General features: G+C 36.9%; 4 protein-coding genes and 1 non-coding gene across 16 annotated transcripts; 2 read left to right on the plus strand and 3 right to left on the minus strand.

Moving 5' to 3' along the window:
* Nucleotides 1–48,572: 48,572 nt before the first annotated feature.
* On the plus strand, nucleotides 48,573–242,922 carry Dnajc1 (DnaJ heat shock protein family (Hsp40) member C1). Of its 2 annotated transcripts, XM_047520377.1 has the most exons (12): nucleotides 48,573–49,083; nucleotides 148,294–148,395; nucleotides 148,883–148,929; nucleotides 155,805–155,970; nucleotides 156,836–156,933; nucleotides 157,868–157,961; nucleotides 171,015–171,105; nucleotides 183,136–183,299; nucleotides 216,999–217,118; nucleotides 234,371–234,419; nucleotides 240,007–240,431; nucleotides 242,724–242,922. In XM_047520377.1, the coding sequence occupies exons 1-12, from the start codon at nucleotides 48,880–48,882 to the stop codon at nucleotides 242,790–242,792; spliced, it is 1,629 nt and encodes a 542-aa protein (XP_047376333.1). In that variant the 5' UTR covers nucleotides 48,573–48,879; the 3' UTR covers nucleotides 242,793–242,922. The 2 variants fall into 2 exon arrangements, with proteins under 2 accessions (XP_047376333.1, XP_047376334.1); XM_047520378.1 differs by lacking the exon at nucleotides 148,883–148,929 and having other exon boundaries at nucleotides 49,069–49,083.
* Nucleotides 82,291–84,291, minus strand: LOC124961871 (melanoma inhibitory activity protein 2-like). The gene has a single exon (XM_047520928.1). It carries the CDS (start codon nucleotides 84,289–84,291, stop codon nucleotides 82,291–82,293), a length of 2,001 nt encoding a protein of 666 aa, XP_047376884.1.
* Trnag-ucc (transfer RNA glycine (anticodon UCC)) lies at nucleotides 92,436–92,508 on the minus strand. Its single transcript has one exon. It is a non-coding gene; the product is annotated as a tRNA-Gly (tRNA).
* Nucleotides 242,923–253,844: 10,922 nt separating the features above from the next.
* On the minus strand, nucleotides 253,845–422,641 carry Mllt10 (MLLT10 histone lysine methyltransferase DOT1L cofactor). Of its 11 annotated transcripts, XR_007104476.1 has the most exons (24): nucleotides 422,243–422,312; nucleotides 421,951–422,110; nucleotides 417,938–418,017; nucleotides 385,560–385,614; nucleotides 374,196–374,305; nucleotides 356,248–356,351; nucleotides 354,231–354,324; nucleotides 351,980–352,075; nucleotides 337,142–337,237; nucleotides 315,534–315,789; nucleotides 311,416–311,982; nucleotides 304,402–304,446; nucleotides 303,549–303,581; nucleotides 281,098–281,276; nucleotides 270,938–271,055; nucleotides 269,534–269,606; nucleotides 267,097–267,251; nucleotides 265,184–265,372; nucleotides 264,446–264,534; nucleotides 263,949–264,310; nucleotides 262,709–262,805; nucleotides 257,287–257,487; nucleotides 256,526–256,652; nucleotides 253,845–255,544 (listed from the first exon to the last, which is right to left on the minus strand). XR_007104476.1 is itself a non-coding variant. In XM_047521762.1 (23 exons), exons 2-23 carry the CDS (start codon nucleotides 422,108–422,110, stop codon nucleotides 255,500–255,502), a joined length of 3,204 nt encoding a protein of 1,067 aa, XP_047377718.1. In that variant the 5' UTR covers nucleotides 422,440–422,641; the 3' UTR covers nucleotides 253,847–255,499. The 11 variants fall into 11 exon arrangements, 10 of the variants coding, with proteins under 10 accessions (XP_047377718.1, XP_047377717.1, XP_047377716.1 ...); XM_047521762.1 differs by lacking the exons at nucleotides 256,526–256,652; nucleotides 422,243–422,312 and adding an exon at nucleotides 422,440–422,641 and having other exon boundaries at nucleotides 253,847–255,544; XM_047521761.1 differs by lacking the exons at nucleotides 256,526–256,652; nucleotides 422,243–422,312 and adding an exon at nucleotides 422,377–422,641 and having other exon boundaries at nucleotides 253,847–255,544.
* A 16,231-nt stretch (nucleotides 422,642–438,872) lies between these two features.
* On the plus strand, nucleotides 438,873–441,895 carry Skida1 (SKI/DACH domain containing 1). The gene has a single exon (XM_047521244.1). It carries the CDS (start codon nucleotides 439,010–439,012, stop codon nucleotides 441,737–441,739), a length of 2,730 nt encoding a protein of 909 aa, XP_047377200.1. The 5' UTR covers nucleotides 438,873–439,009; the 3' UTR covers nucleotides 441,740–441,895.
* The last annotated feature ends 134,821 nt before the right edge of the window (nucleotides 441,896–576,716 follow it).

A 576,716-nucleotide genomic window follows, 5' to 3' on the forward strand; every position in this document is an offset into this window, starting at 1 on the left:
GTGATACAGTCCTATAATGTTTGTGTGTTCCACAGAAGCATTTTGTGGCACAAAAACATTTCTTTACTTTGATAAAATAATTTAAAAATTTTTATATTTTATACTTATGATTTTATCATCTTTCAAATTATTTTGTACTTCATTAGAAGTTCTCGCTAAATGGGTAGTTCTCCTTTTCACATTGTATGACTTTCACAGATGCACCACTTTAAAAATAAGGGGAGGACCGGGAGCACAGCTTGGTGGTGGAGCCCTTAACTGTATGTGCAAGGTCCTGGATTCCGTCCCTGGCACCATACACACACACCAAAAGCAAAAACAAAAAAACAAGGGAACAAAAAGGAAAATCAAAATCCAAAAACTTCTCTTAAAAAATTATGGGGAAAAACAAAAAAACAGAGAAAATGTTCCTTAGTTTTTCTAGTTGAAAAATGCCTAGGCCAGTTTTAAAGGAAAGCATCCAGAGTCAGGCACAGTGGCACTGTCTGCAATCCCAATTACTCATGAGGCCAAGGCAGGAGATCACAAGTTCAAGGTCAGCCTGGGTAACTTAACGAGACCACCCTGGGTTCAAACTCCCATCACACACACACACACACACACACACATACACAAGAAGGAAAGAAAAGAAGCCATCGAGAATTTTCAGAAGAATGGTGGTAATTATTGTATGTTGTACATGCAAATGTATTGCCTTATTTACATGTAATGGTAAATTAGCTTATATCATGCTAAGTGAAATAAGCCAATCCCAAAAAACCAAAGGTGGAATATTTTCCCTGATAAGTGGATGATGATATATAATGGAGGTGGGGAGGGGAAGGGTGAGAAAAGAAAAGAATGAAGGAACTTTAGATTATGTAGAGGGAAATGAGAGGGAGGGGGATATTAAAAATGGTGGAATGAGACAGACATCATTACCCTATATACGTGTATGATTACGCGAATGGTATGAATCTACATCGTGCACAACCATAGAAATGAAATGATGTACCCCATTTGTGTACAATGAATCAAAATACAGTCTATAAAAAATAATTTTTTTTAAATTAGCTTGTATCACTATTGCTTAAGAAATCAATCATTTATTTAAAGTAATTGAATTAAGGGGAGCATAATTTGATATAGTTCACTAACTATTGCCTTTATTACAAAGTTGAAAGTTTGCCTTCATTAAAAGACTATCTTGGGGTTCAAGGTGTAGCTCATCGGTAGAGTATTTGCCTAGTATGCATGAGGTCCCAGGTTCAATGCCCAGCACCGAAATAAAAAACTCTACAATTTAAATGTATCTCATTTTATAAATTTTTAGAAAATGAAAATGAAAAATAATTAAAAATTAAAGTGAAAATCACTTTCATGGGAGCTGAGAAACCAGTTTTCAAATTTGTTAACATCATTCCCACGTTATATACCCATGGTGTTTTGATTGCTGCTTTCCACATAAAATTCATTTTTTATTTTCCTTCATGAAGACTTTAGCGTATTTACAAGAAGAGAACCAATGAATTAAGGAGATACAGCAGTCAAAATCGCTTGGCCGGCTTTATTTCATACCATTAGAGTATATATTTTATACTATTATAGTATATATGTTATATATATTATAGTGTAGAAATACTTTTGTACGATTTGATTTTTTTCACACACCTGCACAGATAGACTATTTGGAACATCTTTCAGGTGGGGATGGTTCATCAGTAGGCCAAGACAACCCACATAGTCTCCTGCGGTACTCCCAAAATAAGCGCAGTCCCGGGCTGTACCTCAGAATGGTGTGCTTTGTGCTTCTAAAGAGTCTTCATGGAAATTCTAACCAGATCAAACTTAGCTGACTCAGAAGTCATTCAGGTAGGGTAAGTGGGAGAGGTAATTTAGGACTGTTTGGTCTGAGGTCAAACCGGTAAGAGCATGTTCCCCTTCCTGCATTCACATTCAGTTTTTTACATGACACTGGGTTGAGCAAACCAGGCACATCTGCAGCCCTGGGCTGACTGTCACTGTCAGAGAGCCAGTGTCCAGCTCCAGGCTGTGCTTCATTTTATCATCTACAGTTGTTGGCTAGCCAAGCACACCAACTACTATTGTGACAGATGGATTTTTCTATTCATAGATTGGTATGAATTAAACCCCCTTTAATAACATAATGAAAAATCAAAATGCAGAAAGAAAAAAAAAAAAAAGACAGAAAGAGAAGTGACATAATGGAAATGGAAAGATTGCAGAGGCAAAAGATAATTTATTTAAAAAGAGAATCATCATTACTGATGGAAACCAAATTGGAGCTGTGATCTGAAGACTTTGTCTCTTTTAAGTAAAAACATGCAGCGTTATTTTGCTTTTATACAGAAATCCAAAGAAGACTGTTATAAAAACTGAAAATAGTAAGCAGCTCGAAGGCCCCAGATGTTTGTTTAGGCTTCTCTGGTCTCCCAGGAGCCGGGCTCCTATTTCAGCAGGAGAGCACGCAGCGTCCTTGGCCCGGGGCCACTGTTTGCCTCACATGGAGACAAGCCTGGATCAGGGTTTGGCCTGACAAACATTTTGTTAACTGATAATTTATTTGGAGACATTAATTGAACCAGGATGAAAAAACCTTTTAGAATTAACAGACTTCAGAATGGGTATCCCAACAACACTGCTGTTGTCCCAGATGCAGTCCTCTGTATTAGAAAGTTTACAAATTTGGTCTGTTATATTTCTACCCTCCATGTTAGCATATTGATGAACTTAGCAAAATTTAGGAAAAAATCATTCAGAAACCAACACACATGTTCTCTCATGTGGTAACTTTAAACTGCAAACCCTCTCCTGGATTATAATACTCTTTAATCCCTAATGGGATATTCAAAATATATGTGATATAAAGTTGTGTCTTCACCATGTAATACCTGCATCTTTTTCAATAAAAAGTGAATTGAGGATTCAATATATTAAAAATAATAGTTTACTTTCATTGTGATTCTTCAAATAATTATACATTTCAATTAGCTATGTATATTTAACAGACATACCCATAATATATTGCCTCATATCACGACACAGTATATATAATGGTGATATTTTGTAATTGTGCTCTGGGGCACAAGGACTTAAAAAATTGAATCAAGGGTTGGGGATATAGCTCAGTTGGTAGAGTGCTTGCCTTGTAAGCACAAGGCCCTACGTTCAATCCCTAGCACTGCAAAAAAAAAAAAAAAAAAAATTGAATCAAATTAAAGTTTTTAATTTTTTTAACTCAAATTCCTCACTCCCTTCCCTTTTGATTCCAAGGCCACTCAGATAACTATCCCCTTTGGTTGAAGCCTAAAAGCATCCAAGTACCTCTGAGACCCTGAGCTCTGCAGTAGTTGTCAGGTTCAGAAAATTGTTTGCAAAGTTAGGTCTCAAAAGCTGTGGAAGAGGCTTGTCTTTGTGGTGAACCAGGGTGAAGACATAGTATGATACCAAATGTGCCTGAGGTGAGGGGCACCAGCTGACTTCAGTAGACTTCCTCTTTTCTCACATTGACTGATGAACCCCAGTTCTCCACCTGTGGAGGGATTTTATACCCAAGGATATGAATCAGCTGGAAGACCACTCACCATTTAGAAGGCTACTATAATTTGAATATAACCAAATGCTCTTATATAACCAAAGCAGCTGGCACCTAAGAAACACAACTAATCAAAAGGAATAAAAGAACACTTCAATAATTTATGTTGTGAGTGTTGAAGGACAGGCAATTAAAGCACAGAAATTGTCTTCTGAAAGAACAGGACTTGATTGTGTATTTTAAAATTCAATAGATGAACTGACAAACAAAATATGCTATACTCTCCATTGGAGTTTTAGTAGATTGACCAGAGAATATAGCCACTATGCCGAACAAATTTGTGCACCATGGATAAGAAATACTACAAATTTTAGAAATCCTAGATAGAAAGGAATGAAGAATGACTTGGGTCTTTAGATTGAGAGCGACACAAAGTTAAAGGGTAGAACAATAAAAAGGACATATATGGTGACATTGCTGTATCCTGAGTATACCTCAATCATGAGGTCTTAACAAGCTTTTAGGCAGAAAGAGCTGGTTATTTTCCAAGGCAAATGGAATCAAAGAAGTACTGGTCTCCTCATCTACACTGCTGGAAGTGAGAGAAGAGCAAAACTACATTTAGAGGGCGTTTACAGGACAGTGAGAGAGCTCAGAATCCACTACACAGCCAAGCAATGGCAAAAGAAAAGGCATTTTCAGCAAACCATGAGCTCAGAATATGCAACCAGGTTCTCTTTCTGGGGAAACTACCCGAGGAAGAACAGCCAACAAATTGAAATCAAAGAACACCTCGAGCTGGTCACTGTGGGCCATGCCTGTAATCCCAGTTCCGTAGGACACTGAGGCAGGAAGATGGCAAGTTTGAGGTCCGTCTGGGCAACTTAGCAAGGCCCTGCATCAAAACAAAATGAAAAGGGATGGGGATGTAGCTCAGTGGTTGAGTGCTTACCTAGCATGTGTGAGGCACTGGCTTCAATCCTCAGCAACAAATAAAAATAAATAAATATATTGTGTCCATCTACAATTAAATATATATATATATATTTTTAAAAAGTCTGAAGAATAAGACTGGGTATTAACTCTTTTAAGCCTCTAGTTAAATCTATGTGGATGAGGCTAACGTGCCTGAGAACTGCAACATAACTATTAAACGAGTGTGCTTTCCACAGATGTTTCTAGCACAATGACCCCTCTCCTTCCCATCATCACTCTTCCTCTTCACAAGCATTACAAGCGTGTTTGAGTCTCTCCTGCCCAGAACCCCTCCGTGACCCACAGCTCCCTCCAGATAGTCACCCATTTCTACTCCTTCCATTCAATGGCAAACTTCTCTGTAGCCCTGGCTCCCATTGCTCACCTCCCTCTGCTGAACTTTCCCTTGTGAAAGTCATGAATAACTTCCTTGTTACCAAAGCCAGTGGTTATTTCTTTCACCCATTCTTACTCTACCCAGCCATAGCCCGTGACCTGACTACCGAGGCAAATGGTTCCCTCCATCTTAAAACACTTTCTTTTCTTGCATTTCCTGAAGCCACATCCTTTACTCCAGGAGCTGCTTCTCAGGATTCTTTGTGGGTTCCTCCTCCTTTGTCAGTGTGGACCAAAATTCAAACACTGCCCAATATTAGGAGGTGGGGTCTTTAAGAGGTGGTGCATCATGAGGGCTCCTCCCTTTTGAAGGGATTTAGGTCGCCTTCTTAAAGGGCTTGATGAAGAGTTTGTCTCTTTTCACCCTTTCACCTTCTACCATGTGAGAACAAAGGATTCAGAATTCAATTGGCCATCTTGGAAGCAGATATTGGACTCTCAAGAGTTAACAACAAACCTTCCAGCGCTTTGATCATGGACTTCCCAGGCTCTGGACCTATGAGTAATAGATTGCTGGTTTTTTTAAAAATTACTGAAGTCTGTGGTATTATGTTATAGCAGCACAAAATGAACAGAGACACTAATCACTAGGGAAATGCAAATCAAAATCAAAATGAGATATCTACCTTATACCCATTAGGGTGCTCATTGTTTTATAAAAAACAGAAAACAACCAGTGTTGGTGAGGATGCAAAGAATTCAGAACTCTTAGGCACAGCTGGTGGAAATATCGCATGATTTCAGTCACTGTCGAAAACCTTCTGGAGGTTCCTCAAAAAATTAAAAATAGAATTTCCATATACTTCAGAAATTCCACTTCTGGGTATATATCCCAAAGAATTGAAAACAGGATCTCCAAGAGATACGTGCACAACCATGTGCACTCCAGTATGATTCACAATAACCAAAAATTGGGAGCAATCTTAATATCCATTGACAGATGAAGGGATAAATAAAAGGAGAAATGTACATATGCCAGAACATTGTTTAGCTTTTAAAAAGAAGGAAATCCTGTTATGTGCTACAACATGGATGAACCTTGAGAACATTGTTTTAAGTGAATTAAACCAGTCACAAAAGATAAATACTGTCTGATTCTATATATAGTATCTAAAGTAATTAAACTCTTAAAAACAAGAACTTGAAGGGTGGTTGCCAGGAACTGTGGGGATCAAGAAAATTAAAATTGTTGTTCAGTGGATATTGGTTTTCAGTTTTTCAAGATGAAAATGTTCTAGAGATCTGTTGGGTGGAGATACTTGTGCATATAGTTAGCTCTACTGCTCTGTACAGTTAAAAACTAATTACAATAGTAAATTTTATGTGATGCATTTTTGACCACAATAAAAATAAGTAAAATCCACTTCAAAGAACAGCAAAAAAGAAAGTTATATAATGTATGATTCTGTTTACATAACATCCTCGAAAAGGCAGAACTACAGTAACCAAAAACATAAGTGGTTCCAGAGGTTTAGGGGGAGAGTAGGATGCAAGAGGGCAGATGGGACTCTTCTGTCACCTGAACCTGGTGGTGGTTATGTGAATTGAACCATGCAATTATTACCTTCCAATCAATCTTTCTACATTTGATGTTGAAAATTAAAAGTACAAAAATGCATGAATTTGTGTATATGATTTTATGAATAGCATAAAAATATTAATGACTCTGGGTCATGTTGGCATTTAAGTCAGCAATTTATGTGTCTCCCACGAGAGAACTCATGGAGTCATTTTAAGAGAACTCTGTATAATGACCATTTTAGCCTGTATACCAGGTTACAAATTGCTTTCCATGCTTCTTTCAACATTGTTCTTCCTTTACTTTTTTTTTCTTTTAATTACTTGACTTGAAATTGTTCTCATGCTAAGCTATCATTTTATACTTTTCCTAATGAATGAGGAGGAAAAGTATTTATCATTTTTTTCTATTCACCCCTTCTAGTCTTTTCCCTCATATCATGTTTTATACCTCCCAGTTTAAAGTCACTTAAATATGTAATTAAAAGCTTTCTAAAATCTGTCTTCTAGATTATTTATGAAGATGTTAAACAAAACTAGGTTTGACCTTAAACCCTACCAGCTCCACTAATCTAAACCAAGCTCGTTCACCCACATGCTGCTTCATTTTAGACTATCCATTGTTTACAGTCCTATCCAAGATCCAAGTCGTGGTATCAATAACCAAAGGCATCCATGCTCATTTCTCTAATGCACATGCTACCAAATGCTTCCCCAAAAGTCCAGATGTTTTATATCTTTTGTCTATTCATTTGATAATTGTATGAAAAATTTGATCTCACGTCCTCTTTAGTGGCCACCTACACAGAGGCAAACAGCAATGTGAGTCCATTAGAATCAGTTTGTTCTTGGGAGTTGGATAATAAGTCAGGAAGTAAACAAGAAATGAGTGATAAAGACAGATTCCTTACACAGATAAGCAGCTTTTCAGCTTGAAGTGGCAACCTGGGAAGAAAGAAGGAGAGAAGGAAATTGGAAAGGGGAGAAAAGTGAGGGAAAGAAAAGAGTAAAGCAGAGAAGGTTCATTTTGCAAATGCCTATTAAGAAAGATAATGATACGTGATTCACAGACAATTAGAATTAAGCAAAGTTGATGATGAAAAATCAGAGTCAAGTAAGTGATAGATAATGCCATGTGCTGTGTGAATTTAGAGACAAAGGAACAACCAAGAAGTAGAATCCAAGCTGCACTTTAAAGAGAACTAGGAAGGGTAAGGCTTTCATATAAATCTTATAATATAAATCATATAATCATATAAATGATGAAAGAAAATAGTGGAAAAGAAAAAAGAAAAAACATGTAGATTCCTTTGATCCAGACGAATAAAGATGGGATACTCAATAAAATGGAAAGTTAAAAAAAAAAAAAAAATGAACTAAAAAAGTAAGAAGATGCTTTAATAACAAAATTAAAAAATAATTTCAATGTATTAGATGTCTCAAGTTCAGAACACAGCTGAACACAATACTATCAAGGATATCTTCAGTCTGAAAAATATGAAATGAAATAACATAAAACCATGTTTCTAAATATAAAATACTGGTGGCTCGATTTATGGGAGGTAAATGGTGAATTGTGTCACTGTTGGTGATAAAAGTATGCCATGTCACACTGTTCTGATCATGTCATTCCTCTGCTTAAAATCTTCATGCAGCTGTAACTGTCTGACCTTCAAGCCCCTTTGTCAGATGGGGTCTCTCTCCTTGAGCAGCACCTCATCTATGCCTAAGAACTACCTACTCATTAGGTACCTCCTTCTGCCTTACCTACTCCCACTGGAGAGCTAATGTTACAAAATATCTAACACCTAGCACTTAGTTTTACTTTCCTTATTCCCCTTCCCAGGACCCCTGTGTACACATCAGATCAAGAGCATGCTGTGCTCAGAACAGACCTGTGTATATTTTCATATTGATTCCCTGAAACATCCTTTCACCCCTTGTTTTTAATTTGGCAAAATGCAATTCAGACGGGCGTCAATGTCAATCTTTTTATCCTGTCTGGCGGAAATGATGGCTACCTCTTGGCTGCTTTCACAGCACTCCATTCCTATGGCCAGGATTTTATTTTGATGTTTTCTCCCCCCCTGACTCCAAGTTCCCTGGGAGCAGCTTATGTGTCTAATCATTCTTGGAATATCTACAGTGTAGTACAGTTGATGGTTCATTTGTCCCATCACTAAAACACTGATTGAGCATCTATTCATTACAAGCAACATGGGTACAGAATGAAGAAGAAATATTCACTGCTGTGGAAGAACTCCATGCTATTCTGAGAGGAGGCACAGGAATGTAGTCAAATAACTTCAGAGAGATGTCACACATTTGATCATTTCTTCTTCATGCCATTCTGGATTGTGTGCATTTGTAAAATGAGAATTTTATAAAATAAAAATCCATATGTCATTTTCACATGGAAAAAAGAATCACGGGTATGGTGATAACATTCTATATAAGGAACAATTGGTGGCACCGAGAAGGAAACCAAGGTGGAGGGAGTCGGGTCAAGAGCCGTTTCACAGAGGAGTTAGACAATGGGTTCTGCCCATTAGAATAATTAACAACTGAGACAGAGATCATGACCCTTCCTGGCCCTGTTCCCTACCCAGTAGTGGTCTCAGAAGGCTGAAATACCCAGAAATTTTTGTTCTGCTTTACGATACTTTGTTCTCTTTATTCAGATCCAAGTCATATGCTTTAAGAAATCCACATCCCACACCAAGGAACAGAAGAGAAGGACTCACAGACCACCCAAGTGATTTTCTATACAATTCCAGGGACCTCTTCAAGTTATTTTGTTGTATCTATCCTTTTATTCACTCATTTAGAACTAGTGAGTACCTACAGGTGTACTGAGTTGTGATTAACTGTGACATTAATTTCAACTACTATCTATGACTAGCTTTTAAAGTAACTTGTATTTTTATATTTCAGATACTATGTTGCTTAATATTCTTTGATGTGGTTTGCCACAGCATAGGTGTCCTAACCGTACCTGCAGAGACTCCCTGACTTGGTCCCTGCCACTTCCCCTCTGTGAGCATCCACACATTTATCTGTTTATTAATGACAGAGCACAAAAGGATGCATGAGGCAGAGTCCCTGTCCTCAGGGAACTCACATTTAGCCAACAGAGGTTCTGGAGGAAGAGTTGCTTCAGCTCTGTATATCACAATACAATTGTTTCTTACAAGATACAGTAGTGACACTCTAAACACCACATTTTTAATTGAACATGATCAGGAAGGATCTAATTGGCACAAGTGAACAGTTTTTAAGATCAAATATTTTTAAAGATAAAAGATTTCCAAATAATGAAGTAAATATTTTTGGACATAACAGGGAGGACAGTTCATGAATTGATATAATTTTATGTGGACTTTTAACATAAATTTCACATGCCGTGATATTAAAGTAATATGTTGTGAAATTTTATCACTTTCACAATGAGGACTGGAATATTTTAGAATTGTTTAATTAACTGCTTTTCTTACACTCCTATTTATTTTGAAATATTGCCATATTTTTAAAAATATATAAATCAGTACTAGATTTTAATTTTTAAAGTAATAAGCAAAAAGCTTATTTTGTAAATTAGTCCACTTTGTTACCACTCTTTAAAATAACTACTTGAGAGTAGCAGAAGTTCTTCTTGTGTAGGTTGTGTTACTCTATAAGACACCTGAAGGTTTTCTTACCAGTAATGATGAGAGCTAAGAGTGGTTCAGTCACTAAGTTATACCGTCCTGATTAATTTTCTCAAGAAAAGAGTATATAACCTTGACTTCATTTAAGCAATTTTTAAATACCTCATACAATAAGTTTGACTTCATTTAAGCAATTTTTAAATACCTCATACAATAAGTTTGTCTTAGTCAATTGCCTATGTTCTTAGTTTAATGAAACATTCATATTTCTTGGATAGCTTTCTTCCACTGAACAGTTCTCTTCATGTAAAATCTTCCAATAAGCACTTGAACTGTGCTGAGAAAGAAGGCAAGTTATCCTGCAAACTAGACTAGATCAGGCAAAGCGTGATTAAGAAAGCGATTTTCTGTTGCTGTGGGAAAATACTCAGTAAGGCCAAGATCCTCTATCCACTATGGTTGGTGAAGCCAACCCACTACCATGGATTCAGATAAATGGGATCCTGTGGAAAGAACATTGCAGGGTAACAACACAATAGCATACTATCCTTAAATGTGACAACATTGACAAACATGGAAAACATGTTAAATGAAATAAGCCAGGCATAGAAAGACGTTTTAAATATGGCAGAATCTCACTTATACACAGAATTTTAAAAAGTCAAATGCAGAGAAGCGGAGAGTATCATAGTGGCTTCCATTGGTTGGGGGTATAGAGGCAGGGGATTGGTGAGGTGTTGGTCAAAGGATGCAATAGAGTGACCATGGATAACATGAATGCATCTCATAGTTGAAAATTGCTAAGTGAGTAGATCTTAAGCATTCTAACCACACAAAAATGATAAATATGTGAGTTAATGTGGATATTGCACATGTTTTGATATGAAAGTAATATCAAAAAAGTAATGTTAAATAGCTTGATCTAGTCATTCAAGAATGTATACATATATCATGTTGTATACCATAAATACATACAGTTGTTATTCATCAATAAAAAAAAGAACAAATGGATTCTGGTTACTACTACCCAACACTAAATAGTTACATGATTTGGACAAGTTATTTGGTATTACAGATATTTCCTTATTTGTGAAATCCTGGGGTTGGGCTAGAAATTTGGTTTCAAAATCTCTTCCAGGGAGCACTCTCAGCAAGGAAGAAAGGGAATATTGTCTAGCTGGGTCTCATATACCCGCTCCTGTTTCATTACCACAGCATTCTGCTTTTATTATGTGTTTTGCTTTCACTTAAACTTTCTTTGGAAGTGAGATTTCTAAGGTTAAAAATGTCTGACCTCTCTGACCCCTTTTAGTCTGTCATTCCAAGATTCTGCGAGTCTCTAGAAGCCAAGAGTTATGTTCTCTGGTACACTTACTGTGTTAGTAAGACCCTGTCAGGTTGCAGGAAAAGAGCAATGGGTTTTAGCTCAGGTAATGGGTGCCACGGATTGAATGTGTGTCCCTCCAAAATTCCCTTGTTGGAATATAAATCCCAAGGTGATGGTATTAAGAGGTGGGGGGTCTTTGGGGAAGTGATTAAGTCAAGAGTTCAGCCCTTATGAATAGGGCGAATGACTTTATAAAAGAAGCTGAAGAACACCCAGGGGCCCTTTTGGCCCTACTGCCTTTCTGCTATGGGAGGACACAGCAAGAAGGTATCCTGTAAGGAACAGGCACTCACCAGACCCTGAATCTGCTGTTTTGCTTGATGTTGAACCTCCCAGCCCTCAGAACTGTGAGCAGTAAATTTCTATTATTTATAAATTACTGGTCTGTGGTATTTTGTTGTGTGTTCGCAGTGCTGGGGATTGAACCCTGGGCTTCGCATGTGCTAGGCAAGACTCTACCATTCAGCTACCCTCCCTGCCCTTTTAATTTTAAGACAAGGTCTTGCTAAGTTTCCTAGACTGGCCTTGAACTTGAGGTCCTCCTGCCTCAGCCTCTGTAGCAGCTGCAATTATGGGTGTGTGTGCCCGCCTAACTCCTTCCCCTTTTTACCATGTGTCTCCCTCTCCCCTTCACCCCAACATGAGTCAATTGGTTACTTTGGTTTCTCCTCAGGAAGCCCACAGGGCAGCATCTGTCCTTGGGGAGGAGATCATAGGTCCTTCAGAGAAGGAGAAGCTCCCACCAGACCAACTCTCCTCTCTTTTCTTGTGAATATTCATCACCTCTAGAGCACACCTGCAGTGGGTACCTCTGATTCCCCTCCTCTACTAGAAAAAGACCCCTCCTAGGATGCAGGGAGGGAAGAGAAAGGGAATGGAGGGAGAGGTAAAAAAGCCTGCCCTGCCACAGGATCTTAATGAAAATGAACAGAAAATAGGATCTGCATGGCCCTGGCATTGCAATTGCTGCCTTTCACATTAAATTAGCTGCCTCTCCCCTGTGCACATGTAATTTCCATTAAGGTTGACTCAGTCCCAAACAGGAAAGGATGAATAGATTACATTATGTTAGCTGTATATCCATGAATGACACGGGAACTATTGCAAATGCATTTGGAATTTCTTTGGGTTTCAAAAGCCAGTCTAGTTGCGAAGTTGCTACAGTTTTTGTGTATAAATTTAAGTCAATATGATAACCATTGCCTTCTTTTGGTGGGCTTTGCATTTAATGAAATTTGGGTTATAGTAGGAGTTTATAAAACCAGAAGTTTTTATTTAAAAGGGAAAAATTCACACAAAACTAAATAGGAAAAGTATAATCTTAAAGTTCCATTTTCAAAACTCTGTCACAGACAGAAAAATGAATATAAAGATATTGATTTTAGTGTTAAATGAAAAACATTTAGAGTCAGTGTGGTAAAGGTGAATTTTCTTTAATATAAGAGGTGACTTTCTAATATATATAAAGGCCAAAGTCACTTTTTTCTGAAGTAATGCCTTCTACTTTAGTTATTGAGCCTTCTACAAGGAAGATTGATGCACCCTAATTAGACTTAATATGATTTCACTGTTAGCTTTAATTGTATAGTTAATTACATTTCATTATTAACATCTTTGACCACAAATCCAATTCAGATTTCTTATTATCAATCCATCACAAAGTCCTGTCGATTCCAGCCCCAACGTTATCTTCACTTCTTCTAGGAAGCCCACCCCTAGCATCTCTATCTCAGAGATTGGCATAGCCTTCTAATGGGTCTCCAGCTTTCCCACTGTCCCTCTCCCATCTGTTTGCCACATTGCAGATGAAAGGAGGGGTCTCAAAGGCGCACAGATGAAGTGAAAGACAAACCCTACTGTCCCCCAAAGGTCCTTCTGACCTGACCCTCACCTGCCTCCCTGTTCTCATCGTACTAAAGATTCCACTCTTGGTGTCTTTCGGAAGGTCACCCTGGTCTCCAGTCACAGGTCCTGTACGTGAATTTAGGACCATTGCCCAGAATCTTCTGCTCTTCTCACTTTACCTAATTAACTTCAAGCACTCTCAGGTCTCAACCCAAGGGGCATTTCCTCCAAGAAGCATACCCTGGTCTCCTTCCCTGAATCAAATGCCCCTCTTCAGTTAGCACCATGTGCCTCTCTTCCTTGTGCCTGCTTATTGGTTTGGTGATTATGTGATTAGTGTTCCTCTCTCCTACTTGACTAAGAGATAGAGGCATTGAGTCTGTTGTTTTTTTGTTGTTTTTTTTTTTCTCACTCCAGGGACTTTGGGGTAACAGGCACATAATTGGAAATCAATTGTATGAATAGCATATGAAAATAGCTGAACAGTAATGTAGGTACATTAAGGATATGAATTAAAATACATATGTGCAAAATTTTTATGCCATGAATCCAACAATTTTTAAAATTAAGACAAAAAAATCAGGAAATTTAATCTGGATTTTGTGGGTTATTTGGAAGAGAATAAAACTATCCCAAGGATCCTTTTAACAAAATGTTTACTTTTTCATGCTATCCAGAAATATTACATGGTAAAACTATGTGTGTCAACCTCAAACTCCGATGACATCCTTTCAACTCTCCAGATTAAAAAATATTTTTTTTTGTTGGCTCATGATTTTGTAAGTTTAAAGTGATTAGCTTTAATTGAATTTTATAATTAAAAAAATAAGCAAATTAATGCAAAATAAAAAGTGGAAAGTGTTACTGATGGTAACTATAGTAGTAGAAATAGCAAGAATTTAAGAAAACTGGGAGTATTGTGCTCTATTTTAAGATGCCTTGGTGGTTTCTCATAATTTATATTTCTACCTTAATAAATATTGCTATTTGTGGATTTTTTTTTTTCCTTGCCTAGACCTCATGCAGGTTTAAATGTGGTTAAAGATTTGGATAGTTAACTTTTATGGTCAGAAACATTTGATTCTAAATTTGTAATCCTTAGTACATTTAGGAAAATAGACATGTGTGAACAGTCTGGAAGAAAAAAATTCCATTACAACTCTGAACAGAAGCAGAATTAACTCTTTAACTTGCTGTGCACAGTATACTGTGCAGCTTCTAATAGTCTGACTATTTAAATAGAAATATTTTGCCCGAATCAGACATTAGCTATTAAATACTTTGGTGATGTAAGAAAGTCCTCTTAAAACAAATCACGTTGATCAATTAAGGGCACTTTGTGTTTCTCACTCTCAGCTTATTCATATCATCTGAAAATAGCGCCTGGCATAAAATAGGCATTTCATGTGCGTTGACTGAAGTCTATGCAAGTATAACTCCAAAATCATAATTAATATTCAGAATACAAATCTTTCATTTCCGGAAATTAATTCTTAATTCAGTTCATCTTAATGACTGCCCAATAAGTACATCTGTAGGTCTTGTGCTTTAGCAGCAATGTGGAAGTCTATTTCATTAGTACAGAGGAAAAATTCTTTTCAGTGTGCTTTTTTTTTTTTAAATGTCTAATAGGACTGTGGGCCAGAATGAATGCTTACTGTTACTTGGGAATTTTAATATTCAATTTACTCAGACATTTAAATGTAGCTTATGGGTATTGATATTTTATTTATAAATCTAATATTTATGTATTAAAATAAAAAAAACAATGATTCTTTCTTCTAGGGAATCCAAGAGCCCTTGGACCCTTGCATTTAATTATATCAACATGTTTGCATAAGAAGCTGTTCTGAATAGGCATATTGCACATCTAAATGAAGCAAAATACTGGTACTGAAAACATGGCATCAATATACATGCATGTGTGTGCACATCCATACACAAGGAGTTCAATATCTAACATCTTAGTGATTTGTCAGATATTATTTGTATATTTTATATACATTTAATCTTAATCTTATGATATTCACTCGTGAGGTTGGTTCTACTATACATACTTCACAAGTAAAAGCTTAGCAAGTTGTCACTTGTTCATGAGATGCAAATAACAACGGATAAGTCTAAGATTTAAATCCAACTGTCATATTCTAAAGACAGCTGTTGATTTTTAACCACTATACTTCTCCCAGACACATTAAATTTATTTTTATAAAAATTTATTTTTCTATTTTATTACATCATTTATTTAGTTTTACTCTAACTTATTTCAAAAAGGCCTTCTTGAAGTACATCTTCCTCATATACATGTGCTACACCAAATTACATAGAGATTGAGAAGAGAAAATTAATAAGAAGATGAGGAGATGAGTATTGGTATGTTCCTAAGTATGAGTGGCAAAATAATAATAACAACAAATGGTCTCACTTTTTCCTTGATTTCAGAAAGATCATAAATCTGATGGTTTGACTTCTATTTATTTTTTAAGATACAGAATATACAAAGAATGTTATAATACATATCCACACCCACTATTGGCTTAAAAAGTAAAGTATTACAGATACATTTGAAGTTCTTCCCAAACTGGGTCTTCTACCCACCACCCCCACACACACCAACCATTCTGAATTACATTCTACAAACATTTGCTATAGACAATATAGTATATTATTTTGCATACTTTAAAACTTTATATAAATGGTGTAATATGTCACAGGCTGGTAAATAGATGCTGACATCAAGTTTGGGAGGTTTTTGTGGCTTATTTTTCCATCCTTTTTTAAAATCTGGAATCATTTGCTAGATAGAAGTTTTAATTTTTTTTTACATTTTTATGTAGTCAAATTTATCAATTTTTTCTTTGTGGTTTGTACTATTTGTGTTGTATTTTAAAAATCTCTTCTTCTATAGGTTATAAAAACATTTCCCTACATGTTTAAGTTTTGCTTGTCACACTTTAATCTCTGTGATAGTTGATTAATTTGTATGTGTTGACCTGACTCTAACATGAAGTGCCTGGATAGTTGGTCAAAATTATTTTGGGTATTTCTATGGGGGTGTTTTTGAATAAGATTAACATTAAAATCAGTGAGCTTAAGTAAAACAGATGACCCTACTTAATGTGGGTGGGTCCATCTAATCAGTTGAAGGCTATTTAGAACAAAATAACGAAACTCCTTCGAGGAAGGCACACACACACACACACACACACACACACAAACACACACACAACACACACACACACACACACACACACACACACATAACAGAAAGAGAAACAGAACACATTGGTTCTGTTTCTCTGGAGGAGTCTAATACAATCCACCTGGAAATAGCTTTTGTATATGTGTGAAAGGTAAGGTTACAATATTACATTTGTAGAAGTGGAAAAACCCAATGTTCTATGACCTTTCATGAAACAGTCTACCCCCAACTCATCTGTAATGACTTCTGTGTCATAGTCAGTCACACAGAGGCACAAGGACTTAAATGACAGAACTTTAAAATGAGTCTTGATGTCTGATACAATGAGATTTCTGCTCTTCTTTTCTTCTGGCTAGTTGAGCTTTCCTTTCATATAAGTTTTATAATCAACTTATCAAGTCCACAAAGTCTTCTTTTTATAATTTCATTGTATTTTATTAATTTGGAAAGAATTGACATATTTATGTTATTGTTTCCTCATTCCTAAGTTGATTTAGGTCATGAGGTTCTTATGCATATACTTTAGATATGCATTTATAATATTTTTAAATTTAATATTTAATATTTATAATTTGTTTTTTCTTCTAAGCTTCCATTTGTTGCTGGAATGTAGAAATGCTACTTTTTTTTACATAATTGATTTTTAGTAAAGTGGCTTTACTGAATTCACTTATCAAGTCTAATTATTTGCCTCTTTTTTTTTTTGATAGACATCTGTAACTAATGTTAGGAGGTTTTGTTTGTTTTGTTTTACTTTTTCTTATCTTACTGCAAAGGCTAATCTTCTTAACCAAATTGAAAGAGAAACAACAATACAAAACATTCCTACCTCATACTTGATTTTTTTTTTTCCAGTCCTGGGGATCAAACCCAAGACCTCAAGCATGCTGGGTAAACACTCTACCACAAGAGCTATATCCACAGTCATTTTTTAGTTTGATTTGTTTGACACAGGATCTCACTAAATTGCTCTCACTGTCCTTGAACTTGCAATCTTCCTGCCTCAGCCTCCAGAGCAGCTAGGATTACAGGTGTATGCCACATTGAATTTCATACTTGATTTTAAAGGCATTTCTTCCAGGGTTTTTAATTTTTTTTCCCATTAGGTATGATGTTTGCTGTAGACTTTTTGTATTTATATTTCATCAAATTATGGATGTTCCTATACTAATACTTTTTCCTATACTAATTTGCTGTTATTTTTACGTAAAAATAAATGGCTTTTACTTTATCAAATGCTTCTTTCTGCATTTATTGATTACTCTGTTAATCTGGTACATTAATGCATGTTATTTTTCAGTTTCATTAACTTTTCACTGTGAGCATATATATATATATATATATATATATGATTTAAAGAATAACTACTAAAAACAAAACAAAAACAACACTGCGAGCAGTATTATCCTTGGAAATAAGTACATGAACTCTCTCTCTCTCTCTATATATATATATATGTATGATAAATATATATGATTTAAAGAATAATATTAAAAACAAAACAAAAAAAAAAAAACACTGCAATCCCCAACCTAGAAGCAGAAGAAATCTTAAGTAGAGAAGTTCCCATGAGCTTTTCACCCATCACATCTGCCACTTATACTTCCATAAGCAACACTACCTGAATACATGTTGACCAACTCCTCACACCTCCGTACGATTTGCCATCCATGTATGCACATCCACAAACAAGATAGTTTGGTTTTGCCTACATTTGATTTTTTTTCATCCATGATTTTCACATGGAGCCTTTAGTTTATTCATTTTCATTGCTTATAAGGATATATCCTCCTATTCCTTTTTGTTTGTTAAATTTCTTTTGAAATTATCAATACATATTAAATTTTATCAAATCCTTTTTCTTCTTTTTCTATTTTTTTTTTTTTGAAAGTAACATTTCAACACTGTTGGAATATTTTATTCATTAGCAGGGAATCACTAGGCAGACTACTTTCAGGAGAAGAGGATTACACAAGGGCGCAGATGCCAGTAGGTGGCGATCACTGAAGGCCATCTTAGAGGCTCTCTGCCACATTTACCAGAAATAATACTTGGTGGTGAAGTTCAAATGTTGGTTTACAATCTAGCTATTGTGAATTGAGCTGCTATAAACATTGATGTGGCTTCATTACTGTAGTATGCTAATTTTAAGTCCTTTGGGTATAAACCGAGGAGTGGGATAACTGGGTCAAAAGGTGGGTTCATTCCAAGTTTTCTGAGGAATCTCCACATTGCTTTCCAGAGTGGCTGCACCAATTTGCAACTACACCAACAATGTAAAAGTGTGCCTTTTTCCCCACATCCATGCCACCATCTTTTATTGTTTGTGTTCTTGATAATAGCCATTCTAATTGGAGTAAGATGAAATCTTATAGTTGTTTTAATTTGCATTTCTCTAATTACTAGAGATAATAAACACTTTTTCGTATATTTATTAATTGCCTTTATTTATCTTCTTCTGTAAAGTGTCTATCTGGTTCCTTGGCCCATTTATTGATTGGGTTCTTTTTATTTTTGGTGTAAAGTTTTTTAAGTTCTTCATAAATTTTGAAGATTAGTGCTCTGTCTGAAGTGCATGTGAAAAAGATTTTCTCACACTCTGTAGGCTCTCTTTTCTGACCCTAGATGTCCTTCAACAGCTGAATGGATAAAGAAACTGTGCTATATATACACAATGGAATATCATTCAGCCATAAAGAAGAATAATATTATGGCATTTGCAGATAAATGGATGGAATTGGAGAATATCATGCTAAGTGAAAGAGGCCAATCCCAAAAAACCAAAGGCCGAATGTTTTCCCTGATAAGTGGAAAATGATATATAATGGGGATGGGAGGGGTGAGAGAAGAATGGAGGAACTTTAGATTACGTAGAGGGAAATGAGGGGGGATATAAAAAATGGTGGACTGAGACAGACATCATTACCCTATGTACATGTATGATTACACGAATGGTATGAATCTACATCGTGCACAACCATAGAAATGAAATGATGTACCCCATTTGTGTACAATGAATCAAAATGTGGTTTGTAAGAATTTTTTAAAACTTTTTTTAAATGTTGGTTTACAACAAATACAAGTAATGAGGACAGAAGTGACACTCAGTGGAGATTGTGCTTAGCATGTGCCAGGCCCTGGGTGGATTACCCAGTACCACTAAATAAATTAACAATAATAGACTACATTTGAATTACTACAGTCTGGACTTTTTGTTGTTGTTTTAGTTTGATTTGTTTTTTGTACCAGGAATTGAATCCAGGAGCTCTTAACTACTGAGCCACATCCACATCCACACACCCTTTTTAAAAATATTTGAGGCAAGGTCTCACTAATTTTCTCAGGGTCTCAAAAAGTTGCTGAGACTGCCTTTGAACTCACAATCCTCTGCCTCAGCCTCTTGAGTTGCTGGGATTACAGGCAAGTACCACAACGCCCAGTCACACGATCATACTTAATCTTTAATGAAACTATGGAGTAAATAATATTTTATCTCTCTTCTCCTGACAGGGAAGATGAGATTGAAAAACATGCATATGCTAACATAAATAAAGAATTGTAATCATTATATAAATATAACTCCATAATTTCATATAACATTATAAAATCCTTTCCTGCATGGTTCTCTTCACTGTTTATAGTAATTATAATTTAATAGATGCATCATGTCATTTTTACTAATGTATTATTTCAACATTATGTAGCACAATTTTTCATATTTTTTTCTTTTTAATAATTAATAATGCTCTGGTGAACATTTCCGAGCATGGAATTTTCTGCTTCTGTTGAGCTCTAACTGTTGAATAAATTCTCTGTGGACAGAGTATGAAGTAATTAAAACTATCACTCCATTTTACCTTATTGTGTTTTTCAAAAGGTCTATACCACTTTATAATGTGGAAAGTATTATAATTTTGTACAATGCATTAGTATAAAAAGTCTCCATGCACATTTCTTTGATCTCAAATATACATTATTATTATTGTTACTGTTATTGTTGCTCTCAAAGGTGGGCACTTTAACTTTTAAATATTTACTACTTGCCTTTTTATGTTAACTGACAATTTTACATTAATTTAATTCTTCAAATTTTTGCACGAAATATGGTATATTACACTTAGGCATTTTCTCTATTTTTGGAAATTATTGACTGCTAGTAATAGTTAAAAAACAAAAGGGATTCACTTGGTATTTTCATTTGCAGCATTATCCATTTGAATGAATGACACATAATGACATAATTTCAGGTATTTGAAAGATCTCTAGGAATGTTGGAGCAAAATCCCCCAAAGCTTGTTAACTATTTCCATGATTTCAAAAGTTCTTTTTATAAAGCTGCTTTACTGACTTGGTTTAAACTATTTAAAAGGCAGAATAAAATTGAAAGGACAGTTTTAAAAACTAGCATTCAGAAAGCAAAAATCAAAGAACAGAACAGTTTTACTTTCCAAGAACAACCTTTTTTAAAGACAGACTATAATTCTCCTGAGTATATAATTCAAATAGCATAGTGGATGTAAAATGAAATTTATTGCAGCATTTGCAGGAAAACATAAATCAAGGGACTAGCAAAACAATTGTGAACTATAAAGAAAATAGAGAAAGAGATTTTGGCATAAGAATTACAAAAAGAAATTCGATTTGTTAAAGAAATTATGGACCCTTCATTTAAATTGTTCTGTTAACCCACAAGTTTCAATGCCTAGAAATGTCAATAATATACCTGAGTAGATACACACACATTAACCTGTCCACAGTATAATTAAACATGCTTCTTTCTCACTTGTAATATAGAACAAAAATCAAGACCTGAAGGAATATTCTGAAAGAGAGAAAATCTTCCCTAAGATTTCAGTTCCTACTCTTGAGAAACATCTCTTTCACAGTTTGATTTCTCCTTGAAAGCTGACTCGTATTCCTTAGAACTAAGATATACCAAACACTTTTTCTACATCAATTAGAATGACCATGTACATTTTTTCTTTATGTAGAATTCATTAATTGATTTTTCTAATGACAAGCCAGTTTTCCATTCCTGGATTAACCTGTTTGTCACTGTAGGTATTAGTTGTCTATTTTTTTATTTGTTCCTTTTAGATATACATGATAATTGAGTGTCTTGACATTATACATACATGGAGCATAGCTTATTCTAATTAGAACCCCATTTTAGTTGACTATTGCTCCATATCATTTTATCCCATATATAGCAGTTTAAATTACAATTTTGTATTGTTTTATTTTGTTTGTTTTTTAATCTCACATGGTTTTTGTGGGTCAGGAGTCGAGTGGTTGCTTAGTAGGTGATTCTCGCTCATTATCTCAGATGAAGATGTAGTTAAAATGTTGACCAAGGCCACAGTCACTTGGGTCAAGTGGATCCCCTTTCAAGTTCATCATGTAGCACTTAGTAGGAGGTTCAAGTTCTAATCATGTAGTCCTCTCTTCAGGGCTGCTCACGAGAGGACGCCTGACTTCCTTCAGAGTGAATGACCTGAGAAAGAAACCAATAAATCTTGAAGCAGGCATGTTTTTAATAAGTGAATTTCGGAAGTGCCTTACCTTTGTGTCTGCTGTGTTCTATTGGTCACCAAGGGTAACTGATACAATGTGAAAGGGAAAAGTACCAAGGTGGGGATCGCTGGGAACCATTTTGAAGATGGCTTCCCACAATCATGTTGTTTTATACTTTCTATGGACTGCCAGATGCAGTTACTGATACATTATTACAATTTTTGTGTCTATATTTTTTAATGAAATTAGCCTCTGATTTTTTTCTTGTAATCAAGTTTATGCTAGCCTCGTAAAAGAAATGAGTAGTTTCCTCTTTCTATTTTCTGAAAGAGTTTGTACATAACATGAGAATTCAGCAGGATCAGTTCCTTCACTACTGGAATTCAATGTGAAGCCATCTAAGCCTTAATTGTCTTTAATTCAATTACTTCAGCTGTATCGAAAGATCATTCAGGTTGTAGAACCATTCCATTTTTTTCTTCTTTTTGAGATAGTTTGCATAAATTGTACCTTGTTAGAATGTGCTCATTTCATCTACATTTTCAAATTCAGTGATAAAATTACTCATAATGACTTGTTATTATTTGTTTAATATTTCTAACTTTTATAGTAATGTCCTCTTTTTTCTTTTCTGATAGTGCTTATTTGTGTATTTATATTATCACTCTCTCTTTTTAAATTTGTCTCACTAAAAATTTATTAATTTTATTAGGTTTTTAAGAATCAATCTTTGGCCTTATTGATCCTCCATATTTTGTTTGTTTTCTATTTTACTGGTTTCTATTCTTGTTTCTAGCACGTTCTTCTTTCTACTTCCTTTGGGTTTATTTTGCTATTCTTTTTCTATTTTTATGAACTATTTTTTAGCCTTTTTCTAATATACATGTATATATTTTCCTTTAATTACAGCTTTAGCTGAGTCTCATGTTTAGATACAGAGTATTTCTATTGTTATTCAGTTCAAACTATTTTTTTATATCCACTGTGATTTCTTCTTTTACCTGTCACTTACTTAAATGTATATTGAGTTCATTTTCAAACATAGGAGAGATTTCTTGATATCATTTGATGTTGCTGATTTCTATTTTATCATATTATGTTAGGAAAATATACTTGCTATTATTTTAATCTTGTAACATTTGTGGAGGCTTTTTATAAGATCCCGTGTAGGACCAATTTTGGTGAATGTGTTTGTTACATGCAATATTCACTATGAGCTTAATTAGATCAAGTTTATTATGATGTTTGAGTCATTCGTATTCCTAAGAATATCGTTTTCCCATTTTCCTTATTAATTACTAGGTGGCTGTTTTAACATAAGACATTTTGAGAGTGGATTTATCAATTTCTCTCAATCTGTCAAAAATTTTAAGTCTAAGATACTAGGTGCATACAAATTTAAATTGTTAAAAACTACTGATTGAAAGGAATCTCTCATTATTGTAAATCGTCCCTGTTTATTTTGAATAATGCAGTGTACCTTAAAGACTACTTAGTATAAGTAATCTGGCTATCTGTTTAGATCTTTTAGTTTTCCAATTATAACACAGGTGGATTTGCCTGGACTCCTATCCTTTTTATCAAGCCCCACTTTGTATATTCTCTTTGTGATAAACTTCAGTTTATTTTAACTATTTAGTAAAATCATGTTCATCTTTTTCCCCATTAGCCCAAATAAAATTGAGATCCACAGTCCTCCTTTGCTTTAAGTTACAAATGAAATTCCACACTTAGTGATTAAAAAGTAAATTTCATAATTGACAAAAGGAGTCCAGGAGGCAGATGAAGGAGATGTGCTGTTTCCCCCACAGCTACAGAAGACTGACCATCTTTATGTCACAAAACATATTCGAATATTCTGATTTGATGTGGCATTGAGACCTGCGGGAATATTTAGAACTCTACCAACTAGTTCTGTTCTTTCTTCTTATGAATTTATCCTTGAAAGGATAATACGAACAAAGACTCTGGAAATCATTGCCATATCCTTAAAAGTAATCTCCAAAGGGCCCTGTAATTCTGAAGAGTTGTCTTCCTCAATAACTGATGCTCTCTTAGTGTCATGTTTGACATTTCTGTATTTCTATATTGTATAAATACTTGTAAGAGTGTTCTGTCAAATCAGATTTCTTTTTTTTCCTTCTGTCACCTGCATGATAAAAAGAATAAGTGCCCATGATACTACTAGATTTTTTTAAATAATTGGATTTTATGATATTATCTCATTCGTATTAATCAGTCTTAATGGCTGGGCTTTGATATTTCGGTACTCTCTGTTCTGCTTTCCTGTTGTCTGAACTGGGAGTTCCCAGGACTGGGCACAATAACACCGATGGATTTGGTACACTCTGTCTTTGTGTTCACATGCTTAGTTTTGTTTAAAGAACTACACCACAATAGCTTCCTCTGAATCAGGGGTACTGCTATCTGTTCTCAAGGTTGACATAGGGGTGCAGCGGGAGTGGGGAGCCTCTATTTCCTGATCTTGCCTCTAAATCCGATGGTGACAAGTCTTTGTTACTGTCAAAAGCTGTTATCCCTCCTTGTGCTCATGCCTATAATCCCAATGACTCAGGAGACTGAGGCAGGATGATCACAAGTTTAAGGCCAGCCTCAGAAACTTAGTGAACCCCTGTCTCAAAAACAAAAAGGGGTGGGGATGCGGTTCAGTGGTAGAACACCCCTGGGTTCAATCCCAAATACAACCAAAAAAAAAAAAAAAAAAAAAAGAAAAAAAGAAAGAAAAGAAAAAACAAGAAAGAAAGAAAAAAAGCTGCTCCCTGAGGGAGTATTGCTGCCCACTCTTTGCTAAGCTTCCACACCCCAAGCTTTTGCCTGGACCAAATGAGGGGAAAGGGAAGGGGCAAATTGTAGGTTTCTTCCATTTCACACTAAGGCACTGTTTGTGTGGACAACAGAGATGGTGTCATATGGAATTTTCCATGCACCCCCTAGTTTTCAGCAGTTTTTAATTCATTTTCTTTTTTTAATTCCATTTTGTCAGGCATTTTTTTTTTTTTTTAAGGGCAATAGTTCTTCCTTCTGATACCCTAATTCCTATCATACTTTTCTCTCAGCAAGAGAAAAATAAAGTAATGTGTCTGGCTTATCACCCATACCCTGCTTCAAGGAGAGAAATTTCTCTTCTAGAGCAACTTGCCGTGTCTCTCCTCATATCCACATACCATCACCACCAGCTCTGCTCAACTCCAACACGAGTGCCTTATTCACAGACTAGACATCTTCTCTTCGCCTTTTTCTCTCTCATTCTGGAACCGTGGGAAGGTATCACTGAATCAAAATGGAAAGATTAAATACACCACACACTGTGGGGTTAGATTATGAACATTAATTCTAGAATCAGTGAGATGTAAGTTAGATTCTGGCTCCACCACTTACTATTTAGATGACCTAAAAGAATTGCTTCACTTCTCTGAACCTCCATGTTCTTGTCCATAGAATTGGGATAATCAGGCTTACCTGGTTACGTATCTATTCAGGTGGTGCTAAGCCTTTGCTACTGACAAAAACTGTTAGCCCCGAGGGAGTAATCACTGCTGTCCACTCTTCATCCACCACATCCCAAGCTTTTCCCCTGGCCACGTGATGGGAAAGGGAAGGATATAATTATAAAATTAAATATGTATTTATATATAAATATTCATACATATTCATATATGTGTGTGTGTATGTGTATGTGTGTGTATATATATTTGGTACCAGGGACTGAACCCAGGGGCACTTACCACTGAGCCATATCTTCAGCCCTTTTTTAAAATTTTGAGACACAGTCTCACTAGGTTGCTTACAAACTTGCTAAATTGCTGAGACTCCCTTCAAACTTGTCATCCTCCTGCCTCAGCCTCCTGAGTCGCTGAGATTACAGGTGTGAGCCACCACACCTGACTTGGCATTAAATATATTTGTGTAAAGCAAGAGGTCCTTAATAAGTATTCAATTAGTCACTTTTAGTCATAAGTAATACTTTAGTCATAAGTATTTCATTAGTCACTTTTCTACCTTGTCGTTGAGGTAGAGAGCAATGTGAAATCTTAGGATTTAAAAAACGAAGTACATTTTGTTTAAAATATTCCTCATAATTGAACCTGAACAGTAGGTTAGCTAAGTGCCATCAATTCTGCCTAACTTTCAGTTTGGGCTCCTTTTTCACAAATAACAATATGTAAAGAACACTGTTTTGTTTCTAAATATAAGATTATGCTGGTAATCCATTTTAAAACTGAATTCTGGGTTGTATTTATTTTCACATATTCCAAAAATACTCTTCTATTGTGATATAAACAGATAAATTCAACCAAAAGTTATCTCTTCCTGTCATCAGATAAATAAAATAGGTTTCTCACTGACATACAAAAACATACTAATATATTAATAGGACTGTTCTCCTGATCTGGTCCTTTAAAAGTTTAACAAGGTCAGTTTTCCTGGGAAAGGACTCTGAGATGCAGATTTGCGTACAGTATAATGTGTTGAAGAGGGTCCTGGGGTTCAGTACCTGTACAGAAAGTGAAGAAAATAGGATTGAGCAGAGGGAGAAACCAAGCAGAGGGACCATCCCATAGGCAGCGCTGGGGCTGGCAAGGCCCTACAGAGCTGTACTGTCTTGAGTTAGTCAGTGTGGCTCTATATTGGCTAGTCCTCTACTGCAGGCTGTCCCAGGAAGGAAAGTGGGGTGACTCTTTCCTGCTAAAGGCACTTCCCAGAGAGAAAATAACTGAACTGGACAGTGATGTTGGGGGTGCCTGAGTCATGGAACACAGCATCTACTACATGCCTAAATCAAAATATATTCAGACTTTCTTTTTTTCCCCACACTTTTTATTATGCATTACAGTTATTCCTAACGGTCAGATTTATTGTTACATATTTGTAACTGCACAAGATGTAACAATCTAATTTGGCACAGACTTTTCTTTTTGTTTGTGGCAGGGTACTGGGGGTTGAACTCAATGGCACTAGACCACTGAGCCACATCCCCAGCCCTATTTTGTATTTTATTTTTCAAACATACATTTAGGTGGGTATTGCAAACTAACGTCCATTGAACAGTTAACAGCAACGACCAAATTCAGGGTTGAGTACTTTTAAAAATCATCAGGAAGAAAAAAAAATGAAAACAAAAAAATTTTTGCTCATTCAAAAGGAAACAGATTTGCAGTGAGCAATGTAATTGTTTAATACACCAATTACCTGTTTAAAAAATAAAATCAGGAGACATTTCAAGTTACATGACCCTCTTACTAATCTGTTAGTCATGTTAGTGTATATCTTGAATATTTAATGCTTGGGTTGTCACTCTCCTTGCCTCTAATGCCCCAGAACAGAACACAGATCTGATACATGTAACTACAAGTCAGGAAACCTACCCTGCAGAATCTCTGACAGAGCTATTTCATGGTCTGAGAGAGATTAACTTGAGCTAAGCCCTGCTGGGGAATTTATCACTTTCTTGAATCTATACTAAGAAAGTGTGGGGCATGGGGTGGGGGTTGCAGGAATGAAAAGTAAAGCTCTTTACAATGATATGTCAGTAAATGTTGAAGCAATAATAGCATTAGAAAATTCACCACTCTGTAACTATGATGTTAGTAGTTTATTTAATCAAAAAACTCATCAAATGAATGTTAAAAGGAATGACTGCTTGGTAGTTTAATGGGTACAGAATTTTAACATAGTCTCAAAATATCTCCTTAGAGCTGGATGCAGTGGTGCATGCCTGTAATCCCAGCAGCTCAAGAGGCTGAGGCAGGAGGATCCGAAGTTCAAAGACAGCCTCGGCAATTTAGCGAAGCTCTAAGTAACTTACTGAGACCCTGTCTCAAAATAAAGGCTAAAAAGGGCTGGGGATGTGGCTCATTGGTGCTGGAGATGTGGTACCCCCACGTTCAGTCCCTGGCACAACCCCCCCCACCAAAAAAAATACCCACCTCCGTAGGGATTATTAATTATAATATAGAGAAAACAATGGCAACTATAGTGGAAAAATCTGGTGGTTTCCACCTTAACTAACTTGATTCAACTTAACACTGCTAAGAATGGAAACCTGATGTGATATACTTACATCATTAATGGAAAATTTCTACCAAAAATGTATACTCTTGAATTGAATCATGAGAAAACAATCAGGCAGACTCACTGAGACACATGCTTCAAACAACTGGCTTGCATTGTTCAAAACTGCCAATGGCATGAAAACAAAGAAAGTTTCAGGAATTGTTCCAGAATAAAGGAGACTAAAGTATGTGATCACTAAAGGCAATGTGTGATCTTGATTTAGGTCCTGGACTAGAAGTAAAAACTTATATGAAAGATATTATTAGGATAATTTGAAAAACTTAAAAAAAAAAGGAACTTGCTTACACTAGAAGAGAGTATTGAATCAATGTAAAATTTCCTGGACTGCATAATCACACAATGGTAATGTAAAAGAATGCTATTATTCTTAAGACATATATACTGAAGTATATAGGGATTAACATTCATGATATCTGTAACTTTCTTTCACTTGGTTAAGCTTATTCATACTGATAATATTAGTATTAATAGATTACATCAACATAGAAAGAGCAATAAAGCAAATGTGGCCAAGTGTTAACAATTGGTGAATTTAGGAAAGGGGTATGTAGTTGTTCACTGTATAATCTTTGCAAATGGATTCAAGTATAACTTTTAGCAAGCAATAAGTTAAAAAGAGGTAAAGACATATGCACACGCACATACACACACACAAACATGCACTAGTTCTGTTAACTGAAGTGGGCTGGGGGCAATGTAGCCCCTTTAGTGCCAGCTGGGTTAATTCCATTTTCTATTAAAAGAACAGGAATCTTGGGGGAAATGACTGATTTTGTACCTAAGGCAGAGAAAGTACAATGTGAATCTGGGACATATTATTGAGTCAGAAAGAGAAAACTTTTGTATTATGAGTTGAGTTAAAAGGAAATTATACACAGCTAAAATTATAACATTGGCCAGGATGAAACAATCGGAACATCAAAGAAAACAATGATTATATTTGAAATAGGTTGTATAGGAAAATCCATCTTTTCTTTCTTTACTCCGGTGATGAAGAAAAGACTGAAATTTAGGCAGTGTTTAATGCAAACGGTACTGGGCTGGCTGGAATTTTCAGGGCCTGATACAAAATGAAAATGCGGGACTTCTTTTTCAAAAAACATGAGGAAAAAGGGTCATTTAAGATGCTAAAATATAAAACTTTTCTTGTCTTGGTATGGTCTCTCTCTCTCTCTCAATGGGTCATTGTGCTTTTTATTTGCTATTTAATGCCACTTAATATGACCTTTCTTTAAGTTAAGAAAAATTATAATTTAAATTTATTGCATGAATTTTTACCAGTCATCTTTATATTGTATAAATTTTAAATGAAAATATGAAAGCATTCAATTTGTATGCATAATTCCTGAACTGACACAACTTGTAGTTTGTCATTCTTACATGCTTATGTATCATGTTCTTACCAGAACAATAGAAATACAGTAAAAAATTTAGCTCAATTGTTTTTCTTTCACTTCTTGACACATGCCCATTCTGCCTATCTTTCCTTTTCTTCCTTCTATGGCATCTTTTTCAGCATATATGGTTGGCTAATATTGGGAAGTAAGATAATTAAAAAAGGATATAAGAGGATTAGTTGGTCATTTGTGTTGCTTAGAACCTTATGGACTTCTTCCTGTGTTCAAAATAAGTTCTGGTTTGAACAGAAAGCTTGGTTTCCAAGTCCTGCTAGTGCCCAACTCACTGTCAAAGACATTTTACCTTGTGGGCACTTGCTTTGTACTTCCACCTTTCAAATGCTCGTCGAATCCTGTGCTCATGTCCTCTCAATGCTATATGCAGTAGGGCAGCAAGGAATTGCACACTTATTACATGTATGCTGCATGGTCCCACTGGACTTCACCAACAAAGCACGTCTTCAAAGGTAACATTATTAAGAATGTCAAGACAGAGGAGCAGGAACCTAGTGGGAAGCTCTGTGTGACTGCACAGGTCACAAGCCCCTGAAGCTGTCCCTCAATGGCTCTCAGATGATACCAGGTACTCAGCTATGGAAATTGGAGAAGGTAATTTCAAAGATCAAGAAAATACTTTTTCTTAGAATTTTTCTTAGAATGAAGAAGATGAATGATTAAGTCAAATAATAAACCCAATTCAGCCCCAAACCAGTTTCTTAGTATGTTTCTTTAGCAAAGAAATATTGACTTCCTGGTCAGTCACTCTCACACTTGGGCCAAGAGTCAGGGAAGACTGGGTGAGGGCTTCCTGTTTGGGGACATTTTTGGAATAAGAGGAAGAAAAATATAGAGAACTGTAACAAAGACTTATCCCTCTGCCTCCATATTTATTTGCCTTTTTTTCCTTACAGAAATAGAACTACTGATTTTTCACTGGATATATGGCCATTTAGAAGGAAGATTACATATTCTACCCCTTCCTGAAGCCAGGTGTAGTTAGGCAATAAGTTTCACAATAAGATACGTGTGGAAATGTTTTGTGCGGGTAACACAATGTACCCTTCAGTGGAGTCTACGTGTGCCCTTTCTTCACCTTTCTGCCTCCTATTGGTTAGAATATATGTATGTATATATGATGATAGCCATCTTGGACTTTTGAGATAAAGGAAAGACAATTTGGGGGCTGGGGTTGTAGCTTAATGGTAGAGTGCTTGCCTAGCACATGTTAGGCACTGGGTTCAATCCTCAGCACCACATAAAAATAAATAAATGAAATAAAGGTATTGTGTCCATCTATAACTAAAAATATTTAAAAAAAAAAAAAATGAAAGACAATTTGGGATCATGAACAATGAATGGAGGGCACTTGGTTAACTGGATAGCCTCATAGAGCATTTCTCTGAACCAACTACCTTCAGACTCTTGGGAAATAGTGAGATTAATTTTTTTTCCTTTTAGCTGCTATTATTTATACACTGCCAAACATATTTGAAAAGCTCTCATAGTTTAGAATCATCTAGAGCAGTCAACCATTCAGTTACCAATTCATTCAACCATACTCAATACTCAGTACCAGGCCCCATTCTAGGCGTGGAGGATACAATGGTCAACAAGACATACCAAGTCTGCTCCCATGGAGTTACGTGTTCCAGTAGGCGGAGGCATTCTTCAATGACAAAATACACAGTATGGCAGGAGGTGGTAGCACGACCACTAAGAAGGATAAGAGAGTAAAGGAGAATCAGGGAGTGGGTGTTTTGCTAATAAGATTATATTTGAGCAGAAATCTGAAGAAGTAGTAAAATGGGAACCACTTTGTTATTTGGGGAAAGAATACTCCAGAAAGACATGCCAGCAAATATTAAGTGGGAAATAGGAACAGGATGGACATGATTGAAGAAGGGCAAGGCCATTAAGGCTGGAGCCAAGGCAGCAAGAGGAGAATGTAGATCAGGGGCTTAAATGGTAGGGCTTGAATTCTCTTAGGGACAATCAGAGGACTTTAAGAAGAGGAATGAGGCGATTTACATTGTATTTTGAAAGCATCTCTGCAGAGATTAGGTGGGAGGGGGCAAGAGTGGAACTAGAAAGACCAGGTGAAGTTGACGGTGACATGAATGAGGGTGTTAGTTGTGGAGAAGTGATCAGATTACGGGCATTTTTTGAGATTAGAGAAGACATGATTTGCTGATGAAATGAGTGGGAGGAAGGGGAGAACCAGGACTTGGAGATGACTCCAAGTCTCGGCCTGATGAGTCTGTCTTGATAAATATCCTGCTGTGGATTCCAGTATGTGGACAGAGATTTGAGGAACACAAAAGCTTTGCAGTGCTTCTCATGACATTCATTATAGTAGCAACTACATTCACGATGACCTCGTGTGTGCTAAACACTATTTCTTTTAATTTCCGTAACAATTCTATAGAATAGCTATCACCATCCTTACTTTTATAGACGAAGACACAGAGGTTCAAACAGGTTGCATAACTTGTCCAAAGTCATACAACGAGTGAGTGGCAGAGCCAGTATCCAACTTGTATCTCCAAAGCATGGATTCCAAACCCTTCTTCTGCACAATCTTGGATATTTCTACCCTCCCATCAGTTTAGAGCAGGGCTCAACAAACTAAGCCACACAAGGCCGAGTCTGTCCCTATGCCTGTTTTTGTAGAACTTAGAAAAAAAATTGAAAATAAAAAATATTTCATGCCACTTGAAAATGACATAAAATTCAAATTTGTGTCCATACATAAAGTTTTGTTGTCATGCCTGTTCCTTCACATCTTGCTTGCAGCTATTTTTGACTACAATGGCAGAGTACACTAGTTCCAACAGAGACCACATGGCCCACAAAATGTGAATCTGGTCCTGTACAGAAAAAGTTTGGTAACTCTGCTTTAAAGAGCAAATTCTAACATTTGTGAAATGCTACATTTGTGAAACATTTCTATTGTAGTTGGTATCTCTAAAGTCAGAGAAGGTAACTCCCTGCAAGAATTTGTTTTGCCAGTTAGAAATTAATAACTCATATTCCTTTGTTCTACTGTGCAAGTACAATACACCGTGGAGAAGAATCCAGTCAGAACAATGGCAAGTAATCTTGGATAGTTCTCTTGTGTGCAACTGCTTGCTCACTCTTCCTTCCTCTGTCTCTCTCTCTCTCCACTCAAATGAGCTATGTGATTCAGGAGATTGCACATTCTTTTGAATTTATTTTTGAAATTATTAAAGGATTTGCCTTTTGGAGCTCTTTTTGAAAATGTTAAGTTCTCAGATTTCTAGCTTTGAAACTATTTCACACACTGATCTATAGACCCTAATTGCAATCAAGTTTACTTCTATTGAATGCCAGTGGCAGATAATTGTGATAACATTAATCAAGGGACAGCATTCCACAATTGAACAAGTCACTCCATTTCTACCCGAAAAGAATTATGTACAGTCTACAAGCATAGCTCTCCCAGTGGAAAGTTTGGTAATGATCTAGTGGGGAGGGAAATAAGAATGCAGAAAACAAGATAAGAGCCACATGTGAAGGGAGGGTGTTCAATCTCTGTGTCAAGTACAGAAAGGCTCTCTGAGCTGAGCTGTAGTTTCTATCAGTGAATCTAGAAGCAGCTGAAACTGCGAACATCTGTGCGTGTGTGTGTGTGTGTGTGTGTGTGTGTGTGTTGCTGTCATTGCTGCTGGTTTTCTCTTCCAATAAAACTTTATCTTTTCTGAATTGAGCTGAAACAGCTCCTTTTCATCCATCCCATTGGGGCCAGTCCCAGAAAGAGGTGAGAAATTTCATTTGTGGAGTAGACTTGAAAAAGGACCCACCAGAGTTGCATTTGAATGTGGATGGCAATACTAACCAGACTCCTTAGAGAGCAAGAGCAGGTTCTCTCCTTCCCTTTGGTCAAGGCTAGTGACCTCTTGTCACACTCAACTAGCATATATTTAAATTTTCCAGTACTGTACTTTGCTTGTCAGCTACTTCTGGGAACAGGTATTTTCTTTGGGACCAAACTTTTGCTTTAAAATCATAGCACCACAGGATTGTGGACTCTGTATGATTCTATTTATATAGCATTCTCCTTTTTCAAACAGCTTTATTGAGATAGTGTACAATTTAATCCCATATATTTACCACATAGTTTACCCAATTTAAAGTACACAATTTAATGTTTTTTAGAATACTCACAGAGTTGTGCAACTATCACTATCACCACCATCAATCTTGTATCATTTTCATTATCCTCCAAAAGAAACCTGAATCATCACCCACTATTCCCCACATCCCACCAGCCCCAGTGAACAACAAACCCACTTTCTATTTTTAAAGTTTTGTCTGTTCTGAACAGTTCATTCAGATGGAATCATCCAAGTTGTGATCTTTTGTGGGTAGCTTTTTTCATTTGGATCGTTTGCAAAGTTCATCAACATGCATGTGTTAGTCCTTTGTTTCTTTTTATTACTAAGTAGTATTTCATTGACTATATTCTATGACACTCTTAAGCTAATAAAATTACAGACATGGAGAACAGATTCATGGTTGCCAGGTATTAGGGGTGGTGGTTTTAGTGGGTGAGTGCAATCCTAACTGCAGTGCTCCTCACATAAGTCTACCCTTGTGATAAAATTGCGTAGAACTAAACTCACAAATACACATAAATCCATGCAAATCTGGTAAAATTTGAGTAAGGTCAGCAGATTGTAGCAGTACTGACTTTCTAAAGAGCAGATAGTACTTCAGTTATGCAAGTTGTTACCACTGGGGGGGAAATGGGTGAAATGTATATAGGAGTTCTTTGTGTTGTTTTCTATAACTGCATGTGAATTCACAGTTATCTAAAAACAAGAAGTTAAAAACATAATAAAAGGCCAGGCATTTATAATCCTAGTGGCTCGGGAGGCTGAGTGAGGCAGGAGGATTTCAAGTTCAAAGCTAGTCTCAGCAATTTAGTGAAGCCCTTTCTCAAAATTAAAAAAAAAAAAGGATTGAGGATGCAGCTCAGTGTTTAAGCATCCCTGGGTCAATTCCTGGCAATAATAACAACAACAATAATCATAAATAGATAAATTTAAAAATAATTGTAGGAACTGGGAAGTGATTCAGGAATGGCAGAGTAAGGACCTCTAAAAATTCATTCTTCCATAAAAGTGACAAGTGACTGGCAAAGATTGTCAAAATCAACTTTTCAGAACTCTGGAAATTAACAAAGACTTGCAATAATTTGACTGACTCTTCAAGAAAAACAGCTAAATCCTGGTAAGAACACTGGGTTTTAGGGCATTCTAATGTACTCTGTTCCCATTCTCTTCTCCGTAACTCTGGGATAGATTTAAAAAGGAAGATGCCTGAAATCATTGAGATAACCAACAGTCTAGCATCCACTAGAAGAGACAGAATGTTGTTCCTCCAAAATCCTATTCCCAGATAACTGTCATTTTGTGACCTTTCAGGCCCCTTGAAAAATCTCACTCATCAGACTTGTCTTTGACCTGACTCAGAGGTAATCCAATATGAACAGCATTTTCCCCAAAGATATTTGCAGAAAACAATCAGTGGCAATTGTTTAATATCACAACTGCCTGAGGCAGTGATAACAGCTGGGACAAACAAAAAGTTGGCCAAAACAGTAAGACAAATTAGGATATCAGCTATTCATAGCAGGCTTTGAAAAGCTGACATGTTCCTGGGAAAATGATGCCCACATGCACATAGGGCCGTTTGCCTCCCAGGAAATATCTGAGAAGGCTCTTAATGCTCATCTCCAACTAACCATTAACTAACTCTGTATAAGAAGGAAACACAGGTTAAGGCCAAGTTGTAAACTGCCTGCCCCAACACTGAAGGTGTAACCCAGCAGGTACACAAAGCTCCTCAGCAAAGCTGGCCCACTTACTGGTCCAAGCATTTAAGGAAATATCCACAAAATTGTTAGCTACATGCTAAGATAACCAAACAGATGTGCCAGTGCACATGCCCACACACAAACACAGACTTTAGAGAATTAATTCAGCAAATTCATTAACAAATAGCAACAGCAACAGCAAACCCTGGTAATTAAGGGAAATCTGATTTCCAAATTTACCACACTATAAAACTTCCAATTTTCAATCAAAAATTAGGGGAAATAAAAAGAGACAAAAAAGTATGGTCCATGTGAAGAATGAATGGTATACATTAAAATTGTCTCTGATGTAACTAGGCAAAAACTTTCAACTATTTTAAACTTACTCAAAGAACTAAATGAAATTATGTCTAAAAAAAAAAAACTAAAGAAAAGTATGACAAAGATGTCTCTACAAATGGAGACTAAAGAGGTAGAAAGTATCAAATGGAACTAGATAGAAATTCTGGAGTCGAAAAGTACAAAAACTAAAGTGAAAATTCACTTCAGACCCAATAGAAGATTTGAGCTGGCAGAAGAATCTGAAAATTGAAGATAGTTGATTTCAGATGATCTACTCTGAGAAACAGAAGGAAAGAAAATGAACAGAAGCTCAAAGATCTGCAGGACACCATGGGGCATACCGACATGCGCATAATGGGAATGGCAAAACAGGGAGGAGAGAGAAGGGGGCAAAGAGAATATGGGTGTCCCTGTGATGGTTCCACTGATTATTTTTTGACTTCACAAAGGTATAAAAGCAATATGCACTCAGCAAAAGCTGAACTTTAAATTCTGAATTTTTATCTTGTCTCAGGCTAGCAATACATAGTAGGATACTCTCTCATGATAGTGGGCAGTTCTGTATTTTTATTCGCTAAATCTGACGACCCTACCACAGAGACTTTACATTTTAAAAAGTGGAAACAAGGATTATTCTTTGGAGAAATGATAATATCCCCATGTGCTTAAAAAAAATGTTTATATGTCAGAAGAATACCGTTTGAGATATTGTTATGAAACAAACCTTAACCACAACTACGATCTTATGTCAAAAAGATAGTTAGATAAAGCCAATGAAGAATAACATTAATTGAAAACCAGCAAGCCCTGCTTTTGAATATAAGTGAACACAAAGATTGTGAAATCCAATTCTGTATTAAATGAAAGAAGTGGTGAGTTTCAAAATATTTCTAGAGAGTGTGCAAAATCATTGTACCCTTTGCACATTTAAGTCTTCTTCAAAATACTCTTACTCTGTATATTGATGAACTGTCTTTGACCTTGCAGGACAAATCTTGAGAAAAATTTGAATTGTCTGTGACATGTCCTATGACAACTGAGGAGGACATATATGCAAATCATATTTCTTGGCTGTATTTATTCAAAATGTCAATGAGAATTTTTAGGTGACTCTTGGATATAGGATTCATTATGGCACCCCATTAGAATCTGACTTATTTTTAAAAAGCATGGATGGTTTAATGCATACTGATCCAAACAAGTCTGTGTTACCTCAGACAAATAATGAAATCAAGGATTTGCATCAATAGTACGTCCTTCACCATGAGAGTACTCACGAGGTGAAGCACAGAATGCTTCGTGGAAGTGATGACTTACTCCAATCCCTCAACACTCTCCACGGTTGGAACATGGACAGTTCTCCAGTTTACTTGATTGTATTGTCTTGGGAATTGACCCAAAATATAGGTTATTGCCTTCAGAGAGGAAAAAAGTTTTTTGTTTTCAAATTTAACAATATTTTATTGGAAACTTACTGTGGGCTAGGCACTATTTGGGGGAATGAAAAAGACCAACTCCCCCATTATTCTGGGACTTGCATCCTAGTGAGTGAGTGGGACAATAATAAATAATGAATAAACAATTGAGATAACCAAAAATAGTGTTTTGAAGAGAATTTTACAAAGTAGTGATGTGAAAGAGAATGACGGGCTGCCCTTTTAGGTTGGGTCGTTAAGATGAGCTTATCGGAGGTGGTGGGGTTTGAGTACCAACCTGAATGAAAGGAGAAAGCAGACAAGCGAAGAGGGAGAGGCCCTAAGAGAAATGAGCTGAGCTTGGGATGCTCTGAAGGAAGAAAGCAGCGCAGTCAGCAGAGGGAGGTCGGTGTGAGATGAGGCCACAGTTAGGCAGAGACCGAAAGGCATTCATTCTAAGTGTAAGGAAGACCATGGGACTTTTCATTAAAAGTTACATAAATAAACATACGTCACATATTCCTTGAAGGTGCAGCTGTCATTCCAACAATGAGGAAAAAGTAAACATTTTGAAAGTAGTTTTGCAAATTAAGCAAGGGAACACTTTTTTTTTTTTTTTTTAAATAAACTAACCTTAAACCAACATCTTAAATATTGTAACAGGAAATATTTTTTAAGGAAAAGGGTCTCCCCAAAAGTGAAGAATCTGACTTTTTATTTAGACAGGTATGATTAAAAATGATGTCTTAATTTTAAATCTGACATAACATTTAGTGATAAAGTGAAAATCTGATTCTAATTTCAATTTATTTAGATACTTAGGGTTTATTTTTTTATTTTTAAATTTTTTTTATTTTTTAGATGGGGTACTACTGTGTTGCCCAGGCTGGTCTTGAACTCCTGAACTCCTAGGTTCAAGCAATCTTTCTGCTAAGCCACCTGAGCAGCTGGGATTCAACGTGCACACAACTGCACCCAGCTACATATATGTGTTCATGGCTGCCATATGTGAGAAAGAGTCCTCACAGACACAGATCTCAATGGTTGAGAAGTATATGGTCGACTCTACCACCAAGCCATTTTCAGTTCCAATCAGTCATTGTGCAAGGTTTTTTTGCTAATCTTTAATTTAGTAATTTTCCATCTCCCCCTCACATCACATAATTATTCTTACAATTGAAAAATGAGGTCTTTAAAAGTTCTCTTTAAATGGATTTTAGATCTACTTCATTGGGAAGATTTTAGGCAAAATGTTGAAGACCCAGGGAAAAAAGTTTTTATTATTAGGGACCCTATCATTTTGGGAAAAAAAAATTATGGAATTATTGAAATGTTTTAAAATATCTATTTCCATGGATGACTCTCTTCTCTTTGGTTTATGCTTCTTTCTCACTCATAGTTAAAATATTGTTTTTACCTTCAAAAAGACTATGGTGTGTTCCAAATTTTAAGAAAAAGAATAGAATTTCCTCTTTTAAAAGGTAGCATTTAACTGACTATCATTGTCATCACAATGGGGATCAGAAAATCTGGCCCATGGAAAGCCACCCCAGTGCTGTAAAGAAACAAATATTAGAGATCTTTAAAATGATTACAGTTTTTAACTCAGTCTAGTTTCATACTGTTTTGTGTTTTCTTATAAGAAAGAATTCACATTTTATAAGCATTTCTTTCACTATGGGATTAATAATATGGTCTTGAAATAGAATTATATGTCAGGTAAAATTCAGTAACATCAACAGACAATATTTGGAATATGGTATTGTTTAACCTTTTAAGAGTATGTGTCAGTATCCATAAATATTATATCTTTCTATTTTGCTCATCAGAACCAAGTTTTGGAACACATTTTCAAGTTAATAGTTAAAATTGTGGCTTGGAATATGGGCCAGTCATTTACTCATTTATACAGGTATCCAGAAAGGAATAACAATGTAAATGTGAAAGAAGAAAACTTTGATGTGACTCTTCTTGCCTAATAAATTGTTGCAGATTTTGATGGAATATTTCTGGTTCTGACATCTTTATATTATCTTTTCTGAATGCTTCATGAATAAGCCCTTTATATTTTAAGTCAGTTTGGTAATTCTCTGTATGATCTGTTTTGTTTGAGTCCGAGAGAATGGATACTGTTTCCAGTTCTTTATGATCCAGTATTTATTTACACTTTTGCTTTTTTTTTTCTTCAAGTATTGTATTAGGGGGTTGGAAGTATGGCTCAGTGATAGAGAACTTGTCTTGTGTGCAAGGCTGTAGGTTTGATCCCCAACACTGCATATAAAAAGAAACAAAACTTTGCCCAAGGAAAGATGCTATCAGAGTATGCTTGTGGGGGGCTGGTTGAAACCGGTGTGGGACTGGTTACTTGACTAAGTCTAGTTTATAGGAAATATGAAGATTTGAGGAGATGCATCAAGGTGTCTAATTACAGGTTATCATACATGAAAGTGAAAATTTAGCTTTAGAACACTTGGTGACTGATAATAGGTCAAGGACACACTTGATTCTGTCCATTCACAGTAAAACAATTTTTTTTTTCTTTTGTACCAGGGATTGAGCCCCAGGGCACTTAACCACTGAACCACACTCTAGCCATTTTTTATATTTTATTTAGAGACAGGGTCTCACTGAGTTGCTTAGGCCTGGCTAAGTTGCTGAGGTTGGCTTTGAACTTCCATCCTCCTGCCTCACTCAGCCTCCCAAGATGCTGGGATTACAGGCATGCACCACTGCGCCCAGTCTAAAACAAAATTTTTAGAAAAGTATATCAACAACAGAAAAAAAATTCTCTCTCTCTAAATTTCTTTCCATTAACAATGTAGTAAAGGGTAGATCTAAAATGTTTTTTAGTGTCTCTAAATAAATTCTTAATACTAGCCTTTTTTATAGTTTCTTTTTCACCTTATTTTTGCTTTCAATATTTATTTCAATGTGATTTTATCTGGATACAAGTACTCTTTTGATGAATGTGTAGTGGTGTCTGGCTCAATTTTGCAGCCCTGGTGCCAGGGACTGACAGTGGGCATAGTGACCAGGTTTGGGTGAGGAGTCAAGGGAAAGAACAGTAGCAGTCCCTGCCAGATTGTGACATCTTCATTCTCCCGCCCTCATTCGAAATAGTGGCATCATAATAATTGATTCAGGGAAATGTGGTCTGAACAGGTACTCAGGAGCAGGAAGAGGGCAAAGAAAGTAAGCCAAAAAGGGATAAAATGTGATTAATTTCCATACCACAGATACCTGGATTTAAAAACTCTCAGTTTGGTTCCCACTTCAAGTATTTTTATCAAGTTACAAGTCATAATCAAATTTCCTGAAACTTCACAAATCAGGACTTACACATGTTGGACCCAATTTTCACCAAAGTGATTCTTACTGTCTTTTACCAATAATTTGTTGTCCTGAGAGTTTTGCTTACTCTACATTAGTTATTCACAACTCTGGTACTTTACAAAGAAATTCAGTGGTACCAAGGTCTTTAAAGGGCTAGTTTATAATTTGCAAGCTTGTCAGTAATTTTCATTCCATGGTTATAAAATTAACAAATGGAAAAGCATCACTCAAAACAAGAATCAGTAAGCCCAGTTTTCAAAGGCAGTAAAAACTTGAGTGTATGAGTTAATCTTATTAACAAAAAACTGATCTTTAGGAAGTCATTGGTCAAAAGATAACCCTGTACTAAAATCATAACGCAACCATAGACAAAGGCTAGATTAGCATTTCAAAAGTTCAATTCTATTTTTCTTCCTCATGTGCAAATTTATGAAGGAAGAGAGAAAAAGGAGAAATATTTTCCATTCAGATATCTAAAAACTACAGTAAATGAAGGGCATCTGGTTCATGGTAATATGTACAATTTTCTCTTACAAGCATAATTTTAAATTTGTAAATTAAATCTACAGGTTTAGGTTAGAATCAATCTCTTAATTTGAAACTATTGAAGTTCTAACAACAATGAACTATGTTCACCCATGATAATTCCTTTAGAAAGCTAAAAATATCCTTTGCCTATGAAAATGTTTTTTGCCCCCTGGTGGTGAAATTATTATTATTATTTTATGCTGAAAGACTTTAATTATGGAATCTTGACCCTAAAATCCTTTCTGTGATAAGCAAAAAAATGGAGTATCAGGGTTGGGTTGTGGCTTAGTGGTGGAGCACTTGCTTAGCACGTGTGAGGCACTGGGTTCGATCCTTAGCACCACGTTAAAAAATAAATAAAATAAAGGTCTTGTGTCCTTCTACAACTAAAAAAATATTTTTTAAAAATAGAGCATTATATATTGGAGATACAGAGAGATGAAGCTGGGTCATGTGGCTTGGTAAAATGGGCATGATACAACAGTTATGTTTGGGACAGTCCATTTAAATTTCTCTTATCTTACCATTTGAAACTAAGTTTTCCCAAGTTCATTTCTATTTGTTTCCATGTTGGTCATATTGCTAATTCAGTATTGTGAAGAATGCTGCCTCCTTTTAGTAAATCTAATAACAAGCATGTGCAAGGCTTGGAATGTCTATACATTAACCGAATGCCTGATCTGAGGCCTGTTGATTGAGGTGAACAGTGACTTTGTACTGTTTTCTTTTGAGTTCCAATTTGGCATCCCAAACAATATTAGGACCCAGCGGCAGAATGCCAAAACCAAGCTGTTCAGCCTGAAAGAATAGTTGATGAAGAGGTCTATTAAAATTTCCTTTTGCAGACTAATTGGAGTCTTTGTATATGAGGAAAATTCAACAATTGCTGTGCTCAGACCGAATGGAAGAATCTGAAGGAGAAAATATCCGGGTTGGCTGAAAGGGAAAAACTGAAATTTAAGTTTTAAGAAGTGATTCAAGTAAGTTACTACAAACCTTAGAAAAACTAATGATAACTCTCAAAATGTAGAAGATGTCAGAAGTTTAAACATGGACCTTATTGTAACATGTTACAATAAATTTTATAAAGTCAATGAGGAGCAATGTGAAAATACAGAGCTACTTTATGAGAACAAAAAATCATTGCATCTTCAGTGTCTCAATAGTTGAATGTGAATATTTTCCCTTCCTTTGTTCAGTTGGCTACATGCTCTTAATTCAGTATCTACTGTTTAACATTAAGCTGAATCCGGCAGGAAAAATTCATGAATAATGATTCAACCAAAAAATTAAATCGGGCTTTTAAAATTAAATCAGTCATTATTTCGTGGAGTTTTGTCTTTCACCATCCTGGAAAAGAAAGTGATTGGATACATTTCTGGTGAAATGAGCAATCACAGCCTAAGTGATGTCAGTGATCACAGCCTAAGTAGACAACATTGAAGCATTTACAAATTGATGAAAGTTCTTTATGGAAACCTTAATGCACTGTAGGTAGAGATTTCCCATAGTATGATAGTAACATAAAAGTAGCCCTTACTATGTTCTAGGCAGTAATTATCTCAGTCACTTTCCAAAATACTCTTATGATTTTGGTAACATCCATAGTATTATCCTAATTTTAGAAATGTGGAAGCCAAAACAGAGAGATCTCCTAGCTAGTAGAACCAGGATTTAATCAATCTTCCTCTAGACTCTCTGTTCTTATTCACTGTGAGATTATTTGAGTAAGTACTACATTATTCAGAGAAGTGAAAATCATAGTGTCAACATGTTAGAAATAAATTTATTATTTATAACATAAAGAACATCTGTATTTATTTATGAAGACCTTCAAAATGATTAAAATTCAATACTGCAATACAAAAGGGATTATTTTCCAAGGAGGTGCTTCCCCAAAACAATGTTTTTCTAACCTTTGTCAATTCAATATAAGTTTGTGAATGGTGTTTGAGTAAATAAATTACTGAGTGAAAACAACGTTCCATTAAAGAACAATCATATCTTAGAACTACAAGTCCATATATTTGCAAAACAGCCATACGGAGACTAATGAGAACATTTCAAGGTTTAATGAGAGCCAGCTATTTCTAAGTCATGGAATGACTAAGCCACTAATGGTTACTTTAAGAGAGATTTGGATTTTAGATAGAACAGGTATTACACATACTCAACTCTGATAGTTAAATTTGATCTTATCGAAAAGTGGGGGCTAGACTTAAAAAATGGCTTATGTAAACCTCTTTTGGTCCTACTCATGTGTTAAATTACCAGTACTCTTTTGCATTCCCCCTGGAGAGTTGTGGTCATTATAATATTCAAGTGCTTATGAGATCAGAATGCCCCTCATTAACCTTTATGTGAGTTACCCATTCAACAGCATGGATTCTCCCTCTTCTCATTACCAATGGCATATTCTCTCAATGCATCTTAGCCACACAATATCTTGGCCACACCTTGAACCTTCTCAATGCCATAACCTACAAAATATGAAATTTAAAAATTTCCATAACCATGTAAGAGTGGATTTGCTCCCTTGCATAGCACCATGTGGAAAATGATTAGATGCCCTCATTGAAACTTTCAACTCAGGTTTATGGTTATTTATATAACTCTTCATACCAGACTGAATGTAACTCCTTAAATTGACTTAGCTCACTAATTGTCTACCTTCCTTCTTTAAGACATTAAAGGGTATAAATGGTCTTTGAAGTTACTGCCTTCACTAAATCCCACAAGCTTTTTCTACAGTTAAACTATGATATACGCTTAAGTTTATTTTGTTATGTTTATACTACTTTGGGTTTGCTGAGCTTACTCTGTGTGGCTGATTTTTTTCTTTTTCTTTTTTCAAACAACCCTTAGTGAGAAATACTTGACGTACCACACAATTCACCCACTTAAAGTGTATAAGTCAATATATTTTAGTTTCTGTACAAAAGTTATGCAACCATCACCACAATCTAATTTTAGAACATTTGCATAACCCTCAAAATAAATCCCTTCCCTATTTGTAATCAATCTCTAACTTCCCCTACCACCAACCCTAAGTAACCGCCAAGCTACTTTCTAAGTTTGCCTATTCTAGACATTTCGTTTAAATGGAATCTTACAATATGTGATCTTTTGTGACTGGTTTCTTTCACTTGGCATAATGTTTTCGAGGTTCATCTGTGGTAGAGCATCTGTCCACTCTTCGTTCCTTTTTATTGCTGAATAAAAAATAATCATTGGGAATAATAACAATTCCATTATATGAATATACCATATGAATATATGAATATACCACATTTTGTTTATCCATTTGTCAGCTGATGGGTATTTATTTGAGTTATTTTCAACTTTTGGTTATGGTGAATATTGCTGCTATAAACATTTGTGTACAAGTTTTTGTGTGGTCATGTTTTACTTTCCTTGGAAATGGAATCATTGGGTCATATAGTAGCTGTATACTTAGCTTCTTGAGACACTGCCAAATGGTTTTCCAAAGGGCCTGCCTCATTTTGCACTCCCGCCAACAATGTATGAAGATTCCAATTTTGCCTTGTGTTCACTGACTCTTTTTATTGTCTTTTTAAAATAGCCATCCTAAGGGGTATAAAGTGGTATCTCACTGTAGGTTTGACTTGCATTTCCCTAATGACTAAAGATGTTAATCATATTTTTATGTGATTATCATTCATTTGTACATCTTCTTTGAAGAGATATCTATTTAAATGTCCATTTAAAAATGGAGTTATTTGTCTTTTTGCTGTAAGAATTCTTTATATATTCTGGGTATAAGTCCCTGATGAGATATATGATTTACAAATATTTTCTTCCATTTTCTTGGTTATCTTTTCACTTCCTTGACAGCACTGTTTGTAACACAAACATTTTAAATTTCTTTGTGATTCGGTTTATCTTTTTTTTCCTTTTATCATTTATGCACTTGGTGTCATATCTAAGAAATCGTTAGCTAATCCAAGGTCACTGAGATTCACTCCTGATTTTTCTTACGAGAGTTTTATAGTTTTAACTCTTACATTTAGGTCCCTCATCCACTTTAAGTTAGTTTTTTTTTTTTTTTTTCCATCTGTGGTTCTGTGTCTTTCATTCCTTCTTATGAATCTTGGCTATTCCCTCTTCAAATACTGCTTCTGCCTCATTCTCTCTTACCTCTTTTTCTAGAACTCCCATTATACCTATGTTGGATTATTCGTTGTGCATGTTTCTTATAAACTCTATTCTGTTCTCTCCATTCTTTTTTCTTTCTGTGCTTCAATTCAGATGTTTATCTCTTTGTCTCTATCTTTCTCTTTCTCCCTTTCTATACCTCTGTATTTTAACTTTAGGTATCTCTGGTGTTATCTTCACACATTGAATTCCTGATTTCAGATACTATATTTTAAAATTTAAGAGTTTTCCATTGGTTCTTTTTATGGATTCTAATAAAATTCTGCACCTCTTAATTCATTTTGTCTACTTTCTAAAAAATTTTTACAATCTATTGCTTTATTCCATTTTAGTTATTTTACAATTCTTAAAGTCAGACTCCAAATGATCTGGCTTATCTGTGGGTCATCTGTTATCTATTTTTCCTCCTATTAGTCAAATTTTTCCTGTTTTTTTCATGTCTCATAATTTTTACATGCCACATTTTTATATTAAAAACTATAGACAATATAAGGTTATTTTTCCGTAGAAATGGAAAGAGACAAATAGGTTGAAAGTCTGATTACATCAGTTCAATTAGGGATGCAGTGGGTTGGGACTGAGTTGCAGTTTTAGTAAGACCTGATCAACTTGTGGTTTCTCTCTATTCTTCATGTGTGATTCCTCTGAGCTTTCAATTAAGAGCCAGAAAGGTGACTGTCTCCTCTGTCCTGGAGATTCAGTTCTGTCTTTGAGAGGTTTTAAACTTTGTTAGCCTTCTATTCACACAACTTCAGAAATGATTGCAAATGTCTTGAGTGGAGGTAATATCTGTATTTGAGACAGACACCTCCTTCTAGGTAGAGTTAGTTTTATATGAGCTAGTAAAATGTGGGGTGATTTTTACTCTGGTTATTAGGCCCAGCCTCTCAACTTCCTCACCAAATGTCTTGTGGGAAACCTGGTTGTATGTTTGGGGCTTCTCTATGTTTTCAATCTATTACACAACTCATGTGACTATGAATGTTTCTCTGGTTTCTTTATTTCTGTGTAGCGTCACTCTGCCCAGGCCAAGTTTGATGAGTCCAGGCCCAGAATCAGTAGGTGTCACTGGTAGATGTCATCAGCTCATTTAGTTTAGGCATTAGCAAAAGAAGAGTCATTTAATCAATTGTATTGTTCCTTGTGGCATAAGGACTAAGGATGTGAAGGTGCCAAACTAGGAGTCTATACACAAATGTCACTGTGGTCTTTGCAGGACCCTGGACCAGCAAGCACATATCTCAGAGTGGACAAGTGTTACTGGAACCAAGGAAAATGAATCTTCAAGAGCAAGACCTTATGTCATTGAAAAGCACCATACTGAAGAGATGCCAATTCTGTCTGCTTGACCTTTGGACTAGGCTCCCTCTAGATGGATTAAGTCCCTGGGAGATTTTGGCAATATAAGGTTAGAGCTCAAGAGGGAAATAATAGACTGTCTCCTAAAAGATCAGGTCAAGACATTTGTGGCATTGTAAGGGTCTGAGGCATTATGGTACCAGTTTCAAATGTCATATTGCACTTAATCTAATGATCAGATGAAAAAAATGGATGCTAGGATGTTACATAAAACTACTGCTTAACACCACTGCTATCAGATTATTTCGATGTTTTACTCATTGAATAATCTTATTTAGGGACTTGGTAAAGATGACTTTTCCTTTAAGAAAACTGATGTGTCACAAGAAAAAAACCTAAAAATTATAATAGGAAAAATGTGGTAGGAGGTATTTGCAGAATTCAGTTCAACGAATTAGTTTCTATCAGGTACTATATACATTATGCTCAGTACTGGGGATACACAGAAAACGTAGTATCTCTTACTATGGACTAAATGTTTGTGTCTTCCTGAAAGTCATATGCTGAAGCTCTAATCTCCAATGACACAGAATGTGGAGGTGGGGTCCTTGGGTGGTTTAGAGGAGTTTATGAGGAATTAGTGCCTTTATAAGAAATATGAGATGTCTCTGTACCCCTCACTGTTCCTGGCCATGTGGGGATATAACAAGAAGGCAGCCATCTGAGAAACAGGGGCTCTTTACCACAACCTGGGAATGCTGGCACCCTTCCCAACCTTCAGAACTGTGAGAAATACTGTTGTGTGAGTCACCCAGTCTAAGGTATTTTGTTATAGCAGCCACAGCGGACTTACACACTCCTGATCTGGTATCTTTGAAAGGCCAACCTCACGACAGATTAAAATATGGTGAATTCAAGCATATGTATTATTTTAAAGCAAGATATACTTGCATTTGTTTATAACATTTAAACATATTTTCAAACTCTGTGTTAAGTCCTAAGATTTGCATCCTACATAGTCTCTTTTATCAAATATAATATATTCTTACAGTGAAAATAAAAGTAGCTATATAACTATCCTGTTGAGCTTGATGAACTTGATTTAAAAGGCCAGATCCAAGAAGGGAAAAAGCAAGAGGCCAAATTTTCAAAACTTGTTTAACTCAAGCACTTCAATTACTGCAAGTATTTTTTTGTTTGTTTGTTTGGTCCTCTCTTACTTTTACAACAACAGTAGGGAATGAGAGAAGAGTAATGTGAGAAAGCTAAAATGAAATGAAGTTTACATAAGAGAAAAATAATGGTGGAGGACAAATATTAAAAAGGCACTGAACAGACAGGACACAAGAACAGGAGGTAAGACGTTGTTATGGAAAAAAGAGATTTTTAGCCTAACTGTCTTTCAAAATGGGCCTCAATTGAGAAAAGAACCCCAATATGGATAAACTACACTTCTCATGGTGAATTCTCCAAATTGCCTATTTTATGGTACTATGCTTGTAAATCTTAATTCATAATTTGAAGTATACTTTTTGTCTTGGTTAAGATTTCTTTTCTGTTTCTTCTCTCAAAAAGATACTCTAAGCCTGGTACTCTAATCCCAGCGGCTGGGGAGGCTGAGGCAGGAGGATCGCACGCAGGTTGGAAGACAGCCTTAGCAATTTAAAGTGAGGCTCTAAGCAACTGAGGAAGACCTATCTCAAAAAAAAAAAAAAAAAAAAAAAAAAAAAAGCCCGGGTGAAACAACAACAACAACAAAACTCTAGACTACTCACTACATTTTTCCAAGTTTTTTAGGTATTTGTTCAATTTCTATCTGTGTTGATGGAATAATGAACTGCAAGGAATAGAAGCAGCAATCAATGTATCAGGCTTTTAGTGTTCAACAGGGGAAGGCAAGTCGGAAACCTACAGGTGGGATCTTCCAGGTGGATGCGTGCTGTTTAACTGTCCAAGTCTTTTAAAAACCCTGTGTAAACACACTTTACAGCTCCTGGCGCGAGAGGCAGAGGTAACTCTCGGAGGCCCAGATCTGGGGCGCCTAGCGTTCTTACTTCCGGCCCCGCCCCTCCCCGCAGTTGCTAGGAAACGTGATGTCACCGGAAGCGAGGCCTGGGATAGGCTGAGGCGAGGGGAAGCCTCTCCCCCTCTGCAACCTCAGCGCCGGGTGCTGGCTCTCCAGCTGTTTGTAGGCCTGGGGGTAAGGGTCCGCGGAAGGGAAAGCCGGCTGCGGCCCCGCCCGCGCACCCGCCGGTCTGGCCGCCCGCTCCCCCCGTCCCAGCGCTCCCGCTGGCGCCGCCCGCCCGGGGGGTGACTCCCGAGAGGCTGCCCGCTCTTCTGACTGACGGGCACCGTTCCCACAGCCGGCGCTACCCGCCACGTCTCGGGTCTCGGCCGACGGCACTGCGTGGCGGGTGACCTTTCTGAACCCAGCGATGTCTGCTCCCTGCTCCTGGCTAGCGCGGCTTCCTCAGCGCCGTCGGCTCGTGCCGCTCTCGCCCCCGCTGCCGCGGTGGCTGCTGCTGCTGCTGCTGGCCGCCGTGCTGCCGGCGCGCGGCTGGGAGAGCGGCGACCTGGAGTTGTTTGACTTGGTGGAGGAGGTGCAGCTCAACTTCTACCAGTTCCTCGGGGTGCAGCAGGTAAGTGCGGAAGCGCGCGGGTCGGGGAGGAAAGGCGCGCGGAGGCGGACTCGGATCCTGTTCCTCCGAGGGAGCCGGGCACCGGGGGCAGGATGGGCTCACGCCGGGCTCTGCTGCCATCGTCAGCCCGATCCACCGGAGTCTTCTCGCAACTCTAGCCTGGCAAGGGTTTGTCCGCCTTCCCCAGTTTCTCGCCCTTGCTCCAGCTTTTTCAAGTTCCGGTCTCAGTGACAAGCTGGACGGTGCCACCAGCCTGGGATAGTGACACCTCTTCTTTGCTCTGGCATTCTGGGGATGATCCTTCCCCCCAATTCCCACTGTGCTGGAGGAAGAAGGAAGCGTGGTGCGGGTAGGGGTTTTTATTCTTAGTCCATCTGCCTTCTTGCCTCTTCCTTTCTGGGAAGCATAGGCTCGCGTTTTGGCCAGGGTTTGTGCTGCAGAAGTTTTTCTTGCACTGTACTTTGTAATCTTTTTTTAGCCTGTTGGATAGGGGTTCGTATCACAGTTTAAAAAGCTGGAGGAATTGAAGCCTCCACCAGGTTGGTCCTGGGAGAAGCCATGGAACTTTCAAGGCAGTAGATGTACTTAGGGTGCTACTGGAGGAGATGCCCAACTGTTAACGCAGGATCTGTTTGTCTTTCCTTTTGTTTCCTTTTTTTTTTTTTTTTAGCTTTAAACGTTAACTTGTGAGATCCGTTTGTTGCCTCTTATTTCCACCATCTAGGGTGGTTAAGTGAGGGTATTATTCAGTCTACCTGAAACCTCATGGCAAGAAAAAGATGAGTTTTCACTGACTTCAGAATTATGGATAGTGAAAGAATTTCACACAATCTCGTTGAGTCCTTTATACAATGCTTTAAATAGTTATGGGAGCGGTAGGGGGGATTTATCAACAGTTGTCATTCAAAACGAACTTAACTAGATGAAATGCACATTGCTGATAGATTATTAAAAGTTTGGGTGAACTGTTGAACTTTTAAATGGAAATTTAATTTTTCATTTAAATCGAACAATTAAATGGAAATTTAATTTTTCAGCATTGCATTTTCATTCCATTATTGAATCTAAAATTACTAGGTCGCCAAGCACCATGAGTTTAACAATTTTTATTTTCGTTTAAGAGTTATGAAGTATAAGTATTTCACTCTTTGAATTCTTGTCTGCAAATAATTTTTTAATAACTATGAAGTGTCACCTGATGCCATTTCCTGCTCCAAAACATTTCTCATTTTCAAAGTAAATGATGATGCAATATGTGTAACAATAATTAGTGAAGCTATAAGTTTGAAGAATAATTTTTGGGAAGTTCTTTAATATAGAGAATAATTATTTAGAACTCATTGGTGCTGATTAAATTGTGTAGTTTACACATAACCTAATTTAAAAATGTCAAAGATGCTTTCCAGTTATTCATGGAAATTAAGGTATACAAAAATTTAGTAGTAGTGGCTTAAACTTTCAATTATGTAGTCCCACATTGCATATGCACTCTCATAGTGTTTTCATTTATAATTTCATCCAACTTAATTTTTAGTTAATTCAGCAGTGTGAATAACCAGAGGACTTGAATGTATGAGTAAACATAGGAAAATAAAGAAGCATTGATAATGGAGAAGATTCTTTGTTGAGGTAGAATTGAAAAGAATAATCTAGAAAATATTTTAACCTGTGTTTCTCTATCCAATTATGTTGAAATTGGAAAGAAAGTCAGAAGACACTTTTAATCAGAAAAATGGATTGGAACTAGTTCCTTACTTTGAATCTTAACTTTTTTTGGAAATCTTTCAGGGGACCAGACTTTTGGTAGAGGCAAATGCAGTCTGTTTAAGTTCTTTCATGTGTAACTTTTAAGCCTAAGCTAAGAGGTTTCTTGGTAACTACCCAGACATTTTGGAACAGAACAAAGTAGATAGACAACTCAAAGTGGTGACCTGGTTCTATGCAGTAATCAGTTTTGTTATTACTCATTCAACAGAGATTTATTTGGTGCCTTCTGAATTTTTAAGCACTGAGAGTAAGTCCTTTATATAAAGCAATACTCTTGACTGCATGAAATTTACAGTTTAGTAAGGGAAAACACTTGGTAAAAACTAAAACAGGTAAACATAAATATATGGTCAGAGAAGGTGTCTAGTTTTGTTGGGCTCTTGTAACAAAGTACCATAAATTGGATAGCTTTGAACAATAGACATTTCTCACAGTTCTGGAGACTGGGAAGTAGAAGATCAAGATGCTGGCAAATTCTGTGTCTGATGAAGGCCTTCTGGTTTATAGATGGCACCTTCTTATTGTGCCCTCACATCATTAAGGTGTGAGGCAGCTCTTTGGGACTTCTTTTATAAGTACTCTAATCCCATGCATAAGGGTTCCACCTTATGGCCTAATCACCTCTCAAATGCCACTTCATAGAAATATATTGGAGATTAGGTTTCAACATAGGGATTTTAGAGGAATCCAGATATTCAGAACATAGCATGCTGGAGATGGAGTCAGGGAAGAGCAGAAGCAAGTGCAAAGGCCTTGAGGCAGGAACTTGCTTAGTGTTTGAAGAACAGCAAGGCAGCCATTGTGACTGGAGCAGAGTGATGGAGAGCAATAAGAGGAGATGAGATCAGAGTCATAGGTGGTAGGAGAAGATCCTGTAAGCCTTTATAGAACGCTCTAAAGATTTTGGCTTTTACTTGTAAGTTGTGGACCAAGTTGAGAGGGGTGGCATTGAAAAGAAGTGTGTGATTTGACTTAAATTTCAAACTGAACACTGTATTGTGTTAAGGATAATCTATAAGGTGCTAATTACTTGGAGGAATAATTATGGGTTAGAATGTAGAATAGAGCTGGGATGTACAAAGTGGTCAGATTCTGGATTTAATGTGAACATAGAACTGACAGGATTTTCCTGATGGTTTGAATGTGGGATGTGAGAGAAAGAAAAAAAAAAAAAAACAGTTGAAGTCAGTGTTAAGATTTTGACCTCAGTAACTGGCAGAATGCAGTTGCCATTTATTGAGTTGGGGGAAGTATGGAATAGGAATCTAGTAGAGGGAAAATCAGGAATTTGGGGTTTGAACTTTCCAAATTTATAGTGTCTGTTTAACATTCAAGTTAAACAGACTATTTATATGGCATATAACTATTTGGCTTTTTAGGTCTGGAGTTCCAGCAAGAAAGTTTGTATTTTAGTCAGGTTTTTCGCTGCTATGACTAAAAGGACCCAACTAAAACAACTGTAGAGGAGAAAAGGTTTATTCCAGGGCTCACGGTTTTGGAGGTCTTAGTCCATAGACGTCCAGCTCCATTCCTTAGGGCTTCAAGTGAGGCTGAACATCACTGCAGGAGAGTGTGGGAGGGAAGCAGCTCACATCATGATGAGGAAGCAGAAAGAAAGAGACTTCACTCTTCAGATACAAATATATATCCCAAAGTTACACCCCAATTCCCAGCTACTCCAGCCACACCTTAGCACTTCAGTTATCACTCAGTTAATCCCTACCAGGAGATTAATTCATGGATTGGGTTAAGACTCTCACAACCCAATCATTTTCCTCTAAACCTTCTTGCATTGTCTCACATGTAAGCTTTTGGGGGACCCCTCACATCTAATCTGTAACATTTGGGCTACAAATATGAATTATTTAGAAGGTAATTGGAAGCCATATAACTGGATGAGTTCACACAAGAGAGTGAATGTAAAAGAGAAGAGGTCTGAGAGCTAAGCTTTGGGGATCCAAATGTTGTCAGGGAGATAGAGAGACCCGAAAAGAAGATGGGAAGGAGCAACTAGTGAGACAGAAGCCAAACCAAGAAAGGTGCTGTCTTTCAAATCAAGTGGAGAAAGTATCCTGAAGAGGTGAAAGTGATTAGCTGAGTTAAATGATGATGATAGTTTAAATAAGATGGTTCTGAGAATTAACTGAATTTAACAGTGTGGAGGTCTTTGGCTTCCTTAGCAAAGAGCTATTTCAGTAAGTGAGATCAATAGTCTGGTTAGATTGGGTTCAGAGGAGAATGAAGGGGAAGAATTAGAGATAATTAATGTAGAAAATTGGACAGCAGTGAATAACTGTGGTGTCTTTTTAAATCCTCTAATCCACCAGGTCTTAGTGTTCTCATTCACTCCTGAAGCTCTATAATTGGAATAACCAATGACTTCTAGAACTTGGACCAGGCCACCTGCTGGCTTTATGACCTTGGGCAAGTTGGTTGCCTCATTTTTACAGGAGATGGTGTCTTCCTCATTTATTTACTTCATAGTTAGGCACATAGGACATATTGTAATGAAGTTACAGTCATATATATCTTCAAAAACTCTTATTTTCATCAAAACAATTGTGATTAAGATCAGTCTTATACTAATGAATGTAGAAATACTATTGTTATGTTTTAAAATACATCGTAGTATTTTATGAACTAAATGTTTGAGTTTTGGGATATTACTTATATTTACTGATTTTTTTGTTTGAATGTAATTAGAATTTACTTAGAAATTTAAACTAGAATTTGTTTCATTCCCCCATCTTGTTTAATAACAAATTCAGTAAGACTAGGTTTCATTCATTTAGTGCTTCTGATTACCATCATCTAGTATCTGGAATTTCATATGTAATTAGGTATATTGCAAAAGCAAGGTCATGCCTCCTTCTACATTCCTGGCTAGAGACAATTTGTATATAAAACAATATGCTTCATCATTAGATGCATGCCTGTTTTATTGCTAGTAAGACAGTAGACATTAGCTATGTGCAGCTACACAATCAGCTAATAGAATTTGAGTTGTTTAATATTAAAGCTAAGAGTTTAAAATCAGGGATTAAATAAAGGACATGTCATAGTGTAAACACTAGTATTAAAACGGGAAAGTACTAGTAGTAAAATGCCACTGAGAGCAATCATTAGAATTCTAAAAAGGAGTGATATGCTTAAACAAATTCTGGAATAAATACAATTCCAAGTTGTGAAAGGCACAGGAATTTTAAAAAACTATGTGAGACTGAATAATACTGTATTATGTATAGTGAATGATATTTTAAAATGAAGGAGCGCTGGACCAGTGACTCATGCCTATAGTCCCAGTGCTTGGGAGGTTGAAGCAGAAGGATTGTAAGTTTAAAGCCAACCTCAGCAACTTAGTGAGTCCCTGAGCAACTTAGCATGACCCTGTCTCAAAATAAAAAAGAGCTGGGGATGTGGCTTAGTGGTTAAGTGCCCTGGGTTTTATCCCCAGTACTAACCAACCAACCAACCAAACAAATCCTGTTGTCATTTACTGGGAAAGTCCAATAGACCATAGAGAAATCTTACTAAGGAAGATAGGAACTTCTTATTTCTAGCCAATCCTTAAGTTCTTTATTCATCCATTAAAATATGTTATGTTTAAGGAAGTATTCATTGATCAATTGAATTTATATATTACCAAGAAACATTTGACTTTTGGAATTTTTTTCAAAATAGCAAATCTTATCAGCAGTTATTTTCAATTACCACACTTTTATTTAACACATAAAAGATCAGTATCTGACTTTAAATAGTGTTTTGAGTTGATAGTTTGGTAATTAAATTTGATTTGTTGGAGTAAATGTATGTATAATGTAGTAAAATTAAAAATTTTGATTTTACTTGTAGTTAATTATATCTTATGGTATTTTTGTATGACTCTTTCGTCTGCAGTAGGAAATAAACCTCCTCGGTTTAAGTAAAATGTACTAATTTAGATATTTGATAAAATTAAAATGACTGCCATGTTGTATATTTTTGTAGTAGTTATACAGGATTGATGTGTAACTTTTGCATTACACCTCTTAAAGTATTTAAGACTTAATTTAGATTGATCTTTAAAGTAGTTATTATGATGCTACAGTCATTGAAACACTATTCAGGAAAGACCCCAATGACAAAGGCAGATACAGTCCCTTAGTGGATGGCAAACATATCTTCAAGGAAAGAGAATCATTTGATGACTGAAATACTTTAAAATTGTTTGAGAACTTCTACTTTGGTTACTTAAAGCTCAGTTTCATTCACATGTCTCAGATTCTCAGTAGACCCCTTTGAAAACTGCACCTTCTATGGACAAATCAGCTTCTCCTCAGGTAGATCTTGAAAAGCACTGGAAATCGAACACCTCACAAGGAGAGCAGCAAGGACTGTATAGAATATTTTGGAAAAATGTCATCATCAACCAGGCATGGTGGCACATTCCTGTAATCCCAGCCACAAATCTGTGCAGGAGGATCACAAGTTACAAATGCCAGCCTTAGCAAGTTAGTGAGAGCCTGTCTCAAAATAAAAGACTAGGGATGTAGCACAGTGTCAAAGCACCTCTGGTTCAATACCTAGTACCAAAATAAGAAGAAAAGAAAAAGAGGAAAGGAAAGTAGCTATTGTGAAAAGCTTTACAATTTTCAACAATGTTCTCATCTTTCAAAACATCACTAAAACTTAGTGTTTTGAATTGCCTTCAAAGCTTGCGGCATATTCTTCATCTTGTCTTCATTGTAGTAAGTCTTCACATTGGGTTTGATTTGGTGATATAGTTAATGTCATCTGACACCAATTGGGTGATTAAATTAGGTTAGCAAGCTCCAATAGCTAAATGTACTTTATATTGTTAAAGAGATTTGCATAGAGATTTTATGTAAGGATCATAAGTTGGCTTGAGTACTGTTCTTAAAGAGCAGTCCTAGAGAAATTTTGAGTGATAATCATGAAGTAAATCTAATAGTTTATACAGTAATAATATGTATTGGAGTAAATGACCTTTGGGAAAAAATACAGAAAAAAAAATGCACAAATACAAATATAAAAGGTAATGGGGTAATATCTCCATCTTGTGGCCTTCTTTGGATATTGCCATTAAAAATGTTGAGGGGTTGTATTTTCACAACTGTAGGCATAAATAAAAATAAAATATGAGACCGATGAAAATAAAGTATGGGTCAAAGGTTTCTTGTAGTATATTGCAAGAACCTTTAAGACTGAACTTCACAATTAATATACTGCATGCTGAGATAGTGATGTCCTCCCTTGAGCGTCCTTAACAGTTTACTCCAGTGTTTTTTACAAGCACGGTTTTCTGTGAAGTGCCATGGTATGAAAGAGGTTGGGAAAGTACTATTAAGGCATGCAGTTCTGATATTTTCTTCTTGGGGGGAAAATGTATATGAATTTATAAGCATATATAAAAATGTATCTATATAAACATAAAGTTATCCTATAAGACTAAAAGTCTTTATCAACATTTTTTATAAACTGACTACCCTTATTTGGCTCTTATAAAAATGAAAGCATTTTTTAGCATATGGGCTAAGCTAGAGAAGGAATCAAAAAGATTTTGAGGAATAAGTATCTGTTGGTTACTTGATTACATGCTTTAGATGGCAGAATGATGATTACACATTTCTTCAGTTTGTAGTAACTCAGAAGAATACAGTTAGGCTTCAGTATCCACTCTTCCACACCAACTATGAATGGAAAATATTTGGGGGAAAAATGACATCTGTTACTAAGCATATACACATTTTTTTTCTTGTCATTATTCTCTAAACAATACAACTTCTATTTATATAGCATTCCCATTGTATTAGGTATTACAGTTAATCTAGAAATGATTTAAGGTATATGGAAGGATGAATGCTGTTGTAGGCAACTGTCAATCCATTTTATGAAAGGGACTGGAGTTTTTATGGGTTTGGGTATCTGTGAGGGTCCTGGAACCAATAGGATTGTACTTTAATGGTCTGTAACCATCATCTGTATGAAGAAGTAACAGATGACTTTTGGAATATGTAAATGTGCCAAATCTTGGTAGCCTAAAGTAATATTTTGTTATACTCAGCAATATAAAATATTTTGCTTACCAGCCCTGTATGGTGGTGGGACTTGGTAGGCTGAGGTAGGAGGATCACAAGTTCAAGGCCAGCCTCAGTAACTTATCAGGACCCTGTCTCAAATAAAAAAAAAAAAGACTGGGGTTATAGGTGAGTGGTAAAGCACCCCTGGGTTCAATCCCTGATACATGAATAAATAAAGAAAGAAAGAAAGAAAAGAAAAATTTCAGTTAATCAATCGACCAACAGATATTTCAGATTTTTGACAAATTGCATACTTTTTCCAATGATTTATCCCTTAAAGAAGCACCGTGTGATAGATGATACAAGCAACAGATGTAATTTTAGATTTTCCAGAAGCCATATTTAAAGACATAAGAAAGAACCAGGTAAAATTAATCTTAATAATGTATTTTATGTAACCCAATATTACAAATTTTGTTTCAACATGTATTCCTATTTGTAAAAATTATTAAGAGAGGCTGGAGATATTTGTAAAAATTATTAAGAGAGGCTGGAGATATAACTCAGTGGTAAAGTGCTTGCCTAGCATGCTTGATTTGATCTCTAGCAACACACACACACACACACACACACACACACACATTTTTAATGAGATATTTCACATTTTGGTTTTTTGTACTGTTTTCAAAAAATCTGGTGTGTATTTTGCATTTATATTTCTAGCACACCTCATTTCATATGCTAAATTTTATTGAACATACTTTATTATGATTTTATAAGTTGTTCTGCCTACAGGTAGATTCACGTACCCAAATTGTTCCAAAATACATAAAAGTTTGAACTGAATTGAACAGCAGTTTTAAGATGTATATACAAATAAATAAAAAATAAAATTTTGTTTTCTCTGTTCTAGCACATTTTCAGTGCTCAGATTTAGTTAATGGACATTGGATGGCACACACTGTATAATAAAGCATTAGAGAATTAACATTTCTATGTTGTGTAGATGTAGTTAAGTATTTTTGGGTAAAATCACTGATTATTATTTCTGTTTTTGTCAGGGATGTACTTTGGAGTTTTTATATATTGTGTTTAAATCCAGTGTAATTTTATTGTTTCATTTTTGAGGTGGTTCCAATTGTGCTAGACATCATCTTCCTAGTTAGTTATCTGTTTATTTTGTCCACAATTGTTTTGCTCTGTAAAGGCTGTTAGTATAAAGTTCATGCTGTTCTTGTAGGAACAATGATTGTCTGAACAATGTTCACTGTTAAGGGTGGCTTCAGGTAATAAGTTTAATTCAAAGTTGTTCATTTGACTTTGCTGACTTACCTAATATATTTTATAATTCTGTATTATATATTAACTTAATATATTAAATCTTTAATTATACTTTGACCAAGAAATCACTAGTATTCCTACTTTTTCATTTTAACTTTGAATTTGCCTGTTCTCCCTATTTGTTCTGAAACTTATCCAGTCTGATCTATTGGTAGCTATTAAATATTTATTGTACTCTCTGCTGTCATCTGTTTTGACTGGTATTTCATATTATCTATAATTAAGTGACTAAAAAGAGATTTCCAGATGTTCTATCTGTGTGCCAGTTTTTTGGCTCTTTGTAATACCAATCAGAATTACAAATTTTGTTTTACTACCTGGCTTTGCCACCTCTTTATAGCTCCTAATGAGTACTAGTTTCCTTTAGATTGAATTATTAATTACCAATCTTTTGACTTTGCCTTTTATAATATCATAAGCAGCTGAGGAAAGGAAGTAGATCCTAACATTGACAGTCCTCACACCTATGTAACTACTGTTATTTCAAATAGATCTGACAAAGAAAGAAATTGCATAAAAGTCCAAGATGTTAAAAATTCCATGTTGAGGAAAAAAATAACAACAAAACAAAAAAAAATTAAAGAGCCAGTAATAGAGTCCTGAAGTTGGAGAAGACCCACTATTATCTACTTTTTCATAAAGGAATTTCTTCTGTAGCATTCCCATCAGATGGTCATCCAGTCAGCCTGATTATGTCTAACAATGGAAATTTTGAAATGACTTGTATAATAGTAGTGCTCTGAAAATTTTTTTCTTAGGTAAAGTCAAAATCATTATTCTTATACCTATTTTCAGTGATCGTTCACTGTCTTCTTTTGGGGTATCCTTGAATATGTATTCCTTCAAATTGCTTTTCTGTGATGCCTTAAAATAAGATTCACAAGAGAAATATTTGTTTGTTGATTCTTTTCACACAGTAGGGTTATTAAGAAATAATAATAGAGGTGTTCTGAGGGGCTACTTGTTTACATCATCTTGAGAAGTGTACCAAGTCTCTTCTAGAGAAGATTCCAGCCACAGTAGTTAGAGTTGTCTTGAAACTACATTAAGCATGGTTTGAACTTACTATAAATAGTTCCTGGGGCTCATCAAAAATGAATTACAGGAAATTTCCAAAAGATGGGAAAATAAGGTGATTTGGGGGTATGCATTTTTTGATATTGTGGACCACAGAATTCACTTAATTAGAAATGTTCCCAGAAGTTGTTATAGATTTTTAAAGCGGGAACCCTTATACAGTTGTGTAGGTTATGTTTTTGCTTCAAACCTATTACTGTGGTATAAAAATGTTTGTAATTCAGAATTGTCGTGAAGAATTGCACATAGGTTAAACTGTGAAGTAAATAATTTGTCTTTGATAATTAAAATATATTTCTATAGGTGGAATTTTAATTTTCAGACTCATCTTGGGAGGGAGTTTCTTTTTCCTGTTTACCTCTCCCTAGTTTATAGTTGCTTTTACTTCTTTTCCCTGAGACACCTAGACAAGAACTAGGTCGTATATAGGCAGCTTAGGGCTCCCTCCTGAGGTTATATTGAAGCCATTGCAGATCCAGATACCAAACCTTCAAGTCCCTTGGCCTGGTCTCAGCTGTGGGGCTAAAACCAACTCTTAACATCTCAGATATATGATATTTTATAAGCTGTAGCTTTAGTGATCTTCTCACTCTAAACCTTTTTTCCCCACCGGTGGTTCAGAGTTCCATTGCAACCTTTGGTTTCAATCATCAAGCCTGACTCTGATCCCAGGGCTTTGTAGAGTACTTTTAATCCTCATTACTCTGTGGAAATCAAACTTCTGGTTTCTTCTGCCTCTTTGTAGGCATGGAGCTCAGTAGGCTATAGCTTAACACTGTTTATAGCTACAAGTTTCCATTTGTTTTACACACACACACACACACATACACACACACATTAGTTGTAGAAGGACCCAGTACCTTTATTTATTTATTTTTATGTGGTGCTGAGGACCGAACCCAGTGCCTCACACATGCCATGCGAGCACTCTGCCACTGAGTCACAACCCCAGCCCATTTGTTTTTGTCTAAAGAGATACTTAACAAATTATTTTTATCATGTATACATTTTATAATTTTTCTCTCTTTAAATTTTATCATTGGTACATATTTGGAGTTTGGTTTGGGAGTAGGTCCCTTGAATTCTTGCAGGGCTACTTTGATACTGGAATATTTTGAAAATATACATGTCTTTTATAATTATTATTTTTAATGTTGATTTTTCTATTATCTAAGAACCTTTACCACTTATCATTCAGAAGTATAGTCAAGTCTGTCATTCATAACAATATAAGAGGCTATTACTTAGGCATTACTAGGTATTGTTCCATCCCTGTCCCTTTCTGGTATTGTTCCCAGAATATCCAAGACAGAGTGGTGAAACAGGCAAATAACATATTTTAAAAACCAATTCCCACAAGTTTTTGAATTTAGTAACAAGTAAGTCTATTATCTTAGAGTGATATATATGGCGATATTATTGGAGATGCACAGAAGACATAATATCTTAAAAAATTAGAAATTATCAAATTATCATAGAATATTTGAGTAAATTGTGACATTCTTGATATAATTATTAATAATATATTTGAAAATGTTATAGCAACATGGAAAATACTTATAAGTAAAAAAAGCCAGATATCAAGTTATGTTCACATTTGATTATAAATTCATAGCAATTATATGTATGCAGAGGAAACAGAAACATGAACTAATGAGAACAGTTTGATTTGTGAAGTTGATGGAATTTTCTTTAGGAGTCAATATTTCATTTAGAGTTCTGTTAATACACTGACATAGACCCATGTAAATTATATTACTTTGGAAACAAGAATATTATGCAATTAAATCGCAATGAGATAAACTAATACATTTTCATGTTTGTGAGATAAATTGTATGGATATTTTTATGTTACTTTTTACGTATAACTTACTGAAAATTTTAAGTTGTAAATTAAATAAAACAATTTTAGATGAAAAAGCTCATTTCACAGTTTAACTCATGATCAGCACTGTGTGTTTATTTTGCTATTTGAAAAATATTCAAAAAATTTAAATAATTGTTTCAGTGAATCAGAAAATACAAATGTTAGTCTTGGTCAAATGAAGTAGACTCATGGTCTATAGTAAATAAAAGTGATTGTAAATACACGTACAATAAGCTGTGGGTATAACTATACATTCTGGTAAATAAATATCATGGCATACTGGCCAAGAAAGCCAACTAATAAATCCTGAGGTTGAGACCATTTTGGTGCTTTGAATCTTTGCATTATTCATCTGAATCCTTTTATATGTACTCTGTTTCTTTAATTCAATATTGCAGATACTGGACAACCAGCCAAAATATAGACTTTTATACCCTTTAAATCCTCACAGTGCTTACAGGTTAGAGTGTGCTCTCCAATTCTGTAGCCACAGCCATATCTGGTTATAGAGCACTTGAAATATGACTAGTTAAATTGAGAATATGAAGTTTACCTTGTATTTAATTTTTTAATGTAAAATTAAATTTGAAAAATGGAGGGAATAAATACTATTTTCCCATTAAACATAATTTTATTGTTTGGGTAGGACCACATTTCACTTTAACCCTCCCAGATTTCACTTATGAATTAAGATATGCTGTAAAAAGTATCCACTGGATTTTGAAGACTTAATATGAAAAAAAACTGTGTAACATATCTCAAAGATTTTTAAAATATTTATTGCATGTTGAAAAGACAATATTTTTGATTTATTGGCTTAAGGTAATTTTAAAAAATTTTTATTTTGGTGCTTCCATCCAGAGGTGCTTCACCACTGAGCCATATCCCAACCTTCTTTGTTATTTTTTATTTTGAAACAACAAGTTGCTGAGGCTGGCCTTGAACTTGTGATCCTTCTGCCTCAGTCTCCCATATTACTGGGATTACAGGTGTACTCTACTGTACCTGGCTAATGTATTCTTAAAACTAATTTTTTCTGTTTCCTTTTACTTTTTAAAATGTGGTTACTATCAAATGTAAAGACTTGGATTATATTTCTGTTGGATAGGACTGGTTTACTGCAGGGATGGAAAAACTGTGACAGGATTTAGACCTGGTTTAGAACACTGGATTCCAGAGTCGGGAAGCATGGTGGCGCACACCTGTAATCCCAGTGGCTTGGGAGGCTGAGACAGGAGGATTGCAGAATCAAGGCCAGCTTCAGCAACAGTGAGGCGCTAAGCAACTCAGTGAGACCCTGTCTCTAAATAAAATACAAAATAGGACTGGGGATGTGGCTCAGTGGTTGAGTGCCCCTGAGTTCAATCCCTGGAACCCCCACCCACTAAGAAAAGTCCAGAGTAGGGAAGCAGGTACTCATATTTTCCAGAGGTACGAAAGAAAACTGGTGAGTTCAGAAAGAAAATGTTAAAACCTCTATTTAGTAATTCTTTAAATTTTTATGTTTTATGTATCTTTTCTAATATAGCATATGTTAGAATAGTAATAGACTCTATATAAGTTAATGAATAAGTAGGTAGACAAAATTCAAATACAAATATAAAAATTAATGATTTTTTCCTGATAAAGCATTTGATCAACAGTATTCGATGACCACAGTTTAGAGGACATTGGGGAGTGGGATGTGAGAGAGAGAAAGATATGGGAAGAAGGACTTTGGAATGAAGAAATAAGAACCTCAACAAATCTGTTCTCCAGAAGCAATGATATAACTTGACAGAATTGTCGAAAACAATCATTGCAGAACTTGGAAAATTGGCCAAAGGTATACTGCAAATTGACAAAATGTGTTAACAAACGAACAAGAGCAACAACAAAACTGGGACTCTCAGGTACGAGAAGTTGTGGTGTTTCAACCTGGGACCGCACCTGTCCCTCTTCCAGCTCTGTCTGGGAGGTAGTTCTGCCAGGGTAATGCAAGGTGTGAGATCAATAGCTTCACTGCTGGAGGGGATGTACTTGATGTGATTCAAAGTAAAACTGAAAATAGCTCCAGCCTCTGGATGTAGTTGGCAAAAAGTGGGGCAAGTAATAGCCCATCAGACTAACCAGAAAACAGACCCAGAGAATGAGACAGTCTAATAGGTCTCAACATAATCTGACAATGTGAAGTCTTACCTATACACAAGGATGCATGTATACTCAGGAGGGAACAGAGCTCTAGGTACTCAGACATTCCTGCCTGAGCATGGGTAGAAGAGACACAAGAGGGTCCAGTGGAAACTGTGAGACTTGGAGGATTTATAAAACGCCTAAAGATTGAATGAATCCCCTAGTCGATAGACACATCTGTCATAAAAAAGCAGAAACCTTATTGGCCCAGGGTGTTTGAGCCCAGCCTCTGATCAATGATTGGTTAATCATCAATCTATGCTGACATAGGAACTTTATCTAGAAAGCCAGCCTTAAAATAAAAACAAGGGAGAAAAATCCAGAAACACCTGAGCCTAGATTTCAGCAACTGTGCATGGTAGGGAAGACAGACTCCAGAGAATAGTCCTCAGTAAGAAATTTAACAAACAGAAAATAGCAGTAACAACCCCTAATATGTATGGGGGTAGGAGGGAGAGTCAGAACCTCCAATACACTATCAAATTATCTGATTTTCAACAAAAAATAGGACACACTCAGAACAAAAAAGTGTCACTCATAATCAGGAAAAATAAGCAGTCAACTGAGCCCATTACATGGGCTCAGGGATTGTATTTAGTAGGCAAAAACTTCAAAGTTGCTTTTATAAATACATTCAAAGAAATAAAGGAATTATGTTTAAAATAAAGTATGACAGTGACTCAGCAAATTGAGAATATCAGTAAAGAGAGAGATTTTAAGAATAAAAACCAAATGGAAATTCTAGACTTGAAAAGTATATGAACTGAAATGAAAAATTCACTAGATGGGATCAACAGCAGATTTGAGATGATAGAAGAATCAGTAAACTTAAAGTTATACCAGCAGAATTATTCAGTTTGTAAAACAAAAGAAAAAGAGACTGAAACCCTCTGTGAGACTTTTATCAGTTTTAAATACCTAATTAGATGAGAAGAAAGTTTTCAAATCGATAACCTAAGCTTTTAGCTGGGTGTGGTAGCACATGTCTTGTAATCCCGTGATTTGGGAGGCTGAAGTAGGAGGATTCCAAGTTTGAGGCCAGCCTAGGCAATTTAGCGAGATGCTTCCTCAAAATAAAAAAATAAAAAGGGCTGGGAATGTAGCCCAGTGGTGGATCAGCCCTGGATTCACTCCCTAGAACTTGGGGGAAAAATAGCCTCAGCTTTTGCCTTCAGTCATTAGAGGGAAAAAGAGCAAATTAAACACAAAGTAAGGAAAAGAAATACTAAAGATTAGGGCAGAAACCAATGAAATATAAGACAAAAACAATAGAAAAATCAATGAAACCAAAACTTTGCCCTTTGAAAAGATTAACAAAATTGATGAACTCTTAGCTAGATCAATCAAGAAAACAAAACAAAACAAAACATAAATTACCAATCTCAGAAATGAAATAGAATGTATCACAGTTAACTCTACATCAGTTCAAAGCATTATTGTGGGGGTTGGGGTTATAGCTCAGTGGTAGAGTGCTTGCCAGCATGTGTGTGGCCCTGGATTCAGTCCTTAGCACCACATATAAATAAATAAAATAAAGGCATTATGTCCATCTACAACTAAAACATTTTTTAAAAGCTTTAAGAAAAAGGATTATTGTGAAAGCAATAAAAGAATACTATGAAGAATGTTGCCAATAATAAATGGTGCCAAGGATGTGGGCAAAAAGGTACACTCATACATTGCTGGTGGGAATGCAAACTGGTGCAACCATTAGGAAAGCAGTGTGGAGATTCCCAGAAAACTTGGAATGGAACCACCATTTGACCAGCTATCCCACTCCTGAGTGTATACCCAAAGGACTTAAAATCAGCATATTACAGTGACACAGCCACATTAATGTTTATAGCAGCTCAACTCACAATAACTAAGCTATGGAACCAACCTAGGTGTCCTTCAACAAATGAATGGGTAAAGAAACTGTGGTATATATACACAATAGAATATTATTCAACCATAAAGAAGAATAAAACTATGGCATTTGCAGGTAAATAGATGGAGTTGGAGAATATTATGCCAAGTGAAATAAGCCAATCCCCAAAACCAAAGGGTGAATGTTTTCTCTGAAAGGTAGATGATGATATATGACAGGGGTGGGAGGTAAGAGAAGAATGGAGAAACTATGAATTGTGTAAAGGGAAATGAGGGGAGGGGTGGGGTGGGAAAAAGAAAGATAGTGGAATGAGACAAACATTATTACCTATGTACATGTATGATTACATGAATGGTGTGAATCTACATTGTGTACAACTGGAGAAATGAAAAGTTGCACCCCATTTGTGTACAATGAAGCAAAATGCAGTCTGTAAAAATAAAAATAAATAAAACAGATGAATGGATAAAGAAAATGTGTGTATATATGTGTATAAATATACACACACTCACACACATACATACAATGTAATATTACTCAGCCTTAAAGAAGAATGAAATTATGGCATTTGCCAGTAAATGGATGAAGTTAGAGAATATCATGCTAAGTGAAATAAAACAATCCCAAAGAACCAAAGGCTGAATGTTTTCTCTGATAAGTGGTTGATGATCCATGATGGGAGTGGGGTAGGACTAGGGAAGAATAGAGTCACTTTAGATTAGGTAGAGGGGAGTGAGGGGACGGGGGGGGGGTATGGTGACAGGAAGGATAATAGAATGAAGCAGACATTATTACCCTGTGTACATATGTGATTACACAATCAGTGTGATTCTACATCATGTACAGCCAGAAAAATGAGAAGTCATACTTTATGTGAGATGTGTCAAAATGCATTCTACTGGCATATGTAACTAATTAGGACAAATTTTTAAAAATAAACAATAAAATTTCCAAACCCTCTAAAAAAACAATGTTACCAATAAATTAGACAACTTAGATTAAATGGACAAAATCTATTTACCAAAACTATCTCAATAGCACATCTGAGGGCTGGGGTTGTGGCTCAGTGGTATTGTGCTTGCCTAGCACACATGAAGCCCTGGGTTCGATCCTCAGCACCACATAAAAACAAAATAAAGGTATTGTGTCCACCTACAATTAAAAAATATATTAAAGAAAAGAACATCTGAGTAGACGTAAATCAAATTAGTAATTAATCTTTCCATGAAGAAAAGCTCACATTTAGATGGCTTCATTAGTGAATTTTTTCTTTGTTTCTTTTTCTTTTTAGTACTTGGGATTGAACCCAGGAGGGCTTTATCACTGAGTTATATCCTTAGCCGTTTTTTATTTTGAGACAGGGAATTGCTAAGTTGCCAAGGCTGACTTCTAACTTGTGATCCTCTTGCCTCAGCCTCCTATAAAGGCATGCACCATTGTGTCCAGCCCTTTATTGGTGAATGCGATCAAAAATATAAAGAAGAAATAATTACAACCTTGGACAAGCTTTCAAAAGATAGAAGAGAAGATAATAGTTCCCAACTTATTTTTTAAGATAAGTATTGTCCTGATACCAAAGGTAGCCAAAGATATCATAAGAAAATTAAGTCTGGCATTGTGGTGCATGCCTATAATCCTAGCTAATCCCAGCTGCTCAGGAGGTTAAGGCAGGAGGATCACAAATTTGAGGCCATCCTGGGCAATTCAGCAATACCATGTATCAAAATAAAAAATAAAAAGGGCTGTGGATCTGACTCAGTAGTAGAGCCCCACTGTTTAATCCCTAGTACTGCAGGTGTGAAAAAAGAAAAAGAGAAATAGAGACAGAAACTATAGATCAGTAATCCTCATGAAAACACTTGTAAAAATTCCCAGCAAGGTAGCTCCAGCTTCTTGGGAGTTCAGACAGGAGAATCACTTGAGCCCAGAAGTTTGAGACTAGCCTGAGGAACATAACAAGACCCCATCTCAATGAAATAAAATAATTTAAAAATTTGTTAGCAAAATGAATTCAACAACATATAAAATGGAGTACACACTGTGGTCAAAGGAGATTTATCCCAGCGATGCGATGTTGATTTAACATCTAAAAATCAACATAATATACTGTATTAATAGAATAAAGGATAAAATCTACAGGGTCATCCCAGATACAGGAAAAATCACTTGGAAGAATTTAACACTTAATCCTGATACATACTCTCAAAAAACTAGAAGTAGAAGTAATTACTTCAACCTAAAAGAGAATCTAAGAAAAAATTTTAATAAGCACATAGGCCAAAAAAGATATAAGTGGTTAATAAGTATATAAAAAGGTGATTTGACAGTATGAGTCTTAAAAATGTAAATTAAAGCCATAAAGAATAACACATCACACCTAATAGAGTGACTGTAGTAACTTGATGGACAGTAAAAAGCACTCAATGTGAAGAAAAAGCGACCCCTGTACATTGATAGCGGTAATGTAAAATGGTGCAGTCACTTTGGAAGTGTGGCAGGTTTTTGTTTGTTGGCTAAGTTAAAATAAATTTAACATACATCCCAGAAATTCCTCCTAGGTATCCACAAAAAAGAAGCAAAAATGTATTCTACACAGAATGTACATGAGTGTTCATAGCAGCATTATTTGTATTAGCCAAAAGTCAGAAACAATTTCAAATGCCTAGTAACCTGGAATGGTTAGATCAAATGTAGTATATCTATGCAACAGAATGCTGTTCAATGTTTGGTATTAAAAAAAAAAAAAGAACTTCTAAAATAATTTGCAACATGGCTGAATCTGAAGAACATTATGCTAAGTGGAAGAAAGAAGCCAGACTATGTGTTATTCGATTTCACTTATTAATAGACTGATTCATTTGAGATTTGAACTCAGGGCCTTGTTCATGGTAAGCAAGCACTCTACCACTGAGCTACCCCTTCAGCCCTGTATGATCTCATTTATGTGAAATATCCAGAAAAAGCAAAGGTAGAGAGAGAAAGCAGAGTAGTGATTGTCTAGAGTGGGAATGATTGCAAATTAGCACAAGAGATTTAAATTTTCTTTATATTTTATTGGTTCTTCTTAGTTAAACATGACATTAGGATCCATTTTGATAAAATTATACAAGCATGGAATATACCTTATTCTAATTAGGACCTCATTCTTGTGGGTGGGCATGATGGTAGGATTCACTTAGCTATTTTAGTATGCGTACATGAGAAAATTAGATTTCTTCTGTCTTTCTCATTCCTATCCTCACTCCCTTCCTTTCGTTCCCCTTTGTTTCATCTATTGAATTTCTCCTCTTCCCATTCCCTGCTTTATTATGGTTTTAGCTTCTACATATCAGCAAAAACATTTTGACCTTTGGTTTTTGGAATTGGTGTATTTCACTTAGCATGATATTCTCCAGAGCCATCCATTTACTGGCAAATGTCATAAAGTCATCCTTCTTTAAGGCTGAGTAATATTCCATTGTGTACATATACCACAGTTTCTTTATCCATTCTTCTGTCAATGGGCATCTAGTTTGGTTCCATAACTTTGTAATTGTGAGTTGTGCTGCTGTAAAGATTGATATGTCTGTATCACTGTAGTATGCTGATTTAAAACCATTTAGATATATGTGAGAGCAGGATAATTGGGTCAAATGGTGGTTCCATCCTAGTTTTTTGAGGAATCTTCATGCCACTTTCCAGAGTAGTTGTACCAATTTGCAGTTCCACCAACTGCACAGTTCCTTTTCTCCACATCCTCACCAACACTTGTTGTAACTGGTGTTCTTGATAATTGCCATTCTGACTGGAGTAGTTTTAATTTGCATTTTTCTAATTGCTAGAGGTATTGAACATTTTTTCATATATTTGTTGTTCATTTGTGTTTCTTCTTTTGAGAAGGATCTGTTCAGTTCCTTTTGCCCATTTATTGATTGGTTATTTGCTTCATTAGTGTTAAGCTTTTTGAGTTCTTTGTATATCCTGGAAATTAATGCCCTATCTGAGGTGCAGGTGGCAAATATTTTTCTCCCATTCTGTAGGCTCTCTCTTCACATTCTTGATTGTTTATTTTGCTATAAAGAAACTTTTCAGTTTGATGCCATCTAATTAATTGATTTTTAATTTTCTTGTGCTTTAGGAATCTTATTTGGGAAATCAGTTCCTGTGCTAATATGTAGAAGTGTTGGGCCTATCTTTTCTTTTTGTAGGTGCCGAGTTTCTGGTCTAATTCCTAGGTCTTTGATTCACTTAGAGTTGATTTTTATGCAGAGTGAGAGAAAAAACAAATATAAAGACAGAAAGCAGAGTAGTGATTGGTTATCTAGAAATGGGATTAGAATGTAAATGAGCACAAAAGATCTTTTTAAGGTGACAGAAATGTTTTAACATGGGATGTTGGTTGCACAACTTATAAATTAAGTAAGTCATTGAACTACACACTTACCATAGGTAAATTTTATGTTATATAAATTATACCTTAAAGATATGAGGAAAAATAAGATAGGAAAATTTTAATTTTCTATATTGAGAGTCTTGACACATCACTCTGTAAAAGAACTTAAGTTGTCAATTACAACTTGTCTGAGCACTTTTTCCACTGACCTCTCCATATACAAAGTAAACTAAACACAGGAAGGTATTTCTATTGCTGCATCTTTGCTGTCAGAACTTGGTCTATGTTTTTAATTTCGATATTCATTAAAATGTAATTTCTTTAGAATTTACCATGTGATTTCTTTATAAATGTCTTAAAGGCTTGTTAGTATGTATATATCTTTTTATTTATTTTATACCTTTCAGAAAGTAGTTTAAATAGTAATGATGAAAATTAAAATTTTGTTAGATGAAACATGATTTTAAGCATCCAAGGCAGACCACTAATTGTCCATTGTCCTCTTTCTCAGTAGCAGAACCTTTATACTCTTGGATGCAAGGCTAAAAAATTACATGTTTTGCCTCCTTTGCAGATACTAGTAGCCAGTAAGGGTTGGACCTCTGCTAAAGCCCTTAAAGGATGATACACCATTTTTCCCTGGATGAGATATCTGTAGCTGCTGTAGCAGATATCTTGAAATTTGAGGTGACCTTGAGAAGCCTAGACAGATGGTAGGACCTTGGCTCTTTGTGACCGTAACTGCCTATACACTGCCCACCTACATTCTTCTGTGCAAGAAAAAAATAGACTTCTGTCACTTTTTTGAATCTTTGGCATTTTGGGCCTCCATTACATGTAGCCTTTTTCTGACCTAACTACCTCTATGAGGAGTTGTTCTTTAAATATATTGTCAGGTTTTCATTACTGTCACAAAATACTGAGAAAATCAACTTAAAGCAGGAAAGACTTATTTTGGTTCATGGTTTCAGAAAACCACATTCATTTGGTCCTGTTCTTTTGGGCTTTGGGCTTTTGGAGAGGTAGAACATCACGGTCGAGCGTGCATGGTGGAGCAGAGCTACTTACCTTGTGGTATCCAGGAAGGAAAGAGAGAGAGGGTTGTGGGGAGGCAGCTAGGGACGAGATGTAGTCTTCAAGAACAGGCCTCCAGTGACCTACTTCCTCCAACTAGGCCCCACACCCTAATGTTTACACCACCTCCCAATTGTGCCGTGGCCTAGTCCTGAAGCCTTTGGAGCATTAACCTTTGGGGTTCATTTTATATCCAAACTGTAACTTGTGTTTCTTACTAAAATTTTTTACACAACACTTTTGACATTTTTATCTGTACCAATTCAGATTTTTTTATTTTCAGATTTTTTTTTTTAACCTCAGTAACATTGTTCATACTATTAAATATACCTCAAATTTCTTTTGACTCCTACAGTACCCTATGTGAGTACTTTTTATGAGACTACAGTATGCTGCTTTTATTTTTCATTTTGGTAACATATACATAATGTAAAATTGACCATTTTAACCATTTTTAAGTGTAAATTTCAGTGGCATTAAGTACATTTACAACATTGTGCAACCATTGTTGCTCTTCATTTCCAGAACTTTTTCATCATCCCGGAAGGAATAGAAACTGTTCCCATTAGACAGTAACTTAAACTTTCCTCCTCCCCTCCAACTTGTGGAAACCTCTGATCTACTTCTCTGTCTCTGAATTTGCCTCATCTATGTACCTCATACAAATGCAGTTATATACTATTTGTCCTTTTGCATCTGGCTTATTTGATTTAGTCCTTATAGTGCCTTATGGTTCATTCATGTTGTAGAATTTCTCAGAATTTCAAACCTTATTAAGGCTAAATAAATAGTCCAGTGTATATATATGCTACTGTTTATCCATTTCTTTGTTGATGGATAGGTTTGCACCTTAGGCTATTGTGACTAGTACTGCTGCAAACACTGGTATACAAGTATCTGCTTGAGCCCCAGCTTTCAGTTCTTTTGGGTAGATACCTAGAAATGCTGGATTATCTAATAATTCTCTGTTTAACTTTTTGAGGAACTGTCAAACTGTTTCCCACAGCTGCTGCACCATTTTATATTCCCACCAGCAAAGCGCAAGTGTTCAAGTTTCTCTACATCCTCCCCAGCACATATTTTTTTTTTAAATTTAATAAATGGCAAAATACCTAAAATAAACAAAAGAGAAAACGTTTATTTTGGTTAAGTGTCAGTCCATAGTTGCTTGGCTATGATGCCTTTGGTCTTGTGATATGACAGAATATCATGCAGGGAGTGTGGGAGGAGGAAGCTATTCACCTCACAGAAGCCAGGAAGCAGAGGGAGAGAAAGGGGCCAAGATCACACCACCCCTTGAGCTGCGAGCCTGCAGTGCCTGACTCTTCCCTCAGGCCTACCTCCTAAGGGCCCGCCACAACCTGGCAACCATAGGACACAAGGCCAACATTTGAGATCCAAACCATAATGGTGATGATCTGATAGAAAAGAAATGATGCCTGCTGTGGTTTTGATGTGCACTTCTCTCATGGCGAGGGATTGTAAACATCTGTTCGTGTAATAATTGATCTTCTTTGGGGAAACTTCCAATATTTTTAAAGGCCCACCACAAGTTTGATCTAATTATTAAGATTTTTCTCTATCACCTGCCCTTCCAATCTGATATGACCAATCTTAACTCCAAGGCAATTTTTATTTTGTTTGTTTGTTTGGTGCTGGGGTTGACCCAGGTCCTCAGACTTGCTACACACATTCTCTACCACTGAACTGCTCCCCAGCCCCAGTACCAAAATTTTAATAGATTCTTATTTGTAGCTTCCTGCAAATGGTAATGTATTTAATACATGGCAAGTTAATAAATGATAGAATTATGCATCAGAAGAGTCTAACATTGCTATAACAGTGTAAAATATGAGTTGAAATTGAAAGAATGGGAATGTTCAAGGGAAAAATGTAATTTTACAGTTGGCTTAAACAAATCAATTGCACAAGGATAAAATGGGAAGATCTAGTTTGACCATAGTAAAAATAAATGCTCAAGTTTAATTGGAATGCATGTTGAATTAGGCCAACTGTATGGTTTAATCTGTTTTTAGAATTTCACTGCAATTTGCACTAATAAACATACAGTTACTCTATCACCAAAAATGAGAAATGTAATGCATTCTGTGTCAATATATTATAAACATTCCTGGTAACATACTTTAAGAGGGCTACTGACAACTGAGTTTTAAAAAGTGGAGCTGCAAATGCAGTAGGGGTTCTGGGAATCTTGTCCAAAGAGGAATATATTTAGTGTGAAAAGGAAAGGCTGAGGATATGTATGACCCCTGACTTGAAATGTTAGACTTAAAAAATATATTTCTAGACTACTTTTATTTAAAATTTTCATTTTGTAATAATTTCATTCTTTAAAAATAGCACAAATAATAGGGTGCTGGTGTATTTTTCACCTAGCTTTCCCAAATGTCTTTCCTAACCTTAGTAAAATTATCAAAACCAGGAAATTGACACTGATACAATACTACCAACTTATGTATAGTTATTATTCAGGTTTTGCCAATTGTCCCCTTAACTTCCTTTTCCTCGTCCAGAATCACACACTTAGTTGTCTTATCTCATTAATGTCCCCCTCTCTGGAATAGTACCTTAATTTTTGTCTTTCTTGACCTTGATCCTTTTTACGAGTACTGGACAGCTGTATTTTAGAATGTCTCTCAATTTGGGTTTGTCTAAAAATTCTTTGTGAGCTGGATTTCGTGGGCACACCTATAATCCCAGCAATTCAGGAAACTGAGACAAAGGATTGCTTGAGTCTAGGAGTGGGAGGCCAGCCTGGGCAACACAGCGAGGTTTGTCTCAGGAAAAAAAATTTCTGTATGACTAAATTCAGGCGATGCACGCTCATCACAAATACCATGAAAGTGATGTGCCCTTTAACAATATATCTCATCACAGATGATATTAACTTTGATTACATGATTAAATGTCATTTTTCATTTTTTCTGTCTTTACTATAAAATTAATATTTGGAGTGTTTTTGTTTTTTTTTTGTTTTCCATATGGAAAGTACTTTCAGACTCTACAAATATCCTATTTTTCAAAATACTTTTACCCAGTAATTTTAGCAGCCATCAATGATTTTTGCCTATAATCACTATTGGCATGATATTTGCCAAACAGTGATGTTTCTGTTTTCATTAATCAATGTTTGTTAGTTGGAATTCTGTGAGGGATGAGATGTCCTTTCTGATTCTTTAGTCATTTACTTACATCAGGATGAACTTAAGAATTTTTATTTTATGCAGTGGATTTTCCTCCACTTCTGTCATTATTGTGTTGCTCATACCATACTACATTTGGCCACTGGAAACTCCTTCACCTTGACTTCTGTGTCCTTTGTCTTATCCCTATTATACTTTAGTGTGTTTTCTTTTTTCTGTCACCATAAGATGTTCTGGATTTGTCTTGTATTTCCATTGCCCTTGCTCTGGAATCAGTCATTTTTCTGAGGATATCTGGTTCTTTTTATTGGAGAATAGTTAGTTTAGATATCAAAATGCAGGCACTAAATGTACTTAAGTCTCCAAAGTGCCTTTGTATTCTCAATGGACAGAACTAGGAAATATATGTATTATAGTTTGATTGATATCTAGATTTGTGTGTCTTTTTGTTTACTACTATTCAGTAACTGGCATAAGTTGAGCACAAAATATATAACTAATAGTGTAGAAGGGATTCTCACTTGGTATAAAATTAGACTAGAAAACCTAGGGACTTTCCAATCTCATAAATCTGTTATGTTCTCATTCTGAGAAAGATAAGCTGGAGAATTATACCAAACAAACATACTCTCTGTAATGTTCATAATAAGAAAAATGCGAAAGTCTTGGGAGCAGAAAGCTTTAATTATTATCAAAACCAGTGAAGGGAGTTAAAGGCCTTAAAGTCCTTTTATTCATTTTGACCTGACTTGCAGAAGGCTTCATCAGTAAAGGTATGGTGAAAAAAGAAAAAAAGCAAATGAGGATATTTCCTTTACTGGTGTTCTAACGTAAATTTGCTTTCTATCCTTTAATTTTTACTTTACATAGATGAGATCTAAGAACAGTGTTTTTGCTGTTATACACATGTACTTTATATTCTGCAAAATAGAAGCCTAACAGTAACCAGACTGATAGAAAAAGTAGATTAGGGTACAGCCTTCTAAATTTATGGAATTTTATAAGTACTAGCAAAAAAAGCAGTACTCTAAAAAATTAATTAAATCTCCATCAGCATTTCCATCTACTATCATAGTCAGTTCCTAAAATCTTTTAAAGCCTAGTGTTTATGCTTCTTATATTAGAGATATATTTTTAGATCATTTGAATAAAAATTCAAAATATTATCCAGAGTAGAGTGCTTTCCCCTATGTTGCTTCTTCAGCACCTCTACTCACGGACTCCTTAGATAGTTCTCCATCAGGGGAACCATAGAAGTTCTTGAAGCCACTAACCAGCTACTACTAAGATTAATGGAAGGCACTTCTGTAGACTTTTAACCATTTTTTATAAGGGTGTTCATATATTGCTATGACTTTGTTCTTTAATTGTAAGAAAGCTTGTCTTTGATTTTTAAGAAAATGAATGTACTGGGGGAAAACAGTCAAGTTGAATTCACACAATTTCTGCATTATAAGGACATTATTCCACTCTTTACTATTATTTATGTATAAGATAATTTATGTTAAAGAAGCACATGCTCTAGCAGTAATTAACCATCATTATGCTGAGTGATTGCTAGTAAGTGTACATCTCAGTGACAATGTTTAACCAGAGTTGATATTTTGTACATGTGTATTTTTATAGTCTTATATGTTTCTGATAACACTATATACACATATCACTTGTTGAATTGCAGTCTTTAAATAAATGGTGGTTTCATGAAGTATTTTAGGCTTTGGAGACTTGGGTCTCATAGAGGCTCTTCTCAGTAGAAATTTTGTGTATAGTTCTACAGTCTTTTAAATTCTTTCCCTCTTATTCCTATGCCTCCTTCTATTCCTTCACCCATTCCATGAGTCCCTAACTGTGGACTAGGTTTCATAAAATCTTTTGAAGAAACATATGATTCCTGCTCTTTACAGATAGGAAATAATTTGGAAGTATTATAAGACAAAACATAATCAATTGATAGACTGCTGTATGTGGTTGTAAATACTAGGCTTGCTTGTGCTGTCTCCTAGCATTGCCCAGTTTTTCAAAAAAGCACTTCCAGTTTAAGATGTTGCTGATCTCCCCTGTCATATCAAGTTGTGAACTGATCTTTTCCCTTGCTGACTTTCCCACTTGACTGAAAGGAAATGTTTCTATTAATTTACTTTATCAGTGCATGGTTTCTATAATTGGTGTCCCCCCAAAAGCTCAATGTGAGACAATTCAAGAAAGTTTAGAGATAAAATGGTTGGGTTGCAAGAAGTTTAACCTAATCAGTGTATTAATTCCCTGATAAGGGATTAACTTGGTAATAACTGTAGGCAGGTATGGTATGACTGGAGGAGGTGGGTCACTGGGCTCGTGTCTTTGGTGTTTATATTTTGTCCTAGTGAGGGGAGCTCCAGCTGCCTTGCTCTCCCTCTTGCTCTCTTTCTCTCTCCCTCTCCTCCCTCCTTTCTTGAGCCACTTTCCTCCACCACACTCTTCTACCATGATGTTCAGCTTCACTGCTAGCCCCAAGGAATGGAGTCAGCCTTCTATGGACTGAGACCTCTGAAATTGAGCACCCCAGAATAAACTTTTCCTCCTACAATTGTTCTTGTCAAGTCTTTTGGTCACAGCAGTGAAAAACCTGATTAAAACAAGGAATATATCAGTACTACAAAATCTTGCTTCAAGAAATAATGAAAATTCTTTTAGAGTTTATGTGTTGTGTTTCTTTCTGTTCAAATTTGCCTCTTTTTGATGTAGATATGCTTCAGGGTGGCAGATGGCTAGGGAACTCTATTACTTCTTCAATACTGTATTACTTATTAAAAAGTTAATTAAGAAAAATGTATTTCTTCATATATATTTAGTTGCTGAGAATTGAAAAAGATGGAAGAAACTTAGAAGAGAAGAATTTTAGGCAGAAAATTATTGAAGCTTATCTAAATTATATAATAAAGTAAATGTTCCTATGTAGAACATAGACATCCCCATTTGGATTAAAACATAAACAGCCCGGTGTAGTGGTGCACTCCTGTAATTCCAGTGACTTCTGAGGCTCAAGCAACTTAGTGAGGCCCTCAGCAACTTATCAAGACCCTGTCTCGGGGGGAAAAAAAAAAAAAAAAAAAAAAAAAAAGGGCTGAGTGTGTGTCTCAGTGGTAAAGTGCCTCTGGATTTAATTCCTAGTACCAAAACAAACAAACAACCCACTTGCAGTTAAATATTATCTAAAGTTTGGTTTGAAATACAGAATATAAAGACTATCTTGGGCATGGATTTTTTTCTCCCCATGTCACTTTGGAAAAAAAAATTACTAGTTTTCTTTAGATTTTTCAAGGAATTTTTATATTAATCCTATCTTTCCCAAAGAGAGAAATGGCCCATTATAAACCCTCATTATTCAGATGGGAAAGTGGAGATTGAGAATGATATAATGATCATATGTAAGATTACAGCATATAATGCTCCTGACTTTTAACATAAATATTTCATTGGGTATATAGGATGCTTTCATTTAATGGGGAAAAAAATCATAGTAAATGACTATTGGCTTCTGAGTTTATGTACTTTTGGTCTCCTGCTCTGAGAGTCAGTTCTAAATTGAAATCCAAAATTGACTCCCACAATTAGAGAATTCAGAAGAGATATAGCAATATCTGTACCTTTTGAACCACACATCTTTGCTTGGGTTTCCTACTGTGGGAAATTATTTTTCTTTCAGAATTTTTAACTTAATTCATATTTAAGTTTCTATTGACACCTACAAATCAAGACAGTGAATTCTTGAAAAGAACCTGGTAATAGTTCCTTTATAGAAATTAAGATTTGTAAATTACAATATTTAGATGGTAGATTTTAGCTAAACAGTGTTTACTTGGAATGGTCTTTTTTTTTTTTTTTTTTTGGATAAACAAAAATTTAAATTCAGTCAACATACATAAATGACCTAAAAACCTCAATAAAGGATAAATTCAAAAAGCACTTGGAAGGCCATCTCTGTAAAAGGGATTTTCCCAGGACAGTAAATAGCCAGATATAATCTATTCCAACCAACACCATCTTAAATTTGCAGAGGTCCAAATAAACCTGGAACTGCCTGCTCCTCTTCCACAGCAAGTTTACACTAAACTCCACAAGGAAAAGAACCAACCCTTGATAGTGTTTCCTCTTAGAAGAAAACCTAGGTTTGAGACCAACCACAACACAATGAAAAGCTAAACTAAATAGAATATTAGTTAACAGATGATGCTGGTATGAATAACTTATTTTATTCTAGAGCCCTTATCAATAAAATCCCCCAGTTAGTGTTTGCATTATCAGCCAGAGGGTTAGTTAACATGTGGTAGAATGAGGACTTATGCAAGGTATATTACACATAGCATTTTACTACTATGAAAACAAGTACAGTCTCTAGTTAAGAGAAAACCAACTGGACTGTAAATTACACACCTTAATGACAAGACTCCCCACCACTTGTGAACATAAAACATTTAATTTAAAAATGTTGACACAACTATATATAAAATAACTATTATAAATGCACATAGTGTATTCTATAGCTGCCAGGTTTACTTTTTTTTTTTTTTTAGTTAAAAATTTTTTTTTCTTATTATTGTAAACAAATGGGATACATGTTGTTTCTCTGTTTGTACATGGCGTAAAGGCATACCATTTGTGTAATCATAAATTTACTTTTTTTTTTTTTTTTTTTTTTTTTTGAGGAAACTAAGTTACACTGTGGTTAAGACTTGTATCTTCACCCTTGAAAAAGCCCGCATTCTATCACAGCGAAGTACGGTCAGACTTAACAGCCCCAATTGTTAAACACTTGGATCAAGTCATAACCAGTTTTATTGCAAAAGGACCCTGTACACATTTATCAATTCTAGTCCCGTAATAGCTACCCAACAAGTCATTAACAAAGAGAAACATGCTTCACCAGAAGCAAGAAATATCACCCATCCCTTCTGCATGTTAGCAACCTGTCACTCCTGAGCAACAGTGCTCACATCACTGAGGTCTGTGAACAGTCACTTTTCGCATTCATCCTGAGTGAACGATGGAGTGACTTAAGTACAAATGCAACATATTATAAACAGTTTCTTATAAAAAAAGTCACAAATTAAACCAAAGTATTTTACAGAATTTACTACAAAACGCCATAAAAACTGCCTTCACTTAAGCTCTCTCTCCGTATCCCCATGCCCAAGCAGATGTCTTTGGGCCTGATGGTGACTCTCTCAGCGTGGATGGCACCCAGATTAGTATCTTCAAATAAATCCACCAGGGACGCTTCACCAGCCTCCTGCAGGGTGCCAAACGGCTGCACTCTGAAACCTCAAGTCCGTTTTGAAATCCTGGGCGACCTCTGTCACCAACCTCTGGAAAGGTAGCTTCCGGATGCGAAGCTGGGTGGATTTCTGGTAAGGAGGAATCTCTGGAAGCGCCACAGTCCCGGGCCTGTAGCGATGTGGTTTCTTCACCCCGCCGGTAGAGGGGGCGCTTTTCCTGGCAGCCTTGGCGGCCAGCTGTTTGCAAGGGGGCTTTCCCGCCAGTGGACTTACCAGCCGTCTGCTTGGTTCGTGCCATTTTCTCTCACCCAACGCCCAAGTCTTCGTCCGCTTCTCCGACCGCCAGACCGAGCTGCTGCCTGGTGAAGACCAGCAGCCGCGGAGCAAAAGAGCTGCGCTACTCCAACAAGTGACCAAACCACCCTGCGCTCCGGATCCAGTGTTTTTCTTTTCATTTTTTAAGTTTGGCAGTTTTCTTTTTTAAAAAATTGCTAAGCTAAAGGCTGGAATTTTGTCTGGTATTGAAGTATAGATTTGGCTTTTGTGCTCATGAGAATACTTCAAGGGGGTGGGAGTTGGGTAGTGTCGTAGTGTCCACTCTGGTCTCTACCGGCCTCCAAAAAAGCACCAGCATGCGCCAACTCATTCAAGAGAGCAGCTGTGGGGTTGGAGCTGCTTCCTTCTTCTGTGGCTTACCACTGGCCCTTTGCCTCTTTCCTGATGCTGATTGTTTTGATTGGTTGCTTCTGCCATGGTTGTGCTGGTGTTGTGGAAAGAGAGAAATAGGAGTTCCTAGTGGGTGGCCTGCACTCATGAAAAGACAGAGGGAGGCTGAAGCTGCAATGCCTGTCCTTTTCCCCCACTGATTTTAACTTGGCCAAGGAAGTCAGCATGGTATCTGTCTCGTGAGGAAGGCAGAATTCTCCAGCTCTTTTGCTGTTTCTTAGTAGGAAGAGTTGAGAAAAGCCAGAGCAGGGATCGTCCCATGCTTTTAAAATGCAAGGGTTACCTTTTCAGAGCGCTCTTATCTTTGCTGGGTGAAGAAGTAACCCTCCTCAAAATAATCTGTTGGTATTTTTGCATTATTTGATAGAAATTAGAAAAGTAGTTACTAATAAGATTCAGTGATAAATAATATGGCCAGGAGAAAATTTGACGTGGAATTTCAGCTGATGGCAGGATGATGTTGGTACCTTTGGGAGTGTGGATAGTGAAAAAGAGAGTGTTGGGATTAATGAATAAACATTTTTGTGAATTGCCTTTGTTTGCAACTGAACAACATTTGTTATTTACCTTACTTCATAGAAACAAGACTTTCACGTATGTCAACATTACACAACATGTTTTTACCATTACTTGTACACTTAGTTGGTGCATGACACTTTCCTAGGTTTTATAGAATATGTTGAGGATATGATCCTTGCTCTCAAATATACATAATTAAAAGAAGACATGATTATATTTGAGAGGCAGGAAAATGTCAGCAGTAAATCTATCACTATTATAAAAAATATATATATATAGCCCTTTAAGATTCAAAATTTATCTTATAATAAATTGTAATCATAGAAGTATTGCTTATGCAGCAGTTTTAAGGTTTATTGATTTGCAGACCAGTTCAGTGAATTTTAGTATTTATTATATTTTTGCCCATCTAAATATGTTATTCTTTCTCAAATCTTTCCCTAATTTATCTAGAAGAAATTTGAGGTGAATATAACACTTTAAAAATACTTTAAGCCAAAAAACTTGATTAATATTCAATTCATAGTTTAATAAAGGACATGTGTAGTTTAAGTATAGGGATAACTTCTCTTCCTTTGAAAGTGTTTCTTAATTAAAATCAGATGAGTAGAAAAGAAGGTATTCAGAACACTAAATAAAATGGATGTCTTTGTGGAATTGGCAGAATTCATCAATACATGTAATAATGATTTATAATTGCATTTGGTCCTAACACATAGCAGTGTAGATCAACAGAGGCACAGTAAGTAAGACAACTAATATAAAACACTAAGGTGAAAGGGTTAATTGGCCTTGCTGGGTTCAATTTGCCACTCTAGTGGCACTTTCTGTTGTCTGTGTAAACTGAGTTGCTAAGTACTTTCCCACTAAGCTGCCACTCTTTTATTTATACAGTTGAACCACCAGTGAGGGATGGATCAGTTTACCAGTAGCTAGGCCTTTTCTTCCTCCTTTTCTGCCCACTTCATGCTTTTTTCCTCCAGCTGTTGCTACATATCTCCCTAATCCTAATCTTTCCTTAGTCCTTTTTTTTTTTTTTAAGTTTCTTTTTTCTCTTATGGATTCATGTGCATGGATATTATACCTGGCTCTGCTGTACTGATTTAATTCCCTCTCACCTCAGTTTTCATTTTATCAATTCATACCTCAAAACTTACTGAAATGCTTTGACACTTTTTTTCAAGTAACTTTTTAAAACTCTTTAAAAATTAAAACATTGTATATATAGCTAAAGTCTTCCTGAAAGCAAAACAGAGAGTAGGTCACTCCCCATATCAGTGAACCACAGCAGAGTGCAAATCTTCATTTTATGAAAATGGGCACAAAATAAAGAAGATATAAGGGAAAATGGGGATAGAGTGAGCTTAAATTGTGGTTTCCAATGCCTAAAAATTTCCTGAGAGCTGAAAATTCTTTGTGTTTGAAATCTCCTGTTAAATGACATGTTCAGTCATGTTTTCTTATTTACTCTTAATATACTCTACTTATTCTTTGTATAATAAAAAAACTGATTATATTATCACCAATGCCAAACAAGACTTTAAAACAATTAAAATATATCATAAAGCATAAAGGTATTTTCACATTTTCTACAATCATAGTAAATATATTTCTTGGCATAAAGGCACAGTCTTTGGAGTTTAAAATATCCTCAATTGCAAGATTATGTATATAAAACTCCCATTGTTGTTTAATAGTGGAATAATCAAATTAGAAGTTATACTATAAAATAAAATGGAAATAATTTACTCATAAGATTCATATTTAAATCATCTTTATTTATACAATATTCTCCTGAGAATTTTAATTAAGCTTTAGTTGGAGCAAAAATACAATAACTAAAAGCAGGTAAACTAAAAATAAGAGATGTCATATTTTGAAGAGAGATCAAATATACTGTCAGGATTCATGTTGTGGTTCTGGATGTTCAACAGCAGGCTCACTTAAGGTGGAATCAGCCCTGAAGGGAATTTGCTTCTCCTCTCAGAATGTGGGGGTAGTGGGGAAAAATCCAGCTCTTGGCGGAGGATGAGGAAAACGCCTCAGTGAACAGACATTTTTGAATTGGACTGGAGGTGGTTCTCCTGGTTCCGATGGTCTTCCATAATAATAATATCCATGTTGCCGTCTTCCATAATAATATCCATGTTGCCGTTGTATCCATGTTGGATCAGAATATGGTCGGCCTTGTGGAGGGATCATCATCTTATGTTCCAGTTCCCATGGCGATGACAGGGGCCCAGTGCCAGCAGGTGCTCTGTGTGGATTACTTACTATACCAGAGCTTGATTCTCTTCTTTTATTGTTAATCTGATGGTCCAGAGGAACCTCTGGGCCTCCCGAGCCTCTTCCTCCTTCCCCTAGATGTAAAGGTGACAATCTGGGTGGGCCCTTCTTTACGAAGGGAAAAGCTCTCATTTCAGATGAAGGTCCACTCAATGGTGAGGGACCATATGGGGACTGCTCTCTGGCAAATACTGTATTGAAGACATCAGGTGCATATGGATCTTCTAAAAGTTTAAATTGCAACTCCATGTCAGTTAACTTTTGTCTCTTGTTAGCATTTACTGTCTTGAAATAGTTGAGGTTTTTTTCAGCTCTCCAAGCTGCCAACACATTATCCCGTGCTTTTTTCTCATAGGATATACTCCGCCTCTCATAATAATGCACGATGGTATCCAACTCTTCATCAAGATCTTTGGCTCGATTTCTATAGGTCTCCAGCTCTTTAGCTGCACAGTTGATCTTTCTCTCAATTTCGGAAAACCTCTCCTCTTCCTCCAAACGGCACTTTTTCTCTACTATTAATTTCCTGTGGAGTTTCAATGTATTTTCTTGGTGTTCTTCCATCTTTAATTTAAATTTCTCCTGAAGTTTCTGATTCTCGTTTTCAAATTGTGTGTTTTCTGACTGCAAAGATTCTTGTTCGTTCTGCAGATTTTTAATACGTTCTCTCAGATCTTCTTTTGTTTTATCTACTTCCAATAATAAAGTGTAAATTTGATGTCTTTCTCCTTCTAAGGTGTCTAAGGAGGCATTTAACTCAGCTGCATAAAGCAGCTTCTTCAAGGCTTCTTTTGGCTGATTACCTAAGTGAGCACCAATTTCTGATTCACTTTTCCTCTCCAGCTCCAAGTTACCATCACCTGTTAGGTCTTCTCCAGGCACAGGAGACTGATCTTTGATCTTCAGCAAGCGTTCGGTCAGAGATTTAATGTGATTTTCTTTATCATTTAGAACTTGTTCTGCCTGTATTTTTAGAGTCTTCTGTTTTTTAAGGTCACTCACTTTTTCCTTCCATATTTCAGCTTCTCGTGAAAGGTGTTTCTGATTTTCCTGCAGTTGGTAATTTTCATTCAAAGTCTCTTTTATTGCTTCCTTAAGGTCTTCTTCATTCATTTGAACTAGTTGTAAGGTTGTTTTAGCTTCAGCTACTTGTGTTATGATGGATGTTGATTCGTCTTCTAGGGACTTTATCCTTTTTGATATATCTCCCATCAATTCATCCTGTTCAGAACGTTTAGATTTCTCTTCTTTTAGCTTTGTTTCTAGAGAGAGTGTTTTATCCTCTAGTTTAGATTTGGACCTATTCAGCATTTCAAGTATTATCTCCAAATACTGCACTTCTTTTGATGCCTTCTCAGGATTGGCATCCTTGAAAGATGACTGTAAGCCTTCATGCTCTTTTTGAAGAAGGCTAACTTTATCAAGTAATTTACATTTTTCTTCAATTAGTTCAGAAAGTTTTAGAGCAAGCTTTTTTTCTCTCTTCACATAAAGCCTGCTTCTAACAGACTGAACACTTCTCCACAAAAACAAGAGAACAGTAAAAAATCCAATAGCTGCACATATTACCAGCTCCGGACGAAAGGTATCAGGATTAGGGCCTGGTCTTCCATCTTCAGGCAATGCTGGCACAACCCTGAATATTTTTTCCAGACCCAGGTCCCAGTAAGACTGAGGGGCGGCCTTTGGCCCCTCCATCGCACCAAAACTACTTTGGCAACTACATCCTGCCCAACCACGAAAACAGGCTGCGGACACTAGACTTTGGGTGGGAGCCCAAACCTGCACCTGCGACCAAGCCGATCACTAGGAACAGAATGCCTGAGGCAGGTGGGGAGCCAGGCAAACCGGCCCCAATGGGCTTTGTGACCTCACTGCCCTGTGACCTCACTGCCCCGCCCAGCCCCTCCCCCTCCACTATGCCCCGCCCACACCCCAAGCCCGGCAGGTTCAAGCCAGTCCCACTGGAGCCCCCTTGCCGCCCACTCCTCTGGTTTCGGCCAGGCAGCCATAACGCTTATTAAGCGCTATTTATTCTGTGCAGTCAAAATGTCATCCAGTTGATATAACTAAAATTCTAAAGCTTAGTAAACCTTTTTGTAAGAGCTTAATGCCATATATTTATAGTCGTACCACATGCCTTTTTCTTTTAATGATTCATTCCTTTCTGTCCCCTCCCCTTTCCTTCCTTTTTTCTTTTCCCTTCCCACCCTTTCCCTTCCATCCCTGTCCTTTTCTTGCAGTGTTGGGGGTTAAACTCCAAGGCCATGTGCATGCTAGGCAAGCTCTCTCCGACTGAGCCTCATCCCCAGCCCTGTTGACACTTTCTATGGAAGTAATTTGAATTACTTCTGTAGAAAAACTCTCCTGTGAGACTATTTGAAAAGTAACTTTAGAAGAGTTTCTAATATGGGCACAAATTAGTTATGACAAGTTATTTTTTTAAAGTACAACATATCTAATGTTTCTAAAAAGAAGGAGCATAAAATGAGTTATTTTTCATGTCAGTTTTTCTAGACTACTATTTAAGAGTCTTCAAAATCTTTTTTCAGATGTTCTTTTCTTTTGACTTCTCATAGGACTTAAAAACGTCTAAGTAAGCTGGTAGTTATGAATATATAGCAAAGAGAAGTATAAGGTATGACTCTTTTAAATGGTTTTAGCTCCTGAAGGTGAATTATGTTGTTCAGATAAGTAGTTCATTGCTTCATGTAAATAAAACACGTCCAAATACATTTTTTATTCCTAGTTACGCTGGAATTGTTGATGAGCCAGATCTAATGTTTGAAGGAGAACATTCACTAGTAGTCACTGGTTTTCTAAATATCTCTAAATACATGACAAGTTCAAAGGCATTATGCCACCATGTATGATGACACCAATTATTATTTATACTTCTATGGCCAGAGTTCGATCAGTGTAAACTAAAACACTTATCCTGTTCTGTATGATATGAAAGTTTAGGAACTTTTTAACGAATGTAATTACATTTGTGAGGTAATGGATATGTTAATTAGTTTGATTGTGTCAGATATTTCACAATGTATATACGTGTTTCAGAATTAAATTATCATATGTGTGTGTGATATCACACACCTATAATCCCAGCCACTGAGGAGACTGAGATCACAAGTTCAAGGCCAGCTTCAGCAATTTAGCAAAGCCCTAAGCAATTTAGTGAGACCCTGTCTCAAAAAAAAAAAGGACAAGCCAAAATATCAAGTTTGCAACTTAGATATTACAGTGCTGTAATTTTGAACTATCAATTATAGTTCAATAAAGTTAGGAGAAAAGTTTAGAAGCTATATTTTCAAATGTTAGTATGACATAAAATGTAGGAAAGAGATCGTAAATTTAGACAAATTAGACAGCCAGCTTCTCCAGGTTCTCAGAACGGAACTGGCCCGCTAGTGAGAGCCTTTCTGACCAGAACAAGCTCCGAGTCCCGGAGCCCCTGCAGCGCAGCGTACTCCGGCAACGAACCAGAGGAGAGCCGCGATCCGCAAACAGCCTCTGGGATTAGGGCAGGGCAGCCAGAGACCTCTTCAGGCAGCTCTGCCCACTCCGGCTGCAGGCTCTCTTCACGGGGCGATCCAAGATGGCGGCCTAGAGGGAGACTGCACCCCCAGTCGCTCCAGAACCCTGGAGTTAAGAAGGGGAGGCATTGAGAGACTCGGACTGAAATAGAGCCACGGGTGAGTCTGCCCACTGGGTAAAGCTCGGCCCGGTGGCAGGCCCAGATAGAGGTGGCTTATTGGAGCTGGGCAGGGCAGCTAGAGTCTTCCCAAGTTAGCCTTCCACACTCCGGCAGTGGGCTCCTCCCACACGGCCAGCTGCACGGTGCAGGCCCACAGTGAGAGCATTTCCGCACAGAGCCAGTTCCAAACTGTGGAACCAGTAGGGGGCTAGGGTCAGTTTTCTTCGGATGAGCTGCTTTATCAGATTCCTCCAAGACATCAGGCTACTGAAGGCTGGGAGGTGATACACTGGAAATCTACCGGGACACTATAAGCCAATAGCGGAAAACTGCAATATCTCAGGGTCCCACTGACAACTGACCAATATGAGAAAACAAGGGAAGAAAATGTCCCAAACAAACCTAGATACTACATCAATAAAACCCAATGACAGCAGAGCAGAAGAAATGTCAGAAAGGGAGTTCAGAATGTACGTAATTAAAACGATCAGGGAAGCTAATGAGGAGATGAAAGAGCAAATGCAGGCATTGAAGGAGGAGATGAAAGAGCAAATGCAGGCATTAAATGATCGCACCAATCAACAGTTAAAAGACCAAATACGGGAAGCAAGAGATCATTTCAATAAAGAGTTAGAGATACTGAAAAAAAACCAAACTGAAATCCTTGAAATGAAGGAAACAATAAACCAAGCTAAAAACTCCATAGAAAGCATAACCAATAGGATAGAACACCTGGAAGACAGAACCTCAGACATTGAAGACAAATTATTTAATCTTGAAAGCAAAGTTGGCCAAACAGAAAAGATGGTAAGAAATCATGAACAGAATCTACAAGAATTATGGGATATCATGAAAAGGCCAAATTTAAGAATTATTGGGATTGAGGAAGGCTTAGAGAAACAAACCAAAGGAATGAACAATCTATTCAATGAAATAATAACAGAAAATTTCCCAAATCTGAAGAATGAAATGGAAAACCAAGTACAAGAGGCTTATAGAACTCCAAACATACAAAATTACAACAGACCCACACCAAGGCACATTATTATGAAAATACCTAACATACAAAATAAAGACAGAATTTTAAAGGCCGCGAGAGAAAAGAATCAAATTACATTCAGGGGGAAACCAATAAGAATATCAGCAGATTTTTCAATCCAGACCCTAAAAGCTAGAAGGGCCTGGAACAACATATACCAAGCCCTGAAAGAAAACGGATGCCAACCAAGAATCTTATACCCAGCAAAACTTACCTTCAAATTTGACGATGAAATAAGATCCTTCCATGATAAACAAAAGCTAAAGGAATTTACAAAAAGAAAGCCAGCATTACAGAACATTCTCAGCAAAATATTCCATGAGGAAGAGATGAAAAACAACGATGCAAATCAGCAACAGGAGGCGCTAGCCTAAAGGAATAGCCAAATAAAGGAGAAACCAAATCATGTCAAAAACAAATATGAGTCAATTGACTGGGAATACAAATCATATCACAATAATAACCCTGAATGTTAATGGCCTGAATTCATCAATCAAAAGACACAGACTGGCAGATTGGATTAAAAAGAAAAATCCAACAATATGCTGCCTGCAAGAGACTCACCTCATAGAAAGAGACACCCATACACTAAAGGTGAAAGGATGGGGAAAAACATACCATGCACACGGACACAGCAAAAAAGCTGGAGTATCCATCCTCATCTCAGATAATGTGGACTTCAAACCAAAACTAGTCAGAAGGGATAAAGAAGGACATTACATGCTGCTTAAGGGAAGCATAAATCAGCAAGACATAACAATCATAAATATCTATGCCCCGAACATTGGCTCATCCATGTACGTCAAACAAATCCTTCTCAATTACAGAATTCAAATAGACCACAACACAATCATACTAGGCGATTTTAACACACCTCTCTCACCACTGGATAGATCGTCCAAACAAAAATTGAATAAAGAAACTATAGATCTCAACAACACAATCAGCAATTTAGACTTAACGGACATATATAGAATATACCATCCAACAAAGAACGAATACACTTTCTTCTCAGCAGCACATGGATCCTTCTCTAAGATAGACCATATTTTATGCCACAAAGCTACTGTTAGCAAATACAAGAAGATAGAGATACTACCTTGTACTCTATCAGATCATAATGGATTGAAATTAGAAATAAATGACAGAATAAAAAACAGAAACTTCTCCAATACCTGGAGACTAAATAATACACTATTATATGATGAATGGATAACAGAAGACATCAGGAGGGAAATAAAAAAATTCTTAGAAGTAAACAAGAACAAAGACACATCATATCAAAATCTCTGGGACACTATGAAAGCAGTACTTAGAGGAAGATTTATTTCATGGGGTGCATTCAAAAAAAGAAGTAGAAATCAACAAATAAACGACTTAACACTACAGCTCAAAGCACTAGAAAAAGAAGAGCAGACCAATACCAAAAGTAGTAGAAGACAGGAAATAGTTAAAATCAGAGCCGAAATCAACGAAATCGAAACAAAAGAAACAATTGGAAAAATTAACAAAATAAATAGTTGGTTCTTTGAAAAAATAAATAAAATTGATAAACCCTTAACCACACTAACAAAGAGAAAGAGGGAGAAAACTCAAATTACTAAAATTCGGAATGAACAAGGAAACATCACAACAGACACGAGTGAAATACAAAACATAATTAGAAGCTATTTCGAAAATCTATACTCCAACAAAACAGAAAACCTCGAAGACATCAACAAATTTCTAGAGACATATGAACTACCTAAACTGAACGAGGAGGACATACACAACTTAAATAAACCAATTTCAAGCAATGAAATAGAAGAGGTCATCAAAAGCCTACCAACAAAGAAAAGTCCAGGACCAGATGGGTTCTCAGCCGAGTTCTACAAAACCTTTAAAGAAGAGCTCATTCCAATACTTCTCAAACTATTCCATGAAATAGAAGAGGAGGGAACCCTACCAAACTCGTTCTATGAAGCCAATATCACCCTGATACCTAAACCAGACAGAGACACATCAAGGAAAGAAAATTTCAGACCAATATCCTTAATGAATATCGATGCAAAAATTCTCAACAAAATTTTAGCAAATCGCATACAAATATATATTAAAAAGATAGTGCACCACAATCAAGTGGGTTTTATCCCAGGGATGCAAGGTTGGTTCAACATTCAGAAATCAATAAATGTCATTCACCATATCAACAGACTTAAAGTTAAGAATCACATGATTATTTCAATAGATGTACAAAAAGCATTTGATAAAATACAGCATCCCTTCATGCTCAAAACACTAGAAAAAATTGGGGTAGTGGGAACATTCCTAAACATTATAAAGGCAATCTACGCTAAGCCCATGGCTAATATCATTCTAAATGGTGAAAAACTGAAAGCGTTCCCCCTAAAAACTGGAACAAGGCAGGGATGCCCTCTTTCACCGCTTCTATTCAACATCGTCCTTGAGACTCTAGCCAGAGCAATCAGACAAACCAAAGAAATTAAAGGGATACGAATAGGAAAAGAAGAACTCAAACTATCCCTGTTCGCTGATGACATGATTATATATTTAAAGGAACCTGGAAATTCCACCAGAAAACTTTTAGAACTCATAAGTGAATTCAGTAAAGTAGCAGCTTACAAGATCAATGCTCATAAATCCAATGCATTTTTATACATAAGTGATGAATCTTCAGAAAGAGAAATTAGGAAAACTACCCCATTCACAATAGCATCGAAAAAAATAAAATACTTGGGAATCAATCTCACAAAAGAGGTGAAAGACCTCTACAATGAGAACTAGAGAACACTAAAGAAAGAAATTAAAGAAAACCTTAGAAGATGGAAAGATCTCCCATGTTCCTGGATAGGCAGAATTAATATCGTCAAAATGGCTATACTACCTAAAGTGCTATACAGATTCAATGCAATTCCAATTAAAATCCCAATGATGTACCTTGCAGAAATAGAGCAAGCAATTATGAAATTCATCTGGAAGAATAAAAAACCTAGAATAGCTAAAGCAATCCTCAGTAGCAAGAGCGAAGCAGGGGGTATTGCAATACCAGATCTTCAACTCTACTACAAAGCAATAGTAACAAAAACGGCATGGTATTGGTACCAAAATAGACAGGTAGATCAATGGTACAGAATAGAGGACATGGACACAAACCCAAATAAATACAATTTTCTCATACTAGACAAAGGGGCCAAAAATATGCAATGGAGAAAAGATAGCCTCTTCAACAAATGGTGCTGGGAAAACTGGAAAACCATATGCAATAGAATGAAATTAAACCCCTATCTCTCACCCTGCACAAAACTCAACTCAAAATGGATCAAGGACCTCGGAATCAGACCAGAGACCCTGCATCTTATAGAAGAAAAAGTAGGTCCAAATCTTCAACTTGTTGGCTCAGGATCAGATTTCCTTAACAGGACTCCCATAGCACAAGAAATAAAAGCAAGAATCAACAACTGGGATAGATTCAAACTTAAAAGCTTTCTCTCAGCAAAGGAAACTATCAGAAATGTGTAGAGAGAGCCTACAGAGTGGGAGAATATCTTTGCCAACCATACCTCAGATAGAGCGCTAATTTCCAGAATCTATAAAGAACTCAAAAAACTCTACACGAAGAATACAAATAATCCAATCAACAAATGGGCTAAGGAAATGAACAGACACTTCACAGAAGAAGATGTACAAGTAATCAACAGATATATGAAAAAATGTTCAACATCCCTAGTAATAAGGGAAATGCAAATCAAAACTACCCTAAGATTTCATCTCACCCCAATTAGAATGGCGATTATCAAGAATACAAGCAACAATAGGTGTTGGCGAGGATGTGGTGAAAAAGGAACACTCATACATTGCTGGTGGGGTTGCAAATTAGTGCAGCCACTCTGGAAAGCAGTGTGGAGATTCCTCAGAAAGCTTGGAATGGAAACACCATTTGACCCAGCTATCCCACTTCTTGGCCTATACCCAAAGGACTTAAAATCAGCATACTACAGAGATACAGCCACATCAATGTTCATTGCTGCTCAATTCACCATAGCCAGATTGTGGAACCAACCTAGATGCCCTTCAGTTGATGAATGGATAAAGAAACTGTGGCATATTTATACAATGGAATATTACTCCGCAATGAAGAATGATAAAATTATGGCATTTGTAGGCAAATGGTCAAAATTGGAGAATATCATGCTAAGTGAGATAAGCCAATCTCAAAAAACTAAAGGACGAATGATCTCGCTGATAAGCGGATGAGGACATATAATGGGGGGTGGGAGGGGCTAGCATTAGGTTTAGGGTTAGGTTTAGAGTTAGGCTAAGGAGAGCAGCAAGAATGAAGGAAAGAAGGACTGTGTAGAGGGAAAAGAGGGGTGGGAGGGGTGGGGGGAGGGGAAAAATAAAATAAACATCATTACCCTATGTAAATGTAAAAAAATTAAAAAAAAATAGTGAAAAAAAAATTTAGGCAAATTAGGTAAAATATCTCTAAAAATATTTAGGATAATAGTTCAGATTTTTTGACTGATAATTTTATCTTTTAATCAGTGAACATACTAACTATGCCTGAGAAAATAATTTCAGAAATATTTTTGTAGTAGTAGCATAGCAGAAATCAAATCAACTTTATATTCCATTGTGATCTATGTTTGAAAATAAATCTTTGGTCTGTCAACTTTTGATAGAGATGCTCACAAGGGAGGGAGTTTGTTCAGATCTACAAAGGAAAACATTCATTATGGATGTATAAGAACAAATATTTGAACTGGATTGCAAGTAGTTTCTTCCCACTTGATAAATTTTAGATCCTTTATTTTAAAATATTTATTAGTCTGTCTTATAACTGAGAATTTCCCGTTTGCTTTCTAATTGTAGTGCTATTTCTACATTCTTGCTTTCTAAAAAATCTCATATTTCAATACTTATTAATAAATATGAATTTTTTATTGTTTTTTCCTACCTGCATCCTTTAAGCAACTTAGTAAAGGAGAAAAATGAGAATAATTTATTAGATAGTTTATTAGAGAACTTTCAGAATGATAAAATTTGAAGAGCCACAAAGAGAATTTATCTAATTCATGCTATTCATCCCTTTTTTTTTTTTTTTTTTGGTGGTACTGGGGATTGAACCCAGGGCCTTGTGCTTGGAAGGCAAGCACTCTACCAACTGAGCTATCTCCCCAGCCCCCATTTTTTGATAGTATAGATTATATTAATGTAACTTCTAATTACATTATTTTAAACTTTTTATTTGTAATAAATTTGCCCAATCAAGAAAATTTAGAAGCCAGGTGTGGTGGTGCACACCTGTAATCCCAGCTACTCAAGAGGCTAAGGCAGGAGGATCACAAGTTTGAGGTCAGCCTTGGTCACTTAGGTGAGACCTGAGCTCAAAATAAACAATAAAGAGGACCAGAGATGTGACTCAGTGGTAGAGCACGTGCTTATTAGCATGTGCAAGGCCCAGGGTTTCATCCCCAGTATCACAAATTTAAAAAGGAAAGAAATTAAGAAAATTTAGAAACACCAGAATTCTGAATAGCAGGAAATGCTCATAGAAATCAATTGTTACTAAAATTCTTCATGGTAGTAGTGATCATTTAAGAAAGTAACTTCAACAACTAAAATATTTTTACTTGTTACCTTGCCCTTACTAATTGTATATAGGTTAAGATGTAAATAAAAATTGGGGTCTTGGGGTATAACTTAATGGTAAAGCACTTGGCTTAGAAAGCTTGAAGCCATGTGTTTAAACTTTAGCATCACAAAAAAGAAAGAAAAAGAAAATCAATAGCTGTGTAAATTGGAAATTTAGCAGAAAAACATTACAGTTTCTGAATCTGAAAAAATGTCAGGGAAATGGCACAGCTGTAATATTGGGTTAATCGTCAGATTGTTTATCCTACAAACTGCATTAAGCTCTTGGTCAGAAAATGGAGCTGGGGAAGGGAACCAAATTTCTTTGATGATGTAGTGGTGTTTGATGATAAGGTTTCTTATAGTGAATTAGTAAACGTTGTTTTGTTACAGCATGTTGTAATGTATTTCATATACTACTTCAAAGAAAAATGTACTGCCAAAACTTTTTATCATTTAGAACTTTTAAATTTATCAGAACTTTATCACAACTAATGATCTATATCTTATTATTTATAACTTGTACATACCTGAAAATGGAAATATATGTGAAATAAATTGGTTAAGGAATTGCAAACATCCCTTACATTTAGATTCCAACTCTTCTGAATTGCTTTTTGACTTAATCATCATTGATATTCAGCTTTTGCACATAGAGTCTTTATGCTGTGTTTTTTAGAAGAATCAAGAACCATGAATGCAGAGTTTTAAAATCAGGTTTGCAATTACAGCTGCTCCTTTCCTTGCTATGATGTTGCCTCCTGATACATAAAGTTTAAAAAAATGTATGCAATGCACCTACTTTCTTAAACATGATAGCTTAGTAATTAAAAGTACAATATAGAAACATTTGTTGTTTATCCTTGTGATCTTGTGGCTGACTGGGAGCTGTGGTTGGCTGCTACTGCCCAGCTTCTCAAGAGAATATCTTCCCTTCTATTATTAGCCTGGGAGAAGATCAAAATTTTAAGTTCATTTCATACTGAATGCATATTGATTTTGCACTTGTAAACAAAAAAATCACAAGTTGGATCATCTTAAGTTGGGTACCATCATTGTGCTGCATTGACCTGCTTTTGATGTACATTTTGAAAATGTTGATAAGCATCCCTTCCCCTTACTCTCTCTTAGCAATTGTTTGGTTTTTAGTTAAGAGTATGTCAGTATTGTCTGTAGGATTTTTTTCCAGCTCAAATTCTACAAGTTTTATGCACCCACAGGGAATTACAGTTGCCTCATTATTGTCACTTAGTAGTGCTACTACAGCTTTTGTAATAGCCAAAAATCTTAAGATGTACTCTGAATTTAGAAGAATTTAAAGTGTGGTGAAAATGTTCATTTTAAAATATAGTGGCCCAGAGCTTAGAATTGGGTTATTAATTATAGGGTTTTGGGTAAGTGACACAAGCTCTCTAAACCTTAGTTTTTTTTAATTTATGAGATAAGTTGGCCTTGTAAGGCTTTATTGTTGTGAGATTTCAATGGCATTTACATATGTAAAATATATTGCTTAATAAATGTTAGCTATTACTTTTTAAAAATAGTATACTTTCATTGAGCTCCTTGCATATTCTTTTCCTTTAAGAAAGTCATAACCTGTAGAGGGGAAAAGATACTGATAAAGTTAGGGAGCAAATGGCTGACTGGAAATTCTGGAAAATGTTTCTACTGGGGTTGAGGTTATGGCTCAGTGGTAAGGCATTCTTCTAGCATGTGTGAAGCACAGGGTTCCATCCTCAGCACCACATGAAAACAAATAAGTAAAATAAAGGTGTTCTGACCATCTAAAACTACAATAAAAAAGAAAACAAAAAAGAAAAAAATGGCTGTGTTTCCCCCACTATTTCTCCTTCTCTTGTACTGATAGCTGACTCAAATTTGGATATAGTGAAAAGTCTGTACTGAGTTGCCTTTCCAGCTGTTCACTGCCTATTTCTAGACTATTACGTGAGAAGGAAACAGTACTAAAATAACATGTTGTTAAATATAATATTCAAGCCAATGTATTTTAGGATTTCTTTGTTTACGGGGTCTTACTGTCTACCCTAACTAATAACATTTCAAGAACAAACATATTTTAAAAGGGACCAGTTAGTACATCTAGATTTGAAAAATGGAATTGAAATAAAAATAAAAATGCAATGAATAAGTAAGAAGAACCAGGGATACAGTGAGAAATGGTTGGTTCCAGGCCTGGAAAAGGGGAAACGGAAGATGAACCTCGAACACTGTGGTGCAATAAATAAGGAAATGCTTAAGATATGGTAAGATCAGAGTACTGATCAGCAATTTAAAAAGAAAGAAAAATAATAACATGAATGAACTTCAAAATATTATGCTAAGTAAAAGAAACCAGACTCGGGCTGGGGTTATGGCTCAGTAGTAGAGTGCTTGCCTGGCATGTGTGAGGCTCTGGGTTTGATCCTCAGCACCTCATGAAAATAAATAAATAAAGGCTCATTGACATCTGAAAAAAATTTTTTTAAAAATCAGACTCATAAAACTATCTGTTACATCATTCCGTGTATAGTTAACTTTAAACAAGATAACTAAAGACACAGAAAGTAAATATTTATACCAGGTTGGATATTGGAGCAGGAATTGACTGCAAATGGTCATCAGGAAACTTTGGGAGTAATGGAAGTATTCTAAAACTGGATTATGGTGCATAACTGTACACATTTATTAAAAGTCACTGGATTATGTACTTAAAATGAATGAATTAGATGGTATGTAATACCTTTCAGTGAGGCTACAAAAATAAAACAAAAATGATGGAGCATGGCAAAAGAACTCAGGACTTAATATGAAGGATCTCCCAAGAGCCAAATTTGGAACAAGTTGAGTAACAGAATAAGTGATGAGAATAAGAGATTTTTAACCTGTAGGATAAAATATGTGTGACTATATCCAGATATAAGTAAATAACTGAATAAACAAATCTTTTTTAACAGTGGAATTCCAATTAACAAATGTAGAAGCGGTGATGGAAATAGAAAACTACCTTTAGATAAACACCACAGTAATAGTTGTTATAGACAAGAATTATCAAAGGTTGCTCAAATTAGTTGGTAAAAGTTTGATCAGAAAATATCTTCTCACAAAATGCTTATTACATTGGAAAGATAGTAACATAGAGAAACTTGGCAAATAACACCTTAAGTAATCAGTGATAACATTACAAATAAAGACACATGTCAACAGCATTTATCCCCATTATGATGCCAGAAAAGGGGACAGTAACCTTGTGTTGTAGCCTTGTCTCCCTAAAAGGCATAGCCTCAATTTAATAATGAGAAAATATCAGTCAAATGCAAAATGCGGGCTATTCTACAAGATAACTTACTAGGTGCTCTTTAAAATTGTCAGGATCAAGAAATATAAGAAAGATTGAAGAACAGTCAAATTGGAAGTATATACAGAGATACTAAAAACTAACTGCAATGTGTGATCTTGGATTAGAAAAAGCATTCTATCGTAATAGGCAAAATTTTAATAAGGTCTATAAATAATAGATTACATGAATGTTAATTTTCTGGTTTCTATAATTGTAGGATTGTTAACTTTAGAGAAAGCTGAGGCAAATATATGGAGAGTCTCTACTATTTTCGTAATTTTTCTGTAAGCATAAAAATATTTTAAGATAAATGTTTTAAAATTAAAAGAATAGACTATAACCAGATTGGACTCAAATGAAGAAAAAGTGAACTGAAAGAGATCAGAGAAAGTTATCTTGAATTTTCTCCAGAGAGACAAAAAGATTGAGATATGGAAAATGTACAAGATAAGAACATCTAATTAGAATTTCAGAAAGTTATAATAGAATAAAGAAGAGAGAACATTAAAAGAGATAATGACTGAGGTTTGTTTTAATTTTTGGGAATTCTTGAATAGTACCAGTACTTTGAAGAAGCTCAAGAATTATCAATAAAAACAATATAAAAATGCAGAAGAGAAAAAGAGATTTATAAAACAGTCAAAAAGAAAAGACAGATCATCTGTAAAGGAATGGCAGTTAATAAAAGACTTCTCCATAGCAACAATGGGGGAAAGAGTGTATTATCTTAAGGGCACGGAGGAAAATAACCTTAACTCTGGAATTCTGTACAAAGCGAATCTGTCTTTCAAGAAAGAGAACAAAATAAAGACATTTCCAGATAAACAACAAAAAAAGGTTAATAAGAAACAGTTCCTTTTTGAAGCACATCCCAAGGCTAAATTTCAGGAAGAAGGAACGTGATTGTCATGTGGAAAGTTGGAGATGCAAGATGGAAGAATTAGTATAATGATATTTATTTAGGGAAATCCTAAGCAAAATTGACTGTATACAAGAAATAACTAATTTTTGAAAAGGGAAAATAGGATAAAACTAAAATATTGGGTGACAGCAATATATAAGTTCGGAGGAATTTATGAGAGTTCAGGTATTTTAAGGTTCTTATATTTTTAAGAGGAGACAAAAGATCATTAACTTTAGACTTTGTCAAATTTAATATGTATTTCAAACCTAACTAGAGTAGCCATTACTATAATAGAACCTGTAACTTCAAAATAAGTATGGTGGGGAATAGAAATGGGAAGGAATACATGAAGATACAGTTAAAAGAACATGAAGGAAGAAAGGAAGGAAGGAAGGAAGGATCGATCAGATGTGTTAATAAACCTTTAAATGTACAAAATTATCTTGTTAAAGACAAAAATTAACAAAATTTTTTTAAAATGGCAAAACAAAGGTATATGCTGTTTATAAGACATACACCCAGAATATAATGATTTAAAAAGAGTAGAAGTTAATAGATGGAAATAAATTCATGTGATTGGACCCACTGAGTGCTTAGAAGTGAAGCACAAACTCTTCCTCTCAATAGCACTTCTTACACAAAGCAGTTTACAATCATGTGAAGCAGATTTTTAGATAATAGTTACCTTTAAGAGCTCTAGGTAGTGAGACACATTGATGTGTTTTGCTTCTTATAAGTGTATTTGATGGTTTGTTTAAATTGACTTTTACCTGTGTATGTGCCCTTTGTTCTCTTATGATAATCAGAAAGAAATAGGTTTTGGGAGCAAGTAGGATATAGTTTGGCCACTTGAACAAAACTGAAATATCTTTCAACCAACTGATTATTCTTCATGACTTACAGAATTAAAGACCCTCTGATTCCAATCCTGTAGGAGTTAAACCAAAATAATTTTAAACAAGAAACTAAGGTAAGCGCAGCAGGTATGGCATGCCTGCAATCCCAGAGACTAGGGAGGCTGAGGCAGGAGGATTGGGAGTGTGAAGCCAGCCTCAGCCACTTAGCAAGGCCCTAAGCAACTCAGTGAGACCCTGTCTCTAAATAAAATATAAAAAGGGCTAGGAATATGGCTCAGTAGTTAAGTGCTCCTGAGTTCAATCCCTGGTACAGGGAAAAAAAAAAAAAAAAAAAAAAAAAAAGGAAACTAAGAGAAAACATCACAAGGTACCTCATTAATATATACAATTTTCATCTTTTATGTATCAATTAAAAATAATTTTTTTAAATTGAAGGAAAATTTCCTACAGAGAAAAAATTGCATTGGAAAATAGAAGCCTTGCTTTACTGATCATTATATAATCTTTTTCAGCACATAAGTTGGTTATCTATTAAAGTGAATAAGGAAACTTCAATTAAAAAAAAAACTTTACAAGAATAGTAAGAATGATTTTCAGTGCTGAATTAAACATAGCAAAGGGGGTAAAGTCAGTAATAAAGTAACGGGCTTTAATTACATTTAGATGAATAGAATAGACTTTAGAGTGAAAATAGAGCTCACTCCAATTTTGAAGGTTTAAGAAGTAGCAAGTCATATCAATAGTCTAATATTAGTATTCAAAATAATCTATTTATTAATCTAACAATTATTTAATGATTGCTTACTATGTGCCTGGCACTATTTTAGGGACACAACAATAAACAGTTCAAAATTCCTGCCTCTATGGTGTTTACAGTCTAGTGAAAGAGACTGACAATCCGTGAAGCATATATTATATAAGATAGTTCTTATTCTAGAGAAACCCATAGTGGAAAAGAGCAATAGAAAGTTTTTGGGGAGAGAGTAGGAGTTTTAGGTGGGGTAGATGGGGAAGTCCTCACAGAGAAGGTGATTGATATTTGAACAGAAACATAAAGGAGAGAAGATGTGAGTCATGAAGATAAGTGGCAAGACCACTTCAGGCAGAGGGATCAGCAAATGCAAGTGCTGTGAGCATTACCATGGCCAGTGTGTTCAAGAAACATCAGGGAGGAGGCATGAAAGTGGAGAAAGCCAGAGGAATAGTGGTTGGAGATGAGTTCAGAGATAATGAGACATCAGGTCCCTGTGACTTCATAGGACATTTTAAGGACTTTGGAGGTTTGGATGTGGTTTTAAGGACTTTAACATTTTAAAAAGAAGTTATAGTAAAATGTATATAACAAAGTGCCATTTTAAACACTTTAGGATTAGAACTCATTGGCATTATACACTCCTAATGCTGTATAGCCATCACCACGATCTATTTCCCAAACTTTTCCGTAACCCTATATTGGAAGTCTATCTCCCATTCTTTTTCCTGGTAAGCTAGTAACTTCTAATCTACTTTCTATGAATTTGCCTGTTCTCAATATTTCATATAAATGAAATCATACAATATTTGTCCTTTTGTATCCTGCTTATTTCACTTAACTTAATGTTTTCAAGGTTCATTCATGTGGTAGAATGTACCAGTACTTCAATCCTTTTTATGACTGAAATCTGTTTTAGTATATATACCACTTTTATGTGTCCATTTATCTGTTGATAACCATTATGGTTGTTTTCATTTTGGCTATTGTGAATAATGCAACTATGAATATTGATGTACAAGTTTCTGCTCGAGTCCTTGCTTTCAATTCCTCTTGTTCTTCTTATTTTTTTTCCTTAATCTTATTTTTCTTTTTGCAGTACTGGAGAGTGAACCCAGATCCTTGCATGTCCTAGGCAAGTGCTCTATCACTGAGCTACATCCCTAGCCCTTTTTAAATTTTATTTTGAGATAGGGTCTTGCTAAGTTGCTCAGGCTGGCTTCAAACTAGTGATCCTCCTGCATCAGCCTCCCATGTAGTGTGTGCACCACTGACTTGGCCTTGCTTTCAGTTCTTTTGAGTATATACCTAGACATGGAATTGCTGAATCATATGTTAATGAAATGTTTTAACCTTTTGAGTAATTCTCCTGCTGTTTTCCACAGCAGTATCATCATTTTATATTTCCACCAGTAATGGATAAGCTTTTCAGATTTTTCCACATCCTCTCAAACATTTGTTATTTTCTACTTTTTAAAATACAACCATCCTAGGTGTGAAGTGGTAGTTTTGGGTTGTATTTTCCTAATGATTAATGTTGCGCATCTTTTCATATGCTTAATAGCTATTTGTGTATCTTCTTTACAGAATTGTATTCAAGTCCTTTTGCCTGTTTTAAAATTGGATTATTTATCTTTTTGTTGTTGTTTGTGACAGTTCTTTATATATTCAGGATATTAACTCTTTATTATATGTACTCCTTATTATATGATTTGCAGGTATTTTCACCCCTCTGTACTTGTTTTCTTAACAGTGTCCTTACATGTTGTTTTCTGTATCTTGTATTTTTGTTCCTTAGTACCTCCATTACTGCCTGTTTTTGTGTTTACTTGGTTTTGTTTGTTTGCTTCTGGTGGTGTTAGGGATTGAAGCCAGTGCTTTGTACTTGCTTGGCAAGTATTTACAACTGAACTACACTTCCAGGCATTTAGTTGTTGTTTTATAGTATACCAATATGATTCCCTTTTTCTTTCCTGTTTAATATCTATTTTTAGTTATATTCTAAGTGGTTACCTAATATTATAAGTTAAATTAGGTTGTTATATATAAGTTGAAAGCATTAATTGTAATTCTCAAGATGCCCCCACTAAAGACTTTGGCTTTTGACCTGAGTAAAAAAGCTCCAAAAGCTTTTGGAGGCTTTTGACTTGATCTGTTTTTCATTTTAGTCTGGCTGCTATGCTAAAAATAGACTGCTGAGGGTAGATGCCAAGCTGAGGCTGAAGTTGTGAAATATGTCTTATAATGAACCAGGCAAAAAAATTATGGTAGCTTAAAACATATTGGAAATGATACATGGTATCACTGATATTTAGGTTCAGATTTGGAGTATATTTTGAAGGAAAAAATGAACAGGATTTACTCATGAATTTTTTTGTGAACTGTGAGAGAGAAGTTTAGAGTGACACCAACGTTTTTTGGAAGATGAATTTGCATTTAGAGATGGAATTCCAAATTTTAGGATATGTGTGTGTATCAAATGAACTCTTTATCAATATTTTTTAAAATGTATTCCACATTTAGGAGAAACTAAAATATCTCAAGGATATGATATGTTCATATGTTGGATAGGTAATAGACTTGATAAAGGAAGGCACATTCCTCAGACCGTCTAGGTGTACTATACCCAGAAACTGGTCTGTTGAGAGTGAAGATCATTAAATACTGCAAGAGTGTAAATTTGTGAAAGGAAGAAAGGGAGGGAAGGAAGGAAAGGAGGAAAAGGAGTTTAGTTTTTTTCACACTGCCCTTACCAAATAAGCAAATCTTGTTGATGACTTTTAGAAAGAATTTTAACAGCAAAATTTTTCTGCCAAAAAAAATAAAAGTTTTTTCTTCCTATCAAATCTGACACTTGAGTATATCAGAAAAAACTCATCCCTTCCATTAATATGAAGTGTCTAGAAAATGCACATCCATACAGTTGGGCACAAGGAATTTGATTGATGGAAATATTCTAAAACTGGATTGTGTTGATTTTGTATAACTTTTAAATTTACTAAATTTACTAAGCATCACTATATACTTAGAAGAGATGACTTATTGTTTATAAATTATACGTCAGTAAAGTTATTAAAAATTATATAAATATGCCAGTCATGGTGGCACATGCCTGTAATCACAGCTACTTAGAAGGCTGAGGCAAGAAGATTGCAAGTTTAAGGCCAGCCTGGGCAACATAGTAAGAACCTGTCTTAAAATAAAACATTAAAAGGGCCAATCGCCAGTACTGCAGAAACATATGTGTATATGTATACACACACACACACACACACACACACACACACACACCTACACACCCCAGAAAGAAAAAATGCAAACCTTCATTCCGTGATCATTCTGAATATGTTAATACTAATATGGGAAAATTTTGGTTAAACTTTTAATCCCTTATAATTTTAGTTTCAGTTCTCTATGAATTTTTATGTTAAAATAGTATGTTTTTTACACAATGGTAGTCTCAGTTTTAGTTGTTCAGTAATAAGCCAAATCCTTAGTAAAACTAGTATTAAGCAACATATTTGTATAGAAATATTGCAATAAAGCCCAACAAAGAAGTGTGCGAATGGACAGAAGCAGGCATTAATTAGGAGTTGTTTTAATACAAGGAAAGTGCTTTGCTTAATGATGGTGTAATATAAAGTGGAACATTTCCACCCATACTCATATTAAGGTAAATGAATTTTTTAAAAGTCTATAAACATATGTACCAAACTGATAATTTAAGGGGTTATGGCTTAGAAGAAAATATATTTCTTTCTTTGTATATCACTTGAACAATTAAAAGGAAGCAAAGTACAAAGATACTAAACACCTGAAAAAAAAAGAAAAAGATGAGGTCCTCAACAAAGGCTGTGGTGGTTAAGAAGCAGCTTAAACACATAAAAATATTTAGTTGCTAAATTGATAAGGTACAAAACTATTGTGGGATTAAAAAGAATGAAGGATTATACTAGATTACATGAAATTATCCCAATAGAACTATAAACATTACTTGAATATAAACCTTTTAAACTTTATTAAATTTATGAAGCAAAATGGGAGATTTTATATATATTGACTAAAAGGAGAATGTACAATATAATGTATATATCTTAGTTTATAAGCAGTAAAAACAAGTAAGAAAATGGAGAAAAGGAAATAAAATTGAATGAGAATATTAATGATAAAGTAGTGAATAGAGGAAATTTTATTACTTTGTTCTTTCTTTAAAGGTTTTCAGAATAAACAGAATAATCAAAATAATATTAAAAAAGAAACCTTGTTATAATTAGGGATTAGAAAAATATATTGATTAAAGTGGTTACAAAGAATTCCAAAACAAAGAACTGTTTGAATAGAAAAATATTTTTATATATCTTTAAGTAGCATTTTTGAAAATAGGTACCTCTAGTATCTTCTTCATGATTAATCCGTTTCCTAGCTTTCAAATCCATAGTTTACTAATGAAGATTTTTTTTCATAATTTTTAAACATTAATTTTTTTATACTTTATGTGTTAGCATTTAAGAGCATAATGAGAAATATGTGAAAACAGGTCACTTCATAAGTGTAACTGAGATATTAATGTCAAAAAGAAAAAGTTTTCCTAAAAAAATTTTTTTTATATTTTTTTAGTTTTTAATAGACCTTTACTTTATTTGTTTATATGTGGTGCTGAGACTCAAACCCAGTGCCTCACACATGCTAGGCAGTTGCTCTACCACTGAGCTATAGTCTCAGCCCCTAAAATTTGGTTTTTAAAAGGCATAGTAAACCCAGGCATGGTGGTGCATACCAGTAATCCCAGTGAGTCAGGAGGCTGAAGCAGATCTCAAATTCAAGGCCAGACTCAGCAACTTATTGAAATCCTGTCTCAAAATAAAAAGGACTGGAATGTAGGTCAGTAGTAAATTGCCCCTGGGTCTGGGTGGGGTGGTACTGGGCAATCCCCAGCACCCCCTGACCAAAAGAAAAAGAAAGTGAAAACAATATATTGTTTGGTGAAATTTAATACAAAACATTTGAAAAGAAAAAAAATTGGGGCTCAAGATGTATCTGAGTGGTAGAGTTCTTGCCTACCGTGTATTGGGTTCCATGATCAGCAGTATAAACAAAAACAAAAACAAAAAAGGAAGAAGAAAAGCAAAATATTAAATATAAAGTAAAAGGTGATACTCTCCTACACAAACCTCTGTCCCATTTGCCAGAGGTGACTGTTTAAGGTTTTGATGAAATATATTGATCTCCATTATTTTCATATTAACCTATATAAACTTGCGTTATCCACTTTGTACTTTGTGGCTTTTAATTATATAATATATTGTTCCTTTAATTATAAGACAGGGTATTACTATTCTGACCTATCAATTTATGTATATATTTCAGTGTTGCAGTAAAAAATTTAAAATTAAGAAAAACTAATTTCAGATAAATTGTTCATCATTTGCTTCTGCATTGTTATAAAATCGTTATCTTGTTTCATTGATTCTCAGCTGAGGGCAGTTCCCTCTCCCCCAGGGATATTTGACAATGGAGACACTTGTCTGGAGACATTTTTGGTTACACCAACTGAAGAGGGGTTTAGCAGTGGAGCCACTGAGGTGGCTACTGGCATGTGGTGTTACAATTTAGGGGTACTGCAAAACACTGTGATATGCACAGAATAGCTCCCTACAACAAAAGATTATCTGGTCCAAAATGTCAGTAATACTAGAATTGAGAAAAACTTGCCTTGTAGGAAAGAGATTAAGAGTGAGGACTACCCAGACTGTTTTTGTGACCATGCATTATCCCTTAATGCTTCTATTTCCTGATCTATATAATAATAGTAGTTCCTATCTTATATAGTTGTTGAGAGACAGTGTTAATAAAACCATACATGTGAAACATGTTTGACACATAGTAGGGATTTTGGCCACTATTATTATATTGTTAATTTAGCATGGGAATTCAGACCCATAATCAAAACTACAAATTTTTCAGTATTTTTTTTTTGTCATAAACAAGTTTCTCGTAAAAAGTAAAATTTAATCAAAAGAATAAAATGAGACCATTCTCATGTTACAAATATATGAATCAAAAAGAATGACCTGTTAATAACTATATTAGAAATTTAAAGGAATTTTTAAACACAGTTATGACTTACTAAGTTAATGCTATATTTCTACATGTATTTCTTATGCAAATTATTTTTTACATATTTAAAAATTATAGCTTAAGTTGTGGTGCATCTGGTAGAACAGTATTTCTTGGACTGAGACATTATTTCATTGGTGTTTTCTCCTAAGTTCTGTAGCTGTAGTTTTGTTTTTTGAAAGTCCTAACTCTGGGAACGTAATTCAGGAAATAAGTGTTCATATAAAAGGGAAAGATATTAAGTAATTTTGATTTGAATTGAATTCCCACCTTGCTTTTTCATTGTTAATTTTTGTTTCTTATCCTTTCCTCAGTGTTAAATCCTCATACCGATCTTTTTCTAGGCTGTTGAAGACATTCTGGGGAAACATTGTTATGACTGCATCCTAAGGGTAGAATAAGAGTATTCAATTTATTAAATTCTAGGTTACTTGTATACGGAATAGAAAATGCTTATTTTAGTCACATCATAGTTTTAATTTTCGCCTTTACTAACTGCTATATCTATATTATAAAATTTGTTAATCTTAGCTAATTGTGTTTCTTACCAATATTCCTATCAGTGCAGTAGTTCATGAAAACACATCTCAACTCAATAGATTTAATTTGAAGTATTTTCATATATCTTCCAAATATAAACAGTTTCAGATATAAAGGTAACATATAATGCTACTGTTTTCTAAAAACAAATACAACTTTACTGTTTCCAAAATTTTACTAAGACAATAAATTACATAGGAGAAAAATACAAATATATATATATATATATATATATATATATTTTTTTTTTTTTTTTTTTTTTTGGTGCTGGGGATCGAACCCAGGGCCTTGTGCTTGCAAGGCAAGCACTCTACCAACTGAGCTATCTCCCCAGCCCCCAAATATATTTTTTGAACTTAAAAAAGAAGGTGAGTAAGTGATGAAGAACACATGGATTTCTCTTCCTATCTTTCTTTGCTTTCTTCCCTTTTTTTTAGGTTCAGTTTTAGTTTTTACCACTTGATGGCAGTGATGGAGCTAGAGCTACCCCAAGAAGGTTAGGGCAAGAACTCATTATGAATAACAAAAGGGTAGGTACAAAGGAAATCACTGACATTTTAATATTATTCACATTTCTAGGTGATATTACTTATATTGCAAGTGACAGTAATAGGGAAAAAAGCCTCTAGATGGAGCTTCAGTACTTTCTAAAGGAGAACATTTGCTCTGTCTTTTAAAATTCGTGGTTTATATTATTTTACATAATATATTGAATCCAAATGGACGTCTTCTAAAATAATATTTAAGGATGAATTTGTGTCATTTGTAATTAGGGAAATTAATTCACCATATCCACTAAAAATTTGAAAAAATGTCTAGTGTCTTAAATTTCTATTTCATTACTATTAATATTTGTTGAAAAAGTATGTTAAAGTGTCATTCAAATGTTTCTATCTCGTATGAAAATCAGCTTGCATATCTAACAAATTAGTAAAAGACATTTTATTAATAAGAACTCAGGTGCTTAAAATTAATATCGCTTTATAATTAAACAAAACTTTTGTATTTTTATTGAAGTGTCTATTATCTTTTCACATTTTAGTTATGAGACCATTGTATTTCAACTTCTGATAGTTTATTGGAATTACATATATATAATTGATATTGCCCCATAATTAAAACCATCCGTTATAATCAATAGTAATTAAAAAATAGATTTGTTTAATTATGGGACAATATCAATTTTAAGCACTTTATTTTATATTAATAAGAATGACCTTTACTAACCATATATTAGCTTATTTTACATGAATTATGGTTATATATAAAACTACATGTATAAACATCGTGTATGTGTATATATTTATACACACAGTTTTGAACTGAATTTGAATTTAAAATGACAGATCTATATAGTGTCAAGTTCTTTAGTTCTTAATTAGTAAGGCAGTTGTCAGAGGAAGAACATATTGATATTAAACTAGTTAATAGGAATCAATTTTGATTTTAAGTTAGTATACATTTGGCTTTAATTTAATTTCTAAAAAATGATAGTCTTAACTACAGAGGTTATTAGTCTGAATAATTATGGCTAAAATTAAAATGTATTTTGTTCACATCACACTGGATATTATTATGTAAGTTTGTAAATCTAAATGCAGTTGTTTTTCATTAAACTAAATGTCATGGCTTTCTCAATAAATTTTTAAGTAGATACTTCTTTACACCTAAGAGACTAGGATTTGGGGATTTATGTAAACATATAACAAACTAGCTCTTAATAAAATTAGTCATTACTCTGCTATCTTGTTATAGCCTTTAAACTGGAAAATAATGATATTACTCAATATATTTAGTTAGCTTATATATCTAACATATTAGTAAGAGATATTTTATTAATAGGAAATTGGGTATTTAAAATCAATATTGCACAATAAGAAAATATATTGTTGTTATACCTATTATCATTCAGCCTTTGAGTTACTAAAACAAATATTTTTCCAGTTTGGTTCCCCACTTTTTAAAAATATTAACTAAAAGCTTTAGGAATTTTTATGTAAAATATTCTTTTAAATAAAAAAGAACACACATGTTCTTTAAGTAGCACATATTCCTACTCTTATCAGAAATGTTTTCATTTTATAGTAATAATCCATTCTTGTATATTGAAGGAAGAATATACAATTATTATTGTAAGAGAATTATTATTTCTCTTAGGAGGAAATAATGTTAATATTCTCAGTACACTATTGATTTTAGTGTCTGTTTCTTTTATGGATAACAAGAAAACTTGAAGCAATAATAGTAAGCTTTCTTACATTCTAATATACTATTATTTAGGTTAATTTTAATGTCTCAAAGCATTTCAGTGAGTATATGGCTATTATTTATAATTGGTATTTTTAGGACTCAAAATATGAGAAGGAAGTATAGGATAATATTTGATTTGGAATTGACATTAGATACTTGTTTTATGTTGAAAGAGATGTATAACTGGAAAATCACATGAAAAATGGCTTGCAGTCATTTTACTTTCTTCAGTTTCTTGAATAAAATTCTTAATGTATTTGAGACAGAAAGCTCACTGAAACAGAATAGTTGCCATAACTTTTTATAATTGCATGTAATAATAGAAATAGTTGATTTTCTTTTTTGGCTAAATAAATATGGTACAAATTTATTTCAGGATACATGTATAGAGTCAACTAAATTTGCAGCATAATTTGATTGTTAATCACCTCAGTAGTTACAATCTCACAGAATTCTATGTGTTCTTTTATTTTTTTTAATCTAATTACGTTATTTGAACTTTAGTAAGTAGGGAACACATTTCAGAAATATCTCATAAATGTTCAAGAGTTCTTTTGTTATTAATGCCTTGTAAAGTAATATAATTGCATCAAATTTGTTTTTAATTGTGTAATGAAATGAACTTTAAAAGATATGGTCAGTTTTTCAGAGGTAGAAGAACTCCAAATCAAGAGACTGTTAGGCTACTATAAAGATCTGTAAATATTAATTTTATAGTATTAGTTACAAATGAAATAAATTCTTTAAAGTGGTTATAGTTAAATTTCAACCAAAATTGTTGACTTGAGGAATCTCTCTTGACAGTTTTCCATTTCCCTGAAGCATTTGTTCTATGAAGTAATAATGGTTTATATACCAGGTAAATTTTATATGTTAAACTTTTTTTTAAAGGGAAAAAGATGAAGTGATGTAAACATTAGAACTGTATGACTATTGTTTGCGATAGTCATACAAGTTCAAGGGGCTGGGGCTGTAGCTTAGTGGCAGAGCACTTGCCTGGCATGTGTGAGTCACTGGGTTCGATCCTTAGCACCACCTAAAAATAAACAAATAAAATTAAAGGCATTATGACCATCTACAACTACAAAAAAATTTTTTTTAAATAGTAATAGAAGTTCAAAATTGTCTTTAAGCCAAGTATGATGGTGCACTACTATAAATCCAGCTATTCAGGAGCCTTGAGAGAGGAGGATTGCAAATTCAAAACCAGCCTAGGCAATTTAGTGACAACCTGTCACGAAAAATAAAAAGGGACGAAGATGTAACTCAGTGGTAGAGTGCCCCTGGGTTCAATCCTCAGTACTGCAAAAATAAATAATACTGTTTAATTTATTGGTGGAAAAACAACTCTTTCTGTCATTTAGTTTGCTAGATTACATTTTCTTCTTTTTAACCAGTATGTAGGCATTATATAGTACCATCACTAGCATTTAAACCTTGTTTAGATACTTTTTAAATCTTGCTGCCAGGTGTTCCAAAACCTGCAATGAAACATTTCTATCGATTAACACTTCTAGTTACATTTAAAGTATTATGCTCACTTTCAGTCTAAATACTATAAACATCATTAGTAAATTTTATCGGTGTTATTAAGGCAAAATAATCAAGTAGAAAAGGACTATCAAAGTTCTCATTTCTTACAGCAAACTATTTTTGAAATAAATTCTCCTGAAATGTAATCTGTTTAATAGATTTCATTAAACTGTATATTGAAGGTGTAATAAGCACAAGGAGATCTGTAACAGTTATTGTACTGCTTAACAAAGATCTATTTTGTCAAAACATTCTATTATACTAGGAAAAAAGTACACTGTAGCAACTCCTGCTGTTAATACAAACTTTGAACAATACAGATTACATTTGTTAATTCTTAAAATATATCTGGATAGCTTTACACCCCACTAGTTATGTATGTGTTCAGATATCATTTTCTGTCTGTGTTCAAGTTTGGTTTTACATTATTGGATAGTTTTCAGTGATATCTGAAATACAATCAACAGTTGGAAAAACAGTTTGGCTATCTAGTTATTTTGTTCTTCAATAAAAATTTTATTTTTTATTGTTTTTATTCTAGCACTTAAAAAATTTCAGTGTTTAATTTTACACCAAAATAATTCTACCATTAAGTTACCTAGATAGCTATTGAAATACTTTTTCAAAGCTTGCTTTCTTTTGAAAATTGTCTTTTTTATGAAGTTGTAAAACAGTGATTTCTTGGGTTGTTTCTTACTCTGAATACATACCTAATCCATAAAATTTTCACCATTAAATCAGATTTAAAAAATGACTATTTCTTTAGTAGGACCATGACTTTTTTTTTTTTTTTTTTTTTTTTTAGGACCATGACTTTTTAAACTAAAAAGCAAGATATACCAATGAATAAAACATCTGAATTTAGTCTTCTGTGTCCTATTTATTTTTATGAATGTGAATAATACTCTATGAAAGGCCACATTAATGTAAATGCAGATGTAATTTTAATAGTAAAGATATTTTAATTTACTTCTAAATGTAAATTTTATGTTAGTACTTTTTTAAGTAAAATAACCCTAATTATGAAACAAATTTATTTAGATATAAATGTAGATATGGTGGTCTACAAAAATTGTAATTGTGTGTGCACAATTACTTTTAAAAAGGTAGTATCTAAAAGAGAAACTTAAGTATGAATTAGTATTTTATTAGTGAAGTTTAAATAATGTCATGTGAGGCAACTACATATAAACTATACAGAGTATACATATATGAATATAATTATAACAAAATTATCAGATTTTTATTAAATATTTGAAGCAGTATTTTCATGTGTCCTTTGTAGTCATTTCCTTTTGTTTTTGACACTCAGTATATACAGAATGTAACTTTGTACAGAAAATGAATTTGTAAGCTCACTTTGAATCTCATCTATTCTAGGACAAAAAAGAATCTTTTAAAAATTTCTCATGTGCTTGTAATGTTTATTTAGAGTATTTTCTCATTTCTAAAAATATGTGATTAGGGAGGAAATAATGATTACACGAATGTAAAGAATCTAGTGACATATGCTTTATGAATTACCCTAAAAGTTATATTTTGTTATAGACTAGTATAATTACATTTAAAAATAACTAGAATTTAACCTGGTAATTATGATGTTTTGATATGAAAAGCCACAACTTAAACCCTTTACACCAAAAATCTTAATATATCAGAGCTTGCTTATAAATTATTAACAATACTTTAGTAATGATTTCTTGAACACTTCAGGGCAAATCATAAAATTATATGGTTCAGAATAATAATTAAAATTCATAATGAAATTAAAATTGATCAGTAAATAAATATAAGATTAGGGCACCTTGTTTATAAGTCATGACCCCTAGGTTTTGTTTATAGACTTTAAGTGTGGTAAAGGGCATTTAAATTTAGATATCCTAAACATTTAACATAAACCAATAGCCAAATTTCTTATTTTAATGAATAAATTTTTAGAAAACTTGCTCTTCTGTATTTAAAGTAGTCATGTTGTAAAAGGGCTTCCAGAGTAAATGATTAAGGAAACTTTCTGATCGAAATTCCTAACTTCTCGATCATGGCTACTATTTATGTATGTGATTCCCTCTGATTTATTATATATAAATGATTTCATATACATGTACAATTAAAATGTATGTGTATGGAGGTTTTTGAAGGAAAGTTTTTGTTATCAATGTCACTTCTCATTTAACCTTTAAAAATTTACTTGGTTTGATTTTAAATTATTTGCATCAAATTGTCTGAATAGAGTTCCATGCAGAAATCATGTAGCCTCACAGAACTGTACATGTTACAATTAGTGAAGTAAGCCTCAATTTTTAAGATGAAGAACTATAAATGTAATTAATTATGAATTCTTCCCTGATAGTTTTGTTAGCTTATCAATTAAGTTGTTTTCCAAATAATTGTTATTTTAACCAGTGATATCCAAAGGTTTATTTTGTTTTCATCTTAAGCACAAATTTAAGAATAAATCTATTCTGGATTGGGGTGAAAGTGTGTTAAACTTTTGAAAAATAGTTTGATTTCAAATGTCATGTTTCAAAGAAATGGGATATAATAAAAATACTAGTTAGTACTAACCAGTCCTTTTTCCTTGTCAACTTGCAGTCTTCAATGTTCAAATTATCTGTGAGATGTGAACATTTGAACTTCTACATATTCATTACTTTTAAGGATGTCAAAAACCCTTGCCCAAAATAGTTCTAGGAATATAGTAAATGACCAGCTGTTGAATCTAAAAAGCATTTGGATATAATATCACACTGATCTTCAGATCTGTATGATGGAATTAGTTTGCCAAATTGCTAATTCCAGACTGATAGTGTTTAGTGACCTTTAGGCACATTAGGAATTCAAAGTTTAAAAAAAACCTAAAACATCCAGAAAGGTGGCACATACCTATAATCCCAGCAGCTAGGAAGGCTGAGATAGGAGGATCTCGAGTTCAAAGCCAACTTCAGCAAAAAATGAGGCACTAAGCAACTCATTGAGACTGTCTCTAAATAAAATATAAAGTAGTGCCGGGGATGTGGCTCAGTGGTTGAGTGACCCTGAGTTCAATCCCCCAGTACCCCTCTCCCCGCTTAAAAAAAAAAAAGAAAGAAAGAAAGAAAAGAAAAAGAAAAACCTAGGACAAGTTAAATGGTCTCAATCTTTATAATACGTGTTACTAATCTCAGCTTCATTGTCATACCCTTCCAATTGGAGACTTTGTAGGAAGTGATGTTATTAAAACGTCTCTTCTGATAAGTAGTTTAAACAAATTGTATCTGTCCTAGCAGGAGGTCAGACTTTACCAATTACATTGGAAGCAATATGTTTTTAAATCTTTGCTCACCTATAGTAGTTTAAAAGATTTTCATTTGAATGCATATTTTGACTGAATCTTTTTGTTTACTGTGAAACAAAACAGAAAGAAGATTCCATAAAGGGAAGTGAAATAACCCTAAGTAGTTTAAGAATGAAGGTTCAAATTTTTTTCCTTCATGTTATATATGGATTAAAACCAGGAATAGATTGTTGAAATAATTTCCACAGGTATTTGAGTGTAGTTTCTTTTTCTTTGTATGCTTTTAACTGATTTGATAAATGATTTTAATCATTCCACATTTCAAGAGTTATGTCCTACTCTATTTTGAATTCCCTGTGCTTTAGTAAAGTGATTACTTTCTAAAGCCAAACTAGGTAAACTAGTCCTCTAAACCTTTGGGATCACCTTGGTAATTGGGAAAGAAGGAGAAATGCAGTTTTATGAAACAGCCTGCTTTTAATTTAGTTGTATATTTGTGTGCTGTTTTGCATGGCGAACCATTTTGGAACAGGGTTAATTTTATTCAAACTTACTTTAGTTTTTGCTTAAATAAGTGTTCTATGCTACAAGTGTTCTTAATCCAACTTATAATTTTATCCTGTGGTTGTTTACAAAGGCAGAAATATGCATTGATCAGGCTGTTGTGATAGAGTGCTTACCTAGCGTGTGTGAGGCTCTGGGTTTGATCCTCAGCACCACATAAGAATAGGTAAATAAAATGGAGATATAGTGTCCATCTACAACTAAAAATATTTTTTAAAACTTTGTATTGATAAACAAGAATAGATTTTAACTGACATTTGGTAGTTTCTGTTGCATGTTCCTTATTCAGAGTTATTTTTACTTCAGAATTTAGTTGGGTAGGACAGAATTAAAATTATACTAATTGAACCTTTTTGTTAATTATCATGTTTGTTTATGATCTATAGATAGGATGATAACCTGATTATATACTACTTTCATAACCTTTTTAGTTTTTCTCCTGGAACCTGCTGAATTCCAATTTTATTTAGTACTTCTATGCTAATATTATTTTAAAATAAATATGTACATTTTGGTAATACATACTTCAAAATTATTTGGTGGCCATTGCATTAAATCATTTTTGTAAGGTTGAAATACTGACTTTTGGACATCATTCATTGCAGTGGCCTTTTTAAAATTAATTTATTCTTTTCTCATAGGAACCAGCATTATTAAAATCTTCAACCTCCAGTACCTGAATATTTTTACTTTTTTTTCCCAAGTCACATCAAACTTCTAGTTGGGCTCTTTTCTGTCTACAGATCACTGAGAAGCTTCCTCCTTGTTTTTCATAACCATTCTGCTTCAGTTATTGCCATAATCTCCTGAAGCCATTCAGGAGATTTTTTTTAAAACAGATGGAACAAAATTTAGAATTTAATGACCTATATTTGCTGCTGCTGCTTCTATGGTATGTTTTGTCGTTGTTGTTTGTGGTTTTTCTTTTTTCTTTCTTTTTTTTGGGGGGGTGGGGGGAGGGTACCAGGAATTGAACTCAGGGGCACTCAGTCACTGAGCCACATCCCCAACCTTATTTTGTATTTTTTAATTTAGAGACAGGATCTCAGAGTTGCTCAGTGCCTCACTGTAGCTGAGGCTGGCTTTGAACTCTCATTCCTCCCGTCTTAGCTTCCCAAGCTGCTGGGATTACAGGTCTTTTTTCTTTTTCCCTCTCTTTCTTTCTTACTTTTTTTGTGTGATTTCTGTAATGGCGTGCTTACAAATTATTGCAAATAATTTGACCCAAATTTTATCAACAAGTCAAATGGAACAGATCTACTGAAGCAAAATATTTCTCTCTCTCTTTTCAGAGTAAGAATGATCAGGCATAGTGATTGGGAAAAAATCTGTAAGCAGCTATTACATAATAAAATTCCTCTAGAATGCATAGAAAAGATATGCGGTATTAAGGTACATATTACCCTGATATGAATTTTTGTATTATTTGCTGATTTTCTTCAGAATTTGTGTTCATTAGACCTATCCTGCAACAGGAAAGAATTATTTCAAGTCTTCTCTGCAGCTGTACCCTTAAAATGAACCACATAACCAAGAGGAAGAATAAAACAGGCCTTTATCTATCATACCATCCAGTTTTATTTTTTAGAAGATCAGATATTAGACTTCTCTCCTTTTTTGTTTATGTAGGTTAAGAAAGAGGAGGAAAACCAAGCCCATAAGCTTGTGGAATAAAGCTGGGTGGCAGGAACATTTTGTTTAATTTGTATGTAATGTTTTTTGTATTTGTATTTTGCTTTCTTTAGAAAGAGAGGTTACTTAAATGGCAAACATTATACATTTTATTTACTATTGAATTGTCACTTTTATAAAGACCTCTTTTGAAGAGTCAAATCTATCAGTCATTTAAGAGATATGCAGTTTTCTAATGTAAATTTTTTATTGAAATGTGCAAATTTATATACTCAGAAAAATGCAAAACCCTTAGTATACAGTTGAATCAATTTTCACAGGGGAATTCATCTGTGTAATCCCCAAGTCAAGAAGTAGAATGTTACCAAAAACTTTCTTATATACCCTCCCACTTATCCTCCTCCAAGGATAAACATTGTCCTGTCTTCTAACAGCATAGATTAGTTTTACCTTTTAAGAAAATTTACATACACAGAATTATAGAGTATATATTCTAGTTGCTTGGCTTGCTTTCTTTTCGTCCTCATGAAATCTATCCATGTTGTTTAGAACAAATGTTTACTCATGTTCATTGCTATGTATTCTGTTGTATGAATGTACCCTAATTTATTTATCAACTTATTGTTGATGAACATTCAGATTGTTTCAGATTCGAGACTGTTGCCAGGTGCAGTGGTAGACACAGTGGTACATGCCTGTAATCCCAGCTACTCAGGCCAAGAGGGGCAGACTGCAAGTTTGAAGATAGTCTCATTAATTAAGCAAGACCCTGTCACAAAAAGGGCTGTGGCTGTAGTTCAGTGTAGAGCATCCCTGGGTTCAGTCTCCAGTATTAAAAACAAAAACAAAAAAGCCCAAAACACACATGTGGAACGATTATGAACAATGCTTCTGTGAACATTCTTTCTTGTACATGTCTTTTGATAAGCATGTGTATGGATTTCTTTTGTTTTTTTTTTTTTTTTCTTTCTGTTTCTTTTTTTTTTTTTTTTTTTTTTTTCCTTTTTGTGTACTAGTGATTGAACCCAGGGGTCCTTTACCACTGAACTACATCCATATCCCCTTTTTATTTTGACACAGGGTCTCACTAAGTTACTAAGACTGGCCTCAAATTTGAGATCCTCCCATCTCAGCCTTCCCAGTTGCTGAGATGACAGGTGTGTGCCACTGCGCCCAGCATGTGTTCGAGTGTATTCCTAAGGATGATATTGCCCAATATAGGATTTGTGTAGGTTCAGCTTTAGTAGATATTACCAAATGGTTTTCACAAGGCTGCATTCGTTTATATTCCCTCCAGCAATGCGTTGGTGTGGCAGTTGCTCTATATCCTTATCTACACTTGGTGTTGTCTTTGTTATAAATACATAATCTTTGGGGCTTGGGGTTTAGCTCAGTGGTAGAGTGCTTGTCTGCATGTTTAGTATGTGTGATGAAGCCCTGAGTTCAATCCCCAGCATCCCCCTCCCCAGCTAAAAAAAAACAATAAAATCTTCAATAAAAGGTCTTAAAATCATCTATTTGTCCATTCCAGTAGATATGTAGGGGTATCTAACTGTGGCTTTAATTTGCTCTTCAGTGATTAATGAAATTGGGAATTTTTTCTTATTGGCTATTTGACTGTAAAATTATAGATTGTAAGGTACCATCTATTTCTGGGTAATTTTTCTTATATAGAAAAACAGGAAATTTAAATTTATTCATTATCTTCCTTAGTAAATATCTAGTGTGATTTTGATACTTCATCTATCATTTCTCAAATTATTTAAATTATCAGGTGTTTTGTATAAAATTGGAAATATGAAGAAGCACTAATATAAGGGAAAGGGTTAAGGTAAATGTAGAATCAGTCCCAATATATCCCAGATCTTTTAAGAACAGCTAAGCAAAATTGTACAGCCTGTTTAACTGGTCCTATCTCCCTTCCATTTGTCTTTCCTTCCTTCCATGTCTTTTTAAAAAACTCTATGACCTTTTACCACCTCCAATGAAGAGTATAAAAGAATTGTTACCATCCACTTGCATCTTCATTCCTATTAATTCACAGACTATCCCTCTCAACTTTTATTGTCTATAACATTTACATAGCATCAAGTTTCTAACTTTTATGCTGTTATTTTTTACTTCCAACGGCTAACCTATACAGACTTAAGTTTGCATTTATCCCCTCCTTCTTCCTTCTCAAGGTGTTCCCTCATTGAAGACTAGTTTTTCTCCTACATTTAAATTCTATTTCTCATTCTGCTTCACCTGCCCTGGAAATATACTGTCAGAGATGCTATGTATCACCTACATTTAAATTCTTCTCTCAACCGGATCCTTTTCATTGGTATTTAAATAGATATGTTTCTTTAAAAGGAAAGAAAACCTTTCTCAGCCACACTTCTCATTTCTTCCAGACAACCAGATTTCTTAAAAATCTGTCTTCATGTCTCCACTTCCTATTCATTCCTTATCCCACTCTAGTTTGGCATCTATACCCATTACTCTACTAAAATAACTCTCTGAAGGTTGCCAGGGACCTTTATGATACCAGGTCCAGTTGATACCTTTCAGTGCCGATTTTACCTGACATTAGCAGTGCTTTATCTGCTGACTGTTCTTTATTCTCAGAATAAAACCACATCTTCTGATTTTATTTATACCTACCTCTCTGGTTTGTCTCTACAGTCTTCAATTTAACTTTTCTTTTTTTTTTTTTTGTAAACAAATGGGATACATGTTGTTTCTCTGTTTGTACATGGCGTAAAGGCATACCATTTGTGTAATCATAAATTTACATAGGTTAATGTTGTTTTTTTCTTTCTGTTATTTTTTCCCTTCCCTCCCACCCCTCCCACTAACTTTTCTTTATTAATAAATAATTGACATTCTTCAAAGCTCATTTAAGCCTGCACATATTACCACTCTATACTTTGATCCTTAAGCAATCTCATTCTTGCCTATGATTTGAATTTTCTTCATATACCATTGACTTTTAAGTTTGTCTAGTACAAACTATGTCTTTGAGCTTTAGATATATGTATCCAGATGCTTAATTGGCACTTCCACTTGATTTTTTCAAAGACAACTCCTAGTTTGTGAACTAATGGTCTTCTCTATCATCCTAATTCTCTTCCAGTGTTTCCTGTATCTGTGAATACCAATATCCTTACTTGTGCAACTCTGTCACCCACAAATTGTTTATAACCTTTCCTCCAATATAATTAATCAACAAAAGTTCTAATAACATTTTGTTTCCTATTTTTATTTTACTGCGCAGCATTACTGAGGTATAATTGACAAATAAAAACTTGTATATATTTAAGTTTCAACATGATGATCTGGCTCGTTAAAAGATTTTTGATTCTGTCTGCCCTGGAGGTTATCATTACCACTCTTGTAGTATTGTAATTCTGTCTCCCCTGTGATTATCTTAGATTTAACCAGTTTCTCTTACCTGTGCTACATTGTGATTTTTTAAAAAATTTTATGTTTGTTCTATTTAGTTACACATGACAGTAGAATGCATTTTGACACATCAGACTTAAATGGAACATAACTTCTCATTCTTCTGGTTGTACATGATGTACAGTTACACAGGCCATGTAATCATATATGCACATAAGGGTAATAATGTCCAATTCATTCTACTGTCATTCCTACCTCCATATCTCCTTCCCTCCCTTCACTCCTCTCTGTCTGGTCCAAAGCACCTCTATTCTTACTCCCCCCTTATCATGAATTAGCATTGGCATATCAGAGAAAACATTCAGCCTTTGGTTCTTTGGGATTGGTTTATTTTATTTAGCATGATATTCTCCAGTTCCATCCATTTACCAATAATACTTTCATTCTTCTTCAAGACTGAGTAATATACCATTGTGTATATATACCACAATTTCTCTATCTATTCATCTGTAGAAGGGTACCAGGGTTGGTTCCATAGTTTAGCTATTGTGAATTGAGCTGCTATAAACATTGACATGGCTGCATCACTGTAGTATGCAGACTTTAAGTCTTTTGGATATAAACCTAGGAGTGGGATGACTGGGTCAAATGCTAGTTCCATTCCAAGTTTTCTAAAGAATCTCCATACTGCTTTCCATAGTGGTTGCACCAATTTGTAGTTCCACCAGCAATGTATGAGTGTGCCTTTTTTCCCCACATCCTTGCCAGCATTTATTATTACTTGTATTCTTGATGGTTGCCATTCTGACTGGAGTGAGATGGAATCTTAGTATGGTTTTGACTTGCATTTCTTTAATTGCTAGAGATGTTGAACACTTTTTCATATATTTGTTGATCAGTGGTCTTCTGTGAAGTGTCTATTCAGTTCCTTAGCTCATTTATTGATTTATTTTATTCTTTTATTTTTATTTATTTATTTTTTGGTGTTAAGTCTTTTGAGTTCTTTATACATTTGGGGGATTAATGCTAATTTATTTGAAAAAATAAGAGACCCTGAATAGCCAAAGCAATCCTTAGCAAGAAAAGTGAAGCAGGAAGCATCATAATACCAGACCTTAAATTATACTACAGAACCATAGTAACAAAACTGGCATGGTATTGGCACCAAAACAGATAAAGACCAGGGATACAAAATAGAAGACACAGAGACAAACCCACATAAATACAGTTATCTCATACTAGACAAAGGCACCAAAAACATACATTGGAGAAAAGATAGATGATTCAACAAATGGTTCTGGGAAAACTAGAAATCCATATGTAGCAAAATGAAAGTAAATCCCTATTTCTCTCACCCTGCTCAAAACTCAACTCAAAGTGGATCAAGGACCTAGGAATTGGACCTGAGCGCCTAAGAGAAGAAAAAGTAGGCCCAAATCTCTACCAAGTTGGCTTAGGAATGGACTTCCTTAACAAGTCCCCTAAAGTGCAAGGAGTGAAATCAAGAATCAATAAATGGAATGGAATCAAACTAAAAAGCTTCCTCACAGCAAAGGAAACATGAAGAGAGAGCCTACAGAATGATAGAAAATCTTTACCACACACACCTCAGATAGAGCATTAATCTCCAAGATATATACTTTGATTTCTGTAAGTAAAAAGTCACTGTGATTAGGTTAGCCATTGTAACTTTGCCAGTTCTATACCCCATCTGGCCCACTCACTGGAGTGCCCAATACCTATGAACCTGGTAATTGAATACTGTAACCTCTGTTAACATTGTCACAGAGAAGCCAGTGGCCATGTTGGCCATCAGAAATAGTCTTTGGACTGGGGATATAGCTCCGTGATAGAGTATGTGCATAAGGCCTCAAATTTGATCCCCAGCACCACAGACAAAACAAAATGAAAAAAACCAAAATGGTCTTTGCCACATTTCTTCCTTCTATATCTGAGCGCATCTGACCAAACTGGAAACCTCTTCTAGTTTTTTGCTTTCTAGTATAGGGCGCTCTAGAAATGCACTGCCTAATATAGTAGCCAATAGCAACTTGTGACTTTTAAAATTTAAATTAATTAAAATTAAATGAAATTTGAAATTCCATACTTTAGATACTACCTACATCTTAAGTGCGCAGTAGCCCATGTTGCTAGTGGCCACTTATTAGTGCCAGAAATTTAGGAAATTAGATACAGAAATTTCCTACCTTGTACAAAGTTCTTTTGGGTAGTGCTGAACTAGAATTAAGGTAGTGGAATGAATATCCACTTTCTGTGTTGGATGCCAAGATATTTGAAGCAGGATATACTTTGAACAGAGTCCCACAGAGAGTCAAGAATAGGTGATTGTGGAAGCATGTGGACTGCTGGTAAAATACTTAAGGAACCCGAAGGAGAGAAAAGAATTGTGATTTGCTGTTAGATTTTTGGCCTTTGCTGCTGAGTAGAGTGGTGACATTTACTTGAAGAGAAAGACTAGGAAAGGAACAAATTTGGACCCCAAGATTTGTAGGAACATTAAAAATAAAATATAGGAATTGATCAGTGGGATTTACAGTTTATAAATAATTCAGAAATTCAAATCTGACAGTCCTTGAGGAGAAAGAAAAGACATAATGCAGTATTACATGTCTGTTTATATGGAAGTAATGATTTCACCCTAAAAAAGTAAGTTAATTTTAGACATTTAAAGAGGTATCCATTGTCATTCTTTTGCACTTCCTAGTTTTCTTTTTTGTTGTTTTGTTTTTGTGTGTTTGAGGTCAATCCCAAGACCTCCAGCATGCTAGGTAATAAGCACACTACCATTGAGCTGCATTCCCCAGTTCAACATGTTCTTTGCCATCTGCCCCTGTCCTACTGAACCCAGGGCCTCACACATATTAGGTGAGTACTCTCCCTCTGATCTATGGCATCCAGTTTGACCTTTTATTTTGCAAATTCATCAGACTTTTTACATACTGCAAGAATATTATTAAAATTGAAGGATAATAAGAAAAGACCCTCTATATGGTGTAAACAGTGGACTGGTTTCAACATTTATTCCTTTACATTAGTGTGCTTTTCTGTTGACTCACTTGCAGCAAAGCATTCTGGATATAATGTAGCTTTGACCACCAAAGTGTATTTTCATGTTTTGGAAGGTGGAAAGCAGATGGAGGCTATGCTCCTGCTGCTTTTACTTTTTCTCTTTGCAGGCATGGATGCCTATTGTTTTGGGCTGGTTTGACATGGATTTAAAACTAACATTTGGAGTAACTGTAGCTATCTTTCTTACTTGCCTAAGTATGCAGAATAGAAGCATGCCAGTGGGAAATTGAACCAAGAAGTTCAGCAATAGCACTTGCTTAAAAGATCCAGGTGTGGGCATGGGGAACTAATCTCCTGGCACACATTCAGAGGAAAAGACCCTGTCTTTGGGAAGGAGACTGTCAAGAACAAGATAATCTGGCAAGGAGAAAAAAATTTTAAAAAAATGCCTATGAAGGAAACTAAAGCTGTGGGATTACGGACCAATCTGTCTCTGAAAGGAAATTATAAACATTCCCTGCATCACATCTATAATCTGTCTGGGCTAAGTTTTCAAATGAGATCATTTGATCCTTCTATTGGGAGGTCCAACAGGCAAAAGCAGAGGGAAAGTAAAGCAACTATGTGACCCATTTCCATATATGAAAACTGAGATTTAAGTGACTAGTGAAGTACTCTCCGATGTATTTATTTTAATCATGCTTGCTAGGGTATTATCATAATGTTGTGTTCATCTTTTCAAAGAAATAGCTTTTTTCCTTTCTGTGTCATTAACCTCACCATTTATGTTTATCTGTTCCTTCTCCTCCTTGTTCTATTTAGTTGTTATTTTACTACATTCTTAGGCTAGTCCCTTGGTTCATTCATTTTGATTGTCCTATTAATAATAGTATTTAAAACTACTGCCAGGTGTAGTGGCCCATGCCTGTAATTCCAGCTGCTGGGGGCGCTGAGATAGGATGATCTCAAGTTCAAAGCCAGCCTCAGCAATAGCAAGGCACTAAGCAACTCAATGAGACTCTGTCTCTAAATAAAATACAAAATAGCGCTGGGGAAATGGCTCAGTGGTTAAGCGCCGTTGGGTTCAATCCCCAGCAACTCCCCACTCCCCACCAAAAAACAAAACAAAACAAAAAGCAAAAAATCCCCAATGAACCAACTAATAAAAAACTATCTAAAAACTACTAATATTTTCTTCTAAGAACTTTAGCTCTTATAGGTTTTGATATGAAATATTTTTCATTAATTTCTAGTTACTTTGTAATTTAAACTTTTATTTCTTCCTTAAAAAGATTTTCTTTTTAATTTGTAAGTTGCTAAGGCTTTTAAAAATTATTTTGGTCATGGCTCATTATTTGATTACTTTTTAAAATGTGGCAAAATCTCTGTTTTAGAATTAAGGCTTCTTTTGTGCCCTATTTTTTTTTTTTTTTTTTAATGAACCCTGAATATAGGATTGGTATGATCTGCTGGAGATGTGTGTGTGTGTGTGTGTGTGTGTGTGTGTGTGTGTGTATGTGTATCAAAGTTATTGGTCTTTAAAAATTATTGGTTTTTAAAAAAATATTGGTGAAATTCTTGATAGCTCTGTTTATTTATGGTTTAGTTGGTATGTTAAATTTTAGAAAAGGTATGTTATAGTCTTCTGTGGTAATTGTTTTTATCAAGTTCTTATATTTAGGAGTTTTTACTGTTTTTTATGAAATTTGGGTTGTTTAGAACATGAAAGCTTGTGACTTTTTAAAATTTTCAAGGGATTAGACTCTATCATTGCCTATTATTTGAATTGACTTTTGAATTCCACTTTTCTGATATTAATGTCAACGCTACTGCTTTTCTTGTGTTTCTTTGTTCATCTGATTTCAGTGTTTTTTAAAATTTTTAACCCAATTTGTTGATCAGTTGTATTTTGATAAAAAATTCTGTATGTTTATATTTACTCAGAAACCAATATGCTTGATTTTCTTTTTTCTCTTCTGCACATAGTATTTATTATATTTTTTGTTTTGTTTTACTTGCTTTTATTGGCTTAGTAAAATTTCTTTTCCTGTTAGTTAAGTTCTCATAAATTTTTTCTGTTACACTGGTTACCTTCTCATCCTTAAAGATGAAAATAAATTCTATACTTCTGAATTTATGGATATAAATAAAATAATAGTGTTTGCTTTACCATTTACCCTTCTTTACCTTCTTGTTCTTCCTTTTCTTTTTAAAAAAATCTAGGTGATTATTAGGTTGTCTCTTATGACAGTGTCTCTTTTATTTTAAGAATACTTACAAAACATAAATAACAAATTCCCAATTATTAAATATAAGTGTATATTATATTTAACTGCATATTACATGATTTAGTACTTCACTATTGTTTTACTCTTTTCACTTTTGGTTATGGAAAAAAAACATGCAACAGTAGAGAGAACAGTTTATGAATTCTCATGTACTCATCACTCAATTTAACAATTGTCAACATTTGCTGCATTATCCTTTTTTCTGAAGTATTTAAAGATGAATATCAGACATTATGACATTTTACTCGGGAGTACTTCACTAGATATCTCTCTTTAAAGACATTTTCTTAAGTAATCATGATACTATTATCTTACCCAATATAATTAATAATTCCTTAATAGCATCTAGTAGGCGGTTATTATTCAGATGCTCCCAGTTGTCTCAAAAATGTCCTTTTACTCTGGTTTTGTTTGAATCAGGAACCAAACAGGTCCCATACATAACATGTCGTTGTTCTGTCTCTTAAATCTTTTTAATACAGAACTGTTCCTTTTCCCTTTTATTCCCTGCCATTGACTTGTTAAAAAGACATCTCCCTTTCAAGATAAATCAATTGCAAAACATATTCTAAGATAACTAGTCTAGTTACCAGATTACATAAATGATTATTTTGTTTTGTGAATAGTTTATCTGATATTCCTACCAACTCAGCTCCCCAATAATTAGATATCGGAAGCAGCTGTCTCTTGAGGCTGCAGTCTTATATATCTACATTTTGAGGATGCTTACCTTTTAAATCTTATGGGGAAGGCAAAAGTGTATCCAACTCACATAAACAGGTTATCAATCCAAATGCATTTGGGCTCAAGTTTAATAAAAGGGACATTCCTCTTTTACTGTACTGAAGATTAATATCCAGTTTGTCAGGAAATCATTTTTACTAACCTGAACTCTCAAAGAATAATACATGTTCTGTATTTTACAGCAATAACTAGAGTTTGATATAGGTTAACCTAGCATTGGTTACTATATGTAGTTTAAAGTTAAGAAAGTCAATTAAAGCAATAATCCTAAATAAATTTTAGTAGATTTTTCCCAAAGGGAATTGACTTCAACAGTGATCTATAGTGGAAGAACCCAAAGCCTTATCCCTACTTCTTTTGTAGCATATTGACCATAAAAGCCCAGACATAAAATTTATCATGAAGTAAACTGCTTTTACTGTATTTATTATTTTTATTTGCCATGGAAAATTATTATTTGGGGTGGTGTGTGAGGGATTGAACCTAGGACCTCACACATGCTAATAAGCATGCTTTATACCACTGACCTCACACCCACAACACTGTTATTTTTGAATTTATTTTTTAAACATTTTGTGTTTTTGATGTATTTTAAATTTTATATGCATCTGTCATAAAAACCTATAGTCCTGAAGATAGTCTTTTGATAAATACAAGTGTCCTTCCCTGCTCTCCTGAACCACTGACCAGAGACAACTTTCTTTTTATTATCATTATTAATTATTAATTGTACAGATGAATGAGTTTCTCTGTGACATTCCAAAATAAGCATGTGTTATACTTTGTTTAAATCTGCCCTCCCTAATGCCCTTCCCACTCTCCCCTCTCTTCCCTACCCCTAATCTCCTGTTAGTCCCTCTCAGAGACAACATCCTTTAAATGTCTGAGTTTTTTGTTGTTAGTATTTTTATTTTGGTACTGAGAATTGAAGCCAGGAACATCTACTCATACCTATATCCCCAATCCTTTTAAAATTTTTATTTTGAGACAGGATCTCACTAGTTGCCCAAGTTGAATTCCTTCTGCCTCAGTCTTCCAAATTGCTGTGATTACCAGTGTGCACCACTATGTCTATCTTAAATGTCTGTTATTTAGTTATTCTAATGGTAAATGCAATTGTGCCAGGCACATAGCTTTGTTTTGCTTTGGTTTTGTTTTTTGGTCAGTTTTGGATGCATATGGTCGGAGGAATGGGGTATGTTGACTGATAAAGAAGGAAAAGTCATTAAAAAGTTTAGATTGTTTTTAATCTGTAATATCAGATGAGAGTATGACCCAAAGACCTAGTAAGAAAGATTACTATGTGGAATTGTCAACTTTGAGGCAGTTGATCTTGGTTAATAGCACTACCCTAGTTCTGTCAGCCAGAATTAGAAGTTCCTCAACTATGTACCTAAACATATTAGTTTGATCTCTTCCTTTCATACTGAATCTGATAGCTAAATAGATCATGTTCTCTTGTATTTAATAGTCCTGAGGTTTTTTTCAATCACCTGGCAGACCTAAAAAGGTGGATGTCAGATTTGTGGGGATACTGTATAAGTAGAATAAGTTTTAGATTATTGGAAATTCATTGTTGTAAATCAGAGGTCATCTATCTATAGTCTATGGACCAAACTAGCCACTACCTGTTTGGTTTTATAAATAAAGTTTTATTGGAATACTACTGTACCCATTTGTTTTTGTATTGTCTGTAACTGCTTCACTACAATGGCAGAGCTTAATAGTTATAATCAAGTCTATTTGACCCACAAAGCCTAAAATATTTACTATCTTCCCTTCACAGAAAAAGGTTGTCAATATCTGATATAAAATAAGAAACCTACCCAACTTACCTCCAGTAGAGATTTCAGCAAAACTTTGAGGATAGGAACTGTGTTTATCAGGTTCATTATTATTGTATCCCACTATTTGCACATGGTAAACATTCAATAAATATTGCCAAGTCAGCACACCTGCAGTCCCAGCTACTTGGGAGGCTGAGGTAGGAGGATCTCAAGTTTGAAGCCAGCCTCAGCAATTTAGAGAAACTGTCTCAAAAAATAAAAAGGACTGAGATTGTGGCTCAGCGGTAGAGGGGCTCTGGGTTCAGTCCCTGTTACCAGCACTCCGTACAAAATTGCCTGCCACATTTTTTTTTTTTTTTAACAAAAGCTCCAAGTCTGTTTTAATCTCCTCAGTTTCCTAGTAACATTCTAAAGCATGAATCCAAGTATACTATTAATCAGATTTGACAGATATTAAAATGAAGGAGAAATGGTTACTTTCTAGCCCACCCATTGTAATAATATTACTCATGTTTGCGGTGATGCTAGTGTAAGCAAACCTGCACTGCCAGTTATATAAAAGTATAGTGCATACAGTTTTATATATATATAATACTTTACTGTGCTGCTGTTTTAGGTATTTACTATACTTTTTATTGTTATTTTTTTAATATATCTTTTTAGTTGTAGATGGACACAATATCTTTATTTTATTTATTTTTATGTGGTGCTGAGGTTGGAACCCAGTGCCTCACACATGCTAGGCAAGCACTTTACCACTGAGCTACAACTCAGCACCTTTATTGTTATTTTAAAGTATAATTTTTCTTCTTAGAAGTTCAATGTGAAACAGCAGTGCCATGTTATACCAGCAACAGCCTCATACATGTCATAAGTACAAGTTAACTGTGACCCTTGATTGTATCATTTTCTCTGGTGTTTTGTTCCTCATGATCCTTGGAGCAGTAGGCTATATGGCATATTTAAATATATTTGTGTATATATATGTGTGTGTGTATGTGTGTGTACATATTTATACCTCCGTGTGTGTGTACATATTTATACCTCCATCTCCTACATGTATTATAGGCTATACTATCTAGGTTTGTGTGTGTTCTGCCATGTTCATACAACAGTAGAGTCTCCTAATGATGTATCCCTCAGAATGTATCCCCATCATTAAGCTCTAATTTAATCCACCCATGCTGTACTTTTCTCCTTAGCTACAGGTATGTCAATTTTGTTGACATTTTCAGAGAACCAACTTTTGGTTTTATTGATTGTTATTTTTCTATTTTTAAATTTAATTTATCACTCCTTTAATCTTTATATCCTCTTTTCTACATGATTTGGATTTAACTTGCTCTCCTTTCTTCTGTTTCTGTAAGATACAAAGTTAGGTTAAGATTTTTCTTTCTTTTTTCTTGAAATATACATATCTGTAAATTTCTTCCTGAGCACTGTGTTTACTGCATCCTAAGTTTTGGCATTTTACGTTTTCATTTTCATTCACATCAAAATATTTTCTCATTTTCCTGGTTTTTTTTTTTTTTTACTTTTAAAATCTTACATATCATAATTATAATTTCATTCTTGTTTAATCATCAGTTGTCTTAAGTTGGAAAAATAGTGTTTTCATATTTCTTATTGGTTCATTATAATTGCATATAATGGTGGTACTTGTTGTATACTTGTCCATTTGTACATGCACATGGTATAACAACATAATGTAGCCAGTATCATTCCCCAGTATTTACCCTTTTCCTTCCTTCCTCTCTCCTTCTGGTTCCTTTTTTTAGTCTCCTTGTCTCCCTTTGATTTTTCACAAGATCCCATATACCTTTTTATTTTTCCTCTCTAACTTTCACATATGAGAGAAAACATACAACCTTTGACTGAGTTTGCCTTATTTCACTTAACATAGTGTTCTTAAGTTCCATCCATTTTCCTGCAAATGACATAATTTCATTCTTCATTATGGCTGAGTAAAACTCCATTGTGTATATATACTATATTTTTAAATTCATTTATCCATTGATGGACACCTAGGCCAGTTCCATAGTTTGGCTATTGTGAATTGAGCATCCATAGACTTGTGTAGGCATGCATCACTATAATATGAGATGATTCTTGAGGATAAACACTGAGGAGTGGTAGAGCTGAATTATATGGTGGTTCTATTAATAGTCTTTTGAGGAATCCATGATGGTGGTGTGTACTAATACAGTCCTACCAACAGTGTAAAAGTGTTTCTTTTTCTCCACATCTTCTTTAGCATTTATTATTGTTTATATTCCTGATGACTACCATTTTGACTAGAGTGAGATGAATCTCAGTGTAGTTTTCTTCTTTGGAAAAGTGTCCATGTAGTTCATTTGTCCATTTATTAATTGGGATATTTGGTTTGGGGGTTTTTGGTTGTTTTTTTTTTTTTCCCCTTCTTTTTTGAGCTCTTTGTATGTTCTGGGTGTAATTCTCTGTCAGTGGGTAACTAGATTTTCCATTCTGTAGATTTTTTCATATTCTTAATTTTTTTCTTCTGCTGTTCACTTTTTATTTTCGTGCCATCCCATTTATTAATTCTTGTTTTTATTTTCTGAGCTTTAGGAGTCCTATTGAAGAAGTCATTGCCTGCACCTGTATGTTGGAGTGTTGACCCTACGTTTTCTTCTAGGAGTTGCATCGTTTCTTGTCTGATCCTAAGATATTTGATCCATTTTGAGTTGATGTTTGTGCAGGGAGAGAGATAGGGTACTAGTCTCATTCTTCTACATATGGATAACCAGTTTTCCCAGCATCATTTTTTAAAAAGGCTATCTTTCATTTAATGTATGTTTTTGGCAACTTTGTCAAGTATCAGATGACTGCCTCTGTGGGTTTATCTCTCTGTGGTCTTTTCTGCTCCATCATAGGTCTATGTGTCTTTTATACCAGTACCATGCAGTTTTTGTTACTGTAACTCTATAGTATAATTTGAAGCCAGGAATTGTGATGCCTCCAGCATTGCTTTCTTGGCTTAAAATCACTTTGGCTGTCCTGTCTTATTCTTTCAAATGAATTTTAGGACTCTTTTTTTCTAGTTCTGTGAAGACTGTCATGGTGTCTTTCATTGAATCTGTATATTGTTTTTGACAATATGGCTGTTTTAACAATATTAATTTTGCCTATCTATGAACATAGAAGGTTTTTCCATCTTTCAGTGTCTTCCTTGATTTCTTTCTTTAGTTTCTATAGTTTTCATTGTAGGTAGAGAGTTCTTTCACCTCTTTGGATAGATTTATTCCTATGTGTTATTTTGTTGTTGTTGTTGTTGTGTGTGTGTGTGTGTGTATTTGTAAATGGGGTTGTTTTCCTGATTTCTGTCTCAGGAGATTGATTATTGGTGTATAGGGAAGCTACTGAGATTTTTGTATGTTGATTATATAACCTGCTACTTTGCTGAACTTGTTTCTTAGTTTTAACAGTCTTCAGGTGGAGCTTTTTGGATCTTCTAAATATAGGATCATATCATCTGCAAACAGTGATAATTGACTTCTTCCTTTCCTATTTTTTCCTTTTCTTGCCTAATTGCTCTGACTAGAATTTCTAGTACTATATTGAAAAGGAAGAGTGGATGTCCTTGTTTTGTTTCAGATTTTAAAGGAAATGTTTTCAGATTTTCCCCATTCTCTATGATATTGTCTTTGGGTTGGTTGTGTATATATACCCTTTATGATGTTGAGGTAATTTCCTCTACCCCTAGTTTCTTCAGTTTTCTAATTTATTTTTTGGTACTGGGGATTAAACCCAGGGATGCTTTACCACTGAACTACATCCCTACTCCTTTTTATTTTTTATCTTAAGTTAGATGGTCTGACTAAGTTTCTGAAGCTTGCCTGGAAATTGAAATCCTCATCAGCCTCCTGAACCACCAGAATTATAGGTGTGTGCCACCACACCAAGCAATTTATTCAGTTTTTATCATGAATGGGTGCTGAATTTTGCCAAAGCTTTCTCTGTATCTACTGAGACGACTGTGATTTTTGTCCTAAATTCTACTTATGGAGTGAGTTAAGTTGTTGATTGCATATGTTATATCATCCTTGCAACCCTGGAATAAAATCAACTTGGTTGTAATATATTTTGATCTTAGTATGTTGTTGAATATGATTTGCTGATATTATATTGAGAATTTTTGCATCTAAGTTCATCAGGGATATTGATCTATAGTTTTCTTTCCTTGGTGTATCCTTATCTGGTTTTGATATCAGGGTGATACTGGCTTCATAGAATGAATTTGGTAGTGTTTCATCCCTTTCTGTATCATGGAATAATTTGAGGAGCATTGGCATTATTTTTCTTTAAAGGTCTGGTAGTGTTCAGCTGAGAATTTATCTGGTCCTGGACTTTCCTTGGTTGGAAGACTTTTTATTACTGCGTCTATTTCATTGCTTGTTATTGGTCTGTTTATGTTTTCTGTGTCCTCAAATAACATGTGTTAGAAATGTATCCAATTTTGTCCAGGTTTTCCAATTTATTGAGATATAAGAGTTCAAAATAACCCTTAATGAATACCTGGATTTCTGTGATGTCTGTGGTGATTTCTTCCTTTTATCTATAACTTTACTAATTTGCATCATCTTTTTCTTTTGGTTATTTCAGCTAAGGTTTTATCAATCATTTTGTTTATCTTTTCAAAGAACCAACTCTTCATGTGATTTTGTGTATTTTTTATTCTCTATTTCATTGATTTTGGCTCTGATCTTAATTATTTCCTTCCTTTTTGCTATGGTTTGAATATGAGGTGTAAAGCTACTATAATGCAGGAGATAAATTGATGAGATTATGAGAGCTATATAACATAATCAGTCCATCCTAATTTGAGTGGATTGACTTGATGGTAACTGTAGGGAGGTGAGGCATGGAGGATGTGGCTTACTGGGAGCATGACTTGGGAGTATTGTTCTTCCTTCAGTCTTTTTCTACTCACATCCCCACTGCTTCCTGACCCAATTATGACAGCAGATTTCCTCTGGTGGGCTCTTTCCCCATGATATGCTGCCTCACCTTGGGCTCAGAGCAATGAAGTCAACCATCTCTGGACTCAGACCTCTGAAACTATGAAATAAAATTTTCCTCCTGTAAGTTGTTCTTGTTGAATATTTTGGTCACAGCAATGAAAGAACTAACTAAAACTCTTCTACTGGGTTTGGAATTTATTATTTTACAAGAAACTTGAGATGCAGCGATAAGTTATTTGGGATCTTTTGATTTTCTTATGTAGGCACTTATACTGATAAATTTTCCTTTTAGAATTACCTTCATATTATTTCGTATCACTGTTTGTGTTTGATTCAAAGAATTTTAAATTTTCTCTTCTGATTTCTTCTACCATCAATATTTCATCCAAAAATGTATTGTTCAGGGACTGAGGTCATGTCATGGCTCAGTGGTAGAGCACTTGCCTCGCATGTGTGAGGCACTGGTTTTGATTCTCAGCACTACATATAAATAAATGAATAAAATAAAGGTCCGTCACCATCTAAAAAAATATTTTAAAAAATGTTCAGTCTCCATGTGTTTATATAGTTCTTTATATTTTTTGATGTTGATTTCTAATTTCATTCCATTATTCCATTATTTCATTCCAATACATGTAAGATGCAGAAAATTATATCAGTTTTTTTGTTTGTTTGTTTTTGCATTTGTTCAGAGTTGTTTGTGGCCTAAAATATAGTCTATTTTGGAGAAGGTCCCATGAGCAGCTGAGAAGAAAATGAATTTGACTTTGTTGTATGAAATATTCTATTGATATCATTAAGTCTATTTGATTTATAATATTTTTTATATCTGAAGAATTTTTACTGAGTATGGATGACTGTTATGGTTTAGCTTTTCATTCCCCCAAAAAACTCATGTGTATGACAATGAATTTTTTTTTTTCAAGGTGCAATGATTAGAGTACAAGAGGTATAGCTTAAATGATGGATTAATTCACTGATATGGATGAACTGGGCAGTAACTGTAGGCAGGTAAGGTGTAGCTAGAGGATTTAGATTGCTGGGGGTGTGACTTTGAGTTTATATTTTGTCCCTAGTGAGTGCTCTCTCTTCTTTCTCTCCCCTGACCCTGCTTCCCAGTTGCCATATCCTGAGCTGCTTTCCTCCACCACACTCTTCTGCCCTGGTGTTCTGTCTCACCTCAGACCCAAAGCTAGGGAGTTGGCCATCTATGGATTGAGACCTTTGAACCATGAGCCAAAATAAACTTTTCTTCTTCTACATTGTTCTTGTTACATCTTTTGGTCATAGCAATGAAAAAGATACTAAAAAATAACCTAGCTATTGGTGAGAAAGTGCATTGAGACACCCAGTATTATTATACTAGGGTCTACCTGAGTTGAGTAGTGTCTATTGTATGTAATTAACTACATTGACATTTGGGGCAGAAATATTTACTATTGTTATATGTTCTTATTGAGTTTTTGCCTTTACCAGTGTGAAATGATCTTTGTCTCTTCTGGTTGATTTTAACATGATGTCTGCTGTGTTGGATAAAGAGTAGCTACTCCTGTTTATTTGGGGGTTTCATTTCCATGAAGTATAAATTTCTGTAGTTTCACTTTCAGGCTTTGACTGTCTTTGCCTATAAGTCTCTTGCAAACAACATAGTTGGCTCTTGTTTTTTAATCTATTCTACTAGTTGGCCTTTATTTGGAGAGTCGAGACCATTTACATTCAGTATAATCACAGAGATTTTCATTAATTCCTGCCATTTTGATTTCTAATTTTTTACTTGATTCTGTTTCTCATTTGTTTAGCTACTTTTCAAATGAGATTTGTCCATTGGGAGCTCTGGAGTTTGCTTTTGATTTTTTTCTCTGTGTATTATTTCTGTAAGAATTTTCTGTATTGCTGGTTTAGTAGTATGAATTCTTTTAGTTTCTGATTGTCTGGAAGGTCTTTATTTCTGCTTCAGTTTTGATGGACAGCTTTGCTGTATATTACAATCCTGGTTGACAAATTATTTTCTTTCAGAACTTTGAACACATTGATTCAAGCCCTCCTGGGTTTTAGCATCTATGCTGAGAAATCAAAAGTTATTCTGATTGTCTTGACTCTAAATGTGACCTGATGTTTTTCTCTTGGACTTTTAACATTCTATCCTTGTTCTGCATGTTAGGGATTTTAATTATAATGTGACATGAAGAAGTTCTTTTTTGATCTTCTCTATTGGGGTTCTGAATGCCTCATGTTTCTGAATATCCCTCTCATTCCATAAGTTTGGAAAATTTTGTTATTATTGACCAAGAGTGGTTATCCATGCCATTACAACCCTGAATTTCACAACCCTCTTTAATTCCAATAGTTCTTACATTTGGTCTCTTAATGTTGTCCCACATTTCTTATATATTCTGGTCATAGTTACTTATTTTCTTTTCTTTAATGCTGTTGGAATGTTCAAGGCCAGCCACTTTGTTTTCCAGCTCTGAGAGTCTATCTTCTGTATGGTCTAATCTATTAGACTTTCAACTGAACATTTTACTTTATTTATTGTGTCCTTCATTTCCAAGATTTGTTTGGTTCCTTTTCACTATCTCTTATCTCCTTGATTTTTTTATTCATATCCTGTACTGACTTCCTAAATTCATTTATATATCTTTCTGTGGTGTCTTAGAATTCATTGATCATTTTTATAATCAGTGTTTCAATTTTTTTATCTGGTATTTCAGTCACTTCAGTATCTTTGAAATCAGTTGCTGGCAAATTGTGAATTTAAGAGATGTCATGTTACTTTGTTTTTTCACATTTTTTATAATCCTATGTTGGATTTTGTGCATCTGTTAGGATGTATTTCTCTTCCATTCTTACATATGGGCTTCTTTAGGTCACATATTCTCTTGGCAAAATTTTCTGGAATAATGGGTTGTTGTGAAATTTTCAACAGATTTCCAAGTGTGTTTTGTAGTGTATTTTCCTTATTAGTTCTTCAGTGATTACTGTATTTTGACACAATGTGTAATGTGTCAGAGCTTGAGCATTCCACTTTTCTCATAGGTCTAAATAGAGTAAGATTCTTAGAAATCTAGCAATTATGTTGTGTACAGCAGAGAATGTGGGATACACCTTCTGTGATTGCCCTTCTTCACTTAACAATCCTATGCTTTCTAAAGAGGAATGGAAATGATCTAGATTGAGACCCCCCCCGCCATAGTTTCTTTCACAATCGTTGTATTAATTCTCTGTTTTCACTGTAGGAATGAATGTCCACGAGACATCTGAGGGCTCCCCCATCTTATAGCTATTTCTACTTGAGGCCTGTTATTGATTGGGGGTTTTCTCTCCTGTATTATTGAATTTTTAGCATGAGTATTTTGTGTGCATAGCAAGATCTCTTAGCTGGGTTTTGGGTTTATTAGCTCAGCAGCAGAATCTTTATGAACTTATAGTGTCCCAGCAGATTTCCAGCATCTCACAGAAAAAGGGTAACCACCACAGCAACAACAGCAGCAAACAATGTACAGCATTAAGATAAACACCCACTGCCTACTATGACATCTGCAACTCTACAAAAACACAAATGCGGGATCAGCAATTGCCAATAGCAGCAACAATAAATAACTGTGAACTAGATCTGGCATTAACATTCTGGCAGCAGTTGTCAACAACACCATCTAATAACTGCAGCAGCATGAGTAATGGTGGCAGAAATTATATAAATCAAATAGTTCTAAAAGATGGTATAAATAGGGTTCAAGAAAAGAAAATGTGGTAGGAAGATAAAGTTTAGAATGCTTAAAATTTGAATAGAGAGAAAGCAGAAGAGTTGTAGCAAGTGATGACTATAAAGGAGGATAAAAAATAAAAGAGGGAGAAAGAGAACAAGAAAATGTGGGTAACGGAAGAAAAGAGAGAAAGAGAAACAAGTGACACAAAAATAAACAAAAAGCCTGACTCTCAAAAGACAAAACAAAAATAGCAAACATTTAAAAATTCTAAAAATGAGAAAAAAGAATCAAATATGTATATATCCACAAACCCATCAACACAGCAAGAATACCAAAAGAAAAACAAAATGGAAAAAATTGTAACACAGAATGAAAGAATTGTCAACAAGGCTGGATGTTCACTACCCATGCCCATCTATCCTTCTTGGTTTCTTTTTGAGTTATGTGCTCCTAAGATACCGGGCTGGAATTTGTTAAACTCCTTCCCCTTTTTGTGTTGCTCATCATACTGCCAGCTAGAGCAGCCTAAAACTGAAGTTGGTGAAATAGCTCTTGGCTTCCCTTCTCATCAGTATAAGATAGGACAGGTGGAAAGTACTGTCAATTGGAGTTTTGTATGGACAGACCAAATCCATGCTCACCCAGGGTGGGGCTGCTTCAGAGTTCTAAGTGAGGAGTTCTTTTGGCCGGTGCTTAGCTCTAATCAGGGCTTTGGGACTTTGTCAGGTGGTATTTGCTCCAGAGAAATTAGATCAACATAACCCTAGGGCCAGGTAGATTCTGGTCTCTGCTGGGTGACCAGATCACAGTGACCTCCTGCATATTCTTCTTGTAGGGTGGCAAGTTAATCTCTCACAGGTCTCACACACTCCACCACTCATGAATATGGCTTTCCCAGGCTCCATCCTCTAGTGTAATCTCACCTGCCTATTCATCTACTGTGATCTCCTGGGCTCCAACAGCAGCATGGCCTCCTCAAAATGGCTTCCACCTCAGCTCTCTGTTTGCCAAACACAGAGCGTCTTGCTGTGCAACCTCTGGTTCAGCTAAGTTCAAACTGCTTTTCTGTTCTACAAGGCTTTTCTGTGCCAAATTTGTCTGTTCTCTTTCTCTTTCTGTTTATATTACTTTTCCCATTTGTGATGAACCAGTGCTGCTGCCACTGCTATAGCTAGCTGGGCTACGGTGTACTTTTCCTTGTCCTTTGTTCAGTGCACCTAAATTTTTTTGGTCTCTTAAGAGTCTCACTGTTCTGATATTGAATTTTAGTGAATTCTATCTTTCTCCCACCTCTCTGAGAGGCAGTACTCTTGTTGCTTCAATTTTAAGCCACAGAGCAATTGAAAAAGCAGCCTTCCTCTAATTTACCATCTTTAATCCTAAATGAACATTTCCTGGCCTTCAGGGTGCCTAGTATTTTTCCCTATCTACAATTATTTATTAATGTTAATGAATTAAAATATTCCAAAATGCATCAGTTCAAAAGGAAATGTCCAATAGGTGATAAAATACTGATATTTTATGGCATTCCTGTATCAATAACAAACCTTCTAAACATAGTGGAAATTTTTTTTTTTTCTTAAGCTTTCCAACTTTATTCTCCTGGAGCATAGTTATCTAACCTGTTAATGAGTGTGGTGTTCTGTGGAGACAACATATTGACACCTTTCGTATCATGGTATTTTCTAATTTTCTTTTTTATCTTTCTTGACTTGTTGGCTGTTTTAGAGTGCATTAATTTCCACATATTTGTCAATTTTCCACATTTCCTTCTGTCATTAATTTCTAATTTTATTTCATTATTATTAGAGAATATACTTATAATTTCAGTCTCTTAAAATGTATTGAGACTTATTTTGTAGTCTACCATATAGTCTTCCAAGTGTACTTGAGAAAAAGGTGTTTTCTAGGTTAATAGTCTATAGATATCTGTTATGTAGATCTAATTGTTTTGTGCAATTGTTCAAATTTTGTTTTCTTGCTAATCCCTCTGATTATTTCAGTTATAATTTAAAGTAGAGTGTTTTACTATAGAATTATCTGTTTCCTTAGTCTGTTTAAGGTACTCTTTCAATTCTGTTAAATCTTTGCTCATATAGTTTGGGGTTCTGTTAATATATGCAAATATTTAGTTATATTCGATGGTTCATGCTTGTTATAGCTTCTTTATGGACTGATCTTATATCATCAAATAACATCCTTTTATGTCTCTTGCAATAAGCTGTTATAAATTCCATTTTGTCTGTTAGTATAGTAATTTCAATTCTCTTTTGGTTACTGTTTTTCATGGAATGTCTTTTTCCATCCATTCATTTAAAAAAAAATTTTAGATGTTGATAAACCTTTATTTAATTCATTTATTTATATGTGGTGCAAGAATGCAATCCAGTGCCTCATGCATACTAGGCAAATGCTCTACCACTGACCCACAATTCCAGCCCCATCGTTTCATTTTTACTTATTTGTGTTTTTACTTTTAAAGTGAATCCTTTGTAGATATCACATATATTTCACATCATTTTTGTTCTTAATCCATTCTGCCAGTCTCTTTGATTAGAGAGTTTAATACATTTACTTTTAGAATAATTACTGATAAAAGGCCTACTTTTGTTATTTTAATCTTTATTTTCTACATCTTATATCTTATTTTTTTTATTGTAAACAAATGGAATACATATTGTTTCTCTGTTCATGGAGTCAAGGCATACCATTTGTGTAATCATAAATTTACATAGGGTAATGTTGTTTGATTCATTCTGTAATTTTTTTCTCCCCCCCACCCCTCTTACCCCTCTTTTCCCTCTATACAGTCCTTCCTTCCTCCATTCTTGCCACCCTCCTTAACCCCAACCCTAAACCTAACCCTAACCCTAATGCTAACCCCTCCCTCCCCCCATTATATGTCCTCATCCGCTTATCAGCGAGATCATTCGTCCTTTGGTTTTTTGAGATTGGCTTATCTTACTTAGCTTGATATTCTCCAATTTCATCCATTTGCCTGCAAATGCCATAATTTTATCATTCTTTATGGCTGAGTAATATTCCATTGTATATATATGCCACAGTTTCTTTATCCATTCATCAACTGAAGGACATCTAGGTTGGTTCCACAATCTGGCTATTGTGAATTGAGCAGCAATGAACATTGATGTGGCTGTATCTCTGTAGGATGCTGATTTTAAGTCCTTTGGATATAGGCCAAAGAGTGGGATAGCTGGGTCAAATGGTGGTTCCATTCCACGCTTTCTGAGGAATCTCCATACTGCTTTCCAGAGTGACTGCACTAATTTGCAACCCCACCAGCAAATTATGTATGAGTGTACCTTTTTCCCCACATCCTCACCAACACCTATTGTTGCTTGTGTTCTTGATAATAGCCATTCTAATTGGGGTGAGATGGAATCTTAGGGTGGTTTTGATTTGCATTTCTCTTATTACTAGAGATGTTGAACATTTTTTCATATGTGTGTTGATTGCTTGTACATCTTCTGTGAAGTGTCTGTTCATTTCCTTAGCCCATTTGTTGATTGGATTATTTGTATTCTTCGTGTAGAGTTTTTTGAGTTCTTTATATATTCTGGAAATTAGTGCTTTATCTGAAGTATGAGTGGCAAAGATATTCTCCCACTCTGTAGGCTCTCTCTTCACATTACTGATAGTTTCCTTTGCTGAGAGAAAGCTTTTTAGTTTGAATCTATCCCAGTTGTTGATTCTTGCTTTTATTTCTTGTGCTATGGGAGTCCTGTTGAGGAAGTCTGATCCTAAGCCAACAAGTTGAAGATTTGGACCTACTTTTTCTTCTATAAGATGCAGGGTCTTTGGTCTGATTCTGAGGTCCTTGATCCATTTTGAGTTGCATTTTGTGCAGGGTGAGAGATAGGGGTTTAATTTCATTCTGTTGCATACGGTTTTCCAGTTTTCCCAGCACCATTTGTTGAAGAGGCTATTTTCTCCATTGCATATTTTTGGCCCCTTTGTCTAGTATGAGAAAATTATATTTATTTGGGTTTGTGTCCATGTCCTCTATTCTGTACCATTGATCTACCTGTCTATTTTGGTACCAATACCATGCCGTTTTTGTTACTTTTGCTTTGTAGTAGAGTTGAAGATCTGGTATTGCGATACCCCCTGCTTTGCTCTTTCTGCTGAGGATTGCTTTAGCTATTCTGGGTTTCTTATTCTTCCAGATGAATTTCATAATTGCTTGCTCTATTTCTGCAAGGTACATCATTGGGATTTTAATTGGGATTGCATTGAATCTGTATAGCACTTTAGGTAGTATGGCCATTTTGACAATATTAATTCTGCCTATCCAAGAACATGGGAGATCTTTCCATCTTCTAAGGTTTTCTTGAATTTGTTTCTTTAGTGTTCTGTAGTTCTCATTGTAGAGGTCTTTCACCTCTTTTGTGAGATTGATCCCCAAGTATTTTATTTTTTTCAATGCTATTGTGAATGGGGCAGTTTTCCTAACTTCTCTTTCTGAAGATTCATCACTTATGTATAAAAATGCTTTGGATTTATGAGCATTGATCTTGTAACCTGCTACTTTACTGAATTCACTTATGAGTTCTAAAAGTTTTCTGGTGGAATTTCCAGGTTCCTCTAAATATATAATCATGTCATCAGCAAACAGGGATAGTTTGAGTTCTTCTTTTCCAATTCGTATCCCTTTAATTTCTTTGGTTTGTCTGATTGCTCTGGCTAGAGTTTCAAGGACGATGTTGAATAGAAGTGGTGAAAGAGGGCATCCCTGCCTTGTTCCAGTTTTTAGGGGGAATGCTTTCAGTTTTTCACCATTTAGAATGATATTGGTCATGGGCTCAGTGTAGATGGCCTTTACAATGTTAAGGAATGTTCCCACTATCCCAATTTTTCTAGTGTTTTAAGCATGAAGGGGTGGTGTATTTTATCGAATGCTTTTTCTGCATCTTTCGAAATAATCATGTGATTTTTAAGTTTAAGTCTGTTATATGGTGAATGACATTTATTGATTTCCGGATGTTGAACCAACCTTGCATCCCTGGGATAAAACCCACTTGATCGTGGTGCACTATCTTTTGAATATATTTTTGTATGCGATTTGCTAAAATTTTGTTGAGAATTTTTGCATCGATGTTCCTTAAGGATATTGGTCTGAAATTTTCTTTCCTCGATGTGTCTCTGTCTGGCTTAGGTATCAGGGTGATATTGGCTTCATAGAATGAGTTTGGGAGGGTTCTCTCCTCTTCTATTTCATGGAATACTTTGAGGAGTATTGAAATGAGCTCTTCTTTAAAGGTTTTGTAGAACTCGGCTGAGAACCCATCTGGTCCTGGACTTTTCTTTGTTGGTAGGCTTTTGATGACCTCTTCTATTTCATTGCTTGAAATTGATTTATTTAAGTTGTGTATATCCTCCTCGTTCAGTTTAGGTAATTCATATGTCTCTAGAAACTTCTTGATGTCTTTGAGGTTTTCTGTTTTGTTGGAATATAGATTTTCAAAATAGCTTCTAATTATGTTTTGTATTTCACTTGTGTCTGTTGTGATATTTCCTTGTTCATTCCGAATTTTAGTAATTTGAGTTTTCTCCCTCTTTCTCTTTGTTAGTGTGGCTAAGGGTTTATCAATTTTGTTTATTTTTTCAAAGAACCAACTATTTATTTTGTTAATTTTTCCGATTGTTTCTTTTGTTTCAATTTCGTTGATTTCGGCTCTGATTTTAACTATTTCCTGTCTTCTACTACTTTTGGTGTTAGTCTGCTTTTCTTTTTCTAGGGCTTTGAGCTGTAGTGTTAAGTCATTTATTTGTTGATTTCTACTTCTTTTGTTGAATGCGCCCCATGAAATAAATCTTCCTCTAAGTACTGCTTTCATAGTGTCCCAGAGATTTTGATATGATGTGCCTTTGTTCTTGTTTACTTCTAAGAATTTTTTTATTTCCCTCCTTATATCTTCTGTTATCCATTCATCATATAATAGTGTATTATTTAATCTCCAGGTATTGGTGAAGTTTGTTTTTTATTCTGTCATTTATTTCTAATTTCAATCCATTATGATCTGATAGAATACAAGGTAGTATCTCTATCTTCTTGTATTTGCTAACAGTAGCTTTGTGGCATAAAATGGTCTATTTTAGAGAAGGATCCATGTGCTGCTGAGAAGAAAGTGTATTTATTCTTTGTTGGATGTTATATTCTATATATGTCAGTTAAGTCTAAATTGTTGATTGTGTTATTGAGATCTATGGTTTCTTTATTCAATTTTTGTTTAGAAGATCCATGCAGTGGTGAGAGAGGTGTGTTCAAATTGCCTAGAATTATTGTGTTGTGGTCTGTTTGATTTCTGGAATTGAGAAGGATTTGTTTGACGTACATGGATGAGCCAATGTTCGGGGCATAGATATTTATGATTGTTATGTCTTGCTGATTTATGCTTCCCTTAAGCAGCATGTAATGTCCTTCTTTATCCCTTCTGACTAGTTTTGGCTTGAAGTCCACATTATCTGAAATGAGGATTTGTATTCCTAGTCATTTGACTCATTTTTGTTTTTTGACATGATTTGGTTTCTCCTTTATTTGGCTATTCCTTTAGGGTAGTTCCTCCCACTGCTGATTTGCATCATTGTTTTTCATCTCTTCCTCATGGAATATTTTGCTGAGAATGTTCTGTAATGCTGGCTTTTTTTTTTGTAAATTCCTTTAGCTTTTGTTTATCATGGAAGGATCTTATTTCGTCGTCAAATCTGAAAGTAAGTTTTGCTGGGTATAAAATTCTTGATTGGCATCCATTTTCTTTCAGGGCTTGGTAAATGTTGTTCCAGGCCCTCCTAGCTTTTAGGGTCTGGGTTGAAAAATCTGCTGATATTCTTATTGGTTTCCCCCGAATGTAATTTGATTCTTTTCTCTCGCAGCCTTTAAAATTCTGTCTTTATTTTGTATGTTAGGTATTTTCATAATAATGTGCCTTGGTGTGGATCTGTTGTAATTTTGTGTATTTGGAGTCCTGTAGGCCTCTTATACTTGATTTTCCATTTCATTTGTCATATTTGGGAAATTTTCTGATATTATTTCATTGAATAGATTGTTCATTCCTTTGGTTTGTTTCTCTAAGCCTTCCTCAATCCCAATAATTCTTAAATTTGGCCTTTTCATGATATCCCATAATTCTTGTAGATTCTGTTCATGATTTCTTACCATCTTCTCTATTTGTTCAACTTTGTTTTCGAGGTTACATATTTTGTCTTCAATGTCTGAGGTTCTGTCTTCCAGGTGTTCTATCCTGTCGATTATGCTTTCTATGGAGTTTTTAGCTTGGTTTATTGTTTCCTTCATTTCAAGGATTTCTGTTTGGTTTTTTTTTTTTTTTTTTTTTTTTCAGTATCTCTAACTCTTTATTGAAATGATCTCTTGCTTCCCGTATTTGGTCTTTTAACTGCTGATTGGTGCAATCACTTAATGCGTGCATTTGCTGTTTCATCTCCTCCAATGCCTGCATTTGCTCTTTCATCTCCTCATTTGCTTCCCTGATTGTTTTAATTATGTACATTCTGAACTCCCTTTCTGACATTTCTTCTGCTCTGCTGTCATTGGGTTTTATTGATATAGTATCTAGGTTTGTTTGGGACATTTTCTTCCCTTCTCATATTGGTCAGATATCAGTGGGACTCTGAGTTATTGCAGATTTCCTCTATTGGCTTATAGTGTCCCTGTAGATTTCCAGTATATCACCTCCCAGCCTTCAGTAGCCTGAAGTCTTGGAGAAACTTGATAATGCAGTGTTTCCGAAGCAAGCTGCCCCTAGCCCGCTGCTGGTTCCAGAGCTTGGAGCTGGCTCTGTGTGGAAAGGCTCTCACTGAGCTGTCTGCTCTGAGAAGCTGGCCTTGGAAGGAGCCCACCGCCAGAGGGAGCAGGGCTTCTTGGAGAAGTCTCTGGCTGCCCTACCCTGGTCCCAGAGGCTGCCTGCCGGCTGGAGCTCACCACTGGCTCCGGGACTTGGAGTTGGCTCTGTGCAGAAAGGCTCTTACTGGGGGGCCTGCTCCGAGAAGCTGGCCGTGGAAGGAGCCCACCGCCGGAGGGTGCAGGGCTGCCTGGGGAAGACTCTAGCTTCCCTGCCCTGCTCTGAGAAGCCACCCCTGTCCAGGTCTGCCGCCCATGCCGAGCTTCACCCGGTGGGGGAGACTCACCCCGTGGCTCTATGTTATCCGAGTCTCTCAATGCCTCCCCTTCTTGAATCCTGGGTTCTGGAGCGACAAGAGATGCAGTCACCCTCTGGTCCGCCATCTTGGATCACCCCTTTATATCTTATTTTTAAATTCCTAACTTCTTTTATCCTAGACTTTTTTCTAACCATTGAATTTACATTTCATTTCTTTTACTATAGATCTTAGTTTCTTGGCTTTCCTTGGGAAGCATAATTAACCTCTTAATGTATAGCAGTCTGGTTCAGATTAATACCAGTTTAGTTCCAATTATATGAAACACTTTTCTCCTATAGTGATCACTGTTCCTTCCTTATATTGTTATTTTCACAGATAACATCTTTATACATATGTGCCATAATTATCGATTTGTTTTGTTTTATTTAAAACAGACTTGTAATTATTGCTTTATAGAGTAGTAGTTATATTTAAATCATATAGAAAAAAATTGGAATTATCAAAATATATTAGTATTTATTTTTATATTTACATCGATATCAATCTTAGTCTGTTTAAGGTACTTTTACAAGATACCTTGCAATAGGTAATTTATAAACAATAGAAATTTATTGCTGAGAGTTTTGGAGACTGGAAAATCTAAGATCAAAGCACCAGAGATTCAATGTCTGGTGAGAGGCTGTTCCTCATAGGTGGCGTCATCCATGTGTCCTCACATGGTGGAAGAACAAAAAAGGGCAACTCTTTAGGGCCTTCATTATTGGAGCATTAATCCCATTCATTATCCTTATGATCTATTTATCTCCCAATGGCCCCAACTTTTAATACCATCCCATTGGGGATTCAGTTTCAACACATGAATTTTGAAGGGTCACAAACATTTCTTTCAATTTGATTACTATCTAGTGCTTTTGTTTTTATTTTTTGTTATAAATATTTTTTCCTTTGAGGTGTGAAGGACTCATTGCAACATTACTGGTAAAGCATGTCTACTAGCAGTGAATGTTCTTTTTTGTTTGTTTCACTGTATTTCTTAATTTTTCATTTTGAGGGATAGTGTTGTTGGATATGGAATTCCTTCTTGACAGTTTTATATTTTTAGCATGTTCAGTATGTCATTCCACTCTCTGTTGACCTACATACTTTATGATGAGAAATTAGCTGTTAATCTTATTGAGGATCCCTTACACATAATAAAATTGCTTCCTTTTTCCTACTTTCCATATTCTTTCTTCTTTGACTTTCTGCAGTTTGATGATAGTGTTTCTAGATGTGGATCTCTTTTTTGCTTTACCTTATTTAGAGTTTGTTAAAATTCTTCAATGTGTAGATTCATGTCTTTCAAAATTAGCCAATGTTTCTTCAAATATTTTCCTTTTTGAACTCTATTATCATATATTTGTACTCCTGGTGGTATATGGTGGTATAGTTCTCTTCGTTCTGTTTATTTTTCTCCACTTTTTTTCTTTCTGCTTTCCAGATCATGTAATCTCAATTGGCTTATCTTCATGTCTGCTGACTATATCTTCTACCTATTTAGATCTGCTGTTAACAATCTTACCTGGAGAACTTTTCATTTAAATTATTATATTTTTCAACTCTAGAAGTTCTGTTTTGTTCCTTTTAAAAATTTTAACCATTTTGTTAATGTTCTCAATTTGGTGAACCATCATTCTTTTTTTTTAGTTCTTTATACATAATCCTTGAGCATATTTAAAATAGTTAAAAAGTCTTTTTCTAGTGGGTCAAACATCTGGACTTTTTCAAAGACAATTACTATTAATTTTTCTGTGTATGCACCAAAAATTTCTGGTTTCTTTGCATTTTTTATAATTTGGGGAGGAATGCTGGACATTTTAAAAATATATAATGGTGACAGAGTCTCTCAGCTCCTCAGAGTTTTGTTTTTACAGCTTGTCGTGTTTGCTGCTATGTCTACTGATTCTTACTTTGTAAAGTGTTTATTTTTTGTTGTGTGTGGTCCCTGGAATGTCTGCTTATTAGCTCAGTGGTCAGCTGATGATTTGGCAAAGATTCCTTATATATCTAGAACCAAACAATACACACACACACACACACACACACACACACAAACACTAACACATCTTCTAGTCCTTGCTGGTGGCTCTGGGTATATATTGTATCATGCCTTCAATGTTCAGCTGGCTAGTGTCTTATTCCCTAGTCTTTCTTCCTAGACTTTGTGATGTATCCATTGTTTGCTCTGACATTATTCTTTGCCCAATTTAGCACCATCTAATGTTTCCCTTTTAATGTTTTTAACCACTGCCCTCTGTACCCTAGTAGAGTTCTGAGTTTGGCAAAGTAAAGGCAACCCTTTTATACAATGTCAAGTTGCCAACAGACAGAGCAAAACAACCACAGTTTTTTGAGAACAAGGTCACCTCTGCTCCCTCCAGCACCAGAACCCTCACCAAAAACTTGGTTGGCAGCTTCAAGAGCATTACTAAGAATTAGCACAGTGCTAATTCTTATGTGCTTGCCTGATTGCTGTAAATTTTTATTGGTTTCCAGAGTTCAGTTAAAGTTGATTCTGACAGTTTTTGCCAGGTTATTCACTGTTTCTTTGGAGGGTCAGGCCCTTAGAGTTTTTCTATCCTGCCATATCACTGACGTTTCATCCCGTTGTTTCAATTTTGAGAGCATGTATTACTTTAATTTTTTTTTAAGAGTGACAGTATGTTTTTTTTGTTTTGTTTTGTTTTGTTTTTTTACAGAGGTTATCTAAACGTTAAGATCATTCATATTGTGCTTACCAGAGAACTAAGTCACATTTAGAAGGAAGAGAATCCTGGCAAATTAATCCAGTAGATCTCTGATATCAACAGTGTTAAAAATGGTTAACTCAGTCATAGCTCTGTCAAAATTTTTTCTCTACAAGCCAAAGAGATAAAAGCTTTCTGCTGAAGTTGCAAGTTGAATGTTCTAAGATTCAAATCTAACAGAAAGTGATGTGAAGTGTGTTAGAGAAGCCAACGTGTATCAGTCTTTACCTTTAAAACTTCCATTGAGAGCCAGGTGCCCTATGTATCCTATAACCCCAACTCCTCAGGAGGCTGAAGCAGGAAGATCACTTGAGCTGAGGAGTTTGAGAACAGCCTGGTCAACATATTGAAACCCTTTCTCTAAAAACAAAAACACAAAAAATTTCAATTGAACATTTTCACACTGTTGTTATGAGAACATGCTCCATATACTTTATCCGATTGATTAGAATGTTGCAGTTTTTCTCACTGCCTTCCCAAAGCAGTGGCCCTTTGTGAAGTTATTCAACCCAAATTTGAAACTAAACAGATAACAGAGGGGTCTGAATATGAAAAAGAATTAAGTATTTTCTGTGTTTGAATTCTCTTTTCATCTATATGCAAGCACTATGTACTTGAAAAATTACTTAAGCTCTCTCTCTCTCACCTCATCAGTAAAATGGGTCCAATAATAACTGTACTTACGCCATAGGTTTGTTATGTGGATAACAACAAGTAAAGATTCATTAAGCATGTTACATTACATAAATACGTCAGCTAATTTGATGTACAGCTTGTCTAGAGTGTCTTTTTAGATAGAAACATCTCTAAGCTTTTCAGCTGTGTTCACTTAGAAAAGAGCTTATTGGTGAAATAACTCTATTGGTTAAGAGGAAAATAGCCAGGCAGGGTTTTTGTGTAGCCTGAGAGGTCAGTTCCTTAACAGAAATTGTCTGTATACATGAAGTTGGTGAACTGCATCTTAAAATGTAATGGTCTGAGACATTAGGAGGATAGGCCAACATAGAGATAAGGCTATAAAGATGGGAAATTACAATTAATTAAGGCACTTGGTAGCTACTGACATGTTTGTAATAGGAGAGCCGTCTGGTCAAATTTATATTTGGAGTACATACTGTGGCAGAAAAATGGAGTTTTGGGTCAGAATGGCAAGAATGGACACAACAAAAGTGGGTGACTATAGTCATTTTTATTTTTAAATAAGTTATATATGTTATATGATTAGCCTATATGGATTTTTTAATAAAAAAGATATAGGAGCTCTTATTTTTTGCAAAAATCTACTTTTGGAGTGATTTTCTCTGTTTTACAGTTTTAATTTAATAGAATTTAAAAATGAAATTTCAATTAGAGAATGGTTGTTCAATTGACACTTGGCCTCTGATCGACAAAAAGATTCATCACACATTTCCATTAAATAATAATCCTTTTCTACCACAGATTACTATAGTCTAATATAGGGAGCACATCAATTTCATTTAGCAAATTAGAATGGAAAATAACAGTATTACCTACAAAACTTACTCTGCTAATTTTCGAGCTCCTCAGCCCTCCAGTCACAAAAGTACTAACACCTAGAGAAAGGTAGTAGGCAGAAGTAACAAACCTCAGAAAACTGGTGATGAAAATAATAGTTTATAAAAGGAAATCTTAGCAGATTAAATATAGTCTTCACTTTATCTTTCTCCAACTCTGTTTATTTAACAACTGTTTAATCTCACTATAAAAATCCTTATTTGTTTGTTAGTCATTTAAACTTTTTATAAGTTGTAAGTTGTAGGAATTAATTGAACAAATAGCTATCAAATAAAAGGTAAAATTTAATAAGCAACTTTATTATCATTTTACCTCATGAATATGTTATTGAAATGTCTTTTAAACTTAGTAGAGATAAAATTTTAAATCCCAGTGTGTTCTTGTGTTCTTTATTTGTGTATTTTATATTAGCCATGTAGAATGATGTTCTCTGATTTTACTTGTGCACACAAGATTATATAAAATGTAATTTTAACATTCACTTAATCTGAAGTACTGAACCAAGTGACCTTTAAAATATATTTAAACTATATTGGTAATACACAAGTAGTGGAAAAATTTATTTCTGCAAATACTGGGGAAACTGGAAAACACTGAAAACATAAAACTGAAACATTTAAGTACAATATATATAACTTTTAAATTATAATTTTTGGATAAATGCAAATTTAACTGCCTTCAAATAGGCATACTTTTTGACATGTGAAATTGATATTCCATAAATTGTTGCTGTATGTTAAATTCCATATAAACAATAAAAAAACTACATATGGTAAGCCTGGGATTCAGAAATTGGCTTTGAGATTCTCAAATAAATAAAGACCTTCTTTGAAGGCATACAGATGTATTAATTTTTAATTTGCTTCTTTTTGATCTCTTAATTACTGAAAAAGATTTATTGGTTAATTTTAGGAAGGCAAGTGTTTGAAAAGTTTTGCCAAATACTGTCTTCTTTAAATGACTGTATGGTAATGAAAAGTTAAGAGGAGAGCCAAATTAGATTGAATAATTGTTCAGTCATGTGGGTCAGGCTAGCTATATAGCTGGGTTGTTAGACTGATTGCTCAAATTACATTGCCTGGGGTCCTGCACTTGGTTGGCTGTCTTCTCAGATCTTAACAAGGTTCTGGGAATTTCTTTTTCTGACAAAGTTTGCTTTGTATTTCCCCCTCCCCCTACCACCTCCAGGATGCTTCATCTGCAGACATCAGAAAAGCATATCGTAAGCTTTCACTGACTTTACATCCAGACAAGAATAAAGATGAAAATGCAGAAACTCAGTTTAGACAAGTAAGTAAAATATGCCTTTATATGTGTATTGTGACAATTGTATTAATAATTATATTTATGGTTGAATATTAACATGTAGAATATTTCCATTTAAAAATAAAGTAGTAGTCTAAAATATAACAATTTTATTCCTTTTTTAATGAAATAAGTTTTTACCAACATTTTGTAGTTTCAGACTCTCTAAATGCTTGGAGGGTCATAATTGTCATAATTTTCTTGTCTAAATTATAGCCTTTGCTTTTAAAAAGCATATTTTAAGATAAGCTATTACTTCTTTCACAAAGATTCGTTTTGACCTCAAGCATTTTTAACCTCTGAAGGTGCTACCCAAAACATAAAATGTTACTTATAGTTAAGATTTTATCTGTTTATTGCACTTATGCACACATAGGGGTTTCTGCATGTACATTATAGAGCCTTCACTCTCCTATGTGTGATTTCTTATAGTTGAGAGTATTTTTATTTTAAAGTAATGCTTCTGTTTTAGTTGGTGGCCATTTATGAAGTTTTAAAGGATGATGAACGAAGGCAGAGGTGAGTGTTCATTTGTGCTTCTGAATTAAGATATAATTTCATGTCACATCTTCTAAAAAGAAAGAATTAAGTCATAGTAAACATTTTATTTAAGTTAGTATTCTATTTTTCATTCTTTCCAAGAAATGCAGTGTTTTACAAATGTATGTTTATAGCAAAGTTAATTTTTGTTGAAATGTTTACTAGTTTGAATCAGTACTATAAACATGAAGATCAAGAGTCATGACGTTAGCAAGTTCCGCTTCATTAGATAAGATTTTTAACATGGGTGTTTATGCCCTGGGAAATACAAATACCACTTGATTCCAAACAAATGTCCATTTTGTTTGATGTATCTGTAGTAGCTCCTATCTGATCTGTGGTTGGTGGTCTTCCCTCCCCCATTTCTTAAATGTTTAATGTTAGCCTGTTAGTGATAGTCAAATTAGTATGCTTTCTTGTTGTTTCCTCACTCTCAAAACAACCAAATTTTGAGTGAGAAAATGACTTGGATAAATCCATAGAACATGGAAGAAAAATATTCATGCCTTTCTCCTTTCTTTTGCCTTCTTCCCATCTCTTAATTCTGCTCAAGTTATTGTGTTTAGAGTTAAACCTCGAAGAGGAGGCAGCCTCTCACTCTGGGACTTTCAAAAGAGAGGTAATACACTTATATAGTGGCTTATAGTACCATCGACATAAGAGATTGCAGAGAGGCCCCTTTCCTTTACTCTCTACAAATTGTGTGCAATGTAGATACTGTTGTGGGCCTTGGAAGTTTAATAAGTCAGACTCACAGTAAGTTATACCTTTTAAATAATTCCTCAGGGGACACATGCACACACACAACTGAAACAAAAGGCTCACAAAACACTATTGTATTTGAAACAGACTTGATTTTTCTATTCTGGCCTGTCTAGTCCCCCCACCCCACCAAAGCTGCTTTGGTTCACAAAATTGATTTCATGAGACATGGGCCACAATCCAAAATTTGAAAATGCTGCCCTATGGTTAAAAAAAAAAAAAAAAAAAAGTACTTAACAGCATTAACAACAACCAGATAACCCACCAACCCCAAAACCCAGGTATTTGAAATATAAGCCAGCCTAAATATTTGTATCTGTCTGTGGTGCTAATGCATCTTAAAAACAACCCTGATGGTCTGGGGCTGTAATTCAGTGGTACAGCGCTTTCCTCGAATGTATGAGTCACTTGGTTTGATCCTCAGCACCACATAAAATAATAAATAAATGAATGAATAAAAAATTTTTTAAAATCCTGAGAATAAACTATGGACATTTGAGTCTTTCTTCAAATGTATTGTCCAGAATTATTCTATATCCTAAAATGTTAGCTATCCTAAAATGTTAGCTACTACTCTTGTTGTCATCTTAACTTTTTAATTTGAATACCTCCTCAGTTTGTCAGATTGCAAAGGAAGGATTCAAGATATTCTCTTGAAGTATTGTTGGCTTTATAATAAGGGCTGGCATTGGTCCAGGTACCATAGCCGACATTCCTTGGGTTTGAGATAATTTGTAGTGTTGAAAGAGTCCTAAAAGTGTGTTGAAGGAAGTGTTGGTCATTCTGTGCACATTTTCTAGTTAGTTTCTTTCAATGAGCCCCTAGTTTCGTTTTACACATTAAGAATGTGTCTGTAAAGATAGCTTTATTTAATCTTCCAACATCTTTGGCATCAGATTCTGTCTTTCAGTTTGTTTTTGTCAATAAACTGTAACAATGTCTTTTAATTACTGAAATTATTTGTCTTTCCATAGGAATCACTTCCTATGTATAAGTTGTCTTCATTAACATAAACTCATCTAACATTATCTCTCTAGGATTAGTTCCTTCTGCGTTTATTTTAGAGTGGTGGTAGAAAAAAAATGAATCTGACAGTTACACAAACAGCTGTAGTATTTATACCCCTTGAGGCACAAGTAACTCTTTGGTAACTAGTTTTCCTTGAGGCAAAAGTCTTAACTAATCAAGCTGAGACTCATTCCTCTAAAGCTTATGCCTGAGGCCAGGTGACCTGTGAGTATTTAAGTATATGGGAGAAAGGCATTGCTGCAGACAGTTGCCTAATGTTCATAATTCCTTAAAAAAAATAAAAGAAAGAAAGAAAAAAAAGAACATAATCAGCTTCATCTTCTACAGAAGATTGTCTCATATTGGCATTAAAAGTATTTTTGATATCACAATTGTTTATCATAAATATTCATTAAATAAGTCCTTTTACAAGTATAACCTTTCAGGGCTGGGGATATAGCTCAGTGACAGAACACCTGCCCAGTATGCACAAGGTGATGGTTTTGGGTTTATCCCCTGAACACACACTAAAAGTAATCTTCCAGGAATTTGCAGTTTGAAAAATTGTCAGATATGGGGTTTTTTTTGGTCGTTGTTGTTGGTGTTTTTTTTTGTTTGTTTGTTTGTTTTTCTTACATGTGCAGTAATCAGGTATGTTATCTACATTTGGGTGGAAAAGGGAATAGAAATGAAATAAGTAACAAACTGTATAATGTTTTTAAGAAAAATGCAAGTTTTATTTTCTTTCATAACAGTCTTATTTAGGTGTAAATTATGTATCATGAAAGTCTTTTACTTTAAGTTTACAACTCAAAAAAGTTTACTCAAAACTCATTGCAGGCATTCTTGTCTCTGATCCCTACCTCTGGGCAATCACTGATCTACTTTACATGACTGTAAATTTGTCTGTGCTACTCATTTCATATAAGTGGAATCATGTAGTATGTAGTCTTTTGCATCTGGCTTCCTTATAGTAAAATAATATTTTTGAGGTTTTTCTGTATTGTAGCACATTCCAGTAGTTAGTTCTTTTTTATTGCTAACTAGTATTCCATCGTGTGGCTATACCACATTTGTTTATCCATTCACCAACTGGACCTGTGAGTTGTTTGTACTTTTTGGTGATGTTAAATATTGCTGCTATGAATATTCATGAATAAATCTTTGTGTAGACATACATTTTCATTTCTTTTAGGTAGATTCCTAGGAATGCAATTGTGAATAAACTTTTAAGACCCCTATGCTTCCAAAGGCATGCACTATAGCTGAAAATAACAGATTTTACTAGTTAGTAGTGTGAGGAAACCTAGCATAGTAGCCTTTCTTAAACTTCTTACATAACTTACTTATTTTGGAGAATAGTAGCTCAGCTTATTCCAACATAAATTTCTATACGAGTGCCCTGAGTTTAGCTAAGAGTTGGGTACCAACCAGTCATTATATATATATAAAATACTTATATATAACTATATATAATTAATATGACTAAAGTACAATCTAGTTAGTTACATGTATGTCTATACACACACATACACACACACACTAGATTGTGCTTTAGTTATAGTAACATAATTTACTTTTGTTTAAAATCTATTATAAGTTTTAACCAATATTCTTTTGCTAATCCAATTATGCAACTTAAAGTTTCTTTTTGTCTATTTTGTTACTGTATTTATAAAAGTTGAATATATTTTTTAGTTTACTAAATGAAATCTTGTTTTGGTTATAGTGCAATTGAAGTATAGTTATCAGCCTCGGTTTGCTAAAATTTTTATAAGTCCATTACCTAGATATTGTCATTTACTTACAGATATGTTTAAATCAAAATAAACATTAATCTGAAAATAAAAAATCTTATTTTAGAACCTTATGTAATTTGAAAATATGACACATATACAATGTAGAAACTGCTGAGTACCACAATTTTTAACATATATGTTATATGTGTTAAATATACATATACATGTGTGTATGTATATATATATGTATATATTTAAAGAAAGCATAGGATCAATTCATTTTGTCTTGTTTTCTGTTTGTGATCTCTCTATGATTAACTTTTACTGGAAGGTTTGAAATCTGACCTAAATTAAAATTATGTTGTTACTGTTTTAAGCTAAAAATTCAAGCTTTATATGATGGGAAATTCACAATTTAGGCAAGTGCCAGAATTATTCATTTTCATAATGCACAAATTTTCTATTTTAGTTACATAACTACTGTTGTTTCAAAATGTGCTGATATTTTTAATTTACATAAGTTTTCCTGATGGTAATTCAAAATTTTAAGATTTTACTTGTTTTCTAGTATTTATATTAGGCTAAATATATTTGATGAACTGTGGGTTCTGAATGGAATTCACTAAAGATTAGACAAGCATTATTTTATGTTTATCACATGCATTTTAAGAAAATCAAATGAAATAAGCATCCATTAGATCATATGTTGGATATGTGAAATTGATTAATGTTTTTATTTTGAAGGAAATACCTTTACACTTATATGACTTTTTGCATTAGTGATATTTTTATCATAGAGATTTGTTTCTGTGTATCTTGTAACACATTTGTACATTCTTTATCTGGTTTTCACACATAATTAAGAACAGTTTGTATCAATCTCAATTACAGGGTATTTTAACATTGTTATGTGCTTTATCATATAAAAATATGATAAAGGAGTGTCTTATATTTTGTGTCGTTAATATGTTTTTCTTTAAATAACTTACGAAAATACAGTGCCTTTGTATTTTAAGAAGTATATTTGTCCTTTCAGTGTTCTATCAGTAAAGCAGTAATTTATCTTTTACTAGTATAAATTCTAAAAGGTGAATTATAATAAAAGCCATCTTCCCTTAAAATAACAGGTCCCCTAGGTCATAATGTTCATTGATAATAAAATCAATAGAGCATGATTCTAAGCTTAATCCTTGGACACTATTGTTTAGAGTGGCAGACCTAACCTAATAAATATCTGGTTGTATTTAATGTGTTCAGTGCATGAAGTTTTGTTACCTTTGAATTTGTGCACTAAATACAGTTTTTATGAGTAGAAAAGTAGCTGTTAATAGATACTTAGCATTTTCAGCAGTGATGATGATAAAATACTTGATAAGAAATTCTTAGCTATGAGTTCAGCCATGTATTTTTCCATTGAAGTTTAGATCTAAAACAAATTTCACATTTAGTAATGCTATTAAGGAATTGTCTCCACTTTCTTAGATGTTCTTCATCAATAATCTTACTTTTAACATGAAGTCATTTCATGGAAGTAATAAGTCATTTGCTGGAAGTAATAATTTTTATATTCAATTCTTCCATCCCCAATGAATCTGAAGCAAAATAAGGATTTAGAATAAACTTGAAATTTAACCTTCAGTGAACTTCATTTGAATGTTGTAATCATGTACTATACTAATTGAAACCTATTTACTTTTCCACATCTAGTTAGAAATGAGACAGTTTTTAAAAAAGATTTAAACATAAATTTTTAAGAACAGTAATGGTAGTTTTTTCTGAGTCATTATATTTTTATGTTAATAGTCAAGAATTGCTACAAATATTGAAAAAGGAGGATTTTTAGCATCAAATTTTTCTTGAGCCTGCTACTATACAACCATATTTTAATTTTTATACTCTTACATAATACACAGTTTGCATTTTTAGAGTTTAATGTTAATTAATTTCCTTTGTTTTCAATATTTGGTAATTCTGATCTAATAGTTTTATTAATAATCTAAGTTGATTTAATAGATGTTTTGAATTGCTAATAAAATATATTTCACATTAATAACCAGTGTTTTCTACAGAAAATAGAAGTTGCCTGTAATAGACCCTCTGCTTAATTTTTTTTAGCATATCTCCAAGGTATCAATTTAATAACTATCAAAGTAGCTACTGCCGTTGTAGCATTTAAATTGATTTACATGTCAAGACTGGCAGTTTAGCAGCTGCGCTATTATTCCTAGATCGGTCAATTTACTTGAGAAAAACCTACTACTGAGTTCTGCTGACCTGCCTGACAATATAGACCCTATTTCTATTCCTGTAATTAGGCCTGCGACTAACTCAGAATATTTTTAATTAAAATATTTTGGTCAATGTGTTGCACCAAATTAGGCCTTTCAGTGAAGATTTAATTCTGGATGTAGTGTGATTAGAATATTTAATGAGTTGTGTTCAATTAAGATTAACAGGTTGTGTGTGTTGAACATACAGTGTTTGTGTGTGACCATTTTGAGTTTCAACAATTACTTCTTATTTTAAATCTTAAAAATATTTGCTTTAATAACAGGTAAATTTAAATTCAGTTGAAATTTTATTTTAAAGAAATTTTTTGATGTTAAAAAATAAACTTTATCCCTATAGTACTAGGAAAGATAATTTAAATGCATTGCAAGGAAAGGTTTTTTTACCTTATTAATGTTCTTCCCTCCAGGGAAAGCCAAAAATAAGGAAATTGCCACTTAAATGTTTACAAATAAGCAGTTTTATTAAGAAATGTGACGTAAACATTGACTGTTTCCATATCCCTTTCTTGTTTTCTAAAGGAAGGTGAGCAATATAAAATCTAAAGTGCTCATTTTATAGCTTTAAATTTTTTGAATAAAATAAGGTATATAAGAATCACCATAGTATGAAGTTAGAACTAAAAACACTGACTAAAAAAATTAATCCTGAATTTGATTCAATTTATTTGTAATTTATGGTAATAAAACCTCTGATCTTGATTTTTCTCCCAGCAAGAGCCTTCCTTTTCTTGTGTACTTTTGTGGTGTGAGTTTTTTCTTGTGTACTTTTTGTGATGTGAGACTGTCTTAGATAGGTAGATCATTTGTAGCTCCTTTAGTTTAGATCCTGGGGTTCTTAAAACAGTGTATTCTTACTGTGCACCTTCTTAAAGGTTGTCAGCACTTGGAGCCCCATACAGTGCTTTGAATTCACTAGACATTATATACTGGTAAAATACATAATTTATGTTACCTATTTGAGAGTAATTTTTTTCTTTTTAAAGATAGATACAAATAAAGCATTTTGTTTTTATTTTAAAGTCTCCATGAATAACTGTTGTATTTGCTACTGTAGGTATGATGATATTCTGATCAATGGACTTCCAGATTGGCGACAGCCTGTATTCTACTACAGGCGGGTGAGAAAAATGAGCAATGCTGAGCTGGCATTACTCTTGTTCATTATTGTCACAGTGGGTCATTATGCTGTGGTTTGGTCAATCTACCTGGAAAAACAACTGGTAAGTATTGGTAATAAATCAAATAATCTGGCCTCCTTCATTTCATGTGGAATTTCAGACATTTTATTTTTCAAGTGATGAGAATTTCTATTTTCAACATATACTCATCATTGTAATAGTTTTATACTCAATAGTGATTTATTCCTAAGAAGTACCAATGAAATAAGAAAAATAATACTTTGTTTTTAAAAATATGGCACTCATTATAAAACAGAAAAGGTCTAAATATCTAGCTGAAAACTAGAAAGTACATGTTTTCTTAATTATCACCTTTTAAATAGAATTATTTTTTAATGTAAGATTGGTTCTTGAAATTTTTGTCACAGGTGCTTACATAATGAATGTTTACTTTAAAAACATTTTAACTAAATTCATAAGATTCAAGATTAATGAATTTTATGACTTCAGAGATTGGTTTATTAGAAAATTATTACATTTTTCTTGGTCTGAAGTGCTGTTATGCACTTTATTCTGCTCTGGGTTTTTATTTATATTCTAAAGATAATCAAACATATTTATCAGGATTCATGAATTAGCATCTGTTTACGCATTCCTTTTGAAGAGAAATTATTTAAAGTTGCGTGAATGAGAAAAAGTAAGTTGAATGCTTTTTCTTCTTAGAAAACTTTGATTGCTAAGGAGATGCACATGATTGACAGTGCCAAACTTCATGTGTGTTAAGGCCTGGATACCATTGACAACAGTTATTGTGAAAGATTGATGATTTTACTTAATCATGTTGGACCTTAACATACATTTGCATAAACGTCCCTCCAAAGTGTTTACTCTTCACAGAAGCGTCTTGATAACATTTGAAGAGTACGTGTTAATGATAACCTGTAACTATAATTCTTTCCACATTAAGGATGAACTGCTTAGTAGAAAAAAGAGAGAAAAGAAAAAAAAGACAGGCAACAAGAGTGTGGATATATCAAAACTTGGTGCTTCAGAAAAAAATGAAAGGTAGGAGTATATAAAAATACTTTATAACTTGAAACTCTTTAAATGTCTTTGATATGATTCAACTTCATATGTATACCTATTTCAGATATGCTCTCATTTTCTTCTATAATAGGTTTATAAAGACTAGTGAGCTGAAGTTTGTAAGACAAAATTCTAATCTTTAACAAAATTACTACAGGTTTTATTCCTTATAAAGTGCTCATATGTATATTTAATATAAACTCTCAAATTCTTATAGTGTGAAATTTTTGTACTGAACTTTAGAAACAAAATATTACTAAAAGAATCTATCTTTTAGCTCAGGAATGACAGTATATAAAGAGGCAGTGATATGCAGTACACTCAAAAAGATACCACCATTTCTTCTATTGATTCATAGAAAGAAATAAAGGGTTTAAATAGTTCACACAGCAGGACACAAACTGGATCAATGTGGGATGGAGATCAGAGACTACTCTGCCTGTCTTCTATTCTGATGACATCAGTGAGTAATGCTTCAGTGAACTGCAAATGACATTAATTTTTATGTATTGGTTTGTTTATGCTACAGTCTTTATAACTGGTTGTCAGCACTTGGGAACATTCTGCCTATGGTTAGTCTTTTATAGCTGAAGTAATCATAAGGTTTAAGAACTCATTATGCTGAAGTGATGAAAAGTCTAGGTTAGAAAGAGGATTTTTGTTTCTTTATAACTTGAGTATGAGTCTCCTTTCTCAAAATCTTAATCTAGATTTTCTTAACTTGCTATATATATTCAAGTAAGTATTGCATTTCATAATAGAGTAAGATTAAGTGATAACATCATAAGTATTTCATGCAATACTTTCATTTTTTTTGTTAAATTAGGTTTTCAAAAAAGAATTAATGATCTTTAAAAAAATATTTCCTAGCTTATTCTGTTTCACTGATTTGTTTGGGTTTTTCCCCTTTTAGATTGCTAATAAAACCACAATGGCATGATTTGCTTCCATGCAAGCTGGGAATTTGGTTTTGCCTTACACTAAAAGCCTTGCCTCATCTAATTCAGGTAAAAGGTACTTCTTTCATATCATATTAGATGCTTTCTTTTTAGTTATTCATGAAATAATTTAGGCCAATGTCTGCTATCTGAAAGCCGTTATACACATACGCTTCATAAGGTTGATTGAACTGAATGGTATTTTTATAAGTTAAACCGAATTTAAATAGTTTTAAGATTGTTTAGGTATCTATTTCTGTAATTATCTCTTATTTTTCCTTTTAGAATACCTTAGAATTCCAGGACACTGAGAAAAGGAAAAAAAAAATTTCTATTGTTAGGACAGATATAAAAGCAGTAAAAGTTTAATCTGCTATTATCATGAAAGGCATAACCAGAAAAAGGAACAGAACTCAAGTGGCTTATCACCTATTATTTTAATAGCATTTGAGTACATAATGTTTTTTTAAAAAGCCCTTTACATGAGCATCTGTATAATTATGCAAAAATATATATTGCTTTCCATTTTATTTGCAACTTTTAAGAGGAGTGAGGACGTTTTGTCTTCTGGTAATCAGAGTTTCTGTTTCAAGTTAGTACCCAATAAAATGTGGGTATATATATTTATATGGCAATTAGCATACAACATGTATTTTATTAAATTATTGCTTTTCCTAACTTTAATTATTTTGCTTACTTAGAAAATTCCCAACATGTAAATGTAATACTTGAAAGTAAATAAATACTTTTTACTGTAGAGATTTTTGAGGTTTTTTGAGATTATAATTTTGGAAGAGAAATGTTTTGCTTCAGCAAATAAGTGTGTATAAGCTAGAGAACCAGTTCTGCCCACTTTATATTTAGTTATCAGAACTGTCAATCTTAAATACTTACTTGTAATTTTAATCTAAGTAATTTGCAGTCATTTAGTTGGTAAAATTAACATGTTTCTTAGCATGCAGGGTAATTTGCCAAACAAGAACCAATATATTTTAGTGGCTTAGCTTTACAGTTTTGAATTGTTTGCCTGTGGTATCTAGACCCATCAGATTAAACAACTGTTTTGCTTCATCATAAATTTTTAGAAAATAAGAAATTTTACCAAATCTTTATATTCTCTTTAGGAACTACTTTCTTAAACTGTTTGATCAGTTTGAATTTTAAAGTTTCTATTACCTTATGATACCTTTTGCCTATCAAGTTTTAGATACTTGTGCATTAGCCTTTCAGGATCTCTGTAAATCTAATTTTTAAATTTTGCTCTGTTTCTTCCTCACAAATGCATTCTAAAAGAAAAAAAGATGATTTTTCCTTTTGCTTAAGCAAATTCTTGATATTTTAATAATGATTTGGAGCTATAATGTTAATTTTTCTGGACTGGTCATGGCAGCACATGCCTATAATCCCTCCCAGCTACTCCAGAGGCTGAGTCAGGGGGAGAACAAGTTTGAAACCAGTCTTGGCAACTTGGCAAGACCCTGTCTCAAAATAAAAAATAACAAGGGCTGAAGATGTAGCTCAGTGGAACCCCTGGGTTCAGTTCACAGAAAGAGAGAGAGAGGGAGGGAGAATGGAAGAAACGGGAGGCGGGGTTGGAGAGGAAGGAAGGGAGGAAGGGAGAGAGAGAGAAAGGAAAGAAGAGAGGGAGGAAGAAAGGGGGAAGATTAGTTTTTCTGATAGTGACAAAATTGTGTAATGTAGTTCTCTTTTACTAATTATAATAGTGTAATCACTATTTTAGATTGATAAACATAGTTTATGAAAGACATCAGCAAAACATAGTTGCTGTTAGGATTAGATTTTTGTTTGCCTTTTTTTCAGTCTGTTGTGACCTTTGTACTAATTTGTAATAAAATTCCATATTAGTTCATCCATAAAACTCTATAATGTGAATTTATGTGCTGATTACACATGTTTTTATGTGATACTTCTTTGAAGTCCTCTTAAATAAAACACTTAGGAAATTTAGAAGAATCCCTTTTTTAAAAAAAGCTTTTTGGTAGTTGTAGGTGGACAATATGCTTTTATTTTCATTTGTTTGTTTTTATGTGGTGCTAAGGACCGAACCTAGTGCCTCATACATGCTAGGCAAGTGCTCTGCCACTGAGCTACAGCCCCAGCCCCAGAAGAGGGCTTTAAACAGAAGCAATCTGAACTGGTAATTGGTACAATAGTCCAAAAATGACCCTCTAAAGACCTAAGCATAAATACTGGATATCGTGGCACACACCTATAATCCTAGAGGTTTAGGAGGCTTTAACAGGAGGATCACAAGTTCAAGACCATCCTCAACAATTTAGCAAGGCCCAAAGCAACCTAGAGAAACTCTATCAAAAAATAAAAAAAAAAAAAGGGCTGGGGATGTAACTCAGTGGTAAAGTGCCTCTGGGTTAAATCTTAAAGAGTCCCCCCAAAAACAAAAGTGAAACAAAAACAAAATAAAACCTAAGCACAAAAAGTGATACATACAGCCTTAAACATTTTAGACATGTGCTTCACATTTACCTCTTTTCTAATACAGAGCTATTATTGTATTTTTAAAAGAGTATCATTGATTAGCGTTCCCTATCCTCTTTCTTGCATAAACCATACCTGTAATCTCAGTTTCTTTAAAGACAATCCCAATCTTGATATCTCTAAAGAAGAATCAAACTAGACTCTGATGAAACAATGCCATTGCATAACCCTTATAGATTTTTATGATTTCCTCCTATATTCTTTCACATTTAGTTAAAATGTGAAACAGCCTTAAACATTTTAGACATGTGCTTCACATTTACCACTTTTCTAATATAGAACTATTATTGTATTTTTAAAAGAGTATTCATTGATTGGCGTTCCCTATCCTCTTTCTTGCATAAACCATACCTGTAATCTCAGTTTCTTTAAAGACAATCCCAATCTTGATATCTCTAAAGAAGAATCAAACTAGACTCTTATGAAACAATGCCATTGCATAACCCTTATAGATTTTTATGATTTCCTCCTATATTCTTTCACATTTAGTTAAAAACATTTTTAGCAATCTTACATGGATCTTTCCAAAGCATTAAACTTGGTTTTCTTAGGAACAACTTTTATTTCCTACTCATTTTATCTTTTTAATATAGTATTTAATTGACTTATAATTACAAAAATAAGTATAACTGACATGAACAGGATTTTTATTATTTTGTGGTACTGGGGATTGAATCCTGAGGTTACTGTACCTTTAAGCTATATCCCCATCCCTTTTTATTTTTTATTTTGACACAGGATCTCATAAAGTTGCCCAGACTGGCCTTGAACTTGTGATTCTCCTGCCTCCTGAGTAGCTAGGTTTACATAGGTTTAAGAGCTAACACAAACAGTCCTTGTAAGCATAAATAAGCAGATATTAATTAACAAGAGCTTTACTTCTTGTTACTTTTTACCTCTTGAATTGCGTGAAAAGTTAAGTAAAACTGAGATGCAAATATTCTTTGTAAGTTTTTAAAAGTGGGAGTCTTCCAGCAAGTGCAAATCACTCTGGAGAATCTATATCCAAATCTTGTCATAGCAACATCCCCTCCCAACTTATTTTCTTCTCATTCATCCTCTAAATACCCCTTTATTTACTGTATTTTGTATACATATAAAGTTATTTACTGGATTGGGAAAAGTGACAGTTTTGACTCAGATTATACTCCCAGGTTCTTTTTGTTACTCACCATTAAGGATCTCTAAGAAAACTCTGTTACTTATTGCCTGTTTAGTTTACCTAAATTATTTTCTATATCCCCTAGAAATAATTACAAATGACAGTAGTTCATATATAATATATATATACACACACACATATATAATTTGTTATATATATAATATTTAAGCTTTATGTGATCATATGCTTAAAAATAATTCAGCCATTTGAATAATAAATAATAAAATGCATAAACACATGTAAAAACAAGGCACTATTAGGGACTCTAGAAATGAATCCTTCTAGGACTTGCCAGGTAACAGTTTTAACACATGAACTGAAATAATCAGGATTCAATATGGTATATAAGTGTCAAGTATATAGTATAAATTTAATTCTGAGGATATTCAAAGATGTAAGGTTGTCTCTGTTTAGCATAACCAAGAAAAAGTAAAAAGGGGAACCACTTGAACCAAATCTTGAAAGATGAATAGACGGTTAACGGTGAAGTGCTCACTTTGTGAAATAGGTAGTATACAAAGATAATTTAATAGATATGGTACTTCCCATATAATCAGTGTATTAAAATACTCTGTTAAGGCTGAAAGAGATCTGAGAAAAACATTCTACAGTGGCTTTTTTTTTTAAAAGAAAATATCACATAGCCCATTACTATCATCTAAGACTATATTCTGTGTCTCCAGATTCTGAGTATATCCATTAAGGAATTTACATCCTAATAGATGATCAGGGGTTTCTATTCTAGTAGACAAATATGATACAACAGGTCTAAAATAGAACATTTAGCCAGAATAAAATTAGTTGATAGAATAGCAAAGTATATCCATCATACTCATCTAAGAAAGATATGTGTGCAATGTTAGAAGTGGTAGATACAAAGCACATGATGGTTAAGAAGTGGATAGAAAATACTCAAAGTGGTTTTGTGGTCACGCAGTGTAGAGGTAAAAGTACCCTTTGCTTTTTGCTTTTTTCTGTTTCTTTCTTTCCTGTACTAGGGATTAAGCACAGGGCTCTTGCACATTCTAGGCATGAGCTATACCACTGGGCTACATCCCCAGCCTGTGTCTCTTGCTTTTTGAGAAAGTTCTTATTCCCTTCAGCACTAGGTTTTGTTCCTTCCTTTTGCTCTGAAAAGGATATTGTGAGAATAATAAGAATTTGGAAGATTAGAAAAACAAAGCTGTTAAACTTGGTATATTACTATATAACATTGTTGATAATGTTGTCTTAATAAATCAAACATTTCCTAGATGGGTCAGTATTTAAGGAAAAGATTCATGGAAATTGCTATTTAGCAAAATGTATGCCCCATTTCATTCATGTACTCACACGAGCAGAAATGTAAAAGAAGTCAAATGAGAAACGAATGGAAAATTAATATAGAGAGTATCTATGAATTAATAAGTAGGTAGAAGGCTAGTGTGTGCTTGGAGAGGTAAGAGCATTGAAAAGGAGTAAGATGCATTTCTATATGCAGGGAAGTTTGGGGAACTTGAGAAAGTTCATGTGGATAGTTAAGAAAGCATGTAGAATGATCAGCAGAACACGTGGAATGAGAATTAGAGTATATCAAGGAACTTAGACTCTATTAAGACATGGCTCATATGCATTGAGGCTAGAATTTATTTGTCACGTAAGAAGTATAGCCCCAGTGACACTTTCACATCTTACTGGTTTATGTTCTCATGGTAGTTTTGAAGGGAGTACATGTTCTCTTAAGACTAAACCTGTCATTAGTTTTGTTTGTATTCATATAACCCCAGGAATTTATTCTAGCCTTCTTGATGTCTTTCTGGGATGTGTGTGTAGGTGTGCCTTATGTATTGCACCCGGAGCCTTGCACATGATATGAACAGACACTGTACCACTGAGCTGTGCTCACAGGCTTTTAGACTGATCTTGTGTTTTGTTCCCATAAAAGTGATAAAACTTGATGAAGTATAATCAGTGCTATGTGCTTATTTTCAATCTAACTCTTATAACTTAGTGTATTTTTGTCACTCTCTGTGTTGAGCCTCATATAATTGGATCCATAAACAATTTAGATTATTAAGACCATCTGTTTCTTATATGAGATTAGAAAGTGCCACATATCTCAAGTGATTACCAATTTAAATCATAGTCATTGTTTTCTGAAATGAAACAGGTCTTAAGTACTCACAATTTATTTACTAACTAGTTTGACTTTCAGAGAATTCACTAAATTTCGGAAATGTTTCTCAGTAATGTAACTTAATAAAATTCATTTAGGTGTGCATAGCCTAAAGTTGTGAATTTTTTGCATTGTGATAAGTCCTAGTTCCATCTTTTCTCACTACCAAGTTGATCTAACATGAGCACAGTTAAAATAAAAATTATTGTAGGGAGTTTCCAGTGTGCATATCCTCACTCCCATGAGGATTTATAGGTTGTATAAGAGCAGTAACTGAGTAAAGAGAAGAATCTTCTATTGATCTGGCTTTTATCTTAAAAAAAAAAAAAAAAAATGTTGCCTAAGAGGGTAAAAGGGAGTATTATACTACTCTATGGAATTATCAATAAATGAAGGCATTCTCCCATCCTCCCTCCCAATCAGCTTCTCCATGAAGGCTACAACTGTGGACAAGTCTGCAGGTCACCTTCCCTTATAATCAGGACCCTTCCTTTCTAGCCCCTTTTGTTTCTGCTTGCTGGGACTCTGTCAGAAACCAAACAAACAAAACATTCACAGCTAATTAGCAAGGGGAAAAGCCTCTAAAATACTAAGAGGCAAAAAAAAAAAAAAAAAAAAAAAAAAGACTAAGAGGCATTTGTTGCCTGCCCTTCTTAGAGTTAAATACAAGTTTTCCAAGGGATGAGGCTGCATACTTTTAGTTCTCTAAAACTTTTTTAAAAACTTTTCAGACAGATATATTTTGCATAGGAAGCACATACACAAATGAGAAGGGGTGGGGAAGCTGGTCTGAATTTTTATGAGTAAACTCTACTATTTAAAAAGGACAGAAAGATGCAGGAAAACTGGAAAAACCTCACAACGAAAGACAACCCTTCCTTACTTCAAGCCCTATGAAAGGAAGGCATTAGATGCAAGTACTCAGAAATCCAAAGACGGAATATAGTTTTCTAGTTTTATTGCTGGGTGTGGAAAAGATAAAAAAACCACAAAATGCTAATCAGATAGGATATTAGAGATATTTAGTAATATTGACTTCATATTTTGTAGATGAAAAATATGTAAGACTCAGATTGGCGCAGCATTTTGCCAAAATGACACAGCTAGTTAATGGTAGAAATGAAACTTAAAGCAAATAAAAATAAATATTAACATATAAGAAATATAAAAGCGGTGCTGGGGAGATAGCTTAGTGGATAGAGTGCTTGCAAGCAAGGCCCTGGGTTCAATCCTCAGCACCGCAAAAAAAAAAGAAAGAAAGAAAGAAAGAAATATAAAAGCTTAAAAATAAATTTTCTCAATAGCTGGATAACTAGAACTTTCTACTGAATGTAATAAACTAATTCTAAACTCCCTTTCAGAGTAATCAGGCTGATTGTAATTATGGTAAAAGCTGTAGAAGGATTCTTACATTGGATTGGGGCTCAATGGATGGCTTCTGTGGTCTCTTCTATCTCTTACCCCAAGTGGAAAAGTAGTTTTTAGGCTTTGCATCTTTTGAATACAACTGTCTCAGGCAGAGGAATGCATAGTGTCTGGTTTTCTGTTGTATTTTTTATTACCTTATGTGAATTCAGAGTTATTATGGTTCTGTATAGAAATGTTGAACCTTATTCAAAGTATACAACTTAAATTTTTTCTGTATTCTTTATTATAATCTTATTATATATTATATGTAATCCTGAAATTATAGTAGCAGTCAATGAAACAACAGAATTTAATATAGAGCATTTCACTTTGTAGGCAGATTTTCAGAAATGTACTTTTGGTATTTTTCTGTGATTAAGGCTATTTGTTAGCTTCAAGCAAAAGAGGAAATTTGTGGTGTCAAGCCATCAAAAAGAAATGGAAGCCAGGCACCTTGGCATATGCCTGCAATGCCAGCAACTCGGGAGGCTGAGGCAGGAGGATAGTGAGTTCAAAGCCAGCCTCAGCAAAAGCAAGGCGCTAAGCAACTCAGTGAGACCTGTCTAAATAAAATAACAAAGTAGGGCTGGGGATGTGACTCAGTGGTCAAGTGCCCCTGTGTTCAATTCCTGGTACTCCCCGCCGACCCTGGGCTCCCACCCCCGCAAAAAAAAGAAAGAAAAAAAGAAAGAAATGGAGTGTACTTTGTCTTTTTTCCAGCTGCCTTTTCTCATAGCTCTTCCACATTCCTTGTTCTCATGTTTCCTGGCTTCTGGCCACTTTAGATCAGTGCCCTTCTTTCCACCCTTTCCTTCAATTGCTTAGTATTTTGAAGTTTATAAAAAGGGGTAAGAGCAAGCCAAAATGTCACATAGGGACAGCTCAGCATGTCATTTTATCACTTCGAACTATGTCAAAATGTTAAAAGAAGTATTTATGTATGAATTTTCTTCATATCACAGACCACTGACCTTAGAAATATTACATCTTCAGAGTTTGGCTAAATTGTCATCATCATCATCATCATCATGGAGTCTTTATAAGGTCAACCGAAAAATTCCCATGGTACATTCTCTTGTACCAACTTTATAACACTTAGCATTTTATATTATAAGTTGAGCATCCCTTGATTTCAAAATCCAAAATACTCCAAAATCCAAAACTTTTTGCATCATTGACATCGATGCCACCATTTTGATGGATTAGTTTACATGGAATTTGTTTCATGCACAAAATTATTAAGAATGTTATATAAAATTACCTTTAAGAATATTGTATAAAATTTTCTTCAGGATATATGTAAAAGGTATGTATGGAATATAAAAGAATTTTGTATTTAGGCTTGGGTCTTGTCCCAAAATATCTCATTATACATATGCAAATATTCCAAAATTTAGGAAAAATCAGAAATCTGAAACACTTCTGGTCCCAACCATTTCGTCTGAGGGATACTCAACCTGGGATCACAGTAGACTGATGGATCATCCTTAAATTCCAATAGCTTTAAATTTTTTTCTGGATTATGCCACATGTCCATCATTTGTTTCTAGGAAAGGGAGCATTCTGCTCTAGCTATCCATTCAGGAACTGAGCACACTGATGTCTTCACCAGCTACTAGCTGTGCCCATCTGAAATGTGTTCATAGATAGTAGAGATTTGCATAAGCTTTTCTGTTGGTTGGTTTTTAAATGATAAATGAGATTATTTCTAAATGATTCTTTCATCTACAGTCCATCAAGAACTAGTCCTATGAACCCACCCAATCTTAAGAGAACATGGAAATGTGGGGGGAAAGATAGAATGTTCGGCAAGTACTATATTCTCTTTAACACATATTTATGAGTGCTTACTATGTACCAGGAGCTGTACTAGGCCCTGGAAATTTAAAAAGAAAAGAAAATTTCCTGTCCTCGTGGAGCTTATATTCTATGTTCCATATTTAGTTTGATATTTGTAGTTTATTTTTGCAGTACCAGGGATTAAACCCAGGGTCTCACATATGCTCGACAGGTACTCTATCACTGAACTACATCCCCATTCCTATTTTTAGGCATTTTTGAGGAACAACTTTTGTATCATATAATCCCCACATACCCTAACAAAATAGTACATATAACAATGGTTCAGTAGATAAGTATAAATAAATATAACTATTTAATGGCTTTTTGTGCAGGTACACATGCTTTACAGTTACATACAAAGAATACTCATGACATAAATTTAAGTTTGCCAGAGTTTTAATTGTAAAATCAGTCCTCTGCTTGTTGTCTATATAGGCAAACATTGAACTCTTTGAAAACCTTTGTTTAATATTGATGCTTCTAGAGTAAAAGCTGTTGCTCATGATTCTACCCATAAGAATTATAAACTCCTTGAGAATAGAACTCTTTCAGAGGAATGTAAACTCCATAGTTTTAATACAGTATTATGGAGCTAAATCTAGGCAGTTCAGACCTTAATGAAGTAAACAAAGCATTCATTTGTTAAATATTTATTAAACCTCTATGATATGACAGGCAGTATATAAAAGATGAAGGGATGAATAAGAATGTTTATACCCACAGGAAATCCATAACCCCTGTGTAGGTAAACTGGAGTTTATCCTGAACTCAGAGTCTGGGGGCGGGGATATTTTCTCTTCTAAACACAACAATTGTGTTCTCTTAAAGTATTCTCTAAAGAAGAATGGGAGGGAAGAAAAGTTGAAAATGGCTGATCTTGTTCAACCCCTTTTTGAATGCCTGAATCCCCTGTAGAACATAAAGAATAGTCACCTAGTCTTTTCTTGAATACTATCTCCAGAGTCAGTCTATTTTATTTTTACCAAATCTTAATTACCAGAAAATTCTTCTTTATATTTATCCAAAATTAAAACTTTCATCTCTGAAACTTAAGTAGTAATTTCTACCATTCTTTCCTGCAGTTACCCTTAAAATATTCTGAAGTAGTTATCAGGTTATCCCTAATCTTCTCATCTCCAGTCTGTTACAAGACAGTTTCAAACTGCCTCACCATTTGATCACTTTTCTTTTAGAGTCTTCCTGTTTGTCAGTGCATCTGAAAGTGTGACACCTCATGCCATATACAAGGATGGTTGAAACAAAGTAGTTATTTATTACAGTGGAATTCTTTTTAATTATAGGATTATTAGTGAAGTAATGCTTTCTAGAAAGGGCATATGTAATTATAATTTAAACATATAAGTAGGATAAGAAGGAAAGAAAAAGCATGAGGAACATTTAAATGCTTTAAAATGGAGCAAATGGAAGAAGCTCTGCCTTGAATCAACAATGAATGAGACTAGGGAATATATGAAAACTCTTGGATTAGCTGGAATTAAGTTAAGGAGTTCAGTGCATTGCAGCCCTCAGATGAATGTTGTTTGGAATCAAATGGGTATTTTAAAGAAGAACTTTTGGTGGAATTGTGTGCTGTAGCAAAAAGAAGAAACATTAGTAGAGAAGTGTTCAAAATTGGCAAGACCACTAGAAAGAGGTTGCTGTTACCCAGCAACAGGTCTTTCCGTTGAGGCAAGGAGGATACAGATAAAGAGAAGTCATATAAGCAGAAAGATACAGGATTTGGCCAGAGGCATTTGGTGAAGTAAAAAGCATTAAAAACTTGCTCTTTGTGGTAGACAACAAGATTCTAGTCAAAATGATAAAAATACTAAAAGTAGATAACACAATATAAGGCCTAACTAGGTACAAAACATCACTCTTAAGTGTTTCCCAAACATTGACATAGTTAATCTTCACAGTGATTCTCTGAGTTAGGTAATTTTATTATCACCATTTTATGGATGAGAAAAGTGACCAATAGAGAAGAGAAGTAATTTGCTGAATGTCACATAGCTAGTAAGAAGGCAGAGCTGGGATCTTCATCTGGGTAGTCTGGCTCCAAAATCTGTCCTCTTAATCATATCTCACTGTACTATACTATGATGATTGATTTCAACCTACCTCCTTTCACCTCTCATAAATAACTAACCTTTGCCCTTCTTTTTTTTGCATGGTGCCACATTTCCTACTCCCCTCAAGGAGCCAATGCCTTCCTGGCCTTTTCTTCTTCCCTACTATTAAAACCTACTCTGTGGAAAGAAGCTAATAAGCTCATTCATTCATTCACACCAAGGTATAAATAACTGATATGGCTTACTATAAAATAATACTCCTCCAGGGTTGAATTTTTTAAGGGGGGATGGGGAATATTAAGGGATGATAAAAACTTAACCCAAAATCCTGTTGAAATTTAAAGTATATATGGGCATGGGAGGATGAATAAGTTGGGTGCATGACCTTCTGTGCTTTTCAGGTTACAACATTGTTTAGCTGACCCAGGGCTTGTGGGAACCCAACTAGTAGAAATGAGGTAGAAACATAAAAATGAAAATGGAAAGAATAAAGCGAAACATCTTTAGTATATTAACGCAATAATTTTAGAAATACCTTATTACTTCCCTAATTCATTATCAGGTGGAAGAGTTCTGAAATAATCCCAAGAGACATAGAATGTAGGAGAAAGCTTTGAATGGATATAGTCATAGATGAAAAGAGTCAATTCCAACCTAGGGCTCAATGTATTTACCTCTGATCTGGGTGGTGTCAAAGATTGGTTTTATTCCTTTATTTTCTGCAGGAAAAAAACCCTCAAATGACTCTATGATGTATTTGCTTTAGAAATCTTACAGTCTGGGAATGATACCCTACAGTTATCTTTGATGCCTTTCTTTTCTTATTCCACATTAATCATCAAGCCTTTTCATCTCTTACTTTATAAGGTTTTTCATATATTTCAATTTAGTTGAGCTCAATAGACACTTATTGTCCACTCCCATGGCAAGATACTTGCACTGGGTATACACATATCCCTATCTCAAATGGCCCATCTTCTAGGAAAGAATACAGCATTATATAATCATAAAAGTGTTTAAGTACAGGAGTAGAGTACAGAAGAGAATTACTCTGCAGAAGATATTGCTTGAACAGAGTTTTCAACTATGGAAAGGTGTTTGCCAGAATAATGATGGGGGAGCAAAATATTTCTGCTCGAGGGCAAAGCAAATGCAGTCTTGGAAGCACAGTATGACCTGGTGGTGTTGCTATAGACTATGAAGTTTAAGTCAAGGAGTGTAGGGGAAAATGTTTTGCTTTTTTTTTTTTTTTTCCCATTTTTAGAATCATCATATACCAAAAGCATCAATTTGGGTTTTTTTTGTTTGTTTGTTTGTTTGTTTTTCATGTCTGTGATTATTTAAGGCCTAGTTGTTTTGGGGCACCTTGCTGAAGTCTTACCTATGTGTTACTCATTGAGACTTTAGCTACTGTTTCTTACCTAAGTGTGTACATTGTGTGTCCTCAGTCCTCAATCCTCCATGGTAACTGTTCTGTACTGGTCTCTAAGGGTGATGGAAGGAGGAGTGACAACTTTTCACTTATATCTGCATGGTCATATTTATTTTATTATCAGATCTGCATGTAATAATTTTGAAACTCTATTGGAGGTAAAGGACTAATATGAAAATAGAATGAGTGCTGCCAAATAATTCAGTTCAGCAAGTGAATTTTTCTCTGTCCATGTAGTAGGATGATTTTAAGAAAATTCCATATAATGGAAGAAAACAGGAAGTAGAAACCTCCTTTTCATATATGAGAAAAAAGAGTTTACTCATGAAGTTTCTGGCCTTAGCTCTTTAGGAGAGAAAACTCATAGAGAAGTGTTCATTCAATTTCTTGTGTTCATCATAAAACTTGAAAATATTAAAAAAAAAAGAAAGGCTACTTGTAAAATGAATATATTGCTTTAAAAAGAACTTATAGTGAAAATACTGTCAAAGCAAACTGATTTTTATGTTAATTTGCTTATAACTTCTTTTTTAAGGATGCTGGGCAGTTTTATGCTAAATATAAAGAAACTAGATTGAAGGAAAAAGAAGATGCACTGACTAGAACTGAACTTGAAACACTTCCAAGTGAGTTTTAAAGATTCTCTTACTCTGTTAACAGTGTCATATAAAACTGTCTAAATTTGGATTGTCTTTAAATTCAAATTCAGCAGTTATTAAATTTTTATGCTTTATTTACCTCTTGCCAATAGTCACTTGTACTTAATATATTATGCATAGAAAATTCTTTATTACTAAAGTGCCCAAAGTCCAAAATCCTAAGGAGGGATAAAATCAGTATGGAGTCACATAACTCCATATACTCCTCAAGTATAGGGCCATCCAAAATCTGCAAAGTCCTATTATATTTAATACTGTAATTATAATTGATTTGTGAGGATGGCCACTAGGGATTGCACCCAGGGGCATTCTACTACTGAGCCATATCCCCAGCCCTTCTTTTTTTTTTTTTTTTTTTTTATGTTGAGACAGGGTTTCCCTAAACTGGTAGGCTGACCTTGAACTTGCTTTCCTCCTGCCTTAGCTTCCTTAGTTGCTGGGATTACAGGCAATTACAGGCATTCACCATCATGCCAGGTACAATTGATATTTAGTGCCAAATCTGATCAACTGCTGTATATTTTAACATACTGTACAGTGCTATAGTATTGTTTCATTTGCAGTATTATTTATGATATAAGCAACTTTGAATAAATGATCAATATATTGTAAAGAAATCTTCCATTGAACAATAAAGGTAGTTCTTCCTGATTTTAGGAAAAGTTGAACATACTATTAAAGAATGCATTTTCCAACCCCTGGTCCTTTTATCTAATTTTACCTTTTCTACATCTTTTTCACACATAAATACTCTGTCTCTTTACATAGCTTTATTTTATCCAGAGCATCTCACACTACTTAACATTCATTTATTAATGTTGTTTACATCTGGTTTCTCCCAATAGAATGTATGCTCCATGAGGGTAGGGACTTCATCTGTGTTGTTCACTCCAGGTTTTAGGGGTTAGGGCATAGTAATTTTTAAGGTGCTGTGTTTTTTTGTCTATGACATTCCTTCCTGTATCTGGGCAGCTTTAGGGACCATTTCTTTTTTATATTGTGTCTGCAGCGTTGAACAGTGTTCTAGTCCATAGTGAGTGTTCAGTAAATGGATGAATGGATTATGAATTATGAACAAGCGTAGTTCTGTGTATATTTATAAAGGTCACCTAAGCATCTGTCCATATAGGACTCTATCTCCAGGAGCACATAATTCAATTCAAAAAGTTTCAACAATTACAAAATAATATTCAGATCAGTTATATAATTGTTTAAAGCAAACTTCTGTTGAGGAAAGAGGATAATAGAAGATTACATATTAAGGTTGGCAGATGCATGTGGTGGGAAGTAGAAGTGGGCAAATGAGACTACAAATGTAATTTTATATGATTGTTTTAAAGTAAAATTAGTAATAATTTTTAAGCCTTTCAGATTCATCAAAAGGAAAAAGTCACATTAATAAAAAAAAAAGAGAAAATATTAAACTAACCTAGATTTTACCTGTAGAGACAGTGTGAACGCCTACATTTTGTAGCTTTCATAGCATCATCTAATTTTTTGTAACAAACCAGTTATTATTTTTCAATTTTGGTATATGTTAGAAATATCTAATGGTAATGGACTAGGTATACATACTGCCTGTATGGAAATAGGGGTTAAACATGAAGTATTTATCACAGTGAAAAAGCTTCTTTTGAAGTTTGTAGTCATTTTTTCCAAAATTGTTCAAAGATAGTTGTTGTTGTTGTTTGTGGTGTTTGGGATCAAACCAAGGGCCTCATGCATAATAGGCAAGGGCTCTACCACTGTACTATATGTGCAGCTATGTTTAATGCCTTTTGTTCTGCCTAAGAATTTGATTAAAATTCTAAAATTCAATAATACTTTTATTTTGTTATTTATTTTTTTAAATGTAAAGAAACACAAAATCGTAAATAAATATCTGACAGCCCTCTCTGTTCTTCAGTAGATACATAATAGTCTTATAAACATTTGAAAATTCATTACTAGTTTATCAGTGATTGAAACTCAGAATGGAATAAGTAAATGTAAGAAAACATTTAAAACAATACTCATACTAGACTCTAAGTAATAAGACTGCTGTTTCTCTTTTCTTTTTCATATTAGTGATAGATTTGGAAAAGGCAGTGGTATCAACCTTAAGAATGGTAAAGAATAGTCACATTCACTGTTAACAATGTCAAAAACTGTCATGTATATTTTAATGTAGTCTCTAATGGTTACATGCAAAGAATATTTTAATTAATTTCATTAACGTCATTACAATGTTCTGTATTATATACTGTAGAATTAACACATAAAGGCATCCAAGATCCCCCAGTGTGCATTTTATTTGCCCCTATCCTTCTTAGTTTTAAAGACCATCATTGGAATACTGAGTTCATAGTAACATTTCTATCTATTTAATTGAGTAAATGCATCTCAAGCAGATTAACAGTAGCTACTTTATGCTGCCTGATTTTTACCACCTAACTGCTAATCTTCCTTCACATCTATCTGCTTTACTGCAGGCTTGTATCAGAACTACCCTGAGTAGGGTGTGGTGATCTTATGAAAATGGTATTTTTGGGAGGAGGGATGTAAAAAGGGTAATTTCTTAAAAGTACTTATCCTTCTGAGAAATCTTTGTGCAAAAAAATTATCAAATCTCTTTGAAGTGTTTGGCACTTATTTATTATAAATCTTTAATCAATTTTATAAGCATAAATAAGTTAAATATTTATAAGAATGTAAATATTGTTTGACTTTTAGGGATATTTTTATACATTCTCTTTATGTGTATTTCATTCTTAAATTTCTTTTTTAAAAGTTTTCTGTGTTGGGTATTAAACCCAGGCAAATGCTCTACCACTAAGCTATAACTCCCAACCCATTCTAAATCAATAGGAGTGCATTTTAAGAATTAAAAATTAAAATTAAACAGTTCATATCATGAATGGAAAATTCATTATATATATGTGTATGTATTTATGTGCATATATAGATTGTTTTTTCTTTCTGGTACTGGGGATTGAACCCAGGGACACTCTACTACTGAGATATATCCCCAGTACTTTTTTTATTTTTGTTTTGAGACAGGGTCTCACAAATTTGCCAAGACTGTTTTTGATCTTACAAACCTCCTGCCTTGGCCTCTGGAATACCAGGCGTGTGCCACCAGGCCTGGCTCATTGTTTGTTTGTTTTTTTGTTTTGGGGTTTTTTTTTTTTTTTTTTCTCCTTCTTTTAAGTTTTTTAATTGACACATAAAAATTGTACATATTTATGGAATGTATGTATTAAACAATGTTCAAATAAGGGCAAATATCTTTCTTCTCAAATGCTTTTTTATTTCTCTGTGGCAAGAACATTCAAAATCCTTTTTCACTTGCTTTTTTAAAATAGTACATTATTGATGAATGGAAAATAAATGTTTATATCATTTTATAGACATATTGTTTGTCAAGATCATTATTTGAATAGACAAGAGAAAAGGTAGAAGTAAAACTTAGTAATTTCCTTGTTCTTTTCTCTATACCTTTTATGATTTGAAACAAAACGAATTATGAAACCCTCCTGCCAAGTACATCTTTATACGTAGAAGTGCCATTTTCGACATCAGTCATGTTTTGCTTCTTGTTTTGTATGCCCTATTGCGTGCTCCAGTGGTGGACCTAAGTTGGTACCAGAAGACGCAAAGAAGACACAAAGTAGGATGAGTCATTTAGTGATGGTGGAAGACAGCATATGCCTTTTTAGTGTCTCAGGGTGAAAGAGCATTCACCTTCCTTGAGAGAATGGAATATTTGTTTTCTAGAAAACTCGGGTTCATGAAGAAAGGAGATGCTGGTGCTGCTGTGTAAATTAATTCAGAGGTTGATGAGAAAGAGGAAAAAGAGAGGCTTAAGGAGGTATATCTCCAATTTAGATTTAGAACACTTTGCCTTTATGTAATACAGGGTGTTCATGGATGGGAGAATACCAAGATAATTGAAGATAACTTTTATTTATGAAAACACATATAATCAAATTTCAGCTTCATTATATTTTGAAACACGACCAGTTGAAACTCTGTACCTCAACTTAAGAGCCATATTATGTTTTAAAACCCTACTCCCAAAACATTTTGTATGTAGATAAAAATTCCTAAAGAATATTTTATACTAATTATAATAGAAGAGTGAATTTTTAAAATCATTTAACTCAAATATAAATTAACAGTGCCCTTAATATTTCAAATCATAGTGCTGTAATATATGCATATAAAATACAGTTTTACTCTTCTAAAATAATTCCAGGAAGTTTTTATCTAATTGAATATATAAACATTTGTGGCTATAGATTAATAAGTCAAATTTCAACCAAAATTTTACCTATTAATTTGGAAATGAGTATTTATTTAGTATGCTTTATAAAATAATGTGTCAATTTATAAGCTTCATGCTGTTAAGTGCTTGTTTTTATGTCCTTTATGGCTGTAAACCCAGAGCCTAGAACCATGAACCATGCCAGGCATATATATAGTACATACTCAGTAAATATTTCTTGAATTAATTAATGAATTTAGAAGTACCAGGACTTGGAGTATAGCTCAATGTCGCAGAGCACTTGCCTAGTGTGCGTGAGGTCCTGGGTTATATCCCCAGCACTGGGGGGAGCTTGGAGAAATACTATATTGCTCTTTTCCACTCTTATATTTCTTAAAACAGTTTAAAGTCTTCAACAACATTTCTTCAAGAATGTTTTTGTCATGCCTAAAACTACTTTTTGAATGACCGGCACAGCTATCCACACTGTATCATCCTTATTCCACATATATGGTCCATATGTAATACTATCTCTGGAAATTTAAACCCAAACTACAAGTACTAGATGTCTAATATTAGGATTTTCTTTTCCTATTTTCATTGTTGCTACAGCAAAATTATGTAATGCTTTTGTTTATTTTTACTTTGAAATAATTGTAGATTCACAGAGAACTACAAAGATAGGACAGAGAGGTTCCATGTACCCTCATCTCAGTTTCTGTCATTAACGACATCTTATATACCATCTTATATACCTGATACACTTTGTACCAGGATATTGACATTGATACACAGTGTTAATTGGTACTTCTGTACCATTTTATCATGTTTATATGTTCATGTAACCACCACCCCAGTCCATACTGGGGCATTGTTAGCTCTGTTTTCTCTTTTTTATTTTTCTCCCCTCAGTCACTCATTTCTTTCACCATCCCCTGTCATCCCTAATATCCTGCAACTATTAATGTATTTTTCACCTCTATAACTTTGTCATTTTGTGAATGTGATTTTGAGGATCATAAATATGTGACCTTTTGATATTGACTTTTTTCACACAGCATAATGCCAAGGTTTTCCATGTATCAATAATTCATTTATCATAGATGAATAATATTCCATGGTTTTCATGTATCACAGTGTGCTTAAACATTCATCAATTGTAGGACATTTGGTTGTTTTTAGTTTTTGGCTATTATTTACAAACCTGCTATATAGGACAAGTTTTTATGTGAAATTAGTTTTCATTTATCTAGGACAAATGCCCAAAAGTACAATTGCCGGGTCATATGGTAAATTTATGTTTCGAGTTTTAGGAAACTGTAAAGCTGTTTTCCAGAGCACCTGTACCATTTTACATCCCACCAGCAATGTGTGGAGGCCCTGATCTCTGTATTCTCACCAACATATGATATTGTCACTATTTTTAGTTTTAGCTGTTCTAATAGGTGTATAGAGATATTATGGTCTTAATTACTTTCCCCTGATGTCTACTGATGGTGAAACATTTTTGCCTGTTCTTATTTGCTCGCCATATATTCTCTTCAGCAAAAGGTACCCTTATATCTTTTGCTTGCTTCCTAATTGAATGTTTTTTACTGTTGAGTTTTGAGAGTTCTTTCTGTATTTTAGATTTGAGTCCTTTATCAGATATATGATTTGTAAATGTTTTCTCCCAGTCTATAGCTTGTCTTTTTATTGAAGAGCAAATTTTAAATTCTAAGTGTGGTTTTCTATGAATTGTTTTATGTCAAAGATTATAAAAATTTCCTCCTGTATTTTGTTGAAAAACTTTTAATTTTTACATTTTACATAATTCTGTGATCCATTTTGAGTTCATTTTTCTTTAAGGTGTGAAGTTTAGATTGAAGTTCATTTTTTTGCTTCAGCACTGTTTTTTTGGAAGTATATTTTTCTTCCATTGAATTGTACTTAACATTTGTCTTAAATCAGTGGGCCTGTTTTTTTCTAAGTTCTTTATGCTGTTTCATTGGTGTATATTTCTTTTCTTCTGTCAATATGATAGTCTTGATTATGTGGCCATACAATTTTTTAAATTAGATTGATTCTTCCCATTTCATTATATATTTCTCAAAATGGTTTAGTTACTCTAGTTCCTTTGCCTTTTAGTTTCTCCTTATAGGATGGTATTATGTTGCTGTGTCCTGGGGAGGGGATAAGTACTGTTTTGTCATATGGTAGAAGGGATGGAAGAGGAAAAAGTGCCACTGTGTAAAGCCTCTTTTATAAGGGCCTTAATCCTATTCCTGAGGGAGGATCCCCTATGACCAAATCACCTTTTAAAGGGCCTACCTTCTTGGAGATTGTTTCAACGTGAATTTTGGAGGAGCATAAGCATTCCAACTACAATATTAGTTTTCTCTTTTATGTTGGTTTTTTGTGTGACTTTAGTATCAGAGTAATACCAGCTTCATATAATAAATTAGGAAGTGTTCTATTTTCTAAAAAAAAAAAAAAAAAAAAAAAAAAAGTGTAGTACACCATCTAAGCTTATCTTTTTTTGAAGTTTTAAAATTACAAATGAATTACAAATTCCTTTGTGATTATAAGACTTTTCATATATCTATTTCGTGGTGAGTTAATATAATTTGTGTTTTTGAGAAATCGATTGATTTCATATAAATTTGACAATTTGTAATTTTCTAATATTCACTTTTTCTTTGCATATTTGTATGTGTTGTGATTTCCCCTTTTTCAGTGCTAATATTGGTAACTTTTGTCTTCTCCTTTTTGCTTATCAGTTTTTCCAGATGTTTTTAAATTTTATCAGTATTTACAAAGATTCAATTCCTTTTTTCACTTATTTTTTTTTTTTTCAATTTTGTTGATTTTATTATTTCCTTTCTTCTGCTTGCTTTAGGCTTGTTTTCCTAGTTTCTTTATGTAGACACTTAGATACTGATTTGAAACTTTTCCTCTCTCTTTTTTTTGGGGGAGGAGGTGGAGTACCAGAGATTTAATTCAGGGATGCTTAACCACTGTGCCACATCCCCAGCCCTTTTTTGTATTTTATTTAAAGGCAGAGTCTCACTGAGTTACTAAGTGCCTCCCTAAGTTGCTGAGGCCGGCTTTGAACTGACAATCCTCCTACTTCAGCTTCCCAAGTGGCTGAGATTACAAGTGTGTGCCACTGTGCCCAGCTTCCTCTCTTTTAATGTAAACGTTCAGTGCTATAAATTTCCCTTTCTTTGAATGAGCACTTGGAACTATGCCACCAATGAAAGGAAATCCTAAGGAAGTACATTTCTTTACAGAGCTATGTCATACCATCCTTTGGGCCCTCTGCTGGAAAACAGAATCAAGTCTCAAATAATGCCTTTTTAATTGTATCCTCTAGTATTATGGATGTAGGAAAGTATTATATCATACTCTGTGAATCTTGTACCTGCTTTATCAGAGTTTTTTTTTTTTTTTTTTTTTTTTTAATCAGAGGCTTCCTCTGAAACCACTGTGTCAGGGAGAGACACAGACACCTTATTACTTGAGTGAGTATGAAGGTTCAGCCTACTCATGTGGTCTCCACTGATTCCACAGAGGGAGGGGAGAATCTTCATTGCCTCTCAGCCTTCTTTCACATTATTCTAGTGGAGCCTAGAAGTGCCTCATTACATTCTGGCAATGGCAGAAGTCTAGTCTTTCTATTAGCTTTTGCAAACATGAGGGGTATGGATAAGGGTGTGGCTACAGTTTGCCTGAAACACAGTGGTTGTTATTGTCAGAATGTTTTCCCAAGAAAAACTACCTGTGTCTGCTAGAAAAAGATACATTTAAGATGTTGTGACTTTGCTTAATTTCTACAACACCATCAAGGTATAAGTCTTAACACCTGAAAAGTAGCCTCAAAGTTCATTGCCAAAGAACCCAAATCACTATTTGGTGAATGTGTCATGGTTTAATGAACACTTGTACTTTGAGAAAGAAAATATTTGATAAAAGTAGCTGGCTTATAAAGTGAGTTAAGTTTCCAAGTATGTAATAAATAGATCACTAGTGCCAAAAAAAATTTTTTTTTTTTTTTTTGGTCTTGTGGTGTTGGGGATTGAATAGGGCCTTGTGCATGCTCAGAAGTGCTCTCACTGAGCTACACAGTCCCAGAATGGGTTTGTTTTTGTTTTGTTTATTCGTGGGCCCTCGCTGTTTTATTTGGAAGGAGCACAAAACTGAAGATGATAATTGGCTCATTAATCATTTCTTTGATAATTTTACTGAATTAATTTTGGGGAGGGAGGAAGAAAACATTTCTCTTCGCCAGACATGTAATGAATCATATGGTTTTACTTTTGCTTTTTTCATTTGTTTATTTTTGGTTTTGTTGTTTGATATTTTGTTTGGTTGGTCGATTGGTTTGATTTGTTTTTTGTCTTTGTCAGGCCTAGTGGTTTAGTCAGCATTTTCACTGCTGTGACTAAAAGATCTGACCAGAACAATTATAGAGGAGAAAAAGTTTATTTGAGGGCTCACAGTTTCAGAGGTCTCAATCCATAGATAGCTGGCTCCATTCCTCAGGGCTCAAGGTGAGACTGAACATCATGGCAGAAGAGTGTGGCAGAGGGAAGCAGCTCACATCATCAGGAAGCAGAGAGTCTATACTCTTCAGATACAAAATATATACCCCAAAGCCACGCCTCAATTCCAAATTCCTCCAGCCACACCCTACCACTTTCAGTTACCACTCAGTTAATCCCTATCAGGGGACTAAATCACAGATTGGGTTAAGACTTTTACAACCCAGTCATTTCTCCTCTGAACCTTCTTGTATTGTCTTACACGTAAGCTTTTGGGGTACACCTCGTAGTTAAACTATAACACCTAGTTATCATTTGAAATCAATCTATCTAAACTCAAGATCAAAATTTCTGAAACTTTAATAAGGACCCCTCCCCCAGCTTCAAGATACTGCATATTTTCATTTAACTCAGAATTTTTTTTTTGTAAACAAATGGGATACATGTTGTTTCTCTGTTTGTACATGGCGTAAAGGCATACCATTTGTGTAATCATAAATTTACATAGGGTAATGTTGTTTGATTCATTCTGTTATTTTTTCCCTTCCCCCCACCCCTTCCACTCCTCTTTTCCCTCTCTATAGCCCTTCCTTCCTCCATTCTTGCCCCCCTCCCTAACCCTAACTCTAACCCTAACACTAACCCCTCCCACCCCCCATTATGTGTCATCATCCACTTATTAGTGATATCATTCGTCCTTTGGTTTTTTGAGATTGGCTTATCTCACTTAGCATGATATTCTCCAATTTCATCCATTTGCCTGCAAATGCCATAATTTTATCATTCTTTATGGCTGAGTAATATTCCATTGTATATATATACCACAATTTCTTTATCCATTCATCAATTGAAGGATATCTAGGTTAGAATTTTTTATATAAACTTCATCATGTTGCTAAAAATAGTCTGAGATTCGGTTTTTTTCCTGAATGAAGTATAAATAATGATATATTTATTACCTTCAGAGTTCATGATGCTTGGATCCACACTGATTATATAGGTTTTACTAAAGCTAGAGAATGAGAGGAATGATGAGAGTGTCAGCAAATAGAAGTCTTTAGTTTACTTGTGCATGTTTTCTAAAAGACATTTAGTTTTAAAAATACCTATTTTTAAAAATATATGTAATATTTTGCCAAGTGCAAAATGTTGGATGATATAAACTTAGCCCTACATTATTAAAATGTCACAGAATTTAATATTTACTAAGCTATTGACTTGTGGTTTTAGAAATCTGCATTTTCAGATAGATTTATGTTATGTCATCTTTTTAAATCTTATGTTTATGTCAATAATTTTGTAAGAAATATATAAAATACATTCATATATTATTTATTTTTTACTGTGATGTTTCTTTTCTTTTCCTTTATTGTTTGCCTTTTTATTTCCTCTCTCCTTCAACTCCCCCCCCCACATACCTTGGTGTATTAATCCATATTTTTCTGCACAGTTATAGACTAATATTCAATATTTATACATACATACACAGACATGTATACATAGGGGTTTGGAGAGGTGTTATTTTACCTTAAAAAATGGACTCTCACATACTTTTCTTTATCTTTTGTTACAGAAACTCATGGAAATGTCTATTAGTCAATTACTTTAGCTCTACTTCAATGGTGATCTAATATTTCTCAGTGTGGATACATCTTCAATAATTATTCATTCATTTATCCTACAAAGCATTTATTGTTACTACTTTTATGTCTCTCTAAAAAATAGTTATACACAAACATACCCGTATTCATACACACATACAATTATATTCTAATGTTTTTATTGCTGGGGAAAAGGTTAAATTTTAATTTTAATAGATGTTTACAGACTGTTTCCCCATAAGGCTTTTTGTTTGTTTTTTGTTTTTTGTGGTGCTAGGGATCGAACCCAGGGTCTTGTGCATGCAAGGCAGGTACTCTACCAACTGACCTATATCCACAATCCTCCCATAAGACTTTAGTAATTCTCATTTTCACCACCAGTTTAGAGGTGGTTTTTTTCTCTGCCAACAGTACATATCTCTTTATTATACTCTTTATATTAATCTTCCATTTCTCCTTTGAATTATAAATAATGTTTCAAAATCTGTTGTGTCTTGATATGTTTATTCTTTTGTCTTTTGATGCATTATTCTATGTTCTGTTTTCTTGATACATTTATTTTATCTTTTGAAAAATCTGGGTTTTCAGTATTTAAGATTTACTCTTCCTTTAAAAAGCATGTCATTTTAATATTGTTTATAAGATTTTTATTGCTTTTAAAATCAACTCTCTTATCTAGTTGGAATTTATTTTAGAAAATGGTTATAAGATTATGTCCAGTTTTCTTTCAAATGAGTATTCATTTTGCAGAATCATTTATTAAATCGTTTTCTCATTGAATTTAAATATTTGTGGGTTCTCTATTCTCTTCTAGAAATGTCTGTATTCACTGATTTTATTACATTGGCATTATACTACACACAAACACATATATACCAATACAGGGCATGAAAATATGGTTGTGAGGCTTGGTAAGTTTTGATGATAGTAATTAAGAATGAGTTGCTTCTCTATGTTGAGTCTCTAATGAAAATGGGATGTAGCAAAGAACCCAGTTGACAGCCATTTACAGTTGTGCATTGCTTAGCAGGAATACATTCTGAGAAATGTGTCACTAGGCAATATAATCTTATGAGACTAACATTGTATGTGCATTGGCAAAAACATCATTATGCCATACAAGACTGTATTTATAATTATTCTTAATGTTGCCAGCTTAGATTTTTGTCTTTGTAAAATATCGAAAATATAAATATGTACTATTTATTGAGCACCAATTTTTTTACAGAAAAAGATGAGTATTTATTCTAAGTATTAAGTTACTTGCCCAATATCAAATAACTAATACATGTTAAACATAGGATTAAGACATAAAGACCTTTCTGTTGTGCCAAAATGAAATGTTTGGTGAAACGTACTTTGAAAATGAACAGTATATTTAAATTGGTATGGTTATTATGTCATAATCATTATATTAGTATCTAAGTTCTATTTTTAAATAAGGCAGTGATTAATGTACAAGAAAACTGCAGAAGGTTATTCATAACAAAGCAGTTCTCTTTTGATGAAAAAACATCATCCATGTGTTCTTTCATGATATGGTCTATGACTAAACTATTAGAATATTTTAAAATTCTTTTTATTCTTAAGACATTCCAATAACTGGTTCTTCTAAACATTTTTTTAGAACAGAAGAAAGTTAAAGTTAAAAAACCAAAACCGGAATTTCCTATATATATGCCTTTAGAAAATGCATATATTCAGTCTTATGATCATGGAACTTCTATAGAAGAAATTGAGGAGCAAATGGATGATTGGCTGGAAAACAGGAACAGAACACAGAAAAAACAGGTAAATGAACTTTTAAAAACTTGTTTTAATTGAGTAAAACACTTACAGAATAGTACTTAAAATATAGCTATACAGCTCAGTGAACTATCCAAGGTGCACCAAGTTAACATTTGTTAAGATTAACTACTAGAACATTGCCCATGTGCAGAAACCTCCTCCATCCTTTCTCCTAGTGGCTACCTTCTTTTTCCTCCACAAAGGATGACGACTCTCATTTCTGAAGCCCTAAGTATTTTGCCTGCTTTTTGAAATTTACAAATAGAATCATTTTATATGTACTCCTTTGCATCCAAATTTCTGTGTTCAGTATTTTATTTGCAAGATTTATCCATGATTATGTTTACCAGTAGGTTATTTTCATTGCTGAATAATCATTTGTAAATATAATATATTTTATTTTTGTTGGAAAGATGTGGTATTTCCAATTTGTGGCTATAATAAATAATTTTCTTGCAAACGTTTTCATACATGTCTTTCAGTTTGTATATGTGTAAATTTTTATTTTTGGAGTCAGGTCATAGCTCAACTTCAGTAAATATTTCTAAATCATCTTCAAAAGTGTATCAGTTTATACTTCAACAGCAAGATATGATAATTCCTGTTACTGTACATCCTAGCCAATACTTGGTCATGTCTCCTATATTTTAGCCATTCTGATAGGTTTATAGTGATATCTAATTATGGTTTAATTTGCATATCCTTTGATGAATAAATTGAACACCACTTCTTATGTTTACTAAACATTGATAACTTCTTATGTGAAGTGCCTCTCCAAGTCTATTTTTTTATTGGATTGCCTATCTTTATTGATACTGGTTTGTGAAGAGTTCAGAAATGAGTCTTTGGCACACGTTTCCTTCTATTCTGGCTTGCCTTTTCATTCTTTTAATGGTGCTAATGGTACCTGTGAGCAGTTAATTTCAATTCTCTGCTCTCCTCTCCCCTGGCAGCCACTAATCTACTTTCTGTCTCTGTAGATTTGCCTATTCTGGATAGTTTGTATAATTGGAATCATATAATATGTAGCCTTTTATGCTTGGCTTTTTAAATTGGGCATAATGTTTTCAAGGTTCATCCTTGGTGTAGCATGTAACAGTACTAAATTCTTTTTGTGACTGAATAATATTTCTATTTGTGGATATGTGATATACTGTTTATCCATTCATCAGCTAATGGACATTTGGTTTAATTCCACTTTTTGGCTATGATAAATGAAGGTGCTATGAAAATTAACACACAAGTCTTTGGGCATGTTTTGTGGATTCTCTAGGGATTACAATTAACATCTTATTTTATAATAATCTGGTTAGGATTAATGCCAACTTAATTTCAATAGAATATAAAAACTTGGCCTCTATTCAACTCTGTTCCACCTCCCTTTATGCTTGTTATTTGTTTGAAACGGGAAACTAGAGTGAGATTCAGGGGTGAGGTTCAGGCTTTTATAATTACTTGCTCTTGGAAGAACTCACTTCAGGAGACCAGCATTCCTTTCCTAGTGCACATGACCTAAGGACTTTTTACTTGACCCCACCTCTGAAAGTTTCCTTCAGCAACCACATTGCCACACTGGGGACCAGGCTCCCAACACATAAACCTTATGCAGACAAGCATCTAAACCAATAATATGTTCAATTATTTCAAACATTTGATGTACTCTCGAAAGAATTATGTAACTGTGAGTTCTGTATTCTATATATGTCAAATACTTTGTTAACTATATTTTGAATCCTCTTGTTATTACCTTTCAGTTTTTGATTGTCAACCAGTTGCACCAAGAGATGTGTTAAAAATCTTCCACTGAGATTGTAGATGTGTCCATTTTTCCTTGTAACTTAGTCACATTTTGTTTTACATATATGGGAGTCTTTGTGTGGTTATATGTTTTCTTTTCCCTTGGGTAAATAAATGGTTTTTAGTAGAATGTCTAGAATATGTGATGGGTAAAATTTAAATGTTTAAGTCAGGTGCAGTGGCACTTGCCTGTAATCTCATTGACTTGGGAAGCTAAGGCAGGGGAATCACAAGTTTGAGAACAGCCTGGGCAACTTTCCAAGACACTTTCTCAAAACTAAAAAGGGCAGGGATGGAGCTCAATGGTAAAACACCTCTGGGTTCAATCCTTAGATGGCAAAAAAAAAAAAAGAGAGAGAGAGAGAGGGTGGAGGGGAGGGAGAGAAAGGAAAGAAAGAAAGAGAGAGAGAGAGAGAGAGAGAGAAATAAATTAAATATTTGGGAAGCTGCCGAACTGTTTTCCCACGTACTTGTTTATTTTTGCATTCCCACCAGCAGTGTATGAGAGTTACAGTTGCTTCTAATCCTGCCCTACACATGCTGTGATTATTCTCTTTAATTTCAGCCATTTTGGCAGATGTGTAGGAATATCTAATTATGCTTCTAAAATTCAGGTCTCTATCAAATGATAATATCTGAGCACATTTTCATGTGTTCATTTAACATTTGAATATCTTCTTTGATGAAGTGTCTACTAAGTTCTATTTTATGAAGTGTTTGTTGCCCAGTTTTTCTTATTATTGAACTTGAAAGTTTTCTATATATTTTAGATGGAAGTCCTTTGTTACTGGTTCATTTTGCAAATATTTTCTTCCAGTTTATGACTTTTTCTTTGTAAAAGTATCTTTTGCAAACAAAAAGTCTTTAATTCAAACATTCCCATTAACAAAAATTTTCCTTTTATGCTTAGCCCTTTTATGTCCTAATTAGGAAATCTTTGCAACTCAAAGTCACTATAAAGTTGTTTTCTCCTGTTTTCTTTTAGAAATTATATAGTTTTGCTCTTCCATTTATGTTTGTGATCCATTTCAAGTCAACTTTTGCATATTGTATGAGGTATATGGGTCAAGGTTCAAACCTTTTAAATATGACTATGCCATTCCAGTACCATTTGTTGAAAAGATTATCCTTTTTCATTGAATTGCCATGGAATTTTGGTTGGAAATCAATTGACCATATATGCAATGATTTATTTCTGATGATCCTTTACTAATTTATAGAAATATGATTGATTTTTGTATATTGACCTTTTATTCTACAATTTTGCTCAACTAACTTATTAGTTCTAGTAGCTTCTTTACCCCTTCCCTTGGATTTTGTACATAAATAATTATGTTGCCTACAAATGAAGAAAGTTTTGCTTCTTACTTTCCAATTTGGAAACTCTACATCTTTTGGTGGCCTTTTAATTGGACAGATCTTCAATTCAGTGTTTTTTAGAAGCAGTGAAAAAAGACATCCTTATCTCATTCTTGATCACAGAAAGTATTATCTTTTCACCACTTATTATAATGCTAGCTCTAAGCTTTTAACGGATACTTTTATTCATCTTGAGGAAAATTTCTTCCATTTCTAATTGCTGAGTTTTTATCATGAATGTATGTTGAATTGTTTTCTGCATCTAAAAAGGATGGTTACATGGTCTTTCCCTTTTATCTGTCAATATATAATATAGTGAATTCTGTTGATTTTAAAATGTTAAACCAATCTTGAATTCCTGGGATAAACTCTACTTTGGTCATTACATATTATCATTTTTTTATATATTGTGAATTTCACTTTCTTTTTGTGTTCATACTGTTTTAACATTTTTGTCTGCTCATATCATCTGAGGATGACCTTATAGAATGTATTGGAAGGTGTTTCTCTACTCTTTTCTGTACACATTGTTGAATTTCATCTGTTTCTTCTCTAGTGAGCTATGACAGTTTGTGTCTGTGAAGAGACACGACCGTTTCATCTAAGTTGTTGAGTGTGGTGACATGAGTTGTTCCTGATGTTCCCTTATTATTATTTTAATATCTGTAGAATTTTTATTGATATCTCACCTTTATTTATGATACTAGCAATTTATATCTACTGTTTTAGTCCTGATCAGGCTATCTAGAGATATATCCAATTTACTGATCTTTAAAAATCAATTTTTAGTTTCATTGATTTTTCTCTATTGTCTTTCAGCTTTGTATGGCATTGATTTCTACTTTTTTTGTTGTTGTTGCTACTGGAGATGGAACTCGGGGGCACTCAACCACTGAGCCACATCCCCAACCCTATTTTGTATTTTATTTAGATACAGGGTCTCACTGAGTTGTTTAGTACCTCGCTGTTGCTGAGGATGGCTTTGGACTAAAATCCTTCTGCCTCAGCCTCCAGGGTTGATGGGATTACAGGCATGCACCACCACGCCCAACTTGATTTCTACTCTTAAATTAATATTTTCCTAAATTCTGTTTAATTTTCTCTTTTTCTGGTGTCTTAAGGTGGAATATTGGGTCACTGATTTGAGTACTTCAATCTTTTAGCTATATCCTACAAATTTTAGTATTATATATTTGTTTTCATGAAGATCAAAACATGTTCTAATTTCCCTCACTATTTTTATTCATGTTTAGTGTCCTAATAGATGTGTATTTTGCAGATATTTTTCTGATATTACTTCCCATTTGCTTATAATTTTTATTAAAGTGTTATAGTTTTTGAAATTTTGGATTAGTAATCTATTTACATTTAGTATTATTGCAGACATTTTGGAATTTGAATCTGTCATCTTAATATTTGCTTTCTGTTGATCCTTTTTTAAAATAAAGTTTTATTTCCATATTTTTATTGGTGTATTTTAATTATACATAATAATGGAATTTTGTTACATATTCATTCATGTACACAATATGCCAATATAATTGAGCCAGGGTCATTTGCCAGCATTTCCCCTCATCTCCTTATTTAATATTCATTGCTGTTTCCTCTTTTACTTTCTTTTGGATTGATTAGTTTTTAATATTTCATTTTACCCTGCTGTGAATTTGGTACAGTTATATATACTCCTTTTAAATTTTCTTTTAATGGATAATCTAGAACATGTAAAATGCATCTTATTGCAACCTTGCATTATTTTCTTGTATTAATTTCTTAGCTATGTCCCAGACAATGCAATAGTCTTAAACCCTTTACTTCATCTATCCTTCTTCTCACTTTTGTGTTAGGAGTTGAATTATGTTCCCCCAAAATTCATATTGAGATCCGTGTTGGTCAGCTTTCTGTCACTGCCTTAATTAATTTAAATATGTATTTTGCCTCATAGTTTCAGAGTCTTCAGTCCATGGTTGCTTGATCCTGTTGGTTTGGGGCCTATGGCAAGGCAGTAAGTACATCATGGTGGAAGCACATGACAAAGCTGTTTGTCTTACGGCAGTTAGGAAAACTGTGTTGCGGTGGGAAGGCTGTGCCCCAACATTCCCTTTAAGTGACCTAACTTCCTTTCCCTAGGCCCCATCTCCTAAATGTTCCACCATCTCCCAACAGCCCTATCAGCTTAGGACCAAGCCTTGAACACATGAGCCTTTGGGTGACATTTAAGATCCAAACCATAATGAAGTTCTAACCCCCAATACCTCAGTATATGACCCTATTTGTAAATAGGATCATTGCAGATGTCATTAAAATGAGGTCAGACTGGAGTTTTTGTCTGTAGAACTATGTGATTAAGTAGCATTTGCTTTCGCAGATTACTTTGTTTCAAAGCCTTTATTCTTTTCTCATAATTTGTCCTGGTTTCTCTGGTTAAACTTATCATAAATATATGTATACATTAGACTCACAGTAAGTATTTGTTAAATTAATCAGGTGCCCAAAGTAATTTATCATGGTAATTTCTGCTGAGAAAGCATAATAAGGGGGAGAGTAGGAGACAAAATGTTGAATTCTTAAGGTTGGGAGACCTGAATCTTAGTTTTATAGTTTTAGCATCACTATTTATTACCTATATGATTGGGGTTTACTTGTCCTATTTAACACCTTACAAGAAATATGAAGTTATCTGCTCCTTCTACCTTAGGAATATGAGAATAAAACATTTTAAAAACTGAGAAAACCTAAAACATGAACTTTTCTTCTTATTCTAGCCATGTTTGGGATCCTCCTGTGATTTTCAAAGTTTTCATGTACATTTAAGTTTTCCTTTTTTCCTTTTCATTAGTAGAAACTAAATGAAGATAAATGTAAGTTCCAGTTACCGTTGTTGCTATTTGTCCTAAGATGTGAACTCTATGTCTAAGAACTTATCTAAAAGGCTCCCTAACTGGTTTTATTTTGCTCCAGTATTTATTTGGGAAGGTTTGAAATACCTTATCTGCAAGCTTTTACAAGGTATTGTTGTAAAATGATGAAATTGACAGATGAGTTTCTAAGAAAGGACGACTTGGGTTTAAATGGTGTACAGCAATCATAGAGCTAGTGTGTCTACATATAGTTTGTGTACACAAATCAAATAAGGAAAATACCATTGGAGAAAACTAGTTGTTGGGAATTACTGATGATAACATGTCAAATAAGGAAAGTATAAAATTTTTATGAAATTTTTATCAGTATCATAATCATTTCTAACGTCTTCTGAGTGTATAGCACAGAACAATCCTGTGATCCTGTCCATGCAGGGCTCACTTAACCTTCACAAGAATTCTAAGTAATAGTATTTTCTCTATTTTATAGAGATGTTTGAATGTCAGGGTCACAGTTATATATTTAATTGAGTCATATTCACTTATCATTTTTTAGGTTAAAAACATTCAAATATCGAAAATTTTACATGGCTCAACCAATGTAAGTAAATTAGGCATTAATCCATCTGTGAAATTTCTTAATCTTCTTAAGCTCTTAGGAAGGTCAAACCCCGGTAATTTCTCCCAGAATTTGGTAGGGTTTTCATCAGTGAGTGCCCACAAAATTGTGTAGCAAAAAGTGAAAGATGACAAATATCCAAGTAGGAATATTAAATGAATCAGATAAATTTTTTTAAAAAGATATTTCTGATTATTTTATAATTATCTGACATTTTGTAAGTTTGATAATAGTCTTTTTTTTTTTTTTCAAATTCTGGAACAGTAGCAAAATATTTTAAATCCAGTAAACAGATACAATTTTTTGTGAAAATAGTCATTCAAAGTTATGATTAATGCAAGCAAGATTTTAATGTTGTTGGGCAACCCAAAACAAATAATTTCCCACCATAAATAGTATAACAAAGTCTTTTAAGATAAAATATGTCCTTTTCCCCTGGTGACCTGGTGGTAACGTTCCAGCGTTTTATGTAGGAGACCTGGATTTCATTCCTGTTCTCGTTATCTTTCTCCCTGAGGCTGCAATGAATAAAATAAGAAATAAAATCACTGTCCTGCATCCTTATTGCCATGGGCTGTACCCTTGTCAGATTTCATAAGCTAAGCTAGATGGTCCTGGTTAGTATTAGGGTGGAAGACCTCAAAGAAAACAAAGTGTGGACCACAACCTCTTCTACACAGCCAGTATTTCATCTTCCATGAAACCTTGTCTTACAGCTATTGCACTTTCCTCTTTACTATTTGGTTGATTTGCTTGCTCTGGGGGCGGAAAAACATCCTTTTTGTAAATGCATTTCTGGTCACTTAATGCATTTATTTGTTTTCCCTTTTCAAAAGACTGTTTAGTTCAAAAGATATTTGGTTATATTCTTGAGATGATATTCTAACTAGCAATTTTTTATTGTCTAAAAATTTTGACACAGCTCATTTTATCTCTAAAGTGTCTATTTCTTTTTCTACTTATTTGATAAAGTTGCCCTTGATTTACAAATGATAAAATATAATACATAAAATTGTCTTTTAGCACAAATAATGTAACTGGCAAGACCCAAAATTACAGTTGTTTTCTTATTCCCTTTAAAAGATCATCTACATACCCTATAATTTTACCATTTAATTTTAAAAAGTCGCAAATACCAGTAATTGCATACATACATGTGTGTTTGTATATATATATATATATCTTCTAAAACTATTCCTGCTAGATTGCACCCACACAAACATACCTTTCACCAGTTCTGATGGTATAGATACATGCATATCCATGCTCACAAACACAAATACACTCTCTAACATTCTGGTTTCCTTACTCCCTTCTTTCCTTACTTTCTTCAGTGAATATTTTTTACTAATGACATTTTGTATAGAACCTCAATATATTAAAAAATGATACAAAAAGCTTAGCTTATTTGGTTAATGTCAACATACAAGAGGCTATTGTCATCTGTGCAGTCTCTTTCTTACTCTGAGGTAAGGCACTTTGAAAAACTCTAGAATTCTAAGATACACATCTGTACTGTTCAGTTTCATACTCATCATATTCACAAAATTTTAGCGTTTTGAAAGAGTTTCCTATTTCTGTTTTAAAATGTTAGAACTAAGAGCATGGTCCTGAGAAGTATTCAACTATGATCCTTAGTGGTTCTTATTCTATACTTACCTCTTCGTTTCTTGTTAGAGCAATCCCAAATCAAAATTAAACCCTCAAAGTCATAGCAGTCATTTAAAGATGGATGACTTATACCCCTTTTTGAAAAAGATTGATCAGTTGTTTGTATTATGGGTTTTTTTAAAAAAAAAAAAATTATGGAATTGAAGCGGGGCACTTAATCACTGAACTACACCCCCAAACCCTTTTATTTTTTATTTTGAGACAAGATCTCACTAAGCTGCTTAGGGCCTTGCTAAATTGCTGACACTGGTCTCAAACTTGTGATCCTCCTGCCTCAGCCTCCAGAGTTGCTGGGATTATCGGCATGTGCCCCTACCCCTAGCTACAGTGTTACCAATTTTAAACCACCCCTCCTTATCAAAATTTTAGAATATCCCATAGGAGTAGTATATTGGCAATTTTAAAAAATCAGTTCTTTGGCGGGAAAAAAGCCTTGATTTGTAGCATTCACCAACTTTAGTGGTGTCCTTTCTCCTACCATGACCGATTTCAAACTGTGATGTAACATCTCTGAAAGTAGAATTGGGAAGAGATGCATGGTAGTAGTTTGCTGTTTTATAGTATTTCTACCATGTGTATATAATAGATATAAACCTCCTCAAAGTATATGCAATAATAAAATGCAGTAAAATAGGAAGTGATGAATTGAGTCATTATATCCCTTATCTTAAAATATGAAATTCAAAATGCTCCATAACCTGAACTTTTTGAGGTCTGACATGATGCTCAAAATGTTTCAGATTTTGGAACATTTCATTTTTTCAGATTAGGATGCTTAACCAATGAACTCTATGCAAATTTCCTAAAATCCAAAAATCTCTGAAGTCTGAAATACTTGTGGTCCTGGGCATTTCAGATAAGGTATACCAAATTTGTAGTACCTTTTTAAATTTAATTTAATATAAATTGTATAATTTAATTCTTAATGGTGCACATATTTAGCAGGCTTGCAAAGTTTCTGAAAACGTTTGTCTCTCACAAGCTGATATGTGTAGGTTCCAGCACACAGCTGTTCCTTGAGGAAATCCAAATCCCACTATTTTGTATAATTATAATGCACTCATAAAAATTAAAAAAAGAAAAAACCAGAAACCCGTATGCAATCTTTATGTTCAGGAAAATATATAAAGTTACCACTATAAGTCTGATTCAGCCATTCCCCAATCTCAATCTACAAAATTTTTCACTTAAAACAGTTATATAAATTATTTTGCTGTTGGTATTTAGGGATATTTAAAGGGTACAAATACCAGACTATTTACTGCCTTTTTTTTTACCAATTTATTCTCTCCATCTTATAAAGTCATTTATTATATTATTCTATAGTCATTTAATCCCTAACCTTTCTGTTACTTGCTTAGTAAGATGAGTTTAAACCTATCCAAAAAATGAGCTTATTTCCCATGTCTAATAAGGAACTGTAAAGAGACAAACCCTGAGTACCCTGGAGTATTGGTGTTGCTAGATATTCAGCTACCTGAAACTGCCCAGTTTGATCTGTTTTATTGCTAAGAATAAGTTTTCTTTTTTAAAACTGTTCAGTGTAATTAGTTTAATAACAGGTGAAGTCTTCAGTGATAGATCTCAAACTGTTACCCTAGCAGTCAACTGTTTGTATTCATCATTGGTAATACCTCTTTGCCACTGAATATTTTCATCATTCATGAATTTTCCCTTTAATAAAATTGTTTTTATTTTTCACATTGCCTAAAACATTTTCATCTTTTCAGAATAATTTGTCTATGGCAATTTTAGAACTAGAATATCTGCATTAACCTTTTAAATTTTTTATTAATTTAAACTTTGCCTATTAGACAATTGTATATTTTGCTGAATTGGTCTTTTGTAATAAAGATGTTTATCACATTAGTAATGCCTTAAAAAAGAAAAGGGGCTGGGGATGTAGCTCAGTGGGACACTACTTGCCTGGCATGTATGAAGCCCTAGTTTCAATCCCCAGCACTGAAAAAAGAAAGAAAACTCTCACAAACCTCTAAAACTGTTGTAAAATAAATAAAAGAGAAGACACTCTAATGAATGATTACATGACACTATGAAATTTGACTTCAACCCTTCCCTGTCCAGGTCCATGAGAAGTCTGTCATCAGTCATTCTTTGCAATACAGTCCCTTTCCCAAAGGACAATCCAAAGAAGTTGCTCAGTTGGGATTGCTGCTTTATGGATTACTTGAAAATGCCCTCTAAGTCCTTTTTAAGTGAGTCTCATGTGCTCATCTCCCTGTTAGGCCAGTATGGTGTCTCTAGTCTCTGGCATGACAAGAAACCCATGGGGAGCTGCCCTGCCTCATGCCAAGCTAACCATGCATCTTGGCTATGCTGTCAGATCTGCCTCTGTGGTGAAATATGTAGTCACTCCTTTCCAAAGTCCTGTTATCTCCAGGGTGTTCTGCGTATAGTACCCTAGACTTCACCAACCAAGGAGCCCTTCCCAGTTTAAGAAACTCTTTCACCCTCAAAATTAGCTGTTTTTTCCTTCAACTCTTCCATTTATACTCAGATTTTATTTTCCACCCATTTTTCTTCACACAAATGCACCTGATGGTTTTTTACAACCAGTAAGTACTAGATACTTCTCTACTGTGACACATTTAAGTAGTAAAAAACTAAACAACATAGCAAGATTTCATTTTCTGCTATATTAAATTTGCAATAATTCATGCCATTAAAGTAACTTTCTTTCAATGGGAAAAAAGAGAATTATAATCTTGGCTTCAAAGTTTTAAAGACCAAGATGAAGCAGAAGCACAAAATAAGAAGGTGTACATTTATATGGTCTAAAATAAACACAAAAGATGGGTGTGGTGGCACACACCTGTAATCCCAGCAGCTGGGGAGGCTGAGGCAGGAGGATGGCAAGTTTGAGGACAACCTCAGCAGCTTAGCAAATCCCTAAGCAACTTTTAAGTATTACAAAAGTACCATTTTTGTAATATTTAAAACGTAACTGAGACCATGTCTTCAAATAAAAAATAAAAAGGACTGGGGATGGCTTAGTGGTAAAGTTCCTTGGGTTCAATCCCCAGTACCAATTAAAATTTAAAAAATAAAATACCCAAGACATATCCCAGTATATATACAGCTTTTTTCTCCCCTATATGTTCAGCAAAATTATATTCCAAAGACCCTTTATCAATAAACTATCCCAGTATATATATATATATATATATATATATATATATATATATATATATATATAGTAGTCATACATATATCCAAGTATATGTATGACTAGGTAACAAAGAATACAGTGAGAATTAAATGAGGTATATTTGTAAAAACAAAAGACCCTTCAGAGCTCTTTGATTCATTTTTATTTAATCCTAATTAGGTAATTTTTTTAAAAAGTTAATGACATTGTGGTTAAGGTAGATGTTTATCAGCATATTTTATTCCACTGACCAATGCTCTCTAACATTCTCTTTGGTTTCATAATATCATTCAAAAACTATTTTCAGAGAAAATCAAGAAGCTTTTTACAATTGTTTCTCTTGTGATGGCTTTTTGGCTTTTTTAATTATGAATTTATTTTTCTCTTAAAAACTTCCTTCAATGGAAATAGCTTAGAATCAATTTTAAGAATGCCAAGATAATATTGATAATTAAGTTGTTAAAGTGGGTCTTTTGTTAAGCCTGCACATTTTATAATTAATGACTGCTACCATACCACCTGCTCTCTTCTGCCTTGAACCTTATCATATCTGTGTTGCTTTGAAATTTGAGAATGCTTTCTACTTTCTAACAACTGATATGCTAGTTGTTCAAGTCAGATATCACATTACTGATTAGCTGAATACTTTTTTCCATGGTTTTTCTCCCCTTGTATCTCTAAGTGAACCACTTCTGTCTTAGTAAGATTATGATGTTATATAAAACAGATACTTAAATAAATTAACTTTTATTTTTACAGAAGGGAAGGAAATCATAGAAGAGACAACTTATATTAAATGCCTCCCAAAAGTACCATTTTTGTAATATTTGAAAACATAACTTAGAGATACCTTTGGAAGAACGGTTTTTTTAAGTCCACATTTGCACCTGATATTCCCTTTATAGTGTATTTTCCTATATTTTGTAGTACAGGTTTTATTTTAGGTTTTATATTTTGTGTTGTTTCCCCTACATCTGTTTCTTCTTAAACATATCAGGTGGTTTTGTTTGTTTGTCATTTGTTTATTTTCAGAAAGAAACTGAGATATATTTCTTTTTTGGGGGAGGGATGGGCATTGGGTATTGGGGATTGAACCCAGGGGCGCTCAACCACTGAGCTTCATCGCCTGCCCTGTTTTGTATTTTACTTAGAGACAGGCTCTCACTGAGTTGCTTAGTGTCCCACCATTGCTGAGACTGGCTTTGAACTCGCCATCCTCCTGTCTCAGAAAGCTGCTAGGATTACAGGCGTGTGTCACTGTACATGGCTGAGATATAACTCTTATATTATTACTACCTAGTCACTTATATTCCTCTTCTACTCCACTATAAACAACCTGGTGGCTTAATTCATGCCCTTTTTGTCTTTATATCCACTCTAGTGTCTATATGTAGGGTAAATTTAATTGAATTATTGAATTAGATTGAACCCACTAATTTGCTTCTTCATTCAATGCCCATTACACATTCTTATCTTTTATGTGTTTTATCTTTCAAAGGACAGTCTTAATTCCATCATTTTAAAGTTTCTGGGAATATCTCTCCAAATTCTCAACTAGTGATAATAGGGCAGAGCTTATTTTGATATTGAATTAGATTGAAACAGAACAGAAGAAGCAGTTTATCCATGATAGTCTTTTAAGATATATTCTGATACAACAATATAGTTAGGAGGAAGTAGTAACTTCTGTATTCCTAAGTAAAGTGCCTGGGAAGCCAAAGAATGCTCCTAAATGCTACTTTATTTATTTGTCCTGTGTATCAGAATAGTTTCATAATGTGATCAACTTTTTTCTCTCCTATTTGTTCAACAAAATTACATTCCAAAGACCCTTTATCAATAAACTATGAGGACCCCTAAAGCCCAGGAAATAATGCCAAAAGTTCATAAATGGGATAACATCAAATTAAAAAGTTTCTGCACAGCAAAGGAAACAATCAGGAATGTGAAGGGAGAACCTATAGAATGGGAGAAAATCTGCTAGCTATTGACAGAGAATTAATATCTAGAATATATAAAGAACTCAAAAAACAACACCAAAAAGCCAATCACCATATTAATAAATGGACAAATGAGTTAAACAGACTCTTCTCAAAATAAGAAATACAGATGGCCAGTAAATATGTGAAAAAATGTTCATCACTAGCATTTAGGGAAATGGAAATCAAAACCATGCTGAGATTTCATCTCACACCAGTCAGACTGGCAGTTATCAAGAATACAAATTCTAAAGGAGGATGTGGAGAAAAAGGAACACTCACATTGTTGGTGGGATTGTAAATTAGTACAACCACTATGAAAATTAATATGGAACTTTTTCAAAAACTAGGAATGGAACCACTCTATGACCCAGCAATACCACTCCTTGGTATTTATCCTAAAGAATTAAAGTCATCATAGTATATATGCATACCCATCTTATATAATCTTGCTGCAGTATGATGTCCTGCAAAATTGCTAAATTTGTTTATCAATTTTAACATTTTTGGTGAGATCTTTAGGGTTTTCTACATATAAGATAATTTTACTTCTTCCTTTTCAGTTTGGATTTCTTTTATTTCTTTTTCCTATACAGTTTCTCTGATTGGAACTTAGTCTTAAGTTGAACAGAAGTGGCAAAAGGACATCCTTGTCTTGATCCTAATCAAAAGGGAAAATTTTTTAGTCTTTTACTATTGAGAATGATGTTATGGTGGTTTTCCACTTAGGATCTTTATTGTGTTGAAGCAGCGTGTCAGTCAGCTTAGTGTTACTGTGATGTAGTTCCTGAGATAATCAGTTCAAAATGAGGAAAGGTTTATTTTGTAATTTGAATCTGGAATGTTCCCCCAAATCTCATGTGTTTAGATGTGGGGCTTTTGGGAAGTGATTGGATCATTAGGGCTCTGACCTCCTCAGTGGATTAATCCATCAATGGTTGATGGACTACTGGGAGGTGGGACCTAGCTGGATAAAGTAGGTTAGTAGGGTGAGCACTGGAAGGTTAATCTTCTCTCCAGCTCTTTCCTCACATTTTTTCTGCTTCCCAGCCGCCAAAAGCTAAGTGGCATTCCTCTACCCCGCCCTTCTGCCATAATTTCTCCCTCACCTCAAGCCCAGAGTGACGGATTCAGCCAGTGATGAACTGAACACTCTGAAACTATGAACCGAAATATATCTTTCTAAGTTGTTCTTGTCATATATTTTGTTCACACTGGTGAAAAGCTGACTAGGACTATTTGTCTCATAGTGTCATAGGTTCCAGTCCGTGGTTGCTTGACCCTATTGCCTTTGGGCCTGGGACAAGGGAGTGTATCATGGCAAGACTTCATGGTAGAGAAAATCGTTCACCTTATAAGTGAGGAAACAACGAAAGGAAGGGACTGGGGTCTTGATATGCTATCACAGACACCCTCCAAGTGAACTAACTTCCTTTCCTAGACCCTAAAGGTTCTACCACCTACCAGGAACTTCCCAGACTGGGGACCAGTCCTTCAATACATAGGCCTATGGAGGGTACTCATCCAAAGTATTGTAGGTAGTTTCTTCTATTTTTGGATGTTTTTTCATGAAAGGATGTTGAATTACATCAAATGCCCTATGTCAGTTGAGATGATCATTTCATTCTATTATTGTGATGTATTATGTTGAGAGATTTTTCTTATGTTGAACAACTTGGTTTTCCTGGGAGAAATTCTATTTGTTTTGGTATATAAGGGTTTTAATATACTTTTGATTTTTGTTTGCCAGTGTTTTTTAAAGATTTTTTTGCAGTGATACTTATAGGTATAATGGCCTGTAATCTTCTTCTCTTATGAAGTCTTTGACTTTGGAATGAGGGTAATACTGGCCTCACAGAATGTGTTAGAAAATATTCCCTTCTCTTCAGTTTTTTGGAAAACATTTAGAAGGACTGAATTATTTGCATCTCCCTTCTTTTTTTCCATTACAGTCAGTTTTGGTTTGTTAGTTTTGTCTTTTTCAAGAACTAACTTTTTATGTATTGATTCTGTTGTTTTCCTATTCTCTGTTTCATTTTCATTCTTCCCTACCTTTTGCTAGCATTGGGCTTAGTTTGATCTTCCTTTCCTAACTCCTTTAAGAGCTTTTTCTGTTGGCACATATAGTTTATAAAGAATGGTGAGTTTCATTGTTATATTGGTGTTTGCATATAACATTTGATCAAATTTACTCCCTAGTAACTCCTCTTTCCTCCTTTTTTGCTCCCCCTGATTCCTTCCTCTACCTTATTGGTTTCCCTTCTATTTTTAAGGCATTTCCCCCTTTTTCTTTCTTTTTTCCTTTCTTTTTTTTTTTTTTTTTTTTTTCCTAACTAGTTTCTACATATAAGAGAAGATATATGATACTTGTCTTTCTGATTCTGGCTTATTTCACTTAACAGATGCTCTCCATTCCACCCACTTTCATGAAAATGACATAATTTCATTTTTTTTCTTTTTTCCCACCAACCATGTATAAAAGTTCTTTTTACTCCTCATCCTCACCAGAATTTATTGCTATTTGTATTCTTGTTAATTGCCATTCTGACTAGAGTAAGATGGTAATTTTTATTTGTATTTCTCTGATGGCTAAAGATGTTGAGCATTTTTTCATAAAATTATTGGCCATTTGTAGTTCTTTCAAGAAGTGGCTGTTCTGTTCTTTTGCTCATTTATTGATTGGATTATTTGGGGGTTTATTTATTTTTGTTGGTATTGAGCTTTTTGAGCTCTTTATACAGTCAGTACACTAATCCTCCATTGGAAGAGTAGCTGGCAAAGTTTTTCTCCTGTTCTGTAGATTTTCTCTCCATTCAGTTGTTTCTTTTGCTGCGCAGAAGCTTTGAGTGTTTCTTTCTTTGTGGATGTGAATGCTTATTTCCCCCTTCTGAGGATTTGTGGGGCCTCTTGAATAGATTATTTTTTTTATTTGAGTGTTAGAAACCTCAGTCATCACCTCTTTGTATAGTCACCTAACCCCATTTTTGCCTAGCTGTGAGACTGATTAGATATTTGTTAGACCTTCTGTGTCCTGTGATCCTGTGTCTCATAACCTTTCTGTCACATTTCTCATACCTTTACCTTCTTAGACCTCGTGCTGAATAGCTTTTCAATTCCTATCATGTATTTCATTAATTACTCTAGTAAGGTGTTTAAATTTATATCTGTTTAGCTACCAAACCCAAATAATCTCGTTTCCATTGAAAAGTTGAAAATTTATTCTTTTTTTGTGTGTGGGGGGGTGGTTACCAGGGATTGAACTCAGGGACACTCAAATACTGAGCCACATCCCCAGCCCTATTTTGTATTTTCTTTAGAGACAGGGTCTCACTGAATTGCTTATCACCTCACCATTGCTGAGGCTGACTTTGAATGTGGGATCCTCCTGGGCTGCTGAGATTACAGGTATGAGCCACCACGCCTGGCAAAAATTTATTCTTTTAAACAGTCATTTTCCCCGTTCAATGATATTATCTTTAGAAACTGTTCTGGGTATATTAGAAAACCAAGTGTAAAACAAACTGATTTGAAAGCCAACATATGAGTCAAAATGAATGAAAGAATCAAAAACTGCAAAGATGAATAATATTTTTAATTATTATATAGTCCCTTTACTGCTGTGTCACAATCTGAAACTTTTTAGATTATCATTATTCTCTATGTACTCCTAGAAATCTTAATAATTCATACCTCCTTATACAAACAAAATCTGCACAAATAGGTCTGGGGAGATAGCTCAGTTGGTAGAGTGCTTGCCTTGTAAGCACAAGGCCCTGAGTTCAATCCCCAGCACCGCAAAAAAAAAAAATTCTGCACAAATAAAATACTGTCAGTAATATTACAAAATAGGCCATGGTGGGGTTGGGGGAGAGGCTAAATGTACTGATTAGGACTAGAATTTGGATTTTTTTTAGAAAGCAGTACTGTCTTCGATTTGAATTAAAAAATAAGCTCTTCACCTAAATGGTCAGAGAATAGGACTTCACAAAGCTTACAAAATCAGCTAAACAAATGTTTTTAGATCACCTTAGTGCTATATACATGCATGTGACAAAAAACTAAAATTGTTTATTCTAACAACAATACCTATTTTCTCTACTTCCAAATTATATTCCATGTATGAGGCATTACCTCAATTCTAAATGCTTTGAACCTCTGATTGTGACATTTTGTTGAATATTTGTTCACCTTTCTAGCTATTATGTTCAATATTGATAATCTTTTCATCCACAAACATGCTTTTCATTCATTCATTCAAATGATAGGTAATGTATTGATTACTGTGTGCAAGGCACTGAACTAAATGATGGGTATACACTTTTGAGAAAATAATAGGTCCTGTTCTCATGGAATTTGTATTCTCACAAAAGAGGTAGATTTTACTTGTTGGTCCCAGTATTTTTATAGATGTCCCTCATCAGAATATTCATGGGCAGTTTTTGATAACTGGACTATTACTCTTAATATTACTCTTAGTAGAAACTATCCTATGTTTTAGGAAGGCAGAGGTGGACATTTTCTCACAAACTCTACTCCATCCTTTGTTCATCTTGTTTATTCCTGCCAGTTCTTCTGTGCCTACCTTTTCATTTTCAGTCATTAGCTCTATCCTGATTATTTCCCTGTTTATACTTTGGAAACCTCTTACTTTTTCTTTATAGCTACCAATAGAACCTTCCCCCTAAGGTAACACACAACGTATCTGAAATTCATCATACCTAAAATTGAACTTAATCCTCACCAACTTTTATATATATCTGTACTTATACCTTATTCTGTTGGTTCTATAGACTCCAAATGATATAGCTTTTTTGTTCTCATTCATTTCTTCCTACTTTACAATTATAATTTTTTCCAAATGATCTCTGTTTCCATATCTCCCTTTGAAATCTCTCAAGACTGCCATCCTAGTTCAGTCACTTGTTATACCAGGCCTGCTAATACTTCTTTGATTGACCTGTTAGTTCACCCTGCTTCTCTCACATTAGGTCTTCTTCTTGTTTTGTTTTTCAAGAAGAGGTCTGGCTTTGTTGCCCACCCTGTTCGTGTTAGGTCTTTCAAAACACCATTTCACTGAGGAGCCCCTCTTTTTTTTATTTCTTTTTTTTAATTTGTTCTTTTTAGATATACATGAAAGTAGAGTATATTTTGATATTTTATACATATGTGGAGTATAACTTCCCATTCTTGTAGTTGTACATGATGTGGAGTTACACTGGTTGTGTGTTCACGTATGAACATAGGGAAGTTATGTCTGATTCGTTCTACTGTCTTTCCTAGTCCCATCCCCCCTCCCTTCTCTTTATTCCCCTTTGTCTAGTCCAATGAATTTCTCTTCTTTCACTACCTCCATTACTGTGTGTTAGTACATGCATATCAGAGAGAACATTTGACCTTTGGTTTTTTGGGATTGGCTTATTTCACTCAGCATGATATAGTTTCCAGTTCCAACCATTTACCAGAAATACCATTATTTCATTCTTTATGGATGAGTAATATTCCATTGTGTATATATACCATATTTTCATTATCCATTCATCTGTTTAAGGGGGAGCTCCTCTTTCATAAAAGTATTTTCTTACAAATTTATCCTACAATGGATCTTTCCCTTATTTGAATTCTTATAGCCCTTTTCTATACTACTTCATCTTATATTTGGTTGTATAATGCTTTAAATTATTTAGTATTTTGTTGGTTGTAACTTTATTCAAAAATAAAACAAGTTGTTAACTGCCTGCTATGTGGAAAATAGTGTGATTTGGTGATACAATGATAAATAAGAGGTACCAAACTTTGTCCTTAATATTACCTAATGTTTATTAAGAGGCAGCTATGTACCTAACACTGTTGTATGCAATAAGCAACCTTATGTGGCATACACTATTATCTTCCTCATTTTATGCAGGAGAAAAATGAGGCACAAAGGAGCAAAGTAACTTTTCCCAAGTTACTTAGCTAATAAATAGCATAGCCATGATTCAGACCCAGTTCATTGGCTTCAGAATCCATGTTTGGTGGTTATATCATCTTAGTGTTGGTATCATCTAGTTAAAAAGGTAAAACAGAGACCTCAATAATCATATTTTAGACTACACAGTAAGAGCTTTGTGAGAGGTCTAAAGTACTCTTGCAATTCAGTAGATGGTAAGATTACTTCCAGCTAGGAAAGAAAAAAAGGTTTATGAAGGATTTGGAAGGGAAATAGGAAAAACATTTCTAGAGAGGAATAACGCACTCTTGAGACAGGACTGTTCAGAGCATATTACCAGGAATAGTGAGTGAGTTAATTTAACTAGGTCAAGGGGTACTTGAAATGGTAAATGGAAAATAAATTTGTAAAGGTAGGTTGCAGCCAAATCGTAGATCTTAAATGCAAGGCTAAAACATTTAAGTCATATTTTATAGGCAGCGGGGCAATATTATTAAGTCTGTATCTTAGAAATATTTACCTGCAAATAGTATGTAAGGCTGAAAGAAAGAAAAGGGACAATTAGAAGGTTATTGCAATAGTCTGAGTAAGAGAAAATAAATTCCTGAAATAAGTTACTGGCAGGAAATGTAGAGGCCAGAAGAGAGATTGGACAGTTCTGATTCAAGAAGTCAAATGATTGGATGTAAAATGGGAGAGAGCCAGGGAGGTGGGGTGAGTGCAGACAATTGATACTGTAAAATTTAAGAGATCAGAATTTAAGATATAACTATTAGGAACTTGGCTTACATTTGATACCTAAAATCAGGGATTCACAATAGAATAAAAATATCTAAGAGTCATTTGGAAGAATTGGAACCAAAAAAGGAATATATATTCCCAAAGTAAGAGAACCAGAAGATTACAGTGACTTAAAATTGGAAGTGAGAGCCAGGCAAAGTGGCTCATGCCTGTAATCCTAATGGTTTGGGAGGCTGAGGCAGCAGGATCGAAAGTTCAAAGCCAGCCTTAGCAACTTAATGAGACCCTGTCTCAAAATAAAAAAAAAAAGGGCTGGGGATGTGACCCCTGGGTTCAATCCCCACTAGATCTGCCCCACCCCCAAAAAAGGAGGTGAGAGTAGAATGTTGCAGAGAGAGAAAGCAAATATGGCAACACATTTTTAAAATCTGTGTTGTGAAACCCAAGTATTTGTGCTTATACATTTTATGCCTTATAGATGGTGTTTTCTTTCCCTTAGATTTTTATTTTCTCTGACTATTCTGTGTTAATAATTTTCTAGTCCTTACACCTTATAATCAATTCTAGATTTCTTCATAGCCCCTGAAATTCACAGATTAACCATCGTATCTATGCATGTTATAAATACATATGGACAAAATGAATATTAATAAGAGCATATTAAATATAGATTAGTCCTTGACAAGACTCCTTTAGGAGATTTCTGGTAATATAAAGACTGAGCTGCTATGAATAAGTCCTGTCTTTCCAATGTAAGATTAAGTATTATGAACAACAAAAAGACCATAATCATAGCCTAGATTAAAAGAATAAAATGGAGTTCTAGTTTTTCTCAGAATCAGAATCATAAATAGGAACTGACACCACAAAATATAAGCCTTAGTGCCTGGGATTTTAATATATACTTGGAGAGCAGGGTTTATATCTTTGGGTGGCTGGAACTGAACCTCCAGCATAAAAGTTCAGTGTTCCAGACCATTAGAACCTCCAGGTCACTAACAGAAGCCAATGCAAAAATTGTTCTCTAGGATTACTCTAAATAGGGCTCTTGGGAGCCTTTTTGAAAGGAAGGGCTGTGGGTGGGGAGCACTTTACTCAGTAAAGTGAAGATATGCTCTCAAGAAAAGAATCATAAACCCTGAGGATATTCAGCAGATGCACCAAAGAAGAAAATTTGCATTCCAACCAAGAACAGGGGAGAAGAAAATCAGTCTGAAAGAGAACATAAAATCAGTTATTTTTATAAGCATTTAAAAGGTTAAAGAAGGAATAAAACCATAATGAAAGAACATAATAGAATAAGAAAAAAGAGAAAGAACTTCTAGAAATGAATGGGTCACTGAGACTGACTTTTTTAATGGTTGAATTAAACTACTGAAAGAACTTCTAGAAATAAACGGTTCATTGAGACTGACTTTTTTAAATAGTTGAATTAAACTACAGAATTAGTGAATTGGAAGATGATCTGCTCAAATCATTTCAGAATATAGAACCAAGAGATAAGGATGGAAAATGCAATAGCGAAGAGACATTGAAGATAGAATGCCTAATGACAATTTTACATGGAAAGGATGGGAAATTCAGTATTGAAATGATTGCTGAGATTTTTCCAGAATTATTAAGACAGATAAGTCCTCATATTCAAATAGTATACTGAATAGGATATATAAAAGCAATCCACATCTAAACAAATCAAGGAGAAACTATGGAACATTAAAACAAACAATGCATTTAAACCACCTACCAAGAGAACATAGAGGAAAGCCAGTTATATTAACAATTGCCTTCTTTTACAACAAAATAAAATCAGAAGAAAATAGAAAATATCTGAGAAAACAACTTTCAATTTATAATTTTATGCCTTGTTAAAGTATGATTGAGAATAAGAATAAAATAAAGTTGTATTCAAACAAAGAACAGTTTGCTGCTAACAGACCTTACTATGAAGACTGCTGAAGGATATGCTTCAGCAAGAAGAAAGTTTAATGTGGAAAGGGGAAGGCAATAAGAAAAGATTGTGAACAAGAAAGAAAAAAGTAAACATGTTGATAAGCATTGACTGTAAAAGAAATAATTGTATTGATGATAACTGATTTGTAGGAAGTTAAAAATCAGCTAGAGATAAAATACATGATGGCAATACTTAGAAGAGGAGAGAAAGAAATCAGAGAAATATTTTCGGATCCTTGTGTTGAATGGGAAGAAGATAAAGATATAAACTTTAAACTTTGTTAGTGATTGTTTAAAAAATATTGGGATGTATATTAATAATGAAACTGGAATGGAAAACTTCTTAACTAATCAAAGACAGTAAGAAAATTTCATCAGTTGACTATAGGACAAGAGAAAGTCCCTGTGTGAGATTGGTTTTTGTAATCTTGAAATCTGCTTCTCTCATCTTGGGAACCAATTTGCAAATGTGGACCACTGCCCATAAGTAGATCTGGATGAGACAGGAAAGTATAGTACCTCTACCAAGAAATAGCTCCTAAGTTCATATTTTGTCTGAATCTTAGTTTTTCACCTAAAAGCCTCCTAATAAGTTTATGTTTGTGGTTTTATAGATTTCAGTTGAACTCTCTTTGAACTTACAGAGGTTAGTGAATACCTAAATAATATCTATTTTTAAAATTGTCATGGTTTATAGGTTTTTCCCTAGCTGTGTTCTTATTCTTATACCCCCTTTCTGTAGTACATAGATTTTGCCTTGTGAATGGTTAATAACCTGAAACTACCATGGGTTCTTATAGTCAGTTCAACATGTGTTTTCTATGTACCTAGTATGCATCTAGGGCTTTGCTACCAGATGCTATAACAATACTGAAAATTATTTTCTAGGATAAAAATAATTTATCCTGATTTTATAGAATTTGCAAACGTTTTCATGACTGTAATGCTATGTAAAATTGTAATCCTACCTTAATTTTGTAGAAACATTCAAAAGATATCCCACTTCAATAATTTGTCCTGATATATATGTATGCACACACATGCATATAATTTTTTAAAGAAGTTACAGGACATAACATGTAAGATTTTATTTATTTTTATGGTGGTGCTAGAAATTGAGGCCTCATACATGCTAGACAAGTGCTCTACCACAAGCTGCATCCCAACCCCAGGAAATACATTTTTTATGACATTTCAATGATACCATATAAATGCTCATTGTCCATGACAACACTTGTATTTGTAACCTAAAAAACAGGAAGACCTTAAGGTCTCAATTTCTTTCTTAAAAATCAGACATTGGACTAGATTGTCTGTATTTATTGAAATGGGTCTATTTTAAAAGGATCTAATTTCTAAAACTTTTACCTTTCATGCTGGAATAAGGTAATTAGATTCTAGTATACATTTTTGATTCCGGTTATTAAACTAACAATCAAGTACCATTCCTTTGAATAATGTGATCTTTGCTAAGTACCAAATATACCATTATAGATTATAATAGAAAGAATATGGCACATTTTAATTTCCTTTGTAGCATTTGCAGTCATACACCCCGATTTTAACAACAACAACAACAAAAATCTTTTCAATTTCTTTTGGTTTTAGTGTTTACGCTAGTAGGATAATAGGGAAAATTTTCTGCCTGAAAACAGAATAGTTGTACCTTTGAGGTCACATTTAATTTTAAGAGTTATAAATCTGAAAATATCTCTTTGGTGGACTTCTGACTTACTAAACAAGAGAGCTGTACTTAGAGCAAAGTGGCTAGTAGCTATCCATTTATTTCTCCTATGAGTTCTTTTATTTTTTCCCCAAAATAGTCATTCAACAATCATTTATTGACTGTAACATGCTCCGCGCATTAAGGATGTGAGAGAGGCATAGTCCTGAAACTTTAGGATTAGAATCTGCACTGAGAAAGTTATATAAAGAGATCATCATCATAATATAATGCAATAGTTTTACAAAAAGTAAAGATGGAGGGAGAATAGCCGAAGTACCTAAGTACTCTGGGGAGTTAAAAAGACTTCACCAAGGAAACTTAGTTTCTAAAGAGGAAAGGTTGCTAGATAGATACTTTTGAGTAGTGCATTCTGGGAAGAGGGAAAAATAAAAAGAACAGAGATATGAAATAGCCTGAATGTGTACACCAGTAGTTTGGGATATCTGAATCATATTTGAGGCAGGGATTAAGATGAAATAAAACTAGAGGCAGGCAGGGCTAGATGCTATATATAGGAACTTAGATTTTTTTTCCTATAGGAAATGAGGAGTACTGATTAATTTTTATATTGGACTCATTTGTGACCAAATTTGTGAGATGTTTGACAAGTTAATAACCTCTCAGTACCTCTGTAAAATATAGTAATAATATCTTACAGATTATTGTGAGGATTAAATTATTTAATATACATAAAGCACTTAAGACAGTGCCATAGGACTGGCGCTGGGGCTCAGTGGTAGAGTGCTTGCCTGGCATGTGTGAGGCACTGGGTTCGATCCTCAGTACCACATAAAAATGAGTAAAGAAAGGTATTATGTCCATCTATGACTAAAAAATTATTTTAAAAAAGACAGTGCCATTGTAAGCATCTATAAGGCAGCCAGCAAAACTTTGTGTGATCTAACCTCTGGACCTCTTGAGTCTCTCAAAATCTTACTTATGCTGAATGGAGACCCAAGATTCCGATTTACTCTGGTTTTGTTCTGCATTTTCATGATGGCTAATGATGTTGAACATCTTTTCATGTACTTACTATTTGTGTGTTATCTTTGGAGAAATATCTTTTAAGATTCTTTGCCCTTTTCTTATTGGGTTATTCGCCTTTTTAGTAGTAAGAATTCTTTATTGTGTTCTGGATACCAGGCCCTTTTCAGATATTTGTCTATTGTATATATTGCATCAGAGAAATGTAAATCAAACCACAGTCAGCTAGCACTTCACATCTACTAGGATTGCTATAATAAAAAGAATAATAACAAGTGTTGGCAAGGGTGTGGAGAAATTGGAACTCTGATGCACTGCTGGTCAGAATGTAAAGTGGTACAACTGTTTTGGAAAACAGTGGTCAAAAAATAGAAACGAAGCCAGCCGTGGTGCTGTACCCAGTTATTTAAGAGGCTGAGGCAGGAGAATCACAGGCTTGAGTCCAGCCATAGCAACTTAGAGAGACCCTGTCTCAAAAATAAAAATAAAAAAAGGCTGGGGTGTAGCTCAGTGGTAAAGCCCTCCTGGGTTTAATCCCTAGTACAGCCAGGGAAAGAAAGAGTAGAAAAGAGAATAGGGAGAGGGAATGAGAGTGGCCCCGTGCCATTAAATAACACCTTTTTTTTTTTTTTTCCTGTCATTTATTTTTGCAGTGCTGGGCATCCAAGCAGGGCCTCACACGTGCTAGGCAAGTGCTCTACCACTGAGCTGCACCCCAGGCTTCAGGCTTCAAGGCTTATCATTTATTTTTAGTTTTAAATAGCACAGCACTGGCTTGTGGTTCAACCACATGTACTTCCAGTGTTCAGGACCTCATGATCTGTATCAGGTGACAAGTTCATCCTGGCTGACACCACGTGTTTCAGCCTTGAGAACTCTGACTCAGCACCTTAGCCAACATGGTTTCCAGCTTAGGCCATGGGGTTTTCACTTGTGACTGACAAGCTTGCACAGTGGTGACCTTCTCTGAGGAACCCACATTAATCTAGAGTATCTGCTCTCCCATTACCAAGATAACATCTCCTAAATTCTCAGTTTCAACCTAAGGGCAAGAAGGGTTTTCCAAGGTGGCTAGGATATTAGCATTTTTCTGCCAGTTCTCTGAGGACACTTGTCTCAGAATAATAAGAGGACCAGTTAACCCTTATACAATCAGTGGGTTGCTGTAGAAGAGGAATGCTGAGTTAGGAAACCCAAATCTTTTACAACAGGCTCTGTGGCTGTGCATTCCTTCAGATGGAGCCATTGTCTTCACTACATTAGATACTAAGAATGTTTTCCCTTTGATCCCAAGAGAGAGAATTATCACAACCTGTCTATTTGGGCTGCTTGTATGCTTTCAGATTTTGGCAGCTGGCTAGAACCAAGTAATCCAAGAGAAAGCAAGGCAGAAGTTATAGTCTTTTGTAATATGTCTTTAGAAGATACAACTCTGTTGTTTCCACAGTCTCCTCCCACAACCCTAACCACTGTGGGAGGAGACCACATAAGGGAATATGCTGAGAGGAGGGAGTTAATAAGGACTGTCTTGGAGATTTTGTTACCACAATGGATATATAAGACATTAATATCATAGTTACCTGAATAAAGAACACATGGATGTGTCCATTATGGAAAACAATATGAAATTTCCTAAAAAAAATTAAAAGTAGAACTACCATATGATCCAGCAGTTCCAAAAGAAATTAAGTCAGTATGTCAAAGAGACATCTGTAGTCCCATGTTTATTGTAGCTGTATGTATGACAGCCAAGATATGGAAACAACCTAAGTGTTCATTGGCTGATAAATGAGTTTTTCAAATGTGGTACATGTATAATGGAATACTATTGAGCCATTAAAAAAGATTAACTCCTGTTGTTTGCAGCAACATGGATGGAACCAGAGATCCTTTATGTTAAGCATAATAAGCCAGGCATAATAAGATAAGTACCTCCTGTTCTAGAATATAAAAAAGTTGATCTTTTTTTTTTTTTTTGCGGTACTGGGGATCGAACCCAGAGCCTCGTGCTTGCAAGGCAAGCACTCTACCGACTGAGCTATCTCCCCAGCCCAAAAAAGTTGATCTTATAGAAAGTGAAAGAATGGTAGGAAGCTGGGAAGAGTAGAGAGGAAGAAGAAAAGGTTGATCGGTGGGTACTGAGTTACAGCTAGACAGGTAAGAAGTTCTGGTATTCTGTTGCACAGTAGAGTGACTATTGATAAGTTATATACTGTATATTTCAAAAAAATAAAGAAAGGATTTTTGAATGTTTTTACCACAAAGAAATGACAAATGTTAGAGGAGATAGGTATGTTTCATCTGATTTGACCATTACACAATATATACATGTATTAAAACATCACATAATACTATATTAACATATAGTTTTATGTTTTGTTTAAATTTAATTAATAAAAATGATAAAATGGAAGAAGAAAAAGAGTACATGGGAACTCTACAACTTTCCCATTAATGTAAAACTACTTCAAAATAAAGTTTAAAGAATTTTAAATGAAAAAATATGCATTACAGACTGGAAGAAAATATTCACAATACATATATATGACAAAGATCTTATATTCACAAAATATAAAGAACTCTTACAACTGAATAATAAAATATTTTAAATGGCAAAAGGCACTAACATATACTTTATGGAACTAGATATTCAGTTGATTGATGAGCACATGTAAAGGTACTCAGATCATTTGTAATCTGGGAAATGCAGTTCCCACCAGGATGGTCAGAGTCAAAACAACTGACAGTTTCAAGTGTTGGCAAAGATATGGAACAGTAAGAACTCTGATAACATTGCTGGTTATAGCATAAAACAATATAACTTCTCTGAAAAATACTGAAGTAGTTTCTTATAAAGTTAGATATATACTTTCCTTATGACTTAGCAATTCCATCTCTAGGTGTTTATACAAGAGATTAAAACATATAACCACTTAAGGAGTTGTACGTAAGTTGACATAGCAGTTGTATTATTAATACATAATAACCAATAGCTGGTAGCAATTCTTTTTTTTTTTTTTTTTTTTTTTTTTGGGGGGCAGTACTGGGGATCGAACTCAGGGCCTTGTGCTTGCGAGGCAAGCACTCTACCAGCTGAGCTGTCTCCCCAGCCCAGCAATTCAAATATTCATTATTGGGAGAATAGATAAGCAAATTCTGATACAAATCTTTTTTTTTTTTCAGCTGTGTGTTGTGAATATTTGCTCCTAGTTTATGGCTTTTCATTTTTTTAAATCATTTCTTTTAAAATCCGAAAGTTTAATTTTGACCAAGTTCAGATATTTTTGTTTTTACCATTTCAAAGTCATTACTTGTACATAACTCCCTAAAACTAAGCAAATGTTGCTCTTCAGTGAAGGAATGGAAGGGCAGGGGAATACCAGGAGTGTTAGCTGTTTTGCAATTTGTTTGAATTCTGGAACCTTTTGTTATAAGGGATCCCATTCATGGTGAGCTGTATTACAAGTAACAGCATAAATGGGCCTGGTATAATTTGTAAATGAGTAACATATTTTCTCCAGAACCTAAAAGAAGTTGTGAGAGTCGATATGGTCAGTAGTTGTTTCTTTACAGCGGCATGAATGGAGCAGCCTTCAGTTTAACCAAATAATTTTCAGAAATTTAATCAAGGTGGCAAGTACCCTGCATTTTGTGTAAGGCGGTGGCCCATCCCCGTTTTGTCAACTTCTTTGTATTTGCATGTCCTGAATAGTGTTCCAAATAGTGTGTCAAATGAATCTCCTCAGAGGAGGATGTTACCAAGGTAATGTCGCAACGGGGCCCCTGAAGTAAAATAATAGTTCAGTTCTTGCCTTCAGAGGTTCTGATAAGGCAGGACCGTTTCAGTGCCACACAAGTGGGTGAAAATGTGTGGGGTGCTTGAATTGAAGGCAAACTGCAGCCAGGAGACTGTTGAAATAGGCACTGAAACAGAACATGTTAACCAAATCTATAAAGGCACAATATTTACCAGCTCTGATTAAATTGTTAGTAATTTCAATAATACTGATATTGATCCTTAATAAACCCACAATATTAAGGTTGAAGTAATCTACCATGAGGTACATTCATTCTTCCCAAGCGTAAGAGCAGGCCAAATTGGTCTTGTTAAATGGACCAGCAGTAAGGATAAACCCTTTTCTAAAGAGGTCTTGTATAATGGGTTTTAATCATTAAAGGCCCTGTGTTAAATCATATTGGGGCATATTAACCATTTTAATGGGGAAGAGGTAGGTCCATAGGTTCCATTTTATCAAGGCAATTTGTTAGTGCCAAAGATCTAATTTTATTCATTACTCATTGAGTCAGAGAGTCCATGATCACTCTGGGATATTTTAGGAAAATGGATGTTATGACCATGAAGAATTTAGGCAAGACATTTGTTCCTGTAGGTAAGGTGAGGCATACCTGTTTGTCCTCTATATTATATTCAGTAACTCCCCTGAGATTTTGGGATACTTAGTTTAAATTTAGTGGGATGCCCAGTATTAATTAAGGACTTGAAGTCTTACTAATTTGGGTATATTTCAATAGATGTTCAGTTAACTCAGAGCAAGTGTTATAAAAGGCCCAAGTCACTCCCTGCCCTTTTATCTGTTTGTTGTAGAAATTTGTAAAATAAATTTTAGACTACCAGTTGGGTCAAATTATGGACTTCTATGCTGGGTGTGGTAGCACACACCTGTAATCCCAGGAACTAAGGAGGCTGAGGCAAGAGGATCACAGGCTTAAGACCAGACTGAGCAACTTAGTGAGGCCTAAGTAACTTAGCAAGACCCTGTCTCACAATAAAACATAAAAAGGGCTGGAGATGTAGTTCAGTGATTAAATGTCCCAGGGTTCAATCCTCAGTACCAAAAAAATTTTTTTAAAGTTATAACTTCTGTTTCCGCTTTTCTTTGTGTGTTTCCTCCATGTTACGGACTAAATTTTGTCCCCTCAGATTCATATGTTGAAGCCCTAGCCCCAACTACCTTAGGAGGTAGACCCTTTGGGAAGGTAATTAAGATTAGATGAATGCAATCGTAAGAGTGAGGGCCCTGGTATAATGGGATTGGTATTCTTATAAGAGGAAGACCAGGAATCCACCCCCCAAACACACACAGGAACTTCATGCCCAAAAGGCCATGTGACCACATAGCAAGAAGGTAGCCACCTACAAACCAGGGAAGAGAGCCCTTAAGAGTTTCTCTTCCTAAGAGTGATTTGTTTTTAATGTTGTCATTGTTAACATATCATTTGTTTACATAGTTGTTTGTTGAGGACACCTAACTATTCATTTTTAAATTGGAAAGAAAAATTGTATAGCCGAAAGTTAAATAAATGCTTTCTAAAACAGAAAATGTATATGGAACACAGAGTTAGAGGGTAGCAGATTATTAGATTAGTATTATGCCATTCACATTATTAGCTTTAAATCTGATATTTTAACTGGGTAATGCTATTTAAAGATGTTATTTTCTTGGGTAAAATTTCTGAGGATTTATGAGTTGGGCTAAACCTACTACAAATAGTTGAATCTGAATTTTTAACTATTGTAATTACATAAATAATGATCATTAATTGGTCCTTTCAATAGAAGTATTTCTCATTAAGGAGGTTTCTGAATCTATTTATTAGATAGAAAAGGACTTTTTGTCATTTAAATATGAAAAAATAAGTACATTTTCATTTACTTTGGCCATAATTTTTCAGTGCCAAATAAATTACATGATACTTTGTAATTAACATTTTATGGTCTAAAGCTGTGAAGGGAAATGTATATATATATATATAGGTTAAGTAAAAATATAGTGTGCTTTCCCCTACAGCCTCCCACCCGGTAATCCAGAAGTATTAAAGATTTTCAGAGACATCAAATCTTTGAGTATAACAGGTTTCATGACAAAAATTCATCCCAAAGGGACATTATTTGATATTACAATTTAAATTTCCCAATCATTTCTTCAGTAGACATATTTTTGGGTCATTTCATAAAAATACTGAATTATTTGAAAACTTACTTTTTATTTTGTATTCAATATGGAGATTTATTCCCAGAGTGGTGCTTTTCTGATGCAAAATTGGAATGCTTGTGTAGTCACAACAGCTGTCCCCACACCATGTGGTATCTTCCATTACTTTACTGTAGAGATGCATTTTTGGCCCAGTGTTTCAGTAATATTGGACACACATGGTTTTAAGTGGCAAAGCAGTATGCTTATGCATTCATTTGACTTTCACAGCTACAGTTGGCTCCAGATTAGAACAGAGAGAATACATTCACACCATGACCACCCTCATGGCTGCTGTAGTAGCTGGATCACAGGAGGCTCTGTTGCTTCTAAAGACACAACTAACTATTGCTGAGGAATTACACATTCACCAAAGTGCCTTACAGCTGTAGGAGAGAGAATAATGAATTGCTAAAAGGCTTCTCCCAGATTTCAGACTATGGTCCTAGTTATTATTGATCCTTTTTTTAAATATTAATCATAAAAATCATGGCTATGAAGAACTATGAAACTAAAAGGCAAGTTCATCATAGCAGTAGGTGATTTTTCAAGATATGGTTCCAAATATTTTATTTAAAGTTTTTCCTTTCCAGAAAAGGGTGAAACTCTACTTTTAGACTTTTATTAACAAGGAACTAAAATCAGATTTTTTAAATGCCCATTGTTCATATATGCAGTATATTTGGAAAACCAATCCCTTGAGAATAGAAATTATTTTTAATTAGTTTATTTTGTGAAACAATGATTTCTGTTTTTGACATTTTAGACAATTTCATTTGCTCCAAAAATGTGTGCTTATGTTAATGCAGAAATTGGTTGATTTGATTTAGTGCAAAACTTTATTGATATACTACATGATTTGAATATTATATCAATGTGTATCTTCATGCAGTTTCAACATAATGTTCTTCATGGTGTGATTTTGTACTGTAAGCCTATATTTAAATTCTACTTAAAACTTACCTCTTGAATTTCTGAAACCATTTTATATAATTACTAAAGCTTCAGTTTTTAGCAGTAAAAATATTATCTCCTTGAAAATCCAATTATGTTCCTGTAAATGGTATCTGAATAAGAATAAAACTTTTTTCCTTAAATAAGGCAAAAAGAAAGAAACAAAAAGAAAGGAAAAAAAATCCTCCATGTAAATTTTTAAATCAACCGATATGGAGAATTAGATTTCTGATATTCATTAAATATCAAAGAAATTCCAGCCAGACCCAATCTAGGCTACCTTTTTATATAAGTGAATTTATGCATGTAGTGTAGGGGCTGTGCTGATGAATATGTTTGAGGCTTTCAGCTCTTAGTGGATACAAAATAGAATGATTGATAAAATCCTCCCTACTATTGGCTATTATTTACTGACTCTTAAGTGGCAGGTTGTATTTATGCCAATTTATCTGCTTCAGGGAACATTCTTGATAGCAGAACAAAGTGAATAAAAGTAGTTTGCTTTGCAAATGAATGCAAATGGGAGAGCCTTTCGGAAAGCCCTTTAACAGGGGCAGTGCACTTTGATTATGAGTGAAGCTGCCATTTGGACATGGTGAAAAGAGCACGCTTGAACCATTGATTGGGGGAGACAGTAAAAAGTCAGGAAGGGCCCCGTTAAGCTTGCAGTGAGGCAGGCGGATGTCAGTGTGGTTAGAGCACAGTGGGAGAATGACAGGGAGGATTAGTGTCAGGGAGAAGCTTTGCTGTAGCTGTGGAGATAGTCCCTGGGGTCACTCACCTCTGACTGTTGTTCTGTGCTGATGGTTCTGTAATGCAAACTGCCTGATGTATGCCTGTTCATTATCGGAAATGGTGATTAGAAAAGGTATTTGTTTCAAAGATTTCCTTCCACCTCTCTCTCTCCCTTTCTTCCTTTCTTTCCTTTTTTCTTTTTCTCTTTTCCTTCCATCCCTCCCTTCCTTTTCTTCTTTTTAGATTCATTAATTAAAGGAAAATAAGATAAGCATCCTCAATCTCTCTGCTTACTACTTACTTAATTTTATTGTTTAATACCAAAATGGTTACTGCCTGTGATGGGGATAGCTTAGTGCTAAAATGTAATATAAAATACTATCACATGGTTTTGTTATTTGATAATAATTTTTTTGCTTTGCTAAATTTTGGGTTTGACCACTGGTCAGGCTGAGTAAAATGCAGAGGTTATGGTTGCTATTAGGATCTTTGTGTGGTTTATAATCTTTAAAGTGTTATATTCACTCAGTTTAATAATTTGGCCAACTTCTAGAAGCTCTTTACCTTCTTACAACTGATATGTTGCTTTGCATGGACTGGATTAAGTATTAGTCATAGGAGTTTCTAGTTTTATTTGTACCTGAGTTTTATTAATGTTAGCATTTGATAAATTAAACTTCTTGAAAATTTGTTATTTTAAAAATTGAATATTGTTCTATACAATGTACCAAAAAAATCTTTGTCTTAGTTCTGATTCTGAACCAGTACATTTAGTCATATTTTAATTTATACTTGTAATAAAATTTTGTTTTCTATAAAGTATAATTTTTTTAAACTTCAAAACTTAATAATCACATTTTGTGAACCATTTGTGAGTAGCATTACATTTTATAGACTTCAATAATGGTTTCTCACTTTAATGTAAAACTGAATTTTTAAAAAAATGTCTTGCAAAACCTAGTTTTGTAGTATTCCTTCTTTCTTATTTGGTATATGTAGGAAAAATTTAAGACTGTTGGAGCTTTGCATTTTAATGTTCAATATACATTTCAAACTTTTATCTAAACTTTTAGATACATATCAGGGGGTTTTGGGGGGTTTTGTTTTGTTTTGCTTTTTTTTTTTTTTTTTTTTTTTTGTAGAAAGCATGTTACCAATAATTTGTTTTGCAGGCTTATTAAATGTTTTACCAAGCATTCTCCAAATTATATTTTTTTATTTTCTCTAATGTTTTGCAGGCACCTGAATGGACAGAAGAGGACCTCAGCCAGCTGACAAGAAGTATGGTTAAGTTCCCAGGAGGGACCCCTGGTCGATGGGAAAAGATTGCCCACGAATTGGGTCGATCTGTGACAGATGTGAGTTCACTCAGATTTGCATTGTATGGAGAATGACAAACCAGAACAAGCCAACTATGTAGGAGGCAGACATAGATGGGTCCTACATTGTCTTTGGAGAAAGGCTGCAATTCTTTGAGGACCTGGAAGTGAACCATTAATGAAATAAGCAAGAAGCAGATGTGAGTCAGTCCCCTGGTCCACAATTAACAGCTGTGTGAGGAATTCTAGTGTTTGGCCGACTTAAGCTACTGAAACCTAATCACAGAAAAACAATGCCAGGTTTTGTGTTTATAGTGACCCTTTAATTGTAGAAAAGATAGTTCTCAAACTGATCAAAATTAGAGATTATATTTCAGCTGGATCTTTTTAACGTTGTACAGATTGCTAGTGTATTTAGACAGGTGGTTTGGATTAATTAAATGAGCACTAGTCCTATAATACAAATAGAATGTTTGACTTTTTATTTCAAGGTTGATACTAACCATTCATTTTGACAAGCTGTGTGTCTATGTGGTATGACCATTCACATCTGTGTATGACCATTCATTCGTATGTAGGTGTGAATGGCCAAACCTAACATTTAGAGGATAATTTACCTATAAAGGTTTTTTTACTTAACACTTTAAGTGCTTTAATTCAGGAAATTTAGAGGATCTTTAGACATACTTAGTAAACATTTAATTGAAATTTAGAAAAAAACTTTCAGTGGTGAAATTGATATTTTCATAAATAGTAAATATTTTTTACTAAATTTACTTTAACTATATTCTATAGATCTAAAAATACTTAAGGAATTACTAAAAGCAAAGATTTAAAATTTTCCCTTCATTTCTGTTAATATGCTTTTAGGTCTTTTTTGATAACACAAACCTTTAAAAAGAACTGAAAATTTTTATTAAACACAGCTACCAAAGACAAACAAACAAAAAACTGGTACTATAAGCTATAAGCTTAACTTTCATAGTAAACTTCACTTTTTAAATTTAGAAACAAACATACAAACATTACTGCCAAGTTTTCGGAGGATTTTTTTTTTTCTTTTTTTCTCTTTGAATAGGAACTTCTTTGAAACTTTAAATTATATGTATGAATATTGTTACTACATACATCTTTTTAAAGTCACATTTAAAACTGTTTGGATATCTATAAATGTTTGCATTATTTTCACTTTACAGTTAAAGTATTATCATGGGGAAAATAGCTATTGTATCCTGTAACAAATTTTTTTGCTGTTTCATGAGGAGGCCAGTACTTTAATAACTGGAAAACCTTATAAGGTTTTCCTTTCTTCTACTTAGAATGTTGCTAAAGTGTACATTTTATTTTCTCATTAAGTATGTGTGTAAAAGATAAGTTAATAATGACTTATCAGTGAATATCAGACCACATTAAAGGATTCCATGGTTGATGTTTTAAGTATTATGACCCTGCAGTTTTATACAGCTGCTAGTAATATAGTGATTAACACAAATTACTAATTTCTAGAAAGTTATAAAACATTGGTCAAAAGGGCCCAAAACTTTTAGTTCAGTTGTTTAATGAAGACGTACGTTAATTTTGTCTCCTTTGAAGACAGCACTACTTCTAATTTTTTATGTAATATTTTTAGTTAATGCTAAAGGGAAATAGGAAATTAAGTAATATTTTAAATTAATTTGTTGTCATTAAAATCTGATTAAAATTTTTCTGTATTTTTTAGAGTAGAGAAAGTTTTAAAAAATGTTAAGAATATCCCTAATATAACCACAGAACCTCATAGATCTAGAATATCTATATTTAATTTGCAATAGTAGTGTTGGTACAAGGGCATCTTTTTAAACTTTGGAAAATTCATCCTGTTTTTTTCCTCCCTAGGCCTCCCCAAGGGAGACTTATATCATGCCTGCATATGTGACTTTTTCAGTTGTTCATTTATGTGTGCTACCAAGTATTAGTTCTGTTTCATAATATCAAAAGTACCTTGAATGAACCTAAACTTTTGTAGCAACAAAAAATTGTAACTTTTCTTCTATGTCAGCATTTATCACATTGCATTTTTATCCTGTGAGCATCATCTCCATAGCTGCACTATACATTTCATTTTAGTAACTTATGCAGACAGACAGACAGACAGACACACACACACACACACACACACACACACACAGCATAAATCATTCTTTCTAAAAGAGAACAGGTGTGCAAGGATTCAGCAAACTCCTTTCAAGGACACATAGGAATGACTTGTGAATCACATTGAAGCACCTGAAATGGGTTCAGCTAATAGAGTTCCTTCAGTAGAATGTTAACTGAAAGTTAATCACACTTTAAAAGAACACTTGGGCTTCTTTGTGGCTTATGGTGTTAATCGGGTTTGATTTCAGTAAGTATTTGATTATGGAAAAGAAGCCAGGTTCTCTCCTTTTTCCTCTGCATACTGACCCTGTCACCTGACCAGTTTGCCCCTGCTCTTCACAGCTGTCCTTTGACCTGGTTTCCTTGCTGAATTTGTAGCTTCAGGCTTGCTTCTCTTTCCTTCAAGAAACAATTAACCTTTTGGGGAGAGAGGTGAAAGTGCGACAGTGGTGGAATCTATATGGTTCTTTATTTGGATTGACAGATTATAGTGAAAAACCTACTTTATTCCTCAATTAAGAAGAAAATTAATTATATTAATTCACATAATTAGCAGAGTTAGATTACTAAATTCTACTCTAGAGAAGTATAAGCAATGTTTTTCACTTTTTAAAAAATTGACACAAAGTACATTTTAATTTAGATATACCTATACTCTAAGACCTGTTTTATTAAGGATTAAATATTTTAAATGTTAATACATGCCTTTCAGCAAATAATTTTAGTAACCACAAAGGACACTTAAATTGTAAAAACAACAGAGGAAACAAAAACTGTCTGGCATGTTAAACCAACTTTAATGTGATTATTAACTGCAGGTTTTCTAAATTAAGGTCAGGGAGCCTCATATTTCTAACTTGTGGAGTAGTGTTATTCTCTTGCCTGAAAGGATGTAAACTGATTCTCCTTCTCTCTGTGGTCACTAACCTCTTGCATTCTGGTTGTGATAACAGATTCATTGGAGATTTTCTGCTTGCCTAGAAAAGGTCCAGCTAAGCAGCAAAACAAAAGACAGGTGGCTAAATTTAAACAGACTGTTATAATTAGCTTAGTGCCATAGTGTGAGGCAAGAGGTTTGTAGTTAGATAAGCATCCCACTATGCCAGTGAGGAGGAAGAAGGTAAGATTTTATACAGCTACCACTAGGATAGAGATAGATGATGAGGATTTTGGGGGAAATTTATATATCATTATGGTGGTTGTTTCAGAAACCCTAAAGTAAACCAGGAGTAGTGGCACACACTCCTGCTACTCAGGAGGCTGGGACAGGAGGATTCGAAAGTTCAAGGCCAGCCTGGGCAACTTGGTGAGACCCTGTCTCAAAATTAAAAATAAAAAGGACTGGGGATATAGCTCAGAAACACTCCTAGGTCAATCCCACTACTGAAAAAAAAAAAAAAAAAAAAAATCCTAAGTGAATTGTTACATTGGAAACAAGCTTTGTGGTCTATCAGTGCACTAAATATATAGTTATTCTTTTGACTAATATGTTATACTGTTAGTTTTAGAGTTATACTGGTCCTGCCCAGAATTGTAAGGATGACAGGATTGTCTTTTGGTTTTCCATTTTCATCCTCATAGACCCTTACCAACTTCCTACTGGAGTAGTTCTTATTCTGAGTTTGGTCCATATTTCTCTCCCTCCATTGTTTCTTATCTTCTCAACTTCACAACCTTCGAAGACATTTAAATGTTAGACTGGAATGAGTGCTTTATCCCATTATCTTTGCTAGATGAGTCACTAGCTAATTTGATACACATTTTTCAATATTAATAGATGATAATTTAATGTTATTACATATCATACACACACAGTATTTAAAATCTTCAAGTTCCTATCCCAAGGATCTACATGATTGGGGAAGGCATTACAAACAATCTGATTGCCTATTTGGAGGCAGAGTGCTATTTGGAGGTAGTAGGACCTTTTGTGTCCATCAGACAAAACTACATAATCAATTACTAATCTCTCCATTGGTGTGACTGAAGTTTTGTTACATATTACATAGTGATTACCACAAACCTTTTTCCCCCTCTAGTTAGATAAAGAATTTTCAGTTTTAGCTATATTATATGAGATATATAGATATAGATGGGTAGTGCTGGGAAAGTTTTCTTGAGTTGGATTTTTTTCAGTTTTAATTTATGACAGTTGTTTTGAGGATTAGTTGTGAAATTCTAACATTAGTTTTTTAACATCTTTTGAAATCGTATAATTTTTCTCATATGACCTAATGAGAAGGAATAGGTTGTCAAAGTCCTTTCTTTGCATTTCCAGGATAAATTCTACTTGATTATATAAAATTATTCTTTTAATGAACAGTGAGATTTAACTTGTTTGTTGGGGGCTATGCCATGCGGACTTGCCAAGATGGCGCCTGGCAGCCAGCCAGAAGTTGATCACATCCATGGTACTCGTGCACAGGTGTTCCCAGTGCTCCTGCTCGCGCCTGCTCGTGATTGGACAGCTGGCTCCTCGCCTGATCTCAACTGGCGTGGCCCCGCCCTCCACCTCCTGGAGGGAATATAAGCGGACAGTAGATAGAAGGCAAAAAGCAGCAGCTAGCAGAAAGAAGCGGCAAGCAGAAAGAGAAGCAGCGAGTAGGGGGCAGCGGCAGAAGGCAGATCGCAGAGCAGAGAACTAAGAACACACCTTTAGGTTGCAGATCACAGATAGGCAGATAGCAGTACTCAGGACACATCACTAAAGCACCTTAGGTAGACACACCCTTAGTTCACAGGATGCAGGACGCACCTTTAAGAAGTAGCAGAACTAAGAAGATATGTGTAGTCTCTCTCTCTCTCCTCTCAAAGCAAGTAAGCCTCATTTCCTCTATCCTCTATAAACAAGCAAACAAGGAAGGAAGCAGCTCAGAAATAGAAGTAGCACAGTTTCCAGTCCACCACCCATAAAGACCCGTGCAAATTGTTGCTGCAGGCGGTGACAAAAATCCACAAATTTGGTACCGCAAAGAGTCAGCAACACTTGTTGATTTAAATTCTTGCATTTGTATGCACAAATGAGAATGTTATAGAAATTTTGAACTTTACTAGTTGGATATATATAGGTAGGCAGCCTTCTAGAATTATTCTAGCCTACTCAGATTATTTCATTATATAAACCTTCTGGCATCTAGATAGTCAAGAAAATATTGAATTCATAATACAACAGGATACCATGAAAAAAATTAGAGCAAAAATGAATATCAAGTAGCAAAAACAAATGAAGTAGAATGACTGAAAGCTATCATTAAGAAAATCTCCTGGAGAACAGAATAAAAAGACAAATTGTTTTAAAATAACGTAGAAAGGAAATTCAGGGAATTTCCAGGAAGTCCAAATATGACTAGAAGGAATTCCAGTAAGAGAGACAGAGAAAACAGAGGCAAGATCTTTGCTCAGTAAATAATGTTTTCCAGAATGTAAGGACACCTGAGACAGCTTTGTGAGAGCTTTCCAAAGTCAAGTGGGCTACATAGACAAGGTCCTGGGAAAATTTATGAATATCAAGAATATGTAGACCTTCAAAGTTTCTATGAAGATACCTCTGAAGTAAGGCAAAATGTAATGATAAAAATTACAGCAACAATAGATTCTGAGAGACCAGGGGAAAATGCCTTCTTAGTTCTGAGGGGAAATGTTCTGAATTCAGAACAGACTGAGTACAATGGCAAATACATGAGGTAAAGACTTGTTACCCTTTCTTAGAAGTTTTCCTGAGGTTGTATCCAGGAAAAAGAGGGATGAATCAAAGAAGACAAAATGGGATCTAAGAAATGGTGGATCCAGCCCAGTGAACAGAAATCACTGCACTCCACAGCCACACAGCAGGCAAGAGAGCCGTAAGATCAAATTGAAATAGGAGCACTATGGACTGCGTGTCTGAGACCCTGGGAAGAGGGAGATCTATAGAACATACAGTATGACTGAGAACTTGGAAAAATGTATACATGGAAACAGGAATCTAGAAACTCCACAAAGTACAGAAACCCATAAAATAAGGAAAGTCCAGATTTCAGTAAAGAGCAGAGTGATTGAGCAAAGGAACGTGATCCTGCCAGCATTCTCCTTTGAGTAGCACAGGAAGCGTTATCCCAGCACATTATTTGTCACAACAATGGATAGTATTTACCAGGTCACAATTGTGTAATATACAAAACGACTTTTCATATTTTAACAATTTTACATATTTCCCAAACAGGTTTTCAGTTTTTAAAATCTACAAATTGTGGAAGACTCTGGCATGTTGTTCACCAAAATATGTTCTTTCTTTCCTCTTTAGTGATGGATTTATAGTTAGGCGCATATGCACCCAACAGCACTGTTATTCCCAAGCCTCCCAACCTCTGATATGACTGTGTTACTCTCTTCAGAAGAACATAATGGAAGTATTGTGCATTTGTAGGAGCTCTTATTCATTTTTCCTTTGCACTGAGCTAGAACACTAATTTGTCTGCAACTAAACTAATTTTCCATGCAGGCAAAGACAGTTTCCTTAAGGGATTATGAAGAAGAGCAATGGAAAGAACCTGCATGTGTAGAGTAAAACTCATGGACAGGGACAGGTAATATGAAGAAAGATAAAGCAGGGTAAAAGGACAGAAATTGAAGGCAGTTGCCATTTAGAAACAGGGTTCTAGTCCTCCCTAAGTGGTGATAAATATGAGCAGAGATGGAAAAGTGAGGGAGCAGGTTTGTTTGAGAATGGGCATTGCAGGTAGAGGAAATAGCACTTACTAAGACTGTGAGGCTAGAGAAGGCTTGGGGTCTGCAGGGTCAAGCCGAGACCAATATGATCTGCAAAGGAGTGAGTAGAAGGAGATTACTGAAGATGAGACCAAGAGATAGTGAGTCTATAAAGACCTTTTTGGCCAAGGTAAAGATTTTGGATTTTACTCTGAGTGAGATGGGAAAGCACTGGAAGAGTGCAGACAAAGGAGGACAAGCTCCAGAAGCAGCTGCTTTCCCAGACTCCCTTTTGAATATATGAACCACAGAGATATTCAGGGTCTCATGAAGCTCTAGTGGACCACTCACGCACTTTCTTTACTACTCATTGAAACAAAGTATATTTGAAAATTGCATGAAACATTTTCTTTATGTGGTTCCCTTTTAAGATTCTTAAGTATTTTTTCTGTATCATGTTAAAATGTCCTCTCTTTTATTAGTATACTGAGTCTGTAATTTGTACTTACTTATCAGAACCAGTATTTTACTGAGAGGATAGTATCTGCTTTAAAGCTTAATTCTCATTTACTAGTTACAGTCACATGCACTTTGAATACTATGGATGATCTTATTCATAAAAAAGTTGGTTTTGTTATGGTGTGGTAATAGCATCAGACTTTATTGTAGGGATTTATTTTATTGCCTGGAAATTACTTGCTAACTTCTTATTTACAGCTTGGAGCAACAGCAAGTCCATAGACCCTTGAGCAGATACTTACATGTTAATGCAGTTTAAAAATCACTTCCTGCTCCTAAAATTTTGGGGAAACAATTAAGAAAAGAAGATGGGTGAATATATATATAGGATTGTTAAGAATATTCACTGGATGGAATAATAATCTCTACAAAACTATACTATTGTCTGTTGGCAAAAGTATTTTTTCCCAGTAAATGGCCATCTACACTATTTATAGAGATAATCAGTTAATGAAAGGTCCCCTTTTTTTTATGGTTAAGATGAACACAATTATCTCTTATATTTTTCTATCCAGAGAATCCAGAGAAAATTTTTAAGACATTGGAGAAATAATAAGAATGAATAGCACTGCTTTCTACTAGTTGGAAACATTTTCAAGTGCTTTATTTAATGCTCAGGTAACAGAGTGCCACTTTGTATTGGAAAGCCACAGTAGTTTTCAGTTATAAGAAGTGCTAAATTCAAATGGAAAGTTGATCAAAAGTAAAGGCAACAAATACAAATGATGAACCTCTCAGTTACTGAATTTAAAAAAAGTACTTAAAATATCAAGTCAGCTGAAATCTGAAAAAAATGTGACTGAAGGTTATTACTAGTAATCAACTTTTTTTTTCTGAGTTATCTGAAGAAGGCAGGAATATGAGCATATACTTTGGATAGCTCAGAAAATAGGAAAGTTCTTTAAATTGAGCAGAAGTATGTAACCATATAACTATCTACTAACCCTAGCTCTACCCTGTGGATTATAATTTCCATTTTGCTAATTTAATATTCTATTATTTTCATCAGTGTGTTCACTAGAGGGAATGAAACCTATTTTTAATTTTTTTTTCCATTCACTCTACCTTAACCAATGTCTTAGACTGGATCATAGAGCCCCTGTTTATTAAGAATTTAAAGATAAATTTGGGCAATAGAGTGGTTATAAAATGTTTTCTACTTGATCTCAGAACATAGTGAAACATATTCTCCCACAGCTCTGCAATCCATGTGACTGCTAATACACATGGATATTAGTGTTTTGTCCACAAGCCTACCAAGTAACCCATAATATTAATTGCTCAGATAGGTCATCTTTGTGAGGCCTTTGTAGAAGGATCTGTTTTCTTCCCACAGGATACTAGAAAAAAGTCCTGAACACAGCTTGTTACAATCCTCAATTAAGTCAGGGACCATATCTTCTGCAATTTCATATGATTCCAGAATGAATTGCTAGAAAATTCATTATAGACCATGTGAGAAAATAACATTAAAGGTTTCAAGAGTAAATTGGCCCCCACATTATGGAAATCATTCCAAATGTGTGGGAGGAGAGAAGTCGATTTGGTGATGACCATGTCCACCCACAAACATGTTAACTTTCCTAAAGTGGCATGGTATCTTACTCAGACACCTTGAATGGAGCTTTATATTAGGCCACTAATTCTTTGGAAACTTCTTTCTCAGTTGCAGATGCCAAACTTCCTCCAAACAAAAACATTTTGTCATCATCTGCCATGTAAATACCTCCTCCTGAGTCAGAAACTGAGAAGAGAAATTCTTAATAAAAAGGGGACACTTGCAGTTATCATTTTTAGAGAACCATCTCATGACATCAGAAAATAGACTCAGCAAAGAGACTAGAATATTATAGTAATTATTGAACCACATTGAATTAGAAAATTGTATTTTGCTTCTAATGAACATGTTTTAAGTTCTAAGTTGCCTTTTAAGTGAGAGTGAAAAGGTATGGCTCCAAGATGATTAGTGATGATAGTGATGTTCCCTCATGTTCATTATTTTACACTGAGAATATGGTGGACTGTGATTATGTGTAGTAGACAGTATGAAAAGACTCTAGCCAAGTAGTCTCAATCCAAGTCATTGATTCTACAAACAGAAAACTTGTTCTTGGCTACATATTGGAGACTCTGGATCAGTATGATCTGTGTCCTAATACTGGAATGTCGATACTAAATGAATGATTTCAACCTCACATATCATTGGAATTTGCTTCTTAAAGAGGATCCTGAAATTGAGTCTATTTGGTTTAAGAAAAATACATTAACATATTTAATAAATATTAGCCCTTCATATATAAAGGGAGAAAAGATTTGTGTGAAAGTCTGTGTCATGACTCTAAGATGTCAGAGAATTGTATGTGTCTCAGTTAAGAGATTCTACAGCCAAATATATTTGTGATTTTGCTAATTGACCTCAAATGAAGTTTTCTGAACTCCTTACGTGACCATTCATATTATAACTTGAGTACAAACAGGAATCAGAAAATAAGATCTAAAAGATAAGCCATTAGCTTTTCTGAGAATTGGGCTATTGTGCTTCCTCTGCTGTTTAGGTACAATATAAAATATTCTGTATCTTTTTACATCTTTGGTAAATTTTAAAGTTGAAAAAAATTTACGGGCTGGGGTTGTGGCTCAGTGGCAGAGTACTTGCCTGGCACGTGTGAGGCACTGGGTTCAATTCTCAGCACTGCATATAAATAAATAAAAAGATCCACAAACAACTAAAAAATATTTTTAAAAATTTACTAGAGATAAAGAGGGACATTTTGTAATGATAAAAAGCTAATCCAGTTGGACACAGTCGTACATACCTGTAATCCCAGCAGCTAGGGAGGCTGAGGCAGGAGGATCTCAAGTTCAAAGCCATCATCAGCATCTTAGTGCTAAACAATTTAGCAAGACCCTGTCTCAAAATAAAGAATAAAAAGGACTGGGGATGCGGATCAGTGGTTGAGTGTCCCTGGGCTCAATCCCTGGCACCAAGACTAAATAAATAAAAACTAATCCAGGAAGATAAAACAATTATAAATATTTATGTGCCTGATAAAAGAACACCAAAATACACAAAAGAAAAAACTGACAAAACTGAAGGTAGATATAAATAATTCAGTAATAATGATTTAAATTTCAATACCTCACTTCGAATAATTGGATAAGTAGTTAGATTAATAAGGAAGAACTGAAAGATGTGATAAACCAACTAGACCTAATACATACTTCTAAAACAGTCTAACAATAAAATATACATTCTTCTTAAGTACACATGGAACATCCTGCAAAATAGACCATATCCTAGGCTATCAGATAAACCTTAGTCAGTAAGTGTAAAAGGATGAAAATAGTACAAATGATATTAGTGATCAGGCACTGGAAAAATATTGGGAAGCTCAAGAAGTATGTGGAAATTAAACAACACACTCCTAAATAACCAGCAGTTCAAAGGAAAATCATAAGAGGAGTCAGAAAATTCTTAGAGATGAATGAAAATGAAGGCACAACATACTAAATTTTAGGGAATGCAGCCAACAGTTCTTAGAGGGTACTTTGTAACTCTAAGTGCCTATGTTAAGAAAGAAGAAAAATATCAAGTAATTAACTCACCTTCCATCTAAAGATACTAGAAAAAGAACAAAGTGTATACCTAAATCAAGCAGAAATTAATGATACAGAGCTTGGAAGCAGTGCCAAATGCTTATAATTGTAGTGACTCAGGAGGCTGAGGCAGGAGGATCACAGGTTCAAGACCACCCTTGGCAACTTAGCAATACTCTAACTCAAAGTAAAAAATGAAAAGCGTTGGGGATGTAACACAGTGGTAAAACACCTGAGGGTTCAATCCCCAGGACCAGTATCAAAAATAAAATATAAAATAAGAAAGAAAGACAGAAAAAGAAATTAATGACCTTGAGAAAAGTAAGGCATTAGAGAAAAATCAATGAAATAAAAAGCTGACTCATTCAAATTATCAAGAGAATTCACATACAATTAGTAAGATGAGTCAAGAAAAAAAGAGATTTAAATTGCTGGAGACGAATGAGAAAAGAGACATTTCTACCAACCTTACAGAAATAAAAAGGATTTTAAAGGAATACTCTTATGAATAAATGCATGCCAAAAAATTAGATGTCTAATTTTTCTAATATAGATGAAATGAACAAATTCCTAGAAAAACACAAACTGCTAAAACTGAAATCAAGAAAAAATTGATAGAAGAAATAGATCTATAAAAAGTGAAAGGTTGAATCAGTAATCAAAATCCTATACACAGGGAAAGGCCCAGGCCAAATGACTTCACCCCTGAATTCTTCCAAACATTTAAAAACTTAAAACCATAGTTGCCTAATGTGCAATGAGACCTGGGTTGTATTTCCAGCACCGCAAAACAAAACAAAAAAATCTTTATTTCACAACTCTTAAAAAAATAAAAGAGGGATGACGACTACTCCTCACTTCATTTTGTGATACTTTAATTCAAGACCAGATAAAAAGAGGGGGAAAATGTGATGCAATTTGGAATACAGATGCAAAAGTCCCTCCACAAAATACCAGCGAACTGAATACAGCAATTCATAAAAAGAATTCTTTATCATGATCAAGTGGGATCAAGGTAGGTTCACCATCTGAAAATCTAATGTAAATACCTCGTGTCAGGAGAATAAAAAGCGGTACCACATGATCGTCTTAATAGATACATTTGACAAAATGCAGCTTGTGGGCAGAATAAAAACATTCAACAAAAGGAATAAAAGGGAAGTGTCTTAACCAGATAAAGAGCGTTTGCTAAAACCCTACGGCTCATGCCATGCTTACCGGTGAAAGACGATGCTTTGCTGCCATTAGCAGGAACAAAACACGGATGTCTCTTCTGCTTCTTTTCAACATTTTTTGTACTGGAGGTCCTGGCTGGCACAGTCATACAAGAAAAATAAAATTGGAAAAGAAGAAGTAAAACAATCTCTATTTACAGATGACATGGTTCGATATGTAAAAAACCATAATGAATCCACTAAATAACCATTGAAACTAAGAAACCAGTTTAGTTTGGTTACAGGATACATATCAGATATCAGATTTTGCTACATACATACCAAAATCAGTTTTATTTTTATAAACTTGCAGTGGACAGCCTGAAAATGAAATTTCATTCTTGGTAGCATTAAAAAAAATTAAACAAAATAGGGATAAATTTAACAAGCAAAGTGGAAAACCTTACTTCTGAAAACTACAAAACATTGTAAAAGAAATTAAAGATTGAAGTAAATGGAAAATATTCCATGTTCAGGAATTAGAAGGCTTTTATTAAAAATTAAAAAGTAAATACATTCAGACCACATCAAAATTTAAAACTTTCATGCCTCAAATGACACCATCAAGGAAGTAAAAAGAAAAGCTGGGCACAGTGGTACACACTCGTAATCCAAGCAACTTGGGAGGCTAAAGCAGAAGGATCCCAAATTCAAGGCCAGCCTCAGCAATTTAATAAGACCCTGTCTCAAAATAAAAAAGGGCTAGGGATGTAGCTCAGTGGTAAAGCATCCCTAGCTTCAACCCCCAGTACCCCCCCAAAAAAACCACAAAGATAGTAAAAAGAGAATGTACTCATGCATGTTATATCTGATAAAATACATGTACTCAGAATACATAGAAAAAACTAAGAATTCAATAACAAATAACCTAAATAAACAGTGGATACAGGAGATGAATAGATGTTCCTCCAGTGAAAATACACACATGACCAATAAAAATCCAACATGGCCAGGTACAGTGGCACATACCTCTTGAGAGCTGCATTATTCATAATAGCCAAAGGATAGAAACAACATAAATGTCTATTAACTGATGAATGGGTAGACAAAATGTGGCATATCTGTACAATAGAATATTATTCAGCAGGAAAAAAAAAAGAAAATACTATTACTTAGCACAACTTTAGTGAATCTTGAAAACATTACAGGAAAGTAAAAGAACCCAGTACAAAAAGCCCAATATTATATGATTCCATTCATATGAAATTCCAGAATAGAGAAATCTATAGAGACAGTAGCTTAATGTTTGATTAGTGCTTGGTGGGGAATGGGTTGGGTTAAGGGATGGGGATGCATAGCTAAAGGGTAGGGTTTCTTTTTGTGATAAAAATGTTCAGTAATTGATTCAACACATTTGTAAATATACTAAAAACTATTGTATTGTATACTTTAAGTGAGAAAACCATATGATATATGAATTATATCTTAATAAAGAAATGTTTTTTTTTAAATGGGAGAGCTTTGTGTAATATTTTGGAATAATCTCAAAAATATTTGTTAAGAAAACAAGATGCAAGAAAAAAATTATTCCACATTCTGTACATTCTTATAGTTACATGAATCTAAAATGGGTTAAAATTCATAGAACTATACAACAAAAAAGAAAAAAGGCAATGTTTTGTATGATAACATTTAAAAAAATTAAATCTTATTAGGCATGATGTCACACTCGTGGAATTGTAGTGATTCAACAGGCCAAGGCAGGAGGATCACAAGTTCAAGGCCAGTCTCAACATCTAGGCAAGACCCTAAACAACTTAGTAAGATCCTGTCTCAAAATAAAAAGTAAAAGGACTGGGGATGTGGCTCAATGATAAAGCACCTATGGGTTCAATCCCTGGTCAAAAACATAGACAAAAAAAAAAATTTTTTTTTTTAATATTTGTTTAGTTGTAGATGAACCCAGTACCTTTATTTGTTTATTTATTTATTTATTTCTATGTGGTGCTGAGGATTGTACCCAGTGCCTCACAGTGCTAGGCAAGCGCTCTACCACTGAGCCACAACGCCAGCCCAAAAAAAAAAAAAATTGGGAGAACAAGGATTAATTGTGATAAGAGCTGATGTCGTGATAGTGGACATCAGAGAACTGCTCAAGAAGAAAGGCATATTTGAAGGCACATGCTTATGGAGAGCTTTGATGAAAGAAGGAAGACATTTCAGAACATGTCAATGATGGACAAAAGTAGAGGACAGTGCCCTGAGGATTCCTGACATATGGGGCAGCATTAATTGGTTCTCCTGAACTGAAACATACAAATAGGAAAGAGAATAGAGTCAGAGTGTGAAATCCCTTGCAAGTTAGGCTCAGAATTGAACACTTATATAATCAGTGATTGGCCTAATGCAGACTGATTCAGGTGGTGGGACCAGTACAGGAGGAAGGAGGGACTTGGTAAGACGGATACTGCGAAGAACTTGGCAATGGGTTATGGATGGAGAAGAAATCTAAAAATTGATTCAGCATTTGGTCTTATGTGAATGGAGTGACAATACTTTTAAGAAAAAGAGGAGAAGCGTAGAACTTGTTTTGGAAGAGAAGTTGATGAGTTTAGTTTGGGTTTTGTTTACTCTAAGGAGCTAATAGATCTATAAGAAATCTAATGGCAGTTAGAGGGAAGCCATTTAGTAGAAGAGAAAGAGTACTTGACCTGTTTGTCTATAAATGAGAGCTTTTTTTCAAAAGGTGATATGTTATAGTGAATGAGACCAAAGATTTTAGATCTCTGCATCCCTAGGTTCAACCTTAGACATTATTTATTTTCTTTAAGCCTCAGATTTTGTACAATGGGGATAAGAATTTTATACCTACCTAATATGGCTGCTGTGAACAATGGGTATATATACACACACACATGCCTGTCTTATTTAGAACACAGCCTGGTACATAGGTTCTTTTCAGATCCAATGATCCATGTTATGTTGTTAATTCCTGAGAGATTGGCATTCCAAGGTAGTGGACAGGACTAGAGACAAAGGTTAATAATTTGTTTTTAAAGATATTGTTGAATAGATAGAATGAGACAATAAAGGAGAAAATGGGCAGAACTATAAAATGGCAAGAGCAGGAGTATGGAAGAGGAGCCCGTGATGGAACATTCAGAGAGAGAGAGACAAAGAACTAGGAGATTCTCCCATGAAAGCCAAGTGGAATAGATTAAAATAATATCAAGGGAACATTGTTTTAGAGCACAGCCCATTTAAGTCAAGTTTGGAGGTTTATGGGATGTAACTGATAGACCAGAAGGTGAAGATAAAAGCAAAGGAAATTTAATTTATGGGGCATAGTTTTGTGAGGATTCAAGTGACAGCTTTAGCTCAAGAGGAAGGAAGATAATTTTTTTCTTTAATTTGGACTGAAAGGAGGGAAGGATATGTGGTAGTACAGTTCAAATTTTGAATTGGAAAATTTGGAAGTCGAGGACCCTCATGTTGAATAACTTCAATTTGTTTCTACTAAAGAGGAAGCAAGGTTATCTGCAGAGAGAGAAGTTTGGGAATGAAATGAGTATTTCTAAGCAACATTAAATGTTTTCTCTATTTCTGCCCTTTGTATGAATGGAAAACAAGTGATTTACTTCAATTATAATAGGGGTATTTACTGAGCCTTTAACATCTGCCAGGTATCATGCAAAGAGTTTGTTTCAATTTGAGACATCCATAAGAGGCAAGTGGTATTAGGAATATTACCCACATATTAGAGAGGGACTACTTGTGACAAAAAGAGAATATTGCTCAAGGTTTCCCAGCTGATAAGAAGTGGAACCAAGTTTGATTACCAGTCTACCTAACTTGAAGCTCCTAACAATCATACTTTCTGCAGTTTTATTTTCAAATTTTATTAATGCAGTGAAATATGTTGGTTCAAGAATATTTGTGGATTAATGGAATAGAAAACCTTACAGAAATAGTTCATGTATACAATAGAATATAAATTTAATAAAGTCAATATTTTAAATTGAGAAAAGATATCTTGTTAGAGATGCATTGAGGCAAACAACTTCATTTAAACATTTTTAATTTTGACCCCATTTTTTAAAAATATAGAAATCAGAGCAGCAGTTGTCCATGGCAGAGTAGAAAGAGGACTTTCTGGAGTAATAAGAATGTTCTACAATTTGGGAAGTTATTGACTTAAATCTATTTTTTAAAGAAACTCACTGAATTGTACATGTAAAATCATACGCTCTGTAAATTTTCTCTTTGAAAAGGGAAATGTATGTGTGGATAGATCTCCAAGACATTGTTAAATGGAAAATGCAAACTAGAGACTGAAACATACAATATGGTACCATTTGTTTAAAAATAAAGTCGAAAAGAATTACCACTAAATAAAACTACTTTTATGAATCCACACTCATATGTAAATGAATCATGATTTTGGAGTCCAACTGCCCCACGCCACCAAAAGATTCTTCCACTAGTGACACTGTTAAAAGTTACATAATCTTAGGGTTTCTTTCTAGGATACATAAAATTTTATACTGTGACATCATTAGCATAAATGATGATTACTGTAGTCTTTAAAAAAAAAAAAAAAGGAAAGAAAGAAAGGAAGAGATGAAAATGACTCAGTTGTAGAATTTTGAAATTAAAATGTTTCTTTTGATTTCATTCACTATTTTAAACATTTCCCCCATAAAACTGTGCTTTCTGAGATAATAGAAAGTCTGAAATTGTCTCCAAAGATTTTGTGAGTGCCTTTCAAAGACTTTACCACTGAGACACATCTTCAGTCCTTTTATTTTTATTTTGAAACACAGTTTACTAAATTACCAAGGCTGGCTTCAAACTGAAAGTCTTCCTGCCTTAGCCTCCCTAGTAGATGCTAGGGATGCTACAAAAGTAGCAGGTTTTAAGAGGCTGCCTAGTATAATGGGACTGTCACTCAGAGGTAGTGAGGTGATTTTGAGTTCTTGTTCTGTTTTTTATTCTGCTGAATAGATGGATATTTAATTTCTCTGGGCCTCAGTTTCCTTGTTGGTTAAATAAGTGCATTGGTCTGATGGCTTAGTGTCTTGTAAGACTAAGATACAATGAACCCTGGTTGTTCACATGAACCTGACATGAAATCAGTCACTCAACCTGCAAGGCACATGGAAAGTAAAGTTTTTTTTGCTTTTCTTGTTTTTGAAACAGGTGACAACCAAAGCCAAGCAACTGAAGGATTCAGTTACCTGCTCTCCAGGTGAGTTATGGCACCCACCTTATCTCAACAGAGTGGTTTCTTCAAAATAAGATAGTTTTGCCCAGTGAACTCTTATCAGTCTTAATTCTAAAAACAATTGAATTGCAGGCACTAATGAGTCAATCCTGCCCTGTATATACAGTTGGTGCTAAGAAGATATATTTAATATGTTTACAGAATTACACAAATCTTGTTCTTCTCTAGTGTCTGTGGGAAGGCAACACAGTAGAGCCAGTTACACAAATTTACCACACACACTTCTGCACACTATCCACCACCACATACACCAGCATTACCCTTCATATGGACAAACAGCTTTCGTGAGAATTTATGTTTCTCAAAATCTGTGTCCTCCAAGATTAACTGGAATTTTATTAGACTCTCTATACTCAGCTTAGAACCAGGAAGAAGGTCCCTCCTAAATCTTCCAGCCTACCTAAAATACACATTCTAGAAAGAGTAATATAGACAAGCCAGGGATTAGCAAACCCTGAGATCTCGAGATCACCCCCAGAAAGGATTCCATGTGGCGCTCTCCAGGAAAAAGGACATGTCCAGGTGCTTTTCTACCGGTGAAGTTATTGGTCTGGACCTGGAGGTAGAGCTAGGCACTGGATGCTGTTTGAGAGCAGTTTGCCTGCAAGATGGTCTCCACCAATGTGTTCTTGAAAAGCACTGCAGCTTAGAGTAAGAAACACACAGGTCTTCCTAGATCACTGCCGGAGGGGCAAGAAGTGTTATGAAGACAACAGGAAATATGTAGTTGAACATTTAAAGAAGCTCTGAGGTGACACGCCTGTGTTTGAGAGAAGAGTATGTTCGCCCTTTACTGTCAGTGACACCAGAGGCAGCTTTGTGAAGAGATTAGATCTCTTGTGTGACTCTCAATTGGAGAGGAAAAAAAGTAAAACCTATGTGGTATTTGGCCATATTCAAGTATCCTTCAGCTCTCTAAAATACCGTAACTAGTTCTTGATCACAAGTATATTCACTAAACTCTTACTTTATTATTAAAAGCCTTTGAATATCCAAAGAATTAAAACCAGGCATGATGGCCCATGCCTGTAATTCCAAGGACTTGGGAGGCTGAGGCAGAAGGATTGTGAGTTCAAAGCCAATAAAGGTGTAAAAAATACAATAACATTATTTAAAAATGGGGTGCTAGGGATGTGGCTTAGTGGTTAAGCCTGGGTTCAATCCACTGCCCCCCCCCCAAAAAAAATCCAAAGAATTTTGAAATTAAAATGTTTCTTTTGATTTCGTTCACTATTTTAAAGATTTCCCCATAAAACTGTGCTTTCTGAGATAGTAAAAAAGTCTGAAATTATTTCCTTAGATTTTGTGAATGCTTTTCAAAGACTTTGAGGTAGAAAAGTGTAGAGATATAAAGCTGGCTAACAGGCCACAAGGTAGAAATAACCATCTGCTATAGGTGAGAAACACAGTCAATTCAAGTATTTGGTCTTTCCTTATTAGGGTCACTATTGTGCACATGGAAAGAAATGCCCCTTAATAGAAACTAAAGAAAATAAAGATAAACAAAAGGAAGAAAATAAAATTACATGTAACCTACCCATTAATGTTATTTCTTCAGAATTTTATATAATATTTTATAAGAATGTGACCATAACACATGACTTTGTGTTTTTTTCACTCCATATGCCATATTTATATATCATCATTTTAATGACTACAGAGTAGTCCATAATATAGATGCATCATATTTTTTTGAAATTTTTTTAGTTGTAGATGGACATAATACTTTATTTTTTTACATGGTGCTGAGGATCAAACCCAGTGCCTCACACATGCTAGGCAAGCACTCTATTACTGAGTTACAACCCCAGCCCCATATACATCGTAGTTTATTTAACAAGTTCCTGTTGTTGGACATTTTGGTTCTTTACTCTCTTGTGAAGAGCCTGTTGCCCAGGTTCAAACTCTTGGTTTCAAGCAATCCTTCTGCCTCAGCTTTCCAAGTATCTTGGATTGCAGGTGCATACTACCATGCCTGACTTTCCTTTTTTTTTTTTTAATTTTAATTTTTATGAAGTGAAATAAAGTTATAAAGTTATCTTCAATGTACATAGGAAAAATGATCCTTTGGAGTATAGGAAGACTACATTAAGATTTTTACCAGTTTTTTGGGGGGAGTGGGTATTGGGGATTGAACCTAGGATACTATACCAAGGAGTTAACATACCCATTCCTTTTTTGTTTTTTCATTTTGAGACAGGGTCTTGTTAAATTTCTGAGACTGGCCTTGAACTTGCAATCCTGCCTCAGCTTCCCAGGTTCTGGGATTACAGGTGTGTGCCCCCACACCCAGCTTCTACCTATTTTTATTTTTATGTTAAAACAGAAAGGAATTAAGCTTTCTCATATTTAATATATGTAAGGCAACACTCTTACTGTGTCCATTATAAAGTGGTACTGAGATTTCCTAAAAGAAGAGTGGAAATTCCACAGTGCTAACAGGTAGGTTGGGGGTAGTCTTAGCACTCATTCTTTCACTTTCAAAATATTGCAAGAAAATATCTGGTCAAGTGGATTTATGGATAGCCCTAGAATCACAGTGACCCTTTTTAATAAGATAAAGAGAAACCATGTGATTATTTCATATTACACAGAATCTTCCTAATATTTTAACAAAGTGTTTTAAAAAGATAAATTTCACAGTTTTTTCATTTAAAAAAATCTAAATTTGGTGTCAGATAATAAAATTCCCAGTGCCGTGAAAACAAAAAACAGATGTTTGAAAATAGTTGCTTTAATATCAGTTTTTTTGTGGCCAAAATTTTGTGACTATGAAAACTCTCATTTTTACAGTTTAAAAAATGTTGACTGGCATGGTGGCACACACCTATAATCCCAATCCCTCAGGTGGCTAAGGCCTGGAAGATCTCAAGTTCAAGGCCAGCCTCATCAACTTAGTGAGCCCTGTCTAAAAAGTAGTAGTAATAATAATAAATTAATAAAAATGTTCAAAGTAGGATTTTAACCTGTAAATTCTTCAAAGTTCATTTATTAAAATATAAGTGTGTAACACCTTCCATTTAGGGAAGATTTCTGTGAAAATCCCTATAATTTGGATTTCAAAAATGAATATGAAAGTCTACTAAGAATAGCCAATAGTATGCTACACTGCATACACTGAATATATGTATGATGTATGGTGATCATTAAAAATCAGACATCAAAATAAACAGAATTTGGAACTAACCCGCCGATTTAGTATTTTTCCCAGTATTAAACAACTTTTAGTCTCTTTGTTTTTAATATTAATGATATTTTTGTGATAATGTTTTGTTTCACTTAGTATTTTTAGAGCCAGGCACAGGCCCACACCTGTAACCCCAGCGACTCAACTCAGGAGGATTGCAAGTTTGAGGCCAGCCTCAGCCACTTAGCAAGACCCTAAGCATCTTAATAAGACCCTGTCTTAAAATGAAAAATAAAAATGAGTGGGGATGTGGTTCAGTGGTAAAGCACCCTGGCTTCAATCCCCAATGCCAACAAAACAAAACAAAATAAAAAAAAGATAGGGGATGTAGCTCAGTGGTAAAATGCCTCTGGGCTCAATTTCCAGTACGGAAAATATATGTATTTTTTTAAATGTTTAAATTTTATTTATTTATTCAGTTAGTTAGTTAGTTATTGGTGATTGAATCCAAGAATACTTTACCACTATGCCACATTCCCAACCCTTTTTACTTTTATTTTGAGATAGGTTCTGGCAAAGCTGCTGAGCCCATGACCTTCTACCTTCTATCCCCTTGCGTCAGCCTCCAAATCACTGTATTACAAGTGTGCACCACCATGTCCAGTGTCAGATAATTCTTGACAAGTAATAAAATTTACTTCATATAGCATTTAAAAAATTTTTAGATAACTGCTTCTCATTTTTATCTTTAAATTGATTTTACTTTTGTGGGTGTGCTTCGTTGTTAACATTAGTAATATATTAATATAATTTATGAATAAATAAATATGTGTTAGAACTGTATATTCAAAATGTTTTACTGATGGAACACATGATCAGAAAGTATGGAGAACATGCTTATAAACTGCTGCTTGTTTGTAGCAATAAACACCAGACTGGGACCAACCTAAATATCCATCTGTAAGGAATTATGTAAGTAAATCATGACATATCCACTCATAGCCACTAAAAATGATGTGACTGTACATGAGCTGATACAGAATAGTCTCCAAAGAGTGTACTGCCACAAACATTAAAAAGGGGAGGCAAAGACAGATATGCAGTGTGTGCTTCACTGGTTTATTTCTAGACATTTATACACTCAACACACGTACACTGTCTCTCACCCCATCCATTACTGCCTTGGAAGAAGGACCTAGGAACCCAGACAGAGAGTGTTTCATTGTATTTCTGCTTATACTGTTTGAATTTTTCTATTACATACAGAATTTCCTTTTATTTTAAAACTAGCTAACAAAACAAATAGAAGGAAACCATCACTTCAAAAAATAAAATAAGTAAAATACTGCCTTTTAGTAGCTAGATCTTCTGTATGGTAGATAATTATTTCCTCAGGAGCACCACCTCTCACTAAAATAGTCACAAGTAAATATATTTCAAGGTTTACCTACATTTGACAAATTGTCCTCCAGAAAGGTTACACCCTCACTGTCTGATATTATAACCACTAGCCACTTAGAGCTATTTGAAATTAAAGTTTAAATTAATTTGAATTAAGTAAAGTTTGCTTATTTTTTGTGGTGCTGGGGATTGAGCCCAGGGCCTCTCACATGCTGTGCACGCAATCTACCCCTAAGCCACATTGCCACTCCCCAGCATCAAGTAAAGTCACAGTTCCTCACTAGCATATCAAGTGTCTCACAGCCACACAGAATGGTCTACTAGACGGCCCAGGGATAGACCGGTCTTTTGCTCCCTGTGCCAGCGCACGATGCACCCATTTCCCTGCATCTTTACCAGTACTAAACACTGTCATACTTTCCCAGCTTTGCCAACTTGATAATTGAAAGATGATAACGTGTTGCTTCAATTTGCACATCTGTAACATTTATTAACTATTTGCATTTCTTCCTTTGTGAGTTAACTTTGTAATAAAAATCTTCTTTCCATGTTTAAGAATTCTTCTAATAGCTACTAGACTAATTTACTCAGATGCATGCCAGAGACAGCATCGGATAAGTCTTGCCTGATTTGTTTTAGTTATGCTAATAAATATAATGAAACTCTGGATTGTAAAGAATGTCCTTCCTTACCTGATAAATATCAGGTTGTCCCTTCTCAGAGAGATCCTTGTGTTGTTTGGTCATGACCTAACTCTTTATATATCTATTATCCCTCAGAGCAAAGATAAGGAGAGAGTTGGAATCAGATAAAAGTAGGTTCAAATCCCACCTCCTCTGCTTTCTGAGATTTTCCTCACCTGTAAAATTAAGCTAACGATATCTGTTTTTCTAGATTAGTATGAAAAAATGAGGTGTGCAGAATGTGCAGCACACTGCCTGGTGTGTGGGAGACAGCTCCTGTTCCACCGTGGCCTGGCTCTACTTCGCCTTATCCATTGTGTGGTGTGGCCTTTTTTCCTAGGAATGGTCAGACTCTCTGAACTCAGATCGACAGTTCACAATTCCAGGCCCATCAAGATGACTGTGGCCTTGCCAGACGACATCATCACCCAGCGAGAAGATGCAGAAAGGGTAGTGGAGGAGGAGGAGCAGGAGGCAGACCCTGAAATCCGGCCTCGGAGAAGGAAACCGGTCAGGTTGCTTGCAGCGGTAACAAAGGTTGAGCCAGAGGAGAAATTTAGAGGAAAGAGGCAGAAAGACTTTGATATATCAGAACAAAATGAATCCAGTGATGAGGAGAGCCAGAAGAAAGAGAGAATTCGTGCTGCAGAGGAGCCATGGACTCAGAATCAGCAGAAGCTTCTGGAAATGGCATTACAGCAATACCCAAAGGGAGCCTCTGACCGCTGGGACAAAATAGCCAAATGTGTCCCAGCTAAGAGTAAGGTGAGTGAGTGGGGAGGAAGGTGCCTGTGTGCCAACATAGAATCCCACCGACGTGGCTGCCTTCACGTACCTACTTCATTCATCTGATACGTATCTATCATCAGCTGCCTGCTCTCGGGTTTACCGTTATCTTCCAGTATATTTTTTCCTTAGCATATGATTCTGGGCATTTGGTTAGTAGGTGTACATGAGGTCAAGATGCTAAAATTTAGTCATTATACATACCAGCTGGTTTTTCTCAAAGAAGATTCCATTTTGGAACGTACACTTTACCTCTAGAACCTGCGAACTTCCTTGAGAATTTGCTCTACTCAGTCAGGCATTTGAAGGAAGCATGGGCTGGCGAGTAGCATGCTCACCACAGAAGCAGCAGCCGAGGCCAAGGGTCATGGTTGGGAGTAGGATGGTTCATAAAATCACAGGATCCTCTTTGCTTTTGCCCTGTAAAAGGTTAGAGACCGAAGGGACACATGGGGCAGAACTACCTTGCTATTATCAAGGTAACCCTCGGTTCTGTGATGGTTGTAGCACCTGGCCACCCCCGGGCTCTGAGGCAGTGCTCACCCAGGTGGGTCAGTGCAGAACTGACATCTAAGCCTTGACTTGCCCTCTGTAACCTGCGCTGTTTATAATTGACTTCTTTTCTGTTTACAGCTCTTAGTATTTGCTAAAGTGTACCTGCAAGTCATTCTCAAATAAAAACTCAGAAGAGAAGGGGTGTCTCCTACAGACAGACAGCCCCTGCCCCAGGCTTGGTGGTCTCCCTGCTGTGGGATCTGACAGTTTGGAGCTGTAGAGCTTCAGGGTGTGATCTCTTCAACATACCCTTTCCCTACACACATATCTCCTGGGGTGCTCACAGTCTGAGGCATCAGGAACGCTGAGAAATCAAAAGAACCAATCTCTAGTGCCTTCTGTGCCTATCACCCAGTAGCCTCTGGGCACACTGATGCTCATTTACATTCTTATTTTTTTTTAATTGAAATTCTATGTTGGAAAAATCTAGCTTGTGGCCATGCACGTCCCTGAGTGCACAGGTCTAGTTATCTATCACCTACTTTGAGATGATGAAGTTGAGAGTTCCTGGGGAGAAAAATAAACCATTAGCAGTTGATCTATTTGGGAAGCACAGATTCTCCCACTCTCTCCAACTGGTTTGCCAGAAGTAATTATTTCCCCTGAGTTTCTCTCATGTCAGTCAGGACACCAGCATTTACGTGTGTGATGAATTGGCATTGGCTGGAAATAAAGGAGCTGGAACCGTGGAGTCCTTGGGACAGAACGCTCAGAAACTCGTTGCCTGGGGGCGTTGGAGGCATCCCTGTTTTCAACCAGGAAAGAGCTGGTGTTCCCATTAAGCCTTGACTTTAGGAGCAGGTCCAGGAGCGGCCTGCTCCCAGCCTGGCTGTGGAGCGAATCTAGGGCCCATGGCAGAGCCTTGCCACCTCCCAGCTCAGGGCTCAGGACCATGCTGTCCTGAGTTCCGAGAGCCCAGGGTTCCGTGCCCCAGGCACTTAGGGACACATGGCTGCTGAGGATAGGCTGATCTTTTAAAGACCGTAGGTGAGTGGCCTTTGCAGATGCGGGAAGAGCACTTCCTGGAGGATACTGCACAGCGCTCCACGCTGCAGACCCTCTCCCTGGCCAAGGCGCCCAGTAAAGTCATCTGCTCTAGAGTCACTGACCCTGGACTAGCTTAGCAAAGGCTAGTGTTGTTTGAACAGAAACAGAATGGATTCTGAAAAGTACCTGGGGATCAGCGTGAGAATGATGAAGTCCCCGACCATCGCCCCAGCTCTGCTTGAATCCCACCCGCATGTATGACGCCTCCAGGCCGCTGAGCTGAGGCTCCTCACTCTGTAGCCTGATGGGTGCGGCCGAGATTGGCACGATAAAGCGTTTCCACACCCTCCATGCCAGAGCTCCCTGAAGGCCAGCATCCGGGGACTGGCTGACATGGCCCACCCAGGAAGGTCTCAGAAGCCCCAAGGCTAGCAGGTTGAAAGTCAACTCATCATAGAGATAATACCCCACAAGCAGCGGCCCTGGGCCCCTCGCCTGTGGTCAGCACCTGCACCTTGGGCAGGCTTGCTTGCCACAGGTTTCTCCTCTTCCTGTCCAATGCAGCTAACCACGTCTGCCTTGTGACCAGCCGGGCCTGCCCAGAAAGTTCCAGAAGGGGCTAAGACAAGGGAATGGACTCCAGGCCTCCTCACTAGCACTGGGCTGCAGCCTGATGATGTAGCTGCACACAGGAAATAACTGTTCTGCCTCTTCTTTTTCATCCTACAGGAAGACTGCATCGCTAGGTACAAGTTGCTGGTTGAACTGGTCCAAAAGAAAAAACAAGCTAAAAGCTGAATGTTCTGGAAGATGATGTTCATGTTCATTTTCCAAAATGAGTATTTCAAAAATCTTATGCAGAAATTTGCATTTTGTACCTCAGTATTTCTATACGTCACGTGCCTTAGTAAAAAATAAATAAATAAATAAATAATAGATGTTGTGCTACATTGTTTAAACAAATCCTGTGTTAAGGGGGAAAAGAATTTGGGTGTTTTGCACATTGTTTCTCCTCACTGCAAAGTTTACTTTGAGGGGAATGTTTCAAAAAACTATGTTCTAGCAAGCAGGCATACTTGTTTTTAAAGGAACATATGCATGAACTAGTATGTAAGAATTCAGATTTAATGTGTTTCTCTAAAAGGCACAACATTTAAGCCAGGCACAGTGGCATATGCCTGTAATCCCAGCAGCTCAGGAGGCCAAGGCAGGAGGATTACAAGTTTAAGGTCAGCCTCAGCAACTTAGCAAGACCCTAAGCAACTTAGTGAGACCCTGTCTCAAAATAAAAACTAAAAAGGACTGAGGAGATAGCTCAATGGTAAAGTGCCCCTGGGTTCAATCTCTGGTACCAAAAAAAAAAAAAAATTATATCTATAGATAGATAGGCATAGCGGTTAATATCTTTTTTGGGGTTAAGTAACATGATGAAGTTGCTTAGAGACAATAAACCATCTGACTGGCTAAGAACAAGAGGAGGTTATCTTAATTAGTTGTTTATCTATGGGGTGAGGGGTCTAAATGAGAAGTTTGGACTGCTTGGTAGAAATGCGTCCCCAACTGATAGAATTGCCAGGGAACATGCAGAAAGGTTTTAGGTACTGAGGGAACTGGGTCCTCTTTTTCAAGACGTAAGTTAAAATCACCATTTTCTACTGTTAACTTCTATTGAGGCTGGTCTTATTGTTCATGCTGGAACTGTCGCTGTCTTCTGAGAATTCCTCCTTTTTAAATCTGTCCTCATCTGCTCAGTGCTTGGACATAGTTTGATAAAAGCAGCATGCCTGAACTTGAAAAGCATTAAGATAACAGAGCACATTTCAGGGAAATGGTGTGGTAAGATACCTACAAAGGTGTCACTCTTCTTGAAGGATTGAAATGAGGCTACAGTTTCCTGAAGGAAACACTGGGGGACAGAGGTCACCACTGCACTTGGTGAGTGTTCGTTCACAAGAGGACATGGTGCCAGGTAAGCCAGCCCTGAGCCCCTCCCCCAGAGCAGATGACAGGAGAGGCCTCGGGTGTCCGCTGGCCCGGGCGCCACACAGCTCTGAGTGGAAGTTGTGGGGAACTCCCACCTCAGAGGCCGAGTCACCTCGTTCCAAAAAGAGCAGGTGACCAGCTGTTTTGCTTTTCACTGAACCCCTGAGCTATGGCGAAGCTTCCTTCAGTCTCAGCTTCCTGGGGAAAGGAGGCTTCGTCTGCCTGGCCAGGAGGGGAGAGGGGACAGGACGTTGGCACGCAGTAGTGCTCAGATGCCTTCTTCCCAGTAACAGACCAGTGCCGCCACATTCGCAGGGTGTTCTCAACAAGGGCCATTACTTAGTCTTTGGAGGGTGAAGCTGATACTTAAAAACAGCCAAAGGCCCCTCGAGGACAGTCACTGAGCTGCACAGAGCAGCACTCCAGACAGCATCCCCAGAAAAGCACTGCCTCTCGGGGCTGGGCCTCTGGTTCCTTTGCAGCCCTGCTGTGTGTGCCCATGTCTGTTGGCAGCCAGACCCCACTGGAGGTGGGGAGGTGGGGGTGCTGGCTCGCCAGTGTCTGCTGAGCTGTTACCTTAATTCCTCATCTGCTGCCTTGGTTGTTGGGTGATAAATGAGAGAATCTGTGTGAAATCCTGAATACACGGCCCAGCTGGCCAAAAGCAGTCAGTATTGTTTCTGTCTGACCATCCAGGCCTCCAACACCATCATCTCTGTGTGACTGTTGACACCGTTAGCAGAGCTGATGGCCCAGAATCAGGTTCCCTCCATCTTAGTTCTAGTCTCGGGACCAGGGGCCCATCCTGGGTCACCGCATGGGCTCACCAGGTCTGTGAAATCTTCTGTCTTGGCTGTGTCATTTTCTGGGGCGAGGTCCTAATCATCCACTAGATGCCCCACCATTGTCTCACCGGGAAAGGCCAGCGCCTCTGCTGTAATGATTATTCTGAGGCAGCCAGGAGGCCAGTGTGTACAGAGAACCTGAGGCTGCACCTCAGTTTTACACCCCAGCTCGACTACTGATGACCTGGGACCTGGACAAGTTACTTTAGCCTCTCTCTGAAGTTTGTTTTTGGTAAGTAAAACACAGGTGTTAATATCTGATGGCCACCTTAGGACTAGCAAGGAAGGGATTGGGACCAAGTTGTGCCAGGTGGTTGGATTAAGGTTTGGAAAGGTGTGTGGTTCCTAAGGAGGCTAGGGGTGGAGGATGGGCTTAGCGTGGCAGCTGAAGAGACGGGCAAGGCCTGTGGCATGGGACCCATCCCATCCAAGGTCCCCACTCCACTCAGACCCAGCAGGGCTAGAGCAGCAGATGGCAGATGTCTGTTTCTGTTGGGTTGTTTGGACAAAGCACTGGGCAGGCCCTGGGCGCTGGCTCCCTTCCTCTCCCATGCCATGCCTGCTGACCAGGCAGCTGCTCCTGCCCAGCCTTCCAACAGCCAGGCCAGGGGCTCTGCAAGGGCTCGTCTTAAGTCTTTATCCTTCAGTGATGTGACTTTACCTTCCCATCATGGGCCACATCTTAGCACTACTGTTTCTTTAAATCACTGGCAGCACCACTTTTTAAAACCCACTCAATTCATCCTTCCTCATAAGACCCAGCTGGGCCAAGAGGCAGGGCTGCCCGCCGCTCCCAGCAGCGGCGAGCGAGGTTCTCTCCCAGCTGTGCCTTAGAATGCTCTGTCAGGGGACGGGGTGGGAGTGGTCATCGGGAAGATTTTCAGGTCATCTGATTTCTTCTGTGAAATTTGCTTTGGGAACAATGTAGCCCTCCTGCGTTCCTCGCTCCTCGCTCCTCGCTCCTCGCTGTGACTGGTCCACGTGGGCCTGGTGAACCTCCCTGCCCCCCAGGGCTGTGCAGCTGGAATGTCGCAATGGTGTTTGCAAACTCCCGTCTCAAGGTTAAAATAAAAAAATTGATTTTCCACTGGAAAAGTATATGGATGCCATTAAAAAATGCCTCTTGCTGGACTTTTCCTTGACGTGCCACTCCCAAGACACCTCTGAAGAAGAGGACTGGGGAACTGTGTGGGAGCAAACGGGTGGCCCCTACTTAAGTCTTCAGGGTTGTAGTTACTGTTCAATGAGCAGATCAGCTTTTTCCTGAAATGGTGATGTTTAAATCACGATGTTCCTTATACACAGGGAGGCCACGTGACCCATGGTGTCCAGGACAGTCCCGGCTAGGGCCACACAGTTACCTGGCCACCCTGTAACTGGGGTATTGCTAAAAGACGGCCACTCCCAGAAGCCTGCAGATCCTGGAGGGATTCTGAACTCCCCAGAGGAAGGGTGGCTGAGCGACTTCAGGTGTGTTCTGGTGTCGGCGCCCCAGGAGGGGCCGTGGCGTGCTCATCTGACCCCCAGGCCTTCCCAGGCGGCCCTCGCTTGCAGGAGACCCAGAGACACACCTGTGGCAGCACTGCCTGCCTTGCCTTCGCCACCCCCAGCTAGACACCATCCCGTGGTCTCAGGCCTTTTAAGACCCGTGTCTGTCTCTGGTGGATAAGGTGAGGCGAGGCTTCGGGATAAGAACTATGTGACTGCAGTGACTTCATCTGGTCAAGGTCAGTCAAATTGATACTTCATCCTAAATTGTTAAGCCCCACGGCCACCCCAGTTAATGGTCCAAGGCCAATGTCCAAATAGTGACTGAAAACTGCTGGGTGTGTGTAACCTCGTTTCTGAGTCTGCAGACACAGGTGGTGTGCCAGGTAGGGGTCACTGGTGGCTTCACAGCCCAAACCCGGGGTTGTCAAACAACGGCCTCTGAATCACGTTGGCCCTCAGGGCACCCACGGCCTTTCTGGGCCATTTGCCAGGATGGGGGAGGCTCTCCAAAGTCCTCTGCAGGTTGTAACCGTGGTTGGCAGTGGCCCTGGACTGAGGTCTAGGTGGGGACTGGTCTTTCTAGTGGTAGCAGCAGTGAGCAGTGCTTGTCCTCCCTGCTGGACGGCTCTGCCCTGACGTCACCTGTGGCCAAGCTGAGCAGGGGCGGGGCAGAAGCCCACCTGCTGTCCTGCTGTCATCCCAAGCTCCCGTGCGGGTGACCGTTGGCCTGCGACCTTGGACTTTATTCACATGGGAGCTACGTGACTATGCCATGAACCAAGCAGCTGGTTGTTTTTCTGTGGCCTGCGAAGGAAGAATGGCTTTATGTGGAACAGAGAGGGTGCTCGCCCTCCCTGGGGCGGCCACAGAGGGCAGTCCGTCAGGGAAGCAGAGCCTGCAGCTCCCTGTGGAGAGCCGATGGGGCTAGCGACGAGGAGGGCAGCCAGTGCTCCTTCCTCCTGCCCGCCTGGGACACAGCCAAGAGCTGGCACCTGGGCCGGAGAAACACCCGCAGCTGCGGCAGACTGAAGGGTGCACAGACCTTCTGGAAACGCCTCCCAGCAGGTCAGGCTACCTTCCCGTGGACCTCGTTTCTGTCACATGCAGGAACAGCCACAGGACTCGAAGGTCATAGTGCTGGAAATGTTCTGCAGGAAGGCAACTGCCTGCCTCTTGCCTTTGCTACCCACACCAAGAGTGTCGCCCGACAGCGCCTCCTGGTTACTTCCCAGGTCAACCCAGTGAAGCCCTTTAGAACACCCTAGTTTGGGAAAATGGTGAGGCTGAGTCGCTCCAAGTCCTGCATCCTGGGTCATGAGGAAAGTGAACAGCCCCCATTGTTTTCTCATGACTCAAAAATATCATGTGACACTGAAGGTAAGTTAACCCTTCCAACCACACCCTCGCGGCTCCAGTTTGTTTCACAGTAAGACGTCACCTGGTGGACGGCAGGTGGCTGCGAGCGCCCGGCCCTGATCCCCTGTTCCAGAACTCGATTACAGAGCCTCCCCGACCTGCCCGTGTATTGCGCTTGGGGCTGGCCCAGTGTCAAGGGAGCGGAGCGGGAGGCCCTGGCCCGGGTGCCAGGCCAAACCTCCGCCAGCGCTGCCGCCCGTGCCCTGGAGTCGCTTGGCCTCTGGCAGCTGAGAGGGCTGGGAGGCCCGGCTTCCCCACGTCCGCCTACCCATGTTCTCTCTCTGGTGCTGCTCGGCCACATGGTGCTGGCCTTCCATGACTGTCCAGAGGGGTCGATGGCACACTCCCTGCACCGCAAGGGCGGGCCTTGTTTCCTCTCTGACCTCCTAGCGGGGACGGCTGGCAGGTACAGCACTGGAGAAACAACCCTGCCACCAGGACTAGGGACGAAGAGCCAGATGAGGCGGTGCGGCCCAGCCAGAGCCACTGCTTAAAGCTGGGCTCCCTGGTGACTTTCCAGAGCCGAAGATGCCTTCCTCCTTGCCATGCTGCCGTACCCTGGAGGGCTGGGAGGCCAGCCCGGGGTGGCCTGGCAGAGCCATGTGAGGGCATCTGCTCATGCCTTACCCTGGGGGCAGCCAGGCCTTTGCGCTGTCTTTTTCCTGGTCTCGTTGCAGGGCGAGAAAGGGCTGTGGTTTATGAGGTCCCAGCTCTTGCTTCTCTTCACTTAGACCAAGAAAAGTGGGGAAGCTTCGGCCCAGCAGAGCGTCCCTCATACACCCACAGTATAATCCAACAGCAAGCATTTAAGTCTGGGTTTATAGCGCCAAAGTGTCACACTGGGATGAACCACAAAGCTGTCCAAGTCACAGCTGCAGAAGAGGCTCTCAGGAACCGTGCTGGCCCTCCAGTGAGGGGAATGAGTTCCAAAGAAAGGCAGGACCAGGAACAGATGTGGGGGAGGCCAGGTGGGCTGCCCACCCGCCAGGCTAGGGGGTCTTAGACCCCCAGCCACAGGAGCATTTTAGCACCACTCTCTGAGTCACGCCCCTGAGGCTCGGATGCTCTCAGTCCTGGGCAGAGAATCCCTGCACAGTGGGACTCAAACATTCAGGAGGTTCCACTGGTTGGCCGGGGGAACGGCTGCCTTAGGCAAGGACCATGCAAAGAAAACACACCTCGTTTTGTTCCAAGAATCCTACGGAAGAGTTCCACTGCAGAAAACACCTGTAATCCCAGAGACTCGGAGGCTGAGGAAGGAGGATCCCAAGTTCAAAGCCAGCCTCAGCAACTGAGCAAAAGCCTCAAGATAAAAAATAAAGGGGGCTGAGATGTGGCTCAGTGTAGGGCACCGCGGGGCTCAACACCCAGCACCGCAAAAAGACAGTAAACACCTTTCTGTGCTGCTGGAAGGAAATGGGGTCAGGAGCGCTGGGACAAGACCCCTGGTGCTGAGAGAAAGCCAGCGAGCAAGTCACCTGCCTGACACGTGAGACCAGGAAAAACACGGGATCCAGATCCATCAGTCAGAAACTGAGAAAACCAGACTTGGTCAGCCAAAACCGTGAATTTCTTGCTTTCATTTGAAAATTCAGAAGGCACTAGCATCAAAATGTTAACTACTACAGCCGGGAGGGAACTTCTGTTTTTGCAAAGAACTGAATGTGTGTGTTGAAAAATCCCCGCTTCCAAGGTGATGGTATCGGGAGTCTGGGCCTTCGGGGGGCTGTTAGGAGGAGCCCCCATGAGTGAGGTCAGTACCCCTCTGAGAGACCAGAAGGCCAGCTCAGCCCTTCCCGACACAAGGCCCCTGCCGTCTGGAACTGGGCCCCTCCTGGCCATGCAGCCCTGGCCTCAGACTCACGGCTTCCAGAGCGGAGGCCAGTCTCTCTCTTTCGTGATCCCCTCGGTCTGCGGCGTTTGGTTACAGGCGGCCAGCTGACACTGGGTCTCCACAACCTCACCACGCGTACTCGCGGACACGGTTAGGAGACACCAGCCTCCCCTTGGCGACTCTCTCCTTGCTCTTTTGCCCTTGTCTGACCCTGCGCCTCTTCCCACCACCAAACTCCTGTTTGCGTCACGTCACGAAAACAACTCCTTCCTTTCCTGTCCTGTCACACTCAGTGATCACTGTGCCCAGGATCCCAAACTTGCCACATGAGTTTGGCCCCCAGTCCCACCATGGTTTCTCCTGTATGTTGTGTGGCAGTTCTGGGGATGGAACACCAGGCCTCGGGCATGCGAGGCGAGTGCTCTCTGAGCTAGAGCCCCAGCGTCTCCAGTTTCTTCACTAGTTCCTCTCCAGTCCCTGGTGCCATCAGGCCCTGACTGCAGTCTGGGTGTGCTCTGTGGCCATGGCAGTGTGGCCACACTTGAGCAAAGTCAAGGTCTGCACCGCGCCCACCCACCCCGCCCCATTGGCTGCAGCTCACAATTACTGCAGAGCCGAGGACAAGGGAAAGGCACAGGGCGAGAACAGGGTAGCCTAGTTCCACTGCAGTGAGGGTGGAACTGCTGGGGGCTAACTCCGGGCATTTGGGTTGCGCTCATTTCAAGACTCATCACTTCCTGTGGTTCCACGGTTAATCTGGAGGGGAGGCAGTATTAGGGTTATCAGTAGGCACACTTCCTACCTCACTTGCCTCAGGTAATTCCTGTTTGTACCAAGTCACACTCTCCAGTGTGTAACCACTTAACCTTGCTAAGCCTCACATCCCTAATCTGTAAAATGGGGAAAATAAAACGTGCTTCACAGGTTTGTGAAGATGAAAGGTGAGGCACACAAAGTGCATAACACATGCCTGGCTCATCACACCCCGAGTCCGTGGTAGCAGTCTGGCAGTTTCCTGGACCACCTGCGTGGCAGCCTTCCAACTAGAAGCAGGAGAGGGCCACTAGCCACCCTGCAAAAGAAGGAACTACAATTTGCACCAACTAATGCAAGGCCCAGAATTGCGTGCACCTGAAAGAAACCAAGTGTCGAGAGAGTTGTGGCCAAAACCTGAAAACCGAACTCGGGTCGTTTAAAGTTGCTTCTGACATTTGAGTTTCTGGCAAAGACAAGACCAGTGAAGAAGCAATAACCTGGTCTGTTATCTGGACTCCTGTCTATGGACCCCAGACCTAGACGCTTAACACATCTGTCTTTGGACTCTGCCCTCCTCCTCCATTTCCCAAGTGTACGGCTTTGTGCCCTGCGACCTTGAGTGCTCCGCCATTGGCACCATAGAACTCATCACCTCAATGACCTTCCCTACCACCCCACAGCACCTTCCAACACCTTCACAGCACCTTCCAACCTCGTCTTCCGGACCTGACATCACGTGACGAGTTGCACCTGACTCCCAACCCTTCCCCTCTCCATGCCTGATCCCCAGAAGTCCCTCCCATAAAAGGGAACATCCCCTGCAGTGATGTCCATGCTGGTGGAAAATGCACCTTTGGTTCAGAAATTAAGTTACAGAAAAATTTAATTTCTAAAGTCTTTCATGTATATCACTTTACTGACAAAAGCAGACCTTATAAATACTTTGTTTAGGAAAAGTATATGAAAGGTAACGTCTGGAATTTAGATATATGTGTGCATCTTAACATGAACGTTGCTGAGAGGGTGGAGGGAGTGGGAAAGTTCACTTTTACTAGTTTTCAACTTCGGGGTGTGGGTGGTGCTGAGGATGGCCCAGCCTGGGGCATTCTAGGCCATGCTGCATCTCTAAGCTACACCCCTGGCCTCACATTTTAAAAAGTGGTTATGATCCCAGGTATGGTGCACAGCTGGAATCCCAACCATTCCAGAGGCTGAGGCAGGAGGATTGTCAAGTTTGAGACCAGCTTGGGAAATTCAGGGAGACCTTGTTGCAAAATAAAAAAGGGTTGGGGATGTAGCTCAGCAGCAGAGTGACCCTGGGTTCAATCCCTAGGTACCACAAAAAGAGTTAACTGCGAGTAACTAATGGTATTAGAGTGCCTGTGAGTGTGTATGCAGCGTCTGTTCTAGAGTCAGAAACTGGAACTCCAGACACCCCAAGCAGCCAGAAAAAGTCAAGTGCTTGAGAAGGACCAGTCCGAGACCACAGGAAGGGATGTGTGTCCCTCACCTCAGTGAGAGAATCTGCTCAAGGGAAGGGCTGCCAAACTTGAACTGTTGGTGAAGAAAGTGTGAACAAGTCAGTCGAATGAAATCCACATTTCACAGGAATCTTACAGAACTGTACACATTCAGTGACAAGGTATGCAGAAGACATTTCCTTTGATGCAAATAAGAACTGGACTGAACTTTTAACACAAAAAATAATTTTAAAAATAGACCCTCCTGGGCTGGGGTACAAGTGGCTCGGTCCAAAGGCCTGGCTTCTATCCACAACATAAGTAATTTTTTAAAAAGATTTCTAAATGGGTACAGAAGTCACAGCTACTTGATTTTGAAAGGCCTACTTTAATTTATACAAATAGATGTTGAAGATCAAACACTGACATCAAGTAAAACAAGTGAAAGATATTTGAGATTTCTATTCAAAAGTACACGACCCACTTATAAAAGCAAAATTCCATTTCTTTGCAAGGCACCTTTCCAGTAAAATTCCCAGGGGTTATCCTGCCTGTCCACAGAGTTCAGGGATCATTTCTTCCTTCCCTCCTCTTCTCGGTGACACAGAATTGAGGAAACAACTTGGTGGCTTGTTTCTCTTGGCCTTTACTCTTAGTGCTTGATCTTGACCCACAGCACAGCACATCCCCAGGCCCAGTGCAGAGGCCATTCAGGAACCAGCCAATTCAAGCCCCTCCCCTGGCTCACAGTTGGCCACTGAGCAGCAGTTCTGCGGGCACCTCCCCCAGCACAAGGTTCACATGAGAGCCAGCAACCCTGGCAGCCAAGCCCACCACACAGGGCCATGGGCCTGCGAGAAGTGACAGTATATGAGTCACACCGAGGAGCTACTATCCATAAGGGCCAGAACAGAGAGCATGTTTGGGTTTTTCCGGTGGTGCTGGGGATGGAACCCAGGGCTCACACATGCTCCAGAAATGCTCTACCACTGATCCACATCCCCAGCAAGGATACACTTCTAAGAAATGAGAAACTGCACAGCCAAGTAGTATTTAATTCCTTGTCAATTACTTGGAGAGTCCACAAATTAAAGAAGGAAATAATGGATGAGTCAACTGTCAGTCTAGCAGATTATTATTCTTTATCCTTGGGAGAATCATTCTAGAATCAAATGATTTTCATTTGTGTATTTAAAAACTCTCCAGGAGCTGGGCACAATGGCACACACCTGTGATCCCAGTGACTTGGGAGGCAGGAGGATCTCCAGTTCAAAGCCAGCCTCAAAAGCAAAGCCCTAAACAACATAAGCTAGGCCCAGTCTCAAAAATAAAAAGGGTTGGGGGATGTAGCTTAGTGGTTAACTGCCCCTGGGTTTAATCCCTGGTACCAAAGAGGAAGAAAAAGAAAACAAAAACAAAAACAAAAACAACCTCTTCAGGAACCTAAAACTCACTCCTTAATAAAATTAGGAACCTAGAACTAAGTTTTTCTTGTTCACTGAACTCTTAATTACTAGAAGCAAAATACATAGATCAGCATATTTTGATTCAATTAAATCTGGGATAAAATCTGAGCATTTATATTTTTGAAAAATGCCATAGGCAATTCTGATGATTCTAATATCTAACCCAAGAACCACTAACTAAATCTGTATTTCTCTTTCAGAGAATCCCCTTAGTTATAAGCTAACTGTTTGAACAAGACAAATTTAATCTTTACTAAATACGAATGCTACTTTACTAATGGGCTACAATGAGTGATCTTATCTAGAGTTGATTTTCCTTTTATCGCCACTGAGATGATGTCCCTCTTTATTGCATTAAAGAGAGGGAGTACACTCCTCCACTCCTCTCCTGATTTTCTACGGTCTGAGTATGTAGTTGCCTTGCGCTACACACAGTTCTCACTGTATAAAACCCACTCATGGAAAGAGTTTAGATAACTCTGAGGTGACAGTCTCCAGATCCTCCCAACACAAAGTCCACCTAGGACTGCTGGATGCACTACATGCTGTTGCCCCACCAAATAAAAATGGCACAGGGTTATGAACATTATTAAATTTTATTAACAAAAACTTTGTACATTTTTAATACATGTGGAATTTTACATCTAGGTAAAATAACAACACATTCAAAATTTACCATTTATACAAATTGTTACAGAATAACAACCAGTGGGTTAAATAAGTAAAATAAACCACACTGATTTTTTAAATTATCTACAAAAGGTTTGACTTTCTTTAAAATTCCCCTGAACATATAAAAATAAATTAATTTTACTTTTCAATTAAATCTACCAATTAGAAATATTACAAATCAAAATATCAATGTTATCTTATGAATTTTTCACAATACAAAACAGATTCACAAAACCTTATTTACAGAAATGAGGTAAGAACTGTGCAATGTTTAACCAAGAGACATATTGCAGAATTAACATGTTCTTCCAGCTAAGTACACAGTGGAGGTCTAATTACAGCTGGGTCTTTTCCACTAATAATTCACACATTTAAGAACAGATCAATGATTATGTCCCCAATTGTTAATTTATTACTCTGCCGTACTGTCACATCAAGAGCATGGCTACCTGAAGTGGAAGGGCTGTAATATGGGTTTCACCTGCTTTGGGAACTGTATTGTGTGATTGTGTGTGTGTGTGTGTGTGTGTGTGTGTGTGTGGTCAGTAATGGGAAGCTGCTTTAATAAAACAAACATATATTCTTACAAAATCCACTCATTTTCTTGTGACTCATTAGTGGGTAATACCCAGGTACTAGTTTGGCCTGAGCTATCTACAGTGGCATAGAAAGTGTTCAATAAAGGCAGAAGCACGGGGAAGGCTGCTGGGGCAAGTGCTGTTCCCTCTACTCACAGGGCTGGCTGGCTGGAGATCTGCTGTCTAGAGCCACTTCCACCCAGGGAGGTGCTAATAGGCACTTGGTTAAGACCAGACCCTACCAGCAGTTTCCAGAGTAGCCTCTCTTTCTGAAAGAAGTCTTTCTTTCACTTTGAATTGATCTAGTTTCCCCAGCAGCCTTAGAACTCAAGGTCTCTTTAAAAACACCAAATAAAAAGCATTTGGCAAATGAAAATCACCTTTAGCAGAAGCAGACATTACCATCCTAACTCGATTACCAAAACTGGCCAAATCTCATTAGAAAGGCAACTTTTAAAACCAAGTTTGCAGTAGATGACCTATATAATTGCAATATTTAATGAATAAAAACTCCAGGAAAAGAAAGTGGACAGTTCCTTGAGATTTAAGATCTGACTTACATAGAGCAAGCACAATGGAGCTCAAATAAGAGATCATATTTCATATGCCAACTTGTACAAGACCATGTAGCTTGTAAATAAAACAAGTCTTTAGTTTTGCTTTTTGTATCTAATTTATAACAAAACTAGTTGTGCACCAACTACATTAAACTTTTCATGTGTTGATAAACTCATCGCATGTAAATTATTTCATTGACAAAAAGTTATTAAATTTTCTCTGAAAGTTCAAAAATGTTTGGGTGGGGGTTGGGGAATGTGGGAATTCCGTTTCAGTGCAACAAAGCAACAAGAAAATTAATCAAAGCCTTACAAGAAAGTCCTGGGCCATCCTTTGTTGTGCAGTTTCTTGTTGCGTTTCTTCATAGCTGTAGTCAAGGACTGCAACAGCAGCCAGATGAAGTGCCAGAGCAGCAGGATAGGCAATTTTTAGATGCTTCTCAAATGTCAACTTTTCTCTTGAGCTACAGGCCCAGTTTTATCACTAAGTCTCTGCAGTTAAAACAAATGAAAATATCAGATGCATTAGCTGAATAAATTTTGAACAACACTTGAGGTATCATCCTCCTAACTGAAATGGTAACAGGTAAAATGTGGTTTACGGTTATGCCTTTTCTTCAGCAAGCTGGCATGGCTACTTTTCAGTATGAAATAAAGCCATGAATGTAATAGTAAGTACTTTCAAAACATTAAATTCAGCAATATTCCAAGACAAAGAGACAGGGTGCCCATCTGTGGGATAGAACTCCCAAGGCAAGAATGCGGAATTCACCCACCCAAATCAACTTTAATAGATAACAGGATATGGTGCATAATAAGGTTTTTTTTTTTTTAATGGATTAAGAAAGTCATAGGCTCTGATCCCACATTTGCTATTTGTCCTTTGAGCTTTAACCTCTTTGACTCTCCTTTTGTTATCTACAAACAAGTGCAGTGAAATCACATATGCCATATATCTGACGAAGACGCCTGGGCACGTGGCAGGGAGAGGAGAGCATCACTTCCCAGCCCTGCTCTCCTCTACGAGCTGATCAGTAATCCGTTTATTTTTATATTTATTATCATGGTTCTTCCACTAAAAACACATCTCATTCTACATAACTCAGGAAACATTAGCTTATAATTCACTTAACACAAAAAGAAAAACTAGTGAACAAGAGTGGAAAAAAAAGTACAAGTTTCTAAATTAATACAGAATCTCTGATATTTCCCATGTTAGCAAAACAATGGAGAAGTAACAAGGTTTGTGATGACAGTATTCACAATCAGGAAGTTGGCAAAACAAGAAGACAAACAAAAAGCATTAAAGAGTTAATGAAAAACAATCATCCTGTATTTTCAGCCAGTTCTCATTACTAAATAAAAACTAAAGTTTCTGAAGACTAAAAAACACAGTAAACAGAAAATTTTCAAAAGTAATGGGAAATAGCAAACACTGCGACTTTCAACACTTTTATTTGCCAAGTCTCCCACCTCATTCTTTCCCTTCTTCCTTTTCCTGATGTCCAGTCTCCATTCTATATCCCAATATCCTTCATCTAACAGGGTTCTGCCCTCAACTGGACTTTAGGGGACACATTTATACTCCAGTAAAGTAGACCTGATTGAAGGGGAGAATTAATAGAAAGAAACAGCCTTAAAACGTGTGCCATTGTATGTACAGCATACTGTTCCTGCATCCATTTTTAATTTATCTTAACTTTTACAATGAAAGGGTAAGATGGTATCACTTACATAAAATAAAATATTTAAATTCCATTAAAATGTGACTGTGATTTACTTTCTTTAAAAAAAAAATACGGAAGAATACTTGGATTACCTGTTCTAAAATTTATATATTAGTTAGTTATAATTCAATTTTAAAGAGTACTTTTTATCAAAATAGAAATATTCCTAAAATATACAGACTGCTTCTATATAACTAGGAAAAATTAATAAGCAAAGTTACTAGGAAAACAACTATTTTCTTTTGATTGGACTGTCCCATACAACTTGCTAACTAAAACATATTTTTACTTTGAAAATTATAAAATAGCTTCAAACCTTATGTGCAGATTCAAATCAAGATACTCAAGAGGTATATAAATTGGTCCTGTGTTTATAATATCCAGCTGCTAAAACAACTGGTTTATCAGGGGAATAACATGTTTTTAAGAGGCTAGAGAACAATCATCTCTGATTAATCAATATAGTTCTGATAACTTCATTAGCTGTAACACAGAACACACACTTACTGTGACTTTCTGACTTGCATTGTCTCCGTGGATGGTGAGGAAGGGGTTGGTGGTAGCCGAGTGAAGTGGGGGCGCCTGAGTACCTGCAAGAAGATTGTTGATGGGTATCTGTGCCGGGCCAGGGAGCTGCAGCTGCTGAAGTTCTGGCGGGTGGTGCTGCTGGTGCTGCATCAGCTGATACAGAAAGGCCTGGTGCTGTTCCTGAGGTCAAACCAAGGGAGAAAATGAGTCACAGAAGTATGCAGTCAGCAAAGTTAGCCTTTTGTATTTCTCTTTACTTTAACATTAGATATTTAAATGATGTAAGTCACTCACACTATTAAAGAAATCAAGAACCTGATCTAGGGAAACATCCTGCACTAGATAATCCCCATCTACTATAAAATGTCAACATCATCAATGAACAGCTTATTTGCAAAACAGGACAAACAAATATAGAAGACCTCTCTATTCAAATTAGATTGCCCATGATGCTCAAGGAGAAAAAAAAGCAACTTAGACAAGTCACAGTTATGTCTATCTGATTCAAAGTGTATTATGTGGCTGGGCACAGTGGCACACTCTTGTATTCCCAGTGACTGAAGAGGCCGAGGCAGGAGGATCTCAAGTTCAAGGTCAACCTCAGCAACTTTGTGTAACCCTGTGTCAAAATAAAAAATTAAAAGAAAGGGCTGGGATGTAGGTCAGTGTTAAAGTGCCCCTGGGTTCAATCCCCAGTAGCCCCCCTACCACCACACATACACAAAAGCAAAAGGGGGCAAGGATGCATCATGTGAATCAAACCCTTCCCTTTACCAGACGTAAAACAACTTTAGAAGTTTCATGCCTAACAGAGGTGCTTTCTTAATGAAGTTATGAACTATTCTTTACAGCAAACATACATTCTACTCAACATACATTTCCTGAGAGCTTACTATGTACCAGGCACTGTATTTCAGGGAGAGAGGGTTTCTGGCTGCCCACCCTGAGGGAAGGAGAGACAGACAAAAATGTTACAATGTGTTCATTGCTAAGAGTAAAGGGAAAGGGGTATGTGAGAAAGTCTGCAGGGGTAGGGTGGTTAGGAAGTAATTTTAAGTAGACTGGTGGCAAGTCTCATTGAGAAGTTAACATCTGGACAAAGAGATGAGGGAAATTAACCAAGTGGATCGGGAGTAAGGAGGGGACTGCCGGGCAGACGGATCGGCCAGTGCCAGGGGCCCACATACGCATGTCCAGTACCAGCAAGGAGTTCAGCGAGGCCGAAGAGAGCAAACAGGATGCGGGAGAAGAATGCAGGGTTCCGAGTTCATAAAGGAATAAACTTCAGCTTCTACTTGGCTAATGAAGAAAATAGGATCATTTAAACCCCTTTAGTCCTCAAGGTCTGAGGCAATAATCTGTGGACTCTGCCTTTTACACACGGGTAAATGGGAAGCCAGTGGAAGGTTCTGAGCAGAGGAGTGATACAATCTGACTTTGGATTTCTTGATCAGAGCGAGAACAGACTCCAGGGTTTTGGGCTTGAGTAACTAGAGGGCTGCTCATCTGAAGTAGAGAAAGCTGGGTAGCGCAAGTTTGTGGAAAAGGATCAGCAGTTCTGGACACACTGTGTTTAAAATGTCTTTAAGATTTGCAAGTGGAGATACTGAGTAAAGCAGTTGGATCCAGAAAAAAGAAATTCCAAAGAGAGACCTGGGATGAAAATGTAAACATACTTTAAAGACACTTGAGTGGAGGCACTGAATTCTAGGGTACTTTCACGAAGAGAGGCTGAAGAGAAGAGGGGAACCCAGGAAAGCAGGCAAAAAAAAGGAAGAACCGCTTAGGTAGGAAGAAAAGCAAGATAACGAGGGATCATGGAACTCGTGGTGATAAAATGTTTCAAAGAGAAAGGGAAAAGTGATCAACTCTGTCCAGTGCTATTGCCAGGTCAGGTAAGATGAAGAATGAGAACTGACCATTAGGCTTATTTAGCAAAGTGAATGTCACCTGGGGGAAGATAAGAAACAGTACTGTTATTGGTGGGAGAAGTGAGGTCAAGCAAGAGTTATTTTTAAGTTGGAGATGTATGTGTCTTGTAACAAAAAATTTTTACCTACATAAAGTCTGCCCATAAAGGAGCAAACTTCACCTGTTCACTTGGCTAATGAAGAAAAATGGAGCATTTAAACCCCTTTAGTCCTCATGGTCTGAGCCAATAGTCTGTGCTGAAATTTCATTACCATGTCTTAGAAACTAGAAATCTACACATGCTATAATTATTAAAATCTTAACAGGAAGAGACCCAAATAAACTGAGCTTTAGTACTTCCTACTAAGATGAAGCAAGAGGTAAGAAAATGACATCACATTTTAGTATAAATATGGGTTTTTTTAGGGGGTGGGGGAGTGGTTCTGCAGATTTAACCCAGAGGCACTTTTTTATCACTGAGCTGCATCCCAGGAGTCCCCCACCCCGACATTAAAAAAAATTTTTTTTTCATTTTTTTAGTTGTAGATGGACACAACACTTTTATTTATTTATTTTTATGCGCTGCTGAGGATCACACTCAGTGCCTCACACACAATAGGCAAGTGCTCTACCACTGAGCTATAACTGCAGCCCCATTTTTTAAATTTTGAGACAGGGTCTCACTCAGTTGCTGAGGCTGGCTTTGAACTCGTGATCCTCCTGCCTCAGCCTCCAGAGCTGCTGGGATTACAGGGGTGCACCACCTCACCCAGCCACAGCGTCAGTTTTGATCCAGTCAAAACAAGTATTTTCAATGTATATTTTTACTAAAGCAAGAAAGTATGTATTTTCAAAAGAAACTACAAAGTCTGACTGGCACCCTGTATTTACTAATTAATTAGTGCATTCTCCAAACAGCACAACTAAACGAAGTGGCTATAGACTGGAGCTGGAGAAAAGTCATGCAACTTGTCACTTTGGTCTCACTTTACATGATGAATACAAAGGGCCAAGACTGCCCTTGCACTTGAGCCTCACAGTCCCCCAGGGGCAGTCAAGTCTTTTACCCTTCTCCAAGATACATATTTCTCAGCTTTTCTTTCCTCTAATAAGATATACCCCTATCTCATTCGCTCTGCTAGCTAGTAACTTTCCTTCTAATTAAGAAAAACGGAAGCCAGGTGCAGTGGTATACACCTGTAATCCCAACAACTCAAGAGGCTGAAGCAGATGGATCACTGAGGCCACGGGCAACTTAATGAGACCCTGACTCAAAAAAATTACAAGAAAATCAAAAGGGTCCGGGAGGCAGCTCAGTGGTAGAGTGCTCCTGGGCTCAACCCCCAGTATCACAAAAGCTCAGAAACATATGGACTGGGAGTGTAGCTCAGTGGTAGAGTGCCTGCCTGGCATGTGTGAGGCCCTGGGTTTAATCCCCAGCACCGCAAAGAAAGAAAAAGAAAAAAATCAGAAACATTAAAAGCAGAATTTCCTCAACTTATCATAAATGACTAATGGTGGTGCTTTCTGCCCTGGTATTCCAGTGAAGTGCTTTATTTCCTGTTAACAACTCTGCTGCTCTGCTAGAATCCTTCCTCTCTCCTATACCAGGAAATTTGCTTTCAACATACACAGACTGCAATGTTCAAAAGCAGAAACCCTTATACCATGTCTTTTTTTCTTTTGCTGCCTATTTTCTCTGCTTTTTTTTTTTTTTTTCCAGTAAAAAATGTCTTCAGTGCCAAGTGCAGTGACTCATGCCTGTAAACCCAGCAACTTGGGGAGACTGAGACAGGAGCATTGCAAGTTTGAGGCCACACTCAGCAATTTAGCAAGGTCCTAAGCAACTTAGTGAGACCTGTTTCAAAATAAAAAGGACTGAGGACATGGCTCAGTGGTAAAGTGCCCCTGGGTCAATTTTCAGTACCATGTAAATAAATATCACTCATATTGGGTTCAAAACCCTGTCATTAATTCTTAAAAAAAAAACCCTAAAAAAATGGAGTTAGATGAAACAAGATTGACAAAACTGTGATAATTATTAAAGCCAAGTGACAGAATGATGGGTATGTGGGGCTTCACTACACTCTAGTCTCCACTTCACATATATTTGAAAATTTCCAAAGTACAAAGGTTTTGTTTTTAAAAATCATCAATGGCCCCACATGGTGGCACATGCCTATAATCTCAGCTTGGGAGGCAGAAGGCCTGCTAGTTTGATGTGAGAATGGGCAGCTTATCAAGACCCTGTATCAAGATAAATTTTAAAAAGGGCTGGGGATGTGACTAGCATGTGCAAGGCCCTGGGTTCAATCCCCAGTATCCCACCCCCATCCCCAAACAAAGCAAAACAAAACAAAACTCACCACCAATGGCTTTCTATTATACTTCAGACAAAATCTGAATTTCCTGCCACAAACAAGACAGCACCTGATCTCTAGACAGCACCACCCCCTTACCTCTCAACTGCGCTCTTGCTGCCTGCCTTCTCCAGAACCTACATATGCCAGGTCTTTTATGACTGCTTCTGCCTTGAACATACCTTCTTCTTCCCCAAAGTAAAAAAGGCATGCTCTTCAACTTTTATTCAGGTCTTTGCTCAAAAGTCAATTAACACCCCTCCCCAAAGAGGCTGCAATGGCCTGTATCTATAAAGGTTCTCACTGGGCCAGGAGTGTAGCTTGCCTCGTGTGACTGAGGTCCTAGGATCAATCACCAGAGCCACCTAAATAAATAAATAAATAAATAACAAGGCCCCATCTCATTATTCCCTATCCCCTCGTTCTGCTTCTTCTTCTCAGCATTTATCACTATAAAAAAGCACATATTTACTGTCCATCTCCCCTTATCAAAATGAAACTCCATGAAAACGTTTGTGTCTTTTTAAAAATTTATTAGTTCTTTTTAGATACACATGACAGTAGAGTGTATTTTGACATATTACACATACATGGAGTGAAACTTACTCTAATCAGGATCTCATTCTTGTGGTTGCACATGATGTGGAGTTTCACTGTTGGTGTATTCATATATGAACATGGGAAAGTGATGTCTGATTCATTCTACTGTCTTTCCTACTCCCATCAGATTTATGTTTAATGCACCATTCTATCACAACAGCCTATAATAGTGGTTATTGGGGATTGAACCCAGGGGTGCTTTACCACACAGCTACATCCCCAGCCCTTTTTAAAAAAGTTTTGTGACAATCTCACTAAGTTACTGACGTTGTCCTCAAACCTGCAATCCTCCTGCCCCAGCTTCCTGAGTCACTGTGCCTGGTCCATGATACATGTTCTAATCTTTGTAAATTAATGACTGCATGTAATATCACCCCAGGCATACTAACCATACCAAATGACAGACAAAATTTTTGGATTATGCATTTAGTAATGTTACTTCACAAGAGAGTAATCCACTTAAATATCTATTACAGATTAGAACACTTGCTCTAATAAAAAATCAAATGTTATCAAAAAGAAGAACTTACAGGTGTGAGCTGTTGAGAATTTAACAACTGTTGAAATTGCTGTTGATGAATTAGTATTTGTCTTTGCTGGTCAGAAAGTAATCCTAGTCCTGAGGCACTGAAAAATGATTAAAATTCTTACTTTCTACATAATGCTAAAGTCTTTTTAAAAATGTAAAATGAAAGATAACTTTTCAAATACTTAATAACAAATTTTTAACCATAACACTTTTAAAAAAAATTATGTACAAATTATTTCTTCTCATTTTATAATGCGTGTATATAGCTAAATAAGAATTCACATGACCAAGAAGTGTTTGTTTCTATTTTTATTATAAACCAAATAGGCACAAATTTGTTTTATAAAATAGAAATTACATGTGTTTATAACAAAGCACATGTAACATCTTTGATTATTCAAATATAGCTTAACCCACACTAAGTAACACATACTTAAAACACAGAATCCGCCACTATTTAAACCTAGCCCCCCCCCCCACACCTTTTTTTTTGCAGTGCTGGGGATCAAATTCAGCATGGGCTTTGTGCATGCTATGCAAGCACTCTACCACTGAGCCACATCCCCAGACCTTAACGTATCCTTTTTTAATGGCCCCAATAGTCAATAAAATTAAGCAAGGGGTGGGGGGAGCCAAAAGAAACTGCTTACTAGTACCCACTGCAAATCCATTCAAAATTACTAGCTCAAAATATGTTTAATAAGAACATGGCTTTATTACACCCTTATTTTGAACAGATATTCAAATGAAACTCTGATACAATAATACTAGCGAGTCTCACTTCCTGGAAATTCAAGATAAACATCTGCCCTTAAACTTATATTAAAATATTTTGTTAACTTTCTATTCAAGTGTTGAATTTTACAAAACCAGTATCAGGAGTGATAACCACTATACTATTAACCTCTTCTTCAGAACTTATGATACACATGAATGCAATATACAAGGGAATGAGAAAAATTAACATTTAAAAACAGACATCACAGATCAAGACTGAAATTTTCAACACAGACAATACTTGGTTATGGAAACTGATTTAATTTTAATTGGAATTACATAAGTTTCAAAAAGAAATATACTCTAGGTATTATATACTTAATTTTTGGTAGACTGACTTACAGTACATCTACAAGAAACATATTACAAGTTCCAATCTAAAGCGTGGACAACACTGGTACTATTGTACTAAAAACTGGTACTGCGTTGTACTAGAAAACCCAAAATATGTTTATGTTTCTTACCTGTTAGTCAGTGTAGCTGGCATGGGATGTGTTGCGTTAGGTGGTACAGTTGTGTGGGTCAGGGGGGTAGGGTTCTGGGATATTGTCACAGGGGTCTGAATGACCCCATTTAAAGCTCCTACGATGCCATTAATTGCCAGTTGGTTCCCTGGCAAAGCGCCAATTATTCCACCCACTGCAGACACAGCAGGAATGGTGGATGTCACAGTCTGCATCCCACTAGCTAGCGCCCCCACTGTCACACCATTGACCTGCTGAACTCCACTAACTCCTGAGCCTTGTTGAGCTGGACTCTGCCCAGCAGGAGGAGGAGTAGAAAGAGCGGATGAACTGCTGGTGCTTTGTCCACTGGAGGTTAAGTCCTAATGGAAGAAAAATAAAAATTAAGTTTAAAGAGCACAGCAAAACTGTTTAAAATAATTTTGAACCATTTATAATGTTATATACGACTGTTCACAAGTAAAACACACAAGTGACTATAACCACACAAAAATTACCTGATTTAATACAGGAAGAGAATTATCAGGTAAAAAGCTGTTTCCTATATGAGGGCTCTTACTGCTATTCAAGGAATCAGTAGTAGGAGCTAGAATAATAAAAGAAAAAAAAAAAACAAAAACAAAAAAACACTTATTTATCCTGTTAAATCATACTATGTGTAAGACTAAAGGTTTACTTAAAAGCTCATGCTGAAGTCCATACTAACAACACTTGAATATTATTAAATATTGCTACTGCTAAAACCAATTTAAATAGAAAAAAAAAAATCCTATCTCTACTGAACACCACAGTTTTAAATCAATAATGAAATCATTACACAATTTAAACAAATGTCATCATTAAACTATGTACTGAGAAATCCAAGCAGCCAGTCATCAGGCATGGTGGCATATGCCTGTAATCCCAGAAACTCAGGCAGCTGAAGGCAAGAGGATCACAAGTTCAAGGCCAACCTCAGCAAGACCTATCTCAAAATAAATGGCCTACGGGTGTAATTCAGTGATTGAGTGCCCCTGGGTTCAATAACCAGTATTGGGAGAAGAAAAGAAAAAACAGTAAGAGCAAATCATGTCAATCACTTAATAGGATTCTCTATGCCCTTCGAAAATAACCCATCATTCCTTTTCTACATCTTCATATAAACTGGTGAGCAATTATCACCCACTTATTATGCAACTGACATTGAAAGTCTATCCTGTTTTCCTCAGATACAAAATAAATGTTTTCATACTCACCAGTCTGTGCTGAAAATGCATGTATCTGATGAGATGGACTAGGATTTGTTGTTATTGTCGGAAAAGGCACTGAAAGTTGTGCATTCAATAACTGAAGACGTTCCTTTTTGGCAGTCAAGTTTTTAATTTGTTCCTCTAATCTTCGATTTTCAACTTGAAGTTGGTGTAATGACTTCAGCATTCCTAAAACTATCAAACATTTGGATGGTTTTTAATGAAGAGGAGTTCATACCCAGGAATAAGTCTTTTATGGACATAGTGTCAATAACTTTAGAAGTAAGTTAAAAATATAAAAATCCCGTAAAATATTTCTAAACAAGGCTTATTTTTAAATTTATATATAGACACAAATCTCATATTTATATTTGGATGTACATAAGCATAAAAGGAGATTGTTCCTAGATGTACTATCTAGAAACTTTATTGCCACATACCAAAAACCCCCTGGGTTCAGGTCATTTCTATTCTCAAAGAAAAACGTTAAGTTTATTTTCCTCAAAATAAAAGGCCTAATTAAAACTTCTAACGTTCCTGCCACAATGTTTCATTGAAGTCAAATTCATAATAGGAACCTTTAATTCGTTGCTAAATTTAAACTAAGCATGCTTGGGACATAGCTCAGTGTTAGAATCCTTGCTTAGCATGCACAAGGCCCTGGGTTCAAACACCCGGAACAGAGGGGATGCCTGGCAGGAAGCCTCCAATACCCAGCTGCTCTCAGCATGTTGCTACACACTTCCCCCAGCAGGGAGCGCTGTGTGTGCGCCCCTGCCACCTCTGTCCTCCCAGAGAAAGGTGCATCATCTGTAAATTGGCTTTCTGTCCTGCCCCATCACCTCAGATGCTTTGTCAATTCCTTCCAAGTCTCACACTTCCCAATCGACAACACAGAGCCTTGCTGTTAGGCTATGGTGATGGACACTTTAAAAACTCCATGTATTTAAAAGTTGTGTTTGTTTAACATGACCTCAGGGCCTTCAAAGGACACAACTCTACTGGTACAGACACATGTGGTCATTTCCCAAGGATTTAACTTTTATCCCTTCTCTTCAAGATCCCACAAAGAAACCCTTAGTGTGCCCAAATGAGATGCAATAAGACTAAGCAAAACCTGTCCTCCAGCTATCATGTTTAAAGGATTATCCTGGCATGAATTTCCCTACACTTAGCATTTTTTGGTCAGGAGACTATTCATAAAAATGCCAATTTATGGCCACTGGCTCCCTAGCAATAAGTTTTGTTTCAATAATTTAATAAATATATGACAAACATAATATACAATAATTATATATAATATATACTAATTGTGTGTATATGTCTATACACACACAAAATTTATAATTATGATTCTTCATTGTTAAATTAAGAAGGTAGCTGGCCTTTTTTTTTTTTTTTTTTTACTATATGCAGTTGTTTTTTTTTTTTTTTTTTTTTTAAAGAAATTCTCCGGAAGTGAGCAAATTTTTGTCAAACAACTAAGCTTAGAGAAGACAGAGCTCATTTATTTTTGTAAACTGGTAAGGACAAAGTGTGATGGAGAAATAAAGCATTAATGTTATAATAATTATAAAAAGTAACCAGATAACAGAAAGTGCTTATGTGAGCCAGGCAGTGTTCTTTGTATTTTTCATGTTCTCACAGCAACCCTAAGATATAGGTATGTTCTTACTCCAAATTCTAAATGGAAGACTAAAGAACTTTATGAAACCTACCCAGAATCATTTGTTAATAGCAGATGAAGGCAAGATTCAAGTTAAAGCAGAATGTATTAAACTAATACATTATACTTTCTGACTATATTATGGAAACTCTGCATCATTGTTCTGGATAAAAAAGTAGCTTCTGGATCCATTTGCCTATCTGTTCATCCATTGTATCCATCTTTATTTAGAGACAAGAAAATGAATACTTACTGTCACTAGGAGTACCCTGTTCTAATAAAAACTGTTGTCCTTCACTCCACTGCCTCTCCAAAAGCTGTTCTATACTGGCTGCTACTGGAGGAAGATTTTCCAAACTGCTGTTGCCTGGTTGATCATAGCGAATCTGTAAGCTGCTTACAGGGGATCTGTTGAGAACATTAAATCTCAAGTTAAAAAGAAGTGCAATGCTTTTAAGAAGAGTACATTAAGTTTCTAACCTTATGTTGACCCATTTTCCCTGTACAAGTTTTCTAAGACCAGTTGGCCTATGCCAGAATATCAGGTTCCTGCATTTATAAAACCATAATCTACCCTAAAATTGAGTAATTATTACTCTTCCTTCTCAAATTATAAAATCAAGGTAATAGCTGACTATACTAGATAATTCTAAAACACTAGAAAATATAAACGCACCACTGATAATCTCTGAAATAAGCTGTCAAAGAACTTTGTATGGCTTTAGAATACGAACAAGGAAAAGACAAGATAAGAAAGACTGTAAAATAGCCAAAGAATAAAGAAATCCCCCATTATGCCTTAATATATTTGATAAAAGAGTTAAGGCCATCCATTTACAATACTATGGAAGGCATTTAAATTTATAACCAATAAACAAAATCAGTAAAAAGGAAATTTTAACAATTTTGAAGTTTTGTGGTTTTTTTTTGGGGGGGGGCGGGGGGAATATTATACCCTAAACAAAAAAAAATTTTTTTTTTCCTTTGGTACTGGGGTATTGAACCCAAGGACACTTAACAACACTGAACGACATCCCCAGCCCTTTTTATTTTTTTATATTGAGACAGGATCTTGCTAAGTTGCTTAGGCCCTCACTAAGTTGCTGAGGCTGGGCTCAAACTTGCATTCCTCCTGCCTCAACCTCCCAAGTAGCTGGGATCACCTGGCTCAGACTGATTTTTTAAAAGATATTTTTAGTTGTAGATGGACACAATACCTTTATTTATTTATGTGGTGCTGAGAATCGAACCCAGTGCCTCACAAGTGCTAGGCAAGTGCCTCTACCACCAAGCCACAACCCCAGCCCCAAAAGGTAATATATACTAATATATTATAATATAATATATGGAAATATATGCTAAGAGTAAATGAGTACCATTTATTATGTTAAGTTCCTTTAAAAATAAAGATAAAAACACCAAGGTAAGGAACACTAAGGGATTCTGAATAATTCTAGGTAACATGATACTTTCAGTTTAAAAGGGGGATGAAGACTATTTCCTCCACTAAAACATATGAGCAAAAATCCATTAACTTTCTTCTTTGAAAAGAAAAATGTAACAGTATTGAAATACTTACAAACCAGTGAGATAATTTTCTTACTATATATTTTAGATTTCTGGTTTCCAAAGAAAGGGTATTTAATTTTCTGCAAGTTCAATCAAAACTATATGGGGGAAAGGCACTACTGGATGTACTATTAGGAAATAGAAAAATCAGGGGTTATTTGACCAATGTCTATACTGATAAAGATGTTCCTTTAGACATTCCCCAACTATATCAACAACACTAATACTCATCATTTGTCATTATATAAAATTTTTTTGTGCTGCTAGAGATTGAACAAAATTTCAATTTTTAATAGAATTTCTCTAATACATGAGACCCCCACTTGAGCTTTTTCCCTCCTGCTCTCCATTTTCATTCAATCTCATGTTTGAAGCAGAGTTTATAAAATAAGAAAACTAGAAGGTGCAGAAGCTGAAAAAGTAGAATAAAATGAAGACATGCATTGCATTGAAGTTCCATTCTCTTCTGCAGACTGACATACTGCTTCACACCAGCTTTCTCCCCATTTAGAAGAGAATACACAGTTCCATAACTTACATTTATTGATAAGTTACACATTAATAAATGGCACCTAAATGCTGTCACGAGTCTAGAAGAATTTCTCAAAGCATTTAATGCATCTACTATACTCTGCCTCAAGACAATTTAAGAACCAGAAGGGCTTCTGAAAACTACCACAAGAGCTCCATTTGCCGAAAAAGGAATTAGAGACTAAAGGTAAGTGTACTGCCCACTACAGAGTTAAAACTGGAACCCAAAGTTTTAAGTCTTGAATCTGTAGTTTTGAAAGATCTTAGGACCATTTTATGTCATCCAAATCAATGCCTGAGTAGTACACCAGCAGCTAAATATACAAATGATAAAAATCAACAGAGTCCTAATGATTGGAAACCTAAGAAAAGATACTCCATTTTAGTGCAGAAACTTGATGTCTTTTAATCAATATTCAAAATAATTTAGAATCATATTTCTTGACTGTCTAAACAAGTTTCCTACCTACAGAATGCTTTTAGGGCTTCACAAATGTTCACTCTACTAACAGGAGATAACAAGTTTCCAAATCTCTGAGTGTTTCCTTTGCAGAGATGCATGGTAGTATAAATAGGTAAATAGTGCTTACCGTGGTGAGAGACTTCCTCTGGGTGAGCTTCCTCTGCCAACTAGGTTTCGGCTATTGTCTCCAAGATCTTGATCTGCAGTGTAAATATTTCAGAGCTGATAAAGTGACTCTCACTAGATAAGACATTTTAAGCCCTTGCCCTGATATTTCCTAAAATACACATTAAACCTTTACCACTATCTTTCCAGTAGTATAAGAGGAGAAGACCTAGCACATAACTAGTTTAGAACTGCTGAACTGTGGCGTGTAAAGCGTTGTCCCTACACGTTTTTGTGGGTGTAGAAGGCCATGGATTATGTTCTGTTCTTTCATTCCTTTCAGTTTTACAGCACAGAAGCATGGTTTGAATTTGCAGAACCCTCCCCTCAGCCACTTTTAATTTCTACGGTTAAAGTAATGAATCACAGCTGTGGACAGCTAATCTGTATGCTTATCACAGCAAATCCTTATGCTTTGTATTTTTTAACACTTTGCATCCCAAGACCAGTCATATACCATTTTATATCTTACACCAGGCTAGAGTTACATAAATCCTTACACCAAGAATAAAATAACATAAATTTCCAAACTGACAAAAAACAAGGAGAAATCCAGAATTCTATATTTAAAAGAAAATAATTTTTAAGTCTGCTAAGTACTCCATAGGTAATAACAGAATACCTCTGCTTGAAAAGTAACATACATTTCCTCTGCAGTTAGTCCCTTATAAAATAACCCTAACTGGCCTCTTTCAAGGTTGTCCTCCCCTTATTCTGAGTTGGGTAACCTCTGACCCTTGAAGGGTAAAGACATGACTGATCCATTCTTGGTGAACTGCTAAACCTATTCCCTTCCCCCAAACAGGCATGACTACTTGGACATGTCAACAAATCCTTAAGGATGGAATGAAACAAAGCAAATCCAGTGGCTCATTAAAATAGTACAAGAGGCAAAAGCTACAAAATGTCAACTGGTAAAAATTCACAGGATTACTAAACACTGCAAAAATTCTCTAATAGGATTTTTTTTAAACAAGTTTGTGTAATGCAATTTCATGAATTATGCAAATAAAGGTTTAGGCTATTCACAGAAAAGCCTTGTGTTATGTTACTTTCATTGCATAGAACTGAGGACTGAACACATCAATCACAAAAGTCACAGGAGACATTGTTGCATTCCTGCCTGCTGATGGCTCTGCTTAAACATTTACATTTCAGACAGTTTAAAAAAAAAAAAAAAAAGACATCACTATTTTGCAACACAGCACACTATTTGCTTCCAATTGTGATTCTTTGGGTAAAACAACAACAAAAAACAATCCTCTATAAATCACACCACCAAACTTTTTCAAAGAAAATGAACCAGTGGGGGTGGGAGAGATTATTATGGGGGAGAGAATTTAGAACTTAATTCTTGAAGCCTTACCTGTTTGATTGCTTTCAGACTGAGCTATGAGAGCTGCCATTGATGGATTTGAATTTAATCTATTGCCATACATATGAGATGGTGCCTGACTAAGAGAAGATCCAGATAGGGTATTGGCCTAAATGAAAAGAAGTACATTGATAAATAAGTTATATCTGAAAATATCTTAACGTTTTTCCTCCTTCTAGATCTAATAACCACTTTATCCAACTTCAGAATATAGCAGAAGTTTTTGACTTTCTGAAAAGCAAATTTCATTCCTGTTTCACCATTCCAACATGTCCTAGTCAACACTAAAACCCAGTGGTACGGTAACCATGTGGGAATACAACTAATTATTTAATCTTGTTAAACCATTTATAAAATAAGAGCAGGGAGACAACAGATGCTTAACAAATGCTTCAACCACTTACATCACAAGCTGGCTAAGGAGGTCAAAAGGTTCAACTTCCACTTCTAGTATTTTAGCACACAGCCATATTTTCATTGCTTAACTCTGTCATTAGTAAAACCTGCACACTGTTTTGTTACTTCCTATTTTGGTAGACTTGGAAGCCTGCTGCTTTTTCTGTTTTGTTTTGTTTTTATTTTAAAAGAAAGCAAACAGGCATCACAAGTATGTTTTCTATACAATGCAGGGCTCAACGAATCACAGCTTTGCCCTGACCCCTTATAAGGCACTGTCTTTTTGGCAGAAAGCCAGCTCTACTAACTGAAGAGCTCGTCCAAAGTTTGTAATTCATTCATGTTGCTAACCACAATTCTGAAGGCCTCTACTGGGACCTGTGCCAAACAAGCGAAAATGAACCCTTAAACAGATGAAGCTAAGGAGGCTGGCCAAAGTATGGCGTAATCCAATATAATAAAAATGCCTTCTTTGATGTGCATACTCTTCCCACTTTCCAAGAATATTACAAACTTAAAATGTGGCATTTTGGGAGCAAATCTCTTGTACACAAAATACTGTTACAGAAGGCTATTACAGGCCTGAAATAAGTCAACAGGACCACAAATTTTAAGTAAGTTTCTTATTGTTTTGCATAAATGAAGTTAAACTTAGGCTTTTATAAAATGAAATCACTGCATAGTTATTTAGAATACAACTCATGAAAATAACTTCAATGAACTAAAACACTTCTAACAAAAAAAGCTGAATAACAGCAGAACAAAAGAAGTCGGACATTCTGACAAGTATTAACAGTACACAAGAGACTATGAGGACACAGTAGTTGTAACAAGCAAATGCTACAGAGAATAAACTATTTCTGGATTGACTCATATCTGACACTGTATCTTGGCCTTTAGCCAACTTAGTAAGCATGAAAAATGTACTTCAACAATTCACAGATATAGTTCATGATGCGGATTCCTGCCCTGCTTTCTACTGTTTCAAAGGGTACATTTTATAGCATATACTTTAATGTGTAAATTCAACCTGTCAATTTCTGAATTTAATTTTTTCATCTTATTAACTATTATGTATACAGAATCAATATGTTCATGTTATAAAGTCCTTACCATGCATTTAGTATTATAGGATACATAAAATGCACAATTTGTAAATTGGGATACTATAAGACTTTTTCCTCTCCAAAGTCAGCTATCTGGTAATTTCAGCTACTCATAAAATAACTAAGAACAAGAAAAATACAAACAAATCATCAGAAAAGCCAGATGTAACCAGACTCATGGGTTATTAAAGTCTCAGATACCTAATACTTAAAAATGCCTTACACAGAGTCAATTCACTTACTCTAGATAAAATTCTAAAAAAATCAACTAAGTATATAACAAAAGAGAAATATAAAATTAATTAAGAAGGGGAGGAAAAAGTACCCTGAGACAGTTTGTTGGCAGCTGACAGAAAGAGGAGAGAAAAAAATATGAGGAAGAATGGGAGGATATTACAGTACTGTGGGGTGTGTTCTCAAAGAACATGTGCCTCCAGAAGCCTTAGCTCCTGCAAAGCAAGGAAGCATCCTTAGCATTCTGACTCTCCTTTTTTATGCAGTCATCCATTGACTAATCACAACAAATAATTTACCAGTAGAATACCTTTTTTTGTCCCAATGGTCAGTCCCACAAGCTGCCTTAGCCTCCTGATAAGATACTCTTTCTTAGGAAGGATTCCTTCTGCCAAAGGATTCATATATACCCTTACTAACTTCAAATTTCACAGGGTGACACTTTCTCAATCTAAATTCCAAATTATCTTTAGTTTCCCTATAGTTCATTAGGCCCACTAAGATCAAAACAGAAAGCAGTACAGCATAACCTATTTGCATAATGACCATCATAGAAAGAGAATAATGTAAACTATCTTTAGGGTATGATAGTCTATTTTTAAAAGATGCCTGGCAAAAGATAATAATAATAGTGTAATGAACTAAAATGAGACTACTACTCCAAATGACCAATTTCCCAAACTATCAAGATGCCTAAAAAATAGCTGACATGTTTTTTCTTTTTTAAAAATTATTAATCTAAACAAGTATCTTTTGTAGGGCTGAGGAGATAGCTCAACTGGTAGAGTGCTTGCCTTGCAAGCACAAGGCCCTGGGTTCAATCCCCAGCACCGCTTAAAAAAAAGAAAAAAGAATCTTTTGTAAAAGAAAAAAACACTATTAGCTCGGTGTGGTGGTGCATGCCTGTAATCCCAGCGGCATGGGAGGCTGAGGCAGGAGGATCATGAGTTCAAAGTCAACCTTAGCAAAAGTAAGGTGCTAAAGCAACTCAGTAAGACCCTGTCTCTAAATAAAAATACAAAAAATAGGGCTGGGAATGTGGTTCAGTGGTCGAGTGCCTCTGAGTTAAATTCCTGATACCAAAAAAAGAAAAAAAATTATTAATTTTTCCAGAGTTTATTCTGGTATATTAAAGCATCTAAATCAGTCTATATTAATTTCTGCCAGAAAACTCAAGTTATAAATATTTTAAGGTGGGCAAAGGAGTTATCAAAGATTCCACTAATGTCTGCAATAGCTAAGCCAGTACTTAGAAAATAATGTGTGGCACATTTAGGGCTGGGAAACTGATGACTCTTTCTGTTGGCCCCTCCGGTCCCATATCTTACTGAAAATATCTCACAACTCACAGGAGAAAAGGTTGATAAGTGGGAGAGTAAAGAAAGACAATCTGTTAAAGTATACACATAGTGTCTAGCATTCTGTAAACTCAAAGAATCTTTGTTGTCATTAATGAGTGAAAACACTAAGATTCAGGGGAATGGAAAAGAGTTTACATTAACCTATGGAAACAAGTTATGAAGCAAAGGGCACTGTTAAGTTTTTCTGTAAAAAAAAATCTAGAACAAGGAATAAAGGAAATAATCTGCACATACTTCTCCACAACATACTTTTGGACATGGCTGTACTGAAAGTAAATTACTCATGTACCATTAGTCTGCTTCATAAGATCTGGTATAAAGATCAGAAATTCTTTTTGGAAGGAAGTACCTGTCTTATGACATTTCAATTTTATCCTGCCCAGGTAAGGAGAATATCTATGGTGAATAGATATCATCCTTGGGCCTACTGATACTCTGAGCATATGAATTTATTAACACTAGGAGAAGCTAAGTACAGGTTATTCATCATAATCTATATATGTACACATTCTGTACTACAACTTTTCTATTCATTTGAAATTATTTCAAGATGAGTTAATATTGCTATGAAAAACTTCTGTTTTAACCTGTAATCTTAAAGAGGCATCCCCATTCTAATTAATAATTGAAAGGAACTACTGCCACACTCAAGATTTATAACATTTATTCTAACACTCTAGTAAAAACCTCATTAAAAGAATAATTATTTTACAAGATGACTTAAAGACCAGTAGATGAAAACTAAATTGAATTACTGAGGTAAATCTAGATCACTTTTAAACAAAATATGTATAAATGCCTGAAAACACCCTTAACAAATTTAGGATGACTTATTAAATGTCTAGAAAAACTACATCTCCATGAAGTCAATATTTAAACTCAAAACAAATTTAATATTTCCTAAGTAGACTAACATACATTATGAAAATTATATTTCAGCTTGAAATTTCTCCTATTGATCATTCACCTCTTATATTTCAAATGTCTGCTTGTATCCACAGAGATGTGTGTAAAGAGCTCTTGTTGTAAAGTAGTAACTCTAACAAACTCCTAGTTACTTGGTTCGTCATAAATGAGTTAGTTGTATATGGGGAAAAAGAGCAATGTTTGGGGGTGGGAGGGGTTAGTGTTAGGGTTAGAATTAGGGTTAGGGAGGGGGGCAAGAATGGAGGAAGGAAGGACTGTAGAGAGGGAAAAGAGGGGTGGGAGGGGTGGGGGGAAGGGAAAAAATAACAGAATGAATCAAACAACATTACCCTATGTAAATTTATGATTACACAAATGGTATGCCTTTACGCCATGTACAAACAGAGAAACAACATGTATCCCATTTGTTTACAATAAAAAAAAAAGCAATGTTTACTCAATTATGTGATGACTCACAAGTAGGTATTGTTTGTTGTAGATTTCTCCATCCCTAATGTTGATAAAGGCAGAATTAGGGGAATAAACCTGAAAAATTAGATCTGAAGGGACAGTACCTATGGGAAACTTAACTTTGGAAAGTAGTAAAATATATCAGCTAGAGGTAGATTTGGAATTTCATACAATGAAAAGGTTATAGTAAGCATTTTCAAAACTGCACAATTAACCTATCAATAAACATTAAAGTCAAATGATTCAAACAAGCTCTAAAATGAATTGACTTACATATATATATCATGGGCTTAAAAGAATGCCTGGAATATGGTAAGCATTTATATTTTAACTTATTTAAAAATTATTTTTATAAGTGATATGGTTTCTATTTCACACAGTATAATTTATACTAATCATCATATCTTGATAATGTAGCAAATTTCCAAAATTAAAACCTATTTCTCAAAGAAACACAGTGTAGATGGTATAAATATCTCATTACTCAGTACGATTATAATCTGTTCCTTAATAACATAGCAATACTACAAACACGAAGTAAGGACTTATATGTTATTAAATATAGTTTATATTTTTTGAATTTGCAAACACAATGTTCAACCAGAAAGGTTTCCAGGAAAAATATGAATGAACATTAGCCAGGATTAGAGAACCAATCGAAAGTTTCATCTATGCTCCAGCTCGATTCAAACTTTATACTATGAAACACATTCTGGTAACAGAGCCCATTTCTGTGTCAGCTACCACCAATAAGGCTTTAATACCCAGCGTGTGATGAGAGATGAAACCAAGTGTGAACAACTTTCAGGTCCCGTGAGTAGGCTGACTGTTGAAGCTGTCAGGTTCAATTGCATCACTTCACATTATTCAATGCCCCAAACTGCTCCCTAATTGTAAGGAGCTTAATGTATTCAAAACCATTGTTTAGGCTAATGCTGAAATGTCCCACAATTGAGTTCCCAAAAAGTAGTAGGAGGGATTAAAGTGTAGTTAAATCATCACTCAACACTCATGATTGGACAACAGAACTGTACACAATAACCAACCAATTCTAAGTAGGTTTCTAAATTGGTTAATATCTTGTCCATGTTATCTCTTTTAAGTTCCTAGGAGAAAGACAGCTATTGAGGTAATTTTTGATCTGGAAAAGACCTTGATACACAGCTGAACCCAACATATCCACATTAGCATGGGATTATGAGTTTTAACAAAAAAATTTCATACTATGTTTAATAAAGGAATTAATTGTTTCTCTACAATTTATTTTTGCACTGGCAATCAGGCTGTTTTTGTAACAGTTGAAATTAATACACATTAATTCTAATGTCCTTTATGGTCTGCATTTGAACTTCAAAACAAAACTACATAGCAGAAAGGTCAGGAACAAAATATTCCTATTTTACACAAGAAAAAACTTGAGGCTCACAAAAATTAAAAGACCTACCCACGGTCACATTCGTGAATACTAAACCTCCTGAAACCCAGGTTTTCTGACTCAAAATTTTTGCTATTTTTGCATTCCATCACACAAATGGGACATGGTAAATTTTTTCAAAGAGCTACCTATCAGCATAAGAGGCACATAATTGTAAAATTAATTTTTACAGTAAGAATTGTTCATTAAGTGAGGTAAAATTCAAGCTATCTTGATTCCAGGCTCACTTTTACCACTTACCAGATATGCAAACTTGCACTGTTAATCTTTTCATCATCCAATATATTGATATGATATTATAAAAAAATTATAAAAACATTTTGCTCAGAAAGGTAAGTTCCTTAAAATTAGAAGTTATTATGAAATTATTTAAAAATATAAAATGTTCATTCTAATCAAATGAAACAGAGACCTGCCACTCTCCTTCCCCTCAGTCAGTTGAATCTGCCTAGGAAACAATCACTTTCTCAAATAGAATGAAAGTGTCATTATCAGACATCACCTGAACAAATCAAAGTCTACATGTAAGACAATATGTCCAACATGTGCACATATGCACATACAGTCATATGTTATAGTACTGGAAATAAAATATGCACAGGTGATTAAGGTAAAAATGTCATAGAAATCTAAGTTGCTTTTATAAATAAAAGTAGTATCTGTGTTTAAAATACTGAAATGTCTGTAGTTAGTAAATATCACATAAACACTGAAGTTTTTTAACTTTAAATGATTTTAAACCTTTAAAAGTTATCATTCTTATAACAGTAACATGAAGTAGGACACAGAACCATGATTATCTACATGAAGAGTATATCCAAAAGCAAAACTTGGAATGTAGGATATAATATGATGCAATTATATTTCATTAAGTCAGTCTTAAATTCTTCTTTTAAAGTCACCATTCTTCAAACAAAAGAACTTGTATTCTCTCAAAGACAGAATGCAGAACCAGGAAATAGTGTAATTTGAAAGGAGAAATGAAAAATTAGTGGCATTCTTACAGAATTTATCTCTCTACCTGTGATCATGGACAGGAGTTCTATCTTCCAATAATGTTAAAAGACTATAATTTTAACTACATTACTGTTATATCTTAGTATACAGTAATGCAGGTAGTCTACCAATTACCTTTGAAAAAATAATTATGCTAAAAACAAGTATAACATATCAAATAACACAAAATTAACACTTAAGAATTTAAAATTGAGTTATCAGTTTTTTAAAGATTTTTTTTTTTTTCAAACTTGGGTTGCTAATCATCCACTTCCCCTCCCCCAGGATTTTAAAAATTATCTCCTTTTTTCACCCAATAAAAGCCAAAATCAAACTGTATAGAGGGAAAAGAGGGGTGGGAGGGGTGGGGGGAAGGGAAAAAATAACAAAATGAATCAAACAACATTACCCTATGTAAAGTTATGATTACACAAATGGTACTTTTATGCCTTTACTCCATGTACAAACAGAGAAACAACATGTATCCCATTTGTTTACAATTTAAAAAAAGCCAAAATCAAGTGATTATCAGGTTTTGTTATTAACCTTTCTTGATTTTATCTCTATCTCTTTGCAAAGAGATAAGCAAAGAATATTTGCTTACTCTTATGACAGCAAATAAGTCAAACAAGAGGATTATCTTACTTAAAAATAAGGTAAAAAGGAACAAAAATGATCCTTGGATTTTTATCCTTAATGGCACCAATCCACTCACTAAAAATTACTACTTTAAATTTTTTGTGGGGTGGAAGGAGATGATTTGCATAACATTAATCAAATTTAAAATTTCTATTCTCTCATATTTTAAAAATTATTTGCTTCCTAGGATGATGGTTTTCTTGATGATTCTGATAAGACTCCTAGGATTACATTTTAAGTACTGGTAGTTTCCATCTACCATTTATCTTACCAAAACGCTCTCTCTTCATTTTAAAAGAACTACCTATAAAAGCATGCCTAAATAACACCCTAAGATGTGATTATTTAAACACAATGAATTGAATGATTTGAAGACAAATAAGGTTGATATAAGAGTTAAACAGAAATCAACTTTGTCATTTGGGAGAAAAAATTCAATTACCAATTTAAAAAGTCCTATTACTTCCACCTAAATATTGTTGTTTACTTTCCCTTGCACACTGCCTAGAAATTTTCACGTTTTTTACATTCAACACCAGTACTATTGTCTCAGGAAGCTAAATGGAAGTAGTTCTGCACTCAGTTCAACAGAGAGGTCAACGTGCCTCAGTTGCCTGGAGACTGATGGTTGCTACAGCAGCACCAGATAAGCCAAACTAAATAAGCTTCAGCTTCAAGGCAGAAAGCATTCACTGCTAGGCAGACACACAGATGCAGTTGTCTCAGCATGCAGCACTTGAATCTAACTGGATGATCATATTTATAAGAAACCCATCCTACTGAAACATGAAAAGGGAATAAAAAGTAAAGATTTTAATTGGATTGAATCCTGGAATATTTGCAACTATGATTTCTTTGTTTTTCAGTGAGTTACATGTTAAAAGGAATTTTCCCTCTAGCTATAAATTTCTCTTTACCACCATACTTCCCCCATCCACCTCTCTCTAATGTCAGCCCCTAAACCCACAAACATAATGAATGAGATGAGATTTTTGCATAATTCAGCCTGGAATTAACCAGAAAAATTAAAACAGACTTTTGTAAATTCAAAAACAAAAATGCACATTGAATATGTTCATGTGAGACTTGGTCCAAGGGTATAAAGCTATCATAAACATATGGTTATACTTAATTAAAAGAGAAAACCATGAGAGTCATTGTTTCATTTATCCTTTCACCCTCTCTAACCCCAAACTTTAAGGCTACCTCACTTTTCTAGTGAAGTGAATTAAAGAAAAACGCTTCTAAAGTAATCAAACTCCCCTTATTCAGGTTGAGAGGTTTACAAAATAGTTAACTTTCACCTTCAAAGATGATATTAGTAATCATGCCACTGATTTTCTATGCTGACTGTCTGCTGTTCATTTTGACACCTGGCTTTAGTATAATGGTGATTATTTGCACTATATCATTCACTCACATGCATTAAATATAACCTAGTGCTGAGTTTTGATATACAGCTTACAAAAATACTGAAAAAATGATGTGTGTATATGCATGTATGTATATATGTATTCCAAAGCCCCATACAATGGAAATTATGCATACATATTAAAAGCTCAAATTTACAGCCACTATAAACAACTACTTAACTAGTTGTTTGTAATTAGATATTTACAATTATAACTATACGATTACAATGTTGTTGAAATGTTAAGATTTACTACTTGAACTTTAGAGAAGAGCACATAAAATGAAAAAAGAATTCCAAATAAATAAAAAAGATTTGTTGCAGTGGCACACACCTATAAGCCCAGCTACTCAGGTGGCTGAGGCAGAAGGACTGCAGGTCTGAGGCCAGTCTTGGTAATTTAGTGAGACCCTATCTTAAAATAAAAAATAAAAAGGGTTGGGGCTGCAGTTCAAAGGTAAAGCCTCCTTGGGTTTAATACATACTTTAGGGATCTTAAATTATTATCTTTGGAATAGTACGTCTACAGCTTTGCCCATTTACTGTCCTATTGATGCAATTTAAGATTACAATCCTTGCCCCTCTTTCCTTCCCTCCTTCCTTCCTTCCTTCCTCTTTCTTCAGTACTGGGGATTGAATTCAGGGGTGCTCTACCACTCAGCTACATCCCAGACCCTTTTACTTTTTTATGTTGAGACAGGGTCTCAGTAAATGGCCCAGACCAGGTTCAAAGTTGTGATCTTCCAGCCTTAGCCTCCCAAGTTGCTGGGATTACAGGTATGCACACTGCACAGGGTGATCATTCATGCTGATTTTTAAATTTTTAGACAATAGATTTTCATATATTTCTTGTGATTTTAAAGATTATTTTAAAACCCCACCAAAGTCCAAAATTTGCTCATACTTTGTCAGTACTGTGTTTTTTTTAAAGAAAAGAATTCAGAGAATTCCTGAAATTATAATTTTATTTCATCAGGGCAAAGTTAGAAACAAAGAGAAAAGAATCATTTGGTATCCACAAAATCATTAGTCCTCTCTCATGAAGCTCATGTAAAATTTACAATTATTAACAACTTAATATAAATTGAGACAGTTCATAAATTAAGGCTCTATTTCATTTGTCTCTCCTCCAACTACCCTTACTTTACAAAATGGCAAATCACCTGAACCTGACTTCGTAACATTATAATATGTACCTGAGTTGTAACAACAGCAGGGGTTACAGATGATGCAGCTGAGGGGGACAGAGCTCCCACTTGTTGCAAATGACCAGAGGTTTGCTGAGGTAAATGAGAGCTGGAGACAGGAGTGCTAGATCCTGAGCCGGATACTACATTTGGAAACGATACTGCTACATCATTGCTGTTATAAATACCTGCAAGAAAAGAAATCTTATTTAAATACTTAACAACTTAGCAGTCAAATTTGCCACAGACGCACAAGATTAATTAACAAATTAGAATACTTACATTTCTTCCTGATCCCTCTCCCAATTAAAAATTGTATTGTTGGTTTAAAATATAAATAGTGATATTTTATAAAATGCTTATTTAAAAGAAACTAAATCATTTTTCATTTGGCAAAAAACATTATGACAAAACACAGGGACCACATCAGGAAGGTTTTTATAAAAAACATATTAAGAATTGTAGGAGGTTCTTAAGAGCATGAAAGGTTTCTGAAACAGGAAAATAAAGCAATCAATAGTTGTATAAAAATCACTTGGTAAGTCTTTCAAAATGCATATGCTCAGACCCCAGAAATGATGATTGAGAAAGTCTGAAATGGGAACAGAACTTGTTCTAGAAAGCTATAATGTAGAAAAAAAAAAGGAGAATGGAACTTAACTTGAAATTCAGAGACCAACAAAGACTGATGAGGCCTGATGACTTGAAGAATAGAGATGGATGTAAGAAACAATCAGGAGACAGAACGGATCTTATGGTTCACTGTATGGGTGTGTGCATAGGGGTGGGGTGAAGGCATGATGGGGACTTGGATGGTTAAGAAGTGGTAACATTCACTTCTGGAGATAAAACATGATAAGAGACTTAGTGAAACCATTTTCAGTTGTTCCATGGGGGTCAAAGCCAGAAAGAAAAGCAGAAATAAAGACATGAAGGTCATTCATTCTAGAAAAAAAGAGAATAAGAAGAAAAAATGAGCCCAAATTAAGATCAAATAAGTAGTTACTGGGGGAAAGCAAGTGTTTTGGTTTTATTTAAATGGGCAAAGTTGCCCATTTATGTTAATAACAAAAAACGAGAAGGCAAGGCTCTTTGAGGATAAAAGAAGAGACAAGAACATCTATACAAGAGTAGTTTCTCAACTGGAGTGATTGTGCCCCATGGGGGCATATGACAATGTCTGGAAACATTTTTGGTTGTCAAAACTGTGAAATGTTACTGGTATCCAGTGGATAGAGACTAAGAATGCTGCACAGGATAGTCCCACAACAAAGAATGATCTGGCCCAGAGTGTCAGAGAGTTTGGAGGTTGAGAAATCTTGCTATAAACATGGGCTCACAGAGAGAGGGAAGGAGGAAGGGAAAAATCAAGAGAAGTTGGCACTTAGAAAACAGAAAAGAAGGATCTTAGTGGGCTTCAGTCTCCCCCCGCCAAAAAAAAATTGCTTTTAGAAACTGTAGCCCTAGAAGACAATAATAGTTACTAAATTATATTGACAGTTCAGTTTACTTTGAACATAAAACTGCCAGGCATGGTGGCACACACCTGTAATCCTAGCTATTCAGGAGGCTGAGGCAGGAGCATCTCAAGTTTGAGGCCAGCCTGGGCAACTTTGACCCTGTCTCAAAATAAAAATAAAAATGGCTAGCTCAAGGAGATAAATATTGCTCCCATTTTACATGAGCAAACAGAAGTTTAAAGAAATAAAGTTACTTCCTTGGTGACCTAATAAGTATCATTAGGAAATGAAACCATTTCCTAATACATCTTTTTTAAAAAATATTTTTAGTTGTAGATGGACACAATACCTTTATTTTATTTATTTTTATGTGGTGCTGAGGACTGAACCCGTGCCTCACACATGTGAGGCAAGCACTTTATCACTGAGCCACAACCCCAGCCCTCCGAATACATCTTTGAGGTTCAAGGCAATCATGTTCTTTAAGACACCTGCGGGACACAGGACTCCTATATACACTAGAATACAATGGGATGAACCTGAGGCTTAGCAGAAAAATCAGGTCTAGACACACACAGAGGGATAGTAAGTTGAGGTAAACTTACAAACTCAAAAAGACTTTCTGTTGGTCTTCACTATGGCTGAAAAATTTAACTACCTGCTCATATGTAGAAATGCAGAAATTCCAAATTAAAAGTCTAGATTTCTAATTTTCCTTGAAAGAGAGAAGCACTGTCAGTGATCTGGCTGGAGCTTCGGACAAGACCTAGATACTTTAATCTGCCAGAGTTCCCATTATCCCTTACTGTGTCACTCACCTTTTCACCCATGTATACCACCACCTGGTTTCTGTGGTTTAGTTTACCACTCCTACTATGGACAATGGTCAAAGGCCAAGCAACAAAAATGACATCAACCAGGAAAAGTTCTTGGCATGATTAAGAGAAGAGGACCAAAGATAGGACCTTAGGGATTACCATTTAAAGAGAAGACAAAGAAAAACAAAACCACAAAGGACAAACTTAGAAAACTGACATCTTAGAAACCACTAAAAAACAGTCAAAGGAAAAGGTCGATCAAAACCACTGGGATTTAAGGCCAGAAAAAGAAGTCACTAAATGTGGCAATAAATCTTGGTAAAAGAACTCTTAAGAAATCTGGATGTGCAAGACAGAAGAGACTGCAAGTCCAGTGTAGTGGAGCACTCCTATAATCTTAGTGACTAGAGAGGCTGAGACAGAATTGCAAGTTGGAGGCCAGCCTAAGCAACTTATTTTGAGACCCTGTCTCAAAAAATAAGTAAATAAGAAGGACTGGGAATGTGGCTCAGTGGCAAAGAATCCCTGGGTTCAATACCTAGGACCAAAAATAAAAATAAAAACAAACAATGAAGGGAAAAAGCACATCAATGAAGTGAGTATTTATAAATTTTATACTGCAAAGGACAGGCACATACCCAAGAAAAAGATATGTACTTTCAAAAGTTGATTACTCACATTTGGTTCAGTATTTATTGGTTTTATTTATTTATTTAAAAAAAAAAAAAAGGTACTAAAGACAGCAAGGAAAAAAAAAATTCTGCCTTCAAAGAACTTTAAAGAATCTCACAGCAGAGGTAATCACTGTTCAGAAGCTACTAAGATACAGGAGAGAAATGCTAGTGGGTACCCTAAAAGTAAACAGGAAATAAAGGACTATTTAAGTTCAGAGAAAGATTCAGGTGGACAGCTACAGAACTACTGGAAATTTAAGTGTCTGAAAGATAAAATGCTGTTTAGCTTATTATTTTGATGGTGAAAAGGTTACCTTTCTGTGTTACTGGGGTGAAACCCAGGGGTACTCTACCACTGAACTACATCTCCAGCCCTTTTTATTTTTCACTGAGACCTAAGCCTCCAGAGTCTCTGTGATTACAAGTCTGTACCACACCTGGCTGAAAGGTCTACTGTACATGAATTCTCCAACTTTTTTTCCTTCAGATTTTTAAAAATTTTGTTATTTGTTCTTTTTATCTATATATCACAGTAAAGTGTTTTGGGTTTTGTTTCTTTGGTGCCAGGGTTTGAACCCAGGGTCACTTAAACACTAAGCAACATCCCCTGCCCCTTTTTATTCTTTATTTACAGATAGGGTCTCCCCGAGTTGCTTAGGGCCTTTCTAAGTTGCTGAGACTGGTTTTCAACTTGTGATCCTCCTGCCTCAACATCCTGAGCCCCTGGAATTACAGGCATGTGCCACAGTGCCCAGTCAGCAGACGTGGATTCTCCAACTTTTAAAACTAAAACACAAAAGTTAGCTGTAAACAGCATGCTGATATCAAAATAGAACAAGCTTTGGGCCGAGACAAAACTGGATTCAAATACAGACTTTCCCAACTATATGATCTTAAATCATTTATCTTTTCTGAGCCTCCATATTACTGTTATTTATATAACAAAAAATAAAAGCTACCTGACTTTGAGAATATCTATCTAGCAATGCCTACCCCACAGTAAGTTTCAACAAATGGTAGCTATAGCTAGTTAGTATTTTAAATTTTAATTAAAAGTCAAACAAGTGCAGTCTTATAATTGTCAATTCCTCTAATGTCCCTACTATACTTTGAAAGCAGCGATGACTATTCACCACATGCAGTAATGTATCTTTTAAGTATAAAATTCAGAAACAGAACTGTGGTAACTGAAGACTTTCAATATTGAAACTTTAATTCTGTTTTGATATTGCACTAATGTGTGACTAAATGGGAAATTACACAGCCAAATGGACAATCCAATGATGACACTCTGAAACTACACTTCACACTCAGGTTTCTACTATAAAATACAGCATATCAAAAAATTCCTTTTCTTTCAGGGCAGAAGAGCTTAAAATTCTAAAATCCTTTTTTGGAAAAGAAGGATTGCTGATTATTCTCAACTCCCTCAAACTTTAGACATGATGGGTATGAACAATGAACTAAGACCTCTAGATTTTTCTTCACAAGGCAAATAATCCTTATTAAATTGTTCTGTACGTGCTTTCTGTTTACTTCATTCTGTTTCCATCTTTTACAAGTCATATTCTATCTTAACCAAATCAAGGTGATATTCATTCAGTTAAACAGAACAGACTCTTAAAAATGCTCAAGCTCTAGGAAAATACTCTGGAAGGTATCTGTTCAGGATAGAGAAATAAAAACAAAGATACAGAATGATATAGAGGATGGCAATGACAGACTGATTCATATTCATTTATCTAACCATCCATCCTCTATCCCTCCATCTGTCTAGCAAACAATACTGAGAAGCTACTAGGAAGCAGGCAATGTGGGAGGAGCAGGGAATAAAGTAGGGAACAAGACAGACAAGATAAGCTCCACAGGAATTTGCAATTTAACAGGAAGGTGGTCATTAAAACAAATATATGAATATAAATGCCAACACATACTATGATGAAAGAGAAAAAGGTAGTATGAGAGTGAAAAATTAGTAATCAACAAAGACCTGTCTGAAACGATACACTGCATAAGCTAGGATCTACAAGTTGGAAGAGTAATCACACAAAGTAAGGCAAACAAACAAAGCTGTTCAAAAGACCCTGAAATGTTCAGTGATGAAAAAGTAGGTATCACAGCTAAATCACAGTGGAGAGTGGTGGAAGGAAAGCTTGGACGGGGTTAAGAAGCAGATCTCACAAAACCTGGTAAGCCATGTAAAGATGTTAAAAATTTATGCTACGATCAATAGGAAGATACCAAAGGTAAGTAGCATAACTTAACTATTTAAAAAGATAATCCCTCTGACTGCTATGCAGCAACTGGATTGAAAAGGGGAACTAGTGGAAAAGAAACAGCTTTTAGAAGATTATTTCATAAATTAGATGAAAAATTATGCCCCTCTGGACTAATACAGAGGATCTGAAGTACATCCAGAAATTAGAATTTTCTAAACTTAATGATAAATTACATTTGGTAGGTAGAATTCAGAAGAATATTAATGAATTAATGGCAGCTTTCTGCCTACCGATTAAAAGTGTAATTTATGAAAGTATTGTTAACAGTCAGTCTAGCTGGTGGCACACACTCTAATCCCAGTTATTTGGGTGGCCAACCCAAGAGGATCACTTGAGTTCACAAGTTCAAGACCAGTCTTAGTGACACAGAAGACTGTACCCTACCCCCAAAAAGTCAGCCTAGGACAAAGTCTTGAGGACTTCCAATACTTTAAGGACAGTTTGTGGAGGAAGAATTTGTAAAGACAAGATCTGTGAGACAAGGAGAAAAGCACGACTGTGGTATCACTGAAGCCAAGCAAAGCCTAAACAAAGGGAGGCTATCAATTGTATCAAACGCTTCTGAGAAGTCCAGTCAAAATACAGATCAAAAATGCTCATAAAATTTGGAAAGAGACAGATAATGATCTTTAGAGTAAGGATGGCCCAGGACTGTGGTACATTCCTGTAATCCTAGCTACTACTAGGGAAGCTGAGACAAGAGGATTCCAAGTTCAAGGCCAGTTTCAGCAACTTAGCAAGACCCTGTCCCAAATTCAAATGAAAAAATTAAGGTGGTGGGGGGATATAGCTCAGTAGCAGAGTGCCTAGCATGAATGAGGACCTGGGTTCAATTCCCAGCATCAAAAAATAAATTTTAAAAATGTGAATCCTGGCCTATTACAAATTATTACATTATCCATTAATGGGTAGCAATTTGCAGCATAAAATCCACTAACACATACATAAAACAAAGCATCACAATGTCTCTTGTTTAAAAAAAAAAAACAAGAATAGGATAGTAAGGGCAGAAGCTAAGAGAATATTGTTTAAACCAGTGTTAATGAGTATGTCCAATGCAATTACACAATGCAATTACACAAACTGATAAACTGATGTCTAAGACAGAAAAATATCTGCCTAGTGAGAGAAATATTAATATTCACTAACCTGAGTTTCTGCTTCCCAGTTTTGATCTGCCTAGATCAAATCAGTACCATATTGAGTTGCTTATTCAGCAAAAGAACCAGAGTAAATGAACAGGATCATCTTAAAAAATAGTTAACAAAGTGGGGATGGTACTTATGATTTCACAGTGTTGGTACAATAATTAGCTTTGCATATATTAATATGTAATATGTACATATACATTACATTTACTTGTTAGTATTACACATTAAAATAAGCATGTATCTTCCACACAGTAAGCATTTGATAAGTAATAACCATATTATTAAACATAAAGGAGAAATAATACCTAATAATATTGCCTTAATAGCTCTTCCCTTTGGCACTTAATAAATAAACACAATATTTTTTTATCTTTGTCTCTCCCTTTCTAAATTGTGGAATATATGTCCAAACAACTTAGGCATTCAAACTCAGAAAAGGTAAAACAAAATTATGTTAGAGCTTTGTTTCTTCAGACTCTTGGCATCTTCATGAATACAGTGTTAGTAAATCTACTTAGGCAAACATTAAATATTTTACTTATTATATATTGCTTCTTTTGACATTAACTATAAAAGTTAGTACACAGTACTGAATTTAAAATGTTCTTCCATGCTTTATGCCCTGGTTGCCTCCCTTGCATCACTACTCTTGGTGCTTTGGGTCCATTACTAAATAAAGTAAGTATTATCTGAACACAACACTGCAATAACATAAAAGTTAATCTGACAACCAATGGAGTTACTAAGTGACTCACAGGTGTAGTATACACAGCACTGACAAGCTGGACAAAGGGACAATTATTATTCTGGGTCGGGCAGAGTGAGAGGGTGTGAGATTTTATCACGCTACTCACAACAGTGATAAAAAACACAGAAAGTGAAAGCATAGATAAGGGATGACTACTATATATATTTTCCTATTTTATTATCCATTTTAACATCATTTTATTGACCAACTCAATAGGACATTGCAGTTACCTTTGTTTTACGGTTGCACATAGTGATGCATGCTTGTAATCCTAGTGACTGGGAAGGTTGAGGCAGGAGGATCACAGATCTATTGCCAGTCTCAGCAACATAAGACAGTCTCAAAAATTTTAAAGTATTTTATTTATTTATTTGGGAGGGAGGTGTTTACTAGGGAATGAACTCAGGGGTACTCAGCCACTGAGTCACATCCCAGCCCTATTTTATTTAGAGGCAAGGTCCCAGTGAGTTGCTTAGCACCTTGCTAGGTTGCTGAGGCTGCCTTTGAACTTGTGATCCCCCTGCCTTAGCCTCCCACCATGCCCAGCCAAAATTTTAAAAATATTTAAAAAGGACTGAGGCTATAGCTCAGTGGTAAAGTACCACTCAGTTCAATCCCCAGTACCAAAAACAAATGTTGCCCTTATGCCCAGATGCAATAATAAATGCTGAAGATACTATGAAAAAGAAAACAGATACCATCTTTGTATTCATAATGCTTAAAGTAAGGTGAGATAGACATTAAACAAATAATTATACAAATAGTTGTATTATGAGGAAAAAGTGTAATGTGCTATGACTGAATAAGAGATACCTTGAGATAAGCAGTACAGTCTTTATGAAGTGCCAAATAAACTAAAAGTCCTTAGAGATAATTTCTGTTATTTTTACTACCCCCAATTCTTCCCCATTTCTTTTCCAAATACCATCCTAGTTTTCTACACAGGAAATACCCCTCCCACCATTTCACACTATATTACTGGCCCAGGATGAATGTGGGACCCAAATGGAGGCAATCCAATTGTCCCATGCAAATTTAAGTCCTAAATTCAAAAGGGCAGAAAATGGTCAGACCCAAGTTAGTAATATTATGGTAATGAAATTAGGAGCCTACTGATTAATTCTTGTTTATTTAACCACTGAAATAGTTAAATTAAGGGACTTATTTCTTTCCTTCCAGAGGTATGGAACAAGGAGATGAGGATTTTACTTTATTCTCTAAAATAACGGTATATATCCAATAAATCTTTTGCTTAAATTGGACAGGATTCACATCAGTGGCTTATACACCATGAATCCTAACTGACAGAGCCAGTATGGTACATTAAGCAAAGAAACACAGTGCTCAAAGATAAAGAGTTTGGGGCCAAGCCTTGGGTAGAGCCTTACTAGTCACATGATATCTCTCTCTCTCTCTCTCTCTCTCTCTCTCTCTCTCTCTCTAAAACTGTAGTGGGGATTAAACCCAGAGGTACCTTACCACTGAGCTACATCCCCAGACCTTTTTATTTTGAGATAAGATCTCACTAAGTCACTGAGGCTGTCCTGAACTTGTGATCCTCCTGTCTCAGTGTTCCATACACCATCACACCTGGCCATAAAGGGCTTCTTAATTTCACCCTAATAGAATGAAGAGATTTTGTTTTATTTTGCAACACTGGGAATTAAACCCAAGCATACTCCTACCACTGAGATACATACCCAGTCATTGTGTTGCAGAAATCAGTTATCAATGGGAGAATTTCTGTATCTGGCAATAGGCAAACTAGAGAACCTAAAAACCCTAATTAAAGTTACCTAAAAATAAATACCTGATCCCACAAGAAAGGAAAAGAAACCCTCAGAGGTTAAAAAGGAAAAGGAAACTTAAAGTCTACTGGCTGCCCTACAGGAATCATTCTGTCTCAGTAAAATATGAGCTTTGGTTTCAGTGCCCACAAGGAAAAAGAGATGAGACCTTCATCTAATGGATGGAAGACTGAAACTGATGAGACCCTATTTATATAGCTGAGACTTTCAAAGGGCTAAACTTTCAATGGAAGTACCCTTCCATTACATGTGCACGTGAGCGAGTGCACACATATACACACACCCCAAAACAAAACAAAAACCCACACCAAAAACCTTAGCTTAGGGAGACTATAAGGAAGCCTGTCAAATTTGGTCTATACTTTGGATACTTTGGTGAAAATCTACCCTCAGGCACAGGGTTTGAATTGAGAGGATGTGCCTGGTTTAGTAAACACTGTATGAAATGAATGTGAGAAAGGATCAGGTAGGAAAGCAAGCACAACACCTCTATGAAAGGATGTATGCTCAATCACACTAAAAAGTGAATTCACCCCAGGCGTGGCGGCGCACACCTATAATTCCAGTGGCTTGGGAGGCTGAGGCAGGATTTCAAGTTCAAAGCCAGTCTCAGCAATGGGGAGGCGCTAAGAACTCAGTGAGATCCTGTCTCTAAATAAGATACGAAATACGGCTGGGGATGTGGTTCAGTGGTTGAGTGCCCCTGAGTTCAATCCCCAGTACCAAAAAAAAAAAAAGTGAATTCATGATCCTAAATTAGAAAACACAAAACAATCCCCAAGATGAAAAATAAGCAGACACAAATACACCACCCTCTAAGAACCTTAGAAAATAGAGACGGCAAATAAAAATCAAGTGGTAAAAATTTTAAATGATTAAGAACCTAAAATGAGGAATGAAAATGAGAAAGGAACCTGGAATATCTTGCTGTGGTAGGGAGAATTCTAAAGACTTCCCCTGCAAAATTCCCATTCCCTGGTTATTTAATCAAACATTAGGTATTGACGGAAGGGACCTTGCAGATTGAACTAAGATAACTGGCCAGCTGACCTTAAAATAGAACCCAATGTAATTATGTGAGCCTTTAAAAACCAAAAAGGAAAGTAGAAGAGTCACTGGAAAATATGGCAGAAGAGAAATGCAGCAGAAAGACTGTATGAGAAGAATCTGACTGGCCTTCACTAGCTCTAAAATTTAGAAACGAGCATAAAGTCTTTTAGAAAGACTTTTAGAAATTTTACAAATTGAGGGTAGCCCTCTTGCTAAAAGTCAGTAAGAAAATAAAAACCTTAGTCCTACAACTAACAGGAAAGAAACAGGAATCTGCCAAGAACTAGAATGAACTTGGAAATGGCTTCTTTCTGGACCCTCCTGATTAAAAGCAGTTGGCCTACACCTTGATTTCAGTCATGTGAAACTCAAAACAGAAAAATCAGCCAGTTCAACCCATTCTAATAAAATAAATGAAAGCTAATAAATATATGTGCTCTTAAGTTGCTAAATTTGTGGTAATTTTTTTAAAGGCAGCAAGAGTAAACTAATATATTTGCATGCCAGAAAGTAAAGAATCATTCAAAGAGTAACAGAAATGTGTCAAAAGGACATGGAAGTAGTTGGCAGTGGCTCCCACTGGCAAAACTGTGAACAATTTCGTTTCACAATAAATCATGAGGGTTAGATTATAAACATGCTAATCCATAAGTCCAATTTGATATAAACTGAAAGATAAGCAATGGGATTTTACACAGTGCCACAGTTTATTCCGCAAAATAATTACTACTTATAAGGGAAAAAAAGAGAATCTTTACACTGGAAAAACCTGATTGTGTACATTGTTAATATGCAATGAAAAGATCATTTCTATGATAATCCCCCCTTCAAAAACATAACCTGAATTTTTTTAAAAAAGCTGAGTCTAATAATGAAAAAATCCAAAATTTAATTTGTCATCTTCAAAAATAGAGATAATAATCAAAAAGACTAAATGGTAGTTGTCTCATTCATACTTGCAATATTTATATGTTTGAGATTGTTTCAAAATAAAAATATTTTTAGATGTGGGAAAAGAACTACATACTTAAAAAAAAGAAAAGAAAATCAAATGAGGTCCATTTTAAAGGGGACCATAAAGAATTTCTAAAATTGAAAAAAAAAAACCCAACAACAACAACAAAAAAAACCTCAAATTCTTTTCTCAATAGTCAGATGAAACAATTAATTAAACAGAGTTAAAATCAGGGCACATGCCTATAATCCCAACACCTCAGAAAGATGAGGCAAAGTGGATCAAGAGGTCAAGGTCAGTCTGCACAACTTGGCAGTATCTTGTCTCAAAATAAAAAGGACTGGGGATATATCTCACTGGTAGAGCACACCTGAGTTCATTTCCCAGAACTGGAGGTGGGGGGTGGTGGGAAGCAGAGCTGAAGACTTGATAACCAAATTAATTAAAAACAGAAAATAATCCAGATACAGAACAGACAGAAGAGAAATGGAAAATATAAGTGAGCACTTAAGGGACATGAAGGGCAGAAATGAACTCCAAATATGTCTAATAAAAATTCCATATGGGTACTGGAGTTGTGGCTCATTGGTAGAGCGCTTGCCTAGCATGTGTTAGGCACTAGGTTGGATTCTCCTCACCACATATAAATAAATGAATAAAAATAAAAAGGTCTATTAACATCTAAAAAAAATTTTTTTAATTCCATAACACACACTGAAAAAAAATGAGACAAAGTAATTAGTAAGTATAATGGCAAAGATTATGACCAGAATTGAAGAAAGAAATAAATTTTCTCAATCAGGAAGCACAAGTAGTCCCAAGAAGAAAAGTCGTGCACAGATATGACACAAAAACAAAGAAGGGATCTCAAATAAATGATCAGTGGCACAAGTTTGAAGGCAGACAAAAAGGAATGCAGGATTAAAAGAATCTGGGGTTGGGTTTTTTGTTTGCTTGCTTATTGGTCATCATTTCTTTGGGTGCTGTTGTTTTCAAGAGGAAAGAGTGAAGTATAATTAGATGAAGATGGGAAAAAACAAGAGAGCATGAGAAAAAGATGAAATCTAAAGCACACTTAACAACTAGTCTTTCACTATAAGCATAACTGGGTGAACGTAAAGGGACAACAATATCAAGCTCATCTGCAGAACTGGGTTATAAGATGAAATTTTCTGGGAGTAGGAGAAAAAGACACCTAATGTATTAGGAATGAGGAAGGAAAGGTGTATGGAGTTAAAAATACATTAGTGATGGCAAAAAGTAAAAGTTTACTGGAGAAGAATATTAATGTAACAAAATAACTTAAATGTCAGTTGAGGTTATCATGAATCTATAATGACATGGATTTGTACTACATGGTGTGATTTTTCTTTTCAAACACAATATAAAAGTATGGGTAGTCACATTAATGAAAGAGTACTTGAATTAAGAGATGAGACACACTGGGATGAACAACAATCATAAATAAAAATGTGAAACATCAAGAAATGCTAAAAAAAAAAAAAAAAAACAAAAAACAAAAAACAACAACAAAAAAAAAGAAATGCTATTATGTAATAATTCCTTTTTGCGGTTGCCTAAGGGAAGTAAAAAGAACATTTAGGAAGGGGGTAAAGTGCCAATTAAAATGAAAAACAATTTTATTAGATAGTATGATTTTTTTACTTGTTCTATGTAGTTATACATGACAGAATGCATGAGAATTCATTGTACACAAATGGAGTACAACTTTTCATTTCTCTAGTTGTACGTGATTTAGTCACACCATTCAATCACATATGTATAGGGTAATGATGTCTGTCTTATTCTATCATTCCACCATCTTTCTCACAGATACTGTAATTATTAAAACAATTTGCTATTTTTTATGAATATTTTCCACGTTTTAAATAAAAACATACAAGCAATGACCACCCCTTCAATTTTAGGAAATCAAGACAAGAAAAACAATGTTCTCTGGAAATTTTAATTTTAACATAACCACTTTATTCTGCAATTATTCATTTATATTTCTGAACCTTCCAATGAGAATCTGAGCACCATAAATATAAGAATCATGGAAGAAGTTGAGTCCACTGTTGTGTATACATTGTTTTATGCATAATACAATTTGGTGTTCTGAGTTTGGTGCCTGCTATAATTTGGATCTTTTTTTTTCCCTTTCTTTTCATTGGGTGAATCACAATTATACCTAACAGTAGGCTTCACTGTGGTATATTTGTACTTGCACATAGCATAAATTGGTCTACTTCATTTCCCTATATCCCCTCTTCTCCTCCTTCCTAATAGTTTGCATCTTAAATGTCCCCCAAAGGTCCAAGTATTAGAGATTTGCTCCCCAGGGAGGTACTACTGGAAGGTTAAAACTTTGAAGAGGTCAAACTTTGTGTCATGGGGGAATGCCCTAAAGGGGAAAATGGGGCCCCAGTTCTTCCTCTTTTCTCTTTGCCTCTCTGCTCCATACTCCTGCTGTGATATGCTGCCTTGCCACAGGCCCAAAAGTCAAGAAGTCAACCAACAAACTTCCTAAATATCACTTGATTATCAAATCCAGGAGATGCTACAAAAAAAATGAGTGTACTTTTTGCAATCCTAGCACTTTCAATTCTTTACTAGGATAAATACTTTTATGAGTCTAGCCTTTTCATATTATGAACATTTCCTCGTGACAAAAGTCATTTTTTGGTCTATTGTTCTTTTAAATCTTTCTCCCCAAGGGAAATTTCAAAACTAGTAGTTCATTGTTTTAGAATTCTCCATCTTTAATACTTCTAAAATTTTTTGGTGGATGCAGTGGTACACAACTAAAATCCTAGTGATTCAAGAGACTGAGGCAGGAGGATCACAAGTTCAAAGCCAGCCTCAGCAAGTTAGTGAAGCCTGAAGCAACTTGGTGAGATCCTGTCTTAAAGTATAAAAAAATAAAAAGGGCCAGGGATGTGGCTCAGTGGTTAAGCACCCCTGTATTCAATCCCCAGTACCAAAATAATTAAATCAAATTAAATTTTAAAATACTCTTTCCTTCAATGTCATTGGTACTATATGGGCCATTTCAATCTAAGACTTCCTTTTTTAACTTTACCTACACTATTTCATTGAATTATTTCCTCCTATCCACTTTTATTTTTTCCCCTTCTATGGTGTCTATTATCTGGATTCTACTTTTGTCTTCCTAGATTATTACATAGCCCTTATTTTACATACACATGCGCACAGTCTTGGTCCTTTTTTTTCTTTCTAAGAGTTCCTTTATCTAATTTGTCCCTTGATTATTTTGTTCCTTGGTTATCTATATTCATAGTTACTTATCTCATTTATTGTGTTCTCTACTTCCAATGCTGACGTTTTTAATACTAAGGTTTCTACTTTGTTTCAAATTACTATTCTTTTTGTATTTTTTATTATGTTTATTAAACTGGTTTATTTTCTAAAATGGGGCATGGCTGCACACACCTGTAATCCCAGGGACTCAGGGGGCTGAGGCAAGAGGATTACAAATTCAAGGCCAGTCTCAGCAACCAATGAACCACAAAGAATAGGCTTTATTATCTTTTTTTATCAACTCAAACACAAATACTTCTAACTTTTTGACCTAAAAGCCAAGGTGGTTATTTCTCAAATATTTCAAATCAAATATAATTATACTGACACTTTATAGCCTGTGTATTCTTAGGTCTATGCCACTGGCTTATATTAATTATACACCTGAGATTGGGAAATCCAGTGGTCGTCCCTATCTACAAGTTAAATGTTTCTTTTCTTTCTTTCTTTTCTGAGAGAAACTCTGGTGCCATGGATTGAACCCTGGGGCACATGATCACATTTCTAGCCCAGTCCTTTTTTTTTTTGTTTTGAAACAGGTTCTCCCTAAGTTGCTGGGGCTGGTCTTGAACTTTCAATCCTCCTGCCAAAGCCTCCCGAGCCTAGTTGCTGGGACTATAGGTGTGCCACTGAGTCTAGCAAATGTTAAAATTCTTTAAATATCTCATTCCTTCAGTAGAAAGTAATGTTCCCTCACTCTGAACTTCTTTTGTTCTATATAGAGATCATTAAAGATGCTTTAACTACAGCCCTTGAAATTGCTACTAATAAACATATTTATCTTCCTTTTGTAAAAAAATTATTTTTGGTATGGGGATATAACCCAGGCGCACTTTAACACTGAGCCACATCTCCAGTCTTTTTTATTTTTAAGACAGGGTCTCACTAAGGTGCTTTGAGCCTTGCTAAATTGCTGGGCCTGGCCTTGAACTTGTAATTCTTTTGTATCAGCATCCAAAGCCACCAGGAATACAGATATGTGCTTGGTTCTCCCTTTTAGATTGTAGATTTCCTAAAGACAGAACCCATTTGTGGTATATCCTTATTTCCACAAAGCAACTAATGATTTTACACATAGAAAGAATTTAACATATTCTTGTTAAATCAAAATAACATGGGCTGGAGTTGTTGCTCAGTGGTAGAGCACTTGCCTAGCATGTGTGAGGCACTAGGGTCAAACCTCATCACCACATAAAAATAAATAAATAAAGGTATTATGTCCACCTACAACTAAAAATATTTTTTTAAAAAAGAAGATCCCTTTCTGTTAAAAAACAAAACAGGAAGTCTTGAAAAGGAAAGTTACATATTGCAAGTTTTCACAGCCTGCAAGATTAGTGTCGTCTGTATATGAAAACAGAATATTAGGGAAAGCGATGGAGCAAGATGCATACATCAGTTGCATAAGAGTAGTAGATTCCATTCTCTAGTTCAGAATACGCATCCTCATTCTCAACTTATCCAAAATTATTCGAGAGACACATTAAAGAATTAGAGAATTACTACACATCAAACAATAAGGTCTCAGATTCTTCCTTCTTTTGACACATTATGTAGAAAATAGTCTTAATGATCAAAGACCTAGGCACCTAGACCCTTATGAGTAACAGTTTCAGTAATTCTAAAACCCATCTATTATGTCTTAAAGTTATATAACAAATCCAAACAAGTATAATAAGAACATAGTAACACAGTTCATCCCAACTACCATCAAGATTATGGATAAATTCTTTCTAGGCATCATTTTTCTATCTACAGATCCCTAACACTGCTTTCTATTGGAAGGTTTCTAAGCTACCCTCGGATTATTTTACATTATTACCTTTAAAACTATGTTTGGTTTGGTACATACTTATGAATTTAAGTTCCTGCTTTGTTAGTGTAGTACTGTCATCTGTCTGAAGAAAAGACATACTTTAATTTCTGATTTTTTTCTTTAATCACCAGTTTCTAAAAACTACCATAAAAGGTATTAAGGAACTTCAGAATGAGGATGGAGAGGAATCAATAAGATTAAAGTAAAACAAAAACAAAACAAAAAAAATGTAAATTTCAAGTCATTAGTAGCACTCTAAATATGATTATTAATGCATTACCACATAATTAATTTAAAAGGACCTCCCATATAATTCCTTTCCATTTATATTAGTTTCTTCACTGAATAAGACCTCTCTTGCAGTTTAATTTGACGCTCAATGAAAAACTTTTGCTTTATAGCAGTTAACATGCATATTGAAATACATTCTTCTCCTCAGTCACTAAATCAACAATTGAAATGATAAACACAGTAAGATATTAACATAAACAGTCTTTGAAGCCTATTTTCCAGGAACCAACAGGAATAGAGTAATGTGGAAAACGGAAAAGTCTTACTGTCTTATCTATCATATATGTCTTATACTACTTACTAGCAAGGTTGTATAGTATTGGCTGAATTCTTTGCTACCCAGGCTTAATCATGACACTGCCTCTAGCTTAATATCACTCCATTGTGTGTTCTGTCATCCACAAACTCATCTTAGCTCCTTAAGAAGATATAGCTCTATCCTATACATTAGGACCTCCATTAATAAACACATTTCTCTTTATTTTAGATTGTGATTCAGGAGAGTAAGTGTAAGTTTTAAGTTTCTTTCAGGTAACTCTCTCCAGGTTTCATTCCAAACCTTGCACCAGTGTGCTTTGCAACCTTTTAATATGCTCAAGGTCCAAATCCCATTTTCCCTTAATTAACCCTTACAGAATGATTCACAATTCATGCACATTAGAACAAACTTACAGGGCTGGATTTAGCTTAGAGGTAGAATGCTTATCTAATACATACGAGGCCCTGGGTTCAATCCCCAGTATGGGGGCAGGGGGAGAGACACAGCATATGTCATATCCTGAGATATGATGACTTATTGTACAAGTGTAAATTATGTAAGCATCCATGGGGATGTTGCTCAGTGGTAAAGCAGCTCTGAGTTCAACCCCCAGTACCAAAAGAACAAAATAAAAAATCTTTATTTTTTATCTTTTTGTAATCTTTATACACATATTACTTATTAAATAATCATTACAAGTATTTAAATGTTTCTAAGTGAAACAGATAAGTTAAAATTATAGTTTATTAGTATCATGAAATCTGTATTCTCTTGATCAAACTGGCTAGTTCTAAGGTACCACTACAAAACCAAATATTGTGAAATGCAAGACACTTTGCTTGATGACATCTATTTAAAGTTCACACCCCCCATGTTTTTTCATTCAAATATTTTTTTTATTTATTTCTGTTGTTGTTGTAGATGGACCCACCTTAATATTATTATTATTATTTTTAATGTGGTGCTGAGGATTGAACCCCAGGCCTCATGTGCTAGGCAAGCTCTCTACCACTAAGCCACAATCCCAGCCCCATTTAAATATATTTAAATGACTACTTTGCCTTTCCAAACTACCTTCAAAGAAGTTAACAAATTTCCTAATTTTACATTATATACCTCTAACTTTACTAATTAAAAAAAAAAAAAACTTGTTTTGTTGTGGTGTGTGTTATGCTAGAGATGGAACTCTAGGCAACAGCTCTACCATTGTGCTATATATTCCCAGTCCATCTGCTTTCTTTCCATTTTGCTGGCTCAGTATTTTTAAAAATATTTAACTTTTAAGTTCTTTAAACTTCTCTCATCACCTAAAATTCCACTGTGTCTCATTTGATTATGAGATCAGCAAAGTATTTAAATATTTTTCTTTGTATTGATTAATTCCTTACCTGAAAATACTTATTTCAAAAATTTATGAATATTTCACACCCCCGCAAAAGCACAACTACCACTAAAGTCCTCAGATCCTCGCTGAGAAACATCAAATCAAGATGTCTGCTTAAAATGCAATGTTTATGACTATTTTTTCAGAACAAGTTTCAGTGAAGTAGTAAAGTTTATAAAGTTCTATATAAAACACAATACATCAAATGCTAGAGAGAATGAGAAAAACCAACCATAATTTTAACTGTCTAATAAAACATTTTTAAAACTCCACAAATTTAAGATAAATATAACAAGACATAGATCACAGAAACATAAAATAATTGTAAGGAAGAATAATACAGATAGACTAGAGAAAATATTAGAACAAAAATATTTTAAAAGAGTGTTAAATAATTCTAGCAAAATGAGTAAAAAAGAAAAACTTAGCAGGAGATAACACTGTGCTCAGTTTTGAATGCTACTTTTACTAGATACAAAAAACTAGAAGGCCACCCACACCAGCAGACACAACCAATATCTAAACCGCACATTTTGCAGAGAATAGTATAGTATATCAGTATATATGCTGATGCTAGTTGGATAAAGAGATGAGACTGGAGAATCAGGTAAGAGCCAGGTTATGAAAAACTTCATATGCCATGCTAAAGACTGAACTTTATGTAAGTACCAGAAAATCCTTTAAGACAGTGTGAAATGGTGTGGTTTGCATTTTAAAGTATTTTGTTTTGTTTTGTTTTGTTGTTTTTTTCTCCAATACTGGGGATTGAATCCAGGACCTCATGCATGCTAAGTAAGTGCTCTACCCTTGAGATACATTCCCACCAGCCCTTTTTATTTTGAGACAGGTTGCCCATGCTGGCCTCAAACTTAGAATTCTCAGCCTCTTGCATTGAGTAGCTTGGATTAGAGGTATTTGCCACAGTGCCCAGTCTGATTTGCATTTTAGATAGAACATCAATTCTCCAAGCATTTAGAGAAGGGATTAGATAATGGTGTGAAGTTTAAAGTTGCTGAAAAAGTTCAGATGACAAATTATACTTGACTAAACACAAATTATGCTTGACTTAACCAAGCAAGGGCAATGAAAAGAGGAAGAAAAAGTAAAACTGATAAATAATAAGAAAATGTTTTTTTAAAAAAATGATCAAGAAAATGAAAGGGGAGAGTTTTGGTTAACTTCCTAGTGTATGTCTGGTTTCAGCGGCTGAGTACCATACAAAGCTAAGATACACAAAAGAAGGTAACAGAATGGAAAATAAGAACTAAGGATTATTAGGATTCTGGAAATATGAGTCTAGGTTTTAGGAGGAAGTCTAGGAGGTACAGATCTGGAGAGCTAAAGAGAACAGATGACAGTTGAAGCTGTTAAGTACATACATTTCTGAGAGAGGCATGGCAGCATACCTGTAATCCAGTTCTTTAGGAGATTGCTAGTTTGAGGCCAGCCTTGGCAACATAGCTAAACTGTCTCAAAAGAGAAAGGGCTGAAGATGCAGCTCAGTGGTAAAACATTTGGGTTCAGGCCGGGGTAGGGCAGCAAGGATATGTTTTCCAATGGAATGTGAATGGGATAAGTAATACAAAGAGTAGAAAACACTAGGGGAAAACACAATAAAGGCACAGGCAAAGAAATCATAACAGACCTACTTCCATTTAGTTTTATTTTTTGGTAAGAGGGATTGAATCCAGGGGTGAACCACTACGCAACATTCCCAGCCCTTTTTTTATTTTGAGACAGGGTCTCGCTAAGTTGCTGAAAGCTGGCTTTTCTTGCCTCAGCCCTTCATGCCACTGGGATTATAGGTATATGTACCACTACACCTGGCATAAAAAAACCCTACTTTTAGAAAGAACAGTGATCTCAAATCATCGACCTAACTTTTCACCTTAAGAAACTATAAAAAGTAAACTAAACCAATGTAGCAGAAAATGGGAAATAATAAACATTAGAACAGAGATTAATAAAATTAGGAAATAATAAAAAAAATAAAATCACAAGTTGGTTCTTACATCAAAATTGACAAACATTCGGCTATACACATCAAGAAAAGAAATGGAAAAAAGATTCAAATTACTAAAATCCAGAATAAAAAGAGGTTATTAGTACTATCCTTACCAAAAATAAAAAGGATTATAAGAGAATGCTATGAATAACGGTATGCCAGTTAATTAGGCATTACAGATGAAATGGGCAAATTTTAATAAATATGAAGAGACAGAAACTCTGAATAAACCCAAAACAAATAAAAAAGATTGAGGGAGTAATAACACTTCCTCAGTCTAATAAAGGACATCTAGGAAAAACCCACAGCCAACGTATTTATGATTAAAAACTGAAAGCTTCCTCTGTAGAGGAAAGGAAAATACAAGGATATGTACTCTCAGCAATTACAGTCAACATTATACCGAAGCTGGGAAAGGAGAACATGTTTAATAGCTGTATCAATTCAACATTGCAAAATAGAGATTTTAGATATTGCCTGTACAACAATATGAAAAATTTTAACATTACTTAACTTAAAAATCAGGATCAATAAGTACTAAGTTACAGGCAGAGAGGAGCAAGAAGTTCTGCTGTGCTATCAACAGTGAGGTGATTATGGAAAACAATAATGTATTATACATATCAAAAAGCTAGAAGATTTTGAAAAGTTTATACCATAAAAAAATAATATATTTGGGGAGCAAGATACATTTAACCCAACTTAAACATTACATAGTATGTATAGGAACTGAAAAATCACATTACTACATTAATAGATGCAATTTTTATTTATCAGTTTAAAAAAAATTATGTTTAACGTATATTTTACCACATTTAAAAAAAAAAAAAAACTAACACTTGGAAAAAAAGGAGAAATCACCCACAAGCTAAATATCATTCACGGTTATCAATCCTATACTTGGCTTTATAATAAAAAATTTAAGGCCATTACATTTCTTTTCTCCGTATTATTTGACCGAAAACACAAACACCCGACTACGGTATTATAGTCCTCTCACAAACACAATCTTCTAAAACTCAAAACTGTCATGTTACTCTGTAGGTTAAATAAATTAATATCATAGAAATGATATCAGAAAATCTTTAAAATTTTGAATTTTAGGAGACTGTGTTTGAAATAGTAAAGTGTCTGTCAACTATCCTGTTGAATTAATTCAACCCAGTACTTTGTCAATGAATGACAGCATCAAAGGAGGTATTTCAGTTGATTCAACTGTTCCCAAAGATGTTTATTTTCCTTTACCCTAAGTATAACAGGGTCTCTAATATTTCATCAATTAAATAACAAGTCTAAATTTATAGACACACTGAAAAAGATGTTAAATTTCTTCAGCTTTTATACTTCTTTATCCAAAAATGTTAACATGCTTATTCTCAAGAATATGTCCAATTCCTTTTTCCTCTAGATATCTAATGTTCAGAAGCTCCTTGTTATTCATTATCTAAGTGTCTAAGTTACAGGTTATATAGGGCAGCAAAAGTTATAAATAAATATACTCATTAACAAAGTGATCACATTCATATTTTCCACCTTGACTGCCCACACCTTCAAAGTAATGAAAGAGCATCTATGGATGTTCATTTTGCCTTTGGTTTCTTCTTTACTGTTGATACTGTAAATACCTGACAATATAACCCAAACACAATGCAAACTGGCCACAAATTAAACTACATTAGCAAAATATACAATATTGCACAAAGTTACAGAAAATGTACTGGAAAACTTCTAGGAATCATATACAATCTTGAAGAAATAAAATCAACAAAGGTAGACACTAGATTCAAAGGAGTATTTCTGAAGCTCAAAGGATAATGGAAGGTGCTTGGGGAAGCTAAACAAATCCTTCCACATTTTTACAAGATTGATCCTCATCATAATTCACAAAAATGAAAAGTGACAGTATTTGCCTTACATGCCAATTCAAAATCCAACCCAGGAAAAGATGGAACTCCACCATAAAACCTGACTCAAAGTAGACACAATTTAAAAGGCTTTCTTCCACTTATACACTAAGTGAAATATAAGGGTACATAATAAAAGTATACAATGCATTATAAAATCAAAATTCTAAAAAATAAATGGAGGTGAGATGTAGCAAATTCCTGGTGTAGATGTTAATTACTAACTGTACTGGCAAGAAATAGCTCAAAAGAACTAGGAAAACTATTTGCATACATAAAAAGACTTTCAGAAACTTAGAACAACATTATTATCATCCTGCTTCACAAAGAGACAATAAAAGCCAAGCTGATGAACTGTATTGACCTATCATCCTCCTATAGGCAATCTACTAAGTTTTCGCTGAGGTGCTAAACAATGGACTCACCACAGCACTGGATTTCATGTTTATAGAACATGCTAGCTTTCAATTGGGATTCTTGACAAAAGGCAACCTTTGTGATAAATCAACCACCAGAGAAGAGTCTAATGAAACTTACCATTGTGTATTGCATTCAGCAACTCTGAGAAAGCTTTTAGGTGAGGAAAAAAGGACTTCAGGTTAAGATCATTTTCAAACACACAAAAGAAATACATAGGCATAGACTGAATCAGAATAATAAAATTTCAGTAAGTCTCTCATGTACTATTTGCCTGATTATTAAAGCTGCAAACTTCACTCAGTTTTTATATAGTATAAATTCCTAAATACTGCATTCCATGTGCCAATATATTACCCACTAAACTGAGATGTTAGATATATTGCCTTTATGGGGACAAGTTCCTTAGTGTCATAAATATTTATCTTTAAATCACTTTTAAAAATATGCTTAGTTATCTATGCAATGTCTTGATAAAAATGAGTCTCTATAAGTTGTAATTCTATACAGGTAAATCTATAGGACATTTATTATAATGAAAAATCTCATTATGTCATCTAATTCTATCAAACATTCTCATTTCCCAAGTTTCAGTATAAGAAGTCACAACATGTACAGGAAGCTACCTAATGCCAATGTACAAATATTGAAAATTTTTATTAATATTAAGACTAGTAGAAACCAAAATACTGAAAATATTTTATGAAAGGCAGAAGTCACAATTCTACAATGGAAGCATTATATTAAAAGGCCAACAATAATTTAAATTTGCCCACAATTTGGCTGTAATACAATATTGAACACAAGACAAAGCTGTATGTTAATTATCTTTGTAGAAGAAACAAATCTATTAAAATAAGAACTGTATTTTGAAAAATAAAATTCAGAGATTCAAAGGTGGGCAAATATACTAGAAAAGTCACTAAAATATGAGTTAAGAAGCCAGGGTTACCAACCCAGTTGGACAACTTACTAGTTGTTGGACAAGCTCCATCATGCCGATACTGCATGGAAATTTCTGTTGGGAGGGAGGAGAAAGGAATCAGCAAAGAAGTTGCCAGTGACTTAAGGGAAGAAAAAGAAACAGACCAGAAAAATGTGGGGAATCCATCTAAAAGTCTAGCTGAAGTGGGTCAAACCAAACTGTTGGAACAAAAATTTTAAGCTAATAGGATATAAGAGGAAGAGAACCAAACAAAATGGAATTTTCACAAATTTATTAATGTGTATGTACAAAGGGTAAGGAAAAGGCAAAAGAGCTTATAAATAAATCTGTATAACAAGTATCTGATAACAAACGACTTCATTAATGAGAGAGAATAGTTAGCAACAAGATACACTAAAGCACTTTAGATAATTCATTAGATGGGAACAATTTATCAAAAACCATTTAACAGTGTGGCTGAGTGGAAATTACAATTTAAGAATTATAGTTAGTTTATACATAAACAGAAATCCATCATGACTTATATAACAGCATAAAACTCATTAAATTACACTTAGTTCACTTCCTTATACCTTTCATTTTTGACAAAGACAGTGAATAAATGAGAAGTTACTTTTATTCTTTTATTCCACCCACATGAGGAAAACAAGCAGAGTGACCTGAAACAATAAAACAGTGCTAAAAGTAAAAGCTGCTCAGAATATGGGGAATAAATTTCAATACAGCATACTAAGGGGAAAATAAATTATAAAACCAAGATCAAGACACTAAGTAACTCAAAAGATCTGGCTGCTGGAAAGAATTGATATTCTCTTAAGGCTAACCTTTGGTAAAAAGTTTATATGAGGGATAGCTGGGAATTCCCAGCATACCACTACCAAAAGTATGCCCCCTATATGTACAACAGAAGTTCCCAGAAAACCATCACCCACACATCTGCTTACATATGTTCCTCAAAAATCTAACCATGGTCTACCCTGAGTAACTTGAGGTAGGAAGAAAGACAAAGTTGGGTTAAAAAAAATAAAATAAAAAAGTCAGCACACACCTGTAATCACTGTAATGTTAAAAAAAAAAAAGTTACATGAAAGGCTGTTTAAAAGATTCAAACATTAGTCCAGTTCAGAACAACCATCTAGAAACAATGTAGGCTTTGGCTTAACTCCTTCCCAGATGACACTCAAAAATGAGACATAGTAGGGAATTTTCCACCGTAATACCTCATTAACAAATATAATACAAGCAAGATTTAAAGGGGTGGGTGGCTGCTGAGGGGTTTGACATGGTCCATTATAGAAAAAATAGTAGCTGGCATAGTGCTAAAAAATAATCAAAGGATATTCATAATAGCAGAAGCATTTTACTGATGTGAAAAAATTGGAATATGGCTATCCTGGCCTTTGATCTAGTCCTTTTATTACTGTTGTTATTTTGGTACTGGGGACTGAACCCAGGGGCACTTAATCACTGAGCCACATCCCCAGCACTTTTTATTTTTTGAGACAGGGTCTCACTAAGTTGTACAGGCTGGTCTCAAATTTGCAATCCTGCTTCAGCCTTCTGAGTTGCTGGGATTACAGGTGTGTGCCACCAGGTCGAGCCTGGCTGATTTAGCACTTTTATAGAAAGGCAGCCATGGTATAGCACTAACAAATACTCAAATCATCAAAGACCAAAATAAAATCAGGAAAATTTCCAGGCTGAGGTTGTGGCTCAGTGTAGAGCACTTGCCTGGCATATGTGAAGCCCTGGGTTCAATCCTCAACACCACATATAAATACATACATACATACATACATACATACATAAATCTGTCAACAAAAAAAAAAAAAAAAAAAAATTTTAAATCAGGGAATTTTCCAAAAGAAAAAATTCCAAGTTATATCCTAGTCTCAGTAATATGTAATGTGCTATATGATTTTTATTTATGACCCTAGATAATCAAGATTTATAAAATTGTGAACTTAAGTAAGATATATTTAAAATTATGCTCACAAACTGCCCATAATCCTTAGTCTACTGTTAAAGAGTTTATTAGACTAATATTTGTATCTCTGTAATTCCCTATTTGTTTACAGAATCAACACCACTAATGGAAATACTTTACCAGGGAAAGATTTCTCAGTTTCATTTTACTAACCTAAATAGAAATGATATAGAAGTATGTTTACTAAGGAAACTGATAGTTCTAAGGGTTCACACTAAAGCTCCATAACCTTTCATTTAGAAGAGGCTATAACAACTTACTCTATGAAACTGATCTCAATCAAAGAAGCATCTTTCCAAAATCTCCTTCTATAGCATTTATCACCACTAAAGAATCTCACTCCTGAAATACATTTTCAAATAGCTTATCTTAGGAACAACATGGTAGGCAATGCTATATTGAACAACCTAAGGTCTTAGGTTTTTAAAAATGGCAAATTATATACTTTGAAAAGACACAGTCCACTGCAAGAAAAGAAGTAAATGCTTAACACATTGACCTCTTGTCATTTAATGAACAAAATTTTTCTCAGAAAAAATAAGATCCTGATTTTTGTTTAGAAACAAATATGTTGTACAACTTTCACTTTCGTAAATCATAAATTCTTATAATGTAGAAGAGATAAACTGGAAAGAGGAAAAGGACAAGTTCAGTATGTCAACTCTTCCAAAAGCTGGAGTACTGATTTTCAAAAAACTGGGTACCTAATTATTTGGATCCCCAAAAAAAATATCTGTAGGAAGAAATTCAATCAAAACCTTAGTATAATCTAAAAGCCCAAAACTTAAAAACCAAGTAGCAGTCACTCAAAACAAAATACTAATGATCATTTTGTATAAGTCATTGTAGAATAATAGGCCATTTATCAGGATGTACTTCAATTCTAATGCAAATGTTACAATCCAAACCTTTAGTCAAATAAAATCTCTGTAAACTCCTTATTTGATCAAGGAGTTTCTATTCTTGTATTACCTAGAACTTCTAGAATAAATATCTATACTCTGCTACAGTTAGAACCCATTATGAAATACTTCTAATTGTTAAAACTCATGCTTTTAATGATTCCAAGAGATAATCACACCATCAGAATCTGATTCTACTTCTGCTTTTATGTCCTAATTTATGATAAAACAGGATAAATAGTAATACCAACAACAGCAGCTGTCCTACCCGGAATGAATGACAGTACCTAAAAGTATGTGTTCTTTAGAAACCTTTAAGTGCTCTCAAACATAAGATATTACCATTACCATAAGCTAAATGAGGCAATAGTTTTTCTTTTCAATTAAAATAAACTCTTAAATACTGGTAAATCACCAAAATTGAGCCCAGAATGCTTACTATAGGAGAAAGACCACCATTAAATGATTAGTCTGATTTCTTCAGCCTGGACTTCAACTCTCCATGAAAGCATCCTACCCTATTTAACCAATATTACCACCAACTATGCTAAAAACTCCTATTAGGCTTATACCGTAAATATACATTTACTTCCTCTCCTGGTAATACTGTTGAACTTCATTTTCTGCTATTCTGAAGTAGAATTCAATCTCTACATGATCTTTTCAAACTTAATAAAATTTCTTATCCTCACATACTATAATGCTATAGCAAAAGCCTTACCAAAAAAAAAAAAAAAAACAGTTTAACGTGCAGCCTAACTACACACATTTAGAAGATCAAGTACAAAAATCACATGGGATACCACTACCCACATGATATGCACTCAGTGCTTAATAATAGTATTCTCATTCTTTTTTTTTTTTTTTTTAAAGAAATGTTTAGTGTTTATTATCTTCAAAGCACTGTGCTGGCAGTACAGATAGAGAGTGAACATGACAAACATAACAGAGCTAGTATTAATAGCCGTTAGGGTATAACATCATGCCAACAGGTGCTTACAACGGTCATCTTCACCATTACTAAATTATCAACTTGCTTGACATTAAAGCAAATCAATCTTATAAAAGGAATATCATAAAAACAACTGGGGGTGCAGGGTTCTGGGGATTGAACCCAGAGGTGCTTAGCCACTGAGTCACATTCCCAGCCCTTTTTATTTCTTATTTTGAGGCAGGGTCTTACTAAGTTGTTGAGGCTGACTTTGAACTTATGATCCTCCTGCCTCAGACTCCCTAGAGCCATGTACCACTGTGCCGGCATGAAAACAATTTTTGATGATGCAGTACACAGTAGACATTTCCTCCTTTATAATTATTTATATGGGAAAAAGATCCCTGCTCTTACAATTACTAAATGCCCTCTCAATTTAAAATTAGTCCAATGGAAAAAATTAACTTTTTCATATCAGAAGGAAATATTAGTTCTGAAAATTAAATTACTGGTTCAAATTTACTCACAGATCCTCTTTGCTTAAAATATGACTGGCATTATACTAATGTGGTTTTAGACCCTCAACAAGCAAACATCTGTCAAATTTCATATTTCAGGGAATATGCCTACATCCACCACTTAGAGCTGTAATAACTCTCAAGTTTCTTGTTCTATATAATGAGTTAAATAACAATTCTATATAAAAGTAATAACACTAAATGTTCCTTAAGTGCTTATCACAGTGTGTGACACATAGTGTCTATCAGTAGTTAGTAATTCTTAACTTATGGTCAAGAAGGCATAATTCCTAAATATAGATGGCATTTCGCAAGCTTCTAGATAAGAATACTTTTTCTACAGAGTTTTATCAGTAAGAAAATACTCTTACTGATACTCTAATAATATGTACAGAATTAAAAAGCTATCTGTCAAATAGCTTTAAGTAAGTGATCTTATCCATAATTATAGCTTTTTTCAAAACATACAATCTTCAGAGTGATTTTAACCTAACTTTCAAAAATTCCCGGCAAGCACAATGTGTTATTTACTTTTGTGAAATAACGGTATCTCTGGGAATGCTCCCCCTAAATTAAAATGACCTAACAGTAAGGTAAAGGAATTACAAATCCATTTTCTAATGCCACAGATGTACCACAAAAACTGCCCTCTGAAAGTAATCATCCCATAAGAAACATAGTTAGCCAGGCTTAAAGTCTCCCCTAAATCTATAACAGTTAGAAAATCTTTTTAGGGATGTAAATTAATATTATTTAATTATACTAATCTGAAGATGTGTGCTAAAATTCAGGAATTTTCAGGGTTGGGGATATAGCTCAATGGTACAGCACTTGCCTAGTGTGTGGCCCTGGGTTCCAGTCCCAGTACTGCAAGAAACAAAAACAAAACAAACAAAAATTCAGGAATTTTCAAACTGAAAATTCAGACTGTGCTTCAAAACTACAGGAAACTACTGAAGATCACTCTCCACTAAAGCAAATTTAGGCTTAATTTTCTCAGTAAAGTACTCAATTTGATTACTATGCCTCTTGCTAAAAATAATATGAACCCAATTTTTTCTGAGTAGAGTTATTTAAATTTACTTTTGTGACAAAGTGCTAAGGCTAACTGTCATATAGTTTTGGTCTCATGGGGTGAGTCAGGGAGGGTGTCCTGGCCCACAGATTCACTACGGGTACCAAAGCCATTTATTAGAAATAAAAAGAAATCTCCGATTCTGTGATCCTGGGCATCTTGTCTACCTCTCAAAGTCTCAGTTTTATCAGCTATAAAATATAAGCAACAATAACCCTTTATACAAAACGTTGTTACATGAGATAGTAAATATAAAGCTTTTAACAAAATTGAATACATCACAAATGATAGTTACATTTACTATTTGTCACATCTCATCTTAACCCATAATGCTCCTTTCTCTTTTGGAATGGTCATTCTTATGTTTGTTATTAAAGTTTGCATATGTACCACTAAAAAATTCAAAGTTGTACATTTATAAAATATATGAAATATAAAACCATTCATTGAATTGTATTGATTTCTGTATACTATTTCCTATCTATACTCCCCACCAACAAATAGAACAGACATAATCCACAATACACAATAGTTCATTTTAAATAAAATCCCATTATTTCATCAAAAAGAAATATAAAACCAAAAAAGATAGTTTATAATCAATATTTCCTGAAAACCATTTACCTCATATTCAAGATTCAATTTAAAAAGATAACACTGATACTCTAGTTAATATTAAAATGTTAGGCATCTCTGTCTTGAAAAATGTGCATTTTCAATAATTCTTTTAAAAACTGATAATATTCATAACCAAACTGCAGGTAACAGAAGCATTCCAATGATGTGAATAACATAAATTCACTTGTACTATAATAAAAATAATGGTAAAATCACTAAACATACTAGAAAACAAAAATCATTTCAGGTATCCCCTGAAAACAAAATGTGGTTGATAAAAATATTCCAAATAAAATAATTCACAATATTTGTGTGAAAAATTAGTGAAGACTAAAAATGACATTTAGAGAAAGTGAGCTAAAAACACAAATACTGGCTCAGTGGTAGAGCACTCACCTAGCATGTATGAGGCACTGTATTCAATTCTCAGAGATACGTATAAATAGAGATAAAGGTTCATCAACAACTAAAACAAATTTAGAAACACACACACACACACACACACACACACACACAAACACTAGACCTCCCAGTCCTGGTGAGTGAGCCTGCCCCTCTCTTAGGTAGTATACTTTTGTTTCAATAAATCCCTTTTTTCTATCTAAAAAAAAAGAAAAAGGAAAAACAAAACAAAAACATAATGCCAAAACTTTCACATATTAAATATGAATTCTGGGTTGGTTTTTAAAATATTAGAAGATGAACCAAAAATAAACATAGGAAATGGATTTTAGGTGTTTCTAAGTAATGGATGACCAGATAAACTGTTCAGCCTACATTTATATAAGTAACATCAGATTAGTACCAAACATTTAAATACCAAATTGTTTCTAAGGTTTTAAGATATTTTTACTTTCTTCATTAAGAAATGAATAAATTAAGAAACATCATGTTAATTAGATATCACTTAGTAATTCAAAGTATTATCATAATAACTATTTTAAACTTTTTGGGGTAGAGAAGTGGGTTGTGGTGAGATTGAGAGAGAACAATGATGGGCAAATCCCTACCTGAACCAACTGGAGATGAGCCAACACTAAGACTCTGTAAACTTCCATTCCTGAGCAATGTAGGAGATTTCTGGAGACTAGAGCTTGTTACGCTTCCTGCAGCTGAGGCTACAGATGATGTTGGTGAAGCAGAAGAAACTGAGAGATGAGAAACATTCTCTTGATTTTTGTTTCCTTTGGGTCTACCAGGCCCATGCTTACTTTGTTTATTTCCTTTTCTTTTCTTTTCCTTTATAGTTTCTTCTTCTATGCCAGAAGTTTGAGCCCGCTTATATCCTGCTGTAGGAAGGCTGGAACTACCCAAATCTCCAGGTGAATTTTCAAAGCTTTTAGGCTGTGAAATAGCTGAGGTCGCAGGGTGACCAATTAAGGAACTAAAACTATTTACCCCCCCTTCCTGGCTTCCAGACTCTCCTTTATGTACATCTTTGGTTGATGATGACTGTTGGGAGTGAGTATAACTGTCATTACGCAGATCTGAGTCTGTAAAGCTCAAGAAATCCTGGGGAGACTGCACTGAACTTCCAGAAGATGATTTTACACTGCCTGGAGTTCCTGAAAAACTGCCTGCAGTAAAAATAAAAAAATAAAAAAATTGGGGAGGAAAAGAAAAAAATTGGAGGCAAAAGTTCCCATGAGTAGTAGATGTGATACATTCATCAAAAAGAAGAGAGGACTTTTTTAAAAATTAACTGTAAAACTTAGGACATCACTATTACAATAAAGCAAGATCTGAAAAAGGTTACTGAAGTAAAGTTTATCTAAAATTATCTTCATAAAAAACACTTGTCATTTTATAGGTAGTGTTAAATATTTACTCTTGAATTGCAAGCTATCATTTATACAATTACTAAGATATAAGATATGCTTTATTTAACCTACCTTTTACCACAGCATTTCTCAGTCGTCCCCCTACCCTGGCCCAAACACCTTGGGTATGTTTAATGAAGGACTAAAGAACAAGCACAGTCACCTTCTGACAGTCAAGCAAGACCTAACAAGGTTACAATCTGACCTTGCAATGTCCGGCAAAACTAATTTTTCAAATACTTAAATGATTATAAATATTCCCAAAATACAATAACCACCTAAATATGTTTCATGGGTTATAAATTCTAAGTCTTAACTTTAAGACAGATCAGTGATTGCTATTTTTCAGCTCAATCTACCCAAACAAAACATGGATATGATACTGGTAACGAGTGGCCTAATTTTCATCTTACATTCTCCCAGACCACTTTCTATGCAACCACAAAAAGAAAAACCCACCACTAACATTTTCCTATTATTTTTAGGGAAGGAAAAAAAATGGGAGAGGCAGTTTTCATGAACTTCTTTTACAATTCTTATTCTTTCCTCACTATCCAAAGAACAGCTCACCATGGCATTATTCAATATAAAAACCTCAAGGTTCTTATTTACCTAGAGGAAAAATTAATATAGACTGGAATGAAATAAAAGTTTAGTTCACCAAATCATTTTATGAAACCCTCTTCCATGCTTGCCAAATGAAGCAGGCAAATGTTTAGACTCAGCTTTGACTACACGTATTATGTTTCATAAAACTAGCCTATATTGTATTTCAACTAAAGTGCTTCAAAACAAAAACTCTGCATATTTAAGTAGAAAGGAAATCTTAAGCTAAGTATTAAATTTTATTGTAGAGTATATTCATAAGTAATCTCATACAAATCAACCTAGATATTTACAAAGATATTTTTCCCCTCACACACAAAAATTTCTTTTCAAATTAAGTCTCAAGGTTTTGATTTTTTTAATTTTAACATCCTCTGAAATGGCTGTTTAAAAAGCACTAACGGTTCTAAAACTTAACTATTTTAAGAATACTTCTGTTGTATTCATTTATAAAATTATTTGTACTTATATGAGCATTTTCAGGCATGTGTACAGAAAAACAAACACAGTAAGAAGCTATTCATAATAATCAGTCATTTAAGGATTACTGTAATTTGCCATGTAATTAGCAGCTATGAAGAAGTTCTTTTGTTTTGGTGGTGCTAGGGGTCAAAGCATAAAGAAATTCTTACACATTCTGATCTGTTACCATCTTTCTTCTAATACTTTGTTGAAGTTTTTATTAAAAGTTCAGTGCCATACAGTAAATACTTTAAAATAGTATATGTAATACTTTAAATATTTTCTGAAATTCATATACTATCTGCTATAAAGAAAAACAACTAATTATCTTAAATACCTTATCTCTAAATTTCAATGTTTAAAAATTTTATCTTAGATATAACATATAAGACATTCTCAGCCATGTCTTAACAAATACTGAAAAGATTCTTCAAATATTATAAAGTTCCCCAAGAATGGGTGATTTCTCTTCCAAACAGATTAGTACTTCATATATTAAAAACTTAAAAATGTAGGCTAGATTTGGCACAAGCCTGTAATCACAGCTACTTAGTTAGGAGGCTTAGGCAGGAGGATCACAAGTTCAAGGCCAGCCTCTACAACTTACTTGAGACCCTGTCTCAAAATTTAAAAATAAAAATGGGGTATGGATAGGGGAACCTGAGGCTGGGAATGAGCTCAATGGTAGAGAGCATGCCTAGCATGCGCCAGTCCCTGAGTTCCATTCTCACTACTGAAAAATAAAAAACTTAAAAGTGCAATTTAACAATGTGAAATAAGGTATTTAACTGCAGAAATATTGACTGACTTCTGCTACTATCACCTTCAAAATGTGAATGAAGTTATTACATATAAGGTTAATTAAGGTTTCACTATTTTTCAAGGTGGTACACAAATAACAAATGTTAAATTTTACTCAAATAAAATAATAAATCTGGCATTTAAATTTATACTTAAACACCCACACGCACAGTATCTGGAACCTGGATAGTTACAAGTTTCAAATTACTACTTGCAAATATATGAATATACTCTTTAATGAGAGATCAGCAAACTAAGTAATCTACATATTTAAATAATGTTCTGCAAGATTTTCTTTATAAGTTTATTATTAGCAGAAGCTTCAACAAGGGCAAAGAAAAGGGCAATTTTCTTACTTCGAGGGGAACAAAGTCCTTTGGAGACACTTATCGTACATCTTCCTCTAACATTATTAATGTTTATAAATCTCAAAATTTTATGTTCCTATTAAAAATTACAAAAAGCAGTCACAGAGAGTTACGTTTCCTAAATTTTAGTTGCAGCCAGGCATGGTGACACATGCCTGTAATCTGAGTGACTTGGAAGGCTGTGGAAGGAGTATCACAAGCTCAAGGCCAGTGTAGGCAACTTTGCAAAACTTTGTCTCAAAATAAAAATATTAACAAGGGACTGGATGATTATGTACTATAATTAACTAATGATACTGAACTTTCAAAAAAGAGGTACTAGGGATATAGCTTAGTAGTAAGAGCAACCCTCGGTTTAATCTCTAGTACCACAAAAATAAATAAATTAAGTATCTGGCTGACATTCTTTTCTCTCTAAAACAGCATACCCAGTTAATTTTGACCTTCAGTTAAACAACAAACAGTATTTGTGACTTACTTATACGATTAGTTTATATGAAATTCAAATTTAACTGGACATCCTAAACCAGCCTAACAGAAGATAAAAAAGCTGAGTAAAATTCTAATTTAAACTTCAAGTTTCACAATAAAAGCACTATTGCTCAACAGTTATCATGTACTGAGACCAACTTAGGTTCCCTAAAAATTGTTCAATCTCCTAACACTTGTTCTAATGTTTAACTGTTCTAATGTTTAATTATGGTTATAAAGTTTAATTAGAAAAGGTAAGTAAAAACATTAAACAGAAAAGAATGATTGTTCTACGGGATAGAAAGAAAAACTCCTGTTTTTATTGTTTCTTTCCCCCATCTTAAACTTTATTCTACAGCTAACCATTAAAACTACATTTTAACTTTAAAAACACAAGTTATAACATAAAAAGAAGTCAAAAGTTCCAGAAATATTTTAACAGAAAACACTAGACTTCAAAGAATCTTACTGTACCATCTAGTTAAATAATAATCTAAAACAATTTGTTAATTAGAAGGAAAAAATAAATTATCTTACAAAATAAAAGTACTATTAACCATAATCAGAACAAGTGTTTTAACTAAACATCATGATTAATACCTTGTGGAAATGGGCTAGCTGCTGACACAGTTGTTCCTGGATTTCTTCCACCACCAGGTTTCCTTCCCCTTTGACCTGAGCTGTGAGCTGAAGATTTCTTCCCTTTGCCCTCTGACCCTCTAGCCTCTGAAACATCTTTTCCACTAGACGTGTGTGCAGAGACTTCCTGGAAATTTGCATTTGTAAATCGTGCCGTAGTATCTTCCAAGCGCTTCAAAGATCCAGATATAGAGTTGTTGCTAGTGCTTGTATAAGTCTAACATTTTGATTAAAAGAAGTAAAAGGAAAAAAAGAACTGATTACATTTAGCTACAGAAAACAATATATGGCACATTAACAACTTAACTTGTAAGATAAACTTATGAAATTTTCAGTACTATAAATAAGTCCTTCTGTTAAAGAAAATCATGTAAAAACAATTCAAGTATAGTGTAACTTCCCCCCTCCCTCCACTCCAGTGGTAGACCTAAGGCTGAAAACCAGGGCTCACACATAATAAACAAGCACACTATCATTGAGTTATATCCCTAGATTTATTATTTTAAAAACAAAAACAAACAAATATAGATAATGTTTTGCTCTTTGAGAGCCAGACTGCATCAATTAATAAAGGTACATATTAATCATATTTATTAACTGACACCAAAGGTACTCACTTCTTAAACAACATTTTCAATAATAACATATTACCTCCTAGACACAAAATCATAATAAGCTTCAATGTTCAAAACAGGAAGGCAATAATTAGAACTAAGGTGCTACAAATCTATTAGAGGACTATATCCATTTTATGGTTCTTACATAGAGTAATACTCTTTAAAGCATTCAGATGAAGTCTCCTTTGAAAAAAAGAGAAATGACTAAGTCTTTGAAATAGAAATTATTTCTTCCAAGTATTAGTTTAAGGAAAAAATAATTATAATTAAAGATTCCTTTGAACTACTAGTTTTCAGTAATCATTTTAAATACAAAGTATTTACAAATGATGGCAAATTAAATGACTATGAAAATGTATTATACCAGCTGTACATTAGTTGACATGCTTCAAAAGACTTATGAGGTTCACAGGGGCAAGAATTTTTTTTATGTCATAGTTAATTTCACTCAAGTATCTAAAGTACCCAGTGCATTTAAGTTCACTGAGAGCCTTGAATAGAAGTGACCCTAAATTTATATATCTATAAACATACATATAAATGTATATGAAATTCATTTATATATAATATATTTCATTTTTATTTATTCACTTATGTATTTTGGGGTACAGAGGATTGAAACCAGGGGTGCTTTACAACTGAGCTACATTCCTAGTCTTTTCTTTCTTATTTTCAGACAAGGTCTTACTAAGTTGTTTAGGGTCTCACTAAATTGCAGAGGCTGTCCTAGAACTTGAAATCCTCGAGCCTCAGCCTCCCAAGTTGCTGGGATTACAATGGTGGGCTGCTGTGCCTGGTTATTATTTTTCATTTCAAAAACTACTCTAAAAATGGGGGGGGTCCTGAAAATACACAAATGTGAATTTCTCATATATAACCATGACGCCACACAAACAGAAGAAATTTTAAAGATCAGAAAGTGACAATCAAATCAAGTTTCAGAAAAACTGATATTTTTAACAAAATCGATGCTCAAAAAGAAGAAATATCCCCAACACCACAGGAACAAAAAAATTTAAAAAAGGAATATGAGAAATCATCCCATGTTTTAAAAAGTAAACCTTCTTTACTGCTATTTTCCTGCTACTTGTGCCCAGTTGGCACTCCCAAGCCCTATCATCTCTCTCCCAATAACAGAATTTCATCATCAAATACAAAAAAACATTAGCTCATAAAAACAAAACAGTCACTATTCTATTCTAACAAACTATAATCCACAAATAAGGACAAAGGTTTCAAAGTAAGTCTGGCCATTTAACAAACCAATCACATTAAGCTGATGAAACTTCATGGCTTACTTTAGAAGCATGAACCTTTTCCATACTGGGCAGGTTGGAAACTACCGCAACTCATTTTTCAAATATTTTTTTTCCAATTACTTGAGTTGATGGTGAGGTTCTCCATTCCTCTCACATCTGATCCTTGTATGACCTAATGAAATTTAAAGGTCATCCAAGGCAACTCAGTGGTGTTCTTCACTCATGTATTTTGTTCAAGTATCAAATAAAGGCTAAAGAGAAAATTTGGTGGAGTACTATGAATGGAAATATACAATTCACTTCCACAAACAACCTAATTTGGGTTGGGAAATTAATCCATGTATTGAATAGAATATCCTTGCTTCTACCCTGAAGTACAAATATGTTCCCAAATTCAATAAAAATATTACATTTGGAAGAAAAGGTACTATAAAAAAAGTAGTGAATGAAACAATCAAAATTCAGTAACAAATATCACATTACAGTCACAAACTGAACACTTTTTTTTTTTTTTTTTTTTTTTTTAAATAAATTGTACTGAACCTCAGGGGCACTCTACCACTGAACTATGGCCTAGTCTTTTTTTTTTTTTTTTTTTTTTTTTTAATTTTGAGACAAGGTCTGGCGCTAAGTTGTCCAGGATGGCCTTGAATTGCCATCATCCTACTTCAGCCTCCCAGCAGCTGGGATTACAGATGTGTACCACTGCACCCAGCTGAACATTTTAATTTAAAACAAGTTTCCATACCTTTTATGTTTCCAAAGATATCAGAGACTTCTTAGTAGCGGGGAGGGGAAGTTAGCTGAAGATGTTCAGTTAAGGAAAAAAAAATGTGCTAAGGTAATTATGGTACTCGGGAATTCTACTACAAACGAATAACTCAAACATAAAAAAGATTTTTTAAAAAAGCAGAGGGAAATGAAGAGGGATGAATGAGACAAAGAGCAAGCCTGAGACTAAATTCACAAAGCTACCTCAGATTCTCATCCTAAATGCTTCTCACAGTGTAACTCACTTATTTTTCATACAATTTGGACTATAAAATGTAAACTACTTCATTTAGTACTTGCTATAGTTTAGATGGCATGTCCCCCAAAGAAGCATGTGTTTAAAGAATTAATTAAATGCCAGCCTGTGGTGCTACTAGGAGGCAGAACCCTTAGGAAGTGGTGGAACATTCAGGAAGTTGGACCCAATGAAAGGAAAATAGGTCAATGGGGGCATACCCTTCAAGGGGATATTGGGATAGTAGACCCTTTCCCTCTCTTTCTCTCTTTGCTTTTCTGCCACCATGAGGTGAACAGATCTCTTCTGCCATTTGCTTTACCATGATGTAATGTGCTATAATGGGGCCAAGCAACTATGGACTGAAACCTGTGAAACTGTAAATCAAAATAAACCTTTCCTGCTTATACGTTAATTATTTAAGTTAGTTTGTCATAGTGATGGAAAACTAACACAGTACTCAGCTAAAGAAAATATGATCTTGCCAGATGCAGTGGTACATGCTTGTACAGGAGACTGAAGCAGAAAGATTGAGAGTTCAAAGTCAGTCTCAGCAACTTAGCAAGACCCTGTCTCTAAATAAAATACAAAAAAAGGTTGGGGATGTGGCTCAGTGGTTAAGTACCCCTGGGTTTCATCCCCAGTACCACCAAAAAAAAAAAAAAAAGGGGGGGGGGGGGGACAAGAAAAAAGAAAACAAAAATATGGTCTTTTGTTGTTGTTCTTTCTCATTAATGACAAAACTGGATTACTTGGTTATACTGAGTCTCCAAATTAGTGCACAAATATGTAGGTCTATATTGTGGTTTATAAGCAACTTAGTGAGTAATTTAGAATATGCATAATTTTTGTTTAGTGGCTAAGTACAATCATTAGTCCTCTGAGAAGATACAACCTCAATATACCTACTCAATAGCACTAATGAGAAACAATACTTCCTACTTCAAAAATTTACATTACATTTAGAATTAAGTAATAATTCTGTAATAGGTAACCAAAGATACACCAGTTGTGATTTTTTTTAAAAAGGTATAGTTGTCTCAGATTATTCTATAAGGTTTTGTTATCTACACTGTTGAAAAAAGAGACAAAAGGAAGAGGAACAAACAAGGATCATGCCTTTAATCATAAGCAAACAATATGATGCTTAAAATTTAAAAATAAAATTATGTACTATTCAAGCATGTCCACAAGTTTTTCACTAGGCCAAGCCTGAAAACACAGCACATAAATTATCTAATACTGAAAGAGTGAAGACATTTTAAATAAAAATTTTTAAAAAATCAGTGAACTGTGGAACAACTTTAAGCATCCTAATTTAATTATACTAGAATACCTGAAGAAAAAAGGGAAGGGAGATAGTAATGAAATAATACCAGGAAAAATTACATAACTGATGAAAACATTAAGCCCACAGATTTATGAAGCTCAACTAACACTAATCACAAGAAACAGGAAGAAAACTACCCAAACCCCAATCATTATCAAACTGTTTATTGTTAGGTAGCTAGTCAACCATGAATATGGGAGCAGGGAAAGGACAATGAAGGGCGGCTGAAAACCACAGGGAGCCTAATGGGACAGGCAAGGACCTGGAAGATGGGGGCCTACTACGTGGAGACCACGCCTGCCATAATTAATTACATCCCTTAAGAAAATTATTTCAAAATCATGCCATACCCGACCAGGTGACCAGGATCCTCCCTTATAACTAAAATTATGTCACATCCATCCCTCACAAAAACTGCTGAGGGCTACTCAAAGTTGTAATAAACACATTAAGGGAGTAGAGAAATTAAGGTAAAAACAACTGGACTTGGAAATCCTTAAAAATCCCTGACTCGGTAAGGGTCACTGTCACTCTCCTTGTCCAGAGGACCCACTTTCACCCTTTCCTTTCTTCTTTCTCCCTTTCCTCCTAATTAACTTTGCTATTCTTTTAGTAAGTCTCTTGTCTTGCCTAGAATCCTCTCAAGTAAGAACACAAGAAACCAAGGTGGGGACATACTTAGCTGCCTTGCTTAGGCTCTGCCAGAGGGCCTCCTCTACAACATTTATCATTAAAAAACCAATGACAGCAAAAATTTTTAAAAGAAGCCAGGATTTTGTTTTTTGGAATGTCATAAGCACTTAAACAATGATAAAGATGAAAGCAGCTAGGTGTGATGGTGCACACCTATAATCCCAGTTACTAGGGAAGCTGATGCAGGAGGATCACCAAGTTCAAGGTTAACCTTGTAACTTAGTGAGACTTTGTCTCAATACAAAGAAAAATTAAAAAGGGCTGGGACTGTAGCTCAGAAGAAAAAAGCGCCCAGGTTCAAGTTCCAGTACCTCCAAAAACAAACCAAAAAAGATCTCCATGGAAACAAAGCACCTAGAAATAAGAGTAGTAAAAGAAACAAACTGTGGACCTAGTATATCATAGCCAGCTAAAACATCTTTGGAAAACAAACAAAAGTTTTTTTGTTTTTGTTTGATACCAGGGATTGAACCCAGAGGCATTTGACCACTGAGCCATACCCACAGCTCTTTTTACTTATTTTTTATTTGTTTATTTATTTATTTATTGAGACAGAGTCTGGCTAAGTTGCTAAGGCTGGCCTCCAACTTGGGATCCCTCCTGCCTCAGTCTCCTTGAGTCACTGGGATTACAGGCATGCACACCATATCCAGATCAAAATAAAAGTTTTTTTTAGATGTAAAAGCTGAGATCAATAGGAGACTGGACACAGCTAAGGAAAAAATTTGAGTTTGAGGATATGACAATAGAACCTTCCAAAACTGAAGAGCAAAGAGAAAAAAGAGCAAGAAACCAAAAAGAAAAGGAAAAAGGAGGAGAATAGACCAAGCATGGCAGTATATGCCTGTATTCTGGTAACTCACAAGGCTAAGGCAGGAGGATCACAAGTTCAAGGCCTGTCTCAGGAACTTAGTAAGGCCCTGTCTCAAAATAAAAAAATAAAAGTAGCTTAAGATGTAGTGCAGTGGTAAAGTGTCCCTGGGTTAAATCCCCAGTACAAAAAAGAAAAAAATAAGAAATCTTTCCCAAACTAATGGCAAAAACTGAATCACAGATCAAAGCAGCTGAAAGGACACCAAGTAGATAAATACAAAAATAAAACAAACAACTCTGCACTTTGGTATAAATTCAAACTGAAGAAAATAAAAACATGCAGAAAAAAAATTCTTTAAAGAAGTAAATAAGCCAATCCCAAAAACCCAAAGGCCAAATGTTTTCCCTGATAAGGGGGCAGGGGGCGAGTGGCAGTAAGAAAAATGGAGGAACTTTAGATTATGTATAGGAAAATGAGAGGGGAAGAGTGCAGTATAAAAGACGGTGGAATGAGACAGACATCATTACCCTATGTACATGTACGATTACACGAATGGTATGAATCTACATCGTGCACAACCACAGAAACAAAATGATGTACCCCATTTGTGTACAATGAATCAAAATGCAGTCTGTAAAAATAAAAATAATTTTAAAAGGATTAAAAAAAAAAGAAGTATGTGGGGGAAGGCGGACACACCTTACCTATAGAGGAACAAGGATGAGAAATATCTAACTTCTGCTAAGAAACTATGGAAGCAAGAAGAGAGTAGAACGAAATATTTAAAGTATGTTGTTTGGGGGGGACCCACCAACCTAGAATTCTATACCCTACTGAATAATTCTGCAAGAGATTTTTAAAAAGTTCTTAAAAGACAAGGGATACAATATGTCAGGAACTTGGACCTACCTAAAGAACAGAAGAGCATCAGAAAATAAACAAGTGAAGATAAATTAAAAACTTTGTGTGTGTGTGTGTGGGGGGGGACCTTTACCACTAAGCTGTACCCTCAGTTCTATATTATTTTTAAGTTGATTTAGGGGAAATAGGTCCTGAGGATTGAATACAGGGGTACTTTAATACTTGATAATATTCCCAGCCTTTCAATTTTTTTTATTTTGAAACATGGTCTCAATAAAATTGCCCAGGTTGGCCTGGAATTTGTATTGTTTCATCTTTGTGTATAGCTGGGTTTATCGGCATATACCACTGTCCTTGGTAACTTTTATTAACAAGTAATAGTTATTCAAAATAACAGAAACAATGCACATGATTAGTTACATACATGCACATACAGTTTATGTAAGTGTGAAATGAATGGCAGCAATGATACCAGGAATTTAAGGCAAAACATTGGGAACATTTGTTATTATAAAGTACTTAACAATACCGCGAATTGGATTAGTTGTACTGCAAACTCTAGAACGACTTGAAAACATTTTTAAAAAATTAAGTATAATTGATTTGCTAAAAAATGAGGAAAAATGCAATCATATAAAATGCTCGATTAAAACCATAAAAGGCAGAAAAAGATGTGGCTGACAAAAACAAGGCAACAAACAGAAGAGACTAATACAGTCACCACTGACCCAACCATATCAATAATCACCTTAAACATCTATTCTCTAAATATTCTAAAAGAAAACAGATTATCATAGTACATAAAAATCCAAGAACCAATTATACAGGACTTGTTACATATTCATACAAGCAACTATCTGACGACATAATTTGGTCAATATCATTGCAGAGTATTTTCCTTCTTGCCCTCCTCCTTCCCTCTGGTCCCTTTTCCTATACTTTACTGATCTCCCTTTTATTTTCACACAATTTCCCCACCACTACCACCTTTTCTTCCTTTTTTCCTATCTTCCCCATATGGACAGAAAACATATGACCATTGACTTTTTGAGGTTTGGCTTATTCTACTTAACAATAATATTCTCAAGTTACATCTATTTTTCTGAAAATGACATAATTTCACTCTTCTTTACTGCTGAATAAAATTTCATCGTATATATATACATTCTTTATCTGTTCATTCATTAACGGACACCAGAGCTGGTTCCTTAATTTGGCAATACTGTGAATTGTGCTGCTATAAACAATCATGGGTATGCATGTATTGCTACAGTATGATGATGGGGGGGGGTGTGCATGCTCATGTGAACCCAGGAGCACTTTGCCACTGAGCTTCATCTCCATCCCATTTTTCAAAAAGAAAATTTATTTTTTAGACAGGGTCTCACTAAATTGCTGAGGTTGGTCTCAAATCTGCAATCCTCCTGCTTCAGCCTCTTAAGGTTGCTGGTATTACTGGTGTGTGCCACCACGCTGGCTGTCTTTAATTATTTCAAATAAATACTGAGTGATACAGCTGTGTCATAAGATAGTTCCATTCCTAGTCTTCTAAACACCCTCCATACTGATTTCCATAGTGATTTACTAATTTACAATCCCACCAGAGTGTAAATGTGTTCCTTTCCCCTACAGCCCTGTCGGCATTTATTATCGTTTGTATTCTTGGTAACTGCCATTATGACTGGAGTGCAATGAAATCTCAGTGTGCATTTGATCCATACTTCCCTAAAAGCTAAAGAAGTTGAGTATTTTTTCATGTATTTGTTAGGCATTTGTAGTTCTTCTTTTGAGAAATGTCCGTTTAGTTCATTTGCCCAACTGGATTATTTGGGTGTTGTTTGTTCTTTCTTTCTTTTTTTGTAAGTCTTTTGAGTTCTTTGTATATTCTGAATGTTAATCAGAAGAGAAGCTAGCAAAGATTTTCTCCCATTTTGTACATTCTCTCTTCAAGAAGCCTACTTTAAATACAGACGCATATAGTTTGAAGAAAATAAATGCAGAAAAATATACTATGCTAACACTAATTCCTCTGCCCCAAAAATAGGAGTATTTAATATTAAATATGAACAAACCATAGCAAAGAAATTTAACAGGGATAAAGAGGGACATTACATAATGATAAAGGTGTCGATAATTCAAGTGTATAGGACGAACATTAAGACATCAAAACATGAGGCAAAAACTGATAGAACTGGAAACTTTAACACTCCTCTACCTGAAATGGACACATCCAACAAGCAGAACATAACTGAACTAAAAACACATCTTAACAAATCTGAAAGCATAAGTCATATAATTCCTTCCTTCCTCTAAAAATGGAATTAAACTGTAAAACGGAAAGATCAACTAGAAAATTCTCAAATATGCAGAGATTTAACAACACAAATAACAAATTATTAATCAGAAATGAAAAAGAACAAAGGATAAAAAAGGAACACTATGAACAACTCCATGCCACCAAAATATTGGTACCAGGGACTGAACCCAGGGTTGCTTAACCACTGAGTCACATTCCCAGAACTTTTCATTTTTTCTTTGGAGACAGGGTCTCACTAAATTGCTTAGGGTCTCATTAAATTGCTGAGGCTGGCCTCAAACTTGTGATCCTCCTATATCAGCCTCCCAAGTCACCGGGATTAGAGGTGTTCACCACCACAGCTGGCAAGCAGGGTCTTAACTACAGTTCAGGTTCTTTAATAGATATAGGGCTATTTAGGTTATTTACATTTATTTTTTTTTTAATTATCTTTCTCTCTCAGGGGTAGACATGTACTCTACCACTGGGCTATACCCCCAACTTTTACTTCTTGAGTACGCTTTGGTAATTTGTACCTTCTCCCCACCCTTCTTTTACCCCTAATCAATTTGGTTAGCAGTTTATGAATTTCATTTATCCTCTAAAATTATAAACTTTTGGATTCATTGATTTTCCTGCATTTTTATGTTCTGTATTAATATGTGCTGTGATTTTTTTCTTTTCTACTGTATCTTTCTAAAATTTAAAGTACAAGGTGATGAAATTTATTTGACCTTTTTTCTAATATAAGCAATATAAAATTAAATCTTATATTTAGAGCAGTTTTAGATTCACAGTAAAGTTTAGTAGAAAGTATAGAAAGTTCTGACATACCTTCTATCCCCACTCTTATACAGTCTCCCACCAGAGTGGTAAAATCTGTTACAGCTAAGAATCTACTTGACACATCATTCTCACCCAAAGTTCATAGTTTACTTTAGAGTTCACTCTTAACTGTGTTCAATCTAGATTTTGACAGATGTATAAGTATACACCATTGTATTATCTTACAAAGAGTAGTTTCACTACCCTAAAAATCTGCGCTCTATCTGTGTATCCCTCTCTCCCGGTAACCCTTGGCAATCACCAACCTCTTCACTGTCTCATTACTTTTTCCTTTACCACACCGTCATTTAATTGGAATAAGACAGCATGCAGCCTTTTAAAATTGGCTTCTTTCCCTTGGTAATATGTGGTTAAGTTTCCTTCACATTTTTTCAAGACTTGCCGGCTCATTTCTCTTTAGCATACTCTCTTGTTGAACATAATAGTTTTATCCATTTACCTGCTGAAATTGGTTGTATCAACTTTTTTGATTTTGTAGTTAGGAATAAAGTTGCTGTAAGCATCCATGTGCAGGTTTTTGTGCAGGCATCCATACAAGGATGTAAGAACGGGTATCTTACATCTTACAAGAGCCTTTCTTCTTCATTGCAGCGGGAAAGCTTTGAGTTTCTCACCCATCAAGTATGATGTCAGTTGTGTAATTTTGTAGATGTTCTTTATCTAAAGTTGAGGAAGTTCTCTATTTCTGCTATGCTAAGAGTTTTTAATCACGAATGGGTATTGATTTTCTCAAATACCTTTATCACATCTGTTGACATGAGTACTTGATTTTCTTTTAGCTTGCTGATGTGACAGATTACACTATGAGTTTCAAAATGTTGAACTAACTTTAGTACCAGGGATAAATCGCACTTGGTCATGATATATAATTCTTTTTATACACTACTGGATTCAATTTGCTGATATTTTATTAAGGACTTCCCCATTTTTATTCAGGAGACAGACTAAACTGCAGTTTTCTTTCAGGTTTTCATCTAGCTTTGATATTAGGTGATGCATATTTAATATTAGGCATAACAGAATGAATTAGGAAGTATTCCTTCTGATTTTGTCTTCTGGAAGAGACTACAGAGAATTTGTATAATTTTATATATATAATTGCATATATACATTTAGTTGTAGATGGACACAATATCTCTATTTTATTCATTTATTTTTATGTGGTGCTGAGGATCAAACCCAGTGCCTCACACATGCTAGGCGAGTGCTCTATCACTGAGCTACAACCCCAGCCCTGAGAATTGGTACAATTTCTGAAATGTTTGATAGAATTCACCAGTAAAGCCATTTGGGCCTGGTACTTTCTTTTTAGAAGATTAATGATACAATTTCTTTAATAGACATAAACCTATTCAATTATTTATTTCTTTTTGTTTCAATTTTGGAAGATTGTCTTTCTTCTGGTGCATTTCATCTAGTTTATCAAATTTGTGGGCATGGAAGCCACATATGGTAGTGTATACCTGTAATCCTAGCAAACTGAGAGGCTGTGGTAGAAAGATCACAAGTTCAAGGACAGCCTCAGCCATTTAGTGAGGGATGTGGTTCAGCAGTTAAGTGCCCTTGGGTTCAATCCCTGGTATCAAAATAAATTCATGTATAAAATAAAGAGGAGTTGGGGCTATAGCTTAGTGGCAGTGCGCTTACCCAGCACATGGAAGGCACTGAGTTCAATTCTCAACACCAGACGAAAATAAATCAATAAAATAAAGGTACTGTGTCCATCTACAACTAAAAATATTTTTAAAATAAAAGAAACTCCAGACCTAAACTGCTTCAGGAGTGTTTAGAATTCAAGTCTAGAAACAGAAATAATAACAAACCTATACTAACTCTTCTAGGAAAAAAAGGGTAAAATACTTAAAACTCATTCATTATAAGAGGGTCAGCATTATTTTGGAACCCAAACCAAAGACACTGTTAGAAAAATTCTAAGAAAAGCATAGATCTTAAACAAAGATGTTAAAGAGTTCCTTTAAAATTTAGAAAAACAACTTAATGATAAGTAAAAAATGATAATACATCAAGACCAAATAAGAATCATCTCAGGAATCCAAAGTTGCTTTAACATTAGAAAAAAATCACCCAACATAATGCATCATATTAACACACTAAAAATTCCATGTAATCATTTCAATATATCTAATTGTAAGATACAGAAAAATGCTTTGACATAATTCAATATCTACAACTGATAAAAGCTTTCAGTAGTCAGGCATACCACTGTAATACAAGCAATCTGGGAGGCAGGCACAGGCAGACTGCAAGTTCAAGACTAGTAACTTAGCAAAGCACTATCTCAAAATAAAAAATAAAATGGGCTAGGGATGTGCCTCAGCCCTGGGTTCAATCCCTAGGACCAAAATCAACAACAACAACAACAACAACAAACAACTTTCAGCAACTAGAAATAGAAGGAAACTTCTTCAACATAATATATAATGCTTAAAGGTTGAATATTTCCCCCTAATGTAAAAAAAAAAAAAAAAATTTCCACTTTCACTACTTCTATTCAACACTACACTAGGGTTTCTGGTATATTGTAAGAAAAGAAATAAAGGTATCTAAATTGGAAAGAACCATGTAAAATCATATTCACAGATAGCATGATTATCTATGAAAAAAAAATCCTATGGAATCAGTAACCTCCTAGAACAGACAAGTGTTTTGGCAAAGTTGCAGGATATAAGATCAACAAAGAGAAATCAACTATGTAACTATATACTAGCAACTTATGCTGGGCACGATGGCACAGTGGCTTGGGAGGCTGAGGCAGAAGGATCGGGAGTTTAAAGCCAGCCTCAGCAACAGCAAGAGGCTAAGCAACTCTGTGAGACCCTGTCTCTAAATAAAATACAATACAGAGCTGGGGATGTGGCTCAGTGGTTGAGTGCCCCTGAGAGTTAATACCCGGTATCTCCCTCCCCCACCCCCGCAAAAAAAAAAAAAAAAATTCTACTTACAATAGCATCAGTTAACAAAATGTTTAGCAATAAAGCAAAAAAAAAAAAAAACAAAAAACCTGTACACTCATTTCTGAGACTAAAGACTTAAATAAATAGTGATATAATGGCAGAAGATTCAATATTAAGATATTAATTCTCTCTCAATGTTCTATATATTGAAAGCAGTTCCAATCAAAATATCAGCAGTCTTGACAATTCTTATCCTAGAATTCTAAAAATGCAAAGAACTGACCATATATACCTCAGTGGTAGAATCCTTCATACCATGCTTTGAGACTCTGGGTTAAATCCCTAGTACCGCAAAAATAAACTGCAAATAACCAAACAACTTTGGGGAAGAGAGGACAAAGTTGGAAGATGAACTCTACTTAATTTAAATGGTTAGTTCACAATAGACCATAGAACTAAATGTAAAACTAAAAAATATAAAACATCTAGAGAAAAACATGAAAAATTAAGAATGCCTTAATTAAAAGTGGCTAGACACTCTGGTGCACACCTTAATCCCAGGTACAGGAGACCAAGGCAGGAGGATCACAAGTCCAAGGCCAGTCTTGGCAATTTAATGAGTCCTTGCCTCAAAATAAAAATAAATAAAAAGTGAATGGGCATGTAGTTCAATGGTACAGACCACTGCTATCCTGTGTTTAATTCCTAACACCACACACAAACGCACACACACCCACACACAAAAAGATTAAAAGCATGAAAAGACAAGTCACAGAGCAGGAGAACCATCTGAAAATAACATACCTGACAAAGGATTGGCATTCAGGATATATAAAGTCTCATGAAACTCCCAGTGATAAAAAAAACAAACCAATAAAAAAGGGCAGGTGGTGGGAAAATCTGAATAGACACTTCACCAAAAATAGACACATGGAAAGATGTTCAACATAATTAGACGTTAAAATGCAAATTAGGACTGCAAATGTAGCTCACTTGTAGCACATGTCTTGCTTAGCATGCACAAGACCCTGGTATCAATCCATGGCACCAACAAAAAAATAAAAAATAAAAAATTTATAAATGCAAATCAATCACTAGATACCACTAGATGGTTAAAATTAAAAACACCAACCATGCATGTTGTATGAATTTGCAACAATGAAACCCAGCATTCTACATAATTAATATGCACCAACAAAAGAAAAAGGACTAACTATACCAAGTGTTGCAGAAAAATAAGAACTTTTCATACACTGCTGGTGGAAGTATTAAAATGGTACAATCACCTTATGTACGTTTGGCAGTGTCTTTAAAAATTAGGTATATACCATGGGGAATCACACCTACTACCTGACCCAGGTATTCCAATCCTTAGAAGATACGTAAGAGAAATGAAAGCTTAAGTCAATATATAAGACTATTACAATGTTCATAGCAATTTTATTTTTAATAACTCAAAACTGCAAACAACATGAATGTCCATCAACTGTTGAACAGATAAATTATGGTATATACATATAATAAAATAGTAGTCAGCAATAAAAATGAATGAACTATTGAAACACAACATGGATGAATCTCAAAATAATTATGCTAAGTGAAATAAGCTAGTCCAAAATAAAACTGTTCACACTGTGTATATTTACAATTTTTAATCTTTTAGAAAATTCAAACTAATTTAAAGTGACAGCATATCAGTAGATGACTGAGCAGGGGTGCGACAGGAAGACAGGGAGGAGGAAATTAAAAGGAATCATAAGGAAACTTTTGCCTATGACTGTGGTGATAGTTTATATCAAAATTTATCAAATTTTCTACTTAAATATGTACAACTTATTCTCAAAAATGGTTAACAAAAGATTCAAAGTATTTGATACATTAAATTTTTGAATACCTGACTCATGTATTTTCTTCAAAATAAAAGCTCACAAATAAAATTTTTTTATTTAGATTGCAAATACAAATTATCTTGCTGAATAATACAGGGAAAGAACAAAGTGATAACAACTTTTGTTAAAAAAAAAAAAAAAAAAAAAAGAGTGGAATCCAAGCAAGGCGGCACATGCATATAAGCCCAGTCACTTGAGAAACTGAAGCAGAAAACTGCAAGTTAGAGGCCACCCTGTCTCAAAAAAAAGGATTGAGGATGTGCAGTTCAGTGGCAAAGTATCCCTGGGTTCAATCCCTAGTATTATGTACATATGTTTAAATAAATAACAAAGTGGTTAAATTTACACTTGGATTTCATTGTAACTTAAAAATTCTAAGAATTTCTTTAATCTTTTAAAAATATTTAAAAATGACCAAGTAGGGAGGCTCATGCCAGAATCCCACCTACTCAAGGCTAAGGCAAAAGGATTCCAAGTTCATGGCAGGAGAGGAGAATCTGAGTGAATCCCTGCCTCAAAATAAAATTAAAAGGACTGGGAATGTAGCGCAGTCACAGAGCACTTGCCTAGCACGTGCAAGGCCCTCAGTTCAAATCCCATCCCTGGAAAAAAACAAAAAGGAGGAAACACATAAAGCTTATACATCACAAAGAATTTATTTTACAAAAACAGTTTTGTTTTATATTCAAAAAGTCTTACAAAAACAATGAGGTGCTGGGGTTGTGGCTCAGTGGTAGAGCGCTTGCCTACCATGTGTGAGGCACTGGGTTCAATTCTCAGTACGTACCTCATATAAATGAAATAAAGGTTCACTGACAACTTAAAAAAATATATGAAAAGGACATTTACCATTATTTGGACTTAAATGTATAAAATTAAATTTATTATAATTATAAACTGAAACCCTAAATTTTCTTAACAACTTACAAACCTTACCACTCTATTTGTAAGACCATTTTTAATAATAAAGAGAAAAACCACTTGTCTTTCAATTTTAAAAAACATATGAAAGTTAACAGATAATTTTAAAGATATACTTAAAATTTAGGTCCTTCTTTATTCTCTCCTAAAAGAACTGTAAGAATAAACAGAAGAAAACTTGATCAAGTAGCTAGTATATAGTACCATGCTGAGAAAGAAATACATTTAAAAGTCATCCAGATTTTAAAAGACTTAAAATTGTGAGTTATTTATAATGATGGTTAGAAACAACTAAGTTATAATAATAATCAAAAGTAACATACTGAATAAAGACTATCTTGTTTTTTCTTCTAGTAGTGGGGATTCAATCACAGATGCTCTATCCAAGTTACATCTCTAGCCTTTTTATTTTGAGACAGGCTCTAACTTGCCCAGCTAATCTTCAACTTGTGATTCTCCTGCCTCAAGCCTCCTGAGTAATAGGATTACAGGCATGCATACACAACCTCACCAGTTAAAGATTACTTTTAATATGGTATCAGGTTCGATTTTGTTACACATTTAAAAACATAGGTGAACTGTGATTTACAAAGCATTTAGAATATTTTTAGAAAAATAACTTTAACACCAAGCAATTCTTCATTATGTCAAGAACAAAGACTTTCTCCCCTCATTTTCCTTGGGAATATCCTATTGTACTATGGAAAAAAATAAAACTGGTTCTAAAGCTCAAAAAGATTATAAAAAGGGAATATTGGCAAAGGCAACACAGTCAAAGATACAAGCTGTCTCTGCTTTTTTTGTTTCTTTTTAGATGTTGAAAGGTCTTTATTTTATTATTTATTTATTTATATGTGGTGCTGAGAATCAAACTCAGTGCCTCACACATGTTAGGCAAGCGCTCTACCACTGAGTCACAACTCCAGCCCCCGTCTCTGTTTTTATCATATTAAAGAACTCTTTAAATAGATATCAAATCTTCTTTTAAAGAACTTGGTGCCAAAAAACAAAAACCACAAACATAAATACCCTAAATACAGCCACAAAAAGCTATGTATTCTTATACCTTTATGCTCATGCTGATAATAATCTTATTTATGTATCACTAGTCATCCACCACTATGCTTATAAAGAATATGCTAGTATATTATAGTTATAATATTTAAAGAATTATAGTAATACCACATTTAACATGATATCACATTGAAGTATTTACTTGTTGCTAATTTCTTCTCTTTTTTGGGGGGTAGGATACAAGGGATTGAACTCAGGGGCACTTAACCACTGAGCCACATCCCTAGCCCTTGTTTGAAATATTTTATTTAGAGACAGGGTCTCACTGAGTTGCTTAAGGTCTCACTAAATTGTTGAGACTGGCTTTGAACTTGCAATCCTCCTGTCTCCGCCTCCTAAACCACTGGGATTACAGGCCTGCACCATTGGACCCAGCTCTTGTTGCTAATTGCTAACCTTAAAAATGTTGAGTCCAAAAGGGTTAAAAGTCATATGTAAACTTGAAATAAGTAAAATGGGAATTTTTTTTTCAGGCACTGGAGATTAAACCCACAGGTACTCTACCAGTGAGCTATATCCCTGATCTTTTTTTCTTTTTTCTTTCTTTTTGACACAGGGTCTCACTAAGTTTTTGAGACTCATCTCAAACTTGTAATCCTCCTATCTCATACTCCCTAAAATAGAATGCTTTTTTAAAGTACAGAAGATGATAGAACAAAATTTTAAAATGTGCGATCAAAACTGACTAACAAAGAAGGTATGGTAATTCATTCCTGTAATCTCAAATCTCAGGTAAATTCGAGGCTGTAGCAGGAGGATTGCAAATTCAAGGTCAGCCTGAACAACAACTCAAAGAGACCTTGTCTCAAGAAAAAAAAAAAAAAAAAAAAACCAACAATAACAACTAGGTTGAAGCTCGGTGGTAAAGCACCAATGGGTTCAACCCTCAGCACCAAAAAAAATTTTTAAAGGGCGGGGCTGGGGGTATCATGCAGGAGACAGTGGGTTCAATCCCCAGCACCAGAATAAAAAGAAAAAAGAAAGAACAGAAAAAATTAGCTAACAATACAGAGGCATTTAAAAATTATATTTTAAAGTTCCCTGAGTAAAACTCAGTTTACATTCGCTGATCTACAACAATAGAAGTATGGTAAATCTACATGAAAATGACATCTTTCCCCTGAAAAGAAGCTATGGCTCAAGTCTTCTATCATCCCACTCTACCCCTTCAAAGTGTTCAAGGCCACACCTGTTTTAAGTCTACCAGTAATCATGGGTTTATCCCCTTTCATGTCACTCACCAAAAGACACCATCCAGGTCGATTATCATTCAGCATTAAACATTCCCTTTTACATCCATTATCTTCCACCCTTTCTTAATAACCGAAACCTTTCTGTTGTGCTCTCTGGAACTCAGTGTCTGGGTAAGGTGCTATGTATAAACTCGATCTTTTCTCTAAACATTCCCTTCAGATTCTTGCTTCAACAAAAACTTGGACAGACCCTGACCACTGTAGCTATCTCAAGTAAATGATGACTACTTTGATCCCACAGCTCTTATATCACTGGGTAGGGAGAATGGGTAGGTTTCCTTATTTTTTCAATGCTAACTATAAGCCTCTTTCTCTAAAACCCTCCACCTATAAAATCTCATGTCACCGGACCTTATCACCCAGTAGGCCTCACTGTTAGGGCAGCATTTGGTAAAGTACAAGCCCTTTGATCATTCACCTGTTTTTGTACCTGCAGGCTCAGCAGCTAAGGATGATTTTTATATTTTTAAGGTTGGAAAAAAACCAAGATGGCCATTTCATGATACATGAAAACTATAAGAAATTTAAATTTCAATGTTCATAAGTAAAGTTTTACTGGAACACTGCCAGATCCACTTGTTTACAAATTGCCTATGGTTATTTCTGTGCTATAACAGCATAGAGCTGAGTACTAGACAGAGCCAGTATGTTCTGCAAAACCTAAAATATTTAGTTATATTCAGACCTTGACACAAAGTTTGCCAACCACTACTCAGAACCCATCACTCCCCTACACTACTCACATCTTACTTCTTAGACATTTCAGAACAGACATGATCTTTTATAGCCTCCAAACTCAACTCTCAACTCCTTGACAAACTCTCCTCCAATGATCTTATTCTCTGCCCTCATGTCCGTCATCACCTAGATTCTGTTATCACTAAATAATTGTAATCCCCATATAATCTCCATTTAGCACATCCTACTCTCTTGACTACCACCTATTACCAATTTACTCTATTCTAACAACCCTTTAATTTTACCAGTAGTCATTATTTATTATCCCTTAAATTCTATTACCCTCATTTCCCTATCTACTGAGTTTAAATATCATGACCCATCAGCATAACCCCCCTTGAATTCACACTCCGCTCATTCAGTATATTCACATAATAAAACAACAACCTGACTAAATTCTACTTTGTGCCCACACCTATATATAGGCAAACCAGAAATGAGAAAAATTAAAAGCTCTGCAAAACTGCTTCATTTAAAATTCTTAACTATGATCCTTGAGTGATGGAAGGAAACTTGTGGTTATCTAACAATTAAATTCTCCAAGTAAATTTTCTTTGACAATATTATAGTAAACTATTTTGTGTTTGTCTGCTCAAATCTGTAACGCTACTCTTGTTCTTAAAACGGATAACATTGCTTCTTATGTCACTCATACACACAGACACACACACACACTCACACAAATTAGAATTTATCGAAAGATAATTTCCCAAAAAATAACCACCACCTCTGTCTATGCCCAGCATATTTCTCCTTATCTTTTTGTCTTCTGTTACTACAGTCAACTTTTCAATTTGGCACATCTCATTCTTTCTCATATTCTTAAGGACATTGCTCAAGCAACTTTCCTGTCTTTGATATCATTATTTACTTCTCTCTATCTCATCATTCCTACTAACACTAGCTAGTGCATGCTATTATTGCTCTCATTTTTAAAACTGTCCTTTTTTTATCCCCAGTTCCCTGACCAGTTTTCACCATTCTTTTTGGCAAAGCTCCTAGAAACAATCATTTATACTGTCAGACCCTGCCATCTCTCCTAAATCCACTCTACTGAGACTTTTGCTTTCACCAGTACAATTGTTCATCAACATCACTAATAATCTCCACTTGAAAAAATTCAACAGTCTTTATTATATGACACAGACTCCTTCCCTTAACTTGTTTTCTAGCATACTGCATCCTATTGCTTTTCTTTCAAACTCTGGATTCTTATTTTAGTTTGCTTGTTGTACTTCTTCCAGACCTTTTAACCTAGGCCTCTTTGTTTTCTCTACCTCTACTCATCATTCCCTTGGTAATTTAATCTAGTCTCATGGTTTTAAGTAACTTCATATGCATAAAACTCCCAAAGAAATATCCAAAGTCTGGATCTCTTTCCTGACTGGCAGGTATACAAACAGCTGGCTAGTAGTCAGTATCTCTATTTAGATGTCTAACAGATACCTCAACCCTAATATAGTAATGGAAGGCAGAACAGCCCACCACTATACCACATCCTAAACACTGAAACCTGTGAATAGTTTTGTGTTATACAGCAGAAGGAACTTTACAGATATAACTAAGCTAATGGACCTTAACACAGGGAAAATTACTCTGGATTTTTTCAGGGTAGCCCCAACTTATCACATTGGCCTTTAAAAAAAGACAGAACTTTCTCTGACTAAAAGCAAAAGAGATGCAACAGAAGTAAAAAGTCAGAGAGATTCCAAATATGAAAAAATTCAACATGTCATGATTGGCTCTGAGATGGAGGGGAGACAGAGGGGATTGTATGGTAAAGAAAGCAAAGACCTCATAGAAGCCCTACTGGCTTAGGTTGGGCCCCCAGCTGATAGCCAACACAGAAATGGGCACCTCAATCCTAGAATCACAAGGAACCAAATTCTATCAATAACCTGAATGAACTTTAGAAGCAAATACTTTCAGATAAGAACCCAGGCCATCAAACACCTTGATGACCTTTAAATGAAGTAAATGAAACAGTTGAGCCCACCCAGCCTTAAAGGCTTACAAAATTGTGACATAAGTTAGTGTTGTTTAAACTGCTAAATTTGTGGTAGTGTGTTCTGACAGCAATGGAAAACTCACATGTACAACAAAACTGAATTGATCACCTTCCCTAAAACCTGCTACATTCAGAGTCTTTCCTATCTTTGATAACAACTCCATTCCTGTTATTTATCAGGGGTCAAACCTCTGGAATCACATGTGGATCCTCTCTTTCTCTTATACCTGTAACTTATGTGTAAGAAAGTCACAAAGGTTCTACCTTCCACTGTGTTCAGAATCTGATCACTTCTCACTACCTCCTCCACTGTTACCACCATCCCTGCTAGATTACTGCCAACAATCCCCTAATGGCCTCCCTACTATTTTTGACTCTCTATTCATGAAAATACAGCCAGAAGTTCTTTCAAAACTCAAGTCAGATCATGCTACATCTCAGTTCAGAACTCTCCAATAGCTTACTTTTCACTCAAACTAAAAGGCAAAGCCCTTACACAGGCATATACAACCCTTCACTCATTTCCTACTGCATTTCCTCACTTGCTTACTCTGTCTCAACCACCTGTCCCTGCCTATATTTATCTTCATATTACCCACATAATAACCCTAATAATACTTAACATTTGCTAAGTAATACTTACTAATGAATCAGATACCATTCTAATTGCTTTAGATGTATTATCTTATTAAATTACACTAATTATTTCCCCTACTTTACAGATAATAAAATTGAATTACAGAGAGAAAAACCTAAGGATGCCATCAGTAAGTGGTGAAGCCAGACATCAAAATCACAGGTACACCAAGTCTACCCCACAGTCAAAAACTTAATCTCAATGGTGCCTCTCACTTATTATCCTTATTCGTCTTTGGAGACAAGTATACAATAAAAAGAAAATGGCACAAAGGACTAAGATGTGGAAATTCTAAATATATGGATGAAAAGGTAGGAAAAATTAGAAATCAGGACACTGAGAATAAAAACACTTCTTAGGCTAAAAATCAACATGATCATTAGTAAAGCAAAATATGATACTTAAAACTTACTTTTTCTGTAGTAACAGTCAAGGATGGAACCAATGCAGGTGATGGTTCTGGCTGCTTCTTGTGTTTTTGTTTGTGTTTGTCTTTTTCTTTATATTTCTAAAAAAAATAGAAATAAAGCAATTTAAATTTAAATCATAACCCATACATAAGCAATAGAGATTCTTTTAAAACCATTTAGTAATTTAAAACATTAACAAAAAATAACTTCTGATAAAAGATAACCCCCCCCCCGCAAAAATCACCTTATTTTGGATATTAACAAGTAAAACTAATCTATTTTTAAATGATTTAGCCACCCTTGATCAATCTAAACTAATACTACTAAACAAATGCCACATTTATATTAAGCAAAATGTACTTTTTCTTGTTAAAAAAAAAAAAAAGCCCAAATACTTTTTATAAATAGCAGTTTCAAGTTTATATAGCCCTTTACATGTATTCTCACATTGAAAAGTACCACATTCTCCACCTCCATACAATTCCACAGTCCCAAAAAACTAGAGGTCAGGGCACAGACACTCAAGCAAGAAATACTTTCAGAATTTACTTGCAAAATTATGAATTAGTTATCTCAAACAAACAAAAAAAAAGGTTAGGTGTGCTTCAAATTGCTAAAACTAATTAACTGAAAATAAAAAGAAATTTAATTAAATGAGAAAGTAACTACATATTAGGAGCCCAACTTTGTTTCATATCAAAGAATTTTAACTAAAATGTTCTCAGTTGTTGTAATCAGAGAGGTTAAACAGTATGGAGAGCAGGGAATGAGTTCAGTGTCAGAGCATTTGCCTAGCATGGATGAGACCCTGGGTTTGATCCCTAGTCCCATGAAAAATTAATATAAAAAAAGTATTGAATATAAAATTTGCTATTTTTTGTTCATTTATTTACTTTCTGTACTGGGGATTGAACACAGAGGTATTCTGCCACAGAGCTACAACCCTAGCCCTTTTGTATTTTGAGATAGGGCCTAAATTGCTTAAGGCCTCACTAAATTGCTAAGGCTGGTGTTGAACTTGCAATCCTCCTGCCTCAATCTCCTGAACTGCTGGGATTACAGGTGTGTGCCACCACAACCAGAAAATTTGCTACCAAAGACTTAGATGAATTTAGCTAATTCTTATGTTTAAATTTAACCATTCAAAGGACTTAATCCAAGCATGAAATATTAATTTCTCTCTCTCTGCCCTGAACAAAACAAATGAAAAGGACATATGTTTTACTACCACACTCCCAAATACTTCCTTTTTCACTTTTATTTCCTGATCGAAGTACATAAGACATTTTCTGACCATAATGTTAACATTGTTGCAACAGAAAACATAAATTAACACCATAATACTTTTCATTTTCTGTGGAGGAAACTTTTCTCTCCTCAAGTTATTTTGTGGCAGATGACTCCCAAGGAATCATCCTCCATTCTTTGAAATAGAATACTGCTCCTCCAATCATAAAACCTCTTCCCCTTGCCTTGAACCTCCGTTAGTCACATGACCTGCCTTGACCCATCAGGATATGGTGTACAAATTCAGGAAACCAAAGATTTGCATGGCTCCCACCTTTGCTATTTTGGATCCCAACCACCACATAAAGAACGAGTCCACACTCCACTGATAATAAGGCCAAGTAGAGAATGAGAGAGTATCTGTGGGAGAAATGAGGTCCACCTGCCTCCAGGCAGCAGCATCTAGTCCCAGGCACATGAATAAGACCAATAACCAACTAAGCTGGCTACCAACTTAATGTAGCTTCATGAATAAACCCACGAATAAACATGAAAGACAGACAAACTCTCCCTGTGGAGCCCTGTTTGTGATAAGCCACTAAAAGTTGTAGGGTGGATATAACTCACCCATCTCATTCCTTGGTATTTTCCCAAAACATCTAAAATCAGCCTACTATAGCAATATAGTCACCTCAATGCTTATAGAAGCACAATTCACACTAATAAATTATGGAATCAACCCAGGTGCCTGTCAATAAATGAATGTATTAACGAACAGTGATATGACATTAATAATTGAGTTCTACTTAGTCATAAGGAAAAACGAAATTACAGTATTTCTTGGTAAATAGATGGAGAATATCATGCTAAGTGAAATAAGCCAACTCAGAAATTCAAAGGTTGAATGTTTTCTCTCATGGAAGGGAAGGAGAGGATAACATAAAGGAAAGATCAGTAGTGTAGAAAAAGGAGATTGAGAGGCAGAGTGGAGGGATGGGAAAGGAGAAACAGGGAAGAATGCATTCTTTAAAAATCATGTTATGGGCTGGGCATGGTAGTGCACACCCGTAATCCCAGCAGCTCTGGAGACTGAGGCAGGAGGATACCAAGTTCAAAGCCAGTCTCAGCAACTTAGTGAGGGTCTAAGCAACTTAGCAAGACCCTGTCTCAAAATAAAAATATAAAAGGATGGGGACATGGCTCAGTGATTAAGCGTTCCTGGGTTCAATCCTTCGTACCAAAAAAGTAAAAATTTTAAAAATCATTTTATGTGTGTATACATAAATATACACAAGGAACTTCACCTTTATGTGTAAGTAAAAAGAACCAATCAAATATAAATAAATAGATGAACTAAAGGTAATCTAATTAAATAGAGGAAGGAGGGGGGGAGGGAAGGGAGGACAAGAGGGAAAAATGGATCAAGAACTGAAATCTAACTCCATGCATGTATGAGTTTGTTGGGATGAACCCAACTACTTGTAAAACTATAAAGGTCTAATTTTAAAAAATAATAATAAAAGTGAAAAAAAAAAGTTGTAGGGTGGTTTACCAATCAACAGTAGATAACTAAAACAAGACTAGGATACAAGACCAAGTCATAGGAACTAAAGAAATTACAAATTAAAAACAACAACATTGGCTTTTTTTTGTTGTTGTTTTGTCTTGTTTTGCAGTACTAGGGATTAAACTCAGGGGCACACTACTCTAAGCTATATCCCCAGACCTTTTTATTTTTTGAGACAGGCTCTCAGAGTTGCCCAGGCTGTCTTCAAACTTGCTCTCCCTTTAAAACAGATAATAAAGGAGTTTTTCTTTACTTCTTTATTAACCTATGGTCTTCCCAAACTGGGCTTTATTTTTCCAGGGTATATAAGCAAGAATAATTTAATAGTAAATGATCCTAAATAACAAAAAGGTTAACAAATCCTAATAATCTGCAAAGCACATTAGAGTAAAAGGCAAGGTATACACCTGTCAAATATGCAAAAATGTTGCATATAGAGATATAGAAAAGACATACAGAACAAATCATGGAATGATACAGAACTCTGGACTTACATTAATACATCAAGAAATGTATCCTGAAATAAAGATTACAAATGTTCAGTGGAGCACAATGTATACATTATATTTTCATAAATAGCTTATAAAATGTGAATAAAAGCAGTTGATTAAAAGAAAAAGGGAAATACAGGAAAAGGTTCAATTATATATAAACATTTAATATGTGATCAAGAAAGAATTCGAAATCAGCTGGCAAAAACTAAAATTATTTAATAATGGTAGTAGAAAAACTGGTTATAATATAGACTAAATCTTATACAAAACAAAACAAAATCCAGGAGGGTTAAAGTGTTAAATAAAAATTAAAATAATCTAAAAGTCTGGAGGAAAGTATTTTTATAAAATTCTTCATCTGATTTTAAGAAGGAAAGACTTCCCTAACTATAAAAGTAATTAGGGCCAGGGATAGAGTGCCTGCTTATTAGAATGCTCAAGGCTCTAAGTTCCATCCCCAGTACAGGGAGGGAGGGAGAGAGGAAGGAAGAAAGCAAGCAAGCAAGCAAGGAGAGAGGTAAAACAGGTAGATTTAGCTATACAAATTGAAAATAGTATTAATTTATAAGCAAAATCATTAAAAAGCAAGAAACACAACTTGAAGATTAGTAAAGTTAACATTATATATGGTAATACCATTTAAATTTAATTTTACAAACTAATAAGAAAATATATATGCCACAGAACTATGACTGGGCAATTATCAAAAGAAACAGTGACTAAGCAACAATAGAAATATACAACCCAACTTTTAAAAGAACCAAAGGTAATATTTTCCTTCTATCTAGGAGTGATCAAACTTGCTGGGTTTTGTGTGATTTTTTCTTGTTTTGTTTTTTTGGTACTGCGGACTGAACCCAGGAGCACTTAACCACTGAGTCACATTCCCAGCCCTTTTGCTTACAGCTTTGCTAAGTTACTGAGGCTGGCTTGGAACTTGGTATCCTTCTGCCTCAGCCTCCTGAGCTGCTGGGATTACAGATGTGAACCACTGAGCCGTACTTGGGTTATGTTTTTAATAAAGACTCAAAGTTGCCCAAGTTACAGGGAAATGAGCACTTGTATACATTATTAGACAGAATGTAAATACATGAAGGACAATTTTTAAAACAAGAATTAGAAACCATTAAAAAGTATTCAGACCCTCTGAATGTCATTCTACCTCTAAGAAATGAACAATATAAATACAGGTTTCAATATAGCAACATATAGATACTATGGGGGAAAAATGAAAAACTTGAATATCCAAAAGAGGTGTGTTTGGAAAATAATTATTATGCAACTACACAGTGACCATTAAAATAAGCATGTCATAATCTCAGCTATTTTAAATGAACAAAACCAGTAAAAACAGCCAACCAAATCAACCAACATGCAACCAAAACTGGAAGCAAGGGAGATAATAATGTGTTACACAAGAAGTGGCAAAGTGATATAAAGGATTTTACAAAACAATGGAAATTGCTGTTGCTTTAACCTGTCTCTGAGTCCCCAAAGTTCTAAGAAAATAACCAAACTCCCAAAACTGGAAAGAGTCAATCTCACCTTTATTTTCCTGCCTATTTAACTTTTTCTGCGTAAAAATTGCAGTTTGTGCTGTTTTGGCTTCAGGGAAGAAACAGGAAGACATGAGGATAAGTAAGAAATACTGACTCCTTCAAAGGGAAGGATCAAGGACTGAGGCCACGAATGAGTGCAGGGGTTATCCCTCCATATTAATTAGAGATACCCACTTGAATTCAAGTCATTTAATCAAGTATTAAAAAGGAGAGTTTGTCTGGAGTTCTACAAAAACTGCATACTGCCCAAAGCTCAACTTTTATATTGTATGCCATTCTCTCAATTCAGAAAAACTGCAAAAAACTTCGATCTCAAAACTGGTCTCAAAAACAGTAAGAACTGTCAAGAAATCACCAAAATTGTAGTGAAGCAAATGTCCAAAAAGAGAAAATAAAACAAAGCTGCACTGCAAAGAGAGTGTAGCCAAAAAGTAATAAAAAGAACATAAAATGGTCAAAATCAGGTAAGGGATGTGGCTCCATGGTAGAGCTTTTGCCTAGTATGCACAAGTCTGAGTTAAATCCCCGATACTGCAGCTAAATATATATATATATATATTCCAAAAATCACAACCTAGGAGCAAATTTAAATCAACTTTAATAAAGATATTTCTCAAAACTGCCCCACAATATTTAAAACCTTCTTGTAAAATGAATTCAAACAAAAAACTCAAGAATGAGATGACAAAAAAGATAAAAAGATCTGCAAAACCAAAGTAATGACTAAAAAACATCACAGAATTAGTAAATACGAGACATGGCAAGGAAAAAAAGACAAATTGCTGAAACTGAAAAATGCTGCTAAAAGACACAATAATGAAAATGTAAAGAAAACAAAACAAAACAATACAGGTGTTGTGAAGCTTGCCTTTAATTCCAGCTATTAAGGAGAATGAGGCAGGAAGATCCCAAGTTGAAGTCCAGACTGAGTAACTTAGTTGACTATGTCTCAAAAATAATAAAGAGCAGTGAGGGGTTGGGGGTGAATCTCAATGGTAGAGCAATTACCTAGCATGAACAATGCCTTGGGTTCAATTCCCAGTACTGGGGGGAAAGGTGGAGGCCAGCAGGGGGGTGCTAGAAACGTACCTCAGTGGCAGAGCACTTGCCTAACCTGCATGAGGCTCTGAGTACAATCCCCAGTAACAACAACCAAATTAAAAAAAAAAAAAAAAGAAAGAAAGAAAAACAAAACAAAAATTAAATAGCTACAGAGGCCTAGGGTTGTGGCTCAGTGGCAGAGTGCTCAATAAGCATGCGTGAGGCCCTGGGATCAATCCTCAGCACCACATAAAAATAAATAAATAAAATAAAGGTATTGTGTTCACCTACAACTTAAAAAAAAATTAAATAGCTACAGAAAACAAAGATAATCAAATATAAAGATAACTTTTTTCCCTGAAGTAGAATCCAATAAGGGAGAATACAAGGTATACTCAAACAGAAATGTACAAATTAAAAATTGAAAAACAATTCTAAAAAATTCCTTTATAGGATATTTAACACCAAAACTGGTGGTAAACTTAGTAGAAAGCAAGGGGGAAAGGGATGGTCAGGTGCATTTGTAATCATCTCTACAGCAACAGCAATATTCTAGGCCCACTGTCTTGGAAATTGTGACCCACAGATCCTATACATCACCAAGATACAGCTCAAAAATTAAGCAAGAAAACTCATCATGAAAAAACTCAGAGAATACAGGACCTAAGAACTTATCCTTTTAAAATGTTACTTAAAAGTAAAATTCAGCCAACTTAAGAGATAAAAGAAAGAACCTATTGGAGGAGCTGTGGTATAAGGACTGGAAGTAAGCACCTAACAAGTCTGAATACAGAATGCCCACCCAGCTCAGAGGATTATGGTTACAAAAGAAGGTCACAGGCCTGGGAAAAATTTAACATAAATATCTTTAAAAACACACAAGCAGATTTAACCGGGAAAGTGAAATGGACATGGACAGCCTTTTATAGCAGGAGCCCAATACAGAATTTAAAGCATTTAATTAAAACAAAACATAATAATTTGACACCAAACAGTAACTACATGCAAAACCCTCCCTTGTTGACAGTCACTGGTTCCCTTGACAAAAATCATGATCTTTCCCCTGTGTTCTAATAAATGTAGCCTCACTTCCCAACCCTGAAGAGAACATGGATGAGTCTATGGTTATTAAGATAAATCGAGGCCTGGGTTAGGTACAAGTCAGCACAATAAAACAGAAGGAAAATTAATCTTGGAGACAGCTGGAAATATTCTCCTCACTCTTAAAAAGGTCATCCCTCCCGGGCTTTAGATACTCAAGTATTAGGTCATGATCCTTGAAAAACTTCAGTAACCTAGCAGTTAAGACTGAAAAAGCCAAGAGAATCACAAAAAAAAAAAAAAAAAGTCAACAATGCCTTGTCACTGAACTAGCTATTGTTAAATTAACCTATCTTGGACCAGGCATGGAGGCTCATGCCTGCAATCCTAGTGACTCCAGGGGGAATCACTAGGTTGAGTCCAAACTCAGCAATTTAGTGCAGCCCTGAGCAACTTAGTAAGACCCTAACTCAAAACAGAAAAGTTAAAAGGGCTTGGGGGTGTAGCTTAGTGGTAAAGCACCCTTGAGTTCAATCCCTAGTACCAAAAGAAAAAAAAAGAAAAAGAAAAATAAAAGGAAAAAAAGAGAACAAATTAACCAATCTTAGAAAATCCAAATCTCTAAATTTAGGCAAAATAATAAACTTCCAATTGCTTTAGGCACTTTGAGCCACTCTGATTTGAGCATTCCATTAGGAGCTACAAGCATCCAAATTGAAAAGGCAGTCTTAACTCTTCAATGCCTTCAATGTTTGTTTTTGTAACTTCTATTATTAAACTTAAAGATAAGGAATATGTCTTGTGTAAGGAAATTTTATTTTAAGTTCAATAATATCTCTTTTACTTCCATTTAGCTCATTTTAACAAAAACAATTTTTATCTAGCTATATTTTAAATCTATCTATGCACAGAAAATCTGGAATACTTACTTAGCAGTAAAGATGGCTATTTCTGATGGTGGTATCTTTAGTGGTTTTTGTTTTAAAACTTGTTTTATAAATGCTCTGCCTTGTTTAATTCTCTAAAATTGCATATGGTTTACAAGAAGAATAGACTAAATGAGGGAGAAAGAGACAGTTATTCACCAATCTCTTTTCTTCTTATTTGAAATATAAGTAGACATTTTCAAGTTTTCTGTGCAGTTAGATGTGGCCGTTGTATGCCACCTATAGGTCCGGTCCTTAATATCCCCAGCTATTTAGTCACCACAGTGCTTTCTTTAATTTTAATAGAAATGAGCATGGTAGTCAAGAAAGTAATATTTTAAGGAAGGCAGAGTCACAAGATAGAAGAAATTTAAGTCCCTGATTTATATCTTGGAAAAAACTGTCAATCAAGAATGCCTATTTTGGACTGGGGAGATAGCTCAGCTGGTAGAGTGCTTGCCTCACAAGCACAAGGCCCTGAGTTCAATCCCCAGTACCGCAAAAAAAAAAAAAAAAAAAAAAAGAATGCCTATTTTGAACTTGGCTGTGAATAAAAAGTAAACATGGTATAAAACCAATCATAATTTGAATTATATTGGGTTGGGAGACAACTCTACATAACAAATCATTTTTGTATGTCTTTCAAGTGAAGCAAAGAGCAGTCATAATTCTGACTGTCTTTTCAAAGTTGTTTAGAGAGTGAATAGACTCAGAAGATACTGTGTCTACCATAGGTGCAACAGGCAGCCATGTTTCACCATTTGAAAAATTCAGATGCCCTAAGCTCAGGTTCATCTCCTTTAATGCAATAGATGGCATGAGCAAAGGTCATCTGGTCCTTTTTGTGTTCTTGCACTTATGAATTGGGCCTTAGAGAATGGTACAAACATACTATTATTCTGGCTACTTCTTTGTTATAAGTAATTAATTATCCTTCATCTCTAACCCAAAATTCTATGTCCTAACTAAATACCTTACAAGAAAAGTAAATGCTATATACTTCTTTCACAATCCTGGACAGTTTGGTGATGAGACTGTGATGCTGTTAGAGATGTTGCTTTCTGGAAGAAGAATAAGGGTCATGCAAGTCAATTATAAGACTTGAGGGAAATCTATGCTAAGGAGTAGCAAAATGTGAGATATTTTATGGTCAACGAGGCAATAAATGGAATTTCATCATATGGTAATAAAAGAGAATTGAGTATCAGAAAACACATTTAAAGGCATACCTGTAATCCCAGCAGTTGGGGGCGGGGAGACTGAGGCAGGAGGATTGAGGCAGGAGGATTGGGAGTTCAAAGCCAGCTTTAGCTACTTAGTGAGGCCCTAAGTAACACAGTGAGACCCTGTCTCTAAATAGAATACAAAAAAGGGATGTAGCTCAGTGGTTAAGCATTCCTGGATTCAATCTCCAGTGTCAAAAAAAGAGGGGGAAAAAAAAAAACATATTTAAAGAGAGCTGCCCAAATGATGCTCTAGTAGTTGCTAAATGTCTCTGAAGAGGGGTATCTAGGGAGAGAACTTCCTCACTGAGCTGTGGCGGTCAGTTTCAGTTCTACCCCACTGTAGTAACAACTAGGTGACCTCAGTTGCTTTAAGACAAAAAGTGATTAGAGATGAAAATGAGATCTCTATATACAAAGAAGTCAATGGCCACACGCACACATCCAAATATACTGAGCAATTTGAGGACAGACACTAATCTTCCCGCATCTGTTGAATATAGTCCAGAACAGTACCCTTTCTGCACTCACAGAAGAAAAAGCAAACAGGAGTCAGTGGGCAGTATTCACAGCAGGGTAAGAAAGCTAACATGATTTTGTAGGTGGGGGCCTTTGGGCAATTAATTGTAATTTTATTATTGTTTGTATATTCGAAGGAACAGAAGAAATTAAGAATTTTTTTTTTTTTGCTTGTGGGGTGGGGGGATGGATACTAGGGATTGAACCCAGCAGTGCTCTAACACTGAGTTACACTCCCAGATCTTTTAAAACAATCTCATCAAGTTGCCACTTGAACTTGGAACCCTCCTGCCTCAGCCTCCTGAGTAGCTGGGATTACAGACATGTGCCACCACACCAATGATGCTTTGCATTTTTAAAGAAAGGATTCTTTATTGCCAGGTGTGATGGTACATGCCTGTAATCCCAGCAGCTCAAGAGGCTGGGGCAGGAGGATCACAAGTTCAAAACCAGCCTTAGCATTTAAGTGAGAACCTGTTTAAAAATAAAAAAGGCCAGGGACGTGTTTCAGTCTTTAAGTGCCCCTGGGTTCAATTCCCGGTACCAAAAAATAAAGGATTCTTCACCAAAGAGTGGAAAAAATATGTGACGAAGACTGTATATGGTCTACAGAGCCCAAAATATTTACTATGTGGTTTAGAGGAAAAAGTTTGACTACTACTGTGTCACATGCACATCTTTGTCCCATCATGAGAAGAGCAGTACATACAGAAGTACGAATGGAATATATAAATCATTCCTCAAACCATGTTCCTTTCCCGGGTGGTCCAATAGAAGCAATACAGAATTAGAGGAGAACAAAGGAAAGGCACAACTTTGGAAAAGGATGTAAGGGTAGCAGAGGTAGTAAGAGATGCAATATCTCAACAAAAAAGCCCTGCAGAACCAGTAAGGGGGAAAAAAAAGAAAAAAGCTAAGAGAAACTGGACACTTATGATAAATTATCACCAGGTTTAGTTATTGTTCTTATAGTACCAACTGCATGACTAAATTCATTGCATAGACTGAAGGTACTTAGTAGGTTGTCTTGGACATTTTCAATGCCTCTGCCATACCACTTCTACCCAAGGATCAATATCAGTTCACACCAAGAGGAAAGGTCCACAGAAGAACCTAATCTCCCTTGCCACCTGTGGCAAACAGGTATATCAAAGATTTAGTGCAAATGCATCATCCTCTGATTTCTAAAACCGTCAAAATTTGTCAGAAAATTAGATCTGTGATGTTATCACACCTATACCTGCAGTGTTGGCTGAAAAGATTAAACACACACACACACACACTATAAAATTCAAAGATTTGATCAACGAGTAAAGTCTATGGGAACAGATTCACAATGCCAAATTCCTCTGGCAAAGAAAAACTGTTTTCTTCAGACTTCTACCATTAAAAAGGAAGCAAAACACCTTTACTGAATGCAAAATTTTGGAGGCTACAGGTGGCTCACTTCAGTCTATTTAATCCATTATATCAGAGGAGCCCATACCAACAGCTGTACTGGAAGCTGAGCAGTAAACTGTAGCACACACTTTAAGGACCCACAGACCTCATTATGCTTTTGAGCTGCAGGTTTCCATGAATAATGGATTTGCCAAATAAAACTGCTTATTAAAAACTCTTCATAAATCAGGCCCTTCTTAAGTAAGTAGTCATCCCATCTCACTTTGGCATTACCAAACACATCCTAGACATTCTATAAGTTCTGTCCTTTCTTAGCTCTCTACAAATGCAGAAACTGAAAGCTTCAACTTGTGTGCAAGATCCCAAAAGGTATGTACACAAAATAAGAAACAGGTGCCAGGTAACTCTCAAGACTGAAAACTTTAAAGGGACATAGAGAAGTAATGACAATGCATTGATTGAGGCTTTGGGGGTTTTTTCCAACATTTTTTAAGTTGTAGATGGATACAATGCCTTTCCTTTACTTATTTTCATATGGTGCTAAGGATTGAACCCAGTGCCTCACATGTTAGGGCAAGCACTCTGAGTCACAACCCCAGGCCCATGACTGATTTTTATTTCTCTGGGTTATACAGGAAATTAGTCTATTCTCTCCAAAGAGATGAGTAACCCTAAAACAAAAAGGACATCCAATCAATCCCCAAGGTTCACGAAACACTAATCAAAAATCCTGTCTCCCACAAACCTTCACCATACTCTAAGGGTATTTATAATGGCAAAAGTGCCTATATCTGTTGCCAGTTGTTAATAACAGACTGGAATCAAGGACAAGTAAGGGTAGAAGATAAATCCTATCTCACTGTAGAAAGGTACAGATGGATTTCTGACATAGATATTTGGGACTGAGTACATTTCTATATATAGTCCCCAACTAGTGATTTTTAAACCCATACAAAGTATTTTCACAATACTCATTTCACAAAAGCAATAATCATTCAGTAAAAACCATACTGTGAATTCTGAATTTCAAGCTTTTCTTAGCTAGCAATATGAGATAAAATTCTATCTAGCAATCCTAGGCAAAGGCAGCTAGCAGCAGCTCCCAGCCAACTACGCGACCACTAGCGTAAACTCTGCAGTATACTGTACTGCGTACTGCTAAACTTTGATCTTGACCAGGTTAGGGGCATTAAATGTACACTTGACTTTTTATTTTCAACTTACAAGCTTGCTGGAATGTAGCCCCAGTGTGAGTAGAGGAGCACCTGTAATACAATCACTAATGCTGACTAGTCTATAAACTAATACTACACTTCTGACACAACATGGATTAATTAGCTATGAGGAGTAGAAAGATCAGTCTGAAGACAAACTGCTACAAGATTATCTCAATGAAATAAACAACTGCTCATTTCCGAATAATGACCTATTACTTATCCTTTAGAAATAAATTATTCTCTACACTTCTGAACCCTTCCCACACCTAGTTCTGTGCAGAACATAAGAAAAGGAAATTTAAAAGTCAAAGTAATTCCATTTTCTTCTAATTACCATGAGTTATTGTGTGAACAGTCATTTAGCCTTTCTATGAAAAAACAGCTTAGTCACTCTTTTTTTTTAATTTTAAAAAATTGCTTTTATTTCTTTTTTTAATTTTAAAAAATTGTTTTTTCATATTTTTACTGGTGCATTATAGTTTTACATAATGATGGGTGCGTAATCATTCTTACAGAGTTTTTTAAAAGCTTCAAATTGAACTGAATTACAATGAGGATGGTGCTTATAAAACTTTCTAAGAGGTATGGAAAGAAGACAGATAATTTCCTTATTAAAGTTCACTAAAATATATTCCTCATGATTTCTACTACAGTCAAATCAACTGTTAATTTTATATACCACTTTGCTACTTAAAAATAAAATTCTATTTTAATTGTGTCATATATAACAGGAAATATATATTTGATCTCTGCCATAAGCAATTCCTGGTACACAGCTTCTAAAACCCTTCCAATTCCCTGAATGAAGGGGATGACAGAAATATCTTTGTTATTAGTAATATGCCTCCTTCACCCATATTTGAGTTCATGCTAATGACTCTTTTTTATGCTAATGCTTCTTATTGGTTGGATGATAACCAGAAGATTCAATCACATGTTGGAAGTTTCAGTCCTACCCCTGGGAAGAAGAGAGAGACTGGAGGTTGAATTCAAACACCAATGACCAATGACTTAATCAATAAGGGCTATAGTATGAGACCTCCATAAAAAAACTTTAAAAACAGTGGGGTTCAGAGAGCTTCCACGTTAGTGAATATATGGAGGTACTAAGAGGGTTATGCACTATGACAGGACATGGAAGCTCTACACACCACCCCATAAATTGTCCTATGTATTTCTGCCATCTGGTTGTTCTTGAGTTACTATGTCTTTTATAGTATACCAGTAATAGTAAATGTAGTGGGTAATGAGTAATGGCGGCACATGCCTATATTCCCAGCTATGTTGGAAGCTGAAGCAGAAGGAATTCAAGTTCAAGGCCAACCTCAACAACTTAATGCGATCATTAATGGTGAAATTTCCCTCTTCACACTTTATAATGAGCCTACCTAGGAATCTGCAAATCATGGTTTTAAAAGCTTAAATAAAATCTCGTAGTGTCTCTTACTAAAATTACTAAGTAAGCCATTTTTTATTGGCAATTCAAACAACTGACACAAGCTACACCCCTACTACTGCAATGTATCATAACAAAAACTCCATGACAAAGCCAAGATAAATGTGTACTTGCTACCTAAAATCAAATATATATATATTTGTATACAAACATATACACATACATTCATATATACCTACATAACTGTCCTAAACTTAAGCATAAAGTTATATTTATTATTTTACTCCTAACAGGAAATTTAATCCTAAAACTGAATACTGAACATTTTTAAATATTTTCCTCAAAAAAAGGGACAAACAAAACTTGAACCAAAATGTATTTAAATAATTACACATTAGCATCCCTAATTATATTTAAAAATGTGAAAATGTTGTGATCTTGTTTTTAAATACAATCCGCAGAAATATTTTCAAACTAGTTTATACCAACTATATAAGAACACTTTCTATTTAAGATGCCCTTTCTAGACTCCCTTCCATTAAAACAATTCATAGGTAGCACCTTTTACTACACTGGCAATATATTCTTAAAAGAATGACAAATCAAGTATGAATAATTCTGTAGTATTCATATTTAGTCTGTTAAAAATTATATCTTTTAAAATAAGTAAAAATGTATGCAGAAAACAAGTCAGAAGAAGACAGATTAGTATTTAGGCAAGATTTTAGTGTTTTAATTAAAAGACAAAATATTCTGAAACAAACGGTGTAACATTTGGCCATTAGAAAAAATAATAAACAATTAGCACCACTAAAAAAAGAGAAACCAGCCAAGAACACACAGGACTTCAGATCTGTTCTATTATAAAGAATAAAAGCTGATGAGATAATTACTTACATGTGAAGTAATCAGTTAATGATATATAGCAACAAAGTATTATTGCTGAAGTCACCTAAAGATTTCACAAGACCACAGTTAACACATGCAAGAAATCACTCTCATGCTTTCAATTAAGTTGCATTTAAAATTTTCAGTTACAATGGGTAAAACCATATTCACAAATATGGCATTATTTAAAGACCACTCTTTGGTTTTAATACTCTCATTCGTCAAAAATTTTCTGTATTTCAATGTCTTGATTTAGGTTTCAGAACTTAATTTTACCTAAGTAGACAAAAAAATTTATTAAATTGATGTGCTCCGTATTTAGCAACAACAAATCCACTTACTTTTTTCTCTTTCTCATGATGTTTATCCTGAGAGTGAGAGGAAGAATCACTTAAACTTTGATCATATGACCTATTAGATCCCCGTTTGCTCTTTTTCTAAAAAAGAAAATATATATACATATATGTATATGTATATAAAAGTTTTAAAGAATCTTTGGTTAGGTTTAAACTACTTCATGTTTAAAATATTTTAAAATGTCTAGTAAAGTTTTAAAAAGTCACTATGTCAATTTATATAATCCAGTTTAGACATCATCCATTGTGTTATAAAGAAAAAATTAACCCCAAATTTAACAGTAATGCCATATTTTTGTATACTTAAACTGTGTGAAAATAGGTTACCTATTTTCAACTTCTGTCCTAAAAAATATATTTCAATCAAAAGAGAAAATGCCATTATTAAAGAAGGATGCCAAGACTAGAAGAACAGAAAAGTAAATATTTGAAGAGTTACTTTATGCCACTAGTAAAGCAAGCTTTTAATCTTATACTTCCAGTATTAAGGAATACAGTTTTCTAGAAACTTATCTTTACAGTTCATTAAGAAAAAATTAAAGGAAATGTCAGTATTAAGACTCATGCAGTTTTCAAAGCATTACTAAAAGCATTACACATTTCTGTTTAAAATATTTACACAACTGCATAATGAAGTACAAAGGCAAGACTTACTTGGGATGTTTAAAAGTTGATGAGACCATATCTAGTTTAAACTAGGTAAAAATGACCATAAAAGATATTTATGGTCTATGCAAATAATTTATACAATCTTATTAAATTATTAAACAGACTTCTCTCCCAACTAGCAAATGGGGTAACACCATGTCAATAACTAACAATGAGAAAATTCTATTTGTGCAAACTTCAAAATCCATTTCATTATTTTTATATTTTATCTGTACCATGTCTCATTTAGAAAAATGAAGATTCTAGTATGGTTTAACACCCAGAAGCAAAATTTTAAATTTTATAATCTCAAAATTTATCTTAAACAGTTCAATAGTTCAATATTTTTTGTCAGTCATTAAATCAAAGTCTTTCACATCAAATGATACAGATAAACTTTTAAGTACAGTCATGTGTCAACAAACAACTGGATATATTATAGGAAATATGCATTAGGTGATTTTATCATTGTACAAATACCACACAGAGTATTCTTACACAAACCTAGAGGTAGTCTCCTACACAACTAGGCTATATGGTTTAGCCTACTGCTTCTAGACTACAAACCTGTACAGCAAAATACTACACTGAATACTATAGGTAACTGTAACACAATGCTAAGTATTTGTATATCTAAGTGTATCTAAACATAAAAGGTAACATTCCCAGACAATATGAATATTTCAGCTCCATTATAAACTTAGGGACTGCCATCTTATATGCAATCCATCATCATTATGTGATGACTTAATGACTGTATTTCATATGGATGAACCAGAACACTGGAGGTATGAGTTGCTCATTTCATAAGATAGAGGCCCTTATTAATATTATTAACAAGAAAGGAAAGAGGAAGAAAGGAAGGAGCGAGTCTCATTCTTGAGGGAAACATAGTAAAAAACACTAAAAGAAAAAGGTGTTTTTAAACTTCAGTGTATGAATGTATAACTAAGGACAGACAGACACTTGGAACATTAAAAAAATACTGATCCTTCAAAGGAACAAGGACATAAATATGAAATGATCAATCAACCAGTACTAACTCAATCATCCATGCTACTGTTCAACAGTAAAGACTGATTAAATCTAAAACACTCCCAAAGTTGGACTTAAATATATTTCTTAAGGTTGAAAAGTCTTACTTCAATTTTACTATTTTCTAGTAAATAAAAATGAAAATAAATTAAAAATGACATGGGTGACAGTAATGAAACAGAAAAATGAGAAACAAGTGACAAGAAATCATAAAAAGATAATCACAAACCAAAAGTCAAAATAACTGAAAATAATGTAGAGTTCTATACGAAATAATTTTTCTACTAAATGTATACAACATTTGCTATCGACTACTAATGTATATTCTTAACTACAATATTTTAGACTATTCATCTTTACAAAAGAACACAAGCAAAGCATAATCTATTTTAAATTAATATATCTTTTCATTTCCAATAGAGAACATGCTTAACATTTAATCTTAAGGAAAAATTAAGGTAAGTTTCTTATGCCTCTTTTTTTATAATGGTGTCACTCTATTGTCAAAACTAATTACTAGCATTGTAATATTAAATTCAAAACTAATTCTTACCAGCTTACTAAAATGGTATTTACAGTAGCCACAATACTGGACGTTATCTGCACCATTACCTTCTTCTTCACATAGAAGTCCAGCAAACTGAGCACTGAAAATAAAGGCCAGGTGCATGGATTAAAAAACAACACAGCATAAAGAAATGAACGAAATTTACTTTTAAGCATAAAATGTTTGTAAGGAAATATATCTTCTAAGAGAAAAAGCTTTATTCTAGTTGTGGCAAAGTACATCTCACTCCAACCTGCAACTGATCATTTTTTAAAGGGTATGTATAGTTATGATTTAAAATAAGTTCTTGATTACTTGGAGGTTCAGGCAGGAGGGTCCCAAGTTTGAGGCCAGCCTGGGGAACTTAGTGAGACCCTTTGTCTCAAAAAATCCAAGGGGTGGGAATATAGCTCAGTGGTAGGGCACCCCTGGGTTTAATTTCCAGTACTGCAAAAACTAAGTAAATAACTGAATGAATGAATGAATGAATGAATGAAAAAATAAAGCAAGTACCTCATCTCTATCAAGGATGAAGATGTATGTATATTTAATGTCACCAAATAGACATTGTTTCTTAAAGAGAAAGGCTCAGGGACTGGGAAGTAGCTCAGTGATAGAGTATTTGCCTAGCAAGTGGTAGGCCCTGTGTTTAATCCCCACAACACCATAAAAAAAAAAAGAATAAATAAATAAAAAGAGAGACAGACAGAGACAAAGACACAGATATGGTAGGTTGTATCTGTAGCCCCAGCTACTCAGGAGGCTAAATGAAGCAGGAAGCTAAATGGAGCCCAGAATTTTGAAATCAACCTATGAGACCATGTGGTTTAAAAAAAAAAAAGTTTAAAATAAATTATTTTCTACTCATAATTAACAGTTCATTTTATTTTTTTCAATCTACATCACAAGTACAAATAAAGTCTTTGCTTCTCTAAAAGGCTGAAATGACATATTTAGTCCATGGATACAAACTTGCTTATGCTTAAGAGAAAAAATTCATTCACTCAGGACTAATTTTGCAACTCTAAAGGGTTCAGTAACATGGCACAAAAGACAAGAAACTTAAGTAGTGTTCTTCAGACAAAAACAGAAGAAGAAATGGAACTGAAACTTAACTGAAACTTAAAGTTGTGTTGGTTTTATTTTTTTAATATACAAAATGCAGGGCTGTGGGGGTGTAAAATGCAGGGCTCAGTTGTAGAATTCCTGCTTGGCATACACTAGGCCTTATGTTTAATTCTTGGTGTGAGACACACAAGCGCACTCACATGCACAAGCTCTATCTCTTTCTCTTGCACAGACTCACACACACATACTGCTAGTTTAGAATGAGAATCCTATCAATCTGACCTTTCACAATTTTAACATTCCAAAATCACAGTATTAAATTAGCTCTCATACCCAAAAAGGGAATTTCATGTTTGGAAAATAGTTAAAAGTTCAAGAAATAAGCATGTGCCTACACTAACCATTAGGCATAAATGGATTATTAAAATTAATAAGTGCATGGATTATTCCCAAAGTTTTTTGAACTACTATGTAAAATATCTTGTTTTGAATAATTTTTGTCCTTGAAAATTATTCAAATTTTTGTTGTAAATGTGAGAGGCAACCCACAAAACCTCCAGAATGATTGTGACTATATTAATTTCCCTTGAGACAAAGAAGATAAAGAAGCACAATGGATCCTTGCTAATATTTCAGACATTGTGCCGAGTCTACCTATATCAGCTCATTTCATCTAATTACAAATCAAAGGGCATAGGACCAAGACCAAAATTTTAAACAAGATGAAATGGGAGCTTAGTGTACTTTAGAACCCAGATCCACTTACTGCCAAACCTCATTAGTAAATATAGTCAGTTATTAGAATTATCTTTACTACAAATAAGTAATAAACATTAAAAACTATTCCAATAGAATTTACTCTAACTAATACTTGGGTACCTGAGTCTTTAACTTATAACTTTAATACAAGTCATTTACCAATTTCTCTTCAACATAATGATGGAAATGTACTCACCAGGTTACGTGAAAAGCTTGCCGACATCCATGTTTATTACATGTCATGCAAGCACCAGTGGCTGCTTTGCTTTCTCTTCCTTGTTCATCACAAATGTAGCAAGTCTGAAGGCAGAGGAACAAAAACAAAAATGAAACCAAAGTCATAGAGTGCTTACCCTTAGTCTGAATTTTGGTTTTTTTTTTTTAATTTGGTTTTTTTTTTTTAGTTATATTTATTGATTTAAGTGGTGCTGAGGATCAAACCCAGTACTTCACATGTGCTAGGCAACTGCTCTACCACTGATCCATAATCCCAGCCCTATTTTTTTTTTTTTTTTTTCTTGAGACAGGGTCTTGCTAAGTTGACCAGACTGATCTCCAACCTGCAATCTTCCTGCCTCAGCCTCCTGGGCTGGTAGAATTATAGACATGCACCAGCATGCCCAGTACATTAACCTGAACCTGAACTAGTCAACTTCATTCATGCTGTACTGTGGCTATCTTCAGCAATGAAGGTCAGGTTTTACTATCCAACCCACTCTACTTGAAACATGATTTTTTTTTCATGGACAGTAATTTTTTTTACTAACAATAGAAATAGTTCTAGTAAAACTTCACTAATGGGACTGTCTTCATTAGCCTCAAACCCCTGCCAAGGGGCTGAGGTTGGGGCTCAGTGGTAGAACACTTGCTTAGCATGTCTGAAGCACTGGGGTTGATCCTCAGCACCACATAAAAAAATAAAGTTTAATTAAAAAAAAAAAAACTGCCAACAGGAAGACTCTTCACAGGGACCAATGCCAGGACTAGGACAGTTTACTGCACCCTATTTTCACAATACCTCCTCGTCAATATATTCAAGTGATTCCTGTAACAAGAGTGTAAGAAAAAGGTTTACCCTTCCTCTCTGCTGGAAATGAGCATATTTACAAGGGATTTGACACAGAGTGGGACCTATGGGATAAAGAACTGTCCCATGTAGGTGAGCAAGATTATATTCCAACGCTCCGCAAAGAATTCCATTGTCTTTAGCCCCACCAACATGATATGCTGTACTGGAAGGAAGACACTTTAGCTTAGTAAATCAAAAATGCCCCAAAGATTTTGTGTAAGGAATTGTGTCAGTCAGAAATAGTGGCTTGTAATCCCACCTATTCAGGAAGCTAAGGAGGAGAATTGCACGTTTGAAGCCAGCCTGGACAACATAGCAAGATGCTCTCTCAAAAGAAATTTTTAAAACAGAAAGCACTAGGGATATAGCTCAGAGGTAGAACACTCCTAGGTTCAATCCCCAATTTCAATAAATAAAACAAAATAAAGATATAAAGAGAAAATTTATAAACACACACACACAAACACACACACACACACACAAATGTCCCAAGAAGTGTAAGTCAACTCTGACTGACATCTGGTCCATTTCCCATGTAAAAGCAGCTATTCTACTACTTTTTCACAGCTCAAGATCATGGATGAAGCTGGTGACTGAGGCACACCTGTAATCCCAGTGACTTAGGAAGTCAAGCAGAAAGATTGCAAGTTTAAGGCCAGCCTGGGCAACAGAGCAGGACCATGTCTCAAAATGAAAAATAAAAAGACGGGGGATATACTTCAGAGGCAAAGTGCCCCTGGGTTCAATCCCCAGAACCACCAAAAAATAAATAAATTATGGCCCATCATGTAACAGAAGGCTGAAAAACACAAACAATATTTATGAGAATCAATATATTATCAACTCACTGGAAAAAATTAATTTAATTATAATTAACTCACAAAAAATTAATTTCTAACCACATGTAATTAGGTGATGAATATAGAAAAAGAAATTGAGCCAAGGCCAGTGAGTGCATGCCTGTAATCCAAGCAGCTCAGGAAGTTGAGGTAGGTAGATCCTGAGTTTAAAGCCAGCCTCAGCAACTTATTGAGGCCCTGTCTCAAAATAAATAAATAAAAAGGACTGGGGATGTGCCACTGGGTTCAATCCCTGGTACAGGAAGGAAAAAAGAAGTGAGGAAAGAGGAAGGAAAAAGGTCTCGTATCTAGTTGGGTAAATGATTTCAACTCCTCTTTTGAAACACTAAGGTTCAGTCTGACCTGAATTACATCTCATTTTATACTTATAAAAATTAAATCCCAAATTATAACATCATCAACTTAAACACATGGAATAAAAGCATTTCTAATCATTCAAAATACAAGAAGGAAGTATCATACAATTACAAGGGAAGACTTTTTAACTGCTTTTTGGCTATAAATAATCAAGAAAGTTAAAAGAGAAAATGATGGAGTACACTGAAATAATAATTTAGCCAGGTGCAATGGCAAATGCCTATAATCCCAGCAACTCAGGAGGGCTGAGGCAGGGGGATCTCAAGTTCAAGGCAATTTGACAAGACCCTGTCTCAAAATTAAAGATTAAAAGGGCTGGGGATATTGCTCAGTGATAGAATGAAGGGAAGGGGAAAGAAGGAAAGGAAAGGGAAAAGGAAAGGAAAGGAAACAGGAAAGGAAAGGAAAGGAAAGGAAAGGAAAGGAAAGGAAAGGAAAGGAAAGGAAAGGAAAGGGGAAAAGGGAAAGGGGAAAAGGGAAAGGGGGAAAGGGAAAGGGGAAAACGGAAAGGGGAAAACGGAAAGGGGAAAACGGAAAAGGGAAAGAAAAGGGAGAGGGGAGGGGAGGGGAGGGGAGGGGAGGGGAGTGGAGGGGAGGGGAGGAGAGGAGAGGAGAGGGGAGGGGAGGAGAGGGGAGGGGAGGGGAGGAGAGGAAAAGGAAGAAAGAAAACCAAAGAGCTGAAAGTGAATAGATGATGTCATCTGACTTTAATAAAACTTAAAATCATGATATATTTTTATTTCTTTAAAAAAAATAAAAGATTGAGGACAGATAGAACATCCAGAACAGTAAAGTAAAGGGTTCCAGGGATCTTTTCCACAGAGCAGTAAACAATTTCACAGATGGAAACCATTTAAAAATCTCTGTAACTATTCTGGACATACACAAAATAGGGAAATTTTTTTCAAGAAAATCTAAATCTAAAAAAAGAACAGTGAAAGTCTATGGTTTTGGAGTCATGACCTAGTTCCATCATGACCTATCTCCCACTTCTTCCCCCAGTGATAGAAGTTGCACTCTGACAGGAAGGTCAAGAAGATGAGGGATCCTTCTTCCTAAGCTCCTAATATGAGATTACAGTTTTACCAGAGGGAGGACCAAGCTACCAGTGCTTCTTGTCCTACTCAGGCTTGGCAGCTCACATGTACTGACTCCCAGTTTTACAAGTCAAGAATCCTGGAACCCTATTATCTTTGCCCCAACTTGCTAGGGTAGCAGAGGGTTCATGCTGGCAGAGAGAAACCAAAATAGGAAGGGGACTACCATACTCTTCCTCCCTCCCAAAAGCCTGTCATTGAGCAAGGGTATCTCCTTGGGAGAAGAATACCATCTCTACTCTCTACTCCCAGTTTCAAAGCAATAATGCGAGAGGTTACACAGTGAATGGGTCCTTAAGAACCAAAAAGTGCAGCAGTGCAGTCCAAGAGGACAGAGTTTATTTATAAACAAACAAGATTTATAGTTCGTGCATAAGGGCACTCTACAAAACAATGGAGAACTCCAAATCATATACATATTCCACATCATCACCCTGTACCCATAAATGTATACAATAATATGTCAATCAAAAATAAAAGTATGGGCTAGGGATATAGCACAGTTGGTAGAGAGCTTGCCTCGCATGCACAAAGCCCTGGGTTCAATCCCCAGCACCACAAAAAACAAACAAAAGTAAGAGTATAATAGAGTACATGAACTCCACATGCAGTGCAATTACACAAAAAAATTAAATAAGTTCAAGGATGAGAGGACCCCACAATAGAGAAGTGGGACTAGCAGCTCCAAGATACAAGTAGAAATGAGCAAAAACAGCAGATCATAAGATTAACTGAAAGAACCAAGGAACTGAACAGAAAGGAAGAGTCCTCAAATCAAACTCATCCTCAGGAGTCTATAAAACTGTACACATAAACTACACTGCACCCATCAGAGAAAATGAAGGATTTGTAGCAGACTTAAAAGCAGTACCACTATGGTGGCACACACCTGTAATCCCAGCAGTTCAGGAGGCTGAGGCAGGCCAAGTTCAAAGCCAGCCTCAACAAAAGCAAGGTGCTAAGCAACTCAGTGAGACCCTGTCTCTAAATAAAATATAAAACAGGGCTGCGGATATGACTCAGTGGTCAGGTGTCCCTAAATTCAATCTCCGGTACCCCGTCCCACTCAAAAAAGCATTTCCCAAGCCACATACATGCCTACCAATCAATAATACTCAAGGGGTTCTAATATAACCTCTGTCCAAAACCTGGCTGAACAGTAAGTCACTCTGACACAGGGTCAACTTATAAAAAGACAAACTTAAAAGTAATACACATTTATCCCTGATAGTCTGAAAAAACTGCACATAATTCAATTCTGCTCCTTCTAAGGACTGACGGGGAGAAAACCTTGGATCTCTTTGAAAAAATAGTCTCTAAGATACATACAGATCCAACATCTAAGGGTAAAAATCTAGCTGGTTAAGAAGACTTAAAGGGTACACACAGTAGCACTCACCTATAATCCCAGGCTAAGACACACTAAATTTGAGGCCAACGTGGGCAACTTGGCAAGACCCTCTCTCAAAATAAAATATAAAAAAAGGACTGGGGATGTACAACCAAGGAAGTACAACCAAGCCAACAGGTTTGTCACGTGGACTGAAGAGAGGACAAACCTACAAAATTAAATTTAAAAATAAGTGGGTGTACGTTTGAATAGGGCCATATGAGAGAAAATAAGATTTCAGAAAATGACCAAACACTAACCCACAAGGAGAAGAATCATTACCCAGAATGACTATAATGTATTACCTACAATCTGTTTTTAACTAAAAACTATATGACATATAAAGAAATAGGAAAGTGTGATCCACACACAGGAGAAAAAAAAAAAAGGCAACAGAAACTATCACTGAGGGTGCCCAAGTGTTAGAGAAACACATTTGTCAACCAAATGGAACTTCGAAGTGAAGTGTACATTTTACTGAAAAGGTTCAAAAGATTTGCGCTGGTAAAAGAAAAAGTATCAACAAGCTTGAAAACAGAGGTTACGCAATCTAAGTATTTTTAAAATTATACTTCTAAAAAACAGCTTCAGAGCAGGAGTGGTGGCACAACTATAATCCACTACTTGAAAGGTAAATTAAAGTCTGAGGCCAGCCTGGGTAACTTAGTAAGACCCCCTGGCTCAAAATAAAAAATAAAAAGGACTGGGGATGTAGCTTAGTGGTAAAGTGACCCAGGGTTCAATCCCCAGTAATGAAAAGGAAGAAAAAAAAAGAATAGTTTCAGAGATGTGGGATACCATTAAATACACCAACATAAAAATAACCAAGACAGAAAAAGGTAAACAGAACATGTATTTTAAGAAATAATGGCTAGGGCTGCGGTTGTAACTCAGTGGTAGAGCACTTGCCTAGCATGTGTGAGGCACTGGGTTCAATCCTCTGCATCACATAAAAATAAATAAATAAATAAAAAGGTATAAAAAAATACAGCAACATTAAAAAAAGAAAGAATGGCTAGAGCCAAGTGTTGTGGCATACACCTATAATCCCAACAGTTTGAGAAGCTGTGATAAGAAGATTCCAAGTTCAAAGCCAGACTCAGCAACTTAGAGAGGCCCTAAGCAACTTGGCGAGACCCTGTCTCAAATAAAATATAAAAAAGGGCTGGGTTCAATATATAAAAAAGCAAAATATAAAAAATTGCTCCTGGGTTCAATACCTGATACCAAAAAAAAAAAAAAAAAAAGAGAGAGAGAGAAATAAATGGTAGAAACTGTCAAAATTAGGTTAAAAATAATAATCTATGCATCAAAAGAGCCCCAAAAATCTCAAAACAAAATATACACAAAAAGACATATTCAAAATAATTAAAGTCAAAAACAAAGAGGAAATTTTGAAAACAGCAAAAGAAAAACATGACTTGTCACAATGAAGGGAAATAATAAAATTAATACCCAAAAGTCCCATCAGAAACAATCAAGTTTAGAAAAGAGAATAATATATTCAAAATACTTAAAGATTAAAAAAAAAAAAAAAAAAAAAAAAAACTCTCATCAACAATCCCATATCTAGCCAAGCCAACTTTCAAAAATAAGGACATTCTCAAACAAAATCTCGGGAATTACAAAAATTACTGCTGTCTTCAGAGGGCACACTTTAGATCCAAAGGTACAAACAGGTCTAAAAGATATACCATAAAAAAGATCAAGCACAAGACAGCTGAGTGCCTTATCACTCTATCACACAAAAAGGAACTTTCAAATAAAAACACTATTAAAGAGTGTTTATCACAATAAAATGGCCAATGACCAATCCATCAGATAAGATATAACAATTACAATCATATCTGCATCTTACAACAGAGTCCTAAGACACAGAAAGCACAGAGAGGGGAAATGATTTGATAATTCTGAAATTCTCACTAAATGGTTACTGGATCAAGAAAACACAGAAACTAATAGGATTATTGAGAAAATGTTCCCAAATAACAAAACTTCATCTAAATAAAATGTCAAGTATGAGACATTTTGTTGCCTATACTGAGGCAAATTCATAGCCTAAAAGTTTTCACTTTTTAAAGAAATAGAATTATACTTTGATATCATTTTAATATAAGAAACAATGTTATAGAATCATATCAAAATGATTCAGAGATTAAAATTCAAACCTTGTAAGAAAAACTCATACTACAAAACTGCAGCTTTTCTTAAAACCTTAATGTGCAGCACAAGGCAACCAAGTATAGTTGTCCCTCAATATCTTCAGGGAACTGGTTACAGTACACCCCTCCCCCTGGTATGGATGCAGAAGTCCCCAATATAAAAGGTCATAGTATTTGCATATAACCTGTGCATCTTCCTATATAAGTCATCTCTACATTATTCATATCTAAAACACTGTAAATGCTATGCAAAGTCATTATATAATATTGTTTAGAAAACAATGGCAAAAAAAGAAGTGTGTACATGATCCACAGTTGGCTAAATCTGTGGATGCAGAACCCACAAATATAGAGGACCAATTATACCTAGAAATCCAAGGAGAAACATATTTTCTCCCATTCTCCCCTATGAGCAATGAGACACTCATTACCCACCAATGCCTAGCATAGAATGGAAGACAGGAAACCATACAGGGATTAAGAACCAATAGCTAAAATGTTAACAAAATTGCTAAATGTTAATTATAGAATATCATGATAGTGTAGAATCACTGGTACCCACAGAGCAAAGGATTTCACATCTACGCACAGGATCTTTTCCAGATTTTCACAAGAAGCTCACAAGGAAGATCAGAGACAGGAAGAAAAGGGTCTCCCTGAATGCCTCCCTGTGATGCAGGCATGAAGAAGGAATGGATGAGGTACCACTGAAATAAGCCTTCATGAAATCCCACCACTTGCTTAGACACTTCTCTTCTTCAAAAGTCTTAAGCCTCTAGAATTGGCAGCAAACTGTGGTCTCTAGACCACAAATAAAAAACTCACCGTGGGAAAGGGACAGGCAAAGGAAAATCATCTTTTATCCTTAGGAAGGGATAGAAAAAATTTTCTGAGCCCAGGATCTGTAACAATACTATTAGAGGTCTTTTAGTGTTGGGGAAGAGGCTTCACTAGTCCCCTTCACAAGTCTCCACAGATAGAAAGCAAAGTCTGACATACAGACGAGGGGAAGAAACAGTGAAACCTAGCAAAGATAGGCCTACCAAAAAAGCCTAACAAAAGATAGACAAAAGGAGAGAAATCTCCAAGCACAAACTATCAAATAAACTAACAGCTTTGCACTAAGAGGAGGCAAAAGTATGTAAAAAGAACAGCACAAAGAAAAATCATTTCCTGTCATACAGGTGAACAGGTATAGCTGAAAGCTAAAGTACATGGTGGGGGAAAATACACAACACTCCAGGCCCCAACCTAAGCACAGGGTATTAATTAGAGGAGAATGAAGCCTGTCATATACTTAAGGTGATCAGAATAAGCAAGCCCCAAACCAGCTCAAATCCAGACTAGACTGACTTATCTTTCCTCCCCCCAAAACACACACATAAACACACACTCAGCTAACAAAAGGGCATGCTACTTTGAGGAGTAAGTACTCAGTACTTTAGTCCAGATGGAAGCATAGCTACAGAGACCTGTGCCCATGAATTATTCTTGTTTTACAAGGGCAGACTGCCCACCCAGGACCAAGTATAGGGTAGAGACAGATCATCAGGCCACCAAGAACTATTTTCAGGTCTCAAAACTTAATTGAATTTGTTCTCCTATATTACAAACCAGCTTCAGACTAGTGGCCCCTTTTTATCCTTCCAATTTATCTATTTAAGAATAAGAATGTCTATCCTACGCCTGTTGTTTTCTACGTCTCAAGGTTCACAAATCTACCTTAGAGATGGACCAAAATCTTAGTCATATCTAATTTAGATGATTCAAAAGATGAGATTTGAAACTTTTTGGGTTTATTATATTTAGATAAGATTTAGGACTTAGGTAGATGCCAAAATGGATTATACTTTTGGGAAGTGTTGGGAAGAAATGAATATATTTTCCATGTTGGAAGAATGAATTTGGGGAGGACCATAAGACAGACCATTATGAATTGTGACCCCTGAGAAAGATATGTAAAGTAGCTTGGATAGCAACCTTATTTGGAGAAAAGACACTGCAAATTTAAGTTGAAAGAAGGCCATAGCAGAATAAGGGCAAGCAGAACCTTAAAACCAGTGTGACTAATGAGAAGATGGCCAGCTGGGCACAGTGGTGCAAGTCATAATCCAAGCTACTCTACAGAATGAAGCAAGAGGATCTCAAGTTCAAGACCACTTAGTGAGATCCTGTCTCAAAGAATAAACGGTTGAAGACTGTACCTCAGTAGTAGAGTGCCCCTGGATTCAATATGCAGTATGAAGATATCATATGGTGTGTTCTCTAGAAATGTGGGTAGTTGCAGTTCCAGACCATGTAATGCTTTGAGCTTTCAAAGAAAAATAAAACTGACCAATAATGGAGGTGGGAAAATCTGATAAACTGTGTGTATCCAACACACTGCCAGCAGTAGCAGCCTGATCAAAACAAGAACATGTCATAGGTATACTCTGTTTCTAAGTTTCTATTGGGCACCCTCATGGTTTTCTATTACCTGGTCATAGTGGACATCACTGTTGGGAAATGAAGTCTCAGGATCCCAATTTCAGATGCAAGTGTATTCTTAATATTTGCTTTTAGATGCCTTGTTCTCTATCTGGCATCTCAGGTCATGCCATTACCCACCATAATCATAAACAGACACATACAAATAGACATATTCACATGTCTATAAAATAAAAACTTCATGTTTTCTTATTTTTAAAACACTACTTACATCAGTCAACCTATCTCCCATACATAATCCCTTCATTTCTATACCCTCCCTAAACCTGCACATTCTTTGTCACCTTGCTATTTTCCTTGCTAGTAAATTAATAATTTTTTACTTATATTCTGTATTAATTTGTCTAAGAAAAAAATGTTGACAGAACAGAATGCCTAACCCAACAGTACAAAAGATGACTGTGATGACACCTCCATGCAGCAGGATGGGATGTAAGGTAGAGACCAAGTCTGCTGTAATGCGTTGTCAGTGGTATTCCACGAGCTGTGAGAAAAACTGTCAACACATTCAAATGAGTGATCCTCACTGTTTTCTTCATCAAAAAAGAAGAGATCAAGGACCCATGTATATATTATGGCACAAAAGACACTGACTTATGACAATCTTCTACGTGTTTAACATTTCGGTTCTTAGGTTTTTAGTGTTACAGATGTAACCATTATGGTAACTGCACTTTTCTCCTTAAAAGATAGCCACTGACAATGAACAAAGTCACTTTCATCTTCCATGTGACTCTGAAAACTGAAGGAGTTGTAAGGTGAAAGCTTTATGTGTCTCACTTGGTGTGTACAGAAGACATTAGACTTTAGCCATCTGGGGAGAATGAGCCAGAACAAGGATTGCAGTTAACACCCTGTGTTGATTTCCTGGAACTTCAGTGATTGGCAATGCCAATGTGATATAATTTTCTTAACCTACATACCTATTATTTGCCTATGTGTACAGATTTGTTGTTTTCACATAGAGAATGATATCTGCAGTATGAGTGTAGAAAAATAATAACAACAATAATATGGCACATTGTGTATATTCCTATATGGCCAAGTTAACAAGAATTAACAAGAATTGAATTTTTAAAAAACTGAGTTTAATCACTGTCTATCTGTCTGTCTCTCTCTCACCCATACACACCTATCTATAAAGTATAAGTGTGTATGGATGAATACCAAGTATTCTCCTGAAGTCACTAAAACTAAAAGGCAAAATAGAAAAGTACCTCTGGTACAAATGAGCAAAACTTAGCATCAAGTTTACTAATAAGTTTAAGAGACAAATGAACAAAAAATAAATGCTACTCTGACACTCTCACAAGTAAACAAAAAAAGTAAGGACTGAAGATATAGCTCGAGGTTAGAGAAACTGCCTAGTATACATGAGGCCCTGGGTTCCATCCCAGTAAAACACACACACACACACACACACACACACACACACTATAGATTATTTTTGAATTATCAAATTAGTAGTATTAAAATGATAATTCAGTATAGGCAATGGTGTAAAAATGACATTTTCATACATTATAAACAGTTGTATGAATCTGGGGGAAAATGATGCAATATTATGAGTACTTTAGGAATAAGACTATGACACAATAATTCTATTTCTAGCCAAAGAAAATAATCCAAAACACAGGGAGAAAAAAAGTTTTAGTGAAACAAGATTGTTGTCATGTTCTTATTTAATAAGTGAAAAACAGCTGGATAAAACCTCCATATTCAGTGATATGAGAATGGCTAAGCAAAATTATGGCACAAACATTAGATGTAGGTTTTGGGGGGTTTTTTAGGGGGCAGGGGTGGTGGACAGGAGGGTACCAGGGATTGAACTCAGGGGCACTTGACCACTGAGTCATATATCCCCAGCCCTATTCTGTATTTTATTTAGAAACAGGGTCTCACTGAGTTGCTCAGTACCTTGCTTTTGCTAAGGTTGGCTTTGAACTTGCCATCCTCCTGCCTTAGCCTCCAGAGTCTCTGGAATTACAGGTGTGCGGCACCATACCCAGCTTAGATGAAATTTTACTCATTCAAAATTAAGCAAAGAACCAGGGATAACATCTGTATATTTGGCATAATTATAACTTTTTTTCCTCTCCCAGATCTTACAGATCAAAAAGAGTTAGAATATACTAAAATATTACAAATATGTTTTATGCTACATTTTTATGAAGTGTGTTTATTATCTGGTAGAATCTAAAATTTGGAAATCCTCAACATTATTGGAAAACAAGGGTTTGAGCCCATATCAAGAGTATTTTTATAATCCTCCAGAGATTTTTATTTATATGTTGGAATGTATATTATTCTGGGGAAAGCGTCCTCTTATTTTGCTAGACTCTTGAAGATTCAAAAAGAAGGTTAAAAATTGGGCTGGGGTGTGGCTCAGTGGAAGAGCTCTTTCCTAGCACATGTGAGGCACTGGGTTCAATTCTCAGCACCACATATAAACAAATAAAATAAAGGTCCATTGCCAACTAAAAAAAAATTTTTTTTGATAAGAATCACTAGCATGCCTTCAAAGTATGTTTCCCTGGCAACTTGATACACTTTGCTAAGTATTAAAATCAAACTCACACATATCACAATTTACTCAATTTTGTGCAAATTGATTCCAAACTGAAATAGAGTAAACTAATAATTTGTGCTCTTATTTAAATGTTCTAGGTGTTATACAATGAAAAAATAGCTCAACACACAAATCTCTCTGGATCTATTTCTCATGACATCAAATTACCTTAAACCATGTCTTCAAAGAGTTGTGCCTCTCAAAAAACTCATGAATTAACAACCTTTTAGTTTATTGCAAATAAATAAGAAATTCTCAGTAAGTATACAGAACACTAAATCATTTTAAAACTAAAATCAAGCCAGTGTAGAGAAACGCACCCATAATCCCAACAATTTGGGATGCTAAGGAAGCAGGATCAAAAATTGCAGGTCAGCCTAGCCAACTTAGTGAGACCCTGTCTCAAATAAAATAAAAAGGGCTGAGAGTACATATAGCTCAGTGGTAAAGTGCTTGCCTAGCATGTGTGGGGGGACTTGGGTTCAATCTCAAGTACTGCCAAGAAAAAAAAAAGAGAGAGAGAGAGAGAGAATGACTCTGATTTTTTTAAAAATGGTATAAAAAATGAATATTACATATAAAATGACATGCAGAAAATTTAATAGCGCTAAGGATATACCTCAGTGGTTGAGTCCTTGCCTAGCATAGATAAGGCCCTGGGTTCAATGCCCAACACAACTAAATAAACAGACCCAAAATTATCCCTCACTACCATCAAAAATGGATTGATATCTTCCAAAAACTCAAAAATTTATTTTTTAACCCTTCCTATCATTTCAGAACTGCATGCCCCCTATTAGGCATATTAAATGTATATGAACAGAATATAACTAATTGTTTTGGGGTGTATAGTACTGGAGATTATTAAACTCAGGGCCTCACACATGGGTAGGCAAGCACCCTACCACTAAATTACATTTCCAAACCTTTTTATTTTATCTTAAGATAGAATCTAGCTAAACTGCCCAGGTTCAATTTGAATTCGAGATTCTCCTGCCTCAGCATCCTGAGTAGCTGGGATCACAGGTGTGCACCACCACACCCAGCTACTATTAAGCTGAAATTTCTTCTTCTTCTTTTGTTGTTGTTGCTGTTTTCATGAAACAGTCTATTTCAAATTGTCCAGGCTGGCCTCAGATATGTAATCTTACCGCTTCAGCCTCCCGAGTAGACAGGGACTACAGGAGTGCACCACTGCACCTCGCTCATAAGGTAACTTATTCTAACATTAACTATAACAAAACAAATTAACTACAACAAAAATCTTTATGTCTAAAAATATAAAGAACAATCACATATAAGAAAACTATAATAGGGGCTGGGGATATGGCTCAGTTGGTAGAGTGCTTGCCTAGCATGCACAAGGCCCTGGGTTCAATTCCCAGCACCAAAAAAAGAAAAGAAAAAAAGAAAACTATAATAAAAGAAAAATTAAATCCATGTTTCTACAGCTTTTTTTATTTTTATTTATTTATTTTTCCCCCTGTACTGGGAACTGAGCCCTGAGGCATTTTACCACTGAGTTGTCCCCAGCCCTTTTTTTATTTTGAGACTGAGTTGCTTAGGGCCTTGCTAAGGTGCTAAGGCTGGCCTTAAACTTACAATCCTTCTGCCTTAGCCTCCCAAGTTGCTGGGATTATAGGAGTGCATCAACGTGCCCTGCTAAATTCATGTTTCTAAAGGAATGTTTCCTATTATAAAAAGATATTAATTGGGGCTGTGGCTCAGTGGTAGAGTGCTTTGGCACATGTGAGGCACTGGGTTCAAACCTCAGCATCACACAAATAAATAAAGGCACTGTGTCCACCTACAACTAAAAATATATTAAAATATATAAAAATATATGTTAATCCCTAAAAAAACTATTTCACTATAACCCTAGTAAAATTGAAATTGCATTTTTGTTAGTCCTAATGTTCATCTGGAAAAATAAATACATGACTATTTGTTCTACCAGATACCAAAATACATAAAGACATATTAATTTAAAATAGTGTGGTTTCAGGACATGAATAGACACATTCACGAAACAGAGAAAAAAAAGTACAGCAATATACCCAAGAATTTAGTAATAATTCAAACAGTATTTCAAATCACTATCAAAAAAAGACTGTTCAATAATAGTGTTAAAAAAGATGACTAACTGGGTGGGAAAGAAAAGGTTAGACACATCTCACCATACTCTAAAATCAATTCTAGACTGATAAAAAGATTTATATATAAATAATTCAGTCTTCCTTCCACCCTCCCTTTCCATTCTTTCTTGAATATTTGATTCTTAAGCATGAGGTGGAGCCAAAAAAGGAAAGTCTCCATGCAGCAGAGAAAGGAGCAGTCCAATACAAGTGTCACAGCCTGAACAGGTTTTGCTCCCACAAGAGAAGCAGGGGTAGAGGTAAGTGTGATGTTTGAGCGAGGTGAAGAGATCAACAACAGAAGGAAGAGAAGGCAGTGGAAGAGGGAAGCTGACTATGAAGTCACAAAGAGTGAAAGGGCCAGGCACAGTGCCACACACCTGTGATCCCGGCACTGGGCAAGCTGAAGGAGGAGGATCAAGAGTTTAAAACCAACCTCAACAACTCAAGAGAGGCCTTTAAGCAACTTAGTGAGATCCTGTCTCAAAAAGCAGCAACAAACCAGAACAGGGTATGGAACCTGAAAATGAGATGACAATGGCACCTGTATCAGGCAGTAGCAACAACAGAATATTTATTAATACAAGAGAGCCTGGTCAAATAAATTATTGAGGATAATGACAGACAAGTTTCTGAGATGAGCCTAATATGAAAAAAAAAATTAATATGACTCCTGTGCTGTCAAATTAGATTTAGGTAAATCACTGTAAGTTCAAGGATCTTATTATCTAGAAATGGATATAAAGACACAGATGTGTATGTATATATCCATATACTACATCAGAATTATCACTATGACCTCATACTTTTCAGCATATATAAATACAGAAACAATACAGATGTTGTGTCAAGTTATATCTGTGTATGTATATATCCATATACTACATCAGAATTATCACTATGACCTCATACTTTTCAGCATATATAAATACAGAAACAATACAGATGTTGTGTCAAGTTATATCTCTGTATGTATATACAGGCATATACTTCCTAATTATACCAAATAAGAGGGCCTAAGACTACCAATATCCCAAGAACAATAAGCACACCTAACGCCCATTTCAGTTTCTAAATATCATTCTCGCCTAAAAGGAAAAAACAAAAAAAAAGCTCCTTGGAGAAATAGTAATTCCAGAGCTAGAACAGGAATGATACAGTTGTGCCTGGAGTATATTGTATCAGAAGGGAATGCTCACAGAATGATAGAAACATGTCAAAGGACAGAAGTCAGCTTAAAGAGGTACCACTGGTCAAATCTGAGATAATATGAACATCAACATAAAAGACAGCAATGGAATATAAGCCATTAAAATAAAATATTAATACATATGTCTATACTTATAATCAGTAAGAACATTTTTTCTTATTATGGAATGCTAACTGATGAATGTAAACAAAATTACAGAATTAGAAACCACCACTTGTTATCAATCACCAGCATAAATTAAGCCAAGAAATATCAAGTATGCTAAAATTGGTGAAAAAAATGCAGAAAGCACAGGAATAAGATATTTAACATACAAATTACTTCCCCACAAAATGTTTATTGATTATAAAGGGTTTTAGATCAACCTAATAGTGAAGAAGACTGACAGATTCCACCTCAACCAAGTGATCAAAGTAACAGCACCAGTAATGGGAAAAACTGACATCATGTACCAACTGATAGGATGCAACAGGAACACAGAATCACTTCTGTAATATTCTTGTCAAAAACATACAATCTTTATTTAATCATGAGGAAACATCAGACAAATCCAAACAGGGACATTTTACAAAATTTATGAACTATAACATTCAAAAGTATCGAAGTTATGAAAGTCATGGAAAGATAAGTTACTATTTGAGAGTAAAGGACACCAAAGAAACAAAATGTAAATTGCAATCTTTTTGCTTTTTCTGAGGAAACCAAGGAAAGGTGAATGAGGCCAATATCAGATAGTAGTAATGAATCACTTAATTTCCTGATCTTGATGGTTATATTGCAGTTATATAGAAGAATGCTCTTAGGCTGGAGTTGCGGCTCAGTGGTAGAGAGCTTGCCTGGCTTGTGACAGGCCCTGGGTTAGATCCTCAGCATTGCATATAAATAAATTAACTAAATAAAAGACCTACTGATAACTAAAAAAAAAAAAAAAAAAGAATGCTCTTTTTTTGTTGTTCTTATGGTACTGGCAGGATTGAACTAAGGCCTGGCACCTCCTAGGCAGGTGCTTTACCACTGAGCCACATTCCCAGTCATTGGAATGAGTGCCCTTCTTTATAAAAAATGCATACTACAGTATTTGGGGGTGAAAAAATATTATATTGGTAAATTACTCTCAAATGCCTTAAGGGGCAACAGTTTGTACTATTCCTGTAACTTGCATAAAAGCTTGAAATTATTTCAAAATTCAAAGGAAAAACAAATATTTTTTAAATGATCTTAGAAAATACTAAATAAAAAATTTTATGTACTAGTATGGGGAAATCTTTCATTAAAGACAAACAGAATAGTTGAATAAATTACATGTTTTAAATTTCTGTACTAGAAAAACTTAACTGCTAGACTAGCAAGTGTAAAAACCACAGACATAATGCAAGTTAAAAAAAATACTATCTCCCACCATTATGTACAACCATAATGCACCAATAAAATGAAAAATGGGAGAAAAAAAAAAATGTTAGGATAGCAGGGGGGTTGCGTAGTTCAGTGAGAGCATGCTTGTCTAGCATGCTTGAGGCCGTGGATTTGACCCTTGGTACCGCAATTAAAAAAAAAAAAATTGAAGGCACTGTTAAATTTTGGACAAAAAGATGTATACAGCAGATACATAAGACAAAAGAATGTTACATGAAACACTTTGAGGGAGGTTACAATATTAAAATGAACAAATAAATACACAATAATTAACCATGAAAAACCTCTAAAAAGAACTTAAAATCTGTACCACCATTCTTCACTAAAGGAACAGCATTTTTTTTTTTTTTTTTTGCGGTACTGGGGAATCGAACTCAGGGCCTTGTGCTTGCGAGGCAAGCACCCTACCAGCTGAGCTATCTCCCCATCCCTAGCATTTTTAATGGTTATATACAATGTACTTAACTTGATATGGGATTATGAGCAATTTTATAGAAAACTAGTTTCCAGTTGCATTTTAGAGGACAAATTGTTCATACCTTTTTCACACGAATTCAAATTGTATAAACTACACACCAGACACCAAACTATACCCTTCAATAATGAAGGTTACTTAAACTAGAGTTTGTTGAATCTTACTGTTCTCTGCATTATAGACTATCCATTAAAAATACAGTAAAAATATTTATTGACACCAAAAGATGTAGTATGTTTCAAAAGCAAATAAAATAATATGAGCAATATGATCCAAATGTTTTATAAGTATATTTAACATATGCAAAGATACACAGAAAAAAATCTAAAAGAATATGAAGATTTTTTTATCTTTTTACTTCTCTGAACTTTCAAATTTTTTAAATAAGTATTAATCACATAATAAAAATATTTTTTAATATTAATTCAAATGTAATAAAATAAAACCTTGATGCTTGGAAAAGCTCAAAATGCCAGTAATTTTTAAAGGACAAATCCGTAAGGATTAAAATGTCCTATAAACACTAAAATAACAAATACCAGGCTGGGGTTGTGGCTCAGTGGTAGAGCACTCACTCACCTAGCATGCATGAGGCCCTGGATTTGAGCCTCAGCACCACATAAAAATAAAATAAAGGTATTGTGTCCACCTACAACTAGAAACAAAAATATTAAAAAAAAAAAAAAAATACCTATGTTAGACTTTTTAGACCTTTTGGTAACAGGTTTTATTTATTTGTATTATACTCCGGTAGTACTGGTAACATTTTTATAACAAGTTTAGGACAGTAATTTTATATTTTACCAAATCTCTATAGAATTTGAAGAATATCTTTAAGTTTAAAAATTAAAAATTTTTTTCATCTAGTTTTACAACAAAAAAATTATAATCATATAGTAATAAAATAATATCCACTGTACCTTATTGTATCGATCATGGGGAACAGATTGTAAAACGATTGGTTCCATTGTAGAAACATTGGCAAACTGTACCTCTGGAATATACAGGGCACAAACCACATGAGCCCAACCTAAAAATAAATATACAAAAGTTTATTTGTTTAAAAGTTTTATCAAAAATAAAATGACTACCTGTGTTTAAAAATTCCTTAAAAATGGCTGTTTAAGGAAATGCACGACATTAACAAATTCTCATTATTAGTTCTGCATGAGAATAGTCAAACCACCACTGGCCAAGTATTCTTAATCATTTCTACAGTTATCATGCACAGTAACATAAATAAAGGAAAACATTCAGGTGCTAGCATTGATACTTCTTAAAAGGGCAGACTAATTCAGATCAACACAACTTCTGAAAAACACCTTAAAAATAGTTTAAACTACTGTAAAAGTTTTCATACTTTGCAGGACAGGGATATAGCTCATTGGCACATCCATTCATTCCCAGCACTGCACTCCCCAACAAATTGATATTTTAATCTTAACCTTTAAGGTTAACATTAAATTTTTATTTTTATATTGTCAACAATTTGAGTATTAATTTTCATTTTGTTATTTTAAATTTTCATTTGAGATATTTTAACAATTGATATTAAATTTAAACATTTAATTTTTTAAATGTTACTGAAATATTAAGAACTGATGTGATAGTTAAGTATCTAACTTAAGAATGAAATTCCAGAAAGGTGAGTACAGACAACCAACACAGAAAGGGAAGAAGTAAACCTCTCCCCACTTTCAACTATGACACAAGCCAGGAGGAGTAAACTGAAAGTACATGGGTTCTTAAATGGACTGCACCTGGGCTTTTATCATCTAGAACTCTAACATATAACTAAATAACCCTGAACAAGTACCCACAGGCTGCAAAAAGAAGTAATTATATATATATCCCCTGAAGGAAAATAATATCAACTTTGCTACAAATAATTTCTACAATGTGTTAAATGGAACTTCGAGAACAACAAAAAGTACAAAGCACATAAGTGATGACACAATATGAAATGAAAACCAGCAGAAACAAGAAATCAAAAAACATATATGTATTTTGGATTTATCAGATAAGGATTTTAAAATAAGTTTCTTTATTATAATCAAATTATGTACAAGACAAAATTAAAAATGACTGCAGTGAGCAGAAAACTATAAATAATAAATAAAAATTCCAGAAGTAAAAACAAATTTAAAAATCAATAGGAGGGATATTAACAATGGTTTGAATATGGATGAAAAGAGAATTAGTGGGCAACAATATAGGCCAAATAAAAATATCGAGGATGTTAACACAAGATACAAATATGAAAAATACAAAAGGAAGGGGACAGAAGGCATAAAAAATGCAATGAGTAAGCCTAACATAATGAGTCAGAGAAATATGAACAAGAAAACAGCACAAAAGCAAAGAACAAATTACAAAAACTTTCCAGAAGACAATGAAGAACCACAATATATCACAAAGTAAGTTAAAACAAATCCACATTAACTAAAACTACAGAAAAATAAACGAGACGAAAAAATCTTTAAAAAAAATCAAAAGGTGAATTATCATCAAATTAACAACTGGATAAACAAAGCCAGAAAACAATTTCAAACACCACTGAAGAGAACACTAAACAATTTTCCTCACATAAAAGGAAAAATTATTTCAAAGGAAGAGTTAAAGAAAAAATTAAAAGAGTGTAGGTACTTTGAATGGCTACTGACCATATAAAACAATAATAATGTCATTTACTAATTTCATTTAAAATATATGACTACTTAACTAAAAAGTAAAACATAGCTGTGTGTGCTGGTATATACCTACAATTCCAGTAACTTGGAAAGCTGAGGCAGGAAGATTGCAAGTTCCAAGCCAGCCTGAGTAATTTAGGGAAACTCAAAAATAAAACATTAAAAAAATTAATTTTAAAAAAAGGTGGGGAAGTATGTAGCCTGGGGGTAGAGAATCCCTGGGTTTAATCCCCAGTACCACAAAATACATATACATATGTACATACATAAATGAAAAGTAAAACACTGGTTTGGTGGAGTATTTGATGTTTATAGATTTAACACTTTAAAACTATTTTTAAAAGGCTCACATCTCTGGGTACATTGGTGTTTGCCTGTAATCCCAGCAGCTCGGGAGGCTGAGGCAGGAGGATCTTGAGTTCAAAACCAGTCTCAGCAAAAGTGAGGTGCTAAGCAACTCAGTGAGACCCTGTCTCTAAATAATATACAAAAAAGGACTGGGGATATGACTCAGTGGTCAAGTGCCCCTGAGTTCAATCCCCAGTACCTTTTTTAAAAAAAAAAAAAAAAAAAAAAGTTCACAGCAACTCAAGAGGGTAAGGCAGGAGTATCACAAGTTGAAAGACAGACTCAGCAACTTAACAAGGTCCTGTTTCCAAAAAAAAAAAACCTACAGAAAAGATCAGGGAAGGAACATGGTAAATGATATCTATAGTTTTAATCCATATTTTGTGTAAAGCATGTACACATTAACTAAGGTTATTGGTATAAAAAAACTATAAACTGTAACATATTATATAAACTGAAATAGATAAATAAATGTATATGCAGCTCAATTCACAATAGCTAACCTAGGTGCCCCTCAACAGATAAATGGATAAAGAAAATGTGGTGTATATGCACGTTCTAATGGAATAATGAAATATTACTCAGTCATAAAGAATGAAGTTATGGCATTTGCCAGTAAATAGATGGAACTGGAGACTATCATGCTAAATGAAAAAAGCCAATCTCCCAAAACCAAAGGTCAAATGTTCTCTCTGATATGTGGATGCTAATACGTAATAAGTAGAGAGGACAGAAGTTCACTGGATTAGAAGAATGAAGGGAAGGGAAGGGAGGGGGAATGGGAATAGAAATAGGAAAAGCAGTAGAATGAACTGGACGTAACTTTTCTATGTTCATACATGAACACACGACCAGTGTAACTCCACATCATGTTCACCACAACAATGGGATCCTAATTAGAATAAATTATACTGTGTGTATGTATAATATACTCTACTGTCATATATTTCTAAAAAGAACAAATTTTTAAAATGTGCATATTACAGACAAAAATAAATAAATGTATATAGAAAAAGAGTTAGAGCATGTAGTTCAGTAATACAGCACTTGCCTCACATGCATGAGGCCCCGGGTTCAGTCCCTTGGTATGAGGAGGGGAGGGAACATGATCCACAATAAAAACAGAGATGGCCAAAGGGGCAATTTAATGTAATTAATTAAATTCAAATGCAATAGTAATTAGTTGTATTGAATTAATTTAATTCAAACCAGTACCAGGGCCAGGGTTGTAGCTCAGTGGTAAAGTGTTTCCCTAGCATACATGAGGCACCGGGTTTGATCCCCAGCACCAAATAAAAAAAACTAAATAAACAAAATAAAGGTTTAAAAAAAAAAAAAAAGTACTAAAGAATAATCAAAAGGGAGAAACAAATGACAACATAAGAGGAAAAATCAACATTAACAACTCTAAGATGGAATATCAGAGACCAAATTTAGCCTTCTGTGTAAGACAATTAATTCACATATTCCCAACCGCAAAAAAAAAAAAAAAAGGACAAAATACCTCAGAGGACAAAATACCTGAGACAGTGATATGCATGACACTGACTATCAGGTAATGGAGACCAAGACTGAAACACAATAAATAAATGAGATAAGCTCTAAATTTGCCCCAGCTTACTATCTTCAGAGTTTTCTCAATTCATGGCTCAATGTAGACTCAGTCCCAGAGTCTACATTGATGAAGCTAAGACTGGTGAAACCAAGACAGCTACAACTAGCAGGACAGGCTACTGAAAATGAGAGCTCCTCAGAAAGAGAACCCTAGAGATATGCAGAGGGACCATTTAAATACTCATGAGAGTACTGATCAGTACATGTACATACATGAAAGAAATTACCTGAGGTTGGAAAAAGGCCATTCCAAAAGGATTAGGCAGAACAATGGCCAATAGACCCAAACAGCCAGAAAGTTTGTATTCCCACAGCCAGACTGGAAAAAATTCATCATTCATAGAGCATTGGGCAGAATATTCAGTAAGGTCTTGCCTCAACAGTAGGGTATAACTACCCCTAGGATCAAACACTGCGGCAGACCCACCTAAAAAGTCATAGCAGCAGGCACCCAAAATATCAAACTCTTTCCACAGATCTTAACTATCTCAGAATAAAGTTCAAAAAGATTTATAGTAATGTATGACATCCAGATTTACAACGGCATAATGAAGCAAACAACTCAAAGGTTAAAAACAAGCAAGAATTCTCAAAACCTCATGCTGGATACAGTGGCACGTGCCTATAATCCCAGCAGTTTGGGAGGCTGAGGCAGGAGGATCTTGAGTTCAAAGCCAGTCTCAGCAAAAGTGAGGCACTAAGTAACTCAGTAAGACCCTGTCTCTAAATAAAATACAAAACAGGGCTGGGGATGTGGTTCAGTGGCAGAGTGCCCCTGAGTTCAATCCACAGTATTCCCCGCTCCCCCGCACCCACCAAAAAAAAAAAGAATTCTCAAAACCTATTTTATCAGAACTCTGAAAAACAGTAAAAGGTTTTCAACAACCAAGGAAGACACTGAATTTAAGAAAAATAGGCTGGGCTGGGGTTGTGGCTCAGCAGTAGAGTGCCTGCCTAGCATGTGTGAGGCACAGAGCTCAATTTTCAGCACCACATAAGAATAAATAAAATAAAGGTCCATCGACAACCACAACTAAAAAATATTAAAAAAAAAAAAAGGGCAACTTAAAAATGACAGGAAATCTTTGGCATCTTTACTTTCCCTTGACCTTTGCATGCCTTAGGTTGGAAGGACATCTGGAAGAGAGCAGCCGGAGTTTCCTGTTGTAGAACCTTCGTCACCAATTTCAGAAGGACCCAACTTTTATGTATAAAGAATTATGTTGGAATGGATGCCATGGCATACACCTATAATCCCAGCAGCTGGGAAGGCTGAGGCAGGACTGTGAGTTCAAAGTCAGCCTCAGCAACTTAGCGAGGCCCTAAGCTAAGTGAAACCCTGTCTCTAAATAAAATGCAAAAAAAAAAAAGGGTTGGGGATGTGGCTCAGTGGTTAAGTACCACTGAATTCAATCCCTGGTACCAAAAAAAAAAAAAAAAAAAAGGAAGGGACAGTGGTACAAACCTGTAATCCCAGCTATTCCAGAGGCTGAGGCAGGAGGATCACAAATTTGAGGTCAGCCTGGGCAACTTCACAAGAATGTATCCCAGAAAAAATAAAAAGATCCAGGGATGTAGCTTAGTGAGGGAGTGCAAGTCTAGCATGCTGAAGGCCCTGGTACCACCCACCAAAAAAAAAAAAAAGAATTGTGTCTGTCCCTGTTGCAAAGTGTCTGGAGGCTACCAAAGGACTGGGGCAATGTGCTTGTCGTTCTTCTCTCTCAAAACTCAGGACAGAAGTGTGACCCTAAAAAATCACTGAAAAGCAAAGAAATCCCACAGAATTCTGGGGCCAAAGATTACAGGGGCTTTGTAAGTACCAAAAGCCTCAAAGGCAAAACAGGAAGAAATCTTCTTTGGGAAACTGGTGCCTTTCAAAAACTCGTGGGTATAATGGAGGATACAGAGAGCCATGGGCATGTCCAAGTCAAGACTCATCCTCAGAAGAGACCTAAGAAGATCCTTCCCTTTCATCTCTGACTAGAATCATGACACAGTGCAAGCAGGAGTGAAAGGCTAGGACACAGATGTAAAGAAACTGAAACACTGAAGAAAAGTCCAGTACACAGAATGACTGCAAAAACGAATCAAGGTATTTATTTTTCTTTATTCTTGTACTCTTTACCTTTTAGTATTCAGCACCTGATTTTTGAGGAAATCTTTGTCAAAACACTTAAATGAAGACAAAGATATACAGGTTTCAGCAACTACATATGACAAAGATACGCACTTCATAAAAACATGTAAACAATCATTTTTTTTTAAATGGCTTTAGCATACAGCAAGCAACAAAACTAAACCCTGAAAGAAGAATCTGATTTCCAACGTTACCAAAATCCAGTTTTATATGAAGATCAAATCAAAGGCCTTGCACATACTAGGCAAACAATTCTACACCTTGAATATACCTCTAGCCAAACATATTCAGTTCTTAAAACAAGTTACAGAACACTCAAAGAAAAAGAAAACATAACTTATTCACAGAAGATATTAACAGAAACTATACCTCCAGAAACACACCACTGGATTCACTAGGCAAAGACTTTTAAAAAACTGTCTTATAAGTGCTCAAAGGGCCAAATATCAATAAAGAAATAGATCCAGTGGCTCTGGTGTATAATTCCAGCTACTTAGGATCCACACTGAGGCAGGAAGACCTCGAGTTGGAGGCTAGCCTGGGCAACTTAGTGACACTCTGTCTCAAAATAAAAAAAAATTAAAAGGGCTGGGGATGTAGCTTAGTGAAAAAGCATCCCTGGGTTCGGTTACTGGTACAGAGTACTTGCCTAGCAAACAGGAAGATCTGGGTTTGATCCCCAGCACGGTCACGCGCTCGCTCGCTCTCTCTCTCTCTCTCTCTCTCTCTCTCTCTCTCTCTCTCGCTCTCTCTCTCTCTCTCTCTCTCTCTCTCTCTCTCTCTCGCGCTCTCTCTCTCTCTCTCTCTCTCTCTCTCTCTCTCTCGCGCGCGCGCGCGCACACATATACACACACACACACACACACAAAGAAGGAAAGAAAGAATCAAATTCTGGAGCTAAAATTTATAATAACAGATATGAAAAATAGGGGGATGGGAGGGGTTAGCGTTAGGGTTAAGGTTAGGTTTAGGGTTAGGTTAAGGAGGGGGGCAAGAATGGAGGAAGGAAGGGCTGTATAGTGGGAAAAGAGGGGTGGGAGGGGTGGGGGGAGGGAAAAAAATAACAGAATGAATCAAACAACATTACCCTATGTAAATTTATGATTACACAAATGGTATGCCTTGACTCCATGTACTCCATGTACATGTATCCCATTTGTTTACAATAAAAAAAAAGTATTCTAAAAAAAAAAAGAAAGAAATGAAAAATACACTAAACAGTTTAAAAGCAAGGGGAAAAATCAGCAAATCTGGAAGATAAGTCAATTTAAACTATCCAGTCTGAGAACAATGCATAAGTAACCTGACAGCACAATCATTCCTAATAAAAATATGTATAATGGGATTTCCATGAGTAGAGGAGCAAGAAAAATGGGTAGAAAGAATAAAGAAATAATAGTCCAAGCCTGGCATGGGAGCACACACCTGTAATCCCAGTGATTTGAGAGGTTGAGACAGGAAGATCACAAGTTTGAGGCCAGTCTCAGCAAGTCAGTGAGACTCTGTCTCAAAATAAAAAATTAATGCTGAGGATATAGCTCAGTTGGTAGAGCGCTTGCCTTGCATGCATAAGGCCCTGGGTTCAATCCACAGCACCACCATAAAAAAAAAAAAAAAAAATTAAAAGGATTGGTGATATAGCTCAGAGGTAAACCATTCCTGAGTTAGATCCCAGTACCAAGGAAAAGAAGAAAAAAAAAAAAAAAAAGAAATAGCAGGCCAAATTTTCCAAAACTTTATAAAACACATGACTCTACATATTCAAGAGATAAAAAACACCAAGAAAATGACTGAAAAGGCAACCACATTATCACATAACAATTAATGTTAAAAGTCAAGGGAAGCCAGGTATGGGGCACATGCCTATAATCCTAGTTTCTCTGGAGGCTAAGACAGGAGGATCTCAAGTTCAAGGCCACAATCAGAAATTTAGGGAGACTGCCATAAAAATTTTAAAAATAACAAAAGGGGTTAGGGATGTGGCTTAGTAGTAGAGCACCCATGGGGTCAATCCCCAATAACATAACACAAACAGTCAAGGGAAAAAAATCTTGAGAAGCTACTTATTTCATATAATGGATACTCAATCAGAACACAGAGTCCCCAACTTATAAATGTGCAACTTCAATTTCTCAACTTTCCAAAGGTGTAAAAAGCAATATGTTTTCAGTAGAAATTTGAATTTTGAGCTCCTTCCAGGTTAACAACCTATGACACCATACTCTCATAGGAGCCACAGCTCCTATTTGGCCACACGGATATGAAAGTAAGCTATAACATCCAGTAGTTTAAGGGTATTAAATGTATTTTTAAGCTGGGTATGGCAGTGTATGCCAATAATCCCAGGAACTTGGGAGGCTGAGGCAAGAGGATGACAAGTCAGAGGGCCGGCATTAGCAACTTGTAAGGCAAAACCCTATCTCAAAATTTAAAAAAAAAAAATTTAAAAGGGCTGGGGAGTGTAGTTCAGTGGTTAAGCACCACTGAGTTTAATCACCAGTCCAAAAAAAACAAGGTATTTTAAGCTTATAATAGTCACACACAATATAACATTTTGGTCAACCACAAACCACATGTATGACCATGGTCCCACAACATTATAATTCAGGTGAAAAATTCATATTGTCTAATGAAGTTACAGTGATCATAATGTCCTAGTACATCATAATGTCCTAGTGCAGCAGTTACATTTGTGGCAGTGTGGTCTAAAGAAATTGACTCTGCTGCCAATTGTATAAAAGTATAGCACATACAAATACATATAGTATAATAATAATTGGTAATGATAATAAACAATTATGTATACATCATCCTATACTCCTACTTATTAAAAAAAAAAAAAAAGTTGGTTGGGGATGTGGTACAATAACAGAGCTCTTGCCTAGCATGTAGAAACCCTGGGGTTTGATCCCTAAGCACTACAAAAACAAAACCAAAAACACAACAACAAAACTATAAAGCAGCCTCGGGAAGGTCATTTAGGAGATACTCCAGAAGAAAGCCTTGTTACCAAAAATGATGACAGTTCCATACTTTTTTTTTTTTTTTTTTCTGTCCTAGGGACTGGGACCTTGTTCATGCTTAGGCAATGCTGTACCACTGAGCTACGCCCCCACCTTTCCATGGATATTACTGTCCTGAAAACATTCCAGGAAGTCAAGACATAAAGGTACAACAGAGTGATATTAATACTCCTAAACCTTGTGTAAGCCTAGGCTAATGTGTATGTTTTTACATTTGTTTTTAGCAAAACAGTTGTAAAAGGCTAAAAAAAGTGGGGTGGATAAAAAATTTTAAAAATACATAAAACCAAGGACTAGAGATTTGGCAGTGACACAAGGCACAAGGAACTCCCTCCACAAGACATGGGGTATGAGCTTCAGAACTGTAAAAAGTTAAAAAGAAGAAAGAGAAAAAAAAAGGCCAACAGAATAAGGATGCAGAGAAAACTACTGGGTTGTTGTTTTTCTGTTTGTTTGTTTTTTCCTATGAGCAAGGATGTCATTTGTAGAAAACATGTGTGCAGTTAGGCATGGTGGGTGTTGCATTCCTGTAATCCCAGTGACCCAGGAAGCTGAGGTAGGAAGATCACAAATTCAAGGACAGACTCAGCAACTTAGTAAAAAGCCCTATCTCAAGAAGAGTGAATGTAGCTCAGTAGTAAAGCATCCCTGGGATCAAACCCTAGTACCAAACAAATTTTTAAAAAATTAATAAAGAAAAATAAAAAAGGAAACGTTTGTAACCAAGTGGGGTGACACGCACCTGTAATCCCAGCTACTCAGGAAACTGAGGCAGGAACATCACATGTTAGAAACCAGCCTTGGCAGTTTAGTGAGACACTAAACAACTTAGCAAGACCCTGTATTTAAAAAAAGGGTTGGGAATGAGGCTCAGTGGTTAAGTGCCCCTGGGTTCAATGCCTGGTACAAAAAAAAAAAATTTTTTTAAGGGCTGGGAATGTAGCTCAGTGGTAGAGCACCCCTGAGTTTAATCTCTAGTACCACAAAATAAAAAATAAAAAACAAATGATGAACTGCCAAAAAACAACTTAATAAAACCAAATCTCAATTAAAAAATAGAAATTTTAAAGAATTCTTTGACCAGTTTAAAAAAAAAAAGTTATCCACAATTATAACTTTCAGAAAACTCTAGACCCAGATACCAGTGAATCCTACCAAACACAAATGGATAATATATCAATCTTACACAAAGGCTTCCAGAAAAACAAAAGAATACCTCCCTACTTGTAATAAGAGCAGCATGACATTAATGTCAAAATCTGATACAACTATAAAAAGGAAAGTCACAGCTTAATTTCTTTAATTTCATAAATAGATGCCAACCAGGCACAGTGGCACATGCCTGTAATCCCAGCTACTTGGAAAGCTAATGCAGGAGCAATGAAAAAGTATGAAGCCAGCCTGGGTAGCTCAGCAAGACCCTGTCCCAAAATAAAATGACAAGGTCTCAAAATATAGGTCAAAAGTAAAGCACTCCCAAGATCAATACCCAGTAGCACAAAATGAGAAATAAATAAACAAACAAGCAGATGCCAAATTCTAAACAAACCATTAAACTGAATCCCATAATAAGAGTTTATTCTGAAAAAACAGATTAACTTTCAAAAATAAATCAGTATAATTCTTGACAGAATAAGGGAGAAAAAAAATCACCTCAAAAGAGGCAGAAAACTATCATAAGCATGAGTTTCCTTATTAGTTATTTAACTTTCATAGTATGTCATGGCTTAATATTTTCATGTTTACATATTTTAAAATGGTACTGAGATGTAAAGAAATAGAGATTCCTCTGATAACCACAAGTAAAAATTTTAAAATGAGTATAGGTTCAGTGTTTCTCATCCAACATGCTTGGTTGGGAAAAGTGTTTTGGATCTGAAGTTTTCAATTTTGAAATATCTGCATCGACTTTACAAGTTGAGCATTTATTGCTATTTGAAAATACAAAATCTGTAATGCTCCAAAATCCAAATTTGATACTCAAAAGTGTTGGAGTTGAAGAATTTCAGATTAAGAAAGTCCAGATTAGGAATGCTCAACCTGTAATACACAAGGATGCTTGGGGGAAAAAACACCAGAATTTAAGAGACAGAAGTCAGAATTTCTTTATATTCAAGCAACAAAAATCTTTAGGATGTTAAAATTAACATTCATTACAAACATTATCTGTGTAGAGAGAAATAAAATATTTATTGTTCAAAAGTTTCAAATATAATTTCCATTTAAAAAAAGAATCAAGATTTTGATTAGAAGTATATTGATCATTCTGCATGAAATAGTCAATGCTTAAGTTTGTCCACAACAAAAAAAAAAAACTATTTCACTACAAAAATAATGAATTACATCTACTACTGTGAAAAAATATTTGAGTAGGAAACACTGATAAATAATATGAACTACCAGGTATTTTAATTACCCATTCCAGTATTCAATTTTTAAAAAATTCTTTTTTCCAAAAATCTCTGTACTTACCCCCATTATCCGTTCTTTTTAAAGCTCCATCCTTATGAGGACATAGTTCACATCTCTATTTAAAAAAAGGAAAAGGAATGAAGAGATTACTTCAGATTACCAAAAGTACATCTTCCCTACAATTTCAAAACTATAGAAAACATGGGAAGAACAGTTTTGTATTAGTTACCAAGAATATTCCAGAACATTCCTAACAAAATAATTGTGATGACATGATTTTCCTCAGAGCACCGGATTAACAGATTAACAACTTCCCCCTTTTTTTGGATACTAAGGATTGAACCCAGGGACACCCTACACTGAGCTACAGCCCCAGCCAAGTTTTTTTTTGTTTTTTGTTTTTTTTAATTTTGATAAAGGGTCTTACTAAGTTGTTTAGAGTCTAAGTTGCTAATGCTGAATTCAAATTTGTCATCCTCTTGCCTCAATGAGCCTCCCAAGCCACCAAGATTACAGGTATGCACCAACACACATTGTTTAAGAACTTCTTTCAAAGTACAGTATTGTTTTTAAACATCCTGCTGCAATTTTCAATATTTTACAGCCAGGAACAATGGTGTGTACCTACAGTCTCAGCTACACAGAACACTAAGGAAAAAGGATCAGTTGAGTCAGGAGACTGAGACCAGCCTGGGCAACATAGTAAGACCCCTCTTAAAAACAATAAAACAAACAAAAAAAGATCCTCTCAACACAGAACTGAGGCAAGGTTTCTGGCATTTATCTATATCTATTTACTTTCTAAGATCAGTTAATATTACTGTAGTCAAGTAGGTCTGGTTTTTCCTACAATAAAGAAACAAAATCAGTTGTAATCTCCAGCACACAACCACCCCACAGAGAGAGCCAAACAGAAGAATTTAGAATGCTGATTTAAAGTGGCAAGTCATGATGTTATACATGTAATGACTTCCTTTCTAGAACTATACTATTCTAGCTACTCTTATCACTCATACAATGTGTGACTCTAAAGTTATTTTGGACCAGGTGCAATGACATATGCCTGTAATCCCAGCAGGGTGAGGCAGGAGAATCACAAATTGGGCGGCCAGCCTCAGCAACTTGGAAAGACCCTGTCTGAAAATAAAAAATAAAAAGGGAGGGGTATGTGGCACTATGCTTGACCAAAGCCTACTTTCTAACCTTACATTTAATCACAACATTTCACCTTTCCTTCTCCTAAATGCTCAGACTCTTCACCTCTTACCCTTCTGCAAGCTAATGTATCATGTCTCATGAGGACACATCAATGACCTCCTATACAGTTTCCCAATATTCTTTTTTTTTTAGGTACTGGCGATGGAACCCAGGACCTCAAGCATGCTAAGCAGGAGACTACATCTGAGCTACATCCCCAGTCTCCAATACTTACTCTTAACCAATCCGCACCAATGTACAGTATGAACTGACTAACTTCTATTGTTCCCTCAGGTTCTTGCTTCAAGACACTTCATCAGAGATGATATCTCTAAATCTCCATATTAGGTTAGGTATATTAAGAATAACCTATACCTTCCTTCTTAGCAGACTGATGTGTATTAATCTACTAAGATACAGGAGATGGACCAGGGCCTTGAGCATGCTACCCAAGTGCTCTACCCCTGAGCTACATCCTCAGTCTCCAATATTCACTCTTAACCAACCTCCACCAATGTACAGTATGAACTTTCCACAACAACACATTAACTCCAAAATATTAGCAATAAGTTACATGTGCAATTATGTATATTCTCACTGCTAAATCATAAACTCCATTTAGTGTCTATAGCCCTAGCACCTACCACAGTCACCAGACACAATAACTCAAAATACAAGACAGAAGATGAAGAGAACAGAGACAAGCACACTTGAGAAAAAAATGAAAGCAACAATTTGGTTCTAGCTGGGAATGGGAATGTAGCTCAGTGGTGGAACACTTGCCTAGTATGATTGAGGCTCTGAATTCAATTCCTAGCACCACAAAATACAAAAAATATATGTTAGTTCTAAAATATAAAAAATTAGCACTGTAATCCTAGATACCTGGAAGTTAGGAGGATACCAAATTCAAAGCCAAGTTGGGTAATTAAGCAAGATCCTGTCTCAAAATAAAAGTTCTAAAAAGAGATGGGGATATAGCTCAGTGGTAAAGCATTTGCCTATCATGTTTGAGGTCCTGGGTTCAAATGCCAGGACAGGAAGGAAGGAAGGAAGGAAGGAAAGAAGGAACTATATAACTACAGAAATAAACTATACAACAGCCTTCCCCTTCAAAGGAAGCACTGTTAGTAATGATTTATCTGGGAAAGAATTGCTGATGTAAGTGTAACTAAATCTAATATCAAGACTATATCCAGACTAAAGATTATCTTTTCCCTGATTTCTTTTTTTTTTTTTCTTTTTTTTTTTTTTTCTTTTTATAGTGCTGGGGAATGAACCCAGGTACAGTCCTGATAGATTATCCTTTCAATGATTAGGTATAAGAACTATTGGGCAGGGGCTGGGGTTGTAACTCAGTGGTAGAGCACTTGCCTAGCACATGTGAGGCACTGGGTTCGATCCTTAGCATCACATAAAAAAAAATTAATTAAAGATATTTTAGAAAGACCTGTTGCGCAAACAGGGAAAAAGAATTCACATAAGATCCTTAAACTTTTTTGATCTTTCATATAAATTCAAAATGTCTGAATAACAATTTCAATACAGTAATTAAAAGCAAAAATAATAGTCAACCTAAGAAATCAAAATTTTCTATTTAAAAAACCCAAAGCACTAAAATAAACAATTCAAAGAGATTCTGGGAGGATGGAGATGTGGCTCAGTGTAGAGTGCTTGCCTAGCATACATGAGGCTCTGGATTCAATCACAAACACTTAAAAAAAATCTTTTTTTAATTAAAAACATATGAATACCAAACAAAGTAAAGCTTTCGTTAAAAGATAATTCCTAGGGGTACAGATGTAGTTTAGTGGTCACAGGAATGAAGCCCTGGACTCAATTCCAAGTGGGGGGTGGGGCACTAGACAACAAACTATCTTTTTCTATTGATGACACTATAATCCAATTCTTTCAGAAAGCAATCTAGTAATACGAACCACAAAAAACACTGATTCAAATGCTTCAGTCTTAGGGAGTGAAAGGAACTAATAAATTACATTTATTAAATACCATGTTGTTTTTATATCATTTAACTTCAAGACATAAAAAATACATGTACAAATATTTTATATGATCATTTATAACCATAAGATTTTTATGACAGGAGTGGTGGCACACATCCACAATCCCAGTCACTCAGGAAACTAAGGCAGGAGGATTCCAAAGATGGCCAGCCCTGACAGACTCAGTATCAAAACAAAAAGGATGGCACAGGGATGTGGCTCAGTGGTAGAGCAACCCTGGGTTCAATCTCATTACCAAAAAAAAAAGACAATCCCAAGATGAACCAGACATTAGAATTAGCAGAAAGGGGTTTTAAAATAGATATTACAACAAAGTTCTATAAGCGGTCAATAAAAATGTACCTACAAAGAAAACAGGAAATCTCAATAAAGGAGACAAACTATTAAAAAAAAAAAAAAAAACTATAGGGGCTGGGTTGTGGCTCAGTGGTAGAGCACTTGACTAGCACATGTGAGCCACTGGGTTCAATCCTCATGAAAATAAATAAATACCAAAAAAAAGGTTAAAAAAAAAGAACTGTACATGGTCTGGGGGTAACTCAAAGGTAGAGAGCATGCTTAAGACAGTACCAGGGGCAGTACCAGAGATTGAAGCCAGGGGTGTTTAACTTCTGAGCCAGACATCCCCAGCCCATTTTATTTTTCATTCTGAGACAGGGTCTCACTAAATTGCTGAGGGTCTTGCTAAATTGCTAAAACTGACTTTGAACTTGCAGTTCTCCTGCCTCAGCCTCCCAAAACACAGGCATGTGCTACTCAGCCCCCAAATTTCTCTTAAGTATGGAAGCCCAAGGACAGTCAAACAACATCTTTAAAATATGAGGGAGAAAAAAGCACTGTCAACACAAAATTCTATATCCATCTAAAATATCCTTCAAAGATAGTGAAATAGATATTTTCAGATAAAAGAACACAAGCAGACATACCTTGTAAACATAGGTAAGAAATTCTTCAGAATTAAGGAAAATGATATAGAAAACTCAAATCCTCAAAGCAAAGAAGAGCACCACAAATGGTAGACACATGGGTAAAGGTAAAGACTTTCAGCTTTTAAGTTCCTAAGATTACATATGATAACTGAAAGTCAAGCATATAATAATATCTTCTGGGGATTAAAATATATGTAGATCTAACATATGGAAAGAGCTTAAATGACAAAAGATAGCAGTGTATAGAAGAACCTCAGCAGATGCACAATGTGTACAATTTGCACAGCATTAAAATATTTAAATAAGTGATACTCTATAAATAAAATGTCAAAAGGAAATATGTTAAAATTACTAGAGATATGCGCAAAAGCATTAAGTTGGATTCCTTCCTGATATCATACACAAAAATTAATTAAAAATGGATCATGGTTTTAAATGTTAGAGCTAAAACTACAAAATTCTTGGGAAAAAATCAGAGTAAAACCTGAGGCTGGACATGGTGATGTACGCCTATAATCCCAACTACTCCAGAGATAGAGGAGGGAGGATCAGTTGAGTCCATGAGTTCAAGACCCATCTGAACAACACAGTAAGAACCCAAGACCCAACTCAAAAACAAAGAAGGCCCAGGTGCAGTGGTGCACCTCTGTAATCCCAGTGACTCAGGAGGCAAAGGCAGGAAGATCACAAATTTGAGACCAGCCTCAGCAACTTAGCAAGATCCTGTCTCAAAATAAAAAATAAAAAGGACAGAGGACACAGTTCAGTGATAAAGTACTGCTGGGGTCAGGCATGATGACCCGCCTGTAATCCTAGTAGCCAGTAGGCTGAGACAGGAGAATCACAAGTTCAAGACCAACCTCAGCAACTCATCAAGGCCCCAAGCAACTTAGTAAGACCCTGTATCCCCCACACACACAAAAAAAGCTGGGGATGTAGTTCAGTGGTGAAGCGCCCCTGGGTTAAATTTCCAGTACCAAAACAAGAGGAGGAGGGAAGAAAGAAGATGAGAAGGAAAAGGAGAAATAATACAACCTCATGACCTGGCTTAATAATGGTTTCTTAGCCACAACACCAAAAGCAGAGACAACAAAAGAAAAACTAGGTAAATTGGAATTTACCAATCTCAAAACTTCAGTGCTGCAAACAATACCATCATGAAAAAGACAACCTCCAGAATGCAAAAAATGTTTACAAATTATGTACCTGATAAAGGCATTGATTTAGAATATGTAAAAAGCTGTCCACTGAAAAAAAAGATATACAACCAATTAAAAATTGGGCCAAGAATCCGAAGTCATTTAAAGAAAAACTAAAAATGACCAATAAGCACATGAAAAGAATCATAACACTATTAAGGAAATATGAATCAACAACCCACTAAGAAGCCACTTTATGCTGATTAGGATGGCTAAAACCAGAAGTCAAATAATAACAAATCTTGGCACAGATATAGAGAAACTGAAACCTCTACATATTACTTGTGGTAAATGTAATGTAAAATGTAATGTAATATAAAATGGCACACTTTAGTAGTTTCTGAAAACATTAAAAATTACCACATGGCTAAAAAATCCTCCACCCAAGGGTACTGAATTGGTACATGAATGTATGAATGCACATTTTAATTTAAAAAATCAACTTATTCTTTAACTTATACATTAAAAACATAAAAAGCTTACATATTTATGGGTACCAGATGATACAGTAACAAACATGTATAATGTTGAAACTAGGTGAAACATCTATCTCTTCAGTATTTCTTGATGGTAAAACACTTCGCACTTCTTTCTTCCAGATTTTTGAAATGCAAATTTTTTGTTGGTGGTGGTGGTGTTTTGTTTTTGCTTTTTGTGGTGCTGGGGATGGTACCAAGGACTTTGCACATGCTAAGCAAGTCCTCTATCGCTGAGCTACTTTCCCAGTCCAACATTATTGTTATCTATAGTCACCCTACGGTGCAACAGAACAACTTACTCCTCATAATAGCCCAAAAGTAGATAAAATCTGTATGTCTAACAAACTAATGAAGAAATAAGTAAAATGTGGTATGTCCATACAATGAAATATTATTGGACAATAAAAAGGAAAAGTTTTAATAAATGTAGGTGGGCATGGTGAAGCACGTCTATAATTCCGGTAACTGAGGAGGCTGGGGCAGGAGGATTTCAAGTTCAAAGGTAGCCTCAGCAACCACTTAGTGAGGATCTAAGCAACTTAACAAGACCCTATCTTAAAACAAAAAATACAAACAACTGAAGATGTTTAAACGCCCCTGAGTTAGGTCTCTGGTATGAGCCCCCACAAAAAAAAAAAAAAAAAAAAAAAGAAAGGAAGAAATGTCCAGAAGAAGCATATCTAAAGAGGCAGAAAGTACACTGTGGTTACCAGGAGCAGAATAAACAGGGTAATGGGAAGGGACTGCTAATGAACCAGAGCTTCTTTGGGAAGTGATAAAAAGGTTCTAAACTTGATTGTAGTGATGTTTCACAATTCTGTGAATAGTTTACTAAAAACACTGAATTATATATTTTGAATGGTTCAGCTCTCAAGTATAATAATAATATATATATCTATAAAGTACATATGTATACACTCATAATACAAAATATACTATATTACATAGCTATATAGTATATTAGCTCTATAGTATGTTAATTGTATATCATTAAATTAATTCTGAAATATATGTAAAAGTATATCTAGGGGCTGGGGTTGTGGTTCAGTGGTACAGCACTCACCTAGTATGGGTGAGGCACTGGGTTCGATCCTCAGCACCACATAAAAATACAATATAAGTATTGTGTCCACCTACAACTAACAATATATTTTTAAAAAAGTAAATTTTAAAACATTAAAAATAAAAAAGATGAGTTGCAAAATTTAATGAAATGGTAGACTTCAACGCAACCAAATAATTACATTAAATGTTAATAGATTAAAAAATAAGAGACTAATTATGTTAGCACAAATATGAAAAACTAAAACCAAGTTACACATATACATATACATACAGTGTTGTATGTATAAAAGACACTTTTTTTTTTTTTGAGATGGAGGTCTTACTTTGTTACCTATGCTGGTCTTGAACTCCTGTGCTCAAGTGATCCTCCTGGCTGAGTCTCCCTAGTAGCTCAGATTATGGGCACATGCCACTATACCCAGCTGAGACACACTATTTAAAAACATACACAGGTTAAAATGGAAACAGAAGATGGTGAGCAATTACATAGTAAAGACAAATAGGAGCATTTCACGATAATAAGAGTCAAGTAAAGATTATGGGTATTGAATTGGTACATGAATGTACCAATGATGTAATAATCATAAGGGTAAGTCAGGTGCAGCAACACACATCTAAGTCACTCATCTATAATCCTGAGGCAGGAGGATCACAAGTTCAAGGACACACTGGGCAACATAATGAAACCCTGTCTAAAAATAAAAACCACTGAGGATGTGGCTCAGTAGTAGAGAGCCACTGGGTTCAATACCCAGTACTGCAAAAAATAAATAAGTATGTGTGCCTAATAACAAATTTTCAGAATATATGAAGTAAAAATTATCCAAAGTAAAAGGATAAACAATTTCCCAAACACAGTATGATTATTTTAATATCTCTATCTTTGTATCTGACCAAACTAGATCACCAAAAATAAACAAACAAATAAAGACATAGATAATCTAAGCAAAACTATAAGTCACATTCTTTTCAGGTAAACACTGGCATATTCAGCATGAAAGACTACACTCTTGGTCATAAAACAAACAAAATGAATGTAAAACCACTGAAATCAGAGTATATTCCCTGGTCATATTAGAAAAAAGCAAGACAGGCTTGGTAGTACATGCCTGTAATGCCAAAGAGCACTCAAGGAAGGGAAAAAACAAAGTTGAAAAAGCAAATTGAACTTTTTTTTTAAAAGGGGAAGAGCACAAATTATCACTAACAGGAATAAAGAGAATTATCACTTTAGAACCCAAAGATATTGAAGGTGCAAAACAATTTGGATGAAATGGAAAACTTCCTCCTCCTTTGGCAGTGCTGGGCATGGACCTCAGGGCCTCATGCATACTAGGCAAGCATTTTACCAATTATCTATATTCCCTAATCCAACAAAATGGAAAAGTTCCTTGAAAAGCCCAACCTCTCAAAATTGACAAGATGAAGCAGAAAATCTGGGGTTGGGGTCTTGACTCAGTTAAGAGAGTGTTTCCCAAATCATTTTCTAAGTTCAGCAAGAATAATACTAATCTCTATGATTAAGAATACTACTAACACTTGATAAAAAGCTACAAAAAAGTTACAAGTACACAGATGGAAAAATACTGAATATAACAATTCATGTATACAAGTTTAATGTAACACTGGAAAATGAAACAATGAAAATTCACCACAGTAATTTTTTAAAATATATCATTTCAGTCAGTATGGAAAAAGCATTTGAGAAAAGTAAACATCCATTTATGATATAAACTCTCAAAGAACTAAGCCTAAATCTTATTCATTTAGTCTTAGTTCTTAAAAGAATTTAAGACTTATTTAATAAGAACTAAGAATTATTGAATATTATATGATTATTTTATCTTATTCAACCTATGTATTATGATGTTACATTTTGCAATTCTGATGCTTTGACATCTTGAGGCTTTGCTAACCCTAGAGAGACCACCACTCCTCCCAGGACTAGCTAATTCCTAGACATACCAAACAACCTGTCTGCTCTATAACTTTTATTTACAAACCAAGGAATCCAGAGCCCATACTACTAATGATCTTATACTTCAGGCCACAATATCCCCTTCCTCAAGGATCCCAAGGCTGAGTACCTAAAAACCAGAAGCAATGCCTATGCCCCAGATCCCCAGAAATTATTCAAACTAGACAATCCTAACTTACTGACCCTTCCTCACCCATTCTTTCCCCATGGTTTCCCTTTGCTCCCTCTGCCTCCTGACCCAGCCCAGTGCTTCTCCATGTGATCCTATATGGTATGACATGCTTCCTCCTCTTGAGACCTATAAATATAACAAACTATATGTGTGTGTGTGCATGTATGTTTTCTGGGTTTTGTTTTTTTTTTTGCTACTGGGGACTGAACCCAGGGGCGCTTTACAACTGAGCTACATTCTCAGCCCTTTTTATCTTGAGACCGGGTTCTCATTAAGTTGCTTAGGGCCTTGCCAAGTTGTTGAAGCTGGCCTTGAACTTGCAGTGCTCCTGCCTCAGTTTGCTAAATCACTGGGCTTACAGGTGTACACCACTGCACCTGAATCAAACTGTATTTTCAAAAGCAACTGTGTTCCTGAGTTGTTGGCTTTGCCATTCCTGAATAATAAAACCCATATTTGAAACAATCTGATAAAGGTTATTAATAAAAAGCCTACAGCTGACACTAACATGGAATGCTCCCCTAAAAGAATGGAAACAAGATTAAGTACATTCCATAATGGAAGACAATGAAAGAAACACAACTGAGAAAGATAAAACTGGGGGTACTGTTATCATTATTGTTTGTGCAGGGCTGGAACCCAAGAGCCTCACACATGCTAGGCAAGAACACTACCAATGAACTGCATCCCTAGCACAAAACTGATTCATGACATGATCACCCACTAGAAAAATCTAAGTAATCTACCCAAAAGCTACTGGAATTAGTGTGGCATAAGTAAGGTTGTAAGACACAGGTCAATATATGAAAACTAATTCTATTTCCAAAGCTAATAATAATGAGAAATTGAATTAATATAACACCACTTTACAATATCATCAAAAATAAAAATGTTTTAAAATAAATAAAAATTGCAGCAAACATGTTTTTTAAATGGTGTCAGAGAAGAACACACTGAAAAATAAATTTTAAGAAAAGATCACAAGACCAAAGAAAACTACAAAATATTGAACAGAAAAAAAAAACAAAAAAGACCTAAATAAAGGAGGAAATGTACTATGGTAATGTATAAGAAGATTCAAAGATTGTTATGATGTCAATTTTCCTCATAGTTTTCCTCTATAGATTCAAAGCAACTGTGGTCATAATCCCATTAGCCTTTTTGGGAGCAGTAGAAAAGCTGATATTTATAAAGGAATGTGAAGGACGAGAATATGCAAACAATATTGAAAAGGAGGGGAGAAGGCTAGACTTGAATTCTAACTTCAAGACATTATTAAATCATAAATCATGTGATAATAAGACTAGAGGCACAGATCAATGGGACAGACTGAAGATCCTAAAAGAGAGCCCACTTTCTAAAATTTTTATATATGTTTGGGGTGTGGGGAAGGGTGGTACTGGGGACTAAACCCAAGGATGGTCTACCTCTGAGCAACATTCCAGCAATTTTAATTTTTTAGTTTGAGACAAGGTTAAGTTTTTGAGGCTAACCTCAAACTTGCAATCCTCCTGCCTCAGCCTCCTGAGTAGCTGGGATTATAGGAGTACACTCCCACACCCAATATAGAAATCCCAGGTATGTAGCCATTTATGTGTTCTACCAAAGAAATCCAGTGAGGAAAAGAAATTCTTTTCAACAAATGGTATAAAAACAATTGAACAGCCATAAGCAAAAAAAAAAAAAAAAAAAAAAAAAAAATTGAAGCCCACAAGAAATAATTTGAGATGCATCACAAACCTAAATATAAATGAGCAAAACAAAAGCTTTTAGAGGAAATAAAGGAAATTACCTTCATGACTTCGGGATTAGGCAAAAGTCTTAGCTCACAGTAAGCAATAACTATAAAAGAAAACACTGATAAATTAGACTTCATCAGATTTAAATATTTTTGCTCATCAAAAGGCACAGTTAAAATAAGTAAATACAGATCTGGGCAAAGTATTACAAAACATTTATCTAATAAAAGACCAGTATCTAGGACAATTAAAGACCTGCAACTCAAAATAGGCAGGAAAAGGAGGGGAAGGGAAAGGGAAAATGAAAGGGAAGGAGGTAAAGGTTTGAACGAACTCTTCACAGGAGAACACAGGAATGGTCAAAACACAAATTAAAACATGCTCAATATCACTAGTCATTATGAAAATGCAAATTAAAACCAAAAGGATATCATTCTTTTAGTCAAAATGTAGAGAGTAAAGGGGATTAGATTTAGATTTCTTGTATGAAATAATAACAACCTGAAACAATGAACGAAACAACACTGAAGAAATTGGACAAGTAATGAAAGACAGTGTGATCCCTGAGACAAGAAACAAATGACGTAAGTCATATAGGTGCCCAGCTTACTGAGAGACTTTCCAGGTCGAGGAACAAGAAGGAACTCAGGCAGAGCCTGTAGTCTCCCCAAGTTGAGGATATGAAGCTGGGAGTCCAAGGAAGTCAAGGTGGCTAGGGCTCACAAGGGAGACCAGCACTGAGTAGAGAGCTGGAGAGAGAAAGAGAAATGAAGAGATCTACAAAGTCTCACCCTAGAATTTTTGGTTGAGTAACAAATCATCACCTGCATGTGAGGGACCTACCTAAGGCCAGGAAGAGAACCACCAAAAGAATTACAGAAAACAATGACCAGAACTTACAGAAGGGGGTGAATAATACTTTTCCTCAAAAACCAAAATGGAAACCTAGTAATTCATATCACATCAGAATACAAAGGAAATGCTTCAGAAGAAAGGAAAAAAAAAAAGTTAAACCTAAACACAGCTCCAGTCCATTCTAAGAAAACAAAAGCAATATCTAAAGAAGCAAACTATTTTCCAGCAACTTAACGGTGTCACAGAACAAATTCCACAAATACTTTTAGGCATACAAAAACGGAGAAAAAGGTACAATTCACAGTGATCAAAAAGTCAACCGAAATTTATAAGACTCACACAGAAAAAGCAAATTCATACCCATAATGAAACTAAAACCAATTTAACCAATCATCAAATGACAGAAATAGCAGAAAAGTCCTTAAAAACAATTATTATAATTATCATATGATCAGAAAGTTAGAGGAAACAAGTAAAATTAAAATGAGAGGTTTTAAAAATTTGAACTTCTAGAGATGAAAATCGCAAGGTCTAAGATACTATGAAATCTATGATACATGAAAGCAAGAAATAGTTACTAACTTAATTGGGAAAATACTTTTAAAAGTAAACAGAACCTAAGTTAACATGGCAATAACCTCAAGAGGTCAAACATACTTGTCATTAGAACCCCAAAGAAAATAATGTAGAAAAAAAATCCATAGAAGTTAACAGTCAACAATTTTTGACATTCTGTGAAAATTAAAAACATATGTAATGAAGCACTCTTTCAATAAACACCAAGCAGTAGAAAAAAAATGTAAATTAGGACACAGCATGATAAAACTGATTAAAACCAGAAATTAAAACTCCTCAAAGCAGTCAAAGAAAACAGGCATGTTACTGCAAAATCAAAAAAAAGTTGAAACAGTTACATTAATATTATATAAATTTTTTAATGAAATTATTACCAAGAGGGAAAAAAAAAGAGATTCTGTCATAAAAATAAAGAACTAATGATTTAACTCATACAGGGGAAGGGGGTGTAGTTCAGAGGTAGAACACCCACCTAGCATGTGTTAAGGTGTTGGGTTCAATCCCTAGAACCAGGAAAAAAATAAACAAAATTCCTAAACATTTATTTACCTATTAACAGAGATTCAAAATAAATGAGCAAAAAATAACAGACCTATAAGAAATGAAAAAAATCTACAAATATACCATCATTTGAAATTTTCAGCAAATCTCTCTCAAATATTACAGAGCCAATAAGACAGAAAATAAGATAAAGAGAATTTGAACAGTATCATCCACAATACTGGCCTAAGTAATCATTTATAGAATGCTCTACATAAACTAATAGAATACACAATCTGTTCAAGTGCATATGGAACATTCACCAAAGCAGATCATTGTCAGGCCATAAAACAACTTTTAATAAATTTAAAAGGTTTTGGGGGGTGGGGGTGTAGTTCATTGGTACAGCATTCGCCTAGCAAGTAGGGGGCCTGGATTCAACCCCCAAAACTAAAATAAATAAATCAATTAATTAATTTTAAAATCTACCTTCTTTAAAAATTTTTTTCTTAAGGTGTTAAGTCACACAAAGAATTTTCTGATTTTCTGACCACAGTGAAATTACTTTAGAAATCAACTGCAGGAAAATAACAATGAAAAGTCCCAACACTTGGACTCTAAATGTATTTTTAAGTAAACCATTGGTCAGGGCTATGGATATAGTGATAGAGAACTTGCCTAGCATGCAAGAGGTTCTGGGTTCAATCCTCAACACTACAAAAAAAAAAAAAAAAACCCACAATGAGTCAAAAAAGAAAACTAAGAAGAGAAAACAGAACGTATTTTAAGGCACTTAACACAATAATTAAGAGGGAAATTTACAGCAATAAAAGTATTCAAAAAGAAACAGTTGGACACAGAAGTACATGCCTATAATCCCAGCTACTCGGGAGGCTGAGGAAGAAGGATCGCATGTTTGAGACCAGCCTCAGCAACTTACTAAGACCCTGTGTCAAAATAAAAAGAACTGGAGATATAGGCTCAGTAGTAGAGCACTTGCCTAGTATATGCAAAGACCAGGGTTCAATTCCCAGGATAGCAAAAAAAAAATTTTTTAAAAAGGATAAAAAGAGTTTGAGAGAGAATGTGTATAACAGAGGTAATAAAGATCAGAGCAAAAATCATTAAACAGAAATATAACACAACAGGAAATTCAATGAAATCAAAGGACAGACTCCCACACTTCTGGGAACATGGAATAGGCATACTTTTCCCTCCTCTTTTTGCCAAGTACAATCAAAAACCGTGGATACTAAAAATAAAGCAAACGTATTTCCAAAAGTGAAGGGAAAGACCCAAGGGATGATATGGCAGTGAGTTCCCTGGGTATTCTTTTTTCTAGTATGTCTTACTCTTGCAATGGAAGAAATTAGCAACCAGGAAGCACCAATGGGTACAAACCAAAAAAAAAAAAAGTTAAAGCCTAACAAAGCCTTCTCTTGGGTTGGGGATGTAGTTAAGTGGTAGGTGCCTGCTTGCCTAGCAAGCATGATTCCCAGCATCGTACATGAAAAATATATAAATATAAAAAGAGCCTAGTGCAGTAGCACACACCTGTAATCACCACAGCTTGGGAGGCTGAGGCAAGAGAATTGTGAGTTCAAAGCCAGTAACTGGTGAGGTGCTAAGAAACTCAGTGAGACCCTGATTCTAAATAAAATACAAAATAGGACTGGAGATATGGCTCAGTGGTTAACTGTCCCTGAGTACAATCCTTGGTACCCAAAAAGAAAAAAAGAAAAAACTCCCAAGACAGAAATTTGAAGGCTAAGATGGTTTCACTGGAAAATAGTGCCAAATGTTTAAAGAATTAAAACCCATTCTGGCTACTCTCCTCTAGAAAATAAAAAAGGAAGGAGAACTTTCCAACTCACCGTATGAAGCTAATATTACCCTAATACTATAACCAGACAAAGAAAATATGAAGAGAAAATACTACAGTAAGACAGTAAAATCCTTAAAAAAAAAATTACACAGAATCTTACAACATGACCAGGGGGAGCTTACTCCTGAGTTGGTTAAATATTCAAAAATCAATTAACGCACCCTACCATATTAAAAGAGTAAAGAAAAAGACAACTGTCAGCTGATGCAAAAAAAGCTCTTGACCAAATTCAAGGCCCACTAACGATTTTAAAAAGCTAAGAAAATTAGTAATAAAAGTGTTCTTCCTCAACTTCCTACAGAGCATGTACAAAAAAAGTACAGCTAAGTTGAACATGGTGGTGCACACCTATAATTCCCAAAACTTGAGAGGCTGAGGCAGGAGGATTCCAAGTTTGAGGCCAGCCTCAGCAATTCAGCAACACCCCAAGCAACTTAGAGAGATCCTTTCTCAAATAAGAAATAAGTCAATCAAAAGAGCGGGGGATATGGTTCAGTGGTTAAGTACCTATGGATTCAATCCCCAGCACCAAAAATAAATTATCAATGTGCAGTTAATACAGCACTTAACTAGTATCACCACTGAGTGAATGCTTCCCCCTAAAGTCAAAAGCATTTGTTTATTCACTCAACGCTTTTTATTTTGATTTTATTTTGGGGAGGTTACTAGGGCACTCAGCCACTGAGCCACAACTCCAGCCCTATTTTGTATTTTATTTAGAGACAGGGTCTCACTGAGTTGCTTAGCACCTCACCAGCTGCAAGGCTGGCTTTGAACTCAACATCTTCCTGCCTCAGCCTCCCAAGCTGCTGGGATTACAGGTGCGTACCACTATGCCCAGCTTCACTCTCAACATTCTTAATGAACACAGTGTTAGAATTTCTAGCCAGAAATTAGACAAGAATAAAAGGCACACAAATTGAAACTGAAGAAATAAAAATAATCCCACATACAGATGACACCATTATCTACATAGTAAATCCCAAGGAAACTACAATAAAATTCTTAAAACTAAAGGAAATTTAGTAAATCTATAAGATAAATACATAAGTCAATTATATGTTCACATAACTCCAAAATAAAATATATAATATTATTCACAATTGTCCCCTCCAACATTAAATACTTAGATATAATCTACAAAATATGTTTATGACTGATATACACTAAAAGCTACACAATGCTAATAAAAGAAATCAAAGAATATCTGGATAAATGGAATGACATAACATGTCCATGGAGTTAAGACTCAACATGTTAAAAAGATATCAATTCTCTCCACACTGATATTCAAGTTTAATGGTATTCCTATCAACATACCACCAAAATTTCTAGATATGATATTAGTCTATATATATGAAATCATTCTAAAGTGTGTTTAAAATAACAACAAAGCAACTCTACAGATAAGACAACTTTGAAAATAAAATCAGCTGCATCAATCTACATGGTTTCAAGAGTTATTCCACAGCTACAATAATAAAGACAGGGTGGAGCTGAGCACAGTGGCTTATACCTATAATCCCAGTTCCTCAGGAGGCCAAGACAGAAGGTCACAAATTTGAGCTTCGCCTCAACAATTTAACGAGATCTTGTCTCAAAATAAAAAATAAAAAGGGCTAGGGATATAGCTTAGTGGTAAAGCATTCAAAGGGAAAGATGAAGGACTCAATAGAACTGAACAGAAAACCCAAAAACAAACTGAAATAATTAAGTCTAACTGATTTGGAACAAAGGTATAATTATTTAATCGAGGAAAAAAAGACTTTTAAAAAGATGGCATTGGAACCAGTGTGGTGGCACATGCCTATGATCCCAGAAGCTAGAAGGCTAAGGCAGAAGGATTCCAAGTTCAAAGTCAGCCTCAGCAATTTAACGAGGTCCTAAACAACTTAGCAAGACCATGTATCAAAATAAAAAATAAAATAGAACTGGGGGATGTGGCTCAGTTGTTAAACACCACTGGGTTCAATCCCTGGTACCAAAAAAAAAAAAAACAAAAAAAAAAAACAGATGGCATTGGAGGATTTCGACACCCAAAGCCAAAAAAGATAAACCTTGACCTCAGTCTCATGTCTGAGACAAAAATTTATCCAAAATATATCATATAATTAAATTTAAAACAGAAAACAACAAAATTTCTTAAAAAAAAACAAAAATTTTCAGGATCTAGCATTAGATCATTTATCAGATTTGACACCAAAAGCACAACCCATAATAAAAGGAAAAATTTATAAATTGCTTCATTAAAACTAATAAATTTTGGGCTACAGATGTAGCTCAGTTGTACAGCATTTGCCTCGAATGTGTAAGGCCCTGCATTCAATTCTCAGAACACCACACACACAAATCACAAGGCAGAGAACCAGGAAAGTATGGATTACTCAAAATAAATACATGTATGAATAGGAAATTTCCCTTAAAAAGGACTATGGCAGATCTACAACACAAAGACTTTTTTTTTTTTTTTTTTTTTTTGCTGTACCAGGGATTGAACCCAGGGCCTTGTGCTTGCAAGGTAAGCACTCTACCAACTGAGCTATATCCCCAGCCCCACAAAGACTTTAAAACAACCATTTTAAAGATGCTCAAAGACCTAAAAGAAAGATGTGGAGAAAACAGTGTATGAACAAAATGAAAACATCAACAGTCAGAAAATATAAAAAGAAACAAGAAATTCCCAAGCTAAAAAATATAATAACTGAAAATGAAAATTTCCCTAAAGGAATTCAACAGTAGATCTGAGCATGCAGAAGAATAAGCGAACTTAAAGACAGGATATGGAAATTTTAAGTCTGTAATCCCAGTGGGCTGGAAGACTGAGGCAGGGGGATCACAAGTTCAAAGTCAGCCTCAGCAACCTATGAAGGTCCTAAGCAACTCAGTGATACCTTGTCTCTAAAGAAAATACAAAAAAGGTCTGGGGATGTGGCTCAGTGGGTGAGCCCCCCATGAATTCAATTCCAGATACAAAAAAAAAAAGCAAAGTGAACAGTGCTTAAGGGATCTGTGGGGCCAAATAGGTCAACATTTGCATTGTTTTAAGTCCCATAAGAAGAAAGAGATAGGGAGGATATCTCACTGAAAACTTCCCATTATTTTATAAAAGACATGAATGAATATAAACATCCAAGAAGTGAAATGAACTCATAACGACCCACACCAAGGCACATATACTAAAATTTTCAAAAGGCAAAGAAAAGTCAAGTATGGAGGCACACACCAGTGACTTGGGAGGCTGAGGGAGCAGCATTCCAAGTTCAATGGCAGCCTCAGCAACTTAGCAAGACCCTGTTCCAAAAGTAAAAAGGCATCTGGGCACGGTGGCACACACCTGTAATCTTAGCGATTTGGGAGACTAAGGCAGGAGGATCCCAAATTCAAAGCCAGCCTTAGCAACTTAGCGAGGCCCTGGGCAACTTAGTGAGACCCTGTCTAAAAATAAAAAAATAAAGAACTAGGGATGTGGCTCAGAGGTTAAGTACCTCTGGTTACCCCCCGACAAAAAAAAAAAAAAGGTAAATAAAAGCTAAGAGCATAACAGCATGCATCTATAATCCATTACTTGGCAGGATGAGACAGAAAAATTACTTGCAGGAGTTCAAAGGCAACAACTGAGGCAAGCAACAGAGCAAGGCGCCTATCCCAATCAATCCATCATATTGAATAAACAAAAATAAAAGAGAATCTTAAAAGCAACAAGAGAGAGAAATCACTGTTCACATCCCAAAGATCACTCAAACATATCAGAAATTTTGGAAGTCAGAAAACAGTGGACAAACATATTTAAAATACTAAAGAACAAACTGCCCTGGGTACTTGGGAGGCTGAGGTAGGAGGACTGGCTTGACTCCAGAAGTTCAAGAAAAGCCCAGGTAATACAGAGAGATCCCATGTTGGAGGAAGGCAGGGAGTGAGAACTGTCAAACCAAGAATACTATATCCGGCAAAAAAGTTCTTCAAAGACGAAGGAGATGGGGCTGGGGTTGTGGCTCAGTGGTAGAGCACTTGCCTAGCATGTGCAGGACTCTGGGTTCGATTCTCCGCACCACATAAATGAATAAAATAAAGGTCTATCAACATCTAAAAAAATATTTTTAAAAAAAGCAAAGGAGAAATTATGACTCAAAATAAAACGATTAATTAAAAAACAACTATAATGAAAAAACTAGAAAAGAAATTAAGAAAATTCCATTCACAACATCAAAAATAAATAACTAATAATAAACTATTCCAAGGCAAATGACTTGTATATTAAAAACTACAAAATCTGCTGAATAAAGAAAAGAATGCAAAGACATCCCACCCATGTCTCAGGATAGAGGACTTAATGTTGCTAAAATGTTAATAATACTACCCAAAGTGACCTACATAATCAATGTAATCCCTATCAAAATCCCAACATCATTTTATGGAGAAATTTTTAAAAATCCATCCTGAAGTTTATTTGGAACCTTAAGGGACCACAAAGAGTCAAACCTTAAAATAAAATAAATTTGAAGGACTCATACTTCCTCATTTAGCTAAAACCTAAGCAACTCAGCAAGACCCTGTCTCAAAATAAAAAATAAAAAAGGGCTGGCTGGGGTTGTGGCCCAGTGGTAGAGCATTTGCCTAGCACATGTGAGGCACTGGGTTCGATTCGCAGCACCACATCAAAAAAATAAATAAAAGATACCGTGTCCATCTACAACTAAAAATATATTAAAAAAATAAAATATAAAAAAAAAAAGGGCTGGGAATGTGGTTCAATGGTTAAGTGCCCCTGGGTTCAATCCCCAGCACCAAAAAGTAAAACTGGTTTGCTCCCCACTAAATTGATTCAATAACCCTTTCTGGAACATGCTTCAAATGTATGTAGAGTAAGTGGGCACAATGGCACATATCAACAATCCCTGGCACTCAGAGAGGCTTAGGCAGGATGATCACAAGTTCAAGGCCAGTCATGGCAACTAATGAGACCCAGTCTCATTTCAAAAATTCAAAAGGGCTGGGAATGTAGTCCAGTGGTAAAGTGCCTCTGGGTTCAAACCCTAGCACCAAAAATAAAAAATTTTCATGAACAGAGATAGAGCTCATCTAAATTTCCTATCCCATCTTTTTTTTTTTTTCCTATCCCATCTTTAAAAGAAGAGAATTAAGCTGGAACTAAGTAGGTTAAAGGTATACATGTACTGGCAGGAGTTAATAAATCTCAGAGAATATCTAACCATATTGGAATAGTATTCTTATAAATGATGCTATTTCTCCTAAATTAACATCAAGTTGAAGGCATCGCAAGTTACGCATGCATGCACGCACACACACAACACTTCTAGACGGGGAATGGGATTGGAGCTCAGTGGTAGAGCAAATGCTTAGCATTTTAAGACGCCCTGCATTCAATCCCTAAAACACACACATGCACAATCTAAGTATCTGTTTAAACTATAATCTGTAGTAAAACATAGCACATAAGAGCGCCAATTCTGGACTGCCCAGAGTTCAAATCCTGGCTCACTCATTTTTCATATAACAAATTACAAAATTTCTCTATTACTAACATTTACTCATCATTAAAAAAAAAAAAAATTAAGTGTAGTATCTGTATCTCACTGCCCTACTGAGAGGATGAAATGACCTACTCCTCTATACAAGCACCTGACAGTACCTGATGTACAAACAGAGCACTAATCTATTTTGCAGATAAGAAAACTGAGGTTTAGATAATCTAGTTCATCAGACTCCAAAGTCCACATTTTAACACTACTGCTATACTACCTCTGGATATCTATGGGTGAGATTGTGGATTATGGATTCTTTTTCTACGTATATTCCTTTCCACAATTATTCAAAAATGAGTATGCCTGCACTTCTACTGATTTCAGAAGAAATTTTTTAGTGAAAATACATTAGAACAGAAAAATGTTTTCACTGCACTAGTAGTTTAAAAAACATAGAGGAGCCAGAGGAAGTGGCACATACCTGTAATCCCATCTACTCAGAAGGCTCAAACTTGAGGATCGCAAGTTTGAGGCCAGCCCAGACAACTTAGCAAGACTCTGTCTCAAAATAAAAAATAAAAATGGCAGGGGAAGGACATTAGCAGTAGAATATCTCTTGATTCAATCCCCAGTAACAAAGGAAAAAAAGAAAAGAAAAAAAAAAAAAAAAACTGTTGATACAGCTCAGTGGTAGAGTCCTTGCCTAGCATGGCTGAGGCCCTGGATTTAAAATCAGAGGGGTGAGGAGAGAAAAGAAGAAAGAAAACAAATGGGAAACACCAGACACTTTCAAGAACAAAAACAGCAATCATATTGACTTGTAGGAGATAATCTTGAGACAGAAAGGGATGTACTGAAAAGGAGAAGAGTAAAAAGAAGGCAAGGAAGGCTGGTATGTGTACTATGTGAACTTTTTGTAGAAAAGAAAAATAAGGTATGTACACTCTTGTACACACCTAAAGACACTAGAAAAATAAAATTTAAAACAATAGGGAGTTGGAAAGAAAAATGGGCAAATGTGAGAAGTTCAGGAGGAAGAATTTTAATTTTTGTTTTGGTTTTGCTTTTTTGTGCTGAGGATTGAACACAGCACCTCATGCTTGCTAAGCATGTACTCTTCCACCAAGGTATACTCCTAGCCCATGGGAGAGAGAATATTTACTGTGCCATCTTTTTACATTTTTTTGAACCATGTCATCATATCACCTTATAAAAATAAAATAATTTAAGTTATTGCAATAAGTTAGAAAAAAATTAAGTCTTAGATTATGATGCAGGAGTATAAAGGTAGAGAAACTAAAGATGCCTAGAATAGGATTTCTACCTTAGTAGAAAAACCCAAGAGGCAATAAGAAATAGGATCTGATGTCTGGAAATTTTTGTTTAGGTGATGATACTGGTGTCCAGAGGCAAACATATGCATGCATAAATTCACCAAGGGTGAGGTAATCAAACAAGCCAGAAAAGCAATCATGTAACTTAAATTTTAAAGTAAAAAGTAATGCCAAAAGAAAAAAAAAAAAGGAAAAAAAAGAAAATATTCAGAGATATGAAAGATAGCTTCCCAGAAGCCATGAAAATAGAGTGTTTCAAGAAAGATGGCATGGATCTTGAGGGTTTTTGTTTACTGTTTTGTTTTTGGTTTTGGGGGGTTCTGGCAAGAGAGCCTCCCTATGTTGCCCAGGTTTGACAGGAACTTGTGATCCTCCAGCCTCAGTGTCCCAAGTAGCTGGGATTATATACATGCACCATCACACCCAGTTATAATCTTTGGCACAATGGTTTTAAATGCTGACAATAGGTTAAGTAGAATCAAAACTAAAAAGGTGGGGGCACAGATTTGGCCATTTGAAGTTAGTCACAAAATTTAAGAGTGGTAAAGAGGCAGATTTAATAGTTTGATGGTCAAATGAATCAAAATGTATGGTATCTTATGTACTTACACAGAAAATTAATATTCAAAACCAGTATAAAGGACATCTATTGTTCATCTGCTTCATAAGCATTACCCTTCTTTTGTGAACAGCACCCACCCCCCTGCATTAGGGAAACTGCTCTTACCCCTGACTCCAACTATGTAGTTCTAGTGAGGGTTGCCATTCATAGTACCCTCCCCACTCCAGCCAGAGGGATGGTGGGTACATGATCCAAGACAGGTCAGAGTCCTTCTCAGGATTCTTCAAGAAAGCCCCTTCTCGTGGTAGAAGGGGCTGGGAAGATGAGAGCCAAGAGCTGCCAGCAGTCATGGTTCCAGCCTCATGTAGTAGAGAGTCTGTAGTATGAGAGAATGAAATCAACACGCAGAGAAACAGAGATAAGAAGTGAAGTCCTAAACCCAATGGAAGGAGGAGGAGAAAACAAATACACTAATAATGAGATTAATACAGCTGATGTAACTTAAGACCAGATTTGGTTCTTGGCTGCCTGGTAACCAGGACAAAAAGAAAAATAGAATATTTCATACATTTAACAAAAAAGGAAGAAAATACCAGATCCTCAAGGGAGATAATCTTCCTCAAGTTAAATCATTAAAGAAATTCCTGCACATAGATCTTTAAGGGTCACTGAAAGAAAAAATAGACAGTGTCCTTGATGAGAATGTTATAGCAAATGCAAATTTCATATGCTATTACTTATAATGACAACTGTTATCTTTTAATCATCAAACACAATTAAGAGACTAGACCACAGTAGGCAGTTGAAGAAGTGGAGCTATAAACTATGGTTCTACTCTTTCAGGAAATTTGGTAATGAAGGGGAAAAGACAAATAGGGTGAACAGGTAAAAGAAAAGTGGAGCCCATGAGAAAATTCAAAAACATTTATGATCTGAATGGGAAAAATCAAGGGAAAAAAAAGGACAGACTGAAGATAGAAGACATAACTAGTAAAAGAACTTAAAAAAAAAAAAAAAAAAAAAACCCTAGAAGAAATGGGAAGCTGGGCATGGTGGGCCATGCCTACAATCCCAGTGACTCCAGAGGTTGAGGCAGGAGGATCACAAGTTTAAGGTCAGTCACAGCAACTTAGCAAGAACCTGTCTCAAAAAAATAAAAGACTGATGATGTACACCTCAGTGGTAAAGCTGGTACCACTGTACCCAGTACAATCCCCACTACCAAAAAAAAAAAAAGAAGGAAAGAAATGGGAAAAGACCATATCAGAAATACAAGTAGTTAATTTCACTTAAAAACTACACCCTCCTCCTTCTACCTAAAATACCAAATAACAATAATGAGATAAAAGTCTATATAGCCACAAATACAAAAAGAACATAGGGGAAGACAAGAGCTATGCAATTTTAGAAGCAAAAAAGGAGAAAAATATGTAGCAAGTTACTTCACAGGGGCACAGAAGTAAAGAACGCATGCTAGGCCCTGGACTCAATCTCCATCACCAAAAAGGGAGGGAGCAGGGAAGGGTGGAAGGAAGACAGACAAAGACTTCACAAAGCAGAAAAGGATGCTGCAGGAAGACAATCCCAAAGGAAATGTATCATACACCACACAGTACCAGAAATTAGAAGTACCTTAGGTACCAGGCAACAGAGGGTGAGAAAAGGAAAATGCACGGTGATGGTCTATGTACATAGGAGAGGGGTTTCAGGTGAGGCTAAACTAGGAGGGAGTGGATATAACTTGAAAAGCAATCATACAATCTCCTTCTCCACTACACTACCAAGTAAATATCTCTCCCCTTTCCTAGAAAACTATAGTCCCTCATATTCTGGAGAGTACCAGAAGAAATTCAGACTTGGGGACATTAGAATTAGCTGAGGTAAGAGGTATCAGGTTTAAAAAGAAGAATTAAATGAAAATCTAATTCCACATACTCAAATTTCAACACTCAGTTCAAAGAATACTGGTAATCAAGTTTGTCAACTTCAAACAAATGAAGGAAGGTTTCTCTTTGAATAAATTGAGAACCCAGCTAGGTCACCTATAATGCAGTCAATCAGTTTCCAATCAACCCATTAGAAGCCTGTCTTAAATTTAAATAATGGCTAAGAGTCACCAGATTTTTTAAGCAGTCTCTTAACAAGATCAGAACAAAAAATACAAAGGAAAAGTTTCACAGGAGCACAAGAAAACCTTAGACAACTAAAACAAAACAAAACCCCAATTAATATTCTCAGAGTTAAGAAAGGATATTGCATCCAAGAAACAAAAAGTCATACTGTGGTGCACACCTGAAATCCCCACTACTTCAGAGACTGAGGCAGGAGGATGGTTAAGTTCAAGGTCAGCCCAGGAAACTTAGTGAGATTCTGTCTCAAAAAAAAAAATGAAACCGGCTGAGAATGTAGCTCAGTAGAAAGTACCTCTAGGTTCAATCCCCAGTACTGGGGGGGAAACAAACTTATTTTTCATGCACCTTTTCCTATGAAGCTGTTAGAAGATATGCCCACCTAAACAAGAATCATTAAATGTGAAGAAATGGGTGGGTTGGGGATTAGGAAAACAGGGAATCCAACAAAAGCAGGAAGAAAATATCCCAAAACAATAGTGAAGGAAAATTCCAGACCAGTATCTGTAAAACAGTCCTAAAGAGCAGTCAGCCCAGATGAAATCAGGTAGATGACACCTGGAAGGTCTCCCAGTTTGAAAAAGAGAGAAGAAAACAAGAGAAAGGTAGAGAAGAAAGGAGGGGGACAGGAAGAAGAGCAGTAGGAGAGGTATAGGAAAGAAAGGAGAGGAATTGGGGGGAAAAGGGGAAGTGGAGGGAAAAGAGCAAGAGGACTGGAGAAAAGATGAAGGGAGAAAGAGGAAGGAGGAAGAGGAGAAGGAAGAAAAGAACAGGACCAAGGATGGGGGTTGTTTGTGTAGCTCAGTGGCAGAGCATGAGCTTATTAGAATGTGCAAGGCCCTAGATGACATCCCCAGCCAAACATATACACACATACATGAAAGCAGAGGACCAAGGAGAGGAAAAAGAGAGGTACAGGAAAAACAATAAAGAGAAGAAAGGAAAAATAAATCTACAGACTACCTGATAGGTTAACCAAATGGAAGACTTATAAGAAGAAAAATTTACAAATATTTAGCCTTAGACAAAAAGCACAAAGAAAATGAAAATTTAGGCTGGACATAGTGGCACATGCCTGTAATCCCAAAACTCCAGAGACTGAGACAGAAGGATCTCAAATTTGAAGCAAACCTCAGCAACTCAGTGAGACCCTGTTTTAAAAAATAAAACGGGCTCACTATGTAGCTCAATATACTTAATGGTAAAGTGCCCCTGGGTTCAATCCCCAGAACCAAAAATAATAATAATCTAAATAAAATTTTTAAAAGGCTAGGGGCCAGGTGCAGTGCTGCACATCTGTAATCCCAGCAGCTTGGGAGGCTGAGGCAGGAGGATCCTGAGTTCAAAGCTAGCCTCAGCAACTTAGCAAGGCCCTAAGCAACTCAGCAAGACCCTGACTCTAAATAACATATAAAAAGGGATGGGGATGTGGCACCATGGTTAAGCACCCCTGGATACAATCCTTGGTACTAAAATAAAATAAAAGGGCTAGGAATGTAGCTCAGTAATTCAATGCCCACTACCACAAAACAAAAGCAGAGAAAAAACACCTGGTCTAGAGTAATGAACTTCATAAGGCAAACAGACACTACTTGCAAATCCAAAACCCACTTCCCCCTTGTTACAAACAGAATTCTGATCTTATTCAGTTCTTCAGTGGGCCCACTTTTAAGACCACATTTTGCCACTTCCCTAACAATTAAGAGCCAGTATAATAAACTCTTTAAGTTGTTGGGTAGAACATGTAGGAGGACTTAAGCACAACTAAGTTGGGAGGGAAATCACATTAGCATCTTATATATCCCCACCACTTTTATGTCTGCCTAGAACTTCTTTGTGCAATCATAATGACTATAGATGCAACTACAATGCTATGACCATGGGACAAACCTGAAAAAAAAAAAAAACATGTGCAAGGATGGTGTAATAGGAAGACAGAAACCTAATCAAAACCACACAAAGCTGTCACAGAAACTATAAAATGTCTTTCTGAACTCCTTTAAGGAAAATAAGCCCCTAATATGTAGAAGTAGTTATAATCTAGTCTTTTGTTATTAGTGGTCAAACACAGTTCTCAATGCTGGCATCAACAGGGTGAAAGAAGCCACATCCAGATCACCCTGACATGTCCAAACCTAGTTCTCAAAAGATGGAGAACAAAAGCAAAAAATTTTCCATAGTGACACCTTTACAACCCACAGTGGAGGAACAGTAATTTCAAGGAAGACCACTCTTACTGAATAACAGATTGCAGTCAAAAATTACAAAGCAGATGAAGACATTTACCTCCAGACTTAACAAAGAATTTCAAAATCTCTGAGCAGTGTTTTGTTTTGTTGGCACCAGGAATTGAAACCAGGGAAGCTTTATCAGTAAGCCACATGAACTTGCAATCCTGCTGCCTCAGACTCCCAAGTCACTGGGATTACAGGCATATGCCACTGTATCTGGCTCCAAGCAGTTTTAAAATAAGTTTTTGCTTTGTTCTTTTGGTACTAGGGATTGAACCCAGGGGCACGTCACTCATCCCCAGTTCTTTTTATTTATTTTTTATTTTTTGGGTACTGGGGGTTGAACTCAGGGGCATGCAACCACTGAGCCACATCCCCAGTACTATTTTGTATTTTATTTAGAGACAGGATCTCTCTGAGTTGCTTAGGGCCTCACTTTTGTTGAAGCTGGCTTTGAAATCATGAACCTCCTGCCTTAGCTTCCCAAGTTGCTGGGATTACAGGAATGTGCCACCACGCCTGACTCCCTTCCTATTTTTGAAACAGGGTCTTGCTAAAGTTGTCCAGGCTGGCCTCAAACTTGCAACTGTACTGCTTTAGTCTCCCAAGTAGCTGGGATTAGAGGTATGCACCACTGGACCTGCATTTTTAAAATAAGTATGTTTTAAATGTTCAAATAAAAGATGGAATATAAAACTTAAGCAAATAGCAAGATACTCTAAAAAAAGAAAAACACATCTTCTCAAAGACTTGAATGAGGAAAAAAACAGAAGTTCTACATGTGGTTTACTATGAAAAAAATTCACTCACTGGCTTAGCAGTAAGCATACATTTGAAGACAGAGCTAAAGAATCACCCATAATACAGATATAAAATAGAAAAAAAGAAAAATCAAAATACATGAACAGAATGAAAATTCCAAATATACATATAAATAATACTTCTAGGAGAAGAAAATTCAGTGAGAAGGTGATAAAAATTGAAAATATACCAAAGTGGAAGAAGGACACTGAGTTCTCAGAATGAAAAAAAGCCAGGCATGGAGGCACACGCCTGGCTCAGGAGGCTGAAGCAAGAGGATCTAAGTTCAAAGCCCGTCTCAACAACTTAGTAAGGTCCTAAGAAACTTAGCAACAACCTGGCTCAAAATAAAAAATAAAGAGGACTAGTGGGGCTATTGTGGCTCAGTGGTAGATGCTTGCCTTAGCATGTGCAAAGCACTGGGTTTGAGCCTCAGCACCACATATAAATAAATGAGTAAAACAATGGTTCAATGCTTCAGTGCCCCTGGGTTCAATCTCTAGTACCAAAAAAAAAGAAAAAAAAAAAATGAAAAAGAAAGTGGAGTCTCGGGCTGGGGAGATAGCTCAGCTGGTAGAGTGCTTGTCTTGTAAGCACAAGGCCCTGAGTTCAATCCCCAGCACCGCAAAAAAAAAAGCAGAGTCTCAACTATAACATACTATCAAAAGACTATTAGCATGAACAAATAACAAAAAACAAATTATAATAAAATCTTAGTTATAAAACAACTATTATCCTAGTATTCAAAGTCACATGTAAGAGCAAAATAATGAAATACTCAGACATAAAAAAAAGTTACAGAGAAAAAAAAAAAAAGGAAATAAAAAAGTAACAGATGTTGGATAAAGTGGTACATGCCACAATCCCAGGGACTCAGAGGTTAAAGCATGAGCATCACAAGTTCAAGGTCAGCCTGAGTAATTTAGTGAGACTCTGCCTAAAACAAAGAAAAAAAAAGGGGGCTAGAGATATAGCTTAGTGGTAAAGCACCCCTGGGTTCAATCCTCAGGAAAAAAAAAAATACATAGAGGTGGGAGGATGGGGAGTAAAAAGACTAATACAGTTTTCTCATAGACTCTGAAGGAAAACACAAAAACCTCAAAAACAAGGAAAATGGGGTTTAGGGAAATAGATCAGTAGTAGAGAAAGCACAATGCAAACAAACAAAAAAGAACTAGGTCAATATGTGTAACTACCTCACAAGTTGCAGAATAAATATATAGTATGATATACCATTCCTGGAGGAAAAAATATTATACACATGGAGTTCACATATATGTATAATATGTAAATATTAAAACGGATGAAGCTGGACATGGTGGTACACAGCTACTATCTCAGCAACTAAAGATGATGAGACAGGAGGATCACAAATTTGTGGACTACCCACTTAGGGAGACCCTATCTCAAAACAAAATATTAAATTTTTTTTTTTTTTTTTTTGGTACTGGGGATTGAACCTAGGGCCTTGTGCTTGTGAGGCAAGCACTCTACCAAATGAGCTATATCCCCAGCCCCCTTAAAAATGTTTAAAAACAAGGGGTTTGGGTTGTGGCTCAGTGGTAGAATGCCCCTGAGCTCAATCACCAGTACCAAAAAATAATAATAAAAAAATTAAAATTAAAAATGGTTGGGGACGTAGCTCAGTGGTAAAATGCCCAAGGTTCAATCCCCAGTCCAGGTTGGGGGAGAAGGAGCTTGGCCAAATTTCCCCTCAGTTCCATCTAACTATTTTCATTTGCCTCTTTCCTTATCAACATTCAATCTAATCCTCCAATCTCTATTCTCTTCAGTGCGCTATTACAGGAGTTCTGCCCAAACCAGGAACTATAATTGCTGTCTGAAGAACTTCTTAGCCTTCTGAATGGCAACACTGTTACTATCAATTATTCTTTCCTGAAAACCCAGTTGTCTGTCTTCACTTTTACCAAAAATGTCATTTGGTTCCCAGGTCCCTCTATGTAATTCTAACTCTAATGTCACTCCATTAACTTTAATCTAAATTTCCAATAAACATCCTAGCAGTGCTGAGCATGGTGACCCATGTCTGTAATTACTGCTACTCAGGAGGCTGAAGCAGGAGAATTGCAACTTTCAAGGTCAGCCTGGGCAATTTACAAAGACCCTGTCTCAAAAACAAAATTTTTTAAAGGTCTGGGGATGTATGTATCTCAGTGATAAAACACTTGACTAGCATGTACCAGGTCTTCTGCCCAATCCCCAGTACTGGAAAATAAAATCCTAGCAGCATATGAACCAACATGCCCCAAACAGATCTGTCTTTAATTCTTCATTTGCTCTCTTCTATTTGTTCTTCTTTCTCTATTACTATTACTCTGGGTGCTGTTTGCTTTTGCTTTTTATTTATTTTACTTATTTTTTGGTGATAGGGATTGAACCCAGGATCTACCACATGCTAAACACATACTCTACCACTAAGCTACTCTCCCAGCCCTAACTTCACTATTAACCATTTCAGAGTGATCAGTCTTGATATCTTGAAATCACCTTTAACTATTCCCTTTTAGTGAACATTCATTTTTGTCATTTCATCTTTTGAAATTCTCCCTTTATTTCTATTCCCTCCCTTTCTACTCCTACTCCTGCATCTTAGGGGAGGCGGGGTAACTGGGAATTGAATCCAGGAGTGCTTTACCACTGAGCTATATTCACAGCCCTTTTTATTTTTCATTTTGGATAGGGTCTCACTAAGTTGCGGAGGCTAGCCTTAATTTGCAATCCTACCTCAGCCTTCCAAGCTGCTGGGATTACAGGTTGTATACCAGTGTACCCAGTTCTACTATGATCTTTATGGTCATTACCTAAAATCCTCCTTTTTCGGTTTCTAACCTCACCTTCCAAATCCATTCCTTACACTACCAATCAACTCTTTTGAAAAGGATCTTTCTGGATCTTTATTGTTCCAGAATGAATAGCCATCTCACTTCTCTGTGAACTATCCCTAATCATAGAACTGTCCTTACAATTTCTGAGCAACTTGACCCTACTATCAGATCAGGGCTAAAAGGTTCAGAACTAAGCACCTCATTCCATTCAAACCACTCTTTTCCCTAAAAGAACAGGAAATTGGGACTGAGATTTTGGTCTCTTGAAACAGGAAATAGAAAATATCAGGAAGTACCAGGTGTGGTGGCACATACCTCTAATCCCAGTGGCTCAGGAGGCTGAGGCAGAAGGATCACAAGTTCAAAATCAGCCTCAGCAACTTAGCAAGGCCCTAAGAAAGTCAGCAAGACCCTGTCTCTAAATAAAATATGAAAAAGGGCTGGAGATGTGGCTCAGTGGTTAAGTGACAAAAAAAAGAAAAAGAAAATATCAGGAGGTGAGGTTTGGTCATCCTTTTCCAAAGAAGGCAATATACAACAGTGATTGAGAGTTTAATAATAGACTAGACTCCAATTCTAAATTAAGTATTCCTCTTGAAACTATGATGTCCTTATCCACACGGTAAGAAGTCAGAGCAGGCCCCAGTGACATATGCCTGTAATCTCAACAACCTGGGAGGTTGAGACAAGAGGATCACAAGTTCAAAGCCAGCCTCAGCATCTTATGAGAACCTGTCTCAAAAAATAAATAAAATAAAATAAAATAAAAGGGCTAGGAATGTGGCTCAGGTTAAGTACCTGTGGGTTCAATCCACTTAGCGATACCAAAAAAAATTAAAAAAAAAAAAAAACAAAAAACCACAGATTTGATAGGATGATTATATGAGTTAATTGATATAAAACATTTTAGCATAGTATCTGGCATATAATAATCACTTAAATAGTTAACTACTGATTCCTAGAGTAAATAGCTAAGAAATCGTCAAGAAAAAAAGAAGGAAGCAAGCACACAGAGAAAACTGAAATAAAATTAAGACCAATTCCCTTTCTGGTACATGGACATATTCCCACGTTAGAGTTTTTGGTTCCTGTATCCTTCAAATAAAATGCCCTTTCTTTGCTTCTATAGGCTTGGAATGAGATTTTGCATCTTACAAAGGACCCAACCTTTTATAATTCCACACTAAATAATTTACAGGAGATTGTGCCTCTTCTTTGAAACCTTTAATGGTCCTCACATCCCACCAAATGAAGTTGAAATAAAGCATACCCCCCAATGTACCTCCCAATATACCTTTCACAGTAACTACCTTATTCACCTTGACAACTGGATCACATTCATAAAGAATAAAGGAATAAAAACAAACAAGTGGCATTTAAGAAACTCTACCACACCTTAGGTATCTCTCTATCCTCTCTTCTGATGCCCATCTTCCTATTTCTAATCTTTTCTGGCCTCTAATCTATTGTGTCATCCCCTAAAAAATATCTCACCTCATCTCACTATCAGGATTTACTAATAAAGCATGACCTTTTGCTTGGTGACCTATTTATTCCAAACCATAACAAGCTACAAAAAAATAAAAAGTTGAAGAATAGACCTATACACACTTTAAGTCTTAAAATTATTATGGTTGGATTAAATCCTCCATTTGCTATAAATCCTGTTTAACACTAAAACAATAGCTATAATTCTGCTATAATGCATTCTCACAACCAAAACACACCAACTAAAAAAATATTGCTGAGGCTCACAATCTAGGTCATAATTTCTACTGATCAAAATCATGCAGGCAAAAATAAAAACTTCTACTTTTGTTATATGCCTAAAGAAGAGAAGTAGAAATGTTTGTTTTCTACCTTCTGTCAAATTCTCTAATCAACAATGAAAGGAACTATCACACTGCAAACAATTATACTTTTTTATGACTAATGAAGACTGGCCACCAAGAATAAACAAACCTCCCTCATTCTTATGGAGGTTTATAAAGTGTTCAGAAAGAAGGTAGCCAGACAAGTAAAAAACGAAGGTCCTTATGTTGCTCTACCAAAAGGACTGAATATATGAAAATACAAGTGTTGAAAAAACTATTCATTCACACACAAGAATTAGGATAGCAGCTAAATTTTGGGGGGTTTTCCTCCCCCCTTAGAAAAAAAATATCAATACAACTTCGTCATGCTTCTATTGCCATTTATATTCCCCAATTACCAGAGTATCCTTCAAACCACTTCAGGCTTTCTTAATTCTTTAGTTAAAATAGCCTGAATATGATTATTTATATCTTTATTTTTTTCAAAATATTCATCAACATACAATTTTTGGTTTGATTTGTTTTTCAGATTTTGACCCAAGTTCTCTGTTAAGTTAAAATATTTGAACAAAAGCGTAACAACTCTTCAAACTGCAAAAAAAGTGTGGCATCCTAAGCTCCTCACTTAAGTATTTTAATGTTTCTGATAACAGTCCTTACCACTCTGGCTGCTCTCTCTTGAGATTCACATTTCCTGCAAAACCATGGTCCAGTGGGTACTTGAACAATGCCATAGCAAGCTGTTGGGAAACAAAATGTTTTGAAATATTCAGACTTGAATAATTATGAAAAATCAAATAACCTTCTCAAAGTCCTATTAAACCAACTACCTTTCAATCTATTTGAGTCAATTACTTGCTTTACAGAGAATTATAATACTTTACATCTTATTTACCATATATATACATATGTGTATATATATACAGCCATTTAATTAAAAACTAAGTTTGTATGACAATTTAATAACAAAAATTCTATGCTTCAGATGGGCAACAGTAGCGCACTCTGTAATCCCAGCTACTCTTGAGGCTGAGGCAGAAGGAAGGTAAATTTGAGGCCAGCCTGGGCAACATAAGACCCTGTCTCAAAATGGTTTTTTGGTTTTCTTTGTTCTTTTAATTTTTTTGGTACTGGGGCTTGAACTCAGGAGCACTCAAGTTCCCTTTTATATTTTACTTAGAGACAGGGTCTCACTGAGTTACTTAGGGCCCTCACTAAGTTGTCAAGGCTGGCTTTGAACTTGCAATCCTTCTGCCTCAGCCTCCTAAGCCACTGGGATTACAGGCATACGCCACTGTGCCCTACTCAAAATGATTTTTAAGAAGGGCCATGAAGAAAAAGAAAAAAAAGGTAAAAAAGGTCATGAAGAGAGTGAAACAATGGAGCACTTACCTAGCATATTTAAGGACCAGGCTTCATTCCCCACACAAATTATTTTTTAATTCAACTCTTTAGTTATTTCATCTAAATAAGTCTAAATGTTACAAACGTTAACTTTTTTGTTTTTTGACAGTTTTTTGTTGTTGTTTGTTTTGCAGTACTAGGGATCAAACCCAGGGTCTCCTGCATGCTAAGCAAGCAGACTAGCACTGAACTACAATCCCAGCCCTTTCTGAGACAAGGTCTCACTAAGTTGCCCAGGCTGGCCTCCAACTTGCAACCTTCCTGCCTCATCCTCCCAAGTAGCTGGGATTACAAGGGTATAACACTGTGCCTACCTATGATGGTTTTTTAAAATTATACTACAGGAAATTAAGTAAAATTTAATACACTAGGAGTTTTTGCATAGAATAACTCAGAAATACATTGATTCATTCCTATACACTATAGCTTAAGGAGCAAGTATTTTAAATCTAATGAAAATATTTCCAAATCATCTTTCAAAATGAATAGATATCACAGAAAGCAAAATGAAATATGTTAGCAGTGAAATGCCACCAAGCAGGGTGAACATGCCTATAATCCCAGTGACTGGAGAAACTGAGACACAGAGGATCCCAAGTTCAAACCCAGCCTCAGAAACTTAACAATAACCCATTTCAAAATAAAAACTAAAAGAACTGAGGATGTGACTCAGTGATTAAGTGCCTCTGGGTTCAATCCCCAGTACCAAAGGGAGAGAGGGAGAAAGAGGGAGAGGGAGAGGGAGGCAGGAGGGGGAGAGGGAGAAGAAGAGGGAGAAAGAGAGAGGGAAAGAGGGAGAGAGGGAGAGGTAGAGAGGGAGAGAGGGAGAGAGAAGGGGAGAGAAGGAGAGGGGGGGAGAGGGTGAGAGGGGGAGAGAGAGAAGTAAAATGCCTCCACTTATATTGAATGTCTAGAACAGGCAAATCCATAAACAGATTTGCAGTTGCCTAGGGCTCTGGGAAATGGGGGGAAATGGTGACTGCTAATGGGTCCAAGGTTTCTTGTTAGGGTGGGAAAAAAAAGGATCTAAAATTGATAGTGGTAATGGTTGCACAACTCTGAATATAGTGAGAAAGACTGAATTGTATAACATGTAAATTATATCTCAATAAAGCTGTTACTGAAAAAGAAAAATTATAGGCTTCTTTCTAAATATTTCATAATGTGAACACTGACAAGTATTTCAAGCACATATTACATGTCTAATTCACAGAATCAGTGGGTTAAAAGTTAGTTTTAAATATCAATTTTAGTTAGCTCTAAACTGAAAACTTTCTGGAAATCTAAAACATGTTCAAGTTGACATTCTTGAGTTTGCTCAGCAGAAACTTGAAAATGTCTTAAACGCTGAGAAGCAATAAAAGAATGTAAAATCAGCAGAACTTTTTTTCTGGGACTGATCCCAGGGGTACTCTACCTCTGAACTACTTCCCCCATCTGTTCAGCTACCTACCTATTTATTTATTATTTTGGGTACCAAGGATTGAACCCAGGGACATTTCACTGCTGAGCCTCATCCCCCAGACCTTTTTATGTATTTTTTACTTAGAGACAGAATCTCATCAAGTTGTTGAGACTGGCTTTGAACTGGCAATTCTCCTGCCTCAGCCTCCCCAGCTGCTGGGATTACAGGTGTGTGCCACTGCACTCAGCTATTTTATTTTTTATTTTGAGACAGTCTTTCTAAGTTGCTGAGGTTATCCTTGACTTGTGATCTTCTTGCCTCAGCTTCCCAAACCCTTGGGATTACAGGCATACACCACCCACCAAAAGCTAAATTTCTAAGCCTTTTCAACATGTCATTGTAAAAAGGTCTTATGAGCCAAGAAACACAGTATCAGTGTCTGAAATGCATAGTTTTATTTGGAAGTAGTTGTAGAAAGAAAGCTTTTAGATTTAAATGAACATCTCTATATTAAAATACTTAATTTGGTAATTTATCATCCAATTCATAACACCCCCACAATGCCAGTGAACCCTGTAACAGAAATATATCAATCCTAAAACCTCATCTAGTTTCTAGTTTTGACACGCAGTTTTTACTCCTTTAAAAAAAAAGGTGGGGGGAAGGAGTAAGCAATAAGCAATGCTGCCCTTCTTTGAAAGAACTGGCAATAACCACATTCTTAGGTTAATTCACTATCTCAAACCCATTACCACTGCATCTAAATCTCCCTTCCCAACCGTGATAATCCAGTCTTCAAATAATGCATTTTGGCACCTTAAGTTGATATTTTCCTCTCTCCCCTTTGGTAATGTCCTCACCAATATACTACTAAACAACATCTGCAGCACTCAAAGTCAGTTTCATAAAGGGAAAGGGGGAGTGAGATGGTGAATAAACAGCCACCAAAAAATCAGATTATGTTAGCCTCAATTCCTTACCACTAAGAATAGGAAGTCAGAAACTTCAAAAGACCAGAAAAATCTTACTGGTTTTCTTATACATCTAAATGGAAATAGCCAGAAATAAACTAAGACGGTCCCCAAGTCAGCACCATCACCACCTCTTCAGTTACACAGGTTGAGGAGTGGCCTAACGCAGGCACTAACTAGCCTCTCCACCAACTAGCCCACTGCAGCTCAGCCCCAGACACTCCCGCAGGGCCATCACTGGCCTTGCGCTCTCTTCCCCCCAGGAAGCAACCAGGCGGTGTCATCTGCAAGATCTCTGCCAAAAAGCTTGGGGTACGGCTGAGACCACCTTCGCTCCCCCATCCAAAGAGGCAAAGCCACCCCCTGCCTCCTCCACCCAGCCAGGGCAGCCAGCCGCCTTCCAGAGCCGGTCTCCATGCCACAGGAAGTCTCCAGACACACTGCGGCTGACAGAAGCAGGCGGTGAGGGGGGGAGGGGTCTCCGCACTCCCAAACCCACACCCAGAGCCACCCCACCTAGGGGCGCACGTTCCCGCCCACCCCACCCCGTGCTCGGGCCCCAGTCCTGCGCCCTCACCGCCCGGAGAATCTGCAGACCCCGACCCCGGCGCAGACAGTGTCCAAAATGACACTTGAGAGAGTGAGAGCAGAATCACATGACAGTCTGGGCCACACGCACTTTCTCCCACATGCACAGCCCACACCCCCTGCGCCCCGCCGCGGACCCTGCTAGGCACTCCTGCAGCCGCGGCACGGGGCGGGGGCGGGGGCGGGGGCGGGGGCGGAGGCGGGGCGGGGGAGGGGCGGGCGGTCTGGCAGTTGCTGCCAAGGTGGGGGAAGCGCTGACGGTTGGGAAAAGGCCGGTTCGGCCCGGCGGGCGGTTGGGTGTTTACCTTGATGCACCGCGACGCTGCAGCCGTGCCCGTCGCAATAAACCAGCGGGTTCTCGGCCCAGCCTCTCTCGTCTGAGCAAACGCAACAGCCTCCAATCATCTCCTTCATACTATGGGAGACCTCGTCCTCCAGTGACACGGGCCGGTCGCTAGAGACCATCTAAGAGGGAGTTGGGGGTACCATTAAAAAACACAAGCAAGCCAATGAGTGCTTCCCCCCGCACTGCCCTCCGCACCCCGCTCTCTCCCCGGCTCCCCCGCCCGCCCGCCCACCGCTCGGCCGCTCGCTCACTCGGGCTTTGCCGCTCAGTCACTCACGTTCCGCACAGGAGTCAGGAGCCATGTCCTTGCTGACTCCCCCCACCTCCCCTCCACCGCCTCCTCCGCCTCCTCCGCCTCCTCCTCCTCGGCGTCTTCCCTCCCCACCTCCACCCGGCCGCTAACGCTGGCGCCCGAAGAGGGCACACATAATCAAGTAGGCCTCCGCACAGGCGCACTGGGGGGGCTCCCGCTGGGCCTGGGGCAGCGAGGGAGGGGAAGAGGGCTGCGCTTCCTCCTCCAAGCGTCACTCGGCGTGCGCGCCCGCCCTGCGGCCGGCGTGAGGGAGGCGGCCGGGAGAGGCGAGGCCTGCGTGCGCGCCGCCGCGTCCGGCCGCCGGGACCGGCCTCTCTCTCTCTCGGGCCCGTTCCCCTCCCCCACGCAGCTTGCGGCCGCCGAGGTGTGCCTGGGGTCCGGGCGCGTGGAGCCGGCGGCGCGCCGAGGCCGGAACGAGTCAACGGGAGGGCGCGGGGCCGCGCACGCGGGGGCGGGGACGTTGGGGCCGCCCTCTGCAGCACCGGTCTCGCGGGCTGCGTACGCGCGTCGGGAAGAGGCACTGGAGGGAGGAGACGCGGAGGGGAGGCGGATGCCGAGGGCCGGGAGGGGGTTTTGTTAGAGTAGCTCCCGGGAACTCCCGGGGGCATTTCCCTGCGCTGGGAACCTACCTGACGGCCTTTTCCTCGAGAACTGGCCGGTGGTAAACAATGGTTGGGAGAGTATGCCAGCTTCCATGAAGGGTGTAATGAAGCATGGCTTCCTGCAGTTGGCCGCGCTTAGTACTGCCGCAGCCCCTCCACCCATTAAATTCACATCCTGGATTCTTCCCAAAGTTCACCCAGTGGAAGTGTTACCAGATATGCCGCCCATTTACACAGCACATTGGCCCCATTGACAAATGAAAGAGCATCACAGGTCAAATGCATGTGTTAGGGTTATACTCCTAGAGGGAACCCCAAGACTACTGGAGTTTGCAGTACAGGAATATAAATGGTTATCAGGAATTAGCACTATAATGTGAGCTGGAAAATACACAATACTAGATGAAGGAACCCAAGTTCTCCTAGTCTGTCACCAAAAGATAATTAACACCGTAAGACAGTAGAGTTCGGTTTTGATTGATCAGACTCTTCTCCAAATTTACTCTTGGAAATGTGAGGTCATTTAAGTGGCAGAAAGATAGGAGCTCCCTTCTCCCAAACAAAATGGATTAGGCCTATCTACATAGATTAATTAGCTAGATTCTGAGCAATTTTTAAGCTGTAAAATCTTTCTGTCACCTTTTTCCTTTTGGATCCATGTAAACTCACTTTTGATTTTAAGCAAAAAAAAGTCTATTATAAAAGTTTAGCATGAAATAGGAATTACAGATAGATTGTTTAGATGACAAACAGTTACAAGGCAAATTCGTGGTTAATAACTTGTAGGTACAAAATGGTTTCTCAGGAATTAGCAATATAATGTGATGATCTGGAAAATGCACTTAGACAATGCTAAAGGATGGAGGAAGCTAAGTTCTCTTAGTCAGTCACCAGAAAATAATATAATGGTTTAAGCTTTAAAAGCATGCCAAATGTTCTCATAAAAAAGAAAGAAAAGATGGTAACTGAGCTATTTTTTCTATTTCAAATTAATTGCTGGGAATCTCTTTTAAAAAATGAGATACAATTCAATGCGAGCGTGTATTTGCAAATATATTCAAATGTTTTAAAAACAAGTGAAATATCTATAGTACTAGAAATCTACCAAAGCTTACCATAGGGAGAAATGTACACTAAAGAGACAGGGATGAGGGTGTAGAAAAAGACACATGAATATTTAATTTATTAATGCTTTTAGAAAAGGTGACTACAGGATTACATATATATGTACTATATATATATATATATATATATATATATATATATATATATGTAATGTAAGGTTTTAGGGGCAATATGGAAACAATGAATTTCTGGGCCTGTGATAATTATGTTCTCAAAAAGTATTTAAATTTATAAAACTAAAATGTCCTTCAAATAAAAGTATACTGGTTTGTATATCTTTACACTATATTTTATCTTTACCCTTATACAAAGGATACCAACCAGTTCAATATCCAATTCCTGCTCTGACTCCAATGCAAAGTAATTTTGAGTTAAAATCAATGTGAAATTTCCCTTTCCAAACACTGCAATCAAGCCTTATTGCACTAAATTATTTTAAAAATACATTCATTTTATTTTTAATGCATTAGAGTTTAATTCTTGTGATGGAATTAATTTGTATGTAAAGAAGGATGAGTACCTCCCCTTATTCTGTAACACTTAATAAAAGAAATGTAGGTTAAACACTTGCTTTTATACAAATCGAAATGGAAAAACAAAACAAAATTTGTCATTCATTAGAGTTTTTGAAATTTTTAAAAATAGGGGAAATACAATGTTTGGTAGCAGGCCTGTGTATAAATATCAGTATCTCAAAGAGTAATCTTGCTAAAGAAGTATAAATGCATAAATGTTGACAAAATATAATTCAAATTATATAAAACTGAATTTAACATGTTGAGTTTTGAAAATGATAAAAACATAATGGGTATAAATAGACCATTTTCATTTTAACTCACATACTAAGCATTGAACTTTTATGTTATGTATCTGAAGTACAATACTTGGTATATTTCTATAAAATAGTAAGTGAAAAGGAAGAATGACAGAATGAAACAGTTCAAATATACAGTGAATTATTTATTAATTCAGTAAATATTTATTGAACATTTACCGTGTGCCAGGAACAGTTTTGAATACAGGGAATATAGAAATGAGAAAGTTGTATTTGTCCTCTATAAGATACATATATACATTCATATATATATGTGACAGTTGGCTGAATATACTAATTCTCATATCTCAAAATATATGACTTGCAATTAAATTGTCAGAATTATTAAAGTTCAAGTAAACTTTTACAAATACATAGTTCGGAAAAAGTAATAAATTACCATGGGATTTATAGAAAATCTTCATAGAAAAGGACAATTTCAATCTTAAAATAATGTTACCCTTTAAATCTAATTCCCAAAATATCCAAGTATATCTAGTACCTGTAGAATTAAACAAAAGCCTATTGTGTCTATTATTATTCTCCACATAATAGCCACTAAGAGTACTGGCTCATCTATTTCTCTAAACTGATCATCTGAGGCAAACCACAAAAAACTCAACCAAAGTATTTTATGATGTAACCTCTAACCCTACTATAATGGGAAAATGTATTTTCACTCTGTGGGTAATATATCTTCTTATAATTTCTTTAGTCCCTAACGTAAGCACCAAAGTTTTGAATTTGCTTTTCCATAATCATTTACCTAAGTAAAAACTGTGAAAGAAATATTTAAAACTACATTTGTTCATAGGTTAACATTGTTCATATTTATCTCCTTTTCAAATTGAAGTTTTATTTGCCTTTTGTTTGTGCATATTTTGTCTATTAGACTCATTGTTAAAGACTCACATGTCTATAAGGTACAGGAACTGAGATGTATTTCTACAATGCTAAGACTATATATGCTTTTCTTAGCTCAGATTCTTGACTTCACAAAGTGTTTAAAATTCTATAGTGGCTCCGATGCTAATTTTTTTAATAGAATTAATGTATTACTAAACCTTATTGGAAACTATAATCTTGTTTTGAAATAAATAAGTTGGAAAACTCAAAAAGTCAATTTCTTATTATCTGTACAGACTTTCAGATATGGCCTGTTTAATATAAAATTTTATAAAATTTGAGTAAAATTGTGTTTTGCTCATTTGGTACCCAAGAGTTTTTACCTTTTATGTGAAAACTTTATCATAAGCAATATATATATATATTCTACCTTGATTAAAATATTGAAATATTTCTGAAACTAATTCTGTTAATTCCCTTACCATGAGTTTTGTTTCTTTACAGATGCAAACCTACACAAGATACCTTTAAGTATCAAATATTTGAGATTTCATTAAAGGGCATTCATTTCAATTATGTTTTCAGTTGAGATTCTATTAATGGCTTTCGAAAGATTCCATTTAATGAAGCATATTAGTCTTACTAGGTGATTTTTTTTTTTTTTTTTTTTACTTGTAATAGTGCCTAACAAGTATCTTGTACGTAGTAGGTCCACAATTAACATTTGTTTAATGTACAATATTGGTGTTTAAAAGCTAATTGTAGCCTGGGCTTTATCCTTCAGGGCAGAATAAAGCAAGACTATTTTATATGTACAATTAAACTAAAATTTCTAAATAATGATCAACAGAAATTTTCAGTTACATTGGCTTCTTTAAAGATTTTCAACAATTGGAATTAATATACCTGAAGTTTTTATTTTATTTACCAGATATTTTAGAATTGTCTACATCTGACTAGCCTTAAAATGCTAACCACCTTTTCATATATAAAAGTCACTATTGTATTACAAAAGATTCTTAGAATCAATCGTATTTAATATTATTGTTAGATACGCTTATTTTTTGCAGTTTAATTAGGTAATTATCAAATCTAAATTACATGTAATTTTTATTTAAAATGTTTTTTAAGAATCAAGGTATAATATTTACTTTAAAAGCTCTGGTTTAGTTAATCTTGTGTTTGGCTTGGGAGCTAGCTATTCCTTTTGCTATAAAATTGATATTAATTAGTTGTACTTACATTTTGAGGGTACAACACCATGTAATTACCAGTAAAAAACAATATCTTGAAAATGCCTTTAGCTCTTCTAGGTGTTACATAAACCCCAAACATTTAATACTTGAACTGTTTTTTTTTCTGTGATGCAATAATATTTAACTATGTTACACTTTGACTTTTTAGGATATGGTCAATATAAAGTAATAGTAGGACTATAAGGTCCATGGTCCACTTTTTCTTGACACTGAAGATTTGCATCCCTGTTATAATTAAAGTGTAATTAAAGTGACATATTTAGGTGTCTGTTTATAGAATACAATAAGATTACCATTCTGAACTTGGAAAGAGGAAAATCAGTTTTTGAAATGGAAGAGAATCTTAAAATAAATGAAACATCCAGAAATGAAAAAAGAGAGGAAGAAGAAATTAAACCGAATTGCTAAATAGTATTTGGACCATAGGAAGTCACTTTTTAAGATTTAAATGTTTTCCTCTTTGAAAGGGGCCACTGCTTACCAAATTCAGAAACAAGTCCAAGAATATGTTAATTAAGTGCATTGTGTCCCAGAAAGAATGAGTTTGACAAATTCATTTTTTATTCCTTCAATTAACAAACTATTTGTCTAATACATCTTAGATTTTTAAAAATCTACAATGTATATTTACCTCTTGAAATTGTACAGTACTAGTGCCAACTACTAACATGACCCCATAGGGTGAATCTTATGAAGCTTAGCATTTCTGGCGAATTCAACACACAAGCCTCCAATCACTTTTTGTCAGTTTTACTTTACAGTGGCGATTGAGAGCCAGAATGTAGGTAATTTCTATATGGTGTCACTCTAGCCCAATTTAAAAAGCAATGATTTTTCGTGTAAGCTTAAATGCAAAATATAATGACAGGATATTAAAGAAGGGTATCACGAAGACTGACCAGGAATGCTACATGTCCCTCTCCATCCTACCCGCATCATGCCCTTTTTCCTGCCCATTTATTGTTTTTCTCACAAGTGTATCCTGTCTTGTCTTGTAACTTTTTTTTTTTTTTTTTTTTTTTTTTTACTTTAAATGGAACAAATACCTGAAAATAAAAAGATGAAAAAAGATTCACCTTCTATCAACTAAAAGGGGGATGGGGGTGGGGGTGGTAAACTTGTAAAGCTATTCTAAATATTCAAAGGCTTATACAAAAATGTAAATTGAATATAAGGGGTTGGGAGGAACTATGGGGAAATGAGTGTGGAACTGAAAGAACAAAAAATACTTAATTTTCAACCCCAATTTTTTTTCTCTGTTTGAACCTTTCCTTAGCTACTTTCAAATGACTTCTTACATAAGAATTTATGTCTGAACCTCAAAATAACTAAATGATTTCCATGAGGAAATGCAAGTTTAAAAATATAACCCCCAAAATGAAAGTATTAAAATGCAAACAACTTCTATAACATTTCAAAGGTAAAATCACAACCGTCACTACCTTTAACTGACTCTTAAGGGGTCTTTTCTAACTTGTTATTTATGAACATCATCTATTAACTTCTTTCTTGTAATTCAAAACTTGTCAAATGATGTTTTCATGATGACATGTAAATATAATATTCCATTAGAGATCAATTCTAATTGGTTTTTAAAAATCCACCTTGGGAAACACCGTCGCATAATACAAGCTCATAATGAGTATTTTAGAAGGAATTTCCGCAACGTCTATTATAAATCTAAGTCAAAATTACTCTCTTATCCTAGCATGGTTTGGGCCAGAGAACTGAAATTATGTCTTCAGGAGCTTTCACGCACGATGACTTTGGTCTTGTCTGCAAGACTCGAGAGCACTTGTTGGAAATCTTCATTTTTAAAAACTGTGACGTTTGCCAGAAATATTTTTCCCCACATGCCTGACAAAGGAAAACAAGCAGAGTTTCATAGACTGGGTTGCAATTCTTTCTTTCCATAAGGTGATTTAAAGGCACATTGGACGCTTTTCCCTTTTGAGATTCAATGTTATTTTGAAAATGTATTTCACGTTAAGAAATCAAGACCTTTTTGGTTAGGACTAGCTCAGCCCTCCCTTTTAAAATTGGGCTCTTGGATACAACAAAGAGCTGAGTAATCACAAATAGGGACAGCGAAACGTGCTTTTCCGAACTCCTTTGAACCCTGACACTCATTTTGCAATCCATACGTTTAAAGAGCTTTCAAATATTTATATGACCAGCTCTAACTTTCCAGATCCTGAAAAAAAATTGTCCACATTTGTCGCTTATCTAGTCATCACTTGCGACATATCGAGCTGCTTTCCCTTCTAACGTGACTTGCAGGCTTGCCCAGCTTCCCTCAATTTAGCGGCACGTAGTAAAGCCTTTCTAAGAGGTCTTTAGCTGGGAACCTCTGGCTGATCGAGTCCGATCGTAAAACTTGCAGCCCCGGCCCGGCCCTAGTCTTTTGGAGTTCGGGGAGGCGCGGGTGGGGGTCGGGTCGAGCCGCAGGACCCCTCCCACGGGAAGGACGAGCTGGCCGCGCTGCTGCGCGAGGGCCGAACAATGGGGGCGGACGGGCGCCCAGAGCCGGGTCCCGCTTCCTCCGCCACGCCGGCCACGCCGGCCGCGCGCCCGCCCCCCTCTTACAGACCCTCCCGTCCGGGTTTTCCCGCTCGCCGGGCTTGCGGCGTCTCCATTCCGCTGCCGGCCGCCGGCCCGCGGCCCGCGGTCTGGCCTGGTGCTCGCCTCGCGGCCACCCCCTCGCCACTTCCCCTCGCGCCCGGCCCTCCTCTCCCAACTGCGACCCCAATGCGCTTTCTTCGGCGGCTCCAGCCCTCCTTGCGGCCTTCTTCCCGCTATTTTTCGAACGCATTTTTACAGTTGCCCCCTCGATTTTCAGAAGTGGTTGAGAAATCTCACTTCCAGTCATGTTGATTTGCTATTTTCCTCCGGAAAAGATTCCTCAGGAAATCGCAAATTTAGAAAGAAATACAGCAAATCCAAGAAAGCCTTAAACCTTAAATACAACTCTCGCATCAAAAATAAAGGCCACGTTATGTTGTCTAAAACCTGCAAAAGAACTATCCCTTCTCTTTTATTTCCTCCTTTAAATACTGTTAAACTCTCCGCCGCATGCCTTCTGACGAGAGGGCAGAGGATGTGTCCGGCAGCACGCAGCAAATCAGAGGTTTTATCTTACGCCTCCTGGGACGGGAAAAAAGTGGAAGGTGAACGAGGGAGCTTCCAGGGCAGAAAAGCAACACAATTCGCTGGGGAGGCCGCCGGGCCAGGGGGGCCGGCGCGCGGGGGCGCCTAGGGCCCGCCGGCTCCGGGCAGGGGAGCGGGTCCGCAGAGGGAGGAGGTTTTAAATAGCGGGGGCTGGGAGGCTGGGGGCCCGCGCATGACGATACTTTCCAAGAAAGGATGGGGCAGCGGTGGACTTTACTTGGCTGTCTCATCACACACACCCCCATCCAAGAAAAAAAAAGAAAGTTGGAGGGAGGCGGGGAGAACAGCCATCCCTATTTCCTCCCCACGACTCCGTGGAAGGGTTGGGGCTGCGGCCCGCAGGGGCGCGGGACTGGGCGGACCAATAGCAGTCAACAGGTCCAGGCCTCGGAGCGCACGGCGGCCCGTCCCCCTCTGCCTCCGCGCTGTCCCCTCCGCCCCCGCAGGCCCGGCAGGGGAGGCCCGGCTCTCCACTCCCCGCCCCGCCCGGCCTGGCCGCGGTCGGCTCCGCTGGGCCCGGGGGTGGGGGTGGGGCGGGGGTTCCCTGCCGGAGAATCCTCCCGCGAGGCTGGCGACTGGGGGGAGGGGAGGAACCCGGGAATGGAGGATTAGGAAGGACTCGAGCTCGGCACGAGCGCGGCCCGCGCGAGGCATCCTGGGTAAAAAGTGGCCGCGCGGCACCGGGAGAGCGCGGAGGAGCCGGGGTCAGAGGTCAGGGCCCTGGAGCCCCTCGTGCAGAACCCCCCACGTGAACGCAGCGAGCAGGAGGAACCTTTTTGTTTTCGACCGCGCCAGCATGCTCCCCTTTTGACCAAGCTGCTTTTCCCGGTCTGCTGGAGGAAAGAGCTCCATCGCGGATCTCCTAACCCCTCCCCACCCCCTCCACCACCAACACACATCTCAACTCTACCCTTCCTCTCAACTCTCATCCCAGCCCCCCGTACAGAGCTTGCAATAACGCAGTAAATTTGCTTTAACAACAAGTGGGGGTGGTTGCATTTACTCCTCCCTCTCATTTCTCCTCCCCCTCCTCTTGCTGCGGCTCTTGACACTACTACAAACCAGGACTATAAACATAAACATGTGTCACTGTAACAGGGCAGGTAATATACGGATTTTGAGGTGGGGTGGACCGACGGGGCTTGGTCGACGCTTGGGGGGCAGTAAAAAATCATGTTTCACGTGTTCTACGGCTTTGGGGAATCCCACCCCCCCCCCACACACACACACACACGCCTATCCATTTATATAATGCCGAGGGCACTCGGTCACTTTTTCAGTCACGCAGACCCACAAAGGCAAGCTTGCCGATAGCCAGGGTACCCCAAAGCCAAATACATTTAAATACGAATCCCTCTCTTTTCTCAGCCACCGCTGCCATTTCTTCGATTAGCAAACAGTAGCGTCAATAGTTGAATCCTCTTTCCCTTTAAAATACTCTTTTCCTGATGCCAATAGAGCTATTTCTGGACCTAAATTATACACCGCTTCGTTCCCACCGACAATACCTATACATTTTGCACACAGAAACCCCTTTAAACAGCAATAAAGGCTATTTAAATGACTGAGTTCGAAATCTAGATGCATAGGCTGTTTCTTGGGCTTTGCCTTCATGCATTTAGCAACTTCTGCTGCAAGTTCCTGAGACTGGCCCTGTGGAGATTCGCCACAGCAAGTCTTTATGATTATTATTATTATTTAGTCTATATTTACACTGCCTCTCAACTTTTATTCTTAGTTCAACAAGCCTAGCAACAACTACTACTTAAGTAGAGTACAGCGAATCCCCTCACGAGCTTTTTGGCAAGAAAGGGAGGGAGATACAGAAAATGTTCAGATGGGGAAGTGGTTCCCTTTGTTCTTTCATTGTTTCTCCAGAACTGGTGCATACAAGGACAAACACTTACCTTCTCTTCTTTTTGCTCCAAAAACCAGATGCTCCCATCAGCCTTAAAATACACAATCCACCTTGAAAGTAACTACGAATGTCGGGACAGTTTGTATTCCATTCTTTTTCGCTCTCTGCCCTCTTTTAGCGTAGGATTAAGTTGCCGAGCACGTTGCTGCAAGCTGTAGCCCCCCGCCTTAGTGAATCGGTCACGTTTAGGACCCTCTAAGTCCATCCTAATTCTGCCAGTAGAATTGAGGGTATTGGAGCTCTAAACTTTCAAAAGGAAAGGGGCCTACAACTCTCCAGAAAACTTACAAATACCCTGAAATTTTTTACCATTGATTTTTGCACCACATTACCGAATAGTATTTGCCAAGAAATATTTCTTCGAGGAGTTTTGTTTTTTTTTTTAATTTTATACTTAGCTATGCATTAGATACATGGAGTAAAAGGCAGGTTTATGTAGGCATTTAGCAGAATGAGCACATTTTCCATAACGTTTGTTGTGCCATGTGTCTTTAAAAACAAAATGCTACCACAACTGAGAAAGGAAATAGAAGTTTAAATTAAAATGTGAAATAACTTAAAAAGAGACGTTTACTTGAAATTTATGAGTGTAAAAATTGGTCTTTGAAGTGAAAAGTAATCTTTTCAACGTTAAAAGACTTAATTTTCGCTATAATTCCAAAGGAGATAAGAAATTTTTCTAGTTAGTAGTTAGTGTTTGGTGTCCTGCCTGCCAGGCATTGCTGCCCAAACCTAGTTTAAATCTGATTATGATGTGATTTGCTGATGTCATGAATATGAAATGATACTTGTATATCCATAAATTCGAACTTGTGATGTTTTGATCTCCCGCTTTTTTGTGTGTTCCCAGTAGCTGCAGCAATGGAAGACAGTGATTGGCTCCAGGGCTCCTAGAAGGATTTGGGCTGAAGCCAGGGAAACAGAACCAGAGGATTCCCTTTCCAGGGACGGTCAGGCAGCTCCTGTCTTGTCTTTCTTCTCTCCCCTCCTGGGTGCTCAGGAGCTCAGCATGGCTCCAGCAGCCTATAGGTAGGCCTCAACACTTAGTGTCATCACTTCAGTCTCTACACATGTGGCCTTCGTGTAAAATAAACACAAAATTGGGCAACCCAAACAAATGGTTGTTCTTGAGATTTGCGTATTATTTAATATATAAAGGTTGAACTTTACTTTCTCTGATTTTTTTCCCCCTACATTCAGGACCAATTGTGAAAGGTCCTAGTGCCTCATAGGAAAATACTGCAACAAAACAAGATAATTGGGGGGAAAGGCAGTTGCAGTAGGAATAGTGGCTTTTCTTTGAGAGTATTTAATTGGAATTAAAAGATTCTTGAGCTGTAAACATTCTTTATTTATTCAGCACACATAAGCAGGCATTGTTTTATCACCATCATAATTATGATGTCCTTTAAACTGGCTGATAGCAGGAAAGATAAGGGAATGTGCCTGCAGATTCATATCAGGTCTCACTCCTTTCTTTCTTTCCTTCCCTCCCTCCCTCCCTCCTCTCTGTCTCTACTGCCTCCCCCCATTCCTTCCTTGGTCACTAGGGTCCCCCACAGTCCTTGAGATGAGAAGAGTAGGAAGATTGTGGCCTAACCATTTCTTACATCATGAAAGTAATTTGTACCACACTCTAATTTGATGCAATAACCTCCTCATCTCCTGTTTATAACTGCTTTTTAACTTGCAATATGTGTTATCTGAAGAGTTGCCTATTGCTCACCTGTGTAAAAATCTCATCCACTAGGGTTTCCTGCTTTACCTTTGTCTCCTTTAGAAAGCACACTCTTTGGGCTTTTTCAGAACAAAGCCTCACAAAACCCCTTTACCTCCAGGATTTGCAAATTTATAAAGGCTGCATTGAATTCAAGATGGGTCAGGGGGCAAAAAAAGGGTAGAAGGTCACTGCATTTTGATTATGGGTCAGTGGACAACATGGCACAACTCTGCGTCCCAAACTTCTGTTCAAGACAGGATTTTCAAATGCCTAAGAACAGAAGGATGGCCCCTTTGGAAGACTTGCTCCTCATATGTTTGAATGAGACCAAAAAAAAAAAAAAAAAAAAAAAAAAAAAAAAAATTAAGGAAAATATATTGTTATAATTTAAGTTATTCTTCATTTTAGCCATTTCATCTTTCTCCATTCACATTTTCTTCCCCCAAAAGCAGAGGTGTGATATTACACAAGTTTAACTAAGAAACTGTTGAGATTTTATTGTCCTATATCCTCCACTAATTCACCATATGAGACTTTATTGCTATTTTAGACTTCATATTATAAATAATATACATACTTTTAGTTATTAGTATAAGGGATTTTTTTTCTTTTAGTATACTTACATTGTTGAAATTACTCTTTTCTGTCTGAATTCACTTTGAACAAAATGTGCCCAGCAATCACTAAAACAAAATGTATATGGTGAAGAGTTAGGTGGTGGGGTGGGGGTGTGTGTGATCCTCATTTAAATTATGTATGTATGGGTGAGAGAGCTTGGAAGGAAAAGGATTATTTTAATGCTCTTCAATACTTTAATTATATGACAGTTGTAGTGTAGAAATGCAAAAAGTACTCTTAGGTTTTCCTTCAGGTTTTCAAAAGAACTTTCCCCATTAGTAAACTACTCCTGCAAATTGCTATTGCATTTCCCAGCTAACCATTTAAAAGACTGTAAATGCCGTGTGCATTACTTCGCTCCAGAGGAAAGAGGTCAGACTGAATTGCTATGGTATTTAAACATAAAATACAGGGAAAATAAATCAAAATAGAGCATCTGAAGGTAAATTCAGTACATTCATATGGTATAAGTAAAGACAAATATGTTCAGATCTTCATAGTCCATCACTTAAAAACTGAAAGTGCTGATTTTTTACAATAAATGCAGAAGTAAGTGGACATTAAGAATATATTTCAATCTGTATTGTTACAGAGGGTTTTCCTTGAGTAAGCAGCTTTGTTTTCAAAACTAAAATACTTTTTATAATAGCATGTAGATTATGCATTCCTTACTGAGCAAAGGATCACATTTAATTAACAAACTCAATGCATATCACATATATGCCTAAATTCACAATAATTCCCTGGACTTACAGAGATGGATGTATACATAAATGTTAATTTGGGCATATTCATCCACATATGCACATACATTATAGAAACATAGAAGCTGATATATTCTTTCTTTAAAAAGAATTTGAATACAGTCCATCATCTGAATTGGGTTCATCTTTGATTGTAGAGGCAGCTGACATGGTCAACAAATCTATCAAAGAAACCCCCTGGCTTTTGAAGAATAGTACTTTATACATCTGGATCTGCACATCCAGGCAAAGTAAGTAAATTATTGCATAACTTTAAGCATAATTGATAACAGACACCTTTAATTTTTCATCCCCATTCTTTTGGCCAGCTTTCGCATTAATAATCTAAGCCATAAATGTTGGTAGCTATTGATCGAAATCCCCGGTGTGCATGCAAATCCATCTTAAAGTCCCCTGCCTTTCATGTGTGAGCGCTCAGGGGCCTCTGCTAGATCTTTTTATCGGGATCGACCCCCAATGTGCCTGGAGAAGACCCCGGATATGCAACGTGTGCTGATGGCCACAAGAAAGCTGTCTGTCACATTCCATGTGTGTGTGTGTGTGTGTGTGTGTGTGTGTGCGCGCGCGCGCGCATGTGTGTGTGTGTACACACATGCAGGAGCACCAGTGCTAGAACCTTCACACACACACACACACACACACACACACACAAATGATGGGAAGTTAAGGGAACAAAAGAATGTATTAGACAAGAAAAAAGATGTGTAATAGGAGTATTAAAAATGTATAAATGTAAAGGTGTCTGAGTGCACATACAGAGACTCTGCATAAATAGTATATATAGACGCATATCCCAAATTGCTTGGTCTTTATTTTTCTCTAATTGTCCCAACAGATTAATACCTATAGTTTAAGAAAATATTTAATATTCTACTAGTTTTGAAAGCCACATATATTGCCAGTAATTTAAAGATGGAAAGAGAGGAAGGGAAAGGAGAAGGTAAATTTGAAATGATTACTAAATTATGTTACTATGTGCAGGAGGAATAGGAGTGTGTTTGTGTGTGTGTGCGTGTGCGCGCGCGTGTGTGTGTGTGTGTGTGTGTAAATCTAAACAAGAATCAAGAACAACTAAAACTACCTGCCCTCCCCATAAAAAAATGACTCTCTAGCCAATCTTTTGTAATATCTTCTCAAAGACCTTTTTGAGTTTACTATTTCTTAGCTGTTTGACTCTGGTCTAAATCTCAAAGCTGGGGGAGGGGGGAATGGGCGGGGGTGGGGTGGGAGGGAGAGGGCTGGCAGTATATAAGTGCATCAGGAGGAATTTTAAAACGACATTATTGTCGCTGGCAATAGACTCTGGTCATTCTATTTTAAAAAACAAACACCAGCATCTGCTTTTCCTGGAAACTTCGCTTTCTGTTTAAACCTTGTGCATTTTGCCTCCTGTGAAAGTGAAAGAGAAAAACGCGGTGTGATAGATCCAGATGCAAAAGAAAGCCAACTCGGTGGATGGTATTAGCTGTGACGAGGCATTGTTCATTGCTGCCTCTCGGTTACGTTTAAAGCCTGAAATATCACGAGATCCATTCAATGATCCTTCCCTCATTCAAGGGACAAAAATGTAATTTGCTGTAGCTCTGATTTCTTGGATGGAAATGCTAGCCTTAGATTTCAAAGGCAAGAACTAGACATCGCGGTTTGTACACACATTGATTAAGTTGAAGAGCGGCGATTACATCTGTGCTGAGTGCAACAGTAGTCCAGGGCTGACTTTTCAAATCCCAACCTCCTGAGTTAGAGACTCTCTTAAATAGACTTCCTTAATTTCCGGATGTACTTCTTGAAATTCCCAATTCTCTTCAAAATTCCTGGGAAATTACAAGGAAGATGAGGGTGGGGGTGGGGAACTATGGCTGAGACTTCATCTTGTCAAGCAAACTACCTTTTTGTGTCTGATTCCTGATTTGGTTTTGGTGTTAATGTTTGTTTGTTTGTTTGCCATACCTGCTCCTGTTAGCCAGACTGGAGCAGGGAAGTTGGAACTTTTGAATGTGAAGAAAGAAATTATTGTGCAATTTTTTTTCTTGCAGGCTCAGAAATATCCGTTTATTCTTTAACCACACGGATGTGTCTATTTTTGGAGGAAGAAGGAAACATAAATGCCTGGGTTGCATTTATGCTGTAGTTGCAAACACCGAACAGTTAAGAAGATTTTGCCGAATTTTGCAAAGGAGCCAACAAACCGCCTTGGGATTCTGGTAATAAAAGTGGAAAGAACCTTGCTCTCCTTTGGCAGTAATTTTGGACATCCTTGAAAACGACAGCAAACTAAGCCTTAATTTGACTAAGAAGAGGTTAAACCATATTGGTATTCATCCAAAGTGATTTTGTTGAAGCAGATGCTTGGCTTTCATGGAAAAAATGGGAGTTGTGGAAGATTCACCTAAACTACCAACCAAAAGCATCACAGACCAATGAAATAGCCTGCAACTTACATCAGCACTTTCTTTTCATTGTTGTTACGTAAAACCTCTGGAAGCACCTTGGGCGTTTTACATTTTCTTTGCTGCAGAAGGAAGCAATCTACTCCCTGGAATTCTGATCTGTCGTGAACAGGACCCTGGCAAAGGCTGTGTTGGGGACTCTTGGACATCCCGCCTACAATCCAGCCTGGTTAATTGTGAAAAGTGTACACATTTCTGGCTTATCTATGCTTTGTTATGGGTCTGACGTGAAACTACCTCCTCCCCACCCCACCCCCCAGCAGAAAACCGAAATCCAGTTGAATTGTTACAGTGTTTCGGAGCTGAAGCCTTGAACTGTTTCCTTGGTCAAATAACTTTGTTTCTGGTTATAAAAAGGCATTTCAGGGGGAAAAAAAAAAAAAAAAAAAGGAAAATCGAGAGAAATTCCAAACGTAAGTCTGCGTTGGGGGGTTCACCGCGCGGTTTAACTTTGGAGCTCGCAGCCGGTCTCCTTCCCCACTCCCATAAGGGAAATACCAGGCTATTCTGCACATTTTCGCTTAAGCTCCATTTTCCAAAGGAAAAGGGGGTGGGGTATATCTATTTGGACTGGATAATGTTTTAAAAATGCTTTTCTCTGAAACGGTAATAGCTGTATCGGTAAAATGCAAATAAAGCAAAAATAGGCAATATTTCTTTAAAGGGGAATATACGTGGTTTTTTTTTTTTTTTTTTTTTTTTTTTTTTTTTTTTTTTTTTAAGCCTACACACACTGCTTCTGATGAAGTCTGTGAGTCAGGCTGTTTCTGAGCTCCGATAGTTTAATGGAAAGATTTATATACCGACTGTATTATTTACTTTGGGAGGGGAGGTGGCAGTATAAGGGTATGCTAATTAGTAGGAGATTTTGGGGGGAAGGGGTGGAATATCAATTTTTATTGCATCACCTGTCAGGAGTGTCCAATCAGCGTTGGCTTTAGGGGAATTAATTGATGAAGGTGTCTCCGGACGAGCTCACTTCACTCTGTCATTTTATTTGTAGCTAAAGCAGCGGCGGGAATAGCAGCTGCATTTCTTTTCTCTTTCTCCCTTCACATTCCATTATCATAGTGCTCCAATGGAGAAGGAATAGAGGGGCCCAGGTACTGATCTGCATCGAGGACTCAGAGCAACACACTGGCAGATCAGGAACCGGATGGTTTTTTCCCTCTTTTTAAAAAAAAAACGAAAAAAAAAAAAAAAAAGCAAGAATCAAGTCAGTGTAATTTCATGGGGTTTTTCCCCCCAATAATTTCGCCTAGAGTTTGGCACTCCCTTCGCCGGGAATAACAGTCTTTGTTATTTTATTAGCAGGATGCCTTGAGACACACGCAGCATCTGGCGGAGGATTAACATACATACATGTGTATGTATGCGTCACGTATATATTTACTGCAAATGGTGGGGATCATTTAGTGCCCGAGATGGGAGACCTGAAGTCAGGTTTTGAAGAGGTGGATGGCGTGAGGCTCGGCTACCTCATCATTAAAGGAAAGCAAATGTTTGCCCTCTCCCAAGTCTTCACAGATCTGCTGAAAAACATCCCGAGGACGACCGTGCACAAGCGCATGGATCATCTAAAAGTGAAAAAGCACCACTGCGATCTGGAAGAGTTGCGGAAACTCAAGGCAATCAACAGCATCGCCTTCCACGCCGCCAAATGCACGCTCATCTCCCGGGAAGACGTGGAAGCTCTCTACACCTCCTGCAAAACCGAGCGTGTCCTCAAGACCAAGCGCAGGAGGGCCGGCCGGGCCCTGGTCACAAAGGCGCCGCCGCCAGAGCGCGCCGCCGCCGCCAGCCCCCGCCCGGGGTTTTGGAAGGACAAGCACCAACTTTGGCGGGGCCTAAGCGGAGCCGCGCGGCCCCTGCCAATCAGCGCGCAGTCCCAGCGCCCCGGCGCCGCCGCTGCGCGCCCCGCCGCCCATCTACCTCAGATTTTTAGCAAATACCCGGGCTCGCACTACCCGGAAATCGTACGCTCGCCTTGCAAACCCCCTCTAAACTATGAAACTGCCCCGCTCCAGGGAAACTACGTCGCCTTTCACTCGGACCCTGCTTATTTTCGGAGCCTTCTGTGCAGCAAGCATCCGGCCGCTGCTGCCGCCGCCGCCGCCGCCGCCGCCGCTGCCGCAGCCGCCGCCGCCGCCTACTACCAGGCGTCGGCTCCTGGGCCCCAGCCCAAGGCGGCGGCGGGCGCCGGAGGCCCGGTGAACCTGACCTACCGGTGCAAGCGCAAGCGCGGGGGCTCTAAGGACTGCCTGCTCGCGCCCCACGCTGGCGCCCGGCGCCTGCTGCTGCTGCCCAGATCCTACAAAGCCAAGGCGGCGGCCGCGGCGGCGGCTGCAGCCGCAGCGGCGGCGGCGGCGGCTGCTGGGGCCACTTGCCTGGAGAGGTTTCATCTGGTCAACAGCTTCTGCCCGCCTCCCCATCACCACCACCACCACCACCACCACCATCACCACCACCACCACCACCGGGCCCAGCAGCCGCAGCCGAATCACCACCCCCCTCACCACCACCGGCCGCAGCCCCATCTAGGCAGCTTTCCCGAGAGCTGTAGCAGCGACTCCGAGTCCAGTTCCTACTCGGACCATGCAGCCAACGACTCGGATTTTGGCTCCAGTTTGTCCAGTTCCAGCAACTCTGTGTCCTCGGAGGAAGAGGAGGAGGAAGGAGAGGAGGAGGAAGAAGAGGAGGAGGAGGAAGAGGGGGGCAGTGGGGCCTCGGATTCCAGTGAAGTCAGCTCCGAGGAGGAGGACTCGTCCACGGAGTCAGACTCCAGCTCCGGCTCCAGCCAAGTGTCAGTGCAGAGCATCCGTTTCAGGCGCACCAGTTTCTGCAAGCCTCCCAGTGTGCAGGCGCAGGCCAACTTCTTGTACCATCTGGCCTCCGCCGCCGCTGCAACCAAACCCGCTGCTTTCGAGGATGCCGGCAGACTTCCCGACCTCAAAAGTAGTGTCAAAGCGGAGTCACCAGAGGAGTGGAATCTGCAGAGTTGGGCCCCCAAAGCGTCTCCGGTGTACTGCCCGGCCAGCCTGGGGAGTTGTTTCCCAGAGATAAGGAACGATAGGGTATCTGAGATTACATTCCCACACTCTGAAATTTCCAGTACTGTAAAGAGAACTGACCTGACAATTAACTGCCTGGCAGAGGGGGCCTCTTCACCTAGCCCAAAGACAAACAATGCATTTCCACAACAAAGAATACTCCGAGAGGCTAGGAAATGCCTACAAGCTACTCCTACTACACACTGTGCAGATAACAACACAATAGCTGCTAGGTTCTTAAATAATGATTCTTCAGGAGCAGCAGCAAATTCAGAAAAAGATTCCAAAATCCTTCATTGTCCTGAATTTGCTACGGATTTGCCCTCTTCACAAACTGATCCTAAAGTGGATGCAGCAGCAGTAGCAGCAACTAAAGTGGAGAATCTGTGCACTGACACAGGCGACAAGACTTTGTCATTTCTGCACAATATTAAAATCAAAGTAGAAGACAGTAGTGCTAATGAAGAATATGAACCTGATCTTATTACAAATAAGCTAAAGTGCGAGTGCAATGATACAAAGGGTGAGTTTTACAGTGTGACTGAAAATAAAGAGGAGGACGCCTTGTTAACCACAGCCAAGGAAGGTTTTGCATGCCCTGAAAAAGAAACTCCTTCCTTAAATCCACTGGCTCAGAGTCAGGGCCTTTCATGCACTTTAGGTTCTCCAAAACCTGAGGATGGGGAATATAAATTTGGTGCCAGGGTGAGAAAAAATTACCGAACACTAGTACTGGGAAAACGACCTGTCCTTCAGACACCTTCAGTCAAACCAAATTTGAAATCAGCTAGAAGCCCTCGTCCTACAGGTAAAACTGAGACACATGAAGGAACACTGGATGACTTTACAGTTATAAACAGACGCAAAAAGGTAGCCAGCAATGTAGCATCAGCAGTGAAAAGGCCGTTTAATTTCATGGCAAATTTTCCTTGTCCACCATCACTCATTATTGGGAAGGATGGGGACTTGTGGCCAGCGTATTCTTTAAACACCACTAAGGATTCCCAACCTCCTCACAAGGCCCATCCTATATGGAAATGGCAGCTGGGCGGTTCTGCAATACCTCTTCCACCTAGTCACAAATTCAGGAAATTTAATTCATAAAAATGTTTTGGAAGATATTTTCTTGAACCATATTACCTTCCTTTTGTTGTAAACTGCACAGGATGGTTTGTACAAGTCCATTAATGGTGTTACATCCCCTTTGGAGTCCTGGTTTATCGCATTTTGAAGACAGAAATCGGATTACTTTTTTTCCATTGCGGGTTTTTTTTTTTTTTTTTTTTTTTTTTTTTTTTTTTTTTAGTAGGGTGGGGGTGGGGTGGGAGAAGGGTTGGTTTACATACCACAGACTACTTCAGGCTAAAGACTCAAGTAAAACTCAGTTATTATGGTAGAGCTGGAACACTTTACTGTTTCAATACTAATAATGCACCGGTACCTCAATTCAACTGCTACAAATAAATGTCAAAAGGTTGAATAATAAATATTACAATGAGCCATTAAGTTTATGCACTAGATTTCAGATCTGAAAGTGTAACTGTTAATTCAGTGAAAGTTTGTTAGGTTACATGGTTACACAGTGAGGTAGCAAGAAGTTTCTGTGAGCCCAAAATGTAATTGTCTGGAGCTCTCATTTGTGGGGTATCTTTTTCTTTTTACTCCCCTCATTCCCTCTCCAAGAATAGTTGCACTTAACTTTTAAAAAAAATTTTAAGTGTAAAGATTGGGGTGTGAGTCCTGATTGCTGATAAAAAGCTGCCTCATGTACAATAAGTAAAATATGGGAAAAAAAATTTGGGGGGGGTGGTGGTAAAGGATGTGATTTTTACTTTTACAGCCACTCCTTGCAATTGGAAAAGTCCTTTTTGTGTTCTCATCCAAATGTTTTCAGTAAGATGACTTATTCTTGTCCTGCTTATCTTGTGGTCTGAACATGACTCTTCAAACTTTCAGAACAATTAAAATATTTCTCTTAAGAGCAGGATATTTTATGGTCTAACTCTTCATAGTGACAAAGTAGTAAATACAACCAAGAAAAAGAAAGAGGGGTCAGAGTTGTAATACCCCAAATGAAAATTAACAGTTATTTCAGGGCTTTTTGGTACTAGAACTCAGGCACTTGGATTTTATTACCTTATAGTTTTTTCTGCATCTCTAAACTTCTGTTTTCAGACCATCCTGTGTATACAGCAGGAGAGTTTCTACTGCAAGTGACAATCAGAGGTGACTATCTATATTTGCACTTAAAATCAAGGTAGTTCAACATGCAAATGACTAGGGTTTAGCCCTTGGTAAGGGCCATGCTGGTGTACTGTGTTGTGATGATGGAAGCAGTAAATCAAAATTATGGAAATTTGCACTGTTGAAAAGCATGCTTTAGCTTTATTTTCAATTAAAAACACTGTTTAAAATTCCTGGTTCCATACATTTCTACTTATTCCAGATTGAAGAATGGTTAACAGGAATGAATGGTTTTGTTGACATTTTCACTTGTAATGTTTTTGCCTAAAAGAAATGCATTTATTGGGTGAAGTGTTTTGTTGTAATACTTTGTGATGAGGCAGGTCAGGTTCTGTGCCTAACATTGGTGAATTTTTTTCTAAATAACAAGAAAATTTTACAAATGTTACAAGTCAAGTACTAAAAGTTTCAGATTTAAGAAAGTAAAGCAGAGATCAGTTGTTATTTCATTGAAAGTAGAATCTAATAATTTTTGGTCCATCTCAGTCTGACAAATTATATATCTCGTATCCTTGCTATCTTGAATCTAAGAAGTTGCATCTATAGATCATAAATCACAAAGCAAAACAAAACACCAATGAAATGTTTACTGTGTGAATTTAAGTCACAATTTCTCATGGAAATTTAGTCTATCCCCCCCTTAATCTTTTAATTCCTACTCCCTTTGAAATTTTCCTTTTGTCTATAAATGTTTCAGATAAATCTGGATGGTCTCAGCCCTAATTGCTGTATATGCTCTGTGGTTTTCCTCTTGTAAAGGACAGAAGCTGAGGATACCTGCATCCAAATACATTTGGATGGAGTAAACAGATGCTTTGAACTGTCTCCCTTCCTTTCCTTTTTGAATGTTGCCAGATGTAGGTTCACTGGATCGCTTTTTATTAGAATGGTAGATATGGTCAAAGCAAAAATTCAGGGTTGTTATCCTTGAATTCACATTTGTATATAGTTCCAAAGACCAGTCCATGTTACAGTTAAAACCTCAGAAAGCTGAACAATTGACTTCTCAATCTGAGTTCTTTCCTCTTTGAAAGGCAATACAGAATCTAGGTAGTGAGTTGTCCTGAAAAATGAATCTGTAAAAAGTGTGACACACACACTGGAAGTCTGTAATTTCTACTCTAATTACTGCTAAGTCAAGGAAGTTCAAAGTACAGTGACTACTACATCTAGACTAATACTTTCCTTGTTGGCTATGGACTCATTGTTCCTAAATTATAAATTGAGAATATATTTGAAATCTACAGATCTTGGGTGTGGGAGGACTGTAAGATGGAATAAGCACAAATTAAAACAAATATACCCTATGGAATTTCTGACATAAAATATCAGCCTCCAGCTTTGACACTTGGTCTCTAGCCCTCAGAGAATCAATAGTTTCAGTTTATAAGAGCTGGAGAATGAGCAGTATGGAGGCCGAGGCATTCCAGAGTGATACCATCAAAAGGAAAGAAATTAAATAGTCAACACAAATTTCACCCCACAGTATTACTATAAGCCAGCCAACCACAGCAAAACCTGAGTTAGGGCTTCTTTCAGGAAAGTGTACCAAATAGTATTGCAGTAAATGGCAAATACAAGGTATTCTTTCAATTCCTGTTAGCCCCTTAGCTGTTTTCCCATCCTGCTGTGGGAATTATTCTCAGTACAGTTTATTTTATTTGGGTTGTCTTATGATTAATGGAAATATCTAGATTTTTCTAAGATGCTATAAATGTCCTATTTGTTCAAAAGTTAAGCCTTATTGAGAGTAAAACAGAAGTTACCTCCATTGATAGATTGCATTTTTACATTTAAATATTTTCAGGGAATAGATTTTTTAAAAAGTTATATGGCTCCAGGGTCTTTGATACCTGTGTCTAAATTTGATCAACGTTCACAGACTTGAGGAAAATGCAGGAAAAGCTCTTTCTCTGATTTGGGGGGAAACAAACTTGTTTTTGGTTTCCTATGAAAGTAATTTCCCATTAAGACTGTAAAGTGAAGATTTAATTATTTTTTTAAGAGATGTGTTGGACTTTTTTCCATAGTCAGCTTATCTGCCTTTCCAGAAAATGCAGCTTGATTTTTCCCCCCAACTATTTACTTTTTAGAATGGGTGTTCCCTTCTACTGGCTTACTTGATTACAGTGGAGTAATCTCAATAATGGTTGTTTATTTGAAAATCAACAACAAGGAGCCACCACTAAACAGCAATAACACAAAATAGATGGGCTAGTGTGTGGATTTTTATCTTGTTCCAGGCTGGGTGACTTTCAATGGTCTAGAAATTCCTCAAAGTTCTAGTCAACAAGAATTGGATTGGGAGTTTCTGCTGATATGAGAATGATAGTTTTGTTTGCATGCAGGAAGAGATGTAGAATAAACTAATTCCTCAAAAGCATTTTTTTCCTTTCAAAGAAAAAAAAATCCTCCATGGTAAATAAATAAATAAATAAATAAAGGATCAGCATCTACAAAAGAAAGAAAATGTGGTGAGTTTTGCTTCACCTTGAAAATAATTTCCTGCTGAAAGAGATGTGAAAAGAGGGATTTCCCATAGCCAAACTAGGAAGAAGGAGGAAAAAAAAAAAAAAAAAAAAATTAAAGGTTCCCCATCAACTAACCTCAGGAAATTGGCAAGGAGGAACAGGGCATCCACCTTAGCGAGTCTTCCTAGTCACCCCAGTCATCCCCAGGATTTTCCCCTTCACTGTAAGGAAGAACTATTTTTAATGCTAGCTTTGGTTTTGGTTTGCTCCCTAGGCCAAAGGGCACTTTGCAAACTAGCCTGGGGGGTGGGGACGTAGGGCAGATCGGGGAGGTGGGGGAGGGCTGCATTTTACCTGTTTGGCAGGCCCTCTTTTACTTAAAAAAAAAAAAAAGAAAGAAAGAAAGAAAGAAAAAAGAAAGGAGGGGGGCCTAGCTATCATTCTTTGCCCATGCCCTAGGCCCCCGCTACTCTCTCGCTCCTTTTCAAACTGTGGCGGCCTCACAAGCTCCTACTTTAAAAGGCCTGAGATGTTTTGCATGAAGCCCTCACAATAGGGGTTGAGGGAATTGACAGTTTCAAAAACAAGGCGTTCAGTCCTTTCCAGCTGCCGGGCCGGCTCTCTCGCACCAACTCCTCGTCCCTCTCTGCTGGTGGCGTCCTCCGGAGCGCGCGGCCTCCCCCACCCCTCCAGCCCGCGCTCTGGCCGGCCCCACCCCGCCCCCAGGCTGTGTTTGTAAACAGGGGTCAGTGGCCAGGGCTGCAGGCGCGGGCTTTGGGCCTAGCGGCCTGTAAAGGAAGGCAGGGGACGACTGAGCAGGCAAAGGGCTTAGGGCTGGCCAGAAGACCGAGGGGATTTCGGGGTCTCATTCCCCCTCGCTTGCCCCTGGCAGCCGAGTTCTGGGGGCCGCATTGACCTACGACAGCTCTGGGCTCTCTGGCCCGCGCTACCGCCACCAGAAAGAGTGTTTAAGTGCCGCCATTTTGCATGGTGGCAAACAAATTTCTTTGTGACTACCCCCCCGCCCCCGCCCCATCTTGTTCTCCTTAGAGCATGTGACCATTTCGTTCCCCGGGACCGAAGAACCTGCACTCCAGTTTGTCTAGCTTAGTCTCCTGGCCAGGTGGCTTGAAGGCCTGGAGCTAAGGGCTGCAGGGCCTGGGCCTCCTGCCCCCGGCCGATCTTCTGGGACTGGAACGTCTCTCCTCACTTTGTACTCCTTTTGTGTGTCCTGAAGTCATCTCCCATCCCCGCACACGCACAGGCTGCCTAGCTCTTTCTCACCTTTTCGCCCAGGCCTCATCTCTCCTGCCGAGGCAAATGGAGCCCAGCTCTTTGCATTGGGCAAAGGGCTAGCCAGGCCTCCAAAATGAACGAGTGGAACCCGAGTAGCAAAGGGACAGCTCTTCCCATGGGCCAGCCTAGCTACAAATATTTCCTGGGAAGTGGCCCAAGACCAGAGACCTGGTGTGTGGTGAGGGCGCTGAAGCACACGCTGGGCCGGGCGGAACTCCTAAAGTGAGAGAAATGTGATGGGGTATGACTTGCTTGCCTTGACGCCATGGTTTGTCCCGTGGAACTTCTCTCTGTGCACTGTGCATCTATCTGCAAGTGGTATGATGACCTGGAAACGGGAAACCGGAGACAGTGACCTGGAAAACCACCCTCAGTTGGGGAGGTTGGAGTGCAGCAATGCAAACAAAGCTGCTACTGGGAAGAGGGGAAACAGAGGTGCACCGCAGATAGGTCACAGGAAAGTGCAACAAGCTTGTTTTCCCGGGTGTTTAAAATGCGGCCCTAGTTGTAAAGTGTGTGAAATTACGCACTGGTCTCTTAAAGAGTGCCTAATTTATAGTAAATAGCAAGGTCTTTGTAAATGGCTTTATTATGTTGTTTCTTGTTAATTGTTGAGAAAATCCCCATTGTTGAGTGTGAAAGGCTTTATGAGCTAACCTGGTCCTCAGCGCAATCAGAGGGCAGTAAAGGGCCGCTCGGCCTCCAAAGTCTGGCGCGGAAGCTGGCGCCGGCCGAGAGTGCCGCGGGGACCTTTGGAGATGCTGCCTCAGCCTGGAAAGAAAATGGCAAGGCTTTCCAGGCTTTAATTAATGAGAAAGCGTGTTCTGAACTCGCGGGTCCCCGAGAGCGGCTGGCTGAGTGCGGCGGGGGAATCCGGCTGGCCGCGGAGACCCTGGCGGCTAAGGCCGCGGGGAGGAGGAGCGGGCCGGGCTCTCATCCCGGGTCACAGCCCGCAGGGGGTCACGCCTCGACCGCAGGCCGGCGGGCACCGGGCGCCGGCTGGAGCCGCGCTACGGTGGAATTGGATCTTGGGCTTTGTCTGGTTCTCCAACCGCGTGGAGCTCGGGCTCGGGCCGGTTCCACCACGTTTGCGGACCCCCGCCCCCTAAAAGGCCCGCCGGACCGGGGAACCGGAGGGTCTAACAGGCAGAGCAGGCTCCGGGGAGAGCTCCAGGCCCCTGCCTGGGCCTCCTCGTCTTTTGTTTAAAGCGCTCTCTCTTTCCCTCCCTCTTTTTCTCTCTCCCTCTCTCACTCGCGGACACACACACGCGCACACACACACACACACACACACACCCTATTAGAAACCTGAAAGGGACTCAGAAGACAGGAGAAATAAGAGGAAGGGTTTTTGGTTTTGTTTAACAAGGAAAATAATTTCTTGAGTCTAAGATAAAATATTCCTATGCTCCTTTCCTATCTCTTCCAGTTCCCTTTCCAGCCAGCTGGGACCCGGAAGAGAACGGGCAAAACCAGGCGGGCGCTGGGTTCTTTGCATGAACTTTGAGGAAAAGACCTGACTTAGTCCTGCAGGCCTGACAGGGAGGGCAGAGAGCGCCTCCCGGGGCTGGGCCCCTCGGCCTTTCGCCGGACTTAGGACCCGGCTGGTTGCTGGGGGGAAAAGCAGCTGCCGCCTCTCCGCAGCCTCGGAGCTCAGGCACTGCTGCTAGAAGGAAGAAAACCCCTTGAGTCTACATTGGTGGAAGAAAACCCAGGTTAGGTGGACTGCGTGTGAGCGTTTGGACATTAGATAATGCAAATCACAAGGAAATGTTAATACCAATCAGAAAAACCTGTATTCGGCTAGCTTCCCTTTTAAGATGGCCCTCTGCTTGCGCACTCTCACTCTCACCAAATTAGCTATTACGTGAAATCCCCCTGGGTTTAAAACACTTGTTTCGCGGATTCGCGTACAACCCATATTAACTATGCACTTTCTGCTATTCCTCTTGTGACTGTCCCTGGTTCTTCCTTCTTTGCGGAGAGTATGATGCATTTTATTTTAGCCCAATCGATGCGTGCAAATACTGGGATAACACAACCCACACATCTGCGGTGGAGGCTGTTTTCAAAATTGAGTTTAGGGATCAATACTAAGTCGAAATGCTCCAAATTGCATGGATTCGCCAAATTCAAGCCTTGGGCTCCCACGCCCCTTTCCTGACTGATTAACGCACTCACAGACTGTAGCTGCTTGTCTATCCTTCCTGCCTCTCAAAACAGGATGTTTTCATCCAGTGTATTTGGTTTTCCCTAAAGATCTCTCCGGTGTGCTTGGAAAAACACGACCCCAAAACGTGTGGTGTTGAATCCTTGTCAATGGCTTCCATGCGGGTCTCTAGGTCTCTCCACACTTCCATTGCTGTTTGCTAGCACCCCACCCCTTTATTTTCCTAGGACCTAACAGTAGCACCTAGAAGGGCCACAGTGGGTACTCAGAAAACGTTTGCCCAATTTAAATATTTTACTGGCGAGAAAATATTTAAATATTTTCTTGGCTCCTAGGATGACATCTCTTAGAGTTCAACAGTTTGGGTCGAAGCACATCCAGCTCTCTATTCTTTTGCAGTGCTCGGCTTCAGCTGCAAGTGAACTGGTGCCTAACTGGGGGAAGGGCAGTGATTGTCCCCTTGTTGCAAGGGACTTTTAAGGCCAAAAAGGTGGTGGTGGTGGTGGTGGGGAATTCATTAGAGCCTGATAAATCTGTGTGTATGTGCCTGCGTGTGGAGTCTGAAAACAATATGTATAAAGGAAACAACCTAGACATCTCCTCGGATGTTAGGGTAACCTTGTTCTTTAGCTCCTGATGCCTAGGTCTTCCTTCAGGTTAGAGGACTGGAAGATAGAAAACACTGGAGAGAGAGAGAGTGGCAGGCAGTCTTGAAGCTCTCCAGTAGGATCTAGTTATTCATCTAATCAGTGTGGGTTTGACGCTTTTTGGATGGAAAAGGCTTAGTAGTCAATAGACTTGGACTCTAAAATATTGCCAGTCTAGCAAAGAGCTCCCAGGTCTGCAAAGGCCTTCCCCAACCCAGATGTATGTAAGGAAGGGAAGAAACAGACGGGAAACCACTTGAGTGGCCTGCCCTCTTCCTCAAGCCACCAAAAAACAAACAAACAAAGTCAGAATTCTCTGAAGACTGGGCTATGGGAGAAGCACATGTAGGGTACCTGAAGGCTGGAATATTATTTCCATTGTTAGTGATTGCCTTCTTTAAGATCAGTTTGTTAGCTCCAGGAAAAACACAATTCTTGTGATAAGTGATGAGCAGTAGAAAGGAAAAACAGTGTGGAAGAGACTACACAGAGCCTAGGCAGCCGCCTTCCCCCTATCCTGTGAAAGTTAGATATGACACAAATTTATAAAAGATCTTTAGGCTACAACTTGGTCAGGAGGCAGATTCTTTGAATCTCTGAAATGACCTGAAAGAGCCTAGATTCTTGAATGTCTTGGGAATAAAGGCATATTTTACTTTTTTTCCCCCTCAAGTCTCCCTTTCTCTTTTCTTCTCCCTTCAAGTGAATCCCCTGATTGTTAGTGGTGCAAATATCAAAGATTAGTTTTCTTCCTCTATGTTGGGTCCAAGTATGCAGGCCAATAGATGGATAAGCTTTGAGATGCCTTATTATTACATCCATTCAAATTAAAACCTGCAGAATGTAGTAGAAATTGCCATGAACAGGTTTATTTACCTTTCTTCTCTTTTCCCCTTATCTCCCTCCCACCCCGCTTTTTTTTTTTCTTTCTTTCTCTTTTCTCACCCTCTCAGCTTCATCTCCTTTTTTCTCTCCCCCATCCTAAACCTTGCACCCAGGTGAAGGCTACATTGGGAAATAACAATATTTGATAATCCAGAGTTGGAAAGAGGGGAAGAGTGGAATTTAATGCTCAGAGAGGCAGTCTGGGAGCCTCCAGTGATCCTGAGCTTCCTTGCTGGGGTGAGGGGCCAGGGCTTCTCAGCCTCTTGTTCTGTATATGCTGAGCTATTCTGGCTAGACTATAAAAAACAGTGTGTATCTCAAGACCAGGAGAGCTCCACTCCATAAACACATGGCTATGGTTTTAACATGGAGTGCACTGCCAGATGCAAATGTACAGAGATGCTTTTAATTTTGTTCCAAGTGTTATACATCATGTGGCAAATTGGTCTTTAGAAAGCCAATTTTTACTTTTTTTCTGTTAATAATAAAGACTTGATCATTTATGATTGAGAATTAAAAAGAGTGAGCATCACTACCACCAGTGTTTCTTAACTGATTTTTAAAAAGGGATGTGGTATTTTTTTCTTTCCTAAATAAGGAAATTTTGTTGTTGTTGTTTCTGTTTTGCTTTTTTGCAGGTGCTGGAGATGGAACCCAGGACCCCGAGCACACTAGGCAAGTGCTCTACCACTGTGCTACAACCCCAGCCCCTAATAAAGATTTTTAAGTGGAAAAGCTTAGTTAATATTTGAATTGTCCAATGCATATCATTTTAAGAAAATAATTAAAACACTTTAATCCTTGTATTGTTTTTATCCTTCACATCTTTATGTGCTGTAAATTTCAAAAAAAAAAAAAAATTAGGAAATATGTTGTATGTTCCTGCCATATTCTTCAGGGAAACTACTTCTGAAACATCTACTTTCTCTAAAACATCAGCATTTCCTATTGTCATATATATTTCACTCTGTTTGTAATTTTAGATTACAATTAAATAGGAGAAAAACCAACTTATTTTGTAGAACTTAAGTTGGAAGAAAATATTACTTATTTTGAAGACTTGGGTTACCAGGGTTTCTAAAATCTTGTCTTCTAGCTGGTTTATCTGAATAGGATCTGATCCTATACACATGAGGGGTGCACATAATATCCTGACACAACAGAAGGATTTCTAGATGAATTGGAAGCATCCTGATTGTGAATTTCCTATCTCTTCCTGTTTGAACCAATACTTTAGTGAACACTCCAAGATTGATTTTAAATGTGATCTCCATTTTTTTTTAAAGTGCAAAAGTCATTATTAAAGAAAAGAAGACCAGGAAATCTTTTATAAATACTGTTAGGACCATTGATTCCAGTTACCTGCTATAATGTGAATGGAATCATTATGACTGTTCCCATTGACACAGTTTCTTCATTCAGGATCCTGGCCAAAGGAATAGCATGTCAATGTGTAAAATTCTAGCCAAAGATAAGCCATTACAATGGAAATCGCAATGTGCAAAGTCTCATTGAAGCCAATGAAATTGAGTGTAATATCCATACAGCATTCTCATCTGCTTGCTCCAGGATTTAGTATGCAGCTCTGCATTGAAATGAGATTATGCATATAAAATGCCAATATAGACTACACTGCCCAATAAAACATTAGAGAAGCAACTTAAAGCCATATACATGGGCTTTACTTAAATTCGAACTTCATGTACGAAATAAACCACAGCACCATTAGAACACTAAATCTACAAAATGTCCTCACTCTGGTTTTTCATGCTTCTTTCTGCATGACTCCCCCACCCCCTCCTATCCAAACACAATTCTTTTAAGGGCACTCTTCAAATCATCTAACAATTCCCAAAGGGTATTCCAGGAGTCTCTTAAAGTGTCTTTCTAAATTAAAAGGCTTCAAACAATTTAAGTGTATTTTTGAACCAAAAATATCAGAAAGTATTTGGACTTGCAAACCTATGTGTATGTAAAAAGAAGAAAGGGACCAAAGAGAAAATGCCCCCACAGTGGATTACAAGGTTATGGGACAGGTCACTAGGAAAGGGAAATAAAACTGAATGTTAGGTTGGGCTTGTAAATTATGCACCTTTCAGGGAAAGAGGTTTAAGGTCTCTTCACTCAAGGGTTTTTTTCCCATCCATTTTGCTATTAATTCTTAACTCTTGGTAGGCAGTTCTTTAATGAGGTTGTTTGTGGCAGGTTAATTTTCTCCAATCTACTGAGCTCCTCATTTTCCCTTTTAAGTGCATGCTGCCTAGAGCTTTCAGAATTTTCCATACCAGAAGAAAACAGAATAAACGTGAAGTTGCCTGGCTGGGCTGGGAATTAAAGGTGTTATGTGGACAGATAAATGGAGGGCCTGGACAGATGGGAGTGGGAGGGTAGAAGCCAGACTGAGTTGAGGGCAAGAGGGAGAGAATTCGGTCTTAGGAGAGCAATGACCCTAGGAGTGTAATATATTAAATATTGCGGCGATCGATTTCAATACCCCAAGTGGACACGGGAATAAAAATTCACCAACAAGCTGAAGTGATTAGGAATGCTTTGTTGTGAAGGAAAAAATGTGATTTTCTTCAAATCCTTTTTGTTCAGGTTAGAAGAGGCCCAGACAATCCAAATGTAAGCCCTGGACTCCCAGTTTGGAATATAACCTGAAAGGTTAGTCATATCTCAATGGTACTTCTGCAGAGTGGAAAGATGAGCTTTGTACCAAGGAGGATTAAATATCAACCAGGATTGTGAACTGGTGACTCTAGAAGCTTTTCCCCCAAATCAGAGAAGGGGACATTTTGGAGAGGCCATGCATTTCCTATGCATCAGTCTTTGTTTCAGCACTAGGACAAAGCACTGGCTTTTGCACAATTCTTCTTTCATTAAAATCCAGGAGAAAATGCACAATATGGTTTACAGAAGGTTGATTCACAATAGTGGGACATAAAAACAGCCTCTGGTGCCGTGTAGGGGAGAAAGATTTTTTAAGTGTCATTCTGGGGACAAAAGTATGAAACCGTCATATATACAGACACAAATGTTTGCTATCATACATGATTTTGTTAGTGATTTCAAGAATTGGGTGGGATTTCTGTTCTTTTTTCCTACCAAATCCAGTTCTTAGAGATTCATGCTATGAACTGTGTTCCTGAAGTCCAGGAATCTGTTTAGGGATTTGGGGTAGTCACTGTGGAGGCTGCTTGGAGCTGGGGAATTGTTTTCAGTCACAGCCTAATGGGCAAAGCCTGGGCTCTTCACACTGGGGACACCAAGTCTGCTGCGAGGGACACACTGCTGGATGCCTGCATGCAGCAGCAGCAGCTACTGCAGCTGCCTCCTTCAGTGTGGCCGCTACAAATCTGAGAAAGAAATGCAGCATCATACAAAGGATTTCTTTAATGAGGAAGAGTCCCTTGGACTGACTTATGGGCTGTGGCTGCTGCTCAGGCTTCTCCTTCCCTCTAAGAGATCTTTTCTTACCCTATGATATGTTTCTTTATTTGCTAGCTGTCCCCCCTCAAACACACATATTAATTCCCTGTGATAACCCAGAGGCTGATTTCTATTTTACCCTGGTAAGGATGAACTCAGAAGGTCTAATTCAGGATGGATTGTAAAACTGGGCAAAAGCAAATACCCCCATGCTCTCTTGCAAGCTCTCTCTTTCTTTCTCCTCTCCATGTATATATTCTCCCTTCTCTGCCATCAGTCATCTAGTCTTCTATCCATCATAATGATGACTAGCTCCCACTTGCAGCATGGTCCTAAGGATCAGCCATATTTCTGTATGAGAATCTCTTTACCAGGGAATGGGCCAGGCAGGAGAAGGAACCTTAAGCCTTCCCATCTCTTTTAAATCTAATTCGGGCTGACCATGGCTGGGTTAAGGCTGAGATTGGTTGTGCAACAGAGCACTTAGGTTCCTGCAGCTTGAATCTCCCAGGCTTTCTGTGGAGTGATGAGTTGGCTACAGGGAGGCTATTATGCCCTATAAAGCTGTTTATCTCCCTTAAGCTACATGGCTCTTTCCTCTCTTCAGGATGGGTCCAGTCAGGTGCAGGAGTAAAATGTCACTCAAAAAAAGTTACTTTGAGAAAATAGTTATGAAACCAGTTATCTCTCTCCTTGAGTGTGGAAAAGGCTTAGTTAGGGGGACTTTGGGTAAGAAAGAGATTGTTTCATTTTACTCTGTTCCCCTTTGACCATTTTTTATTGGGAGTCTTCCTCCTCTTCTTCTTTCTTTTCTTCTTCTTCTTCTTCTTCTTCTTCTTCTTCTTCTTCTTCTTCTTCCTCCTTTTCTTTCCTCCTCTTCATTTTAAATCATGTCAAAAGAACATGCAGGTAGAAAGCACCAATGGATCTATACTATGGTCCAGGGTCTGCTAGAGCTGAAACAAGGCCTGGCTGTGCCTGGGCAGGTGGGAGACTGCAGGGATTCTTGCTCTTGTGTGACTGATGGCGTAATCTGGAGAGAAAGAATCTCTTAGGGAGAAGACAGGTAGGTGGATCCTCTGGGTCCCAGGTCACTGAGGAGCAGTTTCTGAGTCATGGGCCTAAGCTCTGAGCTCCTGAAGGCCTCCCCTGATATAGAGTACCTGTTGCTTGGGGCTGTCTGAGGAACCTTTGGGCTCCTGACCTATTGTAAATCTTGGGGTTAGGTCGGGCTCCCCCCAGGCTTCTGGATTCACCTGTCATTACGCTTACTGCCCAAGGACCCTGACAAACTTCCACAATGTGGTTCTGAACAAGGGCGCTTAAGGTTCACTGATTTGTGTGTAGAACTTTGCAAAACTGCAAATAAGCGAGAAAATTTGTCTATTCTTGTGAGGGGAGATACAAGTTTGCACTTAACATGGAAGCATGAGAAAAAGAGGAGGGGAAAAACGTCTGGCCAAAATCCCCACTGTAATCTCCAGAACAATTTCATTTCCTCTGCAGCACCCTGGCTACCCTAGCTCAGGCCTCAGAAAGGTCAGGGAGGAGATGGAGCTTAAAGAGCGGGGGTGGGGAAAAGAGAGAGAGGCTAGGCCTTTGGCTAGGTCACAGGTGAGGGCTGAGCTGTGGGATGCGGAGGGGACTGGATGGAAGGCTGCAGGATGGGGGGGAGGGGCAGAGCCACGTCGTTCAGAAGGGTTTGGCGTTTTCCAGAGGGGTTTTTCTCAGGAATTCGCACGGCCCGCCTCCGGGCCGGCTTGCTGGGCTCTCCCCCGCCCCTTCTGGCAGAGCTGGTCGCAGGGAGCTCGGGTTTCTGCCGAGGCCCGGCGCTGCCAGGCCGCCCGCGCTCCGCCCGCTCGGCAAATAGGCCTTTCCCGCTTGCTGAGAAAGGGAAAAGCGCGTGCCCCGAGCCGTGCGGAGCGCTAGTGTGTCTGTGTCGAGGGCCCCCGGTCTCGCCCCAGGAGCCAAACTGCGCGCGTCCACTGCGTCAACCTTGCCCGGTCGCTCCCAGGCGGAGAATGGGTTCTGGGGAAGTGGCTCCTGTAACCGGCGGCCGAGAGCCCCAGAGGTTGCGCGGCTGCTGGGGAACCCGCGGGTAGCAGCGAGGAGCAGGCCGCGGGAAGCTCTGCCCCTCTCCGCCACAGGGGAACTTGGAAGTTTTGAACCCTTTAAAGTGATTGATCATGTCCCATTAGAGAGCGGCTCCACTCTGTCCCACCGCCGTCACCCTCTCTTGTCACCTCGATTCTAAACGTGCGCGGAGGACGCTCAGGGCTCGCGGGTGGTGCGTTTGGAGACGTGTGCTGCAAACGCGAGTATCCAGCGCCTGAGATGCCGTCCCGATTTTGGATGAATTCTGATGTGAGAACCCAAACCTGGAGGGTTGGTTTGTGCTTTCTTGCCCACAGCCCTGTAGGTTAAAGTCGCTAGTGATAGCTTTTCCCACGAAATCTGTCCCTGCATGCCTGCCTCCCTTCAAGGAAGTCCTCGCAGGAGCCGGGCTCCACACTGGGAGCCCGCAGGGAAATGAAGATGAAGGCTCATGGCCTCCACGAGTTAAGACCATTATTAATTTGGGCTGCTCGGAGCGAGTGCTCGACGCCTTCTGCTTTGGGAGTTGTTCCAGAACTGGGACGGAGGCATAAATAACCCTGGGTTTCGACTGGGAAAAGCGAGTTGAGGAGGCTCCGGGACGCATCTGAATGGGTTGGGTAAAGCTCCTGGGGCAATGGTTCGCTCTTCTTCGTCTCCAAGTAAATTCTTAACTAGTGTAGACTAAACACATTAGTATTATTAAATGTGTGAAGTAAAGGGAGATGAGAGTGGGGGGCATGCCAACTGGACCCAGAACCCGTGATACTTCTCCGGTGACAAATCAGGGCGCTTCCAACATGAAAATAGAAATGTAACATTCGACTGGACGAATTAATTTTTGACGGATTTACGGTATGATTTTCTTTTAGGCAGTATTCATTGGTTCTTTCGATCCATAGTGCAGCCCAAAGACAGAAATATAAACAAGCACTTTCTGCTTTGCGGAAGCCCCTTAACAGTATCTCCCAAAGAAAGATCAAGACACTTTGTGAATTTTCCCCAGATAATGCCTCATATTCCGAATGACTGATCAGAGAACTCCGGTATTGTTAAATAAAATGAGAGGAAGGCGAGTGACGTGGGAGTCGAACAATGGCATTTCTGAATCAGTTTGCTTGATTGACATTTGGGAGCTTCATGACCCCAGGGAATAGGACTCATTACGGTGAATACACCAAAACATCAACCAAGATTAGAACTCTAGATCCAGTTTTAATCCCATTTCAGTCTAAATTATAGTGGGAAAATATAAAATCCAAGAGAGAATTACTCCATCATATATTGACCTAAAGTTTTAATTGTAGTACGGGGAAAATAAAAGAGGAAAGCTGATGTACATTCCAACCTTTTAGGAATAGCACTGTCAAGTAAAACATATGCATTTGGTAGGGTAGGTACTGAGAATAATTGTGTGGAATATTTGGGGAGACATCTTACTGGAGGAATATATAGAGAGCCTTTTTTTTTTAATCAATGAGATAAATTTCATAACCCCTTCCACTGGTTACAAAGTGAGGATCATTAACAAATTGATGCTAGGAAAATCAGGTACCTTTAAAGGTAGAATCTAGATTTCATTATCATTTGGAAGACTTCTCTATTACTTGAGAGAGGATTTTTTTTTTCTTACAACAGAAGTTGTGTTAACATTAAATTTAACACAGGAAATTGTGAGAATGATCTTCAATTTCTGTTGGAAAAAGGGAATTTGTTTCCTAAAATCTGTTTTAACAACAGAAAAGTGTGAGATATTATGACATAATATGGGCTGTATGTTCGATGGAAGTCTAATCTGTGGCAATGTCACTGCACAAAAATTTTTGATTCAACTGAACTCATCCTCAACTCTTAGAAACTTGAAAACTGAGTCTTAGGTTTAATGCATTAAACCAAATCAACAGACCACAGAAAAACAAAGCTGTGGTAAAGATACTACCGTTATGTTCTCACATTTTTAAGTAGATAAATTATAGCAATGATGAATGTAACAGGAAGATATGAAAATAGAGCAAATATGTCATAAATAATGGAATAGAGTTGCTGCAAATATAGCTTCACAGTCATTTTGAGTGGTAGATTTTAATGAGAAGCCTCTGTGTTGCATGGGAACAGGGAGTCATAAGAATTATTTTTCAGCAAGGAGGAACTAAAATTAATTATTAGGAGCTCAGTAATCACCAAATAAACTCTGAGCTTTGAGGTTAAAAATAGACAACTATCTTCATGTTCAATTATACAGTATCAATTACTAATACAACTGATGTTTCGGTGTCTCAGTGCGACTAGATACCATCTTCTATGCAGATATCTTGGTATTAATTAATGACTTCTTTATTCTCATTATTCACAAGGAAAAATAGGGGTCGTGTCACATTAAAATTAAGATTATCTTAGTTTATCTGGGCTCTTAAACAAAGATCACTCAAAGTAATTATATTTTGAATTAATAGAGGTAGGCAATTTATCTTTTTTTTGTTCAAAGACAGGAAAATAAAGATCAGAAATAAGCAAAGTTTCATTTTGAAGATAGAAAGAAGCAAACAAACATGTCTTGACTTTTGCAATATTTCCCTTGCTAAAGGGGGAATGAGGGAACTGTAAAAGACGTGACTTTGCAAAGTCAAGTCCTTTTTAAAAGACTTGGATCGAAATTCTTGCTATGCAACAAGGATTCAAGTTTGATTAATTTTCTGCAAGCGACGTGACAGCGGTGTTTTAAAAGATTAATTAAAATTGAAGTGATACGGAGCAGGAATTCAACCTGCAGAGGCGTCCCTGGCGCCTTGGGGGGCTTTGCAAGCGAGTCCCAAGCCCGAACTATGGGCTTTCCCGAGCCTGGGACGCAATTCTCGGTCTCCTGGAGAGGAACGCGGAATTTGGCAGCGCGCCCGCCTGGTCGCCTGGCATCCCGAGCTGGCCGCCAGCTCTCGGGGGTGGGGACAGGGTGTGTCCCCGGGAACCCGCGGTCGAGAGAATTGCTAGCGCGGTTCCGGACCAGTCAGTGAGGACCAGGTCACGCCAAGAGGCCGAAGGGGGCTCCAGGCAGCCTGGAGTTGATGGCCCCGGGATCGGCCCACTACTCCTGGGGAGGAGGGCACCTACTTTGTGACCCCGTTGGTGCGGAGCCCCCTTCACTGTCGCGAGCATGCAGTAGTGCGTGGATGACACTCTGCGGAAGCGCGTCTACCGAGCTCAGAACAGGGAGGGCTCCGCCCGGGTCTGCGGCTGCAGTGCCCAGAGCGTGGGCCTAGACCAGCCGTCCTGCCTCCTGAACTCGGACCCGGGACTCCAAGCGGCCCTTTAAGGTGCTGTCGCCCGGGCCACGTCCTCCTTCCTCGGTGCTCACTTTCCTGCCCCAGCTCCTCCCTTCCTCCGCATCCCCGTGCCCTCGCTTCCCTCCGCGACGCCTTCATCCCAGTAAGAAATTAAGCTGAACACAATTGTGACTGTACTCAGGGAGATACAATCGCGGGAGCCCTCGGGGTCGCGCGCGGCGGAGAGGCGACGCGGGTGGCGCCCATGAGGGTGGGGTGGGGGGAAGGAGAGGCGTTCGTTTGCAATTAGCCTCCCCAGGGCGCCAGCTAGTGTCCCCATCTTTCCAGCTGGAGGGGGGGGATGTCTTGGGTCCCTATGGAGAGAGGCCGCGTCGCACCTCGTTGCCGGTGGGGGCGCGGCCCAGGCGGCCTCCCCTCTGGGGCTGCCCTCCGACCTGAGGCGGCGCGGGGAAAGCCCTTCCTTTGCGGCGGGTCCCAGGGGTTGGGGCCTAAAGGGGTCCCGGGGGATGCTCCGCGCCAGGAAGACTACGTGGTTTCTCCACCCCCTCGCGTCTGCCTCTCCCACCCTCTTCCAGCAGACCTCGGAGGTGCCAAAGTGGGCAGGGAGGCGGGAATGCCGGCGGTGCAGGCTTGGGAGCGAGAGCTTGGGAGCCGAGGGAGTCCGCCCGAGTGAGAAAGGAGGCACAGGGACGGAGAGAAGGGGCTGTGGGGAGAAAGGGACGCCGCTGGAGAGGGCTGGGGGCTGGAAGTGAGGCGACTGTTCCTTCCTCTAAGAGTGGCGCAGGGGGACCACTTCCCCGGGGAACCCCCACCCAGCACCTCCCACCTCCAGAACAAAGGGTCTGGGAAGCACGGTCGGGGTCGGGGAGCCGAGGTGGAGGGAGGCAGGAAGGCAGGCGGTGGGGGCAGGGGAGGGCGCCTCCCCACATTTCCTCTCGCGGCCGAATGATGGAAAGCTCCCTCCAGCAAACGCCTCGCTGAGGTCGCTTCTAAATCCGGGAGGGCTCGGGTTCCTTACCTAACGGCTGCACTCGCGCCCTTCCTCCCCCAGCGTCCCCACCCCCTCCGGGGACCGCGGCCCGGGATCCGCGAGGCCCGCGGCGCAAGGCTGTGCGGGAGGAATCGCGGGGCAGCAGCGCCCCCTGCAGGTGCGGAGCTCCTCCGCAGCCGCCGCGCCGCCCCAACTCTTAAGGTGGAACCGACCTCGTTCCCCACCCGCGCTTGTGGCTTTGGGGACTCGCAGCTGGTAGCCCTGGCTCTACCCACTGCATGTCTTCCTTGCGGGCCCGACACTCCAGAACTGTTGGGGAGTCTGCTAATCCCTGCTGTTTCCTGATCCCTTGGTCCCACTCTCTGAAGGAAGCTCCGCTATCTCGACAATCAGGAATAACTACCTGTGGGTATAAGAGGATGAGTAAGTCCCGCTTCAGGGCGGAAAGACCAGAACGGCATTTATAAAACACAAAAACAAATTTTTACTTTTGTTTATTAAAAGCAGAAATCCAGCGGGAAAGGGTCTCCAAGGGTTGATATGTTCATGGATCTCTCGGATTAAAGTGTTCAGGATGAAAATGGAGGGTCCTGGAATCTCCTCTAGCCCTCAGACCCCACAAACTCGGGACAGGTGTGGATACTAGCGGCCGGTCACCCGCGGCGGAACCGCAAAAGAACCTCTCCGCGCACCTCAGCTGCAGCACGCTCTTGCCCGGATGCTTTGTTTATTTGATGAGACCAGGGAACGTGGGGAAGACCGAAGAGTAGTTTTTCTTTTTCTTTTCTTCTTATTTTTTAAAAATGTTTTCCTTGAACGGAATGGTATGTGCATGTGATCTCATCGTCTCTTGGAAGTGTCTTCAGGGAACTCCAGATTCTTGGAGAAAACCTATGCGCAATGAGCAGGAAAGGATTAAGCTAATCCAGGTTATGGTGCTGTCTCTGCATTAAATTCTGTTCCTTGAGTCTTTCCTTCGCATCGGGAGAATGCGGCCCCGGGCTGCCCCACGACTCGCCTACAACCCAAGACCCGGAGGCGCAGAAGACAGCCAGGGTGCGAGGGCGGAAGGGAAGGGAGCCAGGCTGCCGGTCCTGGGAGCGCAATTTACTCTCACCGTGGGAACTTCCCCCTCCCTCGGGTGTGAGGCTTGGGCTCCGCCCCTACGGGCCCGGGTCTGAGCGACCCACCGGGTGTTTCCCGCTTGGGGTAAGCTGAATCCGCGGGTTAGGCTCCTGCGGGAAAGCTCGCCTGGGCAGGTGCCATGGGGTCAGACCCGCTCCGGGGGTTGCAAACCGCAAACGAAAGTCGAGAAGGGCCAGGGCTTTCCGTCTAATCCGTTTTACACTGTAAAAACCACAGACCTGTCGCCTAGGCGGCCACTTTTTAATTGGGAAGCAAATAGACGAAAAACCAAAACAAACGCGCAAGCAGACTTTCTTTAGGCTTTCCCTTCTCAATGAAAAAGACCGCTTTCTGATAAAGAGGGAAACTGATCTGCGCTCACTATTGCTCTGGGGACCGGGACACTTGGGCAGCGCGGCCGTGATCCCCGCGCATGGAGTAACCCAGACTGTGCCCCTCTCTCTAAACTGCCCCAGCCTCTCAGTGTGTCGTTCTCCACTGGCCTCCCTCCTCTCCGCGGGTCCCGCAGAGGCCATAGGCTCCCTGCAAGTCCTATCTCGTGCTTTCTTGGTGGGACTGAAGGGCACATGTGAGCGTTTGGATGTTGGGATTCCGAGCGCATTGAGCTGTTCGCAGATCCAGATTCCTCCCGAGTTCCGGGCAGGAAGGAGAGGTGTTTGGTGTTTGGTGTTTGGGTCCTCGGTCGAGCTGTTTCGGGGAACTTTAGAAAGACCAGAAGAAACCTTTGCAGACGCGTTTCTAATCTCACAGTTTTCCTTGGAAGAAAACTGAAATTGCTAGGTGCATCCAGCGGCGCCCAGGCAAACTCAATTTACCGCTGCCCCTGCCAGGGGTGCCCAGGCCCTGAGAAGCCCGCAAAGAAGCGAGGATAGCGGTGAACTCTGAACAGATATGCTGAGTCCCGGAATGGTGGTAGTCTCCTTCCCATTTTCATGTATAGGGTCCTATGTGGGGAGAAAAAAAATCTTTTTGTCAAACTTGTGATCATAGACATGGAAAGGTAAGGAAGGCAAAAGAAGGATGGAAAAAAGGACTTTATTTCAAAAGGAAAAACTTGCTTGAACAAATTGTGGAAAGGGAGGGAAAGAAGGTCCTACTTCTTTGTTCTTTGAAAGCAGGAGCACTTTCAAAATCAAAGTGTAGAGAGGCAGCCAGTCTTGGAGCATGTTTGTGTAGTTGAGAGAGATTACTCACTAGTTCACTTTTAAAGCATTATTGGCTGGGTTGAATAAAGTTTTCTGAAGGTTCTTTCTCACCCAACCCCTGTTTGAAGTTCATCTAATTTTGATTTAAAACAGATCTGAGATCAAAATTTTAGAAGAATGTGCAATCTACATCTGTATATAGATGCACATGCAACAGGGCTCTAAGGGGAGGTTTTATAGTAATTATACATTATGGCTATTTTTTTCTAGTATTGTAATTGGCACTGGAGAGGAGTCCCCAGTTCTCTCCATTTCCCATTGATAAAACTGCTAAGAGAGATAACAGGCAGTTGTGGCTGCCCCTCACCACCTTCTTTCTGGCTGCTTGTTTTCTCACATGGGAACACACACATAGCATATACCTCATGGGTTAACTTTTAAAAATCCACATGTAGTCTGTGAACTGTCAATCCAGAACCATATTTTAACTTTTCACTGAAGTTGAGGAAACTATTGAGGGCCTACTTTGTTCTGCCCCATCTGTGTGCTTTATCAAGGATCTTTGGTAAATGAATAAATTGATCTTGTTTGCTCTGAATTTCTTTGTGATTAAGTGGGAAATAACTATTAAACTGTCTAAATAGCATTTTAATCAAAATATTAAAATATTTAAAAATGAGCCATATCTATTCCAATAGCTCAAAACAATGGCTTCTCATTTGTAGTCATGTTTTGGCAAAGTGCTTTCATATTAATTGAAAATGACGAAACAGTGCATGCATTCCATGGAGAGCCTCACTCCCCTGTAACACCAATAACAACCTCTATGTTTCAAATGACTTAAGTAATGCTTAATGAAGAAGCAGTTGGAAAATTAGGAACTGTTCAATGATTTGTGTATTTTTTGACTTTTCATGATTTTAGTTAAATCTGATTTTTAAAAATTTTTTTGGTGTGTGTGTGTTGGGGGGAAAGAACTAAAACAATTCAAGAATCCCTTCAATGATCTTATAACATATTATGTGATTGTTTAAAAAAAAGTATCCCCAAAAGATAATTTACTAAAACTACATGAATATGGATATAACTATTAATTCTTCCCAGTGGTTATTTTCTTTCTCAAATGTAAGACCTGTAGGACTCTAGAATATGCACTTTATTTGTTCTGAGAATAAGAAAGCTGATACTGGTCTTCTCAGAGTGTCATCGTTATCAAGGGGCAATGCCAAAATCATTAGATAAGCATCATCTTTCCTATTGCATTATTATTTACATGAAATTCTGTCTTAGGAAATATGCAAAAATATTGTATTTGCATCAGAAGTTGGAAAGGGCAATAGAATTTTAAGTGCTGAAAATACAATTCCTGGTTGACAATATCTTAGAAGTGGCCAAGGTATCTCTTTTTGAGATAACTTTAATAATGACTGACTTTATTAGTGTCAGAAAGGAAGGAGAGGGTTCAATGGCAGACAAGATGTGTTGAATGAACACAAGGAACAATGAAGCTATTGACAACACACACTAACTTTTAGAATTCTACCTAAATTATTATTTCTCTCTCCAAGTGCATCAGTGTTCATCAGATGCAGGGTAATAAAAATGTGAACCATAGGTAATGACCTGCAACTGGACTGTGATTGTTAGTGTGGGTGGGTAAAAGCACTGAATCAGTTGTTCCTGTCTAAGGAAGATCATTGGTTCACGGTTGAAATGGGTAAAGTTTATACAAAATTAAGGCCACAAAGGAAAGAAAGCTAAAAAAAGAGTAAAGTAAATTCCATAATTAAGAAATTATTTGTTTTCTATTTTAGATTTAACTCTAGTCAATTGTTCCTGCTAGCTATTTAGATGAAATAAATGGAATATCGCTTAATAGGCAGAGGCGCTGATACAATTTCCTCTTAAAGGATCTGATTCCTAGCAGCCAAAGGAAACGAATTCAAGTTAGTATTAGAACTTGAATTTGTTCTGCCAGAGTGAAAATTGGTTCCATTAGGCATCAGTCACAGAACTCTTACAGACCTGACTGAGCTGTAGATATGATACATCCAACTAGCTGAAACAATAAAGTCTTAAGTAATGCTTGATGTGCTTTGGGAAACCATCCAGGGGTTTTTAATTTTTTTAAATGAAAGTTTTCTAATTTTACAATCCTCATAAATCTGGAGCAAGTCTAATTAAGGTCATCTAGGCCAGTGAAACCCAAAGCAATGACCCTTTGGAGATAAATAAGAATAACTTAAAATATGAAATACCCAGTTATGTGCAGTCTTTCTCAAGGATTCTTTTGTTGGCATTTTTTTTTTTTTTTTTTACTCACTTGTGCATACTTCCTCTTTATTGTAGAGTTACAGTTTTTTGGGGAACTTCCTGGGACAAATAATATATCAGATAGTTATGCAATCCAAAAGCGTGAAAGTTAGTGTCTGACTATATAACTAGAAATCTAAACAACAACCACCAAAAAAGAAAATCAGCTTTACCTTAGATGAACAAGTATACCCAACATATGAAGAGAAATGAAAAAATATGCATATCATCCAAAAGTTTATAATTTATTAAATGTAGGAGGGTTTCAAATTCAATTCATAAAATACATGTAGATTTATGTATATAAACATACTGATTTTCCATAAATTAAATAGAATAAATTAATTGGAAACCTTGGTATGTTCCTTCTATGAAAATATTTGATAGCTTTTATGAAATAATTATACATCATAAGAATTTAAAAATTACTAATGAGAAATAGAATATGTGACTCAATGGAAAAATTAAAATAATTTAAAATTTTCCTTAATTTATTGTGGAAATTTGTTTTCTGTTATTATTTTTTCCCTTCAATGCTGAGGATTGAACCCAGGGGCACTCTATGTAAGCTATATCCCTGTTCCTTTTTATGCTTTGTTTTTTTGACACAGAGTCTTGCTGAGTTATACAGTCTGGCCTTGTACTCCTCGTACCTTAGCCTCCCCAGTAGCTGAGATTATAGGTATGCACCACTGGGCTTGGTTTCTGTTATGCTTTTGAGCAGAAAATTTGTAAACTTACTATTTTGGTGTCAATTTCTCCTAATATATGTTTTGTTTTATTTATTTCTGGACAAATGTTATCATCTAAGTTAATAGTACCAAACAGTAATCATAAAATCTCAGGGGTGATGGTTTGGCATGGATAGTAATTCAAATATAGCAGTTGTGGATAATACAGAAAACTTACCTCTATTTTCTTAATCATTTCTTTTTCTTTTTTTTTTTTTTTTTCTGCGGTGCTGGGGATTGAACTCAGGGGCCTGTGCTTGAGAGGCAAGCACTCTACCGACTGAGCTATCTCCCCAGCCCAATCATTTCTTATTCTGGATTCATCTTTTTAATTTTTTTTGAGGACAATGACAAATGCCTTCAGTAATTTTTTTTTTTTTTTAAGTTTATTTTGGTGGTGCTGGGGATTGAACCCTTGAACCCAGGGCCTTTTGCATGCAAGGCAAGCCCTCTATCAATTGAGCTATATCCCCAGCCCCCAGATAGCACTGTTTTTAAGACTTGTTAAAAACAAAACAAAACAAAACAAAAAGCCAAGTGCACTAGCACATACCTATAATCCCAGGTAACCAGGAGGCTAAGTCAGGATAATGGAAAGTTCAAGACTAACCTGAGCAATTTAGCAAGACCCTGTCACAAAATAAAAGTAAAAGAAGGACTGGGGATGTAGCTCAGAGGTATAGTGTTTTCTTAGCATGTGGGAGGCCCTGGGTTAGATCCCTAGTACCATGGGGCTTGGGGGAAGGTAGGTGAAGGAAGCAGTTTGCATTTCTTTTGCTGATTAAAACAAATTGAGGAATCTTCTTCAGATTAAATTTATTTATTTGCTTTTAGTTCTTGCAAAATATCAGTTGGTTCTCTATCTATCTATCTCTGTGTGTGTGTGTGTGTGTGTGTGTGTGTGTGTGTATTTTTTTTTTTTTTTTTTTTTTTTTTTTTTTGGGTGCTGGGGTTCAAACCCAGGGCCTTGTGCTTACAAGGCAAGCACTCTACCGACTGAGCTATCTCCCCAGCCCCTATTTTTTTTTTTTTTAAGCTCACCTGACTTTAAAGTTAAATGCTCACCTGGCTTTTTCAAAACAGTTCCATAGACTTTACCAGAAGTTGACTGTCAGAGTCAAGCTCTTCCCAGTTTTCTTTCTCTTCTCCATTCAAAGGAGATTGCTTTTGCCCTCTGGGAGTCATGCTTTTCCCAACAAGCATGGAAAAAATGTTATAGGCAGTTCCAAGAGTGTTGCCTTTAACAGCATGTCTCAGGGGACTTAATATTCTAGGTGGCAAGTGGTCAACATGAGTAGGAAACTTAGGTAACTGCCAAGCTACTACTGAAGAAAGCATTGCCACAGCCAACTAGAAAGCAGGAAGGAAAATTTCTCTGAGTCAGTAACGCCAGCCATTCTGGGGGCTGAGGCAGGAGGATTGCGAGTTAAACAAACAAACTAGAAACTGAATGGCCAGTGGTGAGGTATAATAACTCTTGGTGTGTGTATGTGTCCAAGAAAGTCTACACTTGTAGACTTTTGTAATAGTTTTATAATTTGAGAATAGCTTTGAATTATATGATTAAGGGCTGGAGGTTTAGCTCAATGGTAGAGTGCTTGCCTAGCATGCTTGAGCCCTGGGCTTGATTCCTAGTATGACTGAATAAATAATAAATAAACAAATAAATTATATCATCAGTTATGCCAACATCAGTCTGAACTATAAAAATAATATAATGCCCTACAATTGCTTTGATGTCCCCAAGTGTTTGCCGTTCAGAATGCATAGCTCTTTTGCAATGTGACTTTGTTACTTCTTTCATCCAGAAGTGGAATCTATTTTCTACTGGCTGGAATGTGGGCTGGTCTTGAGACTTGCTTTAACTAATGGGATCAAGTGGAAGTGATGCACGGTTCTGGAATGTAGTCCTTTAGAAGCTTTGCAACTTTCAATTTTGTCCTCTTGGAATGCCCTGCCCCGAAGAAGAAGTTTTGGGATGAAGGATCACATGGAGACAGGCCCCAGCCCCCAACACACCCACTAACTGAATGTAGCTACAGGCATGAGCCCCTCAAAATCAAGCAGAAGAACCACATATACTGCAGAATCATGAGAAATAATGCCATTGGTTCTTTTGCCAAGTAGTGAGTGAGTAAGTGATGTTGCCCAGGCTGACTTTGAACTCTTGATTCTCCTGCATCAGCTTCCCGAGTAATAACCTGGGCTTCTATACATGGTGGTTTCAACATTCCCAGCAGCAAGAGAAGGCAAGACTCCATGCATATGCGTTCTCCAAGCTTCTACTTACATCATCTGTGCAAGTGTTCTTTCTGTTGGCCAAAGCCAGATTGAAAGAGTAGAAAAAAGGACTTGAATCCCTGATAGAAGAAGCTGCAAAATCACATAGCAAAGGAACATATATAGAGCAATAAGAAGAATTTGTGACCATTTTTTGGCAGTACATTGCAGTCTACATTGTGGCTACAAATCATATTTTCCCACATGTCAAATAGGCCTACCCACATTATAAGACCTTCAAAACTCTTATGACAACGATCATATCAGAGTTGATATTCATTATCCTCTTTTTTTTTTTTTGCAGTGCTGCAAAAAAGCCATACCCCCAACTCCTTACCCTTTTTTTTTTTTTTTTAAATACATAATAGTGGGGTTCATTTCTCCATAATCATACATGCGTGGAATTTAATTTTCTCCATTTTAGTCCCCAGTGCTTCCTCTTTCTCTCTTCTCCTCCCTCCCCCGATCCCTTCTCTACTTTACTTGTCTTCCTCCTATTTATTTACTGTTTTTTAAATTGGTCCTTTATAGGGGACTGGGGAGATAGTTCAGTTGGTAGAGTGTTTGCCTTGCCAGCACAAGGCCCTGGGTTCAATCCCCAGCACTGTAAAAGAAAAAAAAAAAATTGGTACTTTATAGATATCCATCAAGGTAAAATTTACTGTGGTATAGTTATCCATGTACATAGCATAATTTTGTCAAATTCATTCTGCATTTCCTTCCTTTTCCTGTCTCTCCTTCCTCCCCCTCAAATCTCCTTACTCTACTACACTGATCTTCCCTCTATTTTCATAAGCTCGGACTCCCCATCCTTTTCCCCCTTATTTTGCTCTAGCTTCCACTTAAAAGAGAAAACACTGGACCCTTGACTTTCTGAGTCTGGTTTACTTCACTGAGCATGACATTCTCCAGTTTTATCCATTTACCAGCAAATGCCATAATTTTATTCTTTTTTATGGCTGAGTAGAACTCCATTGTGTGTGTGTGTGTGTGTGTGTGTGTATCTCACATTTTCTTAAATCCATTAATCTGTTGATGGGCACCTGGACTGTTTCCATAACCTGGCTATTGTGAATCACTCTGCCATAAACCTTGATGTGCCTGTATTACTATGGTATGTTGATTTTAGTTCCTTTGGAGAAATACCGAGGAGTGGGGACGGCTAGGTCATATGGTGGTTCTATTCCTAGTCTTTTGAATCTCCATACTGCTTTCCAAAGTGGTTGTACTAATTTGTGGTCCCACCAACAATGTCCTGAGTGTAACTTTCCCTCCTCATCCTCTCCAGCATTTATCATTATTTGTATTCTTGATGAATGTCATTCTGACTGGAGTGAGACTCTTATTGATATGAATGAGATATAATATAAATTGGCCAAAGCTCTTGTGTATGACTATACTTTTTTTTTTTACATTGCGGAAAAATACATATCACATTAAACTTATCATTTTGGCTATTAAACAAATGTTCCCCTCAGTGTCAGTAAGTACATTCACCTTGCTGTGCAACCATCATGACCACCTATCACCGGAACACTTTTTAACTTGCAAAGTTTAAACTGTTTCCATTAGACAGCACCTCCCCATTCTCCTCCTGCGTTTGACTGATGGAACTACTTCATATAAGTCGAGTCCTATCGTACTTATCCTTTTGTTACTGGCTTATTTCACTTGGGAAATTTCTTTCCATTTTACTATTGAGTAATATTCCACTGTATGTATACATTACATTTTGTTTATCCATTCACCAATTGATGGACACTTGGGTTGTTTTTACCTTTTTACTACTGTGAATAGTGCTGCTATGAACATAAATGTACAGATACCTATTTGGATTCCTGCTTTTAATTCTTTTGTGTATTTGCCCAGAAGTGGAATTGCTGGGCCATATGGTAATTTTTTTTTTTTTTTTTTTTTTTTTTTTTTTTTGTACTGGGAATTGAATCCAGGGGTACTTTGCCACTGAGCTACTGCATCCCAGCCCTTTTTATTTTTTATTTTGAAACAGGGTTTTGCTAAATTGCTTAGGGCCTTGTTAAGTTGCTGAGGGTGGCCTTGGACTTGCGATCCTACTGCCTTAGCCTCCCCTGTTGCTGGAATTACAGGTGTGTGCCACTGTGCCTGGGCACATATGGTAATTCTGTTTTTGATTTTAAAAAAATATATCATTTTAATTGTAGATGGACATAATACCTTTATTTTATTTATTCATTTTTATGTAGTGCTGAAGATCAAACCCAGTGCCTCATGCTCTTACCACTGAGCCACAACCCCAGCCCCTGTTTTTAATTTTTAATTTTTTTTTTTTTTTTTTTTTTTTTTTTTGGTGGTGCTAGGGATTGAACCCAGGGCCTTGTACATGCTAGGCAAGCACTCTACCAACTGAGCTATATCCCCAGCCCTGTTTTTAATTTTTTGAGGAAATGTTTTATATGGCTATTTTTCCCCTTTGGTATGGGGATTGAACCCAAGGCCTTGTGAATGTATGGGTATTTTTAATACAAAGATCTGTGAGCTGAAAAGACATGCATCTGTTTTCCTCCTTAGGGATTTGGGCTCTCCTTTACCCTCTTTTCCATTTAAAAAAAAATCTGTGTTTATAGTTGAGTAGATTGATCAGCTTGATTTCTACCCACAGAAACTTGGGGTCTAGAGGTCTACTTGCAATGTGGACAATCTTGTTTTTTATTAGTCCAAGCTGACATAAGTTCCTTATAATACCTGTGAGGCTTCTGTATATGAGATTTATGGTCCATTTCATCAGACAAAAGTCACGTCCACAATTATTATTTTGTGGTACTGGGGATGGGACCCAGGGTCTTGAGCACACCAGGCAAGTGTTCTTCCACTGAGCTACAGAGCTCCATCTCCAACCCCACACCCACAATTGTTTTCAAGACAGACCTATGCTTTAAACTTACTCATAGTTATTTGGGGACTGATCTTCTTTGGGACCATTTCCTTATGATTCCTAGAAGTTCTTTTGGCTCACTGAGGAAAATATACTAGGTGCTGCCTTTAATATTTCTGAAGTCTTAGCCAAAGGGTCTTATAGCCTAACATTGATTTGGTTTTTAACCTGAGGTCATTCCTTACTCTGCGAACCGTCTGCTAGCTGAAACAGGATGTGAAACAATTTAATTTTCCATCATGAGCAAGTCCTGGATTTTGTTTCCTCTAAATTATTATTTTTTTAAAATTTACAAATAAAATTGTTTATAGGGCTGGGGATGTAGCTCAGTAGTAGGGTGATTGCTTAGTGGGTACAAGGCTCTTTGTTTAGTCCTTCACACAGAAAAAAAAATAAAAGTATATAATTGTCTCTTGGTGTTCATGGAGGGATTGTCCTAGGTCCCTTCATGGATACCAAAATCTGTGGATGCTCAAGTCTCTTACATAAAATGGTGTAGTATTTGAACATAATGCACACATATCCTCCTGTACCCTCTTAAAAAAATTGTGAGATGGGGTTTTGCTATGTTGACCAGGCTGACCTAGAAACCCTGGGCTCAAGTATTCCTTCTGCCTCAGTTTCCCAAGCAGCTGGGACTATAGGCATATACCACCATGCCCAGCTTACCCCACATATTTTAAATCTTCTCTAGATTATTCCAATATAACGTAAAAGTTATGTAAATAGTTGCTTATACTATATTGTTTAGGGAATAATGCCAGGAGAAAGGTCTATACATGTTCAGTACAGGTGCAACTTGGTTTTCAATTAAAAAAAATTTTTTTTTTTGCACTGGGGATCCTACCTGGAGGTGCTTTACCACTGAGCTACATCCCAGGCCTTATTATTTTATTTTATTTTGAGACAGGGTCTTGCTAAATTGTCCAGGCCAGCTTCAAACTTGTAATCCTCCTTCCTCAGCCTCCTGAGTAGCTGGGATTACAGTTGTGTGCCACCACGCCACCACACTTTGCTCTTTATTTATTTATTTTGTGGTGCTGTGGATTGATCCCAGGCCCAGAACATGCTAGGCAAGTGCTGTACCACAGAGCTATAGCATCTCACTGCTTTTTGAATATTTTTGATCCAAACATGGTTGAATAAGGAGATGCAAAACCCATGGATATGAATGCCAAACTGTATATTTATCATGTATAACATGTTATTTTGAAATATGTGTATATTGTGGAATAGCTAAATTGTGCTAATTAGCATATGCATTACACCACATACTTGTTTTTTTGGTGAGAGCACTTAAAATCAAGTTTAGCAGCTTTCAAGAATATAATACATGGTTATTAGCTGGGTGTGGTGGGTCATACCTATAATCCCAGAGACTCAGAGGAGGCTGAGGTAGGAGGATCGCAAGTTTGAGGCCAGCCTCAGCAACTCGGTGAGGTCCTAAGTAACTTAGCAAAACCCTGTCTCAAAATAAAAAACAAAAAGGGGTTGGGATGGAACCCTGGGTTCTATCCCTGGTACCACAAAAAAAAAAAAAATTATGTAGTTATTAACTATAGTCTCTGTAGGTGCTCAAGTCTCTTGAACTTATTCCTCTTATTTAACTGTAATTTCTTCTAAATTTTGCTTGCTAACTATAGTTCTCAAGTGATACAGTACACTTTTGCAGTACTTTATCACGTGCAGCTAGGACTCCAACAATGCTTTCAACATTATGCTTGGAAATCACCATAGCTAAATCCACAAGTGTATTAGGTGTGTTTTCTAGCTTCTATATTTCCACAGGTGACAGTTTTGCCAGTTGTTTACTGCAGTATAATATGAATCATCATTTCCGGCCTGTGATAGTTTTTCTGCTTTCCGACCTCTAGTAATGATTTGTTATCTGTTTTTCTAACTTTAATGAACCATTTCCTTGCTGCTTTTCCAACCTCTACCCAGTCCCCAAGCCATGTATTTTAGCTTTTATTGTGCTTGTACTTCTCTCCTGAGGTGCTAGAAAGGGGTAGACCATCTGGAGCTGCAGAGAAATCTGAGAGGCCAAGCCCCATTCAGGTCCATCAGTGGGACCCCCAAAGGCAGAGCTCGCAGGCCTTGGGGAAGCTGTTGTCTCTGTGGGTTTGTACACACACACACACACACACACACACACACACAGTGGTTAGCCTTGGACTCCTATTGGTCTTAGGGCCAATGACTGGGAAGATAAGGTGGATGCAGAGTGAAAGAGAATGATGACCAACTGGACCCGTGAAGTACCTCTGAGTCTGCCCACCATGAGGATAATGGCTGCTGCTTCACTTCTGCCTCCCAGATTCTACTCAAGTTCCTCTCGGCCATATTTAACTTGGAACATACAGGGAAGGGGATTCTGGGAATTGTAGTTAACCAAGCCAACAATAGCACAATCCAGTACACACCCCCATACATTTTCCCATGCCTCCTGGGAAAATGGTACCATTTTGTTTGAGGTCTATTTTGAGAGGCATAGAAATATAGAAATCTAGGCATTCATGTGTATGTGGGGAGTGGAATAAAGGGCAGTTACAGTTCTGAAAATGAATAATGCTGTTATGGTTTGGTCCAGCTTGATTTCCTTTCTTTTCTTTTTCTTGTTGTGCTGAGGATGAACCGTGGGCCTTGCAAATGCTAGTTGAATAATCTATCACCAAACCACAGCCCCAGCCTCTAATTTGATTTTCTGTTGGAAAAGAGAATTCAGTCTTCTATTTTTTTTAAAGAATATATATATATATATATATATATATATATATATATATATATATATATATATATATTTTGGGTGCTAGGGATCAAACCCAGGGCCTTGTGCTTGCAAGGCAAGCACTCTACCAACTGAGCTATTTCCCCAGCCCCTAAAGAATATTTTTATCAGTTGTTGATGGATCTTTATTTTACTCACTTATTTATATGCAGCGCTGAGGATCAAACTCAATGCCTCACACATGCTAGACAAGCACACTACCACTGAGCCACAACCCCAGCCCTCTAGTTTTAGTGTTCGAGAATGATCTATACCTGTAGTTTCCAAGATATTGTTTCACGTTTATTCCTAGACCCGTTGCCATTTGCCTTGTATTCTTGCCACTCCATTGAAATTGATTTCATTAAGGATACTGATAACCTCTTGGGTGCTCAATCCAATGAACACTTTTTGGATTTTATCTTATTTGATTTTTCAGGGGTCAGGGAGTTGGGTGTGAACAGATCATTTCCTCTCTCATATTCTTTCTTTCTCTGGTTTCTAGGATGGTTTCTTCTTCAGGATTTCTTTTGTCTTGTCCATCCTTCAAATAGCCATGTTAGAATCATATGTGGGGCTCCCTTCTATTCATTGGGTGCTGGAGCCAGCTCTCAGCAGCTCACAAGACCAACTGGGTGCCTCTCTTCACAACTCAGTGCTCAGTGATGACACATTGGTAGCTTGAAATGGGTGGGAGTGTTCCCACCACAGACACCAGCAAATGCTACAAATCAGGCCTCCTCTAGCTGGAGAGATGAATGCTAAACACTTAGCATATCATGCTTCTATTCTTGCTCTTCACACTCTCCCTGGATAATCCACAGTTATAATCTCAAGCTTCATCTCTATATTGATGACTATCACATCTTTCATCTCCAGTGAAGATCTGTCTTTAGGCCCAGTTTTTCAAATACCTTCTGGTTTCGCTTGGCTGTTCCACAAGCATATCATATTTCCTCTTAAAATTGCTCTTTCTTTTTTAAATTCTCTGTCTCTCTGATTGGCACCTTCCCCACCCTTTCTCTCACCCCTCATCTCTCTACTTCTCATTCAAACAATCTCAAATATGCTCAGTGGGGACTCCAGTTCTTTCTGAAACGCCTCTGCTCTTCTTCATACCCACTGCGACATCCCTGGGCCAGAGGTCTCTTCCAGAGGATTGCAATTATTTCCTGCCTGGCTTCCCTGCTTTTGGTCTTACCTCCACCCAGTCTGCTCTCTACACGATAGCCAGAATTATCTTTCAGAGGCACAAATAGGATACTGTCATTCCATTGTTTGAAACCCTGGAATGGCTCTCCACGGCTCTTAGGATGAAGTCCATGCTGTGCAGATGTTGTTGGTAGGGCTTTTTCAGTCTCATGACTTATTACTATTTCCCCTGACATCTTCTACTCAGCCCCTTCCCACCACCATCTTTCACCTCTGGAACTTTCAGTGTGCAGTGTTCTCTATTCAAAATGCTCTTGATCTGTGGACATGGTTCAGCAGTAGAGTGCTTGCCAAAGAGGCAGCCCTGTCCTTAATCCCCAGTACCACCAAAAAAAAAAAAAAAAAAAGGAAAAAAAAATCCACATTAGCCTGGTGTGGTGGTGCATGCCTGTAATCCCAGTGATCGGGGAAGCTGAAGCAGGAGGATTGCAAATTTGAGGTCAGTCTCAGTAACTTGGCATGACCCAAGTAAAAAAAAAAAAAAAATTGATAATAAAAATAAAAAGGGCTGGGCATGTGACTCACTGGCAAAGCTCTTCTGGGTTCAATCCCTAGTACAAACGAACAAACAAAAATCCCATAGGAAATGTTTTGTTGCTTTATTATTGTCTTTGCCATTAAGTCCCCTCATCCTTTAACTTAGAAATCACTTCTATAGAGCCTGGTGTGGTGGCGCACACCTGTAATCCCAGCAACTCTGTAGGCGAGGCAGGAGGATGGCAAGTTTGAGCCCAGTCTCATCAACTTAGCAAGACCTTCCGCCACTTAGTCTCAAAATTAAAAATAAAAGGGCGGGGGTTGTAGCTCAGGCATAAAGCACACTTGGGCTCAATTCCCAGGACAGAAAAAAAAGATTGTTCTGTGAGGCAGAAAAAAAGTGCTATGTGTATTACAAATCATTTCATTTTCATTTGTGGGAACACAGAAAAACTTGAATTACCCATCTCTCCTGATCTAGGTGGGACCATGTGGCTAGTCTTGGAGAACAGATTATAAATCAAAGTTGTGAGTTACTTCCAGGCTCATGAGTATCCCATGACTTTCCCAACGTCTCCCCTTCTGCCCTATATGCCAGTTGCTGCTGCTGCTTTAAAGCTATGAGCTGGGATGGATGCAAGATGGAAGCTGCATGGGTCCCCAAGATGCTTTTAGAGGACAGCACAGAGAAATCTGCTAGTGCTGAACAAAAATATAAATATTCATTGAGTTAAATCACTGACATGTAGGGATTGTTTTACTAGCTAGCAATATATGTCCTAGTTAATGTAGTTTGGGAGTCTGCTTCTACATCTTCTGTAGACTTGGTTGGATACTTCTCTGTCTGTTCCCATAGCACTCTGTCCTTATTCCTGCTATAAAATTATGACTATAGTACATAAATGTCTGTTTGCTTATTTCTCTCTGACAGCTGTAAGTTTTTTGAGGCCAGGGAGTCTATCTTGTTCACCGCTATCTAACACAGCATTCTGCACAACTGTCACTGTTTGTCAGTTTACTACACAAATACAGACACATCCCTTTTTTTTCCTTTCTATTTTTCTTATTTTTTCAGTGCTGGGGATGAACCCAGGACTTTGCACATGCTAGTCAAAGAGCTCTGTCTTGAGCTACACCCCCACCTTCACCCTTTCTGTTAATCAATTGGGGCCTCACATTTTGCATAAAGTCGAGAATCTCTCTTTTGTAGCTTTCCATCCCCTCCCTCCCCTGAGTTTCCCAAGAATAACAGGAACTTATTCAGTCCAAAGGAATGAGTTCTGAACCAGGGATGTGGCTCAGTGATAGAGTGCTGGGTGTTTGCCTAGAATGTGTAATCCCTGACACACACGCACAGAAAAGCTGGGGTGGTAAGTTCTGTTCTTAAACATTTAGGCAAAGAAAAAATTGGGAAAAACAAAAAACAAAAATCAGGGGCTGGGGTTTTAGCTCAGTGGTAGAGCGGTTGCCTAGCATGTGTGAGGCACTGGGTTCAATTCTCAGCTCCACATATAAATAAGTTATAAATAAAAAAAAAAATAAAAGATCCATTGACAACTAAAAAATAAGAATAAAAAAAAAAAAAAAAGGAAAAAGTTGGAGAATTATTCAGTTCCTCACTGGCCCTGGTTTAGGACTGCAGCCTCACATCCTTACTCGGTGGCATCACCAGTGAAGAGTCAGCCCAGATCTGGCTTTATGGATGGAAAGATGCCCCTACTAGTCCAGATCTCTGCAAATGCTCACTGTGGACTCCCAAAGAATAGTTCACCTTCATGTGTCATCATTATTCCCAGGACCTGACCACTGGGACAGAGTAGGTGGATCCAGAGGTGTTCGCCAACCCCAATTTCACACTCGTCTGTGGCCTTCTAGGTCCTAGGCCACCTGTGTGGCATTCTTTCTCTGTCTAGTGGTGAGTTACCCCCTTTGAAGCCTTTGATCTCCTTTGTTCCCACCATTCTCAAGCCTTCAGAGTAGTTTCAAGGACACTGGATCTCAAAGAGAAGGGCCAGGGTTGGATTGCTTTCATCCTAGGATCCTTCTGCTCCCCTTGTGGATTTATCCCCAGTGATTCCCTGCTAAACTGGATACCACGCTTTGAAGGACAGACTTTGTCAGGTCAGAAAAGATCCTCTTGCGCTTTCTACCCAAGCAGTAGGTGCCTGCTCCTATGTGTTTACATAACTAAGAATGGTCGCTGATTTTCACTGGGGTTGGGGTAGGTGGTGGTGGTGGTGGTGGGGAACAACCCAAAACAGAACAAGCAGTTCTTAAACTTTTTGGTCTCTAGGACCAAAGGTTTGAGTTTTTTTGGTGGTGCTGAGGATTGAATCTAGAGGTGCTTGAGCACTGAGCTACATCCCCAGTCCCCTTTTATTTTTTATTTTGAGACAGGGTCTCAGTAAGTTGCTTAGGTCCTCACTAAGTTGCTGAGGCTGGCCTTGAACTTGTGATCCTCCTACTTCAGCCTCCTGTTGCTGGGATGACAGGCATGCACCACCATGATGAAAATTATTGTGCTTTTGCTTTGGAGTTCTGGTCATCTGCATTTAAAGTAAACAACAACAACAAAAAACTTTATGACAATATACTCATTGATTTGTTTTTAAATGACAATAATACATCCTATACATGTTAATATGAATAACATATATTTTATTAAAATAACCATATTTTCCCAAGAAAAAAGGAATTAGAAGTGGTGCTATGTTATATTTTCTCAAATTTCTTCTTTCTTTCTTTTTTTGGTACCAGGGATTGAACTCAGGGGGCATTTGGCAACTGAGTCACATTCCCAGCCCTATTTTGTATTTCATTTAGAGACAGGGCCTCACTGAGTTGCTTAGTGCCTCACTTTTGCTGAGGCTGGCTTTGAACTCGAGATCCTCCTGCCTCAGCCTCCTGAGCCCCTGGGATTACAGGCATGTGCTACCATGCCCAGCCTCAAATTTCCTTAATAGCTAATCCAATAGAAGATACTAGATTCTCTTATTTGTTTTTGCATTCTATTTGTTGCAGTATGTTCTGGTTGAAGTAGTTGAAGGAAATCCAGTCTTATAGATAAGTAGTGGGAATGTGGAGAAGTGTTTTAGTAGCCTTTTTAGATAATCATTGATATTATTCTATGATACCATTTCAAAACTCAACAAGTGGTGATTTATTAAAATTTAGTTGCAATGTGCAATTTGAATTCATATCAATGAATTTTTTGTGCTACTTTTTTTTTAAATCCATTTATTTACTTCGAATGTACTTTCTACCCATAAATAGTTGCGTTATATTATGCAATGGTCATATGGAAAATATTGTTCCACCAAATATATACATTTTCCAACTGTTGATACATTTCATTATGTAATGTTAAAAGACTGACATTAGTTATTATCACCATTAATCTCATCACAATTTTTCTTTCTTCTTTTTTTCTTTCTTCTTTTTTTTTTTGTGGTAGTAGGAATTGAAACTGGGGCTTGCTCATGCTAGGCAAGTTCTCTACCACTAATTTACACCCCTAGCTCTCATTAAAAAGATTCTTAAGTATTGGGAAGCTAATAAGCTTACAAAGGCAGATTTCAAAAATTCTAATATTTGTTTGAACATTCAAATTTTATCACCATTAATAAATATTGTCAGTTGTTTTCCTTGAAATGATAGGTTCACTTCATTTGAGATACTATGCCAAATACCCATCTAATTAATCATAGTTTGTCTGTCATTTGTTCTTTCAAGTTAAAGTGATGTTGATTAAAAGGCTGGGAACTTTCAGTTGGGAACTGAGACCATCACACAAGTGCCTTCCTTGGGACAACCACAGTACTTTGGCATTTGGGGTTGGATGTGTAATTCATAGTGGTGAAGCTCTGTCTGTATGGGCAAGGTCCTGTGTTCAACACCCAGCACTACAAAAAGACAGAAGGAAAAACGATACTTTACGTAAATGTCCTATTTCTTCACACAGACTATTAAATCAACTCTCAGTGGATCAAAGACTTAGGAATTAGACCAGAAATCCTGCACCTACTAGAGGAAAAGGTAGACCCAATACTTCAACATATTGGCATAGAAACTGACTTCCTGTACAAGAATAAGAAATAAAATAAAAAAACAATAAATGGGATGACAACTAAAAAGCTTCTTTACAACAAAAGAAACAATCAAGAGTGTAAAGAGAGAACCTTCAGAATGGGAGAAAATCTTTGCCACCTGCATTTCAGATGGGGTATTAATATCTAGGATATACAAAGAACTCAAAAAGCTTAACACCAAAACACAGAACAAAACAACAACAACAAAAAAACCTAATCAGTAAATGGGCATAGAAACTGAACAGACCCTTCTCAAAAAAAAAAAAAAAAAAAAAAAGAAAAAGAAAAAGAAAAGAAAAAAGAAAAAAGAAATATGAGTGATCAAAAATATATAAAAAAATGTTCAACATCACTAGCAATTAGAAAAATGCAAATTAAAACTACACTGAGATTCCATCTCATGTCACTCCACTGAGAATGGCAATCATTAAGAATAGAAGTAACAATGTTGGCAAGGATGTGGGGAAAAAGGTACACTCATACATTGCTGGCGGGACTGCAAATTGATGCAACCATTGCGGAAAGCAGTATGGATGAATTGCTCAGAAAACTTGGAATGGAACCACCATTTGACTCAGTTATTCCACTCCTTGGTTTATACCCAAAGGATTAAAAATTGGTATACTATAGTGATACAGTCAGATCAATGTTCAGAGCAGCTCAATTCACAATAGCTAAACTATGGAACCAACCTAGGTGCCCTTCAACAGATGAACGGATAAAGAAATTGTGGTATATATACACAATGGAATATTACTCAGTCATAAGTAAGAATGACTTAATGGCATTTGCTGGTAAATGGATGGATCTGGAGAGTATCCCACTAAGTGAAATAAGCCAATCCCCCCAAAACCAAAGGCCAAATGTTTTCACTGATACGTGGAAGTTAAACCACAATAAAGCAGGGGAGGGGAAGAAGAGAAGTTCAGTAGATTAGACAAAGGGGAACAAAAGGAAGGGAGGGGGAATAGGAATAGGAAAGACAGTAGAATAAATCTAACATAATTTTCTTGTGTACACATATGAAAACACCTAAGTGAACCCCACCATTGTGTCCACCTGCAAGAATGGGGTCCAATTAGAATAAGATAGAGCCCGAGCTTGTGTAATTTTATCAAAATGGATTCTACTGTCATGTTTAACTAAGAACCAATAAAATAAATAAAAAATAAAAAAATATGTATAATCAAGATTGAGATTTAAAATTTAGTGATTTAAAGCAAAAAGTGACTTTCCCTTATCTTTATTTATGTTTTTATTAGTACATTGTAATTTTACATAATTGTGGGATTCATTTTGATAAATTTATAAATGCATAAAACATAATTTGTTCCATTTCAATCCCTAGTACTACCCCTTTTCCTCCCCTCTCTTTGTGTGTGTGTGTAGTACTGGGTTTTGAACCCAGAGACCCTCTACCACCAAGCCACACCCCTAACCCTTTTTATTTTTATTTTTGGGACAGAGTCTCACTAAATTCCTGGCTGTCCTCCAACTAGTGATCGTCCTGCTTCAACTCCTTGAGTGGCTGGGATTACAGGTGTGCACCACCACGTCCAGCCCTTATATTGCTTTTGTATCTTTAAATTTTATTTATTTATTTATTTATTTATATTTTGAGACAGAATTTGGCTGATTTGCCTAGGTTTTCCTTGAACTCGTGGGCTTATAGGTGAGCAACACTGTTCAGGCTTTCCCCCCACATCTGTCCTGCATGGTAGTGGGTAGAGGATTCTGAATTGGTTTCTTTTGTTTGGAATTTCCACAATCGACCAGTGCTGGGGATTCGAACCCGGGTCTCGAGTTTGAGAGGCAGGCACTCTACGTGTTGGGCTATATCTCCAGCACGGTAGTGGGGAATAGGATGACTACCAGTTCACATTGGTGCAACTGCCTTGATTTGGACTGAGGGCCAGTATTTTTACCACCTTTCCTGCAAATGTAAATAGGGAAAAGGCAAGTGACAGTTTAGTAATATTCAGGACTGGGGCACTCTTCCACTGGACTATAGCGCGAGTTCTTTTTATTTTTATTTAATTAATTAACTTATTTATTTTTGGTACCTGGGACTTCACCCAGGGGCACTTAACCACTGAGCCACATCCCCAGCCCTTTTTATATTTAATTTAGAGACAGGGTCTTGCTAAATTGCTCAGGGTCTCACGAAATTGCTGAGACCGGCTCTGAACTCATAAGATACTAGGATTATAGGCGTGTGCCACTGTGTCCAGCTCTTTTTATTTTTATTTGCTTTGAGACTGGGTCTCACTCAATTGCCCAGGCTGGCCTCAAACTTGGACTCCTTCTGCCTCAGCCTCCCAAGTAGCTGGGATGTGTGCATAACCTTACCTAGTTCCCAAGAAGTTCTTAAAATATGGTTTGCAGGATAGGTGTGGTGGTACACTCCTTTAATCCCAGCGGTTTGGGAGAAGGCAGGAGGATCACAAGTTCAAAGCCAGCCTCAGCAATTTAGCAAGACCTAAACAACTTGGTGAGACTCTGTCTCAAAATAAAATGTAAAAAGAGCTGACTCAGTGGTTGAGAACACCTGGAATCAATTCCCGATCTGTGTGTATCTACATGTATATATATATGGTTTGCAAATCTTTCCAGGGCCCTAAGTAAAACTCAGGGGATCCACAACATCAAAGAACTTTTATGCCAGCATGGTGGCACAGTCCTGTAATCACAGTTGCTAAGGAAACTAAAGAGGAGGATGCAAAAGTTCAAGACCAGGCTTGGCAATTGGTTGGCAACCTATTGAGAAGTGAGATGTAGCTCATAGATAGAGTGCCTACCCTTGGTTTGACCCCCAGTACCCAGTACCCAAAAAGCAAAAGAACTGTAGAGTTAAAAAGATTCCGCTCCTTGTTTCTCATAACTAAAACAGTAAAAACAAGCAAACAAACCCCTCAAATAATCCACAGTATTTTATTGAGGTATAACTGATAAATAAAAAAACTGCACATGTGCTTTTGGCTTTTTTTTTATTTTTATTTTTTGTGGTGCTGGGGAGTGAATCCCAGCAATTGGCAATTGCTCTACCACTGAACTGCACCCTCAACTCTGTTGGCATTTTAGAAAAATCTCAATTTTTGCCTCATTGGGCACATGAAATGTCAGCACCTATCCTGGCTCCCCATGTTTTCCCTGTCACAGGCTTGGAACTGACTTTCTTCCAAGAAGTCCTGCTTCCATTCAGTGAGGGGTGATATGTAGAACACAAAATCTGCATACCACCCGTGCTTAGCCTGGCCCTGATTTTGCCATCTTTCTGTCTCTGTCTGAGGGGCTGGGATTCTAAGCCCTGGGCCTGGTGATTTGTGCACATTGTTATATGATGACATCCAGGATCTCAGTAAATTGTTTGGCAAAGGTAAACAAGAGTGAGGCAGGCAGGAGTGTGGGAGGTATGAGCCCAGAGGAGAAAGTATAACGTAGTCCTTTCAAAGACAGGTAAAGGAATTTGGGAAGATGTATGGTAGAATTATCTGATAGTGTTAAGTCCCTATTTGGGATACATAGCCATCAGTGTAAGTGACGGCCATCAGTGGGGTTATGTGACTTTCTGTGATTAAGGAGCAACTCATGTCCACTTGTGAGTTATGTCCAAAGCAAGGAAGAAAGGGGTGTTTGCTGGGTCACAGAATCAAAGATGAATAGGAGGGAAGTGAGGACAGGAGAGTGATAGAGAGTGAAACAATGCCCAGGCCAATGGATTCATGATACCTGGGAATCAAAAATAGGACAGAGAAACTAGACTTAATGAGTCTGAAGGAGAGGAATAACAAGGAGAGATGCTTTAAAAACAAGATTTTTAAGGGACAGGTAGAGTGCTTACACCACATAAAAAAATAAACAAAATATAGGCTTGCTGTCCCTCTTCAACTATAGGAAAAAAATTTCAAAACCATTTAAAAAAAGACTTCAAAATCTAAGGACTTACTGAAACGATTTGAGATGGTCCTTGAAGCTATAGTTCAAGAAGGGAAGTTTTAGGCAGGAGGTGTGCAGTATTGTGTGGGCTTCCTAGAGTGATCAAGACCCGAGAAATTCACGGCAGAAGTAACAAGTGGGTTTTGATTGATCTAATGTTCTTACTCTGCTCCTAGAAAGTGGGTCTTTGCTACAGGGCAAGCAACCAGACAACAACTGAGCTTCTGGAAGGAAACATTTGCTGCTGGAAACTTAGTGTTGCATTAATACAGGGTTAAGGATTTTGATGTATGACTTGGCCAAACCACAGATCTGCTACAACAGTAGCAGATATCTGGGAAGGAGAAGCAAATGACTATGACAGAAGTCTGCTTACAGATGTCATGTGCAGTTTCAAAGCCTTAGACGCCTGGGAGGCTGTGGCTGCCTGCTGAAACCTCTTGGATGACCATTCTCTATTGTGGTTGTAGCTTAGACTCACGTTTTGAATTTTTTGATTGTGTACTAACTGGAAGAAGAAAAGACTTCCACGTTTTTGTTACCAGCAAACAGTTGTGTGTGTGTGTGTGTGTGTGTGTGTGTGTGTGTGCATGTGCGTGTTTTGGGGGTGGGTGGTGGTTCTGGGAGTTAAACCCAGGGCTACATTCACTGAGCCATATCCCCATTCCTATTATTATTACTTTTAGACAGGGTCTTGCTAAGTTGCCAAGGCTGGCTTAGAACTTGCTATCTTCCTGCTTTTGCTTCTCGAGTCATTGGAATTACAGGCAGGTGTCACCACCCAAGGCTGTCAACAGACTTTTGAAAAAAGCCAGGTGTAACCCCTGTGATTTGGGAGGCTGAGGCAGAAAGAATCACAAATTTGAGGTTAGCCTCAGCATCTTAGCGAGACCGTGTCTCAAAATTAAAAATAAGAATAAAAAAGACTGGGGATATAGCTCAGTGGTAAAACACTCCTTGTTCAATCTACCAAAAAACAAAAACTAAAACAAAAAAACCCCAAAAAACAAAACAAACAAACAAAAGACCACCCAAGCAACAATGAAACAAATCCAAAAACCAACCAAATAAAACAAGTTCAAGCCTGGAAGTGGAGGATTTTGAAGGAAGACCCAGGATTAATCAGAGCCAGTGGCTGCTGCTCGGCTCCTACCGTTCACAGCAACATGCGGCATATGTAGGAGGCACAGCTTGGAGTTTAGCCCAAGAATTGAGAGGCTAAGATTCTTAGGCTAGGAGAAATGATAGTGTCCCCTCTCCCTCAGGAATCCTTGGAGATATTTGAGAGGGACACTAGATTTCCTCTGTACATAGGATGGGGAAGTAAGTCGTTTGATAAAAAATATTTTTTCTTCTTGTTTATAAATGTTTTCTCCCTTAAAAAAAAATCTTGACTTGGAGTGGAGCTCAGTGGTAGAGTGTGTGCTTACCATGCATGAAGCCCTGGGTTCAATCCCCAGCACCACCACCACCAACACCACCACCACCAAACACAAATCAAGCAAGCAAACAAAAACTTATATAATTGCTAATTTTCTAAACTAACTTTTTTTTTTTAACAGCTCTTATAATATATGGTATAAAATTCAAAAAGAACAAAAGGACATGTGATGAAAAATAGTATCCTTTTCTCAGTTTCTAGTTATTCACATCCACAGTGCTATCAATTTCTTGAGTTTTCTCCAAGAGATATTTTGGATTTTGGACCAGGTGTCGTGGCTCATGCCTATAGGTAATCTCAGCTACTTACAGGGTTAAGGCAAGAGGATCTCAAGTTGAGGCCAGCTTGGGCAACTTAGATTCTATCAAAATTAAAAAAAAAAAAAGGCTGGGATGTAGCTCTGTGGTGAGTGTTTGCATGTGTGAGACCCTGGCTTCAACCCACAATACCTGTTAGATAAATGATGGTACTTTTTATTCTTTTCTTTTTTTTTTTTTTTTTTTTTGGTACTGGAGATTTTAGTCCAGGGGTGCTTTACCACTGAACTACATCCTAGCCCTTTTTATTTTTTATTGTGAGACAGGTTCTCACTAAGTTGTTTAGGACCTCGATAAATTGCTGAGACTGGCCTTGCACTTGAGATCCTCCTGTCTCAGCCTCCCGAGCTGCTGGGATTACAGGCATGTGCCACTGTGCCTGGCAAATGATGGTGGTACTTCTAACCCTGAAATATTATGCAACCAAAATATTGTATCCCCCCTATTTTGGGTCACTGGGGATTGGAACTGGGGCCTCATGGATGCTAGACAAGTACTCTACCACTAAGCTATATTCCTAGTCATTTTTTCTATCTTTTATTTTTCAGACAGGCTCCTGTTAGATTGCTGAGCATGGCCTTAAACTTGCCATTCTCCTGCCTCAGCCTCCCAAGTATCTGGGATTATACTTTGGGCTGCTTTGCCTGGTTCTTTTTTGGGGAGTGGGGGAGGAGTACTGGGGATTGAACTCAAGGGCACTCAACCACTGAGCCATATCCCCCAGTCCAATATTATATTTTATTTACAGACTGGTTGTCACTGAGTTGCTTAGTGCCTTGCTGTTGCTGAGACTGGGTTTGAACTCAAGATCCTCCTGACTCAGCCTCCACAGATGCTGGGATTACAGGCATGGCCACTGTGCCTGACTGATTCTTAACTACTAAAAAATAATTTTGCATATGTGCTAATAGGTTTACAGGAGAAATTCCTATGAGTAGAATTGCTACATCAAATATATGTGTGCTTAAAATTTTAATATATATTGTTAAATGATGCTGTTTTTAGGTTGTATTAATTTGCACTCCCACAGGAGAATTTTAAACTTAAAGGACAGTTCCACCTAAGGGGACCAAAGAAGGTGGGTGAGCAGGTTGCCGAATTTTGGATTACATATGAATGACCTGCCTATTTGGGATAACTTTGGGACCCTTCGTGCCGTGGCTCTCCTTGATGGTCATACCAGATAGGTATTGGATATTTTGGAATGCTCATTTATTTCTTTTGCTGGCTCCATTCTCTGTCCACTCTTCCCGCCTCTTTCTTCCTTTTTTTTTTTTTTTTTTTTTTGTATGTTTCCCTGGGTGATTGGATTTTTTATATGGCTGCGTCCCACATGGATGTTTTCCAGATCTGCATCTTCAGATGCAAACCATCTCCTCTTTGTCCCCATTTGTATGGTGGAGAGAGGCAAATCTCATTTCTCCACTGCAGGAAAGTCGTCCATGATGGGGAAGGGAGTACATTTTGGTGAATTTGAAGGAAAGTGAAAGGAATATTCTGTCTACATGAAGATGTGGTGGGGGTATCAGTTTTAGAAGAAGCCAATGGCTGGTCAAGATCAAACAGCAGTAGGAGTTATCACGATTTGGCGTCTGGGCTGTGTACCAAAGGGTGAAAACTCATAATCCCAAAGGTGTTCGCTGGACAAGGAAAATAAATGTAGAGAACACATCATTGTCGTAGCTTTGCAATGGGCCTTCCAGGCTCAAGTTTCTTCTTTTACAACCCACCCTCCAGCCCACTGAGTGAGAACCATCTTTTCAAAGTGCAAGTCCTTTCCCCAGCTTGAATGTGTCTTGCCTTTGTCGCCTCCAGAATAAAGCCTAAGTGATTTAGCACGAGGTCACCAGGCATCCGGAATTCCACCTTCCCCTGGGCTGCGTGGTTTTCCCATTCTTTCCTCCCACTCCATTCCTGCCTGCCTTCCCTCTTGAGCGCTGCAGTCCTTCTGAACTTCTTACTGTTTGACGACTCCTTTTCCTTCCTAGTCCACCTACGAAATGGAGATTTGGTTAAAGGATGACTTGTTTTATGAGGTCTTTACTACTCTTTCTCAGGAAGAACCCTTGAGACAGAAAGAATCACTTTTTTTTTTTCTTTTTTTTTTTGTGCAGCTACAGGGGATCTAACCCAGGGCCTCCTGAAGGCTCAGCACACACTCTGTCACTGAGTTACACCTCCAGCCCCATTTTAATGATTTTAAACGGTTTCCCCAGACTTTATTTCAATTTTATTCTGGAAACCCATAATGTGTTTAATAACATACTGAATATCTATCAATAGGTAGATTTTCTCCATGGCCAGTGGAAATCTGTGCATTGTCCAAGAGGCTCGTTACAGAATGAACAAATACACTTGTGTTTCAGAGACACCTCGTTTTTGAGAATGCTATTACAACAAATCTCACTGAAGGCTCAAAGGATTGGGGATGTTGCTCAGTGGCAGAGAGTTTGCCTATGATGCCCAGGGCCCTGGGTTTTATTCCCAGCATCGCAAACAAAACAAGACAAATCACAAAAGACTTGCATGCTTTAGGAGGGGGGTTAATACTCAAAGTCAAAATAAATAATTTGGTGAGGAAGCAAAGACTAATTTAAACATTTGTGCAAGAATAGTTTAAATTTTAATTAGGTATTGGAAATGGTCTTTTAGCTTCTTTGTTTAAAGTTTACTCCTAATTTATGTATACAGACTGGTCAGAAAAGTAAATGTAATAATGAAGTCATGATATTTTGAGTTTCTATTTTTTTTTTTCTCTTACCTGATAGAACCCAAATTTCAGGAGCAATTATTTTCTTAATCAGTTTTATTTGTCATGAGAAGTGGTATTCTTAAGAGTGACAGCAGTTTTGATAAATGACAGTTGATTAAATCTGAGAAAGCATTCCAACACAAAAATGTTCTTGCTCTCTTTCTGAAGGATTGCCATGATGTTCAGGTTTAAACAGGACAGATTTCTTCCCATTTCGTAGCTGGTGGATATTAGAGTAAATCAGTTCAGCTGTTTTCCTATAAAATGATTTAAAAAAAATCCGGGTGACCTTTTTCTGCCCTCAAATAACTTTAAGAATAGTTGGACATAAAACCTTCAAACTCTACATATTCATAGCCCTCTGAGGAATACAATCGTTGTTAGTTTGAGAAAAAGCTTAGTATTTTTTCGAGCTGGAAAGCTCTAATATTACATGTTTGCACATGCTTGGTATGTTACTCTTCATCTGCTGATGAAAATTGATAGGAGACTTTTATACCATATGTGTAGATGCTGGTTTTTTACTTTATTTACCATGTCATAGAACTTACAAAGACATATGGAATTTGTGCTGTAACCTTTATATTGAAGTTAAAACTTTACATCTGTCAGGCGATATAAAAACAGAGACCCTACTACGACATTGCAGAAGTCATACAGAAAAATCTTACAATGGTGACGCCAAAAAAATGATCTCAGCTCTGTTCGCTTCTCATCAAAGGAGGCCGAATGTTCTGGCGTGGCCTGGGAAAGGGTTCTAGGGGAGTCTCCATGAAAGATTTTCACACACATTCTGCATCCAGTCTTAAAGCAGAGCCTGTTGATTGCTAGTTCGGTCAGGCTTCCGACAGCTGGGGTTTAAAGATGACTTTTGTGGGAGTTCTATTTAGAATGCCCAAGGCAATTAATTCTCCAGTTCCTCATACATACCCTGTGAATGTTTGACTACTACCCAAAATACAAGACATTGGTATCATCCTCTCCACTGGTTTAAGTTCCATATTGTTCTCTGTTCATCTTCCATCCTCTGGCTGTGATCGGCCCCCGGGGTACTTACTGTACTCTCTTTTGCTGGTTTCCTCAAGAGGTGTCTATACCTTCTATGGGTTAAATTGTGTGCCCCCCAATCATTCATATGTTGAACTCTTAATCTCCAGTATCTCATAAAGTGACCTTATTTGGATACAGAGGTTAAAATGTGGTCATTAGAGTGGGCTCTAATCCAATATGACTGGTGTCCTTTACAAAAAGCATCGGGTTGGGGAGATAGCTCAGTTGGTAGAGTGCTTGCCTCACAAGCACAAGGCCCTGGGTTCAATCCCCAGCACCACAAAAAAAAAAAAAAAAAAAAAGTGTCAACTTGGCTATAGAGGCCGACACATAGAGGGAGGACAATATGAAGACACAGGAAGAAGACAACCATCCATAGTTAGGGAGAGAGGCCTGTAGCAGATCCTTCCCTCATGGCCTTCAGAAGGAACCAACACTGCCCGCACCTTGGTTATGGTATGGTCTTCTAGTCTCAGAACAATGAGACAATACGTTTCCATCGAATAGCCAACCAATCTGTGATACTTTGTTACGATAACCCTACTACACTAATACAACACCTTTATAAATGACTTCTCCATTTAGCAGTACTTATCCAGTCTGTTATGTGTTGGAAGCAGACTGATCTATCAACTATCAATCTTTTTAATCCTTTTTTTTTTTTTTTTTTTTAATACGGTATTGGGAATTGAACCCAGGGGTGGTCTACCTCTGAGCCACATCGCCATCCACATTTTTTTGGAGACAGTCTCATAAAATTGTCCAGGCTGGTGTCAAACTTGCAATCCTCCTGCCTCAGCTTCCCAAGTGGCTGGACTAATTGATCAAGCTATGCCTTATTTGCTTCAGATTTTTTTTTTCGGTTAAGAAATAGAACACTAGTGGGTGTGGGGGCACACACCTGTAATGGCAGCAACTCTGGAGGTTGAGGCAGGAGGATTCCAAGTTTGAGGCTCGCCTGGGTTAGACCTTCAGCAGCTTAGTGAGACCCTGTCTCAAAAGGGCTGAGGAGATGGATGCAGTTACTCACGCCTGGAATCCCAGCAGCTCGGGAGGCCGAGGCAGGAGGATTGCAAGTTCAAAGCCAGTCTCAGCAAATTAGTGAGGCCTTAAGCAACTCAGTGAGACCCTGTCTCTAAACAAAATACAAAAAAAATGCTGGGGATGTGGCTCAGTGCCCCTGAGTTCAATCCCCAGTACCAAAAAAAAAAAAAAAAAAAAAAAAAAAAAAGAGAGCTGGGAATGTAGTTTATCAGTTGAGCATCACTGTACCACCCAAAACAAACAAAACCCACTGCAGATTCATGAACCCCTTTCTTTTTCTTTTCTTTTCCCCTGTGGCACTGGGGATTGAATTCAGGGGTGCTTTACCACTAAGCTACATCTCTAGCCCAATGAAGTCCTTTTGCATCAATAACTATGCTTATACAACACTGAACATATTTAAGAAGTCTGATTTGGAGTGCTTCTCTAACACCAACCAACACTTAAGGCTATTTATGCCCACATGGACATAGGACTCTTCTGGAACTCTCTGCTCCCCTAGATGCTGTGATTCATTGTTCCCTTTGACCAAAGTTTTCCATGGAATAACTTGGTAATAGTGATATTACTGTGCACATAAATGTTTTTTTAATCAGGTTCCAATTCAGTAACCAAATGTTGTCTTCCTGACAACCAATATATCCATTCTGTGGAAACACACACACACACACACACACACACACACACACACACAATTTTGATACCGGGTATTGAACCCAGGGGCTTGTAACCACTGAGCCACATCCCCAGCCCTTTTTACTTTTTATTTTGAGACAGGGTCTAACTAAGTCACTAAGGTCCTCCTAAGTTGCTGAGGCTGGCTTTGAACTCAAGATCCTCCCGACTCAGCCTTCTGAGCCACTGGGATTAGAGGAGTGAGCCACTGTGCCTGGTTATATATTTTTTTTGTTCATTTTTGTTTTGTTTTGTGGTTCTGGTATTGAACCCAGGATCCTGCATGCCAGACAAGTGCTCTACCATGAGCTACTTCTCCAGCCCGTGGAAATATCTTTTATTGTAAAGGTGCAATATGTTTGTCATAATACTATAGTGCAGACCTTTTACTTTTAAATTGCTATTTATTTGTTCCCAACATTTATTGAACCCATTTCTTTTTCTTTTTCTTTTTTTTTTTTTGCAGTGCTGGGGATTGAACCCAGTGCCTTGTACTTGCAAGGCAAGCACTCTACCCCCTGAGCTATATTCCCACCCTGAACCCATTTCTTTAAAAAAATTTAAAAATGGACTGGGGATATAGCTCAGTGGGTAGAGTGCTTGCCTCACATGCATGAGGCCCTGGGTTCAACCCTCGGTGCCACAAACAAAACAAACCCCAAATTTAAAAGCACCATTAGGAATAAAATTTGGTGTTCTTGTTTTATTTCATTTTATTTTTTGCCATACTGGAGGGCCTCTAGAACTGAGCTACACCCTTTTTATTTTATATTGAGACTGTGTCTCACTAAGTTGCCTAGGCTGGCCTCAAACTTGTGATTCTCCTGCCTTATCTTTTGGAATAGCTGGGCATCTGTTTTTTAAAAGGGAACAAAAGTACAAAAAGCTTTTAACTGGAAATATCCTGTTAAAACCACCCCAACCCCACCCAAAAAAGCCCAAAACAAAAACACCTTTCTCTGCCCAACTAAAATTTAACATTATCAAAATAGTGAAATCAAGTTTCATGTTCACTTGAGTATCTTGGGTAATTAGCAAAGCAGGTCTTTCAAACAGAATTAACCTAAGAAGAATGAACAGTTTAGGGGGAAAAAATTTTAACAGCCCTGGGGAAAAATATAGCTAGAAATTGAAAATTCAATCCCTCTTACATTTAGCTACTGTATGTGATTTGACTGTAGGACAGTGTCCTGGTAAATCCCCTAACCACTGTCCATCTTAAAACACGGCACTGAAAGCAATGCCTGTCACTTAGGCCACTATTTCACTGTGGCTTTCAAGATAATATGCTGTCCATTTTTTAATAACATTTAACATGTTCATCTCTCTTTGACTGAGCACTTATAGCAAAATTATTAGTGCTTATGGCTCACTGCAGACAGTATTTATGCTGCTTTTCAGAAGCCACTTTTATCAGTTGGAAGAAAAAAAAAATCCCACCATAGGATTTCCAACCTTTTAGACTAACATCTGACTCTATTAGCTCCTCAGGAGAAGAACCATAAATAATCCCTCCATTCTACATTCTATGCTTTTAGCTAAAGCATTAATCATAGCAGCTTTTCCTGAGAAAAACCAGTCATGTAGTTTAAAATTTTGGTTTACAAAATTGGTTTTTAGGGTAGGCAGGAGTGGAAGCTGAGCTAGAAAGAGTGAGTCTTGGCTGGGTTTTTTGAGTAAAAAAATCCTTGGGAACAAACGAGCTTTTTCTTTCCAGAGCCAAATAATATCTCAAAGATCTCTCTAGTAATAAATTTGAGGGGGAGGGTGGTTATATTAACTCTTTCAGGTCATTAGGCTGCCATTTATTCCTTATAGTAGCAATGCACTCACCATCCAGGGGCCTGAGCAATTGATGGCCTTCTGAAAAGCTCAGTGTTGAAACCTACTGTACGGGGAACTCTAGAACACAATTAAGGCTGATTAACTGCAGTTCTTTTTATATGGGCTTTCTGTGAAATTCACACACATACAAGCAATAATAATTATTTTTCTTGTCATTGAAGTGGGAGGTGTTCTTGGATGTATTTCACTCAGTACATAGACATTTTCTTACAAGGTGATCATGAGAGACTCTGAGAGATCAGGTTTTTTTTAAATTTTTTTTTTTTTTTGCACAATTCTTGATTGTTCTCCTTTTTCTTAGGAGTTAGCAGGGAGGATCAGATGGTGCTAGTTCTGGTTCAAACATTTATTCCCTCAGTTGTTTGCTCTCCTTGTCCTCCCTCCCTCCCTTCTTTCCTTCTTTCTTCTTTCCTTCTTCCTTTTCTTTTCTGGTGCTGAGTATTGAACCTAGGGATGTAGCAGGGGATTAACATGCACTCTCTCACTGAGCTGCGCCCCTTGCCCCTGTGTTTGCTTCTTGAACTGGGTTTATGCTAGCTCAGTGACTCACTTTGGAGCCTTGAGTTTTTTCCAATTGGTGATGCTGGGCTACCATGTGTGCTAGGCAAGTGCTCTACCACGGAATCTAATCCCCAGTCCAAAAATTGCTTGTTGGATTTTATTTTACCGATTGACAAAACTTGCCTTGTAACTTTATTGCTACTTCAGTTTTATTTCTGATTTGACGAACCTTGGCTCAGACTTTTAAGGGACAATTTCAATCGACTAGGATTATTAGCAGTAATAATTTAATGAGTGTAGTGTTACTCATCCTTAATATGTGTCTGGTCTTGAAGTCTCTAATTTCTGAATAAGCTATATATGGGAATAAAATGACTAAACTACCACATACAAAATTTTCCTACATTTTTCAAAATTGCTTTAAAAAATCAAACATCAGATTTTCTTTTTCATGAATCTCAATTTTATGACATCATTTTAACTTCAGTGTCTCTTTTATTCTGTTCACTGTTATGCTGCTATTCTCTCATTATTTGAATATTAACGTCCCTAAGAGACTGAACTTAACTGGTAAGGAAAGACAAGAAGTTTTTTCATTGAAAAAGGTGTATTTTGCTGGGCATGGTGGTGCATGCCTGTAACCCAGCAGCTTGGGAGGCTGAGGCAGGAGGATTACAAGTTCAAACCCAGCCTCAGCAACTTAGCGAGGCTCTAAGCAACTTAGGGAGGATCCGTATTTAAATAAAATATTAAAAGGACTGGGATGTGACTCAGTAGTTAAGTGCCTCTAGGTTCAACCCCTGGTACCAAAAAAAAAAAAAAAAGATGTATGTATAGACTCTCAATTTTTCCCTGTTGCCTTGGCTACATGAGTGCTTAGAACAAAGTGGTATTCTCAGTTCTTAAATATTTTCTTCTTTCTTTCCTCTCAATTCTGATTTGCATTCTTTTATGTTTTAAAAATTTATTGTAGATACCTTTGTATTTAAATCATTTAAGTTTTTTAGGTTATAGACAAAGATATTCTTGTTAAATAATTGTGTGTTTTTCCTAAATGTTACATGAAAATATTTATTAAATAAATGGTATGTAATTAGAATGATATTAAGTGATCTGAGGAGTGAACCACTTCTTTAATGCTTTGGTAGAAATTTCCCTGGCATCTGGAAATGATAGGGAAGGGGCTGGAAAGTCCTGAAAAGTCCTATGAGTTAATGTTGCCTATGAGGTCAATGGAATGAAGACTCAAAATAAAAATTAAATAGAGATATGAGAAATAAAATTATATTTCTTAATTGCCTAAGACTGTAAATCAAGACCTAAGCTCAGTATGCATAGCATCAGATAATGTTAGTGTCAACAGAGCATAATGTGAAATAGCCACATCTCTGATTTTGTACTGATTCCCATTAAAATCTACGCTCCACAAGAACAGGAATCTTCGTTTCATTCACTGGTGTATCTCAAGTGTTTAGAACAATGCTGGGCATCAGTTCAGTCAGATTGAACGTGTTTTTGTTTAAAAATTCAATTCTTTATGCTATCTCTTCAAACATTATAAACATAGCTATTTCGAACTTTCATTTTTAATTATTTCACTCAAACCAGTTCCTGAGTACAAATTTCACCCTTGTCCTATCTGCTGACTTTTCCTCTTGGTGGTTATTTCCTGGTGTGGTTTGTGATTTTTTTTTTTTTTTTTCTTTTAATCAGTACTGGGGATTGGACCCAGAGTTGGTCTTCCACTGAGTTACATCCCCAGCCCTTTTTATATTTTATTTTGAGACAGGGTCTCTTAAGTTGTCCAGTTGAACCTGTGATCCTCCTGCCTCAGTCTCCCAAATTGCTGGGATTACAGGCATGCTGTGCCCCCCCCAACCACTTGATGTAGAGACTTTTACTCCCTCCCCCACTTAGTGTTAATGTCACAACCCCACTGTCAAGACATCTACTCAACTCTCATTACCTTGTCATTTGACTTCAGCTCCCAAGCACCATTTTAAATTCTGCCACATTCCTAGGAGTTTCCCTTCTTGGTTTCAAGCTCATTTCCACCTTAACATTTATAAGATAAGGCTTTCTACGACATTCCTGTGTGGTCGAAGTGGAGGATTTCTTATATCAGCTTAGTAAATTGATCGCTGGGGCTCTGAACCTTATATCCCAATGGTGCCTTAGAATATTGAATACTTTAAACTGAAGGAAGGGGGGTGCTGAAGCTGAATCTTTCTGATCTTTTCTTGCTCATCTTTCTCCTGCTCCCATTTCTCCCCAAAATAGGCCGTAGACTCCCTCTCCCCCAAAGTCTGCCATAAAACCTAGAAATATTACTCTATCCTTCCCTTGCTTTGCTGTGGAGCGACTGGTCAGAAAGAAATTCTCAGATCAACTTGTCTGTTGAGGGGTCCTAGCCCATATCCAGGAGGAAGCAATGCCACGTTGAGAGGTCAAGAAGGATCAGAGAAGATGTCCCCATCAGAGCAGTGTCCCCATTCAATCTATTACCATGATGTCACCCCCTACCCTTTTTATGTACTGAGGATTGAAGCCAGGAGGATTGAGCCTCTGAGCTACCTCCTCAGTCCTTTTTATTTTGAGGCAGGGTCTTGCTAAATTGCTGAAGCTGACCTTGAACTTGTGATTCTCCTGCCTCAGCCTCCCAAGTAGCTGGAATTACAAGCATGCATCCACCTTGATCAATCACATTTCTACCTGGCTGCCCATCTTCAGTGACACTAAGGATAAAGAGGAGCAATTTTCCCTGGGTCTTCATTCTGAAGGCTTGTGCATGTATAAAACGTTGATTACATGAATTTGTTATGCTGTTCTCTCCTTAACCTGTCTTTTGTTATAAGGGTGTTAAATGCAACTATTATGGTGGGCGAGGAAAGGTATCATGCCTTTCTGCTCCTACACTATAAATGAGGAAAATAAGTTCTAAAAATATAGAGGAATCCAAGCCATGCATCATGCCATGAATTCCCAGATTCTACTTTCTTCAAAAATTGAAATATTTAAATTTCTGCCTTGGACAGAAAAAAAAAAAAAAGAATGTGTGTGAGTGTGTATGCGTGTACGTACACATGTATAAATCTATCTTATTTTAAAATTGGTTTTGTTGATAAAATGTCATGTAATACTTTTTTTTTTTTTTTTTTTTGGTACTGGGAATTAAACTCAAAGAGATGCTCTACTACTGAGCTACATCCTCCAACCCTTTTATTTAAAACAATTTTTTTCCAGCCGTTTTAAATTAAAAAAAAAAAAAATCGAGACAAGATCTCACTAATTTACTGAGGCTGGGCTTGAGCTTGTGATCCTCCTGCCTCAGACTCTTGAATCACTGGGACTATAGGCATGTGCTACTGTGCCACCTCATATGTCGTTCTTTAATATTTGTTTGAATTAGTGGTGGAAGGGGTAGCAACACAGGGACATCTTGGAAAATAACTTTCTGATACTGTTTAAATGGGATTCTGGATGAGTTGGAGGAGATTTTTCAAACAGGTGCTATGATAAGGAATTTGAATAGTCACTAAACTTTCATAGTAAACAGAGATAGGGGCTGGGATTATAGGTCAGTGGTAGAGCATGTGTTGAGTATGCTTGGTCCCGGGTTCAACCCCAAGTTTCCAAAGAAAAAAGAAGTAACAGATTATGAAAACACTCCTACATTCTGACCCAGAGGCTAACCCAGAACACCTAACAGATGAGACAGAGTTCTGTGAGATGATCACACACTGGTTAAATGATACAGACAGAATGACGATTGGTGAGGGCAGAAAGTTCCCACCAAGGTGGCAAGGACTGACATGAAGCACTTGACCTGATAAACCTGGCTCAGGTTAGACTCATTGAAAACATCATTAGTTCCAAGCCTTGGGATCCAACTGCAGAACTGGTCTCCAACAGTAGCCCTGCTCTGCTCTATCAGTGAATGGAGGTATAATCTGAGAACAGGATCAATTTTGTTGTCAAACACAATCAGGGAGGAATGGGGACATAGTTATGGTATAGAGCACTTGCCTAGCATGCATGAGGTTCTGGGTTCAATCCCCAGCACTGCAAAAACAAAACCCTCCAAAATAAAAAAAAAAGATCCACCAGGGAGCCTACTCCCTACCGAATCTTCTTGCCACCATACTTTGGGAAGAGCTGAGATCTGACTTTTGGAGTTGGACTGGAACTTATTTGAAGCCTCTCTTCAGTAGAATGAACAATGTAATTTGGAATCAATCAGGGATTCCTTCTTGATCTCAGGGTTTCCACCTTTGGTTCTGTATATTTGGGTTAATTGTCTGATCTTCTTGAACTTCAAGTATTTTATCTCAGGTGTTTCATCAGCAAAATGGGGATTATGCAGAAGTTTCTGTGAGAATGAAATAAGGTGCCTGGCACCAATAGACCCTCAATAAATGATACTTATTATTTGGATAAATACCTCACAAGAGGTGAGTGGCAATATTAAGCCAAGTTCAAGATGTCATGTCCTCAAAGAGATCATCCTTTAACCCTCAATCTAAATTAGGTTTCCCTCTTATATTCCTTATTAAATGGCTTTCCTTTTGTGGCCTGCATGCTGTTGGCAACTGTGCAGTTCTCATTCCTGTGACTGTTAACGCAGCAGTTGCTAACTCAGCACTGAGGGAGGAAGTTGCATGAGGAGGGGGAGGACTTGACTCTCTGTTCAGCGTGGTACCCACTTGGGTCTGCCAGTTGTTCTTTTGAGAGAGCAAGAGGCTCAGTGCTATCGACACTCCAAGTCCTCACAGTTCCCAGAACTCTTTTTGTGTGAAATGCCCTGATTTTAAACTCTTGGGAATTGATTCAAAAGACATTGTGTGGGCCCCATTTGTGTACAATGAATCAAAATGCAGTCTATAAAAATAAAAAAAATTTAATAAAAAAAAAAGTCACTTGTGCTGCAGGAGATATAGTTCAGGGGTATAGCACTTGCCTAACATGAGCAAGACTCTGGGTTGGGTTAAAAGCCAGCCTCAGCAAAAAGCGAGGTGCTAGGCAACTCGGTGAGACCCTGTCTCTAAATAAAGTACAAAATAGGGTTGGGGATGTGGCTCAGGGGTCGAGTGCTCCTGAATTCAATCCTTAGTACCAAAAAACAAAACAAACAAACAAACAAACAAAAAAGGAAACAAAATCCCAAACCATTACAAATTTCCAACATCTTGTGTGGCCACAGTAGACCTGAAAGCTGTCAGTTTACAATCTCTGGTTTATATGTCTTATCGCTAGACTGTGTTATATCCATTATTGTTTGTGCAATACCATTTATAGTGAGGGTACATATTAGGCACTAAATATTTAATGAAAGAAAGAAGGAAGACAAAAAAAAAAAAAAAAGAAAGAAAGAAAGAAAGAAAAGAAAAGGAAGGAAGGAGGGAATTAAAGACAAATTGTTTTCCTTTTTCCTCCTATAAAGAATGATGTTGGGGGAACCAGCAATCCCAGTGGCTTGGGAGACTAAGGCAGGAGGATCACGAGTTCAAGACCCACCTCAGCAAAAGCAAGGCCTTAAGCAACTCAGTGAGACCCTGTCTCTAAATAAAATACAAAATAGGGCTGGGGATTTGGCTCAGTGGTTGAGTGCCCCTGAGTTCAAGCCTCAGACCCAATGCCCCCCCAAAAGAATGATGTTGGGGACTAGAGATATAACTCAGTGGTAGAGTGCTTGTCTAGCATGTGTGAGGCTCTGAGTTCAATCCCCAGCACTGTAAAAAAAAAAAAAAAAAGAATTATATTAGGAAAATTGCCTATATTAAGAACATTAGCCTAGGCAAGGTGATCAATTGCATATTTAGGAGTTCTAAGTTTGCTAATATCAACTAAGAAAGAAAAATCATTCACTGCTTCTTTGTATCCATTTTAGGGAAGAACAATAAAATTATTTTTGTTGTTTTTATAATGAAATGTTGAAAAAATGAAAACGTATGTGGCAGAAGCAAAATATGCCATTTGTAAACATAGTATTAAACAGACTTGGTTGTATATTGTCAAACTAATTTTTGTTTGCTGTGAAATAGAATTTAATCTCTGACCTCAGGTTTTATTGTGTAATGAGCTGGCCAAATACATAGAACTGCAGATTTTCATGGTAGTATGATTTGTGTACTGGCTTGAACTCTGGAAGTCATTGCAGCTGTCATTTGGTGAAAAATAGGAAAAAAGGGGCTTTGGGGAGCTTAGGTTTCTAGCTGATGGAAGGGAAAAAACCCTCAAATGCTAGATTATTTAGAGACTGTCTAAATTGAAGTGGCTATCTTTGACATATTCGTAAGTTTAAGTATTCCTAGAGATTTGTCTTTGGGGACACAAAATATGCATCAGTAACTATAGTGGTCTGCTGGTAAGATTACTGAATTGCAAAATTGAGATAAACAAATGTTCTTAATAGACACTTACCATATATCCTGTACTACATTGGTACTATTGTCCCAAAAAGTAAGTATTGGAGGGGATGCTTGAGAGGTCCATCTCTGTACTCAAGGAATTTATAGCCTAGTTGGGAAGCCAAGGCCAATAATTGGGGAAGGATAAAAGACTCTATGATTAAGGGCTAAGCCATGTGTTAGACTCTGTAAGTGTAACAGGAAATCAGAGGGTAAAAACCACAGCAGGCTTTATATATCAGGTGAGAACTCAGCTAGAGCTCAAAGAAGTATTGTTAGGCTTTAGAGGAGGAAAGCAAATCTGGCTATACTGGTCCTCTCTGCTTTTGCAACTATATATGTTAATTCCTATCCTGTTCTTTTCTAAAAAAAAAAAAAAAACAACAAAATCTTTGTCTATCATAAATTTTTAAAAATATTTTTCTTTAACTTTCATATTTAACCAGTTAACATATCTGATGTTTTCTCATTGATGAAAAATGATAATTTTATTGATAATGCCCTGGTGGAAGGCTTTTTTTTTTTTTTTTTTTTTGGTACCAGGGATTGAACTCAGGAACTCTTAACCATTGAGCCACATACCCAGTCCTTTTATTTTTTATTTTGACTCAGGTCCTCACTAAGTTGCTGTGGCTGGCTTTGAACTGGCAATCTTCCTGCCTCAGCCTCCTGAGCCACTGGGATTACAGGTGTGCACCCAGTGGAGGACTTTTTAAAATTCACGCATAGATTTTGATTTAAGATCACTCATCAAAACCAAGACTAGAACCAAAGTCCTGTACTTTGTGTCTGACTCCATATGGTGTTGCCCCCATCAACTATTTTCAAATGATCTCTACTGAAATTGATATGGTGGTACAGACCTAAAATCCTAGCTACTCTGGAGGCTGAGGCGGGAAGATTGAAAGTCCAAGGCCAGCCTGGGTAACTTACTGAAACCCTGTCACAAAATGAAATGAAATGAAATAAAATAAAATAAATGGCTGGGCATGTTGCTCAAGGCTAGAGCACTTGCTTAGTATATGGGAGGTCCTTGTTTAATCCCTAGTAACACACACACACACACACACACACACACACACACACACAGAGTCTCTACTGATTGGTTAAATAAATCATAGCATATCCTTATGGTAGAGTTCTATGTGACCATTATGATTATTATTTTGTGAGTCTAGGGATTGAATTCAGGGGTGCTCTACCACTCAGGTACATTCTGAGACCTTTATTTAATTTATTTTTTTATTTTGAGGCATGATCTTATTAAATTACTGAGACTGGACTCAAACTTGCAATCTTCCTGCTATAGTTTCTTGAGTAGCTGAGATTACAGGGACATACCACCACATCTGGCTACAATGTAGTCATTATAGATGATGCTTTACCTTTATATTTATTGTCCTGGAAGTTATTCATGGTGCTTTGTATTCGTTTTTGGGAGGGGGTCTTGCTGTGTTGCCCAGGCTGACCTCAAACTTGTGATATTCCTGTCTCAGCCTCCCAAGTAGCTGGGATTACAGGTGTGTGCCACTGCTTCTGATTATGATGTATATTTAAAATAAAAAGTAATTAGTAAACTTGATTCCATCCTTGTAAATATGCATCTTTATGTATATGTCTGCACAGGAAAAGATCTGGAAGTTTTATTTTAACTTTTTTTCCCCCTTCTTTTTCTTAAGGGGCTAGGGATTGAGCCCAGGGTTTCAGGCATGCTAAACCTGTGCTGTACCACTTAGCTATGCCCCCAGCCTTGGAAATTTTATTTACTTAATTAATTTATTTTTGTATTGTTGGAGTTTGAACACAGGGTCTTGCACATGCTAAGCAAAATTTGTTCTTTTTTCTATTTGTTCTTATTTCTATTTTTTCTATTTGTGGGTCTCATTTTATTCCTTAATAATTTCTTAAAGTGTCGAGGCAAAATGTTATTATAAAACATTTTCTTTTCCTTTCTCTCTCTCTCTCTCTCTCTCTCTCTCTCTCTCTCTCTCTCTCTCTCTCTCTTTCTTAGTACTGAGGATTGAACCCAGAAGCATTCTACTTTTGACTACATCTCTTTTTACTTTATTTTGAGACAGGGTCTCACTAATTTGCCCAGGCTGACCTTGTTTTTGAGATTCTCCTGCCTCAGCCTTCTGAGCAGCGAGGGTTACAGATGTGTAGCCATACACGGGCGATTGGATACTTTTCATTACTTGCATAATTGGAAATCCAGCCTTTATTTTGTGTTTTCCTTATATGTCTTTTGTCCTTCTTTTGGGAAAGTGTTATTTTTCAAGAATTCTGTTGGGTTTTTAATGTCTGATGACAGTTTGTAATTCCTAAGAATTTTCTTTTTCTTAAAAGTTCATCTTTTGAGAATTTTGTTTTGTTTTGTTTTGTTTTGTGGTACAGTATCTGAACCCCTTCAACTTTTTTTCTTCCTCCATAGTTTTTGTGTTTTCCAAGTTTTTATTTTCTTTCTATTTTCTGTTTGAGTTTTACTTTTTTTTTTTTAAGATGGGTTCTTACAGTGTTGTTCGAGATGGCCTTGAACTTGAACTCCTGAGCTTATGTGATCCTCCTGCCTCAGCTTCCTGAGAATCTTGGACTACTTGTGCCCACTACCATGTCCTGCTCCAGTTGGTATTTTCTGTTTGTTGGTTTGGCATCTGTAAAGTTAAAGGGAGCAGGGCATAAGACTACTGTCCCTTTTGAACCAGTTCCAGGTTTAGGGCTTCCTAAGACCACCCTTGTATTGATAATTAACTAAAAGGACTCATGGAACTCATTTAAAGCTGTGATTTGGAAAGAGGAAGGATGTTGGTAATGGTGCAGGGTCATGAACTTCATTCTGAAGTGGCCACAGGGTCACCCCTGGTTTGGAATTGCAATTGTGTTGCCATCAGTTACAGGAGGTAAAATTTACAAATGGAATTTAGAATAATGATTTGAATTTAAAGGGTTGGACCACTGGATGCATAAGGAAATGCAAAATCAATAAAAAAACTAAATATACAATCCCTTAGCTCTGTGGATGCTAATTTACAATAAGGGGGGTGGTGCTAGGGAAGAATAGAGTTACTTTAGATTAAGTAGAGGAGAGTAAAGGGAGGGGAGGGGATATGGGGATAGGAAAGATAGTAGAATGAAACAGACATTATTACTGTGTATACATACATGACTGCATGACCGATGGAGTCTACAACATGTACAATCAGGAAAAGGAGAAATTGTACCCCATTTATGTATGATATGTCAAAGTGCATAAATGCATTCCACTGGCATGTATAACTAATTAGAACAACAACAACAACAAAAGGTGGGAGGAGAGTTCCTTAACTCATCCCAGCAGGATAGAAATCTTTAAATGGTTTAAAATAGAAATTGATAAATCAAAATAAAGGTCAAAATGTAGTACTCTTGGAAGTTGGGTGGATCTATGATATCCCCTGTCCCACAGATTTTAAAAAGTTTAAACGAGTCTGTTCTATTTGCAATAGTTTGGACATATTTAAAAAGCCAGAGGACAAAGATGGCAAACAGAAACCCAGGCCAATAGTCCTGCGACCTAATCAAGATAAGGACTGACGAAGGGGTCTGCATCCTTGGACTGAAGCCCTTGCTGTGGGTTCAAGGTGATGTGTGGGTAAAATGACCATCGGGTGGACAAAAGACTTTCTAGGACTCCTTGAATAGAAGCCCAAGGCACTGTGGTTACAAAACCTGCTGGCAAAGTCCTAATGGAGTTACTTTAGAGTGGGAGGATATGGGATACAATGGTTGAGAGGATCAAGGTCAACATCTGGATGAAAATGGTGGAATGGCTGTTAACAGAGTTTATATAAGTGTTTGTGTCTCTATCTGAATGTGTTATGAGGAGGAATATTGCATCTGATAAAGGAATACTTTTCCTACCTCATATTGCAAAACAGAAGGTGCGTAAATCTGTCCTTCAGCTCATATTGATTTGACATGTTAAACGGGAACAAGTAAGTTTGCCCAAGTACATATGGGTTGTCAGTTTGAAACAACATAGAATACCTGGTGGATAAAAAGACATTATTACTTTAATTAATGTCCTCTTACAAGCTGGAAGACTGGTATTGACAGATTCCCTGCCGTAGCCCTGTGTAGAGCTCAGACTGTGGTTTATGGTAAAAGATAGTGAGCTCCACTCGAGGCAACCATTAAGATTTTTGGACCAGAAAATTCCCATTTGAGAGGTTACAGTTTGCTATTGGACATTAATTGAAACTGCCCCTATGGCTACAAGATGTAAAATATTATTGAAATCTGAAAAACCCACAATGTCTTAGGTGATGTTGGCGAAAACGAAAGAGGAGGGCAATGTAGTAAAATGGAAATGATTTGTACAGGAACACACTACTGGGGGAAAACTAAGAGATCTACATCAATTTGTTGCAAGAAAACTTTGGCCCAAAAGCAAGGGGTGACCTTGCCGTATAGTAAAGAATTTAACCTTGCCCATAAAGAGATCTGTTTTTTTTTTTTTTGCTTTAGGATTTGGGCAGGTAATCTCTAAGGCCCTGGAATATCATGTTTGATAAGAGTATTTTTGTTTGCTTGGGGTCTTTGAGTCATACCAACAATGTGATTTAGAGTGGGGGCTTTGGGTCCTGCAGAATCAGCTTGATCTCTTGAGGGACTGGTGACTGAGATCAGCCGTGTGGGCAGTCAACCATGCTTACATGGTGGAGTCCCAATAAAAGCCCTGGACACTGAGGTTTGGAGAGTTTCTCTGCTTGGCAATACATTGTGCATAGTGCTACACATGGATGCTGGGAGGAGTTAGTGGTGTCCATTACACCAGGGGGAGATGACAACTGGAAACTCCAAGTTTGGAACTCTCCTGAACTCTGCCCTATGTGCTTCTTTCCTTAATTGATTTTAATCTGCATCCTTAGCTGTAGTCCCCTGTCTTCGAGCACAGTAGCTTTCAGTAAGTAAGTAGCTGGGATTACAGGTGTGCATCACTGTGCCTAGCTTTTTGGTGTCCACCCTTTGTACTGGAGTCTTTCCTTGGATATCGGTTGATCTCTGGGTGGCAGCTACACAGTTGCGTAGCTGTGTAGCAAGGAGTGCTTTTTGGCTACATCTCATTGTACTGGCTCTTGGAGTAGTGACCCTCCAAATACGTCATTGTTCTTGAACTGGTCAAATCCTGTAAAAAAAGACTATGAAATCTTGCTTAAAGGAGGTGACCTGGTTGTTAACATTCTGCAAGCTGGGGAGGGAAAAGGTCAACAGTCTGTATCCCTGTTTTCCTTTGCTTTCAATGATTCCTTGGTGTCCCTCGTCCCAAGACCCTTTCTAATCTCCTTCGGAAGTTAAATTTTTTTTTTTTTAAATTTAAGTTACAGATGGACACAATATCTTTATCTTATTCATTTATTTTTATGTGGTGCTGAGGATTGAACCCAGTGCCTCACACGTGCTAGGTGAGCGCTCTACCACTGAGACACAACCCCAGCCCCCAGCTGTTAAATCTTCTGCAGGGCTGAGGCAGTGGCTTGGTGGCTGGTTCTTAGGAAGGGAATGAGGACCCCATCACGCCTCAGACCCCAGACAGTTCCTTTTTCTTCTTCCCTGCATCATTCCTGCTGTTTCAACTACTTCCAGAGCTCTCTGATGCACCAGCTCCTGACTCTCGGGGATCTGCTGCCGTGAACCCAGTCAGTTCTTGGCTTTCCTCATTGTCAGATTGGGATTCAGTTTTCTCGGGATGCTAACTCAGATGCTAACTCACTCACCTACCTGCTCTGCGAATGTTGGCGTTGTTTCTTGTCCGATCGTCCTGCCCTTATGGATTTGTTTTTATTCATTTAAACCCTTTGGCTTAGTAAGGTCTAGGTTTAGGATTTCACTTGATTTTGCCTGAGATTTTTGGTACTGGCACCAGAACTTGTCTCAAAACTGGCAGGAATGTGTGAGAACATCTATGTGACACTGAGGCCCAGAGAGAGGAAGAGATGAGCTTCATGTCATGCAGCTAGCTAGGGAATATGGCTGGGACCGAAGCCCAGATCTGGCAATTCCTAGGCTACCAACTCTTGCTACTGTGTTCATTTGCTTCCTTGATACTGAAGGGAAGGCCCGTTATAAGTTCAGTCAAAGGTTTTCAAACCAGGTTCCTCAGAGATATTTTGAGTTTCTGTATATGTTTGCCTATAATTTAGTTTTTAATTTTAATTAAGTAATTTATTTTTTTGGTACTAGGGATTGAACCCGGGGGCCCTTTACCATTAAGTTACATCCCAGTCCTTTTAGTTTCCTATTTTCTGTTTTGAGATGGTGTCTTACCAAGTTGCTGAGGGTCTCACTGAATTGTGGTAGCTGTCCTCCAACTTGTGATCATCCCCCTTTACCTTCCTGAGTCACTGGAATTATAGGCATGAACCACTGTGCTCAGCTTTATAATTTAATTTTGACATAGATTTTTAAGGCTAATGTTTATATCTTGCCAGTTTATACCAGTAAAATACTACTTTTATTGGATTAAAAATTCCTTTGCTGTTATTTTAGCATATTTTAGGAGATAGTAGAAGCAAATGCAAAGACTCCACTTGCCATCTTTACCCAAAGGTCAGGACTTGTTTTCTGTCTTTTCTAACCTTGTAAGGTAGCAGTGTGGGCAGAGAGGAGAGATAGCAGTGTTGAGACTAAGTCCTCGGGAAGTAAAATAAATGTGGTCAATTAAAACGATTCCTAATGTTTCAGTTAAGTGGGTGATAGTTTTTTTTTTTTTTTTTCCTTTGGGTGATAGTCTTTAATTTTCTCCTTGAAAATCTGGGTTTGTCTTGGAATGGAACCACCATTTGACCCAGCTATCCCACTCCTTGGCCTATACCCAAAGGACTTAAAATCAGCATATTATGGAGATACAGCCACATCAATGTTCATAGCTGCTCAGTTCACAATAGCCAGATTGTGGAACCAACCTAGATGTCCTTCAATTGATGAATGGATAAAGAAAATGTGGTATATATATACAATGGAATATTACTCAGCCATAAAGAATGATAAAATTATGGCATTTGCAGGCAAATGGATGAAATTGGAGAATATCATGCTAAGTGAGATAAGCCAATCTCAAAAAACCAAAGGAAGAATGATATCGCTAATAAGTGGATGATGACACATAATGGGGGGTGGGAGGGGTTAGTGTTAGGGTTAGAGTTAGGGTTAGGGAGGGGGGCAAGAATGGAGGAAGGAAGGACTGTATAGAGGGAAAAGGGGTGGGAGGGGTGGGAGGGAAGGGAAAAAATAACAGAATGAATCAAACAACATTACCCTATGTAAATGTATGATTACACAAATGGTATGCCTTTACGCCATGTACAAACAGAGAAACAACATGTATCCCATTTGTTTACAATAAAAAAAAAAAAAAAAGAAAATCTGGGTTTGTGCTGCTTGATCTCTTCTAACACATAGGAGGGAAATCAAGTGTCCAGGGGAAAGAATGAACAGAATTGGGCTGGGGATATATGTCAGTTTGCTATACTGGGTTCAATCCCCAGTACCGCAAAAGAAAAAGAAAAAAAAAGAACAGAAGCTATTGGAGATTACAAATCTACAAACAGAAAACAGAAGTAAAAACTGTCCTCCTGGCCTTTGCTTCTCCTTTTGCTCTCTCCTTGAGGAGTGTAAATTCAGTTAAGAATTTATTCTCAAGGCTTAATAAAAAAAAAAAAATAAAAAGAATAAAAACCATCTTAAAATTTTACAATCAGTCTTTAAGGAGAATTAAGGTCTTGTAGTTATGCTATACTGTTAATTAATTGAGAAGACTTAAGCTGGGCACACTGGTGCACACCTGTGATCCCAGCTACTCAGGTGACTCAGGCACAAGTTGGAGGCCAGCCTGGGCAACTTAGTGAGACCCTGTCTCAAAATTAAAAATAGTAAAAGGGCTGGGGGTGTAGCTCTCACCAGTCTGGTGGGTCTCTCTCTCATAAATGCACACACACACACACACACACACACACACACACAAACACACACACACACACATGAAACAAGACGTAAGTGATATTGTTTTTTGCATGTATCGTAATACCCTTTTTTTCTTTTGGGATTGGGAATGGAGCTCAGGGCCTTATGTACTAGACACAGGCTCTATCATCTAGCTATACCCCTAGGTCAATTTCATAGTTTAGACTTGTTTGGATCCTGGTTGGAGAAAATGTCTTTTTTTTTTTTGGAGAAAATCAGGATATTTTATTTTGGACTGGGTTTGAGCTTATTTAATTTTTTAAAAATAGAGCTAATAATACAGAACTGTCTTTTTTGTTCTTCATCTTTCTCTCCTGTCCCCACTGTATCCTGTGCAAACCCTCTACCATGGAGCCTCATCCCAACCCCATTATCCTCATTTTTTTTAGACACAGAAAGATACATGGGATTTTCTTGAAAATATTAAAACATTATTGAAGACAAAATAAAAATAATGAAAAAAGGAGTAGATGAGACAGGTATGGCAAAGTGGCCATACTTGAATGTTATTTTTGACTTGAAATCCTTCATAATAAAATGTTTAAAGTGATATTTAGTGATCCGAATATTAACTACCACTGCTACTGCTGAAAAGGATTGACCATGAATGCAATAAAAGAAAAATGGAAAGCATAAAAAAGGGAGTTTAAGTTTTTAGGTAAAACAGCAAGTGCATTCATGAATACTGACTCTGGTTGGGAAAAGGATACCTGGTAGAATAACTGACAACTGATAACAGGTAATTGATAGCTGTAGAAGCAAGATGAAAATGATAGTGTTAATCATAAAAATAATAGCTCTCATTCATAATGAATAAGACTTAGTGGTACTGCTGCTATATATCAGGCACTATATTTATATACTTTATCTGATTCCCAACAAGCTTTTGAGCTAGGTGGAACTATTATCACCTTTTTACATTGAGGCCCAGTTCTCCAGGTTCCATGCTTCGGAAATGGCAGCAAGATTTTCATCCTGCCCAAGAGAACCATATTCTTTTTTTTTTTTTTTTTTTTTTTTTTTTTGGTGCTGGGAATAGAACCAAAAAATCCCCAGTCATTTTTGCTTTTATTTTGAGATACGGTCTCTTGCTAAGTTTCTGAGGCTGGCTTCGAACTTTTGATTCTTCTGCCTCAGCCTTCTGAGTCGCTGGGATTACCAGGCATGGGCTACTGTGCCTGGCCCCAAAACCATTCTCTTTACCTTTAAAAATCTTGCCAATTGAAATTTTTTTTTTTTTTTTTTTTTTTGGTACCGGAGATTGAATGCAGGGGCACTCAACCACTGAGTCACAGCTGCAGCCCTATTTTGTATTTTTTATTTATTTCTGGGTGCTGGGGATCGAACCCAGGGCCTTGTGCTTACAAGCCAAGCACTCTACCGACTGAGCTATCTCCCCAGCCCCTGTATTTTATTTAGAGATAGGGTGTCACTGAGTTGCTAAGGACCTCACTTTTGTTGAGGCTGACTTTGAACTTTTGATCCTCCAGCCCCAACCACCAGAGCCACTGGAATTATAGGCGTGGGCCACCGTGCCTGGCGAAAAATAAATTACTTTTTGAATGTGCAAAACTTTGGCTATTTTGACCAAAGAGTTGTTTTTTTTTTTTTTTTTCTTTTCTTTTTTTTCCTCCAAAGCCATAGATGGAGGTTTATTTAGGAAAATAGATACACATTCAATGGAGAATGGGGACAATCTCGAAAGAGAGATGTCTTTGTGGTAAGGCAAGAACTATGCATTCAAAGGAAAACCCTGGGTATCTCTAGAAGGAGAAACAGCCCAAGAGCTTTTTATTCAATATTTTATACATATAATCTACATTATGTTTAAAAGGAATGATAGTAGAGTGAAACAGATATTATTTCCTCATGTATATACATGACTGCATGACCAATGTGATCCTGCAATATGCATTATCAGAAAAATGAGAGATTATACTCTATTTATGTATGATCTATCAAAATGTATAAATGCATTCTACTGCCATGTACAACCAATTAGAACAAATAAAATAAAAAAAAATTTAAAAAGTAAATAAAATTATGTTTAGGAAGAACCTAAAAAAAAAAAAAAAGAAAAAAGAAAAAAATACCTGTAGTCCAATTCTTGCACATGTACTTTTTGGACATTTGTAGGATACTGTTCAAATTCACCTCTAGCAGTTGTGAGTTTATTTCTCCCAGGAGGAAAATACATCCTTTCTAAATCACTGGTAAGTGCCAGGTAGACTCAGTCAGTGGCTGCCCTGGTCAGTCGTGGGAGAGCAGGAGAGTTTGTAGTAGAGCCAGAGCATTTTTATTTATTTGTTTATTTTGGGGGTTCTGGGGACTGAACCTTGGGCCTTTGAGCTTGTGAGGCAAGCACTCTACCAACTGAGCTACATCCCCAGCCCAGAGCTGGAGCATTTTGTTTCACCTAATTCTTCAAGGTGCACCAAATGGCTCATCTAAACATAAGGTTTCTCTAGAGACTTTTTATTTTTTATTTTTGACTGGGGATTGAACCCAGGGGTGCTCAACCACTGAGCCACATCTCCAGCCCTTTTTTATTTTCTATTTTGAGGCGGGGTCTCACTCAGCAGCTCAGGGCCTCACTAAGTTGCTGAGGCTGGCTTTGAACTTGCGATCCTCCTGCCTCAGCCTCTGGAGTGGCTGGGATTACAGGCGTGTGCCACCACAGCTAGCTTCTACAAACATTTTGATATGGAACAAGGGTTCACGGCCCAAGGCGCATAGAAGCCAATAGCCGGGCAGTGGTTTTCTTGGAAAAAGAATTTTATTTTGAAGTAGACTGGCATGGGGAATGAGAGCAAAAATCTCAAATCTCTTCCTGATTGGTAGCAGAGAAATTTATAGGAAGGGAGTTGCGGGTGTTTGTGGGGGGCAGCTTGTTGATTGAATGGTGATAAGGGGGAGTTTTAGTTGTGTGTGTGTGTGTGTGTGTGTGTGCAGATGTAGACAGTTTTTATGCCTCTTTATAGGTCACATGTTTCTTTTTTGGGGAGTTAACAAGTTCTGTGAAGGGAATTTTGAGCTTCTCATGTCAAAAGGTCATTGACCAGCAAAGCTGGCTTTTTTGACATACATCCATTCTTAAAAACCTAGTTTCAATTGGTCCTTAACTGGGTTCTGGATGATTTTCCAGAAAAACAACTTAGTTTGTTATTTTAGGAATTAATGTCTGGGTATATCCAGGCCTTAGCCAATTTCGATTTTAACAATATTTTATTTTTTTCCCAAGGCAATAGAACCACACAGAAATTAACTACTGTAGAGTAAGACAACAGTGAAGAAGATGATCAGAAAGCGAACTGTATTTGGGAAGGTAGAAGCAATCTATTGGATGAGTTTTTATGCACTCCTGACCTCTCCTGTCCACTGTACTTGTGTGGGCTCATGGTTAACAAAGCTTTTCCCACACAGAGAAGCGGTGAATGCTCTTTTGAAAAAAGGTAGAAACATCGCTGCTTTTTAAATCTACCTGAACCACAGGTGTCCCTGGCCTAAAAATGACTCAGGTGTGCATTTTGCGCGTGTTTTCAACTCTGAGATTTTTGCATGAGCAGGAAGATGAAGAGCCAATCATGGTGATAAGAGATAAGAGCTGTTCTCCCAGATGGTTAATGTCATAGGGTTCACTCGGCAGCATTTGAATTGTGAATATTGCAACTGCAGAAAGAGAAGAATGAAAATAAAAACAAAGAATGAGGACCATAGAGGAAGATTATAGGTTCTGTGGGTAGAGTTTCTAGCAAAGGAAAGCGGAGGAGTCTAGCTCCGGACCAAAGTAAGTGCAGGGGAGAGCTGCAGGTAGTAATTGAAATTTATATAGACTTGGGCTAAACTGTGACCATCACCCACATTATCCCCATAATCTGCCAAGCCAGACGTGCCATTATGTGTGATATGATCACTCTCACAACAGGGGCTACTAGTTAGAGTGAGCTGCAAAATAGTGACTGAAATGTCTGATGAAAGCAAAGGACAAAAAGTACACCCTGATGCCCAGAAAGGAAAATTAGGAGCAGTTTGCTGCAGATCCTGTGGATGTGCCGCATGACAATGTCGGGAAGGTTCCTGGAAGCTGGCAGGGCGATATCTCCCCTCCTAGCTTTTGCAGGTTGGTATCTAAGTGAAAGAGAATAGAGGGCATTTTGTGGGAACATCTGTCATTGTATTTACCATGATATTGTAGATTTCTTTCTGTTGCAGAGACCTAAGTATGTCCTGTACAGCTAGTAATGTAATCATAATTAATAAAAACTCACTGTTTACTGAGCTGACACATAGTTTAGAGAGGGTGTGACTCCCCAGAGGAATGGTTCCTGCCAAGACCAAAATGATAGATGCTCATTATATTGTTATCATTCTCATTTGACAGAAAGAGTCTGGAGGCAGACATGGTGGTGCATGCCTGTGATCCCAGCTCCTCTCAAGGCTGAGGCAGGGGGATCATAAGTTTGAGGTCAGCCTGCACAACTTAGCGAGTCAAAAAAATGAACTGGGGATGCAGCTTGGTGGTAGAGCGTCCCTGGGTTCAATCTCCAGTCCTGAGAAACACACACACACACACACACACACACACACACACCACCACCACCACCACCAACAGAGGGTTGGAAAGATTAAGTAACTTGGCCAAAGTCACACACTTGGTATGTGAATGTCTGGTCTGTCTGATTTCTAAGCCCAGGCTTTTGACACCTCCTACTATGAATAGTGCGTGGGCATTTCCAGGAGGAAAATTTAATGTATTTACATAAAAGCATAAAAAAGGTACACTGTGAAGGTGAGCTGGGGGCTCTCCCCTATTACAAAATCCCATTATAGTAACCCCTCTTGAATAAAGTCTGTCCCTACCATCTTAAAGAAAGGAAAGATCCTGAGCTTTTGTTCATACTGGTCCTGTCAGTTGTTTTTGGTTTTCTGGTCTCTGAATCTTTCCACTTCCCAGAACTGAAGCAAATGACTTCCTTTCCCACCATCATGTGAGCATTCAAAAACTTTCAGATTTTGGAACATTTGGATTTGGAATTTTTGGATTAGGAATGCTCAATTGGTAAAGCCCTATAAAATTATTCCAAAATCTGAAAAACTCCAAAGTCTGAAATGCTTCTGGTCCTGAGCATTTCAGATAAGCATACCAACCTGTCCTGTGTATGACTGAACATGCACAAATGAGAAAGTCCCACATGATCACCAGGCAGGGACTTTGTCCTCCTCTATCCACTCCTTGGAGCCAGTTACCAATTAGCTTATGTTCAAAGTCACAATTTTGTATTATTGTTTTTTATTTTTTTTAATTTTTAATTTTTATTTTTTACAAACTGCATTTTAACTCATTGTATACAAATGGGGCACATCATTTCATTTCTATGGTTCTGTTCAATGTAACTTCATACCATTCATGTAATCATACATGTACATAGGGTAATATGATGTCTGTCACACTCCACCATCTTTCATATCCCCTCTCCCTCTCATTTCCCTCTAGGTAGTCTAAAGTTCCTCCATTCTTCTCTCACCCCCTATCCCCCCACCCCCATTCCCCCCACCTCCATTATATATCATCATCCACTTATCATGGAAAACATCCTACCTTTTTTTTTTGGGGGATTGGCATATTTCATTTAGCATGATATTATATCTATTTATTGTGCTCTTTTCCTTGAATGTTCAAGTTGAAAATGATTAAAAATGTCTGGGGATCTTGTTTATCATTATAAATACAGCTGGGATCTGACATGGGACAGTCTCTGTTCCTGCAGTGCGTGCCCCCAGACTAGCTTTTGTTGAATATATATATATTTTTTTTGTTGAATATATATATATATATTTGAGATGGGATCTTGCTATGCTGCCCAAGGCCTTGAATTCTTGGGTTCAGGTAATCCTCTTGACTCAGCATCTCAAATAGCTGGGATTACATACTTGTGCCAAGTCTCCTGGCTCATTGGGTTATTCAGTTTATTCCTTTTGGCTTTTCTGACTCTTGCTTTCTGTTAAGTTTTCTATGGTCATTTTTGCTTTCATCAGAGTACTGAATAGCAGGAGATCTTTTATTTCTCTTGTAATTCGTTCCTTTTAAAATCTGCTACAGTTTAGCAAGTCAGTAGACCAAGCTTATTAGAATTATATGTGCTTCCTGGGCCATGGGTGAAAATCAAAAGGTGATTTAAAAAGATTATAAAACAAAACAAAAACAGCCAGTACAGAAAGAAAATAAAAACAACCTAAGGATGAGATTTGTTTTCACTTCCATTTTTTCTTTTTAAATAAAAAAAAATTTGACACATAATAGTTGTACATATTTGTGGGTTAAAGTGTGACATTTTGATACCTACATACAATGGGTCATGATCAGATCATGGTAATGACATATCTGTAACACCAACGCACAAGTATCATTTCTTTGCATGGGGAACATTCAAAAACAATTAATTAATTAATTTTTGTAGAGCTGGGGATTGAACCTAGGATCTTGCACATGCTAGGTAAATTCTCTATAGCTGAGCTGTATCCTAGCCTCCAATAATATTTTGATTTAGTCTTCACCTGCATCATCATAGGAACCGCAACCTCATCCACATTTCCACTTATGGGCAAAAAAGATAAGGTTTTCTTTTGGTACTTAGCTGTGTCCCTGCCCTTTTTATTTATTTATTTATTTTATTATTATTTCGAGACGAGTTCGTGTTAAATTGCCCGGACTGGTCTCAAACTTGTGATCCTCCTGCCTCAACCTTCTGAATAGCTGGCATTGCAGGTGTGCACCCCCACACCCAGCTCAGCTTCCTTTTTTCACAAGGTCATGGACTCTGACCTCTGCATGGCTGATGTGGTGCACCACTCATTCCCATCCCTGAGGTACTGCTGTCCCTGTCTCAGTCAGCCACTTGGAGGGGATTCCAAGGCAATGTGGTACCATGTTACCATATAATGTCTCAATGAGTCATGCCTCTGTGACTCCGCTGCAAAGTCACTTTGCTACCCTTTCCAGAGTAGGGCTACCACCCCACCTCTTGGATGAGGGCTGCTTTGTGACTTGCTTTGACTACAGAATGCTGTGAAATTGACATTGTGTGAACCCTGAGGGGATCCTGTTGTTTTGCTTCTGCCCTCTTGGGAATGAGCCTGGGCTAGACCCTTTGAGGAGGAGAGACCACATGGGGAGAGAGAGGCACAGCTGTCCCTGTCATTTCAGCTATTTTAGACACATGAGTGAGGACATCCTGGGGCAGCCAGTGCCAGCTGGCTCCTAGCTACCCCATCAACTGAGTGCAGTTGCATGAGTTACCTTAAACAAGAGTAGGAAAAAATCTGCCCAGTTGGTTCCAGTTCAACTGTAGAATTGTGAGCAGATAAATGGCTTGTTGTTTGAACTCACTAAGTTTGGGGATGATTTGTTTTGGAGCAAAGAGTTATTGCAACAGGAAGTTAGGAAAATACTCCTGTCAACTTTCATAGCATTTATGGTGCATCACATGCTGGCTGGAGGTATCTTTGTTTCATGTGGAATCAGTGAGAAAGGTTGTGTTTTCCTTGTTCTTCTATTACACTCCAAGATCCCAAAGGTGCTGGCTCTTTATGTCAGGAGGGAGGTCTGATGGATGTGCCTCCATCCAATTCACAACTGACCACCTGCCTGAACAATGCCTGTGGAGTGAATTGTGATTCTTGCTCCCCTGGAGAGGTGGGGTTCTTACTCTGAGGGTTGCTCATAGATCCAAATGGTCCTTAGGAACCTGGAGAATGAGAATAGTCTCCCCAAATTGTCTTCTCAGACACCAGTGAATTAGCACATATGCCCAGGGTCTCTCTGTACACTGAGACCCCATTCCATGTATCTGAAGGGAAAGTGATTCTCCTCTGAGCAAGGTATTTTATTGGTTGTTAGAGACTTTTCTGAATTGTCAGGATACTGGGCTATTTTCTGGTTAGCTAAGATTGCCAGAAAAAATGAGAATCTCCAGACACTTTGTTCTTCACCTTAGGTTCTTATTTTGTGTGTGTTGGGGATTGAACCCAGAGCCTCCTGCATGCTGGGTACACTCTCTACCACTGAACTGCACTCTAGTCAGAATGCCTTCTTTCTTTCTCTCTCTCTCTTTCCTTCCCTCCTTCCCTTCCTTCCTTCCTTCCTTCCTTCCTTCCTTCCTTCCTTCCTTCCTTCCTTCCTTTTATACTGGGTATGGAACCCAAGGCTTGGCTTATGATAGGCAAGGGCTCTACCAGTGAGCCACACCCCAGCCCTTTTCTGTTTTAAAATTTGAGACAGGATCTCTCTAAGTTGCCCAGGATGGTCTCAAAATTGGGATCTTCCTGCTTTAGCCTCTGGAGTAACTGGGATTTACAGGCATGTGCCACTATGTGACCAAGAAGTTTCTATTTGAAAACCAGATTTTTCGAGATCTTTCCATTTGATGATGGAGATGAATGCAATTTCAGCACTAACATAACTGTACAGAAAATGGCTTTTTTGGATATAGCTTGTATGTTCTTGATTTAGAGGAGGCGTAAAGTTATAAATCATCAAGTAAAAATGATATGAAATTGGATCTAATTTACTATTGTACCTGCCATCAAAATATTAGTCAGGAAATGACATAATTATACCCATAGCAGTAAAACAAAAAGGTTATATAGAGAGAGCGATTATATAAGTATTGAAACGATTACAAGAGATCATGAAGAACAGTTTGAAAATATGGGTATTGGAGCTGGGGATATAACTCAGTGGTAGAGTGCTTGCCCAGCATGCTTAAGGCCCTGGGTTCAATCTTTAGTACCACACACATATAGTGAAAATGCAGGTAATAAAGCATTTTAAAAAGAAAATAATCACTCAATCTCATGTCTAAAGCTTGCTATTATTAATGTTTTTTAATATGTTGCTTGGGACTCTTTTTTTTGTACTGGGGATTGAATCTAGGGGTGCTTTTTCCCCTGAGCTATTCCCTCAACCCTTTTTATTTTTTATTTTAGGACAGGGTCTCACTAACTTGCTGACCTTGAACTTGTGATCCTCCTGCCATAACCTCCCCAGTTGCTGGGATTACAGGCGTGTGCCACTGTGCCCAGCTGTTTTGGACATTTTAGGGAGACACATTTGCTTTGAGGATGAAATGCATGCTTTCCCCCTCCTTCCGACATGTATTTTAATCCAATTATTAGGTTAAAAGCCACCATGGGAGAAACTGTCTTTTTCATTTTAGGCAATTACCTAATTTTTATGGTTGTTGACTTGTAATCTTTGGGGAAAGAGGGTAAAATATGACTGTAAGACCAGGAAATTTAGCAGTCTGGCTTCCATCATTCTGTGATGGAGGCTACACACCAAGAAAGCATGCGCCAATTCATTTAAGCCAGGGGAAATAAAAAGACGGACTTGTGGGTAGCCATCAAGTCAACCAAATAGCCTGTCAGTTGTCTGTTTTCCTTCTTCCAACTACAGACCATGTGGATACTGGTCGGTATTCTGAAAGAGGTGAATATTACACCCAAAGAATTCCATTGACTCAGCTGACTCATGTATGCTTCAAAGCACTCACAACTTATTGGAATCCAAAATGAAATGAAGCAAGCAAGCTGCTTTAACAAACAGATGGCTTTCATTAAGTGTAACCATTAATCTTGTCCCGATTACTTACTGGAATGTGTTAGATTGCAATGTTTCCTTAATCTATTGATGAACTATCACCTCAAAATATGTCACTGAAGTAAAATAATTGTTGATGTGTTAATAAAAACCAGCAGATAGAACAGAACCCCTCCACCCCACCCTGCAACAGAATTAGGCAAATGAAGAATTTGAGAAGAAAGAAGGCCTTGTTGTATCATCAGATTGCACTACCTCTTTGGAGTATTTTTTAGGATCATGAAACAAAAAGCACAAAGCCGTAGAAATGACTGGTTGACTTATAGGAGTGCTTCTCATTAAGCACTTTCTAATGAAAATCTGAATTTTATAAAAGCAATTAAGATCCCAGCAACTCAAGAGCTGAAGCGGGAGGATCTCAAGTTCAAGGCCAACCTCGGCAACTTAGTGAGACCTTTTCTCAAAAAAAAAAAAAAAAAAAAAAAAAAGTCTGGAGATGGAGATGTAGTTCAGTGGTAAAGCACTTGGTTCAATTCCCAGCACTACCCACCCCCAACAAAAAAAATCAATTAAGTGATTTTTTTTTTTTCAGTCAGGGTTGTGTTATGGCTGGTCTCTGACTCCTGGACTCAAGTGATCCTCCTGCCTCAGATTCCTAAGCAGCTGGGACTATAGATGCCCACCATTTCCCCCAGCTGAAGATAATTCTTCATTTTACAAACGATCCATGACAACAATTTTTAAAGGATTACTCATCCAGGAAATATAAACATTTAGATTTTAAAAATTGGTGTGTAACATACTAAGAACACATCTTAAGTGTAAAGTAAAATAAACTAACAAGATACAAACAAGTTTAAAATGGAAGAAACAGATGGCTAGTGGGCATCTGAAGGCCCTCAGTTTTGTCTGGTGGGCTCAGAGCACCTTTTGCATACTGATCAACAAATGAGAGGTTGGACTTTGTTTCTATTTCTTCTTCAATTCCTGTATTCTATTTATGTGGAAATGGAAGAGGCTTAGTAAGACCCTTCTTACTAAATAATCAAGGAAACTGAACCCAGAAATACTAAGATTGGCCAAGTCAGGTCTTCACAGTGATCAGAAGTAGAAGTTCTGGAGTTTAACTACCAAGTTCAAGTCCTGGCTTCTCATCCTATTAGCTGCATTTTTGTGATAGCTTTTCATTACCATAACCAAAATACAGGACAGGAGCAATTTAGAGAAGGAAAAAGTTTATTTTGGGTCATAATTGCAGACGTTTAGTCCATCTTGGCTGGTTTCATTGCTTTGGGTCTGAGGTGAGGTGGGTCATCATGGCCAAAGGACATGGTGGAGGAAAGCTACTCAGCTCATGGTGGAGTCAGGAAGCAGAGAGGGAAGTGGGTAAGGAGTTACAGAGAAGAGGAACCCTCCTAGGGGATACCCCCAGTGACCCACCTCCACCCACAACTGCCCACAACTACCACCCAGATGGTCCATTCAAACCAGGATGGACTGATAGCTAATAGCTCTCACAGTCTCATCATTTCACCTCCCAATAGAGGAGCTTTTGGGGGACGTCTCATATCCAAACCATTATGATACCCTTGGGCAATTAATTTTGTTTCTCTGGGACTAAATCTTCTTATCAGAACAGCAGAAGCCAAGAGTGTTTACTGCCTAGAGTAGCTGTGAGGATTTAGGGAGATGTTCCAGATGGCATGCTCAGGGAGATGCCTAATTTGTAGTAAGCACTCAATGCTCGAGCGATGGCTATATTATTCTTAATAGTAAACACAAGGGCTAGGACTCAAAGGTCCTGACCCCCATCAGAGGCCTTTTCCTTTACACATGTAAACACAGATCACATTCAAATATTTTTCCTGGCTTGGGCACCAACTCATTGGAAAGAACACACACAACCAAGATGGCTGTTTCTGTCCTCTAACAGGAAATTTCCATGTGTGACCTCATTATAACACAATATGGCGTGCAGTTCCATAGTTCTTGGAAGGCATTAATTACTACAGAAAGAAGAATAGGAATTATTTGTTGTGGGACTGTCACTAACCGTGACGCCTCAAATAAACCACACACCTTCTCTGTAGCTCACATTTCCTCACATTTAGGGTTCCGACAATGTGCAAGGTTGTTATGAGGATCAACAAGGATCAGAAATGTAAAAGCCCTTTGAAAAAGGGTGAGTCATTATAGGAATGCAGGAGATTTGCAAAATACCTAAACCTTCAAGTAAACAGGTCCCAGGGGGAAATCAGCTAAGATCTACATCTCTTCCATTTCCTTGTAATTCTAAACCTGTCTATGAGATTTAAAATGTTACACTTTGCATCTTCATTTTTACATTAGCAAAGTCCATCAAACTGAGAAGTTTTCTGTAATTCTCCTCAGAAAGTAGAATTAATTTCTTCCTATTAATAAGAAGTGATAAATTAATAATCATTTCCCTGAGATTTTGCTTTTCTCTATAATGTGAGGTGCTATTTTGTGATAGTCTAGGTTAATTAAAACTTCACAAACTATGTCTATAAACTATTTCTATGTTCTTCTATGAGTTTTTTCTTCAACCTGACCTAAATTTCTTTCACATGTGTATGGGGAATATCTAAACCATTCAAGGCTGGTAAACACAGTTTTAAACCATATTACAGAGCTGGTAATTTCTCAGCATTGTAGCATCATAGCAAACAGTTATACTGGTGGTACACATCTATTTTCAATTTACTTGTGCCTCTTCAGTAAGATGTTGGCCTTTATCCTCTTCTGACTCCATTTCCTTTCTGTTTCTTATCCTTTTTATAGATTGTTTCAATCTGTCTTACTTCTGAGCCAAAATTTTTGAGATTGTGTTCCTTTTTGCGATCCTTTACTTGCCCACGTCTTGTGTACACATGCTTCTACAAACGTTTACGCGGACACACGTGCACACAGAGTTAATTACACAATGACTCAGTTCAAACCTTTAATCACATATGTGTTCATAAATAACCAAAGTGCATTAGGAAATAAGGAGACAGCTTTCACAGGCTCTCATTAGTCTTTTTCTTTATGGTGACATCTCATGTACTCTTCTGCATGATTATTTAGATACTCAGAGATGCAAAAACTGTTTCTATCAATACCTGTGATCATAGAGTGGATTAAGACATTTGGGGGTCTTAACACCCAAATGTACAGGCGATGACACCCACATATATAAAAACAACATAAGGCTAGGCAGAGTGGTACGGCGACTCAGGAGGCTGAAGCATTTGCTTAGCATGTGAGAAGTTCTGGGTTCCATTGCTAGCACAGCAAACAAAACACTGGCTGTTTCTTTGGGTCTTCTTTTCCTACGGTTCCCACGTCATGAAAAACTCATACTAAATTGGTTTGTATGCTTTTCTCTTGTAATCTGTCTGTTGTTATAAAGGTGTCAGTGGTAACCCTAGGATGGATGAGGAAAAGACAATTTTCCTCCTCTACACAACAAAGTAAGAATAACTTAATTTTTCCAATGAACCTCCTTTGAGATTCTCCCTCTCTCTTTGGTGCTGCTGCTTTGCCGGTGCCCAAGGCAAGTCACTAATGACTTCCTCTAAAGTCATTAGACCCCACACGATCACCCATAGTCACACAGGTAGAGAAGGGCACTTCAAGCCTTCCGGGGTTTCAGGCCTTTCATATTTCTGGTGGTCTTTGCCAACCTCTGGGAGATGTCACCTCTAAAATCCTTCTCCCTTTTTCTCCTTAAGAGGCACCAGGCTCTTGACTCAGACTCTTTCCTGTGGTTCCCATCTCCTTGCTCTTGGGGGTCGAGACCTCTGGATTCCTGCAGAAGGAGATAGCAATTCTGTGTGGTGGGGAGAGAGACCCCCAAGTGCTATCGCATCTGCACTGCTCCTCTTGCCTTCTAATGGGGGGGTGGACTGAAGTTTCACTTGTGCTTTCATTTGTTCAATCATTCATTCATTCACTCATCTATTCTCTGGAAGGTGTGCAGAATATGTCACAGTGGCCTAAGGATTATTTGGATCTGAAGATATTTGGGAATCCACAGCTGCAGAAGGAGGCTTTTTCTGAGCTTTCATTATTTTCCTAAAAGCAGGGCCTCCTCAGAGAAGCTCACTGTCATAAATTCCTTCCCTGGAAGTTTCATGACTAGGGTAGTTCAGCGTTTACTCCTGAAGAGAAAATCTGTGTGAGTCAGCACCTGGATGAGAAATCCTCTGGACAGACACTGTCATACAACGATTGCTGTAGTCTGAATGTTGGTGTCACTCAAAATTAATAAGTTGAAACCCAATCCCCAGTGAGAGGGTGTTTGGAGATGGGACTCTTGGCAGGTGTTTAGGTCAAGAGGGCAGGGCCCTCATAAATGGGATTAGCATCCTTATAAAGGAGGTCCTAGAAAGATCCCTCACCACTTCCATCATGTGAAAAGATGACCATGTATGAATCCAGAAATGGCCCTCACCAGACACCAATCTGCCAATGTCTAGATTTTGAACTTCCCAGGCTTCAGAACTGTGAGAAAGAAATTTCTGCTATTTTCATATTTTTGTTATAGCAGCATAAATGAACTAAAACAATTATCCCATCTTCTATCTATTCTTTTAAGAGACCAATGATTTTTTTTCCTAGAAGTCACCTGTTCTCCCAGAAGTGCCCCTCAGCCCCTCCCTATCATCTATTGAGATAGGCTAGGGTTGTTGTGGCTCAATGGTAGATGCTTGCCTAGCATGTGTGAGGCACTGGGTTCGATTCTCAGCACAGCATATAAATAAATGAATAAAATAAAGGTCTATCAATATCTAAAAAATATAAGGAAATTTGGGGTATAAACCCCAAAATTCTGTCTCCTGGAGTCACATATATATGTGAACTCATACACATATGAGTTGTGAACACGTATTTACATATATATATATGCATATAGGCAATTAAATCTTTTTTTTCCTCTTGCTAATCTTTTGTCAGTTTAATTTGCAAGTCTCCAAATAGAAAGCCTATGCGGGTAAAGGTTTTCCTCCCTGACTCATTTGTCTACTAAAGCAGTTTTTGAATGAAGTGTCCCAGTTGCTGTGGTAGGTGCTGAGGAAGGAGCGAGGTCCGGGACGCTGCCCCTTCCTTTGAGAAGTGCAGAGGTGAAGGAAATCTCCCCCACTTCTCTGAATGTTCACATCTGCTAAAATAAACTGACAATAGATTAATAGCAGAAAAAGGCATACATATGTTTTAACATGTGCACAGTCACAGGAGCCATGCAAAATGTGAGATCAGGAAGGGCCAGATGATTGAAGCTTGATTATTCTCTTAACAGGAGAGAGGGAAATGGGGGGCTTTAGGCAGTTTTAGGGGTTGTCAATGATTTTGGGGATTGATGAACTGGCACAAAGAAAAGATAATGGTCTGGAACAAAATTTCTGCAGGTTCTAGGTAATTAATCCTTCCCAGTTAATGAGATTTGTTAACAATTTCATTTCTTCTGGGAAGGGAACTTTCCTTAGTCAGAACTTCAGAGAAAGCCTCTGCCAGCACTTCAGGGGAGAGAGAGAATCAAAAGTGATGGGGAGATTGGAGGAAGAGGGTCAGAGAGACCCTAGTTTTGAGCCTGTTTCTTCACCTCAGCATGTCAAAGCTCATACTTTGGTTTATTGTTTTCTGAGCTTCAATAGGAACAGAGAAACTGGGCTGGCTGGTACATGCCTGTCATCCCAGCCAGTCAGGAGGTTGAGGTAGGAGAATTGTGAGTTCAAAGCCAGCCTCAGGGGCTGGGGAGATAGCTCAGCTGGTAGAGTGCTTGCCACGCAAGCACAAGGCCCTGAGTTTTATCCCCAGTACCGTCAAAAAAAAAAAAAAAAAAAAAAAAAAAAAAAAGCCAGCCTCGGTCATTTAGCCAGGCTCTAAGTAATTTAGAGAGACCCTGTCTCCAAATAAGAAATAAAAGGGCTGGAGATATGACTCAGTGGTTAAGTGCTCCTGGGTTCAATCTCCAGTACCCACACCCTCAAAAAAATAAATACATTAAAAATAGGAGCAAACACACTTAAACAGTCACATCGCAAAGCGTGGTCACTAAGAGTGAGGAGCTCACAGTGGAAGAGGCAGACAGTCTTATTTAGGAGAGCAAGTGTCCTCTTCAAGGAAGTCTTTGAAAGACTGGTTTCTTGAAATCCCGAAACCTTCTAACAGGAGCTACAGAGGGGCCTGGGCATTCCTTAGGAAACAATGCCAGTGTTACTCGGGTTGCTTTGAAGTGAGCATAAATTCAGATCTTTCTGGTCAGTTGAATTTCCAACTGTTTCAAGTTTTTAAAGCAGATTTTTAGATGTGCAAATGGTTTGCTTATGCTTATCTTCTCTTTAATGGACATTTTCCCTTTAAATGTTATACAGATGACAGAAGTATGCCCACTCCCAGAGTGAGCTGGGGAGAGCACATGGCCGTTCTAGGTGTATTTGATGCTGAGTTTTGCTTTTGGATACTTGGCCTCTTGAGCTTATATATCTAGGCCCTTCTAAATCAGAAATGGATCCTAAGTGTGATAACGACACCACTCCTCAGATACAGAGGAGGAAGCCACAGGATTCTGCTTGGCTTCCTTTGTTATACTATGGATGGCATGAAAAAAATTTTTTTAAATAAAAAATAAGTCTGGAGCTAGAATAAGACAATTTTGTTTCTGGTACCTCTGGTTAAGAAAAAAAATATATATTTTAAAAATTCTTTTTCAACATTGATCAGATTTACATTGCTAGTTTTGGAGCATCTGATGTAGACCAAATAAGTGGTCTGTGAGGAAGTAGGTAGAAATAGTCTCTTGTGACATTTATTTTGTTTGTATTTCTGGGTGAAGGGTCAGAAAATTGAAGTAGGATTTTTAGAAAGGCAGATTTTAGGGCTTACACCAGTTAGGGTGGGTGTTCTTTTGCCTGATGTACACCCTTCAGTTGGTGGCAGAACGCTTAATCCTGTTTTAAGTGGTAAAGAATATTTCATTCTTTCTTTTTTCTTTCTTTGAGGTATTGAGGATTGAATCCAGAGTCACTCTACCACTGAACTACATCCTTAGTCCTTTTTATTTTGAGGCAGAATCTTGCTAAATTGCGCAGGTTGGTCTCTAAATTGCGATCCTCCTGCCTCAGTCTCCCAAGTAGCTGGGATGATAGTCTAGCACCACTGAGCCTGGTTAAGAATATTTTTTTCTGATTATAATTAACCATCTGTGAGCATATTTGGAAAAAAAAATATGATAATAATAACAATAATAACAACAACAATAATAATAATGCTTGTCAGTCTTTTAAAGTGTTCCTGGATGAAGAAGATGATACTCGCTCTCCTAAACAAGATTGTCTGCTTCTTGCACTGTGTGCTCCTCACTCACACTTGTCTTGCTATACAAGACAGATCCTTTTGCCCAGTTGGAATTACACTTTCTGTACCAGGTATGGGAGGCCCAGTAGAACAGGTCTGCTGTGGTTTGGCTGTGGTTTGTTCCCCAGAGGTTCATGTCCTGGAAGCTTGGGCTTCTGTATAACAGTATTAAAAGGTGGTGGAAACTTAAGAAGTGAGGCCCAGCTGGGCTTGGTGGGCACACCTGTAATCTCAGTGACTTGGGAGGCTGAGGCGGGAGGATTGCTTGAGCCCAGGAGTTTGAGGCAAACTGGGCAATAGAACAAGACTCTTGTTTCAAAAAGAGAGTGAGAGCGAGAGCAAGAGAGAGACACAGAGAGACTGGGACCTAGGCGTGCAGCTCAGTGGTGGGGTGCTTGCCTACATGCTCGAGGTTCTGGGTTTATCCCTCAGTACAGCAAAAACAAAAGACCAAACAACAAATGGCAAACTTTATGATTAGAGCTAAGATAACACATACCTATTCTTTCCCTGCAGGAAATAAAGTCCCACAAAAAACAGACAAAAAGTGTCTAGAAAGGATGACCAAGGACATGAAATTTCTTTTAGGCTTAACATTTTTTCCTTTTTTCCTCTTTGGTTTGGTTTAGGGATAAATGACAGATCTTTATCATATCTAGCCATGGAGTGCTTATTTGTTTGGTTGCAATTTCATCATCTAAAATAGTCTTTCTCTATATACACATTGCTCTTCTTTAATAGAAACCTGATGAACTTCAGAATTTGCTTGAAATATGTGTTCAATATAAACTGCTGTTCTTTTTTTTTTTTTTTTTTTCAAAAATAGAGTAACACAGCAGCCTCCATTTGTTTTCAATTTTATCTCTATTCTTTCATTTCATTTCTCATAGCAGCCCCGTTCAGGCTGAATGGAAATATTGATAAACATGAAAACATACTCAACTTCCTTAATAATCAAAGAAATGTGTATTAAAATGAGATGCTACTGTCTCTCCCATCATAGTGACAGAAATGAACCGTATTAATCATATGCACTGTTGGTGAGGAAGTGGGACAAAGAGAAGTCAGAGAGAGCATGACTTCCTTTCCCTGTATTCATACCAGAGCATAGCAGAGGATTCTAGCTCTGGTCCTTCCTGAGACCCTGATCTTTTCCACTCTTGTGGTCTGTAAATCACCCCACATTCTTGTGATAAACTCCTCTTCTTCTTTGTGCTTCCCTTTTAAATTATTTATTTATAATGAATATGTATAAATAATAAAGTATATTATAAAGTATATATAAAGTGTATTAACTAATCTAATGAATACTTTTGCCTTCATTTCAACCTGTTTTCTCTTTATGGTGTTTATTACTTTTACAAATGGATCATTTGTGTCTTCTTGCTTTCGTCGTATTAAGGATAGCAAATGGTTCCCTAATTTTTTCCTGGATTCTGGATAGGAGCATTCTCAGTTGGTGAGCTTTTGGGAATTTTCCCCCCCTTCTATTTTATCTAAGTGTGATTTCACACACCTCAAGCTTTTTCCTTCTTTTTTCTGAACTTCAAACAGAAGATCTATTCATGCTTGATGATTGCTATTAGGCCAAGGTATTAATTGCTCTTGGCTCTGCTCTTTAAATACTGCTCCTTGCAGCTAAAGGCAGTATTATGGACTCAGTTCTTACCCACACTCTAAAATAGTCTCAGGTGGGCTTCTTGTGATGCTTAGGCACGATGCCTCCCCAGTCAGCCCTCAACTTGTCCTTCGATTATTTGAACCAACACCTGTAACTCCCAGGTAAACGGCAAACCCCAGGGAAGACCACGGTCTCTAAGATAGATTGCCATGCTGAGGACCACCTGCCACCTGGATTCTTCTTTTCTCTGACTCCACCTTTTAGGGGAGGAAAAATAATTTCCTCTCTATCCTTTGCAAGGAAGAAAACTAATATCCTTTCCTTACCCATTGTAAGGTTCAAGGCCAAGATCTGCAAAGACAGATTAACAGGAGAAAAGCATACAAATTTATTTAATATGTTTCATATGACACACGTCCATTTAGAAATGAAGAGTCAAAGAAAGAGGAAACACTGTGTATTTATTATTTATTTATTTATTTATTTATGCAGTACTAGAAATGGAACGCAGGGTCTTGCCCAAACTAGGTGAGCACTTTATATTGTGCTACACCCCCAGACTGGTCGGAGAATTTGTTGATTTGTCAGGGGAGTGAAGTCGGAGCAGGTCAGAGAACTTCCTGCTTCTATTTTCTCAAATGCCAACATGCCATAATTTGGCGTAGCATGTCTTGAACCCCTACCACATACTTAGTTCAGATGAACCTTTGTAAGAGAGAAACAAAGAGAAGTTCATTAATATGTGTACCTCACATATACATGGGTGATACACATCCAGAGAAATGAGTGACATCTCATTGAGGTAGTTTTCAGTTCAGGGTTAATTTCCTTTATAGATATAATTTCCTTACAACAGGGTCACTTCTACAGTGACACAAAATTCCTTCTGTGTCTATGAGGTCTGCCAAAGAGGCAATTTTGAGGGGCAGGTAGCATATTTTGTTCTCTTCTACACTTATATTTCAGGTGGCTTACTTTTATTCTCTAGATTTTTTTTTTTTTTTAAAGAAATGAGATCTCACTATGTTGTTCATGCTCGTCTTAAATTCCTGGGTTCAAGTGATCCTTCTGCTTCAGCCTCTGGAACTACAGGGGCACGTCACTATGCTGACTCAACCTACAGAATTTTATTGTGGAGTTTATGCCTGAGAGGATGCCGTGCACCATTGCTACCAAACCTGAAGTTTCTGGCAGAGAAATGGCCTGCGTGCAGGGAACCTTCTTCTGGCTCTCTCTCTGCTCATTATCTGGTGTTTTGATAGCCACATGCTCTTGGTCTCTGAGACAGGAAGTAGACTCAGAGGGAGGTATAACACGTCTTATGTTTTCAGTCTGGCTCTGGTTCGATTTTTCTCAACCCAGCTTCATTGGCAATAATGGTGGGTGGAAATTTCTAACAGGTTTTGGCATGAATTTGTCTTTCAGTCTGAGTTTTCAGCAGAGGGGAAGGAAGTGGATACGGAAGCCAGCTATCCCTTGCACAATGATCTAGCAATGTCTTCCTGCCACATGAAGTCTAGCTTGTTCTTCATGAGTTTCAACAGTCTGCACAATCTGGTCTAATCCCATAATCCACACCCTCCCCTCCTGGCTGGCTGCCCTTCTTCTCCAGTTTCTCCATGCCACTTTTCTTCCTTGCAGGTTCTCTTTCTCTGCTCAGTTGTCATTTCATGTAATGCTGAGGTCAAGTTCTGCCTCTGTCATGAAGGCTTTGGGTGACCCCAGCCTACTATGAAGTTCCCCATTTTTATCCATTCATTCATTGAATAAACATTTATTAGATGCTGTCCTGTGTCAATCATGATGCTTAGTGGGAGTCCCATAGCACACACGACCTGTTCCCTGTCTCATGAGACTGAGAGTCTTGGAGATCCAGACATCACGCATACACACAAATCACATAATAGATTCTTTCTGTCCTCCTTACCATCTTATTTATTAAGTAGGATAATTCTTTTTTTCCTCTCTTTCTTTTTTCTCTCACTCTTTCTTTTTTTTTTTTTTTTTTCCTTTATTTTTCAACAAACCCAATTCTGGAATACAGGCTGTTATGGTTTGGATCTTAAATGTCCCCCAAAGCCTCCTATGCTAAAGGCTTGGTTAACAGCCTGAGGCACTACTGGGAGGTGGTGGATCTTTATGGGTGGGGTTCAGTGGAAGGAAGTTGAGTCATCGGGGGCATGCCCCTGAAGGGGATTTTGGAACCCTAATCCCAACCTCTCTCTCTACTCTTTGGCCCCAGTGAGGTGAGCAGCTTTGCTTCACCACTCGTTTCCTGCCATGATGTTCTGCCTTACCACAAGACCCATATGATGGGGGCCAAGTGACTGTGAACTGAAACCTCTGAAACTGAGCCAAGATAAACCATCCCTCCTTCGAAGTTGAGTTTTTCAGGCATTTTGTCACAGTGACTGAAAACTGACTAAAACACAAGCCAAAACACGCATTTCCTAGGAAGGCCGTGAGGTATCTCACAGAACTGAGGGGAGAACTGGAACAATGGCTTCCCACCAACAGGAGTGGAAACCCTTCAGGGATCTCAGCTGCAAAAACATCAAGACGTTCTCTTTAGGGCACTGCGCAGCATCAATGATGGCTACTTACTATATCTATGCCAAGTTTCAAATCCCAGAGAAAAATGAAGTGTTTAAGCTTGAGTCGGGTGATTACCCCTAGATCACATAGGCAGATAGAGGTGGCTGAGGAAACTGCGGTCACTGAGGGCCTTCCTTTGTGAATGGGATCCTGTCCCTGAGCGGTAGAAACTGTGCTCTGGAGCCCTCCTCCCACAGTGCTGTGCTACATTGTCCAGATTTTCCCTTCAAGGTGGAGCTTACTCCCTTGGGTGCTGGGAGCCTTTCAGGCCAGGTGGGAGCTATCATCAGGGAACCTGGGAACTGCTTCTCCTTGAGAGTGTACCCTTTGCCCTTGACCACGTTTCTTTCTGGGCATGCCACACCCAGTGACAGGTGGGAATGTGTGGGGTGGTCTAAAGGCGCAGTGTGGGACAATTTTGAAGAACATCAGCTTCGGAACTCTCCACAGAGGTTCTGCACCAGCTTCTCCATTGGCCCAGTCCTGAGTCCTTCCGATCCTCCATAGGTGTTGACTCCGACCATCTGCCTAATACCTTTTCACCCTGATCTTCACCTCAGGGTCTGCTTCCCGAGGAGCCCAACCTGCAACACTGCCCAGTGGAATTCACAACACCTTCTGATGGGCAAATGATTCCTCTCTTTATTTTGTATTATTTGGCACAGTTTGTTAATTATTCATTCCATATCTTCTTTATGCTTTCTGTGGTGGTCTGAATATTCGTGTCCCCTTCAAATTCATATGTTGAAATCCTAACCCCCAAGATTATGGTATTTGAAGGTGGAGACTTTGGGAAGTGATTAGATGGTAAGGGAGGAACCCTCATCACTGGAATTTGTGCTATAATAAAAGATGCTCCAGAGCTGGACACGGAGGTGCACACACACTTGTAATCCCAGCTACTCTGGAAGCCGAGACAGGAGGATCACAAGTTTGAGCCAGCTGAGCAATGTAGTGAGACCCTGCCTCAAAATAAAAAATAAAAAGGGCTGGGGACGTAGCTCAGTGGGAGGGTACCCGTATGTTCAAACTCTAGTACTGCAAAAAGGAAAAGAAAAAAAAATAGCCCTCAAAAGCTATTTTATCTCTTCCATCATGTGAAGGCCTTCAATGAGCCAGCAATGGGTTCCTCATCAGACACCGAATCTGCTGACTCCTCTATCTCAGATTTTCCAGTCTTCACCACTGTGAAATTTCTATTGATTATATGTCGCCTAGTCTATGATATTGTGTTAGAGCAGCCTGAATGGACCTTCCAAACTGGACTACTGACTTTCTATGACTAGAAACTTTGGCTTCTCTGATATTTAGTTCTCAGTTCTGGTTGCAGTACACAGGTATCCCTCAAAATTATGTGTTCATTAATGGATTGCCTTTAGCTGAGGGACAAAGTCATAAGTCTAAAATGTTAAAACATTGCTCTTTTAAATGGACCCTAAATGGACTCCTAAGAGGATTTTAAGCTGTGATCAATAGCTGTTGTTTGTTGTTGTTGTTGTTTTGGTATCAGGAATTGAACCTAGGATGCTTAACCACTGAACCACATCCCCAGCCCTTATATTTTATCTAGAGACAGGGTCTCGCTGAATTGCTCAGGGCCTTACTAAGTTGCTGAGACTGGCTTTGAACTTGCGAGCCTCCTGCCTCAGCCTCCAAAACCGTTGGGATTATAGGCACGCGCCACTGGACCTGGCCTGTTGCTGTTTTTGATTTTTGTTTGTTCAGTGGCTCATTGCTAAAATTCTAACTCGTGACGCTAGCCCTCTCTGCTATAATATCTTCTACTTTCTGCAGTCAAGGTTTTCATTCTCTTCCATCTCTGAGGATGCAGAAATATAACTTTTCAAAGCATGCTCGGCTATTCATGACTTCGGGACATGTTTCCATTCTTCATGAGCATATGTGTATGTGGGTGTGGGGGGGGGGATGTGCATGCTAGACTCTGACATCATATGTCTCCATGCCTATATTTGGGAGCTGGCTGGTTTCAAAATAGCCATGTGCTAAGAAGAATGGAAAGTTGATGATAGGCTCACAGGCTTTGATCTCTTAAATAAATATTTGTTCAAGAAGAGGGGATTTAGGAATAAACCATCTCCACTAGCACCTTTGTGGCCATCTCAATTCTAAGACAGATCAACAGTTTCCTTTTAGCCAGAAAATGTTCAGTTTTAAAAATCAGAAATACATTGATTTTTTAGTCCTACAGACACCCCCACCCCACCCTGCCTAGCTAGAGTCGATGCTGGCAAAGGGAAGTTATTTCCTCCTACCCATTGGTTTCTGTCTGATTCTGATAAGGTAATAATATTTCACACAGCTACCCTAGGATGCAGGCACATTTTCCTCACTCAGTGCACATGTGTAGTTTCCTTTCATTCTAGAAAAATTATGCTCTGAGCACAGCAAGGAGAATAACTCCTATGTTTTTCCTCTTGTAAGGAATGTGCTTTTATGATATGTTTTTTAATTGATTAAGAGGTGAGGGTAATAAATGAACATCTGATCCAAGTTTCAGCAAAGGACTCTTTATTGGAGTACAGACTCTAAAAAGTTATTTTAGGCAAGTACCCAGAGGCCATTTTTAAAACCATGAGGCTGGATAAGGAGACTATGATTCTAATGAATCCTGGCACTCCTTAGAAATAAATTAAGGGTTTCCTTCCAAGCAGAGTGGCTAGCAGGCTGAGAGGACATATTTTAAAATGGTGGAATCCAAACATAAGCTGGATTTGCATTTTTAGAGCCTATAGTTTGCTTTTCACATTTTCTCTCTTCCCCAGTGACTCTGGCATTGTCTGGTCTAAGTTGCTTTCTTACAATGGTACCTTGGGTTCTTTTTATGAGGTGTGGAACAGAGAGCCAGCCCCAAGCTTTGACTGGCTGAACTTTCCATCCTGCTTTAAACAACCTGAGAAAAGTCACTGTGATTTACGACAGTAGTTACGACTCCTCTTTTATTTAGCCAGAAATAGTCTCATGCTTTAAATATATAGATTTTAAAAAGCACATTTCGAACCACTGTGATCTCTGTGATTCCCGTTTCTTGACAAAACATCTGAATGGTTCGTTAATTATTTTATGCAATTATGGAGTCCTCCTTAGAAGCGAGGGCAGGATGAAAATAGGGGACGGTTTACTTTTTTTCTTCTAGCTACACTCAGTTACAATCTTGGGGAGGGTTAACTAAACAGACCCTTAGTGTGAGCCTGCCGGGGTGTTTCCACTCATTATGTCCATGTGTCCTGCATAACAGCTCATGATCCTGCAGCAGGTGCTGGTGTCTGTCATTCATTCTTCTCATGCTGGTGTTTCAGGTTGTGTGAATTCCTTCCACCATCCAAAAAGAACCCCAGCCCCCTGATTCCCACACTAATGTTTCTGAAAAATTAGGAGGCCAGGCACGTGTTTGCAAAAGGTCATTTGAGATGATTGTAATGTCTTAGTATAATACCTTTTAAACTGTGTGATGCATTTTCTTTATAGTGGCTTAAAGAGCTTTCTTCATATCTACTATGTACTTAACACAGAACACAGAACAAAAATACTGCTCTTCTGAACAGAGGTGAAAGCCAGGTGCATACAAGCTTTTGCAGTAGTGATCCATATGAGAACGATGTGCATCCGCAGGCAGACTTTCTGCTATCGACAGAAGATAGGCTGGTTATTATGTACAATTCTTTGCCAGAGCTGATTCCCTGCCTCTCTCAGACACTACAGAGAGCTTGGTGGAATGCAAATCAGTAAGATGAGAGTAAAGTTAGTCAACTTAGTAAAATCAGATTCTTCTCTCCTTCCTTTAAAAAGGAAAACCTTTGGAAAGAGTGTTAGAGACCCACTACTTGTGATCTCACAATGGATGCCAGTACCTCAGGTGCCAGGAGCTTCCTACTGAGGACTTTTACTCCAACTGGAACAGTAAAATTGGAACCATCAATTATTGTAACAGAAGTTTTACAGTTTAACAGGGATTTACGTGTGATTAAGGGATATCCTGAAAAGGACAGACTTTTGTTTCAAAGGTCAAAATAGCTCCTAGTACTGGCAAAAACAAGTTCCCGCTTAAACAGTAATAGGTCTGTTCCTTAGTCTTTACCTTCAGGGACATGCCAAAGGGAGCTGAGACCCTTTGCAAGGATGATATGTAAATTTTTGAGGTATTCCATATTTTCCCAGCCATACCAGATTATGTAATGTGCTCTGGATAGATATTATACCCTCTCCTACTGTGTCCAATGGAAATGCTGCTTCGGCATTCCAGAAGGTTTTTCCAGTCTCTTCCTGCGGAGCTGCTTTGATTTAGGTTTTCCTGATCTCCTCATCAGGAGTGGGCTCTTCTCTGAAACGTCACTGGATTTTAATCATTCTTTAATGGTATTTACAATGTCCTCTTTTGTACTATTATTCTTGTGTTCTCATTCTCATAAGCGATAACAGAAGAGAATCAGAATTTGCTACTCCAAAAATACTTTGGGCATAGAAATTATTTGAGGCTGAAGGCATTTCCGAAATGACTTATATGCCCACAATCAGAGTCTTCCAAAAGAACTCAGTTATCATAAATCCCTTCCCAGGAACCAACTCTATTTTATCTTCTCAAAGAAGATGGAAGTCAGCCTGACACCCCAAACAGACGTGGTCACAAAGCTATTACATCTCCTACGTGTTCTCCTAAGGGTCCATTTATCTTTTTAAAAAGTTCGTTGCTGTTTCCATAAGTGCCTTTTCTCCCTACCTCCTAAGAAGTAATTTGTCCTCACAGAAGGGCACTTCTGACCCTTCTCATTCTCCATTAAGATGGTAAATAGCCAACATGGTGTCACAGGCCTGTAATCTCAGCTACTTGAGAAGCTGAGGCAGGAGGATCACAAGTGTGAGACCAGCCTGTGCAGTTTAGTGAGATTCCATCTCAGAATAAAAAGCCAAGAGTGGAGACAGAGCTCAGTGGTAGAGTGCTTGCCTAGCATGTGTGAGGCCCTGATTTTAATCCCCAGCACCACTACCAATAAAAAAAAAGGGGGGGGGATAAGCCTCAAATTCTTACTGCTTCCTTGAGTCGCATTTTTCTTTGAACTCCACTGTATGTGAATGAAAATTTGTCTTTTCTCTTGCTAATCTGTCTTTTGTCATTCAATTTGCAGCCCCCTAGATAAGGAACTTAAGAGTAGAGAAAAAGTCTGGTAAAATGAGAGGTAGTACATGTAGTGATAAATTTTCAAACAGAAAGATTTGAGAATTTTTAGAATTCTCATATTGCCACTTCTCTTGGACAAATGACAGCCTGTTTGCACTTCCTTTAGCTGAGAAATGGGTATATTAACTTTACCTACTTCTCAGATCACTGAGGGGGTTAAATTACATATGTGTAATAAATAGTGTTTGATGCAAGTGTTCCTTAAATAGTAGCTTGGGCTCATCATGATGTTTGCAGCCTTCACAGCAAATATTTTATATTTTATGACCTTGATAACTATTTAATTAGTTTGGATTGAACTTGGTGGATTTGGGCCTCTATGCAACTAATCAAAAAAAGCTAAAAATCATCTACTAGGGAGTTTTAATTCTTTCCTCTCTGAATTCCTAGGACCCTGTAAGCACTCACACTTTAAAAAGTACTTTTTCTTTTCTATTGGATCTGAGTTTCTTAAGCGTAGGGACTGTTCTGCATAATATTTCCTATTGGATATAATATAGGCAATTAATAAACATTTACTTAATGAATGAACCATTCTCTTGCTGTAGTTCACTGTGCATTAACCAAACTCACCAAATAACTTATTTCGTGTTGGAGAGATCTGGTTTACTTTCTTAATAAACTGTTCCTGACAGCCAGGGAGGCTTCGCTCTCTCTACTGAGGTTAAAAAAAAAAAAAAAAAAAAAAAAAATCTGTCTTTGAAAAGAAATCATTAGTAGAGCCAAAAACGGAATTCAGGAGTCCAGGCCAACAGTTACACACATTTTATCTCACTTTTTATGAATGTGAATTGCTGTGGGCATCTGATAGGACGGTGACAAAAGCTCAATCTGCAGACCATTTCAGGCAGCAGCATTAGTGGGAACACGTTGGGATCAGATCGGGAATCACTGATGGAAAAGGTACAAAAGGTTATCTAGCCTCTACCCCTTCTGGTGCAACCACGGGGCTTCTGGGGGTTTTGTTCTTTTTATGTTTCAAAATGGGAATGGAATGAGAAAGAAGAGGACTTATAGGGGGAATTTGCATGAGAATAGGGGACTGGAGAGAGGAGTAATGTCAGAGAAATTTGTATGTACTCTAAAGGCCACTGGGGTGTGTGAGGAGTGTGATGTGAAGCGGAAGCTGAGGGAGCACAAAGAGAGACCAAAATAATTGTCGATGGATCACGTCCTTTTTTTTTTTTTTTCCCTTCCTGATCTAGAAAATGACAGATTCCTCCTTAGCAGTTGGCAGCCCTGAAAACCTTTGATTTAATCCATCTTCTTTTTCTTCTAGAGGACTAGTTGAAAAGTGTGTTAAGTAATTGTAACATTGGGAGCATTCTGCAGGGGGAGGGATATTGCCTACCTGGTCCACCCCCTTGGGGCGCCAGGATCTGGACTCTCATTGTCGGTCTGGTTTTTTTTCCCCCCTCTGAATACAGCTGTAGCAATACCTGGAGGGGTTCATTAGCTTGGAACTTTATAGAGATAATAAAAGCATTAATTGCGGATGCCAAAACCCACACAGGGAAGGAGACCTAGATTTACACTACAGTGAAGGTGACCACCGTTTTTATATAACAACTCCAAACACCTTACAATGTGGTTCTGCTATTAATTTCTTATTATTCACTGCTGGGGATGTGGGGCGGTCTCCGCTGGGTGCATATTCACCTCTTTTGTCAGCCAGTTCTGTGTTTTGTCTGCTGACCTTTTCAGAATGTCCCATGCCACTCTTATTCTGCACTGGTGTGCGGCTGGAATGGATTGTCACTTTCTCTTATCAGGGTCCATTTCTCTTTTATGCTGCTAATTGAACATCCCCTACTGTAAATGTTCTCAGTTGAGAGCTCACATATCAGAATCCCTGTTAGCTGACTAATGGCTGCTAGGCATGCTCCAAGGTATGTGCCTGTTGTCTGCTGTTGGGACTCAAAAAAACCATACCCCCAAAATATGTCACTTTGGACTTCAAATTAAAAGCCATTTGGGGAGCCTCAGATGCAGGAGAGGTTTTCCCTTGTCTCTCTTCAAGGCTGAATCCTCCAGAAGATACTCACCTGTTATGACTCCCTTCCCCACATATCCCACCTACCAGGGGAGACTGAGGCATGTTGCAGGAAGGAGGTCTGAGTTGGCCCCACACATAGAGCCCCAACAGACTTTGTTTCAGGTTTTGGTTGCAGGCTATTGTCTGTTTTTTGAGTCCACTCATCTCCCCTAAAAATCATTTACTCTTCCTCTAAATTTGCCTACACCCTCTGCCACTGCCCTCTTCCCTATGAAGAGGGTATCCAAGTTCTAAACCTCCCCGAATTTTTTAGTACTCAACTTTCTGCGATGCCCTTGGGCCGTTGGTAAACTCATTGGCCTTTTTCTGTTGATCTGCTGCCAATCCATTTCAGCAGATTCAATGACTGAACCTGCAGAGGGTGGGGCGGGGAGTTCCCTTTGCTCCTACTTTACTCTGTGCCAGGAAAGGTTCTTTTTGGGCTGTTTTCACCTTAAGATAGAATGGGAGTGGTCTGAGGGTTAGGCAGCTGCAGCCTGCACAGCCTGTGCTACTGGTACTGTCTTCTGGTTTGCTCATGGGCTCTGACCCACCTAACGAAATACTTGACCCACTCAGGCTGTTGTGGTTGTGAAATAATTAATTGTGGGGCTCATTGTTATTGTCTCCCATGCCCAAGTGTCAGGAGGGCGGGATCAGGGCTCCTCCTCACTGTGGTCTGTGGCATCGGGACCAGTAGGTAGTCTTCCATCAATGGTTTGATAAATGGTTGGGCATTCTATCCCTGTTTTTTTTTTTTTTTTTTTTGTATATTTTATTTTTTATACACAAAATAAAAAATCTTAACAAACAATAAAATAAATCTGTTGCTGTGTACCATATGATAAATGAGAGAATGAACAATTGCAACAAAATCATTCCAGGAATCTTCTTTCTGATCCTGACGGCAGAACTATTCAACCCATTTTCCAAAAAAATTACATCATCAGACCTATCATTTACCCAACTTCCCACTGACCTTCATGTCAGGTGTTCTTTTTTTTCAACAATATCAATAATTAATTTAAATATAAATGAACTAGATATTATAATTAAAATGAATAAGTGTTCAACATGCGTAAAAAGCAAATAATAACTATGTGCTTTATACATATGTCACACTTTAAGTATCAATATAACAGTAGGTTAAGAGTAAAAGAAGGGGAAAATAAGCATGAGAAATCTGAAGTACAGCTGTTAATATAAAATAACTTTCAAGAAAAAGTATTTTCAGAGATAAAGGGGAACATTTCATAACCATAATCGGGTAACTACTTCAAGAAAGTGTAACAATCCTAAATGTGTATGTAACTAATAACAAAATTTCAAAAATACTTGAAGTAAAAATTAATAAAACTAGAAAGACAAATCCACAATCATATTTGTAGATTTTAAGCCTCCTCACCTTGCTGGAAGGAGTAATGATATTGAAGACTTAACATATCAGCCACCTTGACCTATTTGTTATTTATAGAGAACTATACACAAAAATGACAAGTAGAAAATTAATAAGGATAGACTATATTCTGTCATAAAATAAACTTGGAGAAATTTAAAAAATTTGAAACCATGCAGACTGTTTCCTGTATGATTTATTACATTGGAAATCAATCACCTTAAGATATATAGAACCCCACCCCCACATCTCAACTACATCAAAATTAAGTGGCACACTTATAAATATCTCACAGCTCAAAAAAGAAAGCATAAGAAAAGTAAATAAAAAGTGCTTTGAACAAAGTGATAATAAAAACTTAAAATATCAGAATCTCTGGGATGAAATAGTACTCAGATGAACACTTATAACTTAAAATACTTGTATCAGAAAGATGCTAGATTAACAATCAAATTATTTTCAAATTAAGTAGTAGGAAGGAAAAAATAAAAGTAGGAGCAGAAACATGTGAAACAGAAAAGAAACAATACAGCTAAAAGTTGATAAAAATCTAAAAAGTCTAACCAAGAAAAAAGCAAGAAAAAAATATCAATGGAAAGGGAGCTATCAAAACCACCCTAGAGATGCTAAAAATATATTAAGGTAATATTACAATTGTATAATTACAATTATATAGCTTACAAAGCTTGGTCTATTTTAGAGGATAGAAATCCCTGCTTGTTCAGGCAATCCATGTGGGTGATATGTTTTTTCCCATTCTTTGACCCTCAGTCTGTGGTCTTTGCCTATGAGGTGAGTCTCTTGGAGACAGGATATTGTTGGATCTTGTTTTTTAATCCGATCTGCCAGACCATGTCTTTTTTTTTTTTTTTTTTTTAATAGATGGACACGATACTTTTATTTATTTATTTGTGTGGTGCTGAGAATCAAACCCAGTGCCTCACATGTGCTAGGCAAATGCTGTACTACTGAGCCACAACACCAGCCTCAGTCTATGTCTTTTGATTGATGAGTTTAGGCCATTAATGTTCAAGGTTATTATTGAGATATGATTTGTGTTCCTGGTTATTTTGGTTTATTTCTAGTTTTTAATTTGAATTAGTTTCTCCTTGGATTGACTATTGCTTTAATGTAATTCCTCCCTTAGCTGGTTTTTGCTTTTTTTTTTTTTTTCCATTTAATCTTCATGGAATATATTGTTGGAAATATTCTGAAGTTCAGGCTTTCTGGTTGTGAATTCTTTTAATTTTTGTTTATTATGGAAGGTTTTTATTTCATCTTTGACTCTGAAGCTTAATTTTGCTTGATATAGGATTCTTGGTTGATTTCCATTTTCTTTCAAAGCTTGATATATGTTATTTCAGGACCTCCTAGCTTTGAGGGTCTGGGTTGAGCAATTAAATGAGATCCGAATTGTTTTCCCCCTATATGTAATCTGATATTTTTCTCTCACAGCCTTTCAAATTTTATTCTTATTCTGTATGCTTGGCATTTTCATTGTAATGTGACTTCTTGTGGGTCTGTTGTAATTTTGCACATTTGGGGTCCTGTTAGCCTCTTGTATTTGATTTTCCATTTCATTCTTTAACTTTGGGAAATTTTCTGATATGATTTCATTGAAAAGATTCTGCATTCTTTTGGTTTGTATCTCTGTACCTTCATTTACCCTGATGAATCTTAAATTTGGTCTTTTCATGTTATCCCATAGTTCTTGGAAGTTCTGTTCATGGTTTCTTAACATCTTCTTTCTATGGTCAACTCTATTTTCAACTTTATATATTTTGTCTTCATTGCCTGAGGTTCTGTCTTCCAATTTGGCTTATTTTTTCCTTCTTTTCAAGGATTTCTGTATGTTTTTCAGAATCTCTCTTTATTGAACTGATCTTTTGCTACCTGCATTTACTCTCTTACATCATCCTCTACTTTGCAGATCAGTTTAACTATATACATTCTAAAGTCCTTCTCTTACATTTCTCCACTGTGGTATCAACAGATTCTGTTATTGGAGTATCTTAGTTTGCTCGGGGTGATTTGTTCCCTTGCTTTTTCATGTTGTTTGTGTGTCTACCCATCTAACAGTATGGATCTGAGACAGTAGAATTTCTACCCAGTGGACTTATAGTGCTCTGAAGATTCCAGCACCTCACTCTTTAGGGGGAGACAAATAATAACAACAACCAATCCAAACAATATACAGCATTAAACCATAATAGTTTCTACTATAACATACAATATTAATTATCACAATAAACAGAAATTATATGATGTTATTGTGTACAATAAAAACAGCGAGTTTGCAAGAGTTTACAATTTCTTATGGTGAAAGGGAGAGAACAGAAGTGATATAGGATGTGATGATGATAAGAGAGGAGGAGAGAAGACAGAAATAAAAGATTAAAGGAAGAGTGAAAGAGAGAACAACAAAGATTGTTAGTAGAAGAAAAGAGAATTGGGAAACAGGTAGGAGGAAAAAATGCACGTAAAGCAAAATATTTAAATAAAAAAATTAAAAATAAAGATACAATAATACAAAACTAAATATACTAAATAAACATCCTAGTTCACAAAAAAACTAATCCATGTAAATAATTCACTTCAAAAATGCTAGAGATAAGAAGAAAAAAAAAAAAGGAAACTGTATAAATGTCCATGTACCATTAAGGTCACAATTAAACAGTGAAAAAGAATTTTTAAAAAATCTTGATGAAAAGTTAAAGAACTCTTTCCCTTGGAGTTTAAAATATTCTGTTTCTCTTCTCAGCAGTTTTAGGTGGGGTCCTCTGGAGTGTGATGCTTCACCCTCTGGGCTGCTGAAGTGAGAGAGGTGATCCTGCAGGCAGAATTCCTGGAGGCAGGGTTTAGGCTTAGATGGGCTCCAGGCTCTTTGCTGAATGCTCATTGGTCTGGACACCAATTAAATCAGCACACCTCCAGGACCCAGTACTTGCTGGGGACTTTACTCCAGGGATCTCCCCTGGGTTCTACTTGTGTGGTGGGGGAGTCAATTCTTAGTCCCCTGTGTCACCTACTGACCCCACGTTTCCTGGTCTCAGGTTCAGTCTCCAAACAATTTCTCCTGCCCCTGCCCTTCAGAGTTCCCAGCCAGTCGCTTCTCTCCCAGCCAGTCCTGCAAGCAGTCAGATTGGAGGGGGAAGGGTAGAGCCTGGTGGCTTTCTGTGACCAGTTGTCCCCGGTGTAAGCCTCTTTCCACGTTTGCTTTTCCTGCAGCTTGTGTTTACTGGGCTCTTATTTTGGGCCAAACAGGTTTGCAAGGAATCAACTTCTTCAGTTGCCAGCCCCTTGCCACACCTGCAAAACGGTTTCTTCCTTAGTCCTCTACCTGCTGCCTGGAAAGATGGCGGCTTCTTTCCCCACACTTGGATATCGGGCACTGAGTCCTTCAGGTGTGTTGGGCAATGTCCTTAGTCTCTAAATGCTCCAAACTCAGACATACCTCAAGCCTTCCCAAAATGCGGGTTCCTTTAATCCCCTTATCTCTCCCCTACGCTCACAGAGGGACTGCTCTGGCTGGAGCTTCTGGCCTTGCTGTGGTAGTGGCTGTGCTGATGCAGATTTTGTCCTTATTTTATTATATCTAACCTGTGTCCCCGGTCTGCTTTGATTGTCCAGTTTTAAGTTCCAGTAAAGTACTCCCCCACTTTTTTTTTGTTCACCCACCTTGTGGAGAAGCTGCGGGTCTGCTTTCTTGGGTTCATGCCATGGAACAGCCAGGAACAGCCTCTGTTCTGCCATCTTGGATCTAGAGGCCATCCCTGGTTATTGAAAGTGTCTCTTTCACATTTGGGCACATTTGGAGGAGGAGGTGATGGACTTGCTTATTTTGATGGAAGGAGAAATTTCCAGGCTGAGTTGGACTTCAACAGATTTCCCATTAGGCAAATTCCTGGGTGCTATGATAAATAGATGTGACTTTTTTTGCAGTCACTTCAGTTCTCTTTTGATGCTTTCATGTTTATTATCTTTATTACAGTTCTTGAAAGGGGAGGGGCTATTTAATAAGACCAAGTGAAATAAAGAGCTTGAGTTGGGAGTCTGTGGAAGGAGGATCATAAGTTTGAGACCAGTCTGGGGCAATTTAGTGAGAACCTATCTCAAAATAAAAAATAAAAAAAGGACTAGGGGTGTTATCTCAGTGGTAAAGTGCTCCTGTGGTTAATGCTCAGTATCTACCCCCACACAAAAAAAAATTGTGTGTGTGTGTGTGTGTGTTTCCAGGGTTAGAATGTGCCTTTCCTATGGTTATAAGGAGGGCCACCCCTCCCCAGAAGGTTTTATGACATGCTTTAGGGGAGATGGGAAAAGGGCAGGTGAGAACAGACTTCCTATTTCTGCTGTTTTCTCAAATGCCAAGCATATTTTGGGTTAGCAAGTTCCGAACCCCACCACCCGACAGTTTTTCAGAGCATTTTATATTGTTATCTAAATTGATTTTTGAATTCATACATGATGTAGTCACTGGAAAATCTACCCCGAATTACAAGTAGCCATTCATGTAATGTTAAGGCCAATGGGATTTTTATTTCTCTTCTTAGCTTCCTGCCTCATCCCTGTTCCCCACAAGGTTTTCTATATCACTTTAGGTGAGTTTTGAAAGGCACAATTACGACAGACATCCAATGCTTACAATGTTCATGCACAAATAATGTATAACACTATCCCTTTTAAAAATCAATTTTGTTAGGTCACATCTATAAGCATCTAAACTAGTATTAAGTTAGGTTAATATGGTTAGGTTAATACGTTTTCCTTAAACCATATTTTGTAATTCAAAATAAAGTAATGGAAAGAGTAATTTACAATATGAAAGACTTCAAAAGGATTAAAATACAAGTTTTTTTTTTTTTTTGTATTTTCTGGGGATTAATTTTGTAAAAGCCTAGTCTTGCATTTGAGCATATGCATTTCCTACTGGGCATCTAGGGGTATTTCTTGTGATTTAGATTAGTCTCTCCAATGATGGATTCATTGGATTGTTCTTTGGTTCTCAGCCTTACCTTAAGCAATCATTACCCGCAAATATTTAATGTGTACTATTTATGAGTGATTTTTTTTTTTTTTTTTTGTATTGGGGACTGAACCCAGAGGTTCTCTACCACTAAACTACATCCCCAGTCCTTTTTATTTTATTTGAGACTGGGTCATGCTAAGTTGCCGAAGCTACTTAGATCCTCCTGCCTCATCCTCCCAAGTAACTGGGATTATAGGAATGAACCACTGGGTCAGGCTTGTGAGTGATTTTTTTTTTTAAAAGTAATTTGTAATCTGACTTAGTTAAGATGACCATGAAACTAGTACTTTCATTCTCAAATTGTTGCCTCCCTGACCCATTCCTCTTTGTCTTCCCCCATCCCTCCCTAATATGGATATTATTACCAAGGATACAATCAGGGAAATGGGGCACTTAGCCTAGAATCCAAGTTCAGGGACTAAGTTCTGTGTTTTATTGATTCCAAGACTTACTCCCTTCCACCATTCACCCTGCAGACACATCTCTGATATCAGGGTGAATCTTATAATTGATGGTATCTAATAATTACTGTTGGGCAGGTCACAGTTGTTATGTAACTGTAGGAATCTGGTCATAGCTATTCACATTGTTGTCACTTTAACTGAGGCGTTTGCATTTGATTGTCATTTAGAATTTCTTCACAATAATTTCAGTATGATCTGGTATAAAAATAATTGTATTTGCAGAAATGCATGGACAAAGATTTGTATAATATATAATAAAACTATGACTAAATAAGTCTAAAAGATCTTTTTCCATAAGTATACAAAAATTCCAGGTGGTTAAAAAAACACTGTATCAAGTTTAACTGGTATCAGGTTTTTCTTTGTTTAGTGGTATATATGGGGTGTACAAAGACCAGTGGTGTCTTAGATTCAGTGGAAATATGGTAGTAGTTGCTTTGAATTGGAAAGTTGAATCTCATGTCCTTTTCTTGGTAAACTTCATGTTCTGATGTGCTTAATATATTCTTAGCATTTAAGAGCACATTTAAAGGGAATTCTCTGTAATCTGTTTACTACGAACTTTAAGTTCAAACTGCAGTTATTCAATCATATTCCACTTCAAAGCATCACACAGAAGCAATACTGAAAAATCTGGTGACCATGTTGCAATAAGAAGTATTACTACTCATAAAGGTACAAGAAAATTTGTGATTATAGGAATGCCACAGTTGAATAAGGTCCGTATTACAGTGTTTTCTCTAAAAAAATCTTTATGACTTCATAAGGAATAGTTTAAAGACACATATAAGATCGAGATCACTGACACACATTTGTCAAAAACTACTAGATGTAGAGCTCAGTGTTCATTCACACCTAATATGTAGTGAGCCTATTGTGTGCTAGGCATCGTGTTCAGTTCTAAGAACAAATAGTAAAAGGAGAGTGACAGTCTTCCTGGAGCTTTTCTATTGGAGAAGACAGGTCAATGTCAGCAGGAGGTATTCAAAGCTTCTTTTATAAAAGCTCTGCCCCTCCCCCCCCAAATACAAAGGTTTAAACCTAGGACATCGTGAAAATTGAGCAAGTGCTCTTTCACTGGGCTATATCTCCAGCCCTGTTTAAAGCAAGGTCTTGCTAAGTTGCCCAGATTCGCCTCAAACTTGCAATCTTCCTGCCTCTGTCTCCTGAGTAGCTGTCATTAAAGGTGTGCAACTCTGCCTGGGCTGAGTCATTTTCTTTTGTTTCTTTCTTTCTTTCTTTTTTTTTGAAACTGTGGATTGAACTCAGGGGCACTTGGCCACTGAGCCACATCCCCAACCCTATTTTGTATTTTATTTAGGGACAGGATCTCACTGAGTTGCTTAGTGTCTTGCTTTTGCTGAGGTTGGCTTTGAACTTGGGATTCTCCTGCCTCAGCCTCCGGAGTCGCTGGAATTACAGGCATGCGCCACCACACCTGGCATTTTCTTTCTTTCTTTCTTTCTTTTTTTTTCCCCATTATTTAGAGAATAATTTATTAGTTTCTGTAATCAAATCTACATAGATAAGACCTTACATACTTAATACAGTGCCTATTATTCCCTGTACAAATGGAAAAAAAAATTAAGTTTATCATTTTAGACCAATATTGCTGTTAATTTCTGTACAATGCCAACTCAGTATAGTAAACTGGGATACTTTTTTCCAAAGTTGACAGCACAGCTAAAGTTTCCAAAAATTCAAATTATATATCTATGTATATATATGTTTGTTTATATAAAAAGATCAATAACAGCAGTATGTTATGTATCAATAGCAGCAACAGCTTTTTCAGGTTCTGCAGTCATCCAAGCAAAATTATAGAGACATCCAGCACATTCCATTAAGAAAATGTGGCGGAGGGGTGGGGGAGGGGGATGCGTAAAAAAACAAAAACAAAACAAAACCTGAGAAAACAGCAAAGTGCTGTTACTGTTGTGATACCTGGCACCACTTTTTAAAAAATTAGCTTCTCAATCATGATCTGAAAAGAAAAGAGTCATTTTCTTAATGAGTCTCTCTCCTCCCCTCTCTGGTTGGGCAATGGCAATGATTGGGGCATGCTTAAAAGCAGATTCACCTCTCACCTCTGAGTACTTAAGTGTCTTATTTAAGTCACTCTTTATGTAAGCCTTTTATTATACTAGATTAACTAATTTTTCTACTAATACACTGTGACATTACACATTGAATCTGTTGGAAACTTGGATCTTGGACTTCCCAGCCTCCAGAATTAGGATAAATAAATTTCTATTATTTATAAATTACCTAGTCTGAGGCATTTTGTTATAGCAGCCTGAACGGACTAGGACACTGAGTGTGTTAATCAGTACTCTATCACTGTGACAAAATACTCGAGAAAAAACAAGTTCAAAGAGAAGGGTTTATTTTGGCTCACAGTTTCAGTTCATGGTCAACTGGCTTCATTATTCCTGGCCTGTGTTGAGAACATTATGGTAGCAAGATGTGATTAACAAAGCTGCTCAGCTCATGGCAACCAGGAAGCAAAGAAGGGTGGGAGGGGTCTAGGGACAAAATGTAACCTTCAAAGGCATATCCCCTGTGACCATCTCTTCTGACTAAGCCCTACCTTATAAAGTTTCCACTACCTCCCTAGTGTGGTGAGCTAGGGACCAAGCCTTTAACACATAAGCCATTGGGAGATAATCCTGATCTAAACCATAACACTGAGTGTCCCAGGAAATGAAGTAGCCAGTGAGAAAACTCCCATGGGAGTGAATTTAAGAATAAAACAGACTGAGCTTGGTGGCACATGCCTGCAATCCCAGCTACTTGGGAGGTTGAGGCCTGAGGATCACAAGTTTGAGGCCAGCCTGGGTAACTTAACAAGACCTTGTCTCAAAGTAAAAAATAGAAAGGGCCAGAGTTGAAGCTCATTGGTAGAGGACTTGCCTAGCATGCACAAGGCCCTAGGTTTGATCCCACCACCAAAAACAAACACAAAAACAAGACCAAATAAAATGGGAACTAAATTGTCTTCTTGGGTAACTTTTCTTTCTTTGGTGCTGGGTATCTAACCCAGGGCTTCAAGCATGCGAAACATATGCTCTACCACTAAACTAGACCCCTGGTCCCAGCTAAGTTATTTTCTGTGACCCACAAACTTTTAGTAACATGTTTATTCTACCAGTGGTGACTTTAGAGAAAGGACTGATCATATTAGGGGCTGTGGCCCACATTATATGGTTATCAAGGTAGAGATGCAGGAATGGCAAGATGCAGAGACTGGACATTGGCGCTAGAAGTAGCCAGAAGACCATATGACCTACTGAGAGTTTGAAAAATCTTGAGAAAAGTGGATGCAGAGGGAGCTTTGTTCCACTGTGGGTCTCTGATCTGATCTTACTTTAATCTTGAGAGACGGGGAGACTCTAGTGGGACATCCTACTGACACAAGCAGTAAATATTTTTGCTCAATATCTTTAGACAGGTGTGTCAAATTTAACTACGGGAAATTTCTAAAATTGGGTCCAACGGCATTTATTTTTAATGGTTTTGATTCCTATCAAGCCTGCTGGTGTTTTTTTTTTTTTTTTTCCTCTCTTTTTTGTTATTAAATGTACTGAATTTTTAAGTACAGATGTTAAAAATTTCTAAGTAAATTTATTCTTTACTGATATATAAAACATAAACATTGTATATTAATGGGCCAATGTGATGTTTTGTTACTGATATACATTTGTATAATGTTTCCATGAGGTTAAACATATCTATCCACTCAAACTGTTATTATTTCTTTATGGTAAAAACTTTCAAAATTCTTCTAGCTTTTTGAAATGACTGTTATCTACAGGCACCCTACTGGGCAACAGCACACCAGAATCTCTTGGTCCTATCTAAGTGCGACTTAGTACCCATTGGTCCACCTTTCCCCTTCCCTCCCTCCACGCTGCTCCCACCGACCCTGGTAAGCACCATTCAACTCTCCACTTCTATGAGATCAACTTTTTCATATTCCACATATGAGTGAGATCATGTGCCTGGCTTATTTCACTTCATTTAATGATCTCCAGCTCCATCTATGTTGTCTCAAATGGCAGGATTTCATTTTTTTTTTTTTTTTATGGCCAAATAGCATTCCATTATGTATGTGTACCACATTTTCTTTATCCATTCATCACCCGATGGGCATTGAAGTTGTTTGCATTTCTTGGTGATTGTGAGTGATGCTGCAATGAACATGGGGGAGCAGATGTCTCTTTGACTTACTGATTTCATTTCCTTGGGATATATATCTGGTAGTGGTGTTGCTGGATCACATGGTAGGTCTATTTTTAATTTTTGGAGGAAACTCTATACCTTTCCTGCTTTTATGCATTCCTTCAGGATTCTGCTTTTTAGAAAAACTTTTAAAGATTCTGAGACAGAGTATTGCTCAGTGACTCAGGCTGTCTCCAATTTGCTATCCCCCAGCCTCAGTCTCCTGAGTAGCTGGGGTTACAGGCGTGTACCACTGCAATCTGCTTTTTGTCTGCCTTGGAAACTTTGGGCTGCCTTAGTGTTCCCTTCAGGCTTTGAAAGGCCACCGTTTAATGCGGATAAACAGATTTTAGTCATGAAGGCCATGGGTTGTCATTGGACTCACCTGGTATGTGGGGATACCTGAGAGATGGAAGATGTAAATGTTCATGTGCCTGAGCAACTTCTGCTGGAAAGCTTTAGAGGTGTCCTGAGCTATGGGGACGTGATTTCAGGACACAGAATTGGAGGTGGTCATGGGGATGCCTCACATCCATGCTGCCAGAGTGGAGTGTGAAATTACATTATGATGTGCTATTGGTAGGTGTCAATAGCAATTTCAGGAATTATCAGAGACTCTGGCTAGCACTTGGATTTAATGGGAAAAAGACATTACGTCCTGTTGAATGCTCAAAAGCAACAGGAGTATGAGATATTCTGAGAGGTAATCCTCACATTTCTCTATTTTCCTCAATCAGGGGTAAAATTTATCTAGCTGCCTCTGACATTGTGGTTGTAATCTACACTCCCAGGACCATTATTGCTGATTTCTAGTCAGCAGTATAAAGTCTGTTTTTGTCTTAGGATCATAGTTAATCAAGCTACTTACTCATTTAGTGATTTGAAACTTGCTCGTTCCCTGCCCATCTGTCTACCAGACTATTTACCTACATCTACCAGGTTTTTCTCACTCTTCCTGCATTTCACCTGAGACACCCCATTTCTCAGCCTCCTGACTTGTCCCTTGTCTTCCTAGAAATTGGAAAGCTCTTGGGAGTTTTCCCATTATGTCCTCTTGGCCTAATTATCCTTCATGGCTTTATCTTGTTAACAACCAGGCCTCTGTGGGGACTTCTGTTTCTTGGGGGGGTTCTATTAGGTCAAATTCTCTGGGAAACAAACTCTGAGATGGAGAATTGCACATAGATCTATTGGGGGTGCTCTGGGTACTGACAACACTGAGACCGAGCAGAGAGAGGAGTTGAGTTGCCTTGTGGTCACAAGAGACCTCAGTTGATCCCATGGGGAGCTCAGGAGCTGGGAGGGTTCTTTGGAATTGTCCTAAATTGAAACTTGGGCCTGGGTCATTGATTGGACCTTGGGTGAAGCAGCTCCTTCTTTTCCCCTTTTTGTGGTGCTGGGGATTGAACCCAGGGCCTTGTGCTTGCGAGGTAAGCACTCTACCAACTGAGCTATATCCCCAGACCAAAGCAACTCCTTTTGATATAGGGGAGGAACTCAGTTGTGACACTGAGCAACCAACATTACTGGCAGGTGGAAGAGTAAGGCCTGAGCTCTCCTGCCATCCCTGATCCCTGGCACACTATCCCACTCTCCCCAAGGGAATCTGGGCCATGTTGCAGATCAGGCACTGTAGAGCTGGATCTGATCCACCTGACCATAGAAACCCTCTGTCCCTTTGGAATGTATAGTCACACTTTTGTTCTGGTAAATTTTCTTTTCCTATCGCAGCATCTAGACTTTTCAAAATTTATTTAGTACATTTTTATTTAAATTATATGAGACATATGTGGAACACTGGTTTGGGTTTGGAAAGAGATGGAAAGATAAACTTAATTTGGTGATCTTTCTTCAAGAGATTCACAACTGGGCAAGGGAATGGGGTTGGTGGGTGGAGAGAGTCATAGGAAAGTGCAGAAAAGGGAAGGGCTTTGTGTAGGCCAACCCAATGGTTTTCAGCACCTCTCTGTAACTTTTGTCTGGGCAGTAGGAGTCCACAGAGAAAATCCTCCAAGTAGAGAAGGCTTGGGTCTGGAGGATCTTCTTTATAACTCAGAAGACCATGAATAAGCAAATGAAGTCAGTCCTCTGCATCTGAGGATTCAGTTACTTGGGATTCAACCAACCGGAGACGAAAAATATATTGAAAAATACAAATTGCCTCCGTACAAGTATGTACTGCCTGTTTTTTTTTTTTTTTTTTCTTGTCATTATTCCTTAAACAATAGAGTGTATCAGCTATTTACATAGCATTTACATTGTATTAGATATTATAGTAATCTAGAGATGATTTAAAGTACACGGTGAGGGTTGGTGATATAACTCAGTGGTAGAGCACTTGCCTAATATGAGTGAGGGCCCCGGTTCAATCCCCCAGCATCACAGGTAGAAAGAAAGAAAGAAAGAAAGAAAGAAAGAAAGAAAGAAAGAAAGAAGAAAGAAAGAAAGAAAGAAGTAAGTATATGTGAGGATGTATGGAGCAGTGTGGTGTAGTATTTGTACTACACATAAGGGACGTGAGCATCCTTGGACATTGGTATCTAAAACCAATCTGCTGCTGATTCTGAAGGACAACTGTATTAGAGATTGTTTTGGCATTGGGAATTGAACCCAGTGGTATTTTATCACTGAGCCACATCCCTAGTCCTTTTTATGTTTTCTTTTGAGACAGGGTCTCAGTAAGTTGCCTAAGTCCTTGTTAAGTTGCTGAGGCTGGCCTCAGACTTGTGACCGTTCTGCCTCAGTCTCCAGAGTTGCTGGGCTTACAGGCATGTGAAATGAATTTCCATGATCAAAATCTGTATTTATATTACTGAAAATCTGGAATATTTGGAAAGTGAAAGAGAAATACCTCCTTACCTAGAGACAACCACTGTTGATCTTCGAATGCATTTTTCCTCTGTTAAAAAATGTAGAGAGATTAAAGATTTTTTTTTATAATTTTGCATCCTATGTTCTTTGGTTCACATGGTGGTAAAGTTCAAGTACTGGAGTCACACTGCCCATGTTCAAATTTCCCCTTAAATGTTGTGTGACTTTGGACAAGTTAATAATCACCATATGTCTTTCTCATTTCTAAAAAGGTGACAATGGAAAGACTATTCTAATAGGTTCTTGTAAAGATTGAGTGAGCTAATGTGTATGAAGTTCATAACACCGTTCTTGGCTTTTGGAAAGCACTCAGTAAATGTTAGCAATGCTTATTTCCCATATTATTATATCTCTCCGTATATTACCTCTTTCTATGAAATAGTCTGTCCTGTGGTTGAACTCTGGTTTGCTTAATATTCCTCTTCTGTTCAAAATTTAGGCAGGATCCTTTCTTTATTGTTATAAAAATTGTTACAGTGAACATTTTGGGGCATAAAAAATTTATGAATTTTATATTTCTTTAGGCTAGAATCCCAGAAATAGAATGATTAGGTCAAAGGGTAGGCTCTTGATTCTACATATGTGTGTCTTATTATAAAATAAATTTTCTATATTTAAAGTTTTGTTTATTTAATAGTGGTCAAGCCTATGAAATATTATTAGTTAATTTATTGCATATGTCTCTTAAACATTTAGTAAAATGTTTTACTTTATGTTTAAAGAAAGGGTCTAACTTAAGTTTCTCAATTATGAAATCTTTTCTATTCTCCAAATTTATTTTCTTTTTCATGGTGAGTTATAAACTGGAGCCAGGATCTAGGCTGTCGCTTAGATCATGCTTTACCTGATCCAGTATGTTTTGTTAAGGGTATGCTCCTTGGGAAGGGTCTAAAGTCTCTGAATTTTTGTCTCTTAAGCTCAGATTTGTTATTTCTCTACATTTTGAATGGGATTTCCCCAAATTTATTTCTGTGTACATATCTGTTCATTTGCTTGCACGTTGGTTAAATCTATAGAGTTGCTTGGATAAAGATATCTGGGGTAAAAAATATTTATGTGGTTGATTGGATTGCACTTCAGAATAGAATTTCCAGATCTTAATGCCTAACAGATATGTTAGTTTACCTATCCAGGTGTCTTCCCAACATTTCAGACTCAACATGTGTAAAATGAAGGAGCACCAAACCGAGAGCCAGGGACCCAAGTGCTGGTTCCAGGCCATCTTTAGCTGAATGACTTTGAGCAAGACCCTTCACATCTCCGTGGCTCACCTTTCTTAAAAATGAAAAGTTTGCATGAGATCAATAGTCCTCTGCTTTTCCAGCAGCAAAAATTTTTTTCCACCATACAAACTACATACAAAATTATAAAATAAGATTAATTGCTCAACTGGAGAGAAAACATTTTTGGACAACTTTCAGTTCTGTGTCCTTTATTTATCATTGTTACTCTCAAAAATCATCTGTGGGGGCCAGAGTTGTGGCTCAGTGGTAGAGTGCTTACCTGGCATGTGTGAGGCACTGGGTTTGATTCTCAGCACCACATATAAATAAATTAATTAAATAAAGGTCCATTGACTACTAGGAAAAAATATTTAAAAAGAAATCATCTTTGTGCAGTGGCTTTTGTGGTCCTCATATTTTCTGGTGTCTTTCTGTTTTCAGACTGAAAACAGGTAATACGTGGCTCAGTATTGACTCTCACCTGCCTTAGGAAGAACTGAGAAGATGAATCTTGAGAGTCTTCTATTTCTGGAATGGCCTGGCTATTGGCTTCTACTGGGACATGGGGACCATTGGAAGTGACTGAATTAAACACCAGCCTACCACTCAGGTTGTGCACACACATGGGACGTGTCCTTCCTCTCTTAGGATAACTGCCTTCCAAGCTGCCTGTGGATTAATGGGTGCAGTGGTGAGTATAGATAGACACTAGCCTGTGTCACTACAGCCGCGTGAGATTCGGTAACAACCAACTACATATATATATATATATATATATATATATATATATATATGCATAAGCAACTACATATATATATATATATATATACATATATATATAAACCTTTTCTCAGATCTCAAAACATACACAAAAATTAACTTGAGGGACTAGGGTTGTGGCTCAGGGGTGGGTGGAGCACATGCCTAGCACATGTGAGGCACTGGGTTTGATCCTCAGTACCACATATAAATAAATAAAATAAAGGTATGTGTCCACCTACAAAAAAATATTAAAAAAAAAATTAACTTGAGCTGGGCACAGTGGAACATGCCTGTAATCCCAGAGACTCAGGAGGCTGAGGCAGAAGGTTGAAAGTTTGAGGTCTGTCTGGACAACCTAGTAAGACCCTGCCTCAAAATAAAATAAATAAAGGGCTGGGGATGCAGCTTGATGGTAGAGAGCTTGCCTAGCCTGTGCAAGGCCCTGGATTTAAACTACGACAAGGAAAAGAAGAGAAAAAAAGAAAGAAAAAATGAAAAACTGAAAAGAAAAACCTCTATTGACTTGCTTTTGCTTCTTGGCCACAGATCACTTATATAGTGAGCCTACTTCTGAATTTACTACCTTCTCTTAAATACCACAGCAATAATGTAATTTCTCCCATGTTATGTTTTTTTTCCTTCCAAATTTGTTTTGGTTCTTCTAAGTTCTTTGCGTTCAGATATAATTTTGTTATTTATTTATTAACTCACTTGAAGATAATTTTACAATCTGTTTACAATCTGTTTGCCAACTTCTGCAAAAGAGCCTGCTGGGATTTTGATTGAGCCTGCATCAAATCAGAATAATCTGTGAGGTATTGGCAATATGACAATAATATTAAGTTCCCTAATCCATGAATATTGTATATTTTTATGTATTCTTTAGTTCTTATTAGCAATATTTTGTAGTTGTCAATGTATCAGATAGAGTTCTTGCACACAATTACATTATTATTATTGCTATTTATGAAAACATTGGGCTGGGTATAAAGCTCAGTGGTAGAAATCTTGCCTAGCATGAGCAAGTCCTTGGGCTCAATTCCCAGCACTGCAAGGTAAACAAACAAACGAACAAATTCAAACATTTTATGTTATTGATGCTATTGCAAATGTTTTATTTATTTATTATAATAGCACATATGAATTGTACAAATGAATGGAATTCACTGTAATAATTATCATACATGCATACGCTGTGCATTGATCAAGTCCTTCTACACTTCTTTATTTTTATTTTTATTTACTTATTTATTTTGGTACTGGGACACTTGACCACTGAGCCACATCCCCAACCCTATTTTGTATTTCATTTAGAGAAAGGGTTTCACTGAGTTGCTTAGGGCCTTGCTTTTTGCTGAGGCTGGCTTTGGATTCGTGATCCTCTTGTCTTAGCCTCCTGAGACGCTAGGATTACAGGTCTGTGCCACAGCACCTGGCTTATTTTTATTTTATTTTACTTTATTTTTTTACATCAGAGATTGACCCAGGGGCAATTGACCCAGTGGCTTAACCACTGAGTCACATTCTCAGTCCTTTTTTATTTTTTAATTTAGAGATAGGGCCTCACTAAATTGCTGAGGCTGGCTTTTAATTTGTGGTCCTCCTGCCCCAGCCTCCTGAGCTGCTAGGGTTATAGGCTTGTGCCACCATGCCCAGCTCACACTTCTTTATTTTAAAGTTTTTATTTTCCAATTGATGGTTGGTAGAAGATAGAAGTATAATTGATTTTTTATGTTAACCTCATATTCTGTGACATTTCCAAACTCATCTATTAGTCCCATTAGATTTTTGTGGATTCTTCACAACTTCTGTGTTTATAATTATTTCATCTGTGTATAAAAACACTTTTAATTTATCCTTTTCAATCTATATGCCTTTTATTTGTTTTTTCTTGTCTTATTTCAATAACTAAAAATATGAATGAAATATTGAATGTAAGTGGTAAGAGTGAACATTTTTGTCTTGTTCCCTATTCCTAGAGGGAAAACATTCAGTTTTTCATCAGTAAGTTGAAGTTAACACTTATTTTTTCACAGGTGTTCTCTTTGTTTTTTCTCTCTCTCTCTTTTTTGAGACAAGGTGTTACTATGTTGCACAGGTTGGCCTCGAACTTGTGATCTTTCTGTCACAGCTCCTAAAGTAGCTGGGGTTACAGGCATGCACCACCATGCTCAGCTCAGAGATGATCTTTATCTCATTTTCCTCAGTTTATTTTGCATGTATAGTCATTGAATTTTGTCAAATTCTTTTCTGCATCTATTGACATAACCACATGATTTTTTTCTCCTTTATTTTGCTGTCGTGGTAGATTATATTGATTGAATTTTGGATGTTGAAACAACCTTGCGTTGCTGAGATAAACTCTACCAGGTCACCATGTATTATTCTTGTAAGGTGTCACTGGATTTAGTGTGGTCCTCTTTAAAGACTGCATTTGTGATTATGGAGGGATATTAGTCTGTTGTTTCATTTTCTTATAATGTCTTTGCCTGGTTTTGCTATTAATATTATATTCCTCTCATAAAATGACTTGAGAAATGCTCCTTCCTTCTCTATTTCCTGTAAGATGTGGTATAAAAGTGATAGTATTTCTTTTTTAAATGTTAGATAGGATTTACTGGGGAAGTCCTGAAATTTTCTTCATGATAAAGTTATAAATTACAAATTTACCTTCTTTAATAGATATAGGACTATTAGGATTTTATATTTATTTTGTGTTAGTGTGGTAATTTATATCATTTAAGAAATTTTTCCATTGTCTTTAAGTTGTCACATTTACTAGCATAAATATTTTTATACTAGTCCCTTATTTTTCTTTTATAATCTGTAGAATACACAGTGTTATCTTTTCTTTCATTCCTGATACTGAGAATTTGTGTTTTCTTTTTTTGTATGTTCTGTCTAGCCAGAAGTTTAGTCTAGTTATCATTTCAAAGAACTACATTTCAAGTTTTACTCTGTCCTCTTCCTATTTTCTATTTCATCAGTTTCTGCTCTTATTTTTATTGACTTTCTCTCCTATTTTTATATATTCTCCCCTTCTCTACCTTCCCCTCCTCGCCCTTCTCCTCCTCTTCTTCTTCTCCTTCTCCTTCCCCCTCCCCCTTCTCCTTCCCCCTCCCCCTTTTCCCCCTCCCCTCTCCGTCTCCTCCTCCTTCTTCTTGTGCTGGGGATTGAAACCACTGAGCCATACTCACAGTCCTTTTTATTTTTTATTTTGAGACAGGGTCTCATTAAGTTGCTTAGAGTCTCACTAAATTGCTGAGGTTGGCTTGGAACTTGTGTTCCTCCTGCTTCAGCCTCCTGAGTTGCTGGGATTATAGGCGTGAGCTCCCTGAAACCCCTTACCTTCTTAAGGAGCAGACACAGGTCACTGATTTTAAACTTTTTTTTTTTGAATATGAATATTTAAAACTATAAATTTCCTAAGCATTATCACCTTGGTTAGGAGCCCCAAATTTTTAAGTGTTGTGTTTTCACTATAACTCAGTTCAAAAGATTTTCTTTCTTTCAGTTTCTTTTCTTTTTTCTTTCTTTCTTTCTTTCTTTCTTTCTTTCTTTCTTTCTTTCTTTCTTTCTTTCTTTCTTTCTTCTTCCATTTGTTCTTTCAGTGCACTTTAGATATATATAATATATATACATAATTTTGACATAATTACCCAAGCATAGAATATAATTTGTTCCAATTCAGTCCCCAGTCCTTTCCCTTTCCCTCTTCCCTTTCTACTGATCTTTCTTCTATTTATTTATGTTTTCTTTGAATCAGTGCATTAGGGAGATACATAAGGATGAGATTCGCTCTGGTACATTCTTGTATGTGAGTGGAAAGTTCCATCAAATTCATCCCACTCTTTTCTTTCCCCCTCCCTCCTCCCTCCCCAGTTAAAAAATATCTCTAACTTCTCTTTTATTTTCTTCTTTGAACCACAGGGACTTTTCTGTTATGTTGCCTCATATTAAAATAATTGGATATTTTCCTATTGATTTTTAATTTAATTTATTCATAGTTGGAAAATATCCTCTATTATTTCAATCCTTTCGAATTTATTGAGACTTATCTTATATCTTAACAAATGCTCTCTACAGATGACTGTTCCATATATCTTTATTTTATTTATTCGTTTATTGGTGCTGGGGATTGAAACCAGCCACTGAGCTACATCCCTAGACCTTAATTTTATTTTAATATCCTTTTTATTTGCACATTGTGGTTGTTACATAATGGTGGGATTTAACATTACATATTTGTACTTGCACACATTTTAATTTTATTTTTGAGGCAGGATCTTGCTGAATTATCTAGACTGGCTTTGAACTTTGATCTTTCTGCCTTGGTTTCTTGAGTAGTTGGGATTACAGATGTGTACCACTATGACTGATTCCAAGTCACTTTAAAAAAAAAAAGTATTCTGCAATTATTAGGTATAGCTTCTATAAATGTCAACTGGGTGAAGGTGGTGGGGTTTTTCTTATTTATTTGTTTAATTTTGGTGTTAAGAATTGAACCCAGGTCCTCACACATGGTAGGCAAATATTCTTTCTCAGTCCCTGATTTTGTTAGGTTCTGTATATTTTTATTGTTTTATGTCATTTATTTAACTAGTTACTGAAGGGAATGTTGAAATCTGTAAAAGAAAAGGATTTGTCTATTTGTTCCTTTGGTTCTGCCAGTTTTGGGGGGTGGGTACTGGAGATTGAACCCAGGATTGCTTTGCTTCTGAGCTGCATCCCCAACACTTTCTAATTTTTTATTTTGAGATAGTCTTGCTAAGTTGCTTAGAACTTTGCTTAGTTGCTGAGGTTAGCCTTGCACTTGAGATTCTCCTATGTCAGCCTCCTGGGTTTTTGCTTCATGTGTTTTAAAGTCTTGTTTTTAGGTACATATGTCTTTCTTTTCTTTTCTTTCTTTCTTTCTTTCTTTCTTTCTTTCTTTCTTTCTTTCTTTCTTTCTTTCTTTCTTTCTTTCCTTCTTTCTTTCCTTCTTTCCTTCTTCTCCTTCCTCTCTTCTTTTGTTTTTTCAGTGCTAGAGCTTGAACTCAGAGCTTTGTGCCTACTAGACAAGTAATCCACCACTGAGCTACACCCCAGCCTACAGCTCCTTTTCTTTGGTATCCTGCCCACAAATTTCAGCCACTTCATTAGAACAAACAGCCAATCTGTTTCCTCAACACCTGTTTTCTTCAGTCTTCCTTCTCTGTGCCAGTCTGAAAACTGACCCCAGGCAGAAAGCTGGGGTGATCCTGGCACTCAACTGTTTCTCTTCTCTCAGGAGAAAAGTCCTGCAGTGCTCATTATTCAACATCTGAAAACAGTTATTTCATACATTTTATCCAGTTTAATAGTTTATTGTAGACAGCTAGTACAATACCAGTTATTCCATCTTGGCTGGGAATGGAAGTACCGGAGTCCTATCCCTGGTTCTTTTATCCATAGTTTTACTTTCTGAAGTTTTGGTTACCTGTGGTCAACTCTGAAAATACTAAATGGAAAATTCCATATTTTGAGATATGTATATATAACATTCACATAGCTTTTATTACATTACATTGTTATATTTGTCCTATTTTATTATTAGTTATTATTTTTAGTACTGTAGCTAATTCATAAACTTTGTCATAGGTCTGTGTGTAGAAGAAAAAAGCATTGTATGTACACACACACACTTTATGTAGAAGAAATAAGCATTATACATATACATGTGTACATACATATACACATAAATAAAATAAAATAAATATATTTTGGTACTATCAAGAAGCATACTTTGGGGGGGTCTTTGAACATACTCCTTGAAGAGAAGGGAGACTACTATAGACATGGGTTAAAATCTATAGTTGGCATTTCCTACTTTTAAAGTTGGTGTCTAATGTATCTTTACACAGTGAACGTCTTAGCTATTTATTGCTACATGATAAATCACCCCCAAATTTAGTGGTTTAAACAGAAACCTTGAAAAGAAAAAACCTCACAGTAATGGTGGGTCAGGCAGTAGGAGTGGTTTAGTTGAGTGGGTCTGGCTCAGGGTCTCGGGTGGCTGTAGGCATCTGAATGCTTGGCTGGGGTCTGGCAATCCACTTCCAAGATGGCTCACTTGTGTGGTTATTGGCAGGAGACCTCAGTTCCTCACTGGAGGTTGGCAGGAAGCCTCTGATTCTCACTATGCAACTTGTCAGCTCACTCTCCCTAAAGCGAGCACTCAGAATGAGGAGCAAGCTACAGCGCCCTTTATGGTCTACCTCCCAAAAGTCCACCCACCACTTCCACTTCAATCTGTTTATTAGAAGCAAATCACTAAGTCCAGTTCATACATGAGGGATGGAAACGAGGCTCCATCTCGTAAAGGAAGAATTAAAAATTTGTGGACATATTTAAAAACCACCATGACTTTTTAATATTGTTCCAATGAGTTATGCAAGAAACAATCACAAAACCTCAGCAGCTTGTAACTCTAAGTGTTTATAATCATGCATCTCAGGGTGGACTGTGGCAGCTCTGGGGATCTCCACTGGCTTCATTCACACTTCTGAATATGACTTCATTCAACCAGGGATGGTCTGCCTAGATCAGGCAGGGTAACTTCTGATACCTACTTAATTTTTGTCTAAGGTTTATATTACTAGCATGTAATTACTATTTTAAATAACATATTGCTGAAAACACAAGATCACATTTGCTTCTGAACATTATAAAAATGTACTGAAATTCCGGTTTATTCATAAATTTAAAAAGATTCATATGTCACTTACAAAATCAATTGTGTCCACACTGAAAATTTACACTTGATGTGATAATACCGGTGTTGTTGTATGTGATTATTTTACAAATATCCTCCATGTTTTCACATATTTTATAAATAATGTGAATATGTTCATTGCTACTATACTTTACAGGGCTTAATCAATAAAAATTCATATTTTTGAAGTACAAGAAAATTGTTTTGCATAGCAACTTTTTATGAATGTCTTTAATTTCATCTATTTAAATCTTTGTGTTTTCATCTACAGTTTTTTTTATAGTTATAAAAATGTCATTATTCTGGAATTAATCTGTATATGTATTTAAAATTCACTGAGGAATGGTTTGGTTTTTCTAAATTGTCTGGTTTCATTAGAGTAAGCATGAAAGATTTTCACTTTATTCAATTAAAAAAGTACAGGAAGAATACTATGTTGCTTTATTATTTTAAATAAATAGTCGAATCAAATTTGGCATGCAAAACATATCACCTATTTTTGAAGAATCAGCATACATCATTATTTTTGTTGGTTTTGTTCTTTGTTTCCCTCCTTCTTATAGCACAGTGGTTAGAAATGGGTTTATACCAGCGGGATTCTAATCTTGGCTCAACGCTTTGTTGTCATGTATTTGGGGCGAGTCTCTTAACCTCTTAATACCTTAGTTTCTTTATCTGTAATTTCTTAGTTTCTTTATTCTGTAATCTGTAATGGGAATAATTACATTACTCACTGCTAAGGTTTGGAGACCGTTTGTTCTTCAAGGGTCCACATGTGAGTTGCTTGGTCCTCAGTGACAGCTTTGAGGTTGTGGGACCTTTAAGAGGTGGAGCCTAATGGGAGAGAGTTGAGAGAGCTGTCCTGGGAAGAGATTAAGTACTTGTTATAGACCCTGAGCTAGTTCTCTTGAAAGTGAATAATTTTAAAAGATTGAGCCTGACCTCTAGTCAAGCACTGGCTTCCTGTCTTGCTGTGATCTCGTTTCCACATGTTTCTGTTATTGTGATGCCGTATGGCATCGAGTAACATTGTCAGATATGTCTTCATTGGAGCTGGCAGCATGCTGTTTGGATTTTCAGCCTCCCAAACTGTGAACTAATTAAGTCTTTTCTTTATAACTTTTCCATCCATAGGTATTTTGTTATAGTAATGGAAAATGGACTAATACATAAATGATATTTTGATAAATAAGTGAAATAATTTTGTAAAGCACTAACCCAATGCCTGGCACTCAGTGGGTGCTTAGTAATCATTAGTTGTGTTACTACTACTGCAACTATTAAATTTACAATTTATAGAGAAGCAGAGATTTGCTTTCTACAGCAACTCTCTTAACCTTTGTTGTATTTGGATTTTGGAATGATCCAATATTAGTTACTCCATATAAACAATGCAGGAGTTGTCCTGCAGGAGTGCTTCCAGGTCACTGCTGTCAAAGCTAGCATTTTTCAAGGGAGGGAGTGACAGTAGGCTATTTTTTCAGAGGCAGGAACATCCCTCACATCTCAGAGGGATAGAAAAGCTCATAAATTAATCACAGGATCCTCAGGTATCAGAAATCAAAAGGTTCTTCTTTTGCAGATGAGAAAACTGAGTCTGAGAACCCAGCTCTCCTGGGAAATTTTACACTTCCTCTCGTTAATGGCTGTCAAGCATCCAACTCCACCCTTGGCTGGGGAAGTCTGTATTCTTCTCTCCTAGAGCCAGAGAACCTTGCAAGGTCAGAATATAAATAGCTAAGTTATGAAATAATCTGCAGGTGGACCGTGCATGGTGTGAATACCCTGTTGAAAAGTGTCAAAAAGAGACTGGTTGACCATTGATAGAGAAGAGGGTCCTGCTCTGAGACAGAGTTGAGACAAAATCTGTGCATCCCAAATTATCTCTGGTGAAGAAATAGATTTATTTTTAACCCCTCAATCCATTGTGGACTATTCCATTGTAAAATGCAGTAAAATAAAATTATTAGAAAAATTAATTTACAAAAACCTACAGAATACAAGTCTAATTTTTCTTTATTATTAGATTCAATAAACATAGACAGAAATTTCAACTGCCAAATTGTCATAAAATGTTTTAAATTTCGTGGGCTGGGGATTAACTCCTTGGTAGAGTGCTTGCTGAGCACGCACAAGGTTCTGGGTTCAATCCCTAGCAACACACATAGACACACACAAATTAAATGTGTACTCTCAACTTCTTATTTTGTTGTGGGTCAGTAACAACTAAGTGATAGACAGGCCCAAGATTTAGGAAACCTCTTATAGTTTTAACATTCTACTTTTGTTTTGTTTTTTCTTTTTTGGGACAGGTCTTACTAAGTTGTCCAGGCCGGCCTTGAATTTACAATTCTCCCATCTCAGCCTTTTGAGTAGCTGGGACTATAGGCTTGTGTCACTGTGCCTGGCTTCTTTCTGTGCTTTTATCTGAGGCCCAAATAATTGTGCCTCAAATTTATAGGGGCACTTCTCTCCTATACATTGTTATGGGGTGCAACTTAAGAACAGACTGATCACCACTGAGAAGACCAAATTTGAGAGTCTTTATTAAGCCGGCCAGTTGACTGTCTCACACAATGCCCCAAAAAATGGCTATTGGGAGAACAGACCCGACCATAGGGTTGTAGGGGTTCTTATACCAAAAATCACATCAATCATAAGTGTCTGTTGCTATGAATCGAAATTACAAACTAATATCATGAGATCATCGACCGAGGGGGAAGTGGGTCACCTAGGTACAAACTAAAGAATGGTTACCAATAACCACACAATCACTGTTCACATGGCACATTGGTTAGGAGCAATAGGGATCAAAAGAGAGCGATTTTTTATTACATAAGAATTGTCATTTTGTATTACTAAACATGTCTTGCTAAGCAACCGATGATGGGCACAGAGGCGGGGTGTTCCCATGGGAGAAGCTTATTTCCTACACAACATGGAGTCTCAGAACAAAATGGAGTCTGTCCAGTCATTTCCACCATAGTCTGGCCTGTAACATTCCCACGGAGCCAGATCTGTCAGCCCATCACAACATGAATGGTTTAAACAAATGTCTTACTTAATTGAGTGTTTATTTAAAACCTCTCAAATGGGCTAAACATGCTACACATGAAATTGAGTTAGAAATGGCTCCCTTTCTCAATGACATTCAGTCTAGCAGGGCACTAACATCCACTCGTCCATGATGGGGAAGAGAAGGTGGTAGTTCCCTGAGAGCGCTGTGTGTGGTGCCAGGAAATCCACAGTAGGGACACAAGGCTGCTCTGTGGAGGACAAGGTCTTGAGGGCTCAGAAGGCTACAGGGGATGAGGTGGGAGGGGCATGCTGGGGACTATGAGTAGGTCTCAATGATCCTGCATATTTCTTTTCTTTTTTTTCCGGTGCTGGGGATTGAATCCAGGGCCTTGTGCATGAGAGGCAAGCACTTTACCAACTGAGCTATATCCCCAATCCCGATCCTGCATATTTCTTTCTCCTTTGTGATTAATCATCTTGGTGAGGTAGAGTGGTATTTGGAAACCCTGTAAACAGGGAAATGGAAACACAAAGAAGCTGTTGTGCTAATGAGCAGGTTCTTGAACAGATCTGTAGATCTATTAAAGTCTTCGTTTTATCATCTGTAAAATGGGTCTAATAACATCTACCTGGTTGAGTTATTCAGAGGATTAGAGATTGCACACACATGCGCACGCGCGCGCACACACACACACACACACACACACACACACACTAAATTGCTTTATAAATGTAATTGTATTTACACGACAGTACGGGCACAGTATCTGATATATAGCAAGAGTTCAAGAAATTTTAACATTGTTCTCTTATTAAGCAATTGGCCTAGGATGATTGGCAGGTGAGAGACAGAACTAGGACTGTGGGGAGGGTTTTGTTTGGGGGTGGGGGTTGGGAGAAGGGAATGCTTTTCCCAGCATTTCCTTTCTCCATTCTTTTGGGAACTCCTCCCTTTCCCTTGGGGCGACTGAGTCCTGTTCCCAAGCAATTCTTATTTATCCGCTTATCCCCTGGCCTCTGGGATCAGTGTGCTCCAGATCTGGCCATTCTTGTGTTCCCTCTAGTCAAGGTGGCCGGCCTAAGGTTGGGTAGGAGGTGCAATCTGAACCAATCAGAAATTTTCATTGAGATGCACAGATATGCGTGTTGGGGGAAAATCACATTCTTTTCCCTTCAGCATGACTAACCCAGGCTGGTAAGAGCTGGGGTCTGCCACAGCTGGGAAAACCTAGAGATGGGGAAGGGGGAGGGGACGGAAACTGAAAACACCTTTAGGCCTCTGAATCTGCATGTCGACTTTACGGTTATTGGAATCAGTGCACCCCAACTTTTTGCTTATGCCTGGAGGAGTTGATTTTTCAATCCCTTTCGACCCTGGCTAAGGCAAGTACTGACTCAGAATTCCAGATTCTTATCTTGTGTGATTATCCCTTGGGTCAGGGCTTTAAGAGAGACATCCCCATCATATGTTAGTCAAGATAATTTAAGACGGAGTCTGGGGTCAAGCTGTCATGCTAAGAGAATAACAAGCATGTGCCTGCCCTGTGAGAGCTTTAAACCCCATCAGGAATGCAAATTACTAAAGTTAACCAAGAAAAGAAAGCACACTACCACGAAGAACAACAGAAATTGCTCCGAGAGTTCAGAAAATGGAGAGAGGGCTCATGATATTTGAAAACTATTGTCTTTCTCTAATCGTCTCAAAAATGTCTTTGCACAGATGATTTTTTTTTAATCAAACTCTAAAGATGGTCCATACCAGTATTTGGTTGTGTCTTCTGTCTTCTGCTAACCACAGTAATTCTTCTCCCTACACACACACACACACACACACACACACACACACACACACACGTTGTAGATGAACACAATACCTTTATTTTATTTTTATTTTTATGTGGTGCTGAGGATGGAACCCAGTGCCTCACACTATCACTAAGCTATAACCACAGCCCTCCCTAAACTTTTTAAAAACTTTGTATTTCCTGGGCATGGTGGTGCACGTCCATAATCCCAGATACTCAGGAGGCTGAGGTAGGAGGATTTGAAGTTTGAGGCCAGCTTCAGGAACTTAGTGAGATCCTGTCTCAAAATTAAAAATAAAAAGGACTGGGGATGGAGGTCAGTGGTAAAGCACCCCTGGGTTCCAGTACTAAAAAAATAAGTAAAATAAATAAATAAAATAAAAATAAATAAAACTATTTGTTAAAGGAAGTTGGTCATTTGTCCCATGGAATTTTCCACATTCGGGATTTGGCTGATTATATCATCAAAGGATCATTCAAAACGCCCCTCAGTTCCCTGTGATTCTTGTAAATTGGCATTAATGAGGTCCAGAGGCTTGATTTGATTCTGGTTCAGTTGTTATTGTTATTACAGTTTCGGATGGGAATTTGTAAGTGGTATAGAACTTCCTAATGCAGCTCATAAAAAGACAGAGTGTCTGACTGTCCACTTCTAGCAATATTAAAGTTGGTCAACAAATTCTAGCAAAAGCTGCTATTGTTTTTCATGCCCCTCTGGAGGATTCTGACATGAGTTCATGGGGGCGGGGCTGGTGGACAAATCTTATTCACAGACCAGAGTGCACTGAGAATCACCCTTCCTCTGGGACCAGGGAGGCATTGTCACTGGGCCAAGCTCATGTCTGACCTTTGAGAGCTTCCCTTGGGTGGCAGAATTTCCCAGGAAGCTATTCAGGCCCTGCGGCAAATAAGGTTCCTGCTGGCTCTTCCCACCAGTCTGCCAGAGGAGCCGGAACCTTTGAATGAAGTGAGGAAAGTCCAAAGAGATTTGTCAGGATGTGTGATATTAGATTTCTTTAGCAAGAATGCTTGTCACTTTGCTATTTTATGGTGGAAAAATTTCCACTGATTGTGTCTACAAATATAAAATAAAGTGGAGAATTGAAGGCAATTTCACACGAAAATATTAAGCAATGGAAACTTGTTATTGAGCAACACAGGGGGACTTTTCCTTTATGGTCTTCACTTATACAACTTGCCCTTTGAGCTGGATAATTTGATTATATAGTCAGCTCCCTTGGGCAATTCAGGTTTGCCCTCTAGATTTTTATGACCCCCACCCACACATAAAGATAATTGTGTCAGTTTCAGACTTTGCAAGTCTTTAGTAGAATTTGGATTATGGTGGACTTTAAATATAGGAAAATTATTTTATGTAGATTGATTGATGAATATGGTCCTTTTAGTTTGTAATTCATTTGATTCAACTGATTAAGAATTCAGCTTTAGAAATTAAGAAACATGGTTCTGCATTTTATATGACTTTTAAATTTTTTATTTCTTTTTAAATCAACAAATTATGATATTTATGGGGTACAATGTGATTTTGTTTTTCCCTTTGGCATTGGGGATTGAACCCAGGAGCACTCAACTACTGAACCACATCCCCGACCCTTTTTATATTTTATTTAGAGACAGGGTCTCCCTAAGTTGCTTAGGGCCTCGCTAAATTGTTGAGGCTGTCTTTGAACTTGCAGTCCTCCTACCTCAGCCTCCAGAGCCACTGGGATTACAGGCATGCACCATCATGCCCAGCACGATGTGGTATTTTGATACATGCACACCTCAGAATTCATTTAAAAAATCTATTTTAACTGACTCACAAAAACATACAAATTATGCATACTAATGAGGTACCATGTAATGTTTTGATACATGTACACATTGCATATTGCATAAATCAGGTAAACATATATACTCCCTCAAGTTTTTGTCATTTGGTGAAAGTTTTCAAAATTCTTTCTTGTAACTTTTTGAAAGGTACAGTATATTATTGTTCTCTGTAGTCACCCTTGGATGCAATAGCACACCGGAGCGTCTTGCTCTTATCTAAGTACAACTTGGTACCCATTTGATCATCCTTTTCTGGTCCCTCTCTGTCTCTTATAAGATGTTTTGTGTATGATTTTGAGATCTTTTGAAAGACATGAGGCGACAGACTGCGAATGCGCTGCCTTCGTTTTTCCCTCCTGATGCTTTGTGTTTGGGTATGTCACCTCTGGGTCTGCTCTGGGGGCTGGTTCTGAGTCCCTTTTCCTGGCTTGGAGTCGACATTCAGGAAGGCTTCCTTTTTCTTGAAACATTGGTTCATGGACAGTACTTTACTGCTTTGAGAGGTGTTATGACATATTTTATATATTTTTTTTGTGCGTGATTTTATAAAGTGTGTTTCTCAAATTAATTTATTCCACCTTGTGCCTTCCTTCCTTTTCTCCGCTAGTCATTGAAAGTCAAACCAGACTGCAATCCCCTTGGGGAACTTGGTCTAATATATTGTTGTTCCCCAATTCCAAACCCAGTGTTTGGCCTGTGGCAGGTGTCCAGTGAATATTTTCAAATGACTTAATGAGTGAAAATGAACTTTGGGAAATTTTCCCCCTCTTTTCAACCCCAAATTCCCCAAGTAAGGCTTCCTTATTTACACTGTGTTTTGTTTTGTTTTAAATGAAATTCTGACTACTGATTACAGCTCACTTAACTTTTTTAGGTGAATGCTCAACTACATTCTAAACCTCTAACTTCAATTTATAGCTCAAATTAGAATCAGTGGGAACATTTTGGCTAACAGCTGTAGGTACGAAAAGAACCACCAAGATTAAAGTTAAAGAATATGTCACTGTGTTAGTTTTTTTTTTTTTTAATAAGATTTTTGTGGTAATTTAAAATTTATTTTAATATTTATTTATAATTGATAAACAAAAATTATGTAGATTTAGTGTACACCTTGTTGTTTGAGCATATATCCATTGTGAAATGTCTAAATCTGGCTAATTAACATATGTATTACCTCACTCATTTATTTATTAGTGGTGAGAACACTGAAATCTACTCCATTAGCAATTTCAAACACATAATGCATTAACTCTAGTCTCTGTGTTGTATAGTAGATTTCTTGAACTTATTTTTTTTTTATTGTAAACAAATGGGATACATGTTGTTTCTCTGTTTGTACATGGCATAAAGGCATACCATTTGTGTAATCATAAATTTACATAGGGTAATGTTGTTTGATTCATTCTGTTATTTTTTCCCTTCCCCCCACCCCTCCCACCCCTCTTTTCCCTCTATACAGTCCTTCCTTCCTCCATTCTTGCCCCCCTCCCTAACCCTAACTCTAACCCTAACACTAACCCCTCCCACCCCCCATTATGTGTCATCATCCACTTATTAACCAGATCATTTGTCCTTTGGTTTTTTGAGATTGGCTTATCTCACTTAGCATGATATTCTCCAGTTTCATCCATTTGCCTGCAAATGCCATAATGTGTTAGTTTTTTATAGTGGTTGTAGCAAATCACTGCAACTGGATGGCTTATAACAACAGATTTCTATTCTCTCACAGTTCTAGAGACCAGAATTCCGAAATCAGTTTCTAGGCTGAAATCAAGGTAGTGGCCAGGCTGTTCTTGCTCTGGGCACTCTAGGGTAGAATTGGTTCTTTGCTTCTCCCAGCTTCTGGTAGCTGCTGGCACTATTTGGTTGGTGCATCTGAAGTACTTATCGATAGTACTTGAAGCGAAGGTACAAGTGGGGCATGATGGTGCACACCTATAATCCTAGTTACTGGGAAAGCTAAGGCAAAAGTTTCCAAGTGGAGAGACCCTAGTTTAAAATATGCTGGGCGAAGCGGTGTATGCCTGTAATCCCAGCAGCTCGGGAGGCTGAGGCAGGAGAATCTCAAGTTCAAAGCCAGCTTCCGCAACCTAGTGAGACCCTAATCAACTCAGTGAGGCCCTGCTCTCTAAATAAAAAACAATAAAAAGGTTGGGGGTGTGGCTCAGTGGTGGAGCAGTTGCTTAATTTTGTGAGGCCATGGGTTCAATACTAAAGGGGTCAAAAAATTATTTTTAAATAAAAGAATGGACAGGTAAAAGCAATGTAAATATTTAATTTTAAAATAGGCCATTAATTGTTCTTTATGGCAGAAACTACATCTAAGGGCAGCAGCCCACCTCTCTTTAGCTTACAGTTGTGTACACCCTTCCCCCTGAGGTTTAGCAGGCAGGGACTGGAATTCTCAGATACTGGTTCTAGTATGCAGCTCTCTTGTAGCAGGTGGAGCTATCTAAGTTCTCACTCTGGGTTGTGTGTCCAGAAAGGTGTGCAATTTCCAGATTATTTTAGGTGCTAGGGTTGGAACCCAGGGTTTACTGCCTCTACATTATTTTCTAAAGAGAAGATTGCTTGTGTGTGTGTGTGTGTGTGTGTGTGTGTGTGTGTGTTTTCTTCTTCTCCTTGTCCCTACCTTTGGGATGCAGATGTGATGGTGACACCAGGAGGCAGAACCGCAAGATAGATGACCTCCTGGAAAGAGCTACCTTGGCACCCTGGATCACCTTGCATTTACCTCTGGGAATGACACCAAGAGACAATAAATTTCTGTATTGTTTGAATCACCATTTTGGAGTCCCTTTGTTACAGCAGATTAGTTTATACATGAATTAATACACAAGCAAGATTAGGGGCCAGGTGTGGTGTAATCCCATCTACTCAGGAGGCAGGGGCAGAAGATCCTAAATTCGAGGCCAACCTGGGCAATTTAGCAAGACCCTGTTTCAAAATGAAAAATAAAAGGGGACAAGGGATGTAGATTGATGGTAGAGTGCTCCTGAGTTCGATTTGCATTGCTCAATAAGTTAAGAGCAGTTCTTCTGACTGGGGGTGTAGCTCAGTGGTAAAGTCCTTGCCTAGGTCATGTAAGGACCTGGGTTCAATCCCCAAAACCATAACACAAACAAAACACAATTTTTCTCACCTAAACATACCAAAAGAGAGTAGTTGTCCCAAGCTGTGTCCTTGTAAGCTTCTCTTCTACCTTGGTCAGAAAGTTCTGACCTACTCGCTAGAGTGAACCTGTTGGTATGAATATGTCACTCCTATGTGTCTACCCTGCAGTAGTCCATGGGGAACCAATTAATAGTCTTCATTAGAAAAGCTGAATTTAATACCTCCTAAGTGTGTTTGTAACAGTGGTTCACTTGGTGCTTTGACTATATCCCTCGTTGCTTTGAAACTTAGATGGTTTTTTTCTTTTTCCCAACCTTTTCCCTGACCTTCTCCCTGATCTTCTTTTCCCTGATCTCCTTCCTGATCTCCCCTCCCTAATCTCTTTTTCCTCTGAATCACCTCTTAAAGGCCCCCCCCCCCCCCCGCCCCCGCCGTTCCCCTTTGCTAGCAAAGCCATAAACCGTCTCTTTCCTTTTTCTCAAAACCTTGTCCTCTTTATTGAATTGGCATCGGGGATGAGGACTGAGCTTTCAGTTACATGTTTAAATTCACAAGAATTAAGCATTTTGGCTGAAAAAGAATGTCTCCAAAATCCTGTTGAAAACAAGCTTTTTGGTTTTTGCAGTGCTAGAGATCAAATAATCCAGGACCTTGAGCATGCTAGGCAGGTGCTCTACCACTATGTGACACCCCCAGCCCTTTCTTCTAGGGGTGAGGATATGGAAAATCATGCCCTTCAGGAAGGACAATGGGCCAAGAGTCAAAATTCATCTGCCTGCCAAAAGTCCCGCCAAAGGTAGTTGTCTCTCCCATAAGGCCCTATATAACTCTGACCTTTGTTGCAGCACCCCACCATTTGCTCCCCTGAAAATGCACCCCTCTGATGCCTCACTGATTGATGCCACTTATTAATAAAAGGCATGACTGATCTGTGGAGGTCTGCTCCTGTTTTGGTTCATTTTTGCTTACAACTGGGAATTGAACTCAGGGGTACTTTACCACTGAGTTACATCTCCAGTTCTTTTAATTTTTATTTTGGGACAGGGTCTCCCTAAGTTGCTGAGGCTGGCTTTGAATTTGCAATCCTCGTGCCTCAGCTTCCCGGGTTGCTGGGAGGACAGTAATGTGTCAACACATCTGCACCTTTTCATTTTATAAAATTGAAAGATTATGTTTTTTTCCCCCACAAAAGCAATCCATTTCAATTATCGACAAGTTAAAAGTGACAAAGAGGAAACAAAAGTTTTAGAATCTCACTCTCTAGTTGGCTATTTGGTATATATATCCTTTCAGTTCTTTTTTTATGAATGTATGTATATTTACTAAAATCTCATCGTACCACATGAAGTTTTATAACTTTTCCCTTGAAAGAAACACCAAGCATTTTAGTCAATGTCTCAGTTCACACTGACTCTGGTCAACTTAGGAGTTGCCAGAGCTGGACCACATAGTCTTGCAGAGGGAGGAGGGATATTCTGTTCAGTGAATTTGGGTCTAATCTGCAACATGTGCTTGCACATTTTTAGTGGTGTGAGATACAGAAAAGGAGACAGTATTGGTTTATCATCTTTGGAAACTTTGCTTATGACTTGTATGCATGAGAATTTGCTCAGCCTGTTTTAGGACTCTACTTAGAGTCTGGGTTATGGGGTGTTTATTTTTTTCTCTTCTTGATTATAGTTATGACAGAATTATTTACCTAGCTCAGTCAAAATAAGAATTCAATATTATTCCTATGCCTCTTAGCTTGTACTTTTGAAAAAACACAAGGACTGGAATGTAGCAGACAACCAATATTTCCCAGGGTCATGCACTGAGCTGAGCATATCACACGCTAAACTTTGCAGGATCCCATGGGGTGGATCTCTCTGGTCCTTTAGTTCAGTTTTTCAGGTTAGAAAATGGAGACCTGGAAAAATTAAGCAATTTTCCCTAGTTATTACAGCAAATACGAATAAGAGCTGAAATTTAAACCCAGTCTACCTGACTTCTAAGCCCATCTTTTAGTCCTCATACTTATTGTCTTCCAGAGAAAAAATTAAGTACTCAAATACACTTTTAAAAGTGTAAAATAAAAATTATAGGCTGTCATTGTGAGTCACATGCTATTTGAAATACATATATTGTGGAATGACTCAATTGAGCTAATTAATATATGCTTTACTCCATTACTTATTGTATTTTTGTGGTGAGAACACTTAAAATCTACTCTCTGTGCTTTTCAAAATAAAATACATAGTTATTAACTATAGCCACCATGTTGTACAATAAATGAAACTAATTTGTTTTTGCATTATTCTCTGAATACCCAAATTCCATCAAATCTATGATGCCATAGATTGTAAGACACATTATTTTATATTTCAATTATAATGAAAAGTATTTCCAACTAATTGTAAGGTGCATTTCAATTTCTGAGATATTGTAAAGTAAAATGTAAACTTTCATATTGATGAAATATGATAAAATTACAGGACTACTTATGGAAACAAGAGGCTAATGTGGTGTAACCCACTCATGTGGGCAGTGTGAATGGTGTGGATTCTTGGTGGGTTGAGTATATTCTCAGGGATGAGCTCTAGTAGGGAGGACCATATATAATTTTCAACTCACTTGCAGAAATAGTGGTTGTACGGTTGGATTTGTTGCTGCAGTTGGATAAGTCATTATTATTCCTGCCAATGGTCCCAGAAGCTAGGAAGCACCAAGCTGCCTAGAGCTTTCTTGAAAATAATAATAGAAAAAGAGAATAGGGGAATAATGGATGAGGTATGTGCAGCACTTTGTATCTGGGATTCTGATTGCGGGATATATTCATCTAATGTTCTTTTCTCTGCAATGATGTATTGTGACAATAGCAACATTTTATGATTCCTAGAAAGTATCAGTCAAGAAATTATAGCTGAAGGAGGAAATTAAATAAGTCCAGCAGAATTATTCTAGAAATAAGACCAACAGAAGACTGAACACTGAACCTTGAGAAATGCCTGCACTGAGGGAGGGAGAGGGAGAAGGAAGGGCAGAAGGGCGGGAGAGAGGAGGGAGAGAGAAAGGGAGGAGGAAAGCCCACAGAGGGCTAAGTCACAGAAGCCAAAGGAGGGTCACATTGCTTAAAAGTAGAGGTGGTAACTGGGGGTCATTTGACAAAGTCTGTTGATCAAGAAGTATAATGGATCTGGTGCCTATTATGAGAGTAGAAGAAGGTGATTTGAAAGCAGAGTTAGCCCCTCTGCCTTTCTTATTTTATAGAACTGTTATAAAGCTAAGGGTGGATGTTCTTTACAGACTTGGCTGGATGACTCCTTGCATACTAGTATTTGTCTTCTAGATCTTCTCTGTAATATTCGAGCTCACTTTCTTGCATCTTCTGAAATCCTCATCTTGATGCCCTGATGCCTCTTGCTTTGGATGCCCTCCTACTTCTAGGGGTGAATTTTGACCTGATTTTTTTTCCTACTCCTTATGCCTTCAATGTTGATGTTCCTCTGATTTTATCCTTAGCCTTATGCTCTTCCCTATCTTCTACATGCTCTTTGGAATATCTTATTCCCATTGCTATGGTTTGAATGTAGACAGTGTCCCTCAAATGTCCATGTGTTAAAACCTTGTTTCCCAGGGAGGAGCTGTGTGTGGTGTGTGTGGGGGGGGATGATGTGGACTTCCAAGAGAAGGGGCTTCATGGAGGTCCTAAGGTCATTGGAGGCACTTGAAAGGAATTATGGGATCTTGTTATCCTCTCTTTCTGCTTTCTGGCTTAAGATGTGAGCACTTGCTCTGACACAAATTCCTATCATGATGTATCACCCACATTTGAGTCCCAAACCAATGGGGCCATCCATTGGACTCTGATCTTCAGAACCGTGAGCACAGATAAAGCTCTTCTTCTTTAAATAACCTGTGTCAGGTATTTCACTATAATGACGTGACACTGACAAATATACCTGGGATTTCAAAAATTATCATCTATTTGCTCTTGATATCTAAAACACATTTCCTGCCCAAGTCTCTTACTTTAATTTCTGACTCAGTTTTCCTTCCTGCCTTCTTCCTTTCCTCCTTTCTTCCTCCCTCTTTTCTTTCTTCAGTTCCATTTGATAAATTTTGCAGCATACCTCTAGCAAAGTATACATGGCCCATAAAAATGTGCTTTAGGTAATAACTTTGTCCTTAGCTTGATCTTTTATTTTTCCACACTCATTTTCCCTCCCATTTGCCAAAATTAATTCACTTTATTTTTTTCATAATGTTAGCAAATTGGATCAAGTCTGATGAAAAGTCTTTCATGTCTCACCATTGCATACAGGTTGCAATGGAAATGTCTTTCCCTGAGTCTCATCCCTTTATGATGTGGTCCCTGCCTACTCGTCTGACCTCCCTGTTTCCCACTCAGTTTGTGACTCAGGAATGCTGACATACTTGTAGCTGTGGCTTTCACATTTCTTTCCCTCTGCTGGAAATGCACCCCTCCCCCATCCACTCTGGGAGAATTCCTGCTCATTCCCGGTCCTCCCTCTCTAAAACTTTTCCCCGATTTTCCATTCAGGTGCCACTCTTAGCTTCCAGCCTTACTCTGCATATATCTCTGTTGTAGCCACTATTGTAATTGCATATGCTTTTCCCTGCTAGATGGTATAACTTTCTGTCTCATCATTGTATCCCTGTGCCTGGTACAGTGGCTGGTGTTAAATAAGAGTTTTGGTGTCCTTAAAGGTAGTTTGAACCAGAGAAAAGCTCATGTGGGGGTTTCCTTTGACTTTAAAAATTACCATTTATTTACATTCCATATTATAAAAACCATCAAAGGGTTTCACAGGGTGTGGCTCTGTGGTAGAGTGCTTGCCTTGCATGCACAGGACCTGGGTTTGATCCCCAGGACATAAAAAAGAAAAAGAAAAAGAAAAAAAAATCAAGGGCTTCCTTTTAAGGTCAATTTAGAAATGTTATTGTTCTATGTATAAATCGAGCAAATGTCAACATTTTAGGGGGTCCTTTGAGTAATATTTGGTCCCATATACAAGTGTAAACATTTACATATTTGAACTTGAGATTATAAACAATAAATACGTTTTAAAGTATTTCATATGCCTGGCTGTAAGACCTTCCTAAATGTTTAATTCTTATAAATCTGATCACATGATTATACATCCAGCCTTAATTATTTTCAAATTAATTAATTAACTGTTATTCTTTTTAAATGACATAATATTTGAACTTTTTAAATAGGGTACAGTGTTATGATTAAATACATCTATATACTGTCTAATAATCAAATTAGAGTAATTAGCATTTCTAATTCCTTGTATATTGTCATTTTCATTGTTAGGAAACTTCCAACTCTTCTCCTCTAAATATTTGGAAATGCATAATGAATTGTTGTAGACTCTGGTTAGCCTGCATTAGAATTAATTTCCCCATCTAACCATATTTTAGTACCAGTCATCCAGCCTCTCCCTATCCCCTTCTACCTTACCCTTTCCAACTTCTAGTGACCGATATTCTAACTCTCTACTTCCATGTGACTGATACTTTTAGCTTCCACAAATGAATAAGAACATGTTGTACTTTATTCTTTCTGTGCCTGACTTATTTCATGGCCAGTCTTAATTCTAAGGATCAATATTATACATAAACAGTAAATTTTTAACTTAAAATCATAAGTGTAGCTGGGTGCAGTGGCACACACCTGTGATTCCAGTGGCTTGAGAAGTTGAGGCAGGAGGATCACGAGTTCAAAGCCAACCTCAGCAAAAGTGAGGCACTAAGCAACTCAGTGAGACCCTGTCCCTAAATAAAAATACGAAATAGGGCTTGGTATGTAACATAGTGGTCAAGTGCCCCTGAGTTCAATCCCTGGTAATACCCAGTCCCCAAAAAATCATATAAGTAAATTTCTTTATTACATACACTAAATAGGAATCATAGAATTCATAAATAACTAAAAGGTCAAATAAGTACTTTTAAGTATTCATTTTGATTGGACTTCTAAAACAAAATACCATAAACTAGGTGGTGTATCAACAATAGTAATTTATTTCTGATGGTTCTAGAGACTGGAATTCTGAGATCAGGGTGTCAGGATGATCAGGTCTGGCGAGGACCCCGTTTCTGGTGGTAGATGGTTACCTATCTTCCCACGGCAGGCATCATAGAGAAGGAAGGTCTCACTTCTCTTGTAAGGGCATGATTCCATTCCTGAGGACTCACCTTCTTGACCTAATTACCTTCCTGAAGTCCCATTTTCAAGTACCATCACACCAGGGATTAGATCTTTCTTTCTTCTTCTTCTTCTTTTTTTTTTTTTTTCTTTTGCAGTGCTGGGGATAAAACCCACAGTGTCCTGCATGTGAGGCAAGTGCCCTTCTACTGAGCACATTCCCAGTCTACCCTGACTAGATTTTAAGATAATTAATTTTCAGGGGGACACAAACACTCAGTCAATGACAAATATTATGAATGTTATGATATTAAATATATATAGATTCCTTAAATCAAGGTATTATAAGTATGGAGCTCAAAGCTCCAGTTAAGAAATGATAAGGAAATTGAAATGTTAATTGCCCTGATTTGATCAGTACATGCTATATATACATTGAAATATTACACTGTGTCTCATAAAAATGTGCTAGTGTTACTCATTAAAAATAATAATATACATTTTTCCTGTTCCCAAATGAAATTGATGTGCACTTACTAAGAATAAAAAAAAATAAAAATCTGTTAGCAGTACAAGTTTCATTTTTTTAAAAAATAATTTTTAGTTGTAGATGGATACAATGCCTCTATTTTATTTATTTATTTTTTCACATGGTGCTTAAGGATCAAACCCAGTGCCTCACAAGTGGTAGGCAAGCACTCTACCATTAAGCTACAACCCCAGCCCAAGTTTCATTCTTATAGACATTTCTATACTTAATTCTAAACCCTCCCAAGTCTAAATATGCTTGTTCTCTAAAGAACAATAACTGTTAAGGTTTGCATCCTTGGGATAATTTTCGGGGGAGATTACAAAAAAAATCCATGTCTGCAATATGGTAGAAATACCCTGAGTGTCTCTGAGTTGCATGTTAGTGACTGCATAACTTAAAGAAGGTGGTCCCAGAATTCCACATCCTCTGATTCAAGTCAGTCATTACCAAATCTTCTCCTTACAGCATTGTCAATCCCACATCTGTTCACTGGATTTTGCATGATTATCTTTGTTCTAAAGATCTTTGGACACGACAGAATCCTGCATTTTTTCCCCCATAGATCTCCTGTTTGGGAGAATCACTCAATTTTTTTTCACCTATTAAAATTTATTCCCAGTTTAATTCTGCAGTGCTCTCATGGGAGAGTCACAGCTTCCATGTCACCTGAGACTCATCATAAGCACACAGTAAATGTTGGACTACTTAATGACATGACTGTGTGCAAAGGGATACCAGTAACAGAAGAGTTTTCATACCTACTAATTTTTCTATCTTTTCTAAGTATAGAATAGAAATTAAAAACATGGGTTTTCAGTTCAACGGTCCTGGTTTACATTTTCTGACACTTATTAAGTGGGCTAATTTTTAAGCCTTTCTGAGCTAGCTTTAGTTCTGCATTCTTACAGGGTTGTTGAAGACAAATGACATAGTTAAATAAATATAGGCATACACATGCATTATAAACTGAATTGTGTGTCCCCCAAAATTCACAGATTGAAGCCCTAATATCCAATATCTAGGAATGTGACTCTTTTTGGAAATAGGGCCTTTAAAGAGGTAATTAAGTTCAAATGAGGTTAAAGGTCAGCCCTATTCTAAACAGACTAGTGTCATAAAAAGAGGAGGTTAAGATACACAGAGACACCAGGGCCTGTGTTCACAGATGTAGGACCAGGTGAAGAAGTAGCAGGAGGGTGACCATCTGCAAGTCAAAGAGAGAGCCAATCCTCCAGCACTTTGATCTGGAATTCCAGTGTCCAGAACTAGGAGAAAATAATTTCTGTTGCTTAAGTCACCCGGTGTATGGTATTTTATTATGGCCGCCCTAACAACCTAATCGTGTGTATATGTATCTCTCTATATGTGCAGGTGAGTGTGTGTGTGTGTGTGTGTGTGTGAGATCTCTGGATTACTTATAATACCTAGTGGGCTGGGGTGGGGCTCCGTGATAGATTTCTTGCCTAGCATGCGCGAAGCCCAGGGTTTGATCCCTAGCACTATGACAAAACAAAACAACAATCTAGTTATGATACCTAATGCTGTGTAAATAGCAGTCGTGCCACATTGTGTAGGGAATAATGACAAGGAAAAATGTCTGCACATACTCAGTACAGACACAATTATTTTTTGGAATATTTTCATTCTGTAGTTAGTTGAATCTGGATGCAGAAACCACGGATACAGGGCTAACTGGGTATCTTAGTACAACAATTCAGTTCAATAAACGGTAGCCACTATAACTATATACCTAGCTTTTTTTCAATGAAACTGCAAAAAAAAAAAAGTTATCTTACAAGTCACTGTGCATTGTTTTCTGGATTAAACTCAAACAGAAGGAAATCCCTTGTTCCCTTGTTACCTGACCTCTAGCATCCCTGGCTGAGAGCATTTCTGCTCTTCAGGCAGGTGTTTGCTCCTGTGAGATCTGCCTTGGCTGTTCCTCAGGTCCTGACATCATGTCTACTGTTTCCCTCTCCGAAC

The sequence above is a fragment of the Sciurus carolinensis genome, chromosome 12, assembly GCF_902686445.1.
Source record: "Sciurus carolinensis chromosome 12, mSciCar1.2, whole genome shotgun sequence".
NCBI lineage: Eukaryota > Metazoa > Chordata > Mammalia > Rodentia > Sciuridae > Sciurus > Sciurus carolinensis.

Excerpts from the sequence above, each read along its gene's own strand:
- Dnajc1 (XM_047520377.1), top strand. The coding sequence starts at position 48,880 with ATGTCTGCTCCCTGCTCCTGGCTAGCGCGGCTTCCTCAGCGCCGTCGG. Across the intron at positions 156,934-157,867 it reads GCTTCAGAAAAAAATGAAAG|ATTGCTAATAAAACCACAAT; the intron begins GTAGGAGTATAT and ends TTCCCCTTTTAG. Across the intron at positions 234,420-240,006 it reads TTCAGTTACCTGCTCTCCAG|GAATGGTCAGACTCTCTGAA; the intron begins GTGAGTTATGGC and ends CTTTTTTCCTAG.
- LOC124961871 (XM_047520928.1), bottom strand. The coding sequence starts at position 84,291 with ATGGAGGGGCCAAAGGCCGCCCCTCAGTCTTACTGGGACCTGGGTCTG.
- Mllt10 (XM_047521762.1), bottom strand. The coding sequence starts at position 422,110 with ATGGTCTCTAGCGACCGGCCCGTGTCACTGGAGGACGAGGTCTCCCAT. Across the intron at positions 303,582-304,401 it reads TGGAGCTTGTCCAACAACTA|CTTTCTCAGAGTTGCTGAAT; the intron begins GTAAGTTGTCCA and ends CTCACCTAAAAG. Across the intron at positions 262,806-263,948 it reads CCAGCTACACTGACTAACAG|TGCCTCAGGACTAGGATTAC; the intron begins GTAAGAAACATA and ends ATCATTTTTCAG.
- Skida1 (XM_047521244.1), top strand. The coding sequence starts at position 439,010 with ATGGGAGACCTGAAGTCAGGTTTTGAAGAGGTGGATGGCGTGAGGCTC.